We start from the raw sequence: 576716 nt of genomic DNA on the forward strand, positions 1-576716 counted from the left end.
AAAACAGTTACTGACTAGGTATGTATGTTCTTTGCTGATCAAGTTGCATATTCTCTCTAGCGGGTGCTGAAGGGGCAGTAACAGACACTGCTGATCAATAGAGCCTTGTGATAGATGGTATACATTTAACCTTCTAAGATGATGTACAAGTAATCGCTTGCACAAAACAGTGCAAAATGTTTTATGACCATGCATACAAATCCAGATGGACCATAGAACTTACTTTTTAAATGTGCATGTATAATACACACTTGTATTAAACATGCAGCACATACATATCTCTGTGGTCTTCATCTGTATCTATGAAGACTCATGTGTCCTTGGTGTCCTTAACAAATATTCATTTCCTTTTCTACATCATGGAACTCAAAATCTTTCATCTTCCAAGTTATGCAGACTCTTTGAGAGAAAAAATAATGTCTGAACCAAGAAATGGAATCTGAGTCTTAGTAATAATAGTATTAATAATAAAACACCCAATGAACTGAGCCAGCCACAAAAATCTAGAGAGAACTTTAAGATAATTTGTGCTAACGGTGTAGCTCTGTAGCCCGCAAAGCTAGCTGAATTAAACATTTAATCTGCATGTTCTCATTTGGAAATGTTTCTATTGACATTGCTCCCTTGGTAAATACCCATTTTCTCTCAATAGTTACAATTTATCAACTACAGCACCAGGAAAGAGAGCCAAACACATGTGGCCATCAAAAGTGCCTTCTCACTCATCTTTATGTAATGTACAAAATTATATGATACCATCCAGTAATTGCTATGGTCTGAATGTTTGTGTCTTTCCAAAATTCCTATGTTGCAACCCTAATGCACACTCTGATGGTATTGGGAGGTGTTAGGTCATCAAGGTGGAGCCCTCATGAATAGGATTAGTGCCCTTATAAAAGAGGCTCCACGGAGCTCTGACACTCTTTCTACCACGTGAAGACACAGCAAGAAGACGGCCATTTATTTATGAACCGGGAAGCAGGCCCTCACCAGACATACACCAGACCATGCAGGCACACTAGCTTCAGACTTCCCGCCTCCAGAATTGCGAGCAATACATTTCTGTTATTTAGAAGCTGCCTGGTCATGGCAACCCAAACAGACTGAGACATAATAGTCATCATCATTATTATTGTGCTTTTCAAACTTGACCTCCAGCTCTTCTTCTCCTTTTTTTCCCCCCACTGCCTTGAGTTCCAAAGTAGCAGAACTGGAGACAAAGATTCATATAAAATTGATTTACTGAGAGAATGCGTATTGGGAGGGACTTCTTGGTTCTCTCATATTTCTGTTTGTTTTATCAGCACAGGCACTGTTTGGCTTTGTTGTGAACTATTTTTTCAAGGTTATTTATGTAAGAAAGAGCTTTAGAAACTAGAGATAATGCCTCCTTCCACAACAAAAGATCAATTTGTTTATTGTATATCAGAATAAAGGTAACATTTGCTCCCAGGACAAAGGTCAGATAACCTTTACTTGTTTGGCAGCGTAAAAGATTCAAGTTCCTTAAGCTCAAGGTTTCTCTCCTGTAATGCACCCTACTGTGTGAGCAAGTGTCACTGGCTTTCTAAGCATCACCCTGTGGGAATTAGGGTGTAGGGACCCAATGTCAACATGGAGATACTCTGGCTACTGCCATTGCTATGTGTCACAAGCTGTCCCTTTGTCTCTGACTCAACAGTCTCCTATCGTCCAGCGTCCGTGAACTGTAGCAGGTGGCCTATGTAGCTTGTAAGGAGGGTAAAATCTCAGACCTTCACAGTTCTTGATAGTTTTAGCAATAAGGATGGGGTGCTGTTAGGGACACGATTTCTGAAAAAGGTAGAACAAGAATTTCTTGAATCAGTTAACAAAATTTGCAAGAAGTCCATGGGAACCTGGAGCGAATATTTTAGCTCAATTGTATACTCAACCAGGCAGTAAGTGGTCTCCAGCTTTACTGCCTGTCAATGAGCATGAACTGGGAAGGTGGTTGCAGGTCAACCATTGGGAAGTGGTTCCAACACAGCTGTCAGATTGTGGCAAAGTCTCCCGGTGGAGGGGGTGGAGGGGCACGGTAACAACCAGTATGATGGTGAGCGCCAGAAATTTCTACACTCTGCAGACAACAGTTACAAAGATGCACACGCTGAGTGTGAAAGGAGAAAAATTTACAACCACTGAAAGCAGAAACCAAGTGAGTTGTTACAACCTGGGCCGCTAAACTTGCAATATGAGAATGGGACCAGCTGGGCCATCTTGTGGCTCAGCCCTTCCTGCTGTTCGTGCCAACATTTGAGCTCTTCGGAGATGAGAGGTAAGAAGTCATAGAGCCTTTTGCAGTGGGTCTTGGCTCTGATAAGGGGACACGGACCCTCTTGGGAAGATTTCTCTGATTAAAACAAAAACAAAAACAAAAACAACTCTCACAGAAAGCTGTAGACCGGCATCCACTAGTAATGGAGCTCCCAGGCTGTTGATGCACGTAACTCTCTAGCGTAGGAGAAACTGACATAAAGAATTCTGGATACATTTTGCTATCAGCCCCCATTCTAGGAAACTGCCTTAGCCTTATGTTAAAAGCAAGTGAAAAAGTAAGAGATGTTACAGGAGCACACGCAGTAAATGCCTTGGATTAAGGTCAAGTCCTTTCAAAAGTTGCCACTGCATGAGTCAAGCCCAAGTCAGCAAACAGGATGTGAATTCTGCAGCCTCAACTGGGAATAAAACATGGCTGCAGCTGCTAAACCCAGGGGCCCTCATAGCCAAAATAGATGGCATCGGTAGTGATGAACTGGCTGACTGATGTAAGGCTTTGTGGTGGATGAAACACATTGGGGACTCATCTGGTTGCGACTTGTTCATCCCCTGTGCTGGCTGAAACCAAAAGTGAACCCACCTTGCTTCCTGGCACACAGAGGCTCACTCCTGTCACGCCCGGAGCCCGTCCGTCCCTGTATCCCAACCTCAGCTGCTGTAAGGATGTCTTAAGGTGACCAAAGGCCATATGTACATGTGTGACTACATAAGGAATGTCAAGGAGGAGGAGGTTTGGAAGTTTTATGGCTCTGGAGGATGCAAACACTTGTCACCATCCTACCCAATCTCTTGATGAGGGGGGACACCTGGATTCAGCTAATGAATGGGGTTTGGGCAGAGTTCACAATGGGGAGCCTTGCAGGAAGAGTCCTTTGGGCTGATTCGCTGCTCTGTCGTTATGGCTGAATGTCTAGTCGTCACTGGTGACTGTCATGCTTGTCCTGTGAATGCTCACAAGTACCAGAGCGGATTCTCTTGATTGAGGAGCTGCATACAGAGATGTTCTAGTGCTTTTGGGATTTCACAGCTTTAGTGACTCCTTTGAGCTACAAATCTTTGCAACGATGGTTTTTTGATGATCTGAGTCTCTGGCAAAGGAAGGTAGTCTCCACCTGGAGATGCCCGGTAGGGTTTTGGACTTGGTACCTCTCTGATATAACAGCTAGGGGCACCCCTTGTGAATAGCTATCAGCTTGCCATTGGGATCTCGTCAAAACTCCGTGCCTAACCCCTGGAAGTCTTGTGATTCTCAGCCTGATGTTCTTATTTTGGAGCTCGATGACTGGCCAGGTGGGAAGGGTTCAACCTGTCTTACTTTCAAATGAAAATGAAGAGTGAAGCCAGCTTGAGCCAGGCAATCCCTCAAAGTAAGGAGTTGGCTCAATTATTCTAACTGAACTAGGAACCCTAAGGGCTACCAGCCTGCCAGGCGGCCACCTTGGAGACACTGTCAACAGCAATCTAAACAATGCTTCATTTTCCCAGGGGTGCTATCTGTGCCTGCAGGACCATACTTACACGGAAGGCAAACATGAACTTCCCTCCCTCTCAAAAAACATGGTATTTAAGAGATCTTAAGTGTTGAAGGAAACGTCACAAATTTACATACAGCCCTCAGAAAACTAAAGAGATCTTTCTAAAATGAGACTACCCTTTGTTACTGGGGGGAGAGGGCTCTTCAGAGGGAAGACTGAGTCATTATTTATGTGTATGCTGAGGGAGTTATCCCTGCAATCAGAGCCCTTCTCTTAGAAAAAGCAGAAGAGGGGCCCCTGGATGGCTGTGGCTGCTGGTTGGTTAAGCATCCGGGTCTTGATTTTGGCTCAGGTCACGCATGATCTCACGAACCGTGAGATCGAGCCCTGCATCAGGCTCTGCACTGACAGCCTGGAGCCTGCTTGGGACACTCTCTCTCCCTCTCTCTGTGCCCCTCCCCTGGTCTTGCTCTTGTGTGCGTTCTTTCTCTCTCAAAATGAAATAAATAAACTAAAAAAAAAAAAAAAAGAGGTAATAGAATTGTCCTAGACTTCCTCCTGTAGGCCAAGGCAGGGTCCATGCAACTGCTAATATATGCTGTGTATCTGAATTAATGCCTCAGGCAAAGTAGAGGGGTCACTGTGGAAATGAAGGAGCCAGCTCCTGACTTTGTAAGGGAGATGCCCATAGTTCATGAGATGTATTCAGCTGAGTGAGTCTTAAACTCGGGGTCCAGTTGAGATCAATACTGTAGGTGCCTTATCCTGGAGTAGTATTAGCCTTGTCCCATACGAAGCCAGTTGAACAGCCTAGTTGCCACCTCTGTAAGTCAGGCTAATCAAAGTCATTGACAGAGTGGCATAATCTTAGGTAATTGTTTTCAGACACCAAGAAGATATAGAAATGAGAATAGATGTTGCTGAGTGACGATGTCCTCAGGTCTCTCGGGTTTCCGTACCTTCTGGGATCAGAGGAATTGGCCTCTTGTGTTCTGAACTACCTTTTCTAGGATGTTTGTGAGGTGATCAGCTTAGACAGAGATCATAAAGCCTGCTCACAAAGGGCGGTTTGCTCATTTCCTGCTCTGAAAGGTTCAAGATCCCTAAACTCCGGGAGTTTCTCCTGTGATGAGACTCCATGTCAAGTCGTCATCTGGTCCTCTGGGAACAGGGACATGGTGGTGATGATGAGTGTGTTACCCAGAATTGGAGATAAAATAGCCTGGCAGGTGCCATGTTATTTGAATGGAACAAAAATATTTGTTGCTCTATTTGGATATGTTTTATTTGGGTGTTTTGCTGGCTCTACAGTGTTTTAAGCAATTATTAAAGATGTTTGCCATAAGAGCTTGCTCGTGATATATTACCATAGGACCTCTTTACGCATTTCTGTTATTTCTTAGGCTCTGAGAGTGATCAGGGTTTGCAACCCTTGTTCTTCAGTTTTTCTCAATATCAGAAATCAGATAAACAGATAGATCCTAATCAGTAATTTCATCTGAGTGAGGTCCAGACATGCTGAATACTCTGTGACCAAGATAGTATGACAATTGACCTCAGGAATAGAAACATGATTTTGCAAGACAAATAATTATAGAAAAGCAAGTCATGTAATAATATATAAATTCTTCAGCAAGTATTTTGTCATTTATTTGCTTCAAAATATTACATAAAGATGGAAAAGTACATTTATTTTTAGTTTTACAAATAGGCATGAGTTCAAAATTCATGAAAACCCACTGAGGTCACGAGAGAGAAGGTTGGTAGTACCCTGAGAAACCAAGTCTCTTCACTCCTTCCAGTCAGTCACAACTGGCCCCATCCCCATGTGTAATCACCCTCCTGAAGTTTGTGACAGTAATGTCCTTACCTTTCTTTAATGTCTAAATATGGCATTCACAAAACAACAGTTTTGCAAAACCCTTCTGAATACATGCTTCTCTGTCTCGTTTCCTTAGCTTAGTCATGTTTGCAGAATTCATCCTATGTTTGGAGGGTAGTTCACTCACTGTATCGTTGCCATGATTTTACGGCTGCACCATGATTTATATATGCATATGTGCATGGACATGTGGGTGGTTTTCAGTCTGGTAACAATGCCGCAGGGTTCTAGCACATATTTGCATGACATTCTTTAGGTATACACCTTAGAATGAATGTAGATCACAGCATGATTCGTCTAGTATGTTGGTCAATGCCAATCTGTTTTCCAACATAGTTGCACCAACTGACATTCCCACCAGCATTGAAGGAGAATTGTTGCTGTTCTCCATCCTCACCAATGCTGAGTTATGTCAATCTTTTTAAGCTATTTAATTTAAAAAAGCATATATATACACAATGTACACATCATAAGTATACAGCTTATGTATTATCAAAAGTAAACACAACTAGGTAACTAGCACACATGTCAAGAAATAGGACATCACAGGGGCGCCTGGGTGGCGCAGTCGGTTAAGCGTCCGACTTCAGCCAGGTCACGATCTTGCGGTCCGTGAGTTCGAGCCCCGCGTCGGGCTCTGGGCTGATGGCTCGGAGCCTGGAGCCTGTTTCCGATTCTGTGTCTCCCTCTCTCTCTGCCCGTCCCCTGTTCATGCTCTGTCTCTCTCTGTCCTAAAAATAAATAAAAAACGTTGAAAAAAAAATTAAAAAAAAAAAAAAAAAAAAAAGAAATAGGACATCACCAGCACCCCAGAAACCTCCTCCCTGTTCAAATATTCCCAAATATTGCCTTCCTAATGGCAATTATCTGAACTTCTGACACGACAGATTTGCCTGATTTTGACCTTCATATAAGTGGAGTCCTGTATTATTATATGAGATTCTTCCATGTTGCTGTATGTAACATCCATTTGGTCTATTTCACTCTATAGTATTCTATTATTTGAATAAATCACAATTTATTTTTCCGATCTGCTTCTTTATTTTTTGCTTTACTTCCTTTTTTACTTTTCATTTTATTGAAAAAAATTTTTGAGTGTAGTTGACACGCAATGTTATATTAGTTTCAGGTGTACAACATAGAGATTCAAATTCTCTATATGTGATGCTAATGGATAAGGAAGATGTGGAATATCAAATGGTGGAATATTACAGAATATTGCATAGCCATAGAAAAGGATGAGATTGTGCCATTTGCAACAACATGAATGGACGTAGAAGGTATTATGCTAAGAGAAATAAATCAGACTGAAAAGGACAAACACCATATGATTGTACTCATATGTGGCATCCAATCTCTTCCGCTAGATATTTGGATTATTCTCACCATTGTCTATTACACAACATGTTGCTCCAAACATTTATGTACACATCTTTGGGTACACATTTGCATCTGTTTCTTTTGGGCATATTGACACTGGGAGTAGAAATTCTGGGCAATAGGATATACATATAATTAATCTCAATGGTTAACTTCAGAGAGATTCAGAGTAGTTATACCAAATTTCATTTTTATCAGTAGAGTGTTGGGTTCCTGTTGTTCAACAGTTCATGTCTTATAGTCAGTTTTTTAATTACAAAAAGTCTGATAGACACAATGCCTTTAATTTTCATTTCCCTGATTACTACCTCGGTTTTATATCTTTTCATACATTTATTAGCCATTCAAATCTTTCTTTTGTAAAAGGTCTGTTCAATTTTCCTGCCCATTTTTCTATTGGGTTGTCCGTCTCTCACAGATCTTCAGAAGTTTTTATGTAGTCAGAATACGATCCTCTTTTATCTGTGGCTAACTTCATTTTGCTAATATTTTACTTAGGATTGTGTCATTTATGTTAATAAAGCTTGCCTATAATTTTTCTTTCTTTTATAGTTCTTTCCAAGTTTTAGTATCAAAATTATGCTGGTGTCATAAAATAAGCTGGGGTATATTTCTTCTTTTTTCTTCTCTCTGGAAAACTTTGTATGAAATTGGTGATAATTCTTCTTTACATGTTTGCAAGATTCACACATGAAGACAAATGTGTCTACAGTGGCTTTTTTGTAGGAAGTTCTAAATTTTGGATTCAACTTCTTTATTTTTATTTGTATTTTTTGTTTTATTTTAGGGAGAAAGAGTGTGTGAGTGGGTAGAGGGGCAGAGGGAGAGAGAGAATCTCAGGTAGGCTCTACACTCAGTGCAGAGCCCAAGGTGGGACTCAATCCCACAACCCTGGGGTCATGACCTGAACAGAAATCAAGAATGGGATGCTCAACCAACTGAGCCACCCAGGCACTCCTGGATTCAACTTCTTTAACAGGTGCAGGACAATACAGATTTTCTATTAACTCTTATGTTCGCTTTAATAAGCTGTATTTAATAGGAACTTCCAATTTTATCTAAATTTCAAACTTTTGCGAGATGTTTATTTATAATAAGCTGTTTAAAATTTTTGATGTTGGAAAAGTCTTAAAAGATACTTTTTGTATTCCTGATATTAGTTTTTTATGCCTTTTTTTTTTTTTGGTGTTAATTAGAATTGTTACATTTTCCTGGTGAATTGATCATCATAAACTATCTTTCTTTTTAAACAGGAACAATTTCCCCATAAAGTCTACCTCAACATTGATACACATGCTTTTCTTCAGTTACTGTTTACATGGGATATCTTTTTTTCATACCTTTACCATCAAACTTTCTCTGTCCTTATATTTTAAATGTCAAATCATGAGCCAGAAGTAATTGGATTTTGTTCTTTAATCCACAGCGCAAACTTTGTCTTTATCAATTTAACTTTAAAGTGACTGCTGATACCTGGAGGTTTAAAGATAGTTCCTTACAATCACTGAGTTTACTAGCCCGACTATCCTCTCTACATTCGCAGTGGATAATGCTCTTCAAAGCTTATTTTGATTTGATCTGTGGGCTGTAGGACAGTAATCATTAGAAAGAAATAAAGAGTAGAAATTGAAGCCTCAGATGAGCAAAATAATAGTATGGTCTGGGCAAATTAGGTTTCAGAGTACTGAAATTACTTTTAAAAAGATACATGAACCATTGTCGATGTTTTTTGAAAACCTACTAAGAGAAGAAGTGCTAAAAGTACACGAACGCATATGGTTTTGATTCTTCCAAAGAAAAGAGTAGATTATTTTGCTCTTGTCAGCAATCTTAAGGAAAATTCTAAAATTAATGTCTGGTTTGTGAGGCAATCTTTAGAAGAAGGAATGGCGACTGCCAAACCGCAGTGTGTTAATTTAAAATTCATCTACTATTGTCTACATTTTCTTTTTCTGCAAGGATTACTAGACCATCAACACAGAAAGTGATAGATATAATGATTCTGGGACTCAACAAGCCATTTGACATAATATACAGTGGACTTGCTAGGGAAATTTGGGTTGGATAAGATTACAACTGAGTGCCTTCAAAACTGATGAATCAACGGTTGCTAAAAGTACTGATCGATTTTCTTGGCCCCATCTGGTTCACAATCTTAAGAAATGGGATGCTTATAAAATTGGTGTGTGACAAACTGTGAGAGGGGAAATATGCATTGAATGACAGAATATAGTTCAGAAGGATCCTTTAAGCTACCCTTCCATATGTAGGGGGGACAAATATAAGGTCAGGAACTTTAATCCAAATATGAAACTGTTGAGACCAGGCTTAACAGTGGTGTGTGTCAAAAGAGCTTAAGATCCTTTAGATCAAAGTTGAGAGTAAGTTCATTATCAGGCAGCAGAGCAATGGAGCCTCCAGAAAATCTATTTGACTACTACCATAAAAGTATTACATATCAAAGTGAGAATGGCGCTGGTCAGATGTACTTGGAATATCAAACTTATCTCTTCCACCCCAGTAATTTCATCACACCCACTGAAATGTGGTATCTTGTCAGAAATTCTAGAAACCAGATTCTTCACAAAGCAATGGAAAGCTCCAAAGGCGACAGAAATTCCAAAGTGAAGGAATGTAACTCGGCAATTTCCTTGGTGAGTGATGATGGTTTAGGTATCTGGAGTGCTATCATCAAAGACCAGTTGTTGGTGTGCCAGGGCAAGGTCAAATTTTACGAAGGCCTCCCCACTCCCCCCAGTGAAGATCCATAGGAAGTTGCTGACCCAACTGCAAGCAAGGGAAAGGGTAGGTATTATGTAAGTGCTTCATGGACACTGCACTTGAACTCTGTATGACTTCCTTTTCCATTACCACTATCGGCACATATACAAAAAGCTCAAGAGCACATTATATGTTTAATCCTTTACAAAGTTTTCCTTTGTTGTTTTCCCCTCTCAGAGAAGTTTTCGTCAAAAGAAGATCCACAGACCATTGTTCCTCAAGAACGATGACAGTAGTGATTGTGGTCAAATAAGTGGGCACACTTACTTAACAATATATTTTTTAGTTTTTTTTAAACCGAAGTTTTATTTGTTATCGAGTAACAGAAGAACACAATTTTTAAAGGTTTTTAACGTTTACTTGTTTTTGAGAGTGAGCAAGACAGACAGAGCATGAGTAAGGGAGGGGCAGAGAGAGAGGGAGACACAGAGCCTGATGCAGGTCTTGAACCCGCAAACCACGAAATCATGACCCGAGCAGAAGTCGGACGCTTAACTGACTGAGCCACCCAGGTGCCTTAAGAACACAATGTTTAAAAATCAGATGCTCCCACAAACTTAAATAACAATAGTGGTACCTCGCTCCATTCTTCTCCTCTTGATATGAGACCCAAATTTATTATTTTTAAACCTCTCTGGAAGCTTTTAGGGAACTCTTTTTGTTTCTGATATAGTGCATTCCCCCCCCCCCAAGTAATACACATTCTGCTTTACAACTTTCAAAATTTTGATGTCATCACTTGTCTGCTCTTTACTCCTTTTCTATTTCCTGTTTCCTTTGTTCTTGTGGTTTCTTTCTGTAAAAATCCTTTTAACTGACATTTTAACAGCAGTTAATGAGGGAGCAGGTATAAGTGTATGTGTGTTTGATCTACTGGGTTTTCTAAACATTTTCTTCACCATAGGAACTCTCTGAACCTAAAAAAGAAAAAAAAAAAAGCAAATGCTTTGTGAATATCTGAGAAGGGGATTTACTTTGTCATATTTTTATATTAGTTAGCTTTGTTACAGTAACAAATAGCCCCCCAAATTCAGCAGCCTACAACACAACAAAAATCCGTTCTATACATACATGGCATTAGAGGCTTGTGTCATCACGGCTCTGATCCACCTGCCCACTCATTCCGGGACTTGGCTGAAAGAACAGACATGGCCTAGAACATGCTATTCTTATCACAGATATGAGAGCAGGAAAGCTAGCAGAAACTTCCAAGGCATCTTGGAGCTTCTGCTGGAACGCTCACATTCCATTGGCCGGAGAATGTCACATGCCAAGCCCAAAGGCTATGTATGGGGCACGGGATGTCTGTCTCTCTCACAGAAAACACTGCATCACACAGTGATTGGCAGGGTGTATGATTCCCTTATAAGGAAGAGGAGAGTAGGTAATTGAGAAAAGAATGCCATTGAAAATTGAGAGTAAGAGTATCTACCAACGTATCACAAACTTGTTTGGCCGTGGAATCCGCCCCCCTTTTTTGTTACGTCAGTTGCTAACATTTCATAGGATTGATATTTCAGGGAACATGATTTGGGAAAATGTTTTCTATGAGAATGAAGTATTATTGATAAGCAAATAGAGTGATGTCAAGGGAGACACTTCAGAGTTTGACAGCCAAGCTTCATTTTAAATAATAGTTCTATCATTTGCTTAATCATGTGGCTTTGGGAAAGTTAATCTCTCTGAGGTGCTTTCCTCATTTGATGGACGTAATAACACAAACTCTTCAGCTTTGATGAGAGGATTAGATACGGTATGTGTAAAGTGTCTAGTATGTTATAGTATGGCATTGATAAATATTTACTGAATAAACGAATGTATGAATGAATGAGTGACTGAATAAAAGACTTTAAGTGAAGTGGTGTAATGTCTCAGTTCAGTTGAATTCGGGTTGGGTCTCTCATTTTAAGCTTCTGATGTCTTGAAGAAATTTTTGGGTAACCTGTTGATGAATCATAGTAATTACACCATTTTAATGGTGTGAATGCTCTTTAACACGATCTCTTCCCAAGAAACGTCTGCACTGTTCTTCTTGCCAAACATATTTTAAGCTTGAGTCTGCACGCACAGAGTTCCCTACATGATCAGAAAGCCCCGGGAGACAGGAATTCCCTGTGTTCCCATGGTACACTGTTGGCACATGTTCTCAGCTATATGCTATGGACATTTGGAAGTTTTTTCTTACATTTTGAGCCATGTTGTGAAATACTTTTGCTAGTTTTGTTTCATCTTATTGGATAGTTGTAAATAATAAATTTCCTCTACTGAGAGATAGCTTTGGAAAAATTCACTATGAACTCCAAATATAAAGATACATCCCATAACATATCACCTAAAAAGTGCTTTTACCTCAGTAAAAAAAATGAATGAGAAAGATAATTATGTAAGTAATGAAATGAAATACAAGTCAGAATGAAATAAGAACTAGAACAAAGAGAAAAACAAATAAAAAAGTCATCAAAATATCAGTCTGGAAACAAATCACTGGGCCACATAATGTAATTGGAATTGCCTTTACAAAATTGTCAATTCTTTTCATCAGATGTTCGACTCTGAATAATTATCAATTGCGTTGTTGAGAAAGGTGCCTTTAATTATTCCAGAAGTCTTTCCAATGCCCAAGTTCTAGATGATGGACAAATGGTGAGACATTGTGTTGTGGGAAACATCTCCACTTTGCGAACTATCACCAGCACAGTGCATCTGGCTGAGAACCTTCGGTTGTGTTTTCTTCCAGACAGAATGAGAGCCGTTGCTCTCCATGGCTTACAGGAAGCTGACTAACCCCATGTTCACATAGATGCCCCATATAGTCATTTACTGTACATGATCTTGTGGGGTGCTCTGGAAGAAATCACGTTAATAGTAAATTATTAGTACTAGTAGGTATTTTTTTTTTTAACTTATTTTGAGTTAAGGTTTCCTTGGGTGGGGCAGGAGAGGGGAAGGATAGTCAAAGAGACAATAAATGTTTATTTAAAAACTCCTTTGCTGTGGCATAATTATTCTGGCCGAACTCCACAGAAAGTCTGGGAGGCATGCCACCCCAAAGCTCGACACTAGTGCTAAATCACATGTTTGTTTGTAATGTGCATAATAGGTCCTTCCACCTTAAATTATTTGAAATAGAAAAAAATGTGAATAGGGGTTGCCTTTATGAAAGAATTTTGAAGTGCTCTTTATCGCCTTATAGGAAAAATTTCGCAGTGAAATAAAAATATCCAAAGAATCCTGTACCAAGGGAATCTGTTCTCCCATGGATTGCCTCTGGAAGTTCTTCTGTGATGGAAGAAAATGATGCAAAGTGATCCCCTAAATTAATAGGTGAGAGAACTGGCTTTCCAAAAAAGAATAAATGAGGAAGACTTCACAGACTTTAAGAACACAGGAAGGTATTTTTCAGAGCAAGCTATCTGATATTCTAGAATAGATGTTTCACTGTTAAATCAGGAAGAGATGGACCAATTTTCAAAGTTTTAAAGGTATAGCCAGTTGAATTCATTAGAATATTCCTTGGTGCCCATTTGGAAGCTCTACCTTCCTGTCATCGGCTGCCTGGCTTATCCTTCATAGCACCTTTCATTAAATGGAGAAAATATTCTGGGTTTTCATCAAAGCAAAGGGGCTGGAAGGACTAGGTAGGAAATAATTGTTTGTAGCTTAGCTTTCATCAGAGGACCTTAATGGCTTTTTGTACATGATCTTTTTTCATCTTTTCCCAAGTTCCTGCCTGAGTTAAGATAATAGATACTTAATAGTTATAGAACTAGTGGTCTATTGACCCCAGGTCTATTGACCTGCTTGACCCCAAGATCTGATGACTAGGAAATAGTTAACATTCAGTGGAACAAATGAAGAACTACAATGTCATATGTAAGAGTAGAAGTGGCCTTTGTTTCATGATAAACCTGTTTCCATTGCAATACTTGGTCTCTCTCTATTTTCATGAAAGTGAAATTTTTGTAAGGGCTAAAAATTGCAGGTACACATGATCGGCATCCATCTCAGAGGACTCTCAATGCCCACTTATGTTTAAGGTCTTTAAGAGAAATTATTATGTGCTTCTTTAAATGCCCGTCTAAATGTCTCAAAGAAAATTACATGAAAATTGCAAACTTTCAAATATCTCTCTTATAAAGGAACTCTTTGAATCAGAGGTGATTTTCCATCAGAATTTAGTCTTACATATAACTTGTTTTTAATTTCTCAAGCTTCACATCTTTTCTTAGACCTGTGTCGAAAACTTTAACAAAGGAACATTCTTTGGAAGTGTGCTTTGGACTTGTGCTTACTACAGAGTGCAGAACCAGGGGCATATTCTCAAAAGCCCAGAGATACATTTGAGAAACAATATGCAAATGGACAATGGTTTGTCCATATGTAAAAATAGAACTCTGACCCGCAACCTGCAGCTACCCGCCTAGGAAACCAACTCCTTTATCTACAATAAATAGCCTAGGAGGCCACCCTGTCACAAGTAAGACTTACAGGAAGCCAGATTGCCACCTCCAGTGACAATCCAGGAAGCTGAACAACTTCTGTAATATTCTACCCCAAATGACCAAGATCTAATTAATAATTGATCGTTTCCTCATTTTTGTCCCCACTTCCAGCTTAGGACCCACCAGAGAAAGCCAAGTATGCAACCTAAGCAATCACACAGGATGCTTCGCTTCCAGTTCGCCCGCCTCCAGCTTCCCTTTGCCAACAGCCTCCCATCAGGGCTCACCTGAACCTTCCCTTTTTCCACCTGCCTTCAGGTGTCTGCCGCATGCAAGTTATGGAGGCTGACTCCTTTGCTGTAGCGAGCTCTGAATAAACAGCCTTCGCTTTTCTCCTTTAATTGGCCTTTGTCTACTTGCGCATGTTTAACTTCTAAGAGAAGTATGACATATGACGACTTGTTCGAGCTTCTCTGGGGCTAATGAATGTGGCGAGAATGAGAAAGTCAGGGCCATATTGAAGTGTTCTATTACGAAAGTTATCAAAGATTTCGAGCTGATATTGCAGAAATAACACTAATAACGAAAGAACTGGCACTGTCTTTTCAAATGATTTGCTCTTCCCGAATACGCTTGACTGAATGGGGTCAGGATAACACGCATTGTCCAGAAGAGACCAAGTTGCTAGAGTTTGAAACAGCAAGACATACCATGACAGACTGGCAGCTGTGGCTTCCTGTTTCCTCTAGGAATGCACAATTAAAGCAAAAAAATCTGTTGCCAAAACAGAACAGCTGGAATATGAACACAAGAGGTTTAAGTTTCGCGCTTGGGCCTATAATGTCAGTAAATCAGGAACAAGGCAGCCTTGTCTATAGTACTTCTCTGTAATTTTATTTTGAACCGCCCAAGCAAGGATGAAAGGGCTGAAGTTATAATAAAAAGATGAGATAAATAAAAACCAAACGGTGTTTAAAATAATGACTAGAGTGGTCTAATAATATGAATCTATTTCTCTCACCAAGAAGTCTGTTATTAGCTGTTGTATTTTAGGAGCAGAGGTCGCAGTGCAACCAGAAAAAGGTAGAAAGGCTAAAGGCTATTGTTGCACAAAATCTCAGGGAAGAAAACATGAGAGTATTTCACTTTGGGTCGAAATGATCATATTCACTCCCAGTTATCAATTAGGATGAATGAATTGTTGAAATTAATTATTGCGTGTCAGTTCTTAGTATATATTTGCTAAATGACTGAATGACTATGCAATTAAGTCATGCCTAAAAGGATGAGAGGAGACGTTCCCAACCACACTGGGTCAAGGAGTCATTGTCAGCAAAGTACCACCAGCCTACATTTATACCGCTACCTTTTAATCAAAGTGGGCCCAACCCATTATTTTGCAGGGGCAGGCATATGCTGCTTTGATTTCTGATCCCTACTCTGTAGGTGAAATTAACCCTGATTACAGCTCATGGCACCAGGTACCTGTGTGTGAGCTGAAGCACCTGTATGCGGGTTGGGTACCAAGCAAATGAAACATCCCTGAGAAGTCCTCTGGATTCATCTGCTACTGCTGCTGTCATAAATCACCACAGCTTTAGGCAACACCCACTTATTATCTCGCAGTTTCTGCAGAAGTCCCAGAACACTGGGGTTTAGCTGGCTTTCTGCATAGTCTCAGGGTGTTGAAATTAAGGTGTCTGCAGAGCATCATCTCAGGTCCCTGTTTCCTTAATGGCTGTCGACCTGAGTGTTCCCAGCACGTAGGGCTTCCTGAATTCTAAGGTTCACAGTCCCCTTCCTCCATTGTGAAAGCCAGAAAACACAGGTCAAATCTCCCTGCTTCTGTATCTTTTCTGCTTTTCTCTTCCTCCAGTGCATCTCTGACTGCCATTTCTGTCCCTCCTTCCACTTTTAAGGGCCCATGTGATAACACTGGGATCCCCTGATAACCTAAGATCATCTATTTTAAGGGCTATAATCTTCATCTCATCTGCAAAGTCCCTTTTGCCATGTAAGGTAGTGTATCTGCAGGTTCCAGCAATTAGGGCATGTACATCTTTGGAGGGCCATTATTCTACCTACCACAGGCTTCCTTGAAACCACCAAACATAGGTATTCTGTACCTATATTGAGTGGCAACACACCCTTGCCACTGAAATCTTTCTTTTCGATGAACTGAGATAAAACACGTTCTTGGAGATCTGATTGTTGTCCCTAAAAATACAGAGCTATCAGATCATGATCTCACAGCACATGAGTTCCAGCCCCACATCGCTCTCTGTGCTGACAGCTCAGAGCCCTGAGCCTGCTTCGGATTCTGTGTCTCCCTCTCTCTCTGCCCCTAACCCACTCGCATTCTATCTCTGTCTCTCTCAAAAATAAATAAACATTAAAATAAAAAAAAAAAAATACAGAGCTATTTCTCCAGTTCACTGTGAAGCTCCCTTTGTTTGTTCTAGTCGGGGAAGACCACCCTGGATGCTTGCCTTCTATTTACATTCTTGTAAATGTGTGCAAAAAATCTTCGATAATCCCAGGCCTATGTCTATTTCTAGTAGGCCCAGTGGATTGACTGATATAATGTAGAAGGTCACATTTGAGCTGGGTCTTAAAAAGAAAATTAGGAAGTGTTGGGAGGAAATAACATTCTCGAGGCCCTTTATAGGTTCAAAACCGTGCTGGTTGCTTCACATGAGTGACCCCACTTAGTCCTCACAACAACTACTGTGTGTCCATTTTACAAGTGAGAGAAATGAGACCGAGAGAGACCATGTGATGAGTAATAAGTGGTGGCACCAAGACACAAAATTTGACTCGAAAGCCAGTGCTCTGCCCGTTTCAAGTTGGAGGAGGATGGGGGAAAGAGGAGAAATAATTATTCCAGGAAGATAGCACAGTTTCGTACAAAAGCATGTAATTGATCAGGTGTGTTTCACTTTTAGCTGAGGAAGGAACCAGAAACAATGGACCCCAGAGAGCTGGGGCTTGACTACCACCCAAGAAATGGTAATAGGAAAACCAGCAGTAGTTCTAAGTCTAGGTGCACTGCATGTATGTGTCTAAGAATTTTATTATTATTATTATTATTATTATTATCATTATTATTATTAATTTATATCCAAGTTAGTCAACATACAGTGTAATAATGATTTCAGGAACAGAATTTAGTGCGTGTCTAAGAATTTTAAATAAATACAGGACTCAGAAAATCCAAGGTAAGATTTCTTGCAGAACTTGTAAAGCTCCCAGAACAGCAGCCAGAGCAGAAATTCCAAAGGCCCAGATCACTGCATGCTTTTCTCTGGTATTTCTACTTTCATTCTCCAGCACAATCTGGAATGTCTGGAGTTTGGGAGGGGTTCTCATGCTCCTATTGTCCCCGTCTCCCTCTAGCCAACAAAAGTAAATCTAACATCTCAGAATTTGTTCCAAAAGTAGTAAAATAAAGAAAAGAACCCTTCCTGTTCCCTGCCACAATTTGGCAAAAAAGCAATATATTAGTTAGGATTCTCCAGAAAAAAAGAAGAGAGAAAGAGATTTAGAGAATTGGCTCACATGATTGTGGAGGCCAGCAAGTTTAAAATCTGCACAGTGGGCCAACAGGCTAGAGACCCAGGGAAGAATAAATGTTGTGGTTAAAGTCTGAACTCTTGCTCAGGGTAGGAATGGGAGAAAAGAGTGAAAATTAGTCTTTGTTGTATTCAGGCCATGCAAGCTGATTGGTAAAGCTCATCCACATTATGGAGGGCAATCTATTTTACTCAGGTCTACCAATTTAAATGTAAATCTCTGGGGCGCCTGGGTGGCTCAGTCGGTTGGGCGGCCGACTTCGGCTCAGGTCATGATCTCGCGGTCCGTGAGTTCGAGCCCCGCGTCGGGCTCTGTGCTGACAGCTCAGAGCCTGGAGCCTGTTTGGGATTCTGTGTCTCCCTCTCTCTGACCCTCCCCCGTTCATGCTCTGTCTCTCTCTGTCTCAAAAATAAATAAACATTAAAAATTTTTTTTTAAAAAATAAATGTAAATCTCATCCAAAAATACTCTCACAGAAACATACAGAGTACCATTTGACCAAATATCTGGGCACCATGGCCCAGTCAACTTACACATAAAATTCACCATCATAGGCAAGTTAGTACCCATTCATGTTCCATCAACTTCAAGGGCCCCACCATATTTGTGTTTTGAAATATTTTTTTTAATTTTTTTTAATGTTTTTATTTATTCTTGAGAGAGAGAGACAGAGTGCGAGCAGGGAGGGGTAGAGAGAGGGAGACACTGAATCTGAAGCAAGCTCCAGGATCTGAGCTGTCAGCATAGAGCCCCATGCGGGGCTCAAACCCACAAGCTGTGGGATCATGACCGGAGCCGAAGTCAGAAGCTTAACCGACTGAGACACCCAGGCACCCCTATTTTTTTATTTTTTTGATGGACGTTTGGTGAAGTGGGTGGAGCTCACAATATCCAACTAAACGTCTTGAAATGCCTTGTAGAGGAGAAATATCGTGGCCTCCTTCCAATTGGAATGATTCAATATGTCAGAGAATTCTATAACCCTGGGGTACAATTAGGAAAAGCTCTAGAGCCGGTATGATTCAATATTTATTTAGCTATAGCCAATAAACTTGCTCCAGAGAATAGGGGATGAGCTATATGAGGCAAAAAGTAGAGGAAACTCATATGTTTTCTGAGGCCAGAGAGGAATAGAGAGGAAAAAAATATTAAATCACCTGAACACATTTAGACATTTTCCTATACACATTTCTTGAGCACACACACAAAATCACCTGAAAAGTTTCAAGTATTTCCTTAGATAAATATACATATTTATTTATGTGTATACATATATGTATATATACACATATACATCTTACCCGGAAACATTTCTGTATTTAAATGAATATATATTAAATCTATACATTGAAATATCTTCTCATCACATATTTCAAGTAAAACCAACCTCCTACTTAATGCTAAAAATGCTAAAAGCATTCTCATTGAAGTCAGAAGCAAGATAAGGATGTCTACTCTCCATTGACACCATTATATAACTTTTTTTTTTATAGTAGGAGTAACAGACAAGTCAAGAGAAAAAACTAAGAGATAAAATATTTTAATAAGTGAGTACAAATTATCTGTTAGACGATATGATTGTAGGTCTGGAAAGAACTCAAACAAATCAACTAAAAAATTATTCATATACAATGAGAGATTTCTGTAAAGTGGCTGGGTTCAGTATGAGGGTATAAAAATGGATAGCCTTATTATATATAAGCAAATAGCAACTAGAAAAACTAAAATGGAAGAAAAGAGCCTATTTACAAGAGCAACCACAAACACACAAACAAACCCCTAGGAATAAACCTAACAAGTGATGAGTTAGATCCACGAGAAAAATATTTTAATAGTTCAAAGAAGACTTGAATATAAGGTAAGTTATGCTCTGTTCTTAGATAAGAAGACATAAAAATATCAGTTCTTTCTAACTTAATCTATAAGATATTTCATCCCACTATAAAATACAAATAGAAAAATTTTAAACTTAACTAATTCTAAAGTTCATGTGAAAAAGTAAACACCTAAGCATATCTAGAACAATTCTAGAAAAGAAAAAATAAGGAAACTAGATGTTAAAGAATTTTAAAGAAAAAATAAAGAATGTGGTACATACAAAAGACTGTTTTGAGGAAAAAAAATGCAGACACGGAGAATACAAAGAACGCGTACATAAATTTATAACATAAGTAAGAAGACACTGCACAGAGGTGAAAAAAAGATGAATTCTTCAATAAATGGAGTTTTGATGACTTGATAGCATTCTGTGAAAAAAGAAGTCAATTTTTTACTACAAAATTTCCAGGAAAATCTAACAGTAAATGGAAAAACAAATACGTTATAAAAATACTAGAAGAAAACATGGGTGAACTTTTTTTATACAACCTTAACAATATTATGTAATACCTCCTACCCCAAAAAGATTGACAACATTGACTATATTGAAAAAGAAAAGACAAAGATTGAAAAAAAAATCACCTTTTAATAGGTATGTCTAACAAAGTGCTCATTTCCTTAATATCCAAAGAGCTATAAACCAAGAAGGAAAAAGTCAATAATTACATAGAAACTTGTGTGAAAATATTGAGCAGTCCTCAGCAAACTAACAAAACTACAATTCAAAACTCTCAGGAAAGAACATTTTTCACTTCTCAAATTAACAAAAGTCAAAGTTTGATGAGACGTTGAGTGTGGAGGGAATGAAAACTGGAAGGAGCACGTCTCTGCTCTAAGTGTGTGTTGTTGGACGCTGTGGAGGTCATTTGAATGCAAAATGCATATTTCTTTGACTCAGCAGTTTCGTTTCTCGGAAGTTATCCTACACATAGTCTCTCACATGTGCACAAAGACATTGTCGAAGGATATTTATTACAGCACTGCCTGCAAGAGCAATTTGTTTAAAAACAATATAAATGTACATCAATAAATATCTGTAAGTCAACTACAGTCCACCCACACAATCAAATACTAGCAGATATATATTTAAAGTTTATTTATTTACTGAGAGAGAGAGAGAGAGAGAGAGAGGGAGAGAGAGAGAGAGGGAGTGCTGAGGCAGGACAGAGAGAGAGAGAGAGAGAGAGAGAGAGAATCCCAGGCAGGCTCCACACTCCAGCATGGAGCCCGATGTGGGGCTCGAACTCACGAACTGCCAGTTCATGACCTGAGCTGAAATCTAGAGTCAGATATTTAACTGACTGAGCCACCCAAGCGTCCCACTAGTAGATATTTTTTAAAGTCATTTCTATATGTCCTAACACGGGATCATTTCTAAAATATAATAAGTGCAAAAACCAAGACTTGGAAACGTATGTACAAGAAGCATGTGCATGTAAACGAAAGTCTGTGTGATTGTCTGGTGCAGGTGCAGTGTATATATAGAGAGCGCATCCTGGAAAGGACGATGCTCAAAAAACTGGGTGTAACAATGAGAAACCAAGGACTGTGGAATAAGATGGGAGGAAGTGACTTTTTACTACAGTATATTATTTTGTACCTTTTAAAGTTATGCTCCATGTGTATACATTACTTCTTCTAATGAATAAATCAATTCGAAGTTATTGGAAATTTTATGGATGGCTAATTCACAAAATCAAACTAAAATAAATGCTATTATGGCAATAGGACCTACTGACTGTAATATTACATATTCTGTTCATAGCATCTTTGGAGAGCTAAATCCTGGATATAAAGTCTTCATATGTCTATATGTGTATGTATATTTGATATAAGAAAACTTGAGGGAAAGGGGTCAAGCAAGACATAGAAACTTTTGGACTAAGAAGTGTGGGAATGATTTATGATTTGTTTATTCAAAAATGAATAGAACAAAATCATATGTCAAGCAGCGGAAATGACAATATAAAGGAGAAAGGAAAACCCTTATTTCTTGCATGCGAGTCACTTAAAACTTACTGGACTAATAAGTCCAATATAACAAGAAAGACAAAAAAATTAATAGTAGCACAGATTACAATAATTTGTAGTGGCTCAACCAACACCAAAAGATTAAAGAATAAGAGAAGTTTCACAGAAGTTAAAATCTTGACCTTGGTTTTCAAGACCTCACTAACTCCCTTGTAAAGAACAAACTCTTCCAGCTCCAAGAGCAGTTCTCAGCTACTGCCAAAAGTTCCTGTGACCCCCAAGTGCCCACATAGTTTCAGTAAGCTGGGAATATTCTGTTCTGACCTTGCACATAACATGCATGTGCAGCTGTCAAACAGCCAGCAGCTCAGCCACAGAGGCCAGTCTGTAGGAGGGAGAATGAGTTCCATAAATAGTGCCTAAATGCTTCATGAAACACTTTGTAATAGTTACCAAGAACATCTCTTTGGGACTCCAAAGGCTTAGAATAACAATTGACTAAAGATATTCTGATCGGTAACACGAGTGTGGAAAAAGTTCCAGACCATTAGAGCTTATCTTTACGTATAATCCATCCTTTTCGGGGGGATTTGTAACTTAGTAGAGCAAAAAGAATCTCTAAAATACTATTTCCAAAAGTCTTTGGCCACCCCCTACGTTGATTTACACATTCCACTGACTTGCACATATTCTGCTTAGACCTGACAGTTATTAAAACCTTGGACTTTGGTTTAAAATTTGGCTTGTAAGGAAGTGCCATCAACAGTTCATTTAGAATTTGAGGTTCTTTTCCAAAGATTTGAAAAGATTCAAATATAATCACCTCAGATGTGTAGATCAGGGGTCAGCAACCTATGACCTGTGAACCAAATCCGGTCCACTGGCTGATTTTGTAAATAAAATTTTTGAAGCATAGCCGTACCTTTTGTTTACATATTGCCTATGGTGGTTTGCACAGTGTAAAAGCCAAGTGGAGAGGTTGCCATGGAGACCATAGGACCCACAGCCTAAAATATTTACTGTCTGGTCCTTTAAAAACAAAGTTTGCTGACCCCTGATTGAGATTCATGCAGTTAGAGCCTGAACCATCCAAGAAAACTTTATTCTTAATGATGTGATCACATCAGCAACAATTACGATTCTCACTTTGATGATAGCTAAGGATTTGAAACAGGACAGGCTTGGGTTTCAGTCCTACCTATGGTGCTCTTGCATATTTTAATCAAGTTACTTATTCTCTTGGTGCCTATTTTCTCATCTGTAATACAGGGATAATCGCATACATAGTGCAAGATTATTGTGAGAATTTTTAAAAGATGCCATTTATCATAGTCACAAGGTAAGGTAAAGAGGCCAATGGGTTAAGAATCCAATTACTATCTCGAAGGACATACCTTTTTGTGTGTTAGTTTATTGGGTTTAAATCAACAATGATTGTATTACCTCAAATTTTGTGGTTAAGAGATTCAGGCAGGGCTCAGCTGAGTGATTCCATTGTCCCTGACGGTATTGACTAGATGGACTGGTCTGTAGGCTTCAGATAACATCACTCCCATGTGAAGGGTAAGTGACCGACCAGAGGACAGCTCAGGACTCCAGAAAGTATTCTAGAGACAAAGACTTCTTATGACCTAGCCTAGGAGTCACACAGTGACACTTCTGCCACACTCAAGCAAGCCTCTGAGGCCAGACTCTCCCCCTCAGTGGGAAAAGTCACAGAGAATTTGTGGCCATCATTAATCTACTGAGACTTATTTTATCTGCATAAAACAGTTTCACTAAAAGCAACCACCAAAGCAACAAGAATTGGATTCTGCCAAAGAACCGGAGGATTTAGGATTCCACGATGCTGGTTTACAGTAATTTCCAACTTGTCTTCAAATTGTTTTGGTAGCAGGTAAACACAACTTGTCTCTTCTAACAAACAAAGGGGCTGGAATTCTCAGTACCCCCACTTTCATATTCTGGAATTTACCAGATTAGTTGAATCATCATTCTTCTCACACGTATAAAATGAATGAACGAAAGGCATTTGCCTTTTCCAAGGCAAAAGAAGTGTAGTGTACCTGAAATTATAAAGGATGCTAGCCGTATTTGAGAAGTATTTTGATGGAAGCGGTAACCACCTACCATCTTTTTCCTTCCCTCAATGTGGAAACGTAATGTTTCCAATCCATTTTATTCCAGATGTGTTGGGCAAGAAAAAAACCCGTGATGATGAGGAATCCAGCCATATGTCATTGAGCAGATCCAAGTGGGTGGTTCTACCAAGAAATGCAGTAAAACTAAATTGGGAAAAGTGGAGCACGATCGGTCCTCATGGACTGAACAGATGTAAGATCTGAAATAGACACAAGGGTCCCAGAGCTTAGCGGAGGCTGAAATTCTGTGCAACAAGCTAATGGTGTCACTTTTTGTGTCTTCTCGCAAACAGTAAAAACTTCAGAACTGCATTGGGGGGAAGATCTGAAGTTTTATGTCTGAGAAAGAATATCATTCTCCAAATGAGAAACATAACCAAAACTTCTTTTGGAAACTCTCTTCTGTGAAAATTTATAGGAAATTGTCTTTGTAAGATTTATTTTTCTTTTTAAATATCACTCTCTGATATATAAAATAGTTTTTTTGATAGTGTTTAATGTGTCTGTGTTATTCTAATGGGCATAGCTGGGTGGCTGGATGGGAAGATGGCCAGTTAGAATCCTTGTAGTCAACTAGGCCAAGAAACACTCAGTTTTTTTTAACCACCAAGGTTTCATTTGATGAGAAAATCAGGTCATCAATGGATACTTTAAGATTAGCAGCATTGTTTTCATTTCACAACAATACTTTCTAAAAGAAGAGCCATTAATCAGCAAGTAATACTTTTTTAGTTTAAATAAAGCAAGTTCTTCCTTTTTTTTTTTCTGTAGGAATGTGACCTACTTAAGAAAACTCAAGCATACTAATATCACTAAAATGTTAACAGTTAATTATTTAATGTTGTTATTTTAAAATTTAAACTGTAAAAATGGTTGAGTTTATCAGTTAAGATATAATAAAAGAAACTGGAAACCAAAGTTTGCTTTTCAGAATTTGCAATTTTTTTTTAAACATAGACTCTTAAATTTAAAATGTTTTGGTTCTGATGTTGGTTCTCAGTGGGAAGATCTCAATTTGGCACATAACCTATATCCTCACACTGAAGAATGCCATTCCTGAAAACCTAAGTATCCAGGCATGGGGCCATCACGGGGCCCCTGGGTGGCTCAGTCGGTTAAGCGTGCAACTTTGATTTCCTCTCAGGTAGTGATCTCACAGTTCATGGGTTCCAGCCCTGCATCGGGCTCTGTTTGACAGTGCACAGCCTGCTTGGGATCCTCTCTCTCTCCCTCTTTCTCTGCCCCTCCCCCACTCGTGCTCTCCTTTTCTCAAAAATAAATAAACTTAGAAAGGAATCATTGTTGGGGAATCCCCTCCATTGACAACAACCCATATTTATAGTATATAGCAGCTTACAAAATGCTTTTGTATAAATTGCCTCATTGGTTCCTCACAAGCCTATGAGTTAATTTTTCTCAGCCCACTCTATAGTTAAAGAAACTGAGGATCTGAAATGATAGAAGGTTTTTTCCCTTTTCTCCCAAATCCCTGACCAGTCCCTATCCTCTCCCCTCCTTCACACTGCTCACCAGCATTATCTACTCTGGGCACACTGATTTGCTTCCTGCCTCCCACACAGCATGTTCTCTCTTACCTATATATGCTTGGTGGGTTTGGGTTGTTTGTTTAAATGCTTTGCTTGTCCAAAAATGTTTAACCCTGAAAGTCATCCCTAAACACGACAGCTCACATCTCTCTCCCCTTTTAACAACACCCTGCACAACACCTATCTGTAATGCACCATGGCATTTGTGTGATTTCCCTGTTTCTTCTCTAACATTTGCACATCTTAGGCATCCAAATGGCATATCAATACCTTGCATGCAGGGGCTGTGCCCTTCATTCACTCTCCGTCCCCTGAGTGCTGAGCATAATTCTGTGTACAGAGTAGAAGAGTACTTATGACTCAAATGAACAATCTGGAAATCTCTGTTGTCCAGCTGGGTGCCCCGGTTTCTTTCCTCTGCCTCAAATGCCCTCTATGCTTCCACCTTTCCAACAATCCTGAAGACCCAGCTCATGTCATCTCCTTTGTGAAGCTGTACTGAACCATAAGGGAGACTTTAGTCACCATCTCCCAGCATTTGTCATTTGGTATTTACATATCCATCTCTCCCACCAAACTGCCAGGAACATACCCACCACGGCTTCGAATACCTCCCATATTTTCCCTTAATTGTTAATACAAGGAATTCTTAACCCCAGTAGATTGTAAATTCCTTTAGAGTAGAGAATATGTCTTCAGAGATATTTACAGGGTGAATGCAGTCTTTGGAAAGAGATCAGCACTAAAGCGTTGAAATCATCTCCGATGAAAAGCATTCATTCCCGAAGACGAATAATAAACTAACTCCACGAAGCCTTTTTGAAAATCGCTCAAGAATCTTTCAGAGGAAGTTGGTATGTTTATCCAAAGTTTTTTGTCATAAACCAATCATTACATTCATGACACACTTGGCACAATCCTATTGGAAGAATATTGATGGTGAGCAAGGATAACTGTCATGTGAATCATTGTCTTTACAATGAAAATGTCCAATGCAAATATTTCTCATAACTCTAGGATGGGCCTATTTATGAGCTCCATAAAGATATCACCTAATTTCTAGAATATATGGATTTTGGATTTCCATGGCATATTTTACATTCAAGGATAATGAAAAGTAATGAGCTGAATATAGACTATTATATCAAAGTGAACAGGATGGTCATTATTCATTCCAAATAGCAGAAGCTATTTTCATTACATCTTAGTGAATTTAGCCCACATATAATGATACATAATAATATCTTAGTAAATTTTGTGGTATGAAAACGTACTTAGACTTCTTGATCTCGAATGGCAGCATACATACACAAAAGCAGCCTTTACATTGAAATGAATATGGGAGTCAGAGCTCATGCTATAGAATAAGGATCACCTGGGAAACTTGTTAAATGTACAGGTAGTCTGGCCTCAGTTGCAGAGTTCTGAATAAACCTCTGTAATTTTAATAATAGCAATAATGATTCACACCAAAATTTGGGAGCCGATGGACTAGGGGCATAAACTCAAGTGGTCCTACAGGCTTGCAAGAGCTGATCCTACCCATTCCTCTTCCCAGCCCTGCGTTCAGTCATGACCCGTCCCTAACTAAGTCAGCCATGGTGGCAGTATTTAGACCATGGAAAGTGGCAACTACTATGTTGCTAAACATTTACCAACACTCCACCAGATAAGAGATCAGAGCCTTGGTCTCTCTCCGTAAGAGAATTTTTTGGACAAACCTTGATCCTGCTGAAATTCTCTGATAAACGTTGTTATAGGTAGAGTAAGGAACTCAAAGTTCCCGAGTTGTCAAATTTAGTACTTTCCCTTAAAGAAGTGAAAATAACAAGACTCAAGCAAGTGAGTTAACAGTCATTTATAAAGCAAGGAAAACTAAAATTTCTTGTGTTGATGAAATTTTAAAGGATTTATGGCCAAGGTTCTACCCCAGATAAGGTGATCCAGGGAAAGATGCAGGAGGGGTTACCTATAGATCCGCTTTGCCAACTTTCTCATATCTAATCAAGTCCAAGTGTCCTGTACCTTCCAACTGCAAGCCAACTTTAACTCAAATATGGGGACCTGATAGGAGACAGACTCTGTCCTCCATCCTGGACAGGTTTAGGCATATGCTCACCAAAAACAAACCAGAACTAGACAGGGACGACGCTCACTTAATACTTTATTAAGTACCGCAGGAAACACAGAGATTAAGCTGTTAGATTTGGATTCTTTCTGCTCTCCAGCATTACATGTGAATTTTGGAATGACTGGGTCAGCAACAAGTCACAGCCACGACCCTGAGACATATTTATGCTCTGAAGGCCTGTGTGCAGTGTCTCAGGGTGGGAAAACTACAGTTTTGAAAGAGAAACTATCTTGCAGTTTCAATCACTGATGGAAACAGAGTGATAAAAGCCTTCCTTAAAAATAACCGGGAGGAGCCAAGATGGCCGAACAGCATGGTAGTTTTTTGTGCGTCTCGCGTCCGTGAAATACAGCCAGACCAACACTAAACCATCCTACACACCTAGAAAACTGATCGGAGGATTAACACAACAATCTGCACAACCTGAACCACAGAATTCAGCAGGTACGCGGGACAGAGAAGTGAATGTGGGGAGCGAGAAGCCATGAAAGGTGGAAACCGCTTAGTGGGTGGAGAGAGGACAGAGACTGGGGATCGGGGCAGAATTCAGGAAAAGCACCCTTCCCCAAAAGCAGCTGGAGAGAAAGTGGAAAATTGGAAACAGCCCAAGGGACTAAACTAAAAAGGGAGAAAGGAGAAAGGAGAGGGTTTAAATTCCATTAAGACTGTAAACAAGGGGAGCGCAGAGTCTGCAGCTCGGTACCTGGCGGTGCTCTGGCGGGAAGGGCGAATCCTCAGGAACAGAGTGGGGTCCGGGAGGTTCTCGGGCCACACGGGGAAAAGCGGTTCCACTGCCGGAAGGACATTTGGTAGAGACTGTTGAAGCCACCTGGTCGCAGCAGACCCCGGAAGGCGGCCACATTCGCTGGTGCTGGAACAAGGTCGTTGAGGGTGAAGCCTGGTGCCCATAATCCCTGAAACGCTGCTGCTACACTGTCTCGCGAACTTTTCTGGGGTGGGCTGACACCTGGCCGCAGTCTCGGGGCTCCGGCAGCGGCAGGGTCCAGCGGGCCTTCCTGGGTGCAGCCGACCTTTGGCCATTGCTCATTCGGCCATTGCTGGGTGAGACCCGCCCACAGAGGGGCGGAAGGGGTCAAAGCCGCAGTCCTTCAGAAGTAAGGGGCCGGGGAAAACAGCCGCCTCTGAGACAAAACTCGGGAGAGAGTTGGTGCCTAGGGCTTGGTCATGGACAGTGAAGATGCGGGGAGCGGACGAGAGCTGAAGACAGAGGATTGGTGCGCGATTGCTGATCCGAGAGAACAGCCCGGATAGCTGGATGGTGCCATTTTCGCCTCCCCCGCGCATGCGCATATGCACCTACGAGCACCGCAACACTCCACCCCAGGAGGCTAGCAGCGCCATCTAGTGGACAACGGAGCCCTTACACTGAGCCCCGCCCAACTGGGCCAACCTCGCTCTTCAAGAACATAAATCTCACCGCCTGTTTACTTTATGGACTATAAAGCGCTTCATGGTCTGACTTCTAGGGGAAAATGAAGTAACTTCAGTCCTATTTCAATCTGTTAGCAGGTCCATGTATTCAATTTTCTTTTTTTTTCTTTTTCACTTATTTTCTTTTTCTTGAATACAGAAAGAGAAAAAAATTCATCTTTGTTTTAAATTTTTATTAAAAACTTTTTTCTTTAATTTTTATTACTATGTTTTTTACTTTTGTGTAAATTTTTTCAAATTCTATTTTACTTCCATCGTTTTATTTTAGTCTATTATAGTGTATTCACCTTTTCAAATTTTCATACAATTTCATTTTTTTGTTTTCTTTTTTTCTTTTTCGTTTTTCTTTTTCTTGAATGCAGAAACAGAAATCTTAATTTTACTTTCAATTTCTATTAAAAATATTTGTATTTAATTTTTTTACTATATTTTTTGCTTTTGTGTAAATTTTTTCAAATTCTACTTTACTTCCATCATTTTATGTTAGTCTGCTACAGTGTATTCACTTTTTCAAATTTTCAAACGATTTTTTTCTCTTTTTTAAAATCTTTTTTCTCTTTTTCTTTTCTTTTTTTCTTAAATACAGAAAAAGAAAAAAATTCATATTTATTTTTAATTTTTATTAAAAATATTTTTATTTTTTCTACTATATTCTTTATTTTTGTGTTTATTTTTTCAAATTCTATTTTACCCCCATCATCTCATTTTAGTCTACTTCAGTGTATTCATTTTTTCAAATTCTCAAATGATTTCCTCCCCCCCCCTTTTTTTTCTCTAATCTGTCAAACCACTTTCAACACCCAGACCAAAACACACCAAGGATCTAGCATCATTTATTCGATGTGTGTGTGTGTGTGTGTGTGTGTGTGTGTTTAGTTTTTAATTTTAATATTTTTTAAATTTTAATTTTTTTTAATTTCAATTTTTCTACCTCATTAATTCCTTTTCTCCCTTCAAAATGACAAAATGAAGGAATTCAACCCAAAAGAAAGATCACAAAGAAACGATAGCCAGGGATTTAACCAACACAGATACAAGCAAGATGTCTGAACCAGAATTTAGAATCACGATAATAAGCACACTAGCTGGAGTCGAAAACAGATTAGAATCCCTTTCTGTGGAGATAAAAGAAGTAAAATCTAGTCAGGATGAAATAAAAAATGCTCTAACTCAGCTGCAATCATGGATGGATGCCATGGTGGCAAGGATGGATGAGGCAGAACAGAGAATCAGTGATATAGAGGACAAACTTATCGAGAATAATGAAGCAGAAAAAAAGAGGGAGATGAAGGCAAAAGAGCTCGATTTAAGAATTAGAGAAATCAGTGACTCATGAAAAAGGAACAACATCAGAATCATAGGGGTCCCAGAGGAGGAAGAGAGAGAAAGAGGGGTAGAAGGGTTATGTGAGCAAATCATAGAGGAAAATTTTCCTAACCTGGGGAAAGACACAGACATCAAAATCCAGGAAACACAGAGGACCCCCGTTAGATTCAACAAAAACTGACCATCAACAAGGCATAGCATAGTCAAATTCACAAAATACTCAGGCAAGGAGAGAATCATGAAAGCAGCAAGGGAAAAAAAGTCCCTAACCTACAAGGGAAGACAGACCAGGTTCACAGAAGACCTATCCACAGAAACTTGGCAGGCCAGAAAGGAGTGGCAGGATATATTCAGTGTGCTGAATCAGAAGAATATGCAGCCAAGAATTCTTTATCCAGCAAGGCTGTCATTCAAAATGGAAGGAGAGATAAACAGTTTCCCAGACAAACAAAAATTAAAAGAGTTTGTGACCTCTAAACCAGCCCTGCAAGAAATTATAAGGGGGACTCTCTGAGGGGAGAAAAGATGAAAAAATATATAAAAAAATAAATAGCAAAAGCAACAAAAGATTAGAAAGGACCAGAGAACACCACCAGAAACTCCAACTCTTCAAGCATCATAATGGCAATAAATTCATATCTTTCAGTACTCACTCTAAACGTTAATGGACTCAATGCTCCAGTCAAAAGACATAGGGTAACAGAATGGATAAGAAAAACAGGATCCATCTACATGCTGTTTACAAGAGACCCACTTTAGACCTAAAGACACCTTCAGATTAAAAATGAGGGGATGGAGAACTATCTATCATGCTAATGGTCAACAAAAGAAATCCAGAGTAGCCATACTTATATCAGACAATCTAGACTCTAAAATAAAGACTGTATCAAGAGATGCAGAAGGGCATTATATCATAATCAAGGGGTCTATCCACCAAGAAGACCTAACAATTGTAAACATTTATGTGCCAAATGTGGAAGCACCCAAATATATACATCCATTAATCACAAACATAAAGAAACTCATCAAAAGTAATACCATAATGGTAGGAGACTTCAACACCCCACTCACAGCAATGGACAGATCATCTAATCAAAAAAATCAACAAGGAAACAATGGCTTTGAATAACACACCGGACCAGATGGACTTAACAGATATATTCAGAACATTTCATCCTAAAGCAGCAGAATATACATTCTTCTCCAGTGTACGTGGAACATTCTCCAGAATAGACCATATACTGGGACACGAATCAGCCCTAAGTAAGTACAAAAAGATCAAGATCATACCGTGCATATTTTCAGACCACAACGCTATGAAACTCGAAATCAACCACAAGAAAAAATTTGGAAAGGTAACAAATACTTGGAGACTGAAGAACATCCTACTAAAGAATGAATGGGCTAACCAAGCAGTTGAAGAGGAAATTAAAAAGTATATGGAAGTCAATGAAAATGATAATACCACAACCCAAAACCTCTAGGATGCAGCAAAGGTGGTCATAAGAGGAAAGTATATAGCAATTCAGGCCTTCCTAAAGAAGGAAGAAAGATCTCAGATACACAACCTAAACTTACGCCTTAAGGGGCTGGAAAAAGAACAGCAAATAAAACCCAAAACCAGCAGAAGACAGGAAATAATAAGGATTAGAGCAAAAGTTAATGCTATTAAAACCAAAAAAACAGTAGAACAGATCAATGAAACCAGAAGCTGGTTCTTTGAAAGAATTAACAAAATTGATAAACCACTAGCCAGTTTGATCAAAAAGAAAAAGGAAAGGACCCAAATAAATAGAATCAAGAATGAAAAGAGGAGAGATCACAACCAACACAGCAGAAAAAAAAACAATAATAAGAGAATATTATGAACAATTATATGCCAATAAAATGGGTAATCTGGAAGAAATGGACAAATTCCTAGAAACATATACACTGCCAAAACTGAAACAGGAAGAAATAGAAAATTTGAACAGACCCATAAACAGTAAGGAAATCGAATTAGCAATCAAAAATCTGCCAAAATACAAGAGTCCAGGGCCAGATGACTTTCCAGGGGAATTCTACCAAACATTAAGGAAGAGTTAACATCTTCTCTTGAAGCTGTTCCAAAAAATAGAAATGGAAGGAAAACTTCCAAACTCTTTCTATGAAACCAGCATGACCTTGATTCCAAAACCAGACAGAAACCTCACTAAAAAGGAGAACTATAGACCAATTTCCCTGATGATCTTGGATGCAAAAATCCTCAACAAGGTATTAGCCAACCAGATCCAACAATACATTAAAAAAATTATTCACCATGACCAAGCGGGCTTTATACCTGGGATGCAGGGCTGGTTCAATATCCACAAAACAATTAACGTGATTCATCACATCAATAAAAGAAAGGACAAGAACCATATGATCCTCTCAATAGATGCAGAGAAAGCATTTGACCAAATACAGCATCCTTTCTTGATAAAAACCCTGAAGAAAGTAGGGATAGAAGGATCATACCTCGAGATCATAAAAGCCATATATGAACGACCCAATGCTAATATCATCATCAATGGGGAAAAACTGAGAACTTTCCCCCTAAGGTCAGGATCAAGACAGGGATGTTCACTCTCACCACTGTTATTCAACATAGTATTGGAAGTCTTAGCCTCTGAAATGAGACAACACAAAGAAATAAAAGGCATCCAAATCGGCCAGGAGGAGGTCAAACTTTCACTCTTTGAAGATGGCATGATAGTCTATACGGAAAACCCAAAAGATTCCACCAAAAAACTGCTAGAATTGATTCATGAATTCAGCAAAGTTGCAGAATATAAAATCAACGCACAGAAATCGGTTGCATTCCTATACACCAACAATGAAACGAAAGAAAGAGAAATCAAGGAATCAATACCATTTACAGTTGCACAAATACCCATAAAATACCTAGGAATAAATCTAACCAAGGAGGTGAAAAATCTATACACTGAAAAGTATAGAAAGCTTATGAAAGAAATTGAAGAAGACACAAAAAAATGGAAAAAGGTTCCATGCTCCTGGATAGGAAGAACAAATATGGTTAAAATGTTGATACTACCCAAAGCAATCTACATATCCAATGCAATCCCTACCAAAGTAACACCAGCATTCTTCACAGAGCTAGAACAAACAATCCTAAAATTTGTATGGAACCGGAAAAGACCCCTCAATAGCCAAAGCGATCTTGAAAAAGAAAACCAAAGCAGGAGACATCACAATCCTGGACTTCAAGCTGTATTACAAAGCTGTAATCATCAAGACAGTACAGTACTGGCACAAAAACAGACACTCAGATCAATGGAACAGAATAGAGAACCTGGAAATGGACCCACAAACGTATGACCAACTAATCTTTGACAAAGCAGGAAAGAATATCCAATGGAATTAAGACAGTCTCTTCAGCAAGTGGTGCTGGGAAAACTGGACAGCGACATGCAGAAGAATGAACCTGGACCACTGTCTTACACCATACACAAAAATAAACTCAAAATGGATGAAAGACTTAAACATAAGACAGGAAGCCATCAAAATCCTCAAGGAGAAAGCAGGCAAAACCCTCTTCGATCTTGGCCGCAGCAACTTCTTACTCAACACGTCTCTGGAGGCAAGGGAAACAAAAGCAAAAATGAAATACTGGGACCTTATCAAAATAAAAAGCTTCTACACAGCGAAGGAAACAATCAGCAAAACTAAGAGACAACCGACAGAATGGGAGAAGATATTTGCAAATGACATATCAGATAAAGGGTTAGGATCCAAAATCTATGAAGAACTTCTCAAACTCAACACCCCCAAAACAAATAATCCCATGAAGAAATGGGCAAAAGACATGAATAGACACTTCTCCAAAGAAGACATCCAGATGGCCAACCAACACATGAAAAAATGCTCCACATCACTCATCAGCAGGGAAATACAAATCAAAACCACAATGAGATACCACCTTACACCTGTCAGAATGGCTAACATTAACAACTCAGGCAACAACAGATGTTGGCGAGGATGCGGAGAAAGAGGATCTCTTTTGCATTGTTGGTAGGAATGCAAGCTGTGGCAGCCACTCTGGAAAACAATATGGAGAGGTTCCTCAAAACACTAAAAATAGAACTAACCTATGATACAGCAATTGCACTACTAGGCATTTATCCACGGCATACAGGTGTGCTGTTTCGAAGGGACACATGCACCCCCATGTTTGTAGCAGCACTATCAACAATAGCCAAAGTATGGAAGGAGCGCAAATGTCCATCAACTGATGAGTGGATAAAGAAGGTGTGGTATATATACAATGGAGTATTACTCGGCAATCACAAAGAATGAAATCTTGCCATTTGCAACTATGTGGATGGAACTGGAGGGTATTATGCTAAGTGAAATTAGTCAGAGAAAGACAAAAATCATATGACTTCATTCATATGAGGACTTTAAGAGACAAAACAGATGAACATAAGGGAAGGGAAACAAAAATAATATAAAAACATGGAGGGGGGCAAAACAGAAGAGACTCATAAATATGGAGAACAAACTGAGGGTTACTGGAGGGGTTGTGGGAGGGGGGGTGTGCTAAATGGGTAAGGGGCACTAAGGAATCTACTCCTGAAATCATTGTTGCACTATATGCTAACTAATTTGGATGTAAATTTTAACAAATAAAAAATAAAAAATAAAATTAAAAAAAATGACTGTGGCAGGGGCATCTGGGTGGGTCAGTTGGTTAAGCATCCAACCCTTGATCTCAGCTCAGGTCTTAATCTCAGGGTTGTGAGTTCAAACCCTACATTGAGCTCTGTGCCGGGCGTGGAGCTTCTTTAACAAAAAAAGAAAAAAGAAAAATGGCAGAGTGGACTAGGTCTTGATTTACAAGGAATTACAAAGGATCAGTCCTTCAAAAGAGTAATAAATACACAAAAAATATTCTTAAGGGTAGTATGTAATCTAAACACTGTGTGGGATCACATACATTGATCATCTATGCCAGCTTTGCTGGTACAGTTATGATTTTATAAAATTCTATTTTCTCTAATAAAAGATTTCTATTACTGACTGACTAAATGGGATTAAGGCATATTTTACAAAAATTAAGTAACTTCACACACACACACACACACACACACAACCTTTCCCAGTTGGTGTGTCCTAATTTGAGATTTGGAGAATATGATCACCATGTTTATAGAATTCACGATAGATGCCTTACAGTTAGGTATATGTTCCAAAGTAGACTCTTTGTTTTAAAAGTGAGAACTTGCACACGAACACCCCCAGTGTCTTAGTGCAAGACTTATTTCTCGGCCCCTGCCTTCCTCTGAATCACACCCTCTACCTCTCTAAAGCTGAACGTCTATTGAATTAGGCAGAGGTGAGCAGCCTCAAATGTCACAAGAAAGGTTAATCGATGCTTGTGGGGCTACAGGTTAACCTATGGAACTAAGCAAAGAAAGGAAAAGTAAGAGATGTACAATAAAAGCGTGTGGGAGAACTAGAGTATGTCCCCAGTTTTGCTTGCCCCCCCTCCCCCCCAATTCTGGTCCCTCCTTAATAAGAGTCATTACATGTAGGAGTGGGTCTCTTAGGGGAGGAGGTCTGAGAACTTAGGAAGAACACACGGGGACAAACTTATTACAAGGCGTGGAGATCGAACTCTGGGTGGTCCTCGCCCGAACCCCGCGCAGCCCTGTGACGCTTAAATGGAACCGATGCCAAGGAATAGCCCGGGCAGAAATGGCTTCCCCACATCTTATTTTCCGTGAGAAATTTTCCATAACGTTTTCCAGTTTTCCTCCTAAGATGGACAGTGTGTGGCGATATTAGGGCCCGATACTCACGAATCCACCATGCCCACCCCCATGGGACACCTTGAATTACCATGTTTTAAAAGAAATAGCATTCTTCACTTAGATATTTAAAAGATTTTATCTGGAAAGGGGATAGGGAAAAAATCAAGGAATGAAAAGCAATCTATATTAGTAGTTTCTCAAGTATATTCTCTTTTGGGAAAATGTATTTTACACCCTCTTATTTCAAATAATATTGCATGCGGGCATAAGAGACGCTCTGAGATATCCTACCGTTAAAATGATCATCCTCAGAAATAAAAAAAAAAAAATGTTTCTTGCGTTAACATACACTTAATGTAAAATTTACCATCTAACCATTTTGGAGCGTGTGGCTCAGGGGTTTGAAATACATTCACATTGTTTGGTAGCTGTCACCACCTCCGTCCACAAAACTCTTTCCATCTTGTAAAACTGAAACTCGGTACCCATTGAATACAAACTCCACATTCTCCCTTCTCCCTGGCAACCACCCTTTTATCTTCTGTCTCTGTGATTTGACTATTGTAAGTACCTCATGTAAGTGAAATCATACAGCGCTCGTCCTTTGGCGACTGGATTATTTCTTTTAGCACGATGACCTCAAAGTGCTTCCATGTTGTCACCTGTATGAGAACTTCCCCCCTTTTTATTGCTGCCTAATATTCCACTGTGCGTACAGACCCCATTTTGCTTAGCGGTCATCAGTTGATGGACACATGTTTTAGCTCCTGTGAACACGGGTGTGCAAATATCTTTTTGACACCTGGCTTATAAATTCTTTTGGGTATATACCCAGAAATGGATAGACTTGGTTTCAATTCAACATTTCCCAATTGTTCGCTGCAGAACCCTTCAGTTTACATTTAAATAAAACAGGACCCTGTTGAGAGTGAGCCTCTATTAACACACAAGAAACTCATGTTCTCCAGCCCTCTAGTTAGAATGTCAGTCAGATATCACTTTTTTTTTTCTTTAGAAAAACAAACAACCTCCTTCTCCATATACAGCTTTCTATACAAGGATGCTGTACCAGATAAGCTCACTTCTGAAGTAATCGGGTCCTGAGCGAGAGCCAGGCCACCAGCATGGAACTGGACATGTGAGATCACCAGAGCAAAGCACTCTTGTTCAGAAGGGAGGCAAGCCCAGCTCCCGTTGCTGGAACCGAATGGTTTTCCCTGCAAGGGTGGCACTTCTCCAATTCCAAATGTGACTCCTTGACAATTTATAACTGAAGGCATCGGTTTCCTTTTCTGGGGGGGGTTTAATTATCTAGCACAGGTGCTCTATCTGTATTGCCCATTTGCTATTGAATTATATTTCATAACTTTTTCTTGCCAAATGACTCCTAAACATAAATTCTCAGTACGTTAACACTTCACCCCAAGTCCTTCGCAGCAATCTGCAGAACACGTGTGTGCCGAGACTCTCAGTAATAAAAGGAAAGCTGCTAACGTAGGACATAATCATATATTTTAAAGGAGCAGATGGATCGTAACCCCAATTCTGCAGGAAGTGGGGTGTGCTGACCTTCATGGTTTACTCACTGGACTTTCTAGAGTCAAATGTTACTTACCACCAAACAGATCTCTTTCGTTCCCTTTGTGTCCTGAAATTCTCCCTGGTTCCAAGTTTCCTGGTATTTGAGGCGAGCTCCTCCTAGGGTTTCTTCACTGTCCACTCTGCAATTGCCAAGCCAAGGAAACATTAGCAAAGGGGAGGAGTAGAGAGGTCTGTGCTGCAGCACGGGAAGCAGGTCTGTGAAAGGGGAGCACAGACATCGCAACACCAAGAACTGATCCCTCAAAGAAACTGGCATCTGTCGGGGCTGCTCCAAAGAGTCGTCAGGGCCTTAGTGAGAGGAGTAAGCTCTTTCCTGCACTATAGACATGCCATCTCCATAACTGTGCTGGACACCAGGGCTTCAAGCTAGCCTGTGGAGAAACTACCCTCCCGAACGCATGGTTCATTTCCTGCAACATGGTTCCCTCCAGACAGCCAGGACTCCTACCCCGAGTCCCACCTCCTGGAGGGCCCTGTTCCGGCCATCTTTCAGCCAGGCTTCTCTATGGGGGACAATTCTGAGCACCTCGCCTGTGCCATCCCCTGCTTCCCCACCCCACTCCGTGTACCAGGATCATGGGGTTCCCCATCCAGGGGCTCAAGTCACTGCCAGCCTGCAAGGAGCTCTTCCGGGGAGATAGTCTCTGGAGGACCCATTTGTAGACCTGAGAGGTGGCCCAGGAGCGGCTGCTTGCAGGACAGGAAGAAGCTGGGTTTGGACAGAGCTTAGACAGGCCGGTAGGAGTAGGACGCACACTCATGGGTGAGGTAACTTGCAGCAAGGGACAGAGCTGAAAGCGAGAGGAAAGTGGGAGCAGGTATACATGTGTCCTCTTGCCCCCAAGCCCTGCAAATGGTGGAGGTGGACCCGCTGCATTCATCCTATTAGGCATCATAAGACACTGGCCAGGAGACATCTCCATACACTAAAAAAAGGCCTCTTTGCTTTGCTGGATACAGTAAATAATTATTAGTATAAAAGCCACCAGCCCGTAACGTGTACTAGACTCTGTGCGAGGAAGTTTACATGCATTACCTCCTTGAATGAACTCAGATGTAGAAGGACTAATATCGGTCCCATTTTACAGACGAAGAAATCGAGGCCAATAGAGGTGAAGTAATTTTCCCAAGTTAACACAGGTCATAAATGGGGGGCCGAGGTTCAGACTCCAGAATGAGATCTCTATCCTGGGTGAGTGACGAGAAGCAGAGAAGGCTGAACAGACGCAGGCAAGGGTTTGGCTCCTGAGATGGGGGTAATCTGTAAACACCTTGGAAGGAGTCAGGGAAGAAGAAGAAACACTCATAGAAAATGAGCCGGCTTGGAAGGGGGAGAAGCGAGTCAGAGGCCCAGGACACATTGCTGCCAAGAGCTGGGGGCTTTGTGGAGGCTGGATAAAAATACCAGCTTCTCCTCTGAGCAGAGCCCATTCCACCCACCGATGATCTGAAAGCAAATTCTCCAGCTCATTGCACAGCACGGCTCACGACCTGTCAGACCCAAACAAAAACAAAAACAAAAACAAAAAAGGGAAGAAAGATTCACATTTTAGATATAAGTAAATAGTTGGCCCTAAATGTTTGTAGTTCAAAGGTAGAACTGCCCCCCCCCCGCCTTTTTTTAAACTAAAATATAACTGGAAAATCTAGGAAAGGCCCTTGTCGTGGGCACTTTCACACAGTCCAACAGTTGACGTCTGTTTTCGCCTGTTGTCTAGTGTGTAGAAGCCCTGAAGGCTGTGTAGGGCTGAATTTCCGCAAGAGAACTTACAGCCACCAGATCGAGGCACTTAGGGATAAACGTCTTGGATGTAAACTATTTAATAAAGAACTACTTTTTTTATTAAGGTCCATTTAAAGTCAGCTTGTCAACTTTTAGGAGAAATGAAAAGTCGTGAAAAATGACCACATTGGTTTAAATGTATCTTCTACTTCTTTCTTAATTGTGGAGGAGGCTTTTAAAGCATCTGTGTGTAAATGAATGAAGACGCCATCATTTTCCAAATACATAAGTTTTAGGACAATGAATGAGCAGAGGGAACGGAGGTAACATGGGTGCTGCATGTAACAAAAATGAAGCACAAAGTGCATCATACTCTCTCGTTACTTTGCAATTTTGCTCTTGATGTTATTTTGTCCCTGTTTGTTCTCCATTAATGAGATCACTATCAAACACTCTTTCTTCCTTCTCTGAGTCACTCCTCTGACCCTACCTCTCTTGATAGTTGCTAAAAGCAAAAGTAACATATCCAGAGGAGAAAAATTATTTGTTTTCAGAATAAGAAATGAATACAGCAGGAAAGAAGGGGCACTCATTGAGCATTTCAGTGGGCCTGCTGGCACCTGACCACTGACAGAAGATTCTAGATCTGTGATCTGTCTGTCTTTTGGAGCACTGTTCCTCACCAGAGGCACTTTATATATGTTAGTATGTTGTAAGCCCCACAACACTTTACCTGGATTACTATCCCTGTTGTACAGTTAAGAAAATGAAGACTCGTTGGTTAATATATTTTTATTTCATGATAACTTTAATCTTCTTAAACTTGCATTTTATTTTAACATTAATTTTTCAAACATACCAAGGCCTCAAAAGCGGCTTGTTAAGGTGCAAAAGTAGGGATGAAAACAGAAACATTAATACTCCAACTCAGAGTAACTTCACGATAAAGAATAGTGGGGACATCCTCAGTGTAAATACAGAATTTGACCCTGCCTGTGTTGGGACAGTGAATCTGTAAATGAAGATTTTTCACAAGCATCCAAGGAATGACAAATATCTGAACGTTGAATTTTATTGGATTCTCTTTTTGTTTAACAGGAGTCCTTAGCACGTTTTCTTTTAAGAAACCTTGTGGGGCGCCTGGGTGGCGCAGTCGGTTAAGCGTCCAACTTCAGCCAGGTCACGATCTCGCGGTCTGTGAGTTCGAGCCCCGCGTCAGGCTCTGGGCTGATGGCTCGGAGCCTGGAGCCTGTTTCCGATTCTGTGTCTCCCTCTATCTCTGCCCCTTCCCCGTTCATGCTCTGTCTCTCTCTGTCCCAAGAATAAAAAAAAAAAAAAAAAAAAGAAACCTTGTTATGTTATGACGTTAACCACTGATGCTTTTCCGTCACTTTTCAAATAAAGAAAAATCGCGTTTATGATAAACCAAATGAGTTGCTCCAGAACTTTCCAGCGCAAGGCTAGTGCTCTTGTTGCTACACGTAGCACAGTCTAATGACGCACGGGCTTTGAGAGTAGATGACCTTTTGTAAATCCCAACTCTGCCACTTACTACTTTTGTGACTTTGGGCACATTACTTTGTTTTTTACTTTTTAATTTTTTTTAATGTTTATTTATTTTTGAGAGACAGAGTGCAAGCGGGGGAGGGGCAGAGAGAGAGGGAGACACAGAATCCGAAGCCGGCTCCAGGCTCTGAGCTGTCAGCACAGAGCCCCATGCGAGGCTTGAACTCATGAGCTGTGAGATCACGACCTGAGCTGAAGTCGGATGCTTAACTGACCAAGTCACCCTTGTGCCGTGGGGGCACATTACTTTGGACACAACGTCTCTTTACTCCCCTTCCCTTATGTGTAATGTGGAGATAATATTTATCTAATATTATAGACTTGTTATGATGATGAAATGCATGTACAGAGCTAAGCATCATGCCTGGGACATAGCAAAGACTCAATGAGCACGAGCGATCATCAAAGACAAAGAAAGTCCAAATCCATAAAGGGTTCTCAGCATCACACTCTTCGTGAATACACAGGTACAAATGATAATAATTTTGAACTCAGAGAAATTAACCTGTTATTTAACAGGTTGGCCAAAGCCTTTATCAGATGGAGCCATGGATACTGCACACGAGGAGGAGGACAATGACTACCACACGTGCTGCTGGCATAAACTTTACAAATGGATGAAGGTGTATGTCATATGATAAGGGATTATCTGGTCTGTGTCCCAGGTTCCTGAGATGGAGCTTCTAACCTTTTGAAATGTCCTGAGTGATAGGAATATTTGTCTTATTCATGGTGGGCCCATTGGGTCCCTACATAGTTCAGGGATGGGGACTGGCCCTGCCAGAAAGACCTACCACATAATCAAATGTTGGGGCTTTGAGCCATGTGATATTAGAAACCCCTCCTAGGAAGAGAGGGAGGGCTGGAGATCGAGTTCAGTCATGTGCCAGTGGTTCAATCAGTCATGCCTATATGACGAAATCCCAATAAAAAACTTTAACCATCGAAGCTTGTTTGGGATTTTTGGTTGATGGGCGCTTTTACATGCCAGGACAGTGATATTCTGATTTCACAGGAAAAGGACATGGAAACCCTGCATTCAGGATTGTCCCAGATCTTGCCCTATGTGCTCCTTCCTTTGGCTGGCCCTGATTTGTGTCCTTTATAAAAAAAGCTTTGATCATAAATATAGAGCTTTTCTGAACTCTATGAATTGTTCTGGCAAATTGTCAAAACCACGGAGTCATGGGAACTCCTGAATTTGTAGGCAGTTGGTCAAAAGTCTAGGTGGCTTGAGGACTCTGAAACTTGCAGCTAGCATGTGAAATGGGGCAGTCTTGTTGGGGACTCTGAGCTCAACCCGTGGAGTGTGCATTAACTCTGGGTAGTCAGTATCAGAAATGAGTTGCCATATCGTACCGTAGAAACAGAGCTTGGCATATGCACGCTGTATGTACTGAGTAGAGGGGCTTGAGGATTTTTTGACCTATTCAACACTGAAGCGATGATTTAGAAAAGGAAAGGTTTTTTTAGTTAAGGATTCTTTTATGAATATGATTCTTTCATAGTATAGACTGGAGGAAATGTGTTAACATCAATAATGTCAAAGGGTGAGCTAAGGGCTCAGCGAGGAAGGGGCTCTGTCACCATCCACTGAACACTTGCTCAGTTGTCAGTCAACAAATGACTCCTCACCTTCATTCCATGGTGATGATGACAGGGACAATTGTAAGGCAATCAAATCAAATCCACAGAAGAAAGGTACTTTCAGTCTGTTGTGCAAATAGATTGCAAGCCTACTTCTCATTCTGAAATTCCCTGTCAAAGGAGAAGTTGCTTCACATCAGCCTCTGAAATTAAAGTAATGATAAAAAACCAGCTCATAATGACACTTACAAGGCCAGAAAAAAATATTTATATGGTTTCATGAAGCTAATTCAAATGTCATAGCTCAGTAATATATCAAGAACTCTGAAGAGCCCAAACCTGTCACTTCAGAGGTGAAATTTCAAGATGTTACTTCTGAAGATATGATATTAGGATTTTATAAGAAAGCCAATGTATGATAGACTATATATATATATATATATATATATATATATATATATATATATAGTTGAAAGTTGTTATTGTTGTTGTTGTTAAAGTAGCCTTCATGCCCAGCATGGAACTCAATGCAGCTTGAACCCATGACCTTGAGATCAAGACCTGAGTTGAGATCAAGAATCAGACATGTGGGGCACCTGGGTGGCTCAGGTGGTTAAGCGTCCAACTCTTGATTTCGGCTCAGGTCATGACCTCATGGTTCATGAGTTTGAGCCCCACATCGGGCTCTGTGTTGGCAGTGCGGAACCTGCTTGGGATTCTCTCTCCCCTCTCTCTCTGCCCCTACTCCACTTTCATGCTCTCTGTCTCAAAATAAATAAACTTAAAAAAAAAAATCAGACACGTAACCAATTGAGCCACCTCCACCTGATGCAATAAGAATGGAAAAAAAAAAAAATCACTCTCCAGAGTCGAATGCATCAAAGTGCAGATTAGGAAAAAGTAAGCTGCTTTATCCCAAGCTGGAATACTCATAAGCCCATGGACTTTATGCCTGACAGTGTGCCAGAAGTCGTCTTCAGTGAGAGATCTCTCCAGGAATTTTGAATCCTCGCCTTATCCTGAAAAACAGTTAACAAATTCACAAGTCACTTGCTTTCTTTTTGAGTTAGCTGCTCTAACTTTCTTTTGTAAAACATAAAGAATACCAAAACAAAAACAACAACAACAGCAAAAAACAAAAAACAAAACAAAACAAAGAAAACAAACCACACCATACTGAGTGTTAAACCTCTTACGGCTAACCCGGATACAGTGACATAGGAAATCTTATCCATTTAACTAATGTGGATTTATCACAGTTAAATTATTCTCATTAACAATATCAATGACATTTGTTTTACATTTATGTAAGATTGACAGTCTGATTCCTGGATGCCTATTAACTGAGGCTCAAATTTGCAAACTGCCTGGTAGGGGTCAGGACTCCTGGAACCATGAGATGAGGGTCTGGGTGAATGGTTTCCCCAGCAGAACATCCGTTTAACTGGTGAGAATTATAGAAATAGAAACAACTCTTTACAATCTCTGGAAATCTCTCTAATGATGTACAGCAAATAGCGTGGCATTTACTCAAATGATGCCAAATCCTGATAAAAGACAGAAACGGTTCTCAGCATTTGTTAGGGACCAGCTCCCATCACACCATCACCTGTGCACATTCTGTGTGATGGAAGGACTATTGCTTTGGGGTGCAGGCGGAAAGACAGGGTCTCCTGCTCTCCTTAGCTTCTAACCTGCAGCCGTGATTCAGTAATAAGCCACTAGGCTCTCCCATCCTCCACAGTCTCATGTTCAGAGCAGGCATGGCAGAGGAATGGGACTCCCTTCCCCCACCCTGCTCATTCAAAGAGCAGAGGCTCTTCTGCAGGTACCGCAAGCTGGGAATACTGCAGTCTGTCACTCTTAACAGCTTGCTCATCACAGGCAGGAGGCTCCACACGAGCCCCGCAAGCCAAGCCGAGGAACCAAAAGACCACCATCCCTCGGCACCACTTACAGAGCGGGGGGTCGCTCTGGGAGAAGAGTGCCGCTGTCCCCATCGCCAGCTCTGGTGCAGGGGCTCTGAGGTTCTTCTCTGGGGAAGGGCAGGCTGGAAGAAGGGAGAACTGCACAGCTCTACCTGACGGGAATGGCTTTGGAATGGAGCATCTGCCTGTACCCGTAGAACTTTATAGCACAAAGAGTGGACCTTAATGTAGGTATAAGAAGTTTTTTAAAAATGTTATCTAGAAAGGAAGGAGAATAGGGCGCCTGACTGGTTCAGTCAGTAAAGCAGGCGACTCTTGATCCTCATCTCAGGGTTGTGAGTTCAAGCCCCATGTGGGACACAGAGCTTACTTTTAAAATAAATAAATAAATAAATAAAAATTAAAAATGCTTAAAAAAAAAGAAAAGAAAGAAAATAAGGAGAACCAAGGGTCCAAGGTAGGGAAGTGGCATGATAAGACCTATTTTTGTAAAAACGATAATTATTACAGAAATACACAAGATTTTAGAGGCTTGGATTCGAGTAATAGCCACGGTGGCAGTGGGAACAAAAGGGCACATTTGGGATTTGTTTTGTATTTGGGCTAGGTTTAAAAATGAAGAATGAGGGGCACCTGGGTGGCTCAGTTGGTTAAACGTCCAACTCGGGATTTCAGCTCAGGTCATGATATCACACTTCGGCGGATTGAGCCCCACATCAGGCTGTGCACTGACAGAGTGGAGCCTGCTTGAGATTCTCTCTCTGTCTCTCTCTCTCATCTCTCTCTGCCCCTTCTGCATGTGAATGCATGTGCATGCAGTCTCTCTCTCTCTCTCTCAAAATAAATAAATAAATAAATAAATAAACCTAAAAAAAAATGAAGAATGAAGATGCCTTTTTTATTTTCAGCTTCATTAACTGTGGGTGCAAGTTACCCCTGACAGAGATGAGTAGAACTGGAGGCAAAAATAAGTACCACGGAGGACATTAAAGGTTCTGTTTTGGATATGCTTGGCTTCAGGGTTGTTAGGTATTGATGTGGAAGCAACATGGTGGCTGCCAGACGTCGCACTGTGGAGCTCCGTGAGAGGGGAGCGGTCAAGACTGGACATGCAAACATGGCTGCCATCAGCAATTCAGTGGCACCTTAGAGCCTTGTCCCACTCACTAGCCCCATTCCCTCCGACCCTACCTCCCTGCCGCAGTGAACCGCTTCCGTCTCCCCATGGCACCCAATTATCCTTGGCCTCCAAGTCTTTGCCCCCGCTGCTCTTGCTTCCTGGAAACTCTCTCTCTCACCACAGCTACCTGGAAGATATCTACCCATTTCCTGGTACTGACAAAGAATTTGCAAGTAACATCCACTGTATATGTCGCTAACAATTTTGCAAGCTACCATTGTAATCTGAACCTAAATTCGCCTGCCTAAAAACTCTCAAAGAACAACACAAAGCAACAACAGCAGAACCCACAGGAACCGAACATGTATGTGCCAAACTGAACCAAAGCTGGGTCCTAAAGATCTGGACACAAAGACAGAGGCCCATCTGCTAAGCGTTCTTGTTACGCATTCAGTCCTAGGTTTTCGTAAGCGATTTCTTCTGCCTAAAAATTCTATCTTAAGATTCTTGAGGAGAGTCTTTTCTGACTCCCATCCGTGTGGACTTGTGTGTACGCATGAGTATAATAAAGCCTGAAAAAAGTGCACGATGCAGTTGCTGGGTTTTCTTTAGTAAGAACAAAACTCAGGTGACAATTCCTCTATCTAGCTTTCCCTCAAAAGTAAGAGAGAATGAGCACTTCCCGTTGTATTCCTAACTGGATCTTGTACGACTTTGTGTAATTGTAGCTCCGTGTATTAACACGTCTGCCTCCCCATTAGACTGCTTCTTGAGGGTAGGACCTTTTGTTTGTAGCACATCCTCTCCTAGAAACGTGGTTCTTGCCCTTAAAAATGGAGGAGAGGAAGGAGGGAAGGGACAAAGGGAGGAAAGGAGGGAGGAAATTTTATGAGGCATGTTTCAAGAACGATGCTGCTCCTAATACTTTATTTAATAGGCATTTATAATTTACAATTCTATTTTCCTAGAAAAATTGACAGCCCCAATTTTTTAAAATATATGCATGCAGCTAATATGGTATAACCAGAAATCGTTAAAACGCAAGTCTATTCAGTTGCTTAACTAGGTCAAAACACGTTCTCTTTCTGTCTTGTCTCTTCCCAAAGCACCCCTCCCCTTTCTTTACTAACGGAATAGCTTAAAACCACTTGCCTGTGGCAGAAAAAAAAAAATCTGTGACTGAAAATGTCTGCATCAGCGACCTGACACTCTCAGCGAAAGCTCATGGGAATTGCTCCTCGTGGCCAGGAGCAGCCCCAGATCCCGGGAAAGCCTGCTGACAGCCCCAGGACAGGGGAGGCCGGATGGGCCTGGAGAAATCCCGAAGGTTCTGAACTCAGGAAACAATGAAGTGCTCATCCCGGCCACCGATTTTGGGGTCCTCTTGGTTGTGCTGAATATTTCTTACTCGCTTTTGTGAACATTTCAGGTGATGGAACACCCAGGTTTCTCTCCCTGTTCCCCACACAGTGTGCTGTATTCACATCACGCCCTTCCTCACATTGGGGTGTCTCCTCCTCCAGCACCTGATTGGACACCCGTAGGTCTGAACTATCGTGTCTTCTTTTGGGACACGTAATTTAAAAAAAAAAATTGTTTTATTTATTTGGGGGTGGGGGTGAGGGGCAGAGAGAGAAGAAACGAGAACTCCGTGAAGGTTTCGTGCTGACCCAGTGCAGAGCCCGATGCAGGGCTCGAACCCACGAACTGTGAGATGGTGACCTGAGCCAAAATCAAGAGCCAGAGGCTTAACGGACTGAGCCATCCAGCTCCATCCAGAACCGGATTTCAAAATGTGAAAATATTAAGAGTGAAAATCATGGTAAAATTTATTGTGCACTCATTATTCGCCGGGCACTCTATGGTGAGTTTCCATTAGGTAAGAACTATTATCACCTCTGGTTAACAATTGAGGGAGGTTTAGAGATGAGGACATTTGTCCAGCTAGTAAGTGGCAAAAATAGGTCTCCAATGTAGGCCTGTTTTACAGTGACATATGCTGTTAGTAGTCTATGGTTTTAAACTCCAAGCATAGCCAGAATTTAAAACAACAAACAGAATGATTTAATTCCCTCCTCTCCCCCCAAAACTCCCAAGATGCAAAACCACAGAACGGGAAAGGTCAGAGCAACCTTGTCTAGGACCCTGAGAGGGAGCAAGGAGAACATGAAAAGAATTGTCTGGAGAAACCTACTTAGCCTGCCCCAGGCTGGTATCCAGCCAGACCCACAGAAGGAAAAACACATTGGCAACAGCTGGCATATGGTCAGGAAGAAAGATCAAATGCCCTGTGTCAGACCCTCAAAATTCTATACCATCATTTTTATCTTGTTACTAAAACCATCTTAATAAAATCAGATTCAAATCCTTCTGCTTAACTCTTACCTTTCGAAAAGCAATTATGGAGGGACCGAAGGTTTTCAATATGTAATGAGAACACCGCATTGGTCACTTATTTATCTGGTACTTCAAGACTGTTAATTTCTCCTTCTAATCTGTATTCTCTCCTCAGCCTGCATTCCTACCAAGAAGTGAACAAACCCCTTGCATTGCTAATTCATAATCCTCTATCAAAATGTATGGGTCATACTTTTAAAATAGGAGCTCTTTTAAAGATCATCAACCGAGTGACATTTTGTTCTTTTCATTTGAAAATGGATTTGCAAGTATATCTTTCTTTGGAAAGAAAGTGTGCTCCTATTTTAAGCCAGAATATTGCAGGTACATGCATACGTTACATGCATTAGAGGAGCATGCTATTTACATTATCGTCCATCATTTATCTCTTGTGGAAGTTTAGATTTTTCTAATAAAGAGACATGAGGAAGCTACCCTTGTATTAGTAAATATTACTAATATTTAGTCTATTATGAGTGTCTATTCACATTATTATTAATAACCTAAAAAGATAATGTAGGCCTCTGCCTGAAGAAAGAGAAAATACCCCTTTCCATTCCCTCATTTGTAACAACATTCACTTCCATTTCAAACTCAGGACACCCCATTTTCTCAATAGGATATCCCTGATAGCTGCTGGAGTCACTCATCACTCTGGTGGCGAAGAACTGTGACAGGATGGGACTCTCTACAACAGATGAAAGCGGTGAACTAGATCTATGTGTGTGACTAAGGTTAATACGGATGTTTGCCATACCCTTCATTGTGGCTATCTCCAGTTTTTAATGTCTTAACTTATCGTGTCAAGTGCGAATTAAGGGCCCCTGGAACAGACCTCCCGAATAATAATCTTTGAGACTTAGGCCCAAGCATCTGTGTTTTCAATAAGCAACACAATAGGGGGAAAATCGTATGATGGGTTTAATGCCTGAGAGGTTGTTGGCAATCTTTGAATGTATAAATTATGTCTTGCATTGCCTCTAAGACATCGTAGGATGCCATCAAAGAAACCCAATCCTTGCAATACAAATAGATTTCTACTCTGTGTTTACTTGAACAGAGCAGATGAACGGATTTTGCACTTTGGAGGATTTACCCATGTGGCGTGAACGCACAGCACAATTTCCAAACTGGTTTCCTGGAAACTTCCTTTGACTCCCATCAGAAGGCCTTCCTGCGCCTCACCTTTGACCCTGCTACGCTTTCTGCAGAAGACCCAGAGGAAAACTGATCGAGAAATCCCTCCCTTTCCAGATGTAGTATGCAATTATTTGTGTGGCTTCTTGTTCTAAATGTTTTCATTTCAAAGATCACGAGAAGCCATCAGACAAGGAGGATTTAGGATTTAGATTTCAAAGGACATCATATTTACACTTTCTCTCTGTATATAGTTTGAGTCATTAACGTGTCATATCATTTCCCAAAGAATCTCACTGAAAATTCTACGCGAAGTATGCAGATGGCAGGGATACACCGTTTGCAACCTGCTTTTTTAAAAATGCCATATATAAATACACATATATATTGTGCATGATATTATGTAATATATATAATATGTTATGTGTAACTACATGCAGATATGTATAAATTCTTTTTCATCTCCACCCTAGCAATTACCCTCATCAGACATCCATTCCCCAGAGGCAGCTACAACAAATGTCTTCAGATATTACCATCAAAGCTTCCCCACAGTGTCTGTTCATTGGCATAAGATTGCTAGAAGGAATATTGCGTTGGTGAAAGGAGTGGCATTCAGAATTTATGAACGGACTCTGGGCAGATATACAACTTCTACCTTCTGAATCACTTCTATTGCTGCAGGTTTTCTTTTTTTTAACCTCAATACCCAGGACTCGTTGCCTCGTCTCTTTGAAGAATGAAGACGTGGACACAAAATGAGCAGCAGGCAAAAGCTTATTAGAGTATAAGATCCGAAAGAAAGAATAGTAGGAAAGCTCTCTTTACAGAGAGGGGACACTTGAAAGTGCATGCCCTTGACTATAGGCAAGGGTCCTTGTTTTATAAGGCTCTGGTCAGCCCTTCCCCTTCCCTTCCCCCTTGTTCCTTCTCAGGTTCTACATTTATTGGCCGGATAACTCTAGGTGCTGGGTTATCCATTCCTGATCGGCTCGTTTCCATTGTATGACGGGTGGTCTACAGCCATACGGTGCCTTGTGGGTCATAGGTTTTATGGTCTACCTATTTTTAGCCAGGTTTTTTTTTTGTGTGTGTCAAATTCCTGAGGGGAAGCTGAGGGGGAGTAGGTGGAGTCTGTTACATTCTTAAGAGGCACCTTACGTCTCAGGGGGGTTTGCTGTGGTCAGACACCCCCAGCCTCGTTCCAAAATATGTGTTTTTCCCCAGCCATGGACCTCAGCTCCCAATCTTTCCCTCTCTGCCTACTGAATCCTATCTTTTCCTATCATACTACCTCCTCAGAATCTCGCAAACCCTGCAGACATCTCTCAACTTTCTAAGTAGGATCCTAGACCTTACTAACCAGACATTTGGTTCCGTGTCGCTGCACTTCTTAACAGAGGATTCTGAATTCAAAAGAAGGTGAGCTGACTCCCGCTGCTGGGGTACTGTCACATCTACTCTAGGGGACCTTCCAGGCCGGGTACTTTTCAAAGTGCCAAAAGTACCAATAAGTGGGACAGATTGTGTGACAATTTTTGTGCTTCCTTGCAAACAAATGCTTGCAATATGTGGCAGAATCTGGTGGGAGACTTGCTTTCATTATAACATCCCATCTGGTGGCAAACTGGTGGAGGAAGATATTTATGGCCCTCACAAATCTCCAGACATCCTAAACTAGCAACAACTTGCAAAGAGAACCTGAACACAGATTTGGAAAACTTGGTTCAAGTCAGATGACATTAACTAGACTAATATAGTATCTACGGAGGTGGAGAAAGGCGGGACTTCCTCAGGGGTAGATCTGATGTGGTGGGGGGAGGTCTCTGAATTGAACAGCCTGGTTCATAGAGGTATGATACACAGAGAGTAGGAACACCAGTGATGGAGCTGGTTTAGGAGGAAGATTGTAAATTCTGTTTGGGCCCGTGGGTTTGCTAAATGGCGATATTGCATATGCCTTTGGGCATAAGAGGTCTGGGGCTGAAGACGTACCTGTGGGAGCCTTTGACAATAGATGTGATTAAAGCCACAGGAGCATATGAGGTCGCCCAGGGAAAGGCAGCAGTCCCTGAAGAACTCCAGCATTTAAAGACTGAGTACTGGAGCACATAAATCAATAATGACTTTGGTGTTATCACCTTGGCAAATATGTGGCATTTTATATAATGTTAGAGCTGAGAGCAAATTTTCTTCTCAGCTAAGAATCGGCTTTATCTGGAAAAAACACTTGCACTGGAGTATGTGTGTCAACGGCACAATTAAGCAACAAAATTGGAACGCAGAACCACAATGCAGGAGAGAAAAAGAATTTATGTTGCTTTGTAGAGAATAGAAGAGGACGAGCAGGGAGCCCCGTGCAGGGAGCGGGCTGGCAAGGTTAATGGAACTTCACCATTGGAAGGGCGATCAGAGGAAGGTAGTCTCGTGTTTCCATTAAAGTTGATTGCGATGCTGCATTGTAAACCCTTCCTTCCTCTTCACCTGACAAAGCTTCAGAAAAACCTAAAAATCTCAAATTCTTCCTGTGGGGACTCTTTCTTAGAAACCACAAAAGGAGCTGAATTTCAGGTCGGGGCCAAGAAATAAGGGACAAAGGCAGCCTGTGGTGTCCTTAAGGGGTAGCCTCTGAAAACATCCCCCCAGAAATGTGCAGAAATGTGGGGGCTGGCTTTGAATGGTAATAGGCTGTGCAATTGAAGGGTTCGTTTCCTATAGATTTTAAGGAATATGCATATCTGTCATCTCATCTCTGGATTATACATTTTTATTTATCTATTTATTTTGAGAGAGGAGAGAGAGAGAGAGAGAAAGAGAGAGAGAGAGAGAGAGAGAGAGAGAGAGAGAGAGAAAGCAGGGGAGGGGCAGAGAGAGAGGGAGAGAAAGAATCCCAAGGAGCCTCTGAGCTGTCAACGCGGAACCTGATGTGGGGCTGGAACTCACAAACTGTGAGATCATGACCTGAAGCGAAACCAAGAGTCAGATGTTTAACCAACTAAACCACCCAGGGGCCCCTGGATTATACCTTTTTAAATGATCTCTATATTCCTTTAAAAGTATTTTTGAATAGGTAACCGTCATAAGTTAGACCATACAAAAGTCACATGAAGTAAGTTCCCCCCCACCTTTGTCTCTTATCCACAAGCAGCCCTTCTCATCTGTTTCTTATTTCTGTATCTTCCTAGAGATATTCTTTTTGCATAAAGAAAACACAGGGCTATTCTTTCAAAATGCTCTTAGAAAGTCTAGCCCACAGTTAAGTTCAAGTCCTGTGTGTCTCACTCTTCTTTCTTATTAGACCCTGACTATCTTTCTGTATCAGTACAGAAATGCTGCCTTTCAAATGGTTGTCTAGTTTCCTACATTCGTATGTACCGTAATTTATGTAAGGAGTTCCCCACTGGTCATCATTTGCTTCCAGACTTCTGCTATTATTGAAAATGCCTCCGTGAAAACCTTGTCCACACATCATTTTGCACATGTGCAAGCTGAACCGATTCTTCCAGCCAGCGGGATGTAAATCCCCATTATCATGACAAAGGGCAGACACAGAGGAGGCAGATGGAGGTTCGGAAAGCTCAGCTTAGAATCTCAGACAGCTGCAAGGCCAGAATCACAGCCAGTATGTTTCAGGGCACTTGGAGGAAGGCAGAGCATTGTAGAGAATTAAAGTGATATAGACTTATGAGGAGAGATTTGTGTTTTGGAAGGAGACGTCCTAGAGCATATAAGACCTCACAGGACAAAGCAAGATGGGTCACACAGAAGACGAGCTCAATTAGCGAGAACCATCCCCTTAGCTTCCTTAGAAAAGGGTGATCCACGGTTCTTCAGGAGAAACAGAAGATTAAGGATAAGAAGCACTCGTGTCTAGCTCTTACAGTCACGTATTGATATAGCGTTTATGCCAAATCTTGTTAGTTGCTTTATAAAATCTGGAGTTCTTTCACTTCTCTTGAAACTGTTACAGACATACACTTGGAATGCCTGGGCTCTCCCTTACTATTAACCAAAACTCCAGGGCCCCCGACTGAAACAAAGCAAAAGCTAATGATGATAGCAAAAATGAACATGTATTGACAGCTTGTCCTGGCCTGAGCCCTACAAAGAGCTCCCCATTGATTACCTAGTGTTATCTTCATCAAACTCTATGAAGATAAGATTGCTGTTCAGATTTCTACAAATGAGGCAACTGAGGGTAAGAAACTTGCCCAAGTTTACATGAACTAACACATGATGGAATCGAGATCCAAACTCGGGCGCTCTGGGTAGGGATCTCTTAAACACTGATGTACGAACGACATTTTAGTCAAACGAGAACATCTAAGTCCATTGCTGATAACTAGCCCTAACCTGTCTATCTCTTTATGTTAGCTCTATCCTTATCCCCAAGGCTGCCTTAGAGACCTGGGTTTGTCAGTAAAGTGGCTTGGAAACTAACCACTTAATAATTTGCCTTGAGGAAATAATAATTCATTCGCGGTAAGTACAGAAAACTAGCCGTTACAAGCAGTGTCTCCTCATGAAGCTTGTTTCTTTACAACATTTTTTTATGTTTAGTTATTTTTGACAGAGAGAGAGAGAGACAGAGCATAAGGAGGAGAGGGGCAGAGAGAGAGGGAGACACAGAATCCGAAGCAGGCTCCAGGCTCTGAGCCGTCAGCACAGGGCCAGACGTGGGGCTCAAACTCATGAACCTCAAGATCATGACCTGAGTTGAAGTTGCACGCTTAACCTACTGAGCCACCCAGGAGCCCCTTAATTTTTTTTAATGTTTATTTATTTTTGAGAAAGAGAGAGAGAGAGAGAGAGAGCAAGCAGGGAAGGGGCAGAGAAAGAGGGAGACACCGAATCCGAAGCAGGCTCCAGGCTCTGAGCCGTCAGCACAGAGCCTGACTGTGGGGCTCAAACCCAGGAACCGTGAGATCATGATCTGATCCGAAGTCGGAAGCTCAACTGACTGAACCACCCAAGTTTCCCAAAGCTTGTTTCTTTGTGTACTACAGGTTAAACATTAATTTAAAAAAATACATTAGTAGTAGCGTTATACTCTAATATATGCTTATAGGATTCTAATGTAGAGTGTTTGTTTTAAGAACTTAAAGGAATAGAAAAACTTAAGGCCCATAGGAAAAGATAAAATGGGTCAGTTGTAGATGGGCCACAGTGTATGATGTGTAGTATGTGATCAGTAAACGGTTTTAAGTAAAGAAATAATGAAAAGAAAAAGACCAGGATATCAGAAGTCATAAAAAAAAAAGCATCTTGGGTGAGCCAGACAGTATCTCAGGCAGTCATACATGGAAGGCACAGCATAATCTCCAAAATAGGGCAAGCAAGTTCTTTCCCATATCCCGGGGAAACGGCAATTATGAAAGTCGCTAAGGAAAAAAATAGAATAGGAAGCGTCTCCAGATCCAATTGCTGATGGAAGTAATTGAAGGTCAGTGTGGCCACAGATGGCCTCATAGCATGGCGTTTCTACATGTTCTTGCTCATAGTAAGAAATTCTCATTTTTCGTTACTGCCTAAAATTTACGTTCAGATGTGAATACTTACTTTAACCACCACTGAAGTGTATAAAACTTAGAACACAGAGCTAAAGGAGACCTGGACTCCAAGCATGGTGTTCTCTTTCTACAATAGAAAGAGATTTTTCCTGCAGGGAAAAATCACTTATTTTCTCATGGACCCCCGCTGCTACGTGTTAGTGCAGTGACCCGGTTCGTGGAATCATTTTGCCTTGTTCTGGAGAGTTAGTGCAATCCTGTTCCCTCTTGAGGTGACAGGCAATTTCTTCTAGGTCCTATGAGCTTGCTGGAACCTAATGGTCTTATTTCCATTAAGGCTCTCTGGAGACACCCCCTCCATTTTGAGAGAAAGCCTGAATCAGAGAAGGGGGCATGACGGACATTTGATGTTCTGACAAATTCACTCCAGTCACCAAGGATTGCAAAAAAAAAATAAAAAAAAAATTTTCGCAAAGACGATTTTGCTAGGAGCAAACATGCTGAATCAATTCTATTTTTCATCTTCCCTTCACAGCTAAGTCTCTTTTTCTTTGTACCACTTAAGGAGGTATAATTGATACGTAAAACTGCACATATTTAATGTATACAATTCGATGAGTTTGGACATATGCAGACACTTTAGAGTATCATCACCACCACGAAGGCGAAAGGCATATGCATAACCTCCCAAAGTTTCCTTGTACTCCTTGTGCGTGTGTGTGCGTGTGTGTGTGTGTGTGTGCGCGTTCGCGTGCGCTTAGAACACTGAACACCAGATCTACCGTTTTAACAAATTTTCAAGTATGGTCACCTATAGGCACTATGTTGTATAGCAGATCTCCAGAGCTCATTTATCAAGCGGAGCTCTAATTTTATGCCCAGTGAACAGCCACTCCCCATTTTCTCCTCCCCTTGACAGTTGGTTTTTGAAAGGCCCGCTCTATAGCTGTCTCTTCTTCTTCATCTCTTTTTTCGATTTAATTTCTAAGGTTTTTTTTTTTTTTAATTTTAGAGACAGAGAGAGGGGGCAATTGGGGGAGAGGGGCAGAGGGAGAGCTAGGATCTGAAGCAGGCTCTCCGCTCAAAGTGGAGCCCCACGCGAGGCTCAGTCCCACAACCCTGAGATCATGACCTGAGCCGAAATCAAGAGCTGGATGCTGAACCGACTGAGCCATCCAGGTGCCCCTTCTCTTCATCTCTAATTCACTCTCCTACCCCTAACAATTTCAGCTCCACCCCACCCCTCCACTAAAATTGCTCTTTTCTGATGGCTTTATTATTAACCTTCTAGTTACCCAATCGAATAAATATAACTTGTCTCTTGCAAGACATTTACCGTAAACACTCTTGAGAACTCTCTTTCTTGAAATTCTCTTGTCTTCATTGGTGTCTATGACAATGTTTTTTGTTTGTTTTTTGTTTTGTTTTTTTAATTTCTTTCTGTGTCTCTGATTACTCCTTGGACAGGGATCTTATCCTTTAAATGATATGTTCCCTAAGGTTTCTCTTGCATTCATTTTTTTTTTCAAGTATCACAATGTTTATTGATAGATAACAAGTATACAAAATCAGGGCATGAACATGACTTGATAAGTTAAGTAGACTTAAATTCAATACTATGATAAAAGGCACCAATTCGAATTCTCACCAGGTGTTTCACACCCACAAAACCACTTCAAGGGCCTTAACGATCCTCAAAACTGATCAATTTTGTGCAAATAAACCATGTTTCTTTTAAAAAGACTTGTGCACTTGCCCAGCTCAAGGATATTAAAATCCAGCACGTAAAGCCCATTCCTACAGGTAGAAATACAGGCAATATACTATCGTAGCAACAATAACCCATTATAGTTAAGAAAGTTTCGGTAACAACCAAATGGATAATCAAATATTGCAACAACTCAAGTGTTACTGAGCAAAGTGCATTTCCACAGTATTCAGTGTCGCTATTCAGTTTTCTAACTTCAAACAGCCTATGATAACTGGCAGCAAAGAAGGTCCTTGCTACAGACTGTCTCTGTAGCAAAACTGATGATGTAACTATCGCATGCTGCTAAATGTGTTTAAACGTGAAAGATACTCCGGAAATATTTCACGGTACACTATGGTTAAGACAATACACTACAAAAGAACCTCATGCAGAAGGAAATCCCAACTGACGTGCTTCTGCTTTAAATATCGTGAAAACATTCCTGCATCCACTTCTTATTAATGCCTGCAGAGTCACTGATATTACCCGTATCTGCTATTTCCAGAGCCCAAAGCCTTAATTTTGAACTACCCATGAGGCATCTCCAACTGGACACCCCATGGGATGTCCTTCATTACTTTGATGCTCTCGTTTCATATCGTGTCTGTGTGCGAGACCAGGACCGGCTCTGCTCTCATCCGTGCCACTTCCTACATCCCAGGATCTCTTGATTCTATCCTCCTGTTCTCTCTGGTCTGTCCCGTCCGCCCCACCTCCACCCGTTTTGCCCAGTTCGGTTTTCACCTGATGGCATCAGCCTATTTGTTCACCTCCTTTTCCTAAGCACTTAGACCATAGGAGGGGCTCAAAACTCTTTGTGGGTAAGAGGAACACGTTGTACTATTTCCCTGGCCACCTGTGCCGCCTGCTAACTCATCTCCATAGTGGGTCTAGGGATCGTTCTAAAACATGCAGGTAGTCATGCCACATCCCACATCTACCATGTCAAATGCTTCTCCTGCCTCCAGGATCAGTTACAATCTCCTCAGAGTGTCTGACAAAGCCCTTCTTGCCCTTTCCACCTCACGTCTACCCTCTTCTCTCACTGTGCCCCAACGCACCCTCCCTGCAGCCCTGTGAGGCAGGGCTCTCCAAGGACTCCCCCCACCTTTTTTTTTTTATCAAGGTATGATTAGCATATGATAAAGTACACACTTTAATAGCACATACGGATGGAGTTTGGAAAATGTATACATCTGTGTAACCACCACCCTAATCAACACATAGGGCATTTCCATCACCCCAGGAAGTCCCCTGTGTCATCACTAGTTAATGCCTTCAGGTTAATCACTGCTCTGATTTCTATCACCATATATTAGCGTCGCCTGTGTGTCGGGCTTCTTTTGTTCAACATAGCATCTGAGATTCTTCTGCATCATTATGTATATGAGAAATTCCTTTTTTAAAAAAATTGTGGAGTAGTATTCCACTATTTAAATATACCACGTTTTCTTTATGGATTGGCAGACATCTGAGCTGTTCCCAGTTTGGGATTATTACATACCAAACTGAGATGAACATTTTTTTACAATCTTTTTGGGGACACAGATTTTTTTTTGGGGGGGGCATAAATACATAGAGGGGAATGAGTTTGGTTAGCTTAGTAAGTAACTGCCTAATGGCCTTCCAACCATACATCTCTGTGCTTGGTAAGGTTGGGTGTCGTTAACATTTTGGTCATTCTAGTGTATGCTAAGTGGTGTTTCACGGTGGCTCTAAGTTGCATTTTCTTCTTCACTAATGATGTTGGGCACCTTTTCAAATGACTATTGGCATTTATATATCCTCTTTTGTGATATATCCCGTTCAATTTTTGACCCGCTTAAAAATACGCGTGGTTCATTTTTTTTATTATTCATTTTCCAGACACACAACTTCCAGTCTCCCTTTCATTTTCTTAATGATGTCTTTTGATGGGCAGACAACTATAATTTATCATCTTTCTTTTCCTATGCCTTTTTAATTTGTCTGTGCAGGATTCTTTGCCTGGGAGGAACTTCCTCCTTGTCGTGAGCATCATTTGACATCACAGGATATGATAATCACTGATTTTCCTCTTCCTTTTCCCCCACAAGCTTGGGGCCAACTCGAGAGTGGGAGACACGTTGCATGGAGTGCTTTACATCCAGCAGGAAACCTAGCGAGTAGCAGGTGTGCAGAAACTATTTATTACCCCAAATGCACAAATGAAAGTGTTGAAAATTGGAAGAGTTGGTTCAATTTCATCCAGTAACTTTTTTTGCATGTCGTTTTCTGAAAACAAGGGAAACTCCCCACTTACCTCACAAGCCTGTACAAGCAAGGGAAGCTTCATGAGGTTGTGAAAATGGAGGGTTTTGCCCCTTAAGTGTACATCAGTGAGCACCCTGTGAATATACACCTGTCGCAGGTTTTATTATTGTTGCTGTTATGATTATTTCATGAACCCTGATTGTTTTTGAAAAGAAGTATATGTGATCTTTTGGTAATTCTTAATAAATTTGATGCTCCTCATGAAATGCTAGAACATCTTGAACCAGAAACACATATGACTAGTTAGAACTTGAGATGTAAGGGTTTGCCTTTTGACTTCATCCTGTTGGAGTGTCAGCTTTTGACTTTAGCGAGGTCCACTGATGTCTGAAATCATACGGATCACGTAAAAATGACAATGTCATCATTAAATCTGTCCACGAAATAACCTTAATGAATCCCATAGAGAACTCCCACTTTACAATGGGAGCTAAGAGGTCATAATTCTATTCTGACAGGAAGGTGTGGTTAAGAACATGTGAAAAGCACCAGCAATAATGGAAATGATGGGCTCATTGAGGAAGCAAAGTGCAATCTCCTCTCCTCAGGAAACCGCAAAGTGGAGAAGCCCCCGCTCAGTGGACAATGAGACACAATCAGAGGATATTCAGCCCATTATGAATTAAGCATTTGAGAGCAGAATGACTTTTTCCATAGCAACAAAGCCTCAGAAAGTCCAGAATTTTATTGGCCTGATTCTTGCATTGTTCTTCCAAGGCAGCCGGAATCCGCTGGATGATTAAAAGTAACAAGAAGCAAGTGAGACATTCAGACATTCAAGTGAAATTGACAAATATGTATAGAAAGAACAGAAAATATAGTTATAGACAATGGGAATGCTCAGTTCCCCAATTCAAAAAATATACAATTGAGAAACTAATTGAAACTGAGGTTTTAAGGGTTTGAGGCAATAATTCGGCGTTGCCTAATAAAATAATATATCCATGATCTAGGATGCAATCTTTACTCCTGAAAGTGTTGGTTCTGTTGTGGGGTGACGAAAAGGTCCATATCCTTCTCTTTAGTCAAGGCTTTATGCTGAGAGCAGACACGTGACCTAATCGTCTCAAATGGCCAAGAATGCTAAAAGGGAGTGGTGTAAAATTGTCCCCGGCACAGAGGTACCAAAGAAACGCAGCACCGTGTTGAAGGTGGAGTGGCAGCAAGTCACAGGCTGCTTGTCATGACTCTGACGTCATCCTGGAGACTGGTGGCCCAGACCTCCCAACCACGGCTTGGCTCTCGTGGCTCTAAACCATGGCCAAATACTGTCCATATTCTCAAAGTCAATCCAAAATAGACTTGGAAGTCTTCTCTCGTGAGAATTTGTTCGTGATTTAAAGTGTAGTTAGGATTCTAGCTGCAAAGGATTTAAGTGGAAAGCAGGAACCCTTAGTCACCTTTAATACGCTGTGTGCCTAGAACAATGCCCGGTTGGGTGATTAGTGAGAGAACGAACGGGAGGCCTTAGAAGGAAAAGGAAAATTTATGGGACTGTTGGAGTTGAAAGGCTATATTTAGAAAATTACAGAAGCAAACTCAGTAACTGCATGAACACTCCATGACTCATTTAACTATTGATCAAAGAGAATTTATTCACAGAGTTTTTCAAATACCAACAAAATAGCACTTAAAAATTTTTTTATACAAAATGAATATTGAAATAAATGAATATTGTACAGCACAGTACAATAATGGACAAAAGAAAACAAGATCTAATGACTGGAAAATGTCTCTCATTATGCTCATACCTTCAACTGAATTCTCTCCTACAGTGGATAGGAAGTTGCCCCTTTACTTCATAAGAATATCATCGCAGAAGCTACTCAGACAAAGAAATCTTGCATATTTTTGAATAATATTGAAATACAAAGGCTTAACTCTAAAGGTCTGTATAAACACTGAAAACAGGTTGAGGGCACAAAGAGGTTATGCAGGATATATAAAATACTGATAGAGTGGCTTATTGGTCCATTTATTAGGTTTCATGTATGCTTTATAAAGTGATAATACTGTATTTTAAGGGTGTATTAAAAAGAAAACAGAGGAGTAATGCACGACTCAACCTCCCATACAGTCTGTGCAACAATGTCTAGGTTTGGGCGTGGGTGTGTGTGTGGATGTGTATGTCTGTGTGTGCTTTCAGAAGCGCCATGACCTACAGGGAACGTCTGTGGGTTACCCTGCTTCCCAACATAATACTGTTTCTACTAGCCCTTTTGATTCTCTGAGTCCTCATCTTACCAAAAAAAAAAAAAAACAACCCCAAAACAAAACAAAAAAAACCCACCCAAACTCTTGTTTGCATATATAGGTTTGTTCTGTGTGTGTATGTGATCTACATTAATGATACTCTGTGGAACAGAAACACTCAACACCCTGCAATATTTTTAGCCTTTGGTCCATTTTTCTGTGTTATTCCAGGTTCTCCATTTCTTTTGCAAATCTTGCACCACCCTTTGACGTCACATAATGTTTCTCATTCCACTGGGTTTCATTTCATAAGCACTGTATGGATGAGAACCACTATTCCACCTTTCGAAGGTAGCTGGACATTTCAGTCTCTCCGGGCCCCTTCGGCCTGTCTTCTCCTCTCTTTGCGCTTGGTGGCTCCGTCTCAGTAGGGGTACTGCTTCTGTTTCTTGCCCGAGAAGCAGGCCAGCCATGTGCACAGCAGCATGGCAGAAGCAGCACCCGCTCCCGTGCAATAGTACGCCCAGCCGATCTCACACTTACCTAGGGACACAGGAGGGGGACAGAAAGCAGGCACAGATCAGGACGGTTTTACAGGAGGCTGTGTTATTTCCCCCAGCCCCTTTGTTCCTGGTGCACTGAAGTAAAACGGAAACACCCATTAGAAACGTGGTACGCTCGCTCAAATGGAATAACAAGGGCTGAAAGGTCTCTCAAGACTCAAGAAAGCCAGAACGGTTGTGTGCGTTTCAGAAAGGCCTCAGGCCCGTGCCTCCTGCTAGCAAAGAAGCCAGAAGCCTGTTCTCTTCCGCCAATAATACCCACACTTCTTTTTTTTTTTTTTTAATTTTTTTTAACGTTTATTTAGTTTTATTTTTTTGAGACAGAGAGAGACAGAGCATGAACGGGGGAGGGTCAGAGAGAGAGGGAGACACAGAATCTGAAACAGGCTCCAGGCTCTGAGCTGTCAGCACAGAGCCCGACGCGGGGCTCGAACTCACGGACTGCGAGATCATGACCTGAGCCGAAGTCGGCTGCTTAACCGACTGAGCCACCCAGGCGCCCCGACCCCACACTTCTGGCTGAAGGAAAGGAAGAATGACAGCAATCGGGATGGGAGAAAGTATCAGTTCTAACTGATATCATCCAAACCCATACGTACAATGAGAAAAGTCAAAATGTGAATACAGTCCGTCCGCAGAGAGGCCGCTCTGAGGAAGGGATCCATTTGAAGGGTGGGTGATGCTGAAGTGAATACTGCTGTTTATATAGGACGGACTTGCACTCTACCTTTTGAATTGAAGAACAAAAACTCCCGGATTCTTCTGGGGTCGATACTCATTTTGAAATCAAGATGCCATATAAATGAGAACACAACGGAAAGACTTCACATGGGCCCTGATCTCTCAGCGTTGGATTGGTACTAACAGTACCAACAGCACACTCACAATACTAAAAGCAGAATTAGGAAAAGAAAGCGGGAGTGGCTGTCTGCATTTCAGAGAGCAGCCTTCAAAGCAAGAAAAGTTATCACGTAGAGAGAAGGCATTACATAATGATAAAGGAGCGAATTTTCCAAGAAGACATAATAATCTGTAATGCGCGTGTGCCTAGCAACAGAGCGTCAGATTACATGACACAAAAATGGACAGGTTTCAAGGAGAAATAGGTAAGCCCATTATCGTAGTTGGAGACTTCAACACCCCTGTATTGGAAATTGACAGATCCAGCAGGCAGAAAGAATCTGAAAGGACATAGTTGATATCAATCAACGGAATATAATTGACATCTACAGACCACTCTAACCAACAACAGCAGAATACACGTTCCTTTTTAAAAAAAATTTTTTAATGTTTCTTTTTATTTTTGAGAGACAAGAGACAGACAGCATGAGTGGGAGAGGGGCAGAGAGGGAGAGAGACCCAGAATCTGAAGCAGGCTCCAGGATCTGAGCCGTCAGCCCAGAGCCCGACGCGGGGCTCAAACTCACGAGCCTTGAGATCATGACCTGAGCCGAAGTCGGACGCTCAACCTCCTGAGCCACCCAGGTGCCCCGAATGTACATTCTTATCAAGGTCCTATGGAAAATTTACTAAGATTCTGTGCCATACTATATACCTTTAAACATTTAAAAGAATAGAAATTGGAGCACCTGGGTAGCTTAGTTGGTTAAGTGTCTGACTCTGGCTCTAGTCATGATCTCACAGTTTGTGAGTTCAAGCCTCGCACTGGGCTCTGCATTGCTGGTGTGGAGCCTGCTTGGGATTCTCACTCTCTCCTCTCTCTGCTCCTCCCCCACTCGTGCTTTCTCTCTCTCTCTCTCTCTCTCTCTCAAAATAAATAAATAAACTGAAAAAAAAAAAAGAAAAGATATACATACATTGTCTACTCTTAGACCACAATGGAATTAAACTAGAAATCAATGACAGATCGCTGTGGAGATTAAACATCACACTTCCAAATAACACAGGGCCAGAGAAAAAAATCTCAAAAGAAATTTAAAAATAGTTTGAGATAAATGAAAATGAAAACACAACTTATGAAAATTTATAGAATGCAATGAAAACAGTGCTTAGAGGGAAATGTAGAGAATCAAAAGCATTATTAGAGAAGAAGAATGATCTAAAATCAATAATAGAAGTTTCTGCCTTAGGAAACTAGAAAAAGAAGAGCAAATTAAACTCAAAGTAAGCAGAAGAAAATAAATAAAAGTTAGAGCAGAATTCATTAGCATTCTATGAGACCATTATTGCCCTAACACCAAAATTGTGCAAAAATTACAAGAAACTACAAATCATTATTTCGCACGGACAGAGATACAAAATTTCTCAACAAAATATTAGCAAATCTAATTCAGCAATGTATGAAAAGAATCATACAACAACCAAGTGTGATTTATCCCAAATATAAAAGGCTGGTTCAGCATTCAAAAGTCAATTAATATCATGTATCCCATCAAAAAACTAAAAGAAAAAAATCACACGAACATATCAGCAGGTGCAAAAAAAAAAATTTAACAAAAATACAACATCCAGTCATGATTAAAAAAAAATTCTCAATACACTAGGAATACAGGGAAACTTTCTCAACTTGTCAAAGAACATCTAAAACATTTATTGCTAATATCATACTTAATGGTGAGAAACATATAGCTTTCTATTTTTAGATTAATTTTCATTAGGCTTGTAAGAAATTCAGAATTTCAAGTGATTGCCATTTCAGTGATCTTGATGAAACTGCTTAGATATGATTATTGTTAAACTTCAGTAACAAAGTCCAATAATTTATGAATACCTTCAGGGTAAAAGAGATGTCAGAGGAAGGCTGCTCCAATGTACTGTGTTGTGCCTTTCCCACAAGGCAAGGATGTCCCTTCTCACCACTCCTTTTCAACACTTCACTAAAGGATCTAGCTATTGCAATAAGGCAGGAAAAGGAAATAAACGGTATACAGATTGGGAAGGAAGAAAAAAAAACTGTCTTTGTAGACGGCATGATTGTCTCTATAGCAAATGTGAAAGAATCCACAAAAAATCAACCAACCAACCAACCGACCAAACAAACAAACAAACAAACAAACAAAAAACCACTCCTGGAACTAATAAGGGATTATATCAACGTTGCAGGATACAAGGGTTATATGTAAAAGTCAATCACTTCCCATATACCAGCAATGAATAAGTAAAATTTGGAATTTAAAAGATAACACCATTTACATTAGCACGCCCAAAGTAAAATAATTAGGTATAAATCTAATAAAGCATGTACACAATCTATATGAGGAAATCTACAAAATTGATTTGATGAACAAAACCAAAGAACTAAGTAAATGGAGAAATATTCCATGTCCATGAACAGGAAGACTTGACAGTAACAAGATGTCAGTCCTGCCAATTTGGTCTGTAGATTCAATGCAATCCTATTAAAAAAAATCTCAGAAAGTTATTTTGGGGATATTGACAAACTTATTCTAAAGTTTATATGGAAAGGCAAAAGACTCAGAATACCCAACATAATATTGAACAAATTTCAAACACGTTCGACACAGTTAGAGGACTGGCACTACTCAACTTTAAGACTTACCATAAATCTCCAGTAATCAAAACAGTGTGGTATTGGTGAAAGAACAGACAAATAGAGCAATGGAACAGAGTAGACAGGTCAGAAATAGACTCACATAGATATAATTAACTGATATTTAACAAAGAAGCAGAGGCAATAAAATGAAGCAAAGAGAGTCTTTTCGATAAATGGTACTGAAATATCTGGACATTCACATGCAAAAAAAAAAAAAAAAAAAAAAAAAGACATGGACCCTACAGCCTTCACAAAAATTAACTAAAACTAGATAACAGACCTAACTGTAACACATAGAACTACAAAACTCCTGGAGCACCTGGGTGGCTCAGTTGGTTAATAAGCACCCAACTCTTGATTTTGGCTCTCAGGTCACGATCTCACCGTTCCTGAGACCAAGCCCTGCATCAGGCTCTGCGCTGACATCACAGAGCCTGCTTGGGACTCTCTCCCTCTCTCCCTCTGCCCCTCTCTCCCCCTCAAATAAGTAAATAAACTTTAAAAAGCATCAAACAGCAAGATATCACCTCATACTTACAAGACTAGCCAAAATCTGGAACACTGACACCGCCAAAGGCTAGTGAGGATGTGGAACAAGAACTCTCACACATTGGTGTGGGAACACAAAATGGTACAGCCACTTTAAAACACTTAAGAAGACAGTTTGGTGACTTCTTATTAAACGATAAAACTAAACATACTCTCACAGTACAATTCAGCAATCACACTACTTACTATTTACCCAAAGGAACCAAAAATTTACGTCCACTCAAAAATCTGCACATGGATGTTTTTAGCAGCTGTATCCATACATGCCAAAACTTTAAAGCAACCAATATGCCCTTCAGAACCAGGACTCAAACTTGGCTTTCATGTTCTAAGAATAAGAAGCCATTCACCCAAAATATCCTATTTGAATTAATAAAACAGGTTTCTGCATTCATTAATCCTCTCTTCCCCCATATTTTGTTTTACAACATTCAAGTTATTCTTTTTGTCTGGACAGTATGGAAGGCTTCTATATCTTTCATTGAACAATTGTCTTTTTCTGCTCTAATTTTAATCTTTCTTTTAGCCAGTTTTATGATCTTATCTTCTCCCTTTTCTTTTGTTATCATTTATATATTACATTAGATACAAACACATACACTGAGATACTTAAATTTCAGTCACTGAACACATAAACCATAGATTGAAAATCATATCCTTTTTTTACAAGTGAGTCATTTTTATCTTGTTCATTAATAACTTTTCTATTGAAAAATTCAAAGACTGTTAAGTGAAGCATGCAATCTGACTTCACATCTTCACTGAAGTTTACTAGAGGGATAGTTAGCATGTACCCCATTTACGGATAAGAAGCTGAGGTCAGGTGGGGCGCCTGAGTAGCTCAGCCGGTTAAGCGTATGGCTTCAACTCAAGTCATGATCTCACGGTTCGTGAGTTCAAGCCCTGCGTCGGGCTCCATGCTGACAGTTCAGAGCCTGGAGCCTGCTTAGGATTCTGTGTCTCCCTCTGTCTCTGCCCCTCCAATGCTCACACTCTGCCTCACTCTCTCAAAAATAAATAAACATTAAGAAAAAAATTTAAAAAATAAGACGCTGAGGTCAATCAAAGCTAAGTGAGTCATTGGCTTGTGGTCACCACAAGGCAATAGTAGCAAAATTAAATCGAGAGCCTCCACATCTCAAGCATATACCACCTACGTACACAGACAATAGGCTATGTTCAGTCTTCAATCTATGTGTCATCCTTGATTTCTCTCCCTTTATGTATCTAATAAAAGTAACGAGTTAAAAATAGTGAACATGTATTACATGCATGATTACTACTTGTTCCAAGTTATTAGAAGAGCTTTACATGGAGTACATATTAATGCATTTAATCCTCATAAGAACATGATGTGATAGGTACATTCAGATGGGAAAAGTAAAGTCAAGAAAAATGCACTAACCTGCCCGAAGACTCCCCGTTAATGAGTGGCAAGTCCTTTGCCTCTCTCCAAAATTTATCCTCTGTATTACCACTCAAATGCCTGCAGCATCCCCATACAGTCCTACCTGCCGTCATTGCTTTCCTGTCTCCCTGCTTCTGCTTATGGTATCACCAACAGCAAAGCAGGCAACTATCTTTTTAAAAATGAATCGTGTTAAGACACTGACTTACTTGAAATTTTCTAAAGGATTGTCAAGCATCTAGTCTCCTTCCAATGGCCTGTGAGACCTTGCATGAGCTGGTATCTGCCTACTTCTCAAAACTCATGACCAACTTCCCTCTGTCTTCCTTCTGGACACACTGGCTGCCTTCTCTGGACCTCATCAGGCTTGTTGCTGGCTTGGTGCTTCACGTTCATTATTCCTTCTACCCAGAAAGTTCTACTTCAGATAATTAGAGAGCTGGCTCCTTCTGAAATGGCATCTCTGTAAAGATATGTCCCACCCCCCACCTGCTTCATCAAAGTCTCTGTTCCTTTACCTCACTTTATTTCCTCTGTAGCACTTACTATGGTTTGTAAATACCGTGTGTGTGTGTGCATGTGCGTGTGTATGCGTGTGTGTGTGTGTGTGTGTGTGTGTGTGTGTGTGTGTGAGAGAGAGAGAGAGAGAGAGAGAGAGAGTTTAACTTCAGTCTCTTCCACTAGAATAAGAGTTTCAGTTATGGGAGACTTCTGTATATTTTCTTCTCTATCCCCAAAACAGTGCCTGGCTCGTAATAGTCACTCACTAAGTAAATGTTGAATGAAAGGCAAGGTAAAAGAAAAACAAAGAAAGGAAGCAAAGTAGGCAAACAGCTTAGTCCCCGAAAAACAGAGTAAATCTGGGATTTTATTACAAGAATAACTCTAGTCCTGCTTTGGCACGGAACTTTTGGAGAGACGTTCCCAAACCAAATTTATAGCATTTATAGCCTCATACAGAGTGTGTTAAACTTAACAGGATAATAGATCCTGAAAGATCACATCTCCACCTCGGGGTAGGTCTCACTGGCACAATGAGCTCCGTTAATAATGATACGTAGGATAAGTATTTTTCAAGGGTAGCAGAGTCCCCTTCATGGGCCAAGTTTTCTGATAACCATCCATGAATGTGGCTGGGGAATAATCTCCATTTGTGAATCTTGGGAATAATCTCCATTTTGAATTATTCTTCAGCTGGATTAAATAAATCTAGGAGGGAGAATTAATAGGTAGCTAAGAGATGGCAAGTGCTTTAGAACCTTTCAAGAAGTCAGCAAAATTTGTGGGCAATCCATTCAGTCTCGGGCTCATAACACGGAACATAATCCATTGTTCATTAATAAACAGGTATTGACCTACACACAGTTCCATGACCTAACACGAAGAGCAGAGTACACGATTCTTTATTAATTATTGGACACTCATTCCAGAGAAAGTAACCGGTGAGGGCAATTCTTTGAAAATAGTCCTTGTGACAGTAGTCATGTGTATTAAATAAAGATGAAAAAGAAGCCTAAAGGATTGACTACTGAGGACCCAGGAGAGAGAGAGTATATATTTTTTTCTCCAGGGAAGTTAATAGAATAGCAGGGGTTTGAACTTTAGGGGCTCTTCACTGGCAAGGCTGGTAGCAGATGGTGTAGATATTGCACCCAATGCCTTTATACCCCTTCGCTGGTCCTGGGGTCTCATCCTTAGCTTCTGATTGTGCACTACTCCTAACAGTTTACCCCTGAGACCCTCTTCAGAGGACCCGTGAGCCTGATGCCACGGCGCCCCAACTCTCAGAGAGCTTAAGCCCCTGGTGTGGCAAGTGGCCAATGTCTGACTGGTGCAGGAGTATGGAAGCCAGCTTTCTTGCCTCCAGGTGGGACAAATTCTACAGTGGAACGAATGTTCTAGAGTCCCAGTGAGTTGAGGCTGAGGCTGGGACCTCACCTGAAATCGCACTCTTGCCTGGTGTTTACCCCTTCACTATGTTACTTCCCATTCTCTTACTGGTTTCTTCGAATAAGAATCCTCATCTCAGCATCTGCTCTGGGAAACCTGATTTGAGACAAGAGCAAGTGAACAAAATCTTTCTTGCTTTTTTGGTTTCACGGTAAAGGTCTGTGAGGCTTCCGCTGTCAGAGGCTTGACCACCCTACCCACCTAACAACACACCGGAGCCTTGCCATCACCTGAAAGACCCACAGCCAGGATAAAGTCTTTGGCATCACCCATCGCCCCACACTACTGTCTTCCGGGGGGCAAATCTAACTCCATGTCTTGCACGTGCATATGTATCATTTCCAGTAATTGTTATGGTTCTGGATCCCTTCTTGTTTGTGTCATAAGACATGTAGTCAGCTCATCAAACCAGCTAACAGATGAAAATACAAAGAGGGCCACCTGGGTGGCTCAGTCATTTGAGCGTCTGACTTTTGATTTCAGCTCAGGTCATGATCTCACAGTTTGTGGGACTGAGCCCTGTGTAGAGCTCTGTGCTGGCAGCTTGGAGCCTACTTGGGAATCTCTCTCTCTCTCTCTCTCTCTCTCTCTCTCTCTCTCTCTCTCTGTCCCTCCCCAACTCTCTCTCTCTCAAAATAAATAAGTAAACATTTAAAAAAGGGGCGCCTGGGTGGCTTGGTCGGTTAAGCGTCCGACTTCAGCTCAGGTCACGATCTCACGGTCCGTGAGTTCGAGCCCCACGTCAGGCTCTGTGCTGACAGCCTGGAGCCTGTTTCGGATTCTGTGTCTCCCTCTCTCTCTGCCCCTCCCCTGTTCATGCTCTGTCTCTCTCTGTCTCAAAAACAAATAAACGTTAAAAAAAATTTAAATTTAAAAAAAAGAAAATAGGAAGGAAACTAAATAAAGTCATTTAAAAAGTGTACCATAGGAAAAAAATGTTTGAGAATGTCATCAGATATTGCCACTAATTACTCATATATATAGATATATGTGTGTAATCTATATATTTTGTGATTTAAATTCAGCAACTGGCTCAGATCCAAAATAAGCAACTAATGTTCAGTGTGATTTGAAAGAAAATATTCTTCTATTTCAGATATGAAGACTTTCATTTACCAAGTAATTTTCAATTACCAAGTAATTCATAAAATACAGAACCATTAAATCAATATGGATTTATTCTGGTAGTTTGGATTATTCAGAAATACAGCCAGCCCATCAAACTAACCTCAAAAGAATATACAAAAGCACACACACACACACACACACACACACACACACATCTTTTGAGAAGCAGGAAATCGTGGGAATCAATCTGGTAAAATCAAGATGTGTCAATAGGATTTAAGCAAATCTAAAGAAACACTAAGCCATCGAATCCCTGATTCCTTACTCCTTGATTCCTTTCCTCCCATTCTTCCTCTTTCCCTGCCTCCCTCAATTCCTTCATCAATTCAACAAATACTTACTAATAATAGTATAGGACTATTATAATAATAGTCTCCTATTGACCCTCTGACTGAGGGTCACTGGGTGCTGGAGATCTTGTTGGAAACAAGGTGGCTACAGTCCCTGCTATCAAGGAGCTATTGTCTAGTCAAGGAAGTACTAAACAATAATTACGGAGATAATTATGTAATGATAATTGTGATACGTGCTTTGATGAAAAGAAGTTCAGGATGCTAAGAGAGCAAATCACAAGGGAGCTCAATAGAGTGTGGTCAGTGTAGGAGAACCTTAAGTCAGAAATGAAATTTATGCTGAGACCTGGAAGAGGAAGAGCGGGAGCAAGCCAGGTGGAAATGCGGGAGGCCAGGCAAGAGTGTACTTGCACTAGGGGGATGGGAAATGGAGAAATGCAGGCAGACTGAGGTCTTGTTAAAGGATAGTTCAAGAACGAAATGAGTGCCATCTTGGGTGTAAGCCAGAGATGGGGATGGGGATAACTACTTCCAGAGTTTGAGAGCTTGAAGCCTAAAAACCTCTCCAGAAATTTCATCTGTACCGGTAGATGGAACCGTATGGTGTTCAACATTAACCAGTAAATCTTGAACACCTATCATATGTGCAACGTTATACAAGCTGGAGACCCAGCAGCGAACAAGACAGAAAGGGTCTTTGGTCTAAGGAGGTTTATGTTCTAGTTAAGACCAATTCTCAGGGATCACTCACATCACTTGCATTATTTTGAAGCCATCCCTCATATATATATATTACACGTATGTTTCTTAGAAGTTCAGTTGGATGAAATCAACCAGATAGAAGAGGGAATTTTTTCATGGAACATAAATATAAATACAAAACATCCAGAGTTCGGGAGAGTTCTGTGATTTTCCAACAGCACAGTAGACACACTGTACCTTGAAGTTCTCCAAAGGAAAAGAAAAAGTAGATTTTTTTCCTCTGGGAGCCTGATTCCATTGTTTAAACCCACATGCTCCGTAATAACAAATTAGCACCATGTTTTACAATAGTAAGAGGGAAAAGTCTTTTTGAGTACATTAGGCTATCAGGAAAGTGTATATGTTTTAGACAATATGGTAGTCCATGAGTAGTAACAGGACTAAATGAAACCAGGAAATTCGGGACCATTCTTCCATGGCCTCTCTCTTCCCCTGTCATGCCAATAAAGGCTTGTTATTATAATGCACACAAAAAGCATTTTACTAGAGGGCGAGTTTTGTCTGTGATCCTTTCGGGAAATTAGAGAAGCAAATCTGTTTAAACTTTCCCTTCTGCTCTCTGTGATGCTCCATCAAACAGGACTGTAAGCTTGCTTGGTTGGCAAATTGCTGCTTTCAACAATGGGGAATACTCTTCTTGACAGATAAAATAGAGGTTAATGGGACAGAAAGCAGCAAACCACAGCCACCTGCCAAGTCAATGGAAAAAGATGTTGTGGCGGCACTCCGGGGCGGCCTAGAAGAGGAGACGGGGTAGGAGAGGGGTGGCCGAGTTTTGGGGGGAGGCTCAAGTCAGTTCGTGGTGCGGCTCTTGTTAGTAATAGAGACAGAAGAGAAAGTACAACGAATCCAGCCTTACTACGAGTAACCACGGAATTCCACAGATCTTTTCGCCTTTTGAGGAAACTGTAGTTTAACCTCTGCTTTTTTCATAATCGGGCCCATCAACATTTCAGAGCCTACTATGTATCACTGTGTCCGTCTGCTCTACTTTGGTATCTTGGTGCTCAGTAAAACTCTTGGACCACAGCAGACGACTGATCTATGTTCGTGGCATGAATGAGTATCAGACACTGTATCTGTGTTGAGAACAGAAACATGAAATTACTCATTATATTAACAGCTGTTTATGTATATAGACTGTGAGGCGTGCACTGAAGAGTTTAAATTTTTTTTTTTTCAACGTTTATTCATTTTTGGGACAGAGAGAGACAGAGCATGAACGGGGGAGGGGCAGAGAGAGAGGGAGACACAGAATCGGAAACAGGCTCCAGGCTCTGAGCCATCAGCCCAGAGCCTGACGTGGGGCTTGAACTCACGGACCGCGAGACCATGACCTGAGCCGAAGTCGGACGCCCAACCGACTGAGCCACCCAGGCGCCCCATGAAGAGTTTACAAGTGGCAACTCACTTAATCATTTTTGCCTCCACCGTTTCCCAGAAAGGAGAGAAGCAAATCTGTTTATATTTTCCCCACGTGATTCCCTTTGTGAAGATGAAAAAATTGACTTACATGCAAGGTAAGTAACTTGCCTAGTATCTCAAATAAATGATAAAACTTCAATGTGGACTTGGGTCAAACTGATTCTAGAAATTTCTCCAGTGCTCAGAGAATGTATTAGGATGAGCTAGTCCAGTGTACTTCTCGCATTTGTTAGACAGCACTTGTCTTTGCTAGAACTTCCATGCCAAGGAGAGATGAAACATATTTTCCTCCTTTGAATTTATGGGTCTTCTTAGAAGACTCCACGTCTCTGTGTCCACCTTGCACGGCGGTTCTGGTTATTAAACGCCTGCCGCTGGCTGAATTGGCATCCAACTCCTGAGGCGATGGAACTAAACCAGCACTCTCGTGGCGACACCATCCCTTCTAGAGAATGTGGGGAGCAGGGGTCCAATAAGCTTGCTTGATGAATTCAGACTACTGATCCTTCCTCGGTGTGAACCTGACCATGAACATGCCCCCAGGCCAGGTGTTTTGAACCCCCCCCCCCGACTCTGTCCAAGCCCTGGGCACACTCCAGATCCTTCTCGGCTACTGTCTGCTTGTAAATGCTCAGCGGTTGGTCAGGAGCCATCATGCCATCCTCAGACCCACCCAGAGATTTGGCCACAGTCCCACCCACCGTACAGTGCTGTTCAAGCACAACACAAAGCGCAGTGGCTCAGGCAGTCCTACCCTCTCGCCGACGCCATCTGACACAAAACTCCATGGGTCCTTGGCCTTCCTGTGCTCTGATTTTGAACCTGAGCCCCACTGGTCCCTAGCGTACTTCTTTCTTCACTAGGTCGCTGCTAAGCTCCCAGCCTTGTGGCCGTGAGTGCCTGGGTCCAGATGTAATGAGACGACTGACTTCATTTATCAAGGTGGACTATCTTTCCTCTGTGATATTTTAACATTTTCACCATGTTGGGGCACCTGGGTGGCTCAGCTGGCTAAGCGGCAGACTTCGGCTCAACTCATGATCTCACGGTTCAAGTTCGAGCCCTGTATCAGGCTGTGCGCTGACACAGGGAGCCTGCTTCTGCCTCTCAAAAACTGAATAAACAGAAAAAAAAATTTTTTAAAACTTTTCACCATGTTAAGATACAAATGAAAAGCTTGTGTAGCAAAGAAGTAGGTATTTTTGACTTCATCTTTTTTGCTTTATAAATAATGAGGGCTGGAAGGTGGAAGGATCAGTGGAGAGACAAAAGCTTTTGTCCTCTTAAATATCACAGACGCAAGTTTGATAGGCCTTATCTTCTCGAATAAACTCCTTCATGGCTCTTCATATTCATACCACCTTGTCTGCATATGCATTTAGAAAAAACAAGAACAAAAGGAATCTATTTGTTCTTTTGTGAAGTTACTGAACAAAGGTGTCACTAGTAAAAAAAGAAACAAGTTTTAAGCCTTTGGCCTAAAACATACAAAAGCTTTAATTCAAACGTTTAATGGAACAAGTGGTTAAAATGATACCTCTTGTCCTCCTGTGTCTGGAAAGAGAAGAGAATGCCCAAACTTGTCACTGCGTAAAAATGTAGAGATAAGGGCACGCCTGCAAGGCTCAGTCGGTCAAGTGTTTGACTTCAGCTTAGGTCATGATCTCATGGTTCGTGAGTTCAAGCACCGCATAGGGCTCTGTGCTGTTAGCACAGAGCCCGGAGCCTGCTTCAGATTCTGTGTCTCCCTCTCTCTCTGCCCTTCCCCTTATTTATTTTTGACACAGAGAGAGAAAGAGCAGGGGAAGGGCAGAGGAGAGAGGGGGACACAGAATCAGAAGCAGGCTCCCGGCTCTGAGCGATCAGCACAGAGCCCTATGCGGTGGTTGAACTCACGCCCCGCGAGATCATGACCTCAACCGACTGAGCCACCCAGGCGCCCCTTGTGACTTTTCTATAAATCTGAGCTCATTTCAAAATCAAAATTAAACAAATATAAAAATTAACTGTGTCTATATACATGAATGTATACCTATACCCGCGTATATATAAAAATATAAATTATACACACACACACACATACATATGTAAGATGACTGGGAGACTTTCATGCTTGTAAATACAAAGAGCAAGAACCCAATAAATACGTGGGTCCTACGGCATGCAAAATGAGAACTGATGGCAATTTTTATTGTGCAATTTGCCCCACGAAAACATGCATTCACCCTCTTCCCCTGCATTCGCACTCCTTGCTCTGCGGGGCACAGCACTCAGTGGGGTATCTGGGGAGTCCCTGCCCTCAAGTTGCATCCTCTGTCGCACAAAGCCCCCTCCCATTCCTGCCAACCACAGCGGACCAGAGCGGACCACAGCCAACGAAGCAAACAGCCTACTAAACCCGCCGAAATAAAGAGGACATCCTGACATTCGTCATAAAATAGCGCCAAGCGGTAAGTGAGCGGTGTATGTGTGCGGACGCAGGTGTCCCGGTGAGGAAGGACAGGGGCGCTGGCTCCACCTGCTCCAGGAGGGGCACAGGCAGCAGAGGGACACAGGTCCCCCTTCCTCCACAAAGCGCCTCCAGGCTACTGGTTATGTATAGTCCACGTGGGAAACAACACTTCCCACGGAAGGAAAGGGGCTTTTCCGGCCGATATATAGATTTCACACAAGCAAAGCATATGCTCGCTAAGAGAAACCTCCAGGAATTTTCCGGAGTTTTCCGTGCCATCTAAGCCGTCTCTGGCAACTCCAGCAGGTCAGGAGGGTGCAGGGTCAGGACTACGGTAAGGAATTCAGCCTGAACAGGACAGAGGCTTTTTCACACTTCGAGCCTTGTCAAGGACCATTTCTGTGTCCTTGTGACTTTATCCTTCCTTCACTTCTCCTCCTTCCACCTAGCACATCACAGCATCACAGATTTTAGAGACAAGGGACACTGGAAAAGGATCATCTACAGCAAGGCTTGGCAACCTTTTTCTGAAAAGAGCCAGAGAGTAAATACTTTAGGTCAAAAGCAGCCATAGAGGGGGCGCCTGGGAGGCTCAGTCAGTTAAGGGTCTGACTCTTGATTTTGGCTCAGGTCACGATCTCACGGTTTGTGAGTTCGAGCCCCACATTGGGCTCTGCACTGACAGTTTGGGAGCCTGCTTGGGATTCTCTCTGTCTTCCCCTCCCCTGCTCTCTCTTTCTCTCTCTCTCTCAAAGTAAATAAACTTAAAAAAAAAAAAACCAGCTATAGACACTAAGTAAACACATGAGCATGGCTGTGTTTCAATAAAACTTACTGAAAAAACAAACAGGACATACTTGTCACATGACATGCTCACCCTTGATATAGGTCATCTCCTGTATTTCACCGATGACCAAAGTCATCTTCCCAGGTCTCTTGAATGTGTTTTCTTCAGTAGGGAGATTCTTTCTTTTTGTTTATAACTTTGAATTTCCTGGTTGTAATCTAAAGCAGGGTGCTGATGCTGGGTTATTCTTAACCAAAAAAACAGTCCTATTTGGGCAATGAGGATGTACACCACATCATTACCTACCTGTGCTTTTAAAGTTAACTTCCCAACGCCAAAGGAAATAATTATAAAATTGTGTGTGTCGGGGGGCAGGGGGGGGATAAACCAACAACCTCTTTTACCAACAAACCAGTGAAACAGGTGTATTTCATGTCGATATACATAAATCACCAGTGTGAAAACAACTAGGTAAAAAATGAGCAGGCTTAGATGAAGAGACAAAATGTGGTGGGTCCATATAATGGAATATTATTCAGCCGTAAGAAGGAATGAACTTCTGGCACGTGTTAGACAACATGGATGAAACTTTAAAGACATTATGCTAAGTGAAAAAAGCCAGACCCTGGGGCATCTGGGTGGCTCAGTTGGTTAAGCATGCAACTCTTGATCTCAGCTCAGGTCATGGTCTCACGGTTTGTGGGTTTGTGCCCCATGTCGGTCTGTGCACCGACAGCACGGAATCTGCTTGGGATTCTCACTCTCTCCCTCTCTCTGCCCCTCCCCTGCTTGTGCTCTCTCTCTTTCTCAAGACAAATACACAAACATTAAAAACACGTTTAAAAAAGGCCAGACACAAAAGGACGAACAAATATTGTAGGAGTCCACGTGTATGAGGTGCTTTGAATAGGGTCATTCATAGAGACAGAAAGTACAATAGTGGTTACTAGGGTCTGGCAGAAGAAGATAATGGAGAATTCTTGTTTACTGGGTACAGATGCTGTTTAGGGTGACGAAAACGTTAGAAAGTGGTTAGTGATGATGGTTGCACCACACCGTGGATTTACTTAATGCCATTGAATTGCACACTTAGAAATGGTTAAAATGATATAGTTTTATGTTACATACATTTTGTCACAATATAACAAAACAAGAGCAGTGTTATGTGGGGGTAGAGAAGCGGGTGGAGATGGATCAGTCAGAGAAACTGATCCTGAAAGATCTAAGAAACACACGTTCCAGTATTTTGGTGGGTGTGGCCGCCCAGGTGCCATGCTTCACTTCCTCTCGCACTTCACTTCCTCTCTCAGTGGTGTTCCTGACCCTGCCACACCAAACCTGCTCATTGCTCGTCCTTCCAGTCAGATCCACTCAGGGGCCTTTCTCTTAAAGTCTGCGCTGACTCAAGGTCCTGCATCATCCCCTCCTGAATTCCAGTAAGAGCCACATAACCATGGAACGGGTGGCTAAGCTGTTTTGCCTACACAGCATTCCCACGACACAAAGCAATGGCAAAATAAAACCACCCTGGTGCTTCCAGAAGCATAATCAAATCCCAGTTCAAGTGTCAGAAAAGTAGGGTGAGTGCATCTGAATTCTTATGATCGCACCAGTCCAACGGGCCTCTGTTCTGTGGCCCAGGAAATAATTTCATTAATGTACACATTTGCGCCATTTACACGTAAAAGATGGTTTTCCCTTTGTCCTGTCCGGCCAGCTTGTTGTTATGAATCCTTGCCCCTTAGCACCGAATTCATCCTGAAAGTTTCACTAGAGATAACGCCACTGGGAAGGTGATAAGGCACACACATTGGCTCTATATACACAACGTATGCTGGTGGCCTTTGTGTTCACGCTGTGAACCGACCCAGAATCCGATCTCCGAGTGGGGAAGGCTGAGACAACCAGCGGGGCTTTCTTCAGCGTATGGTGACAGATTATCCTCTAGCTGTCTGTCATTGCTGTTTATAAAGGCTGGAACGACCTCAGATTCTGCTCCTCTGACTCATAAATGGCCCCAAAAGAGAGTGTGAAGGTACCTAGACTGTCTCTAATTGCCTGTCCTCTGTGTAGCCCGCGGCTGCAGCCAATTTTCCAGGAAACCTACGTGAAGACGTACTGCACTCCGTCCTGATGGCATTTTATCAGCCCTCTTCCCTTTGTCTGTCATGCTTCCATCAGCCACCAAGCAGCCTCTGAATATATTCTCGGTGTCCGGTCCTCCGTTTAAGAGGTTTTCCTGGACGATCCCTCCTTGTGCGTAAGGTGGCTGCTGCGGACGAGCCTAATCCAATTTGGTCAAGCACAACCTTGAGACCCTCCGGTAAATTACAGTCACTGCTGCAAAAGTGTGAGGGATGGTATCGGGGAGCCACTCTCCTACAACCTCATTTCCAAGTTATGATGAAAGCAAGCCTCAGACCAAATCCTGCTACACAGACAGACGCTTATTAAACAAACAGCAATCAAGGCACAAACCAGGTCATCGACCTGTCCTGGGAGCTAGTTAAATCTTAGCTCTCTATCCTTTAAGTGTTTGCAAACACCACTTTGCATGAAGGAGCCATTGGAGCAATGTTCCAGGGCAGGACTCTGGTCCCTTTGGCCACAAACAACCAAAAGTTCTCCAAACAAAGGCTGGAAATTGAGCTTTTTAGGGGTGATCCAGCCTTGGCTGCCACTCCTGAGGGCATTGTATGCATAGCGGGCATGCTTCAGTGAACCTGTACCGGTTGTCAGAAATACTAAAATATGTACCTCTCTGTACTGGTGGGTGAACAGCCACTTCTCCAAGTTCCCCAAGTGTCCCATTGTCCCTTCCCTGTCTGGGAACCCTAGAGAAACCTAGCCTCATGTCCCAGATACCAAAGAGCTAGTGCCTGGCAGAGCAGGACCCCTGGGGAGCCTGCTCCAGTGCCGTGGCCAAGATTTTAGCGTGGATTGGTCAGGGCCCATGGAAAATCGGTTGAGAGTTTGAGTATCACAGGGACTTAGAGTAATGGCTAAAGGCAGGGTGGATGTTTCCATCCCTTCAAGCAAGGATAAGGAGTGTCTTTAACTCTTGGAGCTAATCCACAGTCTCACTGAGAAGAATCCACGTTTAACATTCATCATGCTAATTAATAAGATATTAATTCCACCAATAAAAATCCACTTCTGACAGGGCTGTGCGAATAGTAAAGCTGCCGGTGTTGGTTGGGATACAGATATCAGAACACTCGTACCAGCAGCCTTGAGTATCTGGTCTGGAAGATGCACCTGGGTTGTGACCGTCCCTAACTGACAGACACATCTCTCTTTATCCTGAAGTATTTTCGTATGAATTACAGGCATTATAACAGTGGTGTCAAGGAGGTGAGGAATCTGAGATTTTACTGTGCTTGCGAGCTGACACGTTAAACTGCCACCATTTCACAGAAGCTGGAGGAGACAAGAGACTCCCACATCAGAGATGTGGAGATGTATTATTCACAGACAGCAAGCAGCATGAGCTTCACATTTGCATCCACCCCCTTGCCTCCCACATCTCACAGGGGCTGATGCGGCAAAGTCAGTGAGTTTGGGTCACAGTTGAGGAATCCCGTGTTTAGAGAACCCCAACTTTTTATAATAGGCTGTAAACAAATCCGCCCAAGCTTCACACCAGAGGGAGACATTATCTTTATTATACTAAACAATAAACAAACCTGCCGTCTGCTCCAGTAGGATTCAAGATCTATCTGTTCATTATACAAACATCTTTGACAAGACAGTTCAGAACCAAGAGCTCTGGAGACATGCTAAATAATTGCCTTCTGATAGCAGCATGAAAGGAACTGGCCAGAAGTCTGAGTGGAAACATACTCAATTCACCAGGATGGCTGAGCACTCATTTTCACAGATACGATTTTAAAGTAGAATTAGCAGGAGTATGAGGGAATCCTTTGGGGGTAGAGGAAATGTTCGGTATTTTTATTTTGGTGGTGGTTACGTGATTTTACAAACTTGTCAAAATCCTTTGAATTGTACTCTTAACATTCGTAAATTTTGCCGTATGGAAATTATATCCCAATAAAGCTGACTTTTTAAAAAAGCAAACACAAACAAAATACAAAAAACAAACAAAAAAAACCCAACCGAACAAAAAAACCCAAAGTAGTATTGGTATATGGGAATATCTATTTGCAGTAATGCTTAGCGTAAGTATGATGTTTCCCCCTACAACATCCCCGTGACAAACACTCATAGATACTGAAATCAAGTCAAAAGGGTTCAGTAGCTTTCCAAGCTCCTGGGCAGGGGTTGGGGGAGGGCTTTTGAGAATCGTTGGCAGATAAAGTCTAGAGGTCAAGTTTCTCAGCTTCCTAATATCAGACTTCCAAATGTGGTTGACCAAAGGTTCTAAGTCTCCAGATGTCAGGAACCCATTTGAATACTATATAAAAGTTAGAATAAACTCTCCAGAAAACAGCATGTACATACAGGCATATGAAATTTGCACACAATTTCAGGGGGGTCACAAATCTCTGAAGCTTATTCATGGACTTTGGACCCCTGAATTATCTGGAGACATCACTCCTTAGAACCAGGGCTCCTGTAACACTGAACTCATTTGCCATTGTCATCAAAACAGCCAGTTGCCAAGCCAAAGTAGCTTACCATCCAGACATCACGTAGCTGACGTTCTCAGCTACCCAAAATATGACCCCAAATCGGGAGGCAAGAAAAAAAACCTAGAAAACACTGTCCAGAGCATACAAAAATCAGTATTTCAAAGACACATAGTGCACGGAAACAGAGCTGAACTGTGTTCCTTTAAACCATGATTTTAAGACGATGCATGACGATTAGATGAGAAAGGACACAAATTAGAAGTGAGGGAATAAGGACAGAAAGGCGTAAGTAATAATTGTAATGAATAACTGCCAACAGTGTGACATAAAACTGTTGCAAAGCAACAAAAAAAACCCCGAAAGAACTCAAAAAATTTTTCAGTCTTGGCTATTTAGAGAAAAGGCACATCACTCTTAAACAAATGTCCATGACTCCTACGAACCTTTCCTTATGAGTCATAGGAGAACATAACTGCGAATGAGGTTATTTTTTACAGGCTTGCTTATGTTTTTTATATGTTTCACATATTCTGGCTAAAAGGATGGATTCTGGCTATAATACATCTACCTCCTCAAACCATTTCAACATGATTAAAATAGGAAATGTGTTGGCCTTTAAGGCAGAAAGGCGGGACTAATATTTACCGTAGGTTTTCCACGTTCAAAGCACCTTCCACTTTCGCCACACTTAATCCTTTTCACAGGCCTCTGAAGTGGGGGTTGTCATTCAGTTTGAGAGACCAAAGAACTGAAATTCTGAGAGGCCAAATAACTTGCCCAGAATCAAACAGCTCTAAGGGAGTGAAGCTGGGATGGAAGCCAGTCCTCGCTTTTTTTCCATTAACTATTCCTTTAAATGGAAAATTCATTTATCTGGAAAAATCCATTCATATGAAATTTTCTGAAAAGATCTCATAAATGAATTTTTTCTCTACAAATCTTCTCTATTAATTAGTTTTGTCAACATTCTACCAGGTTAAAAATCAGATCAGCCTTGGGGCACCTGGGTGGCTCAGTCAAGTGTCCATAGCTTGATTGTGGCTCGGGTCATGATCTCGCAGTTGGTGAGAGAGAGCCCCACGTTGGGCTCTGTGCTGACAGTATGGGGCCTGCTTGGAATTCTCTCTCTGCTCCTCCCCTGCTTGTGCTCTCTCTCTCCCTCTCAAAATAAATAAACCAAAAAAAAAAAAAAAAAAAGAAGAAGTCATATCAGCCTCCTGATTATTTTCTTATATTTTTGGTTTCATTCTAAAACACATTTGCTATGTTATTAATCAATAATGTTTACAAATGGCCCTTTCTTAAAGGAAGACCTGCTTGCTAAGGAGGAAAAGTGGCTACTTTCTCTCTTCTGTTAGGAAACAAAGGCAAAAATACACAGTAAGGTCACAAAACATCTGAGTTCTCAACTCTGGGGCAGAAATATTTCTCCTGAGATTAAGAATCTTACTATCAAGATCTGAAAGAACTCTTCTCTAATGTTTGTGTAGACAAATCTCCCAGCAACTGGAAGGTTCACTGGCAGGTCTTTCCTCAGTGTTACTATTTAATAAGAGAGTGTTCTAAGATAAATCTGTGATAAATCTCTCAACTATAATCTCCTTGAGGGCAGGGAGCAAGGAGAGGACTTCTCAAGGGGGCTGCACTAATCACATCATCCAAAGGGGTAGCTTGGGATGGTAGGAGGGGATAGATTCGTCTCCCTAATTAGCAGATTATTTCCTAAATCCTTAACTACCAGGAAATTTCAATACAATCTACAGATCTATTTAAGATGATGTTCACATAGCCAATTTATCTTAATTGCCCTTTCTTTCTTAAGGACATCAATGATAGAATCAGTTGAACAAAGTTCATTCCTGAGAGAGGACCTAAAACATCAGAAACAGTTAAATTTAAAATCAGTGCTTTTCTACCCCTAGATTAATATTCTAGTGGAACATACTAAGAAAATAGTTAAGAGCACCTCACACAAAAGAATAATTAGAAAAGCCAGTTGAATTTCCTGAAGTTCCTTAAGTATACTATATCTAAAATGGCAGGGAACTGAGGTGTATCTATTTTCTTATGTTTATTTATTTATTTTGAGAGAGAGAGAGAGAGAGAGAGAGAGAGAGAGAGAGAGAGAGAATGCACACACACGAGCAGGGGAGGTGCTGAGAGAGAGGGAGAGTGAGAATCCCAAGCAGACTCTGCATTGTCACCACAGAGCCTGATGCAGGGCTCGATCACAGGAATGGTGAGATCATGATCTGAGCTGAAATCAAGAGTTGGACATTTAACCAACCAAGCCACATACACACCCCATATTTTTTGTTTTTATAATGGGGATAACACTGAAAAAACTTAAGAAAAATCTTTAAAAGAGAGATTAGCCTATTCTTCTCAATAGTGTGGTGGCCATATCTTATGAAATATTGTGTCTCACAGGCTTTTAAAGAGAATTACCTTTTTCTACAATCACTGAATTCCACTGGTGCAAATCACTGTAAGTCACTGAATTAAGTTTTAAAAAGGCTGAATACAAGATTGGGAATAATCCTTCTCCGAAATAACCAAACCAAAAAGGACTCTAGGAAGGAAAGAATTTAGAGCTCTTTCTTTTTCACCTATTGGGGCATTTCATTCTTTAAACGATGACCCTTAACTTGATTTTTTTCTGCGAGATGGTTCAGCCATATTCCTTTAGAGAGTAATGCCATAATTCTCCCCGGGTTATCAATGGCCAAGTATATACAGACACATGATGGCAACTTCCCTTTTAGAGGTCAGAAATTAGTAGTAGGGTTCCTTCCTTCCCTCTCATCCTCTTTCCTTTCCCTCCACGTCTCTTTATTCTCTCTTCCCCTCCATCATTCTTCCCTCTTTCCCTCCCTTTGTTTAACCATTTCGTAGGTGGCAGATATGTGTCATGCGTAAGGATCATGTTTATCTTAATTCACAATTTCATCCTAAGTCTGTGGCACAATTTTTTGATGCCAAGAACGTGCTTAATAAGTATTTGTCGAATAAATAAATCTGCAGAATACCGCTCTGGGCCAAACCCTGAACTAGACGCCGAAGTTGAAAAATTCCTGTCCCATTGGTTCATCTGGAACCTACAAAGATGCACTTAGGGAAGCAGACAGAATTGGACCCATGATTATAGAGAATGGGGTACTTTTTGCTAAAGCAGTACTAGAGGCATTTACTAAGCGATAACTTAAAATGGGTATGTGCATGGGCTGCCATTACTGTCATGGTCCCACTGGGATTCATGGCCCTGAAGTGAATTGGTTCTTCTCCTCTCATTCTAGAATGAATGCAGAAAACCCTTCTTGTCATGAAAAGAGAACCATAAGAAGGCTGAGTGACCGGCCAACCTGGCTGCATTTCCTTCAGAGTTGCCTGGGCGCTGCCCCATCACTTCATCACTGGCTACACAGACCTTCCTCTGCCCGTGGCACTTGACCAGCATCATCTAGAGTCACATTCTAGAGGGTTCCTGTGAGTAACCCTGGGACTACCCAGTTTGGGTCTTGGTTTAGCTCCTAGCGGCTGCTTGGTCTTCTGCCATCCTCCTGTGCTAGCATGCTATTTGAGGGAATACAGGCTCCTCCTGGAGCTTCTAAATGACTTCTAGCAACTTGGACAAATTTTCTCTTTTTGTTCTCATTTTGTCCCACTGACTATAACTTGCAAATTATTTTTTCTCAAGTGTGATTAGGTTTGAAGGGAGAAAAACAGAAGTCAGGAGTGAAAGAGATGTGCCCAAAGAGATGTGATGTGGTTATTGTTCAGATTCGATGAGAAGAGATTTCTTCCCTGGTCTGAAAATTTGGAAGAAACAGGCTCTCATCTTTTTCACACTGACAGGCTCTGAGTTCTCAGTAGTTCTTGAGAATCCAAGAGCATAATTTCAAGAACAGGAAACATGATGGCTTCTTAATGAAATTAAATAGCAAAATGAAAGCAATGATTACTCAAATTTACTTGGCAAATTAGCAAGACAAATTAATTGAAACACTACTTTTGATCATAAGGATATAATTAGAAAAGTCTGGTGGATGAAAATATCTTCGAGGCATGAATTAAATCAATTGGACAACCTGATTAGAGAGACCTTATGCTTAATGTGTAAATCCCAATTTACTGTTATAAAATGTAAAAGAAAGAAAAAAAGATTAATCAACCAATATTCATTAAAAATGGTCCTGTGCAAATAACATGAATAATAACAGCAAACGTCTACTGTATTTTTATTATGTGAAGATATTGTGTTACCTTACATATTATTCTTAACACTTATACTGTTTTCTTCTCTTAAAAAGTAATACATAAATTCACCATTGTTGACACTTACACAGCATGAGCCGTTACTGACCCTTAATCTGCAGCCACGGACTTCGTGATGGAAGGAGAGCAGGGCACCAAGTCCAACCACAACAAAAAGACACACTGAGATGCCTTTTCCGTTCGTAGCCTCATCTTCCGCTTACAGATGCCACTACTTCTCAGTAAAATCTGGTTCTGTAAAACTCTGAACCCATCCACGCTCGGCCACAAGAAGCCATTTTGTACACGGTAACCCCTGACAGCTCTTATTCTTTCAAGTTGGCCCAATCAGACTGAGAAGAGGGACTTTTATTCCACTGCTGGGACTGGGGAGAGACTCCCCCTCTTTTCTATGACACGAACAGGCTACAAGTGCCAAACGTAATCGTCGATGAGAAGAAGAGAGCCAGCCTCAAGATGGAGGAGAAGAACCCACACGCGGCAGGTCTCCGGTTTGGGAAAAACCTGGGCCCTGGACAACATCTTGGGCCCTGGACAACATCTTTGAGCCCCTGGATCAGTCAAGTCTGCAGCTCACCTTAGCTCTGGCCTTGCTGTAATAAGAGATGGTAAATATTTTCTTTGTGTACGCCAGCTGGAATCAGCTCTCTGTAACCTAAAGCTAAAGCCCCCTAGTTTATATAAAACAAAGTGGATATTAAACTAAATTCTAGCAAAGTACAAAAAACTAATTTTCTCTCTCTACAGAGGACAAACTGAAGGTTGTCCCAGAGGGAAATGGAGTAGCGAGATGGGCAAAACAAGTAAAGGGGAGGGGGAGATACAGGCTTCCAGTGGTGGAATAAACAAGACACGGGAATTAAAGGCACAGCGCAGGGAATATAGTCAAGGACTAACAGTATTGTGTAGTGGCAGATGATGTCTGCACTTGTGGTGAGCATAGCGTGACGAACAGAGATGTTGGATCACGGTGCTGTACATGTGAAACGAATGTAACACTGTGTGTCAGCTATACTCAAATAAAAAATTAAAAAAAATATAATTTTCTTTATAAATCGGGTGATTTTGTTTCAAAGTATGGCTGCTGACCCCTTGCACCTGAATCACCCGAGATACTTGTTTAAAACACAAATGAGAGGATCACCTGAGCGGCTCAGTCGGTTGAGCGTCCGACTTCAGCTCAGGTCGTGATCTCACGGGTTGTGAGTTTGAGTCCCGCGTCAGGCTCTGCTGACAGCTTGGAGCCTGCTTCAGATTCTTTGTCTCCCTGCCTCTCTGCCCCTCTCCCGGTTGCGCTCTGTCTCTCTCTCTCTCTTTCTCTCAAAAATAAACACTTAAAAAAATTTGTTTTAATAAAAAATAAATAAAACAAATGAGAGAAACAAGTCGGCCTCTGATTCTAATGCTTCTAAAGGGTGAAAGCTACTGTCAAGGCAAGCTGTACAATTTTAGCTGCATAATTTAGAAATTCATTATGCAGCCTGCTTGTACTCTGGTTTCCTTGTTTCAAAAATACGTGTATTCAAACATGCTCCTCGCTTCTCCATAAAGAAGAATGATCCAAAGGTAAACAGTAACAATCTTTGATTTGCAAAAGTGGGTATTTTTGTGAAATTGCTCCAAAGCTTTGCACTTAATTCTGGACAAAGAATCAATAGCCTTATAAAGTTGTTTTCAAGGCACACACAAAAATCCTCCCCAAGTCTCCTTGCCAAGGAAAAAAGACACTTTATCTTCTTTAATTTTTATTTGTTTATTCTTGAGAGAGAGATAGACAGAGACAGAGACAGAGACAGAGAGAGACAGAGAGAGAGAGGGAGAGAGAAAATCCCAAGCAGTCTCTGTGCTGATTGACTCGGGGCCACGAACCATGGGATCATGATCTGAGCCGAAATCAACAGTTGGACACACTTAACCAATTAAGCCACCAGGCACCCGGGAAAAAGGCATTTTAAAAAGTAGATTCTATTAGACTCCTACCACATTACCTTAAAACCACAAATGTGAGTTTTTATGAAATCTGTTCCTTGCTTAACTACGTCTTATATGTTTGCACTCAGTTTAAATGCCTGGGAAGCCCTTCCTACCTTCACCCCACCAGCATTCCTCCTTCCTCCAGTGTGCCTGCTTGGGCTCTTTCCCTCTTCTCCTTGGCCTCCCTGCAGCCTAAAACACACCCACATTCACTCTTTATCTACCTAAACACTTCACAGCCTTGAAGGCTCAGCTAAAAATACTCCTTCCTTAGGAAGCCTCCAGGAGAGGTCAAGTCCCCTTGAATTGTGACATAGCAACTAACTAAAATACCAGTTAGGCTGCGTTCAGCTGCCAGTACGAGAAAGGCTGCCTTGGGGCACCTGGGTGGCTCAGCTGGTTAAGCGCCAGATTCTTGATTTCGGCTCAGGTCATGATCTCAAGGTTCGTGAGATCGAGCCCAGTGTTGGGCTCTGCACTGACACCTCAGAGTCTACTTGAGATTCTTTATCTTCCCCCTCTCTGCCCCTTCCCTGCTTGTTCTCTCTCTCTCTCTCTCTCAAAATAAGTTAACATTTTTAAAAGAGAGAGAAAGGATGCCTTTAAAATTACCCAGTAAGGAAATGAATCACCATGTATTATGTACTATGTATCCGCAAGGTTGAAAGCTCCTAGGGAAGTCGTGCTTCAGGGGTGGCTGAACCCCAGCTGGTTTCTCTGCCCACCCCTTCCCCCTGGAGGCTGTCCCCACCTGCCATTCTACCTACTCAGAGGCGGCTGCTGGAGGGAGGGGGGAGCATGGCTTCTGGTGCCTTTCCCTTAGGCATATGATCCCTTCTTCTCCCAAAGCCTCTGGAAACATCTCCTGCAATATCACCGGTCTAAATGGGCTTACGCCGCCCCATCCCAAGCTAGTATTAAGAGGTAAGATGACCAAGACGAAGTTAGAGAGTTGGTCACCTAATTCGCAACGCCCACAACATGAAGAGGGTAGTAAGTATACAGCAGACTAGGTCAAGTGGACCAGGCTGCTCAGCGCGATCGGTGCCCTGCCTCCCGACCAGCTGTCTGGGAGGCTGAAGGGATCAATAAATGAGTCTATCTGAAATGAACCTATTTCTGGAGTGGCGGGGGCATGCTTTGGTTGAGATCAGGGGTCCTCAGACTGTGGCCCCACCACCTGTTTTTGTAAAAACAAATTTACAGGAACACGGTCACACCCACTCGCGCATGGAGTGTCTCTCATGCTACAACACAGAGCTGAATAGTTGCAACACAGACCATATGGCTCCGAAAGCTGCAAACAGTCACTAGCCGGCTCTTCACAGAGCTGTTTCCCTGCCTCTGGCTCAGAATCACCGACCAGAATGGAATGATGCTGGCAAGGCAACCACAAGGTCCGATGCAGCGCCTTCCTTTCCGACACACTGACGGTGTATATTATCTTCTTGAACATCTGGCTCTTCTGGTAGGTTCTGGTTCCCTGACGGCAATGCATGGGGTCTTTCAAAATGCCTTGGTGATGCCATGTCCTCAACACCTAGCACAGGGCCTGGCAGGCAGTAAGCACTTCAGAAATATTTGTCGGCTGGGTAATTGAATGAACACACTCCTTAAATAATCTTCCATATAAAAACAAAGGGGATGGTTTCTTGAGTGACCCACATCCCACAATAAGGACCGCATGAACCTTAACAACATTAACGTTTCCCAGGTCTCAGGGGGAAGATGTGCCCACACAGTCTCCTGGGAGAGGCAGTAGCAATGAGATTGGCTTCTCAGAAGCAAGTAGAGGCAGTGTGGCTCTGGCAACTGACATGCACACCATTAAAAACATGGGCCCCAGGGCCAGCCTTAGTGAGAATGCTCCCCCTCGCACACGTGCTGTGGCTCCCAACTGCGGTCCTGGGTTCTCCCAACTGAGCACCAGAATCTGTGCCTTCGCTCCGCTGAAGTTCAGTCTCCATCAGTGTGCAAGGAAACAGTCGCCATTTTTTAAAGATAGAACACAGGGGCGCCTGGGTGGCTCAGTCGGTTGAGCGTCCGACTTCAGCTCAGGTCACGATCTCATGGTCCGTGAGTTCGAGCCCCGCGTCGGGCTCTGGGCTGATGGCTCAGAGCCTGGAACCTACTTCCGATTCTGTGTCTCCCTCTCTCTCTGCCCCTCCCCCGTTCATGCTCTGTCTCTCTCTGTCTCAAAAATAAATAAATGTTAAAAAAAAAAATTAAAAAAAAAAAAAGACAGAACACAGAGGCAGTTTTGCAGGACCAAGGACTCGTTTTATCTGTAGATGATGCCAGTTTCCATTTTTTCCTCACCATCCCGCTAAGAGACATTAAAAAAAAAAAAAATCTTGGTGTGGCAAAAATTAAAACCACCAGAGTTTTTAAATTGTTAAAATGGCTTCGGTGAGTTTAGTAACATAAGAAATTATTACCAGTAGTAAAGAGGCAAGTCTTTTTTTTTTTTTTTTTAAGTTTGACATTCAAGTGTTTAATCCACAATGCCGGGAAGATATGAACTACTGAGATGCAGTAATGAAAATTGCAAAAAACAGGATATGGGTTTCATTACAACCTGCTAATTAATATAGCAACACGCAATAGCAAGAGATCAGCAAGAACAGTATTCTAATCAAGTTGAGGCATGTGTGAAACGGCCAAGAATGCCTCAAACACCAGAGAAAGAAAAATGCCAAACGCTATGTTAAAATGTCTCCCCTGGACACAGTTTGCTTTCCAAAAAACCAACCAACCAACCAACCAACCAACCAACAAAAAAAGGTAAAAAACTGAAAAACAAACAAAAACCAAGCTGACACTCAACTTTGTGCCAGCATTTTCCTCTGCATTTATGGCAATCACAAACTGATCCAGACTTAGGAAAGCCTTATGGAGAAGGAAAGAAAGAGCGGTCCGAAACCTCTTATATTTTTTTATCCATGCAAATTCGTAGTATTTAACGTACCAACTTCTCCGCCAAAAGAGCTAGTATTATTTTGAGGGAAGCAGGGTGTTTGTCATCCAATGAGTCAAACAAATCATGCTTTATTTTCAAATCCACAGGACTTTGATATGGTATCACATCCGTCCATTTTCCTCAGTATCGGACAGAAATTTTTTTCACAGAAGTTCTACCATACAATTTTTTAATGATGATTTGGGATATAACAGTAATACTGACATTAGACCACCTCCCTCAAATATTTCTTCTTAGAGTGAAGTGTTTAATGTGAAAAGCGAATGTATAAGTTAGTACCTCACTATGAACCAATCATCAAAAACTCAATCTATCCTTATGTTAGGGAAACGTATATTTGCTATTATTTGGCAATAATCCTCGATGTGGGAACACCGATTCCAGAAAAACATCCTCAGAAAATAATCCAATAAAGAGAAGGCTTACTTTCGTTAAGTTTTTCATTATGATATGCCTTAAAATAACAGAAGCTGGAATAGACATGATACTTAACTAGAAAGAAATAAGGAAGTGTTGGCGTAAAAGTTAGGTTTATCAACCGAGGGAAATATAATCCAATTAGTACAAGTTATCATGATGCAAGCCATATCGTCCTATGCTACCTTTTTAATGGACTGCTAGGTAGAACACACTATAGCTACAAGTGAAAATGTCTGAAATTTCCAGAAAAAGTCATGAGGTGTCCTTCAGCAGTGTGTGAACTTCTAACTATTCAATCACATCTCTCCCTGCTTCTCCTACCCCTGTGGCCTCCTGATGGACTGTTCTCATGCCTCCCTGGTGCTCTCGATCTGCTGTGTTCCTGGCTTGCAAGATGCTTCTGTCTACTGCCAGACGACCCTCGTGCATCACTGTGTTCAAGACCCAGCACTCCCACAAAGCTGTCTATTACTCTGGAGTGAGATCGCTTTGGATTTCTTAGCCCTCGAGAAATCTCAGGCAGACTATAAATTCCACATAGTTCTTTTCAGCACCTGCAATAAGTAATTAACACATGATTTTTGAATGAATTGATCAATGCATATAAACTCTTCAGAGCAGGGGCTCTATCTAAGCTTTGTATCCACAATACTTCCCACAGTTCAGGCAAACGGTAGATTGGCATGATTTCACTCAACAAACGGATAAGCGAATGTGTGCGTATTGTTACACATGACTGCTAGCTGCACTACAGGGTGTGTTTTTCTCCCTTGTCTCTCTTCCACTCTCTGCTTCTAGGAAAAGTCACATGCGGTTCTTTTCTAAAAGGAGTGTCATTGACGAAGGAAACTTACCCAGGTCAAACTGGCCAGAGACGTAGCCACAAGTCTGACGGACTTCCTCACTGTCCCAGCCCAAGGGGTAGAGGGCACAGCCAGCACCGATCAACAAGCCTGCAAAGAGATAAGCCAAGAGGGCTTTACTGGTTCTCCTCTGCATCTCCAGGTAAAGGCAGCCGCATGGAGGGGGGAGTCCATATTAGCAATACAACAGAAGGTCACGGTGTCCGGTCCGCGTTTTGGGAAGCACCAGCCACTGCTCCTTAAAGCAATCTAAGGCCAGTTTGATTCCATGAACAACTGTGGGTCTGCTTAAAAGGAAAACAAAAACAAAAACAAAACAAACCCCCTGAGAGCTCAGTTTGGTTCCGACTTTGCCTTTCAAAGCATCAAAAGCCTTGCAAATCCTGTTGAGGAAATACAATTCAGAAGCTTTTTAAAAAATCACGCTTGTAAAAATCCCACCATGTCCACCATCCGTCCATGTAAACAAGTGAGTCAAGAGCACGCAAAAGTGCCTAATAGGTTATGCTTCATCATCCATTAGATTTTTTCCTTTCCAATTGAAGAATCAAACTAGAATATTTCAGCACCATCCAATTTTACCTAGGGGCAGCGAGAGCGCGAAGATTCTCATGAACCACTTTGGCACATGGATCGGACCTGTTAGCTGTACTCCCAGCCGTTAGAACTCTGGTGAAGAGTTGAGAATCAGGGAGCGTTCATCCATCACAGAAATAGCCTAGAAGACAGATACTTCCACAATCATCTAAGTCCTCCTTGCAGCTAAGACCAAAAGTATTGATGATTAAACTGAAGAAGGTGGTGCTTTTATCTCGATGTAAATGAGGTTATCGTGGCAGCACACTCTGAGCTGACAGCTTTTGATCGGCACGTCTGCAGTTTTGGATCGAAGTCTAAACATGGTTTGACAAGAAGCTGAATGAGACTTAGGCCCTCACCACCGGAATCCGAGGGCTAATCGGAAAGCACCCATCCTGTCGCATCAGTCCGCGGGTACTGTCATCGTCCGTAAGTCCCACAAGTGTGCTGGGCCTGTAGGACCACCACATACATAGTCTGATTGGTGAGAACACCAGCACTGCCTGAGAGAATGTGCTAGACGAGGGAGCCCCTTAAATGAGAAAATCCACTCACGGCGTAACACAGAGGCGGAATGACAGGGCCCCAAACGCCGCTGGAAGAGACTTGCAGAATTTCTGTATTTGAGTCCCTTTCTGTCCCCCTCTTGCTTCTTGGGCTCCTGGTAGATGACCCGAGTGGTTCTAACCCATACACATGGTCTGTTTATAGTTATCTAAGGAGGAGCTGCTTCCCAAACCCTTCCCAACCTCTACGCTGAGCTGTGTGGACAGACACCCGCTACGAACCGACACAAATCTCCCCCTCCCCACAATCTGTCCCTTGGTCAACAGTAAAACAACCGTTTAATGCTGAGGGCCTGTGATCCGAGGGAAGGCCCACAAAGAATCACCGAAACTGCAAATCACTAATTCCAGGATGCCTTCGATGCAGTTGGATCGATCTGAATTGTGTCGAGGCTGAAAAATAACTCAGCGACGGTATGAGGTTTTGCCGACTAAGCGAATGCCCCAGGGACTGGTTTCCTCAGGACAGTATTTGTAGCTCTCTGAAGACAACTCTAACAAGTTATCCATCACCAGGTAAAGAGATAATTAGTGAGGAGGCCAAAGTTTGTGTGAATTGAGTTCCGTGAGTGTTCAAAACATCATGTGGTACCATTTCCATGATAACCCAGTTCTTAAATTAATAAGGGACACTATTTTTTTGAGAACTTGTGAGCAATTTTTTGAAGGATGACAAATGCAGAAAGAGAAAATTTTCAAATGTAAAAAAAAAGAAAAAGAAAAATCGTGACATCGAAATCATCAGTTTTCTCTTTTTCTGATAGGGAAAGAAATGATAAATAGCCTCATTTGCTAATGTCCTTTTCAGATGGCGGGAAAATGTGTCACGTATCCACGAAAGTGCCTGTTTTGATTCGTGTGATGCCGGGCACTTTGGGAAACTAAATAGAGAGAATTTTACATATGGAGCAAATTGGCGTGTGGTTTTCCAAGCGGCGGAACGCTTGGCAGTCAGGGTTCTTTTGTAGAATATTGAGCTGTCTTTATGACACTACGAAATGCAGATCCAACCATATAAATGAAGAACAATTTCATACATAGAAATTTATGTAATGTGCATGATTTTAAAAAATACCACGGGCATAGCTGACATTAAAAACAGAAGTGTTCGGAGCACGTGGGTGGCTCAGTTGATTTCGGCTCAGGTCATGATCTCGCAGTTTGTGAGATCAAGTCCCACATTGGGCTCTGTCCTGATAGCACGGAGCCTATGCTTAGGGTTTTCTCTCTCTCTCTGCCCCTCCCCTGCTTGCACTCACCCACCCATTCACTCACTCTCTCTCTCTCTCTCACAATAAATCAATCAACATTTAAAAAAAAGAGTATTCAGGGGACAGCAACTAGCTTATGTGGGTTTTGTATTAATATTTATGTAGTGTTTGTATGTTTTGTCATCTGCTAAGGTGTGCTAACAGCAAAAATACTGCAGATTATAAAGGTCTGAGAAACATTTCTGAGAGAAAAATGTATGTTGCAAACCGATCAGTCTAATTGGTTCTTGCAGTTTTAGGTTCCGTAGGTAAACATCGGTGGCCTCCGGCTACCTTTCTGCTTGTTTTATGTTATGGAGACAGCAAGTCTTGGATTAAATTCAGCCAAATATCTAATGATGTTTCTTAGTCGGCTGGCACAAAAAACAGTCAGATGACCAATTCTGCAAGCCCGGTGAAACCCTCTTCCCCAAATCCATCACATAGTCATTCGAACAAGGACATTCAACACACTGTAAATACAACAAATCTTCAACCGGCAGGTTTAGGACACTTTAGGTCAAATCAGGCAATATCTTCCATTTAAAGGAAGGGGAGACAGGGACCAAAGAGAGTTTAGACCTGGACTGCCCAATGCAGTAGCCATGAACCACATGTCGTGAGTTCAAATTTAAGTTTATTAAATTAAACTAAAAACTCATTCCTTCAATTGCACTGGCCACATTTCAAGTGTCTGATAGCCACAGGGAACTGTTGGCTACCACACCGGACTATTTTCACAGTTGCAGTAAGTGCTACTGAAGAAGGCTCTTCTAGACCTAAGAGACCATCTCAAAAGGATGCTGGGCTGGACAGATCCTTATACCCTAAGCTTAATACTACTTATTCATGAAAATCACCCCAGCTCTTTTAGATTCTCCCTTTCTAGGTGGGGCTAGAGAGCAAGAAACTACATTTCCAAACTCTTCCGCTGGCAGAAATTCTGGCTCATGTTCTCTCAATGAGAAGCCCTCGCGTGGGATTCAGAAGGTAAAAGAGAAAACTAAACCAATTCCCCACTGGCAGCTGCAACTAGGGACATGCCTTTCTGTAGACCGTAGACATAAGATTTGGGGAGTGACTTCCCCCCAAAGTGAGGAGGCAGCCTCCTCAACATCACCCACTAAGGGCAGATCATCAGCTGTAGTTTCTTTCTACCCTTGCACTTCCTGATTTCCTGAATTCCTCTCTGTCCTTCACTTCCCCAAACCTAAGAGGTCTGTGAAACTTTAAATCCCTGGACTACATCCCTTTCTACTTGAAATACCTACAGTGGTTTCTTTCACTGCTCAGACTCTGGCCAGTACGTGCCCAACTCGTGCTGATACAGGTCTTTCTATCCTACCCTATTACTTGCACGTTATTCATTTTCTCAGTTAAAAATTCTCTCCAGTACAACTTACACTGATTAATAAGCCTCAGTAAGTATTGATTGATATTAGAAGGTTTTGTGTTAATCCTCTGTGGTGTGGTCTCTGGTTAGGGAATTTATGCTAATCAATCTTTCCTGGAGTGTGAATTTCTGAAGTGAATACTCCAAATGTTAACCAACTGCCCTTAGTGTGTCGAATGGAGCCAACTAGCATTTTATTGTCCATACTGAAGTTACTATATTGTGACATAAAGTTAGAGATAATTTAACATACAAGTGAGAGCATCTTTTTTATTATCATTGAAGTATTACCCACATACAATATCTTACTAGTTTCAGGTGTACATCACAGCGATTTGATAGTTTTATACATTACGAAATGATCTTCCTGATAAGTCTAGTTACCATCTGTAACCATATGGTTATTACAATATTATTGACTATACTCCCTATGCTGTACATTACATCCTCATGACGTACTTATTTTATAACTGAAAGGTTGTACCTCTTAATCCCCTCTACCTGTTTTGCCCAACTCCTTCCCCTCCCTCTCTGGTAATCAACAATCTGTTTCCTAGATCTGTGAATCTGTTTCTGTTTTGTTTTGCTGGTTTATTTGTTTTGTTTTGTTAGATCCCACATATAAGTAGAATCATACGGTATTTGTCTTTCTCTGATTTACTTCACTTAGCATAATAACATTTAGGTCCATCCATATTGTTGCAAATGGCAAGAGTTCATTCTTTTTCATGGCTGCGTAATATTCCATGATATATATCTCACATCTTCCTTATCTATTTATGTATTAATGGACACTTAGGTTGTTTCTGTATCTTGGCTACTATACATAATGCTGCAGTGAACATAGGGGTACATTATCTTTTTGAATTAGAATTTTCATTTTCTTCAGATAAATACCCAGAAATGGAAAGCTGCTAGATTGTATGTTAGTTCTATTTTTAATTTTTTGAGAACTTCCATACTGTTTTCCATTATGGCTGCACTAATATTTTGTTCTTACCAACAGTGCAAAAGGGCTCGATTTGCTCCACATCCTTGCTAACATTGGTTATTTTTTTGTTCTTTTGATAATAGCCAATCTCACTGGTGTGAGGTGATATCTCATGTGGTTTTGGTTTGCATTTCCCTGATGATTAGTGAGCTTGACATCTTTTCATGTGCCTGTTGGCCATCTATATATGTTCTTTGGGAAAATGTCTATTCAAAGTCCTCTGCTCATTTTTCAATTGGGTTGTTTGTTTTTGTTTTAGTTTTAAGTAGACTCCATGCCCAACATGGGGCTTGAACTCATGACCCTGAGATCTAGAGCTACATGCTCTACAGACTGAGCCAGTCAGGCGCCCTGGTCTTTTTTTTTTTTTTTTTTTAATATTAAGTTGGGTAAGGGCGCCTGGGTGGCTCAGTTGGTTAAGCGGCCGACTTCGGCTCAGGTCATGATCTCATGGTCTGTGAGTTCGAGCCCCGCATCGGGCTCTGTGCTGACAGCTCAGAGCCTGGAGCCTGTTTCAGATTCTGTGTCTCCCTCTCGCTGACCCTCCCCTGTTCATGCTCTGTCTCTCTCTGTCTCAAAAATAAATAAAATGTTAAAAAAAATATTAAGTTGGGTAAGTTCTTTATATAATTTTGGATATTAACCCCTTATTGGATATACCATTTGCAAATATCTTCTCCAATGCCACAGGTTGCCTGTTCATTTTGTTGATGTTTTCCTTTGCTGTGCGGAAGCTTTTTAGTTTGATAAAATCTCATTTGCTTATTTTAGTTTTTGTTGCCTTTGCCTGAGGAGACCGGTTGAAAAAAATATTGCTGAGACCAATGTCAAAAAGCATCAATGCTTTCTTCTGCAAATTTTGTGGTTTCAGGTCTTACATTCAAGTCTTCCGTCCATTTTGAGTTTATTTTTATGTAAGGTGTAAGAGAGTGATCAAATTCATTCTCTTACATGTAGCTGTTCAGTTTTCCCAGCACCATTTATTGAAGAGACTATCCTTTCCCCATTGTATGTTCTTGCCACCTTTGTCATAGATTAACTGACCATATATGCATGGACTTATTTCCAATACTATGTTGAATAAAAGTGAGGAGAGTGGGCGTCCGTGTCTTGTTCCGGATGTTAGAGGAAAACTTCCAGCCTTTCATCACTGAGTAGTACAATGTTAGCTGTGGGTTTATCATATATGACCTTTGTCATGTTGAGGTATGTTCCTTCTATACCCATTTTGTTGAGAGGTTTTTTTTTTTAATCGAAAATTAAAGTCTAATTTTGTCAGATACTTTTTCTGCACCTATTGAGATGATCATATGATTTTTATCCTTGGTTTTGTTATTGTGATGTATCACATTAATGTGCTATATACAACATCGGTTGATTTGCAGATATAAACCTGCGGTGCATTCCTAGAATAAATCCCACTTGACTGTGGTATAGAATCCTTTTCATGTATCGTTGAATACAGTTGGCTAATGATTTGCTGAAGCTTTTTGCATCTATGTTCATTGGGAATATTGGCTTATAATTTTCTTTCTTTCTTTTTTTTTTGTGGTGTCAGTGTTTGGTTTTAATACCAGGGTAATGCTGGTCTCATAAAATGAATTTGGAAGCATTCCTTCCTCTTAAATTTTTGTGGAATAATGGAGAAGGATGGGTACTAACGGTTCTTCAAATGTTTGGTAGATTGACCCGTGAAGGTATCTGATCCTGAACTGTTGTTTTTTGTAGGATTCTTAGGTTATTAATTCAAGTTTATTACTTGTACCAGGTCTATTCAGGTTTTCTATTTCTTCATAATTTTGGAAAGTTGTGTGTTTCTAGGAATTTATCCATGGCTGCTTTAATGGCGATAACTTCTTTAGTGTTTGCTTGTCTAGGAAACTGTCTTGCCTTTAATTCTGAGTGCCTTCGTGTGGATCTCTCTGGATTCCTCTGATTTTGGACTCTCTGTGTCTCCTGGACCTGCATGTCAATTTCCTTCCCCAGGTTAAGGGAATTCTTAACCATTATTCCTTCAAGGATGTTTTTTTTCATGAAGGTTTGATTCTGGGGTTTTATCTTGTTCTTTCGTTTGGCACATGCTCCTTTGTCTCATTTTGTTTGACTTTCTGTATTGTATTTGTTTCTACGAATTAGGCAGAACAGCTACCTCTCCCGGTCTTGAAGGAGTGGGCTTCTGTAGGAGCATCCCCTGTGTAGACTGCAGGTGCCTGGTGGCTTTGGCAAGCTGGCTACAGATGCAGCAGGCCAAGGCAGGTGGGGGAGGGGTCCCTGGGTGAGACCGTGGGGTCCCCCGGACAGGAGGGCTGGGGCTGGAGAGAGCACCGGGACCACCTTGATTGGATGGCTGAGGCTGGGGTGGAAATGGGACTAGGGGCATACACACCCGTGCCTCGTTGGGGGAATGGCTGGAGCTTATGTGAGCCAGGGGCCCATTGCATTAGAGACTAGCAGGCCAGCTGGAGTATGGACCCTGCTTCTGCCCACACTATCAGGTGAAGGAGGGGATACACAAGATGATGCTCGCTGGTCCTCCAACCCCAGAGAGGGTTCTAGCAGTCCCTCACCTGTCTGGTGGAAGCTATAAGGCTAGTAAATGGATTTCCTTCCCTTATCGTCTGGTTGCCCTTTAAAGCACGATTTTTTGCTGTGCCTCTAGCTGGAGAGTGGGCCCCTCAGTGACAGCCCTCCTTACCGTAGGTCACCGAATCAGGGGTAGGGTTTCTGTCCTTGCAGTGCCTCTGTCTCTCCTACTCTTCTATACGTGGCCTGTCGTTCGTTGTGCAGAGGCTGTTCAATCGGCCTCCAGTTCTTCTTGAGGAGGAACCGCTCCAGATGTAGGTGTGGATTCTGTGTATCTGTGGGAGGAAGGCAGTCCAGGGTCCTCCTATGCTGCCATCTCGGACCTGCCCCTGAGAACATCTTTTTCATGGAAGAAATCTGCCACTTTTCAGTTTCAGCTGTGTTAAACCTCCGACCGTGTTGTAGCAATCAATGTTTCACGAAAGTGTAGTTCCAAATTCCCGAAATGACAAACCTCTTAGCTGTTATACTGTCTTCTGAAATGGGGCTCAGAGAACATTCTGGAACTTGAGGTGGTTGCCCAAATGATATTTTAGTGACCTAATAGGTTTTAATAGCTCTGGTTGCCTAATTTACTCCTGGGGAGCCAATGGTTCAGTTAGAATCTCTGGCTCACAAACTTTTATACCCTTTACATGGATTTTCTTTATTGGATTGATAAATCTGGTGGTTTATAAACTTCAAGGGCTTAATTATATGGTATTTTAACCAAATTCCTTTGTCACTGCCATAAAGGAAATCATGAAAAAATAGTCACATTATCACATTTTTTGGAAATACGCGTTTGTAGGAGCGGAAGTGAGGAAAGACACTAGGAAGCAAGGCAACAATCTGAGGAAAGTGGTAACAGAGGTGGGGTGCTCAGAGGAGGTCTGAGATCATTTGCAGCTACAGGCTCATTTGCAATTAAGAAGTAATCTATTTTTGCAATCCCGAAGGCTTCACAACTTTTAAGGGGTCATGAGTAAATCACAAATTCGTGCAAATTAGCTCAGTCTTTAGTCTGCACCTGGCACCTTGCTGAAATCAGCGATCAGGGGAGAGCAGACCATGAAGAAGGTCAGTTTGTAGGAGGTCTTGGAAATTTAGTCGCTTCCTAAGAAGAATGAAGATGATAATCCAAGACATGGGTCAATAATTCTTAAAATGGAAAAAACGATGCCACTTGAAGAACGCACTGACTATTAGGTCATGCCAACCTAAATTCCCTAGGGTTTTTGCCTCACCCTGTTCCAGACAATTAAAATAGTAAAAGAGCCAGGTTGGTGGAATGGCCTCTAAGAAGAAGACACTGCTCCTGGAGAAGGGACAATACAGATAAATGCAAAGATGGAAGCACTCAGGAGCTGGGCAGCGGTGCTGTGTTCTAGAAGAGATCTGCCTTTACCCCCCAACGGACCCTTGTACCTAAGTCTTAGCCTGGATACGCTCTGCCTGCCCATAAAACACCTTTGGGGAGTCCCTGGTGGAAACTGTTCGTTTGCACGCATTGCTGGAAATATCTGCCATGATACTAATTATTTCTCAGACTTCAAGTGTGAAGTCTGAAGTCTGTAAAGAGCTCAGTGGTCAGAGTGAGTAAGAACCAGATGCTGGGAATTTTCCCCTTCTGCAAAACTCTTTCTATTCAAAGTCAGTACTTAACACATAGCCAGGGGAATATTAACATAACAATTCGGCTCCTGCCAAAAAGGCGAAACAAACCTCTAGTCAGCCCATGCCAATTACTCTCCACAGGTGGTGAGAAAAGACTCCTCATGTTCGACTCATAAAGCCTTATTTTTTCCAGGCGCTCCTGAAAGTTTTATGTGATCTCACTTTTCTCCATGACTATCGCTCCATTCTCTTTCCACAGTTTATTATTTTTTTTTTATACCGTGACTTTTTCCACTTATGCCCCTTCCGTGGTCTCGCCAACGTTTCCCATCATCTCATCTTTTATGTTTTTTTGGACACTTTTATCCATCCTCCAGTCCCTTTATCCTCCTTTCTGTGGCAAGCACAGAGGGAAATTGTTTTCTTTACTCTTCTCAGGCAAGCTGCTCGGCCTGGTAGCCTGTTATCCGGACTTCTCTTTGGATGACGTTGGCACATTTCCAAGTCCCCGTATGCTAATTTATGTACACCACGCTCCTCCATTCTCACCCCTAGATAACTGTCCCTTTACAAAATGTGAACCACAAAATAAATCCACGGCTGGGGAGGAAATAAGAGCAAGCCAGTATTGTAACTCTTCCGACCTTGAAAGCACCGTAAGGAGGAAGCACAGGTGACTGTGGAACATTGCAGGGGTTAGGGGCACTGACCCCCTGTGCAGTCAAAGATCTGTGTTTGACATTTGACTTCCCCAAAACTTAACTACTAACAGCCTACTGTTGGCCAGAAGCCTTACCGATAACATTAAGTCGATAACACGAATCTTACGTGTCATATGTGTTACAGACCGTATTCTTACAGTCTAAGCTAGAGAAAAAGTATTATTAAGAAAATCATAAGGAAGAGAAAATACATTTACAGTACTTACTGTACTATATGTGTTGAAAAAAGTCCAGGTATAAATGAACCCAGTCAGTTCAAACCTGTGTTATTCAAGGGTCAACTGCACTTAAATATTCTAGAAGAAGGAGGCTTGGGCAGGTTTATAAACCACACCCCCTTTCAAAGTGCTTTCTGGAAACAGGTATAGAGGATGGAAGAGGCTTGTCCAGGGCAATCCCGGGACTCCTGGATCCCAGTCCAGGGCTCTTTTCCACCATGATCTCAATGCTTGGACATAAGGCCACTCCAAGGTCACACACTTGTCACCTGCTACCTGAGTTCAGCCATAGCCGTGTTGGATTTCACCAACATCGTATTTTCCTAAGTGGGACTTTTCACCTGCAATTCTGTATTTCTTGTGTCTCAAATAATTGAAAGATGTGCCAGCACTGAACCGTGCAGCTGGCACAGAGGCGTGTCAAGGGGGTCTCATTAAGTGGCTCAGGTGCTCTGACCAGTCCCAAAGGGCATTTCTGACTGGGGACTCTCAGTTCTTTCAATATGTCTTGAATTATCTCATTTCTGAAGGTTGCATTCCTTCTCTTTGAGATACTCTCACTCTTCACTTTATGCTCAGGCTCCACCATGAAAATACTAGCTGTTAAGATCTAGAAGCCTCAACACGCAGCCTGCCCCTGCTGCCCCAACAGCGGGCTATAGGCTTCACCCCCTCCCGCGAGCTCCTACCGGGATGCACTCTGCACCGTTTATTTGGGGCTCACTACTTTGCTGTAGGTATTCATAAGTAGGACGTCTCCTGGAGAGCCAGGAACTACCGGATGTTTACTTGCATCCGACTCACTGGTTCATGGTATTTGTTAAATATTAAATAGCAGTGATTTATTTATTTAGAATTTATAAAAGCCACAGCATAAGTATATAATACTCCTAGAATAGATAATATAAAATATATCATTGCCTTCATTTAGCAAAGGAGGAAGATGCGGCTTAGAGAAGCAGACTCCTGCTCGTGAAACTACTAAGTGGTAGATGCAGGCAGGGACGTGCATCCAGGTCCATCTGAACTCTAAGCCAATATGGCTAAACTCTACCTTCTAATGCGTCCCAAATCCCCAAGGGCTCACGGTCCCAGCTCGGGGCTCACCTCCCACGTCCACGCACGTGGGAAAACCCTGCATATAAGTGGAAAAGGAAGAGTGGGGCAGAAGATCAAGATGGATTAGAAGTCATTGTTTCTCCAGGATTGACTCCCCCACCGCCTGCAACGAAGGTAAGGGCTGTTGAGATCCCTACAGATTCTTCCTTCCCTGGGCGCCAGGGAGGGAGAACCCAGCTGCGAGTTCTAGCACACAAAGAGCTCTGTCCACAAAGAGCCCGTGAGGCATAAAGATGAAAAAAATGGACTCTTCGCCATCGGAAGTTTAGCCAAGGAAAAGCATATCCTATCTTAACGCTAAAATACAAAATAGAAATGTGATCATTGCTGAACTATCCAAGCTATTTTCACAAATGACAATAAGGCTGTTTCTTTGCTGAAAGCATCCTTCAGAAGAGAACATATTTTAGGTTTTCTTAAGATGCTTTCCCAAATGGCTCCTTGATTATTATTTCTTCTCTTCCAGTTCATGGGTCAGAAGACACAAAAGACACACATCAGAATACCTGCTTTTTCACTCAGAGCAAAAACTTCACAAGCTAATTTCAGCCACGAGTGACTTGTCATCTCTGCTCTTTCTAGAGTTCCGGGCAATCACCGGGGGAAGAAAAATTTGTTTCAAACAATGAAACTTTGGAAATTTTGCCACGTCTACGTGACACTTTTCTGGTCGATGACGCCAGACTGGAAGCAACATCTTTCTAACCTTAGTAGTTAAGAAACTCCCGTTCCACTATTTCATGTCTTCAGGTCTCAGTTGTCCTCCTCTGTAAAATGGGGAAGATATCTATCTTTTGGAGTTGTTGCAAAGATTAAATGAGAGAGTGGTACAAAGAGGTGGGCACAGTACCTCACAGGAAGAGTCCAACGAATGCTCTCTATTGTTAGGGTTTGACTTTGCTGGGGCACGTGGAGGAGGCCAGAGGATTTGGTTCGAGCCAATGCGTGGTTTATACACAACCTCTGGCAATCCAGTCCCCTGCTCTCAGAGAAGGTCCTCTTCTTAGACGGAATGCAGGGAGGGTTCCAGCAAGGACATTCCTGGCACGGTGAGGAATGGTCACTTGCCCCAAAAATCCTGGCATCCACGTAACCCTCAGTAGGAACAAATAAAACAGCCGCGGCCTGATGACCCTCACGTGTGGGTAAATAATCCATACACGACTACAAGGCCAATTAATATTCTTGTCTGTTCCATTTTGTTTTGGTTTTTGCTGCATTTTACTTTTAAAGGCGCCTTTGGCCTTTCTGTGAGGTGGGTAGAGCCAGAACTGGTGTCCCCACTCGGTAGATGAAGGCACGGAGTCACAGACAGCGGGGAGATCTGAGTTTCATCAAGTAGATAACCGCACGCAGAGCTGAGCTGCAAACTCAGGGTACGTGACTCCTACGTCTGTGCTTTGGTCCGCAGTCTTCACTCCGACGCTGCTCGGAAGGGGGCTAATAACGCTCCGTGCTGCAGCTACACCTGGAAACAAACAAAATGCTAATTTTCACTGCCGATAAGATAAGGCGTTTCGCGCCGTTCACAGCTTCGGGAGAGGAATAAAGACACAGTCCCGCATTTCCAGGGTAGCGGGGCTCAGTACAGGGCTTCTCAGACTCACTTGCAGCTGAAAGAGCCGGGGGCTTGTTAAAACTGTAGATTCTGGTTCTGTAGTTCCGGGGTGAGGCCAGATCTCCTGTGACTCCAAGCAGCTCCTGGTGAGACAGACATGACTGCACGGGACTGCGCTGTGGACACTGAGGGTCAAGTGGGAACAGCGCAGGCTTTGATGTCAATCATATCAGGTGCAAATCCTGACACCATCTGCCGTGATGTGTGACCTTGAGCAGGAAGCTTTTGAATTCTCTGAGCTCAGATTTTCATCTGCGTAACAGACCTAACGGTACCCATATCTTTAGCATATTTATTAGAAATACATGGCTTAAGGGGCATGGGGCTGGCTCAGTCCGTAGAACATGTGACTCTTGATCTCAGGGTTGTAAATTCGAGCTCCACATTGCGTGTAGAGATTACTTAAGAAATAAATGGCTTAATAAAAGTGCCTACTTCAGTGCCTGGCATAAGATAAGGGCTCAGGAAATGGTAGTTAGGTATCCGTATTAGTAATGATATTGTACCACTGCACCTGCAAACATTTCATTCTATCGTAGCTTCCAGTTTCAGATGCTTCATTGGCAGGTATAGGTGTTCACCAAACAGATAATACTAATCAATACTACTATAATATAGTAATACTGATTACCTAATCAAAAGCAGAGGGCTCTGCCTTACTGCTTGCCCACGCTGTTATAGCAAATATATTTTCTGAAACGAACTGCATCTCTGTAACTAAGCATAATTCTATTCTTTTTCCTCCTCCAACACTAGATTATGAAAATGGTCACACTTACAGAGAGGTTGGAAAAATTGTTCAGTGAATACTCATACACCAATGATCCAGATTCTAGGATTAATAGGTTTTAAAGGTTGTTCTATTACCTATCTACCCATTTTTCCATTCTTCCTTTGATCCATCAATCCATCTTTTTTGGGGGGTGGGGTAGGGAGGAGACGCTTGCCACCATAGCTTTCAAGAACTCGTACATATGACATCTCTTTCATTATTCATACTTTTGCCATTTTCTTCCCTTGGCCCATAGTCCGCACAAAGCTAGCAGGCAAACACAAAAGTTTGACTCAAAAGTAATAGGGACACAACACTACCTCCTTATGGCCCGATGCTACTAAATTAGGACCATCAACCTGGAAGTGATTTATATACAAATCTAGAGCAATGAATACCTCTAAGCTTTTCACATTCTCAAACAACCACTCTAAACCTAAAACAGGACTGGCTTGCTTCACCTGTTTGACCCAGAATTACCTATCAGAACTTCACAAGACATTTCGCAAAGCCCAGAGTGACAACAACATAAGGGGTCCAGCACATTCCAGCCAGCCACTCAGCTCAGAGTTTTCAGCAGACACATTTTCTCTGAAGGATCACTGCTGTTTTGTACAAACTGAATCATCCCTGATTCCCTCTACAGAAGAAAAAAAGAAAGAACATCATCATCATATTTCAACATGAGAGTGTCCTGAGAGCAATGAACTAGGCTTCAACAATATTCTGTCAACAAACAAGCAAAAAACCTAGCTGTAAGTAAATTTACACTGCAAACGTAACCGATCCCGTCCCCACTTTGAAAACGTGATGTTAATTCCAAACCAGACTCTGGTCAGTTTCATGTTGCCAAACTATGGTTACCGCAGTCAGATAAATATTCAGGTGGTAAACTGTTAGGGACAAGAGCTTTGGAGTCAGACCTGTATTTGAATACTGTATCTGCTACTTACTAGTTACTGGCTGAGCAAGTCTCTTAAACTTGAACCCTGAGAGTTTCATCCATAAGATGGTACCTCTTTATAAGAGTTGTCAGGAGGATGAGATAAAATGTCCCAGCACAGTGCAGGGCATATGAAAGTAGATTCCCCCTTATGAAATAAGGCAGAAAGAGAAGGGGAAGGCAATACTCTTGAACATTTGTATCTATTTCCAGAACAGTGGCTCTAATGGAAACAAAGTGCACCACCACCAGGATGCATTGCTTTGTGGGACAGGTTTGCAGAACTTCTGGGATTGTGGGGCCGATGGTGCATGTGTCCCAAGTCTCCCAGGAAACACATCATAACTTCACATCATAAACTAGAACGCCATCCCTGTCTACCTCCGACCCTTCCCCTGACATACCTACAGGTCTTTGTTTTGATTCCTGCTAACACACTAACTCCCTGCTCCCTTTCCCCCAGGCCTCTAAGTGATGTGCTCTGCGTGTGAGAAATAATACGGATGCCCCCATGTGCTTGCTGTGTGATCCTCCCAGGGGCCCTGGTGAGCTGACACTAGGCTCACTAGTGATGGGATTGAGGGCCCAGCAGTGCAGAATCGGCTGGAAAAGAGGCCCCCACGGCACACTGTCTCCTGCAAGAAGTGGGCTGGATCTGGGGGTCGTGTCCTATTTGAATGGAGACAACAGTGGGAGCCAGCTGGCCTATTTCCATGCAAATCATGTGAGGCATTGCAGCTCACCTCTGGGTCTGGGGCTTGGGGACGAGGCTGCGTGTCTGAGGAGCTAGTGGGATGTAACCATGTTCCCTTGAAAGGAGGGGAGGCAGGAGAAGGGGAGTAGAGAATGAGTCTTTTCATATGGCTGCAAAAAATATTAATATATTAAGGTTTTTTTAAAGTTTATTTATTATTTTGAGAGAGAGAGAGCACGAGCAGGGGAGGGGCAGAGAAAGAGGGAGAGAGAAAGAATCCCAAGCAGGCTCCACACTGTCAGCACAGAGCCGGATGCCAGGCTTGAACCCACGAACCGTGAGATCATGACCTGAGCCCAAACCAAGAGTAGGACTCCTAACCAACTGAGCCAGCCAGACAACCCAATATTAACATATTTTAAATTATTATGAAAAGCCAGAGTCTGAAGAAGGGACATGGCTAGAGTTTAACTCAAATGGGGTTCTGACTTGGAAGCCTACCGTAGAGGAATGGCAGGAGGCTAGGGAGCCAGATGCCCTCTGGTGTGGACCCTGACTCTGCCCTGGTTGGTGGTGACTTTGGGCAGGTCAGTGACTTTGGGCCTTAGGGTCTCCTCCTGGCCAGCATGGATAAAGCCCCTGGTACCTCTCAGGGATGGCGTGATGACCTAAGTAGTGCACGCCAACTGCCCAGGGCACAGCAGCTACTCCAGTAGACTGTGGTTGGACAGGTCCAGTAGACCGTGGTTGGACAGTCTCAGTAGACCGTGGTTGGATAGGTCCAGTAGACCGTGGTTGGACAGTCTCAGTAGACCGTGGTTGGATAGGTCCAGTAGACCGTGGTTGGACAGGTCCAGTAGACCGTGGTTGGACAGTCTCAGTAGACTGTGGTTGGACAGGTCCAGTAGACCGTGGTTGGACAGTCTCAGTAGACCGTGGTTGGACAGTCTCAGTAGACTGTGATTGGACAGTCTCAGTAGACCGTGGTTGGAAAGTTCCAGTAGACCATGGTTGGACAGTTTCGCATGTGACAGGTCACTCAGAATAAGCCCACAGAGAGAGGACCGTGTATTTGGAGGAAAATCTCACTCTCTCGAATTCTGACATCCTGACATCATAAAATTACCCTAGTCAGTGGAGAACTCAGGTAGAGAAACCTCCTGAAGGAGTGCTGAGCTCCCTGGGGGTTTACCTTGGCCACCTGCTAAGGGTAGTAGAGGATCCTGCTTTAGTTCTGACATAACAGTACTGAGAAGGGACAGTAAAACCTCTCTCCTTACTAGTGCCCATAACCAGGACATCAAGTGCCCACAAACAGACTGATTCCATGCCTCCAGTCCCTGTTCATTTCTTTCTATGTGCTTTAAAAAAAAAAAAAAGTGCCAGGATAAGAAGGATTTATCTTCGTATTTATTTTTAAGGTCCTTAAAGTACTTCAATCAGAGGCCCCATGACAACCTTAAAGTTGGATGCCAGGCATGTTTTTAAGAAGTGGTAAAATCTACCAAGACAAAGTGAGTAGTTAGTGAAAGACTTTCTACAAACTGAGAGGGACGAGCCTTCGGTGCAGTTTACAACCTGCCACAGTTGAGCCGCTTGAAGGTTCGAAGCTCAAGCAAATTCAAAGGATATTTAGAAAACGTGATGGAGGGAACACAGAGTGGAAATCTTCTGTAGAAATGAAAACAAGGCTTCATGCCGTGAGACGGCGCTTTCTCTGTAAGTTCTAGACACTCTGGTGGAGGCTATAACTTCTGCTCCCTAACAAAAAAATGAAAGCCTGAAGTTGGCCGGATTTTTTGTCCTGGCAAGCTACCGGAGCCGAGGCGAGACTTGAACCTATGTCTTTACAACTGGTTTTGATGCCACAGGGAGACCCATATGCCACACACATTCCACAAACACCACCACGGGGTTGTAGGGTAATTCAGAGCACAGCCTTGGCATATGACCACACGCCCCTCTGGCTTTGGGGTCCTGGATAACTCTCTTGCTCTTCTCTTGGACATGTTTCCTCAACAGCAAACTAGGAATAAAATCATACATAAAGCTGCTGTAGGATTATTGTATCTGTATATGTACATATGCATATATATAAATGCAAACATATATAAGCACATGTACACATATACACAGCCATATATAATTACGCATGTAGCCTATGTTATTATTTGAGTATAATATATACAGATTATATATGCACATATTTTTTTACTAGACTATAAGACATTTATAACAGGTTTCTACTAACTTTCCTGCTTAGGATATACGTTATTTTCACTACCTATATACTCATTAAAGTACCTTCTCACCACTAAAACAATTGGACCATATGAATATACCATAAAATCTGTGATGGGTGCCAGGGAGGAGGTACAGGTGGCCAACAGACTTAAAACAGACATTTCTTTAAAGAGATTTTTTCCTTCTTCCACCTTCTGGGATATCAGGAAAGAAAAACCTCATTTATTTTCCTGAGGTCTTTCTAGAATACCCCCAGTTCCACTGACAAACAGTAAAGCCATCTGGAATAGCTAACAGACAACAATTTGGAAGCAATTTCTTTGGAGACAGCTATAATGATTTTCCTTTTCTGTTTTCTTTCCCTCCTGAAATGTCAAGGATAACTGAAACTTTTTACTTTTCCATCTGTGATTTACTGATCAGTTCCAAACAAGTTTGGAAAGTACTTGAACATTTGTTTCCAGTCAATTCAATACTGTTTTTTTTTTTTTTACTTAATTCTATTTTTAAAGTATCACATTCTGTCTTAAGTGTCTTTTTGATATTTAGAAAATATAAAATATTTAAAAACACAAATTGAAACATGATTACAACCTATTTCGCCATGGAAAAAACCACTGAGTACTTAAAATACTATTGTAAGCAGTCACAATGAAATCATTTGTATCTTTTTCAAAGAGATTATCCAAAGAGGCTTAATAAAATGAATGTAGAAACAACCCCCCAAATGGGTAAATGTGGCATCTTTCAGAGTAGAACTTGTAGAAGACAGAATCAGGAATTGCCATTCTTAGCCTGATGGTCTAGTTACCTGAATAGGAATTCTACATAAAGAACACAGCAGGGATCATCAGGTATATATATACCCAGGGATCGAAACATGAGATATAATAATAAATAATTTGGTAGAGAAATACCATATACATACATACATATATATAATATATTATTATTTTTTTATAATATATTATTATGTACATACTATGTGTATGTACAGCTGGCAGGCTGTTGGGTCTGTGCAAAGCGTAGTATTCTTTGCTATGGCGGAATTACAACACTGAAGAAGATCCATTCACTCTAGTGTCCGAGAGGAAGAAAAGTAACAGAAACAACATTTCAAGCTTGTACTTGTTCCATGTTAGCATCAAAACCAATAACTGCCATTGAAATCAGTTACATTTTGGCTGGAAAGAAGGGAAGGCGGCCCTTGCAGGATGAGTGGGGTTTTAATAAGCAGATGTGGTCGTCCCAGGTGACAGAAAGGGCACGGAGAATGGAGATGGGTGGGTGCAAGTCTGAGGAAGATAAACGTGGACTGAGGTGAGAATCAGAGAGAAGAGGAGAGCGGCGGCCAAGCAGTTGGGCCGGGGTCAGTGACTCCTGCAGGAGGTCGTTAATTCTGTGCCAAGGAAGCCGGCCTTCGCTTAGTGGGCAAAGGGACCTGAAGGTTGTGAATTAAGCTCTCTCAAACGTAAGAGATGAAAAGGACCATCAAGAGGATCTAAGCTAGCGCTTCTCAAACTTTTCCATCAAAATATTCCTAACGCAGAGGAGAGAACTTCATACCTGATGGAGTCGGGGGTCCTGCCTTACCTTGGTCCTCCTCTGAAATAGGTCTTCTTCCACTTGATAAATTATCAAGGGATGTTCCAGTCTACTCCACAGATAACCTTATCAGTTGTATAAAAAATGCTTTCTCCCAATAAGGTATCTGTGGTCCAAAAGATACTTGGTGTTCACCCTGTGCCTTCACACATGCACACGGCACCCCACCCTTTCCCCTTTCAGTGTATGTGGAGCTCAGCTAGAAGAATGAATCTAGGCTGCCCCTCAAAAAAGATGATGAAGGGACATGCCCACAGTCACAATTAGTAAAGGAATGAAAAATGCAATGATATTCCTTATCCCTGTGTCCAAAACTCTTTGTGGCAATACCACACTACTGCCCAGAAAAGAAAGCACCTGATGGGACCGGCACAGGGGCACATCACATCCAAACACGCCCAGAAGTCACCACCCAGCATGCACCTGTGAGTGAGACGCAGACCCCCCCAGCTGGCCCCAAACATGCCACCTTGTCCCGCCATTCCCAGCCACTGCCTCTCTCAGGGCAGTCTCCGGTGGTGGGAGAGAGATGGCTTAGACCAGGCTTCCCCTGGGGGGAACCGTCCCCCCACATCACAATTTCTAGCTCGGTCATGAAGGTAGAATAGAGCCTCAGACAAATGCCCCCTTTCCCTAGCGGAACTGAGCAGGTGCTAATCAAAGTCCGTCAAGCATGATTTGTACCACCAAGGGATTCCAGGGAGGCAGAAAAAGAAAAATCACAACGCCGTGTTTATCTCCCTTTCATTGCCGGTTCTGGCAACAGTATCGTAGTCAGGCAGGCTGAGTCAAAACAGTTTGCTAAAAATATGGATCAGCTGAGACCATTTAAAGCCACCTTTTATGGAGTTAACGTCAGGACTTTCCCCTTGGGCTATTTTGTGTATTCTCTCCGGAGCCTGCCTTTCCAGAGGCATCTAGCCTAAAAAACACAGTCTTTCTCCTTGCCAGGGGATCCGAAGCCTCCCAACGACTGATGAGTGGGTCTGCATCCTTCCCAGGGTCCTGGGCAACCATTCCCAAGGGGCTCCATCGGTGGGGTGGGATGCTGGGCGAGACTCCGTCGGAGTTTCTGCTGGGGAGTAATTAGTCTATGGGTAGACCCGGTGCCCCCCGGAGGTGGGACTAGCTGTGAAGCGGTCTGTTTCAACCCTTCCCAGGATAAGTTTCTAGTTTCCCAGTCTTCAGGAAAGGCGAGGGTTAGATTCTGCAGGGTGAACTGCACACCACGATTTTATGTAGATGTTCAACGTGAGGGGAAAAGAAAATCACCCCCACAACTGTATTAAGGTTTTCACCCAACTCTGTTCGAATGGCTGCTGGTGATGACACTAAGGGGACCTGGGGGAGGTTTGCTTTCCGAGTAGATTCTATTTCCTTTACATTAAAATCAATAAACAACGGAAATGCAACTGCTTTCAAACAAAACAAGCTTTGCAAAGAGACTATTTTTAGAATGCATTCTCTGGAAATTTGCCTGCTTTACAGGAATTGGATTTTACTTAAGAAGGGAACCCAATGGAACATGTAGTCCCATAGCTTTCCATGCTGTGTGTGCCCCTCGAAGCCCTAGGGGGATCTCCATGGTGTCGAAACAGCATGCCCAGGGGTGGGGAAAGGGGCCAGGAGATCTGGAGGGGTGGAGAGATAAAGGCCCTGGGGCTCCACCGTTCCTTCCATGGGGCGGCACTGTTTTTCCTGCTCTCATACTGGGTTTCCATATGATCTTTTATACGAGGGAAAGGTTCAGCTCCTAAATATTTTTGGAAACTACCTAACTTGGTCTTGTGGGCTGAGTCGTGTCCCCTCTCCCCCACTGACATATGTCCTAATTCCCAGTCCCTCAGAATGTGATCTTATTTGGAAATGGGATTGCTGTAGATGTAATGAGTTACGACGAGATCACTGTGGAGTAAAGCAGGCCCCTACCTCCGACATTACTGGTATCCTTCGAAGAAGACACCTGGTCACAGAGGGAAGACAGCCATGTGAACAAGACATGGGATGTCAGGCTGCCACAAGCCAGGAACACGTGGGGCCACTGGAAGCTACGAGGAGGCAAGAAGGTTCCCTAGAACCTTCAGAAGAGGTGGAGCCCAGCCCATACCTTGATTTCAGACTTCCAGCTTCCAGAAGTGAAAGAGAATTACTCTCTGCCGTTTCAAACCATCCAGTGTGTGACCCTTTCTTACAGCAGCCCTAGGAAACTAATGTACCCAGTCAAAACGATTTTCTTCTCTCACTGTTTCATTGTTTTACCCTCTTAGGCAATATGTTGATGAAGGAAAGGACATTTTTAAAACACGCAGAAAGCGCTTTTCTCAGTTTCTCAGCTGACTCACCGATTCCGGCCCTTAATCCTCACCTCCAGAGCATATATCTCTTAAGGAAATGCCTCCCCACACAGACAGACACGGGGGCCCCGGTTTCTCCAAGCACGACGCTGAGGTTCGAGGAGGAGACCGCACTCAGATGCCACACGCCGGTGCCGTAAATCCCTGCCTTACCGCTGGGTCAAGGAACTAAGGCCAGTCAGGGATGTTCATGTTCAGAACTTGGAGAAAGCACACTGACACATCAGACTCAGTTACCCACGCGTGCTTGGCGCGTGAGACACAAGCGGTTTGGTGATAATTCATATGCAAATAGCTTCTTTCTCTGAAGGGCTTAAAGAAAGGTACAGCAGACTTTTACTTCATTAATCCTTGCAAGCCACCCATGAAGAAGGTAAAGTAAGGTCGTACCTCCTCCCCCTTCTCTCTGGTTCATCTCAAGGTTGGCCGCTTGTTTTCCTCTTTATTCTTGTGCTCAGCAGCATGGTGGAATTTCTCTCCTTCCGCTCTACAGACTTTTATTTTGAAGCTGTGTTCATGTTTCCCTAGAACCTATTTCTGGCAGCTCCTGGTTAGTAGAAGAAAATTATCCCCGTTCCCCAACCCCCACCTCTTTTTTTTTGGGCAGAGGAAGGCTTCTCAGAAGGCCAATCTATTCTGAAACTACCATTTATTTAAAGTTTGTGCTCCTGAATTATCTTGAGGTTTAGGAGACTCAGTGTGCATGAGTGAGTGTGTGTGTGTGTGTGTGTGTGTGTGTGTGTGTGTGTGTGGAGAGAGAGAGAGAGAGGGGGAGAGAGAGAGGGAGAAAGAGAGAGTAGCAATAACCTTGCCAAGTGGCATTAGAATGCCGTCAAAGGTGTTTCAGGGGTGGAGGCGGGATCTCAGCATCTCAGCAGACACCTCATCACTACACGTGTCTTTGGCAACTCTCTTGGTCAGTTTTCAGATCGTGATCCTCCTCCCAGAATAGCCATGGCTAAGAAACACGGCAATGACACACTCAAGGAAACTGAAGACGAAAGCACTTTAGCCCCAACCCCTACTTTAAACAGGGGTGTTTCTCCTTTGCCCGTTTTCTTACTGAGTTTCTTGAGTAAGCAATTCTGTCTCCTGAGCACCTTCATGGATCTCAGGCAAAGATTCAGGGAAGAGCAGCGGATTTCTTTGAGCTCTCTGGAGAAAGAAGTTATGAAAAAGGAAAAATTAGGGGCGCCTGGGTGGCTCAGTTGGTTAAGCGGCCGACTTTGGCTCAGGTCATGATCTCACGGTCTGTGAGTTCGAGCCCCGCGTTGGGCTCTGTGCTGACAGCTCAGAACCTGGAGCCTGTTTCGGATCCTGTGTCCTCTCTCTGACCCTCCCCCGTTCATGTTCTGTCTCTCTCTGTCTCAAAAATAAATAAACGTTAAAAAAAATTAAAAAAAAAAAAGGAAAAATTAGAGTGCCATGTAACATTGGGTTCTCTGGGCTTGACCTGGAGGCTGTACCTTTACTTCCCCACAATGAGAAACGTTAATATCTATATTTCTCAGTTTGCTAAGGGGCTACAGCTTTTCTGTACAGGGTGGAGTAAGACATTTCAATCTTTACCAGCCCGTATTTGGGGCAACTCAGGAAAGGGCTACATTCTACCAACCTGGAAGCTTTGTTGATATGTGTTTGCCTTCTCAAGTGCTGTGGACTGATGGCGTTTAGCCAAGAGCCACCAGGCTAGGATCTAGCGGAGCACCTCCCGCAGTCATTTGACCTGCATCCTGCCAACCTACCCTACAGCTGAAAGCCTCTCATCGGGCCGATAATTAGGGCAAGACCTCAGGTTTTTAAAAACCCTATCGTTTCCCAGATGCTATAAAAATTCCAACCAAAGGCTTTCGAAGTTTCAACACAAGTGTTTGCAAGCCAAAACGGCTTAACACTCAATCTGGTTTATTCTGCTGCGTGTATTAAAATCGGCAACTAACCACATTTCCATACTACTCACAGTCATCTCGTTGAGAGGTATAGAGATCACAGTCTAAGGTGGTCTGATACATTCATTTCTGCTCAAAATGGTCTGGAAGATTCGGAGGAAAAACTGAGGTTAGCCTCTTTGGGGAGAAGGCTGTTGAAACAGAAGGTTCTAAATGAGCAAGAAAGATATGATAATTAACATTAGAAGGAAAAAAGGGATCACTGAGAAGGAGCCACAATTAGAAGGGAGGTAAGTTCATTCTAAACTCGTATCAACCACATTTATGTAGATATATCTTGATTAGTAGTAGCCAAGGATAGCAGAATTGAGAAGACAAGGCAGGAATTATTAACTCTTGTTTGTGGAAGGGGGAGAGGCACGGGGTCTTAAAAAGATTGAATTTTATAAAGATCAAGCTGTGGAAAAGAAAGAAATTCATACAGTCAAAATGTTATGTCTAATATTGCCTAATGTTGCCTGTCTCTCGCATCCTGAACAAGGTAAATTACGTCATTGCCAGCACCGGCAAGGGGTTGGAGAGGCTCTCGTGATCAGAGGATGTTGATTTCCAGGGTTAAAATAAAGAAATACATAAAACAAAACCTGATCCCGGAAAGCAAACCCAAGGGGAAGGGGAATTAATAACAGCCAAATTTAAAAAATAGAATGGCAATATCGTGCACCTCAGCAAGATACCTTTTGCTTCAATCGGTATTTTCTGTGAATGCTAACTTGTTAAAAAAAAAAAAAAGATTGGCCTGAGTTCAATCAAATGTAAACTGAAATTCAGCTATTCAGCTTTTCAGCCATGCCAGCCACATTTCACATCTTCAGTTGTCACACATGGCTGGTGGCAACAGTATTGGACGGCACAGATACAAGACATTTTCATTATGGGCAGACAGTTCTATTGTACGGCATTGTTTTATTGTTTTTAATGTTTATTTATTTTGAGGGAGACAGAGAGAGAGTGAGAGAGCAAGTGGGGGAGGGGCAGACAGAGAGGGCGAAAGAGAATCTCAAGCAGGCTCCACACTGTCAGCATAGAGCCCGATGTTGGGCACGAACCCATGAACTGTGAGATCATGACCTAAGCTGAAACTAAGAGTCAGATACTTAACCGACTGAGCCACCCAGGTGCCCCTGGACAGCGTTGTTTTAGAAGGACTATTGTAAGGACGGCTGGCATTAGTAAGACCCTTGTGTACCTTCCTCGCACCAAAAAGGCTGTCGGTTTCAACTGTTGTGTTCATCCTAAATTTCTTTCATTCCTTTCCAATATTATGTGTCCAGATTCACCTACTTCAAGCTTAACCACCAGTGATATAAACAAGGAAGAAATATTATAGAAAAAGGTAACTTAAACACATAGCACACTGTCCTGTAAGTAATTCATGCATAGAAAGCTAAGTTGGATGATTCCTCTATAGAGCCTATGGGACGTTAGGATCAGTGTCGCCATTACACGGAGAAGACTGGAGGCAACAGGGGAACACGACCTCACCAGCTCACGCCATCCACTGCAGCACGGTGTGCAGTCGGGGGCGTTCTCCATTTGTGCCTGTTCTTTCCAGTCGTTATTACTAGACCGGTGCTGAAGCATGAGAATCTCAGCTTTTTGGAGATACACATGCACAGCCTTCTCCTTCTGAGTTTTTTTTAAATTCAGATTTCTCAGTAGTATCATGAACTCTACTGCCAAATCATTCTCATAGTCTTCCTGATTTGCCAATACTCTACCACCACGATCCAACTGTCTGATTTCCATCACTTTTATCTTGCTGTGAACAGTGCGCCAGAATGGTGAGGGTGTGGGCCGAAAGGCTTCTGGTTAACATATGTGATCTCCATAGGGCCAGTTAGCTCAGCCCCAGCAATCCCCTTCACCCTGTTGCCCCCAAAACAGGAGCCACTGGTCACAGAACCACTGGGGAAACAGGAAAAGATCTGAACCTCTGCTTAAAAAAAAAAAAAATCAATCCAAATGATAAGCTGAATGGGAAATGGAGTATTCAGAGAACAGATTTCTCGGTGGATAACACATAAACTTCCGCTGTCCGAGACCGTAGGCACTGGCTACATGTGGCTATGGAGGACTTGAAATGTGCTTAGTCCAAACTGAGATATGCTAACAGAGTAAACTACACATGCATCACCAAGGCTTAATATGGAAAAAAATTAATAATTTTTATATCAATTACATGTGGAAATGACAATATCTAGATATACTAGATTACAAAAACAAAAATCAAAGTTAATTACAGGCTTCTTTTTGTTTTTTAAAATATAGTTCCCAGAAAATTTTCAATGACATATGTGGCCCACATTATACTTCTATTGACAACACAGGCCACTGTCACAGGCTCTGTAATACAAAAGGGCTTAGAAGATGCTGACTCATGAAAAGCGACTCTAAAAAATTATCTGCTCTGAAAAAGCCAAAGAAGCCTCTGGCCACAAAAGCAGCAGAATGGCTGGAATTGGAGAAGGCATCATAAATATCTTCACTACGGAGAGCAACATAAAGGCCTAGCCAGCAGCTGAAGCTACATAATCTAGCCGTATTAAAAAGAAATCAAACACAGATTTCAAAATCCCTGCCTTGTCTTTTGAACCCACTGTGGGAAAGCGGCTCTCACAGCATGCTAGACGTTGGGGCTGTGAGTCCCGAGGTGCTCAAATCCTCACTTTGATTCTTCTTGATCAACGATGGCACCTCATTACTGAAAAAGAGCCAAAGGCGCCTGGAAGAAATTCCCCCAGCGGGGCCTACAATGACCCAGGGAGATGGCAAGGTAATTTGATAATTACATTCAAGAGTTTTCTGAATAATATGTAAATCCCCGGATATTGAGAAATAAGGAAAAATAAGGATCAATACACTGTAGGACCTGGGAGAAGCAATGCTTTTCTCAAGTGGCAATTCAAGCCATTCGCAGAGAGAGCCAGGCAATGAAGGCATTTGCCAGGTTAGAAAAGGGAACCAGCTCTCAGTTTCTTCCTTTATTTTCAAGTTTCTGTCCTTGAACTCGATAAGCTCTTGTGTTCAAGAAATAGGCAGGAAGAGAAGTTAATCAGTGTCAGTCTTCTCATCCAAGAAAACTTTTATCCCTACCTCTTTTCCAATCTTCCCAGGCTTAGAGATGACCATTACTCCCTTGTTACAAAGCCTGTAACTTACTTCAATACAACCAGTGTGATATTGTGCATATACTAATCGGTTTAAACTTTCATGCCCAGGAGTCATTAGCCAACATGCTAAGAAGAGTGCCCAGAGTGCCCAGGGCAGAGTGAAAGGTAACATGTGATCACAAAGAGCCACAGTCCAGAGGCAGTTACTATAAGCCCTTCCGTTACCTGTGTATCGATCAAGAGCAGAAACTTTGCCAATACCAAATAAATATCAACAATGTGTTTTTATTGGTGAAAGCAACGTTTTATTAATTAGCCTGATGGAGGTAATAACATGATCTCCTTAGGTGGCATTTCAGATATTCAAAATAGGTGCATGAGAAAAAATAAGGTAGCCATACTCCCACTGTTGCATGAAGGTACAAGAAACCAGCTGGGTCTGGATCCTGCATTCCTTAGACCTGACTCCTGCACCTCTTGGAGGAACGGTGTCCGTGGCTTGATCCCTAGTTGGATCTGTGTCCAGCCACTGGTTTAGAAGGATTTCTGATTTCTGACGCCAAGTAGAAAGCTCGGAGTCCTGCTTTGTAAATGCTGTTGTTTGTCACAAGTATCCCTTTCCTACCAGGTAAGGTCAGCACGTCTAGAAATGTGGGGAGCTGAGACTCTTTAGAGCTTAAGGAACAAAGTACATGAACTGTTTTGTGCCTGCTTTACTAACGGCTGTTTATTAAACAAACACATGATAAAATTTTGTTTGAAATCCACATGTTTCATAGCCTAGCAGTCAGGTGATAAGGCAGTGGCTTTCTCCCACCTGAATAGAACTTCTTCGTTACTACTATGATCTAACAAAATCAACCTCAGGGTCCTGCATGGCCAGATTGGCTTAGGTCAGGTGGCAACTGCTCCCTTTTTTTCACCCTAATCCAACAAAGAACTTTCCTTCAGTCCCGAAGTACAATCCTTCCTGCTTCAAGGGGCTATGAAGTCCCCTCTCCATTCTTCCACCTGGCCAACTCTGACACACCTTGTAGGCCTCAGCTTAGATCACTGGTTCACAAACTTTGCCGTGCATTAGGATCACACACACACAGCTTCTAACAACCGCACACTCTGGCTTACACCCCATACAAATTAAATCAGAACGTCTGGAGGTGGGAGCCAGGCATCAGTATTTTTCAAAGATTCCCTGTGATTCCATTGAGCAGTCATTTGGGAACCACTGGCTTTGATGTTATTTCTCTTTTCTTTTTAGGTTTATTTATTTTGGGAAAGAGAGAGAGAGAACGAGCAGGGGAGTGGCAGAGAGAAAGGGAGAGAGAGAATCCAAGCAGGCTCAGGGGTCAACGCAGGGTTCCCACAAACCGTGAGATCATGACCTGAGCTGAAATCAAGAGTTGAACGCTTAACTGACTGAGCCACCCAGGCACCCCACCATGTTATTTTTCTTAGTACAGTCTTCACTAATCATTCCACCTAAATTTAGTTTCCTCTATCATATAGTTTCCTGTGTTTTGGAGGCTTCTCGACATTTTCTTATTTTATAATTAGTTGTGCCATTTTTTTGTTTGTTTGTTTTGGTGCTATCTGCCTCCTTGACTGGATGCCCTATTAGAGCCAACGCCTTGACTGTTTTTCTAATCTCAGCATCTGAAGCAGCTAGGACCCCGTGGTATATAGCAGGTGCTCCATATATGTTTGTCAATATTGAATAAATCAATGAATTCAGTATGTGCCACTTTACTGAAACTTTCTCCCCCAATTCAAAATGAGCCAACTGACCAAACATTTGAGTGATAAACATTATCCATTTTCTAACAAGTACTTTGGAACGATAGGAGGGAATTATAATCTATTTGGAAGCAGGATTAATGCATATGGAACCATAAGAGAATTGAATAATGCAGATTCATAAAAAACAAGGGCTTACACTAAGTGACAGTAAGTGCAAGGTGATGAGTAACACATATGCGTGGACATTTGCTCTCTGTGAGTGAACTTGGGCACAGACAGTCAAATGTTATGTCATAAAACATAGGCTGCCACCATCCATCCCAACTTTCCCTTCTTTTGCTCAGATGCTTGAATTCTGCTACCCAGCAAGTATTCCTGAACATTATGCAGCACTTGCCTAAATCAGCAGCCCTTTGTTTATGCGAATCAGAAAACTAGATTCACTCATAAAATGTGAAAGAAATATCTCCATCTTGAAAACTGATTGTCATCTTTATTTAATTTTGATCAAGCCTTTGGGATGACTTTGAAATGATTAGCCTGATGAATCATAGAGCTGTGTTAGAAGAAGCAGATTTGTTTGGGTGCTTTCAAATATTTATTCTCCTCACATTCTTATCCTTATCTTCCACCCAAATCCCTGACGACGTAAACATTTTGGGAGCCGTCCCTACAAACCACAATTCCCGCATCTGGCATGAATAGATAATTTCAGAACCCAAATTGGAGACAGGGGGCAATAAATGTTCTTGCTAATTTCAACAAGCCAACATATAAACAAACAGACCAAAAGAAGTTCTCAGACCCTTTGCCTCGTGACGTAGGCAGGTGCTACCCATAAGGTACCATTCTCCAGCCACACAAGAGAGAGAGGATGAATAAATTCTAGGGAGCTCTGGAATAAAAGAAGGCATGTGTTAAAGTACTAAGGAAGGGCATGAAGATTAGTCTGAGCTGCTTGGAGGCAGCAACAGCCCTTTCTCCATGCTAAATCTGAAGTAATGGTGGGACTCATCCTATTAAGGCAATGGACAGAATTTGTCCAAACTATTTTTACAATGGGTACCATTAAAGAGGTCTCGTGTGTGTGACTGACATTAATTTATTTTTCCTGCACTGTCACCGAGCTCCCCAGGGTTCAGGATGAATGGGAAGTGACAAGAAGGTGTTCCACACAGCTTCACTCGGGTCCGGCTCAGGCCCGTCTTAGAAGGCAGCAGATGACTCTTTACCAGCGAAGGCTTGAGATTGTTAGCTAAGGTGTTGTCCAGTTGAGTGCATTTCCTTCCAGTAAACAATACGCCGTCTGAGGAAGAGCACTGTCAGGTCAGTAGGAGTGGGTGACTGTTAGTCTGCCCCGGGGTGGTTCGTGGGCACAGTTAAGATTACCTAGAAGTTATTCTAAAAAAAATAAATATTCCTTGACGTGCCTAAATCCAGTGCATAAAATCTTTTTAGTCTTTTGAGAAATTTATCAACTCTGAACAATTTCTCTCAAGGGATCTGTGATCAACAACTACTCTTGTTTACTGATTTAACCAAATGCAAACATTTAAAAATTTTTTTTAACGTTTATTTATTTTTGAGACAGAGAGAGGCAGAGCATGAATGGGGGAGGGTCAGAGAGAGAGGGAGACACAGAATCTGAAATAGGCTCCAGGCTCCGAGCTGTCAGCACAGAGCCCGACGCGGGGCTTGAACTCACGGACCGCAAGATCACGACCTGAGCCGAAGTCGGCCGCTTAACCGACAGAGCCGCCCAGGCGCCCCCATATGCAAATGTTTTAAACTACATTTACGGATGTTACTTCCTTCATTCCTTGAATTGTTTGAGGACAAACTCTACCACATACATAGCTGGTTATTATAAACGTAACAAATTAAACCTTAAACATAGTGAATATATCAAATGATTGTTTATAAACTTATTAATATTTCAACTGAAAAGCACAAGTCTGAATAAAACAGTCAATTATCTATTTCTTCTAAAGTGTTTATTTATTTTTTAGAGAGAGAGCACATGAGTGAGGTGAAGGGCAGGGAGAGAGGGAGACAGAGAATTCCAAGCAGGCTCTGCGCTGTCAGCAGTGAGCCTGATGTGGAGCCTGATCTCATGAACCATGAGATCAGGACCTGAGCCTAAATCAGATGCTTAACTGACTGAGCCACCCAGGCACCCTAATCAATCACGCGTTTTTAATTTAATCATGGGGATCATTGAAGATACCTGAACACTTAAGATGCCGAATGCATTCAGATTTCTTTACACAAAAACATTTAATAAGGTGGAGTGATTCTTTTCAACACTGTACATTTAATTTTTTAAAAAATTTAAGTCTACTAATGAAAACAACTGTAGGTTTTAACCTAGAGGTAAATTCAGGCTGTAAGAGATCCTGGGTAATTTTTCTCACTACCATCATCAACATGCCAAGGAAGTTCTGTTTTGACCTTCACCAGGCCAACATGGATCTCAAGACCAGCCCTCCAAACAGGGTGATCTTGTAGCCCAGATCTCCAGAGGAAAGTCATATATTTATTTAATCTTCCTTTACTAACAGAATTTTGCAATGCACATTAGGCTTAAAGCTAATATTCTTCACTGTTACCATAGTATTTGTGTTTCATAGATACTTAATTTCTTCATTGGACTCTATGAATCCCTTCCCTTAAAAAAAAAAAATAGTCTGTGCTGACCAAGTAGTTAATGATTTTCCCATTTTCTCCACTACTGTAACAGATCTTCTGCCTGAGAATTTCTAGGGTAGAATCTGGTTCTTCCGGACCAACCTCCTGAGTGCCCCATAATCTAGACAGAGCTCAGCGTGAACCTTGGGGCAGGCTAAGGCATTAGTCTCCAGCATGCAAATTTTCCATTTTCCAGACCTTTAGCTACAAACACCTTCACTAACTTTTCCTGATCCTCCCGGGTAAATGCCAAATGGAACATGGGCCAGACAGAAATAGAAAACTGGAAGAATTGGGTCATGTTGTCAAAACTTCACCGAGGAAAATGACTCCAAAAAGCTTTAGGAAAAAGCTGCTTGCAACTGAAAAAAAAGATCTGCACTACAAATAGGAAATAAATGTCATGAGCTCTGAAAAGTGACTCTTTTCTACGTAATAAATATTTGTGTAAAAGGGTGTTTTACCTCAATATTCACTGATTCATCCACATACATAAATACACAGAACATATAACTTGCACACGATGATTAAACTGATTGATGACATATCAATTTTTTTTCTTCAAGAACCACTTTTCAAAAGTTGGCTTATTTCAGTAGCCATCAAACCAATGATTAGAGACAGAGAAACAGTACTGGAGTTTCTTGGAAGGAAACGGGCATTTCCCTTCTGCGATGAAATGAAAGGTGCCAGAAGCCCTGTCTGGAACAAAGTGTCCAGCTTTCCTTCTGCAAAATAACCAAGGGGTGAAAATGGGTGCCAAAGACTACTTATCTTTGTACCTGCCATGGTATGAAGCAGGATGTTTATAGGCAGCTATCACAAGCACTTTTCAAAATACAGTGGAAATTAAGTAAAAACAACATATATTTACAATATCTGCACATGAACAAACCCATGAAAAGATGCTCAGCATCACTCATCAGCAGGGAAATGTAAATCGAAACCACACTGAGACACCATCTCACACCTGTCAGAATGGCTACTAGCAAAAAGACAAGAAACATACAAGTGTTGGCAAGGATGTGGAGAAGAAGGGACCTTTGGGCACTGTCAGTGGGAAGGTCAATTGGTGCAGCCGCTGTGAAAAACGGTATGGAGCTTCTTCAAAGTTAAAAAATAGAAATACCAGGGGTGCCTGGGTGGGTCAGTCGGTTAAGCAATCAACTCTTGATTTCGGCTCAGGTCACGATCTCACAGTTTGCGAGATCGAGCCCGGCGTCGGGCCCTGAGCTGACAGCGTAGAACCTGCTTGGGATTCTCTCTCTTCCTCTCTCTCTCCCTCTCCTCCACTTGCACTCTCTCTCTTACACAGAATAAATAGATAAACTGTAAAAAAAAAGTAATAAAAATAGAAATACCGTACGACCCAGTAATTCCACTGCTGGGTATTTACCAAAGGAAATGAAAAAAACTAATTCGAAGAGGCATATGTGCTCTTAAGTTTATTGCAGCATTATTTACAAAAGCCCAGGTATGAAGCAACCCAAGTATCCATCAATAGACAAATGGATAAAGAAAATTTGAGATGTGTGTGTGCGTGTGTGTGTGTAAAGATTATCCAGTAATAAAAAAGAATGATATCTTGCCATTCTCAACAACATGGATGGACCTAGAAAGCATTATGCGAAATGAAATAAGTCAGACAAAGAAGGACAAATATTGCAAGATTTCACTTATATGAGGAATCTAAGAAAAGAAAACAAATGAACAAGCAAACAAAAAGCAAACCAGACCCATAAATACGAAGAAAAAACTGATGGTTGCCAGAGAGGAGTGAGGTAGGGGGATGGGCAAAACAGGGGAAGGGGCGTGGGAGATACAGGCTTTGATTATGGAATAACCAAGTCACAAGGATAAAAGATCCAGCACAAGGAATACAGTTGATAGTACTGTAATAGTGTTGTGTGGTGACAGATGGCAGCTACACGTGAGGACGGCATAACCTACAGGGTTCTTGAATCACTATGCTGTGCACCTGATACTAACATAGCATTGTGTGTCCACTTTACTCCAATAGAAATAAATAAATAAATAAAAATTAATTAATTAAGTAATACAAAAACAATACATACGCAATCCTAGAAATGCCAGAGAGTATTGAATAAGCTTTTCAATTATGTTGAGAAATAGCTGAGTTTTTGGTAAGCTTATTAATAAGTCAGTTACATAAATTGACGTTGCTATTTTATTTACGACAAATTGTTGGTGGTCTAACCTATAGACTAAGCTAAACTGCCCTGATGTGGACAGAGACCTTACCACAGACTAGCAGACCAGAAGGCTAAGAAATTAGTCATAGCAATGAAGGTAACGTTTCATCCTCAAATTAAAAACAATGTTACAAAGTTCCTAACATAATCACTTTAATTAAGTGTAATTTATTTGATCCTTATACGGATCCGCCAGTATTACTGCTTACATAGAACCAATTATAAATACCCAGAGACTTTGTAGTTCTCATTACAGGCAAATAAAATGCTTTCATAAATAATGCATCCTCCCACAATCTGAGCCCATTCTATTTTTGTTAGGGTGCTTTCCTATGTTTTGCACCAAATACACAGTAAACGCTATTCCTTACCTTTCACCCTATGACCAGATTGAATTGCTGTGGCTTGAACTACTGCAAAATAAACACCAAATTCAAATAGAAGTGGACCACAAAAGACAACCAACTGATGCCATCAAATGCCATTCTGCCTGACAACTTCAAAACAAAAGGAAGCAGGTCCAGTTTGGAGCTTCCAGCAGCATGACCAGAAATAAAATTCAAGGAAATATTTCTAACAGTAACGGAAGGGATGAGAAGTCTGTGTTACTATTTTTCAATTTGGATACGTTGGTTGTCTTTAAGAAAATAAGGCCTTCTCGTTGGTTTGTTCCACGCAAAGTAATCCTGAATGTTTTCTAAAGAGCCATCACAACGATGAAAGTGGTTGTGCATTCACGCGCCGTTGTGGGAAAGTGGCTTAGTGTGTTGTAAAATACAAGGAATCCGTGGTCTTAAGGAGTTGACCTTGACAACTTCACCTAGATCTACAGGCCAAAATGCTTTTGATTAATAATTCTAAGTGGGTTTTCTCTCCAGGACATAACTCCTTGGCTCATCTAAATACTTTACAGTTCAAATTGAGATGAACTGAGTTAACTGTGCATGACCAGCAATGATAAGCATCTGAGGTCATCATAGTGTTCGAAACCTTGATGGACTTTAGAGACCCATAGATGTCTCTGGGCCAAGGAGTCTTTGCTGAGTTAAACGCCTGCCTTCTGCCTCACACAATCTGACGCGACGGTTCAACATACACAATAACTCTTTACATTTCCTAAAGTAACCATTAAACTATTTGGATAAAACTTAGAACGGACTTCAGGTAATGGTATTTAAAACTGGTATTTGGTTAGGAAAGAGATAATGTGATAAAAACAAAAGAAAACAAAATCAATGTGAAATAATTAGCTCTATAACGATAGGTTCCTTTGGGTCTCAGCCATCTTCTAGAACAAGAGTAACTCAATATTGTTCAATGCTATCCAATAGCATGGCAAGATCTCTAAACCAGGTTCTAGGGGGTTTATTATTTTTGTTTCAGACACAACAGTCCTGTGCTGGAGAACGGTCAGCACCAATGCCAGACAAATGTTTAAAAGGGGAGTTTTTATGTAAGACAAAATTCCTTAAAAGACTATATAGACTGGAAATCATTGTTCAGATACCCAAATACTTTATCTATAACTTTTATGTGCTAATGTGTACCTATCTGAGTGATACATCACATCGTGGATAACAAGGATATCATCCGAAGAAAAATTTTTCTGTGATTTAAAAAAAAAAAAAAGCCAAGAAACAAAAAAGTCTTTCACGACAGTTCAAAAATCCTGAGGCCAAATTTATTCATCCATTTGGCTTTCAGCAGGCAACTGCTTTGTCCCCAGCAGCATTATGCAAGCTTACTTAAGAATGCAGAAGAGCTCAGAGAGCTGAAAATTCTATTCCCATTGCCATGGTGAAAACCACAGCCTATGAAGATAGCAGGCCCCCAGCACCAGTGGGGTGGTCCCCGACATCCCTTTGGGATACCACCACTGAACTTAAAAACAAATACTCCTAGTTAGAAACAAAGCCTCGGTCTAGAATCTAGAAAACGTCACTTCAAATGTCATTTTGGGGAAACAGATCCTCTTTTCCCTAGCAGCAACGGTGCTAGAAAGCTAACAAAAGGCCATCAGGAAAAGATAGGAATCCTTCCCATATTTGAAAAAAAATGTCTGAATAACATTCACAACAGATACTTCCCGCATCCCAGGGACGTGCAGCGCCTTGTCGCAAGGCCCATAAACACAAGTATTTGGTACAAAACCACCCAGAAGACACCCCCGCCGAGATGATCAATCAGCACCCAGTGGCTTTGGGATGGTTTCCAAAAGCAAAGTCGCTGAAGAATGTTAACATTTCATTACTTCCTCCTTTTCTGAGGATTATTGAATCAGGAAGTCATTGTCCCCTATTAATCTTTGAAGAGAGAAAACATAATGGCAGGAATCTACAAATTCCACATAGCACAGCACAGCTGCTTGGCTTCCAATCAACATTCCATATTTCAAATAACTATTACCTGTTAAACCATAGAAATTATAAGTAAGTGGCTTATTATAGGGAAGCCTTCCCAGGTAGGCATCTCTTGAATAAAAGGCTAAATTTACTTTTCATAATGGTATGTTGACTCTCATTAATGTATTTCTGCACGGGCAGCGGGTAACCGTGAGTTATCTGTTGACTCTCTAACCTCCAGGTGATTAGCTGCTGTAACTAGAAGTGTGCACTTCAGCTGTAGGTAGCTAGTGTTGCATCAAAAGGCCACATCTCAGGGTGGCTGCTTTCGTCACGTTTCTCACCACACTAACCTTAGCAGGTTTTATAATTGGCAAAATGGGCGTTAAGAGGAGAGCTTTGGGGTTAATGAAGTGACTGGTGCTTAAGATATGTGGATGGAGTGGGACACAGAGACATTCATTATTCTGATGTGCTCATACTAGAAGAGTCTAGTGAGCCGTATATACTCTCTGAAATAGCTTGTGAGACTTGACTCCAGAATGGTACTGGATCCAGGCACGGGGTCTGGACCTTGGCTACCAGATTCCATCCCTCAGATTAATCGAAGTCCTGCTCCCAGAACAGTGTTGTGTTTATCTCAAAGGGACTCTTTCAGGCCAGCTGTGGTTGAAACACCTAAAAGGGTAGGGAACTGGGATTTTCCTCTCATTGTTAGGGCCTGATTGTTAATAAATACATGCGTGGCAAAAAAACTGGTCTGAGAATGCTCCTGTGTTTGTACTGGGGTTATCAGAGAGGAAAGCTGTAACCTTCACTTACCTCTAAATACTGGCCAACACTGCTAACTCTTCCCCAAATTCACTTCCTTCTTCTGGGGCACACACTTAAACCGTATTTACCAGCCTCTCCTCAATTGCATGAGACGTCTTCAATTGCAGCTGAAGTCTAGCCAAAGGAATGCGGGCGTAAACGATGCGTGCCATTTTGTTTCATGGCTTGAAGGAGCAGATGTAGAACCTCTCTCTTCTGTCAGCTGGATATGGGCAAAGATGAGCCTCGGGGAACGGTACCTGTGGCAAAGGAGCCTGGGTCCTTGAATCATCATGTGTAAGCTGAACGGTAATATTTACTTGGACTGCGCTGGGACCTACAAACGAACTTTTATTGCCTTTCAACAGTTATTCATTCCGGGGTCTATTTATTACCATAGTCTCGTCTTTCTAACTGAATCAGGAGACCACTAATACTCACCAAAAAGAACCTAGTAAGTGCGTATGACCGGACTGATTTAGAATGGTTTGACTACATTCAGCTACAAGAGATCAACACACCGTATGTGAAAAAGGCTGAGAAAAAGGTTGTAGCTGAGAATTAGCAGACGCAAGCTTTACCAAACAATTCTACATTTTATATATGACTTGACTGACAAACACCGCTAGGTCTTTTCAATGTTTTTCTTTTCTTTTTGTCATTCAGGAGCCGTAATAAGAACCGTAATGATAGGACAATGACCAAAACCAGAAACTAACAATTAATGAGCATTTACTATGTGTCTGGAGCTACTCTCATAACTTTATGCATCTAATTCATTTAATCTTTTTTTTGTAATTTTTTTTAAAGTTTATTTATTTATTTGGGGGGAGAGAACACAAGCAGTGAAGGAGCAGAGAGAGGGGGAAAGAGAGAGAACTCCAAGCAGGCTCCAAGTTGTCAACACAGAGTCCAATGGGAAGCTCGATCCAATGAATCATGAGACTATGACCTGGGCCAAAATCAAGAGTTGGATGATCCACCAACCTAGCCACCCAGGGCCCCCTGTTTAATCTCCTTTTTAAAAGTTTATTTATTTTGAGAGAGAGAGGCAGAGAGAGAGAGAGCGCAAATGGGGGAGGTACAGAGAAAGGGAGAATCCCAAGCAGGTTCCACCCTCTCAGCACGGAATCCCGACTTGCGACTCTGTCTCACCAACTGTGAGATCGGGGCCTGAGCTGAAATCAAAAAGCAGACATTTAACTGACTGAGCCACCCAGGCTCCTCTTGTTCATTTAATCTTCATGACAGCTCTAAGAGACAGGTGCCATGATTGTCCCCATTTTATAAAGAAGGAAACTAAAGTACAGACAGGCTATATAACCCAAAGTTATGTAGTTTATAAGGGGCAGAGTTGGGACTTGAACCCGTGCACTCTAGCATCAGTAGACACGCTTTTTTTTCTTTCTTTTAAAGATTTCTTTATTTTTGAGACCAAGAGCACAAGCGGGAAGGGGCACAGAAAGGAGGAGGCAGAAGATCCGAAGCGGGCTCTGCACTGACATCAGTGAGCCTGATGTCAGGCTCCAACTCACAAACCGTGAGATCGTGACCTCAGCCGAAGTCTGACACTCAACCGACTGAGCCACCCAGGCGGCCCTATACATGCTCTTAACCTCATCACTACATTGCTCGTCTCCAGATCATCAGAGAAGATTCGAGGGTGAATGAGAGCCCTTGACCCTGCCCCAAGGAGTTTACAAAATTAAGTATAATACAAAGTAGTATACATATCCCCAAGGAGAATATAAAATATTGTGGCACTTCAAAGAAGGGAGAGATAATGTCTTATCAAAGAAAGGCAGAATATTTCATAAAGGCAAACAGCATTTTTTATTTGTTTTAATTCAGTCAACATACTTTTATTGAACACTATTTTCTTCCACCTCTTCAAAGAGTTCCCGGTCAAGTAATAACTACACGATGTAGCCACACTGACCTGTACTCAGAAAACTATTCTGCCACTTAAAGTCAGAGAATAAGATTTAAATATTCCCCAAATATGTTTCCATTTAACCTGCAACCCCTGAGCTACTTTTTAAAGAAGTAAGTATAGCTGAAATGCGTTTTTCTACTGTGCGACTCTATTTAACAGTTCAATGCGTGTTCGCGTTTGCACAAGTGTATTGAAATCCAACATGCATATCGGAAGGTGCACATAATACGTACACAGCTCAAAGAATTTCCACCAGCTGCATACACCAGTAACCTTTACTCGGATCAAAACAACAACGCGACTGGCACCCCACGAACCTTCCTTCTGTGCCTTTTGTATCAGGATCTACCCCACATCCAACCGTTATCCTAACTTCTAACAGACCAGATTGGTGTTGCCTGTCTTCGTACTTCTGTAAATGGAATCACAAATCATGTACTCTTCCGTGACAATCTCTTTCGCTCGACTTTATGTTTGTGAAATGCTGATGTCATCCAGGCTGCTGAGTGTCATGGTGGTTGGTTCATTACCATTATGCTAGTGCTGCATACCACTGGGCCGGGTATCGGCTCTGCTGTTGAGAGGCCTTCAATGGTTTCCAGTGTTTGTCTGCTACAAGAAAATGCTTCCGTGAACACTCTCACATATGCCTTTTCATTCACATACCTATATATTGCTGTTTTGAATATACTCAGGACTGGAATTGCCAGAGCAGAGTGTATGGGCATTCCAAAAGGCATTTCCTCCCCGGAAATCAAGCCCAGGAAATAACATTAGGTGTTAGTAATAGCACACATCAAATCAGAAAGCATTAATAAAACAAGCATCGCTTGTGAGAAGTGTCACCACTCACACCTAACTCTTTCCAGAGGCTGATTTTAGCCACAGTTCAAGAGTAGCCCATCAACGAGACTGGCATTTGTTGCCATTTTCCAAGACCTTACTTTTAAGATCTCACACTGAGCTTTAGGGCATGTGCTTTAGAACATCTGAAAACATTCTCAGGGGCCATTTTGGCTGGAGCACAGGTAGAAAAAGGAGCCCTGCTCTGGGGACTCTCTCTGGGGGCAATTTGTTTGCTTTGTTTTTCTCTTTTCCAACGCAGTCAAGTTAATTTCACATGTAGGGCTTCCAGTTCCTATTGCCGTGGGCTCATTTTTTTTTTTTTTTTTTTTTTTTTTGCCATTTGTGTTAAAACATGCTGTGAAATTTTTACTTATGAAACTTCGATAGAAGGCATAATAATGCTAGTTATTTGTTTTATCTCTGCCCAAACACCTAAATGGCGCAATTCCTTGGCAGTTACGCATTTTGTCTATGTCTCATTGGCATTTAGACTCTTGAGAGTGTCAAGTTGGGGTAAATTAGACTGAAAAGAAAAAAACAACCCAGCACATTAACTTATTTGAAAACATAAATAATTTACTAAAACCAGGCCGAATCGATGTCTTTGTGAAGACATTGGGCACGGTATTTTTCTTAAAAACACTTATAATTCAAGGGAGTGCTCCGATTTTAAAGTTTGGGTTTCTCCCCCTTTCTAAGCCTTATGTAGCTCACGACCAGGTTATTTGGGGAAGAGCACATTCCTCAGCCCCAAGGACAGGCCAATTTGGCCTGGATTAACTTGTGTTGTGTTTTTTTGTAATAGCAACCCAAGACAGAAACATCTGGAAAAATACCCTGACTGAGCTGGTGGGATCAAAGACCAAAGTGAGGTAGTCTATTGTTAATTTCCAGGAACTGACACAGAGCACAGAATGAAATAATTCAGCTGGGCATGAATCCCGGTGGATTTCTGAAGGGCTTGTATATCACTGTATTGCCAGGCCAGAGAGCTGAAGAAAGAGTTCAGCAAAACCGAGGAGAAATAAATCTGTGTGTGTGTGTGTGTGTGTGTGTGTGTGTGTGTATACATGTGCACACATACATGTCAAACAACTAAAATCAGTAATCAATATGTTCATGGTATATTCTTCTTATGGCAAAGACAACTTGCCACAAAGATATCAAAAAAAAAAAAAAAATACAAAGGCCAGCTGAAGAAGCACTTAAGTCATTCAGGACTTGAAGTCAGGAATTGAGTTTGCAGAGAAACATCTTGGTCCCCGACCAGACTCAGTTCCAGAGGGTAATGACTGTCTGGTTTATCCTTGCTCTCGTTAGTGGCTCACAATAACCAAAAGCCTACTGGGTGAAGAATAAAGGAGCGAATAACTGAGTGAGAGAACATCACAAACAGCCAAACTTCGTAGCCTAGATGCTGAGTTTGACTCTTCTCAAGCCTTTCTAAACTGCAGTCAAGTTACCTCCTTGACTTTTAGTAAATACATTAAGAAATGAGGGCAGAAAAGAAAACAATACTTACCTCACTTGTGAGGATATTTGATACTTAGGTATCTACAGAATATGGACTAGAAAGACCCTTTAGAGATCCCCACTATTTTTCTGGCCATGGAAGGTGTTGAATGAGAAACAGAATGGATATAGGTTGAAGACATGTGCAGAAGATGAGATTATGCAGATTCCCTGCATGACATCTGAGAGCAGAGCACTGAGCAAATATCCATGGCAATGCGAATGATAAATAAAACTCATATAAACTGAAGAGTTTGGTAGGGTGGAGAATATTCAGGGGTGCCTGGGTGGTGCAGTCAGTTAAGTGTCTGACTTTGGCTCAGGTCATGATCTCACGGTTCGTGAGTTCAAGCCCTGCATAGGGCTCTGTGCTGACAGCTCAGAGCCTGGAGCCTGCTTCAGATTCTGTGTCTCCCTCTCTCGGTCCCTCCCCCACTCGCATTCTGTCTCCCTCTCTCTCAAAAATAAATAAACTTAAAAAAAAAAAAAAAAGAATATTGTGGTGCCTGGGTGGCTCAGTCAGTTAAGCTTCCGACTTTGGCTGGGGTCATGATTTTGTGGTTTGTGGGTTCGAGCTCCATGTTGGGCTCTGTGCTGACAGCTCGGAGCCTGGAGCCTGCTTCGGATTCTGTGTCTCCCTCCCTCTCTGTCCCTTGCCTGCTCGTGCTCTGTCTCTCTCTCTCTCTCTCTCTCTCACTCAAAAACAAATAAAAACATTAAAAAATATATAAATACATAAAAGAATATTTACAAGGTTTAGGGGGAAACATCTGAACCATTCGAATCAGGTCATAAGATGGAGATTCTGTCCTGGAATATAAACCTGAAGAGGGCTCGTATCTTTATCTGGTTTGTTCATTAATGTTTCCCGAGGGTCTAGAACAATGGCTGGCACATTATAGATGCTCAGCACTTATTTGTTGGGTGAATGAGTAAACCTTAAAGTGTTAAAATTAAAAAAAAAAAAAAAAAGAGGGGGTATTAAATACCATTATATTGGGTGCATTAGTTGGCCAGTTCATTTATTCTCATTTTCTCAGTTGAAAGCAGAAGATAACGATGCTGGGTGTGGTGCTACACAATTATACTTTCTCTCTTCTCCCGCTCCTTTTCCATTATAACCTTGTAATACTTGGGCACTAAGGTGCAAAGTTTGAAGCCGGAGAACAGTAGAATCGGATTCATCTACTTAATGCGTGATGCATTATTTAGCTGCAAGAAAGGACAATCTGCCAGCTTTCTCTCTTTTATAGTTTGTGTGACCATAAATTGAATATAGGCAAGTCGGGAAGTCGTGCAGTTTTTTAAACATTTATAACTCTGGTGTTGGAGGTGGTAGAAATTATTTGTAAATGGCATGCAAATCAAATTTTCCTCCTCGAGTTGTTAAAACCTCAGTTCTGCTGGTCCCAGCAGAACTATTTTAAATCTTCTCGCCTACAGTCGGCATATAAACATTTGTCACAGGCATTTAAAGGATGAATACATTTTGTACAATCGCATATGGCTGTTTTTGTAAACGTGAATACATTTTTGTTTCAAAATGTCATTTGCAGATCTCTTCTGTCCTGCCTAGACATTCAGGTTATTACAAAATTTAAGAGTCCAAATACGAGTGGAGACTCCTCTTAACGCCGGAAAGAAACACAGGGGGAATGGGCGGAGTTGCTTTTACTACACTTCTTATCAGTGTCTTATCTCTGCCTTGAAATCACCCTGGCTGATTCATACCTGTCTTGAGAGAGAAGGAGACTGGATTTTACCATAAAGACTAACTACCCAGCCTTTCTCCCAAAGGAGCTATTGGCAGACATGGGCAGAAGCATCTGTGGGAAGCCCCGGAATCCTCTGACTTGGGTGCCATGGACTTAACAAGGCTAAATTGGGTCACAGCAGCTGCATGAGACTAAGGGCTGTGCGAGCAAATCCGCCAGAGGCCTACATTCCTAAAGCACGTATGGGAAGCCCAAGTGAGAATTTTATTTTGCTTTTTTTTTTTTTTAAAAAAAGAGACCTTTTTGCTCCCCCTTATCTTTCAGCCTGCAGCACCTCTAACTTTCCTCCCCCGTCAAAAGGACAGAGAAAAGGGTAGGAGTCACATCAATGACAAAGTTTCCTTCAGCAAAAAATTTCCCTGTTAGCCATGCTGCAAAAGTTCATTAGCTGAATGCACCATTCTCCCCAGAGCTCATCTTTATTCCTCTCTCCTTCCCCCTCCCTCCTCCTTTCTTTTTAACCTTTCAGTGCAGAATTAAGTCTTTGTGATATTCAGCACATCAATGAACTCTCGCCCAGCCCCAGAGGAGCTCGGGCCAGGGGCCACTCTGTGGGCCGCATTCCAATTCAGTGAGGTGGTGACAAGGAAACCCAGCCCAGCCCTCAAATGGGCCCTGTGTCTGAGTATGATTCATAACACAAACATGTTTAGAAAGCGAAAGAAAGGAAGAAAAAGGCATGGGATTTGGAGTCATTGAGTCAGTATTGTTGGAAGATTTAGAGCATTATGAAAACAGAGAAAGAGGATTTATTCTTGTGCTCCAACCCCCAATCCACGGGCAGATCTGGCCAATGGCATTACACAACATCTTCTCAAATAAGCTCAAATTAAAGCAAAACAAAACCAAACCCCCAACTACTCTTCCCACCCCCACCTCCTGCTCCTAGCCTGTCATGGTAAGATAAGCAGATGAATGAATGAACCAAGAAACAAATGAATAAGTGAGTGAAACAAACAAGTCATTTTTGACTATGGCTGGTCTTGTCTATAATTATTCTTTTTCCTTATGAATAATGGAGGGGCAAAGTCTGAATTAACTGCTGATTCTTTTTTATGAGATTTGGGGGAAAATGCTGCAAGGACATATAAATATTCAGTGAACTTAAAGAACAAATTAATTTAGGTGTTCTCATTTATCCACATGGAGTATAATCGATTCAAAACTAAATAATTGATCGGCTAGAAATATACCCCGATTCCTAAAATAAAATTTTAAAGAAAAGAGTAACGCGTTTGTTTATTTAGGATTCAGCAGAACCAATCCCGATGTAAACAGAACTGGCCATGTCTTAGTTTTGTATTACTCCCTTATTTTTAATACATTGATGTACACAGCACATGTTATCCAGGGATCTCCTTATAACGCATGTGGCCGCATATTAAAAATTGTAGAAGCTAATATTAGTTTGAACGTGTACAGCCTCTGATGATTATCACACAGTTTAAATGACAGACGTCTATGTGACCCTCATCATTAGAGCAGGATTCCTTAAAGCTCCAAATAGCAGCTCTATGCATCTTCTTCAGTTGTCCAAATCAAATATTTGGTTTGTTCACAGAAATCTCACAATATTGCCTTATCTTGAGAAAATTAAAATAGCGCTGCCTTTCCTATTTTATGCTCTTGTAATCGCTGGCATTAACATAAAAATATCCACTGTGACAAACCAGCCCCGAGGCCTTTAGAGCATATAAACAGGCCCCCCTCATTCTGAGCTGCGTGGAGAGTAAAGGTGGAAAATGGATCCCATGTTTAGGGACACATAAGGTGCTGGCCAACGACCAGAGCAAAGATTCAACAGATTCACTTTTTCTGAAATGCTTCAACAATATTATACACTCCACCACTTTTTTTAAAGAAATAGGGGGTGAATTAAACTCTTCAATTTGTCAACAGTGAATCAATCTACATTTTATTTTTTTAATGTTTATTTATTTTTGAGAGAGACAGAGACAGAGCGTGAGCAGGGGAGGGGCAGAGGGAGAGGGAGACACAGAATCCGAAGCAGGCTCCAGGCTCTGAGCTGTCAGCACAGAGCCCAACATGGAGCTTGAACCCATGAACTGTGAGATCATGACCTGAGGCCAAGTCAGATGCTTGAGCGACTGAGCCGCCCAGGCACCCATCAATCTACATTTTCAATGTTAATGCATTAAGAGGACAGTCTCACGCATCAAGGACACTCTGTACTCCCTTTGGATTGACCTCAATCTTGCTTGCAAAAGGGAATGCACACTCCTCAATGTGAAATACATGATATATAATAACGGTTTGTTTCTCTATGCTGGGACTTCTTGCTTCTTGTGAAGTACAAGTACAAGCCCATATCCTCTCAGCAGTGAATTTAGACTGATGTCATTGGTGGGACTGCGGTGGTCTAAGGTCAAAGTCTTTTATATCAGTGAACAAAGAAAGAGAGGAACACTTTCGGGCTGCTTTGGAGAAATGGATTCAAAACATACCTGGTATTCCCATCCTCTCCTCTGGAAAGAAAACGTGAGATGGAGTATTGTAATGCTTATTTAAAGAATTAAAATAAGAATCAGTTTACAAAAATTAAAAAAATAGATATTATTTTATTCCATCTGTAAGCTTTACAACTAAGAAATTCCTCATTCACTGTGTGTAAAGTAAGAGTTGAGTTAGTCTTCTGAAATTAATTAAAATGTTTTAACTTCTACCAAAGCTGTTACAGTCCTAATTGGGCAAAGTGGTTTAGGTTCATAATTCCTTCTAAATCCTCATTTTTATTGAAATTTTTAATCACTATGAGTTTTGCGCATACCAGTCTCAACTTTAAAATAACATCATGCATATTCCCCTGCCCGTGAAAAATTCAGAAACTATTTTTCTTTTTTTTCTTGAGGGCATTTTCCCAAGCTGAGCCTTACCAATATAGGTTAGAATTGGCTCAAACCTTTTCTAGCGATGTTTAAAAAAATCCAAGTACTTTTTATAATCATGAATAAGATATTGTATTTCTTTTATAGAAGTGAAAATAAAGGAGTGATGATTTTCAATAAAAGGACCAAAGGCACAAAGAGATTTTATGGAAAATACACAGCTCAATAGCCTGTGTGTTCCTAGAAGGTCTGGGTCACTAACTGTGTGTGCACCTGTTCAGCTGCCCCTGGCCTTTATATTAACAGGCAAGCCTTCTTCAAATTAGGCTCTCCGAAGTCTATACCCACTGTTGTCTCACAGCTCTCCTCCTAATTGATGTGGACCACACCCTCAGAAATAAGTCTTATTTCCCAAAGGCTTTGGAGGGTCTGAAGATTATGGTCTGGGTTATTATGCAATTCTCAACATACAGCGCATGCCTTTGCCTTTCAAAGTGTAATCTATACCTCAACTTGAACCTCTTTAGGTAGATTCACCCTCTGTGTCTCCTTTCTGTAAGTAGCAATTAATGCTCCCAGCATGACGGGGGGAAAATAAAACCATGCTATTTAAAAGAGCTGTTCTAAAGGAAGAAAAGAGGAGAGAGCTTGCAGCCAGAGGCTGGGACCCCACCACACCAGTTTTCTTAACACATCAAAATTACAGGATTTCTTTTATGCGTAGTATAATCCAAAATGCCCACCAAGAATTGGCTTGTGAATGTCAAGGGGGGTGAGCTCTGTGACATTGGGGTGGGGGAGAGAACACCCTCAGACTTCTGGCAAAAAGAAGGTAGACTTTGTCAAAAGTTAGAAAACTTTCAAAAGGCTGTTTGAAAGGCTTGAAAGAACTGTATTTTCACGTTCATTGTAAGAGATACTTGAGGGAGAAGAACATGGCGAGAGGCGGGGAAAGAGAACCTTCCCGGTATATTGCTGCAAACAACTGGAAGCAAGATAAAAACTGTTATGAATGGTACACCCTGTATTTGCCCAGCACTTTCTCAATTGTACCAGTAGTCTTGAAGTTATTTGTCCTGGAAAGAATTCTCCTCCTTCCTTCCTACAGTACAGTTCTTATGCACACTGGTATCTCGTCTTTAAATTCCAAGTCTGGGTTATTCTTTTCTCAAAACCAGGGAACAGTTTGGTGACAGAATTGAAAAGGAGTTGTGTTTTATCATTTTTGTTCTGCCAGGAGGGCATTCTTATTCCCTGTGGTAGCAATACCTAACATCCCTATCAGATCACACACAAAAACAATATCACAACGATAGGCGCCCATTTACTTTTCTATTACATCCCTGACAGGCTGTCAATCATGGAGAAAAGCCAAAAGGTTTAAAGTAAAACTTCAAAAGACACTTCAAAAAGTGATGCATATGCTTCATATTTGCTTATTGGTTTCAAATTCTTAATTATAAAAAATGTTTGTTTTAAAAAATATTTTGCCAGATATAATTAATAATTTGAAATTCTTCTTACAAATGTTACTAAATGTTGAAATTCACCAACATTTAAGCTTTTGGTTCATAACACACCAATCCTCATATACTGTGATGAAATAGATTCCAGCTTTATGACTGATCCTACATATTGAAAGAATTTAAAACCCATTCTTAATGTCATTTAGATGGTTTCATTGGGTGAATGATAGCCCACTGTTCCACTCTTTGGTTTCACAAGGTATGAAATCAGATGTTTCATATCAATACTATTATCGTTTCCAAATGAACATTCACTTGGCAAGATCCCATACCAATGGACTGACAAATTCAAGGTCCCAACTTCGTTCCCGCTGGTAAACAATAGAGAAATTAATGGGGCCATTTTGGAAACTCACAGCTGTCATCTGTTTCTACTTACCAAAGCAGTCCAATAAAAGGACCTTAGAGGGAGGAGGGAGGAAGGTTGAAAAGTGGTTTCAGAATGCTGTAATTTGAAGGCTGGCTATATGAACAAAACCTTTTATATCACATATTTGAGTTCTGTTCTCATACCTGGTGAAATACACACATCCAAAGCCAACCTGAGGAATCTGGCTTCTCATAGAGAACAATCAAGTAGATTGGTCATCGTAACACTTGTCTAGTATAGCAATATAATGGATGGAGTAAACCTAAAAATTGGTTTGGGTTTGTCTGCTTCTTTCTTCCTTATGAATCTTCAGGAGATGACCTTGTCTTATGTCCCTTTTGCAGATTTTTTCAGAGATAATCATGGTCAATAATCTGGGCGCAAGTACCACGAAATGGCAAGTTATGAAATAAGTTATGTTGTTGCTATCATTATTTTTTATATAAATGGCAGCAGACAACTTGGTGTGTTTAAATGTTAGGTATTAATTCCAAAAAAAAATGCTTATGTATTTCAGTTCAAGAAGAAAATACAGCGTGTGACAGCCACAAGTTGCTTATAAAAATATACTCTTTTATTTTGGAAGCTTTCATTTCAGCTCCTTTTCTTCAGCAACTTATTTTGGGCCAGTAGCTTCATTTGTGTTGTCTTTTATTGAATCCGAGAATCAACGAAAGGATGTTCCATTGTGTGTAAGCCTCAACAGGTCTCTTGCAGTACTTAGATTGTATCAAATATTATACACAAATTTACTAGATTGGAATATCAACAACACTTCAGTATGCCAAATGACTTTAGTTATGCCTTATTTCAGAAACATTTGAAGCACGTACTTTTCAAACACACAATGCAATGAAATCTTCAAAGTTATATGGCCGGAGTCACAACGTTCAGCCTACATGGGATTTCACAAATGCCAATTTCTGAGATTTATATCAGCAAAGAACCTTCATTTCTCTTCTCTTATTCCCTTTAATTTATCCCATGTTCTGGTGGTAACCACAGAATCAGCTGTAGTCTCATGGACAAGATGGAAACTCTTAGCGTCTAATTCATCACCGGAGCCTCAGGGCCCAAATTCTGTCCTCTCCTTGTCCTCTACTTCCTTGTCCATCATTGCTGTGGTAAGACATGCATTTTCCTAACTAATAGGGGTGAATTCTTTAGGTATTAAGAGCACATTAAAATTTGAGAGCCAAACAGCAATTTAAGACAAATTGGTTGACATGCTCCAACTCTCTGAACACAGAAGCTGCAGGATATACATTTGTCTAAAGAAACTAAGGGGCCTGAGCTCTCTCCCTCGGAACTTTGTCACCTCCCATTTCTCGCTGGCTGTCCCTCTGTGTCTTTCATTTTCCTCTTGCCTCCTCTGTCGAACCTCGAAATGAACCGACTCTAATATACGACAGAGGAGTATACCAGCAAGTTACAGTCCAGTGACAGCAAGTACATTTTTATTGTTGTGCACCCACGACCACCATCATCTCCAGAACTCTGTCATCCTCTCACACTGAGTCTGTCCCCATTAATCAGTAACTCTTCAGGCCTCCTCCTCCCAGCCCCTAGTAACCATTATTCTCCTCTCTATCTCTGAATTTGACTATTCTAGGTGCTCATATAAGGGAAATCAGCGAATATAGCGAAATTAATTTTAAAAAGCACAAGTAGCATGATGACTACTTATCTCGAGAAATAAACACATCAAGCTGATCGAGCTGGCTTTTATTTATGTGTAGCCTTCCTTTCTGTTGGCTTGAGTATCTTTAATTCTGAATAGAAAACGGAAGATCTAACTTTTCACTCCAAGATGATCACAAATCCATTTAGTTTATTACGTGTGCCTTTTCCTTTCAAGACAATCCATCTGTCAGTTGGCCCCTATTACACTCCAGATGGAATGCTAGGCAGGCCCAGAGGATAAAATGGTGACCAACACAGACAGAGCCCCGAACTTCACCCAGTTCATGCTGTAGGGGAGTAACAGCTAACAGAGAATTCAAGCACTCTCACAAAGACTTCTTCCGATAGGAAGAATGCAGGGTGTTTCAAGAGGTACCAATTCAGCTTGGGAAAATGAGGGCTTCTGGGGAAAAGCAATTTATGAGCGGAGACGTGAGAGATAAGCAAGAATCAGAGGTGGGCGAGAGGGATCCCAGGCCCGGGGAAGAGTATCTGTGAAAAAGACCTGAAGGAATTTCAACAGAGATGAGTCAAGTGCGAGACAGGGAATAGAGAGAGATGAGACACAACAGTGCCAGCAGGGCACACGGGACCTTGTGTGAGTCACAGTGAGCGGTCTGCATTCTTTTTCCAAAGCGGTGGGAGTTGTAGGGCTCCCGGCAGTAGTACGACAGGATCGCGCTGCAGAGTGCTCACCCTGGCTAAAATTAGGTTAGGAGTGGAAACGAAACCTAATAAAGCTAGTTGGGGATTATTAAGAGTAATCCAGGGGTGAGAGTGATACGACCTACAGCAAAAGCAGTAGAAAGGAAGTGACGTCTCCTTTGCATAGAGTTTCTGTAAACCCTTATCATTTTTCTTTTTTTTAAGAGCTCCAAACGAAACAGTTACATGAGATCATGGCTTTTCCTTCAAGTGGCTCATGTATTAAAATGAAAATATAAACAGAATTATGTGCCATTTGATAATAAAATGAAAAGATTAAAAAAAAAATAGTTTGATCTTCGATTTGAAAATTCAACGAAACCTAGAGAGAAAAAAAAAACAGATTTTCACCTTAGAGTCTCAATCCTACAATTTAGGGTAAGAAAGTTTTCAGAAATTTTCAGTAAGCGAAGGTTGTGAATGTGGGAAACGCCAAGTAGTTACGAACAGGCTGCCAAATGAAGCTGTCAACAATCGCACCGTGGGTTCAACCTCATGACGCCGATGATGATAATGTGGCCGTGAGGGAAACATAAATATCGTGCGCATGTAAACTACAAGGGCATGTGAGTAAAGGAAATAGCAAAGTGGGACTCCAGAAAAATGTATCACTTGTTCATATGCCACTTTACATTCCCATAAATGAGCAGTTAGATAAAAGTTATGGGGTTTTTTACTAAGTTAAAAAATGCTATCACAACTTTTCAAAATGATGACAGTGTCCTGGTATAATTTCAGAGATTTGGAATCCATGTGGCTATCATATCTCATTTTTAGCTGTCATAAATTAATACGAAACTTGAAGAAAGGGCACCATACATTCCTAAAATATTGCCCAGAACTCTTAAAAGTAATGGGGGGTGGGGAGGAGGGACGCCTGGGTGGCTCAGTCGGTTGAGTGCCTGACTCTTGATTTCGGCTCAGGTCATGATCTCATGGTTCATGAGTTCCAGCCCCACATCAGGCTCTCTGCTGTCAGCACAGAGCCCGCTTCACATCCTCTGTCTCCCTCTCTCTGTCTCTCCCCTGCTTGTGCTCTCTCTGTCAAAAATAAAATAAACATGAAAAAGTAGCTAATTTTATGTTATATATACATATATTTTACCATAGTAAAAATAAAAAGGAAAGACCATTAAGAGAATAAAAAGATAAGCCATAAACAGGGAGAAAATATTTGCATATCCTATACTGATAAAGGACTTGTGTCCAAATATATAAAGAACTCTCAAAACTCAATAACAAGAAAACCAAAACATAGATAAATAAACAATCCATTAACAAAACTGGAGGGAAGATTTGAACAGGCACTTCACCGGACACAATCGACAGACAGAAAATAAGCAGACGATAAGATGTTTCACATCACCGGGCCTTAGAGGAATGCAAGTCAAAACCACAGTTGATCTCACGGTCCGTGGGTTCGAGCCCCGCGTCGGGCTCTGTGCTGACAGCTCAGAGCCTGGAGCCCGTTTCCGATTCTGTGTCTCCCTCTCTCTCTGCCCCTTCCCTGTTCATGCCCTGTCTCTCTCTGTCTCAAAAATAAATAAACGTTAAAAAAAAATTAAAAAAAAAAACAAAACCCACAGTGAGATGCCACCCCACAGCTACTAGAATGGCTAAAATTAAAAAGACAGACCCTAAAAGGGACGGGTGTGGATGGAGGGGCACTGAAACTCTCACACACTGCTACTGGAAAAGTAAACAGTAAAGCCCCTCTGGAAAAAGTTTGGTAGTTACTTAAAAAGTTAGACAGATGCCTATCATATGATCCAGCCATTCTACTCTTAGAGGTATTTTCCCCAAAGCAAAGGAAATATATGTCCATACACAGACTTGTATGCAAATGTCTATAGCAGCTTTTTTCTTGTAATAGTAAAAAAAAAAAATGGAAGCAACACAAATGTTGTCAACGGGTGAATGGGTAAGCAAATTATGATATATTCATACAATGGACTATTACTCTACAATAAGAAGGAATGAATTGCTGACATAGGCTAAAACATGGATGAATCTCAAAATGACTACACTGAGTGAAAGAAGCCAGGCAAACAGTGCATTCTCTATGACTCCATTTATATAAAACTCTAGAGAACACAAAATAACCTATAGTGACGGAAAGCCAATCAGGGGTCACCTATGGGAGGGGAAGTGCACAGGAAAACTTGGGAGGACTGATAGATATGTTCGTATATCTTGACTGTGGCCATGGCTTCATGGGTATGTACATGCCTAAGTTTATTAGATGGTACAAGTTAAATCTGTGCAGTTTATTGTAGGTCACTTGTGCCTGGTAAACCTATCTGAAACAATGAAAGGGTACAAAATAAAACTTTAGTAGTAAAAAAAAAATGCTAAGATGCTTCCCTCTATTCTATTACTTTTTTTTTAATTTATTTATTTCTTTTGAGAGAGAGAGAAAGAGAGTGACAGGGAATCCCAAGCAGGCTCCACACTGTCAGTGCAGAGCATATGAATATCATTGTGTATGAATATCCAATTGTTCCAGCCCGGTTTATTGAAAAAACTATATTCTCCACTGAATGCTTTTGCAGCTTTGTCAAAAATCAGTCGTCCATGTATGTGTTTATTGCTAATACATATAAATACAATTATGTTTTGTACCAATGCTCTTATATCCGACAACTTTTCTAAATTAATGTTTTTAGTTCCAGAAGTTTTGTGGGGGATTCCTTCAGATATTCGACATGGACGTCTATGATACCTGAGAATAAAACTATTTTCTTCCTTCCTTTCTAATCTGGATGATTCGTATTTCTTTTTCTTGCTTGATTGCAGTGGCTAGAACCTCCAGTTCAATGTTGAATAAAAGAGGAAGAAAACATCTGTGCCTTGTTTTTGACATTCAGGGAAGGCATTCAGTCTTTCACTATTAAGAATGATGTTAACTATAGGTTTCCTGTAGATGACCTTTATTCGGCTATGGAAGTTCCATTCTATTTCTAGTCTACTGAGAGTGTTTACCAGGTATGGATATGGGATTTGTCACATGCTTTTACTGCTTCTACTGAAATGATCATATGCTTTAATTTTTTAAATTTTTAAAAATATAGAAATTTACACTGGTTGATTTTTGAGTGTTAACCAGCCCTGCCTTGCTAGGACAAATTCCACTTGGTCCTGATATACTATACTTTTTACATATTGTTGGGTAGAGTTTGCTGAAATTTTTAAAGACCTTTGACACTTATGTTCATGAGTGATAGTGAACTCTATTCTTTTCCTGTAATATCTTCGTTAGGACTTACAGACAATGCTGGTCTTATAGGATGAGTTGAGAAGTATTCTATCCTATTCAATTTTCTGAAAGATATTTATAAAATTAACATTACTTTTTCCTAAATGTTTGGTAGAATTCATCAGTGATATCAACTGGGCCTAGAGTTGTCTTACAGGGAATATATTTAACTATAAGTTCATTTAAAAAATAGATGCAGGAGTATCCATATGTTCTATTTCTCCTTTGGTTGTTTGTATTTTTCAAGGAATTTTCCATTTCATCAAAGTTGTCAAATTTATTGGCATGTAGTAGTTCATAACATTCCCTCTTTATTCTCTTAATACCTATAAAATCTTTAGTGATATCACCTCTCTCATTCCTGATATTTGTAATTAGTGTCTTCTCTCCTTTTTTCCTTGATCAGTTGGGCTAGAGTCTTATTAATTGTATCTACATTCTTAAAGAACAAGCTTTTGGTTTCAGCAATTTTCTCTATTGTTTTGTCTGTTTTGTATTTCATTGATTTCCACTCTGGTATTTATTACTCTCATTCTTCACTTTGGATTTCATTTACTCTCTTTTTATGGTTTTTGAAGTGAAAAGGGAAGTCACTGGTTTGAAGCATTTCTATTCTAATAGAGTAATACACTATTAGGGTAAATGTCCCTCTAAATATTGCACTAACAGCATACTACAGATTTTGATGTATTTGTTCTTATTTTCATTCAGTTCAAAATACCTTCCAGTTTACCTTTTTATTTCTTAACGGCTGGGTTACTAAGAAATGTCTTTTTGTATTCCAAATAACTGTTAGTTTTCAGATATCTTTATTATTTATTTCTAAGTTAATTCCATTGTGTTTAAAAAACATATATTATAAAACATAAATCTGTTTTAACTTATCAAAACTTGTTTTACAGTCTGGAATATGGTGTATCTTGGTAAATGTTCCTTTTGCATTGAAAAAAAAAATGTATTCTTTGTGTAGTAGCTGGGTAGATTATTCTAAAAATGTCAGGGCAAATTGATTGACAATGTTGTTCAAGTCTTCCAAATTCTTAATAGTTTTCTTTCTAATTGTTCTATCAATTATGAAGAAGAAGGTATTGAAATCTCTCACCTGTAATTGTGAACTTATCTATTTCTCCTTGCAGTTCTATCATTTTTTGCCTCATGTATTTGAAGTTCTATTATTAGGTGCATAAATATTCTGGACTATTGTTAGGTCATCTTGAACAGCCCCCTCTATCATTAGAAAATGATCTTCTTGTTCCCTAATAACATTTTTTGCTCTGAAATCAACTTATATACTAATATAGCCACTCCAGCTTTTTTGATTAGTGTTAAGATGGCACGTGTTTTTAACCTACTTGTGTGTTTATATTTAAAGTACATTTCTTGTAGGCACCATATACCTGGGTCTTATTTTGATCCAATCTGGCAATCTTTGCCTTGTATTTAGAGTGTTTAAACTACTTATACTCAATATGATTACTGATGTTGATTTTTCTCTTGCCATTTAAGACAAAACTCCTTAAAAGAATAGTATAGAGTTGCTGTCTCCAAATGCTCTTCTTCCATTCTCGTGTGAACCCCCTTCAGTCTGGCTCTCATTCCTACCACACCACTGAAACAACTCTTTGTCAAGGTTAACATCTTCCTCTGTCTTGCTAAACCCGAGGGTCAGTTCTCTGTCCTCATTGTACTTGATCTCTCTGTAACATTTGACATCACTGTCTTCTTGAAGTATGTTTCTTCATGTGAATATCCAGGGTTCAGTTCTTGGATGTCTTCTTCAGCTGCATTCATTTCTTTTTATTTATTTTTTATTTTTTTTTAATGTTTATTTATTTTTGAGATAGAGAGAGACAGAGTATGAACGGGGGAGGGTCAGAGAGAGGGAGACACAGAATCTGAAACAGGCTCCAGGCTCTGAGCTGTGAGCACAGACCCCGATGCAGGGCTCGAACTCACGGACCGTGAAATCATGACCTGAGCCAAAGTTGGACGCTTAACCGACTGAGCCACCCAGGTGCCCCTGCATTCATTTCTTTAGTGATCTCATCCTTCCCATCAAGCTAAATACTATCTGCAGTGGGCACTGGGTGTACCTCACAGTTCCCCTCTCTTTAAGACTGCAGCACTCCTCTCCCCTGTTGCTGGGAGTAATGATGGTGGATATCTCAAAGCTTATTCCCCATATCTATATCTACCAAGGGATTGTCCTTATCCAAGAGAGCTGACTCGCTCAGGGCATCTAATGGCTGGTTTACGTACGGGATATGAATTATGGCAACTCTTCAGGGCCATTCCAAGTCTAGAGCTTTCCCTAAAACCAGTGATCTTATTATTATTTCCTTAAGATTTGTGATCCTATCACCACCTAACTGTTCCCCCTGCACAATCAGGCTTCCTTTGCTCCTCACGGTTACTGATCTCAGGACCAGTCAATAAACTTCTGGTTAAAATCTTCTTCTCAGTGGCTGCTTCCTGGAAAAGTTGACCAGCGACATCATCCAAATGCTGACACGTACAAACTTACGTTTCTAGCATGTATCTTTCATCTGAACCCATGAGTGAAGTAGCCATCTTTGTTCTCAACTTTGCAGTTTTTCTTATCACTTTGGTGTTTAATGGAAATCTCAAACTTAATACCTAAAACTAAATAATTGGTCTAAACCACTTTCTTCATTCAAGTCCAAAACTATCCCACACATAGTCTTCCCCATCTAAGTCGATGGTAACTCCAACCTCCCAGTGACTTACTACATAAGCCAAAGGCCCTAAAGAATATTTTGGTGTTTGTTTGTTTGTTTATTTATTTATTTATTTATTTATTTTTCACACTATCACACAGAATTTGGCAGCAAACCTGTTGGCTCTATTTTCAAAATCTTTAACCATTTCTCACTCTTTCCAAGCTATCACTATGGCTCAAGCCACTATTATCTCTCACTTAAATTAAATGCAATGCCTCCTAACTTGTTTCCTTGTGTGTGTCCTTGCCTTCTAAGGTCTAATTTTAACCTGGAAGCAAAAGTAATTCTATTAAAACATAAGACGTATCACTTTACTCTTCACTCAAACTTTTTTTTTTTTTAATTTTTTTTTTAACGTTTATTTATTTTTGAGACAGAGAGAGACAGAGCATGAACAGGGGAGGAGCAGAGAGAGAGGGAGACACAGAATCTGAAACAGGCTCCAGGCTCTGAGCTGTCAGCACAGAGCCCGACGCGGGGCTCGAACTCACAGACCGTGAGATCATGACCTGAGCCGGAGTCGGACGCTTAACCGACCAAGCCACCCAGGCGCCCCTTCACTCAAACTTTCTAATGACTTTACCCTTCATCTGTCCCCTCCCACTCCACCCCCTACTTCCAACCTCACATCCTACACTTGCTGTTCTCTTGCTGTTTCTCCTTAGGGCCTTCACACTGGCTAGTTCCTTTGCCTAAAATGTTCTCCTCCCAGATATCTCCAGGGTTTACTCTCTTGCCCACATCAAGTCTTCCCAAAATTCAACTCTCCGTTAGCATGGCGATCCAGCTCCACCCCTGGTACTTTCTGTTTCCTTTTCTGGTTTTATTATTTTTCCCCTCTTTCACACCCCATTCCTGGAATTTAAACCCCATGATTTCAGGGATTTTTATGAGTTTTACTTAATATTTTTGCAAGGTCTTGATTATAGCCTGGCACATGACAGGCAGTGAATGATAAGTTTGCTAAATCAAGCAGTTAATCAGTCAATCCACCAATCAAGTGATATTGACTGAATATGTTTTTGTTTTACCCTAATATCCATGGCTGAAATGTAGAAATGTAGAACACATATCCTGTTAATAAACCAATATGTACCCAAAAGAAAGTAAACTTTCAATTTATCCTCCCATGAGGCAAAGGAATGCATTTGCAAAAATCCATTCAAGCTATCTAGTAAGTAAGAGCTTGCCTTCTGACGGTAAGATAAGCAGATATGATTTCTAGTTTGTAACGCTTACACTGTTGTTTTTCCACTGATTGGAGTTTTTCTCATCTGTAGTATTAAGGAATTGGCCATCTAAGCTCTCTTACTTTGAAATTAGTATAATGTTATAATAATTATGTATCAGAAACAACTAATTTGGTGAGTAGTCTTTTTCCCTCCAAATGGCAACTAACTTTCACTATGAAGTACATTGAACTCTAGCTGACAAGATTAACAATACACTGAAAAATAAAACAAAAGAAACCCTAATAAAACTAAGCATGGGAAGTAACTGGAATTTCTTGTAGTTAAGCATTTTATAACTTTATATAATACACGTGCATACACAATTCTCTCCTTAATGTACTTTATATAGAGTAAAGAGTGTATAATTTCCATAGACCTTTAATGATCCATCTTCTTGAAGAGTGCTTAATAAATATCCAAAAGCAGCAATTAGGCCAGTGGAGACTCCTGACAAGGTTACAGACATCTGGCCATGCACATCTGTTCAAAAGTCAGTGGTCTGTATGGAAGACCCTAGAGAAAGAATTAGTGTCAATCTGATATTCAGTGATAAATGATTATTACCAAAAATCCAATATGACACCGGAGATCATAACAAAACTGGCAAGTTAAGTGCAAACTGAGTGACCTCGGATTTTATGAAAATTTGAAGCCCTTGATTGCAGCTAAAAGCTGTCATGTTGGCAAGAACATTCTCATTCAGCCCGAAAGTGTAGGAATTCCTGTCTGTCTCACTCTGGCCCTATAATCCAGCTCCCACAGCCACAGAAACTTCACATAATCCAGCAGCCACCATGGGCCTCCTTATGTCTAAACCTTGTTCCTTCTACTGCTTCCAACACACTGATTTCTGCCCCCTGTGTCCCTGCTTCTCTGGTCCTATTTCCTACCGTCTTTTGGTTCTGGTGACTCTTATCAGCTCTCATACCGGGCTCTTTGATTCCCATGGCTTATCCTACCGTCTGCCACCACTCCTACCAATGGATTCGCTGATTTGCACTGAGAGTCAGCTATGGGCCCAGTGAAGAGACCTCTCAGTATCTTTGTGAGAAAATTCATTATTATTGACATTTTAGAGACAAAAGATCTGAGCAGTTACAAGCCACAGAGCTAATAAACATACGAGGAAGGCACCATGTTTTCTGCTCTGACACACGGTTTCTCTACAAAGCATTTACAGCATGAGTGAGTCCAATGTCCTATTTCCCCTTTGCATATTATTTGATGCAAATATTTCAATCATTTTGGTGCCAAGTTGCATTTTTTTCTAAGCATGGAAACAGTATACCATTATAGAACGGCCCTATACAAATAAAGTACACAATCATGTTACTGATGCATTACGTAAATTTCTAAAGGGCAATTTGGTAACGTGGCTCAAAAGTCCTGAAAAGTATTGATTTGTTTCAGCGCAGCAATTCCACTTCTAGAAACACATCCCAAGAAAATCTTCTCTGCGGTTTTAGAAATAACTGGCATGCCCCCCAAAGCAGGAGATTGATGGAATTAATTTTGAAATTTCAGCGTATTGCCATGGTTTTCAGAGTGTGGTCTGTGGACCACCGACAGGGATTCATGAGGTCAGATCTTTCATAGTAACACTAAAGGTTATGAGCCCTTTTCACCATGTGCTGACATTTGCACTGACGGTGCGAAAACATCTGTGGCTAAAACTGCAGGCCTCTTAGCCCGAGTCAAGGTAGCCGCACCAGAATGTACGGTAGCCGCACCAACGTATATTATACTGAGGGTGCACAAGTAGTCTTTGTCCCTACACACCTGCAATGAAAAATGCCAGTGTCACTTCAAAAGATCTTTGACGAAGGGGTGCTTGGGTGGCTCAGTCGGTTAAGCATCCTACTTCGTCTCAGGTCATGATCTCAAGGTTCGCGAGTTCGAGCCCCGTGTCGGGCTCTGTGCTTGACAGCTCAGAGCCTGAAGCCTGCTTCTGAGTCTGTGTCTCCTTCTCTCTCTGTCCCTCCCCCAACCCATCCTCCATCTCTCTCTCTCTCTCTCTCAAAAATGAATTAAACATTAAAAAAAGAATTATCTTTGATGAAGAATTAAAGTTTATTGATTTTATTACATATCAACCCTTGCGTACTTGTCTTTTTAACATTCTGTGTGACAAAATGGGAGGGTGCACACAAGTATGATGGTTGTCTTGAGGTAAAACACTTGTGAATTTGATTATCTTGAGATTCAAGTTGAACTAGCTTCATTTTTCATGAAACTTCATTTTTAATTGAAAAAACAAAAGACAAAGTATTGTTCTGACTTGATATTTGGCAGATGTTTTCTTCCTTCCTTCCTTCCTTCCTTCCTTCCTTCCTTCCTTCCTTCCTTCCTTTCTTAAAGTTTATTTATTTACTTTGAGAGAGAGAGAAAGAGAGAGGCAGAGACAGAATCCCAAGCAGGCTCTACACTGTTAGGAAGAGCCCAATGAAGGGCCTTGAACTCACCAACCCTGAGATCATGACCTGAGCTGAAATCAAGAGTCAGATGCTTAACGGACTGAGCCACACAGGCGCCCCTGGCACATGTTTTCCTTACAATAAGGAAAGTGAACTCAGTGCTGACAGTGTCTTTTGCCAATGATAAAATGTGAGATTTCAAGTACAAATAAGAGTTTTGGGAAATTTGTTTTTGTCACAGTATGCCTGACATCTCAATACTGAAAGACCTTTCTTATGAAGCTACTAGTGATATAAATAAATACAACTGTTTATATATCATAAATTAAAATGTATCAGTATCTGGAAGATCTACATAACTCAGTAAATCAATTTCCCAAATGAATAAGATAGAATGTTACAAAATTACGCATGGGTAAAGGCTTCATTCAAAATGCAAAACATCCTCATGAGAGGATGAATTTTAATGTAATCGTATGAAGAGTTCATGAATTCCACATTTCAACCAACTTTCAAGAAATCACCGCTTGCCAAGTTTTGGTGTAGCTTCCAAGGAGAATATCCATAATTATCTGACAATGGTATTAAGTACTGTTCTCTTTTACAGCTACATATCTATACGAGCAGGGATTTTCTTCGTATATTCAATCAAAACAATATATTGCAACAGACTACGGGCACAAACGTGAGAATTTATCTGTCTTAAACCAAATATTAAAGAAATTTACAAAGCTGTGAAACAATGCCAATCATTACTTTCTGTTTGTTTGTTTGTTTCCAGGAAAATGTATTTGTATTAGCATGTACTGGGTTTAATATTATTTTAAGTAAATTAATAAATAAACAGTTAAGTAAATAGCTAGATGATAAATAGCTATTTTAAACCTTTCTCAGTTTCAATTTCTACTAAGGTAAATATCAACAGCTATAACTGAAACCAGAATAACTGGAAGTCTTCAATAATTTGAAGACTATAAAGGGATCCTAACACCAAATCATTTGAAAGCCAGTGACGTAAGAGAATTTTATGTAGCCACTGAATATTGCAGAAGATTATGTCCAGAAAGATCCCCGAATAAAATACAACATTCATCGAAAAAATGACTGAAAGGAGATGTACTTCAATGTCAAAAGTAGCTGTAAATTGTAAGATTGGAATTTTAATGTCTTTTTGTTTTGAATGTTCTGTTAAAATTTTTATAAAATGAGGGGCGCCTGGGTGGCTCAGTCGGTTAAGCGTCCAACTTCAGCTCAGGTCACGATCTCGCGGTCCGTGAGTTCGAGCCCCGCGTCGGGCTCTGGGCTGATGGCTCAGAGCCTGGAGACTGCTTCCGATTCTGTGTCTCCCTCTCTCTTTGACCCTCCCCCGTTCATGCTCTGTCTCTCTATGTCTCAAAAATAAATAAACGTTAAAAAAAAATTAAAAAAAAATTTTTATAAAATGAGTACAGGTTGCTTATATAAAAAGCTAACAAACTGTTAACAAATGAATAACTAAATAAATGAATAGCTGAGTCATCCATAATAGCTTTAGTTAGGAAGGAGACTTTTCTTTCCTCATGGTCCCTCTTCATTTTTATTCAATCGTCTCCTTTCTTTCTAACCATCAACTCCTCATATGCTACATTTCTTCTCCATAGCCCCTGCCCTCTGGTTGCTGGTTGAGGATTCCTAACTCCTGCGGCCCCACCAATATTTTACCTTATAAAGCTACCTTTCCTCTCACCTGAAGATTACCAACAAATACTGAAGTCACTGTATTCTTTTTGGAAATAAATTTTTAAAGTTTATTTATGTATTTTGAGAAAGAGAGTGCGTGCATATGCACGCAGGGATGGGAGAGGGGCAGAGAGAGAAAGGGAGAGAGAGAATCTCAAGCAGGCTCTGCACAGTCAGCACAGATCCTCAGGCGGGGCTCATTCCCACCAATTGTGAGATCGTGGCCTGAGCCGAAATCAAGAGTTGGATGCTCAACCAACTGAGCCACCCAGGTGCCACTGTCTTCTCCATTTATTTATTATAACGCCCAGTGACATTATGCTTTCTGCAATCGTACGTGCTGCAGGTTACGTATCAAATTATGCTGACCATGTGAGGGTGTGGAGAAAGGGAACCCTCTTACACCGTTGGTGGGAATGCAAACCGGTGCAGTCACTCTAGAAAACAGCATGGCATTTCCTCAAAATGCTAAAAATACAACTCACTTACAATCCAGCAATGGCACTACTAGGTATTCACCCAAAGAATACAAAAATGCAAATTTGAAGGGATATATGCACCCCAACGTTTATAGCGGCATTATCCATACTAGCCAACTTCTGGAAAGAGCCCAAATGTTCACAGACTCATGAACAGATAAAGATGTGATGTGTGTGTGTGTGTGTGTGTGTGTGTGTGTGTGTGTGTGTAAAACGTGGGATAATGGAATATTACTCAGCCATAAAAAAGAATGAAATCTTGCCATTTGCAGCAATGTAGACGGAGCTAGAGAGCATTATGCTGAATGAAATAAGTCAGTCGGAGAAAGACAAACACCATATGATTTCACTCAAATGTGGAATTCAAGAAACAAAATAAACAATCATAGGGGAAAAAAGAGAGAGAGGCAAACCAAGAAACAGACTGTTAACTATGGAGAACAGAGTGATGGTTACCAGAGGGGAGGGGGTGGGGGATGGGTTACATAGGTGATGGGGACTTAAGGGGGGCACTTGTTGTGAAGAGCACTGGGTGTTGTATGGAAGTGATGAATCACTAAATTGTACACCTGAAACTCATATTACACTGTATGTTAACTAACTGGAATTTAAATAAAACCTTAAAAAAAAAACCCCAAATTATGTCGATCATATAATTTCTTGAGCCAGTCTGAATTTCAGCATTCCACCGCACACTTAAAAATAGCTGTAAAATACAGCTACAGCCCAAACGATGGTAAAGGGGGCAAGCAGAACGACTTACATGTTGGGCCCGCTTAGCCACACGATGGCCCAATGGTTAGGCCCCTGGAGCCCAACAGGACTGGGGTAAAATCCACAGTTTCAAATCCCTACATATGTTTTCTAACCTCTCTACACTTCAGTTTCCTCATCCAAAAAGTGAATAGCTTCACAGAGCTATTACAACATAAATTGCTAGCCCCTGTGTTTCTGCTATTAGTATTCTTGTCATTGGTGTAATTCTAGGTGTTAACTCCCCATTTAGTCCTGATTTCCTTAGACGTCATTACAGTGGGTAATTGTGGTTAACAATTACTCTTCCAGTCCAACCTCATTAAATAATTCGTTTCACATTAGTCAGTTAACATACACAGAGATTGAAGGGGTGAAGTCTCATCACGGCTTCAAAGAGAAGGGACAGAGACCACATAAGCCATAGGCTAACTGGCATGAGATATTTTAGAGAAAGCAACCTGGAGAGACAGTACGGTGATGTGGCACACCTTACGAAGGAGAGGTGACCATAAGGGGTGGAGGAGGAGGACAGGCTTGAGGACAGATTTTGCCAACTCCGCAGTTTCTCTCGGGTTGACTGAAATCAGAGCTTTGGGGAGGGGGGACACTACATACTCTTGTCTCAAAAATAAAGGGTGGGTACCTGAACCCTTTCTTTAATTTTATTTACACTCTCCAGTTACATCCCTTTCTGGTGCTTGATAGCTGCTTGATTAAACACACTGGTTATTAGGCTATCATTTAATCAGAAGTTTAAAAAGGCTGAAAAAAGGATCTGAGTCCATCATGCCACAGAAGCTTAAAATATGACTGAAATAGAAATTTGGTAGGTCTAGGGTAGTTCATTTTATGCCTTTTTTCCCCAGTTGAAAGTTTTGATATGGGAGGAAAAGCCTATCCCCTTCCTAATACATTGCTTAAATATTCTCGTTTATCAAATTTAGGTTTCTTGGCGGGGGGGGGGGTGCGGAGTAAGTATCAAATAGTCTTCCATGGTTGAGGAAGAGAACTGAGTCATTGAAGAAACATTGAAAGGCTTGAAAATTTCAATAAGTATACTGCTAAACTGTTTAAAACTACCCCCCCCCCCCGCCAAATTCTTATTTCCTATTTGGAAACACATCTCTAAGCATTAAGAAATTCTGAGTAAATTCTACAATGTAAGAAGCTCTTAGGCAAATTTTAACAACAACAACAAAAACACCAATGCTTCCACATGGAGAGAAATCTGCGAAGACCTGTGGTCCCGTTAAAATATCATTGTAACCCATATTTTGGAAATGCTAAGGGTTGGAATGGGCACCAAGAGGCCACAAAGGCAAGGAACGCAGTTAAACCACAGAAGCCCTCGGCTGGGAATCCAGAGACAGAACCGATCTTGGGATGTGGGGCTGATCAGTTGATTGTGGCTTTGCCCAAGTGCCTTCAGTTTTTCAATATGTGCGTTAACACTGCAAGGGCTGGAATTAAAGACCTCAGAGGTGTCTTTGAGTTCTGGGATTCCATTTCCAATTTCTTTCCTTGCACTGAGAGTTTTTGCTGTGTCACCGTCCAGGACTTCTCTGCATTATTGGTACTATTGGCAACACTCTCCTTCTGAAAACTCCTTCCCTGGCTTTTATTGTGAGGGCAGCTCGGGGTCTCATCCCACAGACTCCTGTCCTCAATCATGGCTGGCCCTCATGGCTCTGTTCCTAAACGGCCACTCTCTCTTTGTCTCCTGTTTCTTTTTTTTTTTTTTTTTTTTTAATTTTTTTTTTCCAACGTTTTTTACTTATTTTTGGGACAGAGAGAGACAGAGCATGAGCGGGGGAGGGGCAGAGAGAGAGGGAGACACAGAATCGGAAACAGGCTCCAGGCTCCGAGCCATCAGCCCAGAGCCTGACGCGGGGCTCGAACTCACGGACCGCGAGATCGTGACCTGGCTGAAGTCGGACGCTTAACCGACTGCGCCACCCAGGCGCCCCTGTCTCCTGTTTCAAAAAGCAGACCATTTCTTGTGTCTCCCACCAGTACCTTTACATCAGTAACTTCCAAATCTCTATCTCTAGGCCTAATGATGTCACATCACGTATCGAAAATGGGCTAGGGGACAGACTTGGGGACTTAACGGTAGTTGGAGATATTCTTTGACACAGGGCTTTGTAAAGACCTGCTGAAAATAACTTTTCCTGTTTTGCCAATTAAAAACATAAGATGAGGGGCGCCTGGGTGGCTCAGTCGGTTGAGCGTCGGACTTTGACTCAGCTCACGTTCTCGTGGCTCATGGGTTCGAGCCCCGTGTCAGGCTCTGTGCTGACAACTCAGAGCCTGGAGCCTGCTTCAGATTCTGTGTCTCCCTCTGTTTCTGCCTCTCCCTCGCTCACGCTCTGTCTCTCTCCGTCTCTCAATAAATAAATAAATAAATGTTAAAAAATTTTTTTTTAAAAAATAAGATGAGAGAGGACAGATTATTCACCCTCCCAGCTACTAAGTTGGACCTTACCAAAATTAACAGGACAGTGCCCAGGCCCAGGGCAGAGAAGATGTAAATAAACTTTTGTTAAAGCATTCTTTGGAATCCCTGCCAGGTGGGATATTAAAAGAGACAAATCATCTGAGTAAGTACTCAGGGGTTGGTGATTACATAGTACTTGTTTTCTATAATTTACGTGATAGGGCTTTCCAAAGAGTTATTCAATCACCTAGTAAGCACATATTTGGTACAGCCCGCATGTTTGCTGCAGAATACAATGAATAAAAAGTGTACAGGCAGAAGAACCCGGCCTCTTCAAATGGCAGTTCAGCGTCCTTCAAGAAAACGTGCTACCTTAGAGGACATCAAAGTCTGTTTGAAAGACAAACAGCTTCTCCAAAATGGGTCTTCAAAGATGGCAAGGTACAGCGGGACAGCTTTAAATTTAGGCTTTTTTTCTATGGTACTTTAAGTATAACAGATGGATCTTCATAATTAGCATCACATTTGCATTTTTCCCTCCACCGAAAAAAGAGCTAATAATCTTAGAAGGAGAATTAAAAAAGCATCATTCCATCATATTTTATTGATCTTATTTATAATTTGCATGCCGAGTCTTTTTTATGGTCCCTCTTACTTGCAACCCCGCTACCTAGAAGATGAGCAAATTTACAAATGAGGAAATGTGTTCTCAGGAGCACAAACTTGAAAACGACTTTAGGACTAGAACTAACCAGAAAGCCCTGATAATGTAGAAGAAATGAGGAGATTCGGATGCAGCTTTGAGCCCACCGATGTTAATTCCCTCCAATAGAATAGGTCTTTTTATCTCTTATGTACATTTCTGTGAGACTTCCGTCCTCTCCTTGTGCTATATAACTCCCACCACGCAGAACCATTCAGTTTAAAAGTGCTATTATATAAATTAAATCATCAAACAAATTGCCCTCACAGGCAAGTCCTCCTGGTCAATGGCTTGAGACAGCAGGTGCCCGAACCAGGGCAGGGCACAGGGCTCGAGCAGTGGAGCCCTTTGCAGCAGTGAGTACAAGGGAAGAGGTCTTGGGGCATCGTGCGTGGGAGAAAACATACCCCAAGGGAGCCAGGCCAGGGAAAACAAGGATTGTATTCCACCCTGTGTCTTACAGTTGACATCTTGATAAGCTTCCTGACTTCCCCGTGAGGCTGATTTCATCCTTAGTTTGCAGATGGAGAAACTAAGACTCAGAGGAGTGAAACATCTCTCCCAAACATTCTCATAAAATGACAAAGAATGGTTTTGATGTAGGCTCTGCCCAAAAGCAAACTTCTGATCGTGACTCCCGTGGCACTTTGACCTGCCAACTACATACAATCATTTGGCTCCAGTAACGGCTTTGCTTTGCTTCATTTATGCCCAATTCTCCATAATCAATAACATAACTTTGTAAGTCACCTGCGTAGGGATCAGGAGTGTAATCGATGGCATGAAACAAGAGAAGATAAACTGGTCCACAGGGAAATTAAACCCTTGACCTTAAGCTCTTGAGGGCTGATTTCTAACCAAGTCACTTAATTAGCCACAGACTATTAAATGAACAAATTGAGATCCAAATCCTTTCAAACCACAAATCTAAGCTGACCCTTTCTAGGAGCACAGAGTTAACCTGCACTGTTTTGAGTGTGGTCCCATTTGTCACAATGCAGGCCCTCTGAGTGTCCCCAAACTATAAGCGAAAATCGTAATCTTATCTGGACATCCACTTGAAGTAATAATGCCTATGCTTTGCTACTTTTCTTTCTTTCTTTCTTTCTTTCTTTCTTTCTTTCTTTCTTTCTTTCTTTCTTTCTTTCCGTTGAAGATGTTATATCTAGCCTAGGAATCAGGGTCTTTAAAAGAGCTGTAGTCAAAGTGCCAATTTTTCATTAGATTCATTAAATCCCACCTCAAAGGCAAAATCAGACCTCAAATTCTTGAGTTGGAGAGTATCCGTTCATCTTGTGTCCAAAATGGCAAGCAACAGCACCCTACCCAGAACTGCCGAGATCTGTAAGCCCCAAGAGCCCGACAAAGGACTCCCCTTCCCAAACCTGTTGCTCCTGGGCTTTGAGCCTCTTCAACAGCACACTGAGCGGGTTCTCCACACACGCTCAGTCCTCGCCACCCACTTCTCATCCGAACCAGTCACTTCAGGGGTGAGGCCTTGAAGGGCAGAGGAGGAAAAGAGAAGGAAGCCACTAGGGGGCGTGGCATCCTCCAGCGGGTACAGTGTGTGCGCCATTGCTCTTCTCCACTCTCCACAAACTCCCCATAATTTTGAAAGGGCTAGAAAGTGAGAAACAGAAAGGCTAAAGGGCAGGAAGGCAGACAGGAAGGGAAGGGAACTTCTTTGGGGTTGTTTTTCCATTCTTCCTCCCTCAGTTCAAATCCTTTCTATCTTTCTATCTTTCTACCTTTCTTTCTATCTCCTTTCTATCTTCATTGTAATTCCTGGCATTACGCTCTTACCAAATGCCTCGTCTCCTCCACAGTAGCAAGCCCGGGGCCATGGCAATCACACATTCAGATCTGTGGGCATCTCCTCAAGGCACAGATCTCAAAGCCACAGAGTTTCAGCCAAGACCAGATTTGTCGGTTGCATTTAATTTAGAAGTCTATCTTTTCATAGAAATAATGTTCTCCAAGGTGACTAAGTTTGATAGAATGGTTATTCCGGAGTGCATTCTGATTTAAATAGGCTTTTGTGTGCTGGATTTAGATCTTTTTTTTTTAATTTTCTTATTAATGTTTTTATTTATTTTTGAGACAGAGAGAGAGACACAGCATGAGCAGGGGAGGGGCAGAGAGAGAGAGAGGGAGACACAGAATCTGAAGCAGGCTCCAGGCTCTGAGCTGGCAGCACAGACCCTGACGTGGGGCTCGAACTCACAGACCGTGAGATCATGACCTGAGCCGAAGTTGGACGCTCAACCGACTGAGCCGCCCAGGCGCCCCTGGATTTAGATCTTAAACAGCATAACGTAACATTCTGAGTTCCAGTGTTTCTGTGGGGGAGCCTTGCCTGTAATACATTGTGCACATTCACTCAACAAGTAGAAAAATGAGGAAGAGTGTGAAATTGAGAATGCACTTGGAAGAGGCAGGAACAATGTTAGCTAAAGAATCTGGTACATTGAATAGTTTCTGTAATGATAAAAAGTAAGACCAGGCGTTACATGCTCTAGAAATTCATCATTTCCTCCAATATCTCAACTTTCATTTTCTGTAAACAATGTACAACTTTATGTACAAAATTGCTATCATAATGTCTGATGGTTACTCTATGTTTAGACATGGGAAAGCCTTATTAATAGAAATCACATGGCTATAATTCTTTTTAATGGAATTTGGGGCTGTTTAAACCATCATTCATGAGAGGAACTCTGAATCCAGAAAGGTGATGAATTCTGATTTACTTATGCTAATCTGACAAGATCCGTTGGAAATACTTAAACTGCCTGTAACAGAAATCATTTACTGGAAGGCTATCATAAATTCCTTAATGAGTTTATTTCAGGACAAAAAGGAAGAGTAATGCTCTGTTTTTTAAAGGGAAAACAACTAATAGGATTGGATTTGCAATGAGAAGAGCCTGAGGGGAAGTTGGCCAGTTGGAGCCGCAAAACCATGTGAGCAGGTGCATCAGGAGTCATCTGATCTGAGAGCCCCTGATGCCAACACAGTCATACCTCCTAAAACTGCTTCAACCACGTGGGTGCAAAAAATGGAACCTTATTTCTGGTTTGCGGTTTCAGTAGAGCCAAAGAAGGTGCTACTTAGCTCACGGTTAGAGGGAGCAGCTTTTCAAAGGCATCTGACACATCTACTGCTCATTGAAACAGAAGTCCAGGTCGACTAGAAATTGAGCTGATGAGCAGTGATATTCCTTACTGTATTTCATGACAGTTGCACTTAAATATGCACTAAGCGGGGCGCCTGGGTGGCTCTGTCGGTTGAGCCTCTAACTTTGGCTCAGTTCGCGATCTCACAGTTCAGGGGTTCAAGCCCTGCAGCAGGCTCTGGGCTGACAGCTAGGAGCCTGGAGCCTGCTTCAGCGTCTGTGTCTCCCTCTCTCTCTCTGCCCCTCCCCCACTCCCCCCATCTCTCAAAAATAAACATACATTTAAAAAATTAAAAATAAATAAATAAATATGCACTAAGCACATAGATGTTTGAAATGTACTTTAATGTCAAACCCAAGAAATTAACACCTAATTCTAAATCAGCTAAGCTAATAAAGAAATTTTTACTTTTATAAAGGGCTACAAGGACTATAATTTTTCTACAATATTATTTACAAAAGTTGATGTCCAATTTTGCCATTTAAGAAATATCGTGACTATGGGGCGCCTGGGTGGCTGGGTTGGTTAAGCACCGACCGGCTCAGGTCATGATCTTGCAGTTCATGGGTTCGAGTCCCGCATGGGGCTCTGTGCATGGGGCTCTGTGTGTGGAGCCTGGAGCCTGCTTCTGATTCTGGGTCTCCCTCTTTCTCTGCTCCTCCCCCATTGTGCTCTGTCTGTCTCTTGACAATAAACGTTAAAAATTTTTTTTAATTAAAAATATCATGACTATGAAATATTTAACACTCACTTCAAGGTTTAGAATGAAAAAGAGCCTGAGTTTATGTTACACACTGCTCTACCTTGAATTTATATGGTGGAGCTTATTTTTAGGGGCAAAATGTAAGAGGGATATATAGATAACGAGCCAAATATTCAAGTAGCTAAGCTTTTTATCCCTGTAGGCACTATCAGAAGCTGCACTGAAAAGTGAGGGAGACTCTGCCAACCTAGAGGTAATAAAACTCTATCTGTGATTCCATTGCTAAATCCACCCAAGGCTAATAGTGAAGGATTCAATGATTGCGAAGGGAAAAAATAAATAAGAAAGAATTCCAAATTAAAATGGAATAGTTTGGTAATTTCTACCAGCTCTGCATCAGATTTCCCATCCCTGGTTTCTTACTCTAGAATCTCACTTATCCACAAATACCTATCTGGCAATGTCACCTATTTGAAACATAACAGAACTGGTGAGTTAAGTCACAAGATAGAAGCACCAGAACGCTCCGCTGTGCTTTGGAGGAGAGCTTCTTGTACCAACAACTTCAAAGATTATTTGCTTTTATACTTTACCTAAAATTATGACAGGCCTAGTGACCTATTTTCTAAATCCAAAGAATATTAGAAGCCATAAGTAAGTGGGGGTTAGGACTTGCAATGAGAACAGAGAGAAATAATGGCCACGACAGTAGAGAAAATAGAAAATATACTAAAACTGGCCAATAAAAAGCACAATATTCTGGAAGGTGAGCAAGATCTACCACAGCCCAGTAGGTCCTGCGGGCATCACAGTATTCCATACATGGCAGAATGGATAGTTGTTCTGATGTCTCATTCATTCGAGAAAGTTGTTATTTTGTATGGTTCGTCCATTTAACAAGTCATGAACGTGCTAAGTCATTTGAGGAAAGTATCCACTTAAAAGGCTTAAAACAGTATCTGCACGTGTGTGCGTATGTGTGCAAGTGTGGACAGATGCGTAGGTACATCTCCCTATCTCTCTACCTATCTATTGAGAGAGATGCTTACATTCTTAAAAATTCAAACTGATTTTCATGAATTCAGTTTTCAATTCGTTACCTACCTCTTATATTTAGCAGTGTTTGGAATACATAAATAAAAATAAGAAGAAAACAAATCTTCTTTATTAGTTATATATAAAGTCCTACATACTATGGTAGTAGTTTCTTTTCATGTATTATTTCTCATTCTCTAAATAGCAGAGAAAGGTAGGTCGTGTTATCTCTGTTTTCTCAATGAAAATCTGGTCTCAGAAAAGGTGGCTAACTTGGCCTAAGTTTAGAGTCATAGGACCAGAATCTGGAGGAAAACAGAGGACTGACTTACTCCACAGTTCATGCTCTTATCACAACACTAATCTCTGTCCTGTTAGCACTCAGTGGGTAGTTTCTTAACTTGAACCATTAAATAGCGGGGTGTGATCTAGGAGAATGCCACTTCTATAACCTATAGATTTGGTTTGACCAAAAGCAGTCAAATAGCAAGTTCATAAGGCTATAGCTAACAGGATACATTTCAAAGCATTATGGACCATTTTGTGACCTGTTACCTTCTCTATATTCTATTCTACTTAGGCCAGTTATATAAACAGATGAGATTGTAACTATAAAGTAAGTGGATAGTGGTGACCCTGGAATGAGAAGTATCATTGATATTCCAATGGAAACCATGGTGATGAAAACAAAGTTGATATTTGAAAGGTCATATATTTGGATATCCAATCAGCACAAATTTCAGCATGAAGAGTTTAATTTTCACTCACCTAGAACTTAGATAGTATTTGATTCCTATTACCCAGAAGATGGCTGGTCGTCGGCTTTATGATCTCAGGAACTTTCCACAAAAGCTGAACTGGAAGTTGTCAGGTTTTTCTTCCACTCATGAGTTCCATTTTGTTGTTTGTTTGTTTGTTTGTTTGTTTAGCATGAGGGTACGGTAGTTATACATAGTTTGCAGAGCCAATGGAAGAAATTATTAAGTTATCTGGTAAAAGAAAATACCTTTGGTTTATTCTGCAGCAACAAAGATATTGGGTAATTGGCAATGGAAAAAAAAATCAAATGCCATTATTATTTTACTATAAGTAAATTTCTTTCTCAGCTTGGTGTATGCTTTTTGTTTTAAAAAAGATCAAGATTTATAATAATTGATCATCTAGTCTGCTAAATAACTGACCTGCATTCAATCTGTTACATAACTTAGCCAAAGAGAGAAGGGTTTGTAAGATTTCACTATACCAAATGCTTATACTATTTGTAGGCTATGAAATGAGCTTGTTTTGTACTGACGTATATGGTATTCAGAAGATTAAAGGAGTACATTTGAAAGTACATAAAGCTTGGTTTATAACCAAGCATGTTATTGTAACGGCAGTTTAATTTTTAACAGGTTCTATTAGCATGTGTCCTTACTGCTAATGTTCTCCTTCCAACACGTCTTCTAGAATTAAACAAAATAGGGGGCCATCTGGGTGGCTCAGTTGGTTGAGTGTCCAATTCTTGACGCTCATCGGCTCAGGTCGTGACTTCATGGTTCATGGGATCAAGCCCCATATCTGGCTCTGTGCTGACCACACGGAGCCTTTTTAGGATAATCTCTCGCCCTCTTTTTCTGTCCCTAACCTGCTTGTGCAAGCTCTGTCTCTCAAAATAAAGTTAATAATTAAGCAAAACAAAACAAAACAAAGAATAAAACCAAAAGGTTTTATTTTCTTGTTTGTTTGTTTTCAGCCTTATCAAATTATACCCTTCACTCATATTCTTAAGATCTGAGTATATTCAAACATTCCTGTTAAATTTGGGAGAAGAAATCCTAGCTAAGAATAGTAATAGAACTACAGAAAGCAGAAGCATGAAACTATAGGGTGTGTGTGTGTGTGTGTGTGTGTGTGTGTGTGTGTGTATGTGGTATGTATTTCTCTCTTTTAAGAATAGATGGGCTTAAAAAATATTTTTGGATCAGGGCCATGAACCAAATGAACATTGACCTCATGGAGCCCCAGGCAGACTCCTGCATGTTAAAGGAACAAAAGCTTTTCCATAGAAAATTTGTTATGTACAGCTAGTTCATGTTAAAAAAAAAAAAAAAAAAAGGAGTATAAAACAGTGTAAAAGAGGTCAATTGAATTACACCAGCTGGTCCCACTCCCTACCAGGCTGCAGAGGGAAGTGAGGCAATCCACAGGATACCTGAGATTTAATCCAGACAAAGCCTCACCGAAAAAGAAAATCCATACAGTGAACTGTGCTTAAAAAAAAAAAAAAAAAAAAAAAAAAAAAAAAAAAAAAAATTCAGCCAGCCTAGATTATGGAGTCCTAATAGAAATTAACATTTTAATAATAATGTTCAATGTTTGCCCTTCAAGAGAAGCTCTTCCATAAGCCAGTCAGCCTGGGTTTTGATACAAATTGCTGAACTCAGAAATACCACCTTCAATTTAGAGCAGAGGAAGAGGCGACCTGCATTTCAGTTACTGCAAAAGTAAAAACACAGTTGCCAATATTACAAGGATGTTTTGAAACCTAAGGTTGAGCAGTGAGGGAGACCCTCCTCTGTTTCTTCACAAACACCAGTGCTGTGAAAATGGGGTGATAGAGGGACTTTTACAGGGCTTTGATGTGGCCCATTATGATCCCCAGACGCCAGGCGTCTCACACATTTCTCCCTGCCTCCTGAAGTCTCCCCTTTAGAGTTAACACGTTGAAGACTGTAATTGAAGCTAAAGGAAGAGCAGTAGGAATGGAGGCCAGTGTATAAATGTGGGAGACGTTAAACAGAGCCACCCATTGATTTTATTAATTGGAAAGGCAGTTCAATTATAATACAAGACACGCCCGCTCCTTGTTTACCTGGCCCTATTCTCTAACTTTCTGATCCATCGTCTGGCTCTGTCCATCTGTCCCAATTTCCTGCGCACCCCCCAGAGAGTGTGACCTTATTGCTACCCGGCGGAAAGGCATAAATGCATCCGCCAAGGACAGCCCGGGGAAAACTGAGATGCCGGCAACAAAGAAGTCTCCCTGGAATCCTGACCTTTCAAAAGCTTTTTATGGACACGTAGGATAAAGAGAAGCCTGCTGATTTCGTTCACCTACATACACTGTGCAGAGCAACGCACGAGGCCATTCTTTTTTTGGCTTTACCCTGGGAGTTGGGTCATTCTTCTACCTAAGAGAATACAATTCTCACTGAAGACCTCTACTTGAAGAACTACATTTAAGTGACAGCATTGTAGTTATGCCTTCAGGTCAGTCTTATTCAAATAAAATAAGTAACATATTGAATGTACAAGGGTGCAGTAAAAAGGCAGCATCAGGCTAATTAGGATAGATTAATTAAGCTACATATATAGGATTTTTATTATAAGCCTTGAAGTATATCATGATGTGCATTTAAATTCACGTAGTGCCTTTCCTCTAAAAATACAGAACCTATTATCTTGAAAAGCAAATAAAAACTTTTATGCAGCATGTTTTTTTTATAGTACGGAATTAAAAAAAGAAAATCTTAGGTTAATAATGTAACTTTCATTAGCATGTGGCATTGGCAAGGCAAGTATGATAATCCCCTGTTAAAGAGTACGAACTGATGTACAAAGGACCTAAATAAAAAGCAAGCTGCACAATTGGAAACAGACTGTCTCTACTTCTGCCTGGTCACCAGCATCCCTGAGGTGGCCATGCGCCCTCCCATTCTCAAATTCAATTCCAGGGCTATGGGCTGGATGATATAGAGGCACCACTGTTAAGCCTTCACCGTGACTGGAGAGAGAACTCAACATGTGAGTCATGTGTGTGGTTATCTTTGAAGAGAAGAAGAATCTAACCTTCTTTTCAAAAAAAATTTTTTTAACGTTTATTTATTTTTGAGACAGAGAGAGACAGAGCATGAACGGGGGAGGGTCAGAGAGAGAGGGAGACACAGAATCTGAAACAGGCTCCAGGCTCTGAGCAGTCAGCACAGAGCCTGATGCGGGGCTTGAACCCACAGACCGCGAGATCATGACCTGAGCTGAAGTCAGATGCTTAACCGACTGAGCCACCCAGGCGCCCCCTAACCTTCGTTTCAATAACACTTAACCATCAGCACCCGAGAGAACTGGGAAAAGGCCAAAGTCAAGGTCAGGGCCAGAGGTTTTTAGTGTCCTCATGTGCGTGCTTGGCTATACTTCGGCTGACCTCTTTTACCTCATGCTCCAGGCAAATGCAGTTGATTTTGGAATTATCAACTGCTTAGAAAAATCCAGCCCAGCTTCCATCCCTGTGGATAATCGGGAACTGATGTAAAATTAAGAATTCAAGGAATACTAGACCTCAAAATACCAGTATAACCTTCTACTCTGTCTCCATTGTAAAATACTTTACCTCTGTAGGACAGGTTAAGAGCCCAGAATAACATAACCAAGATTATCAAAACTTCTAGTTAAGCTTTAAAACATAACCCAACATCATTTAGTCTTCTGGGTTGGTGACACTTATATCCTCTATCATGTATACTTAAGAGTTGCAATCAAGGGATGTCTGGCTAAGAGTTGGGTTCACTTTAAGGATACGACTGAAGTTCTTCTTTCTTGAATTCCGTTTAACATTACTACTTTAAATGATTTTTTTTTTCAGTTTATTTATTACTTGTATGTTTGTTTGTTTAGAATTCCAAGCAGGCTCCCCACTGTCAGCACAGAGCCTGGCACGGGGCTTGATCTCACGAACTATGAGATCATGATCTGAGCTGAGATCAAGAGTAGGACACTTAACCGACTGAGCCACCCAGGTGCCCCTAATAATAATAATACTTGAAAGAGCTGCTTTAAGTAAATAGAATGAATTTATTATTTTACATATTCATCACTTTTGGCTTCCTAGTGATACTGTGTAGAGAATGAAGATAACAATATTTTCATCCAAAAGGTCACAATGTTACCACTGCTGGCGTTTTAACTCATTTGGAAAACTAAATGTTACCACTATATTATTATAGAATGCCCTTCACTTTTTTCTTCTCATTATTGTAGCTTTAGAGATTCTGTTAGTAAACATCAAGTGGTTTTCAGTTTTTTGATGACTAAATCATTAAATAAAATTCACTGAGGGGCGCCTTGGGTGGCTCAGTCGGTTAAGCATCTGACTCCCGCTCAGGTCATGATCTCCTGGTTCGTGAGTTCGAGCCCCGTGTCGGGCTCTGTGCTGACAGCTCAGAGCCTGGAGCCTGCTTCGGATTCTGTGTCTCCCTCTCTCTCGGTCTCTCCCCCTCTTGTGCTCTGTCTGTCTCTCTCTCTCAAAAATAAATTAACATTAAACAATTTTTTAATTGATTTTTTATTGATTTTTAATAAATCAATAAAATTCACTGAGCAGCCAGACTACACAGAACTCTCTCCCTGTAGCTGCCACAGCCTGGTGAGAAACAGCAGCCCTGAACCCAACCTGGGTTCAGCACTGAAGAATACAGAAGGGAGAGAAGTTACAGTTTCCACAGCACCTCTGAAATAACTGGATATAAAGATACATCTGCTCTCACCAAAGAAGAAAAGGTGTGCCTTTGTTGTCACATACCATTGATATTTTCAACGTAAAACTAATTAAATTATTTGGATAATAAACTCTATTTTCCGTTTTATTAAAAATAATGGCCAAGAGTTTCATTAGTTCCAGAGAGAGCAGCCATGCTCGACACGGCAGCAATGACTCCAGAAGCCTAAGGAAGAGAAATGGTTTATGAGGACAATAATCTGATTTTATTTCACTAGGGAGCAAGGCTTTCGAGTCTCTTGTTGCTTCTCACAGTGTACGGTAATGTATTTATCAAATGTCATGAAGCGTTGACTTCATATGCTCCCCTCACCAATGGCAAATAAGATTAGCATGTGAGAGAGTAGAGAAAAAGAAGCTGCTTTTTCTAACCACATTAAACCCACACTACCAGTGCCGCTGTTGAAATAAACAAAACACATTTGAAAAATAACATAATCACAGAAATGTGATTAAATTTACGATGAGCCACACTGTGTGTGTACATGTGCATGCCTCTGAAATCCACAGTAGGGCAAAAACCATCATCCCCTACGCACTCTACAAAGGACACAGATACATTCAAGGAGGCTGTTGCTTAAGAGTTTTGACTGCCAGAGGCTGCAAAAGCTGGTAAAGGCTGTAATGCATGAGTCAGCATGGTAAAACAAGGAAATAAGAACAATCTACTAATGAGCAAGAGGAGAGCACAAGTTCTGGAGAGTAAAAGCCATTTCTAACACGTGTGGACTCACATCCAGACAAGTGTCAGTTTCTTAAATGTGTTTAGTAACCAACCACATCTTCCTGGGGAATAACTCGTGATTGGCAGAAAACTGAACCGTTTCGGAGATATACTTATTCTTCCAAATTTCAGAGGACTGTTTAGAAAATGACCGTGAGTCAAGAATTTGACTTGATTCCCAAATCTACAAAACAAAAAAGTGATCTTAGATAACAAAAATACAAATTTTTACTCTGGGAAATTGGGAAAATCAACAAATCAATGGGAACAAATTGGGAAATTTGAGGAAATTGGGAAATTTTCCCAAATTGGGAAAATCACCAGATCAATGTATTTCCCCTACATGACTGCTTTGACCTAAGAGTCTAGAACAAGTCCAAAGATGAAAAGGGTTGAGGGAGGTATGTGGATATCTACACTAGTATATCATTCTCTTTGCGTTTATTTTTACATTTTGAAAACAAATATAGAAACAATGTCAGTCCTAACCAACTCCTTTAGAAACAGAAGATGGAACACATCCCAACTCATTTTATAAGACTAATAATACCCTGATGCCTGGTCAGCCAAAGACATCACAAGAAAAGAGAACTAAAGACCAGCAGATTCAAAATAAAAAAAAAAAAATTCTTAACAAAATATTACCAAATTGAATAAAGAATATATAATTAGTACAATATATCATGAGCAAGTGATGGCACCATCATGACCCAGAAATTTAAGGCAATAAATGGAATTCACTAAGGTAATCCAATGGGGGAAAAGAGACTTTTCAACAAATGATGCTAAATCAACTCGATATCTGTATGAAAAAAAACAAAAACAAAAACAAAAAAACCTTTGAGCCTCAACCTTATAAAACATTAGAAAATTAAGTCTATATGGTTTATGGGGCTAAATATAGGAGCTACAAATCTTAAAAAAAACATAGTAAAAAATACTTGTGACATTGGGTTAGGTAAAGATTTCTTAAACGATGATTTCTTAAGCACTATACAAGTTAAAAGAAATTGCTAAAGAGGACTTCATCAAGGCTAAAAACTTTATCCAAAAGATACAGTTAAGAAAAAAAATACAAGCAACAGACTGAGAGAAAATATTTGCAAAATACATATCCAACAAATAGCTTGTATCCAAAATATATAAAGAACTCTTGGGGTACTTGGATGGCTCAGTTGGTTAAGTGTATGAGTCTTGATTTCTGTTCAGGTCATGATCTCACAGTTTGTGAGATCGAGCACTGCTTTGGGCTCCACACTGACAGCAAGGAACCGCTTAGGATTCTCTCTCTCCCTCGCTCTCTCTGCCTCTCCCCCGCTTGTGCTCGTGCACTCTCTCTCAAAATAAGTGAGCATTAAAAAAAAGAACTCTAACAATTCAAGAAGGCAGACAAGCCAATTAAAAATAAGCGAATATGTGAACAAACAGTTCACAAAAGAAGGTATACAAATGGGCAATAGATACGTTAAAATGTGTTCAGTATCACTAGTCATTAGGGAAATATAAATTAAAACCGCAATGAGTGGGGCGCCTGGGTGGCTCAGTCGGTTAAGCGTCTGACTTCGGCTCAGGTCATGATCTCACGGTCCGTGGGTTCGAGCCCCGCGTCGGGCTCTGTGCTGACAGCTCAGAGCCTGGAGCCTGTTTCAGATTCTGTGTCTCCCTCTCTCTGACCCTCCCCCGTTCATGCTCTGTCTCTCTCTGTCTCAAAAATAAATAAATGTTAAAAAAAAAAAAAAAAAAAAAAAAAACCACAATGAGTTATGACTCCACACTAATTAGATTGGCTACAGTTAAAAAGACTGACAGTAACAAGTGCCGGAGAGGGTGCGGAGTAAATGGAGCTCCCATACACTGCTGTCGAGAATGAAAAATGGTAAGGATAACTTTGGAAGACACTATCACGACATCTTACAAAATTAAAGACATACTTATCATACAACTCAGCAGTTCCATTCCTAGAAATTTATCCAAAAGAAACGACAGCTTAAATCTGTTCAAACACAACACCACAGTGACAAAAAGCAGATCTGTGATGGAGAGGGAAGGAAGGGGAGTTACAAAATGGCACAAGGAAACTTCTTAGGATGAGGGGATCCTTCTGCCTCTTGACAGTGGGTGGTAGTAAAGCAACTGTACATGTTACACAAATTCCTCAAGTCATACCTTTAAAATGGGTCACTTTTATTGTAGGAAAAACCTTCATAAATAAAATTAAAACTGTATAAATATTTCTCTTGATCTGCTGTCTCTTGGTAAAGAAAACGACACAGTCCCAAGGAAAACTACCCTGGAATAACATACCGAGGTTGAGATTTTGGGAAGAAAGTGATCAGAAATCCAGATCCTAAAATGTCCAGTCCAATCCAAGCAAACTACCTTCCAACGCCATGAAAGCATCCAGTAGCATTTTGTTTTCTGGAAAAGTGAGCCTCAGGGGGAAACAAAACAGTCGTAACAGCTGTTTCCGGGTATGCTGAATTACATAATGGGAAAGAGCTCAGTCCTATCTCAGACAGTGACAGTCTGCCCTTAGCAAACCTTGGAAGAGGGAGAGTAAAAAGTGGGAGCGGGGCTGGGGTGGGGGGGGTGGGGAAGGCGGGGATCAATGCCAACCAGAGACAGGAAACTGATGAATAAACCAGCAGAAAAGTACCAGAGGAAAGGAGGTTAGGGAAAAGCCGAGGAAGAGCTGCAGGATAGATAGCAAAGGAAAAGCACAAGGAAAATAACAGATGTGAGAACGAATATGAAGGCAGTTGTGAAAGCAAGCAGAGTTGGAAACCAAACAGAGCAAGTAAGGAGAGAAAAGAAGGATGTGGGAACTTCAAAAAGAAAGAAAAAAGGGGAAAAAAATGAAACTAAGGAGGGATGAGAAGTCCAAATTTGGATGAGAATGTAAGATGTGAGCCTGCCAGTGTATTATTTTGCCGCAAAATTAAAAATATTTTAAGGAAATACCAGAGAAATAACTTGAATTTCTTTCCAGATGTCCTCAACATATTTTCTTCCCTTCTATGAAATATAACCTTTCTGGGGCCTTTCAAAATCTTAGTTGGCTCCCTTAAACCTAAATCACTCAGTTTGAGACATGGATTCTCTTCCAAGGACATTTCAATCTACGCATTATTTTCTTGTAATTCTTTTCAAAGAATTCAAAACGCTTGTGGAATAATTTCCCCTGTGAAGCTGAGAGACAAGAAGGAGATATAGTATCAGGATATGCCCATATTCTGGTTCCAGGTCTGTGAGCAACTGTGTGAGTTAGACAAGTCCCTCAACTTCTCTGTGTGTTGTGTGGATGCGTGTGTTCGTGTGCGCACACGCTCGTGTGTTTTAACAAAACAAACTCTCTTGCAGTCTATTTATTTTACCCTTCTTTCTCCCCTACTGCTTCCTTTGTTCCTTCTGTCCCTCAGGCTTCTTCTTTTCACCCTCTCTCCTTCCCTTCTCTTGTCATCTCCTTCCGAACACCCAGCATACACCCTACTGAGCACCGTGCCAACCCTCCCGGAGACACAAAACCACAAGGCGTTCAGTTCCACTCAGGATTTGGAACTCACTTGGCGACAGCTAATTTCTCAGTAATTTTCAGTGTTTTGACATTTAGGAGAAGCAGTTACTAGCGGTTCCATCCTTCAGTGTTAATCCTTTTAAGTATAAACGCAAGACTTCATTTAACTGTGGGAATTTAAGCCTTTCTGGATACAGCAATTTTCTAGTTACACATTCTTATTTATCTCCCCATTTCCTCAACGTCACGTCTTTACAATTCGGTTTGGAACTCTAAAGCTCAGCCCGACCAGACAGCCTGAGGGTCCTGCAGAGTTGAGGCTACAAACACAACCCTGTGAATTTCGAGATAATCATGTGTGGCAACAACGAAGTCTCCAACAACCTAAAACAAATATTTTCAGAAAAGAAAATGTGCCTCCTTTTAGCAAAGAATTGGCTGTGTAAGAAATCACTTAAAGTAGGTTGGAAAATACGCTGTCGTTGGCATATCAACGTTTCAACATACCTTAGATTCCCGCAATTATCAGAAAGAATGTGATATAAGGATCTTTTTTAAAAAGATAATATACTTTTGCATATCTCATTCCCTTCTCTTCTTAACCTACTTTGTGCCATTCAATAAACCCCTGGAGCATCTACTGAAAATTCTCTTCCCACGCTATGACTAATTGATCTCTGTAAACTGGCAGGCATCTCAACCAAAGCTTCACACAGGATGCTTGGTAGTCTACCTGATACAACCCTTGAGCCATGGCAGGCTGAAGAAGGAGTAAAGCTTACATGTCTCTGGATACAAGCCAAGGCTCAAGGATCCCATGGTGGATTATCTTAAAATAAGATTACGAAAAGCCTTCTGATTACACAGATAAGAAACTCCAATCCTTTCCTTTGGGACAAAAATGACATCCCTGCTTGTCTCGGAGTTTCTCCCTCTCTAGGTTTCCCTAGTGCTTTCCAATGATTGCTCAAAAGGAGACAATTCAACAAGAACCACAGGGAAAATATTAAAGGTGCAGGCTTGCAAGACAACATGCGCGCAGGTATTTAAAATGGGAAGAGAGAAGGCAACACAACAAACAAGCAGCCAGCTCAAGATTCATAGCGTCTTCCAGCAATTCTAAATCATGATTTCTCAGAGCCATCGCTGGCTCTTTTCAGTTACTTGGTACAAAACCCAGGACAACATTTGTGGGCATTTAATACACCATATTTGATGGCAAAACAAATGGAAACAGTGTTGGTTATTTTGGGAGTCATGCTCCTAAGTGATTTAAACTCTTAACAGATGCTCTACGTAGGAGTTAGTACCCTTGGTGTAGATACTTAGTTTGCTCTTTGGAAACATTAATGGGGAGAAAAGACTGTGGTCCTGCCCGTGCTGTTAAAACCAAATGTCCTCTCATCTGTGTGTGTTCACAGCTACACGTGCAAGGGCAAGTTGGGGGGAGCATAACTCCACAGTCAACGGCCCATCTGGAGAACCTGAACATCCACAAGTCACTGTCCCCTGGGCAAGTTTTTCCTTATAGCTGAGGTTTGTATTCAGAGATGCTTAGGCTAATCTATACCCAGAAGGCAAACAACAACAACAACAAAAGACCCTTACAATAATTACACCAGGAGAAGGGACCAAGGAGGTTGGGATGGACGGATGATGGCAAAAACCAGCATAAAAATCCACCTGGGGCGGGGGGGGGGGGGGGGGGGGCCTGAGGGGCTCAGTCGGTTAAGTATCTGACTCTTGATTTAGGCTCAGATCATGATCTTGTGGTTCATGAGTTCATTTTTTTAAAAGACTTAAAAAAATCCACCTGAAAACCTGCTGCTGATGGATATGTATTTAAAAAGTCTCAAAGCAGCAGACAATGGCACATCCAGTTGGAATTTCTTCCTCCCTTAATATGAACTTAGCGTAGACATTTGTCAGGTTATCAACCATTACTATATTTTCAATCCCTGAAAAAAAAAAAAAAAAGAGTTAGAGAACTCTCACAACAAAAGAGCAGACTAGGATTTGTAGAAAAAAAAGCCCCACGGCTGGGTCCGTCATCTGGGGATTATCGCAAAGTCAGTCCTCATCTCAGGTCAGTGCTTAGCAGAGGTAGGGCTGCCTCAGAGAGTTTCCTGCCTCAGGGGCTCAGGGAACTTGACCTTCTGCCAGGAGGCCAACCTTCTCTCACTGAACTAACCTGCATCCTATAACTCCTAATGGATGGAGCAGACACTTTGCCCTCATTATCTCCCTTTTCAGAAAGCCTGGAGATGACAGTGTGCTGACACTCCCTTAGAGTAAGGAGAAGGGAACGCTCAACCCTCAGAAACACTCTCCCAAGGGTTTATTTTTCCAAATGTCACTATGAAACAGTGCTCCTTGGATACAGCTTCTTTTGGACAACAGCTAAAATTCCTTTGCTTTTATTGCCTTTTCTTTCTTCCCCCTAACACGTTTCCTACTAGATCTCATGCACCATGTCTCTGGGAAAGTTTAGTGAGTTGACGGTATCTGGCCTTTGCTTTCACTTGCATAATTGTCAGGATGTTTAAAATGATCTCTCTCTACAAACATTCCCCAATTCTACTATCCTATCCCTAAAATGTTGTCTGTCATTCAAGGACTTTTAGAGAAAGGGAACGAACCCGTATGAAGCAACAAGCAAGTGTCACAGATTAGACTGTGTACTTTCCGTTCCTGTCTCACGCTATGAAGTGGGCAGTGGATATTACCGTCACTATTGCACAGATAAGGAAGCGAATTCAGGTAAGTCTCACAAGTGGCACATGGCAGAAGCAAGGATCAAACCCAAGTCCGTGTGATTCCAAGTTCCAGCAGTATCCTTTCCTCTGCTCATTCTGACTCTCAGAAATCTTGGGAGTTGAAGTTTTGTGAGGTCAAGGCGAGAGTCACTCCTGATAGGCTTGGGATCATTCTTCGGGTTAGGGCTGGGAGTCTTATCGTGGTCATCCTTAAGGAAAAAGCTAAACCAAACGAAGCTGCGATAATATAAGCTCTTATTGGCTAATGCCCTCTGGTTCTGCAAGAAGGGTCTCATGAGCACGTTTAGGAAGGGAGAGTAGCTTCCAGGGGAACTTTATGTCCTACGCAGGTATACTGTACCTCACCCCCAAAGCCATCTAAGGCTGCAACAGGAAATGGGTCTCCGTCACAACGGTCAACGCAGATTAAGAGATGCTATCAAGAGTGATGGGTTGAAAAGATTCTGGGTCATGACAAGAGTACAGAATCAATTATGAAAGGCTAACTGCCCTCCCTTCATTTGTGCGGCTATTAAGAGTCTGGCCAAGTAATTTCAACCTCATAAGACTTTAGTTTCTCTTACTATCATCCCTACAGCTTCTCCCCAACCGTGAAATGATCCTGTCCATCGGGAATTGACACATTTTCAAAACTGAGACAGTAGACCTAAGATCTGCTGTGGATCCTACTGTACTTACTCCACTGATATTGATATAGTTGGTACAACCTGATTAGAGGCCACCTTGGCTGGGTACGTATGTTGATTATAAAACTATGTAATGTAACATAATAGTATCCAATATAAAATGACCTAATCTATCCAAAACTTCCTATTAGCACATACCTTGCATACAAATATTAATTTGGGTAGGGCCAAAGGTCATAGTACCTTAGTATCTCGGTGGGGGCTAGTGACAGTCCATGAGTCATCATGAGGTATGGAGGCTCTACTGTTAAATGAAAAAGGTCTAAAGATTTCAGCCAGAGACTTTCAATCCGGCAAGTTAGGAGAAGAGGGCAGGAGGGTGTGGAACATCCTAGCTCTTAATCTTAGTTGTGAGGAATTCCTGTGAAGTCACTGGTTTCCTGAGGGACTCTTTTGTAACCCATCCACACAATGATTGGCCGTGAACAAATGAACCGATCTTGATGTAAGCGCACCCTGCACGCTTGGCCTGGGATTCCCACCCATCTGGCTGTAGGCTTTCTAGATGCACAAATCGAGCAACCCTAATATGTTGATGCTAATTGGACACAAAGCCCTCACTGTGACAACGTAGCCTTCATGTGTTCTTGTTGGCAAGGCTTTGGGGTCATAATCCCAATGTTCACAAGCTCCACACAAGTAAAATATGCCAGGCACAAAGGGAATTATGAACTAAGGAGCTGTTCAGAAAAAGTGAGTTTTCAAGTAGGTCAGTGATTTACATTTCTTTCTTATAAGCTCAGCGATGAAGTAGTTCATGAATTAGAACTCAAAGGAGTGACGCATTAAAAAAAAATCTCTAGTTCAGCATAGAGACATCAGTGAGAATAAGTGGGGTATATCAAACTACAAGTGGTATTTTGGGGCCAATTAAATCTTTCCAGTGGTAATTTTTATGCAAATCAGTGAATTAAGGGACTGATGCTAGCAAACACACCCTATATAAAAGAGCAAAAGATAATCACTTCACATTTCACCCACACCAACAAAGTAAAAATAACTAAGTAAACAGAGATGTAAGTCAGATGAAACCAAGGGTAAACGCGCAACCCCAAACACCATTAATATTGGGACTTCCACAGAAGACGTCAGAGTAGGAGGACCCTAAGCTCACCTCGTCCCACGGATACAACTAGATAACACCCACATCAGTGTAAATAACCCACAAAGGGACTCGAAGACTGGCAGAACAGACTTTCCGCAGCTAAAGGGAGAGAAGAGGCCACATTGAAGAGGTTAGAAAGGGTGGAGACACTGTCGGGAGCTACACAGATCTGCCGGACTGTGCAAAGGAGGGAAGGACTCTGTAGGTGTGGCAAGGGGAGAGGAGCAGACCTTCCACCAGGAAGCCCATATGGGGAAGATGAATCCTCCTAAAATTTGGCTTTGAAAATCAGAGGGGTTGAATTTTGCAAATTCTTACAACTAGTGGGGCTTCAAACCTAGAATTTTAAAAATCAGCAGGCTTGTGAGAGAGCCAGCCCAAGCAGTCATCAATAGATGGATGGATAAAAAAGAGGTGAGGGGCGCCTGGGCGGCTCAGTCGGTTAAGCGTCCGACTTCAGCTCAGGTCACGATCTCGCGGTCCGCGAGTTCGAGCCCCGCGTCGGGCTCTGGGCTGATGGCTCAGAGCCTGGAGCCTGCTTCCGATTCTGTGTCTCCCTCTCTCTCTGGCCCTCCCCCGTTCATGCTCTGTCTCTCTGTGTCTCAAAAATAAATAAACGTTAAAAAAAAAAAAAGTGATATATATATATATATAATGTAATGCACTATATATATGTATATATACATATATATATATTGCAATATATATTGCTATATATACATATAGCAATATATATATTGCAATATATATATAGCAATATATATATGTATATATATATATGGCTGTATATGTACATATATATTGCTATATATATATGTATACATACATATATATATATTGCACTATTACTCACCCATAAAAAAGAATAAAATCTTGCCATTTGCAAGATTCCATATATGATTTCATTCACATATGGAATTTAAGAAACAAAACAAACGAACAAAGAAAAAAGAGACAAACAAAAAACAGACTCTTAACTATAGAGAACAAACCGATAGTTACCAGAGGGGAGGGAGGTGGTGGGGAAGGGTGATATAGGTGATGGGGACTGAAGAGTACGCTTATCAAGATGGGAGGTGAGCAGTGAGTAACGTACAGAAGTGTTGAATCACTATATTGTATGTCTGAAACTAACATGGCACTGTATGTTAACTATATTGGAATTACATTAAAAAAAAAGTGGATGGAAATGTTTTACATCTTTAAAGAGAAAGACCATTATTACTGAATTTTGGAGGAACTGTAGTACTTGACTCCATGTGAAAGAATGGATGTAAAAAAAAGTTTTAAACCAAAATGCTCCAAAAAACATATGGAAAACCAATCTGCAGTTCTTTTATTCTATTCACTAGTCTATTAATTAAAGGTGTAACTAAGAATTATTTTATTTCTGTAACATTTGAAAGTCTCAGAGTAAATAAATTCAAATATTAGGGGAAAAAACAGTCTTTTGTTAGACTTAATTTCTTGATTTGAGTTTTGAATATTTGCCCACTACAGAAATAAAGTATATAACCTATTTCCAGAGACTGGGAAATTGTGAACTTGTTCCTCTCCTTAATCAGTAACATACAAGGGGAGGGGAGGGGAGGAAACATGGTTTTAACTGTTATTCAAGCTAATTATGCCAGAATGAGATCTCTGATTCACGTGTTGAAGGAGTCCTTCAGATAATTCATTACCTATTATATCAGGGAATTCTGTCTTCTAAAAGGGGTGCTTATTAGCTAAAGAAGAACAAAAAGGCAATAATCTTCAGGGATGGCTGCTGTCAAACAACATAAATCAGAGACCATCATTGATTAACTAATTTGAGTAGTGAAGACAGATGTGGTTGCTATGGCAGTAAAGGAAGGGTTGAAGATTTGATCACCTGAATGATTCCTTATTCTCCTGGGATTTCACAGAAATCAGAAACCACAAAGAGAAACCGCCCACCAGGTTACTGACTGTAACTATAAAATAATAATACTTTGCAATCACTTCTATTCTGGAGAGTTTAAATGGCTTTACCGCTACTAATTTTTAGGGTGACCTGTGATAGCAAGGGGCATCCTAATCTATCATTAAGAGGACATTCAGTGAGGAGATTCCTGGATAGCACATCAGTGACAGCTCAAAAATTCTAGGGTCCTCTTATCTCTGTGGCTGCTAAAGAACTCACTCCCCTAATTTAGAAACTACCCAACATATTCAACAGTTTCAAATGGTTCTTTCTTACCCAATTAATGCAATTTTAGGTTAAAGAAAATGAGAGTCCCACTGTCCTGAAATCATATCATCCATATTGTTGCCCTCCATCCTGGCAACCAACGCATTCCAGAAGGAATGTTTAGGAGCCAAGCACGCCATGGTATTAGGGATGCTCCTCCAGAAAAGACAAACTGAGAAATTACTTCATAATCCTAGTCTGAAGATATTTGAAATGTTGATCTGTAGGAAAAAAAAAAAAGATCAAAGCTATTCTTTACATGGTTTCAAGGGACAGAATTTGAGGGTGGCCTCAGAGAACAGAGACATTCCATTATAAGGACGCTAGTTTGAACCAACATGAAGGAGAAAGGAGTCACCTGCATGGAGAAAGCATTCCTTTCACTGAAAAATGGTGTGGCAGTGGCCATTAATGAAACACTAATGTTTGGAAAATTTCTTCTCATTGCTCCAAGACTAGGCCGGAGAAGCTCAATGGTGGCTTCCTCTAAAGTCTGTGGCTGTGATCCTAAGTGTGGTACTGCTGGGTAGAACATTTAAGTCCTTCCCTGGAGCACTGCCTTCTATACTCTTTGAAAGAGTATTTTCCTTTTGAATGCCTGCCTTTTGATCTGAGTGGGCTCTCTTTTATGGAGAAAGACCACCTTGCCATTCTTCAGATCTGTTCTTTCACTAGGAGGAGAGATTTGAAAACATTTTTAGAAAGTCTTGAAATGTTCAGCTAAAACATTTGTGAGTTTGACTGACGGTTGATTGATTTTCCTGTTTCCGTCAATATCGCCACATAATTCTAGACACTCCCAGATCGAGAAAAATGGAACACTCAGTCACGAAGACTGAGGTAGAGGGGAGAAGAGGGTGATATCCCAATTCAGATTCACCTCTACTTGGATATCAGCACAAATGCAAACCAGCAAATATTAATTATACACTAAGCACAGGAGAAAAGCAGGGATGAACATTTCTCTGTGTTTATAGCTCATCATCTTGCGCAGACGATTTGAAGCACCAATAAGTATGATTAATACATAGTGCCTGACTTCACAAAGTTCACAGAGTTAATAAGAGAAATAAGAAAATACTTAGAGTACTCTTCCTTGTGTGGTGCTTTTTAGGGAAGATTTATTTTATTTTACTTAGTGTAATTTTAATTGTATTAAATTTTATTTATTTTCTTTTATTTTGAAACAGAGAGAGCATGTGCAGGGAGGGAGGGGCAGAGGGAGAGGCAGAGAGGGAGAGGGAGAGAGAGAACCTTAAGCAGGCTCCACGCACAGTGTGGAGCCCAAAGTGGGGCTTAATCTCACAAGCCGACCCAAAATCAAGAGTCAGACACTTAACCGACTGAGCCACCAAGCACCCCGGGAAGGATTTAATTAGTAGTTTGGAGCCCAGGCTTCAGAATCAGTTGGCCTGAGCTGAAATAAGACTCAGTCTATGACAAATAATGTGACCCTAGGTCATTCAGAATATCTCTTCATTTTGTAGCATTTATAAAAGTAACGAAAGCCTTCGCTCGTCATTCACCTCTCTGTAAAAATAAATAATAAGGTTATAGAAGATTCCATGGTTCATCAGCAAACACTTTTTCTGACCAAATCTCTCAAACATCTATCACATGGTGACATTGCAGAATAAATTGCTTTTGTTGTTCTTATATAGGTCTTTCTGGCTCTTATGTAACCATATATTAAATATATGAGGGCTAAACATAGAAATTTTGCACTATATTAATTCACCTATTGGCTTTATTCTTTAAGTCCTACATTTTTTTAAATTTTTTAAAATGTTTTATTTATTTTTGAGAGACAGAGAAAGACACACACACACACACACACACACACAGAGCACAAACGGGGGACGGGCAGAGAGAGAGGGAGACACGAAATCCAGGCAGGCTCCAGGCTCTGGGCTGTCAGCACCGAGCCCGACACGGGGCTTGAACCCACGAACCATAAGATCATGACCTGAGCCGAAGTTGGACGCTTAACCGACTGAACCACCCAAGCACCCTAGTCCTATGCTATTTTTTTTTATAAACTGGCCTGGTTACTTAAGGACAGAATGATGAAGACAACTTATAGGTCTACCATGCTAAAAGTAAAAAAAAAGGTGAGTTCTGATAAAGTCAGGCAAAGGGCTAGAGCAGTTATGATCCTTATTTACAGAGGGAGGCTGGGTTTGCTCTTCACCATCTCCTTGGTATCCCCACTGCATGGGACCTGTTCCCCATCACTGCCTTTATTCACTTAGGATTCCTATCTCTCTTCTAGATTCTTCTACATTCCAAGTTTCCTGAGTTTGAGTATCATGTCTTATTTGTGTTTTTATTCCTAAAGTTTAGTGCAACACTTGACATATGGAAAGCAAACATGTGTGTTGAATGGGTGAGTTAATGAATCTCCTGTCAATTATTTTCAACATTCATCTCTCATAATTTTTGAAGGGTGTCTTCACGCCCACAGGGTGAAGGACTCTTCTTGTCTGTCATGTTCATGCAGCGCTCATTCCTCCCAGTCCCATATTCTTTACATTCCATGCCATTAAAAGCTTCACAAGCACCGCCATCCTTGAAATTCTTGAAATGGCGCCCTACTGATGTCTTTCCACCAGTCTACGTTAAGCCCAAATCTTCCTAGTTATCCCCCACAGGGCAAACTTCTTGATTAGTATTAGCAGATCTGTGCAAGCCTCTGTTTCTGATATACCCTTATTGCCTTTTTCCTACTGCCTCTCTGAAAGTGCTTTATTCTTTAATTCATTCCTCTTACCCCCTTTCATTTTCCCATAATAGACAATGAACGGATCCCTTTATAGCTGTTGTAAAGTAATCATGCACTTCTGCCTGGCCTTAATCATTTTGCTCCAAACAGTGAGCTGGTGACCACAGCAGGGACTGGGGCTTAACTCCTGTGCTCCAGTCACCTGGCAGATCATCTAGTATTTAGTGGTTCCTGAAAAAAAAAAAAAAATTGGGCTGATTTCTCAGACTGAGCTGAGATTCACGGACTATCCTGACATTTCTGTCACCAGCATAATGCCTCCATGATGCATCTCTTCATCCTTGACCATGTCCTAAATATCATGTCATGATTTGCTCTCTGAAGTTCATGAGGATTATTCAGAGTCCCCAGGAAATTATTTGAATATAGCTTCTGGATTGAAAATATCCAACACTATCCTTTTATAACTACTTAGGGCTTCCCTACACATGATAAAAATTCTCAGAGAGAGCCCAGCCTTAGATGATTTGTCTTCTTATCAAAAACTTAATCTTGATTTCATCAGGGAATTAATGTTAGGACTAGCCTCCTCGTTTCACCATTCGTGTAGCTGGAAATGCCAAAACGTAAGAATACAAGCATTTTGAACCTATAACAGGTTCAGAATTCACCACTCTCTTCAAGTAAACACCTCAGCACGGTCTGCTACCCTGGAAATGTTGTAACTGAGTTTGTGTGTCTCAAGCTGGCAGAATTGCGTAGAGCCTAGAAGGGCACAAACTATTCCAGGAGTCAAATCATATTCATAAACTTTCAACTGGAAGGTATCAGTCGTTGGGGCATGACATTTGTTAACTCTCTTGCTGGGACAAGCTGTCTTCAAAGTCCTTCAAGTCAGACTCTGCCCTTTATTTCCTGACCTCCCCAACGGCTTCTTTCCCTTTTTCTCACACCCTCCACCCTACAACACACACCTTTACATTACCAGCAGCCAAGAAGTCACTTCGTATTGAAAATAGTCCTGAGATTCGCATTCTCGTGGTCATTCAGTTCAGAACTCTGTCCGGGCCTGCTTCATCAGATGCAAACCATCAGCCACCACCTTCTCTCCCTCTTTCACAGCAACACCGTTCCCGGTCCCCTGGCTCTTTCCTCCTCCAAGGCGTCTAATGCCTTTCTTCAACTGCATTTGCCTCATATAAAATGTGGGACATGTCAAGTTCCCAGGATGTTTGTCTCCGTCTGGGAATGATCCCCCAATCCCCCCAACAATGGCCAGGCTTCCTTGCTAGCCTGGAGAGAAAGCAAAATGGGTAAGTGCTCCGGATGGAAAATAAATCAGGAGAAAGTCATCATAAAAATACATGATAATAAGTTCTGTCTTCGGAAATCCAAATAGGCCGCTGTGGTGAACTTGCAGTAGACATGTGTGGTTTTTGATTGACCACGTGAGCTAATCTATCCCTTCACCAAAGGAAAGCAGAATCAAGGAATAATTCCACAAAGTATTTGCTGAATATCTGCCGTGTGGTAGGCTTTAGGGAAACCAAAGACGACAGTGCTACAAACTGTCCCTTTCTATGAGGCTCTTACAACCAGGGGTGGTCGCAGTCACAAACATTCACAATCACAACAGGAGGGCATCATGATGACAGTGCTGTGAGAGCACAGATCACCAGCAACAAATTATGCCTTGGGAAGGGGTCAGAGAAATCTTGGGGAACTCCTGTAAGAGGGAAGAACTATCTCCAGAACCTCAAGATGGCATTTGGGGTTAAATAATCAAGGTAACCACATCATCTCTCTGCTCACTTTTAAAATATATACAATCAAAGTCATAATAGGCGAGCCAAAATGGAAAATTCCTGTGGTACGGTTTTGCTAAATCAAGTGGGCAAGATGAACCCCTCTTCAATATCTCCCATTTCAAGTAGAATATTTTGTGCTGGGTATGTTCAAAGAAGTGCAAAGGAAAATCATCTCGAATGTTTAATTTGTTAAGAAAGTTCCTATCGAATTTAGAGAATGGGGAGCTTCAACTGTATTTTAATATTTAGCAGTTTACCCTCAGTTTATATTCTATTTCTTTTCACCCTGTCAACTTTTTAATCGCCATTTTTTGGTCAGTTTTTCTGTAGAAAATTAAACACTGCGTGGCAAGAACTAAATTGAAAAGGAAATTTCTTTTAGTAACAAATGCAGGCTTTAAAAAGTCTCAGTAAATCAAAATGAAAATTTCTTTGGGGATTTAATGAATTGCATTTCAGCAACACACACGTTTCTGATTTACGAAGCAGAGGAATGGACACTTACATAAATTTGTATTCCATGACATATAGATAAAAGAACTTATAATAAATAGTAATTAGACAGATCTCTCACACCATGCACAAAAGCCTGATTATTAGCTCAACAACCTTCTAAACTTAAACATCCGTTTAGAAAAGAATCTGGGTGAAAAAAATACTGATTTCAAAATAAGTTTAATAATTCCTCAGGTTTTAGATAATGCCTTTCCATTTGTAAAATGTTATTACACAATAATAGTAAAATTCACCAATAATTACATAAAAGAGTAGCAACAGTAAAATAGTGAAATTTCAGTGAGCGATCCAAAACAGAAATCTGAACATCCCTCTCTGATTCAGGCCTTCAGACATTTGCTCAGCAAATATTGTGCAACCACAATTAGTAAGGCTCTGTTCTTGACACGTGGGCTATAACGTAAATAGGAGGATCCTTCTCCTGAAAGGACTTGGAGACAAGCCAGAGGGCCACCAAGGAAATCAACAACCACAGTGCAGGTCTGGTAAAAGTGGAAGCTGGATGCCAGGGGAGGATCCAATCACAGTGAGGGAGAAAGTTTTCTGGAGGAAATGATGCCTGCGCTAAATTTTGAAAGATCGAAGAACGAGGAAATATTGGCCGGGAGGAGGAGAGAAGGCTATCTCAGGCAAAGGAAGCAAGAATTTCTATCACTCCCACTTTCTACCGTGCAAACACTGAAATGCGTTTTCTCCATCCTCCCTGTCATTGCATTATTTCACCCCCTCAACATTTTCTCCTGGAAGACGTTCATAAATGAATTCCCTAAAGGGCTTTAGGTACTGTGATAAGTTGAGACGTAGTGAAGGGAGAAAAGAGAGGTCACTGTACTATAGCAGACAGCAATGATGTCTTAATGGCCCTTTATCCATACACAGCCCATCCAGGAAGTCCTGTAAAAATGATAGCTATATGGGTCCCAGTGCCTCCAAGACTCTCTCACACCTCCTTGCCTCCCGGCCTCAGCTCTGAACCCCCATATGTACATTTATCAAGAGCACATATTGATCTGCTACCAAGTTGGATTTTGGCTCACTTTATGTTATGTATTGTTACTTATGCAGATATGGCACTCTATGTGTTGTGCATATTCCTGGGGGCCACATGGCCAACCTTGTCGAGAAATTAACCAGCCGACTGTAATTCACTTTTTAGGCATCAGAAGTTATTCTCGTAGCATAAAGCTTTAAACTAATGTAAACATGATTACCCTTCTCTTCTGTCGGCACCCTAGCAAAATCAAAAGTCATTTTCAATGAAAAAGGGACTTATTCTAAAATTTGAGCAACTCACCCCCAAATGATTCTCTCCTTTCCAGAAAATGGTGTGAACAGGAGACACAGGATGCATTTATTCTCTTTGACCTGGTGTCACCGGAAAGGAATAAATACTCCTGACAGGTGAGGTGGTATTCCCAAAACCACAGAACAACTTGGAGACTGAGCCTGGGACCTTTGGCACTCAATTCATTTTTCTTCCACTTCATCTTACTGGCCCTAGACTTTTAGTAGTTTATAAACACATCTGCTCCCTGCGGTTCTGTGTAAACTTTCCCAAATATGTACTATTCAGTCATTTACCCAGGAGAAAAGAATCAGAGAGTAACTAAAATCGTTGACGAGTTTAATCAAATTTAAAATGCTAGTTACTAGCACCCTCACCACTTTCTCTTCCACTCACCTTCCAAAAGGTTCTTCCCCCAAGATGTGGGTAAGAGAGACGGCTGCCCGCAGCCTGTCATTCTCCTGGTATCTTCGCTGGTACAAAACTGGCACTTTAAAGTCTGATCGGCAATGCACACTTCTGTTCGTTTTATTTCCTGGGGAATATGCCAAGTCTCATCAGCGAGAGCGGGCACATTTCGTTTTCTCTTAATGAACCTTAAAGATTTCTCCCCTTCTTTATTAACAGTAGTCTGTGCATGGGTACAGCTCTTTCTCAAACTGCAGCTAAAATCCGTGGAAAGTATTAGCTCTCTCGTGATAACTGCATTATGGGAGTAGTGATTACAGAGTGAAAGGGGCGGCTGAAGCAAAGCCAGGATGTGTATCTCCATGTAACAGAGTGCTGTGGGACCCTGACACTGTCCGCTACACAGATGTGTGGGCTGGGGGCAGAGCTCGGGGCTGCGCCGTGCGAAATGGAGGGTTTTATTTAACTCTCCTCTCAAACAAGAGTTCTAAAGATGCCGGGGTCCCCTCCGTATCCACAGCAGCCAGGACTTGAGGCCACTTCGCCTGCCCCCTTCAAACAGGTGTGCCTTAAGAACCAAAGCTCTTCAGGGAAATGTGCAACACTTCCAGAATAAGGATAGGAATATACAAGATCCACGCTCCCCCCCCCACCTTCTCTCTCTCTCTCTCTCTCTCTCTCTCTCTCTCACACACACACACACACACACACACACACACACACACACACGCACACACATTAAACACAAATACATTTTGTGTTTACCCATCCAACATGCCATGATGAGACATATATTATATAAAACTTGTAGGCAATCGCTGAGTTCCTTAGAAATTCTAGAGTGAAGGAAAGAAAGCCAATGACAGTTCAGGTGAAGGATGTGATGCTTCTGTTCCCCACAATGCTATTCATGCCTAATTTAATTTCTTCCAATATAAATGTGTCCAATCTCACTTTTTAAAAAAAATTAGGTTAATCTACAAGATTTGATATCGTGGAGCTTCTTGAAGTCCTTTTTCAGGCACCTTGACCACAGTCCCTCTCATTTCATTGATACAAGATCTTCCTGAGACATTGATGTGAACCTGTCACATACTGGTATTCAGTATGAAATAACCTTTCAAAGGAGAGTTAAACACAGGACAGAACTGTATTATTTAGAATTTAGGAGAGTCAGATACTATGTCCAGTTACACAGTAAATGCCACGGATATTATATCAGAACTCGAAATCATTCACGAGTGCTAGTGGTCTGCAAAAAGAATGGTTAGAATGGTTGAACGTATCCAAGTTCAGGCATTTACCTGCCTCAAGAAAACAGCTCCGCATGGGAACCGTGTTTACATGAGGATGTAAAATAAACATCCACAGGATACTCTTAGCCCATTTGCTTTAGCGATACAAATTCTCAGAGACAAGTCTGTAATTAGATGCGTAACTTAGAGCCAGGGCAAAGAGCAGCTTGAAAGTTGACTAAAACCTTCAATGCCCCTTCAGAATTTCCTTTGGATTCTTTTCATATGACTAAGGAGCATGCTGAGTCCACTTCATTTCTTTCTCTGCTTCTCTAAAGAAACAGAAATGGGGAGGAAATAAAAAAAACTTCCCCAAACTTATGACCATATTACACAAAATTTCCAGTTACACCAAATGTCCTCGGTATGTTGGGACAGAGTTTGAAGAAAGGATAACTATGCAACACAAGTCGTGGATTCGAGGGCAATGCTGGATAGGTTATCTTCCTGAATAAAACTGTAATTGCAACACAAGAAGAGTTCTGCCACAAAGTCTCTGCTTACAGATATTTTATGAGTGTGCCTTTTTACCACCCTGCATTAAACATTCTGTATCTGTGATCTGTGAAAATATAACAACAACAAAAAAGGTTTAGTAATATCACTTTAGAAAGGAAAGGAACAAACCGTCTACTCGTTGAATAATACAGCTTTTGTATTTTAGGCGATTGTTTAAAATAATAATGCAAATTATTGTTCATGAAGACAATTTCACTTGTCCTTATTTTTCCATTTTCCCTGATCTGGGCCCATGGGCCAACTTGCACCTAAGAAGAAACTTAGACAAGTGGGTGACAACTTTTCTTTTCATTCGTACTTGATTTTTATCTCATAACTTAAAATGTAATATTATCTTTCCCTCGCTTGTTTAGTGTTTAATTTAATTTCCTTTCTAAAAAAGAAGAAAATAATATTTCTGTACTCTCTTTCTTACCCTTCTAGAGTCAAATTAAGAGTTGGGTGTGACTTTAATTTGAAGGATGCATTAGGTGAATATAATGTCACGGTGCACTAATCCTGAGTTGGCGATGAACAAATAAATAAGCACTTAGTAAACCCGGCTTGCCACAAGACCTCGTGCTAAGTATGGGACAAAGGCAGCCGTCAGATGATGACCCAGCACACGAGGAGCTCGCAGACCAGAGGCAGGACAGACAGGTGCCACAGTCAGTGCAGTACCTCACACAACATGTCGCTACAGGAGCGGGTGGAGAGGAGAGACCTTCTCCGCATGAGCACAGGGAGGAGAGACCCTGAGAATCAAGGAAGGATGGACAAGGATGGACAACAGTGGAGCTGATTCTTCAAAGAAAGAATCTGTTTTGCAGATTGGTGGTTCTTACATTTGACATTGAATCAGTTAAAAATAGAGTCCCGCTCTGCTCTGCCAGAGACCCCTCTGCAATATATCTCAGTTGTGCCCCACAAATCTGTGTTTTTAATAAGCCTCCCATCTGATCTTGATTCAAGTGGTCCCAGGACCACCCTTGGAGAATCCTAAAGCAGACAGATGGGGAGAGGTAGTGTATGTGTGTGAGGGGAGCAGACCAAGTGGGAGAAACCATCTGTGAGATCCAAGTAGGGCAGTGTGCTCGAGCACGGAGTGACTGGGAAATAAGAAGGGGAAAGTGGAAACGGAGGTAGGTGCCTGATCATGAAAGCCTTGCTGCCATGTGTGAGAGCATGAGCTTGATCCTGAACTTGATGGAGAATCAATCTCAGGGTTTAAAAAAATGAAAAATAAGATCAGAGGTACTTAGTAGTTTTCATGATAGTAACAATGTTAAGGGTCGGTGCTTTCAATCTGACTAGTTGATCCATTTTTTAACCAAACCATGAAGAAATGAGAAATCCCTTCTCGGTTGTTGTTGTTTGTTTTTTTTTTTTTAATTTTTTTTTTCAACGTTTTTAATTTGTTTTTGGGACAGAGAGAGACAGAGCATGAACGGGGGAGGGGTAGAGAGAGAGGGAGACACAGAATCGGAAACAGGCTCCAGGCTCCGAGCCATCAGCCCAGAGCCTGACGCGGGGCTCGAACTCACGGACCGCGAGATCGTGACCTGGCTGAAGTCGGACGCTTAACCGACTGCGCCACCCAGGCGCCCCTTGGTTGTTGTTTTTAATGCCGACGCTGATCTCAGAAGGCAATGGTTTAAAATGCCCACCGAAATCGTGGGAGCACCGCCGTGGCAGCCCATCTCCCGACGGGTGACGCCAGGTGGCCCCTGAATACCACAGACACCATCTACAGCCACACACAAGAACAGCACCCATCTTCTCGATGGCACCATGATGTGTCTCCATATCTTCCAAGTGAGACCACAGCTGGAGGTGTCAGTCAGCATCACAGGGAGGCCCCCTCACGAAGCAGCAGCAACAGGCTAACTTTTAACACTTCATGCAAGCGAAAAAAATGAACTGCCTCTTTCCATAAACTGATTATTTACCGTTCCTATCAATGAATGATGGCAAAAACATATGATCAATGTTGTATTTAACCTAATGGAGCATTCACCCTTTTTTTTTTAGTCTGTATGAGAACATCTACTTTCATTTAAACATGCATTCATTCAATTAGAAATCAAAATTTGAATTACAAAATAAAAAATAAACTCTCCTTTAAATTCACTTACATAGTTACTATTTGAATAAAGGCTTGCAACTAACATAAGATACCATGTGCCAAAGAGTTGTTTGGTTCTTGGCGTGACTTCCAAATTCTTACTAAAGATTGAGTAAGAAATTTGGCAAAGTAGCTGAGCCTAAGGACATTCCGACGAGAGTAAGTAAAAATGTTAATAAAAGTCAAATTTAGAGCATAGTGCATTTAAAAAAAAATTTTTTTAACGTTTATTTATTTTTGAGACAGAGAGAGACAGAGCATGAACAGGGGAGGGGCAGAGAGAGAGGGAGACACAGAATCAAAAGCAGGCTCCAGGCTCTGAGCCATCAGCCCAGAGCTCGACGCGGGGCTCGAACTCACGGACCGCGAGATCGTGACCTGAGCTGAAATCGGACGCTTAACCGACTGAGTCACCCAGGCGCCCCGAGCGTAGTGCATTTTTAATGCATTTCCTCAAGCCTCCCATACAATTTACATCAACTGTGGTATCACCAGGAACAGAAGTCTGGTAAAAAAAAAAAAAAAATTGCAGGTCTGAAGAATTTGCAAACAATATTTGCAAAGCGACATCAGTAATAATATTCAATAATACATGTGCTCAATATTCCTGAACCTGAGAGAAGCCTCTTCCCTCCACGATGATGGTAAACAGACTCCTGAGCTTAAAGGTAGTGTCTTAGTTTAATGAAATCCACGGTCCTCGAGTCTCATTGAACGCGAGGCCCATTGCTCCAGTGCAAAAGTGAATACTCTGTTTTGTCTTTGCAGTTACCTAAACGGAATGTTTGATTAGCTGTTGACAATATTTGTAAAACTCAAACGGATCAAATGCGGGTAAAGAGGGGTGTCAGCAGTTGAAAAACTCTATCTCATTTCCTTTTGCTCCCCAGCATGCATACCATGCTTTCAGAACCTGGCCTTCTCACTGTCTGGCCGGTCTAACCACCCCCCACTTTCCCCTGACCTCACCCCCCACTGCTGCCCCTACCCAGCCTCTGCTTCTGAGCCAATGATGCACCTCATGACCAGACTCCCCTTCCCCCCACACCGCTATCCCCTGTGACTCCAAAGTCTTTTCCAGCTATTTCACCTTGGGTGGGTTCTCCCCTTTCCCTAAATCACGATCGTCTATACAATCAGCACGACATCATTTATTTATGTTACTACTTCATGTAGTTCTGCCTCTCTGTGTAGGTTTCATAGGAAGGGACTTCGTCGCAAGTGTTTTTAGATTTCTATTTGAAATCTACCATGGGAACTATGGAAAAATACGTTTAGCAGTAGAACTTGATCTACAAACTCTGTCCCAAGGAGGATTTGCCACGAGGAACATGACCTTGTTACCGAACTCCCCAGCCTCAGGATACTGTCCAGAAGGGAAGAACATTCTGTATGTTGTCCAAAGAGCCCTTTCATAGCACATAAGAGTTCATTCCTAGATGAGTCATGTTGTCTTTTGCTTGCTGATGTATCTACTTGCTTGGTTAAATGGAAAAAAAGTGTGACTTTTGAAAGAAAAAAAAAAGATCAATGGTTCTAGTTCTAGCATTGCCTCGTGGTTTATGAGAAGCACCTTAGTAGGGTGTCATGGAGTCAAAAGGTAGCTAATAATGATGGCCTTACTGAGCATGAATCATCTATATATCAATTTCCCTAAAAGTCAGCTGTGGATAAACTTAACAAAAAATTGATAAAATTATGAAGATACAATCCAATCAATGTCAGCTTAACAGCATCAACCTGGAAACCAATCTCCAGTTTTGAGAGAAAGTAAACTAAAAAAATATTCCAAAATGAGGACAGTCCTCCCATTTTCAAAATCAAACTAAAGACTGATTAGTGTTTACTGAGCACTTACTATATACGCAGCACCATTCTAAGGAGGAAGGGGAGGTTTTCTAAGGGGATTCTAAGAAGAGAATATCCCCCGCTCAAGGAGTGGGCATGCTCAACTCCACAATTAATGGAAGTTATAAAAAGTGGTACCTAAATGGAATTTAGAATATCCACAGAAGGCTTTGTGGAGTCAATTGGATATTTATTGGATTTTCCTTTAGGTAACCAGAACTAAACTATAAACATTGTTTTTTTTTTTTTTTTTTTGAGCCTCTGTGGGGTTCCAGGCACTGTGCTCAAAGCTGGAAATATAGTAATTAATAAAACAACACTTGAAAGAATGCACGGACTGGACCTTTGAATGCACAAGCATTACTACATAACTTGCATACTAATAGCACATTAAATGTACTTTGTGTGAGTATTTGGTCTTTTAAAAAATCTAGCTCAATTACCTGGTTAAAACCTACCTATAGTGATCATGAACAGAGAACAGCACATCAACACAAATGTCGTTTTGGAGTGAGAGAGAGGAAATAATTCTGAAAACATCTTTTGAGTAATGGGGAAACTAAGCAGAAGCAGACGCAGAAGTATTTTATCTAAATTCATAGAAGAGGTCTCTGATCCCTGTCCCAGAGGAGTTCAGTCGGTCATGATGTAAGGCAGGGACTGTGGAACTTTCCAGAGTTGTGTTGGGGTCACTGCAAAACTACTGTGTGATAACAATTTGGAATAGAAAAACAGAGACAAATAAAAGGAAAGGATAGAATAGGGATATGTAACAGAAGTGCCATCAGCAGTAATCAGCACTGTGTGTAGGGGGTCAGGAAACATATTTCAAGGGCAGACTGACGTTGACAATCCCTTGTCACTGACATGACCTCACTTCGATACACAAGTGCCAGGACAAGGCAGGCTACTGAAGAGCCAAAACCCCATTAACATGATCCGAGCATATTTTAAATTTTTTTTTTTAACGTTTATTTTATTTTTGAGACAGAGAGAGACAGAGCATGAACGGGGGAGGGGCAGAGAGAGAGGGAGACACAGAATCGGAAGCAGGCTCCAGGCTCTGAGCCATCAGCCCAGAGCCCGACACGGGGCTCGAACTCACAGACCGTGAGATCGTGACCTGAGCCGAAGTCGGATGCTTAACCGACTGAGCCACCCAGGCGCCCCTGGATCCGAGCATATTTATGTCCCATTTCATACAATAGCCACCTTTTTTTAACTTACGGTATAAAATTAGCATTTTCTCATATTATGGGAAACTCGGCAAACAAGTTAATTTGACAAACTAGAAAATACAAATAAAAATAAGGGGAAGCATAGAAAACCCTCATTAACATTTTGGCACAGATTCTTCCAATTTAAAGAAGGTCTTGTCTTGAGAAAGAAAAGAGTATTAGGAAAATATAAGAAGAAAAGAATCTGAAATTAGACCTAGACTATGAGATAGGTCATGTTAACCTTTTGGATAGAGGTTTTTATGTACATTTAAGCGAAAATACTTACTCCCCAAAACACATGATAGTTACATCTGAATTCTATACTAACATCTTTTTAAAAAATTTTTTTTAATGTTTATTTATTTTAGAGGCAGAGAGACAGAGCACAAGCCGGGAAGGGGCAGAGAGAGAGGGAGACACTGATTCTGAAGAAGGCTCCAGGCTCCAAGCTGTCAGCACAGCGTGTGACGCGGGGCTCGAACCACGAACCATGAGATCGTGACCTGAGCTGAAGTCAGACACTTAACTGACTGAGCCACCCAGGAGCCCCAACATCTTATACCAGTATACTAATATCTGCATATACCGTTGATGCAGAGTATTTACTTGCTATATTTCTTGTCAATTGGCCTTGTCATTTTGTCCACTGTTGTCCCAAGAGAAAGGCTCCTTTCTGGTATTGTTAAGGAGGGATGCCACGCCAAACCTCTTTAGGTGAAGGGCATTTACTTTTACCCCCAAAAGAATATCTTAATTGGTAGCTTGTGAATAGATTAACTTAGAGAAAATGCCACAACAGGAATACCTTTGTGTGGGCTACTCAAGTCCTTCCTGCTTACAGGGACCTCTTGGTTTAAAAGGCCACCCTTCTTCACTCAAGAAAAATCCCAGTAGGGGCGCCTGGGTGGCTCAGTCGGTTAAGCGGCCGACTTCAGCTCAGGTCACGATCTCGCGGTCCGTGAGTTCAAGCCCCGCGTCGGGCTCTGTGCTGAAAGCTCAGAGCCTGGAGCCTGTTTCAGATTCTGTGTCTCCCTCTCTCTCTGCCCCTCCCCTGTTCATGCTCTGTTTCTCTCTGTCTCAAAAATAAATAAACATTAAAAAAAAAAATTAAAAAAAAAAAAAAAAGAAAAATCCCAGTAGAAAGATAGACTCGGACACGGAAAGTCAAAGCAGAATCAGGCAACCGTGGTATCATTATATTATGATTATTAGCAAGGAGTACACTCAACCAGACTACAAGCTTACTTCTCACCAATATTATTGAAAGAACACATCTAAAATTACACACCTTTAAAATTATTTTGAAAGGTTAAAAAAGGGGTACACATTTTAGGGTGCCTGGCTGGCTTAGTCAAAAGAGCATTCTAGTTTAGTTGCATTGTGGTCTGAGAACACACTCTGTATGACTTCTGTTCTAGCAAGTATATTGCAGTATGTTTATGGCTCAGAATGTGGTCTCAGTGATCGTTCCAGGTGAGCAGATGCGGCAAATAATTAATGAGTGTATGGGTCAGTTTTCACTCTTATTTAACTTTACCTATATTTTTAAGTTTGCCCACCTAACTTATATTAGTTTTATAATAAAAAATACTTACAAAAATGCCTAATTACACAGGAAAATGATAATTTTATGTTGGTAGTTGGAAAAATGAGGCAATGGAGAGCTTTATAAAATATGGTTACAAATAGTATTTCCGTTCATAGTAAAAATGGACTAGAGAAAAATACTTCAAATACTTGTTCAATAATCATTGAACCCATATTTATTAAGTACCTATTTCATACCAAACACTTTCCTATTCTCTGAGCACAGAGTGGTCTAGCCAGGTACTTTCAGATGCTATGAAGAAAATGTAACAGGCATATGTGATGGAAGGTAAGTGGGAGGGATGAGGCTACTTTAGACTGTGCAGTTAGGGTTTCTGCTTTGAGGAAAGGCATCTGGGATGGAACCTAAGTAGTAAGAGAAGCCGGAATGTGAAGGTGTAAGGACACAGAGAAATAAGAATAGTGAGGGCAAAGAACCTTGCACCAATGAGCCTGTTTAGAGCTGGGACACAGGGAGCAAGAAGGTGGGAGACTTGTACGGGACACATTCAGAGGAATAGGCAAGGGTCAGATCGTGCAAGGCCAGGGTAATGAGTCTGCATTTTACTTTATTTTATTTTATTTTTTAATGTTTATTTATTTATGTTGAGGGAGAGCATGCACACAAGCAGGGGAGGGGCAGAGAGAGAGGGAGAGAATTCTGACACAAGGCTGGATCCCACAAACTGTGAGATCATGACCTGAGCTGAAATCAACAGTCAGAAGCTTAACTGACAGAGCCCCCCAGACACCCCTGCATTTCTTTAAAAATTTTGCCCCTAAAGTTTATTTATTTATTTATTTATTTATTTAGAGAGAGGGAGAGAAGTGGAGGGGCAGAGAGAGGGGGTGAGAGGATCCCAAGCAGGCTCCATGCTGCCAGTAGAGAGCCCATACAGGGCTCAAACCCACAAACCGTGAGATCATGACCTGAGCTGAAACCAAGAGTCGGATGTTTAACCGAGTGAGCCACCCAGGCACCCCGCCCCCTGCATTTTATTTTAATTAATGAGAATTCATTGTAAAGCTTTAAGCAAGGTTATGACATCATCTGAGTACTTGTTGATGGAGTAGAGGCAAAGTTGGGGGGAAGAAGAGACATCAAGCATGTGGAGCGATGGCCAGATGGTGGTGCCATCGTATGATGATCACTAAGCGTGAGACACATTTCAGGGTGGTGGAATGTGGATCTAAAGAATTAGCTATTCATTCTGGCCACGTTTTGCGGAACATACCATATGACGTGCCTGGGGGGGAGAGCTGGCTGTCTGAAGCTCAAGGAAGAGGATGAGACTGGTGAAAATCAGGAATTATTGGTATGTGGATGATGCTGAAAGCATAGTTCTGGATGCAATCACATAAAAAAGTAAGTGAAAATAGAGAATATTTGAGAAGAATTGATCCTGTCCAAATTGACAGGTAGAGCAGAGAACACAGAATAGCTGGTGAATTATCAAGATGGCTAGGGGGAAATGATATCTTGCAAGATGACCCGAAAGACCATTTCAAGAAGGAGAAAGAATCAATGTGTCAAATGCTGCACAGAAGTTCCATAAAAAGGACACAGAATTAACCACTGGATTTGCGACACTGAAGTCATGGGTGACCTGGACAAGGGCAGTGTTAATACGGTGATGAAGAAGGTAGATCCATTTGGAGTAGTAGGATGAGGAAAGAATGGGAGAGAAGGCAGCAAGAAGGGCAAATAGAGAAAATCCAATTGTATGAAAGTCAGCAAAGTAGTAGTAGTTGGAAGGGAATGTAGAGATTCATTAAAGGAGGGAGCCATGAAAGCTGACTGAAGGGGAAGGGATTAGACACAGGGCTACTCAAACGACTGGATTGCCCTTCATCCATTGTAACAAAGGGAAGTCAGCTTAGTGGGACAAGTGCAGGGCATCTGGTCGACACTGTAGAGGATGAGTGGGGGGAGCGTCCATCTTTTATGCTTCCAATCTCAGCTGTCGTTATCCCTGATGGGCTGGCTTATTGGTGAATTTTCTTTCAGCATTATAACACTTCCTTTTTCTATTTTCCAAAGTTTCTATCATGGGCATACATTACATTCAGAATAAAAACAAACATAATTTGTAAACCAAATATTGAATAAAGCTTAAAAGTACACTGAAAACATCTGAAGACTTTAAAAGTTGTAATGTTAACCTAAGACGTTTATTTGAACACACATTAAAAAGAGGAAACATTTTTGTGGCATAATCTCTGCACTGTTCCAGCTCTCCAGCTGTCAAACATACTTCCTTCCTTATCTATTTCTTTCTATGGGCTGTGTCTGGGGCAAGGGCTCGAGAAAATGCACCAGTATTGTGATTCTGGAACTCAACCAGAAAACGGAACTTTTCTTTGTCGCTAACTCAAGTCGAACACAAAAATGTCACATATACAAAAAAAATAGGTCTACATTATCCCGAACCCTTGTCCGCCTGGTCACAATTTTTTAACAAAACCACTTCTTGTTGCTTTTCATCCAATTCTGCCTCAGGCAAAGGCATTTTATGATGTCATGAAACACAGAGTTTATTGGTATAGACTCTATTTCCTTTTAATTTTTTTTTTTTTTAGATGAAATACTGATGTAGTTTTCTTCACTGGCTTCAGAATCCAAGTAGACCCAATTTGGGATTTTACAAAAGCACCAAAAAATCAATGCAGAGAGGAAGAAAATGGAGCTGCCAATGTATATAGCTTATTGACTGATTAGCAGAGAGTGGCTGAGAGATTCAGCCATTACTTGCTTGTGACTATCTGTCACCCTATTCCTGCCATGGAAAACAAGTGGCTTGACACCTCCTGAAATTTGCCTTTTTACATTTATAAGAGACTTTAGATGTTTAAGGCAGTTTAAAATCTGGTACACCATAAGGAAGAGGCTACTACTGACTGCAGCCACAAGAATTATTAGTTATCTTCTCGGTTGGATAATAAATTATTTTTCTCTGTTTAAAAAGATTCACTTGGAGGAGCACAGTTACACAGGTACTTTTCACTTCTATTTTCCACGAACAGTTTTCTAAATTTCACTTTAGTTTGCTGCAGTTGTTAGAGATTTTAATGAGAGGAAATCCTGGTTGGTCGAAGAAGTCATTTCTTCGGTGCACACAGGATACTGAATTATAAGCAGGGCGGATCTTCTGGGGGAAGGCAGAGACTGACAGAAAATCAACAGCCCCTTTCCTTCCTTCTCTCTTTCCTTATATTCTTTCCCACCCTCCTTTCAGGTACTAAGATGATTTATTTTCCTTTTTTCCCCCCATTAATGTGAATTTCCTTTAAAAAAAAAGCATCATAAGAGAAAGCTGTAGTCAAGTATGAGGGTTCTAAATATCTGCCTTAGCCTCATCCAATTTGCAAAAGACTACTCTCAGGATTCTTTTATTATATGCAGAAGTTCTCACTTTGCTGGGCATGCAGGTGTGTGTGTGTGTGTGTGTGTGTGTGAGGCGAGTTCCCTTGAGGTTTGTATCTGTGACTGCCTACCATTGCCCTAACCTTCAGAATGACGGATGGGCTTTCCCCCTACCCCCTTCCTTGCATAGCAAGGGACAACTTACTGATATTTACAGTGATGAAAACAAATGACCAAACACAGCAGTTTTCATCTAGAGTCGACTCACAATTATCCACTTAGAAGCCTGTGGATTTTCCAGGGACAATTTTCAATTCCAAAAAGGTTTCCAGTGATACCTCCTATCCTTCAGGGTCACTTTCCCCTCATTAGTCAGTTACTGCTCAGGGAATACCAACTACGTTTAACATCAGATTAAGCAAAAACACACAGGAAGATGAATCAGTAGGAGAAATCATGTTGCATACAAAAGACAAAAAGGAATATTTTTGGTGTATCTTATTGTCTGCGTTATCGGCACCACTGTTTTGTAACTGAGCAATGTCTTAAAGGAATTTTAATACTCGCTAAAAATGTTATGTGTATACCTAATTCAGAGAAATGGGTTCAGCCATTTCAGGTATTCTACAATTAATTATCTCATTTATAGATGACTCAAGGGAAGTCCGTTCTTCCCCGCCGCCCAGTAGTCCTTGTTTCTTCGTTTCAGTAGACATTAGCCGCACCATGGACAATAAGAAAGAAATAGGGAAAGGAAGATGAAAACAGTTCATTTTGTTGCTTACTAGGTTTTTGATAGAATTCTGGTAAATGCAAGACTGAACCAGAAAATAGATGAAAATAAGATTTCCACTTTGGAACTTCATTTATTCGCGTGTTCCTTCGTCGCCACCACTGCGAACAGTGGGAAGGCAGTTATGAAAATCGATACATTTTTCAGGGGACAAGAGATCAGGATGGAACTAAAGGAAATGGCTAATGAGCTCAATTTTAACAATTATACCTTGTAGGGAGAGAAATTCAATTTGTTTTGACCTCTGATAGCACTTCATTTGCATCACCAAGTTGGCACTTAGCATGCACTGGTTTGTGCCATTAGTATTGTTAGTAATAGTAACAGTGGGCATTTATTGCCCTTTTACTGAGTTCTGGGCTATGTACAGCACCTTATGATGTTTCTAAGCCTTATTGCAACCTTTCCAGTGTTATCATTCCCACTTTACTGACAAGAAAACAAAGGCTCGGGGTAAGTAATACGCTGGAGGCCACAAAGTCTCCTGGGTCAGCGGTAGCATAAGGTTTGGACTAAGACTGGCTGACCCTCAAAGTCTCTCCACACAGGGGCACCTGGCCGGCTCAGTCACTTAAGTGTCTGACTTCTGCTCAGGTCATGATCTCGCAGTTCAGGAGTTTGAGCCCCACGTCGGGCTGGGTGCTGAGAGCTCAGAACCTGGAGCCTGCTTTGGATTCTTTGTCTCCCTCTGTCTCTGCCCCTCCCCTGCTTGCACTCCGTCCTCTCTCTCGAAAATAAATAAACACTAAAAAAAAATTTTTTTTTAAGTCTCTCCACACAACTTTCTCAATGTCAGGTGTAACTGTTTACACGCCTCATGCTCTTTCCTAATGAGACTATAAGCATCCAATGGATGCTGGAAGGGGAATTCCTAGGGGTGCAAGGACCTAGAAGTCCCGTATTTTTGCATCTTTCATTGTTTCCTGTGCACTGCTCCATAAGTGGTATTGAATGTGTCTCCATTTTGGTTGGGGATTTCTGTTTGTTTTAGCATCATTTTTGTTTGTACAAAAAGGCCAGCTGCAGCTGTGCAGTGGGTACAGATTCTTTTTTTAAGTGTATCTCAACTTTGTGCTATCATTTATAAGTGGGAAGTATATATATATATACACAGATCCATCCCAGGGGTACCTTGGAAGGAGACAGAGGGGTGTAAGCAGCATTATCCTAAGCGATCCCTGAGCATTGATGCCAACGTGGTGACTGTGGTCAGAGTGTCTTGCTCTACTCTAAAGACGGATTGGTCAGGACGACAGGCATCACTAGCTGTCACTGCAAGTGTAAGTGCCATCTTGCCAGCTTGAATTGCAGGGGTCACTCTGGGCCCCTTGTACAGAATAGAAAGCAAATGCTAACATGCCAGGGTGTCAGATTTCTAAAGAGAAAACAGTGTAGCTCCTTGCTGGATTACTCTGCCTCAATAATTTAGAACAAGTGGGTAGACCCAAAGAAAAAAATGAAATTGTGTCTTTGCTTATTAAAAAAAAAAAATGGTAAAAGTTGTCTGAATAGTCTTGTTAATTTATTCAATGACACTTGATCAGCACACAACAGACACTCTAGTGCAGAGGCTACTTTGGAGGCAGCAGCGGCTTACATGAGGGTCAACACCCAACTCGGTGAATGTGTATTTACCTTAACTCACTGATCAATGAAATGAGAGCTGTTTCTCAGAAATGAAGCGTATAATCTTGGAAGTTTTTGGAAACGATCACATGGACAGAAAGGGTCACTTTGGAAAGCTTTCTTCCAACAAGTATTAAGAATGATAAATGGGCCATCCGTCAGTTTGGGCAATACTCCCCTCCAACATCATTCAAGAAACAGATGGGGACAGAATAGAGATTCTTCAACTCCCAAGCCTTCTAGTGCCTTTTGGGTTTGATTTTTAGTAGAAAAAAAGAGCATTCTCTACATTTTTTAGTAGACAAAGGATCGTGCTTCAGCCTGGAGTCCTCCTGTCCTGCTCTAGCTGCACCACTGGTTTCCTCAGTGACCTTGGGTAAAGCACTTAACCTTCTTGCATTTTAGCGTGTCCAACTGTGAAATAAGAAAGATAATGACAACAACAATAATAAGGCTTAGAACCTACATACCTCACTGAAGTGTTTTATGAATTCATCATATTGGGCCTGGAAGGGGCGTTTATGCTTTAAAAGCATTTGACAATAGTCAGCAAATTTCCACATTAATGTAACATATATGGTCCAAAGAATTACCTGAGAGGTTTTGCCCAGGAAGTGGGCGCAGGTTACTCTGTGGGCAAGTAACACTAAAAGAAATACAATTGCTCTTGCTATTAACCCCCCGGGGAGGGAGGTGGGGAGGGGAGGCAATTTTAAAACATTGTGTCCAGTTTGGCAAGAATTATAAAAAGATCCAAGTGCCAGATAAGCCTCTGACGGTTTCAGTGGGGGCTATGAGACTAGGTAATGGATCATCAGTGAGGTAGGTAATTCTTCCTATTATCGCAGAAGTTTGTTCTTTGTCCCAATCCCACCCTTAACACTATCACCATGCCCCCTTCTCTCACTCTCCAACATTTAACATCCTTCTTTCCCAGCAAAGATGCAACTTCTTTTTTTTTTTTAGGTTTATTCATTGAGAGAGAGAGAGAGAGAGAGAGAGAGAGACAGGGACAGAAAAAGAGGGAGAGAGAGAGAGAGAGAGAGAGAGAGAGAGAGAGAGAATCCCAAGTAGGCATCACACTGTCAGTGCAGAGCCCGATGCGGGGCTCGAACCCAGGAACCGCAAGATCATGACTTGAGCCAAAGTTGGACGCTTAACCGACTGAGCCACCCAGGTGCCCCAAAGATGCAACTTCTAAGCAGACTTTCCAGGTTATATCCTGCTTCTATCACTAGCACACGGAGAAAATCTTAACTGCTAAACGCAGCCCTACTTATGTCTTGTTAGATCATGGAATGCATTCTTACCTGTAACGAACTTTATGCCAGCACATGTCCCTGTTAGACTGCCAGCATAGGTGCCAAGCCCAGAGCCCCCACTTCCTGAGAAGTTAACGTGAGCCAAGAACAGCACCCTCAGTTCTGGGACCATACAAGAAATGGTGCTAATTAGTTCTGAAGCAGTCTAGAAATTCATCATGTGGCAAGGTTTCAAAAGTACGTTGTCACCAATACATACTACTTGGACTCAACACATGTGACTTTGTAAATCACTTCAGATTCTATATCCTTCATCAGGAACGTGGAAGTTGTGGGCAAAAAACCTCCCTAATGGAAACCTGGTCAGGTTATGTGGCTCCTATACCTTCCTTTGTCTGTTGGGCTTACTTTCCTTTTGCTCCGTCTCTCATGCATGATCCACACAGCATCACTTAAAGACTCCCATCTGTTGTTTCTTACACAAACAGATCCGCCAGCACGTTTGCTGAATCCTGATCCGTTCCTTGCTGTGGAAGGTCTTGTGGCATCTCATCAAGTGGTTGTGGTTGACGCCCACATTGTAACTGGTGTGCAGAAGTCATTGAACAATGACAATAGGACCTGGACGCTAACCATTGGGAGGTCTAGGATACTACTGTACAACCATGAAGAATTGCTTTGCAAAGCTGACACTTTCTTCTATTTCTAGAGCCAAAGAATCTCTTTGATGGAGCACTAACCTGGAAGTCAGGAGACCAACATTCTAGTCCCAGTGCTACCCCTGAGCAGGTGCGGGCACTAGACAAGGTACTTCAGTTCCCTAAGCCAATGTTTCTTCTAAAGGGTTGAACTTAATGATCTCTTAGCTCCCCATGAATCTTAAAAGAGATATGTAATAATATGATTCCATGACTTTTCATACTATGTGTACTTAAAAGATATATTAAAGGAATGGAGAAATAAGCTGTGCTTTTTTGAATGAATGATTATGATTTTCTGTGCAACCTTTGGAGAGCTGGAGCAAAGCATAAACTTCTATTTAGAGATCCACAAAACAAACAAAAAACCAATCCACATAAATAAGAAAAGGTAACAGACATGAAATTAAAAGCAAGCACCAACTTAAGTATAAAATCCAAATGGCCATTTCAATACCAGAAATGAGAAAGCTGCAGACAACAAATAAAAGAGCAATAGCTAACAACAACAACAACAACAACAAACCATGAAATAATGGAATAAAGAGGATTCTATGGGGGTCATGGCCCCCTCTCTACATCTCTCCTTCCTATTCACCAGTCCCCCAAAATGCAGGAATTGTTTGGGTGTTTTCCTATGCACTGAATAGAGACAACAGAGTCATAATAGAAGTACAAACCAGGAGGGGAATCTGTTCATAAACAGCCAGGTAGGGAAACAAAGCAGGGTGGACAAAATCAGAATTCCTAAATGGGTGCATGAATGGATCAGCCTTATAAGATGCCCAAAGGAGAGACAGTCCTAGCTTGGCCAGTGGGAGGGTTTCTCAGGTGTGTCTATCTCTGTCTTTGCTGTCTCCACTCTGGAAAAAAATGATGCCGGGTGCAATGAGTGCAGCTCTTCTGGGGAGGTCAGGGAAGTAGTCACAAATGCTGGAATTACAGCCACATCTGTGGTCATGTCATTAGCTGTAAAGCCAAGCATCTGCCACAAAATTGCAACTATGATGTGTGAACCGCTAACACCAACAATTAAAACAATAACACCGCAAAGCCTCGAGGAATCTTTAATTATTCATTTATTTGGAAAGTAAGGCTAAAGAGGACAGCTGCTCAAGATAAAGCTCTTCCTTACTCATTCTTACTTATTTGGTTTTAGAACTTTTTCTGTTGGTAATGTGACTCTCCTCCCTGTTTAATAAACCCTGATTTTCCTGCAAGTCCTACAAAAAGATCCATGTTAAATCCCAGTACTTCCCATTACATCAGGCATTGTGAGCAAAATATCAGCTCTCTAAAACAACCCAAACTTCACTAGCATAAGGGCCATACTGGTATTTAACACACTTGAATTTTACAATTAAAATATAGTGACTGCTGCGTGCCTCTAAATTTAGTCAACAAAAATTTGTAAGTCATATCCTGTGGCACACTTAAACTACTCTAAGACTTTACAGTCTAGAAGAGGGAAAAGGGGATGAGTGAGAAAAACAATACTGTTATGTTATAATCTGTTATGCAATAATGCCATGCAGGTATTACAGATTTTGAGCCATAAATAAGCAAGAAGGGGGAAGGGGTGACTTCTGAATGGGAATTAAAGAAAGACTCATGGCGGAGGCGGGCATGTAAAGTGATTCCTAGTCTGGGCAAAGAGGGAAAATGACATTTCTGACAGCTGGGTTAGCATGAAGGGTCACTCAGAAGCAAGTGAGAACAGAGGGAGCTTGGGAGATGGGGAATGGGAGCCACTAGCCGAAGTCGTGGATATGGCCTTGGAGGAATACGGAGGATGGGTTATAGAGGACTTACTTAAAGAGTCTGGAATTTATTTGGAAATCAAGAGATAAGTCAACTAACTTTTTTTTTTCTTTTTTGGTAATTGGGGAGCCACAGTTCATCACGGCCCTTTAAGGATTATCTGTCTCATAAGGATAAGCAAGATTGCTTGTGAGGGAAATCCCTGGAGTCTTCATGGGGGGCTACAATCCAAGTGTAAGAAGGACTTAGTGGGGACATGGAGTAGGGGTGATAGGAAAGGACAGTGACCTCCTTCCTCCGAGGGCAGGGCTGTGCAAAACAACTTTCTGCCGTGACGGAAACACTCTACATCCGCACCGTCTGACGTGGCAGCCACCAGCCACACATGCCCAATAAGCACTTGAAATGTGGCCCGTGGGACAAAAAACTTGAATTTAAAATTGTGTTTAATTGTAGTTAAGTTGAAAGGAGCACATGTATCTAGTGACTATTCTGTTAGCACAGTTGTCAAGTAATAAATACTGCACAGAGAAGATGTCAAAGAAACCGAAAGAAAGAAACTAAAGGTGTTTAAGTAACAGAAGGCAGAAATTCACATTAGTTTTGGTAACTTTCCAAAAATTCTGACAGGAGTCCGACATCTATTGAAGTACATTAAGCAGTGACCTTCTAGAGGGCAGGAATAGTCTCGTTCATCTTTTCCTCTTTTGGTCCCTAGTACAGTCTCAAGCGCTGCAAGCCCTCCATAAACAATTCGGAATGAATCCATGAATGAGTGAGTGAATGAACACAGTATGTATATGTAGCTTAGAGGTCGTCATTTAAAGAACCGAATTTAGGAAAATGTCCGAATGGGTGAAACTGGCAACTGTGGGCTATCTCTATAGCTTCATTCCCTGGTTGCTCCAAAAATCAAAATACCAGAGCATATGAACTGGGCAGCTGGAAAAACTGAAGTTTCATTTTCTTAGTGAAATTGGGAATTTTATTTTTGCTCAAGAGCTTTAAAAAAAAAACCAAAGGATTCATATGAATGGTAGAATCTTAACACCATCATGGTTTAATGCTTTGACAAAGCAATGTCCTGATTATAAAAGAAACACATACTTTTTATAGAAACTTTGGAATGTATCAAAATAATAAAAGGAAAAAATCAAAGTTATCCACAATTCTTTTAAAACTTTTTTTTTGAAGTTTATTCATTTTTGAAAGACAGAGACAGAGAGCACAAGCAGGGGTGGGATGGAGAGAGAGGGGGACACAGAATCCGAAGCAGGCTCAGGCTCCGAGCTGTCAGCACAGAGCCCGAAGTGGGGCTCGAACTCACGAACCGTGAGAACATGACCTGAGCTCAAGTCGGATGCTTAACCGACTGAGCCACCCAGGCACCCCAAAAGTTATCCACAATTCTATAGCCAAAAACATTAACTGTTGAGATATTATTATATTTCCTTTGTCTTTTTCCACTATCCATTCTTCTTCTTTCCAAATAAGGCAAATCTTCATAGCATAAGCAATGTCCACATTCTTCTAACAGTCTTAATAGCTGCATAATATTCTGACACGTGAAAATGCCATAATTTATACAACTATACCCCTACTATTGGTCATCTACATTGTTTCCAATATTCTAGAATGCCATTTGGCAATTTATATCGAGACACTTAAAATAGCTAGTAACTACGTCAGGAAAATATCTTAAGGAAATAATCCTTAGTGGGCATCAAAGAATTATTTATAATAAATAGTATAAGGTTCTCAAAAGAATTTAACATCAAATAATAAAAGAATACTAGTAAACTATGTTACATGAACATTAAAACTTGTTAAAGTTGTTGTTGAAAAATTTGAAGTAAGATAGAAAATATTTATGAGAGTAAGTGAAAAACATGCTATCAAATTACACAGGTAGTATAGTCACCAGTTTTTAAACCAAAAGAAAAACCTAGGCATTGAGAGTAAAAATAAAAGCCTGGGAAGCACACAGCAAAAATATCAGCAGTGTTTTGTTTCTGGTTTGTTTTTGTTTGTTTGTTTGTTTGTTTGTTTGTTTGTTTTTAAATTTCAGTAGAGTTAACACGCAGTGTTATATTAGTTTCAGGTGTACAACATAGAAATATTAGCAATGGTTATCCTTGGTTGAGAGGCTAGACAGCAATTACATTTGCTTCCATCCCCAACATTTCCATATGTTAAAATCTCTGTAACAGACACAATTATCTGTTAAGGAATTCACTGAGTGTCCTGGTTAAGACCTCAGAGTACTCTGATGCTGTCACAATGACCTCAAGGAAGACATCACGGTGACATCCAAGAACAACTCACTTAAGGTGTTTAGAACACTGTAACACAGGTCCTCCTATCCCTAAAAAGGGAAGCAAGCGAGCACGAGTGCTAAGCAGAGCCTTGGGGACTTTAAGCAAAGTGCACGTTCTTATCTCTCTTCTGAGAGAGGCACAAGGACTTGGTGACCGTGCTTAAAACCTTAGACGACAATCATCGAGTGTTAACTTCATCTGCTTCCCATTGGAAAGAAAAATCATTGGGGTGCCTGGGTGTCTCAGTCGGTTAAGCATCTGACTCTGGGTTTTGGCTCGGGTCATGATCTCATGGTTTGTGAGATCAAGCCCCACATCAGGCTCCGTGCTGACAGCAAGGAGCCTGCTTGGGATTCTCTTCCTCCCTCTCTCTCTGCCCCTCCCCTGCGTGCGCACTCGCGCGCGCACGCGCGCACACACACACACACACACTCTCTCTCTCTCTCTCTCTCTCTCTCTCTCTCTCTCTCAAAATAAATAAATAAACTTTAAAAAATTTAAAAAGAGAAAGAAAATCCATTATGTTACCATGTCAAAGAGCCTCACATCCCACGCAGGAGATTCTGTCAAGGGTCATCCATAATACAGCGCAAATACACTGGGCAGGTGGTATTGGTTTATAGTCATGACCACAGTGCTGGACCAACTTCCCATGAGGAAAGGCAGTAAGTATGGCTAAAGCACAATGGCCTCGGGTGCTACTGTTGTCATTTGCAGGACTATCATTAGTGCTGTCTTTGCACGCTGCACCTAAGGAAGGCACCGTGCTAAGCTTTCACCGTTTTGCAGATGAAGAAATATTAATTAAGAGCTTATTAATATCCCTGTTTTACATATGGGGAAACTGAAGGATGGAAAGGGTAAGTGGGTTGGCCGAGGTCCCTTACGAATGAAGTGTCAGAGGTGGGATTTCAACCCAGGCAGTCTGCCTCAGAGCCTGCCTCCAGAGTCTGCCTTTGCCCTCTCACCCCCGTCCAGCTCTGCCATGCTCTTAACCTCTGCTCCGAACACTGTTTACACAATCAAAATGAAGTTCACGTACTTATCTGTATGTAAGCCATTTCTAGCCAATGTGAACAATTATCCCAATAACATCAAAGTGAACAGTAATTCAAAGAACCCCCCTTTAATAGATACAGCTCACAAAACCACAGATTCACTGGAATACATCGTTTGAATTACATTCCACAGTCATTTAAGACTTAATTTGAATAAGGGAGCCTGGATGGCTCAGTCAGTTAAGCATCCTACTCTTGATTTCTGCTCAGGTCATGATCTCAGGTTCATGGGATCGAGCCCCACATTGGGCTCTGCACTGACAGAGCGTGCTTAGGATTCTCTCTCTCTCTCTCTCTCTCTGCCCTCCCCTGCTCATGTGCTCACACTCTCTCTCTTAAAATAAGTTAATAAACATTTAAGATTTAATTTGAATAAAATTTAGCAAACTTACTGTATTGTAGTACCCACAGACAAATAGGATTGCCTGGGGCCAAAATAAATGTTTCTCTGACTGAGATTATGGGCATTCCTTTCCCATTACTTAGTACGGAATTTTCTATTTTTATTAGCACACTGTACCACTGATCACATGAGCTGGAAGCAAGAAAATCATTTAGCTATGTGACTGTGAATTGTCCGTACCTTCATGGCACTGCATTCCATTCGCCATCCTCAGACATTTAGTTAGAACAAGAAATGAGCACACCCCATTCTACCATCCCAAATTCTCTTTGTCCTCCACATTCTTATCTGTTGGTAGAAGGGAGTGATTGAAAACACTCGTACAAGGGGCGCCTGGGTGGCTCAGCTGGTTAAATGTCCGACTTCGGCTCAGGTCACGATCGCATGATTCATGGGTTCGAGTCCTGCATTGGGATCTGTGCCGACAGCTCGGAGCCTGGAGCCTGCTTTGGATTCTGTGTCTCCCTCTCTCTCGGCCCCTCCCCTGCTTAGACTCTCTCTCGCTCTTTCAGAAATGAACATTTAAAGAAAAAGTTGAACCAAGTCAATGTTGAAACAAAAGAAAAAGAGGTTTTCAGAAACAGACATTGTGACTCAAACAGGAAGTCTATTTTCCAAATACATTCACTGTATTGCCTTGGGACCTTGTAACACAGTTTATTAACATGAAAATGTGTCTCAAGTCAATGGATCTTTTCAGACTTCAGGGTGTGGGTCTCCCAGAACCTCTTTACTAAGTTATATTCCTAGTCTACAACCTCTGGCACTCTGACTTGTGGTCTTTCTTTCTTTCTTTTTCTTTCTTTTTTTAATGTTTATTTATTTATTTTGGCAGAAAGAGAGAAAGAGAGAGAGAGCCAGGGAGGGGTGGAGAAAGCGGGAGGGAGAGAATCCCAAGTAGGCTCTAAGCCTTCAGCTCAGAGCCTGACACGGGGCTGGAACCCACAAACCGCGAGATAATGAGTCATACGCTTAACCAATAGGCACCCCTGTGGTTTCGTTTAACAGGATTCTCTGCATCTAGTGAATCATGGTTTATAATAATAATATATTTCATTTGTGTTGTACTTTATAGTCTTGAAAGCATTTGTTGAGTGATCATAACATTTCAGTTATGGGCATAAAAAAAGAAACAATGTCCTTTTTAGAGGCTGGGTGTGACATAACATCAAAGTGAATAATAATTCGAAGGGTTCTGGTCTTACAAAGACCGAAGAGTGGTGTTCTCACAAGGAGCAGGACTTAACTCCTTTCAACAGTCAGATTGGGATTTGCTGGTAAGTACATGGTCATCCTATGACTCGAGCGTTATAGACGGCTTACTACTTGCCAAGAATTGCTGGGTGTCAAATTAATATTTGTAACAGGCCTCCAAAGTGCTAGGTCCCAAGCCTGGGCTGGGGACAGGAGAAGCCTGCGATGTAACTCAAGGATGTTTTTCATAATTTGCCAGCTTATGCTGCTGTACGTCCAAGGTTGGGACCATCAGTGCTGTGGAAAGAGGCTAGGCTTCAAGAAACCAGGTGACCTGGAATTAAAATCCCGTCTCAACTGCTTACCATCCAGGTGACGATGAGAGTCATTTTACTTTCCTGAGTTTCATTTTCTTTATCTACAGCCAACGGAAACAACCTCTCAGGACAAATGTATAGGTAAGATAGGTAATGGATATACAGTGCCTCGCACATGATTCAACTAATAGAAACTCTATGGAAAGGAGAGATTGGGGGGAAGAAAAAAATGACGGAGAGCTCAACCAACTCAATCCCTCGATACTCGATGAGACCAGTGTTATGAAACGTGACATAACAGACCCCAGAGAAGGCTCTTTCCACCTCAGCACCTCAAAAATGCATGCACGCATGTCATTTATACCTCCCAAATGCAGAGAAGGACCAAGTGTCTGAGTGCTGAAGAAAGACATCCCGCCAGCACGTGGCAGGCTGGTGAAGTCCCCAGCAGAGAGCTCTAGAAAAGAGTGCGCAGCTTTGTGAGCAGCCGGACCTAACACAGTCACCACAGAAAGGCAGGCAATCTGCTGTTAGTGAAAATAACAGTGACGCCCCATTTTTGAAAACAGTTGCCCTGCTGACCTCTACAGAGATCCAGGGGTCCCTCGTGCCACAGGCATCTTCAATGACCGATGGGCATCAAGTGCGGCCGTTACCTTCCAGGAGCCCTGGGTTTAGTGCAATCCCCAGAAGCAGAGGGCCCAGCACTGGGAGCATCTCTGCCATGCAGGCTGCAGGTGGCCCCATGAAACCTACGTACTAACTGGAATCCCAACACTTTCCAACCCAAAATGCAGACGCTTATCCCAAATCCAACATCTGGCTGGAAATCGTGGAGCCATAAAAAGAAGACTGAACAATTAAAACTTCAGGAGGGAAGAAGTATGGATTTAGTGATAGATCATTCAGCTCATGATCTTGAGCAAGTAAACTACTTTCTAAATCTACTAGTGGGCTCTAAGCCAGACCCCCACTTACTGCCGTCTGCAAGAGGCAGACCAGGGCACTATGTCAGGTTTTATGGTAATGCCAAGCAAAAGTGAGGTAGGAAATCTGGTGATCACTAAACCACGAGGGCTTCAGTTTGCAAACACTACAGAGGGGAAAGGTCAAGATGAGAGAGGTCTGAAAGAGCTGATTTTACCCTCGATACGTGGGCTGTACTATTACGGACTTCACTCTGATTGAGGGAGAGAAATGAATTCTCTCACTCAATAGGATCTTCTTCTTCTCCTTCTCCTTCTCCTTCTCCTTCTCCTTCTCCTTCTCCTTCTCCTTCTTCTTCTTCTTTTACTGTTTACAGCCATGGGGAAAATTAGCTCGTGACTAATGAATTTTTAATATTTGTATAGGAGTCAATCACTCATAAGCCTTCCTGCTTTGATTTCATATTTAATCTTCTGGTATTTTGACAGTAATCCCAAAGACCGGGGAAGGAGCACACAGCTGTTTAACTTAGGGTTTATTTTTTCCACTCTCTTTACAGCATTAAGAGTGCCGGAGATGACGGTAATAGCATTATCTGATTTGATTTGAGTGGCAATCTTTTCAATTTAATAACTGATGTCAGCTTCTCTGTCATGTTGCCAAGTTTAATTCCCACTTCTACTGCGATGAATACTCTAATGAAGACACTGTCTGCTTTTAGTGCCAGTACATACTTGCAAAGCTTCGCTCTTCTGAGCTTACAATTGGAGCTTCTGCAGTGAACCATGATAAATCAACCCCAGCTAGAGTGCCTCTCAGTTAGGAGACTAAAAAAACCACTGAACATTCGCTCTAAATTTCGGTTCCCTATGGTATATTTAACATTATAGTATCACTTTATTTTTCCATTGTTTTACTCTACTCTTTGGTATCACTTTATTTTAGTACCACTTTCTTTTCCAGGGTTCTATTCTGTATTTTGGTAATTCTTCCCAACAACCTCACTAAAGGCAAGTAAGTGGTCTGGGTCCTAAGTAAGACCTACAAAGGTTCAGTGACTGTCCCCAGGGCAGAATTATCCAACGCCCTCTGAAGAACCAACTGAAAACTTTGTCTCCTGGTCCACAGCTCCATTAAGAGAAAGAGCATTTACAAGCACCTACGGTGAAGGGCTGAGCTGGACCTGGCTAACGAGAGTTACTCACGTCCCATTGATTCAAGCGCTTCCAACATTTTGCACATTTTACATCCCCCTACAGAACAGGGACTATCAGGGTACTTAACAATTCTAGAGAGTCATATTAGCCACTTCTGCTCCTGAAATTATTTATTTCAAAAGTTAAAATTAAGGAGAGAAAATCGGCAGACTCAAAGTCTGAGTAATTGGAGTGTGGTTAGGAAATGCAAAACATAGCCCAGCTCTCAAAGCTTAGGGCTGCATGACAAAGGGATAAACAAGCCCCCAAAAACCTAGTTTAACGAAGGAAACAAAAGGGCACGTAAACACTGCCAGTGCTCTGGGCTAAGAATTCAAGGATGAAGGATACAGGAGCAAACGTCCCCAGTTTACATCTCCGGCCAGGCACAGGGCCAGGCACAGGCAGTGCCTCTTGAATTTCCCAGCGACAGCAGCACAAACCTCCCGGCGTGAGATCGTGAGGCTTTGCCATTTCTCCAAACTGCTTAACTCCACTACGGCTCAGAACAGCACCGGCCAGGCATGGCAACGAGGTGTTTTTCTTTTATTGCACTGTGAAAGTCATGGTGACTGTTTCTTTCCAGTGACGGTCAAAGTTTGTCCTCTTCAAGAGGTTTTTGAAGAAACCATTCCAAGCCCAGCGTTCATCAGTCTGTCCCTGAATCACGGCAGCAGCCCCCTGGCTGACCTTCCTTCCTCGAACCTTCCTTCAGTATCCCTGCAGAGGACACACCTGCTGCCCAGGACGCAGGCACCCCCCTCCCCTTTCCAATACCTGCCCTGCTGCGTACCGTCCGTGAGATACAGCAGTCCGTGGCTTTATCTTCCTTCCTTCCAGAAGGGCCATGGACCTGGTCTAGCTTATCTGAACCCAAAGCTCAATTCTAGGACATTTCCTGGGTTTCTAGGGATTCGGTGTAGGCCCGAAGCTTCTGGCTACCAGCTTATTCCCAAGAAGGGCCCGTCCCTGAGAAAGGAGCTGACACGGGGAATGGCAAGGAGGGGACCCATAAGTAATGACCTTGCTGTCTTTGGGTTATCCTTGGACGTCAGTGACACGAGCCAATAAATCCTCCGTTTTTGATCTGGCCAGTTTGAATTGGGTTTCTGTCACTTGCAGCTAAAAAGAGCCTGACTGATGCACCCCCCCCCCCACACACACACACAGGTCTGACAAGGCATTCTTACTTGAGAACCCTTCTACTGTGCTGCTTGTTCAAGATTCTAACAGACTTGCCTGCAAAGTACAAACTGGTCCACTCTTCCTTTCCAAACTCTCTCTCTTTAACAAATGGCTCCCTTCAGAGAGGCCAGTTTCTGTCTGCCTTGACCTTTCAGGACCTGGTTCAGTGATTTCCTCAACTTCGCTACTATCTCCCTTCCCAAATAAAAGTCCTTTACATTTTTCAGGGCTGTTTTCAGAACTCAACTGATTTCTTCCTACCACTGCCCATTAATACATTCATTCCCTGTATGCACTCATCAGGCACCCAATGACGGATTAATGGAGATACTGATTCCTCAATCAAATTACAAATTCCTTAATAAGGACCATAAATTGTACAAGGAGTGTCCTCAAACCTTTTGAAATTTACTCTTACTCTTTTTGATACCTAAAAATTCCACAGATCTCTTAATATTATCTGAAATTTCAAAATGAATTAAATATGGTGACCAAAACCAAGCTCCATATCTGGCATAACATTAAATATGCATTTTTAAACTCAACTTGGACAAGAAGACTGGATTGTATCCCCAAGACCAGTGGTGCTCCAACTTCAGGGAGCATCAGAACCACCTGCAGAGCCTGGGAAAACACAGATTGGTTGGCCCTACCCCTAGAGTTGGTTTTTCAGTAGGTCTGGGGTAGGGCATGAGAATGTACACTTCTAATGCATTCCCATGACACTGAGACTCTGGTTTGAGGACCCACTTTGAGAACTATTGAGCTAGAGGCATGTTCCTTCCTCCTCCATCTTGTATTGGAAAAGAGCATGGTCGGGGGACCTGGGTGACTCAATCAGTTAAGCGTCCAATTTCAGCTCAGGTCATGACCTCATGGTTTGTGAGTTTGAGCCCCTGCTTGGGATTCTCTCTCTTTCCGTCTCTCTCTGCCCCTCCCCCACTCGTGAGCGCATGCACGCTCTCTCTCTCTCTCTCTCTCTCAAAATAAATAAATGAACTTGAAGAAGAAGAAGAAGAAGAAGAGGGGGAGGAGGTGGAGGAGGAAGCAGAAGGAGAAGAAGGAGAAGGAGGAGGAGGAGAAGAAGAAGAAGAAGAAGAAGAAAAAGAAGAAAGCACGGACTGGTCTTTGAGGTCTGGATCCAGAACTCCATCTCTTCCCCTCTATGACCATGCAAAGTTATGATCTGTGGCAATAGAGTGCAAAGCTCTGAGTATAAACTGTTACTCATACAGAATGGATGACCATCCAGATCTGCCATGTTGTTGGATAACACGTTGGATAACACTGATTATGGTTAAACTCCTTACTCTCTCTAAGCATCCATCCCTAATGTGTATAATGAGACAGTTATAGAACTTGTGTTCTTACCTCACAGACAAGAGTTAAAGGTAAAGTGCTTCTCACGAGGCTCAGCACATAGTAAGGGCACGGTAAATGCTGACTGTTACTACCGGGGGTGTTATCAATGGTGTTGACAGTAGGTTGATGGTCTTCTAGTTCCCAGCCCAAGATTCTTTTCACTCAGCAATATCACTTTCAGAAAATTTTTAACTTTCAATATCTTTTAGGTGAATATACCTTTCACTACAGCACAGCCTCTAATATTAGCCTTTCTCCTATCTCACGCTATTACTCTGTTCGATTACAATATTTGAAATTGTCTTCCTTTGAACAGCCCAGAACTTTTCCCGTCCATCACAGAATGTACTTTTTTCCTTCAACTTAGTTCAATTAAAATTCAATTTTTAGAAAGTCTGTGCATTAAAGTAAATTAGATTCTGGGCCCAAAATAGCCCCATTTTCTTACCCAGTGACAAATTATTAACGGTTTTCCTACAAAATACATTTTGGCTTCCCAGAGACTCTGTCTATGGAATTCTCTCCCACAGTACCACAAATGCGATTTGTGGCAATTTCACAAAAACACAAAAACAAGAGGAAAACCAGATTCATTGTCTCCTGCTGTCTTTCATTCACTCCATGGAGTACAGGCTGGAAACTTGCTCTTCGTGTGGTCATGGAGTTTCTGAAGAGGCATCAACTATGTGTTCGGAAGCTTGACAAGAGGCTGGCCCAGGGTGAGCCAGGGTACAGAAGCATGATGCTCAGGAAAATGGGAGCCAAGAGTCAAGCAATTAACATTTTTTCCATGCTTCACTATAATTAGCCAGATCAAAGGGGACCTGGGCCTACGGATTTCAGCAGGCCGGCAGGACTCTCTGAGAACAGTTAGCAGACAGCACTGCAGACGTTCGGTGCGACTAACCGTTCACAAGCAGAACTCATTTTCTTACAAATCACTCCCTTGCGAATCCTTTACCAGTTACTCCCAGTCTGAAGGTCGCACTTCAGCAAATGTTCAGGACTCACACAGCTACCCTTTCCTGAACATTTTCCTGAGTGTTTACTGTGTCTTGCAGATTGCTCATGAACACCCCAAAGCAACCCTGCCAGGTGGGCTTTGTGCCTCCAAGTCACATGACTTGACCAAGCCTCATTTCTAGGAAGTAGCAGGACTTCAACTCAGATCTCCCAAAAAGTCAGAGATTTGCAAACATTGTTGATCCTTAAAAAAGTCTCCTGAGCTGCTTGTTAAAAATCCACATGTTACTCTCAGGGCGCCTGGATGGTTCAGTTGGTTGAGCGTCAGACTCTTGATTTTGGTTCAGGTCATGATCTCACGGTTTGTGAGTTCAAGCCCAGCATCAGGCTCCGTGCTGACAGTGTGGAGTCTGCTTGGGATTCTCTGGCTCCTTTTCTCTCTGCCCCTTCCCTGTTCATGCTCTCTCTCTCTCTCTCAAAATAAATAAATAAACATTAAAAAAAGAAAGAAAGAAAGAAAGAAATACACGTATTACTCTAGTGGGTCTGAAATGAGGCTGGGAAACACGATCTTTAAAAAGCTCCAAGCGATTCTTATTTTCACTGAGGTTTGGTAAATCAATTGTGAAATTCAAGAGACCATTTACGGAACTTTTTATTTCATTCCAACACACCGAAAACAGAAAGTCCATCTCATGGGAGTTTTACACTTTCATGACCTATCAGTCTCTTCTAGTCTTTTCTTCAAAGACCCAGACTTACTTCTGTCATAGTCCATACACATGGCAGTCCTCTGCCCAGAATCCTGAGTGGTTCCCAATTTCACTCAGCATGATGGCCAGAATCCTTACAATGGCCTACAAGTGCCATATGATCTGGTCCACACTTACTTCTTGGACATTATCACTTCTCCACTCATTCTTCTCTAGACACATGGCCCCTTGCCATTCCACAAACACTCTAGGAACTCCTGTCTTTGCACCTTTGCATTTACTATTCCCACTGCCTGGAACACTCTTCCTGCAGAAATGCACAGGGCCAGCTTCCTCATCTGCTGTAAGCCTCTGCTTCACTGTGGCTCAGTAAGGACTGCCCTGACTTAACACTACAACTATGCCCCACTCCGGTTAACTTCTAATACCCTGTACTTTCTGCCATGCTTACTTTTTGTTGTACACTTTCACCTTATACCATGCCACATAACTTACTTATTATGTTCATTAGTTATTCACCATCTTCCCCTCCTACAGGGTAAACACCATGAGGGGATCTTTGTCTACTGATATATCCCAAGCACCTAAAACAGTGCTTGGTGTGTAGTAGGTGCTCAATAAATACACGCCGAATTAGTGAATATAATGGAAACAAAACTTCACACAACACTTAACCTTACTATGTTAATGCACTCTGATCCAGTCAATCCAATTCTATTCTAATTTATTTTATTAAAGTGTTGGCTACAACTCATGATTTGATCAGTAAAAATCACAGACAAAATCAAAATTCTGTTTCTTGTTTGCCAATAACTTGCTGGGTACCTACTTAAGTCAGGACCCCAATTCTCACAGTGTACCATTTGACTAGACAAATACAAAAAGTTTCCTCCAAAGGTCAAGACCATTATGATGGCTAAAAACCAGACATGATGGCAGCCCACGTGCCAATAAGAAAGATGTTAGGATGATGAAATCAGAAGCTTTGGCATATGAGTCCTTTGACAAAATGCTAACTTAGCTTTGAGGATGCATGGCTAAGCTGTGAGAAATACACAGGTATAGTAGGCAATGCATCCTTCAGCCAGCAAGAACAACACCAACATGTTTCAAATTCTATTAATTTAGTTGCAGCAAAGAATAATGCTTTAAAACCTATAGTTTAGGGGTGCCTCGGTGGCTCAGTTGGTTAGGCATCTACCTCTTGACTTCAGCTCAGGTCATGATCTCACTGTTTTTGAGATCAGGTCCCACGTTGGGCTCTGCACTGGGTGTTCAGCCTGCTTAAATTCTCTCTCTCCCTCACCCTTTGCCCCTCCGCTGTTTATGCTCTGTCTCTCAAAAATCAAAACAAAACAAAACAAAAAAAAATCACCACATTTTGTAAATTTTCCTTTCAAAACTGTTCAAGGACAAGATTGGTTTTATTTCAGAAAAATAAATTTAGGTGAACAAATTCTGATGAACAAGATTAATAGACCCAATATTACCACCCATTATTATCTTTAGCTGTATCCTACAAGGTCTTAAGTATTCTATCTTCTTAGTTTGACTTCGTGTTTCAGAATTTACACTGTAAGCATTTCGTCACAGTATTTGCTCAGGCTGCTATGACAAAATACCACAGACTGGGTAGGTAAAAAGGGAAACACATTCTCTCATAGCTCTGGAGGCTGAAAGTCCAAGATCAAGGCACTGGCAGGTTGGGTTTCTTCTGAGGGTCCTCCGCTTGACTCATACGTGGCCCTCTTCTCCCCATGTCCTCATGGGGTGGGTCTTCCCTACCTGTGGCTGTGTCCTAATTCCTCTGCCTATAAGGACACCAGTCATACTGGATTAGAAACTACCCTGATGTCTTCATTTTAACTTCGTTAGTTCTTTGAAGACCCCGTCTCCAAAAACAGTAGTCACGTTCTGAGATACTAGAGCTTAGGGCTTCAACATACAAATTTGGGGGGAACACAGTTTAGCCCACCTACTAATTCTAATGCTTACAACATGCTCAGGCATAAGCATATTATTTTACATCTTTATCTGCTGTCATATATGCAACCAAAAGCTAAAAATACAAAACTTCACATTCAATATATGTGACATCTCCCCAAAGAAACAGAAATGAACTAATGATACAAATTACTTAATTAAAATGAATTTGACTACAACTAAGAGTTTTAGATTTTCTCATCAACTAGGGAGAATAGAAGAACTTCTATTTTCCTTAAAACTCGAGCTTTCTTCCTAGACATTTCATTTCAGATTCGTTCACACAGACACCTTTTTTCTCCTAAACAGTCTTCTCTGGGCATTTGGTGAGAATTGAAAAGAGAAAAGAACATCCACCTGAGGGAGGATCCAGGAGGAAACGGGAGGCTTAAAATCAACCATATATAGATGTTTTGATGCCAAAACATCCCAGGAATCACTGCTGTCTCCAAGTTATATATGGTAGAATCTGAATGGAATACAGTCATCAGGCACGTCTCAGGGGGGATTCAGGACAAAGCGGTGTGAGAATTTTGTCAAGTCAGACATTCCCTGAGGGCCTACTATGTGCAAGGAGTTGCGCAAGACCCTAAGGGAAATTTAGTAAGACACTACTGAAGGAAGTGAGGAACGTTCCCAGGAGGAATTAAAGATTTAGTGGAGATATGAGAGCTGTCCAAAAAACTTGAGGGTTCTCAGGCAGAAGAAGGATTCAATTCATTCTCAGAGCCTCCTGCATGCAGAGTTTAATCGCATGGTTCAAACCCTGCTTAGCCTGCTTTTGGCTAAAAGAAAGACAAACTGTCTTCCAGAACTATCCAGTGACACTGAGGTAGTGAGTTCCCTCTCACCGAATATGTTCAAACGAAAGCCTGGGGCTCCGTGGAAGGATTCAGGTGTCAGGGAGAGAATACACAACTCCCTGATGCCTTCCAAATCCGAGACTGTCCCATCAGGTTCATTCTCTCCACAGGCTGGAGTGATGGAGTCAACAACAATAGCTACTTTTATACACTGTCTAAATAATATTTTGCCTGCAGTATCAGTAAAAATATTATCATCTATTCAATGATGCATGACCTACTATCACAAAGGAATTATCCATAACTTCTTCAGTCCTTACCAGTCACTGTAAAGGATCTGTGACACATCTCTCCCGCTATGGCCTGCCACTAAATTTCGATCAAGTCTATAATCAGGACTGACCGTTTTGTCATGAAGGTGGCCCAGACAAAATAACCCCAAGTATATCACTGCAAGAAATAGAATTAAGGGGGGCGCCTGGGTGGCACAGTCGGTTAAGCGTCCGACTTCAGCCAGGTCACGATCTCACGGTCCGTGAGTTCGAGCCCCGCGTCGGGCTCTGGGCTGATGGCTCGGAGCCTGGAGCCTGTTTCCGATTCTGTGTCTCCCTCTCTCTCTGGCCCTCCCCCGTTCATGCTCTGTCTGTCTCTCTCTGTCCCAGAAATAAATTAAAAAAAAAAATGTTGAAAAAAAAAAAGAAATAGAATTAAGATAACATAGCTTCATTTTACACTGTAATCTTACACGGTACCTTCATTACAAGACCACTTGCTTGGGAACAGCGTGATGGTTTCCAATATTCAGCACTGGCTTCATGGGCTTAATATTCCTATTCTGTGACCAACGAGGCAGTTACTTGTGATTAGGGGGGGACAAGAGGCAACCGTAAAATATATTTGGATGGGGGCCCGTTGTTACAGCTGCTAATACCTTTGCCAAGTCCTTAACGAGGGTTGAGGATCCTAATATACGGTGCTGAACCCAAAGCCCAACCTTGAGAACCGACCTCAGGGGTTGGAGCTCCAAATGGAAAGGGGTAAACATCTGTCAAAGTTAAGTCCCATCTGATTTCACGCTCCGATGAGCAGTGGAAACACGAATCACCTAATTTTCTACCCAGTGAGGCTAGTATGATGGTCTACTGTGAGACACGTTTCACAATCTTTTTTATTTTATTTTACTTTATTTTATTTTAACTTGTATTTGTATTTGTATTCTATTCTATTTTTTTGGCTCGTCACCCCTAAACTAATAAGGGCCACCGCCGTTCAGCAGCTTAGTCAACAGAGCTCCATCATTCTGTCGGCCCCTTAGGAGGGAAGGAAGTGTGCAGAAGAAAGCCTGGCTGGGAGAAGGGCGGGTGGGAGAGAAGGGAGGAGGTCGGATAGGGATTGAGAAAGGTGTGGAAAAAGAACGTGAGACCTCATATGTAATCTGAAGCTGAGGCAGCCATGTAATTATAAAGCTAGCTTTTCTTTCACTTGACAGCACAAGAAAAGGAGGTGAAGAGAGGCTCTTAAATGAAACATGACATTCCCTTATTAAAGTCTGATTTAGATTTTAAATGGCTTAGTGCTTTGCATTTACTTCCACACTCTGGGCTATCCACGGAGTAGGTGCTTAGTAGAAAGAAAAACTACAATTTTTACGGAACAGTAGGCATGTTTCTAAACAAACGCTTTCTTTATCAACATTTTTATGCTAGTTAAGAGCTTTTTAGATTAGCCAAGCCATAGGTGGCCACCTTTTGGTCAGCATAAATGTATCTTAGCTTCCAGGGAAAACACGCAGTATGCCTTGCATTGAAAAATGACATGATGCATAATGTGTGCAATGCATTAAGAATTTATTGCCCGTTCCTGCTGCAGTTCCTCTACTGGGGGTAGCCCACGGAAACTGCAAGTCTCTACAAGCAGCGCTCTGTGGCCCCCATGAAATCGGAGCATTGCATGCTGGGACCTGTAGCCCCCAAACAGGAGGGCAGCTGCTGTGCACTTCCCACATGGTGAGCGGTCCGACAAGTTTCAGGGTTTACTTTCCGCCCCACAGCCAACGATGGACGCCTCTTCTCTCCTCTCCACATCCACTTTAACCGCCCTCCCATCCCAAGGGACATTTCCTCCCAAAGTGGATATGAAATGCCCCAAATTGCTGCATCTGCTTGATAAATATTATCAATAAGATTCATAATAATGCATATTTATTGAACACCTTGCATATTGCCAAATATTTTATATACATCATCTACACATGACATGGATATTACTGACCTCACTTTATAGAAGAGGAAAGTGAGGCTCGAAGAACACAATTTACTCACAGGTACATAGCAAGTAAGTGAGAGATCCAAGATCTCAGCCCAGGCCTCCGGCTTTCAGTCCAGGTCTTTCCTGAATTCCACCCTCCTTCCTCTTGTCCTTAATTTTCCTTTGTCCTTCTTATCCCTCCGCTTTCCTTCCTTTCCCTTTCTTTCTTTTTAACATCTTTACTCAGGTATAATTGACATAGAATGACCCGAATTTACTTAATGTGTACAGTTTTATCAATTTTGATGCATATACAACAGTAACAACATCACCATAATTAAGATAATAAATATATCCAGCAGCCCATCAAGCTTCCTCCTGATCCTTTAGAACTCCTCCCTGCTCCCATTCCACAATCTCCTGTCCCAGGCAACCACTAATTCTGTTTTTGTTCACTCCAGAGTAGTGTGACTTTTAATTTGATATAAATGGAATCATACAGTATACACCCTTGTTTTCTCTAGCTTCTTCCACTCAGCATAATTATTTTGAGATCTGTCCATGCTGTCACATGTATCATCAATCCCTTCTTTTTTATTGCTACTATTCCAGTATATGCATATACGACAATTTGTTCATCCATTCACCTGTTGATGAACCTCTGGACTGTTTCCACTTCAGGGTTAGCACAAGCACTCACGTACGAGTCACTGTATGAGTATATGCATTCATTTCTCTTTGGTAAATACCTAGGAGTGGCATGGCTGAGGAATACAGTATCTGTATGTTTAACGTTTTTAAAAAACTTTTTTTTAATGTTTATTTTTGAGACAAGAGAGAGACAGAGTGTGAGCAGGGGTGGCACAGAGAGAGGAGGCACAGAATCCGAAGCAGACTCCAGGGTCTGAGCTGTCAGAGCAGAGCCCAACGTGGGGCTCAAACTCACAGGCCATGAGATCATGACCCGAGCCGAAGTTGGACGCTTAACCGACTGAGCCACCCAGGCTCCCCATGTATGCTTAACTTTTTGAGAAGCCGCCAAGTGGTTTTCCCAAGTGGCTGTACCATTTTGCATTGCCAGCAGCAGAGCGTGAGAGCTTTGGTTCATCCACATTCTCACTAACACTAGGTATGGGAGGCTTCTTAACTTTATTCATTCTGATGGGTGCCCAATGATATATCATTGTGGTTTTAATTTACACTGCTCTAATGACAAATAATGTTGAACATCTTTTCATGTGGCTATTTGCTACTTATGTATCTTCTTTGTTGAAACATTTTGCCCATTTTTAATTGCATCGTTTTTTTCTTATCCTTGAGTTTTGAGTGTTTTTAAACATTTTGGATACAAGTCCTTTATTGGATGCGCAATTTGCAAATATTTTCTCCCGGTGTGTTTCAAAGAAGAGATGTTCTTAATTTTGACAAAGTCAGATTTAGTCATTTTTTGTGTTTACGGAGCATGCTTTTGATGTTGTAGCCAAGAAATCTTAGCCTAAGACAAGGTCACAAGTATTTCTTCCTGTGTTTTCTCCTAGAGGCTTTATAGTTTGGGGTTTTACATTTAGGAATACAGTATGTCTGGGGTTAATTCTGTTTTTTTTTTAATTTTTTTTAATGTTTATTTATTTTTGAGACAGAGAGAGACAGAGCATGAACAGGGGAGGGGCAGAGAGAGAGGGAGACACAGAATCCGAAACAGGCTCCAGGCTCCGATCTGTCAGCACAGAGCCCGACGCGGGGCTCGAGCTCACGGACCGTGAGATCATGACCTGAGCCGAAGTCGGACGCTTAACCGACCGAGCCACCCAGGCGCCCCGGGGTTAATTCTGAACATGGTTTGAGGTGTGGGCTGAAGTTCTTGATTGCATATGTATTTTTTATTTGATTATTTTATTTCACTATTCTATATTTGACTATTTAAAATGTTTTCTTTTTGACTGTTTAAAAGTATCTTTCTCTTCCAATTCTATTATCAATTCTTTTTCTTCAGGAATGACAAGGTGATCAATAAAGAAGAGATTTTAAAATAAAGGCAGCATCAACCAGACAATATTAAAGTAACAACTGACGAATTCTCAGACATCGAACAGGCTCCGTGAGAGGAACCCACTCCCTCACAGAGCATCCTGAGAGAAGGCTGAGCCCACTCGATTGCCCATCTGCTGGGGATCCAGTAAATGTGCACGGTCCTGCACACTTACAGGATCTTTGCAATCAAAGCGTCTCACCGGAGGCTGAAAAACTAAAGGTAATATCCGTTAAAGGCAGAGTTCAATCTATCGAATGCTACATTCTGAGCAGTGCTGGTTTACAAGTAACGTTTCTCCAGTTTCTTTTGTCTTTGTTTTATTTTTCCCTCCAATTTTAAGACCCCTTTTTACAGGACACTTCCCCCCCCTCCCCCCCCAGAAATGCTACTTTTGCCTGGGGCAACCTGCACCGGAAATGTCTATAGTAACTGCCAAGAGCACTGCTTTGTCTCTTCCCAGGGGTAGGTCACTAGAGACTCAAAATCTAGAAGAAACTATTTTTTCTGCTCCTCCAGGATTCTATTTTTAGCACTGCGAGGTGGCCATGGTGGGCACCTGGGAAACTATTTTTTACAGGGCCTGAAATCAATGGATCTGTACCTTAAATTCTTCACCAAACCCTATGTTAATCAAGATATCAGCATGTATCTTTCCAGAAAAAAGTAAAGAAAAAAAAGGAAAAAAAAAAAAAGACTGAATGGGGGAGAAGGTAAGAAGTTAGGGGTCAGAGAATTTAGTTGAAAGTAAGTACTCTTTACAGACAGTGATAACTTTTCTTCCTGGGTGGAAAATTTTAACAAAACAAAACAAAAAAAATAGTCAAAGAGAAAAACAGCAATTTAAAATACTGAATTTAAGGGGCACCTGGGTAGCTCAGTCAGTTAAGCTCTTGGTTTAGGCTCAGGTCATGATATGGTTCGTGGATTTGAGCCCTGCAATGGGCTTTGGGCAGGCAGCATGGAGCCTGCCTGGGATTCTCCCTTTCTCCCTCTCTCTGCCCCTTCCCTGCTCACTCTCTCTCTCTCAGAGTAAATAAATTAACATTTTTAAAATAAGAATAAAATATTCAATTTAAATCTGAAATTAAATTACTGGAACTGGTATCTTTGATTATTATTTTTAAAATATTTTCTCATAAAGTATTACAAATATACAAAAAATCATGGGTATTTTAAGTCATGGACAATATAATGAGCATTTCTCTAACCACTTACCAATTTATTAATCTTAACATTTTACTAAATTTGTTTATTTCTTAATATAATATAATACTATAATAATCATTCTTGATTAAAAATTTACAAATAACAATAAACTGCAAGGCAGGAAAAATATACTTCCTCCCATTTTCTACACGCATTGGTAATCAATCATGGCACTCTTTGTTTCTAACTGCTATCAATTGATTAAAATTGGTTCCAAAAAAAAAAAAAGGAAAGAAAGAAAATGTAATCCCCATTCCTGACACATGAATAAGAGGCATGAACAAAGGGTTCAACCTAAAGACAGGGAAAAATTGGACTTTCTAGACCAATTAGCTTGACTTTATGAACAATTACAGAAATTTTGCTTTATGAAAAATGAAGAACTTCAAGCCGTGCTATTTTCTTTCTGTGAAAAATGCAAAGTATTTAATGAAAAGACAAAGGTTAAGAAAGTAATGAAAACTATTCTTGTGTCTGAATTTTAGTAATGTTTAAGAATCAATCACTAATTTAAAGTCTAGTTTTCTCTGGATCGATGGTTATGTGGAAAAGGTATTTGCTATCTATTTTTCTGTGCTCCATAGTAAGATTTCATCTACCATTGGGTATCTGCCTCATGGAACAAAAAAAGGTGCAGAGCCGTCCTGAGAAATGCTTCTCAATAATACCAATGACTTAGGGTCCCTTCCTGCATCGTCCTTTGTAACTTCCTATCATTCCCTCACTATTTTCCAGCACTTTCTGGAGCACATGCCTGCTAAATTTCTCACCCAACCCAACCAATGCCTGCGGGTTCTCTGACAGTTTCCTTCTCCAGACAAGGGGTTCACAGGACTCCCCCCGAGACCATATACTCATACCTATCGTTTTCCGGTTCAGAAGTGGGATGAGTAGTTAAGATGCTTTTTATTGGAAGACATAAGAAATCCTAAGATTCAATCTTTAAATGTTTATCTATGACTCCAACAACTCCCCGATTCTTACTTTCTCCTTCATGCTCAATGCCCTGGCTTCATGTAACCTCTCATCTCACCCTAACACCTCCATCCTTGTGACCTCTGCTTCCCTGCCTGAACACCAAGCTGTCCCTGTCATAGTATGTAAAATACGAAAGAGAGAAAATTTCTCTCTGTCATCAGTTCCAAAATGATTAAGCCAATCGTATCCTCCTCTATTTTACTCTGTGAAGTTGTTTTTGGAAAATATTCATATCTTCTGACTGCTCTTCTATTCTAAAAACAGGTAGAGTGGCTTGACTGGGCTGGGACGTCTGGAATCTGGAAGACGATAATCTGGAAGAAATAAGAATGCAGGCTCTCTTCCTGACAGTTTTGTTCTGGGAACTATCTCTTGCCTTGACAGGGTTTGGATGTCAGGCAGGAGTGGGAGAGGCCCACCCAGTCGTGTGCTACGTTGTTCTGCCTTTCACTTCTCTGCTGTTGGCCACTAGACAAATCACATTCATCAGGACTTGCGGCCAGGGGCGCTTGCGTGGCTCATTTGGCTAAGTGCCCAACTCTTGATTTCAGCTCAGGTCATGATCAGCTCATGAGATCTAGCCCCGCATCAGGCCTTTGCTGATAGCTTGGAGCCTGCTTGGGGTTCGTTCTCTCTCTCTCTCTCTCTCTCTCTCTCTGCCTCTTCCCCTGCTCTCGCTCTCACTCTCTTAAAGACAAACAAACAAACAAACATTAAGGGAAAAAAGAAAGCCTATGGCCCAAATGTGCTGGGTACTATTAGAGAAAAATATCCTCATTGGTTACTGACCTTGCCCCCCTGGTTCCCATTTCCTTCCTTTGGAAGCTCAAAGATCATTTTTTTGAATAATAGTAAATAAGCTTAAAATTTTACTAACTGGAAATAGTGGTTGGGAGAGTGTTTGTCCTAGATTAGGTTTCTTCCAGTTGGAAGTAGAAGGAAATGATACATTTGGTAACTCTTTTCTTCTAATCAACAAGGTAATTTTCTCAGCCCCCATCGCTCTTACTCCCAAATTGGTATCACCTTCTACACACAGTCCTGCTTCTCAGTTGTACTTCTATTCTACATCTTCCAGTGGCCTTCTTTATTTGAATCTCTCAAAATCATCTTTGGAAGGCTTAAGGGCCAGAAGTACCTAAAGATAGAGGGGCACCTGGGTGGCTCAGTTAGGTAAGCATCCAATTCTTGATTTCGGCTTGATTTCAGCTCAGGGCATGATCTCACAGTTCGTGAGTTCGAGCCCCAAGTCGGGCTCCGTGCTAACAGTACAGAATCTGCTTGGGATTCTCTCTCCGTCCCTCTCTGCCCCTTCTCCCTGCTTCTCTCTCTAGAAATAAATAAATAAACTTAAAAAATCAAGATAGGCAATTCTGAGAGCAAAGAAATAAGTATACATGTTCTCATGTTCTCTTGGATGCTTAGAAAGCTGGTTCATGGGGAAATGTGAAAATGAGGAAGATAAACTGTACTTTATTGAGTGCCTACTATGTGCCAGGCACTGTAGAAGCTTTCATGTTACCATATTTATCCTTCACAATAATGCTATGAAGTATTAGTTCCACGCTACAGGTGGGAAACTTAACTTTTAGAGAGACTCAATTTCATTGCCCAATGTAATAAATCTTCTTAGTCAAGATCTAAATCCAGAGCCTAGGATCCTGGTCCTTGTGATCACAACATGTAATGTGACCCCCATTACCTTGGATGCCTTTCTCCAACTGCACTCAGAAAGTATTTATTATGTGTTTTATGATTCCTACCAAACTGGTATATTGTGGGATAAATAATATATACAGTTTAGTCCTGCCCTCAACAGTTTTAGTGTGAATATATTCCATTACTTTCAATTAAGAGCCATGTAATCATAAAAAGTTGGGGAGAGGGCAAGAGGGCAGCAGAGAGTGAAATATAATCAATATGTTAGAAAAGGAAAGTCTTGATGGATTGACGGAGACGTGGGAAACCCCACAAAAAAAGGGCTAATTAAAGTAAGCCTTAATGGAGCTTAAGATTTTATCTACGCTCACCCTCCCCTTGCACCTTCTTTAACAGATGATTCAGTGTTAGAGGCAGGGGGTCTCCCAACAGTAACTGTAGCTCAATCTTACCATTGTACAGATGAAGACCCTCAAGTCAAGAGGAAGCAACTCAATAAAATCTGCCCAGCTAAAGAGGATCAAACTTGGACTTTGAACTTCTCTGTTGTCCAATTTTATGCCTCTTCCACATGCTTTAGTGCAAAGCATTCTTAACATTCATTCATTCATTCATTCATTCATTCTTCAAAAAAATATTAAGTCCCAAGTGTGTTCCAGATACAGTGATAGATGCTGGAGAAATAAGAGGGAACATGCCAAGTGTGGTCCCTGCCTCACAGAGCTTATAGATGGATACAGATTCTCGCCACCCCCATATAGCTAATAATAAAGTCATAGAATAGAGCTACAGAACATTTGTTTCTCCTTCCTTACGTTTAAATGATGATTAACTATCTGTGAATATTAGTCTATTTTCATACAAATGTTTCCTTTTAACTTTCTCAGTTCCATGACTACCATCTCTGCTGCAGGAAGGCAAGAAAGAATTGTTTAGATCAGTGGTTCTCAAACTTTAGTGTGCATGAAAATCACTTGGAAGATTAATTAAAACACAGATTGCCAGACTCTACCCCGGAGTTTGTGATATAGTACATAAGGGATAGGACCAAGGATTTACATTTCTCAAGAGTGACACTGATGCTGCTGTGGGCACCACACCTTGAGAACCACTGACTTAGATCAACCCCAGAATGAAGAGCCTCCCACACAAGAAACTTAGGACAGAGTGGATGGCTCAGATCATCTCTTACCTGTAGTAATGAGTACTATTATTCTGATTTCACACATGAGGAAGCTGAGGCAAGTGAAAATAGCAATGGCTTGTCCTAGAATGTGTCTCTTGACTAATAATGACTGCAACAAGTCAGATTTCTCCAAGCAGAATTGAAAAGGTGTTACAGAGACTAATACTTAGAGCTTTACGCAACATCCAAGGAATGGTCCCCTCTTTCCAACTCTTGAGAACCAGTCAAAAAAAACTAATGGGTCTGTCCTGAGTCCACTCTCCAACCTGATTCTTGAAGTCCAACAATTAATCTTCATAATCCCTACTCTTGGCTGTCCTACTTCTCCACGAGAAACTGGGTGATTCATGAAGGATCTTTTAGACTGAGAGTTAGGGGACCCACGTTCTGGTTCAGGCTTAGACACTAAGTAGTTAAACTGGTTGAATTAAAGTAAGTAGGATCATTTCCTTCACCTGTGAACTGAATGATTGGCAAGATGACTTCTCAAGTCCCATCAATGGACTGTGAAGGGACTAAAAACTGGAGTAGAAGAAGGGGTGGAGCCACAAATGACAAAGTTCAAAGTGCAACGGTGTCTTCTGCAGACACAGGAGGAGAACGTCATCTTCTCCCTGCACCTGCGGACCGGCAGACTGGTAGTCTGCCCTCTTCGAGTCCATTCAGTCTACTCCCTGTTTACACTGACAAAGGAAAGGTGCTCTGGCGTCGACACTGTCGCCCTGGCACCCCCGTTTGCACCTGTCACAAATGGGTTCCAGAATAATCTAAGCAGGAGCACAGCGCTAAATGTGAAAACAAAATTTACCAAAGAAACGTGAGCCGCGAAACCTGCCTGAGTCATTATTATTCAGCGAAGTTACCTGAGTGCCAAGGGATGGGAGGAGGGAAAGGCATACCCCTTTGTCAACTCAGCATAGCTCCAAAACCAGGGGCAGGGAAGGAGCAGCAGAGCACCAACAGAAATGCAAATGAATTTCTGCCCTTGCACAGAAAGGAAAGAATTTAATATTCCCAAAGCTGAAGAAACCAACCAAGGACACAACTGGTGGAGGTGAAAATTTTAATTCCAGCCAGCCAAAAGACAAAAGAAAAAATAGTGAAGTGCTAAAATAAAAGGACTCTTAGCTCCCATGTCATGCCACAAATTAGAAACAAGCTCAAAGAACGTGTAAAACGAACATGTGAGTTTTCTAGGTAGGCATTTGTAGGAATAGAAAAATCAATACGTAACTACCAAAGCTGTCCTACACATTCTTTTTAGGGCTGTCTGAGCCACTGCTGTTGAACTTCATTCATTTGATCCTGATGGGACTCGAAACCCCTTTCAATGGAGTGGCTGCACCTCTAACAGCTCTGTCCACTTCACCTATAAAGAAGCTTACTCTGTTTTACACTTGACGGTTTTTCTGACAAAATGCTGTCCCTGCCTGTTAGCTCCACTTACAAAGCAATCCAAACCCAGGAGAAGCCCTACTGCGGTCAAGAAGTGACGTGCCCTGGGGCGCCTGGGTGGCTCAGTCGGTTAAGCGTCCGACTTCGGCTCAGGTCATGATCTCACGGTCCGTGAGTTCGAGCCCCGCGTCGGGCTCTGTGCTGACGGCTCAGAGCCTGGAGCCTGCTTCAGATTCTGTGTCTCCCTCTCTCTCTGACCCTCCCCCGTTCATGATCTGTCTCTCTCTGTCTCAAAAATAAACATTAAAAAAAATTAAAAAAAAAAGAAGTGACGGGCCCTAATAGCCAAAGTAATATTGAAGAAGAAGACCAAAGTGGGAGGCATCACAATCCCAGACTTTAGCCTCTACTACAAAGCTGTCATCATCAAGACAGCATGGTATGGGCACAAAAACAGACACATAGACCAATGGAATGGACTAGAGACTCCAGAATTGGACCCACAAAAGTATGGCCAACTAATCTTTGACAAAGCAGGAAAGAATATCCGTTGGAAAAAAGACAGTCTCTTTAACAAATGGTGCTGGGAGAACTGGAAAGCAACATGAAGAAGAATGAAACTAGACCACTTTCTTACACCATTCACAAAAATAAACTCAAAATGGATGAAGGACCTGAATGTGAGACAGGAAAACCATCAAAACCCTAGAGGAGAAAGCAGGAAAAGACCCCTCTGACCTCAGCCACAGCAATTTCTTACTTGACACATCTCCAAAGGCTAGGGAATTAAAAGCAAAAATGAACTATTGGGACCTCATGAAGATAAAAAGCTTCTGCACTGCAAAGGAAACGATCAACAAAACTAAAAGGCAACCAACGGAATGGGAAAAGATATTTGCAAATGACATATCAGACAAAGGGCTAGTATCCAAAATCTATAAAGAGCTCACCAAACTCCACACCCGAAAAACAAATAATCCAGTGAAGAAATGGGCAGAAGACATGAATGGACACTTCTCTAAAGAAGACATCCAGATGGCCAACAGGCACATGAAAAGATGCTCAATGTCACTCCTCATCAGGGAAATACAAATCAAAACCACACTGAGATATCACCTCACGCCAGTCAGAGTGGCTAAAATGAACAAATCAGGAGACTATAGGTGCTGGAGAGGATGTGGAGAAACAGGAACCCTCTTGCACTGTTGGTGGGAATGCAAACTGGTGCAGCCACTCTGGAAAACAGCGTGGAGGTTCCTCAAAAAATTTAAAATAGACCTACCCTATGACCCAGCAGTAGCACTGCTAGGAATTTACCCAAGGGATACAGGAGGGCTGATGCATAGGGGCACTTGTACCCCAATGTTTATAGCAGCACTTTCAACAATAGCCACATTATAGAAAGAGCCTAAATGTCCATCAACTGATGAATGGATAAAGAAGTTGTGGCTTATATATACAATGGAGTACTACTTGGCAATGAGAAAGAATGAAATATGGCCTTTTGTAGCAACGTGGATGGAACTGGAGAGTGTTATGCTAATTGAAATAAGTCAGGCAGAGAAAGACAGATACCATGTTTTCACTCTTATGTGAATCCTGAGAAACTTGACAGAAGACCATGGGCGAGCGGAAGGGGGAAAAAAGTTAGAGAGGGAGGGGGGCAAACCATAAGAGACTTTTAAAGACTGAGAATAAACTGAGGGTTGATGGCAGGTGGGAGGCAGGGGAAAGTGGGTGATGGGCATTGAGGAGGGCACCGGTTGGGATGAACACTGGGTGTTGTATGGAAACCAATTTGACAATAAATTTCATATTAAAAAAAGAAAAAAAGAAGTGACGTGCCCTAAGACTTCTAGAGTGACTTCAGGTTTTGCCCACTTTTCCTTAAGACTCCAGGATTTTTCCAGAAAGCAAAATAAAGCTTGAGACATACAAAGCCATAAGTCAGCATCAGGAAACAAGGTCATGCATTTTACAGCCTATGATCCAAACACGATGCCGTGCCAAACTGGCCTTTAGTCACTTGAATGGACATAAAATGTGCCCTGGCTGACACTTTATTTTTACCATTTGCCCTTATGGCAAGATAAAGGCTGTCACCTTTTTCCTTCCCGGGAATTTCTCTCTGGCTTAACAGCCTCCTAAATGCTTGCCTTTGTTTGATAATCATTTGAAGGTATTGCTTTAAATCACTTGTCTCCCTGTCTCATTTATCTCTGCCCGGCAGCAAAGCAGCTCCCTAGCGATCTGTGCTGAGGTAGGTGATTAGCTGGCTCACTGGTCACCCCCATATTAGCATCAACCTTGTCTTCCTAGCCACAGACACGTGAGAGGTGATGAGGGAAGGCCAGCAGAGACACAGAGTGAAGGAAGTGCTTAAACAAAAAGCGTTATTAATTGAGAAGGGAGACCAGTAATAGAAAACATTTGCTTTCATAAAAAATAATAAATTACTATGGGAATACAGTTTCACAGGAGAGAACTGTAGCTAGTGTGTAGTTTCAGATGAATTCATACCTCAAAACCAATACATAATCCCAGCATGCCACTCTCTTTATTCATGCTGCTCACTTAATATGTTTACATTGAATTTCAACCGAGAAATTTTTCAAAGCGTTTTTGCATTCTAGCATATCCTAGAAGACTCAAGACCGGGGAGGCTAATTACAGGCTCCTATTGTCTAATCCTTCTGGAATAGTCTCCTAGCTGGATTCCTGCGAGCTTCACATTTGGTGTCTGGGCAGACAAAGTCTTTCACAGCAGCAGCCGCAAAAGTCTTACAGCTATGCCACGCTTCCAGCCGCCTCTAGGAAATGAATGCAAAACATTTCTCTCCTGGCAAAGGCTTCGTGCCCCTGGAATGAAGAAATTTATTTGCAAGCCATTCTGCCTTCTGCCATGCCAACTTCAAATACCAGACAGCACATGACTTATCAGCCCACCCCACACAGGCGTCCTAGTGCTGAACCCGGGCGCCCCACAGCTTGACTTTGCTGGCATGGGGTAACAAATCCCTAGAGAGCTGCATCTGCTATGCAGGAGATGATCAGCATTGATCTCTATATGTCTCTCATTTGCAGAGAAAAGATAACGCCGGAGCATGGAGACTTCCCAGAAAGTCCCACTGGTGTCGAGGGCCTTTACACACAGCCAGTTCATAAGGACAGCAAAAGGATGACTTCGATGTGACTTAACAGGCTGATGAATGTATAATGCAGGAATCAACGGGGACTAAAAGAAAACTCATCTGGAGCTAAGACGCTGACATGCTAGACAACGTTGGCCAAGACACTTGACCTCCGTAAACCTCATTTAGCTGAACAGTAAAACTGAGTAAAACAAAAACCTTCATGAAAATCAGATGCTGACTTTAATTTCCCCTGATGAGCTTGCTAGAGTAATTTACAGTCCCAAAGACAATAGTCAAAACACAGAGCAAACATCAAAAGTGCCAGCACAGTGGCTCAGTAGATTGAGAGTCTGACTCTTGATTTCGTCTCGGGTTGTGATCCCAGGGTCGTGAGATCGAGCCCCTAGGCAGCTCCACTGACCGTGAAGCCTGCTTGGGATTCTCATTCTCTTTCCCTCTTCCTCTCTCAAACAACAAAACAAAACAAAACAACATCAAGAAAGAAAAAAAAAAAAAAAAAGGAAAAAAAAGGAAAAGTGCCAGCACAGGAGGGAGTTCTAGGACTTCAACTGTCCAGCATATTACAAGAAGTCTCTGAAATCGGCCTGCGTAGCATGCTATTAACGTACAGCGTATTACATGGCTGCAACTGAAATCTTCCCTATTGGAAATATAGTGTGCTATGTAATTTTAAGGAGGAAAGGAGGTTTAAAAAAAAAAAAAAAAAAAAAAAGAACCATCCTGATCTCCCTACATGATCCAAAAATAATACCTTTTCCTAGAAATTGCTTTAAAGAAACCCTACCATGGTGTTAAAGGAAAGGCCTGCCAAGTGTTCCAAGGGTTCCAAAGAAAAATACTGCAGACTGTAGGGGGTAATGAGAATGTTCACACTTCTACATTATATAATTAGTTCCCGAGTACCCAGAACTATTTAAAATGCAATTTGCTGATTGGAAAGGAAAAAAAAAAAAAAAAAAAAAAACGAAGTACAAAGAGAATAGATGGAGACAGTGCTTGTTAAGTCGGTGAACGTGCACGGTATGGGAAGGGGAGAAAAAAATAAGGATCCTATCTGTGTACACTCTAAGCATTTAAGACTTTCAAGAGGATCAGATTAAAAAATGTTCTTTGGAGCCCATTTCACAAATAGACACAGGGTCTTTGGCTGCCTTTTCTTTACTCAAAATCTGAAATAACCTCAAGTAACCCAGGCATTAACCTTCATCACTACTGTCTGTACCGAAGATCTCAAATATAGGTCTCCAGCTCAGATATTTTCAAGATCCAAATTTCCGTCCAACTTTCCTTAACTTCTGGAAAATCCCTAGAAGTTGTCTCTATTCTCCCCACACTCAGTACCACTGTCTGTCTGGGACAGTTCCAGTCAGTTCCCGCTGTCCCGGGGTAATTATTAATAGTGCTTCCTTTCACTCTCCGAATGGCCCAGACTGGTGGGATAAATTATCCTGGTGGCATCTATCCACATTCTCCACCCCTCACAGCACCCACCCCAGCTCGAGGCAGGCCTGCATCCTCGGCTCTGGCTCAGACTTCTGAGATAATCTACTCACTGGGCTTCCAGTCTCTCTTCCCTTCCTCCGACTCAGCCAGCATAGGTGGGTCTTTTTTTTTTTTTTTTTTTTTTGTCTTTATTATTATTTTTTTAATATATGAAATCTATTGTCAAATTGGTTTCCATACAACACCCAGTGCTCATCCCAAAAGATGCCCTCTTCAATACCCATCACCTACCCTCCCCTCCCCCCACCCCCCATCAACCCTCAGGTTGTTCTCAGTTTTTAAGAGTCTCTTATGCTTTGGCTCTCTCCCACTCTAACCTCTTTTTTTTTCCCTTCCCCTCCCCCATGGGTTTCTGTTAAGTTTCTCAGGATCCACATAAGAGTGCAAACATATGGTATCTGTCTTTCTCTGTATGGCTTATTTCACTTAGCATCACACTCTCCAGTTCCATCCATGTTGCTACAAAGGGCCATATTTCATTCTTTCTCATTGCCACGTAGTACTCCATTGTGTGTATAAACCACAATTTCTTTATCCATTCATCAGTTGATGGACATTTAGGCTCTTTCCATAATTTGGCTATTGTTGAGAGTGCTGCTATAAACATTGGGGTGCAAGTGCCCCTATGCATCAGCACTCCTGTATCCCTTGGGTAAATTCCTAGCAGTGCTACTGCTGGGTCATAGGGTAGGTCTATTTTTAATTTTTTGAGGAACCTCCACACTGTTTTCCAGAGTGGCTGCGCCAGTTTGCATTCATAGGTGGGTCTTTTAAGTGAAAATCTAATCAGGTCACCTCCCTGCTTCAATGGCCTTGCCTATTTTCAGAACAAAGTTCAAATGCTTTAGAGTACTAACATTCAAAGTCCTCTGTGAAGCGACTTCATTCAGTAACATCAACATGGTCTTTCCAGCCACACCAACACATGGGTGCTGAAGAGGGAAGGCAGGGAGAGATGCAAATTGAAAAAATTGCTTAAACAAAAAAATATTAGTAACTGAGAGGACAGCACAGTAATAATTTTTTTTTTTGCATGTTTGTTAACATTTTTGTTGAAAAATGTATTGCATATTTGTTGAATTTAACTGTATGAGAACCACCCCAGTGATAATGACAATGCACTTCCTAGAGTCAGTTTTCTCAAATCCTGAAGTGTTGATGAGCCAACATTTCAGGTCCCAGACAATGTTTTGGTAAATAAAAGACAAGAGATCTGGGCCAATCTGGCTACTGTCCCCAGTAGCTGCGTTTTCATAAAACTGTATGCCAGCCTTCTCATATTTAACAACTTAATTTTTTTTAAAAACAACTTATACTTTGAATGTACCAGAGAAGATTTCTATTTGAAATAGCTCTGTAGAAGATCCTTATGCAGGGTAAAGATTCTCTTATAATGTATATTTTTCTGTTTGTTAACTTCTCATCTTCCCCAAGTCCTCCAAATCTCTCTAAAACTTTCTGACACCTCACACTGGACCAACCTATAAGGCATCTCAGGATGCAAAATGTCTCTAAAGGCTGCACCTGTTTGGTATTTTCTTGAATAATGGTTTCTCAGCTTTGGTATACACTGGAATTACCTGGAGAGTTTTTCAAAAATACAGATGCTTAGACACCCCACCTGTGATTTAATGAATCAGAATCTCCAGGAATGAGGCCCAAACACGTGTGTTTGCTGATACTCCCTGAGGTGGGACAATGTTGAGTAACAGCCAGTCCACGACAGAACGCCCAGAGAACTAAAATAAACCAGCAGAACCAAAGCTTATTTGGTTTCAACGTGAAAACGGATTAATAAATCAGGTGTTAGGCAAAGTAGCTGCTTGGAAAGTCAAAACCCAAGTATGTAAGACACTAAAAGATGTAAATATTTTACAACTGGGGTTTATTTCTAATAATCTTGCTTCATACTATCCAAACTAGTCAAATGTTACACAATCCTAAAACTATGTCTATACACACTAAGAGCACAGTGGAGGTAAGCAGATTACCAATTTGTGTACATAAAGAGCTGTTAAGAGAAAGCTGGATGCATAATTCAAACTGGACTTCTGTCTTGATCATGTAAGTTTCACATGATGCACAGAGTTTATTTTATTGGTTATGATATAGCTGGTCCATGGTACATTCGAAGGACACATTCATCCGTACCAGCAAATGCTAACTTGTGAGCTAACACATGTAAGTGAGAAAGCTAGAGGAAAAGGCCAAAGTCCTACCAGCATTTCCATTTTCTTTAGGGTTAAAAATTATTGCGAAAAAAATAAAAGGAGCTATCGTAAAACAAAACACGACTGAAAGCTATTTGATTTTTTAAAAAAACAAAGCAAAAGAAGTCAGAGAGCCTCCCTTGTGTCAACTCTCAGCACTTCCCGACTCATGACCTTCATAAGCTGATTCAACTAGGTTTCTCTCCCCAGGGTCACAGTTCAACCTGCCTGTCAAAAGATTTGTCAAATCAATGCACATCACTATAAAATGAGGCTTTCACTCAGAAAGGGTACTCAAAACTATTTAGTGGCCTTTTCGAATACTATAACACAACCAGGTTCTAATTCCCTTCAAACCAACCACAATAACAAAAAACGACCTATTTAGAAGAGTCAAATCTTGATGACCAGCAATATTCCATCAAAATGGAAATATTGTCGTTAAATGTTTCTACTATGTTACCTCATAACCACAGATTACAAACATGTCCATGGAAAAGTGACATACATAAAATTAAAAATTTTGCAAGCCCAATTGAAAAATAGTTATGTTTGAGGAGTCTGCTCACGATAGAAATTCTACAATAAATTCACTTCTAAAGAGTCACTGATTTTTTTATTCTAAGCATTTACACCAGCTAAAATTGTGAAGCTAAGCATGACGTGTGAAAAATAAGTTATCAGGGCTGAAAATGGCAGCTTTAGTCCATTCCTACTCTTCTCCTTCTTCATTCCTACCTCTTCCATGTCAATAAAAGAGTGAGCATCTACAAATCCTAATAGTTTTCTGGGGGATAGATAACGTAATATATGAAGCACTCTGGGTATTATTATTTTGTGGGGGAAGGATTATTACCAGAAGAAAAAAACTGAAATGATGTTAAATCTACTCAAAGCAAGTCACTAATGTTGAAACCACTGCCTACAGACCTATGGTGCCCCTAGTTCTTTCAACAACCTCTGCACTCACCAGACGGAGAGATTCATAGGAATGGTCCACGCTAGAAAGAATTCCTAACCTTGTAAATCGGTGATCTTGGTGGCAAGCGGGATGTATCAGAATCCCCCAAAGGTGCCTTCTCTGTGCAGGAGTGTCACACCCAGAGCCTGGTCTTTGAAATGGGTTCATTTGATTTAACACCTTTCATCATGTAAAGGGCTATGTAAGATTCAATGACCAATGACTTTGTCCTTTGTTAAGACACAGGGACGTAGATTTGAAGGGGCCAAATGAAGAATTAAACCCAGCTCCTCAACTGGAACAAACACTGGAAAAACATGACAAGACCCAGCCTCAAGTGCATCAAGTCAAATCAACCAATACAAAGCTATCTGGGAACACGGCACCCAGTGGTTGTTCTGACCAACCATCAGATCAGGGACACCCAATGGGAGCAAGAGTGTGTCTTAGAAAAAGAATACTGAAAGGGGGGCATTCAGTTATAGAACCTTGTAGAACATGTAGTTAGCACCAAGGAATTCTAGTGGCAATTCACCAAGCAAGGCTCCAATTCCTCCAGGGCAAAAAATAAAATTAAAAAATAAAAAATAAAAAAGCTTAGGTCTTTAAGAAACTGTGATGAACTGGGCAGTTTGTGAACTCAACTACAGGGAAAGAAAGCAGGACTCGTTATTAAAAGTAGAGTCAAAGGGGACTTTGGCCTTTGATGCTGGTAGAGAAACCAGCTTTGAAAATGTAGCCACATCAAGGCCAAACAACAGAAAATCATGGCAATGCTGAGCCAAAGAGTATTCACCTCGATCTCCTTAGATCTCTCTTGTCTGAGGTGTAGATGGTCTCTCGCGCAGAGATTCTCAACCCTGACTGCCCATTAGAATCACTAATGTCTGGACCCCCTACCAATCTAATCACACCAAACTCTGGGTATAGAGCATGAGCAATGTTATTTTTTGGCATTCAAGGTGATTTCGTGGTGCAGCCAGGGTTGAGAATGACTGCAGGTCTTGGAAAGGGTCACTGGTGGGGCACGTGCAGTGTCAGCTATAGAAAAAAGGCAACTGAGCCCAAAATCAAAAGCACGCTGGGACCCAGGCAGGATCTGAAAACAGAGGCCCATATTCAAATTCTACATAATCCTAAAACTGTGTCTATACAGACAGCATTTCTGCTCCTTTCTTTTAACAACTGTCTTACCTTCAAAGGTCTGAGGCAGCATAAGGTACCTGCAGCCTTTTAGAGAGAGCATTGGACAAATCAGACACAGAAACAAAGGCCCTCGCTCAGAGCTTCAATCAATACTTCCTCCAAGTTTGAAGACTCCCTCTTTTTAAACTACCTCGCTATCCAGGGCTGCATGTTACAATACTTATGTGATCCTTTTAACTTGAATTGAATCTTAGAAAGCAGAACTTCAGAGTGTCCTGAAATACCAACGTTAGGTAGAGCCAGGTTCTACTGTTAACCTATCATTTGCTGGACTGTGTGTTTCATGGACAACTCCTGTGACAAAAACGCATTTAGAAGCTAAACAATGAGAATCACAAATTTCTCTACTATATATTAAGAACTTCTGGCTCGGTTAGCAGGCTCGTATCATTTGGTCAGTTGCAGCCACAGGATTTTTACATAGTAATGGGACTGCTGATAAGATATGCTGCGCGTTGGAGTTTGTGTGTGTGTGTGTGTGTGTGTGTGTGTGTGTGTGTGTGCGTGTGTGTGTGTTGTTGCTTATTAATCATGTCTACACAGACAGCAATGAACTGGACGCTTTCCTCAAATTACAGAAGTAAAATGCAGTCATGATAAAGCGTCATCATCTCCCTGGTATTGACAGCGTGGCCTGCTGTGCTGCCACTGGAGCAGTTGAACAATTCTTGACTGTTGACTGATTTTGCTGATAACTTCTTTTCTCAGAAGGTGGAGGAGAGAGGGGTTGTTCACTGAGACTTAATTCTGACCGACCAACAAGGACAAGCCAATTAGTGAAGGGCGATGAATGGAATGCTGAATGAAGTGGCCCGCTCACTATTCTCTGTTAGACCTCCGCTCATTATACCTTGCCCATTCCACCTGTTTTCTAATTATTTTCCCTGTAACCTCTCCCTTACCCCAACCTGCACACACACACAGCTTCTCACTAACCCATCACTCTTGCTGCCCCCAGAGTGAGCATTTTGTCATCCAACTTTTGTCACGTCACTTTCCTCTTCCAAAGACAAAAATCTCTCTTCTCTTTAACAAGAGAGATTCCGTAGGCATTTCGTAGGCATTGTGTAAGTGCTTAACAAATATTAATCCTACAAAATCCTACAACATCTTTAAGAGGTACTTGACGTTTGAACTTCATTTTGCAGATAAGCAAACCAAGGCACAGCAGGTGTTAATAAGTCACCTAAGGTTGCATGGCTAGGATTCAAGGCCAGGCAGTCTGGCTCCAGAGTCTGCTCCTGACCAGTACACTGCTGTTAGCATGGCCAAGTGCAAGCTACTTAGCATGACAAAAGTCCCCCATGTCAGTTGTAGGGGAGCAAAATTTGCCACACCAAACTGTGTCTCTTTGGAATGTAGTTGATTTTAGGCTGACTATTTTTAAGAAACAGAAAGCTCCAGGAGAAACTTTGACCTTGTCCCTAATTGCCTAAAAGAATTTAGATAGAGGACCTGCTCCAGAAAGAGAGTTATCACTATGGGGGACTATAGTATAACATGAATTAGGCGTGGTAGACAGGGAGGAATATAGCCAAGTCTGTTAGAGTTCTCTCTGTGTCCCATTGTTTCCGGATGGCTCGGCAAACATTGGTTTACCAAATATTTACTCTTTTCCATCTTCCTGTGAGTTGTCTTTCTTCCCTTTCACGTCCCAGATTCCTACCCCCTTCTCCTTAGCTCTGGATGGCATATAAGCCTCAACTGCCTGACTGCCTATGGAACTCATATTCTTACAGATCCCTCATACATATGTAACTAAGTTAGATTTTCTCCTATTTGTCTTCATGTCAGTTTAATTCTTAGATCTGCCAGAAGAATCTTGAAAGATAGAGAAAATTTTCTGCTCCCCAACAGTACATGACCAGACCTCACCAACATTATACACATCATACACTACACTCTCTCCCTCCACCACGCACCCCATGCTTCCCAAATGAAAGCTTCGAGACTGAGTTCGCTATGGGACTGGATTCTGGAGAACATTTTGCGTCAAAAAGAAAACATAAAAGGCCTGAGAGAGGAATTCTAAGTGTAGAATTTACTTTTTCGTCATCCCCTACCATAGCAGCTCTGCTCTCAAGTAGGTAGAGCAACAGAAGGCCCATTTATTTCATAAAAGATAAAAAATCAAGTATAAATTCTAGAATTCAGGCAGGTATTAGAATAAATGAGAGGGGGCACCTGGGCAGCTCAGTTGGTTAAGCATCCGACTTTGGCTCAGGTCATGATCTTGTGATTCGTGAGTTGAGCCCTGCATTGGGCTCTGTGCTGACAGCTCGGAGCCTGCAGCCTGCTTCAGATTCTGTCTGTCTGTCTGTCTCTCTACCCCTCGCCTGCTCACACTCTGTCTCTCTCTCCTTCAAAAATAAATAAACATTAAAAAAAATAATAAAATTAAAAAAGAATAAATGAGAGAAGAACAGAAAAGAGCTTCATGGAGCTGAGTCTTGAGAGTAAAAAGAAACTCCATAAATGCACTGGGTGAACTTCAAAGGAGAGTTAACATTATGGTAACACTGAAAGGGAAAGATGTTTGAAGATTCATATTAGGGAATGACAGGTGAAGACAGCACATGTCTAAATAAAAAATAATAAAAATCAAGGGCCGATGATGGGATGGTTGAAATACAACAGGTCATACTTTAAAGATGTAAAGAATGTACGGATGGGATGAAACATGAAACCCAAGTTTAGATTAGACAAGAAAGAAGCTAAGGGTCCATGCCTAAGGAATGCTGTTTCATCCTTGAGAATTACATTTCCAGCAAAGATCTCTTTGGTACCTATACTGAAGAAAATACTGACAGGATTTTCTTCAATATAGGTACCAAAGAGATCTTTGTTGAATATTTAGTATAGACTGGAGTTTCCTCCTAATAAGTATAGTTTCATCAGTAGTTCTTTAGGAATGATGCAATTCACTAGCAGGGGCTGGAAAAGTGGGTTGGGCTGGGGTTGGGGGATTCTAAGTGGCTCCATAAGAACCTCATTTATTAGTACACCTTTCGAAATTCATTACAATTTTGTGCCATGTAATTTGCAGGACTTGAGCATATTTGGAGATGGTATCATTGCCTGACTCAAAGATTCACTGAGAGGGAAGAGAATGAGACCTTGATTCAACCCTCTGGAACATTCTGCAACTACTGTTTCTATCTATAGACAGTACCTTGATGACGGGAGAAAGGTACCTTGACTTTTAGAAAAATCTCTGTCTTCTTTGAGCTAAGAGCACTTTGAAGGAATGGCATGAACATCAGCCATCTGGATTGCCTTTCTCCACACCTATTATGCAACAGTGGGTTCAGTGGGAAATGAGACTGTGGGTCCCCTACTCTCATGACCATCAGGAGAGGTGGACCTTAACGCAGCTAGGCACAGAAATAATGAACTGCTTCTGTGGGAAATGTTACAAGTAAATAGAAAGGGGCACTACGATAGAGTACAGTTTCTGTCTACGTCTGCAATATATGGAATGATGAGACAGTCAGCAAAGGAAAGAACACTTCCTGCATTGTTCTATTATTTACCACGTGTGGCAACTTTACTACAAGGCTGATGAAATTATGGCTAGAAAATAAGCCCAGCTGACAGAAATGCAAGAGAACATGACTGGCGGAAAAAGAAAAATCCATTTGTGGACCACGTCTGGTAAATGCTCAGGGCATTTGAGTTCTGTATGGGAGCTGGAGAAGAGCCACAGTCCATGGGCAGAAGGTGGCCAAAGGAGCTGTGAACTGTTTCAAGACTATTTCCAGTCTTGATGTAACCCCATGAGTGACCTGTTTCCTTTTTTCCTCACTTTTTATTTATTTGTTTTCAGATGTGAATCATAGTTCTGCTTCTCAGATCCTTTTTTCCTTCATTTTTTAAATGTTTATTTTATAATTTGGGGGATAAAAAGAGAGAGAGAGAGAGAGAGAGAGAGAGAGTGGGGAAGGGGTAGAGAGAGAGGGAGACACAGAATCTGAAGCAGGCTCTAGCCTCTAAGCTGTCAGCACAGAGCCTGATGACGGGCTTGAACCCACGAACCATGAGATCATGACCTAAGCCGAAGTCAGATGCTTAACTGACTGAGCCACCCAGGCCCCCCTCTCAGATCCTTTTAAAAGTCATTGTCATTACATGAGTTTATTTCTGGGGTCATTGCCTAAGAAAGGATATTGTCTTTTTAAATTTGGATTTCAAAAATGAAAAGCATTGGGACACAGTTCTTCTGATTTAATTTTTATATTAAAGGAGATAATAAAATAACTCATTTCCATAAGAACATCTTTTGTCATAGTATTGTATTTCTGGAAGGATATTATCCAATTCGGTAATGAATTTCCTTTTGCATTTAATATTATCTTAAGCCTTCACGGCAGCCATAGTAACAACATTAGTGTTATTCACTAATTCCAGATGAGCCACTCACAGGGTAATTTAAAATGCATCGAGTCACTGGAAAGAGAGGGTGACCGGTAAATGTTGCTCAAGTGCCTACATCACCTTGCATCTTCTTTGTACACTTCGACACTGAAGAACAATGACGATATAAAATAAGGATGGCCAGGCTAGAGACACGTACCCCAAAGTCATATTATGTATTCAAGAAGCTTGATCTCTTTTGAAGCTGATCCATTAGGAGGCCTCATAACTGTATGCCAGAAACAAGTGCACCGTTCAGGCAAAGGACTTTGTTACCGCCAACACAACACAAACACGGTCCTCATAAAAAGTCTCAAGGTTTCTAATTTGTAATAACAATTTTTTCTCATTTTGTTTAAAACTCGGTATATGATACACTGGGCACTAAAGGAAACGCTTCTGACCAGTCACAGAGAGAGAATGTTGTCTAAGAGGTGCCAACCCTTAACAAATGCACATCCTGGATAGAACCGAGTCCTTCCGGTTAAAACGAAGATTCTCACCTTCCTCTACTAACATTGCTCCATAATATTATTTTTGTATGGGGTGCGAATAAATACATGCACTACCATGTCATCAAATGTACAGAAATCTAACTATACTCCCGTTCAGTAGACTCCACACTTACATTGACGGATGAAAGCCCCAGGAACTTAGCTCCAATTGTATCCCAAGTTTGTAGTACAGGGACTAGTATATAATAAATTCTAGTAAGGGCTAGTACCCATATGGCTCAGTGACTTTTGGTATACTAAGAAGTATAAATATCTAGAAATTAGCATTCTGGGTTCGAAGCTTTTGTATTTTCCTTTGTCCAATCATTTCTTACCAAACGCTGGCTTTATGCATTCTCCCCAGTGTCTTCCTTCTCTCGATGGATCCCTAACCTACCATACATTCATGTCCATCCTTGACAAAGAGGATTTTGACCTTCATGCTATCGCCCAAAGTGGTCTACTTTCAACCAAAGCCACATATACTATCACGTAATAAGCAAGGGGAGCTCCATGGGACACAAGAATGGTACTTCGGGAAGAGACTATAAATAGTCTCAGTTACGGTAAACGTCATATTAATAAGGGATTTCTCCTGTCCACTTTCAAGCTATAGACAACATGGCCCCATCTGTTATCAATAAAGTGTATAATCCAGTGAAACCTAAATTCTGTATTCTTGAGCAGCTGACATCATGTCTGGGATTGTTTGTTCTTTGTGCTGGAAGATTTAGACCTACCTGGTTGAGGTCAGTTCCATGGGCAACACATGCTTCTAGGACCAGAAACCATTTAATGTTCTATGACCAGAACAAATTATGTCAGGTTTCAAGTTTTGCACTAAACCCAAGAGCTTCTTCATGTTGCTATCAAACTGAGGTATGCTTCTAGTTTTAGAGTTGTTATTTGCCTGTGTCCTTGATTCTTAGCTTTAACAGTTGCTTTGAACTTTCCCGAACTGATTATAAAATCAGTAGGGCAGGGACATACTCTCACAGATGTCTTTATTTACATCCCAGAAACTTTACTGCACATGCCAGGGGTTTGACCACCTTGTCAGAATTCCAGGCTTAAGAACTTCCAATTACTTCTATTAGAAATAAGAAATTGCAGTCATAAAAATTTAAGCTAGAAAATGTAAGTTGTGTATCTGACCCGTCTTCTATTCTGTACAGATTCAGTAGCTCGTGTTCTGCTTCTAAGTAATACAGAATCTCATCTCCTTCCACTTGAGATGAACCTACAAAAAGAGCAGTCATCATTTGAACTTTTGTCGAGGGTAAGAAGGATCTAGGGGCCCACACAATGACTCAAGCCAGAACTCAAACAGAAGCTCTATTTGGCACATTCTCCATTCTATGCCTCAGAGTCCAAACCAGCTCTTTATTCACTGATATACTCTAGTCCTGTCCTGTCCTGTCCCTCAAAACAGGCTGAATCTGCTTCTCAGTGGGGACACCTCACTGCCACTCCTCAACCTCCAAATCCTTCCTCTCTCCTCTGGTTGAAAAGCATGAGGCTTTTGAATTTTGTACAAGCCGACCTAGCAAGGGAAATTAAAGGACTTCTGATCGGGTCCCACATCACCTCCTAATGCCCTCAACAGCAGCTTGGAGCACTAAAGAGTAACAGTGATGACAGGCTCAGTAGTGTCCGGAAGGGTCTGAGTACCAGGCTGTAGGGCATCCCTCTGTCCCACAAGCCAGACACCAAATTGGACAAGTGTCCCTGTAAGTGTTCATTCACCATAGTGTCCCCTTTACAAATAAAAGTGGAATTTTCCCATCTCTCTCTATGATATTAAAAACTAGTTCCACTTTAGGGAACGTGGCAGACAAGATAAAACATAGTGAGAAATGGAATTTATGAGCTGCTTCCCGGACATCTGAGCTACAATTCTTGCATTTGTCACCTCTGTTGACAAGCTTGAAATAAAACCATGATTTTTATTTTTAGGTCCCAGATATTCTTCCAAGAATTCCCTTTAATTTCATTTTTCTCCTTTGGCAAAAAGAATTAACATGGAATGAATAATAAATGTACTTATTGCGTTGCTTACACCCTATAGAAGGAAAAAAAAAACTGCAGATGACTAGACATTGAAATAATTACACTTTTTTAGCAAAAGAGAGAAAGATGGCTCAAGACAGCACCAGTTAGTTTTTGCTTAGGACAGGAGCTGGAGAGCAAGGTCACTACTTGCCTGTACAATGAGCCACTGCTAAGAAATAATACATAAAATTCATGCCAGTTCCCTCATTTCCATATAAACATATTTAGTGATAGATACCTTGTGGACCTTGTCCATTTATTCAATAAATATTAGTGAGTTCCTACTATGTTCAAAGTCCAGGCAAAGGAGAAGAAAAGCATTATCAATGGGGGACACCCAGTATTTTCATACTCAGTGGGTAAGGTGCTGAACCAGGCATGTACAAACATGTTCTCGTTTAAAGTCTAGAGACACAGTAATAACAAATATACCTTGTTGAATTGATTTAATTTGATGTTCTTATCTCCAATATACAAATGGGGAATCCAGGATTTAGAGAAGCTAATTAACTTGCCCAGCTAGTAAGAGGTAAAGTTGGAATTCAAATGGTCTATTCGACTCTAATTTTTGTTTTTTCCAATTCACTGAGCTATTTGTTGGGAAATAAATAAAAAATAATATCTTGTACTCAGAGTATTTATGGTCCAGAGAGAAAAAAAATACACAGATAAACTGAGAGACCACAACATAGTGTAAATGAAAATGAAGTGATAATTTAAAGGAAGTTTTGTACAAAGTGCCAAGAAGAAGAGGTAATTTAACGCTGAGGTTTCTCCAAGGATTAACTTATACATTTCAAGACTATAATCGAGTACTATTTACATGCTTAACATAATGCATGGTGCATGGGAGGTCGTCAGTAAATAATGTTGAATTATTGGATGAATAGGTAGGATTTCTTTAGGTGAACACAAAGTGGGGAAAGCATTACTAAAGCAGAGAGCAGCTTATGGATAGATACAGAGATCTCAGAAAAGCCCAGCTTCCTTTGGAGAACCGGAAGAAGGTAAGGGGGCAGTGGGAAGAGAGGGCCTAGAGGGATGGGCAAGGGCAGACTGTGGAACGTTGTACTTTCCCGTGGTCAAGAATTTGAACTTGGGGTGACTGGGTGGCTCATGAGTGTCCAACTTTGGCTCAGGTCATGATCTCACAGCTCGTGAGTTCGAGCCCTGCGTCGGGCTCTGGGCTGACAGCTCGGAGCCTGGAGCCCGCTTTGGATTCTGTGTCTCCCTCTCTCTCTGCCCCTAACCCACTTGCATTCTGTCTCTGTCTCTCTCAAAAATAAATAAACGTTAAAGAATTTGAACTTAATCCCACTGGGGATGAGATGCATTCCATCCCTGGAAAGTTTACAGTGGGGGCAATCAAGATCAGTGCCATCATATCCCACAAATCCAAAGGACACCATCCTCTTCATATTTATATGAATAAGGCATTGGGCAAATGTGACAAGGTAGATGGATGAATGATACAACATACTTCCAACTGCATCTAGGGAAGCAGCATATGGAAAAGAGCCTAAAAGGCACAGTGAGAGTCCAAACTTCCAACTACCATCACATCAGAGAGAAAGAAGGTTCATCAAAAGACATTCACTGTCAAAACTATAGTGCTGGTAATAGAATCAAGGAGAAACTCCACCTGAAAACACTTTCTCCTGCTTGCTACAGATAGGAAGACATTCAGTTAACTAAAAAATTGTAATAAGGGTGGCATTCATGAGACATCTAGAGTTTTACAAGCAAACTACACTTAACTGCCTCAGCTTTGCACAAATTATTTGCAAGTTAACTCATGCCAGCATCCTGTATTACAGCTAATGAACAAACGACAGCTTTCTCCAATGATCTCTGTGAGGAAAGTTTATTGGCATAACTTAAGAGCAAGTATTGAAAACAATCTAGATACGGACCATAGTCCAGTGACATACTATTAGGAAACATCCTTTTCTTTCTGGATAAATTGCATCTAGCTTGTAATAGAAACGAGAGGCTGTACTGGTAGGAATGTTTTTTATGCGGATGAGAATTAATGAATCTCATCGTCTCTGGGTAGATGGCTGTCCTCACATCTTGTTTCCCTTTGGACACAACCTTTTAAAAACAGAGAAAAAATAAGAGTACACCCAAAGACAATGGAAAAGGTTATTTTAAATTAGCAAAACGTACTTTGAAGCTCTGGTAATATTCCAGACAACTCAAATCGAAACATTCCACGGGGCTAAAGCAAGCATACACCTTGAGAAATAAAAATGTACCACGCAGAAGTGCCGCATTTAAAGTAGAAATTTAAAAACCCTGAGCTTTAGGCAGAGACGCTAGTTGGGACTTCCTGTGGATTCCTTGCAAGCACCACACTCTCCATCAACTGCCACACAATGGCTGTGTGTCGCCTGGAGGCTTTGCAAATCTCCTAACAGAAGTTCAGCCGTCACATTAAGAGCACGAGAAATTCAACAAGAGTAAATAACTTGTGCTGAACAAATAACACTTTATCGAACATAATTTCATAATTCAACCCTTCTGCTGCAAGTGTGCTCGAGAAAAGAAAGTTAGGGACAAAGGTCCCAAGACATAAACTAAGACTGTGAAGAACCGTCTGATGCCCTTTGCCAGTAGCCTTCAAAAGGCAACCATTAAAACAGATATGGCTTTTATCGTCTCAGGTGTAGTCGTGTGCTTCTACTTTTTGATCTTTTATTATTGGTTGATGTTTATTTTTTTAATGTTTTATTTATTTTTGAGAGAGACAGCATGAGTGAGGGAGGGACAGAGAGAGGGGGACAGAAGACTCCAAGCTAGGGCTAAGCCCTAAGAGCAGCAAACCTGATGTGGGGCTCGAACTCACAGACTGTGAGACCATGACCTGAGCTTGAGCTAAAGTCAGAAGCTTAACCCACTGACCCACCCCGGCGCCCCAATTGACTGATGTTTCTAAACGCCTACATGTCAGCTCTACATGAAATATAATGCCAATAGAAAGACTGTGGAACACAGAAATTCTGGAAATTCCCTTCTATCCCTCTCCCCTGGATGGTTGCGGTGGCTTCCTGCCTGATTGTCTGGCCTCCCTCCAGTATTTGCACAACCCTAAATCATTTTTGCTCCGATGTCAGATTGCTATTCTTAAAGAACAACACTAAACAGACTCCTGCCCAGGTCAGAAATCTTCAGTGGCTCCCAAATGCCCGCCAAATTAAGTGTAAATTCACCCCGCCTCCGTAAACCCCAATTGACGTTTTCCAACCTGACCAACACCACAGCTCTACTAACACCAACAATGGCTTTTTAACTAATCTTCATTACAGCATAGCCATTTTTGTCAATAAAATTTTACACATAATCCAAAAAACATAAAGGGAATAAAATGGTTTATTATTAGAATATACTTATTTTACATATTAAAATTTATATCATTTTCTTTTTATAAAGGTAAATATTAATACTTTTTACTTGTACTGTGTATATAGCCATGGGACCGAATGTGAAGAACTCCTCCAGACTTTGAAAATAAGGTAAATATGGCTACCATCCATGAGTTAAAGTTTCAATCAACCCAAAATGGATGAGGAACATAGTCATCTTTAAAAAAGAAAGATGGCTTATGGGAGCCTGGGTGGCTCAGTTGGTTAAGCGTCCGACTTTGGCTCAGTTGATGATCTCATGGTGTGTGAGGTCGAGCCCTGCATCGGGCTCTGCGCTGATAGCTGGAGCCTGGAAACTGCTTCAGATTCTGTGTCTTCCTCTCTCTGCCCCTCCCCTGCTCATGCTGTCTCTCTCTCCCTCTCTCTCTCTCTCTCTCTCTCAAAAATAAAAAATAAACATTAGAAAACTTAAAAAAATAAAATAAAAGAGATAGTTTATTGACCAATAAAACACAAGACAGTTGGAAACCATGTAACACTTGAACTCCAAGCTATGTGTCAGAAGAACACTGGTTCTAGCAAATATTAGTATCTGTTCCACAGAAAGAGATCCACACTTAAACAATATTGGAAAACATTGCATACTATATTATCCTGCTGGCAGATCAATAGTATTCGTTTCTCGTTATAAGCTCTGAAGAAACTGGCTAAAGTTATTTGACCCACTCCTTTTCACACTTACTCTCTTCAAATCCTCTCCTACTCCTTTTTCAGAAGAACACTTCTGTGATACTGTGGTTTATAATAAATATAAATCTTGGTTTTCATTCAAGGCTCCTGGCTCTCAAGCTCCCCAAATCCTTGAAATTTCCGGGGCTATAAGAGCAGTGGGAGCATCTTTGGTTATAAGATTTGGTCTCTTGTCTTCAGTTTTGAAATTGTGTCAGAGCCATGAAGGCGAAGTGGGTATCTTATTATTCCCAACAAGACCCTTTGAACCACAACTGGGTTTATGTTAATGAGTGGCACTCAGAAAGCACCTGAGAATGCAGGTTGGTTGCCAGGGGACCCAACCATGAATAGCCCGGTGGAAATTTCAGTTCCGCCTCCTGATTTCCAGGGAGGGGAGAGGGACTGGAGGTTGAATCAATCACCAGTGGTCTGTGATATAATCAATCATGCCTGTGTAATGAAGCCTCCATAAAAACCCAAAAGGAGGGGTTTCTGAGAGCTTCCAAGTTGGGGAAGGAGCATATGGGAAAGCTTCCATATGCTATGGTGCCAGGCCCCAAACTCCAGGAAGATAGAAACCCCTTGTTCAAGATCTCCCCTTATGTATCTCTTCATTGGGCTGTTGACTCCTATCGTTTAATATCCTATGTAATAAACTTGTAAGCTAGTAAGTAAATGGGTTTCCTGAGATTTGTGAGCTGCTCTAGCAAATTAATCAAACCCAAGGAGGGGGCCATGGGAACCTGTGATATATAGCCAGTCCATCAGAAGCACAGGTAGAAACTTAAGCTTGTGATTGGCATCTGAAGTGGAGGGCAGGCTTGCAGGACTGAGCCTTTCACCTATGGACACTGGTGCTACCTCTGCGTAAATAGTGTCCCACTGAATTGAATTGTAGGACTCTCAGCTGGTGTTGGAGAATTGCTTGTTGGTATGGAAGAATCCATCCCTCACATTGGAATTTGGTACTAAATCATAACCCATTAATACAGGTTTCTAGAAAAGCAGCTTGGAAAATATTACTGTAACCAACTGAATACTAACTAGTCTCCTTTCATGCCACCGACATTTCTAAAACACAAAATTAAAAGGAAATGACAATTATTATCTTGGAATCTAGGTTGCTCTGACACATTGTATAGTGTCAGAGTATATAGTAATTTGTATATTTATTTAACAACAGACAAAGATGTGAGTGGTCTAGTTTTTGTTTGTTTGTTTGTTTGTTTTTTACCAATATCTGGGAATATGGGTGTATTACTTTAGGGCACAATCTAAGATGCTGAAACAATGAGCGCCTCCAAAATACAAGAGCTTAAACAAGACAGTGGCTTACTTCTCCCTTGAGGAACATTCGACGGTGGGAGGGCAGTTCTGCCATATTCAACATGTGGCTTCCCTCTAGAGCCCAAGGTGGCAGCTCCAGATCCCACCATCACATGTGTATCTGAGCAGCGGTAAATGAAATAGGAAAGGAATATACACCCATTCCTTTCAAGATACTGGAAGTACCCCACATCACTTCTATCTATATTCCCTGGCCAGAACTTGGTTATCTATCACACTTAACCACAAAGGAAGCTGGTATAAACTCCCTAGGTACAGTGCTGATGGAAAACTATCAGTCTCTGCCACCACATAGCTCTAGCAAAGACATGACCAATTAAGAGAGAAGGGACTCTTCTCAATTATCGGAGATCGTGTCAAGAATGGAGATCTTTGGGTGTGCTTTCAGAAGTACTGGTTTTACCCTATTTCTACAGCAGATTAGAAGACGTACGGTCTTCCACATTTTCATGTCTGAAACAGGACAATAATGCCACAGATACTTCCCCACTCTTTGTGGCCACAGACAACATTCCACACCCTTCCAACTGCTCTCAAGTTTCCAGTGAAGAATCCACATTTGAACTCAGGATAGTGGCGATCATCAGAGTAATCTTATGGTGGCATATTGGGTTGTATATATAACTGGCTCACAATCTCAGTATAAAATACGTATGTACCCTTGCTTTGATCCTAGTTCAGAACTTTCAGAAAAATCAAAACCAGGCTCTGCTTTGCTGAGCATAAATTCTGTACAAAGAAAAATTAGATTTATGGCACGAAAGAATGTTTTTTTCAGCAATGACAAGTAAAAGACAAGAGATAAGGATTTTAACATAAAACTAACCTTAAGGCAGTGTGGCAGTAATCAGGACTACCTATAAAAATTCCCATTTTTATTCTTCTCAGGAGCCTACAGTTCAAATGGAACTTGATCCTGTTCTGATAGTAAACATTTATTTTATGTTTTTGGGGCAAGGAAATAGAAGCTTTCTTGTTAACCCTCCTACCCCCAACCAAGAACAAGTTAAATAAAATATGTAAATCACTTTGTGCAGTGCTTAGCACATGGTAGTTCTCAACACAGGGTAGTATTAAGCATTTCAAATATGATTGCGTCCTACGCTGACAACTAATGGTAATAGAAACAACTCTTGGGTCTCATAAGCAAAAAATTCTATATAAATCAAATTTAAAGATTCCCTGTAACAAAGTAGCTCTACAAGTGTCCAAATGCAAAGAACTCAAAGATACATTACAGATGAAAAACAGGGTTCAGAATGTGTAAACAGCATGTTGTCATTGGTTGAAAGAAGATGGGAAAGGAAACAGATATGCTTACATGGGCATAAAGGCCCATGAATGACACCCAAGAAAGTGGTAACAAGGGATGTCCTTTGGAGGAGACCTGCGTAGGTGGGGGAAAATATAGTAAGAGATGCTTTTATACTTTTTTTAAAGCTTTCTTAAAACGTCATTTGAAGACAGATTCACTTTATCTTCCTTTCTGATTGCTTCCATTTAAAAAATTTTTGTATTTGGGTACAGGTGACACATGTTACATTAGCGTCAGGTTATACAACAGTCACTTAACAAGTCTGTACCTTAGGTTGTGCTCTCCACAAATTTCCCTCGGTTTATAAGGACATCAGCCATACTGGATTAGGGCCCGCCTTAGTCCACTGTGACTTCATCTTAACTTTACAGATGTATGATTACGTCTGTAATGATCCTGTTTCCAAACAAGGTCACAGTCACAGGTACTGGAGTTGACCTCAACATATCTTTTTGAGGGACACAATCAACTCATAAATAACACTACTGTAATCCACATCATCAGCCACTATGTTCTACAGACCTTGTTTCTCTGTCCTTCCTTTTTGGGGAGAGCTTAAAACAGAAGAGTGGCTGGGTGACTCCAGTGACCACTTGTCTTCCCTTAAACATCCGGCTGGTGCCATAAACGTGAGAATGCATCTCGTGGTGGAAGAAATGTAAGTAAAAATTTCAAAGAACAGAAGGGTAGATACGTTTCAGCTGTATTAATAGGAAAGGAAGGTCATTGTATATCACTAAATGGGAACATCAGGCACTCAATCGGGTTGCCATATGAATTCAGGGATAACACACTCTGCTTTACTGGCTGCCAATTTTTACCGCCTAATGTTGACCTACATGGACACATATGCTGTTATATTTTATAGTAAATTGAAGCAAATAAAGAATTAAATTGAAGCTTTGTTAGAGACAGAAATACCTTTCTTCCGCTGTGATTTTTTTCTCTCCCTTTGAGAATCATAATTACCTGTTCTTAGTTACTACAGTGAACAAACAGTTAAGCTCAGAACACAAGAAAGAAAGGGCACAGGGTGAGACAGAGACCATCAGCATTCTCAATAAATAACTCAAGTTAAGTGGAGATCCGAATAAATTTACTCAACCATTCACAAAGCATTAAGTGATTACCTACATCAGCCCTCTACTTGGCACTATGTAGAAAAGGAAAAACCAGACACAATAATCTCACCACTCTCTTTATAGATTAAGTGTCCTTTTTATTACCTCGTTAGCAAAAGATCTACCTGTTTGTTAGGTCACAGCCCTAAGTTCACAAGCAGAAAGCGGTAAACTTGCATTATCAAAACATGGGAACAATCTCTAAAATGTTAAAGAAATATACATTGCACAGTGTCGTTCTCTTTGTTAAATTACACAAGCAAGTGATGCTCACAAGGGCATGGAAAACATGAATGAAGGGAGGAAGGAGTGACAGAGGTTGCTTTCATTGCCAGTCTTGTCGTTGGCAAACGTGCAGTTGTAACACTCATGTGGGAGCAAGGTCAACAATGGATGCCAGCTGGTGTCCTCAGTCCCTCTGCCCTAATGCCAGAACCATGCCTCCCCAACGTTCTCCCAGCCAATGATTGAGTACTGTGGCACTGTGGGGATAATGCTAAGTCTACCCATTTTTGCCCAATTCAGTACTCTTCCAATGGACAATTCAGGCTCAGGGACTTCCCGCTGGCCTGGCTGAGGTCTTCTGAGAACTACACTGAAGTCTGAAGTTCTCCCCATCCAACCTTTCTTCCTTCCTTCTCCCTTTCACCGGCATCAGACTTACACCAAGTCCAGTAGTTGTCTCCACTGCCACCTGATCTCTCCCTTTTTAACCTTCCCCGGCATTTCCCCCTCCAACACAGCTCTCTTGCATGCTCGACCAGCAGAGTGCAATTCACATTCTACTTAAACTAGTATAGTAGTGACGTAGAGAATCAGTCAGTAATGAATCCAGTTCCGATATACCTTTTGTCTACTGAAGACTTCATGGGCAGATAGATGATAGCCAGCTTCTTTTTAGGCAGCCAGTTGTGCAAAAACAACGAAGCATGATTATTTTTCAAATCCTGATTCTTAGTTACCTCCTTTCTACACCTATTCGAACACATCCACTATCCAAGAGCAGCTCAGACACTTCCCCGAGGTCATTACAAGGCTGATCAGCATGTTCCCTCTGACAGGCTTATACCTCTGCATCTGTCATTTTGATTAACTCTCTTCCTACTGATGGCAGCCCCTGGGGAATTTTTAAAGTTCATTCACTGTTCTCTGTGGTGTCTTTCCACCTCTCATTCCATCCCTCCTCCTGCAAGACCCATAAATGCATTTTTGCCTGAAAATAATGGGACGGTTTAGGTCACTGGAGCTCCAAGTTTATAAACAGACACATCGAACAATATTATACAATTTTAGCTAAGATGTACAAAATGCTAGACGTGGGCTATAAAACACCAGTTCATGAACCAAAGAAATTATAGTTATGAGGCAAAATAGAAAACTCAGACGAACACAGTGAGAGCCCAGCATCAAAGGTCACGGGTTGCAGCGTGTGTCGGCCTCAGGCAGATTTATCCTCACGTGTCCAGTTCCTTTCGGACCAGAGAAGAAGCCTCTACCACCTTCCACATTAAGAAATTCCAATGCCTTAAAACTGCATTGCAATGTTTTACAAGTTGTAATTACTTAACAGCAATTATTAACTTAGAGCTTGGGTTTCCCCATTTATTTGTTTGAATCTCAATCACAACTCCTTTCAATTTCCTTCACGTCTCATTACCAGCCTTTACAATCTTTTTTATCCATTTTGTGGGTTTTCTCTCACATCGCTTCACTTAAAAACAAAGAAAGAAATGCAACAAAAGCAAAACCCTCAACAACTCAGAGCGCAAACAAGACATAACTACCAGGAAGATGTGCCCAAGCCCACTCTACGAAACCATTACCACAGACCTTTGTTGATTCAGCATGTGATCCCGGGACAAAACCACTTTGAAAGGCAGTGGATAGGTTAACTATACTGGAATTAGACTAAAAAAAAAGAATTAAAAGAAGGCAATGGAGAGTCAAGGTAAGGTTACCGTACCAAGGTCAGCCGGGAATACTACAGAGAGCAGGAAATCAATGCCAGGTTGCAAGTTCCATTTCTAACTTTCTACCTCTTACACTATGTTTTTGACTTCTTAGACACCATTTTTCTTATTTTTAAAATAACTTGCTGACTAAGCTGATGGTCAATCTCTGCATGACCAGTGGTGACACGAGCCTTCAGATGTGATGTAGATTTGAGGATCACTTCTTATGATTTCTGGACAACCACGTTTAGGCTGAATTTAGTCAAGGTCTAACTTTCAGCTGACAGGAAATCTAGGGCAGGAACACACTGGTTGACAGCCCTCCAAAGGAATCAGATATTTTGCAGAAGATTAGACATCCTAGTGGACAAATAACATGGCCTTTTCAGAAAGTCAGTGTCATGAAGAAAGGGACATATCATGAGTGAAGGGGGCTGAGGAGACACAAATATTAGATGCCAGGTATAGTTCCAATTGGCTCCTGGCTGGGGAAAAAAGTCGTAAATAGTATTTTAGAAATACTTCAGAAATGTTTATATGAACTGGTATCAAATCACATAAAGGAATTATTATTAACTTTGTTAGGCATAAGAATTTTAATTTGACTATACAGAAAATGGGTTTTTTTTTTGAGATATCCACTATAGAAATGAGAGGAAGAATGCGAAGATATCTGTAATTGACTTTAAAATATCTGGGCATTAAATGTGATCTATTCATCTGCCACACGGTTATTCATCTGCCCCAAAGATTAGCAAACGTCTTCTGTAAAGGGCAAAAGAGTAAATGTTTTAGGCTTCATGGACCAAACAGACACTGTTGCTCTTACTCAACTTTACTGCTGTAGCACAAAGGCAAATATAAACAATCCATAAATAAATGTGTGTGGTGTGTTTCAATAAAACTTTATCTACAAGAGCCTACAGGGCATAGTTTCCTGACCCCTGATCTATCCCCTTCATTTAAAAATAGATGCTGGGCTCATATGCAATATAATCCTTGGCCAAAATATACAACATGGCATTACCTTAGCCTTTTAGTTCTTTTTTCCTTTGCATTTGGAACAGCAGCAGCATATAGTTCTACTCTGAGATCCATTATATCTGGCAAGTGTTTTCCTACACAGCTAGTCTTTTCTCCATCATGTGACTCAGAGATTTCATTAAAAAAATCAATATGCTGGGGCATCCGGGTGGCTCAGTTGGTTAAGCGTCCAACTGTGCTCAGGTCATGATCTCACAGTTCATGAGTTCAAGCCCCGCATTGGGCTCTGTGCTGACGGCTCAGAGCCTAGAGCCTGCTTAGGATTCTGTGTCTCAGTCTCTCCCTGCCCCTCCCCTGCTTGCTTGTGCTCTCTCACTCTTTCTCTCAAATAAATAAACATTAAACAAAAATTTTTAAAAAATCAATATGTCTATAAAGTAAAATAACCATGTCAGAAGAAAATTCAACTCTGAGAAGGCTCGTCTAACCCATGGGCCATATTCACCAGGCATCTCTGGCTCTAGAACTGATTAGCAGCTTTTACAGCTTTTGAAAAGATGAGTGGAATAGTCATTGGACCCTTCACCTCATTACACCACTGAAAGCAAATACGCTCTTTTGGGTCCTTTGGACATTGGCTATGCAGTAAATCAGAATTATCCTGCACAGTATACTACATGTGCCCAGTGATGTAGGAGAATAAACACGGTTTCCCAATGCATCATGGTAAGCCACCATCCATGGATAAGCCACTGAGAAAATTGGACTCAACTTGCACACAGCAGAGGTGAGATCAGTATCTCTCACCAAGTAGGTACCAGTCCAATGACAATAGATGTGTCTGTCAGGGTGCTCATAAATAAGTAATCCTTCAAGAATGATCCCTACAAACTCAGATATCTTCTTGAGATGACATTAGAAATAGAGAAGCCAGGATAAAATATTTAGAGAATTAATTAATTTGGACCATTGATTCAGAATGCCTATTAAAAGTTTACCTATAATGGAAAGCTTTAGTCTATCCACCTTTGTGCTCTGCCATTAAAACCATGTGTAATAAACTTTTCTAGAATATGGCATGTCATGAAGTTTGAATAGATTTAGTTCCTAAAAGACTTTTGTAGGGATGATGAATAAAAACTGAGAGAAAATTCATGTTATACAGATTCTCTATTAATAAAAAGAAACCTAAATCATGGTTCAAATGTTTAGGGAAAAAAACCCACAGAGTTAAGATAGCCTATAAATTCTCTGGAAATGGGGGGCGGGCAGAGGTGGAGGAGTCGAATCCCTGCCAAGTTTCAAGGTCATAAAAGTAGTTGAAATAAAATACAAAGCTATATATAGGACCACATTTTTCATGGTAATATATTTTATGGTTCTAACTGGGCAGTTAAATAGGAGACTCGTGAAAAAATACATTAGAGTCTTCTAATTAATTCTATGGATTATTTAGGGATTCTTAATCTAAATTGATGGCTATAAGGAAAGATATAAGAATGAAATGACTACTGTTAATTCTTATAAGAAAGTTGTTTATAGAAATATGTTATTTGGCTTTAAAATATCTGCTTCTAAGTATGATATTCACCCAGAACATAATACATACATTATTAGAAAAACTATCCTATTTCCACAATAATCTGTGTGCTGAAATTTATGTAAATTTGTAGAGGGAAGGGAAATTTATCTCTGCTCTGACCCAGCAGAAAGGAGATTTTGATGAGAAATAAAATCATCGGGGAATATATGTAATCTACTTAATACAGTAAGTTTCCACCCCTATGGGAGTTTTTTGGGGTTAGCAATTAATATTATAATTGTAAAGCAGTTGCATCCTCTGTAAAATAGGCTTCCATTGGTCAGTATTTACCTAGAAGTTGCAAAAAAAATTTTTTTAGTGGAGAAGTAACAAAGTTACACTCCTTTCAAAGTATTTTAAATTGCTCAATCTCTGTTTAGCTAATTTGGGATTACCTCTTTCATTATCAACTCAGATAAAGGACAGTTTACCAGAAAGTAAACAAATGCAGTTACAATTTTTTTGTCCACAGAACATTAAAACACAAATGAACAGGGAGAGACGCTAAAATACACACTTCAGTCCCGAATAAAAGTTTAAAATGAAGTAAGGATGCTTAGGATTCACTTAGCAAGTATTGCCACTCAGTAACAGTTACATCGGATGCATACTTTTCTCTACAAGATAAGTAAATCCGACAAGATTAGTAAAGGTTTATTCCTGCTGTAATTTGGCAGGTTACGTTAAGGATGACCCTTGAGGTTCACAGCGTGGGGATCTAAGCAGCCTCTGGGCAACCCCACATCTCTCCCGAGAGCGAGAGCGCCTTCCATCTCTCCTCTCCAGCTGGGCCACAGCTGAGAAGGATCTCAGGGACAACCACACTGAGGGACTTTGGTTTTGGTGACTGCAAAGACACAGCTTGACACAAATCAAATCCTGCCATCCTTCTACATTTGCTCTTTATGAAAAATTTCAGACAGAAAAAAAATTAACAAATTAAATTCTGCAGGTATGTTTCATCATTCCGGTGTTCAAGGCTCTCCACACACTGTCCCCCACCTGTGTGATATTTATGTCATCAATTATGCAGTCATGAGGATTTGATAGCCTCCGTAACCCACTGCCACAATTACTCCTGCCTCTGAGCCTAACTCCTGGTGTCCCCCTTACCTGGAGGCCTCATCATCTCACTGACTGTCCAAATCCTATCTCTTATTTTTCAGAGTCCAACTAAATTCTCACCTCTGATGCAGAGCCCTTTCTAACTACTCCGGCTCACGTGGGTCATCTGGGTCATCTTCCTTCTCTCTCACTGCCCCTTCTACATATATCTATTGGAGTAGACATCCCATTATTTATGTGTTTATTTCCATCTGATCTGCTCTGATCTGCTGGAGAGCAGGGATCACCTTATTCATCTGTGGACCTGCTCCAGTGCCTAGAATAGTAGATGCCTGACACATAGTAGATGCCCATTTAAAATGCATACAACAGGTTATCATGGGCAGGTAGTGGGGGGGGGGGCAGTTAAATGGAAAGAGAGATTGGGGAGCCTCCTGGGGTGCTGGGAATACTCTTTATATTTACCGGGATGGTATGGTATGTGGTAGTTACATGATAAAAACTTACTGAGCTATGAATGTGTGTGTGTGTGTGTGTGTGTGTGTGTGTGTGTGTGTGTATGTATCCGTATCTCAATAAGATATATGTATCTTATACATATATATATCTTATACATATGTATATATCATATATATACATACATAGTTGTATGTATATAGTTGGATGAAATGAATGAATGAACTAGCAGCAGAAAATATACAAGGCTGCTTTCCTCTGAAAACATGGCTACAATGGACACACACACACACACACACACACACACATAGTAGAATGCCATTTCTGCTCAGATTGTCACTTCATAGTACTTCCTCAACACCTGCCACCAGCCTGGACTTCCAAAAATACTCCACTACTGACTATATAACAACCATTCTAGTGTTAGGATGCCAGACCTCACACCCTCGAGAACTGTCACCACACAGACACTCAGTGACTCTTAAGTTGTGTGATTACAGATAGGCATGAATCTATTTATTTTCTTTGGGATCTTGGGCAAGTTACTACCATTTCTCAGTCCCATCACCTCAATGGTAGGAATAATAGTACCTCCTTTATAACGTTTAGAAAACCTGTAATAAAATAACATATTGTAAAGTGATAATAGAGAGCCTAGCCCATAGTAAGCCCAGAATAAATATTAGCTATTAGACTGTGAAATCTTATGATGAGATCACAGGTAAGAAAACAGAAGCCAGGGCACCTGGGTGGCTCAGTCGGTTGAGCATCCGACTTTAGCTCAGGTCATGAGTTCGAGCCCCTCGTCAGGATCTGTGCTGACAGATCAGAACCTAGAGCCTGCCAATCTTGTTACTTTCCAATCCAGAGCTCCACCTAAATTGCAAAACCAACAATGTCACTTCCCTTCTTGGCACCCTTCAGTGGCTTCCTATTGGTTTCAGTGTTAAACATCACGAGCATAGCTTATGAATCCTTTTGTACTCTTCTTGTCTACTATTCCAGCTTTATAGAATCCTGTCCCCTGCCTCCAATTTTCCGCCCGACCAGCACAAAACCACTTAGAAGCTTCTCCACAAAGTTTATTTTCCACCTCTAAACTTCAGCACCTGCTGGTGTCTCCCCACATCCTGTACTCCCCACTCCACTGCCCTAGCTAACTGACTAGTTCTTCATCTTAAATGTCCTTGTTTTCTAGAAAAACATTTCCAAGCCCTTTTTACTCTTCTCCCAAGGTTGGGTTACATTTCATTGCATGGCGTCCAACACATTGCCTCTGAGTCTTTGTCTGCCTATCTCCTTGTGTCTGTTTTACCCCCTCACTGCTCCATTCATCATTTTGTCCCCAATACCTAGCACAGTGCTTTGGCACAAAAAGATCTCAAAATATACTTGTTGAACCATTTATTCCGCCAATAACAAGCGTTTACTATGGTTGGTGGCTAAGGTGGGTGGTGTGGTCTGTGGCCAGGAGACTTCTCAATCTGGAGAGTCTGTCCAAGGAACTGGTCTTGAATTCATTTCCACTATGTTCAAATTAGCTAAATTAGTGAAACAGTGAACAGAGATATTTCCTGAACGTTCTGCAAGACAGTGAGATACTGCCACAAGCCTGAGCAGAACCAGCTACTAAGAAAAGAAGCTTCTCTCGATTGGGTGCGGGTGAACCTGAAACAAATTCACGGACAAAAAAGCTCAGCCAATTTTGCAATCACAATCCTTTTTACTAATCAAAGAACATCCCTAATGTTTCCAAGCTCTTTTTGCAATCTGTTCCTTCCTTTGTTTTCTACTATTATTAAGAATGAAGTGTCATTCTGATGGAAATCACTTATTTCAATCATCAGAATTGATAGGTTAAGTGAAGCCAAAATGCCCCAAAGTGGGAAATGCTGTGAAATCCTATACCTTAGTGTACATTTAAACCATTTTCCTCTTGGGAGAAAACAGATCTACAAATACCCATGCTCACCCCTCTCCACCCCACTTCCCAGAAAATTAACAAAACTTTAGCTGGCAGACAAAACAATTCCAAGGCAAAACAAGAAGGGCGAGGAGATGTTCACAAAGTATTATGAAAGATTGTGTCTTCCAGACATACACTTAGGTAACCCAATTCAATTCAATTAAACAGAATATTATGCAAACATTACCTAGGAAAATACCCACTTCTAAATATTTAACAATAGAATATACTCTGGGAATATGAAACAGCCATTGTTTCCCAATGACAAACCAATGGGCAAATTTAGGAATCAGAGACTGTGTCCCTATATGGTTTGATTGTTGTTATTCTGACAACGTGACAAGGAAAACTTTGGAAACAACAGGTTCCACAAGTAGTTCCGGAATCGCAAATTGAAGAATCATCTGAATGGTTTTTTTAATGCTTATTTTTTTATTTTGAGAGAGAGAGAGAGAGAGAGAGAGAGAGAGGGAGGGAGGCAGTGCACAAGTGAGAGGGAAGGGGCAGAGAGGGAGAGACAGAATCGCAAGCAGGCTCCACGCTCAGCACAGAGCCTGATGCGGGGCTCGAACTCAGGACTGTGAGATCTTGACCTCAGCTGCAATCAAGAGTCAGACACTTAACCGACTGAGCCACCTAGGCACCTCCTGAATGTTTTTTAGATAAAGAAAGGACCAGTGATCTTTTCTATCGTATTCCTACTATTTGGATATCAGCACGTGTCCACATACTTGGTAACTGAGGTAGATTAGCTTATGGGACATATTGGGATCTGTCTTAAGACAACTCATAGTCACTGACAAACTTTTTTCCTTATTATTTCTTGGCTGGAAGTCATGATCCCTAACTTCGGAATAAAATTCATGCCCAAAATTATTATGCCAAATTACTCATGTCTACAGTACGTGTTTGGAAAAGAAAGAGATTTCTAAAAATCACCAGAATTCTGCCTTTTTAATGCCACGCCTCAGTAAAAGAAACTGGGGATTGTCTGGAGTAATGGCTGCTTCCAGGGTGGGCAGGGACGTCTTATTTTATTAGAAAATGAGAAAATAATTGAAAAAAAGATGAATGTGTGTCACAAGGGTGCAGGAGTTGGCTTGCCAGCATCAAAAGCACCGTCCATAAAAATTAGAAATAGAAATCAATAAATTAGACAAACAGAACTAATACTCAAAAAGAAACACTTCTACTCTTTGTAAAACACCGTTCAGAAGAAAATGAAAAGACAGGTCACAGACTGAGAAAATATTCACAAAATATGGATCTGATAAAGGACTTCTATGCAGGGTATATAAGAAACTCTCAAAACTTAGTCCTACTAAAATGATCCTATTACAAAAGTAACAAAGATTTTCAGGAGATGCATCATCAAAGAAGACACACAGATGGCAAATAGGCAAAATAATGCAAACTGATCATTAGGAAAATGCAAATTGAAAATGCATACACGGTCAATTGATTTTTCAACCAAAGTGCAAGGCCAATTCAAAGGAGAGGGGACGAATCTTCACAATACACGACATTGAAATAATTGTGTGTCAATATGAAAACAACAAGAAGCCCTTTGACTTCGACCATAGACCTAAGTGTCAAATCTGAAAAATTAAACTTCTAGACGAAAACAGGGAAAAGATCTTTGTGACCTTAGGTCAAGCAAAGACTTCTTCGATACAATACAAAAACCATAATGAGATACCACTACACCCACATAAGAATAGCTATAATTAGAAAGACAGATCATACGGAATGTTGGCAAGGAAGCAGTGCACTTGGAATTTTTCATATACCGCGGATGAGACGCAAAACGGTTCTGTCACTTGGGAAAACAGTCTGGCTCACGAAATTCAGCACACATATATATACAACGCAGCAATCATTCCTAGTCATTTAGCCAAGAGAAATAAACATGCATGTTCATACAAAACTTTTAAGCAAATGTTTATAGCACTATTATTCATGATCACTAAAAACTGAAGAGACAATAAAACAAATGCCTTTCAACCGGCACATATAATACCAAAGCGTGATACCTCCCTAAGAAGATACTACTCAGCAATGAAAGGAAACAACAACACACACGACGACATGGATGGTTCTCAGACGCATTATGTCAAGTGAAAGAAGCCAGATTCAGAAGGCTACATTAGACACCAGAAGTACATTAGTGGTTCCCCAGGGTTGGGAAGGTTGGAAGGAGATAGGAAGGGACCACTAGCAGGTGTTGGAATTTGGGAAGAGGGAAAATGTTCTAAAATTGGTCGTGATGGTGACTGCACAACTCTGCAAATGTACTAAAAACCATTGAATGGTACACTTTAAATGAGTAAATTGCATGGCGTGTGAACTGTGTCTCAAAGAAGCTGTTATTTTTAAAGAAGGTCGTACACCGTCCAATTCCACTTACACGACATTCTGCAAAAGGCAACCCTGTAGGCACAGAACACTGGCTGTCGGGGCTACGCTATGTGGAGGAATTGGCTACAAGGGACTTGAAGGAACTTTCGAGGGGTGGTGGAACCGTTGTGTATCCTGACTGCGGTCCAAGGTACACAGCTGTATGCGTTTGTCAAAACTCAGGCAACAGTTAACTGAGTGAGATGAATTTTACTGCAAGTAAATAATACCTCGGTAGACCTGATGTTCAAAAGAAAATGCAACTGTATTTCCTACCAGAAAAATAGTCATTACTTTTATGGGCTTGAATTTGTATGTTGGAGTCATAGTACTGTTCACCTTCCCCCAGATAGTATATTATCAGTGGTCTCTCACAAACATAACACCTATGAATATACATGGTTTGTCATTACATTCTTTAGAACTGAAGTGGTGTTATTCCACTTTTGAAACATTTTTGAATAAATGTAAGAGGCAATGCAGCACTATGCATTTCCAGTCACAGTTATAAAGCTATTAACTACCTCTGAGTCGATTTATTATGGTCTCATGAATAAGATAAATGTAGTTTACGTGTGCTTATTATGTTAACAATGGGCTTTATATTCTTAAAAAGCATAGGCAGAGGAAAATTGAATTGCCTCCTTAAGAGAAATGTTCTAAAATCAAATGATTTCATCCTTGTAAACTTTCTTAAAGCATGTTAGATTTTTCTAATAGCAAAGCAGAATCTCTTTTAAGCTGAAAAAATGTCAAACACACAGAAAATCGGCAAGAATAAGAACAGCACATAGGACATCTACGTACCACTTACCCAGATTTACCTCATGGTGACCTTTTACCCTATTTGTTGTCTGGACTGTTCCATTCATCTACGTGGCTATCCTCTTACCAATACCACACTGACCTGATTAATGCAGCTTTCTAGTAAAGCTTGAAACAAATAGTGCGTCATCCAACTTTGTTCTTTTCTTTTCAAAACTGTTTTGGCCACTGCAGTTCCATTACCTTCCCGTTTAAATGTTTGAATCAGCTTGTCAATCTACAAGAAGTCCAACTGGGATTTTGATTGGGAATGCACCGAATCTGCAGATCAGTTGGGGGATCAGTTGGGGGACGGGGAACTGACACCTTACCAATATTAACTCTTTCAACCCAAGCACATATTTTGTCTCTCCCTTTATGTAGGTCTTCTTTGTTTTTGTTTTTGTTTTTCTCCCTAGGGGGAAATTTCGTTTTTATTTCTGGCATCTTCTTTTTCATCGCTGCCTATCCCTCATGCCATTCCCCAAAGTCAAGTTTGACACATTAAAAAAATGTGCTTAAGACGTGAATAAAAAGTAATATTTTTATATTTTTACATTTTCAGCTACCAACGTAATGAGAGCCCTCTTTACTGAAAAGTTTCCACTTAATAATGACTCAGAACATCTTGGCTAACTCCCTTAATATCTGTGAATTAGCTAACTATAGTTGGCCTGGGCTTTTTGTTGGACAGGGCAATTATTCAAACATCAGGAAAAAAAATCATGAGAAGATAAAATTTTAAAAATCCGTACCCTCTGTGCCAGGGACCATTGCCTTCATGGATCAGAAACAGCATGCAATTATCTCACTCACAAAGTTTTCTGATCAAAATAAATTATACACATGGGTAACTTAACCCCAATGTCAACAAGCCAGCTTAAACATGCACCCTTGAAGCTGTCAGATCCAGGGGCCAGCATTAACATAAGAAGAATCCATTAACCGAGAGGAACACACAGGATCACATTCAAAGACTATGTTTGTGACAGTAATTGGTAAACTGAATATTTTTCAAAAAGTCCCTTTGTTCTTAATGGCATTGAAACCATTGTTAGGCTCTACCACTGTCACCAACAGGAACAGCAGTAGTGAGTATTGGTGCATGCAAAAGATCAAAAGCTGTGATGAAAGGGCCTATAATTAATAATAATTGCTTCCCAAGCGTCTATTTTACATAAAGATTCCACTTTATAAGGAACACATTCAAGTCCACTGGATAGACTCAATATTTTCCCTGTGGGTGGTCCTTTCTGGGAAAGTTATTCAAAGGCTCTGCATGGGGCTAGCAAAACATCATTAATAAGAATGATACAGAAGAATAACAGAGACAAAGCATACCTTTGCCAAAGGTGACATCTTACAAAGCAGCCCATGCAGTTTGGGAAGCAAATGAAATGCAGGGCTCCTAGAGACAGTGAGAGCACAGTCACTCCTTTAAATGCATCTTTTTTATTTAATGGGTGCTTTTTGGAGGTGGTGACCAAGAGTGCGGTTGACAGTTACAAGGCTTGGTTGTGTACTTAACTAATATTTTTCTGTGGGTGATTTTAAATAAAAGAGGAAAACTCTATTAATGCTTTTGAATGGAGTTAAATGCAGAAATAGAAAGCAGCATGAAACAAGCAAAGGGAAGCCAGAACAATATTCCTAGAACTCCAAAAAAAAAAAAAAATGATAAATTTAAATACATGCCAATATTTTTAGGCTCCCATTACAAAATTATTCATTTCACTCTTCATTGGGAAACAGCTCAATACAGCTAATGGAATATAATTTTAAATTGTTTTGATAACCACTTAATAATCATGATGGTAATACTCACTGTGGTAAACTGATTAAAATAATAGCTTCCTTCTTCACTTGCCCCTCCCTATACCTATCTTTCTTGAAATGAGATTTGCAGCTGATCTCTTGAAGTTGGACCGGGCTTGTGACTTGCTTTCGCCAAAGAATACAGTGGAACTGAAATTATGTAAGTAACGAGACTAGATCTCAAAAGGCCTTGCATGCCTGGGAATTCTGCCTTGCTCTCATGAAAATAAGCCTGATGATGAGAAACAGATAAAGGAAAGCCATCTGAGCTGAGACCACCCAAACCAACCTGCCACTAGCCAACTTGTCTGTAGACATCAGACACGTGTGTGAGAACAGGTGAGACCTGATGAACTATCCTGTCAACACATAAGCTCATGAGCATAATGAATATACGGTTATTACATTGTCATGAAACTTGAGAGTTGTTTGTTACACAGTACAAGCTCGCTGATACAATCATCTACCTTTCCAAGTTTAGTAAGAAACTTAGATTTCATTCTGTATTTCTCTCTTTTCCTGACCTTGTGTTTTCTCAGTTACCACTATCACCATCAGTAGTCCTATGACTCCTGATTATTCAACCTACTTTGACCTTGGCCCCTCTCATATTTCCCATAATCAGTCACTTAGTTTTATAGCTTATGTACAGAAGCGGGTCTCATATCTGCTTTTCGGCATTCTTTCTGCCTTCCAGTGGTAAAGGTTCTTCATTTGTCTTCTCAAAATTTTCCTTCCCTCATTCTTTTGTTTCTTTAATACGTTACTAAAGCACAGTAATTTTCTTACTAAGTAGAAATCATTACTTTCTAAGTAAGAAATTATCTTAATAAAAGTAAGATGCATGTCGGGACATATATCCCATCTAAGATACTTCAACAGCTGCCAGTTGTCTTTAGAATGTTCTGAAAGCTTAGCACTGGATTCAAGATGCTCCATCAACTGATCCCATCTTCCCTTTTAGTCACCTCCCACCGCATCCTTCCACACTTCTTCAGTAACATCAAGCTGGAATTATTACCCAAAAAGACTCCTTCACATTTCTGTGCCTCTGAGATGTTATTTTCATCCTCTCTTCCTTATCAAACACCCAGCCAATTCAACTACTGACAGCTCTCTGACCCTCTTCTGCAGTCCCCTCCACTCACACCTCCTTCCCAGTGCCTTGGGTGAATTTGTCCTTTCTCGAAAACACCTCGCATATGCCTCTATTACGGTAATTTTTTCATTAAAGTTTAATCTATGCTTAGTTGAATGCTGGAAGGTTATAAATTCTTTGACAGCACAGCACATGAGTCTTCGTACCCCTCATATGCAGAGCACAATGCTTAATATGCCAAAAGTAATATCCTTGGAATCCTGGGGTACCAGGAGGAGAGGAACTGTTCAGAGCAAGTTTAGTTTTCTGGCCAACAGACAAATCCAGATGTGGGCCAAATAAATCCCTTTGCTCCATGATCAGAAATGGAAAGTTATGCACAGAAAGTTAGTTTTTGACTCCTTTGAAATTCTAAACTTAAATATCACAATACACCATCAGCTACTTCACTCCTATTCGAGAAACCGACAACTACAGACTATGTTAAACTCATTTAGAACAAATAATCCAGTGAAGAAATGGGCAGAAAACATGAATAGACACTTCTCTAAAGAAGACATCCAGATGGCCAACAGGCACATGAAAAGATGCTCAACATCGCTCCTCATCAGGGAAATACAGATCAAAACCACACTCAGATATCACCTCACGCCAGTCAGAGTGGCCAAAATGAACAAATCAGGAGACTATAGATAGATGCTGGAGAGGTTGTGGAGAAATGGGAACCCTCTTGCACTGTTGGTGGGAGTGCAAACTGGTAGAGCCACTCTGGAAAACACTGTGGAGGTTCCTCAAAAATTAAAAATAGACCTACCCTGGGGCACCTGGGTGGCACAGTCGGTTAAGCGTCCGACTTCAGCCAGGTCACGTTCTCGCGGTCTGTGAGTTCGAGCCCCGCGTCAGGCTCTGGGCTGATGGCTCGGAGCCTGGAGCCTGTTTCCGATTCTGTGTCTCCCTCTCTCTCTGCCCCTCCCCCGTTCATGCTCTGTCTCTCTCTGTCCCAAAAATAAATTAAAAAAAAAAAAAAAAATAGACCTACCCTATGACCCAGCAGTAGCACTGCTAGGAATTTACCCAAGGGATACAGGAGTGCTGATGCATAGGGGCACTTGCACCCCAATGTTTATAGCAGCACTCTCAACAATAGCCAAATTATGGAAAGAGCCTAAATGTCCATCAACTGATGAATGGATAAAGAAACTGTGGTTTATATACACAATGGAATACTACGTGGCAATGAGAAAGAATGAAATATGGTCCTTTGTAGCAACGTGGATGGAACTGGAGAGTGTGATGCTAAGTGAAATAAGCCATACAGAGAAAGACAGATACCATATGTTTTCACTCTTATGTGGATCCTGAGAAACTTAACAGAAACCCATGGGGGAGGGAAAGGGAAAAAAAAAGAGTTTAGAGTGGGAGAGAGCCAAAGCATAAGAGACTCTTAAAAACTGAGAACAAACTGAGGGTTGATGAGGGGTAGGAGGGACGGGAGGGGAGGTGATGGGCATTGAAGAGGGCATCTTTTGGGATGAGCACTGGGTGTTGTATGGAAACCAATTTGACAATAAATTTCACATATTAAAAAAATAATAAAAATAAAAAATAATACATTTAGAATCAGGACCCATAAGTGTTATAATTTCTTTCTGTTCTCACCCTTGTCTGTCTGGCATATTTGGCAGAATCAGATAAGTAAAGGGTAATTTCTCAATACAGTCAAACCTTGAAAACCACAGCTCTCTGTTAAGCAACCTGTTTATTTTTAAAAGTTGCTGTAAAGAGAAGAAGAAGGAAAATAAGTTGACACCAAGATTCATGCAAGAGCTACTGTCAGGCGTATATTATCTTGGGAAGAGAGTTCTATAATTGCATGCAAATTTCCCGTCTAAAAAGGAACACAGTGACCCTGAGCAAAGTCTCGTAACTCCTCTACGTCCCTACTTACTTATCCGTTAAATGAGTGGCTAATACTTACCACTAAATTTCAGTGAGATTTTTAAAGAATTTTTTCAGTTTATTATTTATTTTGAGAGAGAGAGAGTTAGCACACACAGGGGAAGGGCAGACGGAGAGGGAGACAGAGAATCCCACGCAGGCTCCATGCTGTCAGCGCAGAGCCCAATGTAGGGCTCGAACTCATGAACCGTGAGATCATGACCTGAGCTGAAGTTAGACGCTTAACCCACTGAGCCACCCAGGTGCCCTTGGCAAGCTTTTAAAACACAAGTTTATTGAAACTAATGTTCATAATAATGAATACAAGGCAATGAAAGATTTTCAATAACAAAAATTTTAAATATTAAATTATGCATGATATAATTTTGGAAGACAACAATATAATTTTGAAAGCTTTTTTTAAAAGGTGAAGAATAGAGTATTTTCATGGCCTTCAATTAGTTAGAAATTTCAATTAATAAGAACAATCGCATTTCCACCACACAGTCAAGTTAATCAAAGTACCATTGTAAATATTAAAATACTGGTCTTACGGACAATGGAACAACCACAACTTTATAGAGGAGCTGTGGGACCTTAGACAAGTTATCTAATCTTCATTCCATTGTCTGAAAAATAGAATAATTCCTGCCTCGCTGGGGGTTGTAAAGACTGAACGAGATCATGTCCATGAAGTGACTAGAATATAGCAGATAGCAAATAAATGTTAATTTCCCTTTCTCCATCATCCCCAAGAAAACTCAAGAGTACTTCAACAACGCATGATTAGAAATTACCTCTCAGCTGAATAATGCTCTTATCATTTTTCATTACTCAACATTCTCTCATAATGCTAAAATATTTTATTTTCCCAGATAGCACTTGCTTCAAAGTCACTTATCTCCCCTGTTTACTAGGTGGCAGGCTGATGATGCCATAAAAAAGAGCCACAGTAGATTTACTCATAAAAACAGTCTGACACAAGTTTGGCCTTCAGTTATATGCCGGTCTATGAAATAAAGTCAGGGAATATCTGACAGTAACTTTGGCTAGTAGAAATGCCATAGAGAGTAGAAACCCTTGAACTTCCTAACTCTCCCCAGTACTAGGCAGGATACCCTCTTTTTGGAAGGGAAGACTATCATTTTCTTAACGATGTTTTCTAAAATCTAAATGCCACTCTCTTAGCATATATTTAAGCAAAATGAGCTTTTAAAGATCCTTATCGGAAAGCATTCCATTCAATGAAATCCCTGTTAGTTTAATGTACTCATGCTTTTGGTCTTGGTCCACTAAGTTTAATTGGACAAAACAGACTAGGAGGGGCAGAGCCTGGGACCAGAGCTCCCGCTGGAGGGGTATCACTCTGGGTGCTGAGATGAGGCCCATCCATCCGACCAAACACAGCATCTGAGGAAACGATAACAGGCAGGTACTAGAAGTCTCAGTGATGGTTAGCGGCCAGGGTGATATCAGCTTCAAGGCTAAGGGAGCACCCAGTGCCTCTCCTCTAGGGGCAGGGAGAGATGCCATCCCAGGCAAGCTACACACAGCAGAGGCCCGCTGGCTCCATTCGTTCCCTCGACTGGGATTCAAAGACAGTCTCTGGTTTCTGGGAAGACGAGGAGGAGACAAGGTCTTTTTCTAATGTGATTGGCCTAATGAACCGGAAACAGGATATGAATGCCGACAGGGTTCAACAGAGGCACTTGGATCTCGCAAATAGGGAACGGAGTCAGAACTGGAGTAACGGAAGAGGACACTGCACACCCCCAGAGCCAATGGGACGGAACTCTGAAAGCCCACCTCCTCCTCCTCCAGTGTCATTCCTTGCTAGCAAGCACAATACACATCACAGAATAATCGTGAAAGCCAAACTCGTGTCCCTGCTCCAGGCAGTGGGAAAGCAAAAACATGGAGGACAACTGTCTCTGCCTTAAAAAGCTCGAAGTCCAGTAGAAGAGGCAAAATTGTGGGCCGCCTGGGTGGCTCAGTGGGTTGAGCCTCTGACTTTGGCTCAGGTCATGATTTCCCGGTTTGTGAGTTCCAGTCCCACATGGGGCCCAGTGCTGTCAGTGCACAGCCAGCCCACGTCGGATCCTCTGTCCCCCTCCTGCTGTGCCCCTCCCCGGCTTGCATTCTCTCAAAACCAAATAAACATTAAAAAAAGGGGGGGGGGGCAAAATGTGACAAGTACTGTGTTATAGATAGTTACTGCATGCTGCAGAACACAAAGACATCCAACCTAGATCTGGTAGGTGAGGAAAACCTCCTCAGATACATTTATTCAGTGTGCTTTGTTGAACTAAATCCTCGGACAGTTACTATGGCAGTCCTCTATCCTCTCTTCCCTAGAGGGGAGACATTTCTTTGACTGTCTCATCTTCAACATGTAAGAAATCCCTTCCCTTGACCAAACACCCTCTAAATTCTCTGACGGCATTGTTATCGGACAAATGGTGATCTCTGCCACAAGACCAACTGAGTTTTTGGTCTACACAGGCATCAGAAGGCCACACGGGAGAGCAGGCACTCAAAAATTATCAACATGGCTGCTGTCCAAATCCGCTAGGTTATTTCCTAAGCAAGAGTTATTTCCTGAGCTCCAAATCAACATTATTAATAATGATCGGGCAGCACACACCTCCTGTTAGCACTGAGCCACATGCTTTGCTTCAATAAATAATGCTTCGATGAATAAATGATTCGTCTTCACAATCGATCTACGAGATAGTATACGTTACCTCCACTCCATAGATGAGAAAACCAAGATCCAGAAAGTAAATAGATTTTCTCAAGGTTATGTAACTAGGAAGTAAAAATCCTTCTGGTGGAGCCAGGATTTAATTCCTGCGGTTTGTCTCCAAAGTCTGGGGAAGTCTACAAGCCTGCTTCTCATCTACAGACTCGCTCTTTTCAATTACTACCTGGTAATACTCCAGCACAATCTAAGCTATGGAAACTACCTAACACGGTACAGCATTCGGCTGTTTTCAAAGTAGTTTTACGTGTGTCATGTAACGGCTACGCCAAACCTCGTGACTCCGTGTTGGTTCCGGCATCGAATCTGAGGTTTTAGCGCGGCAAACAGGACCAACACTTGACCAGCTGGCCCCAGGTGACATGCTAGCCTCCTCCCTTGCTGTCCTTCCCCTTCCTCTGCTTTCTTAGCTTTCTGTGCTGGAGACAGCTCTTGTCCAGATCTATGTGGCTTCCTCTGACCAAAGGCCTTTCCCACTTTTCCGCCTGACCGTCGGCTTCAGCTATTCAGGCCCCAGATGATCCCCGTCTAGAAAGCTCTACCCGCCTCCTCCCCACTCCCTGGCACTAGCTGATGGCTCCCTCCATCATACTTTTAGAATGCCAGCATAGCAGCACTTAACCTCCTTGCATTAATAACTTGTCTGCCACCCTCTTCCTTAAAGCCTTACTAATCAAGGTGTGGCCGGTGCCCCTGCAGCATGGACATCTCCCAGGGATCTCAGGTGCTGCGCAAACCCCCAGCATCAGAGTCGACATTACTAACAAGGTCTCCTTGACTCTGGTGCACATCAGACTTGGAGAAGAGCTTCTCTCACAGGCTGTGGATTTCAGGGTAAGACAGTGGATCCTCAGAACTCAGCACAGAACCCATCACTGAGCACATACTCTGTTTGCTGAATCATAGGGAATATGTGATCTCATTTGATTCTCACAACAACCTTCGGAGACAGGAACTACTATCTCTATGTTACAGATGAGAAAACCGAGGCCAGAGGCTTTAAGAAAATTTCCTAGAACTTACATGACGTTTATTTCAGTCTTACGATATCGCCCAGGTGAGATTAGCAGACACTTTGCTTTCAACGTTTAAGCACTCATTCGTTCCTTTATGTGGTAAAACCTTACTGAGCATCCACCATGGCCGGTACATTGTACTCAGATTTAAGATGTAGAGGGGCTCATGGGTGGCTCAGTCGGTTAAGCATCTGACTTCAGCTTAGGTCATGATATCACGATTCGTGGGTTCGAGCCCTGCATTGGGCTCTGTGCTGACAGCTCAGAGCCTGGAGCCTGCTTTGGATTCTGTGTCTTCCTCTCTCCCTGTTCCTCCCCCCATTCCTGCTCTGTCTCTCAAAATAAATAAAAAATGTTTAAAAATTAAAAAAAAAAATTGTGTAAAAAAAAAAGATGTAGAAGAGGACTAACCAAATCAGACTGTACCCCCATGGAGATACCAACAAGTAAAAAGCAATCCTCATCCAGTGTGAGAAGTGCCATGTGGTACAGCAGAAACAGGGAGGAAAGACCCAGAACTCAGACGTAGGGCCAGGCTGTCTATGGAAAAAAAAAACCATGCATTAAAACTTCATTTATTTCATTTATCCCTTAATTTTCTAAGACCACATTTGTGGGTGCATGTGTGTGTGTGTGTCTGTGTGTGTGTGCATGCATGTGCATGTGTGTGTACAACATGTGCATACAGTAAAGAGGAAAAATGAGGAGAGGCATTTTAAACAGCCTACAGCCCACACTGCCAAACAAAATCTGGTAAGGTAGGATAGAGAAAAAGACCCACCAGGGCGCCATTCGGTTTTCAATGCATCAAAGATTTACACACTCATCCCATTATCATTAATGGCTGTTATGAACGTAATTTGTCCCCACGCACCAAGGGGAGAATAAATTTCTCACAGAGGGGAAATAGAGGGTATTCAAAGAAAAAAAAATTTTATGCAGAAGGCTGATGACTGCTAGCTGATAATGAATGCAGTAGGAGTAATAATTTTTTAAATTCCTCATTAAATGAGTCAGAAAGGTCACAGGGCAATACTAGAAACACACACACACCCCAACACACACACATAGACACACACACACACACACACACACACACACACACACACACGGCATCTCTAAATGATCCAGCAAAGCAACAATGACCAAAAAATGGCTTCATGGGGTGGCTCAGTCGGTTAAGCGTCCAACTTCAGCTCAAGTCATGATCCCATGGTTTGTGGGTTCGAGCCCTGCGTCAGGCTCTATGCTGACCACTCAGGGCCTAAAGTCTGCCTCAAATTCTGTGTCTCCCTCTCTTTCTATCCTTCCCCTGCTCTTGCTTAAGTTCAGGGCTAAATAAATTAAAAATAAAAATCAGGATGAAGTGAAAATAAAAGGAAGATGAAATTCCAATAACTTTAATTATAAAGATCATATTTAAAAAAAAAAAAAAACAGAAAAGTACAAGGATGGATCTCTTCTATGATAGTCCACTCTCCCAAAGTGGCTATATCTATTGATGACAGAAACAAAATACAGAAAGATATCTTTGTGCAGAAGAAAGAGCAAACACATTCCTAAGTGACTAGAATAAATGAGGCAGGTAGTTGATAAGTAATTTATACAGTTCAACATAGGTGTTAGATAATTAGATAAGGGACCAAAAATGTTCTTAGAGGGTAAAAGCTTACAAGTCAGCAGCATAGAAGCATTCTCAAGAGCAGCACTGTTGCATATTTTAATGTCTTCTTGGCTCATAAGAATAAAACAACAGGCAAAGTAGAGGTATGGGACTTGGAACATCATTTATACTTTCCTGGGAGCAGCATCTCTTAAGGTGATTGGGAGGTTTTTGTTCCTCATCAGATCCTTATTAGTCCATTGTCATGTCTCCATATTTTATTATTCCTACCAGGGTAACATTATAGCCATGATCTCAGGTCATAAAGCATAACAGCTAACTCAGGGGATTGGAAACAAAATTTGGAATGAAGAATGGCATGTTCCTTTACTTCCCAGAGCCTCTGCGTCCTCCCCTGTAAAACGAGGTTAATAGACAGGGTCCCCTAGAGCTGTCCAGTAAGAGAACACACACTTGAATATTCCCCACAGGCAACCGAAACTGTGTAATATAGATGTGAATCTCCTAGAACCAGGCCAGGCCCATGGTGAGCACTCAGTAAACACGGGCTGCTATTCTTGCATTGGAAAGCTTCCTGCAATCAAGAGTCAGTAAATACAGGAAATTCTGAGCTGTTTTCTTCTGGAGAGTTTTTTTTTTAAAAGAAATCCAGTGCAGGTTTAGCCAAATCAGTAGATAAATTGCCAAGTTCAGGGATAAACTCTCTTTGGCACACTCTGAATATAGCACCTAACACAACATCATAAATAGAGAGTGCTGAATGAGGAATATTTGATAAAAATGGTAAAGTCTAGTGCCAGGGTTAAATGAGGTGACCTCTTCAGATTCCTGCCAAACGGAAGCAGTAAAGGGAAAAAAATATTAAATATCTATCTATCTATCTATCTATCTATCTATCTATCTGGACTGTGTCATCCAGATTTGGCCAGGGCAACAAGTATCTGTGCATCTTCAAATTTCTATACTGTGGTCAGTGGCCAATGCAGTAAAAACTCAAGAGCCCCAAATAGTCCCTGATTCTGCTTGTAATATGTCACCTGTAACCACCCCACCTAGAGGTGAACTGCATATCAAAAGAAATTGCTGTGGCACCAAATGAGACTCCCATAAAACTGCACTGGTATATTACACTATTCTGGTTGCCTTTGGGAAATATACAAGTTGAAAGCATCTGACCACAGGCAAGTGATTTGAATTGGGATCTCAGGAAAGAGAAGCTCTGATAAATATTAAGTTTGCTTATTTAAACATAAAGCCTTTGTGTATCATGGGTTATAAATACCACTTCCAGGGATGCCTGAGTGGCTCAGTCAGTTAAGTGTCCAACAATTGATCTCAGCTCAGGTTTTGGTCTCAGGGTCGTGAGTTCGAGTCCCAAGTTGGGCTCTGCTGTGCTGGGTGTGAAGCCTACTTTAAAAAAAAAAAAGAAAAGAAAAGAAAAAAGAATACCATTTTCACACTTCCATATTCTGCCAGGGAGCAATTCTCATCTGGAAACTGGTGCAATATACCAACTCTAATGTAACAAAATGAAAAAATGCTGATGGGGCAAGGTTCTGGAAAATCGGTCTATATACCTTATTATTTACATAGCTAGCATTCCTCAATAATAAGTAAAATAAAAATAAAGGGCAGGGGCACCTGGGTGGCTCACTGGTTAAGCATTTGACTCTTGATCACAGCTCAGGTCCTGATCTCATGGTTCCTGAGATCAAGTCCCGTGTCAGGCTCTGTGCTGACAGCACGGAACCTGCTTCAGATTCTCTCCCTCCTTCTCTCTCTACCCCTCCCCCCAAATAAATAAATAAACTTAAAAAATACAAATAAAGGGCAATGAATTAAAGATTGTATTCTCTGGATAACTGGCAATCCCAAGGCATAAACATTTCTTTCACATTCCAATGTTCTAAAAATACTCCAAAGATCAAAATGACCAATGCCCTTTAAAAGATACCATTCACTTAGGGGAAATTAAAAAAAAAAAAAAAAAAAAAAACCTACCCAGAAACAAGTATGCCATCCAGCTCGTCCCATGTCCAAGAAGATAAACCAAGAAAGAAAACATAGGGGAGAAGCCATTAAACTAGACTATAATATAGCCCATCGTAGAGTAATAAAGTGTTCTTTTAAGAAAGTACTCCAGTTTATGTCAAAAACAGTATCATTTCTAACTACTCCGGTCAAAAATAAAGAGTTCCTATTTGTTTTGGGAGATTTTTTGGGTTTTGTTTGTTTTGAGTTTAAGTTTACTGCAAATTACTTATGACAATACAGTTCTTAAAAAGTGCAAACTGAAGCCCCATCTGTAATTGTGGTGTCGTGGTTTTTATACTTGTGTAGCTGTTAAAAGAAGATGAAATGCTGGCACAGCTATCACAGAGAGCAGAGAACAAGCTACTGAATGAGGAGGAAATGTCTGAGGAAAGAGGAGGGAAGTGAAGAGTAGTCTGAAAGGGATTTGGGTGGGAGCAGTGGGGTTTTCTCAGTCTGCATTAATTGGCTTATTTCTGAATGAACATGTGACTATTATAAAAGAACAGTCTGTATAATCTAGTAAAACTCTGTAAATTCCTGGCAGAGTCAATTTGAAAGTATAAGGCTGACAAGGCCTTCTTTTGAAAATCTGAGAACTATTTGCATGAGAATTATCTCTCTGAAGTGAGCAAATTCCAGTCGTGTTGACTCACTGCCTTCACCACCTACATTGGGGCTCCCTGGCCAGTGAGTTCCAGCCCACAGTGTGGGGGATTCCAGGATCAGATCTGCTCAGAGGAGTCATGTGGGGCATAACACAGGAACACAATGAGAAAGCCTGTTGCCAAGTTAAAAAAAAAAAAAAAAAAAAAAGCCAAAAGGGCATTTTGTTTATATTTTAACTCAATTTTTAAGCAATTCCACCCCAAAATCTATCTGAAACACAAACTTAAACACGGGAAGAGCTTCTGGGAACTTGAGAAACTGAATAATTTTTACAGCAACTTTATGCCTCTCAGGTTCAAAGTGTCAATGCATGATATTATCTTGTTGGAAAGAGTAAAAAGAAGAGGTCGAAGCCTTCAGATGGAAGTGTTCACCATCTCTTTAAGAGGAAGGAAATTATATTTAGCTGGAGACAGGAACAAAGGAACATCTGACTACTAATTGTCTAGCTCCTCCTTTTCCTTATATTCTATTAAGGCAACCAACTTGTCTTCTTGCTATCCCTCAAGCATCATTTTGAAATAATAAATCCTTAGAAAGCAGAAACAGTATCGCGATCATTTCCAATATATTTTATCTATTGTGGCATCACTCGTAAAAGCTTTCTGAGAATCACAAAGTAATAAAGGATGAGGGTTCACTCTGAAGGGCACTGAAGCAAAATTGAAAGCGACCTCTCCTTGGGGAACTTGTCTCAAACCCGGGTTCGAGTCCAACTTCTACCTTTAGCTGGTTGTGTTATCTTGGACAAGGTATGTAACTTCCTGGGTCTTGATCTCTTTAGCCTCAAAACTGGGGTTTAGAATCACACTCATCTCCCGGAATCCTTGTGAGAAAATGTATGCTAAGCATTTTACAAGGTGCCTTTCACATAATAAGCACTGAATAAATGTTAAGTAGTAGTATTTTTTGGCTAATATCAAAGAACATTTCGATTATTGAAAAGGTCTGGGCATTGACAGCACATGCTTGGTCCCAAATAAAGGTTAGAAAACTCCAAATTTCAGGCACAGAATTAAAGAGGAATACGTACTGGTGTTCTAGATTCCCACATAAAAAAAAACATTTTTAGGATAAAAGAATAATTTACATTAAAAAAATTCCCTGTAAGAATCTCAAATTTTATTTTTTTTAATTTTTTTTTTTAATGTTTATTTATTTTTGAGACAGAGCATGAACAGGGGAGGGTCAGAGAGAGAGGGAGACACAGAATCTGAAACAGGCTCCAGGCTCTGAGCTGTCAGCACAGAGCCCGACGCGGGGCTCGAACTCACGGACCATGAGATCGTGACCTGAGCCGAAGTCAGCCACTTAACCGACTGAGCCACCCAGGCACCCCAAGAATCTCAAATTTTAAAAGAATAAAGTGACCACAGGAAATTATCGGTGTTATTTTCTATGACACCCAATGTATTATCTGAATGTTAAGTTCTGCATTGTATCCAACAAACTTTCTTGCTCCATATCTAAGACTTTAACCACAGGGAAATAGAAAATGAGCACAAAATCCAATCCATAACTTGGATTATCAAGGAAAAGATAAGCAATCTTTTAGAGTAAGGATCGGTAGATGTTTTCCATAAATCTCCAAACAGTAAATATTTTAAGCTTTGTAAGGTCTCTCTCCCTCCTCCCTCCTCCCCCTCTCTTCCTCTTTCAGTTAACTCTTTAAAAATGTAAAAACCATTCTCTGCTCAAAGGCTATTATATAAAAAAAACAGGCCTCGGGCCACATTTCTGTTCTGGAGTTCTGGAGCACGGAGGGAGCGAGGGACAAGAGGAGAGACCAAATCCTGCAGGCAGCCTGCTTTTGTAAATAAAGTTTTATTGGGACACTATTATGCCATTCATTTACAAATTGCTTACTGGCTATTTTCTGAGCCCAAAAAATATGGAGTGTTGTTTTTTTTTTTAAATACTCTGGAGTATTTTTTTAAAAAAAGTTTTAATGTTTATTTATTTTTGAGAAAGACAGAGCCCAAGCAAGGAGGGGCAGAAAGAGGGAGACACAGAATCCAAAGCAGGCTCCAGGCTCTGAGCTGTCAGCACAGACAGAGCCCAAGGAAGACGTGGGGCTCAAACTCCCGAACCGTGAGATCATGACCTGAGCCAAAGTTGGACGCTTAACCGACTGAGCCACCCAGGTGCCCCAGACTTGAATACTTTTAACAGAGAGAGACCATGGGGGCCCACAAGCCAAATACATTTACTATCTGACCCTTTACAGAAAAATATTTGCCAATCTCTGTCCTGGAGTAATAAGAATGTTTCATCAATATAACTTTTCACGGTTACTTTCCAGTATAGGAAGAACTGGAACAAATGGCCTTAGTTACTTCGTTGAGGCTTTTTTTCCCCCATTGGTAAACACCATAAAAGCCAAAACATACTAAATTTTATACATGAAACTAGTGTTGGGTAGAGAAAACTTCCAGATACCCATTTGTTTCTTTAAATGGGTGGCATATATTTTCATAGCTTTTGTAACAACAGAGAATAGGAAATATTGCCTCCTATGGAATGTTGAGAGAAAGCAATACAAAGCTGAAATAGCCTGTCCAAAGGCCCAGAATAGGATACACAACATAAACTTAGGCAAGAAAAACACCCTCTTGCGGTATATGAGTGTTGGGTGAGATTGCATGGTGTTTAGAAGGCAGTTGCCCAGTTTACTCAGGGCAATGACCTGGTCAGTTCTGAAAATGCTGCTTCATTTTCAATTTGGAAAATACTAGAACAAAGTATAAACCTATGCCAATAGAGCAAAGCACCAGACATACATATGGCCCATATGACTACAAAAATCTAATCCAAATGCAATCATTTCCAAAAGCTACGTTTACCAACTAGCCAGTTTTCTCTTAATTCTGTAAACAGAATATTTTAGCCTAGAAATTAAATTTGGAAAGCACTGTGAAATCATTTTCCTATCTTGCATTTCACTTTCTCCCTGTATGATGCCGTAAAGTCAAAACACCTCGCGGCCCAGCTCAGAAACTCCAAGCTGAGCCTCTTCCTCCTCCCCTCCCACCACTCCCTCCTCTGTCCAGATCAGGTGGCAGCTACCACAACCTCCAGGGAAGGGCTCCTGTTCTGCTGCCCAATGGCAGGCCAGAATCTGAGGAGACTTTATCCAGTGACTTCAATCACGGAATGATAGACAGTTCACCAAACAGAGAGGGTTTTCTGTTGAGCCCTTACCCATTCTCTTCAATCTGAACAGTTAACGGTTTTCATTGGTGCTCAAAACCATTTTCTATGCTGGTTTTCATTACCGCTTAAAAACTGAAAACCTCAGCAAAGTAAAATCCGTGAGAGTAGAGATCATGTCTGTCCTGCTCACCAGTATTTCTAGCCTCTAGCTCAGTGCCGGGCACACAGTAAATATAAATAAAGTAAATATTGCTGGTGGACAGATGGATGGATGAATAGATGGGTGGACGAAAACTATAAACATCAGAATGCTGCTGGTTTTCTTAAGCTAGGCAGTGTTGAATAACTGTCAAACGTGGTGATTTAGGAGTTTATAATTATAGGGAATCTATTACCAGTGAACTGATGTCAACAAGCAGAGTCTAGATGGCTAAGTATTGGAACCCTTCAAATGACTATTCTCATTTCCAAAAGGGAAAAACTTCAGTTTTTGGAAACACTGATCAATAATTTTTTTATTGAAAACCCTAAAAAAAATTGCAGATTTAACTACTAACTAAATGGTCTAAAAGGTTTACTCAAGAGAAAGAAGATTACTGGAAAACAGCACTATGTCACTAAGAATAAACTGTACTAAATTCAGCTCAATTTTAGTTCTGATGAGTTAAAAAAATGCTACAGACATAATGTGTCTCCATTTTTGCAAGGTATTTGACAACTTAATATTCTTAATGGTCAATATGGAAAAGTCTAGAGTGGAGGTCAGGACAATAAAGTAGATTCACATTGAAAAACGATCATTAAAGAGTGCTATTAATTAATTTCTTAATCTTTTTGTATGTGCAGGGGTGCAACTAGAAACAACAGTGAGAGGAAAGCACAAGCTTCAATAATGAAATAATAAAAATGCTGGCAATCAGAAAAGTTGTAAAATGGGTGAAACGACTTGCAGACGGTCTTCGCACTTGTTCAAGTGCACGGTTGCACTTCTGATTGTCCAGAAGTGGTGACCCAGAATGGCCAGAGATAAATCCACTCTTGGGTGCCTTTCCCTTTAAAATTCTGTAAGTCAATGAAATAGCGGATAGAAGGGGAAGGAGGGCATAATGGAAAACCATATGTGCAGGTCGTGTCTCCAATGTAGCTTTTTTTTTTTAATGTTTACTTTTGAGAGAGAGAGAGAGAGAGAGAGAGAGAGAGACAGAGCATGAGTGGGGGAGGGACAGAGAGAGAGGGAGACACAGAATCCCAAGTAGGCTCCAGGCTCTGAGCTGTCAGCACAGAGCCCGACATGGGGCTAGAACTCAGGAACCATGAGATCATGACCTGAGCCGAGGTTGGATGCTTACCTGACTGAGCCACCCAGGTGCCCCACCAATGTAGCTTCTCAAGCTTAATCTTTCTTTACTTCTTTTGTATTTATCACTCCAGCAAAATTAAACTGTGTATAGTTTCCCAAACACATCCTACGATTTCCTGTCTTGGCAGATTCTTCTCTCTTTTTCGGGACGATATCTTTAATATTTTATATTAATTATATTAATATTTTAACTTTATCCCATTATTAAAATTCACCTCATCCTCAAAGGCCCATCGCACGTGCTATCTTTAAACTTTTCTTCATCCCGTCCACCCCCAAAAATATTTTTTACCTTGACCTTTCCTAGAATCTCGTAACGTCATGTTTGTAAGTCTCACAAAGCATCTTATTTGGCATCTATTATGCTTAGTGGTCTAGGGGCTTCTGTCTGCTTTCTTAACGTTCTCATTCATTCTCACAGCTTTACCATCACCAGATACTGACAACTCTTGTCATGATGTCTCCTTCAAGCATGACCTTCACACGCCCAACTGCCTGAGAGACAGTTGCAAGCCTCACTGCGAACTCAATAGTGTTCAAAACCGGAATCACTACTATCCCTCAGCACACCCTTTCTCCCCTGAACCCTTTATTTTAGTTGGTGACACAACCACAGACTTGTTCCCAATATAGGTCCTGATTTAGACCCTCATCTTTTCTCACCCAGACGGGACATTAGGCCCCTAGTGATCCTCTGTCCTGAATCATAGCTCTCTAAATCTACTCTACAGAAAGTGGTCTACCTAAAACACACACGTAACAATACCTTCGCACTGCTTAAACCAGTCAACGTCTCCACATCACATCAAATTAAAGTCCAAGTTCCCCGAAAGAGCCTGAAGCAGGACCTGGTCTGCTGGGCTGTGCTTAGAAGGTGAAACAGCAGAGAGTGAGCGTTACAACCTGAAGGCACTCTGACCCCAAAGCCCTCTCCCACCCAAATTCCATGTCGCCATACCATATTGGCCAGCCCTTCTTCAGGAACAGAACACAGGGAGCCAAAGTTGCCTCAGAATCTAGCAGCAATAAACACAGGCAAATCTTTCTTCGTTTTTCATCTCCCATTCCCTGTCATGTTCGTGGAAGGCTTTGGGGACTTGAAGCGAGGAAAACTCATACTTCCGCAATGATTTCTTTTACCTTCCGAACCACAAAATCTAGAGAACTGAAATCTTACTTCGTCCCTGAGAAGATGTATATAATTTCCAAATATCCAGCAGGATTCATAAAAAACTATGCCAAGGAAAGAAGAGGTAGAGGTGGCCCGTTAGAGGGCAGAATGATAATCAAAAGCTAAGCAGGAAAACAACCTCACAATTTGTTCGTGGCAACCACAGTTTAACCAGATGGAAGCTATGGCAGATATAAGATGGTTTCATCTGAAGTAACAGCAACTGTCAGTCTGGTAACAACAGTGTGCGTGCATGCGTGCGTGTGTGTGTCTGTGTGTTTGTGTGTGTGATGGTGGTGGTGTGGTGGGATTTTCCTTTTACGTGTTTCAGGCCATAGACTAAAATAAATAAGGCTGTCCCTTGAAGGGAAATGTTCAAAGATAGAAGACCCTATCACTTCTTTTACTCGTGGTTTACATTCTTTATCTTCTCATCCAATCGGATTCAGTAAACAAGAAGCCTCAATTCCCATTGGACAGCCATTTAGCCATTCGATTGAAAACGTAAACCACAAAAAACTGTTTTGGATAGTCCAGATTTTAGCCAAGCTTATTCTTTTTAGGAACTCTCAAGAGATGCCTTCTACTGCAAATAAGGTTGAAGAATCAATGTTTCCGAGTGTATATATAAAAGATTAAGAATAAACACAGTTAAACACAAACCACAAAAGAACGAATGTTACCAAGGATGTGGATAAATGGGAATCTTTGTACAGTACTGGTAGTCATGAAACATAGTGCTGCTGCTATGCAAAGTAGTATGGAGGTTTCTTAAAATATTACAAACAGAATTACCGTATGATCCAGGAGTCCCATTTCTAAGTACATCTCCAAAGGGATTGAAAACAGAATCTCAAAGGCATGTTTGCACTCCCATGTTTATTATATTCACAACAGTCAAGAAGAGGAATCAATCAAAATACCCATCAACAGTTGAATAGGTAAAGAAATCTCAGTATATACACACGAAGGAATAATACCCATTCTTAAAAATGAAGGAAATCCTGCCATGTGCTACAACATGAAAGAACCTTGAGGATATCATGCTAAGTGAAATCAAAAGCCAAATACTGCATGATTCTACTTACATGAGATACCTAGAATAGTTAAAATCATAGAGACAGAAAATAGAATGGTAGTCACCAGAGCCTGGAGAGAGGGGAAAAGGACATCGTTCCATGTGGATAGCGTCCTGGTTTTGCGAGATGAGAAAAGTTCTGAAGATCAGTTACCAAATAAGGTGCATACAGTCAAAACAACTGACCTGTTAAGATGGTAAATTTTACATTATATGTTTTTTAGCACATTAGAGAAATGGGAAGTGGCAATTCCTCATAATTCTAGCACCCTAAGAAATCACTGCTTTCTTTTTCCATTTGCCAATCTATTCTTTGACCCTATAAATAAAGAATAGGAATGCCTAGTTATGTTCATAGTCCACATTCACATCTGTGTCTGGCTTTTTTCTACTTCCCACATTACTACGGGTTATTTTGCAATTTACATGACCGTTGAATTGCGTAGGCTAAGTATGAAATGAAGAATGTAAACACATCCTCAATAATTTTTATATTTATTACATGGTAGAATGATAATATTTTGCATATATCAATTAAATAAAATATAGTATTAAATCAAAAAATATATTGGGGGGAAAATGAACTGGACAAAGATATTATACCACAGAGCAAGGAATTCCTAAGAAGGGTAGTATTTGTATCCTACATAATCAGCCAGCAAAATAGTAAGCTTTCACAGAAACACCTTGAAAGTCACCTAAAGTTGTATACAATTGAATATAAAATAAAACATTGAAGAAACAGAGCAATCTAAAGAGTTCCTCACCTAAGGCTCAGAGCCATGGTCCTCAGAACTTTTTTTTTAACTTTATGTGTACGTCCCAGTCCCTATTGGGAATCAGATGAAAATCTGAGACCTCTTTCCAGCAATATGTGCACATGCACATATGTAAGGCCCAGACATAAATCTATAAATGTGTGAAATAAGAAGCCTTAATTTTGAGGTGTAAGACCTGTGCTTCGTAAACAGTATTATACGGTAACGTGTATCCCTTCTGTTCAAACACTTCTCTCTAAGAAGTAAAAGCTTTATACCTAGTTTTTGTGACTTTGGAAAAGGCAAACCACACTACAGTCCGATTTTCTACAGAGGGTAGCCTCGGCCGCTCGCCCTCCTTCTGTTCACGTCTATAGTATTTTGGCTGTCCTGTGTCACCTCCACCTTTCTGTTCTTCCTGTCCCATCTACTCCCTGGGCTGTGATCGTCACCTTCCGCTTTAAGCCTCAGCTACTGTACAGACTGCCAAACGTTAACCTTGTGAGCTTTCGTGTCTGAGCCATCAAACACTGGTGGAAAAAGCTGTCTTTGCCCTAAATCACAGGATTAGTGGAAGCCGTCAGTCAGCGACCAGTAGTGTCTACTCCTCCACATCACGTGATCTTTGAGCCATCGGGTCATAAAGGTAGGGCAAGAGGATCAGAATCCGCGGGAAAGTAAGGACTGTTTCTGAGATTAAAGGTAAGGGACACACTCTAATGGCTGGTGATGGCAAACGTCCTAGCTTACACTCTCATAAAAGAAAAACCAACCAGGGTTGAAACTAAGTATACTGTACGCAGACTGCTTTTACCTAACCAAAGCCATGTCTACTGTTTTTGGAGATTTGTAAAAATGAGTGGTATACAATTCTAAATACAATAATATTTGGGGTAGATAGATTTTTGATGGATTTTGTCTTATCAAAATAGGAGAAAATGAACAATAAAGATCCTTTATTTCTTCTTGTTACTCCTATATCAATTAAGGGTACAAAACCAAGTAGGTGAAACAAATTAATTCCTGAAGTAGATTATTTTACAATTTAAATATGAGTTCATATCATAGATCTTCGCCTTTAAGACAGATATCTTTCTCAGTGTGTTTTTTATTTAAAAAAAAAATTTTTTTTAACGTTTATTTATTTTTGAGAGAGAGAGACAGAGACAAGAGTGCGAACAGGGGAGGGGCAGAGAGAAAGAGGGAGACACAGAATCCGAAGCAGGCTCCAGGCTCTGAGCTGTCAGTACAGAGCCTGATTCGGGGCTTGAACCCATGAGCCATGAGATCATGACCTGAGCTGAAGTCAGAGGCTCAACCGACTGAGCCACCCAGGTGCCCCTTAATGTGTTTAAAACAAAAACAAAAACAAAAACCTGCTCACACAGTTTGTTCTAAGATTAAGAAATACTTAATAAAAATTTAAAAGGCGTTTTAAGAGACCAATGATTGTTAAAACAGTTTAATTTTTTTTTTTAACGTTTATTTATTTTTTTGAGACAGAGAGAGACAGAGCATGAACGGGGGAGGGGCAGAGAGAGAGGGAGACACAGAATCGGAAGCAGGCTCCAGGCTCTGAGCCATCAGCCCAGAGCCCGACGCGGGGCTCGAACTCGCGGACCGCGAGATCATGACCTGAGCTGAAGTCGGCCGCTTAACCGACTGAGCCACCCACGCGCCCCAAAACAGTTTAAATTTGAGAATGAGTATCTGCATCTAAGGAAAAGCAACCACGATCACAAAAGTAGAAAAATTCCAGGCTTCAAGGTCAGAAATTTATAAGCCTTTGTTTTACATAACCTGTTTCAAAATACTTTTAAATTTACAAGGTTTTATGTTTTTATTTTTTTAATGTTTTTTATATTTATTTTTGAGAGAGAGAGAGCATAAGTAGGGAAGGGACAGAGAGAGAGGGAAACATAGAATCTGAAGCAGGCTCCAGGCTCTGAGCTGTCAGAACAGAGCCCCACACAGGGCTCTTCATGAACCATGAGATCATGACCTGAGCCGAAGTCAGAAGGAAGCTCAACCAACTGAGCCACTCAGGCACCCCACCCTGTGCTTTTTTTTTTAATTTACAAGTTTTTAAAAATTTTTGTTAATGTTTATTTATTTTTGAAGGAGAGAGAGAGACAGAGTTGGGGGGGGGTGTTGCAAAGAGAGAGGGAGACACAGAATCTGAAGCAGGCTCCAGGCTCTGAGCTGTCAGCACAGAACCCGACACGGGGCTCGAACCACAAACTGTGAGATCATGACCTGAGCCAAAGTCAGACACTCAACCGAATGAGCCACCCAGGCGCCCCTTAATTTACAAGTTTTTAAAAGACAGTGTTTCTTTATTCTACTTTGCCCCACAAGAAAGTACTGGAAATAATTTTGAATCTAGTTAATCCTTTCTAATACTAGTATTTATGAGTTGGCTAACAGTTCATCTGTTTTGCAACTTTATAGGAAATACATATAAAATGTAAAAAGGGAAGCTTGGAATAGTTTTCCTCAATTTCCCAATTATTCAAGTCACAGATGTTAAAAACCTACATGGGATCCATGGCACCTTCTCTGATCATCCCTGAGGAAACAGAGATGTCTCTGGACAGAACAGGAACAGCTTTACCAGAACTCTTCTGTGTCACAGAGAGGGAGGCAACATAGCACATGGGGGGTGAGGGGTGGGAAGAACAGTTTGGGGCTCGCCTGATTCATGTTTGAATTGCAGCATGGCCACTAATTTGCTCCATGCTCTTGACCTCTCTAAACCTCCGCTTTCCCATCTGTGAAACAGGGCCAGTCCTCCCTTACAGAAATGTGGTAGAGATTGCACATAAGAACGTCCAGCCTACAGTGAGTATATAATAGACATCTATTTTTGTGTGTTTACACCTTGTTCTCCCAGCTCCACTGCAGCGCGAGGTCTAGCAGCCGTATTTAGTTGGAGGATGACAAGCCGAAGTCCCTGGGAACAGAGACCGCTTCATAAGCAGTGGGAGAAAGGTGCAAGCAGGACGTGGGATGTGGTGCCTCCCTTTATCAGGCGAGGAGGTGGGTCCCACAGATTTTACCTCTACTCCCTCCTCCCTGCTCTGCTTCATCAAATGAAAACCCAATCATGACCACATATGTGGGTGACCAGAGCTATATTACCTTTCCTGGAAGTAGCAGAGTCCAGAGCATAGATGTGAAGGCAGAAAGGTAACATGTTCATAAACCCCAGATTGTGATCCAGCTAATGCCCACAGAGCAATCGTTTCAGAAGCTGCTCGTATATTTACTTGCATTTCATACTTCAGCATAGGGAAGTGATGATTTTTTCAATGTATTTTTCCCAGTCTCCCAGCACATCATTACCTACATAAATTAAAAACTAGTACAATGAAACTCCACAGAGAGTCATAACATACCATTGTAGTCTTATCTTTGTCCTTCACTACTAATTCTTTATGCCCAGGGATCCAGAAGCATGAGGTGGCCGGATTTATTTTGAGCCTCACTTTAATTCCAAAATACCCCGTGATATGCCACAAAAGTAGTCAACTGAAGGACGAGAAGCAGCAAAGGGCGCTGGTAGCAATGTGGCATTTCGGAAGTTCAAGTTTGGAGGTGAGGGGGACATGAGGGACAGGTCCTGGGAAGCAGGCGCCTTCCTCTGCTGGTCGGTTCCCTCTGCGGGGCTGCAGTTTCTCCTTGTGGCTCATTTCTAGCCATGGGGCAGCCTAGCGCAGACTGTGGGCAGCTTCTGATCTTCGGATTCACTTTCAGCAGCTGCAGGATAATCTGTGCTGACAAGTCTGATTCGAAATCACCAATTTACTTGTAAATCTGTGCAGACCGCAGAGGGGCCAGCATTTACTTTCCATTCAGGTTTATGCACTGTGCACGGAGCCCTGGAGGAGATCCCTCTTCCTTCTGCTTTATTACAATTCAATTTCACTTGTAAACCAAACCTACCCCAGGGGCTTTTTTTTTTTTTTTTTTTTTTTTTTTTTTTTTTTAATATAATGGTTTATCTTACGTCTTCCTGGGACGAGTGACTCTTTGGCAATCCCATTTTGAACTTGTCTCTACGTCTCCAAAGCTGCAGAGGAAAGAAGCTCATTTTTCACTGCTCTAATTTCTGATCATTTTACCAGAGTTCATACAGACTAGATTCGGGTCAGAGTGATTTACCAGGGCAACGCAGTTAAAGTCAGTAAAACACTAGCGCCGTGGATGAGAATGGACCGCTCAGGTTGGTGGAGTTCGCTGCTTTAAATTTTATGTTAAGAAAACTGGCACGGGCTGACTTCAAAGATGGTAAATTGAGCATTAGTTCAAATCTGTGGTGTGACAGGTACTACTATTAAGCACTTGTTCTTCCTGTTTCATTAGGAATCAAAGAAGCAAAGCTTCCATACTATTAACTAGAAGTGAGAGAATAAAATATGTTTAATTCCCAGGCAAAAACGAGAAAGATGGGAATTCACACCTCTGGCTCCTTTCTGCGTTAGAGCAGGACAGCTTCCTGGTGCAACGACGCGTGGCCACACCTCGGTTTAATGCTCTGGTGTCGCCATCTTGAAACTCCTAATCCCTTTTGAAGGGGCCCCCCATTCTCCTTTTGCACCGGACCCCGCAGATTATGTCACCAGTCCTACACGAGAGGTGTGGACATTATTAATCTGTTATCCTTCCCTCCTTACTAACAGGATTCATCCTTGCGGCGGCTATTTGTTGAGACATACGGTGTGTGCTGAAGATGTGAGGAACTCTAACGAGACAGATCTATGCATTATCCTTGTGGAATCAACAGGATAAAGAGACACCCAGAACCGTGGAAAACTAGTAACATTTAAATAAGAAAAAAATATCTAAGTGCTACACCGACATTTAAAACTTGAGCAAATATCCCACGTGGCAGCTGAAAAGGATCTAGTCCTCAGGTGAACAAACACCCCCGACTCTGCTGCTCCTCTTGGCCTTTTCCTTCCCTCCTCCATGCGACACACTGAGGGACAAAGCAAAGCGCGGCTCCTCCAAGCACAACGCGGTCACACTCGGGGGCCAATGGTGGCTCACAGTTTGGGGAAATCTTTTTACACATTCGAAACGCTAGCATTTTGGGAAAAGGCACGAGTCCTTCCAGATAAAAGTGAAAGGAGAGAATCTCGGTGGGCACACACTCAGGTGTTCTACTTGTCTCAAAAAGAGCCAAGTCCCACCCACCCCGAAGAGCCGTTGTCCCACTAGGTATATTGTGATCATCTACCAGACGGTCTGGCATGGTGGCCCTAATGAATATCACGTTATCCATACTGATTGAGGGCTTATGGGTGTCCTTCTAACAGCCCCGATATTGACGGCTGCGTTTGCTAATATTTGAAATAGAAATGTCTAGTAACACAGAAGCAAGAATGTCCTGGTAGCTGGCCAGGTACGACATGCTCTCCATCAACAAAGGCTGAACGAGAGGGAAGGTTTCTTAATGCCACACTCGCCACCTTTAAAATACACACTGGCAGCCTGTGTCAACCCATATCACTGGCAATGTCTCTCTTTCCTTTTCGGGAGAGGAGCAAACGAGTTCGTTTTTATCGAAAGTAAATGGCTGAATCAATCATCATGGAGTGATAGGAAAAAGCACCCTAGACAGACCCCTGACAAAAATGGCTAAATCAACACGGAGTAATGGCTGTGGACTATCTCACGGTGACATTTCCTATTGCTGGCTATTTTAGTGTTGTGTGCTGCTTTGAGTGTAACTAAAACAGGAACAGGTCAAACAAGATCATCTTTGGAAATTGACTTGATCAGGAATGTTTACATTTAAACACGTCTTTATTTTCAGCATAGGGCTATCGGCATCCAAAACAGAACATTCCACAGAATCTCTTTTGCTATGAGGTACGAGAGTGCTGGACATAAGAAGGGACCTAGCCAAAAGAAGGGAGGGGATAAATCATAGTGGAACATAGGGGAGACAGGCCAAACATGTCCTAGACTCCAAACTGGGTACCTGGATTTAAAATTTCCCAGAGTAGTTTTAGCAAATCAGCCAAATGAACGTAAAAATAGCGATAGGTACAGGGTGTGCTGAGAGACTGTGTCGGGGGGGGGCTGGCAGTCATACATGGTCGAGAGTGCTCCCCCCAGACTTCCTGCCAGGGGGGGAAAAAAAGATAAGTTCCAAGGAAGTTGACAAAAGGCAGGATTCCTTCAAGTTGTGAAATCAGAGAAGACTTTATGAAGAAGTCAACATTCCAGTCAGGCCTTGAAAGACATAGATTCTGGGTGTGGGAAAAGGGGATAGAGAGGGTGAAGGAAACAGTGTCAGCAAAGGCACAATAGTGGGATTAGGTAGAGAGTGCGCAGGAAACACTATAAAATTCACTTTGGTCAAAGTGGGGTGCACAGGAAGGGGCTGAGTGAGTGGTAATGTGACAAATGGAGCTTGGGAGCACGTTGTAGAAGGTCCTTAACATCCAGGGAGCAACCCAGGTATTTGGGGCATGAAGGTCCATGATCACAACCAAGAGGATTGTTCTGGAGGCCACGTGAAGATGGATGAGAGGAAGGCGGGTGTGCAGGAAGGCAGCCAAGACATGACAGACATGCACCTCTGGCACAGGCCTTCTGAGTCCTTTGAAATCATGTGATAGTGCACCATGACGCTGAATGAGAACAATATTTAGCGCCAGATGATTTTTTACGTGATCGCTCAGAGATCATGACTGTCATAGTAGCACGTTTCAATCACACATAGTTACGCATGACATGAACTTTCTCGTAATATATTAAAGACAGTAAAATGTCTCGTCATTCTACAGGACTCAGCCTCTGATGTCAAAATAATTCACTGTGTTACAGCACATTCTTCTGCCCCATCTCTATCTTCAATTTCAAAATACATTTCATCTTCCTCTTACGATATACTTGGTTTTTAAGGAATTACATACAACCATCAAAGATATTTTCTTTTTATTTTGCTCAGTTCAATTCCCCTATGGATCAGAAATGAAAACTCAAATACCGCTGTATTGAGCTCTAATCTTAGAGAACATCACTTCAACACACACCTGCAAATAACACTAGCGAGGTTCATTTTATGAAGATAAAATAACTCTCTAGCTATATAACCAGCACTGAAGCTTGCTGCTGATAGAATAACAATGACATCTTTCTGAGGAAGAGTGAGTCTGGTGACCAAAGCCATGATTTATAAACTCCTTGAGGTCACAGGCCTGTATTATACTTACTTCTTTGTTTCCCATAGTACCGATCACACTTTCAAGCACAAAGCTGCAGCAGGATTTTAAGATTAAATGAGAAAACGTGTACAAAAGTGTTTGTGTATTACAAAATGCCATAGTAAAAGTAGCTGACATTAGTTGACTTGGAACTCCAAAGAACTAATTTTTCTTTCAGTTGGTCTCTGGGGTCATTCAAAAGAGACAAAAATATAGATAGTAGTAATCAGGCTACAAATACATGAGGGTGTATCAGAGAAGAAATGGAGGGTTAAAGGAAAAAACATTGCAGAACCCACAGATGATATAAAAAATATCACCATGATGGGGAAAACCCACAATATGCAGGCAGATGCTTTAGAAGGAAGAAAGGAAAGAGAAAGAAAGAAAGAAAGAAAGAAAGAAAGAAAGAAAGGAAGGAAGGAGGAGGGAAGGGAAGGAAAGGAAATAATGAAGGAAGGGCTCACTTGTCCAATTGTTGAGAATACCTATACAGATATCTAGGTTTCACTTCAAATAATAATCTGTGGAGGTCAAATATGACCAGTTACAAATTCTGTTATGAGGTCCTGAATAATAAGTCACCTGCATTATTAGTTCAAAACTTAACTGGAGAAATGCAGTAAGGTACAATAGTATACATAGTATATATAGTATATAGTGTGTGTGTGTGTGTGTGTGTGTGTGTGTGTATATATATATATATATATATATAATTTTTATTTCTTTCTTAGTCTGCTTCTACTCATTACTTTATCCCTGATAGCTAGAGCAGGATTCAATAAATGTGTGTAATGAATGAAGCATATTAGCTTTTTAAGTTATAGTTAAGTTTGAAATTTTAAGTCAGATGAGCTATCATAAGAGCCATCATTTACTCAACATCTACTATATCATATTAACATGACTTACACATATTTATTTACTTTGTTATGTTTACATATTTATTTTGGGAGGGAGAGAGAGAGCATGCATGAGCAGGGAATGGACAGAGAGAGAGAGAGAGAGAGAGAGAGAGAGAATCCCAAGCAGGCTCCACCCTATCAGAGCAGAGCCCCACACAGGGCTCAATCTCAAGAACCCTGAGATCACAACCCGAGCTGAAATCAGGAGTCAGGCATTTAACCCCCTGAGCCACCCAGGTGCCCCAACTTACACATATTTAAGCTCCACAAAACCCCAATGAGTCAGGGTTACTATTAGTCTTAGTTGAAGGAACCGGGGCTGAGAGGCAGTAACTTGCCCAAGGCCACGAAGCTGATGAGTGGCGGAATTCAACCCTGTCCAGATCCTGTGTTCACTCGTTTCACACAGCAACACATGGCCATAGAATAATGCGAACACATGAACAGAAGGCCGCACTTGAAGATTTGCTAATACAAGAAAAAAGTACCAGCATTTCATTTTACTTACAGTCTTACAGACACAGTTTTTTCCAGGATCTGATTGCATGTAAAATTCTGAAGCATCCCATGTGGGAAGAGCTGTTGTTATTCTAATCTTATGCTGTAAGTAATGCTACACAAACAATCTGCCACAATTTACAAGCCTAACAAGCTAAATAGAGCGAGTATAGAGAAATAAAATTTCCCTCATCCAATATTTTCCACCATCTTAAAAACTCATCAGATTCAGAGTCCCAGATCAGCCCTAACTGGACGGTAAGATTATTGTGGTAAAACCACTCTGCACAAAGCATAATTGTCTGAAATTACACTGAAGTCAAATGTACATAAAATGGTGCCACACAGGGAAGGAGAAGAGCTCTATGCTATGTAATTTAATGAAACCTACTGAGCACCAAGGGCACAGGCAGCCAAATTGAATTTTAAATGGTGTCTACGAGGAGGCTATAATCAGGATAGCCACCAGTGGGTGGATGAGATAAATGAACGGACTTTCTTCCACCAGGCAATCAAAATAGAAAGCCATCTTTATGCATGACACCAAAAAAAAAAAAAAAAAAAAAAGTTAAACTATTCACCCTTTGCTCCTTTGTTTTTTTGTTGTTTTTTTTTTTAACTACACGGTCATTTCTAGACTCCTTCCTTCCCTAGGGCATTTTTGTGTTAGTGAGTGAACGTTATGCAGAATATTTTTTTTCTCCTACCTTGGCTTTTCTTGTGATTTTTTTTCCAGAAAAATAAAATCTAGCCCTACAAAGTGTAAACTTCTCTGTAATCTCACCAGCGTGGTGGGTGCTTAGCAGCTGGCACTGTCCAAGGGGCAGCTTAGACATGATGATTCAGGTAGACAGAGCTAGGAGCCTGCCTGTCAACCAGGATAGCCAAATGGTAAAAGGAAGTGTCCAGATTTAAAGTGTCCGGTAAAAGAAGTGTTGAAAGTGAATGAAGTACTACTCTCTCACATGAAGGTTTTCAAAGACATATTTTCACGAATCTACATATTTAACCCTGATCTTTCCAGCTGTCCACTTGCCCTTCGGCCTTGAAGTCCCACCAGAACCTGAACCACAGACTGTCCAGAACTAATCTCACCTCCTCGCCACCTGCCGACAGCCCACTCTTCACAACGTCAGGCTCCTTCCAAGAGACACACAGACATGAAAACAGAGGGCCGCCAGTGAGGTTCATTCTCACCAACGCAATCGGTGGCCAAATCATGTTGATTACATTTTCATCCTCTCTGTTGTATCTTGCATTTCCTGGAGTCTAGAGCCCCACTCTGTGGATATCCCTAAGGCCCATCCAAATGAAGTGCAGTCCAGGGAGACTTTATTTTACTGAGGGAGGTGACGGGTAGGGAAATAAGGGAACCAAGGCAGAGTCAATCTTGTAAAGCAAGGGAGGGGAAGATCACAGTTCAATGATCATGTGGCCACTAGGCTGACCCCCAACAAATGGGAAAGCGTTTTACAAAGGAACTGGATGAGGAGCAAAACATTTCTGAGCCCCTATTGTACCCTGGGCTTGGCCCTTTTTGACTTTTTCTTTCTCTTTTTTTTTTTTTTTTAATTTTTTTTAACGTTTATTTATTTTTGAGACAGAGAGAGACAGAGCATGAACGGGGAGGGGCAGAGAGAGAGGGAGACACAGAATCGGAAGCAGGCTCCAGGCTCTGAGCCATCAGCCCAGAGCCCGACGCGGGGCTCGAACTCGTGGACCGCGAGATCGTGACCTGAGCTGAAGTCGGACGCTTAACCGACTGAGCCACCCAGTCACCCCCTTTTTGACTTTTTCGATGGGCAGTGAGGAAGATTCAGGAGAAAGGACTCAGGGTTTGTACCAAGGTGAGTAAGGCTAGCGGAAGCTCAGCTATCCCACAGCCTACTCAATATGTATCTCTCACAAGATCTTGAGGACATCAGCCAAAGAACACCTCGCCAAATCCTCTTAGCACCTGTGCCACATTTATAGGTACAATGCCTCATATTAGAGCTTGTGCCTTTTGAAGTCAGACACTGTCATATTCAAGTCAGTATTCAACACAAGTCCTAGCACCTGTGCCCATTCTGCAAAGTAGGAACTTGGGGAGTAGATGCAAAATGGGACTGGATTAAAAATACATATACAATAGCTTTCCAAACAGATTATACCAAGTATCAAGTGGACAGAAAATTCTCATTACCTATTCTCTCTCAGGTACTTTGCTAGGCTCTAGGGATAGTATGGTAAATAAAACAGAGAAGGCCCCTGCCCTTGGTGTATTCCAACCAATTAGAGAAGACATTATACACATCATTGTAAAAATTAAGTAATCACAAGTGTACCAAATGCCTTGAGGAAAGGTATAGACATAATAGATAGAGCAACATGGAAAATAATAACAATTGCATATTGGCACCTTTTCCACTCATTCGCCATTCCATTCCATTCCTTTGAAGGGTGCCCAATTTTAACAGTTGTGTCCCCTAACCAAATATCTAGACGTTGGTATTATTTAACTCACGTATTCAAACAATACACAGAGAAATTTCATAATGACTTTTCTCTCTTTTTTTTTTATGCTTATTTCTTTTGACAGAGAATGCACGTGAGCAGGAAGGGCAGAGAAGGAGAGAATTCCCAGCAGGCTCCGTGCTCTCAGCATAGAGCCTGATGCAGGGCTTGATCCCACAAACCGTGAGATCATGGCCTGAGCCGAAATCAAGAGCCCGACACTTAACCGACTAAGCCACCCAGGTGCCCCGACTTTTCCTCGTTTCACAATATAATAATGACTAACTCAACCTCAAAAAGACTGGTAAAGTGAAAAGAATCCATGTGCTTTCTAGCCAGCTACCTCTCAACTTAACTCTCCGATAACTTGCCTTAACTGAACAAAGTCGTCGTGTGAGTAGGTACAGGGACAAACCTCTCCCTGCATAAACACCTTCTCCTCTTCATTGGCTTTTGATCTCGTGAGTGTCATAAGTACCGGATCCTTGGCATGAATCCTGCCCTCCCCTCCCTCTCCGTCCTCATCTACCCACCCTCCCGCGGGCTTTCCGTCCCGGAGCGCCTCAGAGACCTCCTGCTCACCTAGCTGGATGGCTCTGTCCCTGAGCTTCCCCAGCTGCCATGCCCTCTCCTCCTTCCCCTCGATGCTTCAAGTCTTAGTTCAAACCTGCATCCTCCGGAAAGTCTTGGCACCTCATCGAGATCACAACTGTCCATGATGAAACTTTCTTCCTAACGTTTATCAGACTTGTAGCTTTACGTTCATTTTGGGGGAAGCATCTGATTAACGTTCATCTCTCACACAAAAATTCTAGGTAGACAAGAGCCATACGTTATCATACCAGCGTTCTATCTCCAGCTAGAACAGAGCCTGACACATAGTGAGCACTTAAAAATCTTTTGTTGAAGATGGATACTCCCTACCAGAGACCTTCGCTAATATTTCTGAATCTGGGTCCGGACAAAGTGAAGCTGAGAGATGCATGGTGTTGAGGCCACTGGCCACCATGTTTGCGTCACACAGAGTCACAAACACAAGCCTGTTTGCTGGGCTGAAGTAGAAGTCAAAGCGGTAATAAGCAAAGACAAACACAGAATGAGTCTAACTGCTGCCCCACACACCGGGCCCACTTCCTTCTGAAGCCGGGTGTCAGAACGTGCCTGTGTCCCCTCTCCTTTTCTGACCCTTAAACTTGTTTGAGTTGCATTTTGTGACTTCTGGCCAATCAATAAAGATATCATAATAACTTGAAAACAAAATCACTGGCTGAATAAATGAATGAGAGAAGCACCACTATAGAGTAAATACTTCTTCATACTGTCACACCCAGTGTGACTATACTTTTAAGCCTTGTAACTACCAGGGCAACTCCCTCTAAAGCTAAAATTGGTATTCTTCCTCGGAACACTTTTAGCAGAATTAATTCTCACTTACTTAGAAGTGACTATAGAGACTATAAAGGAATTGGCTGTACCTAAGGATTACAATTTTCCGTTTAAATTAGGTTATGTAACAGCAAATGGGAAACATAAAACAAAACACACAAACAGCAACAAAAATGACATCCTACCATACGTTACATCATAGAAAATAATGACTCCATTGTAGTTCCTTCACTAGACATGAAAAAAACATGGGAAATCTTATATCCGGATCCAAGACAACTGTGCACACATAGCAGGGAAGGAGAAATAATGTGGGGAAAATAATACGGGGATAACACGGGAGAAATAATTGGATTGTTCTGGTGGGCCAACTGTGGCCAAGCATGAGGAAAAGCTATACCAAGTCTGACCACGTACCACTGGCCCTTTCCAGCCACACGTATGCTGGAAAGCCAAGGTCTCGTAGGGAATCCGGTGTTTCCCGTGTGCGCCCGATCCCATCCAACATCATCGACTGCTATCTGCCACCCATACGGAAGGCACACTCGTGGACGGCTGAGAGAACAATCAGGTGATGTCATCATAAGATGATATAAGGAGCATGTGTTTTAGTGAAACTCGAACTCAGAGGTAGAGATGAAGGTTAACAGCCAAGAAAGGTCTGCATCACACGCAGTGGCTCTCATCAACAAGCATTCTACAGATGAGGATTAGATTTAATCCCAGAATCATACTATCTTAGAGCTTAAAGGCTATTCTCTTCTTTTCAAAAATTCAATATGACAAATACATGAGAATTATAAATTACACTGGAATGACAAAACTACATTTCATGTTTCATGGACTTCAGGGCAGTTGATTCAGGGAACACAGACAATAATCACAGACAATATTAATTCAGAGGTAATAACCAAGAGATACATAGTTTCCTTTCTTGTTCTGCCTTAATATGCAAATGTAACATGACTAACATAAGCGAGGACAGCAATCTATTAGGTCTCCAGGCTGAAACATTCATTTACCACAGGTAACGGATGGCAATTTTCAGTTATAAACACGCTGACAATAGCATTCATTTATTTCTTTATAAATGAAATACAGGTATAATTGAAAATGTCAAAAACTTTTCTGAAAATAAGATGTATAAAATCAATCTTACATCTACTTATTATTTATGTGTTTATGCACTTATTTCCTGCATGTTTAGGAAGAGCTGGGTGGCTCAGTCAGTTAAGTGTCTGACTTTTGGTTTCAACTCAGGTCATGATCTCACCGTTTGTGAGTTCGAGCCCCACATCCGGCTCTATGGTGACAGCTCAGAGCCAGCTTGGGATTCTCTCTGTTCCTCTCTCTCTCTCTGCCTTCCCCAACTCGCGCTGTCTCTGTCTCTCCCAAAATAAATAAACTTTAAAAAAAAATAGCACTTTTGGGGCGCCTGGGTGGCTCAGTCAGTTGAGTGTCCGACTTCGGCTCAGGTCATGATCTCACAGCTGGTGAGTTCGAGCCCCGCGTCGGGCTCTGTGCTGACAGCTGGGAGCCTGGAGCCTGCTTCTGATTCTGTGTCTCCCTCTCTCTCTGCCCTTTCCCCATTCATGCTCTGTCTCTCTCTGTCTCTCAAAAATAAACAAACATTAAAAAAAAGTTAATAAAAAAATAAAAAATAACACTTATCTTGGAAAAGAAAGGGAAAATGTCTGCTTGTAAGAAGCCAGTGAAGTTCAATGACACTGACAGTTACTTTAGCTGTCATCTAAATGCTCCTCTTCGAAGCCTCCAAATGTGCTGGGCACAGTCAGTAACCCTCATTGACACACAGACGAATGTGCAAAACTTTCTAAGATAGAAATATCCACACTGTGAAGTTGTATAGTAAATTATATCTACGTACTGTGGTAACAACAATATTTATTACTTTTTTAAATGTTTTGCTCTGTAAGCAAAAACAGAGCTGCTATAATTTAAGTCACATTTTGTTTGTTTGTTTTTTTAATTTTCTGAGGGACTAGGGAAAAAAAGAAAGTATCTGGTTTCTTAAATAAACAGAAATACAAAATTACTGAGACATTCCCTCATTCATTCATCTATTCGTCTAAAAATAAGGACGGCAAAACCCGTTGACCTCTACCTCAGAAATGTCTTCGGGGGCGCCTGCTGGCTCAGTTGGTTAAAGCGTCTGACTCTTGATTTCAGCTCAGGCCATGATCTCACGGTTTGTGAGTTCGAGCCCCACATCAGGCTCCACACCGACAGCTCGGAGCCTGCTTGGGATTCTCTCTCTCTCCCTCTCTCTTTGCCCTTCCCCCATGCGTGCTTTCCCTCAAAATAAATAAACATTAAAAAAAAAAAAAAGAAAGAAATGTCTTCAAACTCTTGTTCCCTGTATTTCCACAGCTTCAGTGAGGCTCTCACCACCTCTGGCTAAGACTGCAACTATGGGCTTCTCAGTGCCTTTCCTTGGTGTTTGTTATTCTCCAAATCAATCTTACTCCTCATTGCGATTAGATTATAGGTTATATAGCTCCTAAGTCAATTCTACCCGCAACCACTCAAAAGCTTGAGTTTAGTTGAGTGTGGAATCCGTACCGTGGAACAGAAACGAGGACTCGCACAGCCTGGCTCCATGTGTCCTCTCCACTTGTGTCCTTTGTCACAGCATACCTGCCCCACCCCATATAGTCTGCTCCCGTTCCCTGAACTCACATCAGATCTTTTCACACCTCCTTGGCTTCGAGAACTTGATGATTCCCCTGCCTGAGGGCCCAGGAAGTTTTCCCCTCGTAACTTCAAACCCAGCTCAACGAGCACCTGTGCTATGAGCCCTTTGCAGACCCCCCCCCCACCCCAGTCAGGCCATTCCCTGTGCTGTGCCCCTCCAGCATCTGTTCATGCTTCAGTGCACTCCAGTCTTCTCGATTAAACATCTGTGATTTTTGTCTATTCACCACAAATCCCAAAAGTTCACAGTAGGACATGATCTTCCACTTGCCTGAGGCAGGAATTTGAATTACGTATTGTATTTTAGCGAGGGTCCAGCTGAGGACGCAGAAGCCATCCTGAGGTGTGTCAAACACAGACGATTTACTATAGCACAGGAAACTGGTGACACAGATGACGGAAGAGCTAAAAAGCCAAACAGGAGAAAAAGAGGTGACCCGGAAAGTGGCACTAAACTGGAGTGATACTGGGAGAAGACGGCATTACCAGCGACTAGAAGAACTGGGCTAGGGTAGGATTATCGCAGTGGCCTCCCAACAGATGCTGGGGCCAGGAAAGGCAGGGCATTCCAGGAGAAGGGACAACTGCTACCAAACACACTGCCCGAGGAGGAGCCAGAGAAGGAGAAATACCCCGGCTTCTCCCTGCTTCCTGTCTCCCAAAAGCCCCTCCCACTGGCTGCAACTACCCAGGTGCCGGGTGTCGAGGCTTCTGGGAAATGTGGACTCCCATAGCAGATAGCCAAGCGGGAGCAGGGCACAATGGAGAATAACTGGCACACGGTCGTGAGGCTGGCAAGTACCTGGTTTGGCTGCTGAGTGAGCCTCACCAGCAGACAGCTGTATTCGACAAAACTTAGAAGCATATATAGGTATCATGAGTCCTTTGTATAGTAACCACAATTTACATGTTGGTTTCCTCCATAAGACTGTGAACTTCTTGGTTCCTCAAAAAATTAAAAACAGAAATACACACGACCCAGTAATTCCACTGCTAGGTGTTTACCCAAAGAAAACAAAATCATTAATTCAAAGAGATATATGCACCCCTATGTTTCCTGAAGCATTATTTACAACAGCCAAGATATGGAAGCAGCCTAAGTGTCCATCAATAGATGAACAGATAAAGAAGACGTGGCAAATATATATGATGGAATATTACCGAGTCATAAAAAAGAATGAAATCTTGCCGTTTGTGACAACATGCATAGACCTAAGGGACATAGTGCTAAGTGAAATAAGTCAGACAAAGAAAGACAAATATCATATAATTTCACTTATATATGGAATATAAAAACACAAATAAACAAGCAAAAAAAAAAAAACAAAACAAACAAACAAACAGACTCATAAATACAAAGAACAAACTTTCCCCTTTTGCCAGAGGGGAGGTGGATGGGTGGGGACAGGTGAAATAGAAAGATTAAGAAACACAAATTTCCAGTTATAAAATAAACAAGTCAAGGGGAAGAAAAGTACAGCATAGGAAATATAGTCAATAATACTATAATAGCGTTGTTTGATGACAGATGATAACTACACTTATCGTGGGGAGCACTGTGTAATATATAGAATTGTCAAATCACTATGTTGTACACTTGAAGCTAATAGAACTTTGTATGTTCATTATACTTCAATAAACAAAAACGATTACAAAAAAAAAGACTGTAGGCTTCCTAATAGCAGGAACCTTATCTCAGTTCTATTCCAACAGTTAGCACATTATTTGGCATATAACAGGCACTCAGTACTCTTAAATGCCCATAAACACTAATCCCCTGGATTTACAATGTATTTTAACTCAACATTTCCCAAAGCTTACTCTGTTGCCCATTAATTCAAAGAGATCTTATTGCCTATTACAGGTTAGTAGGACTCTGCCATTCCCAAATAAGTTTGTGAACACAGTGTGAAGCAAAGCTAGTATCTTGGTCCACTGAGGCTTCAAGAACACAATACCACAGACTGAATGGCTTATAAACACAAGAAATTTATTTCTCACAGTCGCAGAGGCTGGTAGTCCAAAATTAAAGCGCCAGCGCAGTTGGGTGGGGGCCCTCTTCTCACTGGATCCTCACAGAAGCGCAAGGAGCAAGGAAGCTCTCCGGGATTTCTTTGATAGCAGCATTAATCTCATTCAGGACAGCTCCACCCTCGGGACCTGGTCACCTCCCAAGGGCCCCACCTCCTACTACCGTCACTTTGGGTATTAGGATTTCAACAGGTGAATTTGGTGGGGGACAAAATTTTCAGACCCATAGCAGCTGGTTTCTTCATTGAAGAAAATAAAGCTCGCTCCAAGCTTTTACAATGTGCTTGAAGAGACAGAGTTGCATTCTGCAGCATCATTTCAACAGAGATGACTAGAGAACACTCCTTTTCAAAGGACTAACATTATGCAGGTTCATCAGAAGGAGACATTGCTTCAAATGCCTTCACATTGATGGCATTATTTTATTTCATCTCTGAAATAATTCTGTGAAGTAGGGAAGAACAAGGTCAGACCTTCAAGATAAAAATGTTGCTAATAAATAATTGAAACTAAGTAATACATCAAGTGTTCATTGAACATAGAAGATGTCATTTACTATTCTAGTTACTGTAGGACTAGAAGAAAATTCTAAATCTTAGTTCCTGTTCTAGTTGACGACATAAGACATACAAGAAAAACGGAGAACCATTTTTATTGGTCCCCCGATAATTAGTCAGCAATATCAATGCACCAGAACCAGAGCGATGTTGAATCTAACCTCCTGATCGTCTAAAAATAACCATTCAGAAGTTTCTGGGAAATCCATAGAGCCCATCCGAGAGATCTAGATAGAAGTCTATTTGTTTCCATCACAAACACTTCAAAGACGAAGATTGACAACGTCAACATTATCTTTCATTTCTATAGAAAGACACAAGGTCTTTGGTTTTGTTATCTAAGAAGTGTGTGCTCTGGAAATAACATTATCTTTAGCCTTAACAAGGGATTATTACAAAGGCTTCTAACAATGGGGTACTTACACTAGAAAACTCAGCCAGCATGTAAGAATGAAAGGTAGCACTCTTCTGTTAAATCATTGTTAAAAGACATCGGTCAGATGTTTTGGCACTCTCCCCTAATGGCCTCTCTACTGCATATTACATTATTAACAGTAACCTGTAATTGTTTTTTGAGAATTGGCAACAAGTTGCTCTGTCAAATCTACAGGTGGTTTTATTGTCCTACAAGCATAAACAGGACAAAGGAAACAAGAAAAATATTCGCCTATGTTAAGAGATACACTAAGCAAAACGGTCAGATATTCTGAATTCTACATATAACACAGGGTGGAATTTCAATTAACACTTTATTATGGCGACAGCCTTCACAGCACAAACAATAACTGATGGGTAACTTTGGGTGTCACTCTCTAAAATTCAGTTTTCTCGCAAAAGAATGAAGAATAAAGAATAAATTGCGAAAAAGAATAAACCGCCTGCCTCAACACGGTAAAATGAGAACTGAATAAGTTCCAGAGTACTAGTCCCTTCAGGGTGCTGGGTCCCAGTGAGTTAGCTAAACACTTAATACTATACCCTCCGCCTTCCCCTCGGGAGATTGGTAATAGACAACACGCTGAATGCCCTGTGATTTCTGCTGTACTGAAATGGATTAACTCTCCATAACCAACTGTTTCTCAAATCCACGTGTTCCTATTTGCTTTTTCCTGTTAACATCTATTGGAACACCCAGGAATCGGTGTCCCTGAGAACGCACTGGAGGGCGATAGCTTAAGTAAAAAAAAAAAAAAAAAATGAGTTTTAATGACATCCGCGAATAAATTTTGAACCTGATGCTGGTATTCTTTCTGACTACAACCACCACACACAACAAGGCAGTCTTGCCAAGCTGGAGGTAGCTGGAGAGGTCAAGTGCTCACCGTGCACTAATGATAACGGTACATACGGCGGGCAATGTATTTGTGATAACATGTAGGATGACAGAAAGTTCTCCAGAGTGTGTGTGTGTGTGTGTGTGTGTGTGTGTGTGTGTGTGTGTGTTTAATAGGAATGGTTTTGAATCCTGTTCCTCGGCTTGCTTGCTTTGTGAATAACAGCATGCTTTTTACATGACAGCTAACCAATCTGCAATCTCCTCGTTAGAGAGGCTAACTAACCCATACTAACCCTGGCCTCAGTGTTGTCTAGCTATGGCTATGTTAGCTGGGAAGGAAGTTAAAAATCAAATGACTCTCGGGGCGCCTGGGTGGCGCAGTCGGTTAAGCGTCCGACTTCAGCCAGGTCACGATCTCGCGGTCCGTGAGTTCGAGCCCCGCGTCAGGCTCTGGGCTGATGGCTCGGAGCCTGGAGCCTGTTTCCGATTCTGTGTCTCCCTCTCTCTCTGCCCCTCCCCCGTTCATGCTCTGTCTCTCTCTGTCCCAAAAATAAATTAAAAATGTTGAAAAAAAAAAAAAATTAAAAAAAAAAAAAAATCAAATGACTCTCTTAGAAAGACTCTACTCTGCGTAAAGTAAATGAAGATTTGGACCCTGTCGAAAACACCAATCTAAATAATTCTAGGGAAAAAGTCTAGCGTAGCGGCTAACATGATAGACTCAAGAGCAATGGACAACTCCTTATTGCGTCATTTTGATGAACTGTTATCATCAGTATTTTTTTCCTCAGAAATACAAACTCAGGAGATAAAAACCTGTAATTCAAAACAGGTAACAACCGAGCACACTTGTCAGTGAGGAAAGATTTTAGCACACCCAGCAGAACACAAGCCAGCGACAACGCGCTTGTAGGCCAAAGGGCGCAAACGCAGCACAGGAGATGATAGCAGGTTCCTAATTTGCAGGTGGAGTCACCAGTGAAAATAGTCCTCATCTAAGCAAAGCGTGGAAAGATTTGGTTTTTCTGCTTTCTGAGTGTACACGCGGGGCTGACTGTCCACCAGGAACACCAAAATCTGTGAGATCAGGGAGAACACAGCTATAAACTGGTCTGTTCCTACACTACTTGTGATAATTTGCTGCTCGTATCATGTTGTCCCCAAAATAACTCTGGATAGAAAGATTGATCATTCTTCCTTAGCTCAATGGTGGATATAAGTCTATGCCCCAATACTAGTATCACATGAGGTCTGAAGTGAATAAAATTAGCTCATGTTTCTCAAAATGTGGCCTGGGGACTGACCATGTGTGTTCTGGAACCTCTGGGGAGTCTGTTAAAAGTGCTTCACCTGGACCCCACCCAGACCTACCAAATCAGACTCTCTGGGACAAAGGAGGACCCTCCACAAGAAATAAAAGTCCTGGGGCGCCTGGGTGGCTCAGTCGGTTAAGCGTCTGACTTCGGCTCAGGTCATGATCTCGCGGTCTGTGAGTTCAAGCCCTGAGTCGGGCTCTGTGCTGACAGCTCAGAGCCTGGAGCCTGTTTCGGATTCTGTGTCTCCCTCTCTCTCTGACCCTCCCCCGTTCATGCTCTGTCTCTCTCTGTCTCAAAAATAAATAAACATTAAAAAAAAAAATTAAAAAAATAAAAGTCCTTAGGGAATTTTAGGCCCACTAGAGGATTAAAAGAATATTGTATTGAATTTTGATGTCAATTATGGATATGGAAAACTTATAAGCTTCATGAGAAGGTCTGAAAACCATGAAAAACTTCCCAAATTAAGCCTTAAAAGACATGTTCTTCTGGGGGTGGGGGGGCAGTATGTAAAACAAGAAAACTGGTGGCAATGACAATTTTAAAATATAATCTTAAAACATTAAATGCAAACATAAAATTTGGTATTTTAGATTTGATAAAAGACCAGCTAATTCACTGACATCCCTGCCTGCAACAAATCCAGGGCTCAGAGTAGATGGCCCCTGTGGCATTCATTTTGGCCCCTCACTCCTTCCTGGTAGCAAAGCCCCACCCATGCCACCGCACTGACTAGCCTCCATCTGGACCTTGTTGGTCTTTAAGAGCGATGCATGTGGGACACGTGATTGCGAGGTGAGACATGGTCTGTGGCCCTGGAAAGTACTACTCTTCAGCAAGAGCGCATCATCTTTTTCCCTAGAGATGCCTGAGACCAGGAGAACTTGACCTTCCTCACAGCCCATTGGGGCGCCACCTTGCCTACGGGCAGAAGCTCTTACTGGCTGGTTCCTGATGTCCTCCTGGCCTAGTCTTTCTGCTTTTGCAAGAAATACACAGCTTTATGGAGCTGGCCAAGGGCTGTCTTCGCGCATCTCTCCAGTCTGCCGTAGAGCCTTCACGTCTTTTAATTAGCAATTCATTACTGAGAATCTACCGCAGGAAAACTACAGAGGGTGTATTGAGTTCTTACTTTGAGTTCTCCATCTATAAAATCTTGGCATATGGCAAAGGTAAATAAATGAATATATAATATATGTACATATTATGTAATGGACATATTGTAATTATGACATGTATATGCATTAAGAGAGAACCTCAGGAAAATAATTTTCTGTGACAAAAACACAGACAGGTACAACAAGAATGTCCTCGGCCAATACCACGCTGCAGAGGTAGTATCTTTCCATAGCCCAATTAGAGAGGTTTATATCAGATTATAACATAACTAAACATTAACTAAGTTCTGGGAGTCAAGCATCTACCAGAATTCACATTTTTCTAAAGTACGAAATGGTTAACTTAGAACAGGGTTCTCAAGATATAGGCTCAGAACCAGCATCATCTGGAAACCGGATAGAAATGTAAAGTATCAGGCTCCCAACCAAACCTACCCAAATCAGGAACTCCTGGGCGGGCCCCACCGATATGTATTTAAAAAAATTTTTTTTAACGTTTATTGATTTTTGAGATACAGAGAGACAGAGCATGAATGGGGGAGGGTCAGAGAGTGAGGGAGACACAGAATCCGAAATGGGCTCCAGGCTCTGAGCTGTCAGCACAGAGACCGACGCGGGGCTCGAACCCACGAACTGTGAGATCATGACCTGAGCTGAAGTCAGATGCTTAACCGACTGAGCCATCCAGACGCCCCCGTATTTTAAAAGCCCTGGCTGATCCTGATGCATGGTGAAGTTTGAGAACTGTAGACTCAGAACTCAAGACACCTCACCGGGACTTTACAGTGTTGGTTGGGGGTGCTGAATGGAGGAGTACAGTAGTTAGCAATCCACAAGGTGTAACTTAAAGGACAGCTAAGAGTCCTGCCTGCTCCCTGAGCTGGGCTAACAAGTCTCTGGATTTCTTAAAATCAGAGCAGCTTCTTTCAGTTAAGACTGTCACTAAAAAGTCACCATGCCCATTAATATGCCAACACTCATCATTTATCTTATTCCTTAGCTGTCACTAGACAGATAGCCCTAAAGAAAGGAAGGCATGATGTGGCATATCGTAAGACAAGTCAGGTTCAAAGTGGAGCAAGGGAAGGAGAGCGGCAAGCCCTCATCCTAAAGGGTGACAGACAGGTCCAGGTGGAACCCTATCGTGAAGAGGCTCCGGAATGGCAATGGCGCTTTCCGCACACAGAGAAAGGGACACTGAAAGAAATACTTCGTCATCATTACTGTCTTCAGCAGCACTTAACTATCAATTAGCTGAGAAGATGGTCTCCCTGGCTTCTTAGAAAAGAACACCTGCCAAACTGTTAAGGTCGCTGCTTGCTACTGAGGAGCACTCTATACCCACTTTACACACATATGTGACGTGCATTCAAGCTAAATGTGGCCTGATATAAATTTGGGACTCCCTTCAGTGCCCCTTCGGTACAGCAGCAGCAATTTCCAAAGACAAAATCAACACACTCAAATCTCGACATTCACAATCACCAGTTACAGAATCTTACAGGCACACCTAACATGTCTTTACGATGCTCCCCCATGCTTCTATTCACAGAACGCGTCAATAAGGTATTTTCCTGACATGTGTATCAAAAAGTGTGATACTAACGTTTAAAACTTCGGTTGAAGTACTTCATGACCACCACAGTATTGAGAAGCAAAGCACGTAATTTTATATTCAACGACGAAACCCAACATGAAAACGTCTCTTTTCTCATTGCGCCATAACCATCCTGCGTGCGTGGAACCATTTTTATTATACATTATATTTCTCAAGGGCTCTCTGCATGCCTTTTAAAAGCTCGAGTGAGGGCGAAACTCGACCGAGACCAGGCTTTAAAAATTACGACAGAAATATGACTTAAAAATGGAAGACGACGATGTGGCGATTCAAGTTCATGTACAAGTTGCCATAAGAAAAGCACAAGTCATTGATTCCTTGATGTCCTCCTCCTGTAGGGAGCAAATGTCGTACGCAACAGTCCGATCTTGTGTTGCTCTGGCAGCTGACAGGTGACATTTGAACCTCTAACCAACCGTAGCAAGACAATTCAAAATTAAGGTTGACACTTTGTCCTTTAACGAGTTCCAAAGTACTGCAGGGGTTTTACTGCCTGATGTTACACCATATGTGCAAACTCCAGACACAGCAGGCAGGGTGAAGCAGGACGCCTCTGTACTTTGCCATTCTCCCGCTTCCTGTTGTTTTTGGAGCAACCCTAACTTTAGCTAAACATAACCCTTCTGGGTGAATCATTTTCAGTAACAGAGTCCGCCTTATAGCAGAGTGCCCTGGATGCTGACTCTATTTCTGAAGCGCGGCCGTCTATGGAATTGAGAGAGCCCACTGGCTTGGGGTCTGGCAGTCTTTATGAAACCTATTTCGTGAAAACTTTCATAAAATAAAATTACTTGCCACTCAGGTTTTTATGAATAAAGCCCCAAACAATGATGGAATGAGTAACAGGAAAAATTGTTTTTGAAGCTTTTTTTTTTTCCCCAACTAGCCAAATATTAAGTGATAGTGATTCATGCAGTTTTCAAAACCTTTTCCATCCCTCAAGCTGTTTTGTAATTCTAAACGCACTGTTATCTTGAGTAATGGGATGTATTTACTTACTTGTGCCCTCAAGAGGTTCGAATCAGAAAAAAAAACTCTTTTAGGTTTTACGTTCATAATTATTTTTTTGCCAGATATGAGAACTATATATGAGAAACGAGAGAGTACCAACTGTGAACTATATCCTTAGCTTAATGTCAGTAACTCTTGCCATGCAGAGTTCATGAAAAGCATGTACAAAGTGTGGGGGGAGAGGGGAGGTCCTTTTAAAAATACACATAACTTCTCCAATGATCTTTCCCCTGGAGTTTTCTGTAAAATAGAACATGTAGCTCTATATCATTCCAAAAAATCTATATGGAACTTAGAGAGGGAAGCATAAATCATGGGTCTCAGATTCACTTCCTGTTGCCTTCCTTCATTATACAGTTAAAGCTGATCAATAAAAACTGATCTGTCTTTGTAAGCATTTTCTTGTTCTCCCAGAAATAATTGCAGTCCCTGCCCTAAAATGAAGGCAAACTGAAAAGTAATATTTACTTTACTAATTTACTAATTAAGCCTATAGCTGTATCTGTAGCATAGTGGAATCCAGAGTTGTTCATGTTAAACTGATCTCTCGTGTAAAGCAGTAATCATTTATTTAGAAATACAGTTTAAGATTGAGCAAGGGTCAGTTTTACACCCACCGAAGAGTATTGAGGGCTCATGACAACAGTGTTGAATCAAAAACTTTTCTAGTTTTCTGGGAAGTCTTCAACTCTAAAGACCTGAAGATGCCAGTAAGACATATAAGAGGAGAAAAAGAAGCTGCCAAAGCATTTTTCCTGAGCCAAGTGAAACACAAACAGCAAATCAAGTTTATTCTTCAAGAAAAAAAAAATTAAATACTCCTGGCATTAATTCTATCTTTGAAATCTGTAGTATCAAAAAGTTTTCAAATTCAGGACTTCTATCTCAACTTTCAACAACTTTCTCATCGTTTTACGGTATTACTATATGAATATCTGTATGTATCACGCGTAAGACTTCCGCTTGATGTTGAGAACTGAAGCACTAAAGGAAAAAACAGCTAAGCCTCCCAAACTGCCTCCCAGGGCAGAAGGAGATGCAGAACTACAGGGGGAAAAAAAAAAAAAAAAAACAGATGAGAACAAAGTTACCTCCAGTAGGGGAATAGAGAACTGCAAACAACTCTGTCATTTGCTTCAAAACGCAAACCTTGTTTGCCCCTTGCATTTTTAGCTTGAGAACTTTCTCTTTCAAAATGTGACTTCAAAGTGTAATAGCAAACAACTTGCAATAATCTGTCGGGGTTTCTCCAACATGCAGATTCTATCTCAGAACTACCCATTTAATTTTTTTTCCTTCTTCTGGATTCTTCACAAAAGATTATAAGAAAGCACCAAATGGGAAAGTAACCGACTTTTACTTTGTAATGAAGTTACAAATAGTTTCTATACGTTTTCCTGGCTTCCTATTTCCCTTCATTCTGTACTATCTACAGGTTGTCACATTTTACCAGGACGGACTATAAATCAGACAAGTTCAGCCTGTCAGTTTGAAGAATGGAGGTGAAAAGCGCAGTGGAAAATATATAAAGTATAATTAAAACCATATGACCAGAAATATTGAAGTAATACTTGCTGGAGGAAACCCAAGTAAAAATCAAACCTTTTTCTGGTGTTAGTGAGACTATGCAGTCCATTTTGGACAAGCAAACAGCATTTGCTATATTTTTTTTTTTCTTCACAGCAAGAGCATCCCACGAAGTTAAATCCTAGTGAGATAATTAAGCCTATAGCTGTATCCGTAGCATAGTGGAATCCAGAGTTGTTCATGTTAAACTGATCTCTCGTGTAAAGCAGTAATCATTTATTTAGAAATACAGTTTAAGATTGAGCAAGGGTCAGTTTTACACCCACCAAAGAGTATTGAAGGCTCATGACAACAATGTTGAATCAAAAACTTTTCTACTTTTCTATGAAGTCTTCATCTCTAAAGACCTGAGGATGCCAGTAAGACACAGAGAATCTAATTGTTGACTGTTGAACAAGAAAAGCAGGAAGTTATGAAACCTGAACGGTCTCCCCTACTACATTATAAACAATCCCGATGTTACTGCCTCATATAGGTTGTACTTAGTGGGCCAATGATGTATATATGCCTAAGGATGTACAGAAATTCAGAGCTCTCGAAGGTGGAAAGCAATTCCAGTAAAAATCTTTGACTTCGGCAGTCTATCACCAAAGCCATCCCACGCCTATTTCTCCAGAGCATTCCATGTGCCAATTATCAGGACTTCAGTAGACAACTGCAACACGATTTTCAATATTGCTTTGGGATTCCGGGAAATGAGTCAAATTTAACAAGTCACTTACCTCCCAGAAACTGAATTCCTCCAGCCACTCTTCCCACTGTCCTGGAGATGAGCTCTGACACACAGCAACCCATGAGGGCGGTGAGAGCCACCAAGAGGAGGAGGCCACAACCCAGGCCTGTCACGACGGTACAGATCCTCCATTCTGCACTGGGGATGCCCTGGAAGGAGGCGTAGCGCCCACATTCCTCCACCATCACCATCATCTGCCGGCTTTCATCATGCACAGGGTAGGAGCATCTCCGGAAAGTACCGAAGGACACAGGCTTGCCCAGCTGTGATCCCCAGAGCCAGTAAGGCATAAAGAACCCCACGCAGGAGGTGGCAGCACAAAGAAAGGAGAGCAAAGCCCAGATCACCCCAGTACAAGTCAGGCTGGATGCCATCTTTGCAACAGATAGGGCAGCGAGGACCCAAAGCAACTACTCTGGGACTGCAGGAGTGAGTGAAGGTGTGAGACCACCAGGGAATGGCAGGCAATCCACGTTCTGTAACGCGTCTAGCAACACAGTGAATCTTCAGTCTTACTGGCCGTCAACTTCCCATCCTCTGTAGTAAGGATGATGGTCCCTGGCAAAACAATAAGAAACATTAAAAGTTAAATGTTTTCAGGGAAGTGAAACACCAGCTCAGTTGGTCTACAACCTAGTTAATAAACATTCAAACTTGGCTCAACACTGCAAAAAGTGGGAAGAACTGATTCTATAAACGCTTCTAAAATTCAAGTTTTGTCAAACTAGCTCAAAGCTTGTTCATGTCTTTATCTCCTATAAATGCTCCCAAATTAACTCTGACAGCTATTTACTTAAAGAAATCCATGGCTTCTATTTGCCAAGCCAGTGAATTCATTTCACATACTCGCAGTAAAAGTAATGTAGCATTTTTACTGGCAGTAAACATAATTCCAAATATTAAAACAAAGTGAACCGTACCATGGTTTGTTTATCTGGCTTGCAAGTTCATGCTTATAATTTGGAGCAACTTTTCCGTGTCCCTTTAGGTGCATTAACTCTGCATGAGCCCGAACAAAATTATTAGGATAATTTTCACAATTGCAGAGCACTATAAACTCAACAAATATTACAGACTGTCTAGGCACACAGACTGGATGCAACTATTAGGCACGTCCTGTACTCAGTCCGTAGTATTTGTGAATCCCTTCAGTCTTAACCACCTTCTTTCTCCTAGTGTAAATGAAAGAAAGCCTGTGTGTGACTTCCTTCTGATTCACTGGTTCCGACACAATGGCTGGGACCGTCTCTCCCACTGAATGATTGTCACTGTCTAATCTGAAAAGTAATCCATACTTCCCAGTCTTCTACATGGAACCCCAGCCATTCAAACAGTTCCACGCGCATTGACTTTCCACCCCTCCCTTCCTTTCAAAAGGAGTTCTTGAACGGTTTCCCACACTTTCCATAAAGAAGGGAATACAGAAGCACAGAGCCCATGCGCCCTACAGTTCCATTCCCAGAACCCTGAACTCCAGCCTTCAGGGTCCACAGCAAATCCCCTCTCCCTCACCTCTCCCCTTCCGCCAGCCCCCACCCCTACCGCTTCCTCTCCACACGCCACCCCATTTCCAGTCGTGTGTCACTCCCGGGGAACTTCAACTACTTTTTTTTGGTTGTTAATCTTGTCAATTGCGGTCAGCGTCAGCGTCAGCGGCTGAACTTGGTCTGCCCGGGCCCTGAGGCTGGGGGCGACGAGTGTGGGGGGCTGCCTGGGGGCAGGAGGGCCCTCTTCTGGAGCTGAGGCGAGGCGCCCCGAGGGGAAGCCAAGACGAGCCCACAGGCGGCCCCCTGCAGTGGCCTCACCCACCCCAGCCTGGACGACACCCGATGACCCCCGAGCCCCGAAGGAGGAGAGGGGCATCTTGCAGCCGGCCCGCGCCAAGGGAGGGGAAAAGCACGGGCAGGCAGCACCCCCCGGAGGCGGCCGCCGACAGCGGACGCCGACCGCGCCGCGGGGCTCAGGAAGTCCGGCGCCCGGAGCAGCCCGACTCCGGCGGCCGGGGACGAGGGGGCGCGGGGAGAGAGCGGAGCCCGCGGCGCCGGGCGGCCGGCGCTCCCTACTCACACGGCGGGCGGGCGGCGGCCGGGGCGCGCGCACAACTTGCTGTCTTCCGCGGGCGGAACATCCACGGCACAGAAGAGCGTCCTCCCTCCCCGCCGCGGTCCCCGGCAGCCGCAGCCACCCCGGGCCCGCCTCGGGGCGGAGAGCGGCGTCCGGCCGGAGGCGGAGGGTCTCCCGAAGGCAGGGCTGCGCCGCCGGCCGCGGAGCCCCCCCTGCTGCCCGCGCTCTCCGGCGGCGGCTGGGGCGGTGCGCGGTGGCCACGCGCGGGGAGCCCGTGCTCGCACGCAGAGGAACAGAGCTCCCTTTGGCAGGCGAGGCACGCACCGCCTCCTCCCCTCGGCGGCCCGGCCCTCCTCTTTCTCCTGTCCCCTCCCCTCGCGCCCGGAGACCCACGGCCGGCGGAACGCGGACGCGCCGCTGCCGGCGGGGAACTCGGAAGACCCCGCCCGCCCCGGGGGCCACTCCCGCGCCTCCCCCCAGCCCGCGCCCACCTCCCCCCCGCCCTCCCCTCGTGGCGACTCCTGCAAATGGGGAGGGCGTGGAGGCACACAGACCCAGGAGTAGGGGACAAAGTTGCTGGTTTTCTCGGTGCTCCGGAGGCGCCACGGAAGACCAGACACGTTCCCTGGTTGCCTTTGGGGATTGAGGTTTAAACTCCCGTTTCCTGCCGGAGGTGGAGAAGGGGGGCCTTAAAACTGGGTAAAGGGACCCTTTGGAGCTTTGAGGAGACTCTTGGGATGTGGTCACTTTGGAAAGGGTGAACAAGGCCAGTGTGGACGCGAGCCTGAGACATAAGAGCGGGAAGCGCAAGGCTGGGGGATTCTGCCTGGCAAAGAGTCTTTCCAGACAAGCCAGGGAGAAGGCGCGGCGGGGCGGGGCGGGGAGGGGCGGGGGGGGGGGCGGGGGGGGGACTTCCAGCGCGAGCCTCTCCCCCGAGAAACCTTCTTTGGGAGCCTCCTTCAAGGCATTGTATTCTCTCTGGCTCGCTCTCCCTCCCTTCTCCCCCTCCTTCCCTTCCCTTCCCTTCCATCTCTCCATCCAATCATTCTTATGATCAATACCACCATCAGATTTCTTGTTATGCTTGTCATCGGCGTTTACCCCTTTGGAAGTTTAGAGCTACATTCAGTAGAGGACTGTGGGAGCCTCTGCGGAAGACAGTATTTTAAGAATCCCGCCATCTGGGAATAGCAGTGTTGGAAGCAGATACTTCCCCAGATACAGTCTGTGAAGTGCTTTTTCAAAGTAGTTGAAAGTTACAAATGGGTAGGTATGTATAATATTTCATAGTAAATTTTCAAACTGCATCATTTTAGTTAGCCATAATGGTGTACATTTTCCCCACAACTACAGCTGGAGATATGTGCTCTCTCATTATCATATTGAAAGGATTTGGGTAACTGGTTCCAACCTTTTTGAGGTCATAACAGGACTTTTTCAGAATATGGTGAGACTGATAAGCCTTTCAGGAAAAAAAAATACACGTATTAAACTTCATCTCAGCGGTTCTCAAGGGGGAGAAGGGAGATTACCACCCGCCCCACCCCCCCACACACACACCCCAGGGACACTTGGCAAGGTCTGGAGATGTTTGGATTATCAGGAGGAGAGAGGTGCTACTGGCATCTAGTGGGTAGAGGCCAGGGATGCTGCTAAACCCTACAAAGCACAGGTCAGCCCTTCAGAATTACCTGGCCCAAAACATGAATAAATAGTGCTGAGGTTAAAAAAAACCTGTTTCAGTGAAATGTCAGGTAATTCCCTGTTCCCCTGTGGTCCATGCATGAAGCCCAGATTCAGAACCCTGATTCAAGTGATTTGAATGGTCTCAAACAAATCACTGGTTACTGAGCTCCGTGATGGCCCAAATGATGGGTTTGGCTTCCAGTTACGCCCTTGGCTATTACCCAGAGACTTCAGATCTATAGAATGTAAAGGCAAAAGATAGAACTGTATAAAGATCAAATTATAGTCACAAGATTTGGACTCCCCCTCCCCACAACCTACTGGGGAAATTGGTCCAGGACATTTCTGAAGCCTGGAGGAGTTTTAAGCACTGAGATGGATGGCTGGGATTACATTCTTGCTGTGTCAATCACGACGCTAACTTTTCTTAGTAGATTTCTTTAGTTCTCAAAAAAAGAAGCAGGAAAAAAAAAAAAAACTATGAAGAAGGTGTAGCTATTATTTTACAGAGAGGTCAAGAACTTTGCCCAAGACCTTTCAGCGAAAAGGTGGGCTTTAAAGTATCTCATTATCTGCATTCTATTAAATAGAGTATAGTGCTATTGAAAAGAGTCTGCCCAAAAGGAAAAAGAAGATAGAGGAAGAGGTCGAATCTTTAAAAACTCTATTAGGATGTAATATCAATTATTTGTGGAAGCATAGTATGTCATATACTAGGACTCAAAGTTCTAACTTAGATGAATGAATCTGGACAAATGGTAACCTTTCTGAGCCTGAGTTCTCTCATTTGTAAAAAGACATTGTAATAGATGGTTTCTAACATTCTTCTAACTCATGACTTCTAGCATCATGATTATAGAAGTATTCATGTATTTGAGAAGATCCTAGGAGTCACCTAATTTTGTTCAAGTACTTTTTACAGATGAGGAAGCAGAGGCTCAGCATCCTTCCGGTGCGTTACCAAAAGCTGAGGCTAGAACCCATGTATCCTGATTTCTCTTCTCATCCCACTGTGTAATTATCTTCCCAAACTATAAAATCCTCCAAATCACTCCTTGGGTTCCTGTATATATACTTTATAGGCAAAATGCGTTATAATATCTTTAAAACCCTAGTATTAAATTTGCACCTTCAAAGGATCTTTAAATTATTTCCCAGCCAGAAGTTCCCACATAGCAGATACTGCTTGGACCTCTGATTCAGGTTTGAGTTTCTAGTATGTTTGGACTGTAGTCCCATCGAGTCATAAGATGAAATCATGAATATAAAAAGCATGTAGGAAGCTGTAAAGCATCCATGACAACACACTTGGTTCGCTACCCGGGATTAATTCCCAACTCCTCCTTGTTCACTAGGGAAGCACCTCCCTTCCAGCCGCCCTTAAACCTGGTGGTGACTGTATGACCCTTCTACCCAGTAAGTCTGCTGAGGAGGCCTTCAGGGAAGATTGTGTCCCCTGATAAAAGAGAATGGCTGTCTTGGACACATTCTTGAAGGATGAGATGTTTGGAGCTGTGGCAGCCTTCTTACAACAATGAGGGGAATCACAGAGACATCATCCTTTTGAATTACACCTCCTTTTGAATATTTTAAGAGTAAATTACAGGTTCTTAATATGGGGTAAATCACTGTTGCTTGAATCTTCTTTTAGTAGCTAAAAGCATTCCTAATCGATCAAGCACTGTGTAGATAAGACATATGCTCAATGACAGGAAACACAGCATTGTATCCCAGCGCTCGGCAGTTAAAGATAAATACTCAATACCTGAACATTAACTGAGGCAATTAGTGAACACATCAATACCGTTGTGATTATTATCCTTGTTCCAGTGCAGCCTACAGAGTGCATATCTGATTTCTATTTTTTTTTTAATTTTTTAGTGTTTTTATTTGTTTTTGAGAAAGAGAGAGAGAGAGCACAAGGAGGGAGGGGCAGAGAGAGAGGGAGACAGGCTCCAGGCTCTGAGCTGTCAGCACAGTCTGGGGCTCGAACTCATGAACTGGGAGATCACGAGCTAAGCCGAAGTTGGATGCTTAACCGACTGAGCCACCCAGGCGCCCGCATATATGATTTTTAAACTAACAGGGGGTGCTATGTAAAATTAGGGGAAGAGTATGATCGTGGAACATAGGAAACAGCATGGGCTCAATCACCTCTGACCATTGGGGAGAGGTTGGAAAGGGACTTCTTCCACGTTTGTTATAAAAACCACAGTGTGGCTGACACAATGTCCATTTCCATCCCCTGTTCTTTTACATCTTTCTCTCCACTAGAAACAGCTAAAATCTCCATTCCCTGGCCTCACCTGGAAGCTTGAGTGGTCACGTGACAGTGCTGGCCAATGAGCTGAGAGAGGAGAGGTACAGGCGCCCTCGTGACCGCTTGCTGTTTCTCCCAGCCTAGAAAACTTATGGGATGGCACTGGAATCACAGAAGCCGTTCTTTGGCCAGGGAGTGACGTGCATGATGGCAAAAGCCAACACACTAAGAACAGTAGAGTAAAATGGCGCTAAGAGTCTAGATCCGAGGTATTTTCACTAAGCTGCTGTGTTATCCTCAGACATCTTCTGGGTGAGATCAATAAGCCCCAGCTGTTTAAGTCCCTGTTACTGGCAATGGCTACATGCCCGCTAGACTATTGAAACTACCTGCTCTCTTGCAGCACCCCGGGGGCCAGCACCCCAGGAAAGCGGATTAGACACAGAGCGAGGAGGCACTAAGCAGAGCAGAGAGGACAGAATAGCACCAGGGGAGAATTCTTTCTCTAGCAAAGGGTGGCTACGGTGGGCATTCATCGTCTGTAGTGTGCGTTGGCGAAGGTGGATGGACCCTTCTTAAAATCTGGCAAGAGAAACAGGAACCGCGGTGAAAATAGCTTACAAAATACCACCCTCCCCCTTAAAGTTGTAACTTTGAGGAATTAAAAAAGACAAATTCTCAGCAGTATAAAATGACTGCCACAAGAAGCGTGTCTGAACACGGGCCAGCAAGAATGAGATGCAGGAAGGTATGAGGTGAGAAGGAGAAGCGGCGGATAATAATACAAGTGAGGCTCCAAATAGAGCCCGGAGAAGAGGGACTTTTCTTTTAACTGCTCCTGGCCTGGAGCTTATCAGTTCTCCATCAGAACATATCATTTGCTCCTCCACACATGCAGTGAAGTACCTTACGAGATGGTTCTCAGGACACAGGGTGTAAAACAGATAATTGGAGACCATGGTAGTTCGTCCTTTTTGCCATTTCCTTCCTTTGTTCATTCCTGAGCTACCTCTTTCCCTTCGGGAATCTCTTCTAAAGACAAATTTAAATGGGTGTTGCTTCCGTATTTTACTGCATTGTGTGCATCTTATAATGAGGGGAAAAAATCTCACAGGACCAGTGAGCTCTCGGGTTTTCTGGTCTCCATTTCAAGTAGTCTCTGAGTGAGATCATGTGTTGCTTTTGGAATGCCCTTTCTCTGGCGACCATGTTTATGCATACATTCACCATAGCTGCCCTAAGATCCTACTCTAGGACGGGTGCCCATTTCATTTTCTATGAGCTTTCTGTCATGTGTTTGATACACTCAAGGCCCCCTTCTCCCTGTAGAAACTGTGTATGCGCAGTTATGTTACAATTTCTGAATACAGTGATTTGTGTGACTCTATTCCCCAGAAACTCTCATGGAAATAAGGTGCATAGAGCCCATGGCCTGTTCCCAGGGGTGCTGTCTGCATTATTCATTTAAAGTTTGCAAACTACTTTGGCAATGTAAAGTGCCCTATCATTTCTCCATATTATTCTTTCATGAATTAAAGCAGCATACAAATTTTAAATCAATAACTTATTCATAAGAGGCAAAAAAATGTGAAGTGTTAAATTGCATTTAACGTAGCAAATATTTCACATTAGGCCATCAAAATGGAAAATGTCCATAATACACTATATATATATATTTTGTTAAATGACCCAGGTAGCATTTTAAACTAGTACATAATTATGTTTAATATTGAATCAGTGTCATGCTTTTGCTACTTTTAAATTCTTTTTTCTTTTCATGTCAAAAATCATCTCAGGCTTTTTCAGTGTTATGACTATGTTTTACATTTTTTTTTTAATTTTCCCAGACTATGTAGAAAGATAGGTATAATGAGTTCTATAAAAAGAGATAAGAATTTTTTTGTAATAATATTTGCTACCAATCAGTCATAACTCCTGAGACAATTCACAAAGATGTGTTTCAACAGTATTTTAAAATTGTAAATCCTCCCTTCACCAAACTAAGATGCACTGCAAATACTGAATATACTAATAGAATGATCTAAAACTTAAACAGTTAATTTAGTGTTATAATACTAAGAGGGGCTAACAAACACTGGTTTTTCTGAAGTACATAATTTCATATTACAGCCATTGTGAAATGGTAGAGGAGAAATGCTTTTTCCCAATTCTCTGGTTTTCCTTAGGAGAAATTTTTCTTAAATGCACCTGGTCTCTCTCCACACATCTGAGCAGCTGGGGTAATTGGAGGCTCCAGGGGAAACCCCGTTTAAGCACTAGGATAACTGCCCTTCTCTTGGGGTGAATCTCCCATTACAGGGCAGGACTGTCCAGAGGCCACGCCTGAGAGAGCCAGTAAATCTGCCAAACCCTGGGGCCCGGTTAGCAGACCCGTTTGCCCCTCACTAAGCTACATCTTCTACATTAGCCTCTGTCAGTAATAACCATGATATTTTGATCTCCATCTGCCATTTTTCCCTCTCAATTTGTCCAGATTGCATCTGGGGAAGAGAAACACTATTTATTGGCCCCCATCAGAGATAGTAAGTTTACTACCACAAACTGGATGGAAACATGTTGAAATATTAATTAAATATTACTATTTTGTGACCGATACGGCCGCAACACCAAGCCTGTACTAACGGGGTCGGGAGAAAAGATGGGAACTGACCTCCAGCAGTTAGCATTGAGTTGAGCTGTCAAAGGTTGTGTTTGGTTGACTTGCCAACTAGAGCGCATGTGTGGATGAAAAGAGAATGCTCCTTGGCTACGTATGGCTTCCAAAGATCAATGTCTTTGTGGCTTAAAAGCTAAAAAGCATGGGCTAGGTGACAAGAAGCAGAAGATACAAGAACAAAAAGAGAATTAAGAGCAGTATACAGCATCAGCCATTTCAGCAGACAGACACTAGAAGAGGGGGTGGGGTGATAACAGCAGGGAGCAAGGAGGAGGAGAGAGAGGAAGAAGCTGGGGGAGGGAAGGAGGAGGAAAGGGAGGAGGAGACGTGAAACAGACGGGGATGGGGGAGGAGATGAACAGAGGCAGGGACAGACCAAGACGGAGAGAGAGAAGACAACTGTTCTGTTTTGGTTTTTGTTTGTTTTGCTTTGTTTCCAGGGAGAGAGGGATAAATATCACGTCTGTGTCTTCTACCTTGAAGGCACAGACACAGGGTACTTGCCATGTCTGGTGAGGGATGGGAAAATATGGGTCTAGTGGCTCAATTGTTACTACATGGGGATTAGTATGCCATGAAAAAGACATGTCCACTTGGAAACATTAGCAGTCAAAGGGACATTCACTATGTGCAGGGAAATGAGAAGCTGTTTCCCAGCCCTCTGTCAGCTTCTATGGTAACAACCCGGTATAATAACTGATGTTTGAGGGGCACGTAGGTGGCGCAGTCGGTTGAGTGTCCGACTCTTGATCTCAGCTCAGGTCTTGATCTCACAGTTCGTGGGTTCAAGCCCTGCCTTGGGCTCCGCTCTGATGGTGCAGAGCCTGCTTGGGATTCTGTCTCTCCTTCTCTGTGTCCCTCTGCTGCTTGTATGTGCGTTCTCTCTCTCTCTCTCTCTCTCTCTCCCCCTTTCTCTCGAAAACTGAATAAGTAAACTTAAGAAAAAAACAAACAAAACTGCTGTTTGATATGATGCCTTTTCCAAGTGCCCCAAGCAATTAGCCAGTCCTTCCCCTATACTTCTAATCGATGGATACCTCTTCCATAGAGCTTACAACAGTGCATTGTAATTATTTGGTTGTGGATGTATATTCCAAACTTGATTGTTAGCTCTTTAAGAGCCGCCTTACTCATCCTGCTAAGCACATAGCAGGTGCTTACCTCGTCGGGCCTAAAATTTCATGGGCTGCCTTGGCATCTTTGAACCTCAGAAGGCCCCAAAGGCCTACCTGTGAGTCCTGTACTCTTGCCAGACAGACCTAACCCCCCCCCAGAAGGAAATGTTCTCACCTGCCTAGCTTCCCCGTTTGCCACATCAGCTACACCTCATCCGGGTCTGAGCCCGATGGGTTTCGTTCCCTTCCAGCCCACACAATTATTCAAACAAGTCAATCCCATCCTACTGTGGGAACCGAGGGGGCACTTCCTCCTCTCATTACTACAAACCTTGCCTCCCACTGCCCCTGCTGGTTCAGTCTGCTCCCGCAGCGCCGCCCAAGTGTGGCCCTGCCTTCTGTACAGGAGCCACCCTTCCCAGGCTGTGAGTATGTGTGACCAATAAACTGCTGTCAGCTCATCTGTCCAGTGTCAGGTGTCATGTTTTCAGCCATCTCACGCTACTTAGGGTGGGGGACCCCTCTCTCAGAACAGTGCTGAATAAGCACTTGGTAAAAAATACTTGATATCATAATTGGCACAACATCATCACATCACCAAAAAAGACTACATTACTCTGTTTTTTTTAAGGCACTAAACTACAGGATGTCCTTCGGATCCATTTCCATTCAACAACAGCTAAAAGCCCAGAATGTGAAATCCTTAGATACCTACAAATATATTAATCAAGTCAGCCCACTCCTTGATTGGTGCTGGTAAAGTTTTTACTGTGTAATTTAAACATGCAGTTATTTATAAATTAGTAAAATTAAAATGTGGTAAGACCGAGAGATGTTTTTCTTTTGGCTTATCTGTATTTCCTAATCTACCTCAAATAACCTGGAGTAATTATATACTTAAAATGTTTAATAGACGTATAAGGCAATTATCAACTGAACGAGTTCTCTGAAACACAAAATAACTAGATCTAACCCACTGGATAAAGCTGCTTAAAAAGAACATATTTCAGAACAGAGTAAGGAAGGGTAGGATTTATCCCTGAATGGAACATGCGTTTCAAAAATTCGTGAACCGCAACACAATAAATGTACATCAAAGAGCATATCTGCATTTCAGGAACATTGTAGAAAGCAACCCAGATCTGGTCTGAAGTTCTACTAGATTCTTTTCTCTTCCCTTGTAGTGTTCTGGGGTCAACTTTCTGTTGAACGCTTCTGTAATAGCTCAAAGGCACATCCAGTGAGGCCGCTACATTTCTGCAAATTGCTTGGGGCAACTCTGGTCTCTTCTTGCTAAAGCTGTGGGTCTCACACCTGTCTCTCCCCAGGATTCTCTGTAACCCCAAGTGGTAAAACAACAAAACAAAACAAAACAAAACAAAACAAAACAAAACAAAACAAAACCCCTTCTTTAACTCCTCTAGGTGGCAGTGTTTTGAAGGGCTTCAAGGAGGACCAGAGAGGAGGGTTCCATTTTAGCAAGGCAAAACAATTCACCTAAGAAATATTGGGCCTCCTAATTCTAGAACTCCCTGCTGGGGACATTGCTACCTCCTTACTAACTACAGCCATCTGTCATTGCCAATTGGGTCCCTTTTCCTGGACTTCCTTTCCTTTGCCCCTTCCTCCCCACCTAAACTTTTTTTGAACTCTTGTATTAATCCCTCTGTGTTAGTACAGAGGAGTTGTAATAATCCCTCCTCCCTGGTATCCGATTAAAAAAAAAAAAAAACCTTCTCTTGCTCAGGGACTTAGATTTGTGCTGCTTTCCTCAAGGTGGTCATTGGCTCAAACCTCAGTCTGCTTTTTAAAAAATAAAACAAGTTTATTTAAAATATATTAATAGACTCTGTTCCAAAGGACATTTCTTTAAACACAACTTTTTACCCATTTAGCATGAGCTCCATATCATCTTCGAGATGCTTTGAGCCAAAATATTAAAATAAAAAGCCCATGTTAGTGGTTTAAGAAAGAATATATAAGGTACACCACCCCGCTGCCTTAAAAAAATATACGTATCTTTTTCAAGAGGAATCAGAGCCAGCTTAAAACTATCAAAATCAAAACCCACAGTGTCCAGCTGCAACACTAACTAGGAAGCCAAAGACCTGGGTTCAAGTTCAGAGTCAGAATCTTGACAAGACTAAGACCCAGATATCAGCTCTCTCTCACAGCCCACTTACCAAAGCTTTGGCTTTGCCTAATAAGGCTATTCTCTGTCATCTGACCACTTGCCTGAGGTGAAATGAATCAATCAACTTATCTATTCCAGTTAGGGGTAGATCTTGAATTAATAGTAGTGCTTGTGTTACAATGTGATTTTCCCGAATGTTAAGGATTTGTTTCTTTATCCTAGAGGCCTCCTAGTGGTGGAAAGACAGCAAACCAGACACAGGACCTTCAGTAGTTTTTCTTCTAAGGTATTTATGCGCAAATTAGATTGTAGCCCAACCTTGTCTGACTTTCCTGTTAGAAAATGATTAGCATCCCAGTGTCTCCACTCCTAACACATTGACATGGGAGCTGACTTGGTTTAGTTATAGGTACAATGAAAATGGCATGAGGCCAAAAGAAGCCCGAGGTCTATCTTTGCTATAAACTCCCTGCTAGTTTAATTATTTTTCTTCATCTTTTGTTTTTACATTTATGGCTATTGTTTCTTTCATTGCCATCATGCCTAATCAGAAATTACATATAATGTACTTACCGTTAAATTTTAAGTCTTCACTTACCACCTGCTTTGGACCCAAAAGTGTTGTAAGTCTTATTTGATCCCGAGTGTTGCTTAGAAAACAAATAATTATGGTGTAGAGAAGAAAGGAAAAGACCTGCTTCCTTGATTCACAGGAGCCTTTGAGTTCAACAGAAGAGACAGAGAATAAACATCCGGTTTTTGACTGATATTCCTAACCTTCATTTTTGTCTGTAAAGAAGCAGAAAAGGGAGAGGCAGAAACTTCGCGGGGGTAGAAATCAGGAACACCCAGTTCTGGGCTCAGTTTAGCTGTTAAACTGGTGCTTGACCTTGGACAAATAACAATGTAAAATGAGGGATCTGATCATCCTATTGTTTTCTTGCCCCCCCCCCCCAAAATGGCACGATTTTGTAATGAAACTGAGAACACGATTACCAGTAGCCAATCAGGCCAGTATCTGGAAATGCCCTGCTGTAACATGTTAGCTGAAACTATATGAGGTAAGCTTGTCGAGGATTCAACAAACCTCAGCAGGTATACAGGTGAAAAGATGCATCATTTTGCCAGGAATTAACTTTTCTTTTTCCTGTTCTTATATAAAAATTTACACCTTTAGGCCTTCGAAACAATTCTGTTGCACTAACCAGTGCTGGATAATGACAGAGCAACCTGATGTCAAGCTTTCTGATGTGATAAATTAATCTAAGCCATCAGTTTTGAACCATTTCTTTTCCCTAGACAGATTCTGCAGAATTTCTCTTCTGCTGTCTTAGAATTCATTAAGTAACAAAAAATGCAGCATGTTTAAACCTACAATAAAAGTCTGGCCTACCTTTTGAAGATGAATTTCAGTGCATGATTAGTTTGCCAAGGACCGTGCAAAGATCAAGACCCTTTTAGGGGTCATAACGAAGAATAATGTACTGAAAATCCAATTGCCTTTCTTTTTTTACATTAACGAGAAAAGGTTTTTCGTTGTTTTCGGTTTTGGTTTTAGTTTGGTTTTGGTTTTGGTCTAGATATTTTCCAGAGTTATTTGGATTAAAGGTTGATGTATAATAAAGGTAAAGAGAAGTATAAGATATAGCATAATGACTTGCTGTCACCAAGATAGGATTGATCTGAATTTGATTTAGCCATAGAAATACCTCCTATAGGGAGGAAGGACCATTATGGTTTAGAGCAGGCAGATTCTGGGCTTCGCCACTTAACTGGTTTTCTCATCTTGGATAAATAATTTACTTAGCCTATCTAAAACTCAATTTGTTTAACTGTAATATGGAGATAATAAGATCTTCCCATAGTGTTATTCTAAAGATTAAATGAGATAATATATATAAAATATTTACCACAGCACCAAGTATATAGTAACTGCTCAATAAATAGAAGCGATTGAAACTATTATTTTGGTGAACTTTCTTTCCTATCATCTTAGAATTCACTTAGTAACAAATAATCCAACACATTCAAACCTACAAAAAAAGGTCTGCCTTTTTAAGATAAATTGCTATATAAAAATTAAAGTGAGCTTTCTTTTTTAGAACTGATTATTCAATATGCAATCTGTTATGTTTGCCACAATTTCTTTCAAAAGAGAAGACAGATTCTGACCAAGTTTTCCATATAAATAAAATTATCAGAAGGTGCCCCAACTTTGATGCTATATAAAATTCAATTCAGTATGCTATATAAAATACCCGCAAAATGGTAGCCCAAAACAGTTTTCCAATGGCAATAATGTTTGCTACTTTGATACATTAAATTAATGAAAACTGAATACTGGGGATGTTGTAGAACTGCACATTTATCCTGAACTCAGGAAATTTGAGGCTAAAGCCCCCCAAAGCCAGCTTCTGTGCATCTATTCTCTTTCCTCTAATCAGGTTCTACGCTATGCCCTACCCCTTCTTTCTTTCCTTTTTTCCCTCCCCGTCTCTGAGTCTTTCCTGACAATACAGTTTAGCAGGGACATATACATGAGAGTACTGTAGGGGTGGTTCTGTAGGGAAGACACGTTAATAATCCCCAAGTCTTTATTAAACAACATCAGCTCATACGTGGTATACCCCTCCCTGATTTACATCAGTTCTGGCTAACAACAAGTAATGACCTTCGTGGGTAAAATACAAAGCATATTCGTTTGCGAAAATATCTCTGCTATGCTCATTCTTTACATTGTTGACCATTGTGACAAGGAGATGGATATCTGAGTACAAACACACGAAGAGATGGTTTCCACAAAGACACACTTCAGACTTTAGAATTCCTGTAGAAACACCCAGACACCATTGTATCTTGACCAGTTTTAAGAAAGAAAGAAATTTTATTATTAAAATTGAAAAATATCTTTCTGTGGCCTAATTAAAACAATGGGTAGAGCACACAGCCAGTTTACTGTTTAGACAAAAGCCCGGTAAGCTGGCAACTGCATGGTTGTTACTCAATAGTGACATCTACCGGTGACCCTAGAGTATGGGTTACCACAGGAGAAAGCTCTGGCTCTTTGGCCCTGACGTGGCCAGAATTATAACTAACTCTCAGGCATAAAATGGCTTATTTTCTAGTTTGTGGATTTTGTAGGTCTTTGGTAACTCTTCATGACCTCACCCATTATCTGCCAGTTGGCTTAAAAGTCTAATCTTAGCATTCTTACCAGAGGCTAAGTGTGCAGGAAATAAAAAATGAACCTCACATCAATCAATATTGTTTCTGTTATTTGATGATTTAAAAAATAGTAAGTTTCCGTAAGAATTACAAAGAATATACATAGACACACCCCACCCCTATGCAGGAGTGGAATTTTTCCCTTCCTCCACTCTTGTGAGGGAGGGCTGGACTCAGTGGCTCAGAGACAGAGTACAGAAAGGAAAAAATGGTAACTTACAATGGGAGACGGCTGGTGGACGACACCGTATTTGGGTGACCAAGGTGAACATTACCAGTGATGTGTGGATACCAGATACCCCTGACATGATGTGAGGAAAGGGAGCGTCACCTCTATGTGCTCTCTCCAAAAATCCACAATCCCAGTCTAATCACAACAGACTAACCCAGATTGGGGAAAATTCTACAAAATACCCGATTAATACTCCTTAAAACCGTCAAGGTTATAAAAAACAATGGAAGACTGAGTAATTGTCAAAGACCAGAGGAGACTAAAGAGACACAATGACTAAGTCAGTATGGGTTCCTGGGAGGGATCCTGAAGAGAAAAGGGGCATCAGCAGAAATCTAAATTAATCTGGGGTTTAGTTCGTAGTAAGGTACCCATGTTGGTTTCTTACTTTTGACAAATGTGCCACAGTAACGTAAGATGAAAACGTTAGTGGAAAACTGAAACCGGTTGAGGGGTATATGGGAATACTCTGTACTCTCTTTGCAAATTTTCTATACATTTTCAAGTATCCCAAAACAAAAAGTTTATTTAAAAAAAATCTCGTGTACTTTCTGTGCATCCATTTCTATGCTGGACACTCTGCAGGATCACACCTCGTGCTTGAAGAACACGTCGCAGATGGAAATGGATTTTCATATACTTTCCTTTACCCTCCCAGAGCAGCTCTGCAAGACAGGCAAGATGAAATTTTTCCATCTCCAACGTATAGACGAGGAAGCCAAGACTCACAGAAGTTTCATCCTGAGTAAAGTCACAGAGGGAGAAGAAAGCAATGCCAGGACCCACCCAAGGGACTCTTTCTACACCCTACAAGTTTGTTAGCTTGAAATTCTAATTGAGGTGATTCCGTTGGGTGTGACTGATTAACACAATATTGTTGGGTGTTAATGTGTCCATGGTATCCTGCCCCTTTTGTGTGAGGACTTTTGTAATTGTAATGAATGCCATAAGAAAAAAAAAAATGGGAAATGGGAAAGAATAAGTCAAAGTTCTAATATTTATTCCCAGGCTTCATCATGAAGTAATAAAACTCTCTCTGCCAAGAAAAATCCCTCTTATCCTTTAAGGCTTGGCTCAAGAATTACTTTGTGAGTCCTTCTTCCAGGCTCTTCTCCCACAGGGAGCACTTGCCTTCACCTCTGAACTTCTGTAGCATTTTTACGGCTTCTTTTTCTTTTTTCCAGTGGGGGGAGGGGAGAGCATAAATATTAGAAATATACATTCATATTTTTGCTATAGATAACATGACTCTCTCACCTCTTCTTTTCTTACACTTTTTTCTATCCAGTATGTTTATTTCTCAACGCCCCCCCCGCCCCGCTTTTTTTTTTTTTGGTCGAATGTGGCTAGGCATGTTAAATTACTTAAGTTAAAAATCTCAAACTCAAATGTCTGCAGAGACCTGCAAATGAGTCTAAATGGGTAAAGTAGGCCTGAATATGGGAAAAGTCAAGTGGCCCTCTCTGTCTCTTATTTTTCTACTTTTGGAAATCCCACAAAAACTGATGTTTTTCTACTGTAAGCAACATGGTGCCCGATGATGAATAGTGACAGCTGACCTCAGCATTTGTATGGGAACAAGGGTGTGACGTGTATTATGGCAAACAGGAAAGTTCATGGCCTGTTTAGAGGGGTAGGACTGTTTTGTTCCAAACGACTGTTCGTTCCCTTGTGGAAATTTAAAGACAGTTTTTATAAACACCCTCTTTTCTTTTTCTTCTTCTTTTTTTTTTCCAAGAGAAGCTGGGAATTTGAATTTAAAATTTTTTTAATGCTTATTTATTTTTCAGAGAGAGACACAGAGCATCAGTTGGGGAGGGGCAGAGAAAGAGGGAGACACAGAATCCGAAGCAGGCCCCAGAGCTGTCAGCACAGAGCCCGGAGCCTGACTCGAACCTTGAAATCATGAGGCTGACCTGAGCCGAAGTCGGTCACTGAACTGACTGAGCTACCCAGGCTCCCCAAGGAAATTCAAATTTTAAAATGTTAGGTTTGGGCTTGGATTTAGTTAAAATTCTGTGCTGGCTAAGGGAGATGTACATGGCCCAAATTTGGCCCATGTGTGCCAGTCTGCAGCCTCTGATTTAAATAATGTGTCAAGACTAGTATCAAAATAAACCTGCTTTGAGAGTTTTTGAGAAGAGACTTTTGTTCTCCAGCCTCGAGCCGATCTCAGCAATTCCAGTGCTGAACATCCTTCTTCTGAATTAAAAAAAAAAAAAAGTGTTCTCTCTATTTAAAATGCAAATATCTCTTAGAAAGTGACATATTAGATTATTATTAGTGATGTCAACCTTAACATAGATGATAGCATTGGCATCCTTTTAAACTACTGGATAGGTAAGGTGTGAGGATAGGAAGAAACTGAAGAGAGCATATCAGATCAAAGTAACAAGCCACCCAGGAAAGGAATGAACTGAAAGCTGTGTTAGGTTCTAAAAATAAAACTACTTCACGACTTGATTTTGAGCAGTCCTTGACTTTGACTTCTAATGATAGTTCCAATGAGCAATCATTGTTCTTTTCATAAATCCCCAGACAGAAAGATGGAGACTGTCTCTCTTTGATGGAATGGTTTTTTTCCTTGATTAGTTTCCGGTTTCCAGATGACAAGATGTTGAAGATGATTACTTGTAGGTGAAGTTCATAGATGTCGTTCATACGAAAGCCCCACCATATGTATCTCTCCGACAGCTAAAGAGCAATATTCCGTCTCATCCTTGGTTAGTCACAGAGTCCTGGTTAAGATGCATCCAGTGAGAGGGATAATGTCAATCCATTAGGATTTCAGCAGAAGGAACTTGAAAAAATGAGAAATGGCCACTCAGAATGGGATGTGGGAGGGGCTGGATTTCCCTGAGAAGGGTCTAGCACTATGGGAGCAGCCCTACCTCAAGGCATTTAACTTACTTATAAAAGGGGAAAAAGGAGGAAGCTCCAAACTAGAATTAGAGAATTGGAAAGGCTGGAAAGTCCAGTTTTTGTTATTGCTTTGCCTGTATTTACCTTTGTGAGTAGATATGATGCTATTATTTCCTTCACTGGAAGTATCCTCCTCTGTTCTCCCACCTACTCTTACCTAGCTGCTTCTCTGATGCACATCGTAAGTGCTTGAATGATTCTCTAATTACTTCTGTTTGGTAGATTTAAGAAATAATCTAGGCAGTATTTGAGTCTTTCAGATAAGTTGTCTATAATTCTCAAGTTATTCAAGGATTAACTTCATCATTAGAATATTTTTCTGTTCTGAATTCCTTTTATGGAAACTCTGTTCCCTGGCAAAGATTTTTAGAGCCAAACAAGGAGGGAACTGACCATCATCAAAGCATTTTGGGAAAAGAATGATGATTTTGGAAAAAAAATGGAGGTTTATATATTGTTTGGATTGCATGATCTGGGTATTTCTCTCAAGCGATTTTTTTTTTCCAGTACTGACTGAGTTTGATTTCTCCCCTCTGGTTCTTAGGGTGTATTTTTCAACTAACATCACTTCATTGCTTTCGGCTGATTTCTTTATCACCCAATTGTTTTCTGTTTTCCTTTCATTATTCTTCTTGTCTAGATTTTAATGAGAGGTCCTATTTCCCCTCACCTTTACCATACCAGATGTTATCATTATTTTGCCAATCCGATAAAGAAAGAATATATATCGAATGTCTACATTTCTTAATTTGCACTGAGATTGATTTTTTAAAGTGTTTTTTATTGTATGTCTTCTTTTGTGGATTGCTTGTTCTTGACTTTTCTCAATTTTTCTTTGGGAATGACTTGGTTCTTTATAGAATACATACCATAGGGAACAAGGGATGAGACTGGATAAATAAATTAGGACTGATTTAAAAGGCCTTAAAAGCCTGACTGAAAATGTAAATCTAATATACTATACAATAAGACCTTACATCACTCATTTGCATCTAGGAAGGGCCAATCAATTTTGAACCTTTTTAAATTACAAAATATGTCTAAAGAAGATTGCAAGAAATAGAACATTTCGGCATTCTGGAAATGCCCCCTTTCCTTCCTTGAATACAGTTCTCTCCTTCATCTCTGCAAGTTATTCTAACTTACTTTTACCACCTCTGTCAACAATATTTAGTTCTGTCTTTTTTTTTTTTTAAGTTTGATTATTTATTTTTGAGAGGGGGGGCAGGAGAGAGGGAGAGAGAGAGAGAGAAAGAGAATCCGAAGCAGGCTCCACACTGTCAGCACGGAGCTGGACACAGGGCTCGATCTCATAACTTGAGCAGAAGTCAAGAGCGGGATGTTAACTGACTGAGCCACCCAGGTGCATCTAGTTCTGTATAGCTTTTGTAAAACCTTGTATGATGCCATCGTTTAAGGCTATCTTTTTTTGCTCAATTCTATGTTTGTGAAATTCGTCTATGTTATTGGATATCTCTTGGAGTTTGTTCCTTTTTATTGCAGTGTAATGGTAATGTTTCTTATATAAATACACCACAATTTATTCATGTATTCAGAAGCTGATGGACTTTCAGGTAGTTTTCAGTCTGATTCATTACAAAGATCCACTACTCATTACTCTTTGGAATGAATTCCAAAGTCTTTTCCAAAATGGTTGTAGTAATGTATACTTGACTAGCATAAAGTGATGTTATGCTCTCTATCCTCACTCACTTGGGTGTGTAGTGAAATTTCATTGTGGGTTCAATTTGCATTTGCTGTTTACAAGTGATGTTGAGTGCCTTTTCTGATGCTTCTTGGCAACTAGATATTCTCTTTTGTGAACTGCCTGTCTAAATCCCTTGCCTGGTTTCTACTAGGTTACATGGAACAGATTGAACAAATAAGTAAATATATTAGGGATAAAGGATGCCAAGTGTCTTACTGTTTGAGAAGGGAGCTATCAAAGAAAGGAAGAAAGCTAAAATAACTCCTGAGGGGTTGATTGGAAATACAATGACTGATGTGAACTCGTGGTTTTCAAAATATGTAAATGGATATGTAGATATCTATGTAGGCATGGAAAGTATGAGCTAAGCCTGGATATATTATTAGGACAGGAAGCAAGCAAAAACTCTGATGGAGTTGTATGAGAAACAGAAGCCAATTTGGATGGCCTCCCACTGGGCAAGCCTGAGAAAATTTGAGCATTAAAATAAATAATAACAGCAATGGATTATGACTCATTGAATAAATAGAAAACCCTGAAGTCCTACACAAACAAGTTTAAAGTTTGATGAAAAGTGGAATATATACATAGTTTTTATATGTCAAATTATATACAAATTACTTCCCAATGAAACATTTACTAAATAGAAATGAGGAAAGTGTAACATTGCGTGAAGAATCCTCTCTGAAAACACCTTAATCAAATGATCAAGATGAACATTGGCAGTATGTGCACCAATTAAAATTCTGTATCACCTGATGAGATGCAATTAGAACACAGGTCAACGACAGTGATATTCCTACCAAGAATGCACACTGAGTCTCATTATGAGGAAAAACAGAAAGTGAAACTGACACGCATTCTATAATATAACTGGCCTATAATCTTCAAGTGTCAAAGTCATACAAGTTAGAAAAGGTTGAGAAACTGTCCCAAACTGGAAGAGAACAAAGGGACTGGGGGAATAAAGACCGATGTGATTCCAAACTATGTCTTTACAACTTGAATGGGATCTGAGGATCTCTTTCAAGACCATCCAATAATTTACTGTCTGAAGGGCTAGGAGAGCGCTGACAGAAGAGTAACCAGCTAGGGGGTGCTGGTGGCGTCTGGGACAGTTCGTAACAGCCTGTGCTGAGCGTCCGTTAGTGGGAGGCTCTGTGGTCACCTGGGTCCGCAGTCCCCGGGGCTGGCCGGGTCTCCAGAGGCACTTCCTTCCTTTCCTCTGTCCTCCGCCCTCCACCTGCGCCCCCTCTCGGCACCCGGCACCTCCCAGCTCGCCTCCTGGGCCGCGGGGCAGGCCTTGAAGGTCCAGCCGACTGCAGAGGGCGCGCCGCGGCCTCGGGGGGAGCAGGCCCTGCCGCTGATGCCTTGGGGCCGACCTGTCCCGACGGACTCAGCTGGCACACCTGTGCTGTCCCATCTCCCACCTCGGCGAGTGGAAGGCGTGTGGTTCTCCACGCCAGCTCCCGAGGCCGCGCGTCACAGCTGTCCCGGGGGTCCCGCAGTGTCCCGGAGCTGGAGCTGGAGCTAGAGCCGGAGCGGCGGCGCCGGCGCGTCTTGGCCTCTGTCTCCACCCAGGGAATGCTGCACCAGGGTGCAGGCGGCCGGGCCACCCCTGTTCCCCACCAGCACCACGGGCGTCTTCCAAAGTCTTCACCCACTTCACCTACTCCCTGCACTGGTGGATGTCCTCAAGGGACTCGGTGCTGTTGATGGTGAATAAACAGTACATTTACGGGGCCAGTAACATTTTAACGTCACTTTCCTGATTTTGATGTTGTTACTGTGGTTATGCTTGTGGGAAATGGACACTGGAATATCTGATGTGGTGGGTGTCACGTTGGGATTTGATTTTACTTTATTACAAGTGATAGGTTGGCCTGTTGATATTTCACTGACACTGACAGAAGACAGAAGACCTCTGGGTCAGAGACAAAGTAATTTATTACTCATGCCACAGGATGCAGCATGAACATCCTTTGTGTCTGCCCCCCTTTCCCCCAAAGCCCCACGGAGGCAGCACAGAGGGCCCAGATGGCACCTGTGCAGTGGATTGAAATACAGAGAGAAACCCTGAACTTGGGGAACCTATTATATAGCAAACATTAAGCAAGACTGAACTTTGTCCAGAACATTACCTCATCCCTCAAGGTTGCTCACTGCCAACAGAACCTGGATACACACAAAGGGATAGAGTGTGTATCCATCAAAATGCACCAGAGTTTCTGTGGCGGTATTCCTATTACCCTGACTATCTCAAGATTGTGAGCAACTTAAGTGTCCATCAATAGTAGAGAATATAAGTGAATTACGGTGAGAATATATTCTTATACGCAGAATATACATGAATGAAAAGGAATAAACCACCATTACGTAAAGCAGCATGGATGAATCTCACAACATAAGGTTAAATGACCGCATCCAGATACAGAAAATATATAGTGTATGATTTACACTAGATTGAAAAGCAGACAGAACCAATTTACAGAGATAGATGGCGATCGAAAGAGATAGAGGTCCTGGAGGTTGTGACTGGAAGGTTTGGGGAAGACTTCTGAGATAGCAATAATTTTTTTTCCTTCACGTGTGGCAGTTACATGCTTGTGTTCACTTTGTCATAATCCAGTGAGCTGAATACTCAAGCTATGAGCTGTTTTCTGGGTTGTACTTTAACAAAAGATTTACATGTGAAAAAAATTGTTGTGTATGTATGTTGTATAAGTGAAGTAATAGAAAGATGTGTACAGGAAACGTGAATAACTTTCCCATCTTCCTAGTCTCCTGGGGTATTCTTTTTTTTTAATTAAAAAATGTTTTAATGTTTATTTATCTTTGAAAGAGAGAGAGAGAGAGAGAGAGAGAGAGAGACAAAGTGCAAGCAAGGGAGGGGCAGAGAGAGAGAGAGAGAGAGAGAGACAGAATCCAAAGCAGGCTCCAGGCTCTGAGCTGTCAGCACAGAGCCCTATGTGGGGCTCAAACCCACGAACTGCGAGATCATGACCTGAGCCAAAGTCGGTTGCTCAACCAACTGAGCCACCCAGGCGCACCTATCCGTTTTTAATAGACCAGTAGGTACCCTTTTATATCTCCTCCTAGGTAAACAGGTGAATATGGTCATTTATACACAAATATCTCTGGTTTCTCTTTTTTGTTTTGTTATTTGCATTTACCCATTATGTGATACACTCTATAAACTTTAGAATCTAATTTTTATTTGGTAATTTGTCATGGGATTTTCTATAAGTTGATAGCTAGAGCTGGAACTTTTATCTCTAATTTGTCTACCCACACAGTCATAATTTTATAGAAATAAGAATACATACTGTTGTTTATTTTTAGTGAAGCCTTTTATTTTCTATGCATTTCCCCCTCCCCCCACACAATCTTTCCCACTTTTGGAACAACCTGGTACTTTTCTCCCTTATATAATCATTTATACATATATAATGTATATATACAATCACTTCTGAGGGCCCAAAGAGAGATGGGTCTGGTTTGGGGCCCCTGCCTGGGGTTGCAGGATCTGGACACTTTTTGTTCAATAATTTGTTAATTAGGCTTTGGGATCATCTCATCTTGATTAAAGAGAAATCTGTTTTCTCTAATCTGCAATTATTAGAGCACACTGTTTTTGCTGTTTCAGAAAGAGTATATGGTTGGGCTCAATAATACATGGCCCATACTTTATCAGGCCCCTCACACCAAGATGCTGGGACTTCACAAAGGTCACCGTTTACCTATTGTCACCTTTTCAATCTCTTCTCTTCTCCGAGTACAAAGCACCAGCTGTTTTGGTGGCTCTGTGCCTTGGTCTCATGATCAAATTTCTCGTTTAGAAGGAACCACTCCATCCCCGACACCAGGCGGTTCTTTAAACAGACTGGCTGTATATTACAGACCAAATAACCCCAGGGGTCAGCTGTTCATTACGAGGGACCTAATCGTTCACAGTCATTTGCCGATTGCTGGAGAGCACAATTCAAATTTTGCTAACTGGTCACTGTTGACAGCTTTGCTATCATATCTCCTACAATAGAATTTCACCTGACTTATGTCTTGCTGTTTCTGTGCGGTTATTGCTTTAAGCTGACAAAAAATTGCCATTGCATTAGTATTTAAAAGTAAAATCAATGATTACTCTAGCACAGTGACAGAATGCTACTGCTGAATGCTATTGAATTTCTCATTAATATTAATTTGTAGTTTGTAGAGAAATGGCTTAGCAACCGAGCTACACACATATATTTCAAATATTGATTAAGTGAACCATAAATCGGTGTTCGTGAAAAAAATTGCTTTTAACCATCTGTGTTTGATTTTATGGTCTGAACATTTTCAAAATCCATATTTCAGTAATAACATGCAATGTACTTTTTCTAGTAGGCTAGTTATTAGTAAATATTTTCCAATTTTCTGACGAGCATAAATTTGTTTTAGATTGCCAAGAATGATATAAAGTTTTCTGATGAATTTTTACTAAAAGGTATGATAACCCTGACATCAATATTATTATTATCATTATCAACCATGATTTACTGACTATGTTTTAAGAACCTAGATCTGAACGAGGAATCTGATTTTCCTTCATATAGGAAAATTATGCTATCGATTCCAAATTACTAGGAAATTTAATTTGAATTGTTTTTCTTGACTGTGGTAATTAACTTCCATTATGTTTAAGTTATAAATACACAGGGCCATGTGTGCAACATTTGATGAGCATGTGCGCACAGAACAGAAATGAAAGATTTGCCACCTTAACTGGACGCATTTGTAAATTCCAAACAGAAAACTTGCTTTTTATAAGACAATAGGTTATTTGTTCATTAACAAATATTTATGAATGTGTAAGGCATTATACTAATTCTTGCAGTGGGGTATATAGGTGAACAGTGCATGTTCTTTAACCCAAGGTACCTTACTATAAACTAGGAAAATTGATGAGGCATGTATACAATGACCATAATATAAATTCTATTTTTTATATATGTTCATTTATTATTTTTACAGTCTCCCTAAGATTGTGAGAACCAGAGAGAGAGGGAGAGAGAGAGAGAGAAAGAGAGAGAGAGAGAGAGAACAAAATTATTGCAGTGACAAAGTTTCTTTTGGGGGCCTGTCATATGTGGATATGCCTTCACTGAAAAATACGCATGCTTTAGGCCAGAGCAGTAGAACACATGCTTTAGTGTGTGTGTCATAGAATCGCTTGGAAAACTTGTTAAAACACAAATTGCTGAACTCCCACCCCAGAGCTTCCATTACTGTGAGTCTAGGGTGGGGCCTGAGAATTTGCATTTCTAGTAAGTTTCCAGATGATGCTTATGTTCCTGGTAGAGGAATCACACTTTGAAAAACCACTGGATTAGAGATTCCCAAAACTGGTTAGTAGTAAAAATTACATGGGGAGTATGTCCTGTCCTTCCTCCTTTTAAAACCTTTTCTTTTCTTTCTTCCCTCCATTCCTCCTTTCCTTTCTTTCTTCCTTCCCTGTTCTTTTTTCCTTTTAACATGGATATTCCTCCTCCTCACTCTTTTTTTTTTTTTAACTTTTTTTTTTTTAACTTTTTTTTTTTTTTCATTTTTTTTCAACGTTTTTTATTTATTTTTGGGACAGAGAGAGACAGAGCATGAACGGGGGCGGGGCAGAGAGAGAGGGAGACACAGAATCGTAAACAGGCTCCAGGCTCCTAGCCATCAGCCCAGAGCCTGACGCGGGGCTCAAACTCACGGACCGCGAGATCGTGACCTGACTGAAGTCGGACGCTTAACCGACTGCGCCACCCAGGCGCCCCTCCTCCTCCTCACTCTTAAGAGATGCAGTGGGTCTGTGCCAAAGATCAAAACTCAACACTTTCAAAAAGTAATTTGAAACAGTGTAATTTGCTGAATCCTGGGTTAACTAATTTTCCTTTCTGCTGTACTTGGGTAAATTAAATAGGGGGAGAGGATGGAGTGAACATGGCAGGTAAATATAATATGAAGAGCTTGGGGGGCGCCTGGGTGGCTCAGTTGGTTAAGCGTCCGACTTCGGCTCCGGTCATGATCTCATGGTTCGTGGGTTCAAGCCCCCACGTCAGGCTCTGTGCTGACAGCTCAGGGCCTGGAGCCTGCTTCAGATTCTGTGTCTCCCTTTCTCTCGCTGCCCCTGCCCCACTTGTGTGCTCTCTCTGTCTCAGAAATAAACAAACTTTTTTTTTTTTTTTTTTTTTTTGGGACAGAGAGAGACAGAGCATGAATGGGGGAGGGGCAAAGAGAGAGGGAGACACAGAATCAGAAACAGGATCCAGGCTCCGAGCCACCAGCCCAGAGCCTGACGCTCGGACTCACGGACCGCGAGATCGTGACCTGGCTGAAGTCGGATGCTTAACCGACTGCGCCACCCAGGCGCCCCTATAAACAAACATTTTTTAAAAAGGGTTTGGTTAAATGAAGTGGAGAATTGTTTGTATTCTTTAATTTGATTCTCTGATAGGTTAATTTTCTGGTGTCCAAAGGTGGCAGGATTTAGAACATTCTAAAAGGCCAGTTCTAATTGCTAATGGGCCATGCACTCTTGGGGCCGGGGCTCGTTAGGAGCTAAGGGTGGCCAGGCATAGGTGTAATGGTGATGGACGACTCTGAATTAATGTGACCTGTTCTCCATCTCCTTCACATCATGGGTGTTTTTCTATTTTTAAGCAACTTGAAGGTCCTTTGTCATTTTTCACTCTTACCATTCTTAATCCAGTAACCCGCTGTTTGTGTTTCCCAAGTGGGACTATGAGAACACCACAAATAAGTATGGGGCACATTCAGGGAGTATCACCTTCAGTTAAAAATAAGTGCAGTGCCACATTATCTCCCAGAACAAGACTCTAATGACCAGTGTTTCAAGCACCGTAGATGTGTGTGTGTGTGTGTGTGTGTGTGTGTGTGTGTGTGTGTGTGTGTTTTATCCTTTTGTGCTGGTAGGTTATTAACAGTCTTAGTCACAAACAACGTTTGCAAGTATTTTTTCCGATTGCTAAATAGTCAAAACTGAGTGTAGAAGATGATAAAACTAACCCTGCAAAATATGATGTAACCTCCATTACCTAAATTGCCTTCGCTGTCTGTGCCTACGGAACATTGCTGGATGAGATCACACTGAACTAACAGATGTAATAATTCTTGTTACCAATAGGACAGCCAGTCCTCCAAAATCAGCTTGTTTACAATCAATGACTGAACTGGTTAATAGGTAAAATGAGTTAGCGACCAAGCCTATCAAAACTTGAAGTCACCTCTTGTTTTTAAAACGGTATCCTATAGAAGTGTTAGTCAATACATAGGAATGGAAACGGTCGCTATAATTGAGATGTGGCAGATGACTTTAAAATACAACAGCATTCGCCTTGGAAATGGCTTTTACAGGTTTGGGATTTTTTTTTTCTCCTCCAAATCACAGAGTCAGAACTTCAATTTGACGTTTCACCCAATGGAGACGTCTCTTCTCCGCCTCTCTGAGGGATTTTCAGTTGGCTCCTGCTTCAATACTTCCAGTGAGAATGAAGGCATAACCATTCTCTGATTGGGCAGCTCTCAATGACAGAAGGTCATTTTCTTTCCAAAATCTTCACAGAAATGTTCATTCTTCTGTGAGACAGGTCTGTGTGATTCCCAACTTTACATTGGGAATCTTTCCCGACTTTACATTGTTCTACAGTATCACACTGCCTGCTAACACATGCCTGCTGTGTGCCAAGAAATTTGTAGGATAATTGGTAGGAACTGAAAACTTAGTGACACCCAGCGCCTTTTCTTAAGGTGTTTATACTCTGTTGATAGAAAACATAATACATGTGCGTAACTATTTCTAATTCATAGTGCCAAAGAAAATCTTCCAGTTCTATAAACTTATGCTCAGATGAGATAAAAAGGAATTATACCCAAATGGACATTTCATGGAGGAGAAACCTGACAGGCAGACGTGCTGAGGTAACAACGAGGAAAACATTCAAGGCAGAAGGGAGGCCATGTGGCGAGAGGGGAGAAAGACACCAGGCATGTTTAGAAACAAGGAGCATAATGCCTGGAGTGCAGCATAAAATAAATCTGGGGCAGCAGTGTGAGTGACACAGAAGGATTTATTTCTCAGATGGCTTAGGGTCGAATTCTAGAGTACCTGGAAGCCAGAGACAGCAGTCTGGATTTGATTCTCTACACTCGCATTCCCCAGAGTGGGGTGTAAACTCTGGGAGGTATGTAAGAGAACGCACTGGGGTGTGAGGAGACGTCAAAACTTCAGTCAGTTTTATTTTATTTTATTTTATTTTATTTTATTTTATTTTATTTATTTATTTTGATAGAGACAAAGATAGCACTAGCAGGGGAGGGGCAGAGAAAGAGGGAGAGAGAGAATCCCAAGCAGGCTCCACGGTGTCAGCATAGAGCCTGACGTGGGGCTCAAAGCCACGAATGGTGAGATCATGACCTGAGCTGGAACCAAGGGTGGGACGCTTAACCGACTGAGCCACCCAGGCGCCCCAAACTTCAGTTTGTTTTAATTTTTAATCTTAAAAACTAAAAAAATAAATAAGCATTACTAAAAATTTGCTCTACTGACTGGTTCCCTCACTGACCATGTTTCAAGGTCACGTGTCTTATTTAATGCACAGTGTGGGAGGCATCCCAAAGGAAGAGTGGGTGCTCTGGGATGCTGAGAGGTTGGGAGGGACCCCTCACTCTCTACTAGTTTTCAGTGAGCTGCTCACGGCAACGTGCTCCCTACCTCTCAGTGAGTTTGCAGGTTTGCGGGGCCGGTTAGGTGGGTTTATAGCCTATGCCGCTCTCATTTTAACTAAAGGCATGCCCACGAAATGGCAAATAATTTTAGTGCGTGTGCTGCCAAAGCGAGCACTGGCAAGCAGTTTTACAGGATTTCTTCGGAGAACTCACAGATGAAGATGATGCTAATAATGCCGTCGCAGGTCAATAAAAAATGGCAGAGCTGACATTCCCTTTACACTAAGTACACGGTGTCTGTCGACCACATTACAAAACGAGCACAGGGGCGATTTGATGAGACCTGAAAAGAAATACTGTTCTAAAAAATGACCTTTGAAATACGGACATAGATCCAAAGTTATTTACAATGAACCTTCTCATAAATGGCATGCTATGTGTCATGCCTTTGTGAAATCTTGGGGCTTTTTATGTCTTTTTGCCACAATAGCCCTTAGAGTAGGTACTGAAATAAACCGAACTTGGAACAGGAAGAGCACCCTCAGCTAGTGCCTCACAAAGTATGAACCCACGTTTTTAAACATAATGACCCCTGTACATATGCCATAAATACGAATAAATACACATAAAATCTATTCATACCAAATTACATGCTGTGGAAATAAACATATATAACATTAGTGATAAAAAGCTAGAGAGCTAAGAAGTTCTTTGAAACATTAAAAATAAAATCATTCAAATACTTTTATTTTCTATCTCAACTTTTTTACATTTTTATGCCTATTTAAATTTATTTTTTAATCTTTATTTTTGAGGGACAGAGAGAGAGAGAGAGAGGGACGGAGTGCAAGTGGGGGAGGGGCAGAGACAGAGGGAGACACAGAATCCAAGGCTCCAGGCTCCAGGCTGTCAGCACAGAGCCCGATGTCGGGCTCGAACCCACAAACTGTGAGATCATGACCTGAGCCGAAGTCGGACGCTTAGCCGACTGAGCCACCCAGGCGCCCCTTTTTATACCTGCTTAAGAACATATCTAATGTATTAGTACAGTCATAACTTCAGTATACATTTATAAATATGTGTGTGTGCACTGTACATTCTCAAAATGTTTTACCTGAGAGGGGGTGATAGGTTTTCAATTTTTGGGGAACTACTGCTTTACGTTTTTGAATTGGGAATCATTAAAGATTTTGATCCAGGAAGGGATACGTGGAGATATACCAAGAACTGTAGGGGAAGAAATGGCACGAGTGTGCTATAAAACCAACTATTCGAGGGGCGCCTGGGTGGCTCAGTCGGTTAAGCGGCCGACTTCGGCTCAGGTCATGATCTCGCAGTCCGTGAGTTCGAGCCCCGCATCAGGCTCTGTGCTGACAGCTCAGAGCCTGGAGCCTGTTTCAGATTCTGTGTCTCCCTCTCTCTGACCCTCCCCCGTTCATGCTCTGTCTCTCTCTGTCTCAAAAATAAATAAATGTTAAAAAAAAAATTAAAAAAAAAAAACCAACTATTCGATGATGAATTGTGAGGCAGAAAGAAGGGAGGTGACTCAGAAATCAAGGCTTCAAGAAAGGAGCGAGTGGTGGAAACAGGAAGGGGAAGCTAGGTAGTAGATATCGTGGGGGTAAGATCTGCAGGGTTTCAATAAATGATTCACTACTAGAGAAAGTGAAGGGAGTAACGGAGGCAAACCAAAGGTAACGAGGAGTTTCTCCCCTGGATAAATGAACCAAAGGCAAGGACATTGATAAAAATACAAATGCTGTCTTCAGTTTGGTTTAGAATGGAACAGATGATGTACAATTTGAGTCATGGTTTATTTAAATAAATCAGTCTATTTATTCATATTAATTTTTAATTTACTCAACAAATGCTTAATCAACTCCTACTACATTCCAGAAACCGCGTAAAGTGCCAAGGATTCAAAGATAAATGAGCTTGTGTCTAGCCTCAGGGAGCTCACGGATTAGTGGGAATAATAAAAATGTATTGATGATGATATATAATGTGAGAAGTGCAATTACAGAACCATCTGTAGGGGGATATGCAAACACATGGAGGGACACCTGGCCCAGCTGGGAACATTTTTGGAAGATGAGGCTCTGGAGAAGAGTAAAAGAATGACAAAGTGCGAGCCAAGGGGAGAAGAAAGGGATGTGTTCCAGGCAGAGGGTACAGGACGGCCAAGGCACAGTACAGGTTCGTGGGAAGCTCAAGCAGGAGTTCAACAGAAATCAGATTCTCTGTGACAGGTGGACTGCTTACTTCTGCAAAGAGGCCAGGGGCTCATATATTCTGAAAAGAGAATCAATAGCAATCAGTTAAAAGTGGAAGGCTGTCAGGTCTATGCAGAATGGCTACCGGAGGAGGGCAAATAAAAAGAGAGGGAAATTTGTGGTTTAGATCATAGAAGTTGAACAGTGAAAATATTAACTGCGGCGATTTAAATTGGAGACATTACTATCCAGTGATTAAACGTGGTAAGTGTTACATGACAGAGGCTGGCTGGCAACCCTGCAGATGAGAACCACGAAAATAGACAAGAAACACAAGCAGAAGCTTGCACAACCAGATACAGGCATCCACAGAAGGAAGGAGGCCACAACCAGAGCTTCAGGAAGCACATGGATGCTTACACCTTACTATGAAAGTGCGCGTGTGTGTGTGTGTGTGTGTATGTGCACGCACGCGCCAGATGAAGCCTGCAGCTGAAAGAGGGTAGGGAATGTGAGAAACTCTACGTGCTCTGCCCGAAAATGAGAAACTGTTGCATGAGATGGGCAAAAATGAAAGATTATCGTTTGGTTCCACTGATGGTGGTGGGCAATAGCTCCGACGAATGTGGCAACGACGCGTCACTTTACGGATTATATGCTACATGTTGCACACGTTTGATTCCATCAAATCCTCGTGATTCAACAATCTGGGTGGCATTACTATGTTTTGCAGATAAGACTCAGAATGGCAGGCGAAAGGTGAATGGCCCAGTGTCATACTGTGGCAAAGCTGAGACTCAAACCACAGGACCAGAGCATCGACCACTTCACTAGGGGTTTTCAAATGGGCTCCACAGAGGCCCAAGCACCTTGCAGGGGCAAGCGTGCTGGACATTTGTAAATTTGTTCTCCTTTTCCGCGGTGACGCTACATCAATCCTTCTGGAAAATTATCTTTTGATAATGGAGGTGCTTTTTTCTTAAATGTATATGGATAGCTTTTGTATGCAGAAAGAAATCCTTACATCTGCATTTATTTTCACTGATAGTCAACATATTAAAATTTTAAATATAAGTTGTACATACAACCTATATGTCAAATAAGTCTACTTACTAATCTAGTGATTGTTAATTAATACTCAGCTAGTCTCTGAAGTTAAGATACTAAATTTCCCCAAGCATTTAAGTACAACTCTTAAATTTAACTCGTATGTTAAACATTTCACATTAAAGTCATGCATAGTGTACGTTCTCCTAAATAATTAAAAGTCTTTGTAAATGCAATTGCTCTGATTATCTGAAACTTTTTAACTTAAAATAGATATTTAATACATCTGGTTTTCTGAAGTACTTCAAACAGATAAGCAAGTGGAATCACAAATCTTACAAAATTTTCTTTACTACTTAAATGATACTTATAAACCTAACAATAAAGATTTGATAATTCAGATTTATTTAAACTTATAAATACTGTTAAAAATTTATCAAATAAGATTGCATCTATTAAGTTTAAAATCACAAAAAACACTATAAATGAAAATTATAAATTTAATATGTCATATTTAACATCAAGATTTTTTTTAATGTTTATTTACTTTGATAGAGCGAGAGAGAGAGAGAGAGAGCCCGCGTGCAAGCGGGGGAGGGTCAGAGAGAGAGAGAGGAAGAGAGAGAATCCCAAGCAGGCTCCACACTCAGTGCAGAGCCAGATGCGGGGCTCAGTCTTACGCCCATGAGATCATGATCTGAGCCAAAATCAAGAGTAGGGTGCTTAACTGACTGAGCACCTAGGCACCCCTTAATATATTAGATTTAAGAACAAGGCAACACACATTTTTCAGATGGTTATATATTGTTCAAATTTCCCATTTTCTTTTTTATTTATTTCCTGCAGCTGTGGTCACCTAGATTTGCCCTTAATGTTCTAAATTTGGTATAGAAATATTGATTCCAAGGATTTGATTTTATCATTATTTTTCCTCTGGTTATTTTTGCATTTTCCTGGAGTTGCTGTCATTTGTCCATCTCTTTACTCAAAAAATTTCAAGTGATGATCAGAGATTTTGGACAGGGATTTGGAACCTAGTGGCAATTTCCAGAATAGCGATACGTGAGCTGCCTGTTAACATACCAGACCTTTTCGGGGGCACCTGGGTGGCTCAGTTGGTTAAACATCCAACCTCCACCCAGGTCATGATCTCACAGCTCATGAGTTTGAGCCCCATGTTGGACTCTGTGCTGGCAGCTCAGCACAGAGCCTGGAGCCTGCTTCGGATTCTGTATCTCCCTGTGTCTCTGCACCTCCTTCAGTTGTGCTCTGTTTCTCTCTCTCTCTCTCTCTCTCTCTCTCAAAAAAAAAACAAAAAAAAGTTAAAAAAATACCAAGCCTTTTCATATAGAAAGGAGGCTTTTCAAATCCTTGCATTTTCTCACAAATGGTTTCACCCTGAGTCATTTTAGCTTTACTATAACTTCTGACACAGCTCTTACCATGCCACCTTCATAAATATAATCGCCGAATTATACCTCCTGCCCCACCTAGCTGCAGTTAACCTCTGCTGTCTGCTCAAAGTTAATTGGAATCTTCAGGACAGTCTCCCACCTCTCCCCTGTGCTGGGGTTAAAACTAATCTCTTTCTTACCTAGTTGATTTTGCACCTTTCTTAATAGATTGCTTCCTTATCTGTCTCCCAGACCACAAATTTATAGCTATGAAGTTGACTACAATTACCTTTCTGGTGTTGCATGCTATCAGGTTGGGATTGTAAATCATGATGTCCTGACCAATGGATGGGCATGTGGCCAAAGTGGACTTGCTTCAGGACTTTTAATGTTGAGAAAAGGCAAAAAACCAGAAACCAAAACCAAAACCAAACAAAAAAAACAAACAAAAATAAACCTAGCCGGAGTGCCCTAAAACCCAAATAGTGGTTCTAGCCGCTAAGATCTCCCATTGCTATCTGTTCAGTTGAGCCTTCAGTCTTCCCTTCAGCCCTTTGAGCCTTCATACCCTTCCAATAAATTACACTGTCAGTTACTTTGCAGCCTCAAAACTCCAAGTGATACAGGCAACTAGAGGAGGCTGTACGGATGAAGAAAGGGCCGTCCTTAGTGGAGAAAAGGCAAGAGGCTTCAGTCAGATCAGCCACACTGTTACCCGTCCCGCAAATTTCATTTGAAGAAGGTTGGAAATAATTTTATTGCTAAAAAATTTGAGACCATTACATCCACCACTGCTAAGGTGTCAAAGAATTTAAACGGAAGGATGAGAACTACTGCAGAAAATGTCTGAATAAAAAAGAATATGAGAAACTGGAAGGCACTTTCAAAATTCGTGAAGTCACAGGGAGATCAGAGAAATCAGTATGTACTTCAATGTGAGAAGCTTCAATGCGTAAAAACTGAGGAGCGAGTGGTAAAGGCAAAAAATAGGAGATGCGAAAAAAGGGCTGGGAAGTTGTGATCCAAGATGCATAGGAAACATGGGATTACTACTCCAAGTCCCTGAGAGAAATATGCAGCAAAGACAGAACGTGCTACCAGGACCTCCACAGACAAACAGCAAGAAGACAGCACCTCATAAGTTTTATGCATGCCATTCTCCAAACCGGAGATCAGTATTTGTCCTGTTTCTCCTGCAGCCAGAATATACGATCTACAGATAAAGGGCGTGGGTGGGAATGGCATCTCCATGGTATTTATTACCCACTTGCAAACATTTTGCTCTTGGTCTCCAAAAGTCTGGCACTGCTGCTGATGTTGACTCTGGAATTCTGTGTTGGTTGCACTTCTACTGTCTTCTAAAAGTATGAGAATAGATGTGTGTTATTGCAGAGCTTAGATCTTGTCATTAAAAGTGTCAGGGCCCTAGGAAAGAGAACTAACATATTCCAGGAGTAATAAGAGTTGTCCGAGTTGAACCAGATGATGAGACTCCTTCCTAGTGGAAGTGGGTGAACAGACGAAAAAGGGGGTTATATGGTTGTGCAGAGTGATGGATCCTGACCATAAAGGGGAAGTTGGGTGTTGCTATATAGTAGACCCAGAAAGAAGTAAGGACAGCCATCTACAGAATTCCCTGAGTACTTCCTAGGACTTCCATGTCCAGGGGCCAAATTAAAAGGAAACCACAGTAACTTCATACAGCCAGACCCATCAGAGGCCCAGCTGCTTTTGGCATGGCAGTTTCGGTCACCTCAGTGGATAAAGAACTTTGGTCAACTGATGTGTTGGCCAAAGACAAAGGGGTCATGGAAAGAACAGAAATCCTGTGTTCCAATAACAGCTCTGTGAAGTTGTAGAAATAAAAACTCTGACATTACCCCTGTTTTCTGACTTTTCTTTCTCGAATAGCACTTTTTAAAAAACTGGTGCTCGGTGGTTACTTTACAGTTTAATCCATAAATTACATGATATTGGGGGGAGCAAAACTAGAGAGAATTCTGACTTTGAGCTTTTGACTTTGGAATAGAAAAACAGATTCAATTTTGGCTTGTTACCTCACGGGATAAAGTAAGTGGGGTTTTGGTTATGTGGTAAATAAATTACATTAAATGAAGCAAAAATATTTTTTAAGGATAAGTATGGGAAGAAGAGTACATGTTGATATTATCCACTTAAAGGGGCAAATTGTGAGGGGCGCCCGGGTGGCTCAGTCAGTTGAGCCTCTGACTTCGGCTCAGGTCATGATCTCATAATTTGTGGGTTCAAGCCCCGTGTCAGGCTCTGTGCTGACAGCTCGGAGCCTGAAGCTTGCTTCGGGTTCTGTGTCTACCTCTCTCTCTGCCTCTGTCCCACTCGCACTCTGTCTCTCTCAAAAATGAATAAACGTTTAAAAAAATTTTGTTTAAAAGGGGTAAATTGTGGTAGACATTTGCAATATACGTATGTGTATGCATGCATGCATGTGTGGGAGAGGGAGTTGCATAGTATATGAATATTCTTTCTAGTTTTGAGCAATTGTGCACTTTCTCAGCTCCCTGACAATGTGCACAAATCTGTTACCTGAGCTCTGCCGATGGGAAGCACTTGTCCTAGACTTTGAAACAAGAGAAAGTGGCACAAAAAGCAGAGACAGTGGAGAACTCCTCAGGAATGGTAAAATTTTAAGCAACATAGTCTCCAAAGAGCATTGGCAATTGTGCCACGGAGGCATCCTACGTCCGGGGTCAGGAACGTGGCTACAGTGACCCGTGGATCCCAGGCTTCGGCAGTAATGACAATGGGACCCACAGCGAGCTGCTGTGTGGGGTGATTTTGGCAACTGTTCCATGTGGCCCATCTCCTTTTGTTTCTGCCTCTTTTCTGAGCACAGCTCTTCATCCTTCCTGTTGATTCTGAGATTTACCCAATATCCTCTTGTTAAATAAATTTCTCCTTAAGCCATCCACAGTCAGCTCCTATTAATTGCAATTAAGAACTCTAACTTAGGGGCACCTGGGTGGCTCAGTTGGTTCAGCACCTGACTCTTGGTTTTGGCTCAGGTCATGATCTCACGGTTGGTGGGTTGGAGCCCCACTCGGGCTCTGCGTTGGCAGCACGGAGCCTGCTTGGGATTCTCTCTCTCCCTCTCGCTCTGCCCCTCCCCTGCTTGTGCTCTGTCTCTCCATCTCAAAGACACATTAAAAACAATTTTTTTTTTAAAGAAAAATAATGCTGGTGCCAATGTGAAGGTAGTAAGAATGGTGTCAAGTCAATGCCAGCATAAAATGCATTTGAACGTTTAGTTACAAAATTTTAACTACGTTCCAAGTAAGAAGTGTACACAACTCAAAACCAAAACAAGGAAGCAGTAATAGAATTTGGCAACTAATTACCAACTTAGCTAGAAGTAGCTATGCGATCTAAAGTTAGCCATATAGCCTTGGAAAGATTGTTAGTCTTGGATTACTCATCAGAGTACTATTTACATGATAACATGGTAATGATCCTTATGCTGCAGGGTAGTTATCAAGATAAGGATAGTATATTAAAAATATCTAGCACTGAGTCAGATTATCAGTACATTTGAACGCTAAGCGATAGGAGCTATTGCTATTAATACAGTGAAAAGTACAGAGGGCTGAAAATTCTATGACTCACCAGATATGGCTTTAATAAATGTCATATCATATTTTAATGAAGCCACATCAGTATAATATGATTCCCACTTATTTCAGAAGCCAAGTGATTTCAACCATCACTTGGAAGGTAAGAATCTCTGCATTTTACTCTACAGCACATTTCCCCTGTAGTTATGTAAGAATGCTTTACTTTTTTTGTTTTAAGTTTATTTATTTATTTTTGAGAGGGAGAGAGAGAGGGAGGAGGGAGAGAGAGGGAGGAGGGAGAGAGAGAGAGATAGAGCCAGCGGGGGAGGGACAGAGAAATAGGGAGACAGAGAATCCCAAGCACGGCTAGGACAAGGGGCTTGGACCCACCAACTGTGAGATCATGACGTGAGCTAAAACTAAGAGTCTGACGCTTAACCGACTGAGCCACCCAGGCACTCCAAGAATGCTTTACCCTTTTATGTGCATGTTTTTATTCTCCCATTAAACTGAAATATTTAAGCCAGAGCCTGTGTTTTAATTCTTTTAGTGCTCTAGTATACTAAAGAGCTCAGTATACAAAATTACCTTTCACATTTTCATGAAAAGAAAACCTTTATGTTCAATTATATACATACATATATATAAATACATGTCTGACAAGGCTCACCAGAACATTTATTTTAACATTTGAAAAATATTGATTTTAAGCATTTAACTTATAATTTATAGTTAGCCTTATAGGACATATGATAATTAAAAAATATACAAATGGCTTTTAAGTATGTTTAAATTGTGCAATAATTTGTTTTTATACAACCACATAATATTCTAATTTTCAAATGATTTTGCTTCCTTTTTTTACAACTGCAAATTCAGAGAAGTACAAGTGAGCAAAGAAAAATAGACCATAATTACCCTACCTTAATAATCTCTGTTAATAATTCAGTGGCACATGGGTTAAGATAGGAATTTTCAGTCCATTTAGAAACGTACAAAATGAAAAGTAAAAGCCTCCCTTCCACAGGAATGCCATCCTGAAAAAAAAGAAAAAGCTAAAGTTTAAGTGTATCTGTCTCTTTCTTACACACAGGGATCACACTATATGCACTATAATGCATGTTGCTTTTTCCATATATTGTATTTTGGAATTCTTTCTACATGAGCATTTAAATTTCCTTTGTGGTAGATAACAGTTGCATAGTATTGTTTGCTATTGTTGTTGTTTTAAGTTTCTTTATTTTGAGAGAGAGAGAGCAGGGGCAGAGAGAGAAAGAATCCCAAGCAGTCTCCACACTGTCAGTGCGGAGCTCGTCATGGGCTCGAACTCACAAACTGTGAGATCATGCCTTAGGTGAAATCAGAAGTCAATCGATTAACTGACTTAGCCACCCAGGCACCCGCATTGCATAGTATTGTGCTGAGTGAACGAACCATAATTTATTTGTTCAGTACTTTATCAGTGGACACTTTGGTTGTTTCTAGTTTCTCTTTCTCTTGCTCCCTCCCTCCTCTTTATTTTTCCCTCAATAACACTTGCAAGTTTTCTTCATCTAAGTCCTATGTATTTCTTATTGGAGTCATAGGGACTTTACAGTCGTTTCTTTTTGCCAGTTGAGCCATTTCTTCACTTGCCGGAACTGGGGTGAGTGTCTTGGTCAGGTATACATATATGTCTACGTCTATGTCTATACATACACACACGACAACGCAAATTAGGACAAAAGCTAAATGGTTAGCGTTTCAGAAAAATACTAAACAAGAAGTTCAGAGATTTTGTTCTGATCCAATTTTTTTTTTAAGTGAGAAAAGAAATGTAAAAAACAACAATACTTGTTATCTAGACCCTCTGGGGAATTTATTTTTCATCGTATTACTCCCTCATCTGTTACTCTGCAGCCGCACTGGCTTTGGCCAATTCATGGACCCCCCCCCCCCCCCATGTTTCTTCTTGTCTTTGGACCTTTGCATTTATACACTCTGGGGGGGGGGAACGATTTCACCCCATGTTTCAGACTGTCCTTCAAATCTCAGTTTAAATGGGAACTCCTTACCAGACCTTCCTGGGTGAAGTAGGACCCTCCCTTCACTATTCTCTTTCAACTCTGCACTTCAACACCTTCAGAACACTCATCACAATCTTAACATTTAACTCCTCTGTCTCAGACATCCCCTAATGCCTACTCGAGTACCTAGCATGTAATACACCTTTAATAAATACTTTACAAAAAAAAAAAATTCAGGTAGAATTAAATGAATTAGGTAAAAATTAAATGAAAAAAGGTAAATTAAATGAATTTAATTACTGTAGAATTTATACGCCAGGCACGGGTGTCAAGTGTATGTTACTCAAGCTTAGCTTAGATTTTCATTGATTCAGGATTCTGAAATCCTTTTAACCGTAATCCCCAAACTTTAAACACGATTCGATTTTCAGACCGTATACGAAACCTCCCCTCAGTCTCCCCTTCCCTAAGGGGACCCTCAGGATCTGCCCACCTACCCCTCGCTCTAACCCCGCCTCTCCAGCAGCGTGGCTCAGCTGAGCAGGGCTGGCGGAGCCTTCCGGGATCCGGGGCGCATGCGCGGCAGTCCGCGCACATGCGCAGTACTCGCGCGGCCGGCGCGGGTCCTTGCCGAAAGCCAAGGGGGTCCCCTCGGAGCTGGGGGCGGGGTCTGCGACACTATGGCCGAGAGCGGTGGGGAAGTGGTAGCAGTACCCGCGTCCGCGGCTGCCAACGGCCTCAGCAATGGGGCAGGCGGGGGCCCGGCGCAGACCAACAACCCTCTGTCGCGGAAGCTGCATAAGATCCTGGAGACGCGGCTGGACAACGACAAGGTAACCGGGGCTGTCAGGGCCCGGGGTCCAGAGTCGTCCGCGGTGTTGACCCTGGCCGGGGGGAGGCGTTTGTCGACACCCACTGCCTCGTGCCTCCAAGCCTCCGGATCGGGCGTGGGGCGGGTAGGAAGAGGGAGGCCAAGGGCCCCTGGAAAAGCGAAAAGGTGTCTTGGGTGTCACCCCTTATTTGAAAAACCTGTCCTGGAAGACTCTGGATCCGGGTAGCCAACCGTGGAATCTCCGTACCCCGGAGGTGTTCGGGGGTCTGAGCAGGGAGAGAGCAGAGCCCCGGGCAGGCTTAGACGCCCGTGTCGGAGTAACTTACAACGCAAAGGGGGTAGGAGGGACTGGGGAACCCGGATAGGCATAATTGAGCGTTTCCACTTGACGAGTGAGAACGACTGGAGTGATTTGCAGCGCGAGAGAACTACTGCTTGCTCAGAGCTCAAACGAAATAATTTGTATCAGTTTTTGTTGTTAGCTAAGCACTGTCTGTGATATCTGGGCTCATGCTGTTTTTCTTTGCAAGATAAACTGTCCACATCCTCTCCCGAGTAGCACCTGAAACTCCTCCGTTCAGCCCCTGTCCTAGATGATGATCTCTTCTGTATCTTTGAATCTTTAGGTAAATTCGTCATGCCAGTAGACATAAAGAAAAAGTATATGTAGCAGTGAGAGAGACCTTTATAGATAAATTTGTAGGTAACTGAAAATAAGCCGTCAATAAGAATGTGTATAAAAAATAACATTATAATATAGTAAGAAAGACGGGCTCTGGGGCCACCGCTTATTGGATACAGCCATCAAACCGAAGCACTATGATTTGAGTAAGTGCTTTAATTTCTCTAAGCTTGTTTCTCATCATTTCTAAATTGGGACTTCTGCTGGTAACTTTCTCAGGGTTGTTGTGGAGATTCACCAAGAGAGTCTGTCTGGAGTTCTCAGCACAGTGCCTGGCCCTTACTGTTTCTTATTAAATGTTCATGTTATCATACAGTTTATTAAGTGTTTAATGTGTCTGATACTGGCATGTATGATCTCATTTAATACAGCTACTATGATGTAGATAACATTATCTCTCTTTTTACCCAGGAGAAAAATAAGGTATGGAAAAAGTATAACTAGGTTAAATCATATCAAATAAATAACTGAGAAAACTGTAATTTGCACCTGTGTGTGTGGTCTTGTCCATTCATGATTTACTAACCACTTCTGAGCCAGGCGTAGGAAATTTCAAGGTTGTAGTCAAAAGAAATGGCTTCATTCTATGGTTTTCTTTCTTTCTCTTTCTTTCTTTCTTTCTTTCTTTCTTTCTTTCTTTCTTTCTCTTTATATGAAATGTATTGTCAAATTGGTTTCCATACAACACCCAGTGCTCATCCCAACAGGTGCCCTCCTCCGTGTCTATGGTTTTTCTTCATCTTTTTCTTTTTTGTACAGTATATCTTTGTAATGGTCTTTTAAATATAGAACTGAATTTAAATAGCTTTACTGTTTTTGTCAATCCAGCCAATATCGCACAATACCATTTTAACAGAAACACAGAAACCTGTTAGGATATATGCTAGTTCAGCTGTAGGAATTTATATCTGGAGTTAGGGTACTATTGGATATCCTGGGCTTGGTCTTCTTTCTCCCTTCTGTCCTCTATGCAGACTGTCTCTGTAAGAGAAGTCTCTTTCTTTCATGGTTTTAAATAGCAAAAAGGGTGGTGATTCTCAAATTTCGAACCCTGTTCTTGACATCTCTGCTGAACTCCAAATTTGTAACAGTCGGTTGTTCATATGACAGCTCCAATTAGATACCTGATCGACATCATAAAAACTTAACACAGCCAGACCCTTAGTTTTTCCCCAAACTGGTTCTACTTTCCACTGTTAGTAAAGAACATCAGGTACCCACAGAAACAAAAAGTGTATAAATAGTTTTGATTCCTGTCATTGTTTTCACATCGTGCATTCAGTCCATTAACAAATCCTATAGGCGCTACCTTGAAAAAAAAATTGTTTTGAATCATCTCCCCTTCGTCTGCAATGCTACTGTCTTCTTCTAAGTCACTGTCAAATCTTGTTGGGATTATTTTAGTTTCTTCTTCTTGCCTGCTTCCTTTCTTGCCACCCCCCCTCCCGCCCCCCATCTGCTCTCCTCACAAAGTTGGAATAAACTTTTGAACATATAAAGCACATTATATTACTCCTTTGCCTAAAACCTCTAGTGGACTGGCTTGGTTCCCATGGATGCCTTTCCTGTCACTCAGGCCTCTGTTCCGAAGTCACCTCAAAGAGGCCTTCCTCTCTGCTGCCAGTTACTCAGTTCTTTGCCTGGAGGCTACAGGTGGTGCTTACTTCTTACATACTATATCCTTCCAGAGGTAGTTTATCTATTCACTGGCAAATATGCATGCACCATAGTCCTTTCTCTTTTGTAACAGTTGGTATTATAACTGTTTCTATACCTTGTTGTCTCGCCGTATCTTGAAGTTTATATTAAGTACATAAAGAATTTTCATCTTTCCTAAAATGGATATATCATAATTTCTGTAACCAATTCTCTTTAGATGGGCATTGAGGGTATTTCCAGTCTTGACAATTCCAAACTATCCTGCTGTGAATAATCTTGTATATATGCTACAATACACAAGTAAGTAGATCCTTACTGTGTTCTGGAAGTAAGTTTACTATTCAGTACTGTGAAGGCCATCCAGTATTTTTTGATTGTTTAATGCAAACATAATTTGAAAATGATTTCATTAAAATTTGGCTTGAGATTAGGAAAACATTTGAAAATCAGTCCCAGTAATTGTCTTCTGTTATCACTTGTGTAGGAAATGTTGGAAGCTCTCAAGGCACTTTCAACCTTTTTCGTTGAAAACAGTTTGCGGACTCGAAGGAATTTACGTGGAGATATTGAACGCAGAAGTTTAGCCATCAATGAAGAGTTTGTCAACATTTTCAAGGAGGTGAAGGAAGTATGTAAATTCTTTTTGTTTTACATTTATTGAGAACTTAACTGTATGCCTGACTCTGTGCTAAATATTTTTATGAATTGGGTTGATACGTTTACTATTCATGTACCGTGTTCAAATAGAAGATTTAACTACTTACTCTCGCAGCATCTAGGTCCTTCACTTAGTGTGATTTCTGAATCTGTGACCTCCACTAATGCTGCTTCTTAAGAAGTTGTAACATTTGTTCTAGGATATTCTCTTAGAAATTTTTTTAAATGTTTATTTTTGAGAGAGAGAGAGACAGAATGAATGTGAGTAGGAGAGGGGCAAAGAGAGAGGGAGACACAGGATCCGAAGCAGTCTCCAGGCTCTGAGCTGTCAGCACAGAGCCCGATGCGGTGCTCAAACTCACGATCACTGAATTCATGACCTGATCCAAAGTCGGATGCTTACCTGACTGAGCCACCCAAGTGCCCCGAAATTTTTGCTTTTTTAGCAACAAGAAGAAGAAACATTTCTTTAAATGACTTTCCAGTGAAATTTTTCCTTACTGAATAAACCTCCTTGCATAACCACTTCTCCATTGGAGATTAATTAGGAGTGAGTTATTTTAGTGCATCATAAATTATGAAATTTTCAGATTAAGATCAGTTACTTCAGTGCATAAATAATTTATCGTATTTGAGTGAGCAGTCTACTCACCATGGGGTAAAAATGGATTTTACTTATTATGTTATTATATTTATTATGCAATACTTTGTTAATTTTGTTAGTATCATGTAATTATTCTGTGTGAGGTGTATGTTATATATAATGTTAATGACTAATTAATAAACAGATTATATTTAACAATTTAGAAAGATTTCACTAAGGCTAAAATCTGGAAGGTTGAAAGGAATGTTTGGTTAAGTGTTCATAAAAATAGAGTAGGGATGCTTGGGTGGCTCAGTCAGTTGAGCTTTTGACACTCAATTTCGGCTCAGGTCATGATCTCATGGTTTGTGAGTTTGAGCCCCACATTGGGCTCCATGTTGACAGTGTGGAGCCTGCTTGGGATTCTCTCTCTCACCCTCTTTCTCTGCTCCTCCCCTGTTCACTTGTTGTCTCTCTCAAAGTAAATAAACATTAAGCAAAAATAGAAAGAGTACTCATGAGCACATCCAGATTGTGGTCTCTAAACACTGTTTCCCACTGCAAGAGACAATGTTGCACATATCAGAAAGCAGGGAAGCTAAGACTATGGGGAAAGTGGCAGAAGAACTTTGGAGCTAAGTTAATGAGGCTTCCACTGGCCAGAGGTAGGACAGTTAGAGCATCAATAAGAATAACTGAGTGGGCTGAAACCTATCAAACATGTTTAAACCCATGGATTCATACTGATACTAAAACCCAAAAAGAGCCCTCGTTGGTTATATCTGGTGGATATAAGGGAACCAACTTATTTTGAAACCTACTAAATAAAAGGAAAGGGTCCAACATTTATCCTGTCTTTTGTTCCAACTACATAGAGTTGTTGAGGGGAAGCTGCTCTTTATAACTTTATTCTGTTGAAGAAATGAAGAGGGATTGATAGAAGATTTTGGCACTGCTGTTGAATTTATGGATCTAGTTCAAGGTTTCTCAACTTGGCACTGTTTACCTTTTGGGTCACACAGTTGGGGTCGCACTATTTAGGGTGTTGAACAGCATCCCTGGGCTCTAACCACTAAATTCCAGTTGTACCACTTTTTCCTTGGTTGTTCCACCCAAATATTTCTCCAGACACTGCCATATGCCACGGTGGGGGACCCAGTTGCCCCAGTTGAGTACCACTGCCATGGTAGGGGACTCAGTTGCCCCAGTTGAGCACCATCGATCTAGCCATTGGTCATCACTGGCAGCTAACCTCACAAAGAGAGAAACATCCATATCTATCACTTCTAGTAAAGGTATACAACACCATCTATGAAAAATTCTTGCCAGAAAAATGAACCAGAATACGATCAAGCTTCTAGACCTAACTGCCCGTTTATAGAAAATACTGAGGTCAGAGGAATATGTTAACACTACAAATATGCAGTCATAAAATGCAGACTGTTGGGAACTATACAAATGAATTTCTTCAACAAATAAATTGTAAGACAAAGAGAAATAGGGAAGAGTGAGACTCTGTTGATTAAAAAAAAGAAATGAGAAGTAGCAACCAGTAGCAATTTGTGAGTCTTTGTTAGTTCCTGACTTGAAATAATTATTTAAAATTGAGACGGTTGCAGAGACTGGAATGCTGACAAGACATTTGATATTAAGAGATTATTGTTAAATATTTGGATGTGAAAGTGGCATTTTTTAAAAAGTTTATTTATTTTGAGAGAAAGAGTGTGAGTGGGAGAAGGGCAGAGAGAGGAAGACAGAGAGAATCCCAAGCAGGCTCTGCACCTGCCAGCACAGAGCCAATGCGGGGTTCAAACTCATGAACCATGAGATCATTACCTGAGCCAAAATCAAGCCCTGGACGTTCATCCGATTAAGCCACCTACGCCTCCCAAAATGGCATTTTTTAAAAAAGTCTTCTTAGAGGGGCGCCGGGGTGGCTCAGTTGGTTAAGCCTCTGACTGCGGCTCAGGTCATGATCTCAGCGTTCATGGTTTCACCTCCACATCAGGCTCTGTGCTGACTGCTCAGAGCCTGGAGCCTGCTTTAGATTCTCTATTTCCCTTTCTCTCTCTGCCCCTCCCTGCCTCGCACTCTGTCTCTCTCTGTCTTCTCTCAAAAATAAATCAACATTAAAAAAATTTTTTTTAAATCTTGGAAGTAGATATTGATATATTTATGAATGAAATGATATGGCATTATGCATTCAAAATAATTCTGTTTGTGGGGGAGGGAGAAAGGGATGAAAGAAAGATAGAAAGTGGGTAGAGAGGGGGCGCCTGGGTGGCTCAGTCGGTTAAGCACCTGACTGTTGATTTCAGCTCAGGTCTTGATCTCACGGTCTGTGGGTTCTGTGTCAGGCTCCGTGCTAAGGCTGTGGAGCCTGCTTGGGATTCTCTCTCTCTCTCTCTCTCTCTCTCTCTCTCTCTCTCTCTCTCGCCTCTTGTGCATACTCACACACTCTCTGTCTCTCTCTCTCAAAATAAATAAACTTAAAAAAAGAAAAGGAAAAAGAGAAAGTGTGTAGAGAGATAGATGAAACGAGTGGTTATGGGTTGGTAATTGTTGAAGGTAGGTGGTATGACATTGACATTCATATTATCTCAACTTTGAGCTATTTTTGAAAATTTTCCATAATAAAAAGTTTTTAAAAAGCTTATCATACACCGATTATATTTCACAGCCTGTAACTTTATTTAATTGGGGGAGAAAAAGTCGACTCTAAGTTCAAATACTTTATAAGTAATGTAAAGGTCATTCAATTACAGTAATCAAAACTCTGCATTTAGGTCACATATTCAGAGATGTGATTTATATTATTTGACAAATCAGATCCATTTGGTACATTATGGTGGCTAAAGTAAATATTACACGTGGTTGTTCTTGACCTAGCTGGCTGATAATGGCAGTGTTGTTCATATGAGATTACACAGATTTAAGGGAATGGTGAGATGAGTTTACTTAGGTCTCTGCTGTTGCTGATATTAATTGATATTTTGAAATCATGCTTTTTTTTATTTTTTAATTTTTATTTTTTATTTGATTTTTTTGTTATTCACTTCAAAGTAGCTTAGGACTTCATTTAATAATTTGATTTATATCCTATTTATAGTGAAATGTAGGAACATTTAAAAACATTGGGTACTCTGATAGTTATATTTCATTCAAAGCACTTTATGGAGAGAAGGGAGAAAAATCTTACTTCTAGAACTTAGATTTATGCTCATATTCTGATAAGTGATTTTCTAACTGGTTCATCCTCACACTTTGTTTATAGCCTCACCTGGCTGCTTTCTTGTTACTTGCCCTCTGACTGGCTTGTCCCTTCATAAAAACTGTCACGTTTCTATTTGAAGGTCTGGGCATGGTGCTGAAAGGGATTGTCTGTGGTCTGCCACTGAAACTTCCTTGTATATCTTCCTGTTAAGTGACACCCAATTGTGAAAAAGAAGATAGGAGTGCAGTATGAAGCTAAATGTGGTTTTGTGATACCATTTTTTCAAATCATATTTTTCATTGACTCAATAAAGACTAGAGAATGGTTTGGTAAAAAGTATAGAGCCTGGGAGACCTGTTGAAAAAAAATGATCAGTTCACCCAAGTGGTACCACTAGACCTGAACCAAAGTAGTAGCTCTTAGAGTAGTAAAAAAGAAACAGAGAAAACATATATATTAAGGATATAAATGACCGGACTTAGTGGCCAGTTAAATTCACATGTATCTGGAGGGGGCTAGAGATGGAAGTACAGAGGGAAAGAATGTTACTGAGAAAATTACCAGGTTTGTGGCATGATCCAATATGTGATGATGAGAGAGAGGAGGCACTATTTTTAGTTTATTGGGTTTTCATATTTGCTTGTTGTTATTAATTAAAAGTTACAAATAATCCATTATAGAAAAGTTAGATAAGGTCAGAAATAGAACAATTGTTTATGACCCTATCACCCAGAAATAACCTTGGTCATTATTTTATTGCCTGGTTTTCCTATGTTTTTCTATATACATATATGTACTTTTCTTAAAAAATGGGGGATATTATATGCATTGTTTCAAAGTACTTTTATTTTTTTTACCTTATATAGACATCCCTCCATGCCAACGAAAATACACACACACACACACACACACACACACACACACACAAACGCACAGATTGTGCATTGTTAATAAACGCACAGATTTCCATTGTGTGTTTGGAAATGTTTCACATTTTCCATTTGTTTTAGGCAATTCTGTTGATCATCTTACATATATTGTTGCACACTTACCTGATTAATTCCTTAGGATAAATCTTAATTTTAAAATTCTGAATGACGAGGTAGTCATATTTTATTTGCTGTTTCCTATTGTCACATCTTTTAAAAAGCTTATACTAATTTCTTTTTATCTTTTCTAACATTAGATGTTATTATTTTAATTATTTCCAGTCTTAAATATGGGATCTTTTGTCATGCTCTGCCAAAAAAAAATTCGTGAGATGAAAATAAGGATTTGGCTAAGAGAATTTCTTTAATAATATATGTAGTGCTTATTGTTACTTTTTTTTCTTTTCAGGAACTTGAAAGCATAAATGAAGATGTTCAAGCAATGAGTAGTTGTTGTCAAGACATGACAAGTCGCCTACAGGTACTGTATAATGGCTGGATTTTAGCATAGTTCCTGGCTCAAAGTAAGCTTTCAGAAATTGTTAGCTAAGTCTGTCAAATATATGGATGTCTAATATATCATGCCCAATAGGAAGTTTGAATATAAATGTTATGCTTATTTTTTTAACTATAAATGGGTTTCTTTGCATGATAATTTACTGATACTGTTCAGTTAACTCCTGAAGCCTTTATATTTTGATCTAGCCAGCGTAGAGCTAACATAAACCTTTCAATCCTATAATATCCCGTAAGTCCAGCAGAAATGAGTTCATTAGTAGAAAGTCTTAGGAGTAAGTCGACACTAAAGCTATGCTCAGCAAAGACCCAGCTTAATTATGATTTATGTTCAGCACCCCCCCCCCAAACACACACACACACACACACACACACACACACACACACACACACAAAACCTCAGGAAAATATCTGTGGTTCTATGTCTGTTTATTAAAGCAGTTTCAGGGGCGCCTGGGTGGCTCAGTTGGTTGGGCATCTGACTTCAGCTCAGGTCATGATCTCACAGTCCGTGAGTTTGAGCCCCGTGTCGGGCTCTGAGCCTGCTTTGGATTCTGTGTCTCCCTCTCTCTCTGCCCCTCCCCTGCTCATGCTCTGTATCTGTCTCAAAAAAAAGAAAAAAAAAAAGTTTGAAATGTCTAGTTTGGTTGCATTACCCTCATTTATGTAATTTTGGAATACTGAATAGACTAGGATTTCCCCATGAGAGTCAGTCATGATTGTATTTACCACCTTCACATTTATATTTCAAACTTATACCTTTAAGATTCTCCTAGAACTGTTGAGAGCGACACTGATTCTAGGAAGAATCATTAATCTATGCATATTCCCCAAATTAATCATAAGCTACTTACATGATCTGTCTCTAGAACTAGCCAGTTTCCTGTTTCTCTAAAATTTTAGCTTTCCTAGCCTTATCTAAATTTCAGTACTCTTACTAATATATCAAATATTATTGGCATATCTATTCAATCTTTAGATCTTTATTAATTATGTAGCCCTTAAATAGTCATAAAATCTTTGCTAATTGTCATTTCACATTTTTTGCAGTATTCTGTCACTTAGTATTACTTTTGTTGTTTGACGATTCTGTTTCTGTCACTTTCTCTTTATTTCCTTTTCTCATCTTCTAGCTTCCTTGATTTAATGCCTTTTCTCAAATTACACTCTATAAGGTTTTCTATACTATACTCTTGGATTTGCTTTGTAATACTAATTTTATATTTTGTGTTATACAGGATTACTCAAGTTCCTCTTTTTAGTGGTTGTATCTCATTGCCTAATTCTTATCCTCAATTATATTTTTATTCTTTTTATTATACCTATTTGTAGATGGAAAAGATCAGAGTATTTTTATCCTTCGTGCTGTTTTCAAAACAGATTATAAGTATTTTAAATCACAGAGTATCCTCTTCATTTTGTCCTCGATATTTTCTTTACATCCACCAACCCTATTTTTTTCCCCTATAATGGCATGGGCCCTTCTTCCTTTCTTTCCTATTTTATATCAGTTTTACTGAGGAAAAATTTATGTGCAGTAATAAACTGCATTCGTCTGATGTGTACAAATCGATGTGTTTGACAATTATATGCCTATAAAACAGCTACCATAATCACGGTGCAACATTTTCGTCACTTGCAAAAGATTCTCCTCTAGGCTTTTAAATTGCATGTTTAAAAATATTTTGTACTACTTGTTGTTTACATTCGATTTTGACTCTTGTATTAGCAGGGATTAGATCGGTGACTTTGGAAGTTTTCATCCATTGGCACTGATTTATTTTTTGAAATCTTAATGGTACCCGCTCAGACTGTCAACTCTAGAATAAGGTTTTCAGTTTATCCATGGAGGAAAGTATTACTTTTTCATTTTAGGATGTTATACACAGGACTAATTAAATTAGCTCATATTTTAAAAAGTATTTTGGATTGGGGACATTTTAGAAATTATTATTACAAGATACTGAAAAAATATAACCAGTAATTTTTTATATGCTGTGGCTTTTCCCTTTGTGGATTTGCTTGGATAAATTACATTTAGAGGCATATGTTTATTATTCAATGAGAAATAATCATCCTCAACGTTTAAGATAAATTGGAAATTGTTTTAGGATAATGATCTTCACTGGTATTATTAAACATTAGTTTGGGATTGTTACCACAATTTATAAATGAAGAGTCAAGAAATATGCATAATTCTTACTGCATCACATTGTAATCAAGTATCTTACGTCAGTGATTAACAGGTGGTGTTTTTTGTAAGATATGCCTTCAATTTAATAATGACTACAGCTAAAAAAAGAAGCTAGGAAGCACTTTTTGATATTGATTTTGTGTGGCATTCCTTTTTCACAAATATTAAAATGTAAACATATTTTAGAATTTTTAAAATATTTTAAATATTCTTAAATATTGTATTAGGCAGGAGTAAGGTGGCAGTGGATCCTGAAAGTAAAATGGGATTAGGAAAGATGAGGAAGAATTGGAAGAAATTAGTAGATTTAAAGAGTAATAATTTTAGAGTAGTACCATGGAAGCCATTTTGTTCGACTCCATTCCTCAAAAGTTATTGATGTGCTGAATTATCTAGGTTCAAATCTATTTTCTTAACAAATACCTACTGTTTGCTAGGCATGCGATCTGGTTGCAAGGAGCACGGACTCAGATGGAGGTGGGGCTGGGGCTCTTATTGATGGGACACCTGTATGAAGCAATAAGGCAGAAACGTTGCTGACAGTCTGAAAGATTGTAGAAGGCTTAGGCCTCTAAGAACCCAGAACTTGCAGGGGGCTGGGGTTTCCTGTGTAGATCTAATGCAGCTCTAGAAACTTAGCAGCAGAAGCTTGCTCTTTATGATCGTGTTCCAGCATGGAAATGACCCCGTATCTGCCCATATTTGCTCTGGTATCCTATCTTTAAGAGACTGACCTTCTATAATATGTGTTTGTCTGCTTTATACAGTTGACCTTTGAACAATGAGGAGGTTAGGGGAGTTGACCCCCGTGCACACAGAAATCCATGCCTAGTTTTTGACTCCCCAAAACTTAACCATTAATAGCCTACTCTTGACCAGAAGCTGTTAACATACACAGTCAAAACACATTTTGTGTTTTTTATATATATATATATAAATATATACTGTATTCTTACAATAAAGTAATCTAGAGAAGAAAATGTTATTAAGAAAATCATAAGGAAGAGAAAATAGATTTACAGAACTGTAATGTATTATTTAAAAAAATTTTTTTTACATTTATTTATTTTTTATTATTAAAAAAAATTTTTTTTTCTTTTACTTATTTTTGAGAGACAGAGAGAGACAGCATAAGCAGGGGAGGGGCAGAGAGAGAGGGAGACACAGAATCAGAAGCAGGCTCCAGGCTCCGAGCTGTCAGCACAGAGCCCGACGCGGGGCTCGAACCACGAACCGTGAGATCATGACCTGAGCCGGAGTCGGACGCTTAACCGGCTGAGCCACCCAGGTGCCCCTATAGTGTATTATTTTTAAAAATTCCTTGTGTAAGTGGACACACACAGTTCAAACATGTGGTGTTCAAGGTCAACTGTAATTTCCACTTACTAGTGGCTTTATTTATACATAATTCTAGCCCACTCCATGTCCCTCAAGGGCATGGACCCCATGTCTCCAGCCGCAAACATCCACTTGTTTCTCCTCTCTTTGCTAACCACCTTTATGTTTAGGTCTTTGAGAATCTGATTAGCTACATTTTCTTTTGTTTCAGTCTACTGTAAAATAATTGCCTAATCTTAGGATAGAATAGTCTTTCATCAAGTTTTCATTCCTGATCCTTTCGACTCTGGCTTGGGGAAGGAAGGATTGCTTAACACAAAACTTGTCGGTAACAGCCCTGTGTCCTTTAGACAGGGCTATCTCTGATCTTCCCCAAAACCCTATATGAGGGGTAGTTCGTGTATTCCACCTCTCAAATGTTTATCTCCATCTTGGGCATTTCTGTTCAGTTCCACACCAGCGTTTCAGTGACTTAACTTACAACTCTATTTAGAGGTCTCATGGTATCTCAAGTCACATGTTCATAACGGAAGTCATGATTTTTATTCCGACCCAGCTTTTCCAATAGTTCTGTTTCACTAAAAACATCATGAGTTGTTGAATGCCTTAGCGTCCTCACACCATTTTCTTTCTTGTAAGCCTTGGCGTTGTGTCTGTTGAGAACTCTGAGCTTCTCTTAGTAAAGGTAGTATATGAGCCTGGCAACATCTAATTCAGTTATTTGGCCTTTTTAAAACTTTTGAGCTCTGGAGTGTGATCTCACATGCTGTTAAGTTTGAGCTTTAGTAAGTGGTACTGTTAGTTTTCTGAAATATAGAAAAATCGAAATGTACTCATGTTGGATATGTTTATAATTTTAGGCGGCAAAAGAACAGACTCAAGATTTGATAGTAAAAACCACTAAGCTTCAAGCTGAAAGGTAAGTTTTCTTTGTATAGTTTCTTCTTCATTAATTTGGAGATTAAGTGGAAAGAAAATTATAGGTAACTCCAAATTAAAGTTAAAATAATAAAAAATATGATTCAAAATTCATACAGCATGTAAGGTTCTAAGCTATTATCCAAGAGGAAAATAAACAAAACAATATTTTAGGAGTATCAAACTTGATTGGGGTTGAAGGATTATTCACTTTTTGGAGATGATAATGTGTTGTTTATTGTTTGCTACAGATTTAAGAAAAACATTGCTTTTTAAAATGTAGATGATTTTAGATTTTTGGTAGTCTTATTTTTATTTTTTCACATTCATTGTCTCTTGTTTTTAGCTATGGTCTGTCCTCTCTAATATAATTAAGAGTTAACTGCATAAGTTCTTCTTGTGGTAGTTTACAAATAGGTATGCTAATATTTGTTGACTGAATAAATGGGTGAATGAAAGTGAGTAGAATATGGATTCATGTATTTTATTGTGTATTACAGTCTTTTGTAATCAGTTGTTGGTTTGACTGTCTCTCTTACTAAACTGTGAGCTCCTTGAGAACATTGACAGTTTTTTAACTCTCTTTGTATCTCCAGTGCCTAATGCATTGTAGATTCAATAAATAATTTCTGAATAAATGAATATGGAATACAGCTAATCTGATGCCAAGAAAGGAACATAAAATAAAAACTGAAAACTAAGCATTGTATTGGAGCTTGTAACATATTTGGGACCCCGATTAATGTTTATAGGAGGCAACATTAGAACATTGTGTTTCTATCTGTATATTCTCAAAACTAAGCAACGTTGTTCATGTTTATTATTTTAATAAGCCGATGAAAGTGTTTTGGCTGGGTATGCTTTTGGGAGTGAAAATTTCTGACATTCCAGTATCCCAAGAGCTAGGGATATGATGTGCCAAGTGAACATTTGTGGAAAGTATTGTAGGAAAATTACACAGCAGAAATTATAACAGATTCCTGGAAGCTGGCCGACAGTTGTTTTTCCATTTTTAACTATTACCTTATCTTTTTAGCAAGAAACTTTGTCAAATAAGCAATTAGCTTTAAAAATAGAAATTCTGTGGGCTTATTTGGATAACATGCCATTCTTATTAAGACAGATGTGTAAATGACATGAATATTTTTCCAACTACATTAGAAGTTCAGTCATTGTGATAGCTGACGCTCTAATAGGTAAAGTTTGATGCAGAATTGTCTTCACAGGACTGCGGTTAATATTTCTTTGTAATATTTAGTTGATAGAAGATGGGTTTCATTGATAATCAGGAAGTGATATCCACATAAATATACTTCCATATTTTTTTAAAGTTTATTTATTTATTTTGAGAGAGACAGAGAGAGGGAGAGAGAGAATCCCAAGCAGGTTCTGTGCTGTCAGCATGAAGCCTGACACGGGGCTTGATCTTACGAACTGTGAGATGACCTGAGCCAAAATCCAGAGTCTGACGCTTAACTGACTGAGCCACCCAGGTGCCCCTATTTGCATATTTTTTAATGCTATTGAAGTCACTACTTTATATATATACATATATATTTTTTAAGTTTTTAGGTTTATTTATTTATTTTGAGAGAGAGGTCAGGGAGCACGAGTGGGGGAGGGGTAGAGAGAGGGAGAAAGAGATTCCCAAGCAAGTATTGCATAGCGTGGAGCGGGACGCAGGGCTCAAACCCTGGAACCTTGAGATTATGACCTGAGCCGAAGTTGGATGCTTAACCAGCTGAGCCACCCAGGCGCCCCATATATTTTTTTATCTCTTGTGAAGGCCCACCAGCCAAATTTCTTTCCAGAATCAGAGAAATAATCTCTGGTGAACGTTTATGTTTCTTTTTGAGGTATAGTATGTTAAAGTGGAAAGAATGTAGGCTTTGAAGACAAAAACCTGAATTCTAATCTAAATTTGGGGTAAGAGTTCATTAGATTTTTAGTTTTGAGCAAGTTACTTCTTAACTTCAGCTTCAGTTTTCACATCTGAAAAGGAATAGCTGATTAGGTGATTTACACAGGAGCTGAACACATTGCCTGGTAATCCGTCAAGGGACACTATCCTTCTCTCTTCTTCCAGAGCTTTTATTAGACAAAGCTATCAGCACATCTTGTGTCTACATTGGCTTTGATGGCTAGGAAGCTTAGGTTATAGTTTTCCTCAGCTATGTTATTTACTTTCTCATCCTTCCTTACTATTTCTTACTATTTTATCTTTTAATAGTTTTAATTGTATTTTAATTGTGCTATTTGTTATAAACTACTTTAATTCAGGTTTTGCAGTTTGTAACAAAAATACAATACTTTATTTTGCATAAACATACATATAAAAATACATTACAGAAACATATTTGTTTGGGCAGGAAAGCTTAGAGACCTCTTCTTACTCTCATTTGTATGTATAAAATTCAGAGGAAAAAAACCCTAAAATCAGCTACAACTTTACTACACAGGCATAACCACTGTTAACGTTTTGGCATATTTCCTCCCAGTGTGATCATATGTGTGTAGTTCTGTTTTACTTTGTTCACTTATATTTTATGTTCACTTTTGGGGTGCCTGGGTGGCTCAGTTGGTTAAGCGTCCAACTCTTGGTTTCAGCTCAGGTCATGATCTCACTGTGAGTTCAAGCTCCCTAGTGGCCTCTGCGCTGACAGCTTGGAGCCTGCTTAGGATTCTCTCTCTCCCCCTCTGTCTGCCCCTGCTTGTGTGTGTGTGTTGTCTCTCTCCTCTCTCTCTCAAAAATAAATATATAAACTTGAAAACAAATTTATGTTCATTTTTCTGTGTCTTTTACTTAGAAAAACCATGCTTTTTAATGGTGAAATTATATTTCATCTTGTGAATGAACCAACACGTATGTTAAACATTCTTATATCACTGAATATTAGTATTGTTTCCAATACTAAAAATAATGGTTTGGCATATGTTTTTAAATCATTATGTGCAGTTCAGATTATTTCCTTAGGATGTACTAAGGAAATAATGTATATTGCCTAAATTGCTCTCCAAAAGGGTTATACCAATTTACATATTTATCAGCAATAAATGAGAATGTCTCTTTTATTAAACCTTTGCCAGTAGTAGGTATTGTCATGAAAAACTTTGGCAATTTCATAGATGAACAGTAGCATCATACTCCTAATTTATATTTTATAGAATGTTGTTGGTGGGTGAGTCAGCTTTTTTTTTTCATTTTGTCTTGCCATTTATATTTCTTAATCCTTTTTTTCTTTTGTATCTTTTGCCCATTTTTAAAATCTTTTTCTTATTATTTTGAAATTATTTGGTGAAAGTGAATCTAGAAGGTAGAGTTAAAATATGGCAGAGGCAGATTTTCAGGAAAAGAAAAAGAAGGCACCATAAGATTCATACATCATGTTCTGAGAATGCTTGAAGGAATCATTATTAGGATTAATTAGTCTGTTTATTTTAAATATTTAAGTAATTTATGAATACATGTCCTGAAAATTCATTTATGGGTGTGTATATATATATTTTAAAAACTCGATGTTGTTGCCCAACATATTTTTTGTGGCTTGCTTTTTGTACCTGAGAAATGCTTTATAGATCATTTTGTATTAATAGGTCCAGATCTATCTCATATTTTTTATCTGCTGCACATTATTTCACAGTATGTATTTGCTGTGTTTATTTATGTATTATATAACATATAATACATCTCCAAGTGATTACAGTGATTACATGAACACATCCCAAAGAGGCTGTAATTTATAATAGCCATTTATATGTTTTGTATTAACATTTATTTCATATGATTTTATTTAGATATTAAAAACTCTCCAGAACATACCATATTTCAGTTGTGATGTAAGATGAAGGCAAGGTCTGATATGTATCTTTTGTCACACCAGACCCTGGCTTAGGGCTTTTATATATTGTAGGTCCCTGTTAGTGTTCTTAGATTGCGCAGATACTCCCAAACCAAGTGATTGGACTATATGAGAGTAACTTTCTATCAGAAAGGTTGTGCAGTTTTACCTGGGAAGAATATATAGGGTGAAAGCAAAGAGTAATATGATTTTAAAAATATATTACAGTGTATTTCATCATTACTTTAAAAGTTGTCATCTTGAGATACCAAACCCTTGTTTTAGCAATATGACCATTAAACATATTTTTGGACCAAATCTTTTGTAGAAATAGAGCCTCTGGCTTAAAGTCTTTTTATTTCATGGCTTTTATGTCTCTGTGTGTGTGTGTGTGTGTGTGTGTGTGTGTGTACATACACACTAGTCAAAACTACTATCTGGAATGAAATTTAATGATTAAGAAGTGTGATCAAGGGGCACCTGGGTGGCTCAGTCGGTTGGGCGGCCGACTTCGGCTCAGGTCATGATCTCACGGTCCGTGAGTTCGAGCCCCGCGTCAGGCTCTGTGCTGACAGCTCAGAGCCTGGAGCCTGTTTCGGATTCTGTGTCTCCCTCTCTCTCTGACCCTCCCCCGATCATGCTCTGTCTCTCTCTGTCTCAAAAATAAATAAACGTTAAAAAAAAATTAAAAAAAAAAAAAAGAAGTATGATCAAGATAGGTAATACTAGATTTGGTTAAAGCAAAAGTAAGTTATAAACTAAAGAAATTTGTTTCCTTTGTGCCCAGTAAATTGACTCTAGAGATAGATCTGAAAGAAGCTCTGGAAAGGTTTCAGTAAAAATGATTAATCTAAATAATCTCGAATTTTATGAACTCTTATAATTATTTCAAATCCTGTGTGGTAACGATTGGAGCTTAAACACTGTAAAACAAAACCCGATAAAGTAACTTTTTGATATCCATAAGATGATTAAGGGCGTATGCCATTCATCTGTGTAGATTTAATTACACTATTTACATTATCATTTGAGATCATCAGAATGTTACTGCCACCTAGAGGACTTTTCCTTTCTAACTTGCTATATTATTTCAGAGCATTTGACTTTGACTTTAGAACCTCACAGCCCAAGCGTACCAACAAAACAAATATGGCAGATGCATTGTACTGTCTGCACATAGAATGTTGATGTTTATTTTGTCCACTCTCATTTGAGTATTATTAAGTTGTGGAATATTGCTGCCTTGTGAATACTGTTGGTGAAACCCAATTTTATGTGTATATCTTTAAATCTAAGATGGAAAAGCCAGGAATGGTGAATTTCTGCTCAGGACTTAGCCTTTAGACGGGGATGCGGCCCGGGCCTTCAGGTCACATTCCAAATAAGAGTGTGCCTTTCCTTAATTGTCAACCTGGTCTACATAGGTTGCATTCACATAATGTAACTGAAGACTCTTGTATTACCATAGTGTGCAGAAAAAGTGTGAAGGCACAAGTGGAGTGCTCTATGGATTTATGAGGAATTGGTAAATGAGTTCTCTGTTTCTAATCGAAAGTTAAAAAATAAAAAACCTGACTTTTGGTCGCTGTGCACTTCATGTGAAAACTTCAGAGGCTTAGGATTTTTTAGTGATTGAAAAGAAATTAGTTGAAAACGGGCATATTTCTCTCCTGTGAGACAACGTTGTTACCACCAGATGAACAATTCAAGTACATGTAAGTGGCTGAGAATTTGTTACGCAGGGACCATTTGTAAACCTATTTCTTCTTTTGCATGATGGTTAACTCGTTTTACTGTGTGTAGGTATCTGAGGTAAAACAATATCAGGTAATTTTGTCACCTACCTGCTGGACGAGCATCTGATGTTTGAGGCAGAAATGAGGCTTTCAAACATACTGAGACTCTTTCACATGGGTTTTAAGAAGTTATTATGTCAGAGATGAAGCTTGTTCTAAAGCTACGCAAATTCATAGCATGCTTGATTTTTTTTTTTTATTGCTTGGTTGTTTTTTATTATTATTATAGTCAAAGACTAGAAATAAGAGCACAAGTCGCAGATGCCTTCTTATCCAAGTTCCAGCTGACTTCTGATGAGATGGGTCTTCTCCGAGGTACCAGAGAAGGACCTATAACCGAGGTATGTTGCTCTCTTATAATCATTTGAAGCATAGCAGATAATGATTTGTAGATAAGTCACTCGTTTTAAGGCTTTATTTTCCCATCACAAAAATTTTATTTAGAATATTTTTTTAAGTTTAGAAACTAAGATACATATTTTAAATTACCTTAATTTGGTTTTTTTTTTTGTTTGTGTATTTTTTTCAAAGCAATATGTATAATTTTTTATTTGAGAAATCGAAGAGTGTCAATTTTTTAAAAAAATCTTCATCACCTTTTCCACTCCTTCCTGTCAACCATTGTCCATTGTCAACCATTTTCAACCTTATTAATTGCTTCTTTTCTAAATTCTGTATCCTGGATCCATAGATTTAAAAAAAAAAAAAGGTTTGGTTATCTATGTTTCCTATTTTCTGTTGGTTTCCAGTCATGAAATAATGAGATTTTAGCCTCTTAACCCTGCCTTCTCCTGCACACATACATGTTCTCTTTCCTTCCTACCTCACAGTACAGTTTTATGACATTTTCTCTTTTCATTACAGTAGCATTAAAGTGATTACATGTTTCTTCCTTTATAACTTTTTGTCTTTCCTGGAAGTTGCAATTCCTTATCTTTTCACCAAATTAGCTTCTGAATCGACGCCCTTCTTTCCAAACTGACATACAACTCTAAAACCTCTCAAAGTGCTAATTAACTGGGTAGACTTTTGTTTCTTTGTTTTTTCCTGAAGACATTCACTGTCTCCAGAAAGGAATCTTTCAGTTTCCTAACTGGGAGGAGCTATACACCTAAGACACTTGTCATCCCTCTAGGGTCTGAGGGCAGAAAGAGTTCTCAAAGGGTGGGTGCGACGTACTGGGCTGCTCTCCAGAGATGTCACCGCTTCTTACTGCCAGGCTAGAGCGGACCCAGTCATCTAGGAGTAAGGAGTTAAGTAGGTCGAGAATGGGTTTGTACTTTCCTTATTGGTGTTTATTGCCCTTGTAGATGGTGGAACTTTGCACATATGAAATATTTGGCATCTTACCTTTTCTCCACTTAGCAGAAATTGTCAACAGTATTGGAGGAGATTTTTTTTTAAATTTCATTCATCAAAGAAAAATAACTCATTCATTATTTTCATGATTGGAACACCATGACTGTATGGAAACGAAGGCTTCAGTGCCTCTTTCTAACAGGCAAAAAAATCTTGGAGTTCAGCATCAGTCAGCTCCTCTATTATCTATGAGCAGCTTTTACGTATCCAGCTTTACATTCTGCTCTTGGATTAGGGGGCAAGAACAGGTATATAAAAGCTAATGTAAAACATCATCTTCAGTGATAACAAAGCTATGCTTACTTATTAAGTCATAAGGTATGTCATATGTAGCATGTTTTCCTTTATGTAGTAATCTTCAGGGGTGCCTTCTCTATTACTAGACTATGCATTTCTTGAGGGACAGCAGTTGTTGTCTATAAATTTTGTGTTCCTGGCAACTAACATACTATTTGGCACGTAGTCGACATTGAATTAACATATGTTTTAAATGTAAGTATCTGTTGCACTTCCGATAAAAATTTAGAGGAAATTGTGGTCAGTATAGGAGCACTTCATTAGAGTAAGTGAAAGAATTTGTTTTTCCCTTGTAGTGACATTTCAATTTAGAGTAATGTAATTTCACCAGAAAACCTGGACATTTTAAAGTTGCGTTTTTAATTTTAAAGGATTTTTTCAAGGCACTGGGAAGAGTAAAACAGATTCATAATGACGTTAAAGTTCTCTTACGTACAAACCAACAAACAGCAGGGTGAGTTAACTTTTCACTTCATAATTGCATTTCCTCTTACATTTTGCAAATTTTAAAGACATTCTAGGTTCTTTCTGAAATTATATGACATATTATGAAATAGGAATTTAATTTCTATGTATCTTTGCATAAGGAGGGAGTTATACCCTGATATATTTAGAATAAAACAGTACTTGGATACCTAAGTGATGCTATTAAAATTTGACAACATTTATTTAATTATAAAAAAGTTATCAAAAAATCCTTCCATAAAATGATAAAAAGTTCTATGCTTTAACCAAAATGTGCTGTAATTAAGCAAAATAATTAAGTTTTTAGATGTAACTATTGTTTAAAACTTTAAATTAAAATAAATCTTTAATTTTCTTAGTTTAGAAATTATGGAACAGATGGCCTTGCTTCAAGAAACAGCTTATGAAAGACTTTATCGATGGGCTCAAAGTAAGTGATTTCTTTCATGTGGTCTAGATTTATAAATATTAGTTTTCAATTTAGTTATTTCATCTGACCTTTGAGATCATATTTGGGTCTTAGAAATCAGAAAGTATTTTTAAAAAGAAAAACGTGGGGGTGCCTGTGTGGCTCAGTGGTTAAGTGTCTGACTCTTGATTTCAGCTCAGGTCATGATCTCACAGTTCAGAGTTTGAGCTTCATATCACGCTGCACTCAAAGCCTGCTTGGGATTCTCTTTCTTTCTCTCTGTCTGTCTCTTTCAAAAATAAAGAAACTTAAAAAAAAGAGAAAGAAAAATGAGTTTTACTTTTGAACATATTGTGTTTGTGTTTGTATCACGAGTATTTGCCATCATTCAAGTTCTATGTATGATTAAGGATGGTAATAAAAAAAAAAAAGGTCATCATTTCTAAAGTCATTAAGTAATTGTTTTATACGTGGTGAATTGCTATTCTATTGTTGCTATAACAAATCATCACAAACTTAATGGCTTAAAACAACACAAATCATTACCCTATAGTTCTGCAGGTCAGAAATCAGACATGTTTCTCACCACACTAAAAGTGCTTAGCACAGCTGCAGTGATTTCTGGAGGCTCTGGGAAGGTTCAGTGCCTGTGCTTATTCAGTTTGTGGGCATAATTTAGTAACTTGAGTCTGTAGGACCAACTGAGGTATGTTTCCTTGCTGGCTGTGACTGAGGCCTTTTCCCAGTTCTAGAGGCTGCCTACAGTCTTTGGTTTGTGGCCTCTTCCTCTGTCTGTATTTTTTGTTTATTTATTTATTATTATGTTTTTAATGTTTATTTTTGAGAGAGAGGAAGACAGATGTGAGTGGGGGCGGGGCAGAGAGAGAGAGTGACACAATCCGAAGCAGGCTCCAGGCTCTGAGCTGTCAGCACAGAGCCCCATGCAGGGCTAGAACTCACGAACCGCAGGATCATGACCTGAGCCGAAGTTGGACGCTTAACCGACTGAGCCACCCAGGTGCCCCTATTTATTTACTTTTCTAGAGTTTATTTATTTTGAGAGAGAAAAAGAGAGCGTAAGCGAGTGAGGGAGGAGCAGAGAGAGGGAGAAGGAGAAAGAGAATCCTAAGCAGGCTCCACTCTGTCAGAGCAGAGCCAGACGCAGGACTCGATCTCACGAACCATGAGATCATGACCTGAGCTGAAACGAAGAGTCAGATGTGTAACCACTGAGCTGCTCTAGTGTCCCATCATAAAATAGTTTTTGATTGGCATATTCTCTAAGTTTTTCCAAGCACTTTTTTAATGTAATATCTGCTACAGAATTTAGACTGCGGGTACACAATGGATATAATAAAGACCAAATTTTAATTTAACAGGTGCTGTAATTACACGGTAACTCTTTTCCAGGTGAATGCAGAACACTGACGCAGGAATCATGTGACATATCTCCAGTATTAACTCAGGCAATGGAAGCCCTGCAGGATAGACCTGTCTTATATAAGTGGGTGACTTTTTCCTAATTAAAAAAAATAAATCCACTTTTTCTTGGACGATTTATGCTAGCTTTCAGTGTTATCAAATTGATATACGATAGTTTAGTTTTGGTAATTAAATAATTTATTTAAAGTGATGCTTTTACCTGATATGTGTGTTGTTGGGGCATCAGCTCATTTGTGTATTGTGTATTATAGAATGCAGTTTGGAGGGGAAAAGCAAGGTGTCCCTATGTCTAGACTGCCCCTTATGTATGTAGAGGGAAGGGCTTTCCCCATCCTGTCATCTCACTGACTACCTTAGAATTGTATGAAGCTAAAACTCCTCTGTCAACCTGGCCCTGGAGAGAAGGAGGTCAGAAATATAACTTCCCCCAAATGAAAAAAGAACATTTAAAATCAAGATTCCATTAATAGGGTTCAAGAAAAGAAAGAGTTCACGTCTTTCATTCTGTAAGTTATGCCAGCTAAGAGATCTATGATGATGCTTTGGGTAAGAACCCTAGGCATTATTAATTATTGACATATTTTTTATTACTCTGTATTTTAATTTTACTCTTTTATCTTTCATATAAAACAGAAGTAAATGTTTTTTTTATTTTTAATTTCTGCAATAATATGACAATAGGGACACCAAGTGGGGAGTTATGCAGGAAACAAAACCAGGGAACGTGTACAGAGGCATTCAGTCTTGCTTGAGTCATGCCTTTCAGAGGCTTTTAATAGTTTTAGAGGATTTCCCCATTACTGTGCTTTCTGATTGGAACGTTGCTTAGCCTATAATAAGTTTCCAGAACACAAGTGCTGGGACAGCTGCATGAAATAATAACATTCCAGTACTACTTACTGAGTACTTACTATATGTTAAGCGCAGTTCTAAGTACTAGAGACACAGCATCAATAAACCTCTACCCTCAAATTGCTTTATTTTATGGGACTAGATATAAACACACCATTTTAATGACTAGATTAATTGCTACTTTAGAGTTCGTGTGTCCGTGTTCTGTGGTAGGGGAAAGGGATGAACGTTAGGGAAAGTTTCTTCTGGGAAATAGGTTTAAAGTGAGTTCTGAAGGTTAAATAGGCATTTTCCAGGAAGAAGAGGGAATTGAAAACATCCTAGGTTGAGGGAACAGCAGGTGCGAAGATGTAGATTGAGAAAGAACATGGAGTTTTGGGAAATTGATTGCAAAATCTTGCACTGGTTGCTGGGTTGGTAGCAAGAGCTGTACTGTAATAGCCCTGAATGTTGTGCATGGACATATGATTAATGTTCACTACTGATCATCAGCTTAGCAGGTTATAGATGTACCTTGAAATTTCTTTCCCAGCCTTGGCACTTTACGATATTGGTGTTTGATTAGGAGAGTCTCTTAGTACTGAAAATATTTGGTATTTGATTTTAATAAAATGTTACATTGTCCACAGATTCATATTTGTTCACAAGGTTAATCTCTGTTTAAAAAAATTCCTTTGTGTGTTTTGGTCAGCCGACTTCTATCACGTAAATATATATTTAGTAAGTTTTGATTCTTTTATTTGTTTCAATATTTATTTTTATTTTGAGAGAGAAAGAGAGAGCGAGTAGGGAAGGGGCAGAGAAAGAGGGAGAGAGAATCCTAAGCAGGCTCCATGCTGACAGTGTGGAGCCTGATGCGGGGCTTGATCTTCCAACCATGAGATCACGACCTGAGCTGAAATCAAGAGTCGGACATTGAACCGACTGAGCCACCAAGGCGTCCCTAAATTTTGATTCTTGATAAACACTTGGAAACAAGCAGTATCGTATAATAGTTTAGAAGGCAAGCTCCGAGTTAGATTTTTTGACAAGCCCCTGTACCTTTATAAACCTCAATTTCCTTAAATAAAGATAAAAATAGTGCCTATCGTACAGGGTTTTTGTGAAGATTTAAGTTAGATTGTTCACATAAGGTGCTTAGAATAATGCTTTGCTCATCACAGAATTTTAGCTATTATTTTTATTTTGAAAGGAGATAAACTGGAAAGCTGTCAAATACAGAAGGGTATATTTAGAATCCATTGTTCCAGCCAGGAAAAATCTTGAAAGGCAAAGAACAGAACTATAATAGACACGATTTATCTTGAAGAGGCACAAGCCAGGGAATAGGGGGGGGCAATAGTGCAGTTTGGAACATGGTGAGAGGCATTTGGAAGTTAACTTAGGAAGAAGGAAGTTTTAAAGACCAGTTGATTCCCGTAAGATGAATGCTAAAAGAGAAAGTTGGCCTTTCATTAAGTTATCATTTATTTTCAAAGTGGTGGTTTCTTTAAATTTAGGAAAAAATTAACAATGTCTCATGTTAACCACCAGATGGCACTGCGTATGCACTTTATTTAAGTAATGAGTAAAAGCTTTGGTGTCTTGAGCGTGTCTCAAATGTGTAGGTATCATGTGCCAGAAAAATGGTAATTATTGAAGCCCTTGGGAAGTGTTGCCATACCCAGCTTTTATTAGTTAGCTTGTAACTGGAATGCTAATGCATTATTAGCTTTTAATAAATCAAGTATAGCCATTTTTTCATAAAGAAATTTACTATAAGTAGAAATGAATAAATTGATGCCTTCCTTCCTTTGGTAAACCTTCAGAATATAAGGTGTTAAGGAATGTAGTAGTTTGCTGACTTTTATTCATTATTTATGTATTTTCTCCATTTATTAGAGGCTTTTACACTATTCTTTAAATTTGTTTTGGACCCAGATCTTTCATCTTTTAATTTACTTTTTGACCGGAATTTTTCTTTTTTTTGCTATAGCCCTAGCTAAGAAAATGGGGATTTTAACTTTTAATTTTAACCAGAGGCATTTTAGGATATTTAAATAATTCTAACATTCACCTTATAAAGTTTCATTTTGAATACTTTTTTTTTCCATTTTGAATTTTTGACCTTTGTTGGGAAATAATCTCTTTTAAGTCAAAGAAATTGTTCCTCTCTCTCGGGGAAAAGGTGTTTCACATATATAGATGTCATTGAAGGTTCATTGTAACTCATGCTGGTTTTGCTTCAAGTTATGTCTGTTATTAAAGGGAGATTAACATTAATATTAATGTGTATATATATTTCATATAATTTATACGGATCAGAGTCTAGTGTTTGTCAGGCTTGATAAGTCCCCTCACCCCTATTTAAATTGCCAGTGAATTCACTGGTTTCTAATATAACTTGTGGTCAGAGTGAATAGCCCTAGAAACAGAAGTTACATTGCTTCTGTTTATTGGGACAGATTGGGTCCTGAGGATGAGGATTAGTTTTACGTATTTGAGAAGTTAAAAGTTTGTGAATTTTGTGCTGTAAGTAGCCATTTAATCAGAAGTCATTTCATAGGATTCATGATCATTTAAAGGAATGCATTCTTTACACTAAACATATTTATAATCTAAGAGCATGAGGGGAGAAAAATCAAAGCATTTTGATTCTAATTTGTTTTAAAAAAAATAGAAAGTGATCGCAAGGTAATTGTGCACAACAGTATTTATTGCTTGAGAACGTTGTGTAAAGAAGCTGAGACAAGTTGCTTATCTCAGAAACCGCATGGATAGTTTGATGTAACCATCAGAAAGAAACACATCTGGTTCTCCAATAACTTGTTTCTCCCAGGTATACCTTGGATGAATTTGGAACAGCCAGAAGAAGTACCGTTGTTCGTGGATTTATTGATGCTCTTACGAGAGGGGGCCCGGGAGGCACGCCAAGACCCATTGAAATGCACTCCCATGACCCCTTGAGGTATCGTAATCAGACAGTGTTGGGATTTTTGAGGCTTTTCTGAAGGAAATCTTTACTAACATTCAGTTTCGGCATTAGATACGTGGGAGATATGTTGGCTTGGCTCCATCAGGCGACCGCTTCTGAAAAAGAACACCTTGAAGCTCTCTTAAAGCATGTAACTCTACAAGGTGGGTCCTCCAGTTGTTAATTGCTGACATCTAAATAGAGACAGTAACACAAGACTTCTCGAAATCTGTCATCTTCACGGAGATAAGCTGTTCACCCCTCAGTGGCGCAGGAAGCGCCCTGATTAGTTTTCCTCTGGTTTCTCCCCTCTCCTGCTAATAGACTTCTGTCCTCCATCACCTTCCTGTCACACAGCTGTGCACACTTGTGCTCCGGTCCCTGTGACCTTCCCTATCAGGCCTAGACTCCTCTGCCTGACTTTTAAGACCCTTCTGGTGCGTGTAGCACACATGGTCTCAGATGTCCACACCACACTTTAAAGTGAGAGGTGAGAGGAAGTGAGAGAAAGTGAGAGGTGGTATATCCTCCTTTTATATGTGTGACCAAGTGTCTGGTTTAAGGTCGTTAAGCCACTAAGTCTCTCATTTCTTTCTACCTCCCAGCCCCTTTATTCATTCTCATGTGACTGTTGTAGTTTTTTGAATAATTACCCATGTAGTACTTTATGTACTTAAAATTTTGGTCTTGATTTCAAGGAAGAAACTGCTGATGTGTGGTTGTTACAGGATTTCACGTCTTCTTAATGGCGATTACCTTAAGATGCCTGTTGTTAGAGTTTGAGGGATAAATGGAAAATTCAGGTACTCTGTTTTTGATAAGAAGTGAGGAGGAATATTGTGACTTTGTCGCACTGGTCAGCCCGCGCCGCTCTGGCTCAGATCCTGATCTGCAGGAGAGGCTAGTGTGCAAATCGGGGAGGGTACTTACCCTCTTGTTTTTCTCGCTCTTTGAAATTAAAATTAGACTCAGTGGGTATGCTGGATTGGCACAAAGTCTGCACTTTTTAAAGTGGGTTTCTGTTATCCTAATTACCTAGTTTAAAATAATGTATTTCTTAAAAGATGTTTTGGTAAAGTGTATCTGAGAGGCAGTGTGAAGAGGTTGGAAGAAAATAGATCGGAGTTGGATGAAACAGGTTATTCTTTGAGAATGACTTAATTCTTCTAAGCCTCAGTTTCTCCATCTGAAAAAAAAAGTCAGTCACAAGCAGTGAATGTCAAGTACCCAGGAGCTTGGCAAATAGTCACTATTTAGTAAATGTCAGTTTTTCCCTTAGGTTACAAGGTGTGCTTTGCATTTTTACCTCTCAGCTTCTGTGCTCAGCACCCCTGCCCAGAATAAGGTGTTTGTAGAGCAGACACTAATACATCTTTATATCACTTCCTTCAATTAATATGTTTCCCAGTCATTTTTTTCCTGTGACTCATACATTTATTCTTTTTCACAAAGAAGTTGTTCATTTTATTAATCAGCAGTGAAATAAATTAACCAGGTTCTAGACCCAAATAGTAACATAATTAATAATGTCCTAAAAGACATTCAACTTAATAAAATATTGTTATGTTACTTTAAATGTTTGTTATTAGTGTCATTAATCATATACATTATTGTTCGTGTTTTGAACTTATGCGTAATATGGAAAAAACATTTTAGTAATGCTATAATTAATTGTAGGTGTTGAAGAAAATATTCAGGAAGTTGTTGGGCATATTACTGAGGGTGTGTGCAGGCCTCTGAAGGTAAATATTTTGCTTTTATATATGTTATATGGTATCTGGATAAATTATTGCCTTATTCCTATGAGTTTAAAAAAAACTTCACAGCTGGAAATCAAGCTATAATTTTCTCAAATTAACACATTAGTGTAGGATTGTAAAATACATTTAAAAATAATCATTATCAAGGCACCTGGGTGGCTCAGTCGGTTAAGCGTCCAACTTCAGCTTGATCGTGATCACGGTCATGATCTCATGGTTCACAGGTTCAAGCCCCATGTCGGGCTCTGTGCTGACAGCTCAGAGCCTGGAGCCTGCTTCGGATTCTGTGTCTCCGCCTCTCTCCGCACTTCCCCTGCTTGTGCTCTGTCTCTGTCTCTCTCAAAAATAAACAAAAATTAAAAAAAAAAAAAAAAAAGAATTAATGGATTGAGTCTTTGTTTTCCAAGTCTATGGGTGGTAAGATGATGCTTCTTTTTATATGACTGTTCTGGGTTGCAAAGCGATTACTAGCTAACATTTGAATTTTACCTTTCTTAATAAAAACTTACGATATGCTCAGACCTTCATACATTCTGGTGGGTTCTATGAAAATAAGTTTATATACAAAGATAAATGGCATGGAAAATAGAGCTGAATGCTGTATTGCATGGTACAGAAATAGTGCCCTCAGATTGCTGATGTGTACTGGGGAACAAACGTCTACTCTAAGCAGCCATCTACGATGTTAAGACAAAGGTTTGTTATTATCCCTGTCAGTCCTGCCTCCTCCTTTTGTCCCCTCCCCATAAACACAGATTCTCTCCATCTTTCTCTTGCTTTCTGACTCTTGTTTGCTCCAGCTCTCTCTTTGGCACTGGAATGGAGAGCCGCCATTGGGTCTTTTATCTCCTCCCAAGATTGTTGTCCAACCGCCTGTGGCCCCTTTGGCTACTTTTAATTTCTGCCTTTATCATCTCTGCCACTTCCGATACAGTTACAGTTTCTTGAGTGGTTATTATGTGCCAGGGACAGTTGGAAGCATGTTATGTCTGAGCCATTCTTCCCGTCACTGCTGTTAAGCTTTGCTAATAATGCTTGTTTTTCTCCAGCGCCTTCTACTTTCTAGTTGGTTCCTGCTGCCACCACCTCCGTAGTCTCTTTCAGCCTTTGTACATTTGTGTTTTTCTCTCATCGCCTGTTGTTTTTCCTGGGACTGTTGGCCTTTGCTGAAAATGGTGGTCCTCTTATGTCACCCTCAGAAAACAGTGTGGCAAACAACCTTCGTGTATTGGACATAAATCCCCTGATTTTTCAGCCTTTCTCTGTTCTTTTCATCGTAGCTGAAAGGATGCTACTTTCCCGCAGAACCTTTGTGTGTGTGTGAAAAGAGGCGGAACTGGGTTTGTTTCCTCTTCCTTCCTCTGTGTCTTCCCTCTTTTCCTTCCCTTTTTCCCCTCCCTCTTCCTCCTTTCTCACTTGCTTGACAGAGTTGGCGTAAAGAGTATTTTTTTGATGCCTGAACATTTTTGGAGAGACTTTGCCAGATAGCTAAGATGCTGTTACAAATCTACTAGAGAAGAGCTGTCTATCTACAATTAGCATCTATTATATTTTGTCCTGATAATTACATTAACATTCAGAAAATATCACTTATTGATATATCATTTAAATCACTATTGAGGCAGGCCTTGGACCTAGAAAGAAATTGTAATGTGTAAATCATGGTTTTTAAATTCACATGCTGTTCACAATTTATAATATTGTGTTAGTTAGCTCATCTACTAATGTCTAATGCCAAAAGATGTATAAATTTCATAAACATATTAATGTAAAGGTCATTTAATTTCTGTAATCTGAGAGGTATTTGTATGCTCACATACATACATTTATAAATCTATTTTAGCAAATCACATATGTTGGCATTATGACATATTCCAAAATCTAAGTACAGAGAAACTTCAGTTTTCAAAAGCATGTATTAAGCATCTGTTGTGTATGTACTGTTCTCCCAGATGCTGTGGAGATGTAAAAGCAGCAGAAAACAAATACAAGGTCTGTTTAGAATCTAGTTAGGAAACAGGAAGACACAATGTAAGCAGTGGCTTAAGAACAGATACAATATGTAAGGAAGTACATACCGGTGTAATTTAGCTTGCATTCATTAATTAGGGAATATAAAGTAAGGGATGGAATTTAATTAAAGATTCCTAGTAGTTAACCTTAAGAGAGATCGAGTTAACTTTGAACTAGATCTGATATTGCCCTGGTAGTCGTAATTAGACATATATGTTGGTGCTAATTTAAAAAAGGAAATTCGGCATAATAGTTTGAAGATAAGAATTCTTTAATTTTTTTTTTTTCTGAATAGTTGATGATAGAGCAGTATTTGCACTGATAATCTGCTCTTAGGGAGGTAACAGCTGATTTGCAAATAGTGCTGAACTAAATTCCATTATATACTGGTAAAAAACCTCACAATGACCTCCTCATGTATTGGTTATTTTTGGTAGCGACTGCCTTCAAGCCAAATTCTGTAGGTAAAGGATTTTTTTTTTTTTTTTTGGTAGAGTATATCTGTGTTAAAATATTTCTGTTATTCTACTATCCCTTATAATTTAATATTCAGAGATTACTTAGAAGGAATTTTGTGATTTCTACAGAATTAAATTTTGTCTTTTTAGAATGCTATTTAGACCACATGTGATTGTAGAATGAAAATTACGCCTTTAAGAAATGTTTAATTTTTTTTCACGTTTTCACAGGTTCGAATTGAACAAGTAATAGTTGCTGAACCTGGGGCAGTTTTGTTATATAAAATTTCTAACCTCCTCAAATTTTACCATCATACAATCAGGTAAGTGGAATGGTTAAACGTGCTTGTTAGACCCTCTGTGATACGTTATTTCAGGTAGAAGCACAGTATAAGGTTTTGGTTTTGTTTGCTTTCACCATTTGTTCGACTAAATATAAACCAGCAGAACCTCCACACCTTATGAATCATTATGTATGTGTTGTTTGTGCTGTATTTTGAGGTCCGCCGTTTCTTTTCCCTTTCTTCCCCAAACATAACTGTACACACGCACACACACACAGCCTATATAACAGTATAAGTTTGTAGTGTGAGTATTTTTTTAGTTCTTCTGCATTAGTAAAAGAGATCCATGGTACCTACAGTAATTAGACATTACACTCAAAATAGAGCACAATAAGTGAAGTGTCCTATTCTGGGTATAAATAATGTAAGTTTTTTTTTTTAACATTTAGTTTTCTATTAATGATAAAACAGAACTATAGCTTTGTCTGCTTTCAATAAAAGCTACTTTATCTGATTAGGAACCACTTATTTTCTCTATAATTTGATCTTTGACTCCAAAAGATTCATTTATCTTCACTTTGAAGTGATGGTATACACTTGAGCTTTATTATAAATGTCACTATAAGACCATATTCTGTGTCTTGTGTTCCATGTAGTTGTGTTAAAACAATGACCTTTCACACTATATTTTGGATAGTTTCCATTATTAGTCCATTAAAAATGATTTAACAATTATTCTTCATCCAGTATGTTAGTATCAGGAACAGAAGTCCAATTGTTAAAATCCAGGGGTTATTATAACTAATAGGAGAGGTGCAGGGATCTCTAGTTAAGGAAGCACCCAAAGACTATGGTGGTGACGTTCCCTACCTTCTAGTCGCTGAGGCTAGCCACCCAGAACTTCACAGTTAAGAGATGAAATTCACATGCTATTAGTAAATTAAAAAAAAATTTTTTTTTTAACACTTATTCATTTTTTGAGAGACAGAGAGAGAGCGCAAGTGGGGGAGGGGCAGAGAGAGGGAGACACAGAATCCGAAGTAGGCTCCAGGCTCTGAGTTGTCAGCACAGAGCCTGATGTGAGGCTCGAACTCACGGACCACAAGATCATGACTTGAGCCAAAGTCAGACGCTTAACTGACAGCCACAGAGGCACCCCGGTAAATTTTTAAACAAAACCAACAAGCCACAGGCTATATATAACTAATCAGTGATAGGATTTGGGTTAGTCCTCTAACATTTTAAATATAAATTTATTACCATCATTTGCCATGACTCAGAAGCAATAAATTAGTTTCAATTGTGATGTTGTAAGCTTCCTAAAATAAGAGAATGATACGTACTTAGAAAACACAACAGCAGCTGAAAGCAGCTAACACATAACTAATGCCGTATTAGGCAAAGGTAGTGGTAAATAATTTTTAAATTCTTTATGTAGTAATACCCATGATGGTACTGAACAAAATTTATCATTTGAAGATAAAGATAACTCAGTTTCTAATACAAAGAATGCTAAGAAAAAATCATTTGGATTCTGAAGGTAATATATTTATTAGACTCTGAGAATTATAATTTTTCTATCTTTGAAAGTGATGATTTTGAGGATGACAGTTGGATCTTTTGATCATTTTTTTCCATGTACTTTTTTTGTTCACATATTTCCTCATTTAGTCAATTAAAAAATTGATTGCAGACGTCAGTCTACTAGATGCTAAAGATATGGCAGTGAACAAAACCGCTTAAACTTACATTCTGATGGGGAGAAAGACAAACAAGTATAAAATAATAATTTAGATAGTGCTAAGGGCAACGAGGAGAAATAAAGCAGGAGAAAGGAAACGAAGTATAGGGAGTGACCACATATGAGCAAGTGTATGTGCATGGGGCTGTTTTAAAGGCCTTGTGGTGGAGGTGATATTTGAACACAGACCTGCACAGCGTGAAGGAGTCGGGCATGTGAAGATCTTGGTAAAGAGCATCCTAGACAGGGTATTCTGGTCCTGAAGCTGGAAAAAGCTTGCATTTTACAGGACCAGAAGGAAGGCCAGTGGTTGGAATAGATTGAATGGAAGGAGTAGGGAGGAATGAAATCAGAGAGGTAAGCAAAGGCCAGATCATGTAGGACTTTGTAGGCTATGGTGAAGATTTTGATTTTATACTGAGAGGGTTGGAGAAGATGTATGTGTGTGGGGGTGGGTGGGGATGTTTCAGTGACTTGAGCTGATTTATGATATATCAGGTGACTCTGGACACTGTGGATAATGTAGTGTACTGGGGTAAAGGGGAACAAGGTATTTAGGAAGCAGTCTGTGTTCTGAGCAGAGATGGTGATGTGTCAGAGTGATAGTCTTGGAGGTCCAGAGACAATAGGAAATATATATGGACTAGGTAGGGTGACATGTGGGGAGTCTGGGACGAATTCTTGGCTTTTGGTTTGAACAGTTAGATGGGTGGTATTGTCGTTTGCTGAGAGGGAGGATGCTGGAGAGGAACAGGTTTATGGGAGTAGGTGGGTGCCGAAGAGTTCAGCCCAGTTTTGGCCATGTGGGATCCAGCATCCCTGTGAACGCGTGGTGGGATGTGTTGAGTGAGCAGACAACAGAGAAGTCAGGGCTGAACCTATACCTCTGGTAGTTTGCAGCATATAGATGGTATTTGAAGCAACAGGACTAGGTAAGATCACTTAGCAAGTAAGTACAGATGAAGAAGAGGCCTAAGACTGAGACCTGGGGAGCTCTCATATTTAGAGGTTAGAAAGAAAAGAAACCCACAGAGAAAATTGGGGAAAAATAGGAGACGTGCAAATTTTCAAAAAAAAAAAAAAAAAAAAAAATGCCCCCTATACATTCAAACTCCCAGAGGATAGATTCCATCAAAAGGCAATAGTAAACGAGGCAAAGGAAGATGCAGAATCCATGAAAACAGGGAATCCAGCATACTTTGATTACATTTCCTTACTTGTAAACCTTTTTCTCTCTGTACTTAGTAATTGCTTTGTTTTTGTATTTGCTTACTTTCCTATGTCCTGATCGCTGTTTTAGACCCAAATTTTTTTTTTCTTTTACTATATGATTTATCATCAAGTTAGCATGCAGTGTATACAGTGTGCTCTTGGCTTTGGGAGTAGATTCCTGTGATACATCACTTACATACAACACCCAGTGCTTATCCCAGCAGGTGCCCTCATCAATGCCCATCACCTATTTTCCCCACCCCCCTGCCCCTCCACCCCCATCAAACCTCAGTTTGTTCTCTGTATTTAAGAGTCTCCTATGGCTTGTCTTCCTCTCTGTCTGTAACTATTTTTTTTTTCCTTCCCTTCCTCCATGGTCTTAAGTTTCTTAAATTCCACATATGAGTGAAAACATAAGATTTCTGTCTTTCTCGGACTTACTTCACTTAGCATAATACCCTCTAGTTCCATCCACATCGTTGCAAATGGCAAGATTTCATTCTTTTTCATTGCCAAGTAGTATTCCATTGTATAAATATACCACAGCTTCATCTATTCATCAGTTGACGGGCATTGGGCTCTTTCCATATTGTTGAAAGCGCTGCTATAAACATTGGGTACATGTGCCCCTGTCCTGTATCCTTTGGATAAATTCCTGGTAGTGCTTTGCTGCAGACCCAAACCCTTGAGTGGACTCCACATTTTCTCACCGTGCAGTCAAGCACATCTACCAATTCTTCCCAACTTCTCTCCCCTCTTCCCTTCCTGCATTCCTCTTGGAACCCTCATTCTCTTCCTCCAGTCTGGACTGGTTGCTTTCTGGCCTCCTGCAAGGCTGTGACACTGGGGTTTGTCTTCTTCATCAGCCTGCTCATTCCCTTATGTTGAATTCCCTGATGCCTCAGTTAGCTCTGAATAGTATTTACATGCCTGTAATATTGTAAACGTTGAGTGTTTATTCACCAGAACCCTGTGATATAACTGTGTTAGAGAGCCTGGGAAGGCTGAAGTTTGGGTATATTGTGGTGGGGGATGAGTATTATGTTAAGAGAATTTGACTCTCATCTTCCATAGCAGGGTTTTTGTAAATAATACCTAAAATTGAAAAATCAAGTAATGGCAGGATAAGCATGTTGGGTATAAATATGGAGTGAAATGCAATAACCATCTGTAAGTACTTGGCTCAGTTACTGGTACCTGTTGAGTACTTTGCAACCATTAGTAAATTCTAGATCTGAGTAAGTGCAAAATATGGCTGATAACTCCAATTTTTTTTTTAAATGAATGTAAACGTATGTTGTTATCTCTCCAAAGTTTTCATTAAAATGTCAGTTTCTGGGCGCCTGGGCGGCTCAGTCAGTTAAGTGTCCAACTCTTGATTTCAACTCAGGTCATAATTGATCTCATGGTTCGTGAGTTCAAGTTCCGCATCAGGCTCTCTGCTGACAGCACAGAGCCTGCTTGGGATTCTCTCTCCCTCTCTCTCTGCCCCACCCCAACTCACTCACTCTCTCTCTCTCAAAATAAATAAATAAACATTAAAGAAATTTTTAAATATCAGTTTCTGTTTGTATCCATTCAGTTTTTTCCCCTGTTGCTTGGTATATTTTACTATTCAGAAGCATACTTATTTTTATTGTATGTATAGGCATGTGTGGGAATTTCTTTCAGTTTATTTTGGTGTTTAGCTTATACTATTTTTAATTGAAATACTTTCTTTTTTGTAAATACAGGTATTATGGCTACCTGTTTAGGAATTTGCTTTTATTTTGCTGTTTACTTTATATATATGTTTGTTAATGTGGTTTGCCTGCATTAGCTATATAAGAATTCATTCCAATTTGTTTTAGTTTCAGAATGTATTGAAGTAAATGGCATTAGTATTTGCTTTTATAACATGTCTGTGTAATATATCAGTTTTCTGTAAATTGGCTTTTTTTGTTTGTTTGTTTACTATCTAATGGTATTTAGTAATGCCATTATATTTATTTTCAGCAATCTAAATTTCTTTTAGGTATAGTAAGATGGTATTGTGCCATTAGAAATTAGGATTTCCTACTGGATTATGGTATATTTTCACATCAACAAAAACCTTTTCTCCTAATATCAAATTTTTAAATGACTTTCAGTACATGAATTAGAATAAAATTGGGAATTGTTTTATATACAGGCTTGTTTTACATTCTAGCAAAAATGAGAAAATTCCTTAGATAGGTCTAAGAAATATCCTTGTAATAGCAAATTGAGGAGTATAGAGTGTGCTAATAATTAGATATTTTAAAATATTACAAGATTTTTCACAGTCTAAATTTGCTGCTACTTAGGCAGTCGTATAAAAATTGAGAAACTTTATAATTTATATATGATGTCAGAGTTTTTTGTTTTGTTTTACTCACCTTTTTTTAATGTTTACTTATTTTTGGGAGAGAGAGAGAGAGAGAGAGAGAGAACAAGTCGGGGAGGGGCAGAAAGAGAGAAGGACAGAAGATCCAAAGCAGGCTCTGCATTGTCAGCACACAGCCCGATGCGGGGCTCCAACTCACGAACCACAAGATCATGACCCAAGCCGAAGTCAGACACTTGACTGATTAAGCCACCCAGGCGCCCCGGTGTAAGAGTTTTAATGGAAAGAATAAATCAGTGTTAATAAAATTTAAATATTTTATGAATAGAGTTATTATTGATGGAATGGCTTCCTTAAAGTTAAAATTAGGTCTTGGATAATCAAGATTGCATTTACCGTAATAGAGAAAAATAGATGGATTTGCATCTTATAAGTGTTTTTCCAAAAGAGATTGTGAAACACTGGAAACATTTGTTTGTTACCTAACTCTTAAGTAAAATATCTGTCATTTTTATGTGAAACTAAAGTAGTTGTTTTTAATTCACAGCTTATATTCTCCATACATACTTTTATTTTAAATCTAGATCTTTTAAGCGAATTATATTCAGTTAAAGAACTCATTGTGTCAGGCTTGTTTTGCAACCTGAAATATCCTTTGCTTTTAGTGGCATTGTTGGAAATAGTGGAACTACATTATTGACTACCATTGAAGAAATGCATTTGCTAAGCAAAAAAATATTCTTCAATAGCTTGAGTCTTCATGCAAGTAAATTAATGGACAAGGTATGTTTGGAAAATGCAGTTCTTAAACTATGTGAGTGTGAGTTTTGCACATTTAAAAATGTTTTACTGTTTTTACATTGGCAATTTGTTCCCATTCCATACAGTGTTGTTCTGAGTTCTTCCCGTGAACAATTAAATTTACTTTGAGATGACTTTACTGGATCTGGGCTTATAGGCTGGGTTCCTGGAACAGTGTAACACTGAGTCATAATTAGAGGTAGAATCTCAAGCCTTAGTTTCACTACCAGTTTTCTATAACCAAAAAGTTGTAATTAAAGCAAACTTACTATATTTAGGTCAGGGCTAAGATGACATACAGATTGGAAAACTGAAACTCTTACTGAATGTTTTTTTCTAAACAGTTTGCTTATAGTTTTACTCTCTGATGGTCCAGCTTTGTCCTTAAGAAATTTATGCTCCTTTGAGTTATATACTGCAATTAATTATGAAAATAAACAAGGTAATAAAAAACTCCCACCGGAAACAAGTAAAGCACCACAACAAAAATCTGGTAACAAAAATCTGAGAGTCTCAAGAGCTAATATTTTCAACTGAGCAGTGTGTTGTGATAAGACCTTAAGGAATGGATTTACAATAAGCAAACCCTTTTTTATTTTTATTTCATTATTAAGGACTCAGGTCTTTTAAGGATGCATCACAATCAACATACTAGCTTTTTTTTTTTTTTTTTTCTTTTCTTTTAATCATACCACTCTAATAGTCTGGCTATGTTAGACCCAGAATTGTAATATAGAATAGTTGGTAGCATTCCAATCCTGAGTTATCTGGTCAATTTTTACATCCCTAAGTTCAGAGAAGCTTAGGAGTCTGACCTCCTGTAGGACTCAAATTCTTTTGGAAAAGCAACATGAATTTATGGACCTGGACCCACTTATGTTTTTTTCTGTTGTATGTATTTTTGTTTATGTAAGTTTACTAGTAGTCCGTTTTGTGTTTTTTTTTCCTTAAGATTTTATTTATTTAGTTAGTTAGTTTTCTAAACTTTTTTATCGTCAAGTCAGTTAACATACAGTGTAGTCTTGGCTTCAGGAGTAGATTCCGTGATTCATCGCTTCCATACAACACCCAGTGCTCATCCCAACAAGTGCCCTCCTCAGTGCCCATCACCCGTTTTCCCTACCCCTATCAACCCTGTTCTCTGTTTAAGAGACTCTTATGGTTTGCTTCTCTGTTTGTATCTTACTTTTCCTTCCCTTTCCCTATGGTCATATGTTAAGTTTCTCAGATTCCAACATATGAATGAACTCATATGATATCTGCCTTTCTCTGACTAACAGTTCTGGTTATGTATATGTTTACATGAGTTCTTACTTAAACAAAAATTTTTTAAAAATAGTTCATGTGTACTTTGAACATGAACAAACATTTGCTAGCTGATGAGAGTACAGTGGCAAACAAGATTGGTTGGCCTCGGGTTGCTTCTCCTTTAGTGGAAAATAGTTAAATTAATCAGCGGTTGCCATAGAACCACATGTTTTATGAAAGACATGTGCCCAAGGTGCAATGCTAGCACAAAAGGAGAAGGAGCTTTCCAGAGAGGGAGATAGAAGGCTTAAACTTGGAAGGACGTAGAATTTAAATAGGTAGATAAGGGGGTAGACAGAGGCTATCCTAAGTAGGGGAAATAAAAAGAATGTGTAAGAGCACAAGCTGTGAGTCACCAGTAAACAAATATTTCATTTATTAAAAAATCACCTGGGGGCGCCTGCGTGGTTCAGTTGGTTAAGTGTCCAACTTCGGCTCAGGTCATGATCTCGTAGTTCGTGAGTTCCAACCCTGCATTGGGCTTTCTGCTGTCAGCACAGAGCCCGCTTCAGATCCTCTGTCCCCCTCTCTCTTTGCCTCTTCCCTGCTGCTTCTCTTTCTCTCAAAATAAATAAATTTAAATAAAAAATCATTTGGAAAGTGGTGTAGCATGTAGATAGGAGAGAGACCAGGTTGCAGACAGGAAGATTATGGGAGTATCAAGGTAGTTTTTTATGAAAATCATGATCTAAGGTAGAGATTCTAGGAACAGCCATGAAGGAACACATTCTTAAAGGGGTAAAGGTAAACCTTCAGAATTTGGTGACTGATTGAATATGGGTACATGAGAGGGAGGAACCTAAAATAATTCCTATGTTACCAACCTGGGAATATTGATAGTAATCACAAGTGTCTGTAACCTGGAAAGATGGTAAAATTTACAGGATAAAGATGATATTGCTGACATTAGTTAGACAGGATACCTTGAGATACCCTATTTTGTCTTATCTAGTTGGGAGCTGTACAATGGGTTGAGATAGTTTTACATATAGAAGATAGTTGGATCCATGGATTTGGATGAGGTCACTAGGAATCATGTTTAATAAGAGCAGAGTTCTCAGACACACAGTCTTGGGAAACCCTGACATTTAAGAGAAGAAAAGAAGCCCACCGTGGTGGGATGCTGAGGGAGGATGATGGGAGACTCAGGAGAAAAGCGAGGAAAGGGTTTTCTCAGAAAAGCCAAGAGAATAGAGTTTCAGGAAGCAGGACATGGTTAATGACAGATACCGTATAAAGAGTTCTAGTAAAAAAAGGACAGTAGATTTGTTATCTTGGGCAACATATAGGGATCCGTGACGTACTGAGAACAATTGTAGCTGTGTGCTGAGGACAGGAGCCAGACTGTAGAATGTGGAAAAGCGCACGGATGTGCTTATTACCCAAAGTTTTACCGGTTGGAAAACATGTGGGCTACAGACTGAAAACATAGTAGGCATTCATATTTTTGAAATTTGAAAGAGAACAACAAAACAAAATGGTAAAAGGAAAGATGGAATTAAATTTCTGTGATAAATTAGGAAACAGGAAAAATAGATTTTTTGAGAAGATCAACAAAATTGACAACCTTCTGGCAATTCTTTAACCAAAAAAAAAGAATTAAAAATTAGAATATCAGAAATTTGAGATATTAACCAGAGATACGAACTAAAATTTATTAGAAAATATCATATTAAAATGTAACAGTCTTATGCTAAAATAATCTGAAAATCTGAATAAAAAGAGTGATTTTAGGACAATATAAGTGGACAAAAGGGTAAAAAAAGAAGTGAAAAACTTGAATACCCCTGGCGAGGGAAGAAAAATTATTGGAGAACATGCTGCTAGGCTTAGTTGAGGCTATACAGATAGTTTCATCCACACCTATGAACAGATAATTATCCAGAACACAGGAAAATATAGAAGAATTCCCAGTTCAATTTAGGTGTTGTAACACTGACATAAAAGCCTTTAGAAGACAGTACAAAAGTGAAAATCACAAATCAGTCACTTTAAATTAAAAAAAAAAAGTTAAAAATACCATTAAGCCAAATCCAGCATTATGTTCAAAACAAGCATGGGTTATTTGCAGAAATACAAGAATGTTTAAGTGTTAGAAAATACATTAAATATCTCAGTGTTAAATAAGAAAATTTTATATTATCATGATAGTTGATCAGGTTGTTGGAGGAAAAATCTTACTAAATAAGAAAGCAAAAATTCTTCTTTAACCATGTAAAGATAAGTAAAACTAACAGCCCACATTCTAATGAACACAGAAGCACTACCAATATACTCTATGTAAGTCAAGAAAGAATAAGACAAGAATGCTTGCCAATAACATTTTTAAATAATAGAAAGACCAGATTAAAAAGTGAGAGGAATAAGTATTTCAAAGGAGGAGACATTAGATTATTTATAGATGCTATGATTGTCTACTTCAAAAACCCAAGAAAATTAATTGAAAAGTTTTAGAACTAGTAAATGTATTTAGGAAGTTATTTGGTGATCAATACACAAAAATAGTTTTCAGGGAACGTGGTGAAGTTGGAGGCACCTGTAATCTGTCTCTGCACCGAGGCAAAAATTGCACTGACAGAATCCGTCTCCCTCTCAAAATAAATAAATAAAACTTAAAGTGCTCAAAGAAGAAAAAAAATCAAGATGGTCTTTCAAAAGTGAGGGCATTCTTTCACAAGAATGAGACCTTCCCAAATAAAATAAAGCTGAGGGAGCTCATTACTACTAGCCCTGCCCTGTAAGAAATGCTCAAGGGAGCCCTGCAGGGTGAGATGTAAGGACAGTAGACAGTAACTCCAAGCTTTATGAAGAAATAAAGATCTCGGTAAAGGTGAATACACAAGCAACTAAAAGTCAGTATTGTAACAAATGTTTGAACTCTACTTTTTGTTACATGATTTAAGAGCCTAATATCTTCTAAAAAAAATATTTGCTGTAAAAGCTAGCATTGTTGTGACTTTGGTTTGTAATTCCATTTTTTGTCTACATGATGCATTTAAGAGGCTAATGCATTTAAAATAATTATTGGTTTGTATTTCGTGACATCAGCTACTGACAGGGTGGGGGTGGAGCTGTAAAGGAGCAGAGGTTTTTTGTAGGTTATTGATGTTAGCTGGTATAAAGTCAAATTAGAGTGTTACATAATTTTCAGACCTTAAACGTAATCCCCATGGGAAACACAAAGAAAATAGCTAAATATACACAAAAAGAAATGAGAATTGAAATGTTGCATTCACTATAAAAACCAACTTAAAAAAAGACAATAATGCAGGAAATGAGAGACAAAAAAAGACTATATATAAAATAATATATAGACTATATATAAAATAATATAAAAGACTATATAGAAAATAATAGCAAAATGGTAGAAGTAAGTTTCTTCTTACCAGTATTTACCTTGAATATAAACAGGTTAAATTCTCCAATCAAAAGATAAGAGATTGGCAGAATGGATAAAACTACAAGATGCAACTATATGCTGTGTACAGGAGACTTATTTTACATCTAAAGACACATAATGAAAGTGAAAGGGAGGAGAAAGATAATCCGTGTAAATACTAACCAGAAGAGAGCAAACGTGGTGATAACATCAGACAAAATAAACGTTATTATTTTTTTTAATATATGAAATTTATTGTCAAATTGGTTTCCATACAACACCCAGTGCTCATCCCAAAAGATGCCCTCTTCAATGCCCATCGCCTACCCTACCCTCCCTCCCACCCCCCATCAACCCTCAGTCTGTTCTCAGTTTTTAAGAGTCTCTTATGCTTTGGCTCTCTCCCACTCTAACCTCTTTTTTTTTTTTTTTCTTTCCTTCCCCTCCCCTATAGGTTTCTGTTAAGTTTCTCAGGATCCACATAAGGGTGAAAACATATGGTATCTTTCTCTGTATGGCTTATTTCACTTAGCATCACACTCTCCAGTTCCATCCACGTTGCTACAAAGGGCCATATTTCATTCTTTCTCATTGCCACGTAGTACTCCATTGTGTATATAAACCACAATTTCTTTATCCATTCATCAGTTGATGGACATTTAGGCTTTTTCCACAATTTGGCTATTGTTGAGAGTGCTGCTATAAACATTGGGGTACAAGTGCCCCTATGCATCAGTACTCCTGTATCCCTTGGGTAAATTCCTAGCAGTGCTACTGCTGGGTCATAGGGTAGGTCTATTTTTAATTTTTGAAGAACCTCCACAGTGTTTCCCAGAGTGGCTGTACCAGTTTGCATTCCCACCAACAGTGCAAGAAGGTTCCCATTTCTCCACATCCTCTCCAGCATCTATAGTCTTCTGATTTGTTCATTTTGGCCACTCTGACTGGCGTGAGGTGATATCTGAGTGTGGTTTTGATTTGTGTTTCCCTGATGAGGAGCGACGTTGAGCATCTTTTCATGTGCCTGTTGGCCATCTGGATGTCTTCTTTAGAGAAGTGTCTATTCATGTTTTCTGCCCATTTCTTCACTGGATTATTTGTTTTTCGGGTGTGGAGTTTGGTGAGCTCTTTATAGATTTTGGGTACTAGCCCTTTGTCCGATATATCATTTGCAAATATCTTTTCCCATTCCGTTGGTTGCCTTTTAGTTTTGTTGGTTGTTTCCTTTGCTGTGCAGAAGCTTTTTATCTTCATGAGGTCCCAATAGTTCATTTTTGCTTTTAATTCCCTTGCCTTTGGGGATGTGTCGAGTAAGAGATTGCTACGACTGAGGTCAGAGAGGTCTTTTCCTGCTTTCTCCTCTAGGGTTTTGATGGTTTCCTGTCTCACATTCAGGTCCTTTATCCATTTTGAGTTTAAGACAAAATAAACTTTAAGTCAAAAATTATTATAGGAGATAAATAAGGGCAATTGGATATTAATCAAAGGTTCAATATAGCAAGAACATAAAACAATTATTAAACTTAACTGATGACAAGCAGCAAAATATATGAAGCCAAAACTAACAGAATTGAAGGGAGAAATAGATCTGTATTTATAGTTGGAGACTTCAGTAACCTATTTGCATTAATAGAATAATCAGACAGAAGTTGACACAGTCAACTGATAAGATCTAACGAACGTATACAAAGTACTCTACCCAACAAAAACAACAGTGTACACGTTCTTCTGAAGTACACATTGCTCATTTTCCATGGTAGTTGTATGTTAGGCCACAAATTGATCTTAGTATATTTTAAAAGATAGACATGATACAAATTGTCCTCTCTGACCACAACAGGATAAAGTTACAAATCAGTAACAAAAAGAAAACTGAATTTACTCACGAATCTATAGAAATTTAATCATAAACTACTTAGAGACAAATGAAAATGAAAACACAACGTGTCAAAACTTACAGGATGCAGTGAAAGTGGTATCAAGGGGAAACTTTATAGCTATAAATACTTACATTTAAAAATCAAGAAAGGCCCCTGGGTGGCTCAGTGGGTTGGGCATCCAACTTTTGATTTCAGCTCAGGTCATGATCCCTGGGTTCTGGAGCTCTGTGCTGAGTGTGGAGCCTGCTTAAGATTCTCTCTCTTTCCGTCTACCCCTCTCCCCTGCTTGCAATCTCTCTCTCTCTCTCTCAAAAAATAAAATAAGAAAGATGTCAAATCATCAACTAACTTTACAGCTTCAGGGATGAGAAAAGAATACACTGAACTCAAATCTAACAGAAAGGAAATAATAAAGACTAGAGCAGTCTTTATTCTAATCTAAATGGAGATTAGAAAAACAAAGAGAAAATCAGTCAAACCAAAATATGGTTCTTTGAATATGTCAACGAAATTGACAAACCGTTACCTAGTCTAGACTAAGAAAAAAGAGAAGATTCATATTACTAAAATTAGAAATGAAAGTGAGACATTACTACCAATTGTATGGAAATAAAAAGGACTTTAAGAGAGTATTAATGAACAACGATATGCCAACAAATTGGATAATCAGATAAAATGGACAAATTCCTAGAAATACAAAAGCTACCAGGACTCATGAAGAATTCGATTGAATAGACCTATAACTAGTAGAGAGATCGAATCAGTAATCAAAAATCAATTGAACACCCACTCTGCAAACAAAAGCCCTAGATCTCATGGCTTCACTGGTGAGTTCTACTAAACATTTAAAGAACTAGTATCAGTCCTTCTCAAACTTTTTTTAGAAATTGAGGAGGGAACACTTCTTAAATCATTCCATGAGGCCAGTCTTACCCTGAAACCAAAGCCAGAAAAAGACACTACAAGAAAAGGAACTAGAGGGACGCCTGGGTGGCTCAGTCGGTTGAGTGTCCGACTTTGGCTCAGGTCATGATCTCACGGCTTGTGAGTTCGAGCCCCACGTCGGGCTCTGTGCTGATAGCTCAGAGCCTGGAGCCTGCTTCTGATTCTGTGTCTCCCTCTCTCTCTGCCCCTAACCCACTCGCTGTCTCTGTCTCTCTCAAAAATAAAATAAACATTAAAAAAAATTAAAAAAAAAAAAAGGAACTAGAGACCAATACCCTTATGAAACCTATGCAAAAATCATCAGCATAATACTAATGAACCAAATTAGGAAGCATATTAAAAAGATTTTACACCATGATCAAGTGGGATTTATTCCTGGAATGCATATGAAAGTCACACAATATAGTTATCATTTAACAAATGGAAAAAAAAAAACATGGTCATCTCAATCGATGCAGAAAAAGCATTTGACAAAATTCAGCACCCTATCATGATAAAAACACTCAACAAACTAAGAATTGAAGGAAACTATCTCAACATAATACAAAACTTCCAGCAAACATCATGCTCTTTTCCTAAAGGAAAAGACTAAAAGCTTTTCCTTTAAGATCAGGAACAAGGCAAGGATGCCCACTTTCACCACTTCTGTTAAAAATAGTGTTGAAGTGGGGCGCCTGGGTGGCTCAGTCAGTTAAGTGTCTGACTTCAGCTCAGGTCATGATGTCACTGCTCGCGAGCTCCATGTTGGGCTCTGTGTTGACAACTCAGAGCCTGGAACCCACTTTGGATTCTGTGTCTCCCTCCCTTTCTGCCCCTCCCCTGCTCGTGCTCTGCCTCTCTCTCTCAAAAATAAATAAACATTAAAACAAACAAACAAAATAGTCTTGCAAGTTCTAGCCATAGCAGTTAGTTAAGAAAGAGAAACAAAAGTTACCCAAATTGGAAAGGCAAAAGTAAAATTGTCTTTGTAGATAATGTGATCTTATATGTAGAAAACCCTAAAGATTCTAGCAAAAAAACAAACGAACAAACAAAAAAAAAACTAGTGAGTGACTTCAGCAAAGTAGCAGGGTGTAAAATCAATACCAAAAAATCCGTTACATTTCTATACACTAACAATGGAAAGGAAATTATGAAAAAATTCTATTTATAATAGCATTAAAAAGAATAAAATGCTTAGGAATTAACCAAGGAGATGATAGACTTGTACAATGAAAGCTATAAATGTTGCTGAAAGAAATTGAAGAGGACATAAATCAATGGAAAGACATCCCATGTTCATAGATTAGAAGGCTTTCTATTATTAAGATATCAATTCAAAACAATTATAGATTCAGTATAATTCTTACCAAAATCTCAAGGACACTTTTTTCAAAAATAGAAAAACCCATTCTATAATTCATGTGGAATCTCACAGGATCCTGCGTAGCCAAAACAATCTTGAAAAAGAAGAAAGCTAGAGGATTCACATTTCCTAATTTCAGAACTTAATACAAAGCAACAGTAATGAAAACAATGTAGTATTAACATAAAGGCAGATACATAGCACAATGAAATAGAATAGAGAACCCAGGAATAAACCCTTGCTTTTACGGTCAAAAGATTTTTGGCAAGGATGCCAAGACCATCCTATGGGGAAAGGAACATGGTGTTGGGAAAACTGGATAATCACATGCAAAAAATGAAGTTAGACCCTTATCTAACACCATATACAAAAATTAACTCAAATAAGATCAAAGACTTAAAGGTAGACCTAAAATTATAAAATTCTTAAAATAGGACAAAAGCCTCACAACATTGTATTTGGAACACATAGAATATATGAGGACTTTCAAAACTCAACAACAACAAAATAGTCTGACACAAAAATAGGCAAAAGATAAATAACACACATGGAACATTTTCTAGGATAGAAATAAGGTAGGCTACAAAAGAAATCTTAGCAAATTCAGAGACTTAAACTATATCAGCTATCTTCCCTGACCACAATGATATGAAACTGAAATCAGTAACAAGAGGAAAACTGGAAAATTTAACATGGAAATTGAACAACACACTCCTGATCAACCAAGGGATCAGAGAAGAAATTAAAAGGGAAATAAAAAAGTTTCTTGAGACAAATGAAAATGGAAATTCTGTATACCAGAAGTAATGGGATACAGCAAAACCAGTTCTAAGAGGGAAGTTCATAGCAATAAACACTTAGGTTAAGAAGCAAGCGAAAGCCCAAGTAACCTTCCTGTACACCTTGGGGAACGATAGAAAGAACAAACTGAGCCCAAAGTTAACAGAAGGAAAGAGATAATAAAGGTTAGAGCAGAAGTAGATGAAGTACAGAACAGGAAAACAATAGAAAGGATTAACTAAACTAAGAGTTGGTTCTTTGTAAAGATGAACAAAATTGACAAACTATTAGCTAGACTAACCAAGCAAAATAGAAGACCCAAATCAAAACTATAAACAAAAAAGGAGACATTTCAACTGATTTTTTGGAAGAGTTTGAGAAAGACTGATGTGAATTCTTTAAATGCTTGGTGAAATGTAACAGTGAAGCCATCTAGTCCTGGGCTTTCTTTAAAAATTTTTAAACTGATTTCATCTCCTTACTAGCAGTTGGTCTATTCAGATTTTCTGTTTCACCCTAATTCAGTTTTGGCAGGTTGCATTCCTTCTAGGTTGTCCAGTTTGTTGGTATATAGTTGTACATAGTGCCTCTTATGATCCTTTGTATATTTGTCATATCAGTTGTAGTGAGCACTTAGTATTGGCCACACACACACATACACTAATGGTTAAAATGGTTACATAATAAGGAAGAAGGAAAGAGTAATATCCCTATATGCCAGATCTCATGGGACTTATTAGTTCAGTGAATAACTAGTTCCCTTCATTTTGTGCTTATTATCTTTTGCACCCTTTTCATTGTGCCATGCTTACTTTGCAAGAACACCTTGAATTAAGCTTGTCAATTTCTCTTTTGTATACTGACTGCTGAGCACTCCTGAAGAAAATCATGTAGACACGCAGACTGGATTTACCAAAACTCACCATCTCCAACCTCAGCGAAGCCCGCCATAATGGCAGTCGTACATATGCTTAAGCAGCCATTCCTGTTTACCTGTCACCCATTTTCTCAAATCTATGCTTGCTCCTACTTAGATTGCCAGCCTTTGCTAACGTTGGATAATAGGCATTGTAAAATACCTTTGCCCTTTCGCTATATCAGCAAAAAGTGGTATCTTTTTTTGGGGGGAAGTGTTCAGTGATTCTAGCGGGAATGAACATTGAAAATATGTTTATTGGCTGTTTGTGAGTTGCTTGTTCATGTCCTTTGCCATTTTCCTACTGGGTTTTGTCTTATTATTTTCTGATATTCTTTATACATTAGGAATATTAACTGTCACTTTTATTAGAAATATTTTCTCCAGGTCATTGTTGGCCTTTTACATTTGCCTATAGTATTTTCTGACACATTACTTCTGGTTTTTACATAGTAAAATCTGAAGTTTTTGTTGTTGTTGGTAGTGGTGGTTTTTTCTTTGCGGGGTCGGGGGGGGGGGGGTTCCCTTTGGGAGTATGTGATGCTTGAAAACTTCCCCACAACCAGAAAATATAGTTAGAATTTAATATATGATAGCATCTGTCAGTGGGACAATATTAGATTATTTAATAAAGTTATTTAGATGCATGTTCTTAGGTGTTTTTGTGGTTTCATTTTTACATCAATTTTTAATCTACCTGAAGTTTATTTTTGTCCATGCTGAGAAGGAAGGGTTTCATTATTTTTCCCAAATGTTTATCCATTTATTCTATTTTTACTCAGACTACTAGGTTCTTATATATTTTATGTCTCTAGTAAAGTTAAAATAGAAGTTGCAAGAAAATAAGAAAATAAAATGGATAAAGAGGATGGCATCTTTCAATTAAAACCTAGAACAATATAGGGTATAAATGGGGGGGGGGAATTAATTGTAATTTGAATATTTTAAGTACAAGTTATGTGAGTGTATAGCAGTGGATGGGTTTTGACTATTATTGGTTACTGTTGTCATTATCAGCAATTATGCCCTGAAATGTTTTTCTCAGATATGAATTGGGCTATATTTAGGGATATTTTAACATTAATCAAGATGGGAATATGATGCTGTTTATAGCTTGCATGTTGCTTACATCTGCAACCATGTCAGGGTTCTTTCAAGAATTATCCTCCTTTCATTAAATTTTACTGTTCCATATTTTATATTAATTATATATTTTTTCTTATTCTGCATCTTGTAAATCATTCACTTCTTTTAAAAAGATTCTACCCTTATAAGGAAAACAACACTTACTCAGAATGGTCTTCATTAGCAAAGCACCCAAGTGGAAATTTTTGTTCATAAAATTTTAAGTAAGTAAAATAAATAAATAAATAAAATAAAATTTTAAGTATATGGTAAAATTATTAGGAAGAGTAGCCTTTAAAATAAAGGTATTGCCAGAAATGAACTCTCTTTATATGATTCCTTCTGTGCTTTTTTTTTTTTTTTTTAACGTTTATTTATTTTTGAGACAGAGAGAGACAGAGCATGAACAGGGGAGGGGCAGAGAGAGAGGGAGACACAGAATCTGAAACAGGCTCCAGGCTCTGAGCCGTCAGCACAGAGCCCGACGCGGGGCTCGAACTCACGGACCGCGAGATCGTGACCTGAGCCGAAGTCGGCTGCTCGACCGACTGAGCCACCCAGGCGCCCCCCTTCTGTGCTTTTAAAAAGACATATTTGGAAACTAATTCTTTATTCGCTATAAAAAATACATTCAAGGACATCATTTTATTGACAGTCGTATCTTTTCCCTAACAAAGCAGTTTGCAGCACTTGAGAGTACCCAGGTGTGTGCGCTCCCTCCTTATCACCTCTCTTGAAACGTTCATAACTGCAAAGCCAGCAATGTCTAAAGGGAATTCAGTCTTCCTCGACTTACGACGGGGTTGTGTCCCGAAAATATCCTAAGTTGAGAATGCATTTAATACACCTAACCTACATCATAGCTTAGCCTAACCTAATCTTAAACGTGCTCAGAACACTTACATTAGCCTGCAGTTGGGCACCATCATCTAATACAAAAGCTATTTCATAATTAAAGCATTGAGTATGTCATGTAATCTCTTGAATATCGTACCGAAGGTGAGACAGAAACTGGTTGTGTGCTCACAGAGTGGTCATCAGTTGTTTACTCTTGTGACCGCCTGGCTGACTGGGAGTCGCTGCTTGCTGCTTCTGCCCCGCGTCACAGGAGAGAAGTGCTCTGCCTGGTGATAGCCTGGGGAAAAAATCAAAATTCAGAATTTGAAATACAGTTTCTACTGAAGGCGTATTGCTTTCACACGGTCGTGAAGTCAAAAAATTGTAAGTTGAACCATCATAAGTCAGGAACTGTTTATATGTATCTATGCTGCAAAATACACGGTGCCCTATCAATTTAAGCTAGACAGGCGTTGGCTAAAATTCTTTTCACTATAGTGGTGTTATAATTCTAATTTAACATGTGTCATAAATGAAACCCAAATAAAATTAATAGTAGTCAGGGTTAATTTACTCAGGCCTCTGGAAAAACAAAACAAAACAAAACTAAACTAAATGGTCCTTTAAATAAATTGTGACTTCAATTCTAGTATTTAGTTTGTGTTTGGAATCTTCTTGTACTGTTCGAAATGTAGTAAATGGACCAGAAGCTTAGCCATCACTTCTGAGCTTCTTAGACGTTCAAAAATCTTAGGCTCGCCTGGACCTACTGAATCCGAATATGCATTTGAAGGTTCCCTGATCATCCGTACGCATGTTAAAGTTTGAGAAATGCTGTCCTACATGAAGAGTTTGAATTTCACATTATTCCTTACAGATTGTTCTGCCAGGAAAAACAGAAACAGTATTCTCAGCTAAAATGCTTTTTAAATTTTAAATAAAATTATGTTAAATAAAAAGTTGTAATTATTTGAAGTTATCTCAAACAAATGTTAGTTTGCATTTTAAGATTTATCTTGGGTATTTTTATCGACTTAAGAACTTTAATTCCATAAGTAAATACGTAGGACAAGTGGAATTTTTGGAGGTGATGGATATGTTTTATGGCATCGAATTTGGTGATGGTTTCATGGGTGTATGTGTATCTCCAAACTCACCAAATTATATACGTTAAGTAAGTACACCTGTTTGTTAGTCAATCATACCTCTCAATAAGGTGGTTTTAAAAAACACCTTAGGTCTATGTATTGTCAGTTGCTAGAACATATATGCATGCAGATAGAGCAAAAGGAGTCTATATATAAAATGAAGAAGTCAGTTTAAAAATAGGAGGGTTGTTTTTTTTTTTTGGTTGGTTTTTTTATTTTTGAAAGTAGATGGGTGAGTTGTCTTCTAAGAAGCTACAGAACAGAAAATTAGAGGACTTTAAATGGAGGATATTTGAAAAAGTAAAACTAAAGTTGACAGTGGAATAAAGGCTTAACAGTTTTTGTAATTTGTATGGTGCAGACTTTTCATTTTCTTTGAAAAAAATCAGAGGGGCGCCTGGGTGTCTCAGTCGGTTAAATGTCTGACTCTTGGTTTTCAGCTCAGGCCATGATCTCACAATTTGTGAGATCAAGCCGGGCGTCATTGGGCTCCACCCTGACAGCATGGGGCCTGCTTGGCATTCTCTCTCTCACTCTCCCTCTGCCCTTCCCCTGCTTGCGCGCGCTCTGTCTCCAAATAAATAAACTTAAAAAAAAAACAAAACAAAAAGGTGCATCTGCCTATAAAAGGGATGAAAAGTGTCATAATAAACAGTCACAGGAAGTACAACTCTGTTTAGTTTCTAGTTGTATACATTTTTTTAAAAGAGAGGCTCTAGAAGGGAGGGAGACAAACCATAAGAGGCTCTTAAATATAGAGAACAAACCGAGGGTTGCTGGAGGGGTTGTGGGTGGGGGGATGGCTAAATGGACAAGGGGCATTAAGGAAGACACTTGGGATGAGCACTGGGTGTTATATGTAGGGGACGAATCATTGGATTCCACTACTGAAATCATTATTGCACTATATGCTGAGTAACTTGGATGTAAATTTAAAAAAACAAAAAAGCCAATAAAAAAAGTTAAAAAAAGAGACGTTCTAATATGTGGAATATGAAATTTTCAGTAGACTAAACGTTTTTAAATGTGAGATTTTTATAGTTCAACTTTATCAATTGGAAAATGTACATAAAACTTACGTGTCTTTCATAAAGCTCTTTTGTACATTAATTATTAATGGCCATGTTGTTTATGAATTTTGGATACTTTTATAATCCATTGTTGAATCTCAGTGCTTACAGAATATAAACAAAAAGATCAAAAGAACTTTCTTTTTAAGTGGCGATGTAACTGACAGTACACAAATCTTAAGTATATAGTTAGTTGAATTTTTGTATTTCTGTATGCTCATTAATCTCCACCCAGATCAAGACATCAAACATTTCCAGCATCTCAGAAGGCTTCTTTATGCCTTTACTCAGTCCCCCCAAGGCAAACCATTATCTGACTTTTATTTCCTATTTTTGTGTGCTATTCAAATTCACATAAGTAGATACATGCTTTTTCCAACTTTTTTGGATCTGACTCCTTTCAATTTAACATGTCTGTAAGATTCACCCATGTTGTCTGCAGTAGTTATTTTTCAGTTATTGTGTAATAGTTCAGTTGTAGAAATGCACCACAGTGTATTGATGGACACTGGATTGTTTCCAGTTCTTAGGTACTGTAAATAAGGATCCAGTGAATATTCTTGTACATGTCTTTTGATGGATGTAAGTTTTCATTTCTCTCGTGTGTATACACAGGAATGGAATGTCTGGGTGATGGGACTGATAATGTTAGTAGATACCACCAGGCATCTTTTAAAGCGTGTGTACCGGTTTAGTCCACCAGAAACGTGTGAGAATTTCGTTTGTTCCACATCCTCTCCAGTACTTGATAGTGCTGATCTTTTCAGTTTCAGCCATTGTGGAAATTATGTGGTGGTATTTCATTTGTGATTTGCACTTTCTTGAAGACTATAAAGATGTTGAACAGTTTTTCATATGTTTATTGGTTGCTGGATATACTCTCTGTGAAGTGTCTTTTGAAGTCTGTTACCCAGTTTTCTATTGGGTTATCTGTATTTTTCTTACTGATTTATAAGATTTTTTTTTTAAATGTGTTCTGGATAAAAGGAAGCATTACAAATATTTTCTCCCAATTTAACGTGTCTTTTCACTCTCTTAGTGGAGTATTTTGATGAACAGAATTTCTTCACTTTAATTTTGTTCTGTATCCTGACTTTTATTTATCTAATCTCTTCCTGCCCTTAGGTTATGAAGTTATTCTTACATGTTTTTTTCTAGGAAGCTTGGTTTCTTTAGCTTCCACATTTAGGTCTTTGATCCATCTCAGATTAATTTTTAACTATGCGATGAGGTAGTGGTCAAGGTTAATTTTTTTCCCATATGAATATCTAGTACATCAAGCACCATTTCTTATAAAGGTAATCCTTTCCCACTGAATTGCAGTGGAAACTGTCAGAAATCGCAAGACCATATATGCATGGATTTGTTTTGTGAATGTTTATTCTACTCCCATTGGTTTATTTGTCTGTCCTTGTACCACTACCACACTGTCCCGTATAACACTTAACCACTAGAAATCCATTTCACTTGGATGAAATTAAGTTGAAGTGATAGGAGGATGTTAATTAGATACTTTTCTACTTTAGAGTTTCTTTCCATTATTTTTACTACATTATTATTAAATTATAGATTTTATTTATCTGACAACCGCCACAGTTTTCATTTGCTTTTGAAGCATAATTCTGACCCAGGGCTAATCTGGTATGTGTAAAAGCACTTCGTAGAAGGTCGGTTTGTTAAATGAAGTGAGTTCAAGTAGTACTTGTATCATTTGTCATTGGCTCTAACTAAGGCATGAGTTTGGTTTGAATTTGTGCAGCTTTTACAGACCTTAATTCAAGGGGATCAAAAAAGATTCTCTTCAGCTATCTCCTATTGGTGCGTGAGATTTCTGTCACTAGCCTTCTGTTTGGCGATTGAAAAATGAAATTTTTATTTCCCTGATGAGGAGTGACGTTGAGCATCTTTTCATGTGCTTGTTGGCCATCTGGATGTCTTCTTTAGAGAAGTGTCTATTCATGTTTTCTGCCCATTTCTTCACTGGATTATTTGTTTTTCGGGTGTGGAGCTTGGTGAGTTCTTTATAGATTTTGCATACTAGCCCTTTGTCCGATATGTCATTTGCAAATATCTTTTCCCATTCCGTCAGTTGCCTTTTAGTTTTGTTGATTGTTTCTTTTGAAGTGCAGAAGCTTTTTATCTTCATGAGGTCCCAATAGTTCTTTTTTGCTTTTAATTCCCTTTCCTTTGGAGATGCGTCAAGTAAGAAATTGCTGCGGCTGAGGTCAGAGAAGTTTTTCCCTGCTTTCCTCTCTAGGGTTTTGATGGTTTCCTGTCTCACGTTCAGGTCCTTCATCCATTTTGAGTTTATTTTTGTGAATGGTGTAAGAAAGTGGTCTAGTTTCATTCTTCTGCATGTTGCTGTCCAGTTCTCCCAGCACCATTTGTTAAAGAGACTGTCTTTTTTCCATTGGATATTCTTTGCTGCTTTGTCAAAGATTAGTTGGCCATACTTCTGTGGGTCCAATCCTGGAGTCTCTATTCCATTGGTCTAAGTGTCTGTTCTTGTGCCAATATCATGCTGTCTTGATTATTACAGCTTTGTAGTAGAGGCTAAAGTCTGGGATTGTGAAGCCTCCTGCTTTGGTCTTCTTCAAAATTACTTTGGCTATTCGGGGTCTTTTGTGGTTCCATACAAATTTTAGGATTGCTTGTTCTAGCTTCGAGAAGAATGATGGTGCAACTTTGATTGGGATTGCATTGAATGTGTAGATAGCTTTGGGTAGTATTGACATTTTAACAATATTTATTCTTCCAATCCATGTGCACGGAATGTTTTTCCATTTCTCTATATCTTCAATTTTCTTCATAAGCTTTCTATAGTTTTCAGCATACAGATCTTTTGCATCTTTGGTTAGGTTTATTCCTAGGTATTTTATGATTCTTGGTGCAATTGTGAATGGGATCAATTTCTTTATTTGTCTTTCTGTTGCTTCATTATTAGTGTACAAATCAAAACCACACAGAGATATCACCTCACACCAGTCAGAGTGGCTAAAATGAACAAATCAGGAGACTATAGATGCTGGAGAGGATGCAGAGAAACAGGAACCCTCTTGCACTGTTGGTGGGAATGCAAACTGGTGCAGCTGCTCTGGAAAACAGTGTGGAGGTTCCTCAAAACATTCAAAATAGATCTACTCTATGACCCAGCAATAACACTGCTAGGAATTTACCCAAGGGATACAGGAGTGCTGATGCATAGGGGCACTTGTACTCCAATGTTTATAGCAGCACTTTCAATAATGGCCAAATTATGGAAAGAGCCTAATGTCCATCAACTGATGAATGGATAAAGAAATTGTGGTTTATATGCACAATGGAATACTACTTGGCAATGAGAAAGAATGAAATACGGCCTTTTGTAGCAACGTGGATGGAACTGGAGAGTGTTATGTTAAGTGAAATAAATCATACAGAGAAAGGCAGATACCATGTTTTCACTCTTATGTGGATCCTGAGAAACTTAACGGAAGACACTGGGAGAGGGGAAGGAGGAAAAAAAAAGTTAGAGAGGGAGGGAGCCAAACCATAAGAGACTCTTAAAAACTGAAAACAGGGGCGCCTGGGTGGCTCAGTCAGTTGAGCGTCCGTCATGATCTCACGGTTCGTGAGTTTGAGCCCTGTGTCGGGCTCTGTGCTGACAGCTCGGAGCCTGGAGCCTGCTTTGGATTCTGTGTCTCCCTCTCTCTCTGCCCCTCCCCTGATCACGCTGTCTCTCCATCTCTCTCAAAGATAAACATTAAAAAAAATTTTTTTTAGAAGAGAGAAATAATGGGGAATCCTTCAGACTAAAATACAGAGACACTAGACAGTAACTCGAATTCACATGAAGAAATAACACCACTAAACGTTCTGATATAGGCAAAGAAAGTATTAATGTATTTTCCATTTGTAATTCCCTTTTTCCCCCTGATTCAAAAGACAACGGCATGAAGCAATAATTATAATTCTGTGTTAACGAGTCCACAACATAGATACAATTTGTAACTATAGTAGTGTAAAGGAAGAGGAGACCTGGTCTACATAAGAGTAAAGCTTTTGTGTGCTATTGAAAGTAAGTTGGCATTAACCTGAAGTATACTGTTATAAGTTAAGATGTTTAATTATAATTCCCAGGACACCACTAAGAAACTAACAAACACCACACACACACTCACACACACATATATGTAAATAAACAGGGAATTAAAGGAGCATACTGGAAAATACTAACACAAAAGAAGGCAGTAACAGAGGGACAGAGGAACAAAAACAGTTAAGACATAAGAATAACAAAACAGCAGACACAAATTCTACTTTATCATCAATTAAATGTGAAAGGATTAAACATGCCATCCAAAAAGCAGAGACTTGGGGCGCCTGGGTGGCTCAGTCGGTTAAGCGTCCGACTTCAGCTCAGGTCACGATCTCGCGGTCTGTGAGTTCAAGTCCCGCGTCGGGCTCCGGGCTGATGGGTCAGAGCCTGGAGCCTGCTTCCGATTCTGTGTCTCCCTCTCTCTCTGTCCCTCCCCCGTTCATACTCTGTCTCTGTCTCAAAACTAAATAAACGTTAAAAAAAATTAAAAACAAAAAAAAAAAAAACCCAAAAAACAAAAAGCAGAGACTGGCAGATGGACCTTTAAAAAAAAAAATGATCCAACTACCCATATGCTACCTTCAAGAAGCAAAAGGTTTAGGGGCACCTGGGTGGCTCAGTCAGTTGAGCATCTGATTCTTGATTTCATCTCAGGTCATGATCTCATGGTCTGTGAATTCAAGCCCCACACTGGGCTCTGCTCTGACAGTGCAGAACCTGTTTGGGATTCTCTCCCCCGCCCCTCCCCCCCGCCCCTCCTCTACTCATGCTGCAGGCGCTTGCTCTCTCTCTCAAAATACATGCACAAACATTAAAAAAACAAAAACAGAAAGGTTTAAATACACAAAGAGGTTGAAAGTGAAAGGATGGGAAATGACAGACTTTGCAAGCAAAAACCAAGAGCTAGAGTAGTTATGCTAATTTCAGATAAAATAAACTTTAGAGACAAACACCACTAGAAACAAACACATTTTATAATCTTTATTATCAAGAAGACCTGACAATTATAAACGTGTGCATCTAACAATAGAACCCCAAAATACATGAAACCAAGATTGACAAAATTAAATAGAAAGTATCTCTCATGGAAAATATTTATTTCAAGTTTCATACCTCCTTCAGTTTTGCTTCCTTTTTTCTGTTAAATTCAAACTGAATTAAGAAAAACTCCAGAATATGAAGCCATCTTTATAAAAGTATTTTCTATTCATTCACCCAATTTAAAAAGATATCCAGAATGTTTTTAAACTGATGGTAATGATGGCTAATTAATGTTATTTCTAAATAAAGGAATTTTTATACTTTATTTATACCCCCTCCCCCCCCCCCCCCCCCCCGCCCCGACGCAGGGCTTCAACTCACAAACCGCAAGATCATGACCTGAGCCGAAGTCGGACACTCGACCGACTGAGCCACACAGGCACCCCAGGATTCCCCATATTTCTTGTGGAACAGGTTTACTGGTGAAGAATCTTTGTTTTCCTTCATTCTTAAGAGTAGTTCTACTGAGTACAGAATTCTGTCTTGACGGTCTTTCTTGCAGCCCTTGAATATGCTATCCAGCGCCTTCCGGCCTCCATGTTTTCTGATGAGAAATCAGCTGTTAATCTTATGAGAATCCTTTGTCATAATCACTTACTTCTCTTACTGCTTCCAGATTCTCTCTTTGTCTTTTGACAGTTTGTGTGATGTGTCTTAGTGTGAAACTGTGTAAGTTTATTCCTTGTGGAGTTTGTGAGCTTCTTAGATGCTTAGATTAATGTTTTGTTTTAATCGCATTTGTGAAATCTTTGTCATTAGCTCTTCAAATATTTTTTCTGCACTCCTCTCTCCTTCTAAGAGAACCACATTGTACTTAACGTTGATGGTGTTCCATAGGTCTCTGAGGCTTTGTGAATTTTCTTTCATTTGTTTTTCTTTCTGTCCCTCAAACTGGATAATTTTAATTGACCTATCTTCAAGTTCACTGATTACTTATTCTGCCTACTCAGATGTGCTATCGAATCCCTGGAGTGAATTTTTCATTTTAGTTACTTTCAACTACAAAATTTCTATTCAATTATTTCTTTTTGTCATTTTTATTTCTTTGTAAATATTCTCTATTTGATGAGACATTGTTCTCATACTTCCCTTTAGTTCATTAACCTGGTTCCCTTTCTTAAAATTGCCAATTTTGAGGTGCTGAGTGGCTCAGTTGGTTGGGCATCTGACTCTTGATCTCAGCTCGGGTCATGATCTCACGGTTTGTAGGTTTGAGCCCCACAAGCTTGGGATTCTGTCTCTCCTTCTCTCTGCCCCTTACCTGCTGTGCTCTCTGTCTCTCTCTCTCTCTCAAAATAAATAAATAAAGTTTAAGATAAAATACAATAGTCAATTCAGAATTTTTGTGTAGTAACTCCAGTGTCCAGGCTTCCTCGGGGGAAGTTCCCATTGACTATTTTTTCTGTGCATGGACCATATATTTTTGTTTCTTTGCATGTCTTATAATTTTTTGGTTTTGTTGTTTTATGAAAGAGGGAAGATTTTCAGAGGTCCATACTTTGATATTCCTGCTGCTGTCACTTGTGTATTAACTTTTCTATATAAAACATTCTTCATATAAATCCAGATACTTAAAAATTCTTATACTTTTCTGTCTGACACAAGGCTATAGTCTCTTACATAGACTTCTATCATATTTTTTAGATAAGATCTGACTATATTATTATAAGTACTCAACAAAAATTCACCAGCACGTCTTCTTGGATATCATGATGCCAGCAAGAAGAGAGAATGAACTTGGCATACCTTCCAGCTTATAGTACCCAATAGTTTATTTTTTTTATTTTTATTTTCTTTTGTTTAAAAATTTTTTTTTAACGTTTATTTTTGAGACAGAGAGAGATAGAGCATGAACGGGGGAGGGTCAGAGAGAGGGAGACACAGCATCCGAAACAAGCTCCAGGCTCTGAGCTGTCAGCACAGAGCCCGACGCGGGGCTTGAACTCACGGACCGCGAGATCATGACCTGAGCTGAAGTCGGCCGCCTTACCGACTGAGCCACCCAGGCGCCCCTAGTACCCAATGGTTTATATGCAACAATCCCACTAATCCTTAAAGAATCCCTCTGAAATTCTGAGAAGTTAAAGAACTTACCCAGGACCACACAACTAGTGATTGGTAATCTAAAGTGTGAAACTAATCTTTAACTTCAGTGCTAAAGATTTCAGTGGCAGTGTTACACCGTGTAGAATAGTGGGCACTGTGTTTCTGTGAAGTGTGTAGCCCATAGACGGATCTGGATATCACCTGTGGTGCTTATTGAAAGATGGATTCCTAGTCCCCAAACCTATGCATATTGAGCCACATTTCTGAGATTTGGGCCTGAGGGTGGATGATGATTCTCAACTATATTATCGTTGGGGGAGTGTTGGTTTCTAGATTGCCTTTTTCTAATGACTTGGGCTAAAAAAGAAAAACAAAAAACAAAAACCCAAAACAGTAGGCCATTTCAAATCTGCATAAAAATATAATTCTACATCAAAGACTACTGAGTTTTCTTGTAACTTTCGAATTTTAGAAGTATAAATCCTTTACTTCTAATTGTGAGAAGAATATATTAATTCTGTGATAATACAACAAAAACGTTTGGTGTCGCTTTATGCTTATTAGTATAAGCTATGGATCAATTCTAGATTTTGTAATGCTGGCCAAATCTTTACATGTTTTACATGTATTGTTTTACTGTGAATTGTATTTATTTATACATTAAAATTTAGTGGAAAATGTAAGCAGTGGATGAAGCCACCCTTTATTTTAGGTTGAACTCCCACCACCTGATCTTGGACCAAGTTCTGCATTAAATCAGACACTCGCATTGTTGCGTGAAGTTTTGGCATCTCACGATTCTTCAGTTGTACCGTTAGATGCCCGTCAAGCTGACTTTGTGCAAGTATGTTGTAAATCATTTTTAATGATTATTTATTGCTCCTCTGTTATACATTCTGTTGAAATTCTGGCCTTTTACAACCCAGGCATTGTAACAGTCCCTCTCATTGATTTTTTCTTTCACGTATTAGATCAGCTCTCTTTAATTTAAAAAGTACTTTATTCAGTGATGCCCGTTGTAAAAAACATGATGATTACTATACCATTTAATCTTATAAGTTGCTCCCCTTCCAATTAGTTTGTCATTCTTTCTGAAGTACTATTAACCCAGGCCTGTGTCACTGATTGGGGAATAAAAAATAGATTTTATTTTATTTTTCACTTACAGGTTTTATCGTGTGTCTTAGATCCTCTCCTCCAGATGTGTACCGTATCTGCCAGCAATTTAGGCACAGCTGACATGGCCACTTTCATGGTCAATTCACTCTATATGATGAAGACGACACTAGCTCTGTTTGAGTTCACTGACAGACGACTAGAAATGCTACAGTTTCAGGTAAATTTTGTCATAAGATGCCCGCTCACTGTGATGGAGCCTTTTTTCATCTGATCTCAGTTGCTGGCTTTAGTCCAATTTCGGCGACCTAATTTCAATAAATTCTTGGGTATAGTCTGATGGAAATACACACACACACACACACACACACTCACTCACTCACACAACGCGCACACATACTTGGTGTTTCAGTTTTGTTTTGGGAAGCCAGAATATGTAATGAGTGTGATATTTTATTCAAACCATAGTATGTGATGATAGAATGAAGCTTTTCTTATCGATTGGAACAGCAATTCTGCATGCAGATTTCAGTTGCTGAACTGTGAATAATATGCTATATTTTCCAAGCTTGCTAGCTAGTGCAGAAGGTGTTACAGAGGACAGATATATTTTTATCTATGTGTAAACCAGTGTTAGGCAAAACATTACAATTTGTTATACCAATGACTCTAGTCCTATAAGCCAAATAGTATCATTTAAGAGTTTGTAAAGTGGCTAAGCCGTTTGTAAAATTTACCAGATACTTGGCTTCTGATTTTGAAATAGTGACTTTTGGTATATATAATGTTTTGAAGAAAAAATGCTGACTGTTCTGTGTTATTACAAGTATATAAGTAATATGGCAGTGTCTATAGTAAAAATTTATTTGTGAACTTTGGGGGTTTTCTAAAGCATGAGTTTTGATAAATCTAAACTTGTGATATTTTCTAATTTCTAATTCCTTCTTTTAAAAGAAATATAATGAGGTATGATTAATTTTCCTTTCTTAAATAATTACTGTTCTTTGTGGAATTAATAAAATTCTTTTTTTAAGGAGCACCTGGGTGGCTCAGTCAGTTGAACGTTTGACTCTTGATTTTGGCTCAGGTCATGATCCCAGGGTCGTGGGATCGAGCCCCGTGTCGGGCTCCATGCTGAGCATGGAGCCTGCTTAAGATTCTCTCTCTCTCTCTCTCTCTCTCTCTCTCTCTCTGTCTCTCTCTTTCTCTCTCTTTCTCTCTCTCTCTCTGTCTCTCTCTGTCTCTCTCTCTCCCTTTGCCCTTCTCACTCTCACTTTCTCAAATAAAAATTTTTAAAAATCTTTTTTTAAAAAAATTCATTGGTTTTTACTGTATTTATCACTGATTCAACCCCTAAACCCTGCCATTTGTCTACATCTTTTCTCAAGCTGTTCAGGTGTATCAGGTGTTCGTCGGTCTGTTTTATCACCAGTTACCTGTGTTCCTTAAATATTCCCTGGTCATGTTTTGCTTTCCAAGGGGACAAGCCCCAGTGTGTAAGTGCTTATGAAGCCTGCACTTAACTTCATGCTTGGTGATAGGCTGTTGGCCAGTGCTAGCTGCGTGGGCCAGCCCGGAGCTCTGAGAGAGGATTGTACAATGATGCGGGTACTGGAAGGCATGGTTTATTTAGGCCCTCCAAAGAAATTTTATCTTGTTGCATGAACAATTTTTGGTTTTTCATACCTTTTCTATCAATGGTCTATTAATTTTCTTCTACTCTGACTTACCTTCTTCCAGTGTTTCAAGTAAGGAGTCCAGGCTAGTCTGATTCTCTTTTCTTTGTGGTAACTTACTCTGTCCATCTGGAAGCTCGTAAGGATTTTCCTTTGAGTTCAGATAGTTAGTTCCTCAGGGTATTTTTTGGTATGTCTCTTTCCCCATTTGGATTTTGCAGAGCCATTTCAGTCTGAAGATTCAACCCTTTATTTTGCTCAATATAGTTTTCTATTATCTAGTTAATTATCACTTTTCTTTGTATATTCTGAACTTTCTATTTTCTATTTTTTCTATTTTCTATTTTATAATTACAGAATTATAAAAATGTTATATTTTATATTCTGAAGTTTCTGCCTTTATTGGTTTTATCTCCAGAATCTCTCTTTTCATATCTTTTCATATCTCTTTATTTAATCTTTCTTTGATGTTACTATGTTACTTTTCTTCCATTCTTCTTCAGATGCTAATTTGATTCTTAGCTCTTTCATTAAATGTTTATATTTGCACATCTTTGTTTTGGTTTGTTTTTTTTTTTATTTCCAGTAAGTCTAGTGTCTAAGGCCTCTAATTGTACTTTCTTGGACATTTACTTTAGAGAAAAAAATAAAGTACTCTGCGTCTTTTAATAGGGTTGCCTCCGGAAAAGTTACTCCTTCTAATCATTCCGATGGGCTTTCTCTTAGAACATACTCCCCTTTTTTAAGTTAGTTGGAAGTTTTTTAGGGGGAGGGCCTCAGCAGCAAACTGGAGTTACTCGGACAACAGAAGCATTCAGATGGTAACAGCACAATGGGTAGCGTTACTGTGCCCCGGCACACAGACTGGCAAAGCCGAGGGAACTTGCTGGTCAGGAGAAGAAGGAAGATCTCCAAAGTCTCAGGCCTGTACTGGTAAAAGTAAGGGGGCAGAAGACTTCTTCCCACTAAGGGATACTTCAGCCCATCAGGGTAGTCCACTTCTGTGGATTCTGCCCCCATTAGCATTAGATGGCTTCCCCGAGGATAATACAAAGCAGGTGAGCACATACAACTCACATCTGCTAGTCAAGTCTTCGTGGACAGTTCCTAAACCTGAAATCTTTGGCCAACCTTCTGCTGGGTTCTCAACTCCCCCCTGGTAGAAACCTGCTTTCTCCCCGGGAGAAACCTGTTGCCTCCAGGCATCTCCATAGGGCACATTTGATTGGTTGAGTCAGTCCAGTAAGTTGGGAAGGTAGGGGTATGTGGAGGTCAGGAACATCAGGCCTTCATCTTCCCAGAAGTCTTCCTAAGTATTTTATATTGTTGTTATCTTTTAATGTTTCCTGTTTGTTTGTGTTTTGTTTATTGCCATCTTTTAAAAGAGCTAACAAGAGACTCAATTTGTTTGACTAGTGGCTAGTACTGAAATCCTTTCAGTTCTCATTTTTAAAATGAGACTTTCTCTCCCTTTTGTAGGAGGACTTCCTCTTTGGGGGAAGGAAAAGATTTTGTCACAGAAGTGGCCCATGTGCCTCATGGTCTGGAACTCATGGCCGCTGCAAGGAGCAAGTCCGTGATGAAGAGCTGACTCCAGAGTGGTCTACTTGTACTCTCCGCAGTCTTATTCCTCTTTTAAAATATTTTCTTTCTGCTGGGTTTTCTTTTAGATTGAAGCACATTTGGACACACTTATCAATGAGCAGGCTTCTTATGTTTTAACTAGAGCCGGCTTGAGTTATATCTATAACACCGTGCAGCAACATAAACCTGAGCAGGTAAGCACATGGGTGTTCCAGGTTAGAGAAATACGCATTTAGAGTATGGGGTCTAGAGCTAGCCTCTAACTGAACCTTGGCTCTGCCGCTTACTAGCTATTCTCACTGGGAAAGTGACTTATCTCTCTGTATCTGTTTCCTCAGCTGTGGAATTGGGGTAATGATAATATCTGTATTGTAGGTTGTTCTGAAGATTAAGTGAGGTAACATATGTACAGTTCTTAGATGACTACCCGAGACTGTAGTAGAGTGCCCCTAAGTATTAACTATACTTCTTACTATGGATAATTTTGGTTAAAAGTAATGAAAATATACAAAAATCAGTATTATAAATTGTATTATAATTTATATATATATAAATTATAATTTATATATAAATTTTATTTATATATTTATTATATATAGTATAATATATATTTTATATTTATTTATATATATAAATAAATATATATAATATATATTTATTTATATATTTATTATATATAGTATAATAAATTTTATTATATAAAAGGATATTCATACTGGTAAATTTTTCAGAGTCCTGTATCACTATGGGTTAATTGAATGCATAGATTGCTGTGTAAATGCAGTCATCCCCTTTTTAACTTAGCAAATCTTGGTCTGTTACTTTGGAAAGGTAAATACTTCTGAGACCAACATAAGATCTTGTTAAGTTATAGAACTCCAGTGGAAATAGAGAAGGGAGTGGGGGAACCTGAGAAATTCATGTAAGCATCTTTCTTTAGAAAGCTAAGAACTCATTTTTTTAAAGATTTTGTTTTATCTTATTAAGTAGGCTGCATGCCCACCACGGGGCTCAAACCCATGACCCTGAGATCAGGAGTCACACACTGTACCAACGTGCACCAGCCAGGCGCACCCCGCAAAGAACTCGTTTAAGTAGCATTAACATGAAACATATTTTATAGTCCAGGAACTCTTAAATGAAGCTTTCAAAAATCACCAGCTCCAAATTTGTTATTTTGATAAAGCAGCAAGCAGATTTCTACCAGAGTAGAATCAATTCTGCTGCCGTTTGATACTATCTCAAATTGTCAGGGTGAGACTTCAAGCCTCCATATCTTGCTGCCATTTCCTAAATGCTTCCTCGCCTATTTGCTTGCTTATAAGTCAATCTGAAATATCCTGGTGTTCCTGTTGTTGATAAGCTTGTGCTGTCACTCCCTCCGACAAATATGATTACGTGCCTTCGTGCTAGTTACACAAAAATGAACAAGCCATAGTCCCTGCTCTCACTGAGGTTGAAGAGATGACACTTGAGTTCTTTGGAAATGAGCCGAATTTCCAAATTTGGGGAATCTATGAATAGACTGTATTTCATAAGTGAACGGAAACTATAGCACCTTTTTTACATCTTGTTTTTGCTGTTTTTGTTTTTGTTTTTTTCTAGGGCTCTTTAGCTAATTTGCCCAACCTAGATTCCGTGGCACTGAAGGCTGCAATGGTAAGTGAATAAGAATAAAATCAAGCATTTCAGCATAGGTTTCCTTATGGAACACTATTAATTTTTTCCTGTGTGATAGTTTTGTCTCGGTGGTAATTTTGTCTCTTGATACATACTTTATCCACAGGGGGTTTAAGGATAATGATTGCACATACGTTTCCTTTAACTAAGGTCCGAACACGACATCCATTTGTGCTAATATTCCACTACACCCTCATAACCTCATCATCCCTGTTCAGGTTTTCTTCATTTTCAGAGTTTTACTCCTAATGTCATAGAGAAACGGGAATGACAGACACGAAGAAGTTGGGCTGTATATCATTCAAGACTTCCTGCTATTAGTCTTTACAGTTCTTGATTTCTCTCTGAGATCACTGAAATCAGAGTCCAGTCTTAAAATAACGAATTACTCTGGAGCGTGAGACTCCTCGAACCTCCACTTTATTACCTTCTTTTCAAGTGAAGAGCTTGCTTGCACATCCCTCTCTGCCCGTGTGCCGCTTCCCGGAGTGTGTTTCCATGTCTTAAGTATAGACTTTGCGCGTATGTATGTCCACCAATCACGTGACACTCATGTAGCCCTTGTCGGATGATGTTCTTTGGAAGCTATATACTAATAACGCTAGCAGTAGTAATAACAGTGATGAATAACACCAGCCAGCAACATTTGTTGCGCGTGCCAAGTGTTTTTCGTGTATTAACTCTAAACCTCCGAACACCCCATTCAACCTAGTACTTACACTCTCAACTACTAAATAAAGAAACGTTACATCATGACAAAAGACTAGAGAAAGAGAAGTAACAGTCATAACTTCTATTCATCACACATCACAGCAAAACCTTTCAAAACATCTCGTTCTAAAAAGTTTAAGTAAAGATAAATGGAAATGAATACATTTTAGATTATTTCAAAAAGGTGACTTTCTGGGTGCCTGAGTGGTCAGTCGGTTAAGCATCTGACTCTTGATCTCGGCTCAGGTCGTGGTCTCACGGTTTGTGGGATTGAGCCCCAGCGTCAGGCTCTGCACTGGCAGCCCGGACCCTGCTTGGGATTCCCTCTCTCCCTCTCTCCCGCTCTGCTACTCCTCCACTTGCACACGTGCGCGTGTGCACTCTCTCTCTCAAAATAAATAAACTTAAAAAAAAGATAAGCTTCTTAGGAAGTTAAATATACACTCACCATACTACCTAGTGGTCTCACTCCAAGGTATTTGCCCCCCAAAATGAGGACATAGCTCTACCCACAGATCAGTCATCTTCGCACTCAGTGTGTTTCCTCCCTGTCTCTCTCTCCCCACCGACACATATCCAGTCCATAATATAAACCCACAAAATACATTTAAACCCCGTTGCAAGTTCTTTTGTGCGTGGTCTTAAACTTGAATAACAATCGAGTTGGAAGATTTTATGTCTCTCTAACGAAACAGAATCTTGTCTTGTGTGTGGTAACTGCCTGCTGCCTTCACTGGAATGCTTCAGGGCACTTCAGTTCGGCATACCCCAGGCTCGAACTCTGTCCCCCACCCCCAGGTCCTCCTCCAAGTGTTCTTAACTCAGAAAGCAGTAAGAGCTTCTGTCCATTATTATTTCAACATTGTCCTCTGTTTTCTAGGCATTACGCTAAGAATTGGGATGAAAATAGACATGATCTAGTAAGGGGTATAGCTGTTACACAACTAAATAAGTGTGAAAAGAATACAGTTATGAATTGTAATAATGCTGTGAATTAAATGGCACAGATCCAGATCTGAGAGTCGTGCCCTTCCGTCCTGTCACTAACCAGATGCTGCTGATCTTGCTGTCCAGTTCTCTCAAATATCTCCTCTTCTGTCTGCCATGTTATTGTCCTTGTAGTCTAAGGTGCCGCGGTAGCTGCCCATTTAGTGTCCTTGCATCTGCCTTCCATTTCCTTCTTGCTGCAGCCAGACTTAGTTTCTTAAAACTTGAATCAGATTATTCCCCTCCTTCAATGGCTTCCTCATGCCTTCCCAATGAGAATTAAAATCCTGTAAGAAAGCGTACGAGACCTATACGAACTGATTTCTGTTCGCCATTCTCTTTCTCACTTCAAGTCTTCGTGCTGTCCCATCCATGCAACCCCCGAACCCTCACTGCACACACTTACTTAATCTCTTTTCATCTCTAAGATCTCACTTCAGATTTCCTTTCCTCAGATTCTTTAGCCAAACACAGAAGCTAGGTCCATCCTCCTGATTTACACTTTTGTACTACTTTGTTTTTTTCCTTCATAGCATCCAACACAGTTTGTAATTATATATTTATTTACCTCATTAGTTACTTACCATCTTTCTCAGTAGGCCGTAGCTCTCTGAAGCTAGGGACTGTCCTCTTTGGCTCACCACTATATATACTTTACCTAATATACTACCTTCCTAATAGTAGGTACTCGATAAATGTCAGTTGAAGGAATAAGTAAATGAATAATTAACATACAGTGGATTTAAGGAAGTAAGGTAGACTTGAAATCTGATCACTTTACTTCTTGTTAGTATTTTTTATTCAAAAGTTCGTTGAGGGAGATTAAGATGAACCACTTGGATTTAGAATTTTCAAAGCAGCTATGCTGATATTAACTACTTTAAGAAGTCGACACTTGTGGAGCGCCTGGGTGGCTCAGTCAGTTGAACGTCTGACTTTGGCTCAGGTCAGGATCTCGTGGTTTGTGAGTTTGAGCCCCGCATGGGGCTCACTGCTGTTAGCATGGAGCCAACTTCATATCCTCTGTCCTCCTCTCTCTCTGCACCACCCCCACTCGCTCACTTGCTCTCTCTCTCTCTCTCTGTGTCTCAAAAATAAATATTTTTAAAAAATGAAGTTTACACTTTTAGGGAATTTTAGTTAGAATGTTGAAGAAATAACTCATTTGATCACAAAGAAGTCGTTATTTGTACTATGGTATATTTCCTAAGATTTAACCCTTAAATGAGTTGGTTATATTTGAGATGTCCGTTAGCAGATGTACGCACTTTATGTTTTGCTCTTTCTCTGTTTCGTTTAGGTTCAGTTTGATCGTTACCTGTCAGCCCCAGACAGTCTGTTAATGCCACAGCTGAACTTTCTCCTAAGTGCCACAGTGAAGTAAGTGTGTTTCTGTCTCAACTAGTTGGTTAAGATTCACATGTGTTTCAAAACAGCAAGCACATTTCTTAGAAAAAAATTTCTTTTCAAGAATAGGAGATTGACGTTCTCCTAGATTGAAGACTATAGATTGAAGATTTATGGTTACCAGCCTTTTTTCACGCCTCGGCCACCCTAAGAGATCTGACCCGACCCTGCTCATACTTACTGCTTACATGTAGGCGGCTCCAAAATCTCTACTTAGTGAATGATTCTTAAAACTGATGTGACTATAGTGGAAGTATATAGCCATAATACCAAACTAATAAACATGTCAGAATGACATTGAAAATGTCGTGGAAGCTCAATAGTATATTAATTGTGCCGTGCAGATGAGCTGCTGTACAGACTGTTTGGATCTGTTAGGTATATTTTGTAATTTTTCAGTATCACCTATTTACCAGGAATGTGTTCAAGACAAAGAACTATACAGTAATATCTCAGAATGTTACGGTTAGAAGAAACAGAGGGATCATATTGTCTGACCTTCCTGATTATAAGGAAAATATTGACAAATTTAAGTTGCGTGGAAGTAGGAAATTAGACAATTTTAAACATTTTTTTTTTTCCTTTCCATTCGCCCTGCTGTGTATTAAATGCTTTCTGTGTAACAGGCACTAAGGATTAAGATTTGAAGGAATTTGCACTGTCTTCAGGGAGATCATAGTCTGTTGGGTCAGTTAGACATGTGAACAAATATTTATTTTATTTTAATATTTTTTAAATGTTTATTATTTTTGAGAGAGAGAGAGAAGAGAGAGCATGAGCGGGGGAGGGGCAGAGAGAGAAGGGGACACAGACTCCGAAGCAGGCTCCAGGCTCTGAGCTGTCAGCACAGAGCCTGATGGCAGGGCACGAGCTCACGAACTGTGAGATCGTGACCTGAGCTGGTCCAGCCCTTAACTGACTGAGCCACCCAGGTGCCCCACAAATATTTATATGAAAAAGTACGGTAAGGAAAGAACTATTGAACTTGAAGAAAATACTCCAGTTACCAGAAGGGGAGCCGTGGGGCAGAGACGGCACACTCGTTTCCTGTTGTCCTGGAGGGCACGTCCGCAGCAGTGAATAGAGCAAAGAGGCGGCTTCTGACTCAACACGCAGGAAAATTTGAATTAGACTGGCCAACTAGAATTGACTGGCAAGGGGATGGATCAGTTTTTCTCAGACATAAAGTTGGGAAATTTGATCATTTTAGGTGTAGTTAATGATTTTAATTTTTTTTTTTACTTTTATATTTTATCATCCTAAAAGATCTCATACTGTCTACTTACCTGGAACTCTAAAGACCCGAGAGATTATAAAAGAAAATCCATTATGCCGTGTCTCAGATTTGTGTGTGTTTCTTAAATTATTTTTCTTAACCGAATACCTGTAGTTCTTTAGATTTAACCATGTTTCAATCTTAGTATTTGAATGTTGCGCCGTTTGGGACGTCACTAAATATAAAACGTACCGTTATTCTTTTCATAATATGCTGAATGGCGGGAAGTTTTAATGTGTTTTATAAAGGATGGCAGGTAGAGCAGATGCCATAAAGGAGAAATTGGAACAGATTTGGCTACATGACACTTTGAAGTTTTTGTCTCGTTTTTGTTTTTACAGAAAACAATAATATAAACCAACTTAAAATAAAAACCGTAATGTGGAGCAGTATTTTCAATTTGTGTAACAAAGTATCCTTAATATAGTATCCTTAATAGCCAACAAAATACCACAAATCAGGACAAAACAGTAGAAAAATAGGCACTGTGTGTTTGGACAGTTCACAGAAGAAATGCAAATGGCAAATAAATAGAACATAATAATTATCAAAAAATGCAAATTAAAACAGCAGTGAGAATATCTGTCCATCAGATTCCTGACAATAAGGCATTTGTTATATGCTAATTGAAAGGGTCTGGGAAAATGGGTATTTTCATATGCTGCTGGTGAGAGTATAAATTAGTACAATCTTTTTAGAGGGCAATTTGACAACTTCCATCAAAACTTTAAAAGTTTATGTCCCTAGACTCAGGGATACCTCCTAACAGACTCCCCCCCCCCCCCCCCCCATTCCTAAGCTTTAATAGGAGTTAGAAGTAAAGTTACAGAGGGGCGTCTGGGTGGCTCAGTTCGTTAAGTGTCCAGCTTCAGGTCAGGTCATGATCTCACCGTTCGTGAGTTCAAGCCCTGCGTTGGGCTTGGTGCTGACAGCTCAGAGCCTGGAGGCTACTTCAGATTCCGCGTCTCCCTCCCTCTCTGCCCTCCCCCACTCCCTCTCTCTCTCTCTCTCTCTCACTGTCTGTCTGTCTCTCTCGAATAAATTTAACCAGGAAACAAAGTTGTATAGAAAGTGGAGAAAAGAGAACGAAAATAATTTTAAGGAATTCTTCCTTCTTTTCTTCCTTGGGATGAATTAGAGATGTTCTTTTTTCAGTGTCAAACTCCAATTTCACCTTTCAGTGATACAAATATTAGACATTGGAATACAGAAGCTACAGTTAAACATATATATATATATACGTGTATATATATATATATATACATATACACATATATATATATACACATATGTAAAATATTCTCACTGTCTTTTCTTGATGATTCAGAATTATTTATGAATGTTATTATATCAGATGTGATTTGAGAACTCTTATTCAGGAATCTTCCTTGATTTTACATACTAAAAAAATAATGTAATAATGTAAAAAATAATGCCTTTATAGGAAATATTTCCTCTTTACTTAAAGAGGTATACAGAATAATTTTTTTCTTCTTTACCTCCTTTTAAGCCACCTGTATTAACTATCAGGAATACCTGTTCTCAATAAAAATAAAGTAAGTTTGGGGGAAAATAGTTCCACCAGGAAAAGAACAGCTACTGGAAACCTGTAAGCTGAAAAAGAACTGGAGCTTGCACAATGCTTTAGAGACTCGAGAAGGCCCAAGCCTTCAAAGAAAGGTTAATCTAGTCCTACATAAAGCCTACCTTATACTCAAAAAGGCTTAAAAACAAAGTATAAAGTATCATGCTGATTTTTAACTAAACCAACTGCCTTCCTGAACAAAGCTTAGCACTCCTAAGGATGACAATAAATACAGACAGTCAACCGTGTAGCATTTGTAATGCAATATTACTTAGAAGAAGTAGTGGGAAAATAGGAACCAAAACTAGGAAAAAATCTGTCAATAGAAACAGACAAATGACAATTTATAAAACTAGCAGGTAAGTTCCTTATAAGCAGCTAGTTACAGTGTGTTCAAGGACTTAAAGGAAAACATTATTACACTGAGAGAAGAAATAGGGAATTTTAGAGTTGAGAATTCTAGACCTGAAAAGTGTAATCTCTAAAGTGAAAAATTGACTGACTGGGTTTAACTCTCAGTTGGACACCCCAGAGAGAAAGATCAGTCAACTTGAAAAGAGTACAGTAGAAACCATCCAAACTGACGCACTGATAGAAAACATTAAAAGGCTAGAAAAAGATGTAGAGAGCCTTAGTGAATTGTGGCACAATATTAAGCAAACTAAAGTAGGTATAATAACTGGAGTGTCATAATGAGAATGAGTCAGAAAAAATTTGAAGAAATGAAACAAGTTTTTCCAAATGTGATGGAAAACATGAACCCACAACCCAAGAAGCTAAATAACTCAGCAGAGAAAACCATACCAGCGTATACCATAATCTTATCATTGAAAACCAGGGATAAAGAGAAAAATCTTGAAAGCAGCCAGAGGGAAAAAGACATATTGTTTATAGGATTCGAATGATGGTGAAGTATACTACTGACTTCTTGTTAGAAACAGTGCAAACCAGAAGGCAATAGAATATCATCTTTAAATGTCTACTTTGTGTGTTCATCACATGTATCTTTCAAACTCAACGCACAAAAAATACATTTTGTGATAAACAAAAGTAGAGAGGACTTATTACTAGTATACTGCACTGTAGGGAATGATAAAGGAAGTCTGTCAGGCTCAAGGAAAAGAATACCAGAAGAAAACTCAGATCAACACAGGAATAATGAGTACAGAAAATGCTAAATATAAAAAGTAGTGGACCGTTTAAAACAAAAATACTAACAGTGAATTGTGGAATTGTTAACACATAGAAATGAAATTTATAAGAAATGCACAAAAGATGGAGTGGGAAGGAAGTAGAAATACATATTTATGATGTTACCAGGTTATTATATAATATAATAATATTTTTTGAAGGTAGATTGTGAACCTTGCAGCCAGCTCTCAAATGAACAAAATTATCTAACATTCCAATAGTCAAGATAAAATAGAATGCTAGAAAAGCAATTATATCAAAACAAGGCAGAAAAAGAAGGGAAAAGAATAGAAGGGGAAAATCTAAAAAAAAAAAAAAAATAGCAGGATGATAGACTTAAATTCAGCCTTATAAATAATTATATTAAATGTAAAAGAACTGCATACTTCAGTTAAAAGGCAGATTCGATTCTTAGATGAAAAAGCATGGCCCACTGTCTGCTGTCTATAAGAAATACACTTAACAGTAAGGATACAGATAGTTTAAAAGTAAAATCATAACAAAGCGAAAGTAGTTGTATTAGTATCGGAAAAATTAGACTGCAAGACAGATACCAAAGATAAGGAGGTACGTTTTACAATAATAATAGAATCAATTCATGAAGAAGATATAATTGTCAATATGTGCATCTAATAGCAGAGCTTCAAAAAATAAGCAGTATAAGTTCATAGAATTGAGGAAGAATAGATACACTGACAATTGTAGGTAGGTATTTCAATACCCCTCTCAGTAATTGTTAGAAAAAGTAACCAAAAATCTGACATGGTGTAAAGGAACTGAACAATGCCAGCAATCAAACCTACTACATATAGAATACCACACACATTTATAGAAGGTAACATTCTTTTCAAGTGCATATAAAACATTCACCAAGCTAATGTAAGAATGAGCAAAAAAGAAATGGGTATAATCCACTAGTGAATATTTTTATCTATGAACATGGTATGCCTGTTTATTCAGATATTTAGAATTTTCAATAAAGTTTTATAATTTCCTCATATAGTCTTCTGTCTATATTATCGGGTTTCTTCCTAGGAAATAATTCTGTGACTATTACGATAAGATTTTTTTATTTTCTATTACCTGTTCTAATTAGATATTGCTGGTGTATATCAAATGTACTAAATTTCATATGATCATTTTGAATCTGGCCAACTAACTAAACTATTTTAGTTCTATTAACTTATCAGTTGTTTAGTTTTTGGTGAAGACAGCTAAGGATAATGAGTTTTATTAATTTTTTTTCAGTATTTATGACTAAAATCATTGTATCGGTTAAGAACTCCAAGGTAAATAGTAGATGTAATAGTGAGTGTGCATATTTTACTTTGGACTTTAATGAAAATGTTTCGGATGTTGCATCATGAAGTGTGAGTTTTGCTGTGGATTTTCAGCGTTCCAACAGTCACATGGTATTCTTTTCCAACTGGTTATGTGATACAGTTAATCTAATAAATTCAGTATAACTTCAGTCATAATTCTCAAAGAACCACTTTATTAAATGTTTACCTAGAAAAAAGTATGTGAGAGGAGACTCTAGTTACTTCTGAACATCTTCACAGTTCACCAGTCTGGTCCAAGGTAGTGTCACTGGTGCCTGTATTACCACGTTAGCTTCTGAACTATTCTGTTTTCACCCTTGCCCCACCCCAACTCCTACAGTGTAATCGATCTGAACACCTCAACCAGATTGATTCTTTAACTTCACTTAATCCTCCTGTGAATTAGGATTTCCTCTTTCCAGTGGAGACATCGCTTAGAAAGTTTAAATAATTGAACCAAGGGCAAACAGAAGCAAGCAGAGCCAAGATTTGAATCCACTATTTCTGATTCCAATGCCTATTCTCTTTAACACTAGCCTGTACTGTATTTTTATTAGTCCTTTCTATGTTGAGATTATATTGTTATTTTTTAAGTGTATTTATTTTTGACAGAGACAGAGTGCGAGCATGAGCTGGGGAGGGGCAGGGAGAGAGAGGGAGACACAGAATCCAAAGCAGGCTCTAGGCTCCAAGCTGTCAGCACAGAGCCCGATGTGGGGCTCGAACCCACGAACTGTGAGATCGTGACCCGGGCTGAAGTCAGACGCTTAACCAACTGAGCCACACAGGGGCCCTGAGATTATATGATTATTTTTAAAGGAAGCTCAAAAATATTTGCATATGTGATAGGTTAACACTTACATGAGATATGTGGGTTTGGTGTTATGTAAAATGTACTTTAATTTTACAGTCAGTGACAGAAAGCTGACCTGGGATAAAAATCAACTTGATCCATTGTGACATCATTGGTTTTGGTATTATGATAAAAGAGAAATCAAAATTCTTTCATCTATGATTCCTAAATACATTATCATCTTTTCTTTTTCGTTTTCCAAGACTTAAGCTGTTAATACCTTCTCTCCTGTGATGCATTTGATTGCAGTCTTAACTGTGGTTCTGTAATAAAGCTCAATTTTAGTGATCACAGAGCCTGACTGTTGAAATAGCTATTTTTAGAAATGCTGGGTTTATGGTAATGATGAAAGTTGTGTCATGTTGTTATGGCAACCAAAAATCCTGAAGTACTGATTAATGACAAGCTCACTGATTCTGGAAGTATGCAGTTCATTTCTTATCACGGCTAAAGGCTTTAAATAATTATTTTAAATGTTTTGTGAATCTGTTTTAAAATGGGTGGCATCTCCATTTAATTATACATTAGTCTTTATTAGTACTTCTGACATTTATAATAAATTGTTTGGCATTGTAACATTTATAACTGGACACATTGAATTTCTTAGTGCATGGTATTCTGATGCCTAAGAAAAATACTGCTTTTCCCTCCAGTTTTACAATATCCTCATCGCCTTCCATTTTTTTTCCCAGTAGTTAACTGCATGGTTATTATCTTTGATGTACACACTGGTATAGCAAACTACTTTCTAAATGTAAGAAAGATTTTTCAAAACTCGGAAATAGGGCAGGTCAGGTCTGGGAGAGCAACGTGTCCTTTCAGGGTCACACTGAAGCATTGTTACCGGGCCCTTCGAGAATTACTTAATTATTTAGGGGCATGTATCATAGTTTGATGCTCGGCTTACTGTTGATGATTCAAGGCCCCGTGCTACTTCGTGTCCTATGTCTTTTTTTGCTCTGGGAGACACGAAGCCATGTTTTATTCTAACCTTCCTTTTCAAATGCCTATAACGACCAGCTCCTCAGAATGTTCTGTGAACCAGCTTTACCATCTTAGTAGTTCCTCATTAAGGAGTCATCAAGTCATTGGCATTCCTTCATTGTTTATCTGTGTGAGTCATGTTTTTAATTATTTGAAAGTTATAATTGCACTGCGAGGATTATTAAACTGTCCACAGGCCAATAGGGCACCACCTGATAAGTGACCACCTGTGAGATTTTCACGGTGGCAAAGAGACCAAGGCAGTTCACGGTCTAACTTTATAGATGGTCATAGCCTGCACCCAAATATTTCTTTTTTCCCCTTTCAACTGGCCCTTTTGCATGTGTGAAAAGCAGGACTCGTCTTCAGATTTTTAACCTGTAGAAATAATTCTAAAGGTACCCTCCATTCACCACCTATGGTCTTGGCTGTGACTGATCAGAATTCAGCGTGGCGGGCGACCCGAGGTGAATGCCCGTGCTCGCGCCAGTGCTCAGCATACGCTACTGAAAACACGTACTGCTTTTCTCCCTTTTGTACGTGAGGTGATCAACAGATGAGCACGTTCCGAGTTTTCAGAAGCGTATGACTGAGATGATTTGTCAGTGATTTTGTATTTAGTTAGAGAATACCTGAAACTTCCATTTTAAACATTGTCAGTATAATGATTCATCATTATTTGAGACTCTGTATTTTATAAATGATATCAGTGAGTAATTTGGACCAAGACACCAGGCAGGCAAACAGATAGATATATACACAGATATACATATATACTTTTTAAGATAAAAGATACATAAGAATTGCATAGTAATTAGCACTATAAATAAAGAGGAGGGGATAGTAAAATGGCAAGAAAGTCAACCCATGTTAGCACCTCAGATACCTCCCATTTTGTGTACAGGTAACTGATATGCTTATTATACATCAGTATTTAAGAAACCCAATTCCCCAAAATAACGTGGGGGGAGGAATGTATGTATGTATGCATATGTACGTATGTGTATAAATTAGATAGGCACATAGAGTTTTTTATTTTTTATTATTTTTTTATACATATTTATTGAGAGAGAGAGAGAACAAACACGAGTGGGGAAGGGGCAAAGAGAGAGGAGAGAATCCAAAGCAGGCTCCACACTCAGTGCAGAGCCCGATGCGGGGCTCGATTTCACAAGCGTGAAATCATGACCTGAGCCAAAACGAAGAGCCAGACACTCAACCAGCTAGGCCACCCAGGCACCCGAGTTTTTATTTTGTCACCAGCAGATCATTAAAATGCTCTTAATCCTCAATGGAATAATTTAAAAACTGAAAGTATCTTGTAAGTATCAAGTTCAATATTTTGCCTTACAGTGGTGAAATTAGTCCTAGAAAGGCTAAATTTCTTGTTCAAAGCAACAGTAATAAGTGGCAGAGCTTCGACTAGATTCAAGGTCTTCTGACAATAATGTCCGTCACTGTACTGTTTTCTCTCTACTGTGTATGATTCACTGGAAACAAAGCATTGAGTGTGAGTGTATGACTCTATACCCGGCTTTGGTAGTGATAGTGAACTCTTAAATTTGTCCAGGAATGGGGAGTCGTTATCAATCACAGTTCCCCGCTCTTTACAGTTTGGATTTGACTCAGATTCACTGTGGAGAATATCTTTCCATTGCATTTCTCTCCTATTGGCTAACAGTTCTTTCCCCTTCCCTTTATTCACCCCACCACTGCATGAAAGATTTCCTTTCTCCATGAGCTTTGGTATGTCTTGTCTCGTTTAGCACAGCCGTATTCATTTTTTTAATCCCTTCCCTATCTTGGTAGCTTCCTAAACTGAGGAGCGGAATGAGAAACTGTATTATACTATCAAACACCAACATTGAAAATAAATGATAAACTCTTACTTGGTCTTATTGTCTTGATTTTATTTATTTGTGTCTTAGCAGTATTGCTTTATTTCTGGTTTTCTCCATTGCAGATTTGTAATGATTTTTCTGCTGCATTGTGAGTTGTAGACATTTGTAAGCTAGTTTAGCTTATAAATAGAAGCATGCCCTGGGTTACAACTAAACTTCAATAAATTTAAATTTTTTCATCATTTGGATTTGAGATTAAAATTTAAAATGTATTACTTTATATTTTTCAACAACTCATTCTACATTTACCAGTTACTCTGGATTTTAAAAAATTATATTTAATATTCATTGTGCTGTATTCTGATTTTAAATTTCTTACGAGAGGGAATAGCCTTGTTTCTTTGTATTCTTTATGTGGTACAAATAACACACTATGTACAGACTGAGTATAGATTTTAGAGTATGAGGTATAAGTAATGGAGACTGAGCATAGATTTTAGAATATGAGGTGTACGTAATGGATGCTTTGTACACCCCCCAAAAATCTGTCTTGCTGCTTTGAGTAAAGAACAAAAAACACTATATCAGAAATCTATTTTTGACATGTTGCAAAATGGGCATCAAATGTGTATCATATTTAACAAATTTTTTAAATGCCAGTTGATAGGTACGTCTGGGTGGCTCAGTCAGTTAAGCGTCTGACTTCACTCAGGTCATGATCTCACAGTTAGTGAGTTCGAGCCTTGCGTCGGGCCCTGTGCTGACAGCTCGGAGCCTGGAGCCTGCTTTGGATTCTGTGTCTCCCTCTCTCTCTGCCCCTCCCCAACTCGTGCTCTGTGTCTCTCTCTCAAAAATAAATAAATGTTAAAAAAAAAATAAAATAAAATGCCAGGTTATAGTATTTTTAATCTATTTCATTTATGGAAAATAGTTTTGCATCATATCTATGCAATTGTTGTTAAGTTCAGTTAATTATAGGAATGATCACTAAGAGATCAAAAATATCTGGAAGGCTCATCTGGTCAAGTAGATTTCCAAACCAGTTTTTACCATCCTCCCTTCCAATGAAAAGGTAGCATAGCCAGAAGCATTACTCCACTCTGCTCAGAGAATTTACTCAGCGTAACTTTCTTCTACCCACTCTTCTTATGTAAGCTTTAGCAATTTTAGGGAAATGACAAGTTGTTTCACCCCACCAAGAGTCTGAGACCCCATCGGAACAGGGCGCTGATGATCCAGACCTCGGGATTAGAGTTGTGCTCCGGAAGGTATTCTAAAGGGTTTTAAATGGCTGAGTGAGGGATTTTGACTTCTCTGGCACCAAAAGAAGCCATTGACGCTCCTTGAAGGAAGGCCCTGGGTGGGGGAGGGACAGGATAGAAGGTACGCTTGGGAAAGATTAATCTAGCAGTAGTGCTTACCGTAGATTGAATGTGGAAGAGACTCAAGAAGGGAAGACCAGATAGGAGGTTTTTCTGTACTCCGTACAAGAGTTCGTTAGGGTCTGAATGGAGGTGACGAAACGTGGCCGTGCCGCTGACAGAAAGAAGAAACAACTAGAAAAGGAGGTTTGGGAGTAAAGCTTGAAAGGCATCTTTAAATTGAGTCGTGAAAATCAGAAAAAAAATCCTGTTTTTATCACTAGATACAGTGATACAGGAATAGAAGTAGCTTAGGCTGGTATGAAGTAAATGTCGTGAAAACGCAGAGAGAGCTGATGCAGATTTAATGAACCCAGTGCTGTTTTTTTCTGGCCAGATTTTTAAAAAATTTGCTTCAGTTCATTTACAACCTTTTATTCTCTGAGGCACCTGGGTGGCTCAGTGAGTTGAGTGTCTAACTTCGGCTCGGGTCATGGACTTGCGGTTGGTGAGTTCAAGCCCTGTGTCGGGCTCTGTGCTGACAGCTCGGAGCCTGGAGCCTGCTTCGGATTCCATGTCTCCCTCTCTCTCTGCCCTTCCCCTGCTTGCACTCTGTCTCTCTCTCTCTCTCTCTCTCTCTCAAAAATAGTAAACATTAAAAAAATAAAAAAATGCTTTCTAATCACTTGGAGTTAGTATATATTTACTGAAAGAGATTTTTTAAAAAAATTTATTTGGACATTTAAAGATCTATACGTTATTTTTATTAAAACACATGTAAATAAAAGGGGTGTCTGGGTGGTTCAGTCAGTTAAGCATCCGACTTTGGCTCAGGCCATGATCTCACAGTCCGTGAGTTCGAGCCCCGTGTCGGGCCATGTGCTGACAGCTCAGAGCCTGGAGCCTGCTTCTGATTCTGTGTCTCCCTCTCTCTCTGTTCCTCCCATGCTTGCACTCTGTCTCTCTCAAAACAAATAAGGATTAAAACAAATTTTTTTAAAGGTTTTATTCTTTTATATGCTTATGTAGAGATGATCTTTGTGGAAAATGCTGTTACCTATTGTAGGCAAGTGTCACATTATTTTAGCCGGCAATATAAGTGAAATCTAAAATGTGGTTACTAGTGTAGGAGCTAAACAGTATATTTGTAACAGTATAGATAACAGTATATATGTGTGTGTGTGTGTGTGTGTGTGTGTGTGTGTGTGTGTGTGTGTGTGAAAGAACAGTATATTGTAAGTTATTCTGAGGTTTGAAGTATTGGCAAGTATGAATAATTATAAGCCTCTTTCTTCAAGGTTAATGTGTTATCAGTCACGTTTGCAAAATCAGCACATTGATGATAGGTCACAGTTTCCATTTCTTGTTTAGTAATCATAAAGATACAGCTGTGAACATAGTCCCTGCCCGTCTGCAACAATGAATAAATAACGAATATAAAATAGTGTGTTTTATTCCCAAACCAAAGTAAGTAACTTGTGTGGTTGTACAATAATTTCTTTGTAGTATGTATGTGATAATTATGAAAGTGAAATGCATTGGTTCAAATATGAAGCTTCTTACTATCCTTAGTATTTTACTTTCCGGTGTGTGTTCACATATTGTTTGCTTATCACTAGAGAGCAGATCATAAAACAATCTACAGAATTAGTCTGCAGAGCCTATGGGGAAGTGTATGCCGCTGTGATGAATCCAGTCAACGAATACAAAGATCCGGAGAGCATTCTACACCGATCGCCACAGCAAGTGCAGACACTTCTCTCCTGATCCTCTTATTTGAATGTGTCAGCGAAATATCGCCTCCCCCTAAAACTCGGAAGGTGTTCTTGTTCTTCAGTTGGTGCTCTTTGCTCTGAAATTTGACGGTTATGATTCTCTTTGTATCATTTCATTGTAGGTCTCGATAATTTCTTTGGTCACAATAACAGGAAGTAATTTCATGCTGACCTGGGTTGTGTTGCTCTGTATCTGCCCCTTACGTAGAGATGCTCTGTTCTCTGCAAGCCACCTCCCCGGTTCGGCAGTTTTCGGGAATATAAATGTATGGAAAAAAGAACTTTGAGAGGTTTGAGGGAGTTTTCTTTACGACATCAGTTCCAAATTAATCATACATAAGAAACTTGTTGAAACTGAAGAATTAGTTATGAAGATGTGACATAACGTCTCTTTACCTAAATTTGGTTTCTTATTAGTTACTAATGTGAGTGGATATATTTAAACTGAGGAGCAGAAATATACACGTAGCAAAAAGTGGGAAAAGAGAGAGAAGTAATTTAAACAGGGTGGATTTCTCTTTGTGTGCGCCCTGGACTGAGCTCACGGTGAATCTATAAAAAGAGGTCAGTCCCTAAATTACAAACAAGAAAACTGAAGCATAAGGAAAAAATGGACAAAGTTAAAATATTTTGCAAAGTAGTAAGATAAAACTAATATTTATATGATATGCAATGTATAATGTGTTAGTATTTATAGAACATGGCCTGTTCACCTGTCTGAAATTTATAATTGTTTATATTAATATGATTATTTTGGAGGCAGAGCAATTACTTACCTCTTTTGGTATGAATCTGAGCTTTCACAGTCTTTTTCCTTCAATGAGTATGTGTGATATAGAAAAGATAAAAAAATAAAGTATGATATAAATCAAGAGCTTAAATTTTATATAATTTATTTCCACTGTGAAGAAAAGATTGCTACCTTGCCATCAGTGAATTCCTTTGTTTTCTGGGAAAAAGGTGTATTTGTCTTTTTACATGGTTTTCTCAACATATTAAAACTATTTCTAGGACAGTGATAATTGCAGTATTTTTATATATCTCATCATTGTGTTTCCAGAAAACGGACAAATAGAAAGGGAGGTACAGGGTAGGGCGAAGTTGAGATAAGCAGTGGAAGATGGGTGAGCAAAATGTACTATCAATATAACCTTGAGCACGAAGTTAAAACAAAAGACTGTACGTGCTAATCCATGAACATAACGCTTGTATTTGCCATAGACTTCATAGTTTGCAATTTAAACTGTTTTGATGTGGCTTAAGTATAACCTTAGTCAATACGTGTCGGCCTTTTCTTCAGAGAAAAGTATTTGCCTGGCAAAAACCTTCTCTTATTGAAGGTTTCTCTTCGGTTTCTTTCTCTGCACCTGAACTTGAACAAGTGAACGTTACCTGAGAAAAATCACATAAATGGACTGATTGACTTTTTAAATTCACGTTCACAGTCTTCAAATGGCACTCAGTATTGCCTTGTAGTTCTACCTCCCGTCTCTTGGCTAAACTCATCTCTCTGCTTTTCAAGATGACTTTCCACCCCACTCTTAGGTAAAGACCTTCGTAGTTCATAGAGAAAATAGAAGCTGTTAGATTAAGCTCCCCTATTTTCCTACCTTCGAATCTGGCACTCGCCTTCTCTGTCTTTCCTTCTTCGGCCTTGGAGACACTGCCCCTCATCCTGTCATAGGCTCTTCCCTTCCTTCGCACTCTGGATTCTTTCTTTTCACCTTTTCAGAGACTTTTGTCTCTGAGTTATCCCTTCATTTTGCTCCCGCAGCTCCGTGGCCTGTCCCGAGGATTATCCTCAGTAGCATATACGGTGCTCTAGTGCTGATAATATTTTTAAAACAAACAAACAACTCTGCACCTTGCAGATCCCAACACCGTCATCTCTCAGCTTCTTTTTGTGGTTGTTGACACCTGCTGTCTTCTACTTCCCCTGCCATTGTGTCTTTAAAGCATCCCAGTGAGGCTTCAGCCTCTCACCGCACAGCACAACTAAACCTCATGAGATCCTCCTACTGTTATATAGTGTCAAATCCAATGGATTCTTCACTATCCTTATTTGAAATACTGTTGTTGTTGTTGTTGTTGTTGTTTTCCAGGCTTTTGTGGTTCCACTTTCTACTAGTTTTCCTTCCATTTCTCAGGCCAAACCCTTTTTTGACTTCTTTTGCCTCTATACAACTTTTAAAAGTTGACATACTTTAGGGCTTGATCCTGGAATGTCTTTTTTCCTCCCCTTAGGAGTTATTACCTCAGCATAGCCTAGCCTTTCCTGACTGCTGTTAGCTCAGGTGTCCTTAGATATATCCATATAATGGAATATTCTACAGTATTGAAAAATGAATGATTTTCAAATAATATTTAAGAAAAAACTATAGGAGAGTATGAGTCCATTTATAGAATTTTTTTTGTAAAAGGTAAAACAAAATTGTACGTTAATGTACACCAGTCGTATATCATGGGTGCACATGTGATAGAGCTGTGAGGAGAATATAGGAAATGATTAGCATGGAATTCAAGACGATCTCTGAGGAGGGAGGCACCAGATCTGTCAAAGTTATTAATGCTCTCTTACACTGGGTATTTGGTACCTGAGTGTTCATTTAAATCTCTAAAATTTACGTATACGTTACCTTAATTTTTCTTTCTTTTTTTTTTTTTTTTTTTTAAAGAGAAAGAGTGCATGCAAGCAGGGGTAGGGGCAGAGGGAGAGAATGAGAGACTCTTAAGCAGACTCCATACTCAGTGTGGAGCCTGGTGCAGGGCTCGATCCCATGACCCTGGGATCATGACCTGAGTCCAAATCAAGAGTCAGACGCTCAACCAACTGAGCCACCCAGGCGCCCCACATGAGCTCTTATCTGTATATTTTACAATTTAAAAATATTTCTAAAAATTTGCTGAGCTCATGATCTGGGGTAAAAGTTAGAATTCAATATATGTTAACTATTTTGTTTTGTTTTGTTTTTTACTTATTCTTGTTATTAAACAAGTTTATTAATTAGCTACCAACACCAGGCTCTGTAATAAACAGGATTTGAAAAGCTTGCTAACATGTGCATCCATCATTGCATCCCTGTCTTGCACAAAAATGGTCACATGTATTCTAAGTAAACATAATGCAGTTTCATTGAGGGTTTTTGAATGTAGGTGAGAGGCAAAAAACGAAACTAACCCCATCCTCTGTAACAGCCAGATGTATGTACTTGATATTTAAGAGGCTGATAGCACAGAAAAGAAGGTTTTAAAGCACAGCTGTACATTTCTCATTCTGAGATGAACATACTGACTAGGTTTCATTAATTAGCTAGTTAAGATGTAAAACTGTATTAAAGAATCCCAAAATTCTGACTCTCCGTAAAAGCAACAATAAAACTGGCCCCCAAGAACCACCGAAAACAACTTTTTTTAGAACTCTAGAAACTAGCTCACAGCAAGTCAGGTTATACTTAAAAAACAAAAACAAAAAAAGGTGAGTCTTGATAACAGCATGCTTTGTGGAATTTTAAGCTAGCCCTGTGCCTTGTTCCCAAGCTTAGCAGCAGCCTTTTGCAAAGAATGTTTTTATTTTATCTGTCTCATGCCTACCCAGAAGATTCCTGTTGTAAAAGCTTATATTTATCTCATCTAACTTGGAACATTTCCAATGCTAAAGTCACCACCCCAGGATAGGGGGAGAGTTAGGGGGCGTACCTTTCTCTTCTGCCTGAAGCAATAGATAAGCATAGGGATGAACAATAGACTAAGCAAAAAGCTTAGGAAGGAAGGTTAGCAGTGAGATCTCCGTAAAGGCATGGAAAAACCCAGACATTTCCTTGGAAATCTAGAAAGCTATGTATGTGTTGTTTAGGACTGCATGCCCAGAAAAGACCAGAGAGACCCTAAGCTGTCACCTCTGGTTGCATCTTGAAGGCATGCCCCAACACTCAGCACACCCCAGTCAAGACTGGGAGGTTGTTTTGGTTCCAGACACTTAGGGAAATCTCTGTCCAATTGTTAGCAGACTGCTAAGCTAATGGACCACTTTAAGTGGTCACACACAACAGAGCAATTGTCAGTTTTACAGGATTCATTTAGCAAAATCACACACAACAACAGCTACAAAAAGCACCGACCACAGCAAACTCTGAGGTGCAGGGTAGGAGAATCTGATTTCAGCAGAATGTGTGCATTATAATGTTCCAAATGCCCACTTTTCAAGAAAAATTGTTTACAAGATACCTAAAGGACAGCCAAAACACGGGGAGGGTGGGGGGGAGCACTCAGTAGAAACTGTCTCTGAAGAAGCCCAGATGTTGGACTTAGTAGACAAAGACTTTAAATCGGCAATTTTAGATGTGTTCAGGGACTGAAGGAAGGTATGAGGACAATGCCTCCTCAAACAGAGAATATCAATAAAGAGGTAGAAATTGGAAAAGATGTTTTCATAAAGTTGTAAACTTATCAAAATTATAATTTAAAGTCATAATTTTATAAAAAGTATAAATATCTTGTCTGGGGTTGAAAATTATAATCGAAATTTAAAAATCCACTATAGGAGTTGGACAGCTGTGAACAGTCAGTAAAAAGAATCAGCAAAGTTGAAGTTAGATCAATAGAGATTATGCAATCTGAGGAACAGAAAGAAAAAAGAAGAAAGTGAACAGGGCCTCATCAGAGACCCGTGAGATGTTATCAACAATATTCACACAATGGGTGTCTTGGAAGGAAAAGAAAGGGGAAAGGGGACAAAAAAATATTTGAAGAAATATTTTTTTCAGAAACTGTACAAGTTTGTTGAAAATTTAATAACATACATTTAAGTTTACCAAGCCCAGATAAAGATACACACTGAGACACATCACGATTAAATTATCAAAAGCCAAAAACTCAGAGGGGACTTTGAAAGCAAAAAGAAAGATAACTCATCATATACATGTGATTTACAATAAGATTATCACGATGCTTTGAGGCACCTGGGTGGCTCAGTCAGTTGAGCATCCATCCGACTCTTGATTTTGGCTCAGGTCATGATGCCACCAGGGTCATGGGATCCAGCCCCGTGTCGGGCTCTGTGCTGAGTGTGGAGCCTGCTTGGGGTCTCTTCTCTCTCTCTCTCTCTCTCTCTCTCTCTCTCTCTCTTCCTCTGCCTGTCCTATATATATGTATATATATAGGATATATATATATATGTACATATATATATATACACATATATATATAATTATTACAATTCTCATCAGAAACATATAGAGGCCAAAAAGCATTTCTATTGCCAGTAAAACTGCATGTGAAAATACAGGCAAAATTAAGACATTTCAGGATAAACAAAAACTATCACACCTGCCCTAAAGAATGTTAAAGGTAGTCCTTGCAGCTGAAATGAAAAGATACTAGACAGCCACTTGAATTAACAAAGAAGGAATGGCAAGGAAGCAGAAGACTCGGGCAACACTTGTAAAGCAGCTAGACCTAACAGACATCAATGGAGCACCCCACCTGATAGCACAGTACACATTTCTCTCAAGTCCACATGCTCTCTGCTTTCTCCAAAGCAGACCGTGTGTTAGGCCCCATCTCAAGTCTCAGTAAATTTTAAAAGATTGAAATCCTGCAAAGTATCTTCTCCGACTACAATGACACAAAATTAGAAACCATTAACAAAAGGAAAATAAATAGGGAAACTAAACAACATAATCTTTTTAAATGTTTCTTATTTATTTTTGAGAGAGAGAGAGCATGAGCAGGGGAGGGGCAGAAAGAGAGGGACACACACAATCCAAAGCAGGCCCCAGGCTCCGAGCTGTCAGCACAGAGCCCGACGGGGGGGAGCTCAAACTCACGAACCATGAGATCGTGACCTGAGCTGAATGAAGTAGGACGCTTAACCGACTGAGCCACCCGGGCGCCCCTAAACAATATACTCTTAAATAACCGGTGGGTTAGAAAGAAAATAACAAAGTAATTAGAGAAAACTGTGAGATGTATGAAAGTTTGGTATAAAACCCCATACCGATACTTACGGTATGTAGCAAAAACAGTGCTCAGAAGAAAATGGATAGCTTACATTAAAGAAGAAATAAATTAACCCAACTTTACACCTTAAAAAAAAGAACTAGAAAAAAGACTAAACTACACTGAAAAGAAGAAGGGAATAATAAAGATATGACAGACATAGAGAAAATATAGAATAGAAAAATAGTGTTTCAGCGGATGGATGGGCTGGCCATTATGTAATGCATGTAGAGATGTGTTTGAATACACTTGTGAAAAAGACGCTATACACTAGTAATGAACAATCTGAAAATTAAAGTAAGAAAACAATTCCATTTACAGTAGCATCACAAAGTGTAAAATACTTAGGAATAGATTTAACCAAGGAAGTGAAATACTTATCCACTGCAAGCTACCCAACACTGTTGAAAAAAAATTAAAGATGGCCCAAACAGATGGGAAGGCATTTTATGTTCATGGATGAAGACTCCGTATTAAGATGACAATCTTCCCCAAACGAATCTATAGATTCAATGCAGTTCCTATCAAAATGTCATTTGCCTTTTTTTTTGGTCCAGAAATAGACAAGCTGATCCCAAAATGTATATGGACATACAGGGGACCATGAATAACCAAAACAATCTTGAATCTTCCCAATTTTAAAACTTACTACAATTCCACAGTTATCAAAACAGTGTGATATTGACATAAGGGCAGACATAAATGGGATAGAATTTGGAGTTCAGAAGTAAAATCATACATCCATCGTCAACTGATTTTTTTACAAGGCTGCCAAAACCCATCAATGGGGAAAGGATACTATTTTTAGCAAATGGCACCAGAAAAGCTGGGAATCCACACGCAAAAAGATCGAACCTGGGGCACCTGGCTGGCTCTGTCAGTGGGGCACACAACTCTTGATCTCGGGGTTGTGGGGTTGAGTCCTACTTTGTAGAGATTACTTAAAATCTTTAAAAAGAAAAATTGAAGTTGGACCCGTATCTCATGCCGTATACAAAAATTAGCTCAAATGGGTCAAAGATCTCAATGTAAAAATTAAGAACTAAAACGCTCAAAAGGAAACATAGGTGTAAATCTTTGTGACTTTATATTAAATAGGCAACAAATTTTCACCTTCTGTACAATACAGATTTTAAAATAGATAGTAAAATGCAGAGTCACATAATAATGTTGAATACTTGGAGCAGGTCAGTTTCTTTCTCTTATTTAGTTAAATATACTGCTTAAATAATATAAATACACAGATCTACGTATGGTTACTTTGGGGCTATAATTATATTTCAGCACAACTATCTTGAAAATATGGATTTATCTCCCCTTAGAATGTGCTTCTGCAGATAGATGATATAATTATGTGTTTTCAGATCCACATATGAAGTTACTATAAATTGGCTAAGAAATAAATATAATAATCATTTAAGTCTATCAAATTCAACTAACATTGATGTCAAAAATAAAAACTTTACTGGCACTTAAAAAAAAAACCTTCCTAGAAGTGATAATTTAGTACGTAAAAATAAATGGTACTAAACTTATGAAGATAAGGTGAATTGGGAAAATTTTTGATGGGTCTGAAAATATCCATATGAAATATTTGCATGCTTTGAGAGGATATATCATCTTTTGACAAAGTGTTTTTTCATAGTATGTGTTAAACAGTTAAAGTCCCAGCCAATCCAGGATTTTGAAAGTTTATAGCTTTGCCAGCAGGAAATTAATTTACTTGAATATTCTCTTTATTTCCATCAATGTCAAGATCTGAAATTCCACCGGAGCAAACATTACTTTTTTGCCTACTAAAAGCAGAATGATGAGAAACAAGAGCGATTTTTCTTATGCAAGCCAGCATTAAAGTTAGGTCTCATGTGTTGAGATGCCATGAGCCTGTCTAGGGATATCATATGTATGATCCTAGTTTGGGGAATTCAGACAAGAGCTGGCTTCTATTTGCAAGCCAGGCCTCAGATGGAATATAAAAGGGTAATAATGAGGAATACACTGAGGTAGAAAAATGGATTTGCCTAGGAAGCCAAGTCTTAAAAAAGGAAACCAAAGATTTGGTTAGTATTTGACAGACTTGCAATCTGTATTTGATAGAAGACCAGGAAAGGAATTTTTGTCGCTTCAAAACTGTATTTCAGAGCTCCTTTTCATAAACAACGATGTAAGCAAGCAAGCATTCCAAAGCCAGAAGGCTGCCATTAAACACAACAAAAGCAAAACACCAGGTCCAGTTACCCTGCCTTCATTCTCAATCCTACAAAGAAACCACTCACCCACCGAGTGTTAACAGGTTGATGCGATGAATCATACAATAATAAATCCTAACGGAATTTGCAGAAACCGTGCAAATACACTCCTGTGACTTATCTGTGATTTCTCCTTGCAAGTGGTAACTCGTTAGCCATGGTGTTGCTCCTGGTAACCACAGGTATCAGGAGATGATGCAGAATTAGTATTGCCTCCTACTTTGTGTGTGATACAGTGGGTGAGGCTACTGCCGTCTCTGTCGTGAATCAAATTTTTGTGTATGTGGATACACTGTTGGATCTCTCTCGCATTCTTTCCATAGGTTTACTTATTCCTGCACCAATAACAAATATTTTAATATTATAACTTCACAATCTTGATATTTGGTAGGATGTTCCGTTTTGTCTTTTTCATTTAGAATGCCTCAGGTGTTCTTGGCTCTTTGCGGTTCCACTTGGGTTTTAAAATCAACTTCTCCTTCACAAACAGCCATTGGGAATATGGTTGGGATTACTTGGACTCTATACATCAGTTGGGGTACAATGAATATCTTTATGAAGTTAAATAATCCAAATCGTGAACACGTTAAATTTTCCCTACATTACAGTAGTTTTAGTGTCCTTCAAAAAAAATGGATGTTTCTTCAAATAAATCTCAGAAAACTGTTATATTCATTCCTAAGGAACGTACAGTTCTTGTTCATAGTGTAAATGGTATCTATTTTTTAATTACATTTTAAAATTATCTGCTACTGTGTATAGAAGCAGAATTGATTTTTCTATATTGATTACCTTAGATCTAAGCATTTAGCTCACTTATATCTAATGATTGGGGGGGTGGTTTCTATATAGACATTTATATTTGAGACTAGATGACAGTTTCGTTTCCTTCTTGACAATCTTTATGCCCTTCGTTTCTTGTCTTGCTATGCTGACTAGGACTTCCAGCCCAATGTTAACCCAGAGCAATGATAATGGACACTTTTTGTAATTCAGATTTTAAACATGTTCCCAGTATCTCACCATTAGGAATTACGTTTGCTGTAGGTTTTCAGTAGATTAATCAGAGAGCATCAAATGATCATATGGCTCTTCTCTTTTTTAATGTTAATGTGGTAAATGACATGTGTACTTTTTCTGATCATAGATCACTCTTGCATTCCTGGGATGATCCCAGACCGATTGTATTCTTTTCTCTTTTTGTACAAACCACTGGATTTAGTTTTGTTTTATATATTGACTAGTGATCTTGCTAAATTTACTAGTAAATTCCAACTGGTATTTGTAGATGCTTGTGTAAACTTTATAAATTCAGTCACACAGTCTATGATGAATGACGGTTTTACTCTTTCTTGTTAGTCTTTCTGGCTGTATGACACTGTGCAGTGTCCAACCAGTGCAACACGTACAGTGTTGAATAGAAGTGGTGATAGCGATCACCCTTGTCTTTTTCCAAAATGTGAGGAAGGAGGGAAAGCTTTTCCTAGGCTGATATTTTGTAAATAAGCTTTACCAAATTAAGAAAGTCCCCTTCTGTCCCTGGTTTGTTATGATTACTTTAAATCATAACGAGTATTGAATTTTATCAAATGTAGGTTTTGTTTTTTGTTTTTAGGTAACTATAGTCTTTATCCCCCTTTCTTTGCTTAATGTGGAGGATTTCAAATGTCAAAACAACTTTGCATTCCCGGAATAAACCCAATGGTTATAAAGAACAATCTTTTTTATATGCCTCTTGGTTTGATTTATTTATATTTTATTTATAGTTTTTACTTTATGCCCATGGCAGATTGCCCTGTAATTTTCCTTTCTTTTAATATCTTTGTCAGGTTTTGGTAGCAAGATTGTACTGACCTATTAGCACATAATCTCTTTTTCTCCTATCTGGAATAGTTTGTGTAAGATTGTTGTTACTTCTTCCTTAAGTACTTGGAAGAATTCCAAGAGCAGCCAACTTGTCTAGAGATGTCTTTGTGAGAAGTTTTAAATTTTGGATTCAATTTTTAAAATATATTTAAGACTATTCATATGGTCCATTTTGTCTTGTGTCAGTTTTGATGAATTCTGTTTTTCAAGATATATGTCCATTTCATCTAAATTTGTCATAATGTTCTCCTTAATGTTCTTATCTTTAAAAAAAAGTTTATTTATTTTGAGAGAGAGAGAGAGAGAGAGAGAGAGAGAGAGAGAGAATCCTAAGCAGGCTCCATGCCGTCAGCACAAGAGCCTGAGCCCAATGCAGAGTTCAGTTTCAGGGAACCGTGAGATCATGACCTGAGCCAACATCAAGAGTAGGAGGCTTAACCAACTAAGTCACCCAGGCACCCCTCCTTATCTTTTTTAATGTCTGTGGACATGGTATTAATAATTTATTCTGTCTTTCTTGATTAGTCTTGCTAAGAGTTATGAACTTTGTTAGTGTTTTCAAGGAGTCTGGTTTTGACATGGTTGACTATCTTTATTTACATTTCATTGATTTTTTGCTCTATTTTTATTATTTCCTTCCTTTTACTTTGTTATTTGCTCTTCATTTTCAACCTTCTTTTTTTTTAAATTATTTTTTAATGTTTATTCATTTTTGAGAGACAGAGCATGAGTGGGGGACGGGCAGAGAGAGAGGGAGACAGAATCTGAAGCAGTTTCCAGGCTCTGACATGTCAGCACAGAACCTGCCGCGGGGCTCGGACTCACGAACCGTGAGATCATGACCTGAGCCAAAGTCGGACACTTAACCAACTGAGCCACGAATGCTCCCCATTCATTTTCTACCTTCTTGAAGTAGATGTTTATACAGATGGTCCCTGACTTACTATAGTGCAACTTACAATTTTTTGACTTTGCAGGGTTGCAAAAGCAATATGCATTCAGTTGGAACTGTACTTCAGATTTTGAATTTTGATCTTTCCCTGGGCTGGTAATATGCAGTAGGATCTTCTCCTGTGATACTGGACAGCAGCAGGGAGCCACAGCTCCCAATCAGCCTCGCAATCGCAGGGGTAAACAACTGATACCCTTACCACCATTGTGTTTTTTACTTTCAGTGCTGTGTTTTAGAAATTAAATGGGATATTCAACACTTTATTCTAAAATAGGCTTTGTATTAGATGATTTGCCCACTCTAAGTGTTCTGAGCACACTTAAGGTCGGCTAGCAAGGCTAAGCTATATGTTCAGTAGATTAGGTATATTAAATGCATTTTCAACTGATTTCAACTTACAGTGGATTTAATGAGACAAGCCTATTGTAGGTCAAGGAAAATTAGTATCAATTTTCAAACTCTTTTTGGTAATATATTCATTGAAATATCTGTATTGCTGTGTAAACATAAACTTAGCTATATCCATGTTTTTATATGGCATACCTTCATTATTTTTCACTTCAAAATATTTTCTAACTTTCATTGTGATTTCTTCTTTGACTCATGGACTACTTCAAAATGTATTTCCAAACATGAAGATTTCCTAGTCGTCTATTGATTATTGATAGCAAGTTTAACTCCAGTGTAGCCAGCCAGTATATTGTATATCAATCTTTATATATTTGTTCATAGTTGTTTTATGGTCCAGCATACTATTTTATTTATTTTTAAGTTTCTTTCTTTATTTTGAGAAGGAGAGAGGGAGAGAAAGAGAATCCCAAACCCATCAATGCACCATGAGTGCAGAGCCCGATGTGGGGCTCAAACTCACAAACCATGAGATCTAACCTGACCCAGAGTCCAGGGCTTCACCGACTGAACCACCCAGGCACCCCCAGAATACTATTTTAGCGAAGGATGTCTCCTTTATATTTGGAAAGGATGTGTTCTTAGTTATTGGGTGCCGAGTTCTATACATGTTGAGGGGATAAATGTTGTTAATCTTGTTCAAATCATCTATTGGATTTAGGTATTTTATCTGCATGTTACATCAGCTGCTGAGAGATACTTGTTAAAAATGTTAACTGAGATTGTGTGTTTGGTTTTTTTTAGTTTAGTTTTTTTTTTTTTTTCAGTTTTTGCCTTACATGTTTTGAGGCTATTTCTAGACATTTCAACTTTATCTATTCTGATTTTTTTCTTTGCACCCTTAGTTTCTCAGAAGTATGTGATTTGTATTTTTACTATTAACATTTGTAACAAGGGAGTGAGGCAATAAAATTTGTTTCATAAAAAGAACGATTGACGATGACAATAGATTTCCTTCTGCCATGCCCCCTGTGTCCTACTTCACAGTTGGAAAAATAAACTGTGCCTTATCAGTTAAGCCAGTCATTGATCTATGAACTCCTGGCAACACCCGTCACTTTGGTCCCAGGGCAAATGAAGCTAAATTCGCAGAGCGCATTGAGTTACCATTCATATTGTTCACTTTTATTCTTCTCCCAAACCCTCAGGTGGGTGACTTGGATTCTGTTGGCTCTGACTGTGTTTTGAATACCAGCATCTGACTTGAATCTCTACGAGATCAACCTGTGAAGACAATCTGATTTCATTAACCAAAATGACCTTATCTCACAATGAGTTGTGGTGCATAATTGCGTTAACAAGCATAAGCAAGAATGCCAGCTTCCAGTGTTCTGAGACGGTGTATGATGTGCATCCTTTTCATCACTGAGTGTAGCCACATTCTTTGTAGATGGTTTCTTGAATGAAATGAGGCGACTTTCTGCCTTGGTGGACGTTCTGAGGTTTATACAAACTGTCCGTAATCCGAAGCATCAACTTAATGTGAAACTCAGTGTGGTTTATATCTAATAGCTTCTGAGACTTTTTCATAGAAGTTTGGTGGTCGGCAAAGGAATTATTGGAATAAAAATATCACAGCTTCTGTGCTGTGTGCAGATACTCACTGAACGTGATGAAGGAATTACTGTCTAACCGTGCACATATTCTGAGTAATTAGGCCGCGTGCCAAAACCATTAAGGCTCAAATGCCAAGTGCCTGTAGGGAGGGTTCTGTTACAGGATTTAGCAACCAACCCCTGGCTCAGTTACCAGGGGGTGGCACTCCAAGCTTCCTGATGGCAGTGCCAGCCTGGCTGAGACTCCGCAGCTGCCTCCCGGCCACTGCTGGCTTCCAGGGACCCTCCCCGATGCTGCCCCGTGCCCACCCTTCTTGCCCATCTGCCCTCCATCTGCCTGCCACTCGAGTGGCGGGTGCACAGTTGGGGGCACCTTACAAGCTGAGTCATGACACCCAGATGGCACATTGCATTCACCTTTCCTGTGCCTCCACGGCTCTTTCTCCAGTTTGGCAGCTTCCGAGGAAAGGGTTGCCAATTCCCGTTTCATAACATTTCAGGGGCTCCATTCTGAGGCTTCTGGGTATCCTGGCACTCAAGGAACCTGGGCCTGGGGGCAGGATAGGGAGATCCATTCAGGGATTATGGACATCCAGGCACCCCTGGCCCGCACCCAAAAAAACCTGAGGGAACAAGAGTAGCCTTTGTAACTCCAGAATTTCATCGAGATGAGCTGAAATCTGGTTCTGTCATTTCCCCGTCTACATCTCGCCCTGTTCTACAGCCGCCCCCCGCAAAAACCCAAAAAAAACAGAGCTGTGCGGTATCTTCACAATTTGACTTTTATCCAGAACCGAGGCTCTTTATTTGTTAGAGCTAAGCGTTCGGTCCAAGATTTTCTAATTCTTTCTGTGGGAACTTGAATCAGCACCCCCTCCCCAATCCCCCGTAGAAGCAGATGGGGATCTTGGCGAGCTTTAGAAGCCCAGGACTTGGCAGGTTGAGAGTTCTATTTGCCAGGCTGAATTGCTTGTAATTAAAACGCTCATCCTCCTCCTTTTTGCACTTCTGAACTTATCTGACGAATCAAGAGAGTATTTAATCATGCATAGAAACAAATCTGTTCATATAAGTGAAGATCTGCATTTGAAGTCAGGGACTCAGCAGCGGAGGTGAGTCAGTCCCACAGGCTGGTTAGGGTGACGGGGCCCAGTCAGTGTCCGGTGCCCGGATTGGGGCCGGGTGTCCAGTCTTCCCCTCTCTCCCCTTCTTCCGCTGTTTCCCGTCTCCATTCCCTTGCCTCAGCTGTGGCCACAGTCAACACTCCTGGACGTGGGATTTGGGTTTTGTTAGTGACACTTGCTGACACCAGATTGTTAATGTTTCTCTGCTTTCTAATACTGAAAAGAAAATAACTCATTAGCCTTGACATTTTAATGTGTGAGTGCTCTGAGACCAAACTTCACTTTGCTCCTTCCAGACGGAGTGGTGGTAATTGCCAGGTTGAGTGCACGTTAGAAGCTCGAGAACAGAGTGAGGCATGACCACGCGTGGCTCTTGGGGTGATGAGAGCTCAGAGTTAATTTTAGAAACAACTGTTTAACAAAATAATCCAGAGGAGGTGAGTAGCTGGATTTGTCTCCATTTAGGAACTCTCACGTGGGCCATTGGTGATGTGGGTGTTAGAAATGGAGGTGGTGCTCAGATGGGAGCATTGGGGCACCACCCGTGAGGACAGCAGAGCAGTATCCCCGGGCGCTCGAACAGTGGGACATTTGCTGAATCTAGCCAGGGACCGCTGGTGTGCGTTCTTACAGGGAGGAGGAGGAACCGTCCCTTGTGCGGGCCCCCTCACAGGTTGGCGAGGGCTCCTCGCAGTTATCCTCTGGTACCTCGATTTACCTGTCACCCGGGCAGACGGCTCCAGGTTCAGCTCAGAGAGCTGCCGTGAAGGGGAGCGGGCGTGAAGATTGCCCTACCGCTTGGTTGCTTGGGCAGCCAGGCCAGGATGGACTCTGGAGACCGGGGACGGGGAAGGGGACGGAGCAGATCTTTGCCACCCAAGACTCTACCTTGCAAACTGGAGACTCCCCAGCAGGGATAGGACCTGGCTGCCGTTAGCGAGGCCCAACCCCGAGCCCTCATCGCTGTGCGAGGAGACATCATCCCAAGTCCTTCGGCAGGCTCCGCCCGGCACCAGGGTCTCCTTCCGTCGAGGTGGCTCAGTCAAGCGCTCCGACTGCTCCCGTTCACATGCATTTATGCAATTTTGTTTTCTCGCAGTTTAACACACGTGTCTCTGTCTATCTCTTTCACACTCACACACAATGAGATTTAGTAACCCATTTTAATGAGGCAATTATATTTTAACTCTATTATGTGCAATTATCCACTCACATAAATTGCCCCAGCTGGAGCGCCTGGTGTCCATGTCTCGCTGGCTGGCACTCAGCTGCTGGCCCCCGGGGGCAGCTGGGCCTCCAGCACGGGAACACTGCCGCGGTGGCCGCCCCTGCTGCTCTCCACAGGTGGCTCACTGCTGCCAAGGGGCAGGGACATTTGCAATTTCTGGCCCACCCAGCCGAGCTCTTGATTGCTGCGTGGGTGGCCTAGAACTTTGTCATCCGCTCTGCTGTGCTGGCGGTGTTGTTTATCCAGACCCGGAGCCCTAGGTAGCCTCCTAGCTTGGAGGGGCCGGAAAAACAAACTCGGATAATCGGAGCCATGCACCTTGGCCTCACGTTTTCCCCGTTAATCGTCTAGGCTCTAGGTGCCTCGGGCTGGGGATGAGAGGCGGCGGCCTCTGTACCCCCGTCCTACCCCATGGTAACTTTAAAGCAGAGGTTTTAATGATGAGATAGGTACCTCATGCAAAGTAGTGATTTAATTTACGTGGTCGCACAAAGCAGGACAAAGCAGTCACCCAAGGACTTGCCGCCCAACTCACTAGAATGTTCCCAACGCGTTCGCATCTACCTGGGGGTGTCCGTTTCACCCTTGCCCTCCGAAGGCACCATTTGCTTGAACTTTGTCCTGACCTGTCGCTTCATTTTTTTGGAAAGTTCTATCACATACGCACGCATCATTCCGTAGGTAGCCTTCTGTAGCTTTCTCCTCCACGTAGCGTCATGCGAAAGATTCATCTCTGCAACTCTCTAGAGTTCTGGCTCATTCATAGCCATTGCTGTATACTCTTGTGTGACACTTTCTTTGTAGCCACCCCCCTGTCAAATGAACCTTTGGGTTTTCTAGGTGTTTTTGTTTGTTTGCTTTGCACTATGAGCAAGGCTTCCGTGATATTCCTGGGTACACAAACAAAGTACAAATACGTGGGAATTTCTCTACCTTGGAGTGGAATTTCTGGATTTTAGCACATGAGAACGTTCAAGGCTTTCAGAGAATGCCAAACTGCCTTCCAAAGTGGTTGAACAAACGCGTGGCCCCCTCCTGCCAGGTGGTGGCTTTTGCAGTTTTCCAGATTCGTCCCACAGTGTCCTGTGTCCGGTCCAGTATGATATAATGGTTACGAGCATCATTTCGACCTGTGGGAACTTGGACAGACCAGTTGCTGTCTCTAAGCCTCAGTTTTCCTATCGGTGAGGTTGGAGGAAATGCTCGAGCAGGGTACCTTAACACCTGGTGGGGCACATCGGCAAACTTCCTTGCCTTAGGGAAAATGCAACATCTCCCAGCAACTAGGTGCCTTCGCATTGCCAAGTGCAGCTAAACCAAAATTCCTTGTGCTGTGGTCTAAGATGCTTGCTACTTGGTACTCTTCACGATTTAAATCTGTCCCGCAAAGAAAATGAGAGATCAATAAGATACCAGAAGGTATGAACATTTTCTGGTTGTATCACAGGTGGTAACTTGGGGATTTATGTAATTAGCACCCACCGCTATGCTGTTATCTTGTACATATTAGCTGCATTTTCTCTTTGGGCCGTCAGTAGAATACCATTGCCCTCAGGGCCCCGTAAGGCGACATGAGCCACCCCGAGTCTCCCGTATGCTGACGGAGCTGTCCTCAGAGGCAGGCAACAGTGACGCTAAGAGCCGTAACGTTAGTACAGGGCTTTTACAAAGCATTATTCCTGAACGGCCCGTCAGTCGTCTGTCCGCTGAGGTCCTCAGGGTGCAATGTTATTTCTGTTCCTGCTTCTACGGATAAAGAAACTGAAACTTAGAGACAATTAAGTGACTTGTCTTACGTAAGTGACAGAAGCTGGACTGAAGCCAAGCCTTCGGTCACTGGGCCCAATGCTTTTTGTCCCATCGCCTCCCCAGTCTGACTGTATTATGTTCCATTGTGTGTGTTTGTTCATTTTTTCCCTTTCTACGTTATTTAGTAATCCAGCTGATTATATTAAAAATAAAAAGAAATTCATTTGTGTTTCCAGGGGTGGCTGTAGCCATTAGTCAGACTACTGAACAAAGCTCGCTGTCAAATTGGCTTTCAGAGGAACGGTTCGAGAATTAATTGTAAAAGGCTTACTCGTAATGAAAAAGCCTTAGGATCACGGGCTTTCATTTCTCCCAATCAGGTTTTAATTACTGAAAAGTTTGGTAACAACTGAAGCGTGTAGTTACTGCCCTCTTTGTTCCTCATTGTCTTCTCTTCTCGTTTCTGCAAGACCTCATTTGATGATATGAATCGTCTTTTTAGGGTTCATTTTCACTAAGAAAAAGTTCTGCCTTCTCCGGGGCTCAAGCAGGCACCGCTCCTCCGGTCGTGGGGAGAAGCGGGCACAGCGGCCCACAGCTGCCACCCACTCAGGGGAGCGCGGGGAAAGAGCTGCCACCACTAGGGGGCGTCCCATACAAGGCTGAGGGACGAGGACCGCCCCGCTGCCGAACAACTCAGGGCCTGTCCCCCGAATATCACTGGACAGGTTAACAGAGCCAACGGGCTCTCTGGCCTATTCCCGGCAGATTCGGAAAGGCGCTTGCCCCGCTCGGGTCACACTGCGAGACTTTTGGGCACTTCTTTGTGCATTGTTTCCGTGTCCGACAAGATCTGTGTGTTTGATCCAGAGGCACCAAGGCAGAGCTACGGGATGCCGTGAACCTCAGCCTCTCCCCGGGTTTCCCCAACCCCACAAAGCAGACATTGGTATCGCTGTTTTCCAGATGAGAATCGGGAAGGTCTGAGAGGTTGAGGGACTTTTCCCCGGTGGCAGAACAGGGATCAAAGACAGTTCTGTCCACCCTGTGCTCTCCTTAGCTCTCCAGCCTCCCTCCATCCTAATGCCGGGAAGGGAAAAGAGCAAATCTGTCTCAGAGGCAACCAGAGGAAGGAGACTGGTCTTCCGAGGGTGCCTCTCCTTTGGGATATTTACCTACACTTGTTTCTTGGGAAGAGGCTTAGGCCTGGACTGAGGCAGCAGTGAGTATTTTCCAAATGGACTCGCCTGGCTGTGTGAAGGGAGAGGTGATCTGGATTTCCCTACTAGGGGGAGCCCTGAGCTCTGGAGATTCTTTGTGAGGCTCCTAACAGACAAGAGGAAGAGAAGATACTTTTCTGCTGACAACCACAGAGGCCAGGGCACCATGATTTTCAGTAATTAGAAGCTAATTATCTCTGTCCACCCCTGCTTTGATTAGAACAGGAAGAAAACAAAACAAAACAAAACCTTGAACTGAAGATTGTCTGATTGTAGATTGGAGGTGCCCAGTCTCTAAAAGAACCAGGCCACCGTCACTCATCGGTTCTCCAGAGAGTAGTCATTGGAACGGAGAAATTCGGCGCTCGCCTGACTCCCGTCAGGACTCTTTTAAGGCTGGTAGTTTTGTGGAAATAGGCTAATTCTTTCCTGTGACCTATGTTCCATCCACCTAATATTCAGCTCCTTGTTATTGAAACATGAACACGTTCTTTAGAATAAGAAATGCTGCGTCAGCCTGTGTAAACCTGTCATCCTGTACTCAAATTAGTCCTGATGGAAATGGAAATTATCTATCTATTGACATTTTTGTTTGCTCCATGATATATCTATTGGCCAAAATGAACCGAAAAATCAACCACACCAGGGAACACGACGGTTGTCAGAAGTTTGAGTAGGCCAGTGTAAAATGGCCGCGGGAACCCACATGGGTGCACTTTGTGCAGCTGAGTGGGCAAGCTCCAGAACGATCTCCCGTTTCATGGAGCAGGATTGTCTAACTGCAGGAAAAGGCCCATCCAACTGCCTCCCTGGCACTGTGAATAGGGCAGTAAGCCCTGAGTGTATATCTGCCAAAGGGCATCTCAGTTGTGACTTGCAGAATCTTCCATATTATCTGTTTTTCCCCAACCTTCATGTAATTTTAAAACTTTATACATGTACATTTGGAAGGCTTCTTTTCGCTACTAGAAATTCATGTTTGTTTGTTTGTTTGCTTTTTAATAAATTGCTCGGCCAATTATTTCTGGTGTTCAGAACAGAACGTGGGATACTCATTAAATATGGTTGTGAAAAAAATCTGAGAACTGTATTTAGTGTTTTTGGTACAACTTACATTATGCTCAGCTGCTCTCCTATTTGATCTGTGGTTGGGGATAAGCATGAAGTAAGCGTTCATTGGATGTTAGCAGTTCTTATCTTTATTATGGTTATATTGCTGAAAGGTAGATTGGGAAAAAGAAAAAAAAATGCGCACAACTCAGTTGTCTCTACCCACTTAATCCTTGGTGTCACGGGAAAAGTTCTAGATGAAAAATGAGGACATCTGGGTTCTAGTCTAGGCTTTGACTGCCACCAGCTTTGTGACCCTGTAAGACATCTTTGTGGCTCACTCGTCACTAAAATGAGAGGGTCCTACCCGAGCCTCCCTGCCCCCACTCACCCAGAGCTCGCTCAAGTGAGTACTGATTGCTGATTACTTAGTTATTTTTTTTAATGTAGTATTACATTTTAATCCACCAGAAACAAAATAAAGCATCCAGATGCCAGCTCAAGTGAAAGCTGGAAATAATCTAAAACAATCTTTTTGGAGATACTTTGGAAAGAGGTTGTTTAGGCAAAATTCGAATCAACAAAGTCAGAAAAATATGACTACATTTAAAAAGCTACAGAAAACAACTGAAGAGAATAGTAGTATCAGCTCTTTTATTCTGGTGTCTGGCTTTGTTTCTAGGAACTATCAGACGAAAAAAAAAAAAAGCAGAGGAAGAAAGACAAGGAAGCAGTAAGGGAGCTAGAGCAATAAAGTACAACTTGCGTGTCGTGTGGTTGTTATCTTAAGAAAATGTGTGCTGACCGATTTTATTCAAAGACTATATCGACAAACACCCAGTAGCAATCTGCCCCAAGATTCTCCCCCATCCCCCCACCCCCGCCCAATACAGACCTAATGAAAATAATCAGGTTGTGTCAAAAAATGTTTCCAGTAAAATGGCCGTCTCTGTGTTCTTGTTAAATATTAGCCACTGTGGGCTTGCACAGTCCCCTTGCTGGGTGATGTTGGCTAAGTAAATATTAATACTGTGCACCTTTCCCTCAGAAAAATGAAGGTGAACAAATGGGAAAAGATGTAAAGAATGTTTTGCAGCCTTATGATAAATACTTTGTGAGTGAATCGGGGAAATTAAAGGACGAAAAAGCCCACTAGCTCAGCTGCTTCCCCGATGTCTGCTGCCGTGTGCTTTTAAGTGGTGTATCTGGTCTAGTGTTTAATGACTCAGGTTATAGGGAATTTACCACTTCCCTCAAAGTCACTTTCCTAGTGGAGACTATCTGGCCGGCTAGGAAAGTTCGTCAAATTCCCCCTGCTTTGTTTGATCTTCTCACTAATTTCATATTATTTAGCCTATGTCATTGTTTCCCTCTGGTGTCTTTAGATCCTTCATTGTTTTCTACGCGTGTCTTATGGTTCTTTCTTTTCATTCAGCCTTCTCTCTTTAGTTGCTACCAAGAAGAAAGCCAATCCTTTTTTTTTTGGCTGTGGATACCTGAGAAACTTTGGTTTCATTCGGCAAATTAACAATCACTGCAACAACAACTTGAATTGACCACTGGCTGTTGTCAGGTGACGTGCTAAATATTTTATGTACATTACCTCGTTTATGAAGTACCTGCTGTTTGTCAGGTACCAGGAACGCAAAGTTAGACGTAATCCTGCCCTGGTCGTCGAAGAGCTCAGACCACACTGGAGGAGGCCAGCATTCAAACAGACAATGTTGTCACAGCAGCTCGGGACACGGGGCTGTCTTCAGAGTGCGGCTGGAGCCTGGAGGGCGAGGGGTCACTCTAGTGGTGAAGGGGGGGAGCGGCAAAGGCAGAGGTGGAGTGGGACAATGATATTCCAGGGGAGACAAGCTCCGGGCCCAATCCTCAGAGTTAGGAAGGGCGTGTGGAGCTGGAGAGGAGGGGTGCTCCAGAAAGTACGTGGAGTTCAATGTCATTAAATCGAAAGCCACGAAGATCGCTGAGAGGTAAGCTAGGCCAGGCTCAGGTTGTGGACAGCTCCGGTATTAGCTGGTGGAAACCTGGACTTGGGTTTTAAGCAGAGGCGTGAGTGACTTGGCGGCCACGTGGAAAACCCACGGGGAGCAGAGAGACATCTGTCCTGGGGATAGGCAATGAGTGTCAGGATCCCGGGGTCGGGTTAGCTCCTCCCGGTTGGACCGTCCTTAAGGCTGTCTGTCTCCCTGACTCTAAGAAATGAAGACGTTAGTTACCAAGTGCCTTCTGATTCTCTGAGCGGATCTTCCAAGTACCTCGATGCTGAAAGATGGGCAGTGGGGGAACACATGTTTGCTGCCAGCAGTGGCCTTATGTCAGATGATGGTTATTTATTGACAGCTGTTTAACAATTTCTGTGGAGAGTGTTGGCAGAGAGAGAAGAACTGGCACCGACGGAGCATTCCCTCTGTACAAAGCCCAGCGCTGTGGGCGCTAGTGTTTGTTGTGTCCGCGAGGTGGCAGCAGAGAGTCAACCTTCTGACACCCAAGCTGCCCTAAGCAACGCGTACCGGGGAAATAAACACATGCAGAAGTGATCCTGTCTAAGAGACGAATTGTTTATATTTTCCTCCCAGCCTAAAAGTAATAGATGACAAAAAGAAAGCTAATACTTGAGGTCCATAGATTGGACGCATATCTAATTTGGTTACGGTGACTGTGGCGTATCCATGGGTTAGAAATGACATGCGAATAAGCTGGAATCTGATTAATTATAGTGTTAACAGGCTTGTCTGAAGTAGAGTGCTAACAGAAAGATAGTGTCTGCCTGGAGTCTAGAAAAAGCAGGATAGGACAAAAGGCCTCAACCAACCTTTATTCAATATCCACGGAAAGGAGTGACTATGTAGCTAATGTGTGCATTGCCGTCATTGGATTTCTAAATGTTTAGAAACACATTAGAATTTCTTACAGCTGGGAAGAAATAATCTTCCAATTATTGAACATTTTTTAAAAGTTTATTTATATATTTTTGAGAGAGAAAGAGAATGGGGGGGAGGGCAGAGAGAGAGGGAGACAGAGGATCTGAAGCAGGCTCTGCCCTGACAGCAAAGAGCCTGATGTGGGGCTCAAACTCATGAACTGAGATCATGACCTAAGCCAAAGTTGGACACTTAACCAACTGAGCCACCCAAGTGCTCCTTGAAAATTTTTTTTCAGAATCTAAGCTCATCAAACGATCTCCTTTGTATCAACAGAGGCAGAATGGTACGGTGGTAAACTGTGGGCACTGTTTTCAGACCCTCTGGGTTGGCATCTTGGCCCTGACACTTAGATATTACTGTGTGCGTTAGTTATCTATTGATACACAATAAATTACCCCAAGCCGAGTGGTTTAAAACAATAAACGTTTATATCACAGTTTCTACAGTTCAGAGATGTAGAAGTGGCTTAGCTGGACATTTCTGGCTCAGGGTCCGTCATGGATTGCGGTCATCAGAAGGTTTGACTGGGGCAGAAAAACCCACTTCCAGAGTGGCTCACGTACATGGAGGGCACCGTGGTGCTGGTTATCGGTCCTCCACGTGGGCCTCTCTACAGGCTGCTTTGTAGTCCTCAAGACGTGATAACAACTTCCCCCAGAGTGAGCAATCCGAGGGAGAACCAGATAGAAGGGGCAACGTCTTTTATCCTAGCGTGGTGAGAGGTGCCATCACTTCCAGCACGTTCCAGTCATTAGAATTGGGTCCTAAGTCTGATTCAAATCAAGGGAGGAGGAGATTGACACTCCACTTCTCAAAGAGAGAGTTTCAAAGACTTTTCACACAATTTTGCACCATTACAATGTGTAACCTTGGGCAACTTACCTAAAATCTCTCTGCTCCAGTTTCTTCATCAGTAAGAGAGGAAGAAGTTTAGTATCGGCCTTGTAGAGTTCTTGTAAGAATCAAAGGAATTAATGTAGACCTTAAAACAGTGCAGGATATACGATTAGGGCTTGATGAGTATTAGAAATTGTTATGCTGGCCACCAATTCTTCCCAGACTTCTTTGGCCCGTGATGGAGCTAATCTGGAGGCAAGAACAATCCATGCTGGCATCAGCCATGGGTTCCCCTGAGGTCGGTCATTCCTATAAGCAACAGAGTTATCTCCCACACCCTCTTGTTGGGCTCTGATGAACCTAGGTACTCTTCTCGCCTGGGCTAGGGACCCAAGACAGGCAGTGTGTTTTCTTCATTATTATAAAGCCTCCTTATTCTTTTCTCATTGGAGGAAGTGGTCTGGATAGGTGCCAGCCAGACTCTGTGACTTCTCAGAGTCAGTGTCATGGAGATGAAGAAGATCAAATGGCACCAGGGGGTCCTGCCGAACTCAGAGGTACAGATCTCAGCTGAGCCATCAGGAGCCATCCAAGAACCTTGAATAGATCCTTTCAGATTCCTAGGGTGGCTTCACTGACTGAGGACGCATCCGGGACTCTGTCCTGAAGTCACCTCCGACCGCTGTGTCTCTGACGTCATAAGAAAGGGAGCCAGAGATGCGTATCATTTCAAAATCACCCACCTCAGTTCCACCTCTAAGAATTGAACCATCAGAAACAAATATTGTAGGAATGTTCAAGAATCTGGCTACCAAATAGTCCTCAGAGATATTATCCTAGATTAAATCAAATTAATAAATATTTATTAGGTACCTGCTATGAGCAAGTTCACAGTATTCCCTAAATAGGAAGAAACTTTCTGCCGGCCAAGGAATGACTTTTAACTCCTGTAGGATCTTAGAGATATCTACCTGCTGCAGTGAAAATTCACAGTGATATTCAAAAAAAAAAAGGGGGGGGGGTCAGGAAGTTGAATAAGGAGCGTTTTGAACTCTTTACTTACAAATGCATTGAGTTGAAACTAAACGAAAATCTTTCCTCACTCTTCATGGTTTCAGCTCTTAAACCAGAAAGATTGCCTTCAAAAAGAGAGAAGAAATTCGATAGGGTGTCCAAATACCCCACGGACTGATATCTAACCAAATGAAAGTTAAAAGTTCAGAACTTTGCTTTTGAATATATCAGACAGCATAATGGCTGGTTCCGTAGAAGCTGAGACCACCGGGAAGCATAAAGATCACCCTCCAGCATGCACGCCCTGCTGACTGACCCTTCCCTGAAAGAAATGTCCCTCCTACTCAAAGGTAGTATTAGAGATTTTAATACAACAAATGAAAATTACTGTTTCTGATCAGGTATCCTTATTAACATGGAAGAAATGAGAAAAGACACCCCATTGTTTCTCAAGGTATTACATTTTCAGCTCACTTGATAGAAGACTCAGCTTCAGGATCAGTATTTGGATATTTTATATGCACTCTACTTCTTAGGGAGGTCTAAGGATATTCGGACATAGAATATTATGATCAAGATGGGGCACATAATTTTCAGACAAAATGTACGTCTTTAAAGTGGATTGCCAACCATCTAATTTCCCCCTTGTTTCTTCCTACGAGAGAAGCCACACAAGGAACCAGGCAGAGGAACAAAGATGGGTCTTTTCCTCACACAAAAGTCTGCACAAGGCAAGGCGGATGGCTCTCCACCGTGCACAGATGCGTGGCTGTGAACCACATACCCTTCTTTTCTTCTTGGAAAATGGTCTCCAATTAGTCTAGGACACTAGATGAACTGCTGCTAAGGAAAACGTTCATTACTTTCTGCAACAGTGAATGCCATTGAGTTATATCAGCGATTCTGAATTCTTTTTTCCTGCAAAGGCCCCATTTGGCCTCTAAATCTCTTTCACAACCCCTCCTCCCCTCTCTTAAAAATGTTTCCTATTCACTGCGAGGCTCTCATCCAAGGAAAATAGATGGCGGTGGTGAAGGACCTGGGGGATGGGGACAGAGACGCAGAAGGAAGCTTGTTTTAGCGAAGGGTGGGGGGTGGTGGTAAGGGTTACTCCCCACATAACGCTCAGACGCTTATCAGGGGGTCGGAGGGCTCTTTTGGCAAACTTCACGTTAGATCCAAACACTCACCCCAGTCCACTGGAATGCACGAATTCATTTGACAGGTTAGAGAAGAAAGGTTTTAAAGCAATTAATTTTTTTCCCTAAAAATATGAAATGACTTTGTGCGGAAGGAAAAAAAAAAACAACTGGTAGCTAATGAGGAAGACTTTTTTTTTTTTTTGGGGGGGGGGTAGGATGAGAAGCTAAATGACTGGAATAGAACGATTTCATATTTCAGATGCAGTCTGTGATAACTGAATAACCTTCTTATTTTGACTCACAGCTTCACACAATGCAGGCTTTCAGCACATGAAGAGCCACAGCAGAGAGTTTGGGGCCATTTTCTCTCTTTATTCATTTTCTAAGCCCCATCCCTCCCCCCCAGCTCCATTCCCCCATTTCCTCTGTCTGGGTTTGAATGGCTGAAGTGTACCCACAATATGCACTAGACACATTGTTACCTCCCTTTTACCAAAAGCACCTGGCAGGGTCACCAGCCTCCCAAGTACCCCCCTCCCCCCCTTCCCCTCCCGTGGAGTCTGGCTTAACTCTTTGAGCGACAAATGTCCAAATATGTTTTGACAATGATTTTAACAAATATTAGAAACAGTCTAACAAACTATTTTAACATATACTTTAAAAACTGGAAAAAAAATGAAGCCCGTTCTATTTTGTTAAGTTTTATCATTTCCCTTCTATTCTTCCTCTCATCTTGTCTCCTTTTCCCTTGGGTTCTTAACATTAAAACGTGAATTGGTTCTTCCCAGCTGAATCGGTAGGAGACGGGATTGTTAACTGCCTTTAAAATGGAGCCTGGAGACATTTTACAGACTTTGTGATCACAAAACAAGCAACCGCACATAGATGGTAAAAGCAAACCAGTTCCCACTATATAGCAAAGCCTAAGAATAATCAAAATGCTTTGTATTTCTAGCAACCTTGTTCTCCCTCAGAGCCCAGAGTACTGTCAGAGTCTAAGTTTTCAGATTTCTGCTTCCAGCCAAGATGGAGTAACAGGGACGGACGTGCTCAGAAACAAGGACAATGCGTAAAAAACTAGGTTCAAACACTAGACAATGGGACGCTCGGAATCACCTGAATCAGATGCAGATTTCTTTTTTGTTAGAAGGTGGACCTCGGACCATAAGCCAAGAGGTATGATTTCTTACCTGGCGTGGGTGTACAATGTTAGACGTGCTGATTGTGGTAACGGGCGGCCACCTCCACTCTCATCTGGGTCCCTGAGTACTGTGGGCGCAAGGAATACATGACAGACGGGTTTTGGTGAAGACAGCTCACAAACTCTGCTTCATTTTCATCTGACTGAGTCCTATAAAGGAAACTTAGCCTAATGAAAACGAGGGCTAGACCTCTCCTTGAACAGGAGCATGAGCTGACCTTGTCTGGAGCCCTGTGGGAGACAGGAGCCAGAGAAAGAGAGCTGCCTTCTCCCCATCACGGCAGGGCTGGCGATGGCCTTTTCGGGGGCAGCGCCGGGACCATGATGCTTAGGGGGCGAGAGTCCTTCTGCAGCCTGTGGCTTCCTTCCTCCCTTAGATGTACTGACGGATAGGTCAAAGACTACGGTTTTCAATCCTGGTTTAAAAACTAAGTGCAGGTGTGAATGAGCTTCTGGGGGCTGCTAATGTCCCGTTTCTTCATCTAGACGATGATTACCAGTGTGTTTCCTTTGTGACAATTCATCCAGCTCTACGTTGAGGCTTGCGAACTTTTCTCTATGTATATTATAGTTCAAAAAAAAGGTTATAAAAGTAAGCATAGTGGTCCACGTCCATTATGTCTTGTAATTGACTCTGTTTTGATCCAATTACGATTTTATTACAGAAGAATGTGTAGTTAGAGCTTGCGTGCTAATTAAACCTGGTATTTTTAGTGGTAATCCTAGAGGCCTTGCATATTTTCAAATACCTTTAAGAAAGAATTCAGTCTCCTCTTTCCTGCAGGTGGAGACAAAGCTGTATCATTCAATCCTATGCCTTTTGTTAGGAAACCTTTACTTCTCAGACAGAAATAATTGTCCTCATTGACAACAGCATGGTGGCCATTGGACTAGTCAGATGGCATCATTTAGAAATTTATCGATGCTCAGCAACATATAAAAGCCTGGCTTTTACAATTACTGGATGACTATGTTTGTTCGTTTGAGCTTTCCTTTTTCTGCTCTTAATGCTGTAAGTGAACGTAGTATCTTAGTTTAGAATTGTTTTGCTGTCTTCTGAGTTTCGTGTAAAATTCGTGGAGTCAGGACCTATCTTTTTTTGTTTCGCAATTGTGGCAGTTGTCAGTGTCACTCATGTGCCCGAGACTGAAAGGGACAATGCTTCCCAGAGCCTTCTGAGACCACACTCCCCAATTCAAACCAACGCTAAGTGATCACATATTCGATATCATGAAATACAGTCCCCAATTTGGCCTCTGACTCCACACCAGCAAATGACCCAGAATCTGTCTCAGTTTGATCCCAGGACATCCGACCACCATTTACCTGTGGACCTGGGTGCCCCTCGAGACGCGAGTAGCCAGACACAATCGTGATTCAATTCTCATATACAAACTCAACTTCTGAGTTTAGGGAGAGGAGTTTTTCATTCCTATCTTTTTGAACTTCTTTGGAGATCCAGGCAACCTCAAGCCATGTGAGGTAATTTTTCATACTGCCCTAGAGGACGTGGAGGCTGGGCTGGAGGTGGTCCCAAACAGCATGCAGCCTGGGGAGCAGAAGCATGGTGGGCGGGGAAGCAAGGTGGGTGCAGTATGGCTCGATTTAGGCCTGGTGCAATCTGGTCCACTCCAGGCAGGGCATGTAACATTCGGAAGGTGGCATGACGGCTGCCCCTGGAACAACTGCCATCACCTTCATGGTGAGCCTAGAGCCTGTATTTATGGAACTCCTAGGAGATACCCGTGAGCATCAGTCTCCCGAGGTCAGAGTGCAGCTCACCTGATTTTACCTGCAAAGAGTGGCTCAGATGCAGTGTCTTCAGGCAAGGGTGCTTCTTAGAACGGCCATGAGACATAAGTGTCTGGATCTGGGGGGTAGGCGCTTGGATTACTGGGGAGACTCCCAACAGCAGTTGGAAGAGACCACAGCCACCTGGAGGGAGAAGGTGGCCTCTGGGCACCAGGTCCGAACAGCCAGTATTTACTGGACATGATCCTGTAGCAGGGGGTGTAAATATTGGATACAAAGTGAGTCCGTGGCCTAGAACACAGCAGGCCTCTCACTGAGTGGAAGTTAGTCAAAACTGCAGATAATGAGGGCTTTACCTAAAGCTGTGAGAAAACAATTCATAGAGCAGTTGTCCACGTGCCTACAAAGAGGTTTCCAACCCCTTGTCTCTTAGATTCAAAGCTAAGGAAACCTGTCTGGATGAAGACAATGTTCTTAACGAAGGCCAAGGGACAGGGGAAAACAGTGAGGCTCCTAAAATAGATTCTCCAGAGAAGAAAAAGAGAAACCTCTGCTGGGGCTCCTCCCCTGAGCTGGCTGTTGAAGGTTCGGGAAGCTTCCAGAGCATTTTTGCTGGGGAGGTACCCCCAGGGACACTCTGAGGGCCGAGGAAGTACCTGAGAAAATGGCTTTGAGAGTGCCATGTCAGTTGTGTGCAGTTCTAGGTGAGCACCGTACTGGACAGAGCACACTGAGCTTGACAAACCGCATGAGCTGGTGAGGCATTGGGAGCAGAGGCCTGCGCTCAGGCCTGCGGCCTTGGTCAGGACCAATTGCAAAACACTTTGTCACGGCCACTGGAGGACCTTTTGGGACCATCTGGTGGCAGCGTAGTGGCTTTGCAACAGCGCCGAAGGTGACCTCGGGCGTGCATCTGAGTCCCTGCTACAGTTGTAAGGCTGGAAAGCTGGGAATTGCCTTTGGATTCGAGAAAACACTTGGGAATTTTGGGCTATATCAGGTATATGGTAAGGAGATAGGCAACCAGAGGTTGGGATGGCAGGAAGTAAAGGGACTGGTTTTCCTGCTATAGAACCACATGGAAATGTAGTATTTGACTTTGCACCTCCACTAGAAAATGTTACCTTCCCAGACTTAAAATAGTACCTATCTCTATGGTCATTTTCTAATTACTATTCAGAAGTTTCCTTATTTATGCAATCCATATTTTAAATTGTTAAAAGTGTCTACTCCTACTCCTCCGTTAGAAATAAAAAGGATCAGAGAATTGACCCTAATTCAGGGATACCTACCAGTCCTTTTATTTTCAAAATATTCAGTCTTTTAAGTATTTAGGATACTCAGAAGAGATTTCAGCAGGAAGATTACATCTCATGATGCAACATTTTGCTTTTCTAGCTATTAATTTATCTTTTAATTAAATCCTTCAGTTTAGGGAGTGAGGAAGAAAGACCACTCCCAAATCAAATCAGGGAGAGGGTAGGAGCTAAAGTACTTGAGGAGAAAGGATTTTCCACTTTGCTCAGCTTTGGGGAATGAAGGAAATGATATATCAAAGTAGGGACTGACCTCAATGCCCTGAGATATAAATATAACGTGTTGTACACAGTAGGATGATCCCTAGGAGGTGCGGTCAGGATAGAGCCCAGCAGTGCCTCCACTCTGTATATATCCCTGGCTCAGGAAATCCTGCACTCGGACAGCAGGAAACAGAAGAGCACACTGAAATCCTAGGGCTTAGAAGACACTCCTCGCCATTGGAGGAGGGTTAACAGGCTGAGCAAAGGAAGCTATATGCACAGAAGTGAGGAGAGGGGAGGAAATCAGTTACCCAAAACAACCAGGCTCAGAAGCCCGCACTGAAGGGAGAAATTTTCCCCTCCAAGATTACAGGAAGCTGGTCCAGACCTCTGCAACAGCATGAATGGGCAGAGGAAGGAATGTGAAGGCAGATAAAGAGGGTGGCTGGAACACAGGCCCTGCCCGTGTTTTAATTTGTCTGGCATGGAATGGAAGAAGAATGGAAGCCTGGAAAAGGGCATGTGGCTCTGCTGGTGATGGTAGGAGCCTACAGCGTTCACTGTGATGGGTGGCGAGGGGAGGTGGGGAGACCTGGCTGTTAGGACTGGCCAGTTTAGGAAGCGCGTTTCTAGAGCACAACCACCCCACTAGGGTGAATGACCCTGAAACAGGTTTTGCCGGGAGAAACTCATACTCAATCACACTTGCTCTCGTGAGATTCAGCTTTACAGCGATGAAATTTCAGACAAATGTGAACCTGAGAAGCATTTTTAAAAGTGCTCCCAGGTAGAGTCACCCTGAGGTGTCCAGTCTCTTTAGTCCTGCTGATCTGAGGTCTCCGGATCCCCAAGGCAACACTGGATTTTAGCCACAGGAGTCCTATTAATTGACTGCTGGATTTCAAGCAAAACTTTTACTTGTTAAAGGCTCACTCGCTTGATTCCCGTAGTCCCGGTGAGATTCTAGCATGTGTGTGAGTAGGAAGGAGACAGATCAAACCACCTCCCTTTCATAATTCAACAACTATACGTTCCTAAGACACTATCCTATCTGAAATACTAAAAGTGAGCGAGACACAACATTATTAATCACGTTATGAGCCCTAAGAGATGGCTTACTGGAAAGTATTTTGAGAAATTTACATATGGGAAATGGAAGGCACCACAAGTCTGCTGGTTCTCTGCCCATTTTTTTTTCAAAGGTAGGAAATGTCCCTTTTCATTGTGAGATTGGCTTACCACGCTATGAACTGCGGTGAGCAGACTGGGTCAGGGGTCAGGGGAGTGGCGCGAACAAAAGGGCGCGGGGTGGTTACTGCACAAAGGGCCAGTTCCAGGCAAGATAGTCAGGTCTGGTTTCGGCACCGTGCTCTCGCATCGCCTGCCAAGAAGACGGGGTTAATTGGGTAGGAAAGTGTAGGAGGAAACTGATGTTAGTGGAACATTTAACTGAATGCTTTAGCATTTGACTGGATTCTGTATCTGGTGGAGTGTGTGTGTCTGTGTTTAATCCTTGCATGCAACAACTGTGTGAAATGAGAATGGGTAGCCCCATTTCGCAGAGGAGGACACAAACTCAGATTAAGTAAACTTGCCTGATGGCATGGCGTCCTGAAAAGGCATAATGAAGTTTAGAACAGATATCTGACACTGACCTCTATGCTTTGCACTTTTAAAATAATTCACTCTTTATTTAGTGAAAAAAAAAAAAAATATATATATATATATTTATTCCGTTGGATTTTCTTTTAAAAAGTGGCGTTGGCAGACAGCAGACAGCAATGCTTCCTTGTGGAACTTCAGGCACTTTGGACAGAGGTGTGGAGAAAAGATATTACGGAGTGAGATTTTCTCCAAGTGTCATGCTTAAAGCTTTCCCTGGGTGACACCTGCCATCACCGTGCAACAGTCAGCTGTAAGCATAGTGCCCAACTGCCTTCTCTGTCTTCACAAGCCCCCCACCACATGGCACTCGGTATGTGCCCCGGGATAAATCTTTGTATTAGCCTTCCCTGTGCAAGCTCAGGAATGTGGAGCATTCAAAGCAGGAAATTGCACCATCAGCAACATTGTCTTTGAATGCTGACACTTGCTCAGGGTCAGGCCACCCCAGGGGCCATCATCATCATTTGGTGACCTGTGTGGGACCTTGTGCTTCTGGAACTGTTCCAGGTGTGGGAGGAGGTGATGTCTTGGAAAACTCTGCCCAGAGGCCTGGCTTGTAGAAACATGGCCAGATGGTTTTGTCATCTGCCCTTGTCTACTATGCTCTACAATTCTTCATTTGATGGAAATGAACCAAATGGAAACTTGAATTTACTCCTTGGAAAAATGCAGGCAATAATATGCACATACACCGCATAGGGTTGCTGCAGGCGGTTAAATGAGTAAAATACACACAAAGTCCTTAAAATGCTGTCTGACAAACTGGAAGGACCGATCCAGTGTTAGATGTTACTCGTTGTTGTTGTTGTTGTTGTTATTGATATTGTTCTCTTTATTGTGTGCTATTTTCTAAATGACTTCCATTTTTGTAGATTGTTAAAAGATAGAATGACCTGAAGAAAATTCAGCCCTAAAGAGCCACTCATTGAACGATTTTTTTCTCTGCCATTCTTTCCTTTCCTCTTATACCTCATGATTTCCTTTTGTGTTTTCACCAAGATTGTTTGCTTCCATGGGCAGAGATAGTGTTATGCAGGTGATGATTAAAATATCCGCACAGTTAGTTGTTGGTTTTCAAATTTGTTATTTATGAATAGGTAATGACATGTACAGTATACTGTAAAATATTCAAAAGACACAAGAAGATATACAGTGAAAATGTAGTCTCTCCCCCATGACCTTACCATCCAAATTCTCTTTCGCAAGGTGATGCTGGCCCCTGGTTTTAGTGCACGCATCAGAGAATACACACATGCGCACTCCAACCACTCACGCACAACACTGAAAACAAATGACAGCGTCATGTATACCCCGTGTTCTTTCTGTTCCTTCCTTTCTATACTCAGGATGTATTTTGCATAATATTCCTTAGCTGTATATGTAATACTGCCCAATATTTTAAACGATCGAATAGTATTCCACAGCATAGATTTACTCTACTTTACAATCCAGTCTTTTAATGGGTATTTTGATTTTGTTATTACAGGCAATGCTGCAATGATATACTTGTCTTTTATTTTTAATTTTTCATCATTTAAATATTAAATATTTTATCTACCTGGTTTTTGATTTTCCCAATAGGTATGAGACAGGGACCCAACCTTATGTTTTAACCAGATATGATGTGTTGAATAATCTACCTTTCCGCCAATGCTTTGAAGTATACTTTTACCATCTATTCGACTCGTCCATGCGTTTAGGTAGTAAAACACAACATTGGAGAGTATACGCTCTGCAGTCTGTCTGGGTTTGAACCTTAGCTCTTCCACTAATGGTTTGAACTTGAGCAAATCACTTAATCTCTTTGCCTCAATTTCCTCATCCAATGAGTGAGAATAAAAACAATTTCATGGGATTATTGAAAACATAATACAAGGCAAATATTGTACAGGGCTTAGAACATTCCTGGCATGTAATAAACTCTAAATAACAACAGCTATTATTGTTTCTCTACATATTATTATTTCTGGCCTTTTTTTTTCCCCCCTTGTGCTTTCTATTCTTCATGAATCATGAATCTAGTATTCATGAATCTATTGATTGACTTATTAATTAATGTAGCTTTTTTTTTTAAAGAAATTTTTTTTTTAATGTTTATTTATTTTTGAGACAGAGAGAGACAGAGCATGAATAGGGGAGGGTCAGAGAGAGGGAGACACAGAATCTGAAACAGGCTCCAGGCTCTGAGCTGTCAGCACAGAGCCTGACGCGGGACTTGAACTCATGGACCGCGAGATCATAACCTGAGCTGAAGTCGGCCGCTTAACCGACTGAGCCACCCAGGCGCCCCATTTAATGTAGCTTTTTAATATGTTTTAATATCTGCCAGGTTTTCCTCCTTCTCATTACTTTTCTCCTTCAGAAATTTTTCATGAACTAAGGATTAGCTTGTGTTATTAAAAAATGTTTTTATTTTTGTTGTGAATAAGTGAAATTCACATATATTGACTTCGAGAGAATTGAAATCTTTGTAATATTGACTCTTTCTCTTTAAGATTTGACTGTTCGTCCATATTTAAATTTTTGGTTATGCTCCTCAGCAGTTTAAGGAATAGGCTTATTTGTAGTTACTTTTTGTTAATATATCACCTACCTGGTTGTGGTTTGTATATATGAAGACTATTATTTTTTCACTCAGCTATTTTACTGAATTTTCTTATTATTTATGATATACTTTTAGTTGAATCTTTAAGCGTTCCAGAGGTAACAACAGTTTCCAGAGAAGCAATCATGACAAGTAATAATTTTATTTTATTAAAAAAATTTTTTTTAATGTTAATTTATTTTTGAGAGAGACAGAGACAGAATGCGACTGGGTTAGGGGCAGAGAGAGAGGGAGACACAGAAGCAGAAGCAGGCTCCAGGCTCTGAGCTGTCAGCACGGAGCCTGACGCAGGGCTCGAACTCACGAGCTGTGAGGTCATGACCTGAGCCAAAGTCGGACGCTCAACCCACTGAGCCACCCAGGCGCCCCATCAAGTAATAATTTTAATAATAATAATTAAAAATAATTTTGCCTCAAATTTTATACCTCTATTATTTTTATTGTCTATCACAGATACTAGTAGCTATGAGACAATATAAACAAAATTTCTGGCGAGAAACATCCTATTTTGCTCCAGATGGTAAAGATAATGCTTTAGCAGAAGGCTGGTATACGTATGTACATACGTACACGCATATGTGCGTATGTACATACATGCGTGCATACACCCTCCGTCTCATTTTCTCTTCCTCTCTGGATCCAGACAAATACTACATCTATATTTAAGTAGGCGTTAAAGATAGGTGTATGTGTGTGTAATTCATGTTATGAGGTACCTCCTTTTAGTATTTAGTATTTAACATTTTTTATCCAGAATAGATATTATATTGTATTAAGGTCTTTAAATATCTATGGAGAGGATAAAATAAATTTTCTCTCTTAACTAATTAATATGATGATCTATGGTAATATAGGAATAGATTTCCTAATATTGAATTATGGAGGAATTACTGGAGGACCCTGTTTACTTTTACTGAATATTTTGCAACAATGTTCATAAGTGAGCATGGGCCGAGGATCTCCTTTTGTGGTATATTACCTTTGTGGAATTTTTATAGCTTAGCTTTGTAAGAAACTTTTATAGTCTACTACTTAACGAAAATATAGTAGATTATATATCTGAAAATACCTTCTCATTAGAGACCCCATAAAAATGTTGAATAAGATAATGGAAACATTTTTAAATTAATTAAGTTTCTATCTCTCTTAGTGTCATTTTTGTAAATTTTTATTTTAATAAACAACTATGCATTACATGTCAGTTTCAAAATTGATTTGCAGAGAGTTGAAGTATTCTCTTATGATTCTGTTGAAGTCTCTATAATAATTTTCTATTACTTTTTATTTTGTGTATTTTTTTATTTTTTTATTTTATTTTTACTTTTTATTTTGTGTATTTCTATACATAAATATGTATATTTACGTATATTTTATTTTGTGTATTTCTATACATCTATATATATTTATGTATAGAAATACATGTATATTCTATACATATTTTCTGTATTAAATTAGGTAATCTACTCATTTTATTTTATTTTAAAGAAGTAGCTCTGGAATTTATTACCTTGGTCATCTTTCTGTTTTGAAATGATCAATTTCAATTTTCCTACTTACCAAATCTGATTGTTTTACTTTTGCCATATACTTTCTAGCTTCTTGAGATAATTTCTTTTTAACGTTTTACTGTGAAAAATTTTAAACAAAACAAAGTTGAAATCGTTTTACGGGGAACACATGGATTTATTCATTTTGTAGATTCTACCAATAACATTTTACTATGTTCATTTGATAATATAATACTGTATTTATCTGTCAATCTGTCCAGCTATCTATCTTACTTTGTTGACTCACTTCAAAGTAAATCACAGGGATCAATTCACTTCCTTTATTTCACATACATATATAAAATAGTTAAATATTTGCTACAATTTTTCCTTTTGGTATAGATTTACATACAACGAAATGCAAAAATCTTAAGTGTACATTTGCTGGGGTTAGACAAATGTATGCAAATGTGTGACTGAAACCTATCAAGTTATAGAACATTAACATAGCCCCAGAATTTCCTCTCCTACCTCTCCACGTTAATCCCCATCTTCCACCCCTTCCAGAGACAAATGCTATTCTGATTTTTTTTTTTTCACAGCATAGACTAGTTTTGCCTATTTCAGAACTTGATACAAATGTGATCATAGGGTATACATGCTTTTGTATATGGTTTCTTTTACTCAGCATGTCTTTGAGATTTATCTGTATCAGCTCACGTGTCAGTAGTTTTCCCCTTGCTATTGATTAGTAGTACCCCATTGTATAAATATCCCATTTTCACCAGACACCTGAGCTTTTCCTGGTGGGGGGCTGTTGTGAATAAAGCTACCCTGAAAATTGTAGTCTAAGTCTTTCTGTGGATGTAAGTTCTCTTTTTTCCTAAGTCAATACTTAGGAATGGGATTCTTGGGTCATAACGTAGGCACTTGCTTAGTAGTACAAGACAGTGTCAGAAATTCTTCCAAAGTAGATTTACCAAATTCTCACCAATAAAATATGAAAAGTTCAGTTCTACATCCTTCCTTACTAACATTTGCTGTGGTCAGTGTTTTTAATTTTGGTTATTCTGGTAGGAAGTAATGTTACCTCATTTTGTTTTAATTTGCACCCCCTGATGACTAATAATGTTGAGGACTTTTCGTTTACTTCCTGATCGTTTATGTATCTTTCATGGTAAGCGTATGTTCAAGTCTTTTATCCGCTGTTACCTTCTCTCAGCAATTTTTTTTTTTTTTTGTAGTTTTTGTTGTAGAGGCCTTGCTTGCCTTCTGTAAATTTGTTCCTAAGTATTTTATGCAGTTTTCCTTTGGTGTTATTATAAATGGAATTTTATCTTACCTTATTTTCTGATTAAAAGTAATTTTTAATCTTGTCGCTTTCGTCTTAGTTTTATAGATTTCTAAGCATTTTCTGTGCAAACAATGCCACCTGAAAATACAGTTAATTTTTCTTCTTCCTTTCTGGTGTTATGTCTTTGTCTGCCTGTTGTACTGTAAACATTTAGGACCACTAGTACAAAATTGAATCAAAATGGTGAGAGTGGAGATCCTTGCCTTGTTCTCAATATTATGGGAAAAAATGTTTTGAAATTTCCTACTAGGTGTGATGTTAGCTGTGGGTTTTTGATGAATATCCTTTATCAGACTGAGCAATTAAGGAAGTTAACTTCTTCAGGTCTTAGTTTGCTAAGAGCCATTTTGTTTATTGGTTTAATCTTGCATGGGTGTTGAATTTTGTCCAGTGAATTTTGCACTTTTATTTTGTTTTTTAAATGTTTATTTATTTATTTTTGAGAAAGAGAGAGAGCACATGCACAAGTGTATGTGCCCTTGTGAGCAGAGCCCAAACTGGGGCTCAATCTCACAAACTGAACTGCCAGAACATGACCTGAGCCGAAACCAACTTGGACACTTAACTGACTGAGCCACCCAGGCACCCCTGCACTTTCAAATGAGCTCACATGGGTTGATTTTTAAATCTTAAGCCAATTTTACAATCCTGAGATAAATTCTACTTTGGTTCTGATGTATATATTATAAAACGCCATTCACTAATATTTTATTAAATGTTTTTGCATCTATGTTTATGAGAGTTGTTAAATTATTATTTTAAAATTTTTCCTATTTTACCTATGAGTAAGTAATAGGTTTTCTGTCTTTATTTTCTAAATATTCTGCGATTCACATTTTGACTTTCCCTTTCTAACTGGCAAGTGGCAGAGATTTTTCCATTTTTTAGTGTTTGTATTAACTTCTAGATTTATTTCTTGGATTCAGAGAATGTTCTCTGTATTATTTCTACATGTTGAAACTAATAGATTTTCTCATTATTGCCTAATACATAGCATTGTAATAAGTATTGCCTGGACACTTAAAATGAAGGTTTTGCCTGAGAGGCTTCCTGGAATGTAAGATTTACTGTGGAAAAACCAAGGTCACCCTGAATAAACTAGGACTAGGCTCCTCTTTCTAAGGATTAAATTCATAGGTCACTGTCTTTCATTGAGGACTTCGTAGACCTTGCTGACTGTCCTTAAGCAGTGAATACAGTAACAAAATCATCTGAGGGCAGCATGAGTTTTTTCCCTGTACTATAGGTGACTGGATATTTTATTTCTGAAATCAATAATTTTACTAGGCTGTCTCAACATGGATTCTTCTACATCAGTTTTTCATGGGGCATATATCACCTTAATTTGTGGAATCAAATCTTCACTTAATTCTGGAAAGTTAAAAAAATTTTATATCAATAAACATTTTCCATTTCTATTAAGTTTTCCCTTCTTTAGGAACCTTAGTCCTTCTCTGAGCTCTCACATTTCTGCTCTGTGCTCTTGGTTTAGAGAAGTGGTTGCTTCTTGAAGATTTAAAAATTTCTCAGCAATGTATTTAGTTAAAATTCTCATTCGTTAAATGTAAGTGCTTTCTGTACACGTTAAATTTCTATTTAATCCCTTAACCCCTTTATGGCATATTTGAAGAAGATAAATTCTTTCTGGACCAGCTATTTGTAATAAGTTTATGTGAAAGAAAATCAGTGCCATGTTTCAGGCTAGTAGGAATTCTTAATATCTGGGGTTGGGCGTGTTTGTGAATGAGTTACTAAAATCTTATATCTCTCTATCAACTGAACTCAGGATCTGCTTCCTAGTCTCACTGACAGACTGTTTCTTGCAAAGTGGCTTGTCTCTGTGATTCCTCATTCCGTGTTAACTTCCAAGCTTCCTGAAGCTGCCAAGAGTATCTATGCTTCTTGTTTCAAACAAGAGATGGTTGGTTTTGACCCTCTAAGGGACAAACCCCAGAGAACACTACTCTGTTGATTCTCTGACATCTGCAGCTATGAGCATTTCTTCTTGGTATCTTTATCTTTACTGCTGTTGTCAGCTTTTCTTATGTACTATATTCATGATTAGATATACTTCCTGGTTTGCCATCGACGGAGCTTGCATTTTTGTTTCTTCTCCTTGTTGTTTTACTCTGCTGTTTTTGTACAACTCCAGTGGTATTTTAAATGATTTATTTTGAAAAGACCAGTGCATTAACAGTAATACTTTTAAAAATTCTTTCTTCATCTCTTAGATAGCTCTACAACAAAAAATGATAAATTTTTGTTGTTGCTAAGTGGTTAAACTGATGAGTGCAGAGAGGCAGCTGGGATCACTAAAATTTTACGTAAAACATCTTGAAGAATCAATTTTCATGGAGGAGTGGTAGGAAAAAAGAGACAAGAGATGGTCTTACCCCACAGCTGACAGTTAGTGAGTACATACAGGTACAGATGAAACACATATTTACAGATCACATTGGATCCGATGGGGCAAGTATTTGTTCTGATTGTTGAGTTTTGTACTCTACCATTTTGTTACACATTTTGAACATTAACCTTCCTTCTACCTAACACAAAGCAGAGATTTGTTAATTGTCTGAATACTTCAGTCAACATGAACAGCCAACTTGGAAGAGTTCTGAGTTTTTCCACACTGACTAAATTAACCAGGTAATTGCCATATATCCGAAGTATTGCCTGATGCTGACACTAACTTTTCTATTTATTCTTCTTGTTTCTTTTTGACTTTACAGACAAATTAACGCTGTGGTGGCTTCACTTCTTATCCAAATATTTTATTTATGAATAGGACCCTCTGATTCATATTTTCTATATTAATGCCAAAGCAATGTTTATATACTAATAGTAAACTGGACTGTTTATGCAGTATAGCCAGCCTGGCTTGTCATCGTTTCAGGGGAGCCCTTTTCTCAAGACATGAAAGGTCTAGTGTTAGAGATCAATAAACCCTTTCAGAATCCATCAACAGTAGCCAAAAACCCTTTCTGTTCAGCCAAATCTACTAGGTTGGGTCCTTTTCTCCATCAAGGATTAAGGAAACAAACACGAAAACAAAAACATTCTATTGACTCACACTCCTGAACTGTGTTGAGCCGATTTATGTCGGGGGCAGTAGAGTTGTAACTGCCTTCAAATTAATCTTATCTTCCTCCAACCTTCAAATGAAATGTTTCCACCCTACCTTCCATCCTGCAAGACTTGCTTCATTCACACCTTATCTGGTGATATTCCGCAGTGCAATTAATACTGCTCTAATAATTTAATGAATTTTTACCAGGTGCCAGGAGTTGTGTTTTCCATGCCTGACTTCATTTAATGCTCCGAACAACTCTATCACGATGGGACCGTTATTAACCCAATTTACGGAAGTTTAATTTCCAGTGTAAGGAAATTGAAGATGAGAGAGGATAAGCACATTATACAAGATCATATAGCTAGTTACCAGTGCCAAGAGTCTAACCTGGCCCATCTGCTACTACCAAGCAATAGTGACCCTCTGTGCACACTTCTACTTTGGGCTTCTGTTATTTATATCCTGCCTTCTTAACCCAATAGTTTCCAATCGTAGCTGCACATTAGAATCATCCATTGAGCTTTGAAAACAATATTAACTTCCAGAGATACTAAATTGATTTGGATGGGGCTCAAACTGGTATTTTTTAAAAACTCTAAGAGTTGACAACCAAAGCCTTAGTCATACATTATTTTTAATGAAAGGGTCTGGGCATCTAACATGCACATGTAGCCTAATAGATATATATTAGGATCCTAATAAGTGCATCTTTAAGTGAATTAGAAGACTATAGATCATTATTTGATTTATTTAGTAGAGTTTATATAACAGGAAAAAAAGAATACACACACAGAGCCAGACAGGATGCATGCTTAGAAAAGGCCTGAAGGACTGAAGCTATCGCCCTACACTGATATCAAGGCTCAGGGGCTGCAAATCAGTAAAGGTCTCCCATGACAAAGTCTGTAAAGACTGGGAAAGGTAGCTGGTTTTGCAAATGCCTAATTTTCAACAAAAGCTCACAGGCATGCTAAGAAACAGGGAGACATGACCCATTCAAAAGGACACAATTTCCAAAAGCAGTTTTTTGAGAAGTACATGGTTCAGACTTAACAGCTATCTTAAGTATGTTCAAGGAACTGAAGGAAATTAGGAAAACAATATATAAATGAAGTGAGAATATCGACAAAAAGATAGACATTATTAAAAAAAAACAGATTCTGGAGCTGAAAAATACAATAACTGAATTGGAAAATTCACTAGGCTGGTACAAAGACAAACAGGCATAAGTATGAGTCATCAAATGTGAAGAAGACAAGTCATTTGAAATAATCAAATCTCAGGAGAAGGGGAAAAAGAATGAAGAAAAGTGAACAGAGCCCAAAGGACTTACAGAATACCATCAGAAAGATGAATATATACATATAGGAACCACAGAAGGAGAGAGAGAGAGAGAGAGAATGAGAGAGAAAGGGACAAAGAGATTATTTTAAAAATCAGTGGCTGAAAACTTCTCAAGTTAGAGAAAAGACATAGATATACTAATCCAAGAATCTCAGTGAAATTCACGGAGGATAAACCCAAAGAGACCCAAATGGAGACATAATCAAACTGTCAAAAGCCAGAGACAGAGAGAGTCTTGAAAGCAGTAAGAGAAAAATGACTCATCATGGAGACCAATTAGACCTAATAGAAATGTACAGAACATTCCACCCAATGACAACAGAATGCGCATATTTTTTTTCAATTGCACAAGGATTATTTTCCAAGATAGACAATATTGTGGACTACAAAATAACTCAAGAAATGTAAAAGATTGAAATCATACCAAGTATCTTTTCTTTTCTTTCTTTTTTTTTTATTTGGGGTGGGGGGAAGAAGGGCAGAGAGAGAGAGAGAGAGAAAGAGGGAGAGAATCCCAAGCAGGCTCCACTCTCAGCACAGAGCCCCACATGAGGCTCAATCCCATAACCCTGGGATCGTGACCTGAGCCAAAATCACAAGTCAGACGCTCAATGGACTGAGCTACCCAGGCGCCGTATCTTTTCTGATCATGATAGAATGAAACTAGAAATCAACAGCAGAAGAAAAACTAAAAAATTCATCAACATACGGAAATCAAACAACACACCTTTAAACAATAAATGGGTCAAAGAAGAAATTACAAAGGGGATAAGAAAATATCTTGAGACAAATAAAAATGCAAAACAGGATACCAAAAGTTATGGGCTGCAGCAAAAGCAACTCTAAAGGGAAAATCTGTAGCTGTAAATACATTAAAGAAGAAGAAAGTCTCAAGTCAGGAACCTAACTTTATACCTTAAGGAACTAGAAAAAGAAGAGTAAACTAATTCCAAAGCTCATAGAAAGAAGGAAGTCGTAGAAATTAAAGCAGAGACAAATAAAACAGCAGGAAAACAGAAGAGAAAAATCAATGAAACCAAGAGTTAGTTCTTTGAAAAGATTGACAAAAATGGCAGTCTTTTTGCTAGACTGCCTAAGAGAAAAATAGAGAAGGCTTAAATAATTAAAGTCAGAAATGAAAGGGGATATTACTATAGAGTTTAGAAAAGTAAAAAGAATTACAAATATTATGAACAACTGTATGCCAACAAATTGAATAACCTTTATGAAATTGAAAATTCCTAGAAAAATACAATCTACCGAGACTGAATTGTGAAGAAACAGAAATTTTGAGTAGACCTAAACTGGTAAGTAGATTGAATCGGTAATCAAAAACCTCACCTAAATGAAAACCCTAGGACCAGATGGCTTCACTAATGAGTTCTACCAAATATTTCAAGAATTAATACCAGTCCTTCGCAAACTCTTTAAAATAATTGGAGAGGAGGGAACGATTCCTATTTCATTTTCTGACGCCATCGTTATCTTGATATCAAAGCAAGATAAAGACGTAAAACCGTAAAGAAAGAGAAGAGTCCACAAGAAGTTGTTAGAACTAATAAACAAATTTATCAAAGTTTCTGGATGCAAAATGAAAATGTGATAATCAGTTGCATTTGTATATACTAACAATGAATAATCTGAGTAAGAAATTTAAGAAATACAATTCCATTTAAAATAGCATCAAAAAGAATAAATTACTTGAGAATAAGCTTAGCCAAAAGAGGCAAAAGACTTGTACACTGAAAACTACAAAACATTGCTGAAAGAAATTAGAGACATCACTAAATGGAAAGGCATCCTGTGTTCATGGATTGGAAGGCAATATTGTTAAGATATTATTACGACCCTAAGCAATCTCCAATCCCTACCAAAATCCCCAGGATGCTTTTTGCAAATATAGAAAAATCTATTCTAGAATTCATATGAAATCTCAAGGGACCCCCAAATAGTCAAACAATCTTGAAAAAGAACAAAGTTGGAGGTGTCACACTTCCTGATTTCAAAATTTACTATAATGCTACAGCAATAAAAATAGCATAAAACTGTCATAATGATAGACAAATGGACCGATGGAATAGAATAGAGAGCCCAGAAGTAAATCCTGACATGTAGGGTCCAATGATTTTCAACAAGGATGAAAAAGTCATTCAATAGCGAAAAGACAGTGTTTTCAACAAGTGGTGTTGGGAAAACTGTATACCTACACCTACAAATGAATGAAGTTAGACACTTACTTTATACCATACATAAAAATTAACTGCAAATGGGTTTAAATACAAGACCTAAAAGCATAAAACTCATAGAAAACATGGAAGAAAAGCTTTGTGTCTTTGGATTTGGCAAGGATTTCTTGGATATCATGCCAAAAACTGGACAGCAAAATAAAAAAATAAGTTGGACTTCTTAGAATTAAAATTTTGTGCACCAGAAGACACCAGGGAACCCACAGAATGGGAGAAAATATTTGCAAATCGTGTCTGATAAATGATTATTATCCAGGATACATAAAAATTTTCACAACTCAACAACAAAACAATTGAAAACTGCACCTCGGGCTTAAATGGATATCACCCCAAAGAAGACATGAAAATGGCCAATAGGCACACAAAAACATAGTCAACATCACTAATTATTAGGTAAATGCAAATCAAAATCGCAATGAAATACAATTTCATACCCATTAGATTGGCCATTCCTCAGAAAACAGAAGGTAAGTGCTGGTAAACTTGTTGAGCAGGTGGAACCCTTGTGCATTGCTGGTGGAAGGGGATAAGGTGGATCTGTTGGGAAAATTATGGTGATTCTTTGAAAAACTAAACATAGAATTACCATGTGGTCCGATAATTCCACCTAGTATATATGCAAAAGAAAGAAAATCTGTACAATCAGGTGATTATGTAAATAGCCAAAGGGGAAGCCACCCAGAGATCAACGAAATGTGATCTCCACATACGACAAAATATTATTCAGCCTTAAAGAGGAAAAAAAAAATTCTAACACATGCTACAACATGGAAGAATCTTGAAGGCATTACGCCTAGTGAAAGAAGCCAGTCACAGAAGGACAAATACGGGATTCCACTTATAGGTTGGCCCTGGAGCAGTCGACCCCAGAGAGACAGAAACTACTTTGCTGGTTGAAGGGAGGGCGAATGGGAAAGTTACTGTTTCATGGGTAGAGAGTTTCAGTTGGAGAAGCTGAAAAGTTACAGAGATGGATGGTGACTGATGGTTGCCCCAGAATGTGAATGTACTCAACGCCACAGAAATGTATGCTTGGAAACGGCCAAAATGTCACATTTTAATGTTATGTGTATTTTACCATAAAAAATAAAATTGCCCCCAGAAAGAGTCAAATCTAAAAAAAGAAAAATATTCACTAAGCTAGATGATCCATCAGCTTTCTTTTTTTTTTTTTCCTGGAAACCTCACTCCTGGTGGCCTCTGCCTTCTGTAATGTGGATTCATTGATCCCCAGGGACCCAGTGGTCATCCAAGGATTTCCCTTCCCAGCTCTATTGTTGGAGCCACTGCTTCCCTAATCTATGTCTTGATTTATTTCCTTGTTTTGGTGGACACTATTCTCTGTGAAAGGATGCATGGGTATTAAATCTTCTGAGTCCTTACGTGTTCTGGGCTGTCTTTATTTTGTGCTTTGCTGAATTGCAATTCAGTTTTCCTCCGCATACTCACGGCGTTTTCCATCTCCTTCTCGCATCCAAGTTAGTGCTTTGTCGCTGCTCCACGGCACCTTTGTTATTACACCTCAGTCGCTATTGTTGATCCCTATTTTTTAGGTTTTATCAAATCTGATTTCCAACCTAAAGATGGTCTCCCTCTACATGTTTTTGTAAAATCAACAAGATGATTGGTAAATATCATTCACCGATGTTTGCCTACTGGTTTCCTTGCTGTGCTCAGGAAATTGTTGCAACTCCAGAGCTATAACCTGACTGTATAAAAGGGGTGTAGGAAATCGTCCATAGTCCTAAGTCCCTCCTGATATTTTGTTTCATTTCCAAATAGCTTTAGGGTTGGGTTAGCTATTTATTTTCTCTAAAACTATAAAAGTAGGTCCCCCGAAAAACAAAATGTCAACTAAATAAAAACCCCTATTTGAAAACTTAAATCATTAGCTATCACGTGTTACCTTCATATTGTCATTTTAGACTGTGTTATTAGCCAAAAACCAGTCATCGCAGAGACTGGCTCTTCCTGCTTGATACAGCGTGACACTGTGAGTTAAGAAAACATATTTTAAATCTCGTTTCACTTTTTTGTTTTGTTTTGTTTACTTTGTGCCTTTGTATGTGTTCCCATCTAAGTGTTTTCAATTTTTAAATAAATATTTAAGACTCAGATCTATATTTGGATGCATGCATAATCAACATCACCTTCAGTTAAACCTTCTGCATTTTGCCACAAATGGGAGAAATTGACCTTGATATTTTCCAGGAGGACAAATTCATAAATATGAGAACCGAAAAGAAAATCCTGCGCCAAGATAGCAAATGACTCATTGCAGCTTCTGTAGTGAAATGAAGACAGTTTGCAAGGCCGGCACATTTATGAAAAGTACAATAAATTATATAATACCACAAATAAGCACAGATAATAGGAGCCTGTGCCTTTTCCTTGATGCTGGAAATTTTTGTGTATCTAAGCCTTCATGTGCTTTGCCTTCAGTGGGTTTTGTTCACAAAAACCAAATATTCTAGAGAGACCCCCAGGGTGAATCTGTCACTTAAAATCCTACTTTTGCTTTGCTACAGATGCTTTGTGTGGGAAGGAATAAAACCATCCTTCGTTTTTGTTTTGTGTTTTTCCTGTAAAGAGAGAGAGAAAACATTGATGAAGGAAATTTATAAATAACACCTTTAAAAATGGCCACCGTGTGACCTTCTTGACTCAGTTAACCTTTTTAACAGAGTAGCTAGCCTTTAGACCAGTAGGTTGGTTGGAGTTTTGCCATGCCTTAATTCTTTTTTTTTTTTTTTTTTTTGAGAGAGAGACAGAGAGACAGACAGACAGAGCATGAGTTGAGGGGGTAGGGGCAGAGGGAGAGGGAGACACAGAATCGGAAGCAGGCTCCAGGCTCTGAGCTGTCAGCACAGAGCCCAATGCGGCGCTTGAACTCATGAACCGGGAGATCGTGACCTGGGCCGAAGTCAGACGCTTAACTAGACTGAGCCACCCAGATGCCCCCATGCTTTAATTCTTTCTAACTCATCCTTTGACAAGGGTAGAAAGGATACATGGTTAAGCAAAAGAAGAAGGAGGAAGTGAAAGAAAGAATTAGATAGCATGTAAATAGAGACCTGAGGTGTGGTGTCTACACATCCGGGACTTTCCCCGGGAGGGTGTACGGCTGCGCCCGGCCTTCTCAGAGACCAGCCAACTCTGTGTGCTCAGCTCTTCCCCCCATCTTCCCTGCAGCCACCCTGGCAGATCCCGTGTGTTTCCGCCCAAGCAGACCTGCCTCTACCGCTCGCTCATCCCCAGATTTCCACACGCTCCTGCTCCCCCCTCCTGAGGACTTAGTGGAGGGCGGGCCCAATGCCTTTGCTGCCCTGGTATCTCCTCCCCAAGACAGGTCCTTTTAAAACAGGCTTAGTGCAGGAAGGGAGGGTATGCGTGGTAAGCACAGTACCGGGGCTGGTGTCCACTGTCCCATCCTAGCCTTCCAAACAACTGTCTGAGGTGGGCAGTATTATGTGTCGAGGAGGTTGGAGAATTCCGTCCAGGTCACTTTAATGCCCCTGCCTCCCCCCCCACCCCTACCCCCCACCACCCCGGCCCAAGTAACAGGGTCTTACAGCGTTCCAAGGCCAGTGGTTTCTGGCTCCCGACAGGAAGCCTGCCAAGCGTTCCATTGCCTCTGCTTCCTACCCAGCCCCTCCTGCCACCCAGAGGAAGGATGTCTTGTGCCTTTTGTTCTTTGAGAAGTTGCAGACGATAACCTCTGGGGAGCCCCCGCGGGCCTTGCCGCTCTCCGTCTGTGACAGAAGAGAGCATTTCCTTCCACCAGACTCTAGGTATGTGTCTTGGCCCTGATGCTCGCACCTCTCATCGTCCCACCCCCAGTGGTCGATGACTTTGGGGCTTGTAAGGTGGTTGGATAAGAGTTCCAAAAAAATCAGGATTGGAATTCTCTCTCCATTAAAACGGAAATGGCGATTTGGTGAAATGAAGATCAACCAGCAAAACACACTAGTGATGGCTATGAGACCCCAGTAGGCATGCATTTCTACTCTTCGAGAAATCTCAGGTTGCTGAATGTAGCCTGGTGGACGTTTGTATGACAGAACTGATTATGCAGTCACGAGTCACAGCGTGAAACCAGTCCGTGTGTCTGTCCATTCCCCGCCTACCCCACCCCTAGCCACCAGAGGAATTTTGCTATGAAAGTTTTGCGTTCATGTACCAAAACGGCCTCCTCCAGGGAGAGAGGCGATTCCCCACTCCGGCGCTGATCTTCTGTGTGGCTTCCTTTAACGATCCCAGAGAACATGGCTCTGATGTGCCAGCTGTACCTGGGCAGAAGCAGCAAAGACAGTGTCTTAGTCTGTTCTGGCGAAGGTAACAGGAGTACCACAGACTGGGTGGCTAAACAACAGAGATTTGTTTTCACCGTTCTAGATGCTAGAAGTCCAAGATGAAGGTGCGGGCAGATTCAGTTCCTGGGGAGAGCTCTCTTCCTTGTTATGCCCTAACATGGCGGAGAGGGAGAGGGGAAACTGTCTTGTGTCTCTTTTTATAAGCACATTAATCCCATTATGGGATTCCATCCTCATGACCTAATTACCTCCCCAGAGTCCCACCTCCACATCCTATCACAATGGGGACTAGGATTTCAACCTGGATAAGACACCAACATTCAGCCATCGCAGGTGGGGTGCACTGAAAGAGGCTCCTGAGGGCGAGGCTGTGATGGATGGTGGCGGTCACAGCAGTGGCCCTCAGAGACTCAGTGGGAAACAGCTCCACAGTGGAGATCAGAGGCGAGGATGAGAAGCTTCAGCAATGCAGCTTTAGGGAATTGAGGCACGGGCAACAGGTGGTCCTAAAGAAGGCTTGGATGGGACAGGAGACACAACTGTGGTTCATCCCACAGAGGAGCCCAAATGAACATTGGTGAGAACAAATTTTGGGGATTCCCCATCGATAAGTAGAGGACCGTGGAGGTCCTACAATCACAGGTGTCAACATGAACCAGCAAAATAAAGATTTATGTATTTATTTGTATATTTATTTAGTTAGTTTTACATTTTTCATGTCTATTTATTTTTAAGAGAGAGAGAGAGAGCGCCAGTGGAGAAGGGCAGAGAGAGCCGGGGAGAGAAAGAATCCTAAGCAGGCTCCACTCTGTCAGCTCAGAGTCTGACACGGGGCTCGATCTCATAAACCCTGAGATCTTCCTTAGGGCCCCCCTTAGTTTTTGCTCATACTAACTTTTCACCTAGAGTCTGCTCCTAACATAGACCTATTTGAGAAAGGGTAATTTCAATGTTGTTTCCTCAAGGGACAAGCTCCAGGGGCTGTAAACACCCTATAGGATCTTTGGGCTGAACTTTCTCTCCTACCGTACAAGGTAAGTGGGGTTCAAGTTGCAAATGTACTTCATTCATCTCCAGTTGATTTATGTGCCTAGTATCATAGTGGGTTAGACATGGAGGGCCTGGGTGACACAGTTGGTTAAGTATCTAACTCTTGATCTCCACTCAGGTCACCATCTCACAGTTTGTGAGTTCAAGCTCCGCATCAGGCTCTGTGCTGATAGCGCGGAGCCTGCTTGGGATTCTGTCTTTCCTTCTCTCTGCCCCTCCCTGCTTGTTCTCTCTGTCTCTCTCTCTCTCTCTAATAAGTAAAAAACTTAAAAACAAAAACAAAAACAAAAACCAGACATGTTCCCCAATGTCAAAGACTTAGTAATTGGGTCCGTCCAAGAAAACCTAGGCGTGGATGAGAACTCACAATGATATGTTACAAGAGCTGACCCTTCTTCCCTTGTCCGTTTGAGGCTGACATTTCTTTAACACTTTAAATATAGTGGAGCCTCTGTAATATTCTCTCCTTTTGGTTCTTTTCTCCTGTCTCTTTACTTTCTTCCCCCGAATGCCAGATAGAAACATTAATCTTTCATAGTTAGTGGATAATTTCATACTCGTTTTTGGAACTCTCTTATTTTGCCTCCAGAGCTTACTCTCTGGTTACATAATCTTGTACCTCTGTTTCTTTATACATAAAATAAGAATAATAATAAGCGCTTCCTTATAAATTTTTTTGTGAACATTAAATGGAAAAAAAAAAATCAATGTGAAGAACTCAGCCCAGTGCTTGAAACTTGTTAAATAGTCAATAAATCATAGCTATGGTTTGCGTATCAGAATTATTATTACCTGCTATCACCGCCCCTTTATTTGGCCACCGAGGAGATAAGGGCCATTTGCTCTCATTTCCAGAGTTCCGAGCAGTGTGCGTCATTCGTCAAGTACGTAACCTGGAGCAGCTGCTGAGGTGGTGGCACCATCGGTGTGGGTCACTTCCTTTCTAACTGATGACTGCCTGACTCAGACTCATGAGGGAAGGGAGGACAGAGCAGCCATTTCCATGGAACCAACGCTCCCGGAAGCTGACCACAGCTTTAGTGATGGCTCCAAGGGGCCAGTCTTCATCACAGGTATGTCTCGTGAGGATGCCACGGCCAGAAGAATTTTATTTTAACAACTGTCATATTACATATGAAACTAAATGTGCATTGCTCTTTGGCATTTTCTTATTTTTTTTTTAACTGTTTATTTTATTTTGAGACAGCGAGCCCGTGCAGGCGGGTAGGGGCAGAGGGAGAGAGAGAGAGAATCCCAAGCAGGCTCCGCACTGTCAGAGCCCAGAGACCAATGCCGGGCTCGACCTCATGAACCGTGAGATCGTGTCCTGAGCCAAAATCAAGAGTCAGCCGCTTAAGCGACTGAACCACCCCGGTGCCCAGCTCTTTGGCATTTTCAAAGAAACTTAACAGATCATTACTTACCATATTTTACAGATGAGGCAAGTGAGACTCCAAGAAGTGGTTTACTCCCCCCAGAATGAAAGCTGAAGTAAAATACAGATGTTTTGAAATCTATACTAGAAAACTCTACCTGTGATACTGTGACCTTTCCCTTAAAATTAGGTCCCACTGGACAGCACTCCCTTCTCACAGCTATTTCTTTCCCCCTTATGTATTTTCTCTCTTCCTTTTGGGCAGAGTCATCTTTTTATTATAGACATTGAATAAGGAAGACGTAGCAATGACTTGAGAATTGACGACTTACACTATCTTCTTTTGGTTCTGGGAAGACAAAAAAAATATTATTTAACGAACACATTTTTAGTATGAAAATATGTCATGTGCATTGAAAAGAGACTTGTTCCTTTTCAGATGTATGGTGAACAAAGTCTGGAGTGGATTGTTCAGCTTCTGACAACCCCCAGACCACTTATTAGGTACTCATTTTTATAATGCTCATTACTCTGGTTTTTGCTGATATTGTTGATGACAAGAACATGAATATCAGTTAATAACTGAACAGTTATAATATATGTATATATATATATATATACACATATATATATACATGTGTTAAAGGTTCATATACACATGTGTCTATATATTCATGTACATATAAACATGCATTTATATACAAGAAAAACACAAATGACTCCAAAGAATGATAAAATTCTAAATTAATCTTTTCTTCTTACTGTTTTAGACAAATATTTGCTTTTTATTGCGCTTCTATGGTTGATTTCTATTATGTATGAGTGCTTTTACTATGGCTTTCTGCTCAGCATAATAATTTCTATCTGTATGAAATGATTCTGATTGCTATCTGCAAGGCTCTGTGACTTCAATTGTTTGAGGAACACGGTGCCATTCAGATAATGTTCAAGAATGCAAATATTCACGGTAGGAATGTCCACAAAAGTCAGTTTCCCACATTAAATTGAAGAAAAAATAGCGGCAGAAGTATGATAATAGTAAATTGGTATAAAAGAACCAAAACACCATGGGGGCCGTGGCTAAAGGTTAGAAGGAGGAAGCAAGACAGTGTTCTAGTTGAGAGTTCTTACAAATCAGTGCTCTAACCTTGACTGCCTCAAACTCTGCCTTTCATGTCAAATCAAACCGACAAAAGACTTTCTGTCAGATTTTCAGATTCTACTTGGAACGTTTTTAGAATCCGCTCCCTGATGTTTATGATTAGAGTGTCTACCTCTTGACACTCTTTGAACCAGGCTATTTTTAAGCATCTGCGCAGATTTTTGCTTTCTTGAGCTTCAGGATTTCTGATTTCTGCGTGTCAAAGTCAAGCTTCCAGCTGTTTAAATCATAGACAGGGGGCAGAGTTGGTCCAATTACTAGGGGAGTTGGAGTCTCTAGGAGTTGGCGCAGTTAACATGACAAAGGGTGAAAAGGAGAGGATCAGAAACACTGGACTCCGTGTCTCCGTAAGACCAGCCCCTGAGCGGATGTCTCCCCTGGGGTTGAAGCACCCATTTTAGGAATTGTGAAGGCGATTACTAATGAGTCAGTCCTTCCTTTTGTTGTTGTTTGTCTATGAGGAAAGTAGAGCAGGATTTCTCAACCTCGGTGCTACTGGCAGTTGAGAGCAGACCATTCTTTGTTGTGCAGGGCGGTCCTGTGTATTATACAATTATTAGCAACATCTCTGGCCTCTACCTACTGGATGCCAGTAGGCCCCCCTAGTTGTGACCATAAAAAATGTCACCAGACATTGCCAAATGGCCACTTGGATGAGAGTGTGGAGCAAAATGGCTCCTATAGGAGAACCACTGAAATAGATGTTTGATGCTTTTATTCATTAAGATAAAATTTTCTAAATTATTGGCTCCCAAACATTTTTTCCTCTTGCCTTGGAAAGGGAAGTGATAAAGCTTTACCACTAACATGTATCATATGCTTTTGAGTGTTGAATTTTTTTTACATAACAGTAGTGACTGCCTTATAAAAATGACTCATTTTTTTAAGGATCGGTTCACAGAGTATCACAAGATACTCGTTCCCATTATTTTTCTCTTGCCCTTCTTTTCCCTGCCCCAATTTCTCCAGAACTTCTATAGAAAGTAAAAGAAATGGAAGTGGCTCTTACCTCTGTAAGTTTGAAGTTATGATATTGCATTTTGGGGATATTGTTGACCTAAGAGAAAATAGAGAAAGTAATTTGAAGATTTACTAAGGCAGACTAAATTTTAACTCAAAGAGCAGGGAGGGGGTGGTGATATGTATTGTTAAACATTTTGAGAGAAGGTGACTACATCCTCTTTGTATCTGCTTTGGAGAAGAATGCATCGAAGAACTTAGATACCCACCCTAGACTTTGCAAACCAGATCTCTACTATTCTAGAGATAGTTACCCAGATGGGCCCCCATAAGAAACACGGCTCTGGCAGGAAGGAATGTTCTCACGTATCATGAGATAATTCTCAGTGAGGAATCAAGAGGAACCATCCAAAGAACCAATGTGAAATAACTAAGGCACCAGAACTCAAGAACCCTGATTTTAAATTCCTCCTTCTACACCACACCCCTTACCTTTTTTTGTGTTATTTGTACCATTTTTTTTGAAAACACTGAATTTAAGCTGTTAAGATTATGCAGATTGTGCCTCAGTCTTTGAGATAAGATAGACCTTACTGCATCTGTTTTTGGAAATCTTCAAAAGGAGTAATCCAGTCTAATTCATCTCATTTCCATTCAACTCATTCATTACATTGTGGTTTGGGCCCACAGTCATGAGAGTGGCCTTTGACATTGTCTTCCACGGATAGATTTCCCTTGAAAAAAGAAAAAGAAGTGACTGGACTTGGGTATTCTGTCTGCACTGATACTTTTTTAATTTCACTGATTATTTTCCTTTTTAACACAGTTACCTTTGTCTTGGGCATCAGTTGAATCTTTGTTTCTCCAAAAAGCAATAGAGACCTTTACGGGAAGTGTATTTATCCACTTGCTTCCTAAAACTTTGGGGCAGGCCATTCACACCTCTGAAACCTTTAGGAATACCCAATGTTGAAACAAGCTTTGAAGTGACAATATTTAGTCATAGACTTTGACAAAATCTTTATATGTTTGTGCAGATTTTACAAATTCCATGTGTTTTAAGTAATCTATTCGTTTCATCCCAACAACATCCTCACTCGGATCACCCAGAAACTTATGAGTTTAGGTATGTATTTTATAGAATCGTGTTCACAATTTATTGCTGAATTAAATTTGACTCCAGATGACAAATTTCAAAAGAGGGGCTTTAAGTCCCTTGGTTGTAGCAGAGAGAATTGTCCACGTGCTTGGACCATCTCGGTCTCAAATACAACAAAAGGTGTAGATGTTGGCTGAAAAGAAAGGAAAATTATAACCAGAATAGATTCTTACAGTAACTCTACATTCAATTATATTCTTCAGGAACAAGACTTTATAATATACCATATATAACATAGATAATATGAAAAGTGATCTTGAAGTTTCAGAGAGATTTCTCCCTCTGATTGTAACAAAGTACATACAGTACTTTCCCTAAAGCCCTTTGCTTTAAAAGATGAAGGTTCTGGATATTTGGTGACTTTCTGACCTTTCAAATCCAGTATGTAAGTGCTCTCCAGTGTGAGCTTGAGCCACTATCCATTCTGAAAACAGCACATCGTGTGCCTGAAATGCTCTGATTCAAGTCCTCATGAAGTTCATAACCCTTTTGGAGAAACTGAAAGCCTCCCATACCAGGACCAGAAGGCGAATGTAAGAGGAATTAAATAGCCTTTAATTTTTTGTAACCAAATAAATTTCCCATCAGAACAGGCTGCGTAATTTTTCTAGGCCAGTGTAAAATGAACATGCAGGGCTCCTTGTAAAACTTATTAAGAATTTCAGGACAGTGATGATTAAACCAAGTGATGAGCTCTTCTAAGCATGACTTTTTTTTTTTCTTTTTTTTTCTTTTTTTTTTTGAGAAAGAGAGCACGCCTGAACAGGGGAGAGGGAGGAAAGGAGAGGTAGAGGGAGAGAGAGAGGGAAAGAGAGAGAGACAAAGAATCTTAAGCAGGCTCTATGCTCAGTGTGGAGCCCGACAGGGGGCTTGATCCCATGACCCTGCCAAAATCAAGAGTCAGATGCTCAACTGACTGAGCCACACAGGTGCCCTCTAAGCGGGACATTTTTAGAAAGAGACATTTTTTTCCTTTTACTTACTGAGTCCTTCTTTCTCGTTCAGCCGGGTACTTTGTAACTCGCTGAATGTCTTTAGGTTTTCAGAACAGGTCAGGGAGATTACTTCCATGATCCATCTTGTGTGAAGGAGAAGAATGTGACTTTTGAATAATACTGTAAACCTTTTCACCCAAAACACTTTTAACCCGAACCGTATTTTATTCCATGTAGACATCATGAATTGTAAGAATCACTATTGTTTTATGTATCGTATTGTCTTAGGGAGAAAATAAACGATGCTACTATTAAATATGATGCATCCATTGTAAAATGAACTGTAAGTTCAGAGTCATTGCAATGTTAACGATCTTAGCATTGATGAGGATGTGGATCTCAGTGGAGAGGTCTTGCAACACTGCGAGCTACCTACCATCATCTCCTCGCCACGTTAGGTGCAAAGGCTCTCCTTTTGATAGGAATGAGGCCCAGAAGCTGAATGAGAGGTGCTAAGGTCGGATGTCCCATCAGGGATAGAGCGGTAGCATAGCCCACTGGGCTGAACCTAACACTTTCCCCACCCCCGCCTTAGCTCTGCTGCCTCGTCTCTTTGGTAACACCATTCATTGGATCAGTTACAAAGAAAGAAGAAAATGACAGAAAACCAGATTAGACAAGGGGAATTGTGGACACGAATGTGAATGTTTTCTTTTAGTACATATATCTGTATGAATTTACTATACATGTGTATTTACTATATACATGTGTGTATTTTATTATTTTTAAAAATCTTTTTAAAATATCATCTGTACACCCAACGTGGGGCTTGAACTCATGACACTGAGGTCAAGAGTCGCGTGTTCTACCAACAGAGCCCAGCCAAGTGCCCCTATATATGTATTTTAAATGACACTTGGGAAACACTATTTTTTGTATGAAGTTTAAGCAATTTATATCTCATTTTTAATTAGTTTCAAGATATTGATGATTTTAGATGTATGTCTCATTTCAAGACTATGCGCAGACACATGCGTAGTCTATTTTGGGGAGGTGCGTGATGTAGTTATTTGTGCGATGAACACCGTGAGAGTTTAATGTAGACCTCTACATAAAGTTACCCATCAAGATGAAAGACAGTTCGTAAATAAGCCATTGGGTCAACTAAGGTTACGGAAGGGCTGTCATCTCTGGGTTGAAAGTGCCGTGGATGTGAGTGTTCTGGAATTGCAAAAGAACTTTTTGGAGATATTTATCAGAAATGATTTCTTCCTCATTAGCATACACCCTACCAACACACGCACATACATGCGTACAATGTGCCCACGAACCAGCCCCCCAAACCTCCACTGCAATCTTACTATCTCATAACTCAAGTTCCTTGTGTGATGATTGCCACTCTCCCTAAGAGATGGGCTGTGACTTCAGAGGAGGAAAATCTCCAGGCAGTCTTTGTGTCTCACCCCCACTCCGTCCTGCAGGAGAAGGAGGGCGGGTCGGAGCCCGGCTGGGATGTGGAGCCGTGGGAACTGGCTTCCCCACATGGGATCCCCTGGGTGGAGGTCGCGCTTCCCCCCGGGGGGCAGCAGGGCCAGGTGGCCCAGACGCCTCTGGAATTCCAGGGTGACAATGGCAAATGGGCACCGGGGGGCTGTGTCTGTGTGCTCACAACTAAAGCTCAGACATCCAATACAAGGTACCAGTACCAAACAAAAGCTGATATTAAAGTTGATCTTTCAGAAGAGGTGGGGTAAAAGGAAAAGGGATTTGGAGAAAAGCTGTTGGCACTGTGGCTTTTAAGACTCACACAGCCTAAGACAAATTCAAGCTACATTCTTCCAAAGACATTCTTTAGCCTGAAAGCCACAACTGGTGGAAATCTGCAAATGCCTTGGACAGCAGTGGGCTTAATCAGATTTAGGTGGGAAAAATTAAACGAGGAATGTTTTAGAAAATCAACTTTAGTTCCTAGCTTCCTCTCCCTTCTCTTTTTTCATTTTGCTTTTCTTTTGCTTCTTAGTGGGAGGGGAAAAAAAGATATCCATTCTATTATTCCTTAATTTTCATCTTGCAGCTCATTATCTCAATCAGCATGTCACAGTTGAGTGCATTGATTTCTGAGAAAAATTCCAGCAGGTTTTTGTAGCTCTTGATGAGCTGTGGCTAATCGCTGCAGTTAAATTTTCTGTCATGACCTGAAACGGATTGTGAGTGTTTGATTGGCAGGAAGGTTAAATAAAGAAATGGCATGCAGAAGTGATCATATGCTTTCTTGGCTCTTGGGGATACTGGAAGGGGAGAAAGAAGGTCAGAGATCATGAAACAGTAACCATCTAAGACCAACTGAAGAACACTTTTATCTGAGCCCGAATGGGGTCCCAGCATAATAGTATGCGTTGAAGGAGAGGCTGCAGGTACCCAGGGCTTTGGGATACAGCATCTTCCAGTACAAAAGGTGGAAGAATCTGGTCTACACAAGGAAGGTTCCCATCAGGAATACGATCAGACATTGTGAGCAGTGGATTGCATTGTTAGTCACTGGAGCTCCACGACGGACTTAGAAACAATGAAGAGAGCTGCTTTCCTGTGAGAGTGGCTGGAAGCAAGGACTGGGTGTTTGAATCACTGCTTACCTCTAGCTTGGTACTCTATACTCAGTCTCTCTCTGCTTTCAGCCTCCCTGTTTGTGAAATGAAAGAAACAGAAACTAATTTACCTCCCAGGGTGTCTTCATAGCCTCATGTATGAAAGAGGTTTGGAAGGGACAAATGGAACAATCTGAAGACGTTCTGGGCCAGAGTTAAGATCAGTTATCTGGAGAATTAAAGTACATGAGGCTTGAAATGAAAGAATACAAAACCCAAACCTGTGCTGTCCCACCCCGCCCCCCCCCCCAAAAAAAGAAGAGAATATATAAAGCAAGACAACAGAAATCTGTGGAAGTAGAACCCAGAGGCACGGGATGCCTCTGGGGTGTGGACAGTCAAAGAAGACATCTGGTCAACATCAGGTGTGCACTGAAAACCTCAAGGGATGCAGTAGTTTACAAACTGCAGAATCTACAAGAACAGGACAAAGCTATGATTGTGGGTGGCAGTGGAAATTGATGAGAGAAGCAAAAGAGAAATTTACGTTTGTCTGTAAACAAAAGGTGACACAGTCAGGAAGGGTGAGAAGGGGAAAGGATGCAGGGAGTAGAGCGTATGGAATCTGTGCAAATCCAGTTTCGAAAAATAGCGGAAAACACACCTAGTTAATTTAGAGTAAAATTAACGAAACCTAAAACTAAAATAAACAAAAAAGCCTCCTCTCTTCCCTCCCCAGCCAAATAGATTGTTTGAATTACACAGACGGTTAAGCCCAAATGGTTATCTGGTTGCTTCTTGCAGACACAGTCTTAATTAGCAGTTTTCAACTCGGTCTCAGAATAGACAAGATGAGATTCTGGGGAGGACCAAGTTAAACCAAGTGAGTCATGGCTCAGAACCATCCAGTGTGTCTGCAGTGGAAAGAAGAACAAAGCAGGTGTTTCCTCGCTGCTTTGGGAACCATCGGCATAGAGGCATGATGGATACATTGGCGGTAAGCAGGCAGGATGGGTGAAGTGGATGCCCCCCTTGTTCTTGTCCTCTCTCTGGTAGAGCTGGCAGTGGACTGTGCAGAAGATGGGGTCAGGAGAGTGTTTGTTGTACTCTGAAGCACAGGAACCAATACTGCCTTCTGCCTACAACAGTACTTACATTTCCAATGCTGAAATATGACACGGGGGAGAAAAATGTAATAAATGACTGATTTGGACACCAATCCAGATCAAACCTTGTTTTCAAGGCAACGTGAATGGAAAATAAGCTGTCAGAATTGAGGTTGACGATTGCGGTGTTCCTTCTTTCCATTTCCGCATCTGATTAGCCCAGGTAGTCACCGGCAGCCTGGTCAAATATCAGGAAGCACCTTCCCTACCACGACCACCTTCCATGGAATCTCAAGACCCTTGTTTTCTTGGTTGCACTTGGAGAACTTGTGGCCTCCAGGAAAGCATTGGGCTCGTTCGAACTAGACAGGTGTTGGATATTGAATATTTTTCTTTGAAACTCAAGAGGAAAGACCTAGCAGAAAGCACAATGGGTGTCCCCTCCTACTTCCTGCCACTGTGCCTTTTCTGCACCGAGAACATCGCATTCCTAATTGGCACAACAGGTAGACCCATTCTGGGAAGATGGGCAAATTCTCCCACATCTTTATGTCCTCAACACATTTTGCTTCTTTGAGCCCCTTTCAAAAAAGGAGAGAACTGTCCTAGCCATAACGCTTTGGATTAGAAGAATTGGAAATAAGAAATGTCCTGGCTCAACTGCAATCTTATCTCAGATGAACTATAAAGAGGTGGAGGGGCCCTGTCTAAACACCTGGCGGTGCTCACAGCTTACCCCTTCCAGGAGCACATCACCCTTAAATCAAGACCGCGGGCACTGGGCCCTGGAAAAGTAGTTCTTGGACACAACTCGGTACCTTTCACCAAAGGCTCATCTCTTCCATGACATATGGACATTTTAAGATCTGCAAATAAATTATACTAGGCAATAAAAGGGCTGTGTGAGCTCAGAGTTGCAAATGGAAAATTATGGGGAATTTTCAGCATTCTCACAATAAAGGAGACGGGGCCACAACATCATTTCTCTGTGTGTGTGTGTGTGTGTGTGTGTGTTTGGTTTGAGAAAGAAAGCACGTATCCCAATTCCTAGGAAAATGGCACCACCTCCTAATTAGCTACCCCCTTTGTACCCTAACTACCCCCAACCACCCGTTCTCTTTTTCTAAGAAATATAAGTGAATACAACTTTCCCTGGAAGTGAGCCCTAACAGTGATTTTATGCCGCTTATTCGAAATGATTTAAAACAAATATTTTTGTGAACTTCGGATCCTTGAATTAGGAAAAACTGTTTATAAACAGATACTGACATGGTTGCTGACATAGTTGACTCAGAAAATATAAGCCTTCCTTCCAGCTAGCCCCCTGAAATAGTATTTGTAAATGATGGATTTGTGTGTAAAGGAACAATTTCCTGTAAATCAATGTACCTTACTTTAGATTTCAGTTTAATAGAAAAAAAAAAAAAAGTCCTGTCCTTGGAAAACAAATGGCATACAAATTGCTTATGATCTTCATAGAAAAAAGCCATATGTTATTTGGGGTGATTTATTTAGACTTTCAATCCCTTCTCATTGGAAACCTGCATTTCTCAATAATGTTCCAATTAAACTAACACGGCAGAATAAATCTGGGATACCTGTATTGATAATAAATGGACACAGGCTGATTCTTTGAGCATTTTCATTGTAAGATGCACCCTAATAAAGAAATAACAAGAGATGCTTTTAATAATGCCATCGCCATGAAATGGCTTTTGGTTTTTCCAGTTTCAGACCTTCTCAGAGCTATTTTCAGTTATGAAAGAGAAGAAAAATAAACAAGGGCCGCTCACCACAATTGAGGACAAACATGATGGGGCAAATCTATAGGAAAATCTGCTCCCGGTTTCAGCTCTACTCTCTGAGGCAGGGAATTGAAGCTAGTCTCACCTCGAAGGTGTGTTAGAATAGCAGATTCGGGGTCTCTGAGGAGGTATTTGTAAAAGTATTGTGTGATTTTGCTCGCCTTTTAAGAGAATATAGGCAAAAACACTCTCTTATCTAATGGGTGCTTTTCTCTCAGAAATCAAATTCCTCACTCCATAAAATTTCCTCGAGAGGGAGGTACATTGTCGATTCCTGCCTCTAAGGAATCGTTGCGCCAATTGGGAGAAGCATGAAAGCCCCAGAGGGAACATTTTGACTTCCCAGCATGCAATTAAATGCTAGGAGCTGCAGAGTCTTTTGCACAGTTCCTGGGGGGCTGGAGAGCCATAGGGATCCTGCCGTCAGTCTAGAGAGGGCCCAAACTACTAAGCATAACGGAGCTTTGTGTTTGTTAGGCGAAAACAGGACAAGAGCGGCAATGAAGTTCAGGGAGTGACTGGCCAACTCCCCGAGCTTCCAGCTTCCAGAAGGAATGGTTCAAAGGTCATTATCCGGGAATGTTTTGATGCTAACAAACACCTTTCCCATATAATGTAAGTAGAATGGCAACCTAGACTGGGGTTTTGACATTGGTTTCTTTTAACATCATATCCTGGCCAAAAGGTCTTTTTCCATGACATTTTATGTGACACTTGGCAAGTACTTTTATTTGGTCCTCATGTTTGCCTCCAACAAAGTGATGACAATATTTTCTGCCCCAAATAACCTGAAAAGGGTCTTGCAAAAATCAGTATGGTCATTTACATAAATTATTTTTTCTCCTTGTGTTAAAATAAATGAACAGGATACTTTATAGGATTATTATTTATATTTTCAGAACCATGAATCTCAGGACAAGTATGATTGCAGTATCTTATATTTCTAGAGTGTTGTATGGCTTATAAAGCAGTCTTTTTTTTACATTCACAAATTCATTTGATATTTACAAATCTACTAGAAGATAAACCAGGTAGTTTTTTTTTTTCATTTTATAAGTAAAAAAGTAAAGAACCAGAAAGGTTTTATTTTAGAACCAGAAGGATTTATTTTAGGTCACACAGTCTTGAAAGGAAGACTTAAACCTCCTGATTTGTAATGACTATCAATTAGTCTTTCACTTTTCTTAGGTGCCAGAGTTTTATCAGATCATTACATTTGTCTGTGCTTCCTCAGTCACGCTGCTTAAAATCCTAACATCCTGATTTTTCAAGTTCTGCAATTTTAGCATAAAAACAAAATGGTGACCAGTCTGTTGGGTTGTGAGTCTAGATGTGGAAGATTTGACAACATGGTAAAACTCAAACTTGATGCCTCATAAAGAAACTGACTTAATATATAGTTAGGGGATCTCCATTTCCAAGTTTATGATGGAAAAAACAGTGTGGAACTTCTTGAATTTCTTCCTACCTTGCCCTTTAATAGTTCCTTAGAGTCTTTTTGTACAGTAAGTTCCCACTCCCCTGGCTCCCATTTGTGGTCTCAGGGTGAACCCCCTAAGAAAGCAGTACAGTCCTAATCCTTTCTTTGAGAGTCACGGGCAGAGGGAAATTCAATCTTTTTTCCAGTGGATAGACCTGTGGTGGGTACATTTCTGGGGCCATAGTTCTCATCACATAGATTCCAGAGCAGAAGATGACACGTGCATGTGGGCACATTCATGTGCACACACACACACACACACACACACACACAGATGGGGGCTTGGGGGGTGGGAAACTAAAGTAAAGCCTTGCAAGAATTAAAAGGGAGTCCTGACAGATTTCCAAATCCCTGTTCCAGTGCCTTCCTGGGGCCTTATGTTATCCTTGCCCTTGAGTTCTGAGCCACAACCCTGGAGCCTTACTCACAGATAAACCTGAATTCAGTGTGCTTAAGATCACCTTTCAATCCAAATGAAACAATTGCTCAAAGAAATTTGCCTTCTCAGGCAGGGTATTTCACATTCAGCTCTTTAATCTGTGCCATGTGTCATAAACACAGTGAAACATTGATGTAATTATGTGAAGGACAGAGTGGAAATTAAAAGGAGGAAATGCGGTCTGGTGGTTAGATTCGCAGACCAAATGTCAGGAGTTTTGTTTCTATTTTTGACATGACCCTGGGGACTCAGCCCTTGGCTCCCTGGTGTCATCCTTAGAACTCAAGATCCTAGGTCTATCTCCTACCTAAGTGAACAGCTTCTGATACTCTGGGACCCCTTTGATGGCAGAAGATACCCTTAAAAGTGGAGTCATAAGCCCAAGCAGATTGAAAAGCTAGTTTCATAGTTGGCCCATACTTCCTTGTCTACAAAATGAGGACAGCATAAATCACTCCTGTTGGGGCCAGTTTCAATTATGGGAATCAAAGCCAACCTACTTCTGATCTTGTGACATACTTACCAGCTCAAGACAGGAAACTTGGTGTTACAGGACTGACAGTTTTTTCTGTATATGTGACTAGAGACAAGTGTTCTTTTTAAATTCTGCCCTCCTACTTCCATAATAAGATCACTTGCCTTTCAAAACCATGATGTGGCAGCACTTTTTAGTCCAAAATCCTGTATGTTTGCTCTGAGAATTTTCTCATGGGCTGAAAAAAAATCATCGCATGTTCCTACTTACAGATAATATGATTGTCTATGTAGAAAGTAACCCCCTCCAAATAAAATACTTACGTATAAATTAAGCAAAACATGTACAGGATCTCTATACTGAAAGTTATAAAATGCTGATAACAGACAAGAACAAGAGACATCTTGTACTCACTGATGGGAAAATCTAATATATCATATAGTAAAGATATCGATTCTCCCTAAATTGATCGATAGGTTTAACATACTTCCTATTAAATACCAGCCAAAGTTTTGTACAGATGCGGACAACCTGATCCTAAAATTTGTATATAGAGATGCAAACCCTAGTATAGCTAAAATCATCCTGACAAAGAAGAATAAAGACAGGACTCAGACTACCCGCTGTTAAGGCTTGTAGTTGAGCTATAGGAACAAAGACAGCGTGGTCTGGGCAGAGGGAGAGACATAAACGTCAACGGAACAGAATTGAGGACCTAAGTACAGAACCACACAAACATGCTCCTTCGATTTTTTTTTCAAGAAAAGTGGCAAAGCATTTCAATGGAGGAGAAGAGCCTTTTCAGAAAATGTTACTGGGGCAACTGGACATCCCTAGGTTAACAAAAACAAAAACCCTCAACCCTACACCTCACACATTGCACAAAATTAATTCAAAACAGATCACTGCCTTAAAAACAAAGTGTAACGTTCTAAAACTTTCAGAAAAACACTTAGGACAAAATCTTCAGGATCGGAAGCTAGACAAAAAGTTCTTAGATCTGATGCCAAAAGCATGATCCATAAAAGAAAAAAAATAATCAAATGGACTTAATCAAAATTTAGAAGTTTTACTCTGTGAAAGACCTTCCTAACAGGATGAAAAGACAAGCTGCAGACTAAGAAAGAATATTTGCAAACCACACATTGACAAAGGACTAGTATGTAGACTATATAAATTACTCTTAAGACCCAATGGTAAAAGAAAACCAAATAATCCAAATAAAAAATGAGCAAGAAACATGAGCAGGCATTCCATCAAAGGGGATTTATAGCAAATACACATATGAAAAGGCACTCAGCATCCGTAGCTATTAGGGAAATGAAAATTAAAAGCCTAATGAGATTATGACTACACACCTATCAGAATGGCTAAAATTTTTAAAATAAAATAAAAGCATCAAATGAGGGATACGAAATTGGATCATTCATACATTACTGGTGGGAATTTAAAATGATAGAGTCACTCTGAAAATAATTTGACAATTTCTTATAAAATGAACTATTCAGGGCACCTGGGTGGCTCAGTCAGTTGAGCATGCGACTTCAGCTCAGGTCGTGATCTCACAGCTCCTGGGTTTGAGCCCTGTGTCGAGCTCTGTGCTGACGGCTCAGAGCCTAGAGCCTGCTTCAGATTCTCTGTCTCCCTCTCTCTCTGCCCCTCCCTCACTCACTGTCTCTCTCTCCCTCTCAAAAATAAACGTTGAAAAAAAATTTTAAGTAAAATAAAATAAAATAAAATAAAATAAAATAAAATTAACTATTCAATTACCATATGACTCAGCAATTGTAGTCTTTGGCATTTATCCCAGAAAAATGTACATTTACGTCCGTACCAAAATCCATATGTGAATGGTTGGTTATAGCAGCTTTATCTGTAAGCCCCAAAGTAGAAACAACCTAAATATTCTTCAGCAGGTGAATGCTCAAAGGCACTTTGGTCGTTTATCCACACCATGGAATACTATTCAGCAATAAAAAGATGTTGACAATAACTTGGATAAATCTCAAGGGAATTATGATAAGGAGGAAAAAGTCAATATCCTAATAGGTAATATACTATATTAGTTTTCTGTTGCTGCTGCAACAAGTTACCACAAACTTATCAGCTTAAACTACACAATTTTATTATCTTAGAGTTCTGGAAGCTAGGAATCCAAAATCAGTCTCCAAAGCCTTAAAAAGTCAAGATGCCGACAGGGCTGATTCCCTCTGGGGACTCTATGGGAAGATCCATTTCCTTGATTTTTTCAGCTCCTAGAGGATGCCTACATCACTTGGCTTGCAGCCCCTCCCTGGAATCCCTCCATCCTCCATCCTCACATCTCCTACTACGATGTCTCTGATCTCTTGCCTCCTTTTATCAGGACTTTTGTGATTATATTGGACCCATCAACATAATCCAAGATAGTCTCCCTCTCTTCAGATCCTGAACATAATCACATCTGCAAAGAACCTTTTACCATGTTGGGTAATGTATCCATAGGTTCAAGGAATTAGGACTTGGACATCTTTGGAAAACCATTATTCAGCCTATCACATATGCTTCTTGATTTGATTTATAAAACATTTATTTAAATGAAAATATTATAGAACTGGAGAACAGATTAGTGGTTGCCACAGTGTGGGGAGACAGTTGCTGTGAAAGGGCAACACTTGTGGTATTAGAACTGCTTTGTATCATAACAAATCTACACGTAGGCAAAATAGACACACACACACACACACACACACACACACAATGAGTACAAATAAAACTGGGCAAATTTGAATAAAATACGTGGATCATATCAATGTTAACATCCTGTCTGTGATATTATTGTATGGTTTGCAAGACGTTATTGTTGAGGGAAACTAGGTGAAGGATACATGCAATCTCTTTGTATTTCCCACAACTGCGAGTCAATCTATGATTATCTCAAAATTGACAGTTTAAAGAAATGAAACAAAACCCCCAGAAAGTCAGTTTTTATTGTAGAAATGTAATAATACCTTAGGTTGTGTCCTAAGCCCAGCTAATAGAATTACTGGGGGAGATTGTTGTAAGAATACAGAATCCTTGACCATATCTCAGACCAACTTGATAAGAATTTTTTGGGGATAAAAGCCAGGAGTCTCCATCTTTACAAACTTCCCAAGTGATATATTGCCAACTAGGTTTAGAGACCACTGTATTATATTATGTACTGTTTTTCTTCAAACAGTTCTACTTTTGGTTTACAATTTCAAGAAGCACATAAGTCCATCTTACCAAGATGATAGCAGAAGAATGAAAACCCTCTACATATACTCTTCAGGGGGAATTTTGAATGAGTTTGGGGAAAAATTGAGTAAGAATGAGGGAAACTTGGGATACTGTGTTTAAAAATTATCAGGCTGTCACTCTGGATTCTGTGTCTCCCTCTCTCTCTGCCCCTCCCCCGTTCATGCTCTGTCTCTCCTTCAAAAATAAATAAATATTCAATTTTTTTAATTATCAGGCTGATAATTTATGTCTGAATTAGCCTACTAGAAAAGTAGTTGTTTTGAGGTTCTCCCTAACAGGGGAGAAGGCAGTTGTGTGGAGGAGAACACTAGCAGGAGAAAGGGGACAAGTGTGAATATAAAAAGGGGACACACTGATTGGAGATATTTGGGTGCTGCTTTGGGTGTTCAACTTACTTTAAAAATGGAAGACCTTATGCTACTATGCATAATTGTTTGAAGACCCTAATTGCAGCATTGAGAGGCAGGGCATGACAAGAACCATTTTAAGTTGCCAAAGTGCTAGGAAAACCAAAATGGCCAGATGCAGAGACTGGAGAAGAGAATAGATGAAATGACATTTCAAAGGCAAAAAGTAACTTATTGGTTTATGAGTGGATTTTTCTTTTGGAGGGTACATGGATGGGAACCAACAGAAATGCTCTTAAAAGACAATGTATATCTATTGTGCCTCTCTTACACGAAGAGGTATCGTGTGAATAAAGGTGAGAATCCTACAATCTATGAGCTGACACTAGCTCAACTGAATTAATCGAGATATTGTTCGTTTGGAAACTTTTCCTAAAGAGCAGAGCCTGTGTCCCACCCACAAAGTTAATTTAAAAACCTGATTGGGGTCAATTAACGCAAAGAGACAATTAAAATTGGATATCATGGAAGGAAACAGTGTACCAGGTTTCTGCACGACAAGCTTGAGTATTGACTGATAATCAGTCATATGCCAACTGTTACTTTCCTGATTATTACTCATTCCCTCATTTCTCTGAGCACTGGAGAGGTCTAAGGTCCAAGATCAAGGCAGCCAGTATTTGGAACTTCACCAGAAGAACCTATGTGGTGGGATTAGCTATCCTGTTACCCACGCTGGGCAGAATTTGCCTCATGCTTTCAAGGATGGAGGAAAGAAATCTTATAATGACCCCCTGCTGCCTAAGTCCCTCCACGTGAAGAGGCAGCCAGCTCTACATAGAGGACATACACTCCTCTGCCCATCAGATACTCATCATTTAGTGAAGGGACTCCCTGCTCTGGTACCATTTCTCTAGAGCAGTGGCCTCTACAAATAGAGCTGTAATCACTGGCCTCCTATGGAGAGACACTGAGACTTCTGCCAGCAACATTTGCCAAGAGATTAAGTGACGTTAGATAATGTTCATTGTAAGAACTTAATGAGTTCTAGGACCTTAACCTACTGTAATGCATCAGCCTCAGGGAATGTGATATTTGTTAATGTTCTTTTTATCAATAAATTTTTCAATATATTGCAGCCAGAGTTCTTGAGAAAGGTGCTGTTGCTTGTTTATTGGTCCATTAAAGAAAATTGTAGAGGTGCTCGGGTGGGAACCAGCAGCAGTTCATGCCTCCTGGGAGGTCATCTAAATCTTTTTTGCATCTCTAATGGCATAAGAGTTGCATGGGTGGAGGTGAGCAATTTACAGCCCATGGGAAGACCCTGTCCCAGTTAATGGTGTATACGTGATGATTTATTTCAGTTCTGCTTCCTGGTCCTCGGAGGTCAAGGAGGGATCAATCTTCCCCCTGTGGATACTGCGTTTGGAAACTGGGCCTTTTAGAGAGCAATTATCTCTGAGGTCAAGTGTGATGCTCCTATTTCCAATCTGTAATCTTGAATCTGAACTTTAAGAACAGAGATTGGGCTTATTTGGCCAGGATCATCGCTCTCTCTGCTCCCATGTTATTCCAAGCCCTTCCCTATACCTTCTTAGCACCCTTATTTAAACCAAATCACTGGTCTGGCTCTCAAAAGACTACAAGAATCCCTTGTTGTGAACTTCAAAGCCTAATCCTTAATTCCTGGCAGTGTTTTAGTATTTCTTCACATGACTCTCTGGATCGGACCCTCCAGATCTTCGGGGCGTGTACTTTATTGTGCAGCACATTGGCACCCCCATGTCATAACATACTAGAGTAGAATGGTAAACCATTAGTCAGCTAGCTGAAAGGGGTAAAGAATTTAGGTATTGCTGGATACGTCTATAATTTCCTACAGGTGAACAATTCATACAATACTGTGCTTAAAATTCCAATACCATTCTCCTCAAGAGCTTAATAAACATTTTGGGAACTAAGCCAACATTACTCTCCCATACCTGCCCTTTCATATCAAAGGGATAAAGGCCAAGATTGTTCCTCTGCAGTTTCATCGTTAGCTTTTCTTTTTCAAGGTCAAGGACTTTCCTTGGGCCTAAGAAGCTCAACCCAACACCAGCACCCCAGGCTCATTTTCCTGACCAACATCCGTGCCGAGTCTCTTGGGTGTGAGATAACATTTAATCAAGTCAATAAACACTGGGCAGTGATCTGAAACACTTGTGAATATGAGGATTGTGTCCCATCCACCTGGCTTTCTTATTATAGGATTAAGGTGTTGAAATAAGGCTGGAGATCCTGTGACAAAGATCAGATTTACCATAAACACTGTGATTTATTCCTCCCTGGAGAATTTTAATAGACAGGGTATCCTGTTGCTCAGGTGTTGTAATTCCAGGTCTGTAACAGAAGTAGAGAATTAAATGGGTGCTCAGTGACACCTTGAGCTCCTAGCCAGTTCTTCCTCCAACTCCGTACTTCTAGTAAATGGCTGGGTTATGTATCCCCACCGTTGCCAGGAGATACTCTTCTCATGTCATTTTCTGACGGTAGGTACTTGAATTCTGAAGCGCTTTCCAAATGTTCTTTTCAGATCCTCTTTATAAACCACTTAAAGAACAGCCCTGTGAGAGGGTGGTGTAAGGAACATACCTTTTGAATGTAGAGCATATCCCGTGGGCATGAAATGCTTTTGAAAATTAGCCATGGCATTGTCTCTGGAGCTTATATGAGGTCCAAGTTGATGTCCCCCACGTGAGACATACCATGCCAGTCCAGAGGGTGGGCACCTCAGTGGCAGCAATGGCCCCACACCTGGTCTACTCTCTTCAAACCACCTCACACAGCTCCTTGTCCAAGCCATCTGTGTATTGTTCTGCTCCCGGGACTCTTAGGCACCTTCCCAATTCCCTTTTACTCTTATATTATTTCATCTTCACCTTTGCCCGTTTGCCAACATGGCGCCTTAACCTCTGACTACCAGCTCCTTTCTCCCATCAACATCCAATTCACGTTCCTCTTTGTCATTCACCCAACACACATTGATAGAGTACCAGGCACATACAACCGATAAGCTAGGTTTGGGGTACCCACCCACTGGTGAATAAACAAGCATGCTCTCCACCCAGGGGAGCTTACAGCCTATTGAGGGAGGCAGACAATTAACTGGAGAGCAAACAGATCAATAATAAGCAACGAACAATGAGACAGAACCTCCTGAGGGAGGGTGGCGACGTTTACGCTAAGACCTGAAAACTGAGAAGTCGTGTGTCCTCTGGGAGTGAGTGGGAACAGAGCACCTGGCAGAATGAGCAGCATGTCGCGTGCTGATGTATGCTTTCCAAAGCTGTGTGCGTGGGATGTGGGAGGAGGGCAGGAATGGAAGTGGGGAGACCACTGCGTGGCTGTGGACGTAGTCCACAGGGAGATGAGGAAGGAAAATGCTGGCAGTGACAATGGAGAGAAGTGACGATGGAGGGAATTGGGTATAAGGTGTGAGAGATTGAGACGAGCCAAGAGTGGATTATTCCAAGCAATTTAAGCCCCTACTGACTCTTTCAGCCTAGTGTCATGTACCCAAAAAAGATTAAAAATTTGTTCCTTTTTTTTTTTTTTTTTTTTTTTTTACATTTAACACTTCTGTACACCATTTGTTCGGCAGTGACTCAGGTAATATCCTGTGACATCTCTTCCATTGTTTTGTTTTGTTTTTTAATTTATTTTGAGAGAGAGAGTGGGGGGGGGGGGATAGAGAGGGAGGAGAGAGAAAGAATCCCAAGCAGGCTCCACACTGTCAGTGCAGAGCCTGACGCAAAGCTCGAACTTATGAACCATGAGATCATGACCTGAGCTGAAATCAAGAGTGGGATGCTTGACCAACTGGGTCAAGCTGTTTTTTAAATCAAACATACTGGCATGTATCATCAGATAAACACTAAAAAGTATACAATTTACCACCCTACGAAAAAAGTTGACGTGGCTCTTAGAGGAGATAATTTCTTTCTTTGATAGCAAAGCCATAGTAACAAAGAGGAAGCATCAATTGTAATTCCTCTTTCCAATTTTAACTTTATTGAATATTATATTCTTGATTAATCATGTACTTATGTTCCAGGGTAATATTAATTTGGGGTGATTCTCCCAGGGTTCAAGGCCTATTTGTGTGCCACGCCCCTTAGTCATGACTGTAGATCAGAAGGCAAATGGCAGAGTAGGATGGGGAATGCCGAGGCTGAGCCAGAGCTGTGTGTCTGGAATGGATAGCCACATTGCAAGAGGTCAATCACATATTGTCATACTCAGGCTTATTTGCCCAGCAGAAGCAGAGGGAGTCCATGCTTGACTTTTGGAGGCTGGGGACAGGGGGAGGGAGAGAAAAGCTGCTAAAGGAAGCAGCCGAGTGAAGATTGTTCCCCATCCTCTGTGGATCAGTTGGTTCCAATGGAGAGCTCAGGTCAGACTCTACGTGATGTTCCTGCCGAATTAATGGAGGTCTGAGGACCAAAAGATGCCACATGGACTTGTACATGGCTCCCCTAAACATTTCCAGGCTCGGGCCTGGAAATTTTTGAGCAGGAAAGATTGGAAGAAGCATGCATAGCATACTGGTGGGGCTGGTGGGAAAGTCCCAGCAGTCAGCCATCAACACCTAGGGGGGAAAATCTTTTATTAAAAAAAAAAAAAAAAGATAGTCTTCATATAAAGAGTTCTATTGTATAAACATGTGCAGAAAGTTGTGAAATCCACTTAGTATTAAACATTCTGCCGTACCTAAAATAGCAAAGCAACAAACACAGGCTATTCAGTCTTTCCACTTTGGAAAAAGAAACACTGTGTCAATTCAACCCATAATTTAGGCCTGCGATCACCAGCTCTTTCTAGACTAGAGGAGGGGTCTGAATGCGTGGCTTTGCTACTGGTCATTCCAGCCATTTAGAAAGGGCTCCAGTCTGAGTCCTGCCACGGGGAAGGACCGCGTCGAAACAGCTGCAGCTGAATCAACCGACCAAAAATGTGGGTGAACCTAATTAGCTGTGGCATGGCGGCTGGAGTAAGCCACACAGTTGGGTTATAAGCCTTGGCCCTGCCACTTGTCTAGCACTGGCAAGTGCTTAATCCATTAGAATGACTGCATTCTGCTGCATTTTGCCCCTTTACTTTTTCAAGTCCTAAAGTGAAAATAAATACTGCCCGTGAAAAAGGACCAACTGAGAACGTGGAATGGAGAATGAACAAAGAAGCGTTCCCTAGTGATGTCAGCATCGAAGAACAAAAGGTTGGGAACTAGGTACTTTCATGTCTCACTGTTATGGGATTATTGTACTTCCCTTTCATAGAAATATGCTGCTTTTTTCAGTTCTGTGCTTAGCCGGCAGGTCCCACCCTAGTCCCTAGAGAACACATGCTGGCTATCATTTTCCTCCATATTGGAAAGAAAACAAATTGGCAGGAGACCTTCCTGAGTTAGGAGTTTTATAACGATAATACTCAGTGACATGGTAAAATGATTTTTACCAATTTATATCTATGCTCCCTCTTCTTACCGTGTTGATGCATTTTTTTTTAAATGAAGACTGCCAAGAAAATTCACTACCGTAATTTAGTACTTTATCCTAAAGCGTTGCTTAAAGCCTTTTTAAAATTTATATGTTTTTTCCTGGAAAACAAACCAGATGTTGATTACCAAGATGCTTTAAGTTTCAAAAGGAAATACTTTTGCTTCTCTCTTGGCCTCTGTAAAAGTGATGCTATCATGGTTAGCCAGACCGGATTTTTGTTGGAGTAACTTTTGCTTTTCTGTCCAGATGAGTTTGCTAAATCAGCATTCCTTTTAAGTTTCTCATAGGAGCCATCTCATCAAGGTGTTATTTGGGCTGAAGTTGTTCAAAACTTAAAACATATAGCACCTCATTAGCTTGGGCAGATGTGGTTGCTTTGAGAATTGCGTGCTGTTGTAAAAACAACAGTGTTTCCGATCCCCGTGTTAAGGGTCTCCCACATTTGACTCCTCACAAGGACCCGGTGAGGGGCGGAAGTCTCTGATCAGAATGTTACTGTCCACCATGTGTTCCCATAGCATCATCAGATTCACACTTGCATGATAACATTAATCCCTTTGAAGGTAAACGTATTCTGACGTGTTTGTTTCTTCCACTTCATTGTGAGGGTTGAGACAATATGGTGGAAGGACAGCGTTGGGTTCAAATCCATTTAGGCCACAGGTTAAACTATGTAATCTCTCTAACTCTCCCTTTTTATCACTTGGTTAAAAAAAAAAGAGAGAGAGAGAGAGAGAGAGAGAATAATAATGCTTCTATCTCAGGGTTGAAAAAGAAACACATTCTTAATAATCAATGCTTAGCCCTTAGCAGGGGATGCAATAAATGCACGTTAAATAAGTAAACTGATGAAAGACAAAGAGAGGGAGGAGTCCTCAAGAGCTCTGAGAAGGAAGTTTTTCTGGAAGACACTCCATTCTCTTTACCCCACTCAGGTTCCCTCACCCAAACTCCTATCGCTTTGGACACATGTCCAGGTTTTATGTAGTGTTAGCATAGGAAGGGTGGGGGGAGGGAATGACAGTGGTTCTCGCCTTTCTCACTTAACTTCTGAATTAGTAGGTTGAATAGTTAGGGACCACTGTTTTCCATGGAAGCCCAAATCCATCAGAATGGGAAAAAATAGATACTTCTCAAAATTCTTGTTGGCAAGTATGAAGAAAAGTTCACAGTGTTACAAGACGTGTCCCCAGATAGCTGATGATGAACCCGTGACTCTGTTCTGGGGCCAGTTTCAAGGGGACTGGAGAAAAGATGAATCTCTGCTCCCTACTCACCACCTTATAGTACCAAGTACTTTCCATCGGCATTTTTTTTTTTTTAACTAGAAAATAGACTTACACATCCATCACTATTATTTAATTTGTTCCCCCTTCAAAACAAAATATTTCTTTCTCTGTGTCTTCGCCTGTTGCTCCAAGAGCCGAAGGTGATGAAAGGGAAGTCTCCTCAGAGAAGATGAAAAGCCCCCTTGTTATGACACATCTCATTTTCCGTGGTTAAATACTATTTAGAATACAGGTAAAGCCCTGAGTAGTTTCCCTGGTGTTTGCCGAGCCCAAAGCCGCAGACGGCGGAGAGGGGCAGAACATGAGCAATGAGGGAATGTGGGCTGAGGGATTCCGTGTTTAGACAGATGGCTTCAGGCAGTGCTGCTGGCCAGAGAAAGCAACAGTCCCCGCCTGGAGCACCAGGCCCCAGGAGAGCGAGTGGAGACGTTTGCACCAACCGCGTGAGGTCATGGGGAGAGCCAAGGATGAAGACAGGATTCTCAGTCATCGTCACCCCGCAAAGTGTCAAGAGGAAAGGAGAGTGGTTTTAGTCATAAACTGGAGAAATGGATTATTTTTCTTGAAGAAGAGTATTTATGAGAATGAAGTCATGTGGAAGGGGTATCAAAATAAGAAGCTGTGGTGACAAATTTGGGGGAGGGGTGGGCATGGTAAGGGGGGCTGTTGATCCCGCTTCCTGGTTATCTCCTGGCTGTTATGTGTTCTGGGTGTTGACCTGGTTTATTAACTAGGTTTCATTTGATGTGCCCACCTGGATCCATGGGTAATGGCTGCCTGGAATATAGGGAGAGAATCTGATGATTGACGACTGATGTCTGCCACAGGACAGGATATAAGAGTAGTTCCATGAATGTCATTTGCTGACCATCGCAGGTCTAAAATTCAGCTTCCTTAGGCATTACTTTCCTCATGTTGAAAACAATGCCAACCAAAGGTATGTGAATTATTTTAAGCCTAAGGTGTAACCAATGAGTATATTGTTTGAGGGTTATTGTAGGTATATTAAGTTCACTTGCTTATTATACTATATTTAGCATTCAAGTAAATGGAGGTATTCAACCTTCTACATTATTCATCATAACCCACTCATTGTGCATAGGCATCTGGGATTATAGTAGTTTTGGGATTAGGTTATCATTCACATAATACAGTGGTACCTGATACAGACTTACAGGATTGTAGGCTTTCGTTGGTTGGGGTTTTATAATGTGATCTCAAAGATCGAAACATTGCACAGTTAATATAAAAAAGATGGGACATTTGAAAACGCTTGGAGATCTGTATCTGTCTATTTATTTTCAAAATGTAGGAGATGTTGTTTTAAACAACTGCTTCATAACAAATAAACTTTTGGATTAGAAGACCTTCTAAAAACAGTCCTAGTCTCAAGGATCTGGGAGAGTTCTTGAGAATTTACTTAATTTTCTAACCACCCCTCATACTCAGGCAGGACTTCATAGGAAGGGCTTCTGGAATTATTTTGCACAATTTTCTTCTTTAAACTTCCTAAAGCAGATTTGACAGTCTCCTTGAATAACCTATTACACAGCAAATCCAAGTTTCGTGGGGCCTGGAGCTCATACAAGTTTGGGGGTTCCTTTTGAAGAAAATGGATACAAAAATGCCTTTTACAGATTTTATATAAACATAAGACATGTAAACACATAACCCTGTCCCCTACCAGGGTTTTGGAAAGGGCTTTGTGGCCTTAACTTTATCAGCCCTGAAGCATTGGCTTTATCAGCTTTGCGTTTTTTTTTAAAGCTTTAACATTTTTTAAAATATTTTTAGTATTTTTAATATTTTAAAAGGTTTTTTTTTGCATTCCAGTTAGTTAACATACAGTGTGGTAATAGTTTCAAGTGCACAATATAGTGATTCAACACTTATATACAACACCCAGCGCTCATCACAAGTGCACTCCTTAATCCCCATCACCTATTTAACACCCCCCCCCCCCCCGCACACACACACACATACACACATGTTCTCGCTGGTAACCATCCGTTTCTTCTCTCTAGTTGGAAGTCTGTTTCTTGGTTTGCCCTCTCTCTCTCTTTTTTTTTTCCCATTGCTCATTTGTTCTATTTCTTAAATTTCACATATGAGTGAAATCATATAATATTTGTTTTTCTCTGGCTGACTTATTTCACTTAGCATAGTACTCTCCAGCTCCATTCATATCACCGCGAATGGCAAGATTTCATTCTTTTTGATGGCTGAGTGATGGACACTCGGGCTGTTTCCATAATTTGGCTCTTGTAGATAATGCTGCCATAAACACTGGGGTCCATGTATCCCTGTGAATTAGTATTTTTGCATTCTTTGCAACTGCTGGATGGTAGGGTAGTTATATTTTTGCTTTTTGTGGATGTTCCGTACCTTTTTCCACAGTGGCTGTGCCACTTTGCTTTGCCACCAACAGTGCACGAGGGTTAGTAGGAACGGTGCACAAGGGCTCCCCTTCTCCACCTCCTCCCCAACGCTTGTTTCTTGTGTTGTTAATTTTAGCCACCCTGACAGGTATGAGGTGATACCTCATTGTAGGTTTAATTTGTATTTCCCTGATGATCAGCGATGTTGAGCATCTTTTCATGTGTCTGTTGGCCATCTGGATGTCTTCTTTGGAAAAATGTCCATTCGTGTCTTCTGCCCAGCTCTTAATTAGATTAATCATCTCGTGGGTGTTGAGTTTTATAAGTTCTTTATATATTCTGGATACTAACCATTTATTACATATGTCATTTGCAGATATCTTCTCCTGTTCTACACATTGCTATTTAGTTTTGTTGATTATTTCAGCTGGGTCTACAGACATTTGGAATTCAGTTAGCACTATGGAAGTGAACATAAAAATGGTTTTTAATTTTTAAACTTAAAAAAAGATTTTTATTTATTTTGAGAGAGAGACAGAGAGACAGAGTGCAAGTGGGGGAGGGGCAGAAAGAGAGTCACAGACTCCAAAGCAGCCTTCACGCTCTGAGCTGTCAGCACGGAGTCCTACCGGGGGGCTCGAACTCATGAACCGCGAGATCATGACCTGAGCCGAAGTTGGACACTTAATTGACTGAGCACCACCCAGGTGCCCTGGGTTTTTAACTTTTTTTTTTTAATTTTTTTTTTAACGTTTTATTTATTTTTGAGCCAGAGAGAGACAGAGCATGAACGGGGGAGGGGCAGAGAGAGAGGGAGACACAGAATCGGAAGCAGGCTGCAGGCTCCAGGCTCCGAGCCATCAGCCCAGAGCCCGACGCGGGGCTTGAACTCACGGTCCGCGAGATCGTGACCTGAGCCGAAGTCGGACGCTTAACCGACTGTGCCACCCAGGCGCCCCCTGGGTTTTTAACTTTTAAAAAATACTAGTACGTATGATTTTTCTGAGCAGGAATCACTGTCGCCAACCGTGGGATCAGAGAGATGTTCTGTATATCCTAAAGCCCACTGAAGGCAGCAATGTTCAGCACTATTCTGGGCAAGCTCTTCAACCCTCTACATTTTATTTCTTCACTTGTAGAATAAGAATAATACCAGTCCTTACCTCACCGATTTGTTGAGAGTGTTTAATGACCTCATACACCTGAAACAATCCCTAGCATACTAAGCGTTCAATGATTATTATCCATTATTATTATTGTTAATATTATTATTGGAAATAATATTACAAAAAACTGATAACAGAAAGACAATGAAAGCTCTTTCCTCCATCTGTTTTTTAAGGTTTCAAACCTTAATTTGGAATGCCTCCATACTTCTCTTCAGGTCTAAAGCACTCAATCTAAGACTTTTCTTTTCTGTTAAAAAGATATGATTTCATATGTCAAAGAAGAGGATTATTCAAAGTTTAATTACACTTTGGAAAAAGAAGGTAATTGAATGTCTTTAGGCAATTGGCATTTTTCTCTAAATTCCTACACTTAAAAAAATGAGGCATTAACTCTTCATTAGAGGACCCATGATTTTAGTTGAGTCCAATAATGGAACTCTGGTTTCATTAGTTTGAAAGAGACCAGGTAATGATAGAGTCTGTACAGACCAATGAAGAGAATGTTTTTATCGGTCAGGGTTCCAGGCGAAATGGATGAGACACACACTCAAACGGGGTAATTTGAAAAAAGAGAAAACGACTCTATGCCAAGATGTTGCCAGGGAGTGGTGAATCTGGGCTATGGGGGCTAGCAGCGTCCTGAGCCTCTATCTCCCCAGGCCTGGGGAGACAGCAGTCCTGCCAGGCCTGGGAAGGTGGCCTGTGGGTGGTCACCCCACAGGCAAGGAGCTGCGGGAACAGTAAGAATTTCACGGGCCCCCCATTCTGATGTCCCTAGCGTGGGGAGTATGGGGGTCTGTTGTTCATTCTGTTCAATGTCTTGACTCGGAGACCAGAAGCCAAAGGGTGGAGAGTGCATCTGCTGGGCAAATGGAACAAATCCAGTACAGGTGTGTGGGCAATAAACATGGGACCCACGATGAAATTGTTCTCTTTTCTCCCCTTCCTCGATCCCATAATGAGGGGGAGAGAGAAATAAGATTGCTCTTCCAAAGTTTAAATGACATAAGCAACAGGTCCACTTCATGTGTCACCTTCACAGATACATGACTCTTGGGTTAAAATCTGAAGGTGACTTGGGGTACCTGGGTGGCTCAGTCGGTTACGTTTCCGACTTGGTTTCAGCTCAGGTCACGATCTCACGGTTTGTGGGTTCTAGCCCCGCATTGGGCTCTGCACTCACAGTGTGGAGCCTGCTTTGGATTCCCTCTCTCCAGCTCTCTCTGCCCCTCTCCCTCTTGTGCGTGTGTGCACGCACATGCTCTCTCTCTCTCTGTGTCAAAAAAATAAATGAATAAAAACTTAAAATCTGAAGGTGACTTTGTTTAAGATATTCACATATCCAAAGAAAGAACATGTGCATCAGAAAGAGGCTGATCAAAGCTGCTGCATTCTAATTAGCGATTTTCTTTCCAAAATTCCCCCTGAATTCCAACTGTTACTTTACTTTGAAACACGCACAAAAAATATCAGATAAGTGACTTACTCCAGATATCGACAGACATTGCTTACTTCCACTGCAGAATTTCAAGACACTGAGTCATTTTATGATAAAATCACTAGGGCTCACATACTTTTAAAAAATATAGTTTACTCCAGCATATAAACAAGCAAGTGATATATATGGTTATTTGCTAACGATTATTTTAAATATGCCATATAGATGCACAGGGGCAACGTTTGGTATTTTTCAGGTGGGATGGTATAGATTTGGCTTTTATTTTTGTCTCTATGGTGGGATTATTGACAAAACAAGCAGACGAAAATGTATCGTTCTACAATGGTATGCCCCTTGTGCAATAACCGTCAGCTCCTTTTGTCTTCTGTCCCACCAACAATTATATCTAGTAGGTCTCAACATTAATTTATTAGATGTATTTGATTAATGAATGAATTAAGTAGAAATTTAAAAGCACTTCACTTCCCGGAAAAGTCATATTTCATTAATATACTGCTATTATTTTATCATTTATTTTAAGGGGTAAGCCTGTGAAAAATTATAGTAGAAATTGCTAAGGCTTTAAGACAAGCAAAGACTATTCATTTAGTAGTTGAAAATTGCTATTATATGATGGAGTATAAATTTTACCATTGTAATAACAGTAAAACACAAAGATGTTCAATAAAAAACATTGTCATCACTAGGTTTATGTAAAATTCTGCAATGGCAGGTGGGCAAAGCAGGATGGAGGTGTTGGCCTCCACAGGGATAGTGACATGGAGATGAAGCTTGGGAAGGGTATAAGATGTGTCGAGGTCATGATCGATCAAAAGAAATGGAAAGGGACAAAAATCCATCAATATCCCGCAGTAAGCAGGCTCACTGGGAAGCTGGACAACAAAAAGACTTTCTGAGCATATGGGAGGTAGGGAGTAGAAGAAATATTGCCCAAGGTGATAATGAGTGTATAAAAAATCATAGATCTCTGTAAGTCAGAGGACATGGTGTGTCACAGACATGATGGACTGTGTGCTTTAAACTGTAGGGTTACTTCTGTGTCTCATCCAGGTTCCCATGGCACTTGGACCCCATGATATTGAATCCCATTATATGTGGAACCCATGGTATGGGGGTCCCATGGTACTCAGAACCCATGGTACTTGGACCCCATGATACTTGGATCCCATGGTAATTGGATCCCATGGTACTTGGACCCCATGGCACTTGGACCCCTTGGTACTTGGACCCCATGGTAATTGGATGTCATGATATTGGGCCCCATGATATGTGAATCCCATGTTACATGGGTCCTATGTACCTGGACCCCATGATACTTGGACCCCATGGTACTAGGATCCCATGATACTTAGACCCCATGATACTTGGACCCCATGGCACTTGGACCCTTTGGTACTTGGACCCCCATGGTAATTGAACATCATGATATTGGACCCCATGATATTTGGGTCCCATGTACCTGGACCCCATGATACTTGGACCTCATGATACTTGGACCCTATGGTACTAGGATCCCACGATACTTAGACCCCATGATACTTGGACCCCATGATACTTAGACCCCATGATACTTAGACCCCATGATACTTGGACCCCGTGGTACTTGGACCCCGTGGTACTTGGACCCCATGATACTTGGACCCCATGGTACTTGGACTCCATGATACTTAGACCCCGTGATACTTGGACCCTGTGATACTTTGACCCCGTGATACTTGGACACTGTGGTACTTGGACCCCATGGTAATTCGTTGCCCTAATATGTGTTCTGGCTCAGTGCTTTTTTTTTTAAATGTATTTATTTTTAATTTTTTTTTAATGTTTATTCATTTTTGAGAGAGAGAGAGAGTAACGGAGTGTGAGTGGGGAAGGGGCAGAGAGAGCGGAAGACACAGAATCTGAAGTAGGCTCCAGGCTCTGAGCTGTCAGCACAGAGTCCTGCCAGGGGCTTGAACTCACGAACAACGAGATCATGACCTGATCCAAAGTCGGGCGCTTAACCGACTGAGCTACCCAGGTGCCCCTGGCTCGGTGCTTTTTAGAAAAATGTTTTAATTTGTGAGATATCCACAATAGTTTTCATTATATGTTTGAACGAAAATGTATTTCCCTTACTAATGTAAAAATTTCTTGCTTAAACAGTGCATAAAAATCAAAAATTTTTAACTGGAAGGAAAAAAAAAGCAAGAGGCTAGTCAGCTATGAGTTCAGAGAAAAGAATGTCACTTGAACACCAGCTAATGTTTCTAGCACAGACCGGGGTGGGGGGGTGGCCAGAGTGGGGTGCCTAGTACAATGGCAGACACTCTCCGGTAGATGTAGATGGCTTGATTGCAGCAGCCATTAAGCTTGTTCAACTTGCTCCTCTTGCCAGCTTCCATCTATCGAGCCTCTTTCTGATAATAATTTGGCTTCTCTTATTGATTTGTGAGCAACTGAGCAAGTAGGGAGATCTGGTCGCTGCTATATGTTTCATTGTAAGCTAATATACTGCCATTCTACTTGTCGGCAACTGGAGATTGAGTTAATGTGAGTCTTTTCCAGAGAGAAGGATATACTCTTCATGTTCTGATTGATCAGGTTCCTAAACCTGTAGGGCTCAGGACTAGCCCCCTGCGTAGTGATGAGTTCATTGAATTCATCAAGGCTGTGGCACGCTCAGGGGACTTTACTGGGTAGTCTTTGCTAAGTTAGCTTTTCCATTCAAATCACAACAAGAGGTCTGATAATGATCCCCTGGTACATAATTTGTACACTTCACATAGTTAAACTTGCTTGCTTGAGCCTTGATCCAACACAAATTCTAGAAATTGCCACATTTAAGATATTGCTCAACACAAAATCTTCATACAAATCAATTAAGAACAAAGACCAGATCTAAAAAAGGATAAAGTTGTATTCTGTCTTTTCTTTTTGGGGAAGAGCTACTACTTTTTGGGGAAAGAAATTATGTATGTTTTAACTCAGATATAAACTCTGAAGCTCCGGTAAAGAGATTAAGACTGAGTTCTGAAAAGCCCTGGGGTAATTGGAAAATAATGAGTAAAAAGGTAATGATATAAATGGAAATATGTTATCCCTCAGGTGACAAAGTAAATTTTAAGTCAGAGTAAAATTTTGTCCATCAAATCAATTGGCTGAACTACAGATTATATCTGTAAGTTAAAGCCTCGTAAGCTGAATATGCCTTAGAAATTTAAACATGCCTCTCCTTCGGTTATTTATAATTTGTGTACCTCCTAAAAGGATTGTGTAGTCGTTTACAATATATGGTATGGATATAACAAAAGGTAAAAATCCAGTTATGTGTAAATTGCGTAGCCGCTTGAATGAAAGAAATCTTAACTGTTTTTCCCCCAAACACCAAACATCATCTGTCTTTGAGCACGATTTTGTAAGCCATACAAAATCAAACAATAATTTGGGTACCTTCCCCACCTTCATTAAATTACACAGAACATTGCCCCAGCAACACACGGAGGAGACCAGCTCTTAGCGGGTGGAGTTTGTAACTCTGACAAGTAGCATCGGAAGTGATCAGACCCGCAACTGTGTCTGATCCCACCAGGGAAAGTCTTACGGCTGTCTCGAACACCAAACCTCTTGGTAGGCAGTTTCCCCTTCTCCAAGATCCTGCCACCTTGGGGATGGCGTGAAGGAGGGGTCGCTGGTGTCTACGGGTGTCTGCAGGTGCCTGCCCCTCACAGGGCCGAGGCCTTGGTCATGCAGCATCTCACTCTGGCCTTTACCCTCAGTCTCTTGTTTAAGCACATGTCCCCCGGGGGGCGCCTGGGTGGCTCATCATGTAAGCGTCCGACTCTTGATTTCAGCTCAGGTCATGATCTCGTGGTTTGTGGGACGGATCCCCATGTCCGGCTCTGCGAGGCTGTGTGGAGCCTGTTTGGGATTTTCTGTCTCCCTCTGTCTCTGCCCCTCCCCCACTCACATGTGCGTGCATATGTGTGTGTGTGTGTGTGTTCTCTTTTTCTCGCTCAAAACAATAAATAAATAAATAAATAAATAAATAAATAAGTAAATGGGGGAAAAAAAGGCACATGTCCCTCTCATTCTCCTATTTAAAGCTTTTCTCCCCGTTTGCTTCTCCCAAAGTGCTGAGCATTTCCAAAGACACGGGGGAGGGATTATTTAGAGCATTAGTCCTTGGGGTGTGGGGGGGGGGAACACCAGGCAACCTCTCCCAAGGGGAAGGATTCAGACCCCAGAGGCTTTGCTGTGCTTTCTACAAAGAAAGAAAAAGGAGAAATTAGTTCCATTTTCTTCTTCATTTAACTGTATCTATCGCAGCAACACAATCAAGACCCCAAGCTATTGCTTTTATGTTAAAACACAAGAATAAAATGACAAGATCTAAATAATAAAGGAAGGAGGGATGTAAAATGATTATTTTAAAAACCTAAGTGAATAAAGTGGTTTTCTTTGTTTTCACTAGCTTATCTAAGCTTCTTATCTAAGCTTCTCAGCAGCTATGATAATAAATAAAGTTGGTCAAACTCTTGACTAAAAAGAGTGAGTGAACACTTATCTGCACAGTATTAATAGGCTACATTTGCCAGCGAAACAAGGACGTGTATGTGTTTCAATAGACCATGGGACTCTGCAGAAATTTGCTAAAGCACCACAGATGATTTGCCAATAGAATTAAACCTTCAGACACCTCTCACGCAGGTCTAAGCTGGTTCTTGGAAAATGGTCTCCAGTTAAGCTGTGTACTTTGGGAGTTAATCTAGAATTGTTCTTAAGAAATTATTCATTTTTTTCAGAAAGCACTTTGATCTGTTGATGTAAACAATGACTTTGTTTCTTACCGTGAAACCTATGAGTTTAACCAGTTAGTTAAAGCAGTTGGCGCGTCTAACAAGAAGCTATTATTGGCCCCTGGGGTCAAGTGACAGCAGCATAGTGCTGTCTGGAGGGAAGCCTGGGTGCATGAGGAGGGCAGGAACTGAATCCGAGAATGGCCAGAGCAATAGCCACAGTCTAACAAAGAGCCAACTGTGAGTCAGGGACGAAGGGAGATGAGGCACGCGAGGATCCAGAGGTTTGCCAAACCAGGAATTGGAAAGCAGAGCACAACACCTAAACAGCGGCAGGAACTGGGAACAGAATGAACAGAGACACATGGGGAAGAGAGAGCTCAGTGGTCTAGAGCTGAGCAGAATCCGAGGAAGGCGATGGGAGTCATTTACTGGCATCTATCATGTAACCTGCACAGCTAGGAGCTCTGCACGTCTATTTTCTCCAACCCTCACAGCAGTCTGGATGGTAGGTGTTAGCATCCCCATTATATCGCTTCATAATGGTAGCCAACAGCACGGGCCAGTGCATATGACTAGCTTGAAAGACAGTGAGAAGGAATTCAGTAATATTCAAAATCCATTTACGAATAAAATTCTAAACACATATTAATTCAAAAATGTATTTGTGGATAGCATGAACACTATACTGTATACTTAACACAAGAGTTACAATCATATTTAGTAGCAAAGTTGAAAGCAAGAAGACCCAGGGGCCCAGGCCACCAGTGTCACTTATCTTCGTGTGACGTATACTGCTAATAACTACTAGTGTAGGAAAGAAACAAAAAAGCCAATATAGAGATGCAAGAATCCTTTTTGCAAAAGATATCACTGTATACTTAGAAAATTCAGGGGTGGTAACCAAAGCTTCTTCATGGTAATTAAAAGACAGAAAAAGAAATTCAGAGAAAACCTGTTAGCTTTCAAATTAGTTAACATAACCAGTCCATTGATCCACTTATCCATCCATTAACTAATTCTTTTATTAGTTATTTTTGCAAGTAAAAACACGGGCCCTGTGTCAGGGAGGTGAGACCGCTTCCGGGGCCCCACCCTTGTGAAGTTTCCCGTCTGTCGGAGGACTGGATGTTAAAGAGTGGCTGTTACAAAGATCGGTAGGCTCTCTCAGGGATGACAGAGTAGTTCCAGAGATCATTTTTGTGTCACACAAGAAAAACAGTTTTGTCAGTGTAGAGGTCCAGCTCATGTTATCAAAGAAAACCAAGAAGCAAACAAATGAGAAACCTCCTTTCATGCTCTGTAACTGCTGGGTAGCTTCACAAAGAGACAGTATTGGAAACCCTGAGTTTTATCCACCTGACCGGGCTTCAGGTGACATCTGGGTCTTTTAAGAGGACAAAGGTATGTCATCGTGGAGAATATGTGAAGTGCTTTAAGTTCTGAAAGCGCTCCCTTAAGAGGGGCGACAAGACTCTGAGTGAAGCAGCATCATTACAATAAATGTCAAATACCCCAAAGGGACTGCTATGAAGGGGCAATGCTCCCTGAGCTGAATCAATGCGGGATTTAAAAACACAGACTCCCTGTTTAAAAAGCATCCCTTTTATGGAAGAGTATGCCCTGGTTCGCATAGCTCTTAGTACCCAGAAGTTAGTACTTAACTGCACTGGTGCCTTCTTGTAGACACTGAGCAGTGACGATTTTCTCAGACATCCCTGTTAGGCATGGGGTCCGGGACCAAATGAATTGGATTCGGGTCTCAGTCCAGCTTCAGGCTGTAACCTGCAGGCAGATTTCATGTCTCCAAGCTTCTATTTTTTCCCCCCAAACATTCTATCATGAAAAATTTCAAACAAAAGGCAAAGCTAAAAGACTTTTACAGTAAACACGCATAATCCCGTCACCATGGGATGACTTTATCATTAACATTTTACTTCCTCTAGCACACATCTATTCATATAGCCATCCCTCCATCCTTCCATCCCTCCATCCCTCCATCCCTCCATTAATCTATCTTCTTTTTTGATGGATTTCAAAGTGAATTTGAAGAGACTGGTATACTTCCCTTTAAATACCTAAGCATGTATATCATTAATTAGAATTGAATATTTGCTGGGGTGCCCGGGTGGCTCAGTGGGTTAAACGTCCAACTTTGGCTCAGGTCATGATCTCACAGTTCTTGGGTTCGAGCCCTGCATCGGGCTCCGTGCTGATAGCTCAGAGCCTGGACCCTGCTTTGGATTCTGTCTCCCTCTCTCTTGGCCCCTCCCCCCCTTGTGCTCTGTCTCTCAAAAAATAAACATTAAAAAAAAAAGAATTGAGTATTTGTTTCCAATTTCTTCTTTTGACATAAAAAATGCATATACATTAAAATACGTAAGTTTTAAGTGTACTTTTGCTGAGTTTTGACAAATGTGTGCATCTATGTAATCCCAGCTCCTATCAAGAACGTTCTTTGGTGGATGCCACCCCCCACTTTTTTTAGTTATAAAATGGAGGTGAGAGTATTTGTCTCAAAGAGTTGTTGTGAGGTTAATGAGCTAATGAAAAGAGGTTGTGCAACTTCTAAAGTGGGGCACAAAGGTGAGGCGCTATTTTTATCACTGTCATTAATATGATCATTGTCTCTTTGATGAGTATCGCTAATAGATACGAAACGAAGTCTGAAAGGCTGACAACTTCAGTTAAGACACGTAACCTTACTCACTGTAAAAGCTATCGCTGCCCCAGTGTTAATTGTCAAGCAATTTGCACACAAGCAGGCTCGTGCAGCCACGACACGGCTGCTTCCGTGGCATCCATTCCAGGGTCTGGGAAACTGTCTCCGTGCCGGGCCTGGCGTATTTCTGGCAGAATGGTGATGCCAACATTCCCTCCTCTTGATTTAATTGCCACTGCTGTATTGCATTTTCCAAGTGATCTGGGTGGCCCCAGAGGCCAACCCTGGCTTTCCATCCACCTCCCCATTGCCTAATGGCAGAAACTAGTGAACTGACATGTGGGCCATTCTTTGAAGTACCCGACTTCATGGAGTGGAATTTTATGGTGTCATGTGTGTCTTCCTACGTAATTGTGAACATTTAGCACAATACATCCGTGTCTCTTTTATACTAAGGTAGTTTAGATGGTGTACCTTTGGTAAGATCAGGGTACCCTGGACATCTAGCAGGCTCTCCTCCTAATCATATCGCCTTTTACCACTTGGAGATGAACATACTCCAACTTGTGCAAGTCGGAGTAACAGATTAAATGGGAATGGTGTTCTCCTGCCTGGACCTAGAAAGAGAGGAGAGGTGACTTTCACTGAGGAGAAGCAAAACGCACTGCAAAACGAAGGAAATACAACAGAGAAAAGACACGTAGCGGCAGACTAGAAGCAGTAGGTCTTGCAAAAAGTCTTGGAAGTGAGAATTCCATCTGAAGTGGAAAGGAAGTCAGGAGTGCCGGCAGCCAGCAGGCTTCCAGAGACAGTGGAACAAGAAGCCAACCAACCCAGCCTCCCTTTGGGGAAACCAAAGGCACCCAAAGCGAACTCAGGCTGAGACTTGGCCTGTGGTGCAGCGTGGCTAGAAGATTATGCTAGTTCCTACCCAGTGAGATGCTCTCACACGGAGCTTAAATACTATCAACGTTTGTAAGCATAGCTGCCTAAAACCATTATGTGTATTTATGTATGATTAACTCAATGTCAATATCATTATTGTTCAATCAATAACTTGGTGTCGACAGCCCCAAGCAACATGACTCCCACTCCAGTCTTGACCTTCATGTTTAGGCAGGGCCGGTCCTTGACATATTCTTCATGTTACCAGTTTCAGGAACCCCTCAGCTCCTGACCAATGACCGACGGTCACAAAAGTAGTTCATATTTATGAGTCCGTACTGTGCGCCGGCACCGTTCTCAACGCTTTGCTTCATTATTTTATTCCACGATGCTCACAACAACCTTATTTTCATCCATATTCACAGGTGAGGAAATAGACACAGAGAAGTTAGGCAAGAAGCTCAACTACCAACACCGTTGAAAAAAGTGGAGTCAGGATTCCACCTGAGCCCATAGTTATGGGTGTTTTGAAGTGTGTTTGCAGTGAACCGGTCTCTCCAGAGTTGTGGTCAGGGGTGCTTGTTCTGTTACGGAGGTGTGACAGATGCTTGACAGAATTAAAGGCCAGAGAACCCCAGGAAGTGAGTTGCAAATACCTCGTGCTAACATGACCTATTTCGTTAGCATAAATACCATCACTTGTCTAGGAAGAAGACAAATGTCTCTGGGAGGCTGCTGTGAATCAAGGTGACAGTAGTTTCTCTCTCTCTAATAGACAGGGTTTCACAACGACTGAGCTACTATGGAAATATGTTTTTCTGGAACCTTATAACTCAGTTGAACTACCGTTGCAAGTACAAGCCCGGTGAGCTCCTTTGAGACTTCGTCTTTAAGCCGGAATTCTGTCTGTAGCAACGTCCAAGTAAACGATTCTTCTATCTTGTCATTCCTTAGTCCATTCTGTTTCCCACATTCCTCAGCAATCGCTTCATATTTTGTTACTTTCCTCAAACTTCTCATCACTTCACCCCCATCCATACTCTCAGCTAACGACTCGCTTACTATTTAATGGAGAAAATCAAAGCAGTCACAGGAAACCTTCCACAAGTGTCCATTGCCCGTCCGAGTGACTCTGTATCTGAGACCTTACAGTCCACCTTCCTCTTTGCTACTATGGATGTGCCATCCTGGCTCCTTGCCAAGGGCAGCACTTGCACTTGTATGTGAAATTGAAATTCCATTCCCTGGAACACTCAAGGATATTATCCAGGAATCTTGTCCTCTCCCTAAATAGTTTCCCTGACCCTACCTACTGAATAATTTCCATCAGTTATTATATGTCCCATCTCTGTGCCATTTTTCTTCCATCTTTCACCATAAAACTCCTTACTAGAGTTGCCTCTACTTGGTATTCCCTAACCCTCCCTTCCCATTCTGTCTCAGATCTACCCCAGTTATGCTTTCATTCTCACTTCTCCACCTACACTGCTTTTGTCAAGGTCACTAGTGACCTCTCTATTGCTAAATACAATCATCAAAACTTAACCATATTATTTAAACTATCCATGACATTGTTGATCACTCCCTCCTCCTTGAAACTATTTCTTCATTTGACTTCCACATCATCACTCTCCTGGTTTTCTGTTTATCTTTCGGTTACTTCTTTTCAGTCCCCTTTGCCCTTTCCCTGTATATCTCTGACCTCTAAACATTGGAGTGTCCCAAGTCTCAATCCTTGGGACACTTTCTTTTTCCACACTCATGGGTCATCTCATTGAGTCTCGTTTTAAATGCCACCTTTATGCAGATGGCTCTCGGATTTATAGCTCCAACTCCTAGTGCTTCCTCAGCTAGACTCATTTATCAAGTGCCTACTCAAGGAATGGGAGTATAACTCTATCTTTTGTTAAGTGAAATTGAAGGAAGGTGAGAACTGAAAAAAAATGTAACAGGAAGGATATGTGGCAGACTCTTAGTTGTCTATTCAAAATCCATTCTCTTATCTGTTCCTTGCTGTCAGTGTTCTGATTTTGTCCAGGTATCCCTATTTCAGGAGAGTTTTCCCACACCTCGCTCAAGGATAAATCCTGTATAATCTTAAGCAATGAAGCTGTACCCTTGCTAATCTTTTGTTTGGGAGATGTTGTTTCTGAAGAATAAGATGTGAGGAGAAAATATGATGGAGAAGTTCTGAGAAGGGCTTCCTTGCCAAAAAAGAGGTGCACAGAAAGGGGTGGCTACTCTTCTTGCAAGGGACTTTGGGGTAAGCATGCTGGATGGGATTTCAAGACCTCCTGCTGTCCACCAGCAGCACAGAGCCAGAATGTGCCTGAAGACAAACCCTATATTGAGTAGAATGATGACAAGGGAATGGGTCCCTGATAATATCAGCCTTTGAAATAACTAACCCAGGATCTGTTCTACAGTTAAGAGGGGCACCTGGGTGGCTCAGGTGATTGAGCAACCAACTTCGGCTCAGCTCATGATCTTGCAGTTTGTGGGTTCGAGCCCCGCATGGGGCTCTCTGCTGACAGCTCAGAGTCTGGAACCTGCTTTGGATTCTGTGCCTCCCTCTTTCTCTGCCCTTCCCCTGCTCATGCTCTGTCTCTATCCCTCTGTCTCAAAAATAAATAAACATTTTTTTAAAAACTTAAGAGGACACAAGTTTGCCCTATTAATGTAGTTGAGTTGGTGTTTTCTGGTACATGTGACTTCAGTATGAAAACTGGCAGTGTGGAATTTTTTAGGGGAGCACATTTGAACGTCCTTATCCATGTTCAACTGGGATAGTCAACGTCAGGCTCTCTACTCTTTCCTGATCATCTGTTCTTTCTGTCTCATTGCCACCAAAAAACTGACCACTAGGTTACCTGCTGCTTTCCCTACTTGATCATCCATTGTGTTGAACATCCTCTTTCTCCCCATTCAGCTTAGAGGCAAGATTGGAATTTTTCAGAAGAAACCTTATAGAAAACTAATAAAATAGAAAAAGAGTGTCTTTTTCCTTCTCCCTCCTCCCTTTCTCCCTATCCTTCCCTTCCTTCTTCTCCTCATTCTTTTCTTTTCTTTCTTTCTTTCTTTCTTTCTTTCTTTCTTTCTTTCTTTCTTTCTTTCTTCCTTAATTTAAGAGCAAAGGTGAGACCGGTACCACCTCTGGGCACTTACCTCATCTAGGTAGAGAAAAGGGCTTTGTAGTCTGAATGAGCTGGGCTTGTTGGGGGAATAAGAAGCAAGCCAGTGGGGCTGGGACATCGTGAGGGAGGGGCCAAAGAGCAGGACAGATCACGTGGGCCTTGTGACCTGCAAAAGCTTATGATTTAACAAAGAGGACCATGGGAAACCTGTGCAAGCTTGATAAAAGAGTGATTCAGTCTGATTTATATTCGTAAAGGTTCTTTCTAACTACTCTGTGGAAAACAGATTGCAGGGGCACAGAGGAGCTGGGAGAGGAGTTCGGAGGCTGCTTTGGTGCTCCAGGCAGGAGAGGACGGTGCTTTGGCTAAGGTAACAGTAATGGTGACAAGGAAGTGGCCACGTTTGGGATATATTTTGGAGGTATTACCAAAAGATATTGATAATTGCTTGGAATTCAGAGTGGCATACGGATAAAGGAAATAGAGAAACTCAAGATGATACCCAGTTTTCTACCTGAGGAAGTAGTTGATGATTGTGCCATTTCTGAAGATGAGAAAGATTAGGATAGAGACTGCTTTAAGAACGATTCGTCATTAGCTATTTATATAGAGATGTCTAGTACATAGATGGATATATGAGATAAACACACACATTTGTGGTAATTTGTTACAACAGACACAAAAAGCTAACACATACTTGTTAACAAATTCCCACATCTGTCCTCACAGTTCTGGAAGCCAGCAGTCTCAAATCAGTTTCAGGAGGTTGAAATCAAGCTGCCATGCTCTCTCTTGGAGCTCTAGAGAAGAATCTGTTCCTTGCCTCTTCTAGTGTCTGACGGCCAGCATTACTGTTTTGTGGCCAGTCCCTACCTCTGTGGTCTAGTCTTCTCCTGCCTCTCTCCTGCAAGGAGATCTATGATTGCATTTAGGGCCCCCCCTGGATAATCCAGGTCAATCTCCCCATCTCAAAATCGGAATTTAGGTCACATCTGCAAAATCCATTTTTGCCATATCAGGTTACATTCTAAGGTTGTAAGGATTAGAATTTGGATATCTTTGGTGTGGAGTGAGAGGGGGGCAGGCATATTATATATATATATATATATATATATAAAATACACACACATTCATATATATTTTTCATATATATATATATATATATTCAGGCAAATAGATAAATGGTTCCTGGACTCCTAGAGTAAGAATATACTTCCCACCTAGCTCAGAGAATTTTCCTCATGGAAGACCAACCCAGACTTTTTATGGCATTCTCTAGCTCTCAGAGCTTTTGTCCCTGGTCTTTTGTTCCATCTTATTTGGTTTTCTTTTCTTTCTATGTTTTCGTTAAAAAAAGTTTAATGTTTATTTATTTTTGAGAGAGAGAAAGACAGAGCGCGAGCGGGGAGGGGCAGAGAGAGAGGGAGACACAGAATCTGAACCAGGCTCCAGGCTCTGAGCTATTAGCACGCAGCCAGATACGGGCTCGAACTCATGAGACATGAGATCATGACGGGAGCTGAAGTTGGATGCTTAACCGACTGAGCCACCCAGGCGTCCCTTGTTTGGTTTTCTTAAAGTAAATATTTTCCGTTTGAATACGGCTCATGATCTAATCAACTTTCGGTCTTTGGTTCACTGCCGTAGTCCAGTGCCTAGAACAGTTCTTGGCATGCGGTAAGTGCCCAATGAACATTAGTTCATCGAGTGAATGAATGAGGGGATGGCAGTGAACGAGCAGATATGTACTTGATACTTCAGTTCATATAACTTTAATGTCATGGATATTAATTCTATCAGGTGGTGCTGGATTCCTTTACTTATAATTCTAAGTCAGTGTGTAGACATACATGGCTTTGAAGACAGGTGCTCATGTTCTCTGCAACCTGGCCACGTTGCTTCAATTCATTCAACGCCCCGCAGTCGATTCGTTGTAGACTCATATTTCCAAGTGAGTGAATCCCAGTGCCCCTCCAATTCTTACATCTTTGTAGCATAATGTTGATGGGGACTGCAATAAAGAATCAAATATCACCTAACCCGTGTTATCCACCCCCTTTCATGGGTTCTTTGATGACCTTTGTCCTTTAGGTCACCTCTCATTCTGAAAGGAAGTATTCTTCTCAAATGCTTCAGTCACATGTGCAGTTACAGTGCTAGCTAAGCTATTTTTCTTTTTTTCCCTTAAATCACACTTCTACAATTATAATAGCAAACAAAAAATCATCAAATGAAAGGAGAGTTACTTATTTATCATGTTTGTTATTTTTTGGCCACTCTAAAAAATACTCATCTTAAAACTAACACATAAAACTAGGGAACGGGTAAAACTACTCCTCTGCACTTTCGTTTAAAATGTGACCTTGAAATGAAAATTAAAATCTATGGAAACGCTTAACAAAATAGGTGAAATTATGCATTCCGGTGCAGAATTAAATTCAACATACACCTCAGAATTTTCAAATTATGCCTCTTGGAATTAAACAAACAGGCGGATTGTTTCTGAATTGCTTTCCAACGTGGGGACACATGGAGGTATCGCAGCAGACACATAAATGAGTGTGTCTGCATAAATCATTTGTTCCAATAAAATGCCGGTGTGTGTTAAGAAGAGAGAATTACTTGGAAAAATATTAGGCCCCATGGGAATTGATAATGCACATGCCGTGGTAGCAGCAGGATCTTTTTAAACACAGTGCCCGAAAATAGATAAACAGGAGAAGAAACTGGCCAAGGAAGGCCATGTGAATGTCTTGATATTGAAGGAGGAAGAGAACTGTAGGAAAGAAAGAATTCTTCAGATGAGCAGTAAATGAAATTGTTGCCTCATTACCTTAAGAGTATCTTTAAAAGCAGAAATATGGTAGTCAGCAGCAGCAAAAATCATTAAGAGCTCTCTGGTTGTTAATGAAAAACGAGGCATCATTAAAAGAGAATCTCATCATTTTTTGGAGCTAGTGTTTTATCTTTATTTTTTTATTAAAAATTTTTAAAGCTTATTTACTTATTTTGAGAGAGACAGAGACAGCATGAGTGTGGGAGGGGCAGAGAGAGACAGAGACAGAGAGAGAGACCCCAAGCAGGCTCTGTGCTGTCAGCGTGGAGCCCACCGTGGGGCTCGAACCCAGGAAACTGTGAGATCATGAGCCGAGTTGAAACTAAGACGTTTAACCAACTAAGCCACCCAGGTGCCCCTGGAGCTGATGTTTTAAAAGTAAGTCACTCTCTGCAACGTCTGTGCAAATGAATGGCACACCCACATCTACTTAAGTAAGGGACACACCGGCCTGGAAGGAATATAGAAATTCTCACCGCAAAACCCAATCTGGGATGGGAGTTCTCTGCACAATCTTCTCCACTTTTCTGTTAATCTAAAACTCATCTAAAAATAAAGTGCAATTTTAAAAAGCCTTTAGATTCCATGCATGTTAGAGGCGATTGCAATCTGGTGGAATTTGCAAGGGTAAGTACTACAGAAGTGCATGTAGAATAACACGAATGTCCTTGGGTCCTCATCTAAGCAATCCGTGGGAGCCTCATGGAGAAAATTAGGATTTTCACAACAGTTTGAAGGGACTAAGACGGTTGATGACGGGCAAAGTCATAGCCATGCGGTTTATTTCGAAGGCAGACTCACAGGTGGCGGTGAGGTGCCCGGACGGTGGGCTTCCCTAGGCATCAGGAAAAAATAACATACAGATCCAAGAAGACACTAAGCTGAGGAACCCTGCTTCCTAAAACCCGACAGTCACATTTTGGACATGTAGCCTGGGCATCGTGGACGATCATGTTATAATTGGTGACATAAATAAAAATCTATTTACTTTTTAACTGGCGAGGGCGTAAGTGGACTTACCACTTCTGATTGTTCTGAGTTTCTCAACAGTTCTACCAGTTCCAAGTTTAAAAAAAAAACACTTTAGCAAGCAGTCGAAACACGGCACACTGCGTTGGTACCACTCTTGTAGAAAATCACCCCAAAGCGGAGAAAGGCATTGTGCCATCTGGCTCAGCTTGCAGCTTGTGGATCTGCACCATCCTGGAACCGTGCGGCCCAACCTCACCTCCCAGGTGGACCCTCTCCGGGGCGCTCACCCCCGGGGCAGCTGTCTAGTGGGTACCAGCTGTAACTAACCAGTTATGACCAGCGTCTAGGAGGGAACGCCAAGGAGAGGGAACTCGGAGTCTGAGACATTACTGAGCCCCAAATTACACGCATACCGAATAGGAAACTCTTTCTGGTCCGCTGGTTTTTGAACTTTCGTTTTTAATACGGATATTTTTGTGAATTAAACAGCATGTAGAATCCCAAATATAAAACTGAGAAGGCAGAGTTGATTGGCACGGGAATAGGGGAGGGGCTTAGGAGCCCAGCTGCCTCAAGTCCCTCGCCCTCTAACTTTGGGGTACTTTCTGGAACACCTGGAGCCGAAAACCCCCGATACGTCTGACTCCCAGAGATGTGCGATGACTTGGTCCAGACACGTAGCAGCGGAACCAGGGCTGGATCCAGAACTCCTCCTCCCCCCCCCCCCCCCGGGGGGTGTTTTCCCCACCACGTCGTCATTTCCCGGGCCACTTGCCTCGCAACGCTTTCCTAGAAAACCTGCACAGGGGCGCCTGGGTGGCTCAGTCGGTGAAGCGTCCCGCTCTTGGTTTCGACTCAGGCCACGATCTGGCAGGTCAGGAGTCGGAGCCTCAACCGGGTTCCACACTGACAGCGCGAAGCCCGTTTGCGACTCTCTCTCTCTCTCCCTCACTCTCTGCCCCTCCCCTGCGCACTCTCTCTCAACATAAATAAACTTAACAAAAGTAAAAACCCCTCCACATACTTGAGCTGAAGGGTGTGTTAACTAACCTGATTGTGGTAAACATTCCACAATACGTGTGTGTCTCAAATCATCCCATGGCACTCCTTATACTTACACAGTATTATACGCCGACTCTATCTCAGTAAAGCTAGAAAAAAATCAAAAAGGAGAAAGAAAGCCTTCACAGTGCCCCTTTGAGAGAAACAGATTGAGCCCCGCAGGTAGGGAGAGAGAGGAACAGGCTAGGTGTCACAGGTGGGATGGCCCTGGAGGAGACACGACACGGTACAAAAACCCCGATGGAAAAGCCACACGGTGCCTCAACACACCTGCCACTGAGCTCCTTGACAGTGAAGCCAAAACCTCTTTTCGGGCTGTGTTTTCCAGAAGACATGAAGGGCCCCCGATGAGTGGATTCCCAGCAGGCATTCCCTCCTGCTGGTATCCTTCAGTGTGGCTTGGGGCTGCTGGCCTTCCAAGGTCACGGCGAGCCCTCTGAGAGAGCCTTTGATTAATGCGGAAGGGAATTCCCACTGGCTGATTAAATATTTTTATATTTTATCATTTTCCTGCAGCTAGCAGCTTTTGGCATGCAGGGTATTTTTATGAACGATGTAAGTAAATATTATGGGGTCAGTCACGGAGATGAACTTGGGCCCACAAGCCTGGGGCTGGAAGACGTTAGCCTTCACTGAAAAAAATAAAAGTGGGAATAAAAAAGGAAAATATTGAGGATTTGAAAATACTTGCAAAGCGTTGCAACTGTGCATCCAAAATCCAAAGTTAATATAATTAGATCACTAGAAGCAAAGTGATTTTAAGTGATATATCTGGATATCCAAGGGGTCTAATTCATTCTATTTCAAGTTTGCAGCATTTATTAGAAGAAAAGGAAGAAGCAGGGTTACACTTTCACGTTAACAACCGTGAGTTTTGTTTTCCAGACAGAACTAGACCTTTCCAGACTCTTCCACAAAGCACGACAGACAGATTCCGAAGATGCCAAGCCATTACTCAGAGTTTCCAGGGGCCACAGGCCACTTTTGGTCCAAATGGCCCTTTGGAAAATACAAGAAAGAAAAAATAAAGTGTGGGCCATGGTGGTGTTATGCTCCAATGCCCTCTTGAGTGGGAAAGCCTCGATGATCTGCTTGGAGCTGATGTCACAAAAATCCTCCTTGACACAGGGTGATTCACTGCAGGAAATTTATTCCTTCCTGGGAAACCACTAAACCTCTGCCTGTTCCACAGCCACCCGCCTGGAAATCCCCGGGGAATCCACGCGTAGTGTATCGGTCAGCAGCTCTGAAGCAAGACGCCTCCCCAGAGCATCTTTTCCACTTTTCTCTCGGTTCCCCTTGCCGCTGGCCCAGGTCGGGATGAACAGGAGGAGCACTGCACAAATTCATTTGATATGCACTGCGGATTTATTTTTGTTCTATCACTCTTTCTGCACCTACTGTCTCCGAGCTTTGCCGTTTGCCCCTCTGCCCCCTTCGTCGACTTATTCAAGTCCAAATCATTTCACAATCTTTCTGATTAGCGAAGGGCATTTATGGAACACACACCCCATAAATTTTCTTCTCCTTTAGGTGCTTTCAACACTGTTTCCCTCATCTTCAAATCTAAGAGCTCAGCCTAACCCCCAGGTAATTAACAAACTCTTAGTGCCCCGCATATAGCAGGAAGTCAATAAATAAGGGGCAGGAAGGTAGAAAGGACAGCGGAAAGGAAGGAAGACAGGAAGGGAGAGAGGAAAGAACAGGAGGGAGGGTGGGAGGAATCAGCCTGGAGCACAGCCCACATTCCTCCTGGTGATTTGGAAATACCTGGGGAGCATCCTGATTGAAGGCTGGACCCTGTGACGGCCCAGGTGAGAACCCCCCCTCCAGCAAGGCAGCACCGTGGAGGCAAGATGTCAGAAAGGTGTATCTGGAAGGACAGGGCTGACCAGTCAGAGGGACTGTGAACAGGGCTGACTTGCCAGGACAACGGTGCCAAGTGACAGCGCTGTTCCAGGGAGGAAGGCGCGCTGAAGCTCCCGCAGGTGCCCCGGCTCCGGTCTCCGGGCTGCTTCCCAGGATCTCTGGAAACCCTGTTTATTAGCGCATCCTCTCAAGTTGATCCAAACGGAGCGAAAGCTTTCTGGAATCTAGGTGCGATGGTGTCTTGCACTTCCTTTTTGCCTTCCTGGCCTGCGTCTGGAACATCAAGAAGCGATTGCACAGATCAGGAAGAACTCTGACCACTCGGGTGAAGAATGCTGTCACCAGCCCGCCTTCCTCCCCGGCTGCCGGCCCTCTTCACCGACACTCACACTTGCCACGAGAGCTGGGTTCTAGGCGCCGTGAAAGAGAAGCTCATAAGGAGACTGGCTGCCTTCTAGAAGCTACCATAGAAGGTTGTACGGTTGTTTTCCCTGATTGGAACCTGGAGTACCAGCTGACTGTCTGCATTTAGGTCATCCTGGGAGAAGGTCTGGTGGGATTTCGGGAGAGGGTCTTCTGAGACTGTGTGAGCAGGAACCTAGTAGGGGACGTACTTACTTTAGTTCTAGGAAATGAGACGCTCTTGACTTTCCACGTAAATTCTTCAATGCTAGGAAATAGCTAGGGAGGGAATGGAGAAAAAGACAGAGAGACAATGACTTTTTGGCAAATCATGTACAGTTAAGGGCAAATTTTATTATTTAAATACGCAAAGTAGATCTTTGATGATCATTATAATATATAGTGAGATGAAATACTAAGTACCGGGCAATGTTGATCTCTTCTTCCAGTCCTTACGAGAAATCTGTAACTGGATTCTTTTTTTTTTTTTAAGTTTATTTATTTTGAGAGAGACCGAGAGCAGTTCAAGGAGGGGAGGGGCAAAGAGAGAGAAAATCCCAAGCAGGCTCTGTGCTGTCAACACAGAGACTGACCCCGGGCTTGAACTCACGAAACCAAGAGATCATGACCTGGGCCAAAACCGAGAGCCAGACATTTAGCCGACTGAGCCACCAGGCGCCCCTAAACTACATTTGTTGACTATCTCTGTTTTACAGATGAGGAAACTGAGGCTGACAAAAGTGAAGCAAAATGCTCCTGGCCACGCAGCTGGTGGTAGAACTCGAATTTTTGAATTTGCTTCCAGTTGATGTTCTAGTCTCTTTGCACTATGGGCCACATGTATACATACACAAACTGGGTAAATCCTGTTAAATAAATCCTGTTTCAAGATTACAACTACCAATTGCTTCCCTCCCTCCCACCACCTTGGTTTAAGAGTTTTTGTATTTGCATCTGCAACGCCTACTTCTGGAGCAAGTTTGCTTACACACTACATTATGCCACTGGAGAAACTGGAACCCCTGTCCCCACCTTCCAGGTTAATCCCCCCCACCGCCCCCCCACCACCCCTCCAGGCTCACAAGCACAGGCACACATCTGCTCACAGAGATTGCTCTTTCCGGTAGGTCTGGAACCCTGGACTAAAACCTCCAGTTTCTGCTGATTGAATTAATATGGGCAAGTCAAGTTCCCCTCATTATCTGCTTCTCCCCAGACATTTTGCAGAGCCTTCTGGCCCGTGGCTTCCACGTTTCCCTGATGGAAGAAAATCATAGAACTCTCAAGCCATCTTCCAGTCGGACTCCACTCTGCTTTTTGGCATTTGTGCAGGGCGCCTCTGCAGGGAGCTGCTGGAAGCCAGTTCAGGTTTTGTTCACCAGTTCTTTTCGACTCTACTCACTTCTGGCCTCTATGCAAACGAGACTGTGTATAAGACTCAAGCCCTGCGTCACTCCGTAGCTAACCCCAGTCCCTAGTATGTGAAAGGATCTCAAGAAAACCCATTCTATGGCACCCAGAGAAGTTTCGCGGAAAGAGAGGCATATTTCTCCAAATTCTAACAGTTGTAATGTCTTAATGCAAGTAACTGGAAAACAGTTTGTGCCCATCGTGGAAGTGATGGAGAAACCAAAGGCCTTCATAGCGATGGGATTATCCTGTCCTCGCCCACTGTTTCCACTTTCAGAATATGTTACAACAATAATAACAATAAAGCTATTCCAAATATGCCAAATCTAAAGTATCTGCACTCCCAGACTCCACTATTGTGACTGTTTCTCGCTGATATTTTATAATCTTATCGCTTTTGGCCACACATCCACATACCACCCTGGGTTATTTGTGAAGATAAATCTTCTGCTGAGATCAAAATTGACAATTATTTTTTGCCGCGTCTAAATTTATTTTTGCTGCCTTAAAAAAAGACTTTGAAAATATTTTCCAGTGGGTTTATTTGTTTAAAAAAGATTTGGGTAAAGAAATTACCCTGAACCAAAAAAAAAAATAGATAGATAGATAGATAGATAGATATAGATATAGATATAGATAGATATCTTTTGGGTTGTCAACTACCGACAACCACATATTTGGAATATCTAGAATTATCCAGGAGCTGACAGTTTGGTTTTAGGATCATTTGTAACCTTGGCTGTGTTCCTATGTTTCAGCGTTTTCAGAGTTTGTCAAAAAAAAAATATAACTTTAATCATTAATTTCTGGCTCCTTATCGGCATGGGTTTATTAGCTAATTGAACTTCACATTATCCAGATTTTATGAGCTTAGTTTTCATCACCTCTGAAGTGGAAAGAATAATACCTACACTATAGAATTGCCATGAGAATTGAGTGACATAGGTAAAATAATGATTGCCCATCGCACACTAAGTGCTCACTAAAGGGAGCTGGAAAATATTATCTAAAGAGTGAAGTTTAAAATTAACCGGGTGACAGCAATTTGTGCACATGTCGCCTGTCCCCACAGGCCTGTGTGCTCTGAGAGGATGTGCCGTGGCCTCCTCTGACCTCTGCCTCTTCCCCAGCTTTCAGCCTGGTCCTGACACACAGCACTGTCTCCCAGTGAACAATGGTAGCATGAAAATCATTTGAACATCCACCTGCCATGATCTCCATCGCACAGATTAGTTGCTCATCGTTGTCTATCTTTAGAATTGATTTCTTTTCTGTAAACACAAACAAAAATTTTTTTTTGTAGGTGCTCTTTTATTTATTTATTTTTTTATTTTTCAATATATGAAATTTATTGTCAAATTGGTTTCCATACAACACCCAGTGCTCATCCCAAAATGTGCCCTCCTCAATACCCATCACCCACCCTCCCCTCCCTCCCACCCCCCATCAACCCTCAGTTTGTTCTCAGTTTTTAAGAGTCTCTTATGCTTAACACAGATAAAAATTTTAACTCCAATTGTAAAGATCCTGTTTTTGTTTTCCTCTTCTATTTAAGAAACTGAAGCTGAAATTCTAATGTGAATTCAGTAAATGGGTGTTAAATAAGCTCACGCCTTAAAAAAGTCAGCAGATAAATGATGTCATGGGCTTTTCCGAGGAGAGGTAAAATTGAGACAACTTGGGAGAACAGCAGGAATTTGTTATTTGCTTTGGGGCTTGTCTCAGAAACAATGAGCTCCAGTCTGGACGGCTGAATTACAGCTAAGAAAAGATTTGACCTCACGTGTGAACGTGTTGACCGCTCTACAGGGAGGAGGCCAAGGCCATCAGGCCACCTGCTTGGAAGAGTCAGTGACAAGCACACTGGGCTGGCACTCCATAAGGAATGTATTTCCCAATTTTTCATCTAATAAGCTTTTTCCACCCTTTAAAGATACATAAATAAATGTATGGGCAAATGCTACAAACTAATTTTTGTAGCATTATCTGGTGCTATTGCAAGAGTCTAAATGTATTTGGCTCAGACTTAAATTCTGTGTGTATGTTTGTGTGTTTAAAGAAAAACCCAATTTATAGGACCGTATCAATATTAGACAGACAGATATTTCCAACACCCCATCTATGCTATGAACAGTGCAAAAAAGGCTAATGGTTTGGCACAAAAGGGTAAGAGGAAAAATGCTAAGGCTCTAGAATGGAAGACTGGGGCCAGCTTGTGCAGTGCTGTGCTTCTGAATTTAGAATATATTTTATCTTCCAGGACAAGGCGGGGCAATACATTTACCTTAGAAATGGAAGCAGCCTAAGTATTGGCTACCTGGAGAGCCACGCTGGAAAGTTTCCCCTGCTGAAAGCAGCTTTATTGAACAAGTGTGACCTGCAAGCCAGGAGTGGGAGCGGCCACCCACTTGCTGAGCATTTGTCATTCTTTGTCCCGTGGTCCAAGACCCACTGGAGCCTTCTGGCAGAGAAAATGGCTTCACTGGGTCTGTGCTTAAGAAAGTCCTGTCAACAGTGAGGAGAATGAGTCAGAGAAGAAGCAATTAATGTAATTGATCTTGCCTCATATGTAGCTCTTTTCTAGACACAGGAGACAATCGATATCTCCCTTCATACTTTCAGCTCGGCACTTGTCAGTTTGGGGGAAGGTGGGGCGATCTGGCTCCTGGGACAGGATTCCGTGACAGCAGATGGCTTCGCCCACCCGCAAAGGAGGGCGGTCTTCTTTTAGGGCCCTTGCCTTGTAGAAATGGGACCATAAGTTTGTTTTCACATCTCAGATTACAGGACCAAGGCTGTGTGTTTAATAAGACACATTTTCTGAACCCCAAGCTGAGTATCGTTCTCCTGAATATTACACATTTGTTCAGGAAAGTGAATTCTTATCTTTTGACCCAGAGTACCTTCCAGAATCTGCTGGTATCTGAGCACATTTCTCCAAAATCAGAAGCATTTCTCTAAAAGAGAAATAGCAGCCAATGGTGCAGTGTGTCCCTTGGAGTTCCAGCAGGAAACAGATGGCACTCCCAAACTGAGTAAGTGAGGAATGTTCATAAAAGAATAAGTTACAAAGGTGTGGAACGATCTAGGGACATGCACAAGGGATGGTGAAGGACCTTGGGACTACAAGAGCAGAAGGCGATGGCGATTGGTAAGCACTTCATCACGCCCAGGTCTGAAGGGAAATGTGCCAGTTACAGATCTCAGGGTTGGTGGTTATTGGGAGAGGGTCACTGGAGGAGAGCTGTGACACTGGATGGAAAGATGTGGCCAAATTGTGTCCACTGCAGAAAGGGAATTAAATGCATCGCCTCCCTTTCCTCCCACTGGGGCTGGGAGCTCATTGATATGGTTTGTGCAGATCAGCCTGCCGGACACAGACTAGGACAGGGAAAGGTGGGGGTGTATCGGGAGGGCAGAGAGAAAATAACCTTCTCAGTGCAGTTCTGGCATGCAGAAAATTATAGTGATGGGACATCAGGGAGATGTTGGACTCCAAAGCTCCAAGCTCATATTCTTCCGTACAATCATGGGGGAAAAAACACTCAAAAAACCCTTGCCCAAATGGCAACAGCCTTAGATTCAAGTGGTGGCAAATTCAGGTCCCAGTTCTACTCTTTAAATCAGAGGGAGAGAGCAGACCTTATCTGCAAATTACTGTGTACATCTGTTCTAACTCGGCTGGGGATTCCTGAAGGACTGACTTGCTCTCTCTTTCTCGCCTAACTCAGAACACAGGCCAGAAGAGCTGCAGGCTTTGCTCATAAAAGCAACCAGGGAAAACACACCTGTACACACCTGACGTAACAGATTCCCACCAGAGACATACGAGAGACCATCTAAGGCCTGGAGGACAGAGTGGGGTAAGACTCTCTGGGAAACCAAGAGATTCAAAAGCAGTTATTTCTATAAGGGAATCTAGAAAGCCACATGCCTACCCAGGTAAGACATATGCTCACAAAAGTCTGAGAAGACTTTAACTTTCACCTAAGCTGAACCCTAGGTTCAGAGCAAGACTAACCGAGGGAACGGTAACCCTGCAGAGAGCCCATCTGCCAAGGCCATGACCGGGGAATGCCCCCTCAACCCCCCACACCCCCACAGGTACTTCTATCTCTACCTCTATTTCTATCTCCATCTCTATCTCTATCTTTATCTCTATCTATCTCTTTCTCTATCATCTCTCTATCTCTATCTCTATCTCTATCTCTCTCTATCTCGGTGTTTTTCTCTTTCAGCTCTTGGTATGCAAGAAAATCTCTATCAAACTGTCTTAGCTCAACAAACTAAAGTAACAGAGACTTCAATGAACACATACGGCAAGGAACAGACTTTGCAAAAATAGTCTGGAAAAGTCACAAAACAAATGTGGCGATCACAGTTTCTAATAATCAAAATAAAGCAAGCTCCGGGGAAGGGGAGAGATCTGATTTCCGGAATCACCATGTTATAATAACGTAACGCCCAATTTTCAGTGAGGACGACAACAACAAACCCAGGAAAATACGGCTTATTGAAGGGACAAATTCCTTTAATTTAACAGAATCTGTTCCCAAGAAAGCTGGCAATGGACTTACTAAACAACGACTAAAACAACTTATTTATTTATTTATTTATTTATTTATTTAGAGAAGAGCATGCGTGAGCAGGAGGGACCCTGCTGTCAGTGCAGAGTCCAACAGGGGGCTGGATCCCATGAACAATGATGAGATCATGACCTGAGCCTATATCAAGAGTCAGATGCTGAATCGACTGAGCTACCCAAGTGCCCCCTAAAACAACTTTTTAAAATATGCTCAAAAAGCTAGGGGAAAACATGGACAAAGAACTAAAGGAAATCAGGAACATAATATATTAAAATGATGAGAATATCAACAAAGATATAAGACTTATAAAAGGGAAATAAACAGAAATTCTAAAGTGAAAAAGTGCAATAACTGAAATGGAAATTCCACCAGTGGGTTGCAACAGCAAAGATGGGCAGGCAAGAGAAAAAAAAAAAAAAAAACACAACAGAATTTGAAAATAGGACATCTGAAATTCTCAAGTCTGGGGTGCAGAAGAAAAAGATAAAGAAAGTGAACTGAATCTAAGGAACTTATGGGATGCCATCAAGAAGACCAATATTGGCAATATCTCTAGGATATGGTGGGTTCAGCTCCAGACCACAGCAATAAAATGGATATCCCAATAAAGAAAGTCAAATGAATGTTTTTGGTTTCCCAATGTATATAAAGGTTATGTTTACACTATACTGTAGTGTATTAAGTATGCAATAGCACTATGTCTAGAAAAAACAATATACATACCTAAGTTAAAAAATATTTTATTTATGGGGCACCTGGGTAACGCACTTGGTTAAGCATCTGACTCTTGATCTCGGCTCAGGTCACGATCTTGCAGTTCATGAGTTCAAGCCCTGCATCAAGTTCTGCTGCTGATGGTGCGGAGACTGCTTGAAATTCTGTCTCTCCTTCCTTCTGACCCTCGTGTGCATGTGCTCTCTCTCTCTCTTTCTCTCAATAAATAAATAAATAAATAAAAATTTAAAGATTAATTAAAAAATACTGTATTTCTAAAAATAAACCATCACTTGAGTTTTTAGCAAGTAGTAATATTTTTGCTGATAGGGGGTCTTACCTTGATGTTCATGGCTGCTGGCTGATCAGGGTGGTGGTTGCTGAAGGTCAGAATGGCTGTGAAAACTTCTTAAAATCAAGCAACAATGAAGTTGGCCATTAATTGACTCTTCATGAATGATTTCTCTGCAGCACGCAATGTTCTTTAATAGCATTTTGCTCACATCAGAACTTTTTTCAAAATTGGAGTCATTCCCCTCAAGTCCTGCCACTGCTTTGCCAAATAAATTGGTGTAAAATTCTAAAGCTTTTGTTGTCATTTTAACAGTCTTCACGGCATCTCACCAGGAATAGATTCCATCCCAAGAAACCATTTTCTTTGCACGGCCATGAGAAGCACCTCCTCATTTGCTAAAGTTTTATCATGAGATTGCAGCAATGCAGTCACATCTTCAGGTTCCACTTCTAATTCTAGTTCTCTTGCTGTTTCTACCTTATCTGTAGTCAGAACACACACGTGTGGTTTGTGTGGCACGTCAAAACTCACAAATAGTAAGTAACATCACAGATTACTGATTGCAGATCATCATAACAAATATAATAATAATGAAAAAGTTTGAATTACCAAAAGCGTGAGAATCATCAAAATGTGACAGAGACACAAGGTGTGTAAATACTATTAGGAAAATGGTGCCAATAGACTTGCTCAATGCAGGGTTGCCACAAACCTTTGATTTATAAAAAGTGCAGTATCTGCGAAGCAAAATAAGTGAAATGCAATAAACAAGCAAAAAGAATATGTCTGTATATAAATTATGGGAATCCCAGAAGAGAAAGAAAGTAGCAGAGACTTATTTGAGGAAATAACGGCTGAAAACATCCTGAATTTCATGAAATACATGAATATACAAATCCAAGAAGCTCAACGAACTTTAGGATAACCAAAAGAGATTCACATCAAGTCACATAATCAAACTGTCAAAAGCCAAAGTCAAAGGGAATCTTGAAATCAACAAGAGTGAAGCAACTCATCATAGACAAATGATCCTTAATAGATTATTCTCCAGTTTCTCAGCAGCACTCTTGCATAAAGAAAACATCTATAGAATATACATGGAAGGAAATGAAAAGGTAATCAAAACATATCACTACAAAAAGTAAACACAAAAAGAGGCAGTAATGGAGGAAATAAGGGACAGAAAATGATATAAGACACACAGAAAACAACAAAGTGGCAAAAGAAGGTCCTTCCTTATCAATGATTACTTCAAACGCAAATGGACTAAACACTCCAATCAAAAGGCAGGTTGGCAGGATAGATTTTTAAAAACTGAACAATATGCTGTGGACATGAGACTTACTTTAGCTCTAAATTCAGATTTAGGTTGGAAGTTAAATGACGCAAAAGATATTACATGCAATTAATAACCAAAAGAGAGCTGGGGTGGCTATCCTAATATTAAACCAGACAGACTTTGAGTAAAAAAATATTACAAGAGACAAGGGTATATATTGATGAAAGAGTCACTTCACCAAGAAGAGATAAAAATTATAAAAATATATGATATACATATTATCAGAGCTCTAAAATATATCAAGCAACATTAGCAGAATTTAAAGGAGAACAGCTCTAAGATAATAGTAGGAGACTTTCAAAGATGACCAGAACAACCAGCCAGAAAAATCAAAAAGGCAACTGTGGACTTGAACAGCACTACAGACCGACTGGATCTATCAGACATATACAAAACACTCTACCAACAACAGCAGAATACACAGTTTTCTCAATCGGACGTGAAACACTCCCCAAAGCAGACTGTATGTTAGACCACAAAACAAATCGTAAATGCATTGTAGAAGATTGAAATCATATGAAGTTTCTTTTCTGATCACAATGGAATGAAACCAGAAATCAGTAACAGAAGGAAAACTGGAAAACCCACAAATATGCGGAAATTAAACAACATACTCTTAAGTAACCAATGAATCAAAGAAGAAATCACGGGGAGATTAGAAAATACCTTGAGACAAATAGAAAGGAAACTAAAAACACAGCACACAAAAACTGATGGGATACAGACAAGCAGTGCTAAGAGGGACATTTGTAGCTTAAATGCCTGCATTTAAAAAAGAGAAACATCTCAGATCAGTAACCCAGACTTACTCTTTATGGAACTAGAAAAAGAGAAAGCAAACTAAACCCAAAGCTAACAAAAGGAGGGAAGGAAGCAAAATTGGAGCAGAGCAAAAGAGAGAATAGAAAAACAATATAGAAAAAACAGTAAAACCGAAATTGGTTCTTTGCAACAATCAACAACATTGACAAACCTGTAGCTAGATAAGTGAAGGAAAAAGAGCAAAGACTCCGATAACTAAAAGCAGACATCAAAGAGAATGTTATGAACATCTGTATGCCAACAAACTGGATAAACTGAACAAAATGGACAAATTCCTAGAAATGCACATCTACCCAAACTGAATCTACCAAATAGAAAATATGAATAGATTTACAACTCGTAAGGAGACTAATCGATATTCAAAGCCTCCCAACAAAGAAAAGTCATGGGCTAGATGCTTGCACTGAAGAAGTCTGCCAACATTAAAAATAAATAAATAAATACCACGAATTTTCAACTCTTCCCCAAAATTGAAGGCGATAACATTTCCTAATTCATGCTATAAAGCCATCATTACCCTGATAGCAGACCCAGCAAAGAGGTTACAAGAAAAGAAACTATAAAATCAATATCCTTTTAGGAAGATGGATGCAAAAATACTCAACAAAATACTAGGAAACTGAACTCAACAGTAGTATATTAAAAGATTATACGCCATGGCCAGGTGGGTTTTACTCCTGGAACGCAAGGATGATTCTACGTACAAGAATGAATCAGAGTAGGACACCGCATCAACAAAACGAAGGAAAAACTGCCCACATGATCATCTCAACTGAGACCGAAAAAGCATTTGACAAAATAACAATGGCGGCTCGCTTTCTTTGGGACGTGCTATGTGCGAAGCTCTACCTTAGGCATTTAATAATGTTTTGAATCCCCAAGGCAACACCCTAACATATGTAATATGATATTATTGCATCCCTCTTACATAGGAAGAAACTGAGGTTTGTTCTTCAAAAACTGAAGTAATTTGTCAAAATCATATATTTACAGTAAGGAGTAGAGTCAGTATGTATGTTCTAGCTTCTCATGTTACAAAGCCTAAAGCATTTCTGCTGTGGTTTGTGGTTTTTGCTTCTGCCTCTAAGGAGAATCAAAATGAAGGTACCAAGAGCTGATTTGCAAAAGTCACTACCCAGGTGATGGGCTTAGTAAAATGGCCTTTGGGCTCTTCATGACTGTCCCCATCCCCACTGGTAACAAAGTGCGACGGTTTTGATCGCGTGTTAACATTCGTTGCTGAAACGGGGGCCCGGCCCAATTCACTCCAAGACTGATTTCGGACGGCTGGATGTTGTCGCTTCCCTTTCCTAGTCTGTCCAGGGCAAGAATGGTTCATATGGGACCGGCCGCCTCATAATGGAACAGCATCACAGCGGCTGTAGAAGCAACAGAAAACAAAAAGGAAGTTCGCAAATTGAGAAAGCTGGGATCAATTTGGTCTTGACTCAGAGTCATACTCTGTCTCTCTAAAACATTGGTGCCAACTCACTGAACTTGAGTTATAAATAAAAGTCAGAATTAGAGTTCCCAGTTTTTTTTTAATGAGTTTTAATAGGTATATTGTTTAATTTCCCAGCAAATTGATGAAATGCAGACTTGCTAAATTGTAAAAATGCCTGCGACATTTGTTTACTTGGACTGTTACAAGAAAAGAGCTCTTTTGAGATTTATCCTTTTTGTAGCAAAACTGAAAAATACGCTTCTGCAGACTTCAGACTTTGTGCATCTTAAACTTTGACAATCACTTTCGAACCTGTTACCTTTCAGCGCCACAGCAGCCGGGGAGGCAGTGTACCTGTTGGGCCAGGAGTCCCCCCTTTGTAAAAAAAAAAAAAAAAAAAAAAAAAAAATTAATGTTTATTTATTTTTGAGAGAGGGAAAGACAGAGTGCAAGCTGGGCAGGGGCAGAGAGAGAGAGAGGGAGACACAGAATCCGAAGCAGGCTCCAGGCTCCGAGCTGTCTGCACAGAGCCCGACGCGGGGCTTGAACTCACAAACTGTGAGATCATGACCTGAGCCGACGTCGGACGCTCAACCGACTGAGCCACCCAGGTGCCCTGGGAGTCCCCCCTTTGTAAGTGACATTTCCAGACTGGGAAGTAGAAGAGAGTAGAAGAGCAGAAGGATCGATTTTTGTGACAGTCGGAGGTGAAGGGGCGTCCGCTTAGCCCGGCAGCCTGGGTTTTCTCAGACTTAGAGATTGGAGACGTCTGGGGAGCAGATGCTAGCTTGTGAACTAGTTTTTACTTAGGTTCCATGTACTGCCCTCTGCCCTCTGCCCTCTGAGAGTTTGACAACGTCCCTTCTCTGCCACTGGTAACGTGCATAGAGATCATAAGAGTGACAGTAACAGGAGAAGCACTCAGTGTTGTTCAAGGGATTAAAGCACTTCAATGCTCTGCTTGATGCTGATGCTGGCTGCTGTCTAGAAGCAGGTTAAGTATTATACCAGTTTCCTAATTCCAACTTAGCTTACGTGAGCCCGGCCTAGTAAAGATAAAGCCCACCTCCCTGAAGAAAATGGAAGCTTTAAAAAAGGTGGGAGGGGGAAACTAAAGAAAGAGACAACTTTCGTTTATATTTCACGCCAGGTCAGGTGACTTCTGCTATCTTCTCTAGGCTGAATACTTTAACCACGGGAAATAGAGCTGCCTGCATTAAGCAAGAATTTTCCTATCACTGAGAAAATCTGCTTGTTAAGTTTGCCAGAAGCTGTCCTGTCTCCCAGCCAAAATGACAGCCCAGTGAATCCTAGGCCACTGGGTGTGGGCGGCTTATCGGGTTCTCATCTCTGAAGGTCGAGGGTGCAAGTAGGTCACGGGCAAAGGCATTGGTGACCTCTTTTCAGCCCTGCCTCCAGGTTGAGGTAGTTCAGGTTCTTAAGATAACTTCTGAGGGCGGGGGTGGGGGGTGGGTGGGACGGGAAGGTAAGGGGAGGCAGCGGGTTAGCAGGGAGCCCCCAAAGCCAGGTATCCCTGATCACCAGCAACAAGGGCGAGGGAAAAGCTCACTCGTGCTAATTAGAACCCTGTGTTATGATCCCTTCCCTACCAAAATATTTACTAAGCCTTTAAACCAAAGGCTGGCAAATCCCCAAAGATCAATTCTGCCCTCTGGGATTTATTCAAACTCCGTCCCACCCTTGTGAGTGGTCAGAGACGTTGTCCCTGCCTGCAGAGAGTGCTGGTCCCCAGCCCCCAGTCATGCCATGGCTGCCTGCATTTCTCAGTTCTGACCATCAGTGAACTCGGCTGTCAGCAGTCACTTTTGTTCAAGTTCAAATCTGGAAATATCTTTCCTTTATTCTCCACTTTCCCTCAACCCACTGCACACTCCCCTGTCAAAGAAAGCCTTTGTATAGCCAGAAGGAAAAGGCTGCTTCAGAACGGTCCCCATGCCAGGGGGTGGCCGGCATTCCGCAGAATGGGAGAGGAATGTGCCCTTTTTGCTTGTATAACCATCGTGTCTAAAAATAGCAAAGACACCCCTTGCCATACTGGTGATACACAGACGCATGGGTGATGAATAATCACATTGACAGTCATTTTGGGATAGGCGAGAGAGAACAGTGAGTAAAAACTGATCCCAAAATACAAAAATGAGTATCACAAACCTCGAAAGATGTTTTCATCGTAAAACTGAGGTTTTTGTTCCTTGATCAATTCCTCTGCGCTTTTATTCTTCATTTCTTAAAGCCTGGAGAATTGCCCTCTTTCACACCTTCTATGCAACAACCTGCTCCGTGGGAACGCTCGCAGTCCAGGGAGCACTCCGAGGTGTCTTGACAGCCGGGCTGGAGGAGAGCCCAGGTCTTCCGAAGGTGAAAGAGCTGTGAGCCCACATCCTTCTGGTAAAGACGCTTCCCCTACACTTCACAACAATAAACCCACTTTCACAATATGTAGCTTAGATTTTCAGGTGACTCTTACAACAATCATTTCTCGCAACCATTTCATTGTGAGTTTAGGATATTCCTACCAGCAATTCACTCATTTTCAGTAAATGGGAAAACCAAAGCAAGAAATACTCAATTGAAGCGGAAAAGCACATTACTTGACTTCTTTTCCTACTGACTACCGACATGTTTTTCTCCTCCTTTAGATTACAAGCATAAACACTGATATAAGGGCAAGCGGCTTGCCTTTTGGGTCTAGAGTGTTTTTGATGATAACAGCACAGGGAGCCCCAGGGTGGAATGTCTTAGCAGCAGTTAAAGGTTAACAAGATGAATCGATAGGCCCATTGATGTCTCTGAAGGAGGAGCCACATCATGCAAGGCAGGTCCAGGGGTGAAGTTACAGGAACCTCCCAGCCTCTCTCTCCAAATTTCCAGACACAGCAGGTGTCAGTTACATCTGCAGCCTGGGGCAGAAGCCCAGCCAAGTCACGGAGTAAAGGATGTTCAAAGCTGGAAGGCACATCACAGACCACAGAGACCAACTTCCTTAACTTACCGCCTAAGGCCTATGTAAGGTACCTTTGATTAGCTGCCAGGATATTTCCAAGTATTCTATACATTGTTAATCATTTTCCTATACGTTGTATCATTTGTTTCTCCCCCCAAACTTGAACTGCCAATGTTTGTCCCATTTTGCAGTTGAGGAAACCGAGGCTTGGAAAAGGCTAATGGCTAGTTCTAAAGCATGGAACCACGGGTAGGTGGGGCAGAGACTTGAGGCTCAGTTTTATAAATTTGGGGCTCTTGCCACTGGGTTATGCCACTTTGTCGGCACCTCGAGCAGGATACCCTTCAGGAAACATTTACTGTATGCTTTCTAGATGTCTGGGATTGTGCATAGCTCTGAATTCTGTGCTCCTGCTACATCTAGGTCATTAATAAAGTGGTGTGGATAAACTGCAATGGACTTTATTTTCTGATCATTTTTAATTTCATTAGGGAAACAAATACAAGGACTTGGATTTTTTTTACCCTCCATTTTCCTGTGTAGGTGAGGAGTCTCATTTTGGCTTATCTCATGAAGTTAGTACCAATGCACCTGACACAGATAATCAAAATCTCCGGGGAGGCACCTGGGAGAGTACCTAATCCAACCCTGTCATGTTTAGAGAGGACAAAATCAACACCAGGAACTTCAGATAAATTCTCCAAGGCCACACAGCTACCTAGATGCTGAGCCAGGACTGAAAATCAAAACATCTGATTGCCAGTTCAGTTTATGAGTAGGTTTTTCTAATGTTTATTTTATTTTTGAGAGAGAGAGAGAGAGGGAGGGAGAGAGATTGGGGGGGGGGCACGAGGGGCAGAGAGAGAGAGAAGGAGACACAGAATCTGAAGCAGGCTCCAGGCTCTGAGCTGTCAGCACAGAGCCCGACTCAGGGCTCAAATGCATAAACCGTGAGATCATGACCTGAGCCAAAGTCAGCCATTTAACCGATTGAGCCACCCAAGTGCCCCAAGAATAGTTTTTAGCCAAGCCTCGTTTGGTTGTGTCATAGCAATACTTCTTTTTCCAAGACAGCGAGGATAAAAACGGGACCCTTCTAGGTTGAGATATATATGTGTCTACATACATACACATTCCTGATCCCCAAGCCTACAACACTTAAGATTAACACTTAAGCACATTCATCTGAAAGAACATGAGAAAAACTAGGAGCATTTCTGTTCTCGGTTACATTTGTCCTTCCTAATCAAAACCATGTGAGAAGCTAGAAAAGCACCAGGAGCGCAGCGTGATGGCCAAAGACAAAGAAGGGACAGCAGAGAAAGAAAACCAAGGGAGCAGCGAAGCAGAGACCCGGCATTATTTCCAACATTCGAGCACGCACTCACACTTCCAGTCCTTCATCAGATAAGAATGTTTTGCGCAAACTGGGCCAATTTACGCCGCACAGGAAAGCCTGTAGCTGCGCTCTCGGCCCACCACTTCCTGTGGGAGTCAGCGCAACAGGCTCAGCCCTTCCATTCCTTTGACCAAAATGCTTCCAAGCCCGAGGAAGAACCTCATTGCTCATCCTGCCATTTGCTGGAAGGAGTCCACGGTCAGTCCCCGGCAGTCATTAGGGGAAGTATGGTCCATTTCTCAGGTGTTTTCTTTCCCGCGTGTGCGTGCGTGTGTGCGTGTGTGTGTTTGCGTGCGCGCGCACGTGCCTGTGCGTGACCGTAAGAGAGCTTAACCTTCTTTTGGCTCCCTGCGTTCCAGTTACTCACTGTTCACGCAAGTTACTCCTTTACAGTTGTACTTGTAAGTTTCCTTTTTCCATGCCAACGCAAGCAAACTTGAGGTACAGGAAAAGGCCTTCTGCTGGCGTGGAGCTGACCTCCATCCCCAGTCCCTTTTCCACAGGGCTCTAGAACCTTGCATTCAGGGTGCAGAGACAGGAAAAATTCACCGGGAGGCTGCCGGCTGCCGGTCAGTCTTTGGATTTTCATTCTTATAGATCCATTGTTCATGAGGCCAAATGATAAAAAACACATAAATGATATGGTGTCATTTAATGTTTTAAAACACTATTCAAAAAAGTTTCCATGGTGATCATCTTCAAACTTCTTCCCAATAGTCCTCTGACCTACTCTTCTTTCCTCCTGCTTCCCTTCCTCCCTGATTACTCCTATGAGGGTAATAATGAGACCCCATAGTTTGTTTCCCATGTGCCCCCCCCCCACCAGGCGACCGCTGGCAAGTTCTGTCACCCCAGTCTCCTTTTTGATATCCCAGCAGGTCTGAGATGGGAATGGGACTCATCTTGTTCAAGCCCCCTGGTCCTCAGAGTTCTACTCTTCTCTTCTGGTTCTTCCTGGAGGGGTTTTCTCTGGGGGCTCCTGCCCCTCACCCCAATCTGGATCTGCTCGAAGGAAAAACGCTACTCTAGTTGGAAGGTTCTTTGGGCCAACTGAGAGCCTCAGAGTCTCCTGGTCTCCCTGCAATAAAAAAACCTCATCCCAGAGCTGACTCTAGGCTGGTTCTACATTATATAAGAAGCAAGATGGTGACTCTTTGTTCAAGGATGGAGACCAGTGAGATGAAATGGCACGTCCTCCATCCACACAGTTAGTGCACCCCACAGGACCAAAAAGACTCAGATCTGAGCTTTCAGTCCGTGTTCTCTCCAGCATCCAAATCCTGGTAAAACCAAGCCGTAGGGAACATCAGCAGAGGCTCAGTGAGAAAACTTCTTGCTCAGAGGACTTGGTCCTTGGGTTTTTTATTACATTTCTTCCTGAATAGAAGGAATTATTTATTTTCATTAGGAAATCTGAAGGAGTAAAAGCCCAGAAACCCTGGGTGGGGACTGCATAATTTATAGAGAATTCCACAAAGGGCAGGGCACTGGAAAAGAGAATGACTGATGCGACCAAAAATTCCAGAAATGAAAGGAACCTAAAGATCTTCTTCATAAATATCAGATTCTTAGTAATCTGAGGTTATCCTTGCTCAGTGTTTTCAACATTTTTAAATCTATGTTCTTCCATGATGCTTTTTCAGTGAAGCCTCCATGTATCTCTATAACCCCAGATTTTGACTCATTGCTCTTATATTTGGGATCATGAAAATACGCACCCTTACAGATTCTTTTGTGCCCCCAGAGGGACTGGGTACTTCCCTTGTCACATCCACGGAGGATCCCTGTAGCACAATACCACACAGGAAGAAAATGTCAAGACCCGGCCTCCCTATAGGTGGTTAGCTGCCTCCCCAAGATAAGAACACATTTCCTGTCTTCTAGTCAAGAGCTTTATCCTCCATAACATTCTGTGTCCCTAGAGTTCAAGTGTATCAAGAATATGAGATGTACTTGGAATTTTCAATTCTTCAAATTCCTTCAAGTGCTCAAAATATCTCCTTGGGGAGAGTTATTCTAGTCATCTTCTGGGAAACAAGCACATGGTATATCCATCATCCAAATGGTTCTTTGGTCAGAGAGAGAAGCCTTGATGTTAGAAGCAGAGAACAGAGCCCCAGCCGCAGTCTCAATCTGCCTCGAACAAAGGGGAGGGAAGTGGATAAGGATGAGGCCCCCGTGACCACTTGAATTTGGCCTGGTAAAATGTGGTGAACACGTAGCCCCAAACAGCATAAAGCCTAATTCCAGATTTAAAAATTTAAGAATAAAGCTAATCGGCCAAGTGAAACGAGAATTATTAGACGCTTAAAAGTGCCCCAGGAATCTTTAGAAATTTAAGCAACACTCTATAATTAATACATATGGGATTTTTTTTTTTAAGAAAGGAAGAGTACAGCTGTACTGTGGACTCACAAAGGAAAATAGAGGGTTTCATCTTGAAAGCTATAAAATGATCTCTGTCTGAGAATATGAAAGAGGGTCGATTCAGACTAGAGCAAGCCCGAGAACTGCAAGGGACAGGAAAGGACAGTAGTCCCTGGAAGGAATGTGTGGGTAGAAGGGGTAGAGGAACTTTTAAGGCTTTTCTGAAAGGATCGGAGAGGAAAGAAACATAGGAAGCTTATTAGCAAGTCAGAGAAAAGTGGATTTAATTATGAACATGACATTATTGGGATAATGAACTGCATCATTAAATTCATCTTTTAACAAGAGGAAAGACAATATATCCCCCAGGAATTTTTTTCGGGAGGGGGGTGGGAATATGTAGAAATCTGAATCTTTTAAAAGTTGGCCACTAGTAAGGATTCATTTAAAATAAAATGAGTTCAAAAGCAAGCAAAATTACTCTACGGCCTGAGAAGTGGGGAGGGGGCAGACCTTGGAGAGGAAGGGTGGGGGCGTCTGGGATGCTGGTGATGTCCTTTTCCTGTCCCTGCATCAGATGATGGGGAGGGGGTGTACTTTATGAAGATTTGTTGGGTTGTACGCTGTGACCCGTGCACTCTTATGTATCCTTAACACAGGGATAAAAATTAAAAATGAAAATTAAATAAGATGGAGGTTTTAAATAAGGTAAATATTAAGATTACAGTGATATATAAATCAGAATCAAGGGTGGTGTAGTAAACTAATGGAATTATAAAGCAGCACATAGATTTTTTTTTTTTTAAAGAGAGAGAGAGAGAGCACGAGTGGGTAACAGGTGCAGAGGAAGAGAGAGAGAATCTTAAGCAGGCTTGTCTACATTTAGCACAGAGCCCAACGTGGGACCCATAACCCTGGGATCATGACCTGAGCTGAAATCGAGAGTCTGTTGCTCAACGAACTGAGCCACCTAGGTGCCTCAACTCATAGATTTATCTATCATCTATCTATCTATCTATTATTTTTTTCACGTTTATTTATTTTAAGAGAGAAAGAGAGAGAGCACAAGCTGGGGAGGGGCAGAGAGAGAGAGAGAGAGATAGAGAATCCCAAGCAGGCTCCACGCTGCCAGCGCAGAGCCCGATGTGGGGCTTGAACTCAACCAACAAAAGATCATGACCTGAGCCTAAATCAAGACTCAGACACTTAATCGATGGAGCCACCCAGGTGCCCCGTGACACATTGATATTTTTAAAGATCACTAGAGAGCTGAAGATGAAAAAAAAATAACAATCAATCAGTGTACGACCATATTTTACTTTTGCAATCAACACATTTCTGTACAATTTAATTTCCTTATTTATTTTAAATTTTATCGTGGAGAGTTATAATTAATAAGAATCTTGGGGCACCTGGGTGGCTCAGTCGGTTGGGCGTCCGACTTCAGCTCAGGTCACAATCTCACGGTCCGTGAGTTCGAGCCCCGCGTCGGGCTCTGGGCTGATGGCTCAGAGCCTGGAGCCTGTTTCAGATTCTGTGTCTCCCTCTCTCTCTTCCCCTCCCCTGTTCACGCTCTGTCTCTGTCTCGAAAATAAATAAACGTTAAAAAAAAAATTAAAAAAAAAATAAGAATCTTATATTTTATTTGAAAGTAAATCACCACTCTTTTTCTTGTTAAAAATAAATCCAAGTTTCCACACATTCTATTTGTTTAAAAAAGGAATGAGATCATACAGCCAAATGTGACTTTTAAGAAAAGACTAGTCAATCAACCAAAAATAATTTGATTGCCAATTATGTGGCCAATCTGTTATCAGTTATCATTGAGGGTACTAAAGTCAAAGGTTCTGTTCCTATTAAGAACTAAGAATCTTAGTTGGGGAGAAAAGACCAACAAATATGTGTTCATTGTTCAGTGCTATCTGTATACAAGTGATAGTGTGAATGTAATAGTGTGAACATAGGTGACCTTAAATAGAATGTGACTTTGGCCCTCTCTTCCCATAAAAATTGTTGAAAAATGTTGAAATAATAAACTACTATATTGACTATATTGAACTATGTATAGATTATAAACCGAAGGCTGATTATTTGTTTCATAGGAATTATCTGATGGACATCAAAATTAGATGTCATCTTATTAGATGGGTTCATTACAATATTTAAAGAAATTGTCACAACAATGAAATTTGCAGCTGGCACTCCAATGACAACATTTTGTGAAAACCCTAGAAAGTTTTTTAAAAAGGAAGGGGAGGAATAGGAAAAATCTCTCAAGTTGAATGTCAATACCAATGGGACTCAATTACCTCCATGATAGATAGGAGAAAATTGGTCAGGATCAAGTTCCAAAAGCAACGTTGGGGTAAGAGTGTAAACCAAACTACATCAGACTTGGGAACATTTCTCAGGAAATGGTGAAACAAATAACCAGAGTCTATGTCTCTGTTGACCCAGAAAGAAAAACTCTCATATTGAGCAATGAAAAAACAGTCTAGGAGAATGAGCAATGGGTCGTCGTAATGTCCATATTTCAGCCTTGTTTCCAGCCCACATCTTTGAGTGAATCAGAATTTTTCCCTTGGTTGAGCTGACTTTTGGCTGAATAAGGGCCCCACAGAAATATTTATGTCCTGGTCTGCGGAACCTGTGACTGTTCACCTTATATGACAAAAGGGACTTTGCAGATATGATTAACATAGGTTTCAATACAGGGAAATCCAGGGGGCTCAGTGTAATCACAACCGTCTTTAGAAGAGGGAGGCAAGAAGGTCAAAAGGAGAAATGAGGAGAGACGAGGACAACGGAAGCAAGAAGCTGCAACAGTGTAAGGACCGGTTCACAAACCAGGGAACACAGCAGACTCTAGACGCCAGAAAAGACAAGGAAAAGGATTCTCCTCTACACCCTCCAGAAGGAACCAGCCCCAAGGGCACCTGGACTTCAGCCAAGTGAAACTGATTTCTGACTTCTGATCTGCTGATATGGAAATGGACTTGTGTTGTTTTTTTTTTTTTTTTAATTTTTTTTTTTTCAACGTTTTTTATTTATTTTTGGGACAGAGAGAGACAGAGCATGAACGGGGGAGGGTCAGAGAGAGAGGGAGACACAGAGTCGGAAACAGGCTCCAGGCTCCGAGCCATCAGCCCAGAGCCTGACGCGGGGCTCGAACTCACAGACCGCGAGATCGTGACCTGGCTGAAGTCGGACGCTTAACCGACTGCGCCACCCAGGCGCCCCGGACTTGTGTTGTTTTAAGCCACTCACCTTATGGTAATTTTTTATAGCACATTAGGAAACTAAAACATTGAGTAAAGCGCTCAATCTAATTAGACCTGATTTTCTCTAGAATGTTTCTCATGCAGGGCATTTGATTAGTGCGTAGCTTTGGCAGAGGGACAGGTGGTTCAGAGCTAAGCAAGGTCTTCTTCCAGTCATTTTGGGGGCATTTTTTTCTCGTGTGTTTGTGGCTCTAGAATCTCTAAGCTTGGAGCGTTAGTTTTTTGGATTGTTATCGGAACCTACTTACCGGGCAGTGTTCCTGAGATTCATGTCTCTCAACGCCTGTGGCCCACCCCCAGAAGGCATGGGGCTTGGTACTCAAACTCCAGGAAAGAAACTGAGGACATGGCTTAAGAAAGAAAATTGGCAAATTAGAGATTAAAACACCAACACTAATGTGTTAGTCTTAAGATGTTTCTAAAGTATTCTTCTACTCAAATATCTTTTTGGTGTATGATTTGTTCCTCATGTTCACAACAGAGACAAAAGTGTGAAAAGGATACTTGTAAAGAAAGAATTTAACACATTTTCCTCTCTCTTTGGACACCAGGCTCCCTGAAGTAATAAACTATGAATTATTCCTCTCTGACTCCACAACAACTGGTCAAGTGCCTGGTGAACAGCAGGTGATGAAACATGCTTTCCAAGGAAATAGAAAAGAAAAGAAGGAAGGAAGGAAGGAAGGAAGGAAGGAAGGAAGGAAGGAAAAGAAGAAGAAAGAAAGAGAAGATATGTTTTCATATTTTTTTTTTCTTGAAACGGAGGGAAATAGAGGGCCAGAGCAAATTTTATCAGCCAGAAGATATATAATCTTGAAATTTATTTACAAAAGGCATTATATTTACTTTTAAACCTGTATCAGCCTACCAGGTAAGCTCACTCCTGAACCTAGATTGGAGAACAAAAATTGAGTCTTAGTGGTTTGGGTATTGAGAAATCGTGATAGAGGGGCGCCTGGGTGGCTCAGTCTGTTGAGCGTCCAACTTCAGCTCAGGTCGTGATCTCAAGATCCGAGGGTTTGAGGTCCACATCGGGCTCTGCGCTGACAGCTCGGAGCCTGGGGCCTGCTTCAGATTCTGTGTCTCCTTCTCTCTCTGCCCATTCCCTGCTCATGCTCTGTCTCTCTCTGTCCCAAAAATAAATAAACGTTAAAAAAAAGTAAAAAAAAAAAAAAAAGAGAGAGAGAAATTGTGATAGAGAATGGGAGAGTTGGAAAATGAAGTTTCAAATGATAATTGAAAGAAGTATTTGGGGTATTTCAAACCTAAATAACAAAACCCCAACCTTTTTGTGACTTTTGTTATAAAACTAAGGTAGCTATAGGCAGAACCTTGGGGAGGGTTCCCACATGTTGTACAACCATGAAAGTATTGGCAGGAGAAAGACACTTGTCAATCCTTCTAGAAACGTAAGGAGAATGAATGATAAGAAGCTAATACATTGAAAGAAAAAAGGCTAGTGCTTGAATAGGAAGCTGGAATTCCTCGGACCAAATGTCGTGGGCTACATTCAACTGTCCTGGACTTGGGGTTTCTGAAGTGGGCTCCAGAATTTCTAGTGTCTGGGCAAGGATGACACAGTGTCTTGACAAAGGGGGTTTACGTGGTTTGCATGTGGTCTGGCACTGGGGCAGAGGGCACTCTGCACTTTCCACAAGGGGGAACATCTACCCAGCAAAGGGAAGCAGTAGGAAATCCAGAAGCCTGGGTTCTGGTCTGATTATAAGCCCGTGAAAGTTCCTTACCCATCCCCGGGCTGGCTGCAGTTTCCTCCCTTGGAACATGAGGGGTTGAGTCAGACCCCCTCCACGGTCCCCTCCTATTCTGAAATTCTGTAACTCTACTCTTGGCCTAGAGAACAGTGTTGTGCATTAATAAGGAATTCTATCTTCTGCCAGGTTCTTTTGCCCCAAACTGTTTAGGTCCTGACTTGTACACAATAAGGAGCAAATAGCGTCTCCTTTTGATCCTGCGGTTAAAAATATTTAGTTTTTTGGTGTTTGAAGCATTCTCTTCAACTAAATACTATAACCTTGACATAGCTGGATTTGTACTTAACTGTTATAAACACACGCTCTTGGCAAGATCCTATGAAATAATTGACTTACAGTGACCTTGGTGCTGGCAACATAACAGTTCAAGTTTCTCATTATCGTTCTGTGTCAGATAAGGGAATTTTCCTCTCATTCAGCTGATTTTCAGCCTTTGTTTCTTGGGTAGTGGGTAGTGAGGGCTTTAAGATGCCCAACATGCTGTGCTGTGATGTGAATTTCAGCAGCCTATTTGGGGGAGCTATTTTTAGTCTCTTAATACATGATTAATGTGACCATTTTCTCCTTATCACTGTCTTAGATGTAATTAACAACGGATGTGATTATTCTTCCTGGTTGTGATGCCAGGCTATGACACCTTTGAGTCATGACTGCGGCTTTGTAGGTTAAAAGACTACCGAAACTGCTTCTGGTGGGACAGGAGTGTGACGGTCTCTGTGGACTGAGTTTGAAAAATCTGTTTGCAAACCACATAGTTATTGATTATACAATAAGTGTAAGTGGTCCTGCGGTTCAAGCGCCGTCACAAAAATGAACTGCATTTCTCCATAAAACCTCACATATAAATTGGACGAGCATTTTCTTTGCATGGAGTGAGATATGGAAAGATTGGTTCGCAGCCCAGGTGGTTCTTCTTTGTAACCTTCCTTTCCACATCAACCTGAGAAAGCACCATGGCGAGTGAGCTGGCCGCACCTCCCATATTTGACGGCCGTCGGTAAAGACTATTTGTTCCTCCCAAGTTAGACTGTGTTCCTCCTGTTCAACGGTGAGCACCAGCATCTGGGGATAGGATCTTGATTTACTAAAACTGATACCAATGTGTTTAGAGCTGTCTGGGAACCACACGGCAAAAGAGAATCTTTTCATTGGTTTTCGGGTAATGGATATAAACTGGAACTTACCTTTTCCTACTTTCTCCCACTTAAGATTCTCATCACCAACTCAGAAGAGTACAGCAACCGAAACAGTTTAACCCCCTTATTATTTATCCAAACTAACCCTAAGTAGGAATTTCTCATAAATCAAAGTTGCAAGACCTTGAAGAAGAAAAAGGGTGAGAATAAATAATTGACAAGGGCTTGGTACAGGGTCTGATACATTTAAGATGTTTACTAAATGGTAACCATCATTAACATCACGACCTCTTAGACTTTGCCATTCGTCTTTTTAAAATTTATTTTAGGGGCGCCTGGGTGGCTCAGTCGGTTGAGCGTCCGACTTCGGCTCAGGTCACGATCTCGCGGTCCGCGGGTTCGAGCCGCGCGTCGGGCTCTGGGCTGATGGCTCAGAGCCTGGAGCCTGTTTCCGATTCTGTGTTTCCCTCTCTCTCTGCCCCTCCCCCGTTCATGCTGTGTCTCTCTCTGTCTGAAAAATAAATAAACGTTAAAAAAATAAATAAATAAAATTTATTTTAGGGCATTCACACACCAGGCTTGTGTCCTCTCCTATTCTTACTGTTTAGGAATTTGATGCCTAAATTTCATATTCACTATAGCAAAATTCCACTCCAAGTTATTAATTAGCACATCCCAGAGAGTTAGTTGTAATGGGCTTTTAACTGCATCTCTGAAAATTGTACTCTTGCATTTATAAATTAAACACCAGTTTTGAGAGAGAAGTTCAAATGGAGTCATTTCTGGAGTCAAAAGGTGTATAATTTTATGCCTTTACAAGATACTGATTTGTGCAAAATAATGTTATTTATCTTTAGGAGAGAAATTGCACACTAATAAATATCAGTGAGCTTCAGAAAGCCACTCAGAGGTTGGCCATTTGACCTTTGAGTGAAGTTCAATCCAGGTTCTATCATAAACTTGATTTGGTACCTTAGGAAATTTATTAAATCGTCCGCCTTAATTTCTTCATCTATAAAATGAGAATTATGATATCACACAAGATTCATTCTTATATTATGGTGGAAGTGTACATTCCTGGAAGAATGACTCCCAAATACAGTATATTCTTTCTCGGAAAAATGGTGTAAAATCATTTCTGGCCAGGAGCAGACAGATGGGTGAGAAGGATTATCCTGGTGCAGGTATCTCTGTGCATTTGTGATTCCAGTGCCCAGGGAGGCACTGCTACTAATTTTGAGCAGCTGAAGCCTACATGGCATTAATTAATTAATTAACTAATTAATAAAGTCTATGTGGCATAAAGAAAAGGAATCATGGTTATGGGAGAAAAATAATCTACATCTCCACGTGTATTCCCAGAGAATAAAAATTTGCTTCTATTCAAATTTGAAAGAATGCCTATTTTAAAAACCAAAAATATTTACCAGCTGATTATAGAGCTGTGACAGTAATGATGCCAAAGATCAAATTGGACAAATGGTGCCCAGTACAGAGAAGGCCCTTGGTAAATGTTTGTTAAATTAAATCTGAATATAAGTGATGCGAGAAATTTTGGAAATACAAAATACCACCAAATATTAAATATCAAAAATATAAGAGCCAAATATTATTCAGGAAAAATTAAAAATTAAAGCTTAGGGGCACCAGGGTGGCTCGGTCAGTTAAGTGTCTGACTCTTGATTTTGGCTCAGGTCATGATCTCACGGTTCACGAGTTCAAGTCCCACGTTGGGCTCCGTGCTGACAGTGTGGAGCCTGCTTGGGATTCTCTCTCTTTCTCTCTCTCTCTCTCTCTCTCTATCTCTCTCTCTCTCCCTCTCTCTCTCTCTGCCCCTCCCCTACATGTGATGGAAGAGATGGGTGGTGAGCCCTTGGTGGGGAATCTGGGAGACCAGCTTCCCAGGTAAAGAAAACAGCAACCCCTGACGAGATGCCATGGCTTGGGGTTTTGAGGATGACAGGGAGGTCACGTGGCTGCAGTGGAAGGATCAAGGATGAGAACAAAGGAATTCGGGTCAAAGGAGTAATGTGGAATCAGATCACATAGAGACTTTACGTCAAAATAAGAATTTAGACTTTTACTCTGAGACGGATGACTACCTTTTTTTCTCTCTTAATTGTGGCAAAAAGGGAGATTGAGTCTCTGAGAAGTTAAGTAACTTGCCAAGATCGCAGAGCTCCTAAGTGGAGAATATTTTTGACACCGATAACCGGAGCTAATAATTTGGAGACTGGTTGAGGATTCAACCTGATTCAGCCTATTATTATATACAAGGTACAGCCAGAAGGCAGGTAGGGAAATTTTATCAATACCACTTACGCCAGAGCGACTCAGAATTGGATGCTAGGTCCATCAAAGTGCACCAGCTGGAAGAGCGACTTTTCTGAAGTCTGTGAACTTTCCAGAAAGATCTTTCCTTCCGGATAATGTCATCATAGTTTCTCTAGAGAGGTTACCTAGGGATGGCAGGTGAGGCTGCTGGGTTTTCACCGTGTGAGCCCAGTGTGAAATACACAGCATGAAATCAATAGTGTCATTCACTCAGAGTGCATCCAAACTCCATACACAGGCATGAAGCAGCCAGGTATCCCAGGCAGCCAATCTTCTCTGGCTCCACTTATCCAGGTAATTGTCTTGAAAGAGTGGCGCAGTCCCGCTGGTGACGAATCTATCTGCCTGCTAAATGCATAGCATCTAGTCCTTGCTGTGTGGTAGGGCACACTGAAAACAAGTTATAACAATTGAGTCAAACGTAGAAAATATGATTAGCCATACAACTGGCTATGGCCACAGCTACATGAAGCCAAACGAAAAGAATCTTCAGCCAGCCATCAATGGTCTGAAGAGAGAACGGGTACAAATCCCAATATTCAAATATTTGAATATTTAACAATTCGTAACCTGAATTGATTAAATAATTCTCCTGGCTGCACACAAGGTCTTGAGAGACAGTCGAGAGAAACGGGATCTCCATCTTTACCCTTATCTCTCACATTCTTTTAAATTAGTTCCTTCTCTTTGGTGCTCGAAACATCTGTCCTGTACAAAAATATCTCCTCTGATGCTCAGCACACAATCTCATTTCCGCCTTTCTTCCTACACAAAACGTTCCAAAAGAAAAAGTAACTCTCACTATCATATCCTCACTTACTCTGTGTCTTTTGCAAAGTGGTCTTTGGTCTCTTTAAAGACCTGTGTCTTAAAGATATCTTAATTTGTAAATAAACTCGTAATTACAAAGTTCTCGATTCATACTGGGGATATTGTGATTAACAATAAATATATATATGTGATCTTCCTCCTGGTTTCTGGCACAGAGCAATAAAAATCAGAGCAATAAAGAGGTCTTTTTTATGTGAATGAGGTGACTTTTTATGTTAATGAGGTGACCTCACAGATGGGAGGGAGGGTTGCCAGGGGCCCCAACCCTGTGATCAGCGGGTTGGAACTTTCAGTCCCACTCTCCAAACTCAGGGGAGGGGAGAGGGTCTGAAGATTGAGTTTAATCACCAATGGTCAATGATTTCATCAATCATGTCTACGTAATGAAGCCTTTATAAAAGCCCCAAAAGGACAGGGTTTGGACAGCTTCCGGCTTGGTGAACACACGGAGGTGCTGGGTGGTGAGCTCAGAAAGCATGGAAGCTCCACACCCTTTTTCCACACCTGGCCCTATGCACGTCTTCCATCGGACCGCTCCTCAGTTCTGTCCTTTTGTAATCAACCAGTAATCTAACAAGCAAAACGTTCCTCTGCGATCTGTGGGCCGCTCTAGCAAATTAACTGAACGTAAGGAGGGGGCATTGGATCCTCTGACGGATAGCCGGGCGGTCAGTGGCGCAGGTAACAAGCTGGGCTTGTGACGGGGTATGAAGCGGGGGCAGTCTTGTAGGATGGAACCCTTAACCTGTGGGATCTGATGCCAGCTCCAGGTAGAGAGTGTCCATACCGAGTGGAAGTCTAGGGCACCTAGCCAGGGTCAGCGAGTTGCTTGGTAACTCCCCCTGCGCCCCCGCATATTGTACTTGGTGACCAGAATGTTACTGGTCTGTTGACAATGTCATCAACTACTGATCAATTAACTCTTTTTGGAATCACTTCTCGCGCTTTGCTTTCAATGACATTATACTCCTGTTCCTTCTCTTAGTATTTTATCAACCTCTTCCTAGTCTGCCTTAGTATGGACTCTGGTGTTTGTTTTTGTTTTTTAATCAGTGCTTAGAACTAAATGTTCCTGTGGTTCGGTTCCCACTCTCCTTTGGTGTATGTACCACATTCCCTCAAATGGGGAGTTCACTCATTCCCAAGGCTTGAACTTGAAATCTATCTCTGACTTAGTTCTGCCGTCTCATGCTTTATTTTCGTAATCTTTTCGACATTTAAGCCATGGTCTTATGAACACCATGTTGCTGAGTAGCCCAGAAAAAGTCACAACCTCTCTGAGACAACCTCTCCTCTTTTGTGAGATGAAGGAGTTCATCTTTCAGGTTACACATGGATATTATCAGTCAGAGATCTTGGTTGGAGAAGGAAACTTGAACAGAAAGTGAATTTATTTTACCCTACCTGTGAACGTTAGAATTGCCAGTAAGGTTGGGAAGACAAGACTTCAGGGCTGGAACAGGACACCTCCAGGAGTTTACGTAGCTAGAATTAGAGACGAGTCCCACAAGAGGGCAAGTTTGACTTTGCCGACAGGCTACCTCTGTAGACATGACCACAGATACTGCTGCCGTCACCATTACAACTATGCTCCATGTGTAGTGAACTAACCACCTGGTCACCATCCTGATATCCCACACAGAATTCAGAGTCTCCACTTGGGACATCCCACTGGTTGCTCCTCGATCATATTGCCTGTGCTCTGGGAGCAGGCAGAGGAAGGATCTAGCTGACCCAACCCCCAAAGGGATTTCCACCCAATAGCAAAGGGGACTGGATGTGGGATAGCAAATCCCTCTCCCACTAAGAAATGTGTCCCATAGATTTCTCAAAGCTACCTCACACTCAAGACACTGAAACCAGAACCCCATCTGTTACCCGGGTAACTTATGCCTAAAACGTCTGCTACAGGTACTCCGGTTACGGATTCTTGCTTCACAAGTCTTCACCGTTTCAGTCAGTAATTACGTTGGTCAGATTGTTAACTTTTTGATCACTTCTTTCTTTTCCCTTCCAGTCCTAGCCCATAGGTTTTGTTAAGAACTGATTTACGGAAGGAGCGATTTAGGGACTAAATGCAACACAAAGCAAATCGCCAGGCATCGATCTAACACAAAGTCGTCTTGACTTGAATTCTTGCTCTTAGGTGTGATTTTCAGGATCGTTTCTCCCCTGCAATTTTCAATGAGCTTCATTTCCCAAGAAATGCTTTTTCAACCCTCTGAATGCTAATGACAGAGAACAGAACCTGGTGATTAAGGGCTACCTTCTATGAGAAAAGGACAGCATACTGAGGCAATCCTTTCTCTGGTCTTTTATTCTTTCACTCTCAACACATAATAATCATCATCTTTGGGAAGCGTATTTAACTCAAATATTTAAACATTTGCATATGTCGTTGAAAGAAATATCCGACAAATTAGGTGTGATTTGTACCTGTGGAAGCCTACAGATGAAGACGAGGCGAAGGTGTGTCTTCCCTGAAAACAGACATTTTTGCCTTTGCTTTTGATTGGGAAACTCGGCACATCCCTTGGACCCACAACACAATAAAGGAGATAATGTGATGTGATTTGAACATCTATCAATATCCACAGGGGATAATAAATACCTTTGCTACCCCTGAGCCCATGTGTTAAGTGAATTTTCAGTGTCTAGCAGTTGTCGCGGATGCACTTTACGGTTTTCAAGCCTGGGATCTGATTATATACTCAGTGGACTCTTAACCGCATTACGTATTTGAAAAAGCAAACCGCCCGCCATATTTAAAATTAGCACCTGCCCCTACCACCTTGGCATTCCTAACCCCCTTCCCTAGCTCTGCTTTCCCCCCCACCCCCTGTAGCAACTAATCACCTTCTAAAATACTATATGATTTAATTTCGTGTGTTTATTATCTATTTTCTATCCCTTCCTGCTAAAGAGTAAGCTCTGGGAGGACAGGGGGCTTCATCTGTTTCATTTACTGATGTCCTAAGAGCCTCAAATGGTGCCTGGCACTTTCTAGGCATGGAAGTAACATCTGCTGAATGAATGAACAAGCAGCAGCCAGACAGGGCGGAGGACAGCTGTAGTGCCTGAGACGCTTGCCTCTGCTGTGCCTCTGTTTGCACTCAATTCCCAGTCCGTGGTTCCTTCCCTGTAAAAATCCGCTTTTCCCAAGGGTCTTAAAACTCGCTCAGCAAAAGCCTTCAGTGACTTCTCAGTTTAATGCACTCCTATTTCCTGGAGTTATTACATTTCAGCAAGGATCACAGTGTCAAGCTAATAGAATTTTTTGAGACTTTTTTTTTTTTTAGAGCATTTTTAGGTTCACAGAAAAACTGAGGGGAAGGTACAGAAATTTCCCACGTGGCTCCTGTCGCTGTGGATGCACAGACTTCCTTACTATCAGCGCCCCTCACCAGAGAACACACTTGTCACAATTGTTGAACCTACACTGACAAATACAACGTCCCAAATCCATAGCTTATCGTAGAGCTCACTCTTGGCGGTGCACACGCTGTGGGTTTGGACAAATGTTTGAAGACATGTAGCTGTCACAGTACCAGGCAGAACAGTGTCCTGGCCCTAAAAATTCTTTGTGCTTTGGCTGTTCTCTGCCAACCTCCACAATCCCTGAAAACGCCTCATCTTTTTACTGTCTCCATAGTTTTGCCTTTTCCAGAATGTCCTATAGCCGGAATCATACAGCATGTAGCCTTTTCAGATTGACTTCTTTTACTTCATTTAAGGTTTTTCCATGTCTCTCAAGGATTGATAGCTCTTTAGGGTCAAGTAATATTCCATTATGTGGATGTACCACAGTTTATTTATCCGTTCGCCGCCCGAAGGGTATCTTGACTGCGTCCAAGTTATGGCAATTACAAAGGAAGCTGCCGTGAACATCTGTCGCCGGCTTTAGGGTAAACATAAATTTTCACCTTCTTTGGGTTAATCTCCAGGAGCACAATTGCTGGATCATATGGTGAGAGTACATATAGCTTTGTAGGAAACCACCAAAATGTCTTCCAACGTGGCTGTACCATTTTGCATTTCCACCAGCAATGGATTCCTGTCTTTCCACATCTTTGCCAACGTTTGGTGTTGTGGGAATACAGCTTGTATCGCTAAATTTCCACCACACTTTTATGTCTGTGTGCGGTTTGTATGCTCTAGCAGGGGGTAACTTTGGCGTGAAGAGAAATAGACTCAATTCCCCTGATTATTACATAGGATCGCTGATTTATTATTTTTTTTTAATTTTTTTTTTTAACGTTTATTTACTTTTGAGACAGAGAGAGACAGAGCATGAACGGGGGAGGGTCAGAGAGAGAGGGAGACACAGAATCTGAAACAGGCTCCAGGCTCTGAGCTGTCAGCACAGAGCCCGACGCGGGGCTTGAACTCACGGACCGCGAGATCATGACCTGAGCCGAAGTCAGACGCTTAACCGACTGAGCCACCCAGGTGCCCCAGAATCGCTAATTTATACCTTTGCTGTGGACAGATGTCTGTCCAAAGGGAGTTGTGTCATCTTTTTTCAAGATTTTACTGAAAACTATGGGTTATGTAGAAAGCAAGATAAGTTGCTCGGTATGTTTATCAACTGACTCTAGACGACCCGGCCTCACCGTCTTATGTGCATTGTTTTTCTTTCACATTCTCTCCTTTTAAAACCTATAATCATCACCACCAGTACCATCTTCCTCATTATCTCGTGAAGCTTAATATCTCATTATTTTAAATTTCCTAACCAAATACAGTAAAACCATACTTATCTAAAGGCCGTAACAGGAAACCACAGCACTTTGGAACGGAGTCAATAAGTGATCTCTAGTTGTTTTGAATCACCTAATTAATAGTATCTTTTCAAGATCTCTTTTCTTTTCTTCTTGCCAATTTTCACTATTCTGCTGGCTTTTGGACTCCAGTGGAGGTCCTTTGGAGCAATCTGGTTTCTTGCAGCCATTTCGCCTCGGGTGTTGAAGGAAAGAAGAGTGTAGTCCCGGATTTAGGAAGGATGTGGCTGGGGCTGGGGCTGGAACTGGGGAGGAAAGCAAGGCCTGGGGGCACCAAGACATGGCTGGGCTTTTGTTTTCTAGGCTAATCCCATTATTAAATTAAAAAAGGAAAGATCTTTAGTCATCTGAGATGTCTTTATTTCACCTTTACACTTGATTTACTGTTTGGCTGGGTATTAGAATTTCAATTAAAAAATTTTTTTTCTTTGGATTTTGAAGGCTTTGGCTTTTATATCCCTTAGTTGAATTTTTTTTCTTTAATCCCTAGAAGCTTTTAGTTTTTTTTCCTTTACCTTTAGAGGTCTGAAACTTCTAATTGACGAATCTTTATGTAGGTCTCTTTTCGAAACAGAGGGTTTTTGGCTACGCATTTGAAGAGCCCTTTCAGACTGCAGACCTGAATTCTTCAGTTTGAGAAATTTTCTCATGTAATTTTTTTCTTATATAATCTTCCATGAAATCTGCCATAAGGTGACTGAGCGGGGGTTAAGCCTCTGAGCTGAGGAAACCTTAAATGTCAGCGTGTTGTAAAGGTTCTTGTTTCTCAGCCATTCAGCTTCTCCAGAGACGTTAACAACTTTTTATTTAGTTCATTGGAACTAAATCATTTGGAAACTGATTTTGTTTTAAGTTATATCTTATCTCAATTTCAGGTGAAAATGGAGTGGTTTTTTTTTTTGTTTCTTTGTTTTTTTTGATGTGTGGCTGGAAAATTACTTCCATTGGTAGGTTAAGAGCATTATTTCCCACCAGCTTGCTCTCTGTCCAGTGCTCTCTAGCTCAGCAGGTGGTACTACCAATGTCTCAGGTAATTCGTTTTCCAGGCTGCCTTAATGAAGTACTATACACTGAGTGGCTTAAGCTACAGAAATTTGTCTCACACTCCTGGAGACCAGAAGTCTGAGATCAAGGTGTCAGAAGGGTTTCTTCCTTGTGGGGACTTTGAGGGAGAATCTGTTCCATCCTTTCTCCTAGTCTCTGTTGTTTTGTTGTTAACCTTCACCATCCCTTGGTGGGGGGGGGGGAGCACCACCCCGATCTTCGCCTTCATCTTCCCATGGTGTTCTTGTGGAGATGTCTGTCTCCAAATTTCCTCTTCTTATAAGGATACCGATCATATTGGATTAGAGTTCACCCCCATGAATTCATTTTACCTTGATAACTTCTGGAAAGACCCTCTCTCTACATAAGATCACAGCCCTGAGGTGCTAGAGGTTAGGACGTCAACGTATGAATTTCGGGGTACGCAATTCAATCCATGACACTCAGGAACCTTGATGTCATTCCTGACACCTCCCTCTCCCTCTCCTCTCCATGTGCAAACTGTCAGAATGTTCTTCTAATTCTACCTTAAATACATGTGCTGTCTAACTATTTCTTTGTTGTCTTTACCTCAACATTATCTTTCTTTCTCTGGCCCATGGTAGTAACATCCTCACTGGTCCCCTGTTCCTATTCCAGTCTCTCCTAATTCATTTTCCAAATAACCAGCCAGAGAGCTTCCCAAAGTGCACATTTGATTATATCTCTCCTCTTCATACAACGTTCAATGGCTTCCCATTGCCTAAAGACAAACTTAAAACTCCTTCATGTGGCTTACACATGACGGGGCTCCAGCCTTGTCTCCCCTATTTTATTTTCCCAGTGCTCTGAGTGGGGGCCCAAGGGGAGCTTCCTTCGGTTCCTTGATTGCACCACACTCTTGCCTCTAGGCTTTGAGCATGCCGTTCTCCGCCTGGAATACTCTCCAACCTCAACTCCCCAGACATTGACTCATCTTCTGGTCCTCAACTTTAATGTCGACTAGATTCAGGAAGTCTAGCCCTCTGTAGAAGGCTGAATGTGGCCCTCAAGAAGACAAGTCCATGCAACCTGTGACAATTACCTGATTTGGAAGGAAGATCTTTATAGATGTAATTCAATATCCCCAGTGCCAGTGGCGTATTGTAAGTACTATTTAATATAAACAATACTCTATTGTGTACCTGAAGCTAACATACAACACTGTATGTTAACTGCACTGGAATTAAACTAAAATAAAGCCAATACTGCTAATAATAACTTTTCCTCAATGAAGAGTCAATCAACCAGTGTTTCAATCTAGGCACTATCCAAATGGTATAGATTTGAGAAACATTGGAGGTCTGGCCCCTATGAACACCATAGTTCTGACCTTCTCAGTATCTTAAGAAACTTGCAGTATTTCTAGTCAACAAAATGCTTACATCCGGCAAGCCACTTTGAAAGCCCAAAGAATACCACTCCCTAAAATGAAAATAAATAAAATGTAATCTGATTTTACAAGTAGGTTAAGGGATCCTTTCATCAAGACATTTGTCAAAATTTGTTTTTTATGGAATGCCACCTTAGTTACTTTAAAGCTGTTTATAAGGAGTAACATGATCCTTAACCTAGAAAATTCTATAGTCTAATGAGAGAAAAGGAGAATTACAGTTTTTTTCTTGTAAGCAGATATCAAAAATATAGGAGCAGATGTGTGTTCTCAAGGACTAAAAGAAAACTAACAAAGACAGGAAGAAATAATAATAAGCAAATTCACAAGTTCCATATCTGTTTACCTCCCATTTTCAGTGCTAACCTCAACGACTCTTGGGAGTCATTCCTCGTATGCCAATAGCTTTTCCTTTCAGAAACTGCTCCTTCCCAGAGTCCTGCTGAGCAATAAATCCCATGACCACACCTCTTCACCCATGGTAGAGGCTGACTGGAGTACCCCCCCCCGCCCCCGCCCCTGCCTCTGCTTCCTAGATACAGCCATTGCTTCAATGGTGAGCACACATCTCAAGGAAAGGCAATCTGATTTATTTTCATGGATTGCTGTGGATTTTGGGGGGGGGGGTGATTTTTTTATTTCCTTTTTCTTCTGAGGTTACTGGTTCTAAAGATAATACACCCTATGTTTCTAACGGCCATCTTGGCCAGAGTGTGGTGACAGCCTGCCTGAGAAGGAAGCCAACACAGCAGAAAGTAAAGGGAAGGCAAGAAGCGAAAGGGAGACACAGAATCTTGCTGAAGCTGTTTAAGCCCCTGGATTCTGGAGTGCTTGTGACTCAGCCTGCCCTTGGACTACCCCCATCTTTAGATTGTACTACAAACTAGTCTGGGATCTATGTGATGCGATAGAGTATGCGTGGATGGGAATGTGACAGAAATGGTTAGATGTTCCTAAAAAATGAATGCTCTGACTTCTTCCATGGGGTGAAATTGTCACTGAGCAGTGACTGTCCATCAAGGAGCACATTTATTTCCCAGGCCCTGGCATCTAGATGGGGACATGTGAGTTGCGTTTGCAAGTGGGATGATGGTGGGAATGAAGTGTGTCCCTTTATGTGTTTATTTTCTATAAAGAGACTTGACTTTTTGTAGACCTTTTGAGGTTCCATATGAATCATCCTGTTAATATTGATGGCAATTTGCGCCCAGGTTTATTGAGATGTTAATTGACATGTGACATCCTACAAGTTTAATGAAGTATATCCCTTTGGAGTCGAGGCAGTTAAGAACCAGAGGCTCCTTCTCCACCCTCTCCTGCCCTCTTTTGTTGGCTAGACTCCAATGGGCATTTTTATTTAAAATCAATAGAAAAGGGAGTAGATTGCTGATCATCAGTCTTAAATGCAAATGAATTTAAGACTGAACTAGTACGATGGGGCACCTGAGTGGCTCAGTCAGTTAAACATCTGACTCTTGATCTCGGCTCAGGTCCTGGTCTCAGGTTTTGTGAGATCAAGCACCTGAGAACGAGTTCCACGATGGGCTCTGTGCTGACAGCATGGACCCTGCTTGGAATTCTCTCTCTCTCTCTCTCTCTCTCTCTCTCTCTCTTTCTCTGTCTCCGCCTCTCTGCCATGCACACATACACACACACTGTCTCTCTCAAAATAAATAAATATTTTAAAAAGCCAAAACCAACCAACCAAACAAATAAAAAGACAAAACTAGTATGAAAGAAGCAGTTTTGAAATCTCAGCGCTGAAATGCTTATGCCCTTTTTGAATGAAAAGAAATAATCAAATCTGCTTAACGGCGATGACAGTGAAATGGCACATCAAGCCATGTCCCCGTTACCTGAGTGCCAAGCACGAAAACTTTACTTTCCAGGTGTGGGTGTTCTCTTGCTCCCGAGTAAAGCATTCGGTTTGGTCCCTTTAAGCCTGAGTGTCATCACACACAGAATCTCAAAGTTTCCTTCCAGCCCTGCAGCCCTGACTCCATCACCTGGTTGCCTTGTTGGAACTCTAAGAACCAGGAGCCTGTCACTTACCACGAGACATTCCAGTCACGGCTGCATTGGAGCCGAAGAGCACAATGGACAGGCTTCTGTAGATTGTAGGCTTTTCTGTCTGAGCGTGGTTTAAAAAACGTAGTCACGTCATGTTGTCCACAAAGCCACCTCTGTGCAGCCCATGCTGTTCAATCGTTTTTATTCTTTAAAGTGCACGTGAGGGGCGCCTGGGTGGCTCAGTCAGTTAAGTGTCTGACTTTCTCTCAGGTCATGATCTCACAGTTCGTGGGTTCGAGCCCCGCGTGGGGCTCTGTGCTGACAGCTCAGAGCCTGGAGCCTGCTTCAGATTCTGCGGCTCCCTCTCTCTCGGCCCTCCCCCATTCACTCTCTCTCTCTCTCTCTCTCTCTCAAAAACAAAGATTAAAAAAAATTAAAAAAAAAATAAAGTGTATGTGAATTTGATGTTTAAACTCCAGTGGGCCATGGGATCTATTACTGTATCCAGGAGTCTCAGGGAATATTTAAACTTTCGAGGAAGAATTAACCAGTTAGCCACAAAAAGGGAAACAAACGTTCCAATTGTTTTAAGATAACAATCATCCTATTGTTTTGATTTGGAAATCTTAGGTTTGAGAAGACTTTACAGAGCCTATATAGAATTTGGGGACGAGTCCACACGTTGCCACAGGCTCACTTGCTCTGTAGACGCCGGAGCCGTGGAACATTTGTTAAGCTTTATGAGGCAGCAAATTACAGGTCCCCTGGAGCCAGGAGAACTTTTCTCTTTTATATTGTCCATGTGATTGCCTATTCCAGAAGCATCCCTGGAGGTCATGAACGTCGTATGCCTGAGAAATATTCTTTCTTCTCCACTGAGTCAGTTGTCTGTAATTGGGTTATTATTAAAAGACAGGCAGACAGTTGAAGCACCATTGGTTGAAGCTATATTCTTCCCCTTGTTCTTTGGGTCAGTGCCCATCTATCTATTTTATTTTATTTTATTTTATTTTATTTTATTTTTATTTCTTAATGTTTATTTATTTTCTTTTTTTGAGAGAGAGAGAGAGACAGTGTGTGTGTGAGCAGGGGAGGGGCAGAGAGAGAGGGAGAGACAGAATCCAAAGCAGGCTCCAGGCTCCGAGCTGTCAGCACAGAGCCCGACACAGGGCTCGAACTCATGAAGCGCAAGATCACGATCTGGGCTGAGGCTTAACTGACTGAGCCATCCGGGTGCCCCTATTTTTTTTATTTTTTAAATTTACATCCAAGTTAGTTAGCATCTAGTGCAATAATGATTTCAGGAGTAGAATCCAGTGATTTATCCCCTACGTATAACACCCAGTGCTCATCCCAACAAGTGTCCTCCTTAATGTCCCTTGCCCACGTAGCGCATTCCTCTACCCACAAACCCCTCCAGCAACCTTTGGTTTTTTCTCTGTATTTAAGAGTCTCTTATGTGTTGTCCCCCTCCCTGTTTTTATATTATTTTTGCTTCTGTTCCCTTCTGTTCATTTGTTTTGTATCAAACTCCACGTATGAGTGAAGTCATATGATATTTGTCTTTCTCTGACTAATTTCACTTAGCATAATACACTCTAGTTCCATCCACGTTGTTGCAAATGGCAAGATTTCATTCTTTTTGACGGCCGAGTAATACTCCATTGTATATATACACCACATCTTCTTTATCCATTCATCCGTTGATGGACATTTGAGTGCCCATCTACTTTTATCTATCCTGTCATTACAGACCAGCCCTAAACTAGTTTGGATTAGCACTGGAATGAGGAAGGAGTGGTAGATGGGATTGGTTTGGGGAACAACAGATTGAAAAGAAAGAGGTGTCCTGAAGAAGAACATGGGAACCAGAGAGATGACTGGAAGGGCAAGTGACGAGTAGGAGTGGAGAGGGAAGAGTAATCCAAAGGCCACCCAGCTGGGATAATTGCACAGCATCGCAGGAAGGAAGGTATAGATTGGCTCTAAGGAGTTCCAGGGCTGTCTGATGAAAAAAAATATATATGGCAAAGCACATTTGGATCACCCATCCATTCATTAATACATATAATAACCATTCACTGGGTTGCCTACTATATGCCAAACTTTAGATCAGTAACCACACTTAGGAAAGAAGGACAGCACTATTTTACATCAGTATTTGCAAGTGTTTCATGATAATTTTTGTGACGGCTAAGGCCAATGTGTATATTTTGCTGGCAAGGAAACGTGAACAGCTAAGAGGTTAAATGACTTGCGTAAGGTCACAAAACAAACTACAGGTTGCATAGTGATTAGAAGTCAGAGACTTTAAATTTCAAAAGTATGGCCTCTGGCTACATAATAACTAAGGTTTAATTTATCTAATAGGATTTTTAAAAATAACTTTCTTTTAAGGCCAGGTTTATAAGCAAGAATAAAGCTCTTTTCCAGGACCATTCCCTTGGGGTGTGAAGTCAGAAACATTTAATGCTAATTACTCATTTGATCATTTTTTAAAAACTTATTATCCGATGATGTCCTTGCTATAGAAAAGGCAATTTGCTCTTTTTAATATGCTTTTCGAAATCAGTGCAAGAACAATGACGCTGTAGTATCCTGGCTCCCTTTATAAACGTCAGCCTTTTGTGCCTGTCACCTTGTCCTCTAAACTAAAAGTGCCTATAAAATTGGACCCAAGAGCATCACCAGAGAATGAAGCTACAGGAATCCAAACTAAGATGAGAATAAAGAGAATCATAAATCAAGGGATGATAACTTTAAGGGAAACCAAATAATTTGAACTTCAAAAGTGTATAAATGCTCCAGTCAGATTATGTTGCACACACAGCTAAACCAACGGACGTATAAACAATGAGAAAAGATTGGGCAAAACGGTCAAGTGTTACCCATTGTCTAAGATCGCCATCAATTCCAGTCTGATGTTGGTCACTGGATGGAGAATTAGAATCCTCTCGGCCTTGATGAACGTAATCTTGCATGTTTTAAGTTTCAAGGATAATAGCCATCCAGTGTTGTTCAATGAATAGTGATGCAAGCTGGTCTCTCTTGGTTGTGGCTCAGTGTAGCAATAGCACTTACCTTGATTTATATGCCCTCTGAGAGGGACACAGCCTGACATCCTGTTTGTTGTCATAGCTGTAAATTGTAAAATTAGGTGACAGCCATACTCTTCTATTTAAAGGACATCCTCCTTTTTTTTTCTCTCTTTGCAACTCTTCTCTGCCCATTATTGTGATTTTACAATCTTTGAAGCAAATAATTTGAGGCATGAAGATTTTCCTCAGTAAGTGCATCAAGCCTCAGGACTGACCAATAGCTGTTGTGCGAAAACCTTGGGGCTTCATGTCAAATGCCACGCTGCCTCCTTGCCCAGAACGTTCCCATGAGCAGAAGCCTTCAGAAATTTCTTCAAGTCAGATACGAGTTTGAAAATTACCATAAAGTTGCCTATTCTTTATTTTGGAAATACAGGGTTCACATTCAATACTTAAGGGGCCATGAATGAATGGTTTGTAGGGAGTCCATAAGTCCGTGAAATTTTAAGCATAACTTCTTCTCTGCATTTTTCTGAGACAAAGGTCCATTGCTTTTAATAAATTCTTTACAGAAGTCTGGGACCCCACTGTACTATGGCTTGCCTGCCTAATTGTGCATTCTGGATCCTTTGTAGCCAAGCTTGCTACACCATCTATTATTTGCAAGGGGACTGAAGTGAGTGCCAACCCAGACTCCATGTTTTTTTGTATCAGGTCATTGTTAGATAGATCTAACCAATGTAAAAATTTTTCATGCTGATGGGAAGAAGTGTAAGTGATACAAAGAAAGATGACTAACATGCTGAGACTGTCTTTAGAATCGCATCAAAAATTCTATAAGACAAACAGTCATAAACTCATATTATTTCCTAATGCATTTAGCACAATTCCATCTTGTCTCGAGCATATCTTTGCAAGTCCATCTTGTCAGTGGAAGGAGTAGGCCTTGTGTGTTTATGAATAATTCACATAACAGATAATGTTCTCATGGTTATAATTCACATAACAGATAATGTTCTCATGGTTAATTGGAAGTTACTCAACTCTTTTCTCTTGTGCAATGAATATCTCAGTCATGTCTCTGTGATGAGAATCAATGGGTTCTGCTGTGGGAAAATAATCCTGGCATGCATCGGGAAGGATCGGAAAGAACACTTAGTGAGGTGGCCTTTCTGCCCATCAAGGTGCTGGGAAAAGGTGTATGTCTGTCCACGACCACTCCTCTGTGGCTATTAAATGTCAGCTTTTCCACTTAAGCCAATCTTCTGCTGGAGTTCAAGAAAGAAGGGGACGGGAAAAATACTCTTCTTACAGCCTGAGACCAAATAATTCAGCCTTTTTAAAACAATGACTTATTTAAACTTTTCCTTGAACAATTCAGGACTCCTTAAATAATAATGGATTCCTGTATCTGCCTTCTTGTTTCCATTTTCATTCGATTTCCAGCCGCTCCCTTCCTGGGATGTAATCCCAATACTCATTCTTGTCATCTCAGTAAATGAGTGATGGGGGCAGACTGTGAGATGGGGCTAAAACCGAAAAAGAGGGGGGACCTGGTGCTTTCTGAAGGGTGTCAGCCTGTGCCCAGACAGGTGAGGAAAGCATGTGGGCCTTGGAAGTTCGTTTTGGCCTTTTTAATGTGTTTACTCCGCATGGATTCTTGAAAAACGAGCCTCAACTGGATGGAAACTAAGAGAAAGGGGACTTCCCCACGGTCCAGAATAGTTCTAGGTTTTGTTGCCAGGTGCGAGGGAGCAGCAGACAAGCAGCGCTGAATGGGAGGGGAGCCAGCGAGCGAGGAGATGGTGGGGCCAGCCGGGTAGGGAGCAGGAAGCCAGGGTGAGCTGGGCAGGCACAGGTCGATGTGTTGTCACCTCCTTTCCTGAGGCTTCGGACGTAGGCACTCGCCAGATGGTGTGTACCCTTTCTCCTTTCCCATCCAGTTAAAACTAGCACACATCGGGGCACCTGGGTAGCTCAGTCGGTCAGGTGTCCGACTCTTGATTTCAGCTCGGGTCATGATCTCACGGGTCATGAGCTGCAGCCCTGCGTGGGGCTCCAGGCTGCCGGTGCGGAACCTGCTTGGGATTCTTGCTCCTCTATTTCTGCACCCCCCCTCCACTTGAGCATTCTCTCTAAATAAATAAACTTAGAATAAAATAACACACATTATACAGTATTTAGTTGGGTTGTATGGTGACAGATGGCAGCTACACTTGTGATGAGGGTCACATACTGTACAGGCTCATCAGGTCACTAGGCTGTGTGCCTGAAACTAACGCAACACTGTGTGTCAGCTATCCTCAAATAAAAAAATCAAGATTCTATCTTACGTAATTTACATTTAAATTACGTAATTTGAACAATAAAATAGTTTCCAAGGCTTATTTCAAAAAAACAACGGCACTCCCCCCTCCCACTTTTTTTTTTTTTTTTCCTATTTCTGAGAGTTTACTATTTTTGACTTGGAAAGTATTTCGATCGACATCTCCAAACTTTTTCAGTTTGGGACATATTTTGACCTCCTGTTTTCGAGGAGGATTTACTCTCTTTCTGCCAGCCTGGCTCCCATCCCTTTGTGTATCTTACCTAGCCAGTGATTAGTTATCATTATTGCAAATGCTGCTCAGAAGTGAGTCCTGCGAGAGTTAGAACTTTCTGTGCGCGACTTTATATTCTCTTTGGGATCAAGAATTGCCTTGGTTTTGCTTCCCTAGTTTTTTTTTTTTTTATGTCCTCATTACCATTCACCCCCAGACCCCCTCCAGTTTTTCTGCCTAAATCCTGCATATTGGTCATCCTAGACAGATCCACTAATTTTCTTCCCTTTTCTCTTCTCTCTTCCTTTTCAGAGATTTCTCAGCTTTGCTAGCCAGTATCTCTGTTGTGTTTTTCATTTCTTACAGCACACTTTTAGTCCATAGGAGTTCTTTTATTTCCCCCAAGAGTTTTCTTTAAAAAAAAAAAAAACCAATATCCTTTTATTGCATTTTATGCAACTAAGATCTTCTCTGATATTTCTTTTTTTTAATTAACTTTTGTTTATTTTTGAGAGAGAGAGACAAAGACAGAGACAGAGTTGGACTGGGGGAGGGGCAGAGAGAGAGAGGAAGGCAGAATCCAAAGCAGGGTCCAGGCTCTGAGCTGCCAACACAGAGCCCAACGCACGGCTCAAACCAACGAACTGTGAGATCGTGTCCTGAGCTGCAGTCAGATGCTTAACCAACTGAGCAGCCCAGGTGCCCCTGATTTTTTCTGAGAATACTGATGGTTTTCTTTTTCAGCTCTCTGCATTTCAGCTCGTCTGGTCTGTTTTCCCCAAGTTACTTTTTTCTATTTGCAAGTGTTAGTCTCAGTTATTCATGTCTGAGACTTTCTTCAGATACCTGGGAGCCTCAGCTGCCTGATTATATTTTAAAAAGTGGCCTCAAAAGGATAAAAGGCAGCCCTTTGTGTGGCTGGCACCTCCCTCTTTTGGGGCCCACGAGGGGGTGATCTCCTAATGTCAATCTCTTTGGACAAGAGCCTCCTTTTCTCCATAGCGTGTGTGCTTAGCTACCAGTGCCTGGAAACTGAGTGATAATACATGATTTATAGTCCCAACATTCACCAGCTAAATGGAGGAAGGGGGGACTCCGTGGTGTAGATCATGGCCTTCCTAGCTTCTGCCACTGACAATATAGTATTCACTTTTTTTTTTATGGTCGGAAATAATTTTAATTAGATCCATATACATAAGTTTGTTGCAGAGAACTATACACGATGATTCTTTTTTTATTGAGGTGCAATTGACCTACAACATTATATTAGTTGCAGGTGTACAACATGGTGATTCAACACTTGCAAAATGATCCCCACAATGAGTCTAGGTTCACATCTGTCACCACACTTAATTACAGAGTTCTCTTTTTCTTGTGATGAGGACTTTTAAGATCTACTCTCTTAGCAACTTTCAAAAATGCAATACAGTATCTTTAGCTATCGTCACCGTGCTGTATAGTACATCCCCACGGCTCATTTATTTTATAACTGAAAGTTAGTATCATGAAGACAAGAAATAACAAGTGTTGGTGAGATTGTGGAGAAAAGGGAACCCTCACGCACTGTTGGTGGGAATATGTAAATGGGTGCAGCCACTGTGGAAAACAGTATGAAGTCTCCTCAAAAAATTAAAAACAGACCTGCCCTACAATCCGGCATTTTTACTTCTGGGTATTTATCCAAAGAAAACAAACATGCTAACTCAAACAGTATGTGAACCTCCATGTTCACTGCCGCGTTATTTACAATAGTCAAGATAAGGAAACAATTGTTAAGTGTCCATCACAGATGAACGGATAGAGAAAAATGTGAGACACACACACACACACACACACACACACACACACACTGGAATATTATTCAGCCAGAAAAAAGAATGAAATTTTGCTATTTGCAGCAACATGGATGGACCCTGAGGGCATCACGCTAAGTGAAATAAGTCAGGCAGAGGCTTCAGGAGAGTAAGCAGTTGCTTAACCGTAAGTTCTCCTGTTATCTCCAAAAGTAGTTTTCTCAGGAGCATGAGCACAAGAGCTGACTTGTCATGTGCAGTTGTGTGGGGTGCCCAGTGCACAACTCTAAGCGAAACATCCCTGTCATAAACGCTGTGTGTTCTCTATTTATTCTGACAAGTTTCTGGCAAATTATAGTAAAGTGTCCTGTCACGCAAAAATTAAGTATAATATTGCAATTATTTAATAGGTAGAAGCAAAGTTTTTTCACGAAGGGTTACCTTTTTTCTAAACTCATGCAAAGGAGTCATGTAGTAATGCCACTTCTGAATAAGGAATTTGAACAGAGACTTATGATTCCAAAGGTAGTTCTGAGTCTTGCAGTTTAAGATGGACCACACTGACTTCCAAAAACACTGAGCAGAGTCTCAATGCCAGGTAAGCGGAGAGTTTCAACAGGTCGGCCGATCAAGATTTGAAGCAAAATTTCCTCACCAACGTGGTGAAATAACACCTCACTGACTGCTAATGGTTGCAGACAAAATTGTACTAAACAATAAAGTCAGTGGCAGATTTCTGGTTTAAAGTCGCTTGGCCAACACATCCTGCCACAATCTCTTCTTACCTCTGACTCAAATAACCGTAAAAATGAAAACCGACAACCAACACAGTGCTAGAATCCTGGAAGGAATCCCACCAGTGATGACATAGGTGAGGTACAAATAGAAATTCAAATAGTGGGCTAGGCGTGCTTTTCCAGCCTCCATGGAACTGAACTGTTTTAGCTAAGGTAGGGAAGTTTGTCTCAGTGCTGTATTCTGGCTCACGGATCTAAGAAGAAAAGAGTGTGGCCACCGTGCAGTGGTCTGGATACTTCTTCTTGGTTGACAGAGCTGATCCCCCCACATACCCCTGACTCCATTGGCAATTTCTCTTCCTCATTTATTTGGAGATTTTAACTTCTGGGACAACATGTAGCAGGAAGTGTGTATGGAAGGAGATGGAAAGAGATGGAAGCAGAGGAAAGAGAAGGCCTGCCAGGGGCATGTTGCATTCTGGGAGTTTCAGTCACAACAAGAAAAAGTTAGAATGAGATCAGATACAGGAAGGGCATGCTGGGATTGGTTTATCGGGACAAGGAACCAGGCATGGAGTGTAAGAGAAAGTCTAAGTTCAGGACAATTGCACTAGAGGGATATGGGCCAATCACCGGGAATTAGGCTAGAAATTGCATACCTCAATTCGCCCTCCAATTGTAAATCATTTCCAGTTGTAAATGAACCACACTACAAGGCCAAGGACAGGTCACAGACCTTGTCAGCTGGAAAACACTTGCTCCATCCATCTTTTTTCTTCTCAGATAAGTAAATAGGAAAAACCACAATCGCCCAAGGAGCGTATGAGAAAAAAAAATACTGCAGAATAAAAAAAAAATGGAGGCATATGAGAAAATCTCTCAAAACATCTCAAAATGATTTCCTGGACATTCGGTGAAGGTGGTAACAAGATTTCACGTTTTACGCACACTGTTACAATAACATAGCAGGAAAGAAAAACAGTATTTTAAAAAATTGAAAAGACATGGTTGTTGCCACACAGAGATGCATATCTCTGTGGACCAGAAAATGAAGAAACAGGCAGGAGCTGCTTGAGGCCTCGTGCTCGAATAGATCAAGGCCACTGGGGGCTGATTCCTTTTGGATATTGGAAACACAGGGTGCCCATATGTGCTAGCCCCCTGCCTGAATCCTGGCTTGTCGGAGCAGGGGGGGTACACCCCAACCCTAAAAGGAAGTGGAAAAAGTTACAACTGCTGCTGGGAGCGTTGGCTTGCATAAATCTACTTACGAGGGCTGTAAGTAGGGAGCCAGGCATTGGGCCAGTTGCCACAGGCTCCGGGGCTGGATCTCCAATGTTCCCCAATCTCATTATGGAAAGAAATCTAAGCCCAGTCCAAAACCTGGGTCTGGTTATACTGCTAGATATGGAAGGGAGAGTGTGTGTGCATGTGCGTGTGTGTGTGTGTGTGTGTATGAGTGTGTGTGTGTGTGTGTGTGTATGAGACAGAGACAGAGAGAGAACGAGATAAAACAGCTATTAAGAAATATAAACAATATGGGGTGCCTGGTGGCTCAGTTGGTTAAGCATCCGACTTCAGCTCAGGTCATGATCTCATGGTTCATGGGTTCGAGCCCCGCATCGGGCTCTGTGCTGACAGCTCAGAGCCTGCAGCCTGCTTCAGATTCTGTGTTTCTCTCTCTGTGCCCATCCGCTGCTTTGTCTCTCTCTGTCTCTCAAAAATAAATAAACGTTAAAAAAAATTTTTAAAGAAGAAATATAAACAATAAAAACAATAAGAGAATAAGCTCCTGAAGAAATGCAAATAATAGAGCAATGTGAAAATGATTTACGATAGATTTCTTATAAACTATGTCTGAGAAAGTGTAGTTCATGAGAACTCTGGAACCACATCCTTCAAAACCTAGCATCTTAGCTGCATGAGCTTGGGCAAGTCACTTGACCTTGTTGAGCCTTGGTTTCCTGTCTAGATAGTGGGGATTAAAATAATACCTGTTTCATTGACTTTTTAAAATGCAACGGTAAAATTCAAATCTTCATTGGAAACGGTAAAAAAATCAGAATTCGTGACAGAAAAGCTAATCAATAACACAGAGGATAAGCTTGAAAAGTTCTCCCAATGTTTCTGGGGAAATGAAAAGAGGCAAAAAATAATGATGGCAAATAAAACAAACAGAGGACACAGAAAAACTTTCTGATTCTGACATTTAATATAAGCATTCTGACAGTTAAGTAAATACATAGATGACTTGAATCATTATTGATAACCTTCAATTAATAATGTATCAATATGTAAGGAAAGATAATTTTCCTTCTTTTCAAGGACCCGTGACACACGTCTGTTGATCACTTAACTAATAAAGATTGTGTTTTGCAAAGCCATAGGGTTTCAGAAAATCCTTGGAATTGCCTTGGTTAAAAGCAAAGGTCCCTATTATCAGTGTGTTTGCAAGTCTCCTGATTTTCCATTCAACTAAAAATGTTTTGTTTTTTTATCTTTTTACATGTTGTGGTTTCAATTAAGGTTGTTTTTTTTTAGGTGTTGCATTGGTTAAACAATAACGACCGGATGAAAATTGCTGCCCTAGAAGTTCATAAATTCCTGAGAGTTGAAATAGGGTGGATAGACCCAATTCTCAAACTATCAGGAAGTGAGACCAGAAATTGGTAATAAGAGGTAAAAAGAAAATAAAACCCTCTGGCTGTTCGGACATTGATTCAAAGAAGTAAGCAAACTACCTTAGCTTGCTTGAAAACTTAAAAATTACACAACAATCATAACCTCTGTTACTTCCTTTAAGAAGTGAGAATTTAAAAAACAACACAGAATTCCATGCTGTCTTAGAAACCAAAAAAATTAACTGAAAAAAGAGAAAATGTTCGAGATAAAGTAAAAACAAGTAAAAGTAAGAAATGACAAGTGTTACAGTTGATAAATCAAAGAGTTCAGTCTTTGCTGAGTTAAAAAGTGAACAAATAAGAACCAATGAATTGGACAAAACTTCCAGCAATTTATTTTAAAAAGGAAAGAAACCCCACAAATTAATAAAATTTGTGTAGTAGTGAGTAGCAATGAAATGATAATGAGTATTAATCTATAGTCATGAGGAAGCAGTTTAAATCACAGACCCAAAAGAGATCATTGTTTTATAAGAAAATTTATGCACTGCAGGCAAGGAATATATGTGATTCGTTACGTCAGGAAAGAATTTGATGCACAAATCGAAATCCTTTAAAATGTACCAACTCTTTGACCCAGAAATTTGACCCGGTAATTGTTTGATGAAATTATTATAGAGGTAAACAAACACTTGTTTAAAAGGGAGTTTATTGCTTGCATTATCTATAAAAGCAAAACATTAGAAATTTTGTAAATGTTCAACAAAACAAGAGACCGATAAATAAAACATGGTATATTTATTCAGTGTAATACCATATAACCACTACAAAGTTGTAGAATATTTGACGTATCTATTTTGCTGTGGTAAGTAAAACAGCCGAGCTTCAAAACATCGTTCCAGGCTCTTCGGGTGGATTAAATGACTTAATCTGTCAAATCACTGATGGAGAAGACATTCAAATTGTGTTAGTTTTCCCTCCCACACGGGATTATTTTTGAGAGCTACTTGTATACAAAGTGGCTCATCCAAGCTTGGCCCGTGGTCCCCACCCATCATACGTTCAGACCCTGGCACTCTACCTCTTGTCTGTGTTCAGGAGAGCCAAGGTTTTACCCTAGCACACACTGGCATTTTTGTACCAGGATGCAGTGCGTTGAAATGTGGTTTCTGATGTGGTGAAGAAATTACAACACGATGGTGTGTGTGTGTGTGTGTGTGTGTGGATTAACCTTCTACCTACTGCTCTCTTTAAACATGGGTTTAGCGCTGTCTTGCTGATATTCAGAAAAGGGCAGCTGCATGAAAACCAGAGATCATTCTACGCTCTGGCCAATATTCCGTAGTTAGTCGGGCCCTGGGCCAAGCTCTCCCCAGTGCAGCCCTATGCGTACGTCTTGTCTAGATCTATAGCATGTTTTCAGAAAGAGAGACCCTGGGACATGCTGCTGAGCTGCTGGTGTCCATTACAAGATGAAACTCCTTTTGTGACTGGATTCATTAAACTTGGTGTATATGCAAACGGCTTTTATAAAATTCTCTAGGTAGAAAGCCGGCCACCATTAGAATTGATTTTAACTTTTATAACATGGTCTGTTGAGTTCTGATTGGACTTGGCCTCGCTGGAAGGAATGGTTTTACTGGGATATGCAAAACATGAGCTTGATCCTGACACCTCGGATCGGGATCCTTTGCCTCGGCATGGTCAAGGTAATGGATTCCCATTACGCGTGTTCAGTGGAGGTCCCGATGGGAAGCTCTGGCAAGTCTTTGCAGAGTACCTTAGCATTAATGACTGTTATTTATTCCTGCACCAGCCCTGCATAACATACCATCTTTCAAAGTGTGATGAAATGGCCTGCCTAGGTTTCTCTCCCACAACAATCGTGAGTTTTAAAACTATCATTGCAAGAACCTGTGGGAACAAGCCCTTCAGGTGCATGATTCATTGTGTGGCCTACTGACTAGGATTTCTTTTGCTTCCTATCCTTCAGTATTTCTGACAATCCCAAGCATTGTTTTGGATCTATTTCCAGCTCTCAGTTATCCTCCTATTTTGTGTCTATAGGGTATATTTTTATTCCTCATTCGGCCACTCGTATTTCATCCCAACCTTGGACAACATATTGTTGCTGTCTCGGGGACTTTGGAGTTCATTTGTTTTTTTGGTAGCACACATACAAGCATATTTCCTTTCTTGGGATTGGGAAATCATGCAGCACCAGCCCACTAAATTAGAACGGTCTCAGGAATCTGATTTATGAATGTATAATAAGGTCAAGCTGGAGGGCCTATGGGCAAATGCGACCTCTTCATAGAATGAGGACTTCTGTGGTAAGAAGCAGAATTCTAAAGATGCTCAAAAGGTTTCCTGGTCACCTAAATAATCTTACAAAACAACACTTTAATAATTTAAGTGTAAATAGATTGGACACATCTGGATTGAATTTCCCTTCAAATACACATGACTTGTTAAAATCCAGGGGAAAGAGCTTAGGGCAAAACGTGTTTTTGGTTCATAAAAACCCAAACATTGGAAAATAACAATTGGAACATTTGTCTAGCCCCCAAATACCGCTGGGTCAGCTTATCCCTCACTGTCAATTTACAACTTGTTCCAGGAAAGCAGAAGATGGCTCATCTATTCTTGTCTTATGTGATAAAATGCTCTGAAACTAAGAGGACCTCTTTGAAAAAAAAATCTTTGAGGAAAAACTTATCAAGCGTCCCAAGTGGTTCTCACACGAGAGGGGACCCTTCGCTCCGTTCGGAGGCAGCTCTGGTATCTCTCCTCTAACGCCGACGGCCCACTTTTGGTTCTTCCTTTGGGTCTGTATTTGCTTACTTGGTATTAGTGGTGAGTATCTGCAGCTCCTTGGGAAAACCTCTCAACAACAATAAAGAATTTGTAAAAAATATGCATAGCTTTCCCAAGACTCAACAGGTTCTGAGAATAAAAGCACTTTGAAACACAACATAAAGATGTTTGCACTTCTGGGACGTCTGGGTGGCTCAGTCGGATAAGCGTCCGACTCTTGATTTTGGATCAGGTCACGATCTCACGGCTTGTGAGATCGAGCCCTGTGTTGGGCTCCGTGCTGATTGTGGAGCCTGCTTAGGATTCTCTCTCTTTCCCTCTTCCCCTCCCCTGCTTGTTCTCTCTCTCTCTCTCTCTCTCTCTCTCTCTCTCAAAACAAATAAGTAAACTTTTAAAAAGGTGTACCTTTTAAGTAATGGAAAGTCTACAAAATTGGTGTTTATACAATTGTCTCCATTAATAATGTTGATAGAGTCAGCACTGCTGCAGATAAACAAGATCAGTTACTAATCCATGCTATAAATTAGTGAGCAATCTGACACCGTCCCTTACTGAGCCATGTTACCAGCAGTGCTCACCAGGAAGGTCATAACCATGGGGATAATACTGAACACCCACCAAGTGCCATGTACCGAGACTAGTTGCCACCTTGACCCAAACTCTTCCAGTTAGATGTTCATAACTCGATTCGCTGGATGACAAAACTGAGAATCAGAGTCCACAAATGACTCGACAGAGATCACATACTTGTAAGTGACAGAGAAATAGTGGAAACTGTATCTGGGGGATCAGAAATCCTTCCTGTTTCCTTTGCAACCCCCCCCCCCACAAGCCCTTTGGTTGAAAAGTGGTCAGGAGGAATGGCGTAACTACGATAGTAATGATAACAGTAAAATAACAGCTAACAGCTATTGAAATATTATGCTACGAGGAACAGCACTTAGGTTCCCTGCGACGTGGACCTCATAACGACCACACTTATTGAGTGCTTATTATGTGACAGATTATGTTTTAACCTTCAATGCGTTGAATGTCGTAATGCTTTTGCATGCATTAACTACTTTGATTCTTATGTGCCAGAAACATCATTCTAATGGGTTAGGAAAGGAAACTAACTAGGTTAACTTTTTCAAGGTTCCCTAGCTAGTAAGTGGCAGAGCCAGGATGCAAAAGCAGGGAGTGTGATCTAGAGTCTCAGATTACAATCTCTGTGAGGTACTGTCTTTCTTAGACAAGCTTCTGGAAAAGGAAGAAGCCAAAGGCTAGAGACTTGGTTACATTGAACTTTCAGGAGGAGGAAATGTTGGGAAGGCAAGCCTTCCTCTGAATTAAGAGCCACAGGGGCCAGAGGTTGTGTAGACATACATCGGATGATTTAGATGTCCCTGACTAAGTGGGAGGACAAGGCTCCAATCGGAAAGAGAAGGTGAGGTTAGAACCGGAAGCTTGTAAGTCATGGAAGGTAAAGGAAGCAGTCCTCACAGGACAGGCCAAAAAGGAACCACCAGGAAACCAACGGAGCTGCAATGGACTTGGCTTTTCCTAGGCCAGCTGAGTCGTGGGGAGGTAACCATTCTCACAGGGTCAGGGCAAGGGCTGCTTTTCCAGTCTCAGAGGTTAGTCTGTACTGAGCCACCTGCCACTACCTGCCCTCTCCACAGACATGAGGTTGTGAAGCAGATGGCAGGGATGGGAAGGGAAGAGCCTGCGACTGGAGCAGGGA

The 576716-nt window shown here is 40.9% G+C and overlaps 2 protein-coding genes and 3 long non-coding RNA genes across 16 annotated transcripts; 1 reads left to right on the plus strand and 4 right to left on the minus strand.

The window, feature by feature from the left end:
* Window positions 1–12366: 12366 nt before the first annotated feature.
* LOC122230948 lies at window positions 12367–23219 on the minus strand. The gene is made up of 3 exons (XR_006207979.1): window positions 23124–23219; window positions 14546–14737; window positions 12367–12660 (listed from the first exon to the last, which is right to left on the minus strand). It is a non-coding gene; the product is annotated as an uncharacterized LOC122230948 (long non-coding RNA).
* A 37031-nt stretch (window positions 23220–60250) lies between these two features.
* On the minus strand, window positions 60251–321974 carry LHFPL6 (LHFPL tetraspan subfamily member 6). 3 transcript variants are annotated; one of them, XM_042960156.1, is made up of 4 exons: window positions 321783–321974; window positions 309263–309831; window positions 90801–90899; window positions 60251–61417 (listed from the first exon to the last, which is right to left on the minus strand). In XM_042960156.1, exons 2-4 carry the CDS (start codon window positions 309645–309647, stop codon window positions 61299–61301), a joined length of 603 nt encoding a protein of 200 aa, XP_042816090.1. In that variant the 5' UTR covers window positions 309648–309831; window positions 321783–321974; the 3' UTR covers window positions 60251–61298. The 3 variants fall into 3 exon arrangements, with proteins under 3 accessions (XP_042816090.1, XP_042815993.1, XP_015400035.1); XM_042960059.1 differs by lacking the exon at window positions 321783–321974 and adding an exon at window positions 311341–311648; XM_015544549.2 differs by lacking the exon at window positions 321783–321974 and adding an exon at window positions 310194–310240.
* A 17899-nt stretch (window positions 321975–339873) lies between these two features.
* On the minus strand, window positions 339874–348793 carry LOC122230949. The gene is made up of 3 exons (XR_006207989.1): window positions 348750–348793; window positions 347170–347283; window positions 339874–340297 (listed from the first exon to the last, which is right to left on the minus strand). It is a non-coding gene; the product is annotated as an uncharacterized LOC122230949 (long non-coding RNA).
* A 63-nt stretch (window positions 348794–348856) lies between these two features.
* Window positions 348857–479146, plus strand: COG6 (component of oligomeric golgi complex 6). Of its 10 annotated transcripts, none has more exons than XM_042960589.1 (20): window positions 348857–349085; window positions 351910–352053; window positions 357218–357289; window positions 361717–361775; window positions 367639–367750; window positions 369437–369519; window positions 369890–369960; window positions 371350–371443; window positions 375053–375181; window positions 375260–375351; window positions 376865–376929; window positions 379650–379741; window positions 385665–385782; window positions 408411–408542; window positions 408867–409034; window positions 412161–412268; window positions 413680–413733; window positions 416753–416832; window positions 477898–477966; window positions 478838–479146. In XM_042960589.1, the coding sequence occupies exons 1-19, from the start codon at window positions 348933–348935 to the stop codon at window positions 477917–477919; spliced, it is 1848 nt and encodes a 615-aa protein (XP_042816523.1). In that variant the 5' UTR covers window positions 348857–348932; the 3' UTR covers window positions 477920–477966; window positions 478838–479146. The 10 variants fall into 10 exon arrangements, with proteins under 10 accessions (XP_042816523.1, XP_042816353.1, XP_042816476.1 ...); XM_042960419.1 differs by lacking the exons at window positions 477898–477966; window positions 478838–479146 and adding exons at window positions 449882–450019; window positions 450796–451005; XM_042960542.1 differs by lacking the exon at window positions 477898–477966.
* A 45018-nt stretch (window positions 479147–524164) lies between these two features.
* LOC122230951 lies at window positions 524165–533308 on the minus strand. Its single transcript, XR_006207998.1, has 5 exons — window positions 532557–533308; window positions 529201–529421; window positions 528122–528187; window positions 525723–525785; window positions 524165–525377 (listed from the first exon to the last, which is right to left on the minus strand). It is a non-coding gene; the product is annotated as an uncharacterized LOC122230951 (long non-coding RNA).
* Window positions 533309–576716: the final 43408 nt, after the last annotated feature.

The sequence above is a fragment of the Panthera tigris genome, chromosome A1, assembly GCF_018350195.1.
Source record: "Panthera tigris isolate Pti1 chromosome A1, P.tigris_Pti1_mat1.1, whole genome shotgun sequence".
In the NCBI taxonomy this organism is placed as follows: domain Eukaryota; kingdom Metazoa; phylum Chordata; class Mammalia; order Carnivora; family Felidae; genus Panthera; species Panthera tigris.

Coding starts and splice junctions, on each gene's coding strand:
- LHFPL6 (XM_042960156.1), bottom strand. CDS start 309,647: ATGGCATCCAGCCTGACTTGTACTGGGGTGATCTGGGCTTTGCTCTCC. Junction 90,900..309,262: donor AGGAATTCAGTTTCTGGGAG/GTAAGTGACTTG, acceptor ATCTCTTTGCAG/GCTTGTTGATCGGTGCTGGC. Junction 61,418..90,800: donor CTCTGGCCAGTTTGACCTGG/GTAAGTTTCCTT, acceptor CTGTGTCCCTAG/GTAAGTGTGAGATCGGCTGG.
- COG6 (XM_007097732.3), top strand. CDS start 348,933: ATGGCCGAGAGCGGTGGGGAAGTGGTAGCAGTACCCGCGTCCGCGGCT. Junction 352,054..357,217: donor TTTTCAAGGAGGTGAAGGAA/GTATGTAAATTC, acceptor TTTTCTTTTCAG/GAACTTGAAAGCATAAATGA. Junction 367,751..369,436: donor GAGAAGGACCTATAACCGAG/GTATGTTGCTCT, acceptor TTAATTTTAAAG/GATTTTTTCAAGGCACTGGG.